The sequence below is a fragment of the Chiloscyllium punctatum genome, chromosome 41, assembly GCF_047496795.1.
Source record: "Chiloscyllium punctatum isolate Juve2018m chromosome 41, sChiPun1.3, whole genome shotgun sequence".
Lineage (NCBI taxonomy): Eukaryota > Metazoa > Chordata > Chondrichthyes > Orectolobiformes > Hemiscylliidae > Chiloscyllium > Chiloscyllium punctatum.
The window spans coordinates 16,439,361-16,990,135 of record NC_092779.1 but is presented as its reverse complement, the minus strand read 5'-3'; the positions used below and the strand labels follow the sequence as shown (position 1 = coordinate 16,990,135).

The 550,775-nt window shown below is 41.1% G+C and overlaps 2 protein-coding genes across 2 annotated transcripts; one reads left to right on the top strand and one right to left on the bottom strand.

The window, feature by feature from the left end:
• Positions 1-189,721: 189,721 nt before the first annotated feature.
• Positions 189,722-373,901, bottom strand: eci2 (enoyl-CoA delta isomerase 2). The gene is made up of 10 exons (XM_072560449.1): positions 373,555-373,901; positions 260,411-260,567; positions 247,873-247,971; positions 238,884-239,069; positions 228,402-228,471; positions 209,387-209,489; positions 206,019-206,139; positions 205,769-205,858; positions 198,445-198,588; positions 189,722-190,253 (listed from the first exon to the last, which is right to left on the bottom strand). The coding sequence occupies exons 1-10, from the start codon at positions 373,608-373,610 to the stop codon at positions 190,098-190,100; spliced, it is 1,182 nt and encodes a 393-aa protein (XP_072416550.1). The 5' UTR covers positions 373,611-373,901; the 3' UTR covers positions 189,722-190,097.
• A 106-nt stretch (positions 373,902-374,007) lies between these two features.
• On the top strand, positions 374,008-547,296 carry cdyl (chromodomain protein, Y-like). Its single transcript, XM_072560447.1, has 7 exons — positions 374,008-374,298; positions 505,464-506,130; positions 529,824-530,080; positions 536,667-536,839; positions 538,874-539,084; positions 543,888-544,031; positions 545,631-547,296. Exons 1-7 carry the CDS (start codon positions 374,275-374,277, stop codon positions 545,787-545,789), a joined length of 1,635 nt encoding a protein of 544 aa, XP_072416548.1. The 5' UTR covers positions 374,008-374,274; the 3' UTR covers positions 545,790-547,296.
• The last annotated feature ends 3,479 nt before the right edge of the window (positions 547,297-550,775 follow it).

Genomic DNA, 550,775 nt, shown 5'->3' with positions numbered 1-550,775 from the left:
CATCCTTGCCTGCAGCATATGAGTAGACAACATTGGCCAAGTCACATGAGTATCTGCTGTGCACATGGGTGGTAGTATCCATCTCAATGATTTGACATGTCTTGCAGTGGTTGCCATTGCAGGGTTGTGTGGTTTTATGGTCGGTATTGTCCTGAAGGCTGGGTAGTTTGCTGCAAACGATAGTCTGTTTGCCATTTTGGTGGTTGTTTGAAAGCAAGACGTGGAGGCATAGGGATGATCTTGGCGAGATGGTCATTGTCATTGCTAACATGTTGAAGGCTATGAAGAACACAGCATAGTCTCTCTGCTCCAGGGAAGCATAGGACAACAAAGGGTACTTTATCGGTTGTATTCTGTGTCTGTCTTCTGAGTTAGGTTGTACAGTTTGTACAGTTTTGGATTACTAAATATTTTGTCTAGACCCTCGGCATGTGACTCATATCTATCATATTATAAAATAAATATAAATAAAAACTGAAAGAACTGTGGATGCTGTAGATCGGGGTAAGGGCAAGATTTAACGGGGGTGAGGGGAGCTCAGCAGGTCTGGTGTGGTATCTGTGAAGAATAATCAGAGTTAACGTTACAGGTCTGGTGACCCTTCCTCTGGTTTCTCTTCATAGATGCAGCCGGACCTGCGGGGCTTTTCCAGCAGCATCTGTTTGTGTTCCGTGTTATTCCAGTCATTTGGTTTGTCTCCAGCACCACCTTATTTTAATTTTTGTATTCATCTCTCTGCCTCATTTAATCAGATTATAGGTCATCCCTTCAGTTGATATTCAGCTGTTGACACTTTACTCGCTGTTTAACACTCTTGGTCACCTGCAGAGACTTATTATTTGATCTTCCACTCACATCACTTTTGATGTCTCTGCCCATACATTCTGAGCTTCCCTCTCACTGCACCTGACTAAGGGGCTCCTTCATTCCAAAAGCTTGTGATTTCAAATAAACCGGTTGGACTATAGCCTGGTGTTGTGTGATTTCTGACTTTTTGCTCACATCTGTTGCCCTAACCCTGAATGCCACCGGTAATCAGAAATCTGTCAGTCTCTACCTTAAACATACTCAAACTTGCACAGCCCTCTGGCATACAAAATTCCAAAGGTTAGCAACTCAGTAAAAATAATTCTCATCTCAGACCTCAGTAGCACGCTCCTTACTTTTAAACTGTGCCTCAATATTCAAGACTTCCTAACCAGGGGAAACATCTTACCAGTGTCTACCCTGTCAATCCCTTTAAGTATTTCATAATCTTCAACAAGATCATTTCTTGTTCTTCAAAACTCTGGAGGATAGAGACCATGTTCAATCTCTCTTCATCGGACAGTCTTCCTTCCGGGAACAATGGCAATAATACCTTTGCTGAGATTGTCTTTTCCTTAGGTTGGGAATTTCAAGATCACAGGCACGTTTGTAATGTGAGAGGAGAGAAATTTTAAAAAGACACAGGGAGCAATTTTTTTCCACAGAGAGTGGTTTGCGTATGGAATGAATCTCCTGAGGAAGTGGTAGATGTAGGTACAATTACAACGTTTAAAAGACATCTGGATAAGTTCATGAATAGGAAAAGTTTGGAGAGATATGGGCCAGGAGCAGGCAGGTGGGACTGGTGTCGTTTGGGATTATGTTCGGCATGCACTGGTTGGACTGATGAGTCTGTTTCTGTACTCTATGACTATGACTACTCCAGGTATTGTGTAACCAAGCTTCTAAGCCAGCTTGAAGCAAGACTTCACAACTCCTGTACTCAAATCCTTTTTCAGTAATGGCCAACATTCCATTAGCCTTTCTCAGAGCTTGCTGCACCTGCATGTTTATCCTTCAGTAACATGTTGACAGGTTTACCCAAGTCCCTTTATGCAGCTATACTTTCCAACCACTTACCATTTGAGAAATACTCTGCACATCTGTTTCTTCTACCAAAGTGGTAACCTCACATTTTTCCACATTATATGCTATCTGCCAAGTTCTTATCCAGGAGATACTAAATGAATATTTTGCATCAGTATTTACTGTAGAAAAGGATATGGAAGATATAGACTGTAGGGAAATAGATGGTGACATCTTGCAAAATGTCCAGATTACAGAGGAGGAAGTGCTGGATGTCTTGAAACGGTTAAAGGACCTGATCAGGTGTACCTGAAAACTCTGTGGGAAGCTAGAGAAGTGATTGCTGGGCCTCTTGCTGAGATATTTGTATCATCGATAGTCACAGGTGGGGTGCTGGAAGACTGGAGGTTGGCAAACATGGTGCCACTGTTTAAGGAGGGCGGTAAAGACAAGCCAGGGAACTATAGACCGGTGAGCCTGACCTCAGTGGTGGGCAAGTTGTTGGAGGGAATCCTGAGGGACAGGACGTACATGTATTTGGAAAGGCAAGGACTGATTCGTGATAGTCAACATGGCTTTGTGCGTGGGAAATCGTGTCTCACAAACTTGATAGAGGTTTTTGAAGAAGTAACGAAGAAGATTAATGAGGGCAGAGCAGTAGATATGATCTATATGGACTTTAGTAAGACGTTCGACAAGGTTCCCCATGGGAGACTGATTAGCAAGGTTAGATCTCATGGAATACAGGAAGAACTAGCCATTTGGATCCAGAACTGGCTCAAAGGTAGAAGACAGAGGATGGTGGTGGAGGGTTGTTTTTCAGACTGGAGGCCTGTGACCAGTGGAGTGCCACAAGGATCGGTGCTGGGTCCTCTATGTTTTGTCATTTACATAAATGATTTGGATGCAAGCATAAGAGGTACAGTTAGTAAGTTTGCAGATGACACCAAAATTGGAGGTGTAGTGAACAGCGAAGAGGTTTACCTCAGATTACAACAGGATCTGGACCAGATGGGCCAATGGGCTGAGAAGTGGCAGATGGAGTTTAATTCAGATAAATGCGAGGTGCTGCATTTTGGAAAAGCAAATCTTAACAACACTTATACACTTAATGGTAAGGTCCTAGGGAGTGTTGCTGAACAAAGAGACCTTGGAGTGCAGGTTCATAGCTCCTTGAAAGTGGAGTCGCAGGTAGAGGGGATAGTGAAGAAGGCGTTTGGTATGCTTTCCTTTATTGGTCAGAGTATTGAGTACAGGAGTTGGGAGATCATGTTGCGACTGTACAGGACATTGGTTAGGCCACTGTTGGAATATTGTGTACAATTCTGGTCTCCTTCCTATCGGAAAGATGTGAAACTTGAAAGGGTTCAGAAAAGATTTACAAGGATGTTGCCAGGGTTGAGCCACAGGGAGAGGCTGAACAGGCTGGGGCTGTTTTCCCTGGAGCGTCGGAGGCTGAGGGGTGACCTTTTAGAAGTTTACAAAATTATGAGGGGCATGGATAGGATAAATAGACAAAGTTTTTTCCCTGGGATCAGGGAGTCCAGAACTAGAGGGTATAGGTTTAGGGTGAGAGGGGAAAGTTATAGAAGAGACCTAAGGGGCAACTTTTTCACGCAGAGGGTGGTACGTGTATGGAATGAGCTGCCAGAGGATGTGGTGGAGGCTGGTAAAATTGCAACATTTAAGAGGCATTTAGATGGGTATATGAATAGGAAGGGTTTGGAGGGATATGGGCTGGGTGCTAGCAGGTGGGACTAGATTGGGTTGGGATATCTGGTCGGCATGAACGGGTTGGACCGAAGGGTCTGTTTCCATGCTGTACATCTCTCTGACTCTATGACACTAAGTCTGGCCAAATTCTCCTGAAACAATTTTACATATTCCTCGCAACACACATTCCCATTTATAGACAAGGAAAAATAATCAGCTTCATTGTAAAAATGCCATCATAGAATAAGTCTCTACACTGTTAAAAATTCTCATACTCCATGTAAACAAACCAAAGCTGATGTTTTTAGACTCTATTAAGGTAAATATTGATATTGCACATCAGATACCTCTGATGTGATGCTGGCTCAATATTAATATTGCACCTTCATGTTAGAAGATGATGGATTCAAGTCCTCAATGGATTTAACCCCCTGCAACAGTGCGGTGCCCCCTTACTATTACACTGAGCTGATAGCCTTGAGTATGTGCTCGAACCTTGAAACAAGGCATCAGAAGCCAGAGTGCTAGCACCAAAACACATTTCACAACAACAACAGCAACAGAACAAAAATAAAGTAAAAGGAGGGATTATGACATTTATCTTTAACTTGATTCAATCTGGTGGTTGAGGAAAATTGGGATTCAAAGCTTAAAGAAGAGGGACACTTAAATTTGTAGAAAATAAATGTTAAACTCACGGGAAATGTATGTTATACAAGAGACTTCGACTAAAGCATTAGTCAAACTTATTCTTTCCAGAATCATGATTTTAAAGTAGAGAGTGGTGATGCAAGGCCTCCTGGAGTGTTAATGGCAATTTATTTATATTGTGTGGGATTTAAGACAGGAGAGAGAAAACAATGAAAGATATTAGCTTGCTTTTGGGTTTAAAATAATCAAAGATTGTCATACAGAAACCAAGAGATTGGAAAGCTTTTGGGTAGTTCAAAGGATACCTGACTGACGTAAGCATGATTTGGAGATGCCGGTGTTGGACTGGGGTGGACAAAGTTAAAAATCACACAACACCAGGTTATAGTCCAACAGGTTTAATTGGAAGCACACTAGCGTTTGGAGCAACGCTCCTTCATCAGGTGATTGTCACAATCACCTGATGAAGGAGCATCGCTCTGAAAGCTAGTGCTTCCAATTAAACCTGTTGGACTATAACCTGGTGTTGTGTGATTTTTAACTTTGACTGACGTAAGTGTGGTTTCACCTCGAAAAGGAGATTGTTCAGAACAGTTAAGAGAATATGTTCCCTCAGTTTAAGAGTTCAAGTTTATGAAAACTTCCAGTGTTACGATAACAATGTGTAAGAGGCATTAGACTGACACATGACCGGTCTGGGAATAGAGAGATACAGATCATGTGAATTAGACAGAATTAGTCTGGAGTGGCATTTGATGGGCCTGTTCCTGTGCTGTAATGTTCTGTTCCAGACCAGCAATATTTGATTAGAATTTAGTGGAATATCAAAAGATTAAGAAAATCTAAGCTTTCAGGTCTATGAATATCCAAGGAAAACTCTTCACAGCTTACAGGACAGGAACAATTAGGAACCAATTAAGTCAAACCTATCAGATTTGATAGGTAAAGAAAATTTCTTCTGATTTTGATCAGCTGTAAAACGATAGTGTTGGGGAATAGTTGGAATTTTGTTATGCTGTATGTTTTGAAATCTTTCAAACTGTTTTATTTAGATAACTTGGATTGGTTTATTTTATTTTTTATTTCTTTCGTGTAACAAACTTTTGTGTAATTGTGTAAAAACCAAATCTGCAGCCTTGTGTGCTTATGCCAGAAGGTAAGGGAAACAGTAAAGCTTGAGATATGAGGGGCCAGGGAAGAGGAAAGGAGATGGGACAGTGGCATTGGGGAAAGGAAGGATGAAAAATTGGGAGGGGCCAAAGATGGGATGCAAGGAGGATTGATAGAAGTAGAAACAAGGCAAAAAGGAGAAAAGGACAGAAGATGAAAATGGGCAAAACAATTCTCTGTAAAGTGGGGAGCGACTTGGGCCTAGGTAGGTGGGGCAGCAGCCGATTTCCCACACAGTAGTAACAGCATTTGGCAAGAGGTGGGAGGAAAGGGTGTTGGGAAATTCAGCTGCTGACTTGCTAAATCTATGGAGGGGACTGGAGCAAATTACTGCTATTAAACAGCTGGTGTTTGTTGAGTTGTCAGATCTCATGTAACATTTAGAAATCCCATTACAGCATCATAGACAATGTTACCTGCCACTGCAGTTCAACACTGGCACCTTCATGGGGGATACTGGAGAGATGGATCCTGACATTACAGTCATCAGCTGTATATTAAAATGAACTCAGGACTATTTCGATGCAGCAAATAAATATGTTGTTTGTTCCTTCATTTGAAAAGAATAATAGATGCAATCCTCATTGTCAAAAGTTGTGGAATTGTCCCATAATTTTTAAGTGTTTTAGCTGATAACTTAACACCGTGAGGAAACGCATCAAAGCCTGCTTGGTCTGATTGGTGAATCTCTTGGCCAATCACAAGCCTCAACACTGGTGGTCTGAATCACCAGAAGCTAGCGGCCAGTCAGATGCTGGAAGCTTCTGAGCCCTAAAGCTTGATGGCTGGGGCCTACTCCTTGGGGAATCCAGTGGCAAGAAGCGAACTAACTTTTAATACTCCTCTCACAGGATGGGATTCATGAGAGAGGGAAGGTCAAGAGGATCAGAGGCAAGGGCAGGACTACAGTTATCAAAGGTCACCTCCCCCAACCCAAGCTATGTGTCAACCCACCTCAACACACCAGATATGTCTCCCTGGATCCCCAGTTGGAATATTACCCATTTTCACACCCACCAGGGAGGCAGGCGATTGGGGAGGTGCCAAGTCAAAGGTTTTACGTGGCCATTAATTGAACACCGAGGGAGTGTATTTGATGGTGGATTGAGGAATTCACTTGTGGATCTTCTCACCAACACCTAGTGAGGTGGGCAGATGGGGAAAGAATGGAGCAAGTTGGCCTTAGAGAGAAGCTCACCTTCTCAGATCTAAACTTGGCATGGTGGCTCAGTGGTTAGCACTGCTGTCTCTTAGCGCCACTGTCTCTTAGCGCCAGGGGCCTGGGTTTGATTCCAGCCTTGGGTGACTGTCTCTGGGGAGTTTGCATGTTGTCGTTGTGTCTATGTGGGTTTCTTTCAGGTGCTCTGGATTCCTCCCACAGTCCAAAGATGTGCAGGTGGCCATGTTAAATTATTCCATGATGATCAGTGATAGTACATGTGGGGTTACAGGGTGGAGCCTGGATCTGGGTAGGTTGCTCTTCAGAGGGTTAGTGCAGACCAGATGGGCCAAATGGCCCCTTTTCACACTGTAGGGCCTCCATGATTTTTCTTGCTTCCTCCAGAGAAGTAAAAATAATCACAACTTGTATATTGTACAGTAGTTGATGTATGTGTTTTAGAAACTTTGCTCAAAATATAATTTCTAACTGCAAGACATTATAGAGAAGGCAATATTCACCTGCTCCTGCTGATAGAGACTTGTTTAGCATGGTGGTTCGCTGAGTTCCTTTTTGTCACTTCTTCAGAATCTAGTTCAGGACTGTAAAGCTGTAAAAACAACAGCATCATTTCTCTAAAAATACTTTCTCACAGAGGGTAACTGGAACACTCCTCATCTAAAAGGTGGTGGAAACAGAGGCCTTTGCAGTGTTTTGTTTCAAAACAGAGGTAGATAGATTATTGATACGGAAAGGGGTGACAGATTATTGGAGTTGGATGGGAATGTGGAATAAAGAGATCAGCCACAATCTTATTGAATAGTGGAACAGGCTAAAGGGGCATAGTGATCAACTCCTGCTCATAATTCATACGTTCATGAGCTTAGCTGCAGGACCACCTTTCCTGGATTCCTCAGGGGCAGTGAGTTTTAAGTAATTTGTGCAAATTCCCTCTATGTTTTCCACATAGGAGCCAGCTGTGCTGAGGGTGGCAGGGAGGTAGGAGCTCACTGCAGCTCCTCAGAGTGACCTCACAAAAACGTGTAGGCTTTTGGGGGTCACCAAACTCCAGCACACTGCGCCAGCTGCTGGCAGATCTGTCCACCTAATTCTTTAATATAAGCATGGAGCCTCCTCCCGATGACTACATTGGAACTGTGATATTTCCTCTCTTTGTCCAACTTCTTGCGGGGCTTTAGGCCAGGATTTTCTGACGTCTGGTGTCACCTGTTGGATGTGCTAGCCCAAACTTGCCCGTATGCCAATCACTGAATGATGGAAAACAACTGGTGACTTTTCAAGAACTAGTATCAGACAAGTTGCCTGCTGCAGGGTTCCACTGAGGCCAAGGAGATATGAAACTTCCAACTCTAGGAGCTACTGCTAATCATTCATAGATCTCTTGGTGGACACTGAACTTCATTTAGGTGTTTTCAGGTCACAATTTAAGTCTCTAGTTCGTAATACATCTTTGTCTATTTACTTAAATACATATTTGAAACAAGGCAGTTTTACAATGGTAGCAAGATAAAAGTATTTTAAAAGGTCACCATGAGATTCATGATCGACTTTGTCACAGTTGATAGAGATCTAAATACTGCAAAACATGAGACTCTTACCTTCCTAAATTTCCTGTCATGTCGCATCATACTCAATTCCTCCAGCTGCTGGATTAGCATTCTATACGATGCCTAGCAAGAACCAGACAAGAAAGCTTTACTGGCATGATACAAATTAAGTTGGTGAACTGAAACTGGCCCAGCAACAGGTTGCTATAAAGACAAAAACAAGTTGAGTGCTATGTTCTCTCTCACGGTCACTAGGCCTTAGAGAGGCCAATACTCTCTTAATATCATTATCACAGATTGAGTCTGGAGGACATAGATGTCTCAGAGATCAGCTTATTCGGAATCACTTGAAGCATGAGACACTGATAGAAGAATGTTCTTCCGCTGTAACTAAGTAGCCCAATACTAGCCCAGACACTGATGTGCCTGTCAATGTAATATTTGTATAAATTAGAAAGCATTATAAACATCTGGTGGTTCTTTCAAAACCATGTTGTCCATGCCTAGTTTTCTATGTTATGAGGGTCAATACAAGTACTATCACATCAGTTGAAAATATCACCCTGGACTTAAAGCCAACTCAAAAAAACACAGTGAGTTCTACAATGTTCTGGGCTGGATATGGAGACCATGAGAACATTTATGCCTGGCACTAACACTGGGAATTTCCAGGGGTTCTCTTGCTCTAAGTTGCTGCCGAGCATTTTGCTTGAAGGTGTTGATGGATTGCCAACAAACTCGGGCCAGAGGAATGGGAGCAGGACATTCTCAAGGTCAGCAACATTTACAGATGATGTGGGAGCTCACAAGTTATATGTGAAAAGTATTAAGTGGATAGGAGAAGGAGAGACGGAAGAACATTAAGGGTATTGAAAATAGTCCCTTTCATGTGTTTTTGTGCTTTACAATAGTGATGATTTGATCAGGGTATCCAGTATCACGTAGGATAGTTTTGATATTCCCGGATTCAGCATCAAGCTTACAGTGAGCAGATGGCTGGGGCTCTATTTATAACACCATCAATAAGATTGATCTTGTAGCCAGTGGGACTATAGAAATCCCAATGCTTAAATTGATCAGTGTATTGGGAATCATACATGGTTGCTTACCCAGTCAGCACTTTCCTCTCATGCAGTGTAAAATGATGTCCCTTTCTTCAAAGTCTGATTCTTGCGTACTTGTTCCAGTGAGGGAAAGATTGAAAACTTCAACTTCTAGTCTTCTTTTAGCAATGTGACTTTAAACCAATCTGGAGGATTTGCCAACTTCATATTCCTCACACAGCTTTTGAACTGACACACACCTAATCATTTCTGCAATCATTCCACCTTTGTGATTATGGACAAGTTATTAAGGCTTCTATTATCAGTGCTAGGGGATGTCTGCTGTCCATTTTGACATGATGGTCAGAATTTCATTTTCATATCTATATTAAAATGTATATTCTCTCATATATATGGACGGAGAATGATAGAGTTATATCTGGTTGATGCAGTTTGGGCCAAATTGAGTGGTTTGGGTGGGTCAAAGATTGTCAAGCAGAATATGAGGGAACCAAACTGACAAATGAGGTTGAAAAATGTTGCTATGATGAACCAGTACCTGCCAAAAAACCATCCTGGCAAGTCAGAATTAACTTTAAAATAATTCTTGGGAAATTGAACTGACTCTGGATAAGATATGACCTATGTGGTTTGCTCCTGAACAGAGCAGAGAATGAGCTCCTTGTGGAATGTTTTGCCAGTGCTGCTGGGGGAGGCTTTAAACTAACTCTGCAGGAGTGTGGGAGAAATTAAAAGCATTTTTAATCAGAGTTACATACCACATAAGTGAATACACTAAGGTAAGTGAGATTAGGGAGTTATAGGTATGAATTGCCATGTGGAATTATTACATTGTGGGTGTTAAATATTCCTGAATACAAATTGTTAAGGAAAGACAGGAAAGCAAGCAGAGGAGATGGGGTGATGGTGTTAGTTAAGAGTGCATTGCAGTGCTTGAGAAAGAGAATGCCTCACAAGGTCCAAGATCAATATTAATTTTGCTAGGGCTAAGGAACAAGAAGGATACTTTCTCAGTGTAGTCTGCAGACCACCCATTACTGAGAAAGATGGATACAACATTGGTTGAAGCTATGGACATATTAGAGAGTGCGAAAGAGGTTCATAGGAACATTTCCGGGGATGAGACAGTTCAGCGAGAAAGTAAGATTGGAGATGCCTCTCAACCAATGTTGTATCCATCTTTCTCACCAATGGGTGGTCTGCAGACAACATTGAGCAATGATCTGCACCCTTCTTGTTCCTTAGCCCTAGCAAAATTAATTTTGATCTTGGATCTTGTGAGGCATCCTCTTTCTCAAGCACTGCAATACACTCTTAACTAACACCATCACCCTATCTCTTCTGCTTGCTTTCCTGTCTTTCCTCAACAATTTGCATGATTTTAATAAACTGCAAAGCTATGGGCAAAGAGAGGGAGAACGGTACAAAGTCATGATGATTATTCAGAGATCCAGTACAGACATGATGGGTTGAATGGTCTGCTTCTGCACCATAACAGTTATGCAGCTTCAGTGTGGGTGACACTAAAATGACAGCATAGGCATCCATTAGTCTGTTGAAACACCTGAACCCTTGCATGAAAGCTCTGGCAGTCTGACCTTTGTGATAAATTGCAATATGACAAAGAGGAGGACTTGAACTTGAAATAATGACTCTTTCTTTCTCCACAGATGCTGCTAGACCTGCTGAGCTTTTCCAGTGCTTCTGGTTTTTATTTTAAATTTTACAATGTTTATTCTCACAATGTTAAGAGATGTCAAGTATCTACTCTGTCAGCACTTAGATTTAAAGAGTTTGTTCCTGCCTTGTACTAGAAAGTAGCTTTCTTTTATATACATGAGGAAAGTTATCAATTAATAACTGTTTTTTTAATGCTTTGTTTTAAACAGATAAAAATATCACTACAAGATTCACTGCATCTTTACAGAGTATAGCAGATGAATCAGTGCCATGGGGAAATGAGAAGTCATGGGATTACTTGAGGGGTGAAGGGGTAGAGAGAATGCTGGCATGACTGGTGTGAGGAGTCACATCAGGGGGCAGGGAAATGGGGTAGCATGGATAGGGCATATGAGGTGTATGGGGTGAGGGTGTTTTATATTGTAACTAGGATAAGTCCCATAGTTACTAAGGTGGGCCTTTTAAATAGGCTCCCACCAAGCTCTGGAGCTCCTGTTACCCTCCTCTGCCCTGTTAACCCCTCTGATTTTTTTGCATAGTCAGCTGACCCGACTGCAGCCTGAAACCACACACTCCCTCTGCCCCGGAAATGAAGATCCTATATTGACAGACAGTTTCTCCCTGGGCAGATGGGCTGAGCCAGAAGTCTTCAGAGCTCCTGGTACTCACAATCAGGATGCAAGTCTAACCCTCTGTACTGGGCCACCTCTGAAAGAAAGTGAGGAGATCAGGGCCAAAGAATGTAGTGCTGGAAAAGCAGCATCCAAGGAGCAGGAGAGTTGACATTTCGAGCAGAAGCTCTTCATCAGGAATGGGGGGGCGGGTGGGGGCGGAAGAGAAGAGGGGTGGCCCAAGGGGGTCTTTGAGATAAATGGGAGTGGGGTGGGATTGGGGGGAATGTAGCTGAGGATGCGATAGGTAGATGAAGTTGGGGGTGAAGGTGATAGGTCGGAGAGAAGGGTGGAGCAGATTATAGGAAGGAAGGTAGACAGATAGGACAGGTCAAGAGGACGATGCTGAGTTGGAAGGTTGGATCTAGGATAAGGTGGGGGGAGGGGAAATGAGAACACTGGTGATCCACATTGATTCCGTGTGGTTGGAGGGTCCCAAGGTGGAAGATGAGGCATTCTTTCTCCAGGCATCAGTTGGTTAGGGTTTGGCAGTGGAGGAAGCCCAGAGGCCTGCATGTCCTTGGCAGAGTGAGAGGGTGAGTTAAAGTGTGCATGCATGCGGTGGTGGTGATGTTTCGTGCGTGTATCCTCAGAGCTGTCCTCTGAAGCATTCTGCAAGTAGTCCACCTCTGTTAGGATATGCCTGAAAGTCAGCAGGGCAAGATGGACTGAAAGCTGCAGATATGAGGAGACAAGGACAGAACCATCTTATAAGCAGCTTACCTCAACCCCATTGTATCTAGTGAAACTCTCCAACGAGTGAGCACACTTGAGAATGACTCAGAAGAATCAGGAGATAGAAATGACAGATGGTGACTCATGGTAAAAGGTATACACTACGATAAAAATGCTAGTCACTAAAGTTACTGACTCGCGACAGAGAGCAGCAAATTTATCAGTCAACTGCATTTCACGGACACATTTGCTGCCACCATTAGTTCAGCAAATTGAGCGACAGTTGGTCAAGCCTACTCCTCCCAGTCTGGCTCTTCCTGAATCCAGACAGTAATGAAACAAACAGGCCCCTCTTCTTCTCTCAGCTTCCTTCCAGGGCTAACTTGCTTCAATTGTCACTAGAATATCAGGTTTGACTGTCAGGCTCTTCAAGGCACATTGCTTACCCCAGGCCCCAAAACCGGCAAGATTATTCCATTGTCAACATTCGAAATTTCTCTGAAACCATAGTACCTCCCTTCCTGGCACCGGATGCTGGAGACTGTGATAATTCCCCTCATGATCGTCCCTGTATTTGTATTCAGAGAAATAACTGGCAACTCTTCTGGCCTTCCTTCTAATTCAATATCAGTTTTGGAATTGAGTTTGATAAAGTATTTATCGCATTTAATTGGTGAAGTTCTAAAATGACTGCATTAATTTGAGCATGTCCTGCCCACCAACCCTATGCCAACATGCTAAAGATGGTTTCAACCCACAAGTGGAGGATAAACAAAATTGTTGAGTTGCAATTTTGATCTGTGAGAATAAAATAAAATTCTAATGAGGCAACATTAATAGCAAAACTCAGCTGAAACTGGCCATCAAAATTACTTGCATTTATAAAAGTAATCAAATCCAGCAGGGAGCACTCAAAAATTGACTTCTGCTCTTTACAGCTTAGATGAAGACCCAGAGTCAATAATGAGCCAGTCACACCATGTGGTAAGTGAGGACTGGGTCAGATAGTAAGCAGACAGGGATCAAAGGCTATCACTTGTACATGTTACCCATATCAAACAGGATAACCGTAGCAGCATAACAGGCGTGTTACCCTGTTTATAATGCTGTTTTAAATAGATGGCATGAATAATGCTCCATCTAGCTACAGAATGTGTGGATTCTCCTTTGAAGTGCTGGCCATAATATTCATGCAGGGCACTGATAAGGACAGAGTTAGCCTATTACACGCAGTTCTCGACAAGCTTTGTGGAAAGGATGAACATTAACTAGAATAACACCACGGATAAAGGGTTACAATTACCAGAAGGGGCTTCAGCAGAGAAAAAAGTAATGTGCACTTAATTGGGGTCCTCAAAATAATGAAAGGCTTTAAGAAGGAAAATTGATAATTATGGGCATGTACTCAAAATTATCACTTGGAGGATTAAGAATGACAGAATTTTTTTTTCTCTACAGAGAATTATTATAATGAGGAATATTTTACAACAATTCCTCCGCCTCCACTATACCTGCTCCCAGGAGGATCAGTTCCACCACAGAACACACCAGATGGCCCCCTTCTTTAGAGATCACAATTTCCCTTCCCACGTGGCTTAAGATGCCCACCAATGCATCTCATCCATATCCCACACCTCCGCCCTCACACCCCACCCCTCCAACCGTAACAAGGACAGAACGCCCCTGGTGCTCACCTTCCACCCTACCAACCTTCGCATAAACCAAATCATCCGCCGACATTTCTGCCACCTCCAAAAAGATCCCACCACCGGGATATATTTCCCTCCCCATCCCTTTCCGTCTTCTGCAAAGACCGTTCCCTCCGTGACTACCTGGTCAGGTCCACGCCCCCTACAACCCCCCCTCCCATCCTGGCAACTTCCCCTGCCATCGCAGGAACTGCAAAACCTGCGCCCACACCTCCTCCCTCACCTCCATCCAAGGCCCTAAAGGAGCCTTCCACATCCATCAAAGTTTTACCTGCACATCCACTAATATCATTTATTGTATCCGTTGCTCCTGATGTGGTCTCCTCTACATTGGGGACACTGGGCGCCTCCTAGCAGAGCGCTTTAGGGAACATCTCCGGGACACCCGCACCATTCAACCACACCGCCCTGTGGCCCAACATTTCAACTCCCCCTCCCACTCTGCTGAGGACATGGAGGTCCTGGACCTCTTTCACCGCCGTTCCCTCACCACCAGACGCCTGGAGGAAGAACGCCTCATCTTCTGCCTCGGAACACTTCAACCCCAGGGCATCAATGTGGACTTCAACAGTTTCTTCATTTCCCCTTCCCCCACCTCAGCACTGTCCCCATGACTTGTCCGACCTGCCTATCTTCTTTTCCACCTATCCACTCCACCCTCTTTCCCCCCCCCACCGACCTATCACCTTCATCCCCTCCCCCACTCACCTATTGTACTCTATGCTACTTTCTCCCCACCCCCACCGTCCTCTCACTTATCTCTCCACGCTTCAGGCTCTCTGCCTTTATTCCTGATGAAGGGCTTTTGCCCGAAACGTCGATTTTACTGCTCCTCGGATGCTGCCTGAACTGCTGTGCTCTTCCAGCACCACTAATCCAGAATCTGGTTTCCAGCATCTGCAGTCATTGTTTTTACCTAATATTTTACAACAGCTGACCATCGAGCGAGAGACTACAGCGTTATTTAAAAAGGGAACTGGATTTTGTGAAGGAAGAACATTATCTGAAATGGAGAAAAGATAAAAGATTGAGGTTAGGGCAGTTCAGATTGAAGAGCCAGCACAATGGTTTCAATGGGCTCTTTTTCCATTTTAACTTTTATGATTCTGATGAAGCTGACCAATCAACTGAATCAATCATTATTGACTAGTCCTTTATTTGTCTAAAGTGGTGCTGGAAAAGCACATGAGGAGCAGGAGGATCGACATTCTGGGCAAAAGCCCTTTGTCAAGAATGAGGGCACCTACACAGGCCCTAGTTATGCCAGTCTTTAGATTAGATTAGATTCCCTAGTGTGGAAACAGGCCCTTCGGCCCAACCAATCCACACCGACCCTCCAAAGAGGAGCCCACCCAGACCCATTTCCCTCTGACTAATGCACCTAACACTACGGGCAATTTAGCATGGCCAATTCACCTGACCTGCACATTTTTCGATTGTGAGAGGAAATCGGAGCACTCGGGGGAAACCTGTGCAGACACAGGAAGAATGTGCAAACTCCACAGCCTCCTCACCCGAGGCTGGAATCGAACCTGGGACCCTGGTGCTGTGAAGCAGCAGTGCTAACTACTGAGCCACCATGCCACCCATATAGTACCTTCTATGGAACGTTTGGAATATTTTTCGTTCCAGACCTCCTTTGGCTCCCTCCCACAACTCTTTTCCCAATGCATCATTGATAATATTGGTGACAATTCCTACTGTCATCCAGAACTGGAAGAATTAATCTATTTCTATCTTCTATCATTGTCATCTGGTCCATCTCTGACTTTTCTCTTCCCTTCCTCGACTTCTCTCTGTCCATTTCCAGGGTTAGGCTATCTAATAATCATTACCGACTCCCACAGTTACCTCAACTACACTATGGACTGCATTCCATTTTCCCAATTTCTCCAACTCTGTCTAAACTGTTCTGCCTTTGCTTGCCTTCCACAATGGTACTTCCAAAATGTCTTCCATTTTTTTGACTGAAGATTCTCCCCACAGTGATGGACAGGGCTCTCAACAAAGTCAGACACTTTTACTGCTGTTATGGGCCAGGCCAGATTCCCTCAAATCATTTCAAAAGGGTAGCCACCCAGCCCCTAACTCTTGTAGTTGTTTGAAGCAGGTGTAAGTAGTTATTCCAGAATGGATGGAGCTGGTCAAACCCCCTCCATTCAGTTTTAAACAAAACAGGATTTACTTACAGACTACTAAATGAAACAGGAACAAAAGAGAACAGAATATAGACTAACAACCTATCTGAAAACCCAACTGACTTTATCACAACTTAATGATAATGTCCCAATTTCCTGCAAGATCCCCATAAACACACCCCTTGGCAAAAAGTAAATTAAAACACAGGTTCTTACAAGGGAGATGTCAGAGACAGAATCAGCATGGAACCTCTTTTTACTATCGCTGTATCTTTGGGTTCCCAGCTAAAAATGAAACCAAACTAGAAAAATCCCTGTACTGGGAGAACTGGCCACACCCCTTTCATTATACAAGTGTTTTTTTTAAACAAAAAAGCCTAAAAGCCCCTTTCCCTGATTGCTGCTTTAGGCAGTACATGTAAGTCACAATCAAAGTGGCCTAATCCCAGACAAATTGGAACTTCTGCCTTTTACAATCCCCTTTGAAAAGAACCAAGGATAACATTATTTTGTTAAAGGAGCAGCATCATCACACTGTCCTAATCTCAGACCGCTATATGGTTTCCCTTGTCCTCATTTTCCACCATCTCACCATCCTGTATTCAAAGGATCATCTCTGCCCCAACTCCAGCATGGTACTGCCATAAGACACATCTTTCCCTTCTACCCCCTCCACTGTTAGCATTGTGAAGGGACCATTCCTCTGTGACACTTATATATCATGTCCAACACATAATCACACCTCCTATGGCATCTTTTTATGCAGTAGCCCAGAAGTATAACACTTGCCCTTTTAATTCTGCCTTTTTCACCGTACAAAGCCAAACATCTCTTTCAGATGAAGCAGTATTTTACTTGTACTTTTCAATCTTGTCTACGGTATTCGCTGCCCTGAGTACAATCTCTTTGACAATGGGGAGACTGAACACAGACTAGGCGACTGCTTTGAGAAACTCCTCCACTTGGTCTGCCAGCATGACCCTGACCTTCTGGTTGCTTGACATTTCAATGCGCCATCTTGCTGTTATATTCACTATTTTGTCACAGTGATCCTGTGAAGTCCAAAGCAAACTAGAGGAATAGCAGCACATTTTCCATTTTAGCACTCCACGGTTTTTGGACTCAGCACTGTTTTCAAGAACTTCAGACCATGAACTCCGTGCTCCCTTTCCCTTAAACCCCTGCCCTTAAAAGCCACCACCCAAGTTTCTGATTTTGTTTTCAGCAGAACTGACTCATATTCTATTAACACCTTGTTACGGACCAGGCCAGACCCTCTCAAAACATTTCAAGAACGTAGCCCAGACCCTAACTTTGCTAGTTGTTTTAAGCAAGTATACAGTGGATATTCCAGGAGAGAATCAGCTGGTAAACAAAACAGAATTTATTTACAAGATTACTGAATGAAACACGAGCAACAGAAAATAGAATACCGAACAACTTGTCCTATCTGAAAACCCAACAGACTATCCCAACTTAATGCTGCTGTTCCAAATACTTGCGACAATCCCCATAAACACCCCTGGCACAAAACGTAAAATCAGACACAAGTTCTTACAGGAGAGATCTCAGACAGAGATTACTAGCCTGAACCTGCTTCCTTGGGTCCAGCAGCATTTTTTCACAGCTGCTAAAAAAAAACCAAACCAGAGAAAAGCTGAGCTGGGACAACTGGCCACACCCCTTTCATTGTACAAGTGTTTTATTTTAACTTGAAAGCCTCTCCTTGAGGCATTATCTGTAAGCTTTAATCAAATTGGCCCTAAAACCCTATACTCCAGACTTTTCAGAGTCTGTGTCATTTACGATGTCTATGAAAAAACAAACCAAGGACTGTATAACCTTGTTAAAGGAGCAGCTTTGTCACAATCTATAATTAACACATTCCTTGGATCCATCTCCCTTCTCTACAGCCATTAGAATTGTTCTGTAATCTCTAATCTTCTTCACCCTGTAATATTCCCCTGACTTTCCCTTCAGATTCACCTATTCTTCATCTTTCTTCTATAGTATAAAACTCATTACTTTTCTGCATATCTCTTCAATTCTGCAAGAAGCGTCAGATTGGGCTTCCAATATTAATTCTATTTTTCTCTCTCCACAGATGCTGCTGAATATCTCCAGCACTTCCTTTTTTTAAATTTTGGATTTTGCTGTCTTGAATGATGTCCAGTTCTTGCTGTGTGTGTGCACACATTATCTGAGAGGCGTGAATGGTACCAAACCGTATGCAATCATCAGCAAACATCCCTGCTTCTGATATTACAATGGAGGGAAAATAATTAAAGGAACATTGAAGATGACTGGTCTTAGAATGTCACTATAATTTTCATTGGTACCCCTAGGTTAAGGGAGGAAAATGTTGACTGGGTTTCAGATCACAATTATAATTCAGTGAGCCCAGTGCATCATCAGAGATCTAGCTGTGAAGCTCCCACGAGTCAAACAAGACTGGTGTTGATTAGCTAGACTCATACCTGAATAGTACTTGGGGATAAGTGCATTAAAAATCCAAATCTTCAGTAGAGTTGTTGTGAAAACAGGTAGAAATAACGTGAGGACGTGAGCAAATATTTCTCGTCTTCTCTTTGGAATAATTGGATTTCCCAGAGAAGGTTCTTAGAGGAGGATCACACTCTTAAGATGTAATGATGAAAGATGTAGTGGGCTACCTCAATGAGCATTCGCTAGCCCACTCAATGCTGCTTTTAACCTGATCTTCCTCTGTGCTGGATGTTTCCTGGACAAATTCTTTATATTTAATAAATGAAAGATCTGTCCCCACACATGGCAACACTTTGAAACAAACTTCTGGGAAATAAGATGGGTGGAAATCGAAGGTGAAAACAGTCACAATTCAGTGCCACAGCAAACGCCTCCGCTCCCAATTTATTTAATAATATTTAACAGACCCAGGGTAAATGAAAGAAAATAATTACCTTGTTTCTGGCCAGTGTTGACTCTTCTGTGGGAACAACATTATGTTTGTTATAGATTTTCTTATGTTGTAAGATTTAAAAGCCACACTTCTAAAATAGGTGTGGCATGTCTTAGCAAAACTGAAGTACTCACCAATTTTTGTCAAATCAGTTTCGGACTTACTGCCATGTCTGTACACCGAAGATAGGTCCAATTCTAAACTGCCATCCGATGTAAGCTGAATTAAACAGAGGCTTTTAAATAATTTTATGCCAAGCAATAATACCAACACAGTTCCATAACATAACAATCTTCGATTTGGATATCTTGAAGCTCGCAAGCTCTCTGTGTTGCAGGCATGAGATACATATCTGTGTATATGAACAGATTGAGGATGAGCCAGATTTCACTGTTATGGTGCACCTAATAGCATTTGCCATGAACTCAACATCCTCCAGCACCCTTTATCTCAAAACTCTTTGCCCACTGAATTATTGAAGTGCATGAGCTGACAATATTGTAGTGAGGGAAATAGAGCATTTGGAATCTTAGTGAGTAGAGCAACCAACTGTGTACCTAGTGAATTAAACAGACTGAAGGATTGTGATATAAACAATGTGTTTTGAGAGGGAGAATTCAAAAGGGGTGGATTCAATATGAAATGAAGTAAAGAAAGATAAAAATATTGAAGGAAAGCACAGTTGGACTGAGAGAGTAAGGAGGAGACAGAAAGAAAAAGTATCATTTAATAAAAGATTAAGTTTGGCATTTTTAAAATCTCAAATAAATATCAGTACTTAATGGAACAATATCCCATGTTGTCATTAATTAGTTATCCTTGCTGGAGAAGTTGAGTAGGAATAATTAACAATTATATTGTTAAAAATGAAATTACTGTTTAAATGATAAGATCTAACTTTCTATGGGAGATTTAGTTAACATCACAGAAAATACAGCATGAAGGCCAAAGGTTAATGATATGAAGTAACATATTGGGCGGCATGGTGGCAAAGTGGCGGCACGGTGGCACAGTGGTGTCTCGCAGCGCCAGAGACCCGGGTTCAATTCCAGCCTCAGGCGACTCTCTGTGTGGAGTTTGTATATTCTCCCTGTGTCTGCGTGGGTTTCCTCTGGGTGCTCCGGTTTCCTCCCACAATCCAAAAATGTGCAGGTCAGGTGAGTTGACCATGCTAAATTGCCCATTGTGTTAGGTGAAGGGGTAAATGTAGGAGAATGGGTCTGGGTGGGTTACGCTTCGGTGGGTCAGTGTGGACTTGTTGGTTTGAAGGGCCTGTTTCCACACGGTAAGTAATCTAAACAATGGAGCAGTGTAACTTCAACAATGACTTTTGGATATTAATATTTAACTGTACATCTGCTCTCTACCTGCAGCTGCTCTTTACAGCTAAATAGCAAAACAACGTCATTTACTTTGTTGTTATTTTGACAGTAAATTTTGGCTAGCTTATGTAGGCGTGATGACAGACAGTAATTATTTTAGAGGATCTACAATGTCATGGAGTCCGAAGAGAACTCAAGAAGTTTCTAATCATCATTCAAAATGTGACTATTGCTTTGAAATCAACCCAGGTTTTAAACAATTTATTGCAAACTGTATGTTCATTAACTGGTAGGTTTTGCTTCAGCGCAATACGTTTGCAGGTATTGAAAGTTGTCGTGTGCTTGACATACCCACCCAACTGAACTAGCGACAGATTGGAGGCAGGCAAAGGGGGAAAGCAAGTTGCAGATACATACTGCCTTATTAGGGGCAACTGTGTCTGTCCATAAATGGGGAACTCAAGCAAATAAAGGAAGTACCTATATTTCCTACATTGCTGTGGTCCATATGTAAATTGTGGATGCAATACTCAGATGTTTGATTAGATTAGATTTCCTACAGTGCTGAAACAGGCCCTTCAGCCCAGCAAGTCCACACCGACCCTCCGAAGCGTAACCCACCCAGACCCATTCACCTACTCCGTACTAATGCACCTATCACTACGGGCAATTTAGCATGGCCAATTCACCTGACCCGCACATTTTTGGACTATGGGAGGAGACTGGAGCACTTGGAGGAAACCCACGCAGACACAGGGAGAATGTGCAAACTCCACACAGACAGTTGCCCAAGGCAGGAATCGAACCCCGGGTCCTTGGCACTGTGAGGCAGCAGTTGATGGAGGAATCTCGCCTTAAGCATGGGGGTAATGGAATACAAATGCTCTCAATAACTAAGACTTATTGGCCAAAGATTTCTTTTTCAAAACAAAAGCTCTGCAAAGAAAGATCTGTTAGTTTTCTCCCTTTATCTAGTTGTTTGTGTTTTGGGTTATTTTAGAGGGAAACATTTTATGGAATAAGACTTTTCTTCATTATTAATCAACAATTTTGTGTTTATTAAAAGTCTTTTCATTCTAAGTCTAAGCAAGTGAAATCACTTGATTGGCCATACAGGAGTTGGGTAAAATGTCTCAATTTATGTTGAGCAGCAGGGCTAGAGAGAGACAGCAAACATCTCCATCCTTGGTCATATCAGCATCCATAGTTGTTCTGATAGCACCAACATGAGTTTAAGATTGATTGCATTCTTGTGATTTACAGTTTGCAGGAGGACTTTGCCAGTGTAAGATCCACGTGAATGCTGAATGCACAATGATGGCTTATCGGAGGAGGTTGATGTGAAGACCAAAGTGGCACCTGGTGCCCGTGTGTTAGCAGCATAATTGCTTATATTTTTCGGCAACAAGGCTCAGAAACAGTACACCGGATAAAATGCCTTCACAATGTAATTCTTATCAACATGGCCATCACTTTGTTTTCTTTCAGAAACTGGCTTCGACACTAACAAAGCTGAAGCAAATAGTGGTGGGGGGTCGGGGTGGGGAGTAGTTTTGTACTCTCTCCATTTTCCAGCATTTACAAAAAGAGTGTGCACTGATTTTGTTTTTTGAATTTGCCGTAGATTATATCTGAAAGACTTCTGGCACACTTTTGTTAGTTGATGCCAAAGCTGTGTGTGTGTGTACTCCTGTTGACAGCAACTGAATGAAAAGTTGCAGAGAAATGACTGAGGGTTGCCGTGCCTCAGGCGAGAAGCACATGCAGTTCTTTCCTCTGTCCAGTTGATATTCTCAGCCTCCATTTCCCAAGCATCCTGTATCATTAGCCACCTTTTCCATCCGATACCATGTCTTGGCAATGAATTCATCCCCACATTACAACTTCTGTGATTCACAGAACATTCAGAAGCCTTCTGCTGTCCTAAGTCAATAACTCATATTCATTAAGGTCGTTACATTTTTGGTGCACCACATCCCTTTGCATTGTGAATGTACCGGTGAAATCATAGTGTCTTTATCGCGGAGAGAGATGTCACTCAGTCCATCAAGTGCACTCATTGCAAAGCAATCTAATCTATCACATTCTGCTTTTCTATCCTTATATATTTAGTTCTCTCAAGTGCCCATCCAATTTCCTTCTGAAATCACTGACTGACTGCCTTTATTTCCAACTCCATAGTAGGCAGTGATTTCCAGGTCATTACCACTTCACACAGAAAGGTCTTCCTCATATTGCCCAAAACCTTAAATCCCTGACTATAATCCTTGTACCACCAGTCAATGAGAACAGCTTGTCTTTGTCAGCTGTCTTATTCATTAAACCTGTTATAGTTTTGTACAGCTGTACTAAATCTCCCTTCAACCTCCTTTGCTCCAAGTAGAACAATCCCTGAATTTCCAACCTAACCTTGTTACTCAAAACCTCATCCCTGAAAGCATTCTGGCAAATCTCCTCTGCACACTCTCAAGAACATTCCAAACATCTAGTGACCAGAACTGGAATGCAATATTCTGGTAGTGGCACATGCGGAGTTTCTTGAAGATTTAACATAACTTCCCTGTTTTTGTACTCAAAACCTCTATTTAGAAAACCCAAGATCCCATATATTCAATGATTCTCTCAAGCAACCCTGTCAACTTCAAAAATCAAGGCACACAAAGCTCTATCCATGTACAGTCTTAGAATGGTGCAATTACATTTCCATTACATCTCCCTTTCTCTTCTGCCAAAATGCAGTGCTCACAGATCTCTGTGCCAAATTCTCTCTGCCACTTGTCTGCTTATTTCTGCAAGACTATCCATCCCGTGTTAGCAGTTAATTAGTAGCATCTTCACTGCCAAACCTCCAACTTTGGTAACATCATCAAATTTTAAAATGCTACTCTTTATTCCAATTCCCAAGTTATTCGTTGTTCTTAAAAATCAGTGGACCTAGAACTTGGGTTCCTTGGGGAACACCAGTGAACAGTGAAATGCCAGTGAAATGATAAATATCTTTCAACAATCTTTTTCCAATTGAATTAAAAAGACCATAAACAATATCTTGAATGCATCTGGAACATTGCAGTGTAATGACCAGAGGAATTTTTATCCTACATTTATTGAAAACAAAATTTTCTGAAAAGCACTGAGGTCCATCAAACATCCTTTCCCTGGGATCACACAATAGCAGCATCTCAATCAAACACTTTTTAAAATTTTTTACAGGTCATTTCACAAATAAGCTTTATTAAGATTTTTTTTTCAATCTTAATTGCATCTTGTCTAAAGTGCCTATAGAATTGGTGAGCTAACAAGTTAAATCATGAGTCGATTATTATGTCCAAAGCTTCTCATTATGTTTCTCGCAATATTAATTTTATACTCAGAAATGGTAGCCAAACTAGACAAAGTTCATTAGAATTACATTTTATATCGAGTCTAAATATTGTATTTTTGTGTAAAACATTATTTAGTATTAAAACAACAACTGTCAAAAATAATCCCAACATTTAGCATTCATTGATTGAGGAACAGAAATCAAAAGCTGAAAGATTTTGCTCATCTTGTGTAGAATCTTTGTTTGGCCACCCTTTCTGCATGCATTCTGTAATTCATATTACAAAAGTAACGTGAAAGCATTGGAAAAATTTCAGAAAAAGGTTTACAAGGACAACACCACAATACAGAGGGTACAAACTACCATATGAGATTAAACAGCCTTTGGAAACGAGAGCATTACAAGATGATCTGATTGAGTTTTTTTTTAACATTATGAAGAGGTTCAACACAAGATTAGAGATTTTTCACTTCACAGGAAATCCAAGTTCAGGAGGTATAAATATGTCATTAATAAAACCAACAAAGAATTTGGGAAGAATATTTAGTCAAACAGTAGTGAGAATGTGAAACTAATTAACAGTGGATTGGTTGTGGCATAGATGTATTTAACAGAAAACCATACAAAAGAAAAAGGAAGGTTATTTGATAGGATGGGAGAAGATCAATGTGGAGCAGAAAAACCAGCATGGATCTGTTGGGCTGAATGGCCTGTTTCTTTGCTGTAAAAATTCAATGTGGTATCAATGCAGTCAATAAGCCTGCCTATAATACTTCAAAAAATGTGTCCAAAGCATATATTCACTTTTCTTTAGATTAGATTGTTCACAATCTTTATAAAACTCTGGTTAGGCCACAACTAGAATCTTGTGTCCAGTTCTGGACACCACTCATTTCCCAGGATTGTAGGGATCCTCAGGAAAGTGCAGCTGAGATTCACTAGAATATTTTCACATTTGATGGCTTTGAATTAGGAAGTTTAGGTTGGGTAATCTTGGCCTGATTTCCTTAGACCAAATCAGATTAAGGGAAAGATTTCCTAGGGGGTGTACAAGATTATGACAGGTTTAGATAATAAAAGCTGTTCCCACTAGTTGATGTAACCAAGACTGGAGAGATGTGGGAGAATGTAATGAAGAATGTTTTCACACAGTGAGATGTAATGACCTGGGAGTAGGGGTGGGAGAAGAGGAGATGAATGATTTCAAAAGGAAATTGGATGGGCACTTGAGGGAATCAAACTAACATGGCTGGGTGTAGATACAAAAGTAGGATTGACTGGATTGCTCTGACATGCCCTGGTTGGGAGAACAGTTCAGATTGTCTCAAGCATTTTCTCTGTGGAGAATTATCAATGTCTGAATCCATCATTGCTGACATTAGGAGGAGGGCTCTAAAAATCTAGTTTTTAGGTGGCCTTCAACTTACAAATATAAAAGAACGCTCTCAATGCATATATAAAACTGTCATGACTCCAGAAATGATACAAATCATGGGACCAAGCCCACTCAATACTTCAAACTCAATATCACCCTACCTGCTGAAACTGGTTTGTATAAAGATGGTTCACTCCAAAGTTACTGCGGATGCTCGGATTTCTCCACACCTCGCCAATGGCGGAGAAGTAACCTTTCTTTTTGAGTCTGTAGCGCAAAAACAAGTGAGAGGCGTCAACCCTTCAGATGGTCAGAGCTACTCCAAGGGACAAAACAGAATTACCTTCCCTGTCACCCATCCTGCCTCCCATTTCCCACATGATGAGATACCTACACTGAGTGGCGGTGTTCCTGCTGGTTCTCCTCGCTGGCTGAGATGGGCCAGTACTTGTTGTAGTTGATGCTGAGATTGTCAGACTCTCGCCTCCAGTCGCTGCTTCCCATCATCGTGCTGCCGGCGAGGAGCTGCCTGTCCCGCTGCGTCAACTCATCGGCGGGGGGCGAGGGGAGAGCTGCCTCCCATTTCGTCCCCATCGACTGGGTCCACTTGGTCAGCGCTCAGCAACACCCCCGCCCTGCCCCTCCTCCTTCTCCCAGCGACCCCCCCCACCCCACCCCCTCCCCACACAACACCCCCACCCACCCTCACCAACCCCCCTCCCCCCCCACACCCACCACACCCTGCTGGTTGTCAGTGTCCCAGGTAACAATTCGTTACCATGGTGACAGAGGACTCATTCCCACCCCCACAACCTCTACCCCCCCCCCCACCCCCACAACTCACCTCCCCCCACAACCTCAGCCTCTCCCCCCCCCCACCCCCACAACTCACCTCCCCCCACAACCTCGGCTTCTCCCCCCCCCCCCCCCCACAACTCACCTCGCCCCACAACCTCAGCCTCTCCTCCCAATCCCACAACCTCAGCTTCTCCCCCCCACCCCCACAACTCACCTCCCCCCACAACCTCAGCCTCTCCCCCCCCCCCACCCCCACAACTCACCTCCCCCCACAACCTCGGCTTCTCCCCCCCCCCCCCCACAACTCACCTCCCCCCACAACCTCAGCTTCTCCCCCCCACCCCCACAACTCACCTCCCCCTCCCAACACCTCAGCCTCTCCCCCCAATTCCACAACTCACCTCCCCCCACAACCTCAGCCTCTCCCCCCACCCCCACAACTCACCTCCCCCTCCCAACATCTCAGCCTCCCCCCCACCCCCACAACTCACCTCCTACTTCCAACATCTCAGCCTCTCCCCCCACCCCCACAACTCACCTCCCCCCACAACCTCAGCCTCTCTCCCCCACTCCCACAACTCACCTCCCCCCACAACCTGTCAGCATCTCCCCCCCACCCCCACAACTCACCTCCCCCCCAACAACATCAGCCTCTCCCCACCACCCCCACAACTCACCTCCCCCCACAACCTCTCAGCATCTCCGCCCACCCCCACAACTCCCCTCCCCCTCCCAACATCTCAGCTTCCCCCCCACCCCCACAACTCACCTCCCCCCACAACCTCAGCCTCTCTCCCCAAAACTCGCCTCCCCTCACAACCTGTCAGCATCTCTCACCCCACCCCCACAACTCACCTCTCCCCACAACCTCTCAGCATCTCCCCACCCCCACAACTCACCTCCCCCACAACCTCAGCCTCTCTCCCCACCCCCACAACTTACCTCCCCCCACAACTCACAGCCTCTCCACCCCCCTACCCCCCACAACTCACCTCACCCCACAACCGCTCAGTGTCTCCCCCATCCCCACAACTCACCTCCCCCCACAACCTCTCAATGCCTCCCCCCCACCCCCACAACTCCCCTCCCCCACCAACATCTCAGCGTCTCTCCCCACCCCCACAACTCTCCTCCCCCTCCCAACCTCAGCCTCTCCCCCACCCTCACAACTCACCTCCCCCCATAATCTCTCAGCATCTCTCCCATCCCCACAACTCACCTCCCCCAACAACCTCAGCCTCTCCCCCCACCCCCACAACTCACCTCCCCCTTCCAACACCTCAGTCTCTCCCCCCCACCCCCACAACTCACCTCCCCCCACAACCTCAGCCTCTCCCCCCCACCCCCACAACTCACATTCACCCACAACCTGCCAGCGTCTCTCCTCCCACCCCCATAACTCACCTCCCCCCACAACCTCTCAGCCTCTCTCCCCCCCCCACAACTCACCACCCCCAACAAACTCAGCTACTCCCCACCACCCCCACAACTCACCTCTCCCAATAACCTCAGCCTCTCTCCTCCCACCCCCACAACTCACATCCCCCAACAACCTCTCAGCCTCTATCCCCACTCCCACAACTCACCTCTCCCAACAAACTCAGCTTCTCACCCCACCCCCACAACTCACCTCCCCCCATAACCAGCCTCTCCCCCCAAACCCACAACTCACCTCCCCCTCCCAAACCTCAGCCTCTCCCCCCATCCCCACAACTCACCTCCCCCCACAACCTCAGCCTCTCCCCCAACTCACCTCCCCCTCCCAACACCTCAGCCTCTCCCCCCACCCCACAACTCACCTCCCCCCACAACATCAGCCTCTCCCCCCATGCCCACAACTCACATCCCCCCACAACCTCTCAGCATCTCCCCCCACCCCCACAACTCACCTCCCCCTCCCAACATCTCAGCCTCCCTCCCACCCCCACAACTCATCTCCCCCTCCCAACCTCTCAGCTTTTCCCCCACCCCCACATCTCACCTCCCCCCACAAACTCAGCCTCTCCCCCCACCCCCACAACTCACCTCCCCCCACAATCTCTCAGCATCTCTCCCCCACCCCCACAACTCACCTCACCCCACAACCTCAGCCTCTCTCCCCACCCCCACAACTCACCTCCCCCCATAACCTCAGCCTCTCCCCCCCCACCCCCACAACTCACCTCCCACTTCCAATATCTCAGCCTCTCCCCCCACCCCCACAACTCAACCCCCCCACAACCTGTCAGCGTCTCTTCCCCCCACCCCCACAACCTTTCAGCATTGCTCCCCCCCCAAATCACCTCCTCCTACAACCACTCAGCCTCTCTCCCCACCCCCACAACTCACGTCCCCCCACAACTCTCAGCGTCTCCCCCCCACCCCCACAACTCACCTCCCCCCACAACCGCTCAGCGTCTCCACTCCATCCCCTCCCCTCCCCTCCCCTCCCAACATCTCAGCGTCTCTCCCCACCCCCACAACTCACCTCCCCCTCCCAATCCCTCAGCCTTTCACCCCACCCCCACAACTCACCTCCCCCCACAACCTCAGCCTCTCCCCCTCACCCCCACAACTCACCTCCCCTCACAACCTGTCAGCGTCTCTCCCACCCAACCCCCACAACTCACCTCCCCCTCCCAACACATGAGCCTTTCCCCCCACCCCGATTACTCACCTCCTCCCACAACCTATCAGCGTCTCTCCGCCCCCACCCCCACACTCACCACCCCCCCACAACCTCAGCCTCTCTCCCCACCCCCACAACTCACCTCCCCCTCCCAACCCCTCAGCCTTTCACCCCACTCCCACAACTCACCTCCCCTCACAACCTCAGCCTTTCCCCCCACCCCCACAACTCACCTCCCCTCACAACCTCAGCCTTTCCCCCCACCCCCACAACTCACCTCCCCCCACAACATCTCAGCATCTCTCCCAACCCCCCATAACTGACCTCCCCCTCCCAACACCTTAGCCTCCCTCCCACCCCCACAACGCACCTCCCCCCAACATCTCAGCCTTTTCCCCCACCCCCACAACTCACCTCCCACTTCCAACACCTCAGCATCTCCCCCCACCCCCACAACTCAACCCCCCACAACCTGTCAGCGTCTCTCCCCTCACCCCCACAACTCACATCCCCCTCCCAACAGCTCAGTGTCCCCCACCCCTACAACTCACCTCCCCCTCCCAACATCTCAGCGTCTCCCCCTACCCCCACAACTCACCTCTCCCTCCCAACACGTGAGCCTTTCTGCCCACCCCCACAACCCACCTCCCCCCACAACCTCAGCCTCTCCCCCAATCCCACAACTCACCTCCCCCCACAACCTCAGCCTCTCCCCCACCCCACAACTCACCTCCCCCTCCCAACACCTCAACCTCTCCCCCAACCCCCACAACTCACCTCCCCCCACAACATCAGCCTCTCCCCCCCACCTCCACAACTCACCTCCCCCCACAACCTCTCAGCATCTCCCCCCACCCCCACAACTCAACTCCCCCCACAACCTGTCAGCGTCTCTCCCCCATCCCCACAACTCACATCCCCCCACAACCTGTCAGTGTTTCTCCCCCACCCCCACAACTCCCCTCCCCCCACAACATCTCAGCATCTCCCCCAACCCCCACAACTGACCTACCCCTCTCAACATCTTCGCCTCCCTCCCACCCCCACAACGCACCTCCCCCCAACATTTCAGCCTTTCCCCCCCACCCCCACAACTCACCTCCCACTTCCAACACCTCAGCCTCTCCCCCCACCCCCACAACTCAACCCCCCACAACCTGTCAGCGTCTGCCCCCCCCACCCCCACAATTCAACTCCCCCCACAACCTCTCAGCATTGCTCCCCCACCCCCACAACTCACCTCCTGCCACAACCTCTGAGCCTCTCTCCCCACCCCCACAACTCACCTCCCCACACAACTTTCAGCCTCTCCCCCCCACCCCCACAACTCACCTCCCCCCACAACCGCTCAGCATCTCCACCCCATCCCCACAACTCCCCTCCCCCTCCCAACATCTCAGCGTCTCTCCCCACCCCAACAATTCACCTCCCCCTCCCAACCCCTCAGCCTTTCCCCCCACCCCCACAACTCACCTCCCCCCACAACCTCAGCCTCTCCCCCCCACCCCCACAACTCACCTCCCCCCACAACCTGTCAGCGTCTCTCCCTCCCACCCCCACAACTCACCTCCCCCACAACCTCTCAGCATCGCTCCCCCACCCCCACAACTCACTTCCCCCTACAACTTGTCAGCGTCTCTCCTCCCCACCCCCACAACCCTCCTCCTCCCACAACCTCAGCCTCTCCCCCAATCCCACAACTCACCTCCCCCCACAACCTCAGCCTCTCCCCCACCCCCACAACTCACCTCCTCCTCCCAACACCTCAGTCTCTCCCCCCCACCCCCACAACTCACCTCCCCCACAACCTCTCAGCATCTCCCTCCACCTCCACAACTCACCTCCCCCTCCCAACATCTCAGCCTCCCCCCCCACCCCCACAACTCACCTCCCCCCCAACATCTCAGTCTCTTCCCCCCACCCCCACAACTCACCTCCCCCTCCCAATACCTCAGTCTCTCCCCCCACCCCAACACCTCAGCCTCTCCCCCATCCCCAACACCTCAGCCTCTCCCCTATCCCCAACACCTCAGCTTCTCCCCCATCCCCAACACCTCAGCTTCTCCCCCATCCCCAACACGTCAGCCTCTCCCCTCACCCCAACACCTAGGCCTCTCCCCCATCCCCAAGATCTCAGTCTCTCCCTCATCCCAACACCTCAGTCTCTCCCCATCCCCAACACCTAGGCCTCCCCCCCATCCCCAACACATTCAGCCTCTCCTCCATCCCCAACACCTTAGTATATCCCCATCCTCAACACCTCGGTCTCTCCCCCCACCCAAACACCTCAGCCCCTCCACCCCTCAACCAACAACCTGTATCTCTCAATGACATGCTCTGATTTTGGTCTTTCATTCACTGTTCCTCCCCCACCCCCAGCACCTCAGTGTGTCCCCCCATTCCACCATCACCTCTGTGTGTCACATATCTACTAAGCCCAGCAAATGTGGTCCCCCTCATTTTCCATTTGAGGGGGCAGAGCTCATTCAAAGTTGAGGAGGAAACATTTTACAGAAACATTGGCCAGCCATTCGGGTTGATCACTGCAGACCCTGAGGTCCACACCAGTCACAGATAGGCTCAAGCACACCAGCAAACCCCTTCCCCAAAGGCAGGACCAGCCCCGACACCCCCCACTACACCGCTACCCCCACACATCCCACAACACCGCTGCCCCCACACCCCCCCACTACACCGCAGCCCCCACACACCCCACTACACCGCTGTCCCCACCCCACTAGACCACTGTCCCCACACCCCCCAATACACCGCTGTCCCCACACCCCCCAATACACCACTGCCCTCACACTCCCCACTACACCGCTGTCCCACACCTCCAATACACCGCTGTCCCCAAACTCCCCACTACAGTGCTGTCCCCACACTCCCCACTACCCCGCAGTCCCCACACCCCCAATACACCGCTGTCCCAACACTCCCCACTACACCGCTGCCCCCACACTCCCCACTACACCGCTGCCCCCACACCCCCCACTACATCGCTGTCCCCACACCCCCACTACACTGCTGCCCCACACCCACCACTACCCTGCAGTCCCCACACCGCCCAATACACCGCTGTCCCAACACCCCCAATACACCACTGTCCCAACACTCCCCACTACACCGCTGCCCCCACACTCCCCATTAAACCGCTGACCCCAAACTTCACTCTACACCGCTGTCCCCACACACCCTACATCGCTGTCCGCGCACACACCACTACACCGCTGTCCCCACACTCCACACTACACCGCTGCCCCCATACTCCCCACTACACAGCTGCCCCCACACACCCCACTACACCGCTGTCCCCACCCCACTAGACCACTGTCCCCACACCCCCCAATACACCGCTGTCCCCACACCCCCCAATACACCACTGCCCTCACACTCCCCACTACACCGCTGTCCCACACCTCCAATACACCGCTGTCCCCAAACTCCCCACTACAGTGCTGTCCCCACACTCCCCACTACCCCGCAGTCCCCACACCCCCAATACACCGCTGTCCCAACACTCCCCACTACACCGCTGCCCCCACACTCCCCACTACACCGCTGCCCCCACACCCCCCACTACATCGCTGTCCCCACACCCCCACTACACTGCTGCCCCACACCCACCACTACCCTGCAGTCCCCACACCGCCCAATACACCGCTGTCCCAACACCCCCAATACACCACTGTCCCAACACTCCCCACTACACCGCTGCCCCCACACTCCCCATTAAACCGCTGACCCCAAACTTCACTCTACACCGCTGTCCCCACACACCCTACATCGCTGTCCGCGCACACACCACTACACCGCTGTCCCCACACTCCACACTACACCGCTGCCCCCATACTCCCCACTACACAGCTGCCTCCACTCTGCCCACTACACCACTGTGCCCACACTCCCCACTACACCGCTGCCCCCACAATCCTCACTACACTGATGCCCCCACACTCCCCACTACACCGCTGTCCCCACACACCCCACTACATCGCTGGCCCCACATCCCTCACTACACCGCTGTCCCCACACCCCCCACTACACTGCTGTCACCACACCTCCCAATATACCGCTGTCCCCACACACCCCACTACACCACTGCCCCACACCCCATTACGCCACTGCCCCCACTCTCCCCACTACACCACTGACCCCACAGTCCCCACTATACCGTTGCCCCCACACCTCCACTACACCGCTGTCCCCATACCCCCCCACTACATCGCTTTCCCCCCCACTACATCGCTGCCCCCCCACAGTCCCACTACACCACTGTCCCCACATCCCCTACTACACCACTGCCCCCACACACCCCACTATGCCACTGCCCCACTCTCCACACTACACCACTAAACCCACATGCCCCACTACACCGCTGTCCTCACACCCCCAATACACCGGTGCCCCCATACTCTCCACTACACTGCTGACCCCATACTCCCCACTACACAGCTGCCCCCACACCCCCCACTACATCGTTGGACGCACACCTCCCACTACACCGCTGTCCCCACACCCCCCACTACATTGCTGTCACCACACCCCCCAATATACCGCTGTCCCCACACCCCCAACTACACCGCTGCCCCACACCACCCCACTACGCCACTGCCCCCACTTTCCCCACTACACCGCTGTCCCCACATCCCCCACTACACTGCTGTCACCACACCCCCAATATACCGCTGTCCCCACACCCCCACTACACCGCTGTCCCCACACCCCCCACTACACTGCTGTCCCCCCACTATATCACTGACCCCCACACCCTCACTACACCGCTGCCCTCACATCCCCACTATGCCACTGCCCCACTCTCCACACTACACCACTGCCCCCACACTCCCCACTACACCGCTGCCCCACACACCCCACTATACTGCTGCCCCAATACTCCCCACTACACAGCTGCCCCCACACTCTCCACTACACCACTCTCCCCACACTCCCCAATACACCGCTGCCCCCACACTCCCGACTACACAGCTGTCCCCACACCCCCCAATACACCGCTGTCCCCCCCACTACATCGCTGTCCCCACACCCCCCACTACACCGCTGCCCCCACACCCCCCACTATGCCACTGCCCCCACACCTCCCACTATGCTGCTGCCCCACTCTCCACACTACACCACTATCCCCACACGCCCCACTATACCGCTGTCCTCACACCCCACAATGCACCGCTGACCCCATACTCCCCACTACACAGCTGCCCCCATACTACCCACTACACAGCTGCCCCCACGCTCCCCAATACACCGGTGTCCCCATACCCCCTGCTACACCACTGTCACCACACCCCCAATATACCGCTGTCCCCACACACCCCCATTACACCACTGCCCCACACCCCATTACGCCACTGCCCCCACTCTCCCCACTACACCACTGACCCCACACTCCCCACTACACCGCTGCCCTCACACTCCGCACTGCACCACTGCCTCCACACTCCCCACTGTACCGCTACCCCTACTTTCCCACTACATCGCTGCCACCATAGAACATAGAACATAGAACATAGAAGAATACAGCGCAGTACAGGCCCTTCAGCCCTCGATGTTGCGCCGATCAAAGCCCACCTAACCTACACTAACCCACTATCCTCCATATACCTATCCAATGCCCGCTTAAATACCCATAAAGAGGGAGAGTCCACTACTACTACTGGCAGGGCATTCCATGAACTTACGACTCGCTGAGTGAAGAACCTACCCCTAACATCAGTCCTATATCTACCCCCCCCTTAATTTAAAGCTATGCCCCCTTGCTGGTGGTGTCTTTGTTATTCATGCCACTGGCTCTGGCATGCCTGCTTCAGGTTACTGGGTACCCGCTTTGAGGCCGATGGAAGGGAGGAGAACTGAGAAAAAATGAAAATGAGGCAAAAAACGGGTGGAGCAGGTGAGCTCCGGTTGGATTGTCCTACTCCGTCGCCATCAAAATTGGGTTTTCAGTCATCTGAGGACTCTCCTAGTCCGACACATCAAACTCGATTCTGAGGACTACTATGGATGCTACCAATTGGGTTATAATGTAGGAAACATGCAAACAATTTAATACACAGAAAACACTCATAAACGATAAGATGATAGTGACAAATCCATCCATTTTTTCAAACTTAACTTAAGTATGAATCTTGGCCAGATCACAAGGAATAACACCCCCTTTCTTCTTTGCAATAAAGCTGTGTGAGCTTTTATGTCCACTTGAGACACACAAGGGCTTGGTTTAAAATTTGATCCAAAATAGGGTGATAGATAATCACAATGTTCTCATAGGCAGTGTCCAACCTTGAACTGTGGATGACCATCTTTACCAGTTCTGGAAGCATGGATGTTGTGTTTGTCAGGGAATGGGCTAATTCATGGGGCTGTTTTAGTTGTGATCACAACATGATGCCAATCACTTTGTAGTCTTATCAGTTGTAAAATGTTAATCTGCCTTTCCAATTTCTACTTTTGTCCCTTGGAGGTATTGACTGATACTTGACTTCATTTCCACACTCTTCACCACAAGAACTCAATATAGGGCGATCCCTGTATCCAGGGAATAGTTTTCCACGGTTTCAGTTACCCAGGGTTTACTGCAGGCCGAACGTATCACAGGGAACCTTCCAGAACCAGGGACCAGGAGGCTGCTGGGAAGGTACATTTCCTATTGAACTGAATGGGTTCGCTGCTATCCGAAGTTTTGGATTTCCGTGTTAAGTCATGGAACGTATCTCCCATGGGTACGGGTGGGGGGGCTATTGTATTTAACATAATGACTCTAAATTAAAGATCATGCCCAAAGTCCCTACATAAACCAAAAAAAAATGCAGACAGCAAACTGCCTATGGACACACTGAAAGATTTAAAAAAAATATTTATTCACAGGTGTAGCTGTTCCTGACTAGCAGTTATTGCTCATTCCTAATTGCCTTGGAGGCAGTTAAGAGTCAACCACATCACTGTGGTTCTAGAGTCACATGTAGGCCAGACCAGGTAAGGTTGGCATCTTCCTTCCCTCAACGACATGACTGAACCAGATGGCTTTTCCTGACAATGGCCATCATTAGACTCGGAGGTCCTGATTTTTATTCAAACTTCACCAAGGCAGGGTTTGGTCAAAGGTCCCCAAAAACATTACCAGGGATCTCTGGATGAATAGTCTAGTGATTACACAACTAGGCCAAAGCCTCAAGTAGAAAATCTCATATTAATACCTAATTAAATCTGGACATTTAAAGCTGTCAAGGAAATTTAAACATGGATCAACACAAAAAGGTTATTGTGTTTCCAGATTCATGATTCATGCTAGATAAAAGGGAAGATCAAAACTCAGTCTGTGACAGATAGGAATGATTGGCCACTATCAGCTAGCCTTTGTATCAGGATGGTATCCCCATCTGAATGAAACTGACAGGACCTCAGGAGTATTGATCCACAACACAGAATCAACATGAACACTACTCCTTATTTGGAAGAGAACTTGAGCTTGTGAAAAGCTCAATGGAGGCAGCCACTTTTTGCCTGTTTTAAAGGTAGCTAGGAGTTGTTTAAGGATACTTCCATTAAAGCTATCAAACTATCAGTTCAATCAATCTGTGAACAAGACTCATTGATAAGCATCAGGCCATTAACGCACAGAACCTGTTCCAGATTGCCTGAGAACTAACTTCCTAGCTACACAACTAAAGGCAACTTCACAACCTGTTGTCATTCTTCACCTTCCAAGACTCCAACTTTAACTTTAAATCCCAAAACCAATAGGCCTGCCATGTGTGAGAGAGTGGAAGTCATGAGCCAGAGAGTGAACTGTAAATGTATATTACCTTTATCTGTATCCAATCTTTATATATGTGAGTGCATGAGTACGAGTGAGTGTGTGAGTTGTTAGCCTAATTCAGTTTAAATGAATGAGAACAGACATCCTTCACATTTTTAAAACTCACAAGTGCTTGCTGCTGAATTATTTGAATTAGAATCAACATTCCAACAATAAGGAAAGACAGACCTCTTTTCTAACAAAACATGCAGATTGTGGGCAATAAAGGAACACATACATTCTGATCATGACTAACAGCCAAGGAGAATAGAAGCTGTGATTTTAAAGATGAGTTTTACAGTGATTGAGGCTCAAAGCTTCCTTTTGACTCTTTGCTCTCTATAATGGAGGCTATCTTGTTCTTTTGGAGGTTTCTCTTGTAAACCTATTTGGTCATTACTCTAAAACGAATAGGAAGGTTGCAAAATGTTACTCCTGAAGGTGATTCACTCTTTTATTTCTTGGAGGATGAAGAGAAACAGCAGGAAAACTAGGAAGTCAGACTCATAAGGCAGCACCACAGGGTTCTATGGAATGAGAATTCTTGGCATTGGAGGTAGGCTTATTCACACAGTGCCATGAAAGATGTCATTATGCTCACCCATGCACACATCTTCAGGTGCCTTTGTATCATTTTGATGCTCTGTCAGCATTTGGCTTTTAACATCAGTGTCAGTGCAAACATTATTTGAATGCCAAGCAGCCAACGTATAGTATATGTCCTAAGCTTCCATCCAGATACATCATATGGTATCTCTATTTTCTGACCATTTTATTTCTTGTGAGCTGTGAATCACCCAATGTCAATTCTTCATCTGGATAGTTTTAATTACCCGAACAGCTGTCTGGTGAATACCAAAGATAGTGTTAACAATAGAATGGACCAACTTATTCTGGCATTGTTAGATCTAAAAGGTTCTAGTGTTGGTTCCTTATCTGTCCCTCCAGAGTCTTTTCTCTGACTTCTGCAGAGATAAGAATGCAAAATGTAATGAGTTTCATGTTGTTTCCTTTTCCTTCCTGTTTTGTAGGGACTTCCTCAGAGTTTGAGCCCAGAAGATCATCGCTAATCTTAGTACTTAGTCAGCACTTACTGTCTGTGAGTAATACGCTCTCACACATCTCTATTCCAACAGTTTTAGAGTTGCCAGGACTTGCTGTGCCAAATTCTCTGCTGTTCCTTCTCAGAACCTCTCTTCCCAGGAACTGCAAACAGTCTTGACCTGTTTGGTCGGAATTCTCACTGCCATCAGTCTGATGCTGTTGAATTTGACAATTATTTGAAATTTTGCATCAGTTTTCTTATGGAATTCCTACACAAGCAGTGAGGTTTCAACATACATGTATGTTGTGCAAGAATCTAAATCCTTTTCATTAAAACATAGATGTCACCCATATCGATTAGTGCACAGGGTAATGCTCTTAAATGAGTGAATGTAGTCTGATGGTAAGTATAGATCTACTATCTGAAATACACAAAATATATATCAGCAGAAGTTCACAGCCACAACAGCTAATTTTTTCTGACTTTTGCAGATCCTGTCCTGTATTGCTATTCTGTTTTTTTCCACGTGGTCATAGCTGCTGTATAGGTAACTCTTCTTGTATCAATCTTGTTTTCATTGCTTGTGTGCCTGATCGAGAGATGTTTAAGAAAGAAGGAACAAATGTGCATTTATGTAGTACATTTCACTACATTATGGATTGGTTCACAGCCAATGAGATAATTGGAAAGTGAAGCCATTGATTAGATTAGATTCCCTACAGTGTGGAAACAGGCCCTTTGGCCCAACCAGTCCACACCAACCCTCCCAAGAGTAACCACCCAGACCCATTTTCCTCTGACTAACTGACCTAACATTATGGGGCAATTTAACATGGCCAATTCACCTGACCTGCATATCTTTGGACTGTGGGAGGAAACCCACGCAGACACAGGGGGACTGTGCAAACTCCACACAGACAGTCACCTGACGCTAGTATCAAAAGTGAGACCCTGGTGCTGTGAGGCAGCAGTGCTAACCACTGAGCCACTGTGCCGCCCATTGGGGCAATACAGGCAAGCATGACAACTGAAAAGCGAGTGTTGTTGTATATAAATTGTAGACAGATGTTGACATGAACTGGAGGTTCATTCATGCCACTAAAAAATGGATCAGAATAAAACAGTGGGGTTATTAGGCAATGTGGTGTATGTTTGTAGTGGGAATCTCTGTAACTGGATGTTTACAGAAGGGTTTAAAGGTTGGCTCTAGCTGTATTCTTCATTCACTGGAATATAACACACAACAGCATCCAATAACTGCAAATGTGATAAATGACCACCTAGTTAGAGTTAGTCACACATTCTGAGCTTTTCTTCAAATGTTAACTCAAAATCTTTCATGTGTTACCTAAGAGGACCGATGGGACCTTGATTTAAAGTATAATTTGAAATATATCACTTTTGGTGTCCCTGACTTAAATAACTCTGTTAAAATTTATCCCTTAAGATTAAACAGTGATGAGAATCAGGACAAATGGAATGGCAGACTGGCTGCTCCTCTGCACTTACACCAGCAGATCATGTGACTGGAATGTTTGTGCTGTAGTGTTTAAATTAATACATTGGGTTACAGAGAGATAAGGGGAAGTCAGTAACAATGAGAATGGTAAGTGAGCGGGACAGGACAATTGCATTTTGGGCAAGTTATGGAGGATAGAGTTTGAGAATTTTGGAGCAAGGTCATTAGGGTCATTGAGTCAGAAGCAGAAGAAGCACGAATAGTTATTTCAGCAGTGAAGCAGCTTGAAGTAAGGCAGGAATGTAATTTTTGGTGATACAGGGTGTAGCCCTTGGAGTTCACCTGTAGGTTGAACAGACACCACATTTCTTATTAATTCAGCCTTCTAAACAAGATGCTACACAGGGGTTAGAAAGGGAGGAGAGTTTACAGTGGAAGCTGAAAATGATTAAATCCATCTCCCTGGTGCTTTGTTGAAGAAATTATGACTCAGCTGTTACTTGATGTTCGACTGACGGTGATAAATCTAATCATGGTAGGGGAGAGGTAGAATAATTAAATTAAATGAGATGAGATCAGCAGTTCATTACTAAAGGGATGAAACTGAAAGGGATAAAGCAGGCAGCAGTGAAATGAACCTTTTTCAGGGTTAAGCAGAGAAAATGAAATTATAACCTGAGCCCAGCAATAGTGATGACCATTGCAGTAGCCAGCAAAGAAGTGAAAGTCCTTATTTAAGAGGTAGAAGTTGATCAGTTATGACTGGAGAAATGAAAGTTAATACAGATGGCACTGAAGGAACAGACAATTGGTTACAGGTCAGTAGACTTTGATCACAGAGACTTGTGAAGAAGCAGAGGTACACTTGAGGAATGCAGACTGATTCAGGAGGACAGCAGTGAAGCAGAAATAATCTAGGACTGATTGATGGACACCTTACCATGTAACTGTCCTAATCACTCATGTTTGCCACATTGGATGTTTTTATTTCAATATGGTGCTCTCTTTAACTTGCTTGGTTAACCAGGGTTGACTTATCCCCAACCTAGAATCCTTTGTCTTCACAGAGATATATCTTAAATATGTAAGTTAGCTCACTGAGCTGGAAGGTTTGTTTTCAGACATTTCGTCACCATGACTAGGTAACAGCATCAGTGTGAGTCTCCAGTGAAGTGCTGGTGGTATGTCCCACCTCTCTATTCATAAATCTTCCTGCTCAGTGAGCTAACTGACATACTTAGCACCAACGTGAGCTACAAATCTTCTCAAAAATCGCTAATGTATCTTTGCAGTTAGCCATGAACTATTTTTTTCATTTAACTATCTTTAGTGCTAAACCCCTTTCCCAGTCCACTCTCGCTTGCTCTGACCTGATTTCTTTGTAATTACCCTTTTATAGCTTTGCATAGCTGTTCCGACCGACATTCCTCCCTTAAATAAATAATCCACTTATTTAAATAGATTAACAAATCTAATAAAATGAAACTATAGGAATTTACACACATGCATTAAGTATTCATGTTAATACTTTCAGTGCAAAATTTCAAATCATTTGTCTGCAATTTCCATTGAATAGCTAAAAGGTGCTGCTTATACTATTTCTTCAGGGTTCCTGCCAATCATACATTGCAGTTATGGTGAGAGATTAGACAAACCCTATGTAGTGATTGGAACCAGGTAGACCTCATTGACTATGGTCATTGATTGGGGTTGTTAACCTGGGCCAATCAGGAAAGCCGTGGCTGATCAGTAAAACTAGGAGATTTACCCTGTGGTTTGAAGGGCAGTGCTTGTCACTGGCCACCCGGGTGTTTTTCCTATCTTCCTGGTGGTGGAAATTGAATAAAGATTCGTACACTTTGTGTCTTTCACTGTGTCTCACACCTGCACACACACACCATGGGTGCTGGGGATAAAAATAAGCACTACCGCACTTAGGTGGTAGTGTGGGGGTTAAAAAAAAAAGAAAAAAAAAAAAAGAAAAGAGAAAAAAAAAAGAAAAAAAAAGGGGAAAAAAAAAAATAGAAACAGGGCATGAGATTAGAGCCTGGGTGTCCTTGGAGAAGGCGCACGCGGGTGTCCACTGACACCCTGGAGTTGTGACTGGCCACTTGTGTGTTTCCTTCCCTGCTGGAGAGATTGGAAGAAAAAAAAAAATAAAAAAATAAAACTAGGAGATTTACCCTGTGGTTTGAAGGGCAGTGCTTGTCACTGGCCACCCGGGTGTTTTTCCTGTCTTCCTGGTGGTGGAAATTGAATAAAGATTTGTGCACTTTGTGTCTTTTCACTGTGTCTCACACCTGCACACACACACCATGGGTGCTGGGGAAAAAAATAAGCACTACCGCACTTAGGCGGTAGTGTGGGGGTTAATTTAAAAAAAAAGAAAAGAAAAAAAAAAAAAATAAAACTAGGAGATTTACCCTGTGGTTTGAAGGGCAGTGCTTGTCACTGGCCACTCGGGTGTCTTTCCTATCTTCCTGGTGGTGGAAATTGAATAAAGATCTGTGCACTTTGTGTCTTTCACTGTGTCTCACATCTACACGCACACACCATGGGTGCTGGGGAAAAAAATAAGCACTACCGCAGTTAGGCGGTAGTGTGGGGGTTAAATTAAGAGAGAAAAAAAATAATAATAAAAAAATAAAAAAAATAAAGTGATTAGACCGGGTGTCCTTGGAGAAGGAGCACGCGGTGAAAAAAAAAAAAAAAAAAAAAAAAAACTAGGAGATTTACCCTGTGGTTTGAAGGGCAGTGCTTGTCACTGGCCACCCGGGTGTTTTTCCTGTCTTCCTGGTGGTGGAAATTGAATAAAGATTTGTGCACTTTGTGTCTTTTCACTGTGTCTCACACCTGCACACACACACCATGGGTGCTGGGGAAAAAAATAAGCACTACCGCACTTAGGCGGTAGTGTGGGGGTTAATTTAAAAAAAAAAAAAGAAAAGAAAAAAAAATAAATAAAACTAGGAGATTTACCCTGTGGTTTGAAGGGCAGTGCTTGTCACTGGCCACTCGGGTGTCTTTCCTATCTTCCTGGTGGTGGAAATTGAATAAAGATCTGTGCACTTTGTGTCTTTCACTGTGTCTCACATCTACACGCACACACCATGGGTGCTGGGGAAAAAAATAAGCACTACCGCACTTAGGTGGTAGTGTGGGGGTTCGATATAAAAAAAATAAACAGAGGATGAGCCCGGGTGTCTAAAAAAAAAGAAAAAAAAATAAAACTAGGAGATTTACCCTGTGGTTTGAAGGGCAGTGCTTGTCACTGGCCACTCGGGTGAAAAAAAAGGAAAAAAAAGAACAGAAAAAAAAAACTAGGAGATTTACCCTGTGGTTTGAAGGGCAGTGCTTGTCACTGGCCACTCAGGTGTCTTTCCTATCTTCCTGGTGGTGGAAATTGAATAAAGATTCGTGCACTTTGTGTCTTTTCACTGTGTCTCACACCTGCACACACACACCATGGGTGCAGGGGATAAAAATAAGCAGAAAAAAAAACATAAACAGGGGATTCAAGCCCGGGTGTCTTTGGAGAAGGAGCATGCGGTGTCTACTGACACCCTGGAGTTGTGAAAAAGAAAAAAAAAAAATAAAACTAGGAGATTTACCCTGTGGTTTGAAGGGCAGTGCTTGTCACTGGCCACTCGGGTGAAAAAAAAGGAAAAAAAAGAACAGAAAAAAAAAACTAGGAGATTTACCCTGTGGTTTGAAGGGCAGTGCTTGTCACTGGCCACTCAGGTGTCTTTCCTATCTTCCTGGTGGTGGAAATTGAATAAAGATTCGTGCACTTTGTGTCTTTCACTGTGTCTCACATCTGCACACACACACACCATGGGTGCTGGGGAAAAAATAAGCACTACCGCACTTAGGCGGTAGTGTGGGGGTTAAATTAAAAAAAAAATAAAACTAGGAGATTTACCCTGTGGTTTGAAGGGCAGTGCTTGTCACTGGCCACTTGGGTGTTTTTCATATCTTCCTGGTGGTGGAAATTGAATAAAGATCTGTGCACTTTGTGTCTTTCACTGTGTCTCACATCTACACGCACACACCATGGGTGCTGGGGAAAAAAATAAGCACTACCGCACTTAGGCGGTAGTGTGGGGGTTAAATATAAAAAAGAGAAAGAAGAAAGAAGAAAAAAAGAAAAAAAATAGAAAACTAGGAGATTTGCCCTGTGGTTTGAAGGGCAGTGCTTGTCACTGGCCACTCGGTTGTTTTTCATATCTTCCTGGTGGTGGAAATTGAATAAAGATTCGTGCACTTTGTGTCCTTCACTGTGTTTTACACCTGCACACACACACCATGGGTGCTGGGGAAAAAAAATAAGCACTACCGCAGTTAGGCAGTAGTGTGGGGGTTAAATTTTAAAAAAAAGAAAAAAAAAAAAAAAAAACTAGGAGATTTGCCCTGTGGTTTGAAGGGCAGTGCTTGTCACTGGCCACTCGGGTGTTTTCCCTATCTTCCTGGTGGTGGAAATTGAATAAAGATTCGTACACTTTGTGTCCTTTCACTGTGTCTCACACCTGCACACATACACCATGGGTGCTGGGGAAAAAATAAGCACTACCGCAGTTAGGCGGTAGTGTGGGGGTTAAATTTTAAAAGAAAATAAACCGTAGTTTTTCCAACTCTAAAAGAAGAAAAAAAAAGAAAAAAGAAAAGAAAAAAAAAAGAAAATAAAACTAGGAGATTTGCCCTGTGGTTTGAAGGGCAGTGCTTGTCACTGGCCACTCGGGTGTTTTCCCTATCTTCCTGGTGGTGGAAATTGAATAAAGATTCGTGCACTTTGTGTCCTTTCACTGTGTCTCACACCTGCGCACACACACCATGGGAAGAAAAAAAAATAGATCCACACCCATTCCTGATTAATACACAGACTAAATGGATCCAAGGAAAAAAAAAACTAGGAGATTTGCCCTGTGGTTTGAAGGGCAGTGCTTGTCACTGGCCACTCAGGTGTTTTTCATATCTTCCTGGTGGTGGAAATTGAATAAAGATTCGTGCACTTTGTGTCTTTCACTGTGTCTCACACCTGCACACACACACCATGGGTGCTGGGGGAAAAAATAAGCACTACCGCAGTTAGGCGGTAGTGTGGGGGTAAATAAAAAAAAAAATAAAACTAGGAGATTACCTGCCCCTTTTCTGCGGTTATGTTAGAGCCCGGGTGTCTCTGGAGAAGGAGCACGCGGTCTCCACCAACACCCTGGAGTCGTTCAGGGAGAGGTGGGTGCCGCAGGGAGTGGAGTGCATCATTTCTCCCTCCAATTCTATTTTGATTTAGTCCCTATCCTCCCCTTCACTGTTTTGCTCACACAGCATTGCCCTGTGGTTTGAAGGGTAGTGCTTGTCACTGGCCACTCGGGCATTTTTCATATCTTCCTGGTGGTGGAAATTGAATAAAGATTGGTGCACTTTGTGTCTCTCACTGTGTCTCACACCTGCACACACACACCATGGGTGCTGGGGAAAAAATAAGCACTACCGCCTAAGTGGGGGTTAAGAAGAAAAAAAAATAGAAGTGTTTTCTCTCTCCAACTCTGTTTTGATTTGGTCCCTAAAAAAAAAGAAAAGAAAAAAAAAATAAAACTAGGAGATTACCTGCCCCTCTTCTGCGGTTACGTTAGAGCCCGGGTGTCTCTGGAGAAGGAGCACGCGGTCTCCACCAACACCCTGGAGTCGTTCAGGGAGAGGTGGGCGCCGCAGGGAGTGGAGTGTATTATTTCCCCGTCCAACTCTATTTTGATTTAGTCCCTACCCTCCCCTTCACTGTTTTGATCACACAGCATTGCCCTGTGGTTTGAAGGGCAGTGCTTGTCACTAGCCACTCGGGTGTTTTCCTATCTTCCTGGTGGTGGAAATTGAATAAAGATTCGTGCACTTTGTGTCTTAAAAAATAAATAAATAAAACTAGGAGATTACCTGCCCCTCTTCTGCGGTTATGTTAGAGCCCGGGTGTCTCTGGAGAAGGAGCACGCGGTCTCCACCAACACCCTGGAGTTTTTCAGGGAGAGGTGGGCGCCGCAGGGAGTGGTGTGCATCATTTCTCCCTCCAACTCTATTTTGATTTAATCCCTACCCTCCCCTTCACTGTTTGATCACACAGCATTGCCCTTTGGTTTGAAGGGCAGTGCTTGTCACTGGCCACTCGGGTGTTTTTCCTATCTTCCTGGTGGTGGAAATTGAATAAAGATTTGTGCACTTTGTGTCCTTCACTGTGTCTCACACTTGCACACACACACACCATGGGTGCTGGAGAAAAAATAAGCACTACCGCAGTTAGGCGATAGTGTGCAGAAAAAGAAAAAAAAAGAAAATAAATAAATGAATTTTAAAAACAAACAAATAGAAGTGCCAGAGCTTTTTTTTCACTCTGAGAGCTGGCTCTGTGGGAGCTGAATTAGTGTCAAGAAGAAAAAAATAAAAATAAAACTAGGAGATTACCTGCCCCTCTTCTGCAGTTATGTTAGAGCCCCGGGTGTCTCTGGAGAAGGAGCACGCAGTCTCCACCAACACCCTGGAGTTGTTCAGGGAGACGTGGGCGCCGCAGGGAGTGGAGTGCATTATTTCCCCCTCCAACTCTATTTTGATTTAATCCCTGCCCTCCCCTTCACTGTTTGATCACACAGCATTGCCCTTAAGTGTTTCTTTTCTTCCTGGTGGTGGAAATTGAATAAAGATTTGTGCACCTTGTGTCTTTCACTGTGTCTCACACCTGCACATACACAACAGGGGTGAAAATAAGCACTACTGCAGTTAGGCGGTAGTGTGGGGGTAGAAGAAAAGAAAAAAAAAGAAAAAATAAACAGGAGTGTCACAACATGGGTGCTTAAAAAAAAGGAAAAAAAGAGTAAAAAATATAACTAGGAGATTGCCTGTCCCTCTTCTGTGGCTACGTCTGAGCCCGGGTATCTCTGCAGAAGGAGCACAGTGTCCACCAACACCCTCGAGATTTTCAGGGAGAGATGGGCACTACAGGAATAGGAGTGCATTATTTTCCCCTCCAACTCTATTTTGATTTAATCCCTGCCCTCCCCTTCACTGTTTTGATCACACAGCATTGCCCTTTGATATGAAGGGCACTGCTTGTCACTGGACACTCGTGTGTTTCCTTTCTTCCTGGTGGTGGGAATTTGAATAAAGATTTGTACATCTGTTGTCTTTCACTGTGTCTCACACCTGCACACACACAACATGGGTGCTGGGGAAAATATAATCACTACAGAAAAGAAGAGAAAAAAAAAGAAGGAAAAAAAGAAAACAATATAACTAGGAGATTGCCTGCCCCTCTTCCGCGGCTACATCTGAGCCCGGGTGTCTCTGGAGAAGGAGCACGCAGTGTCCACCAACACTGACGGTATTTTCAGGGAAAGGTGGGCGCCGCAGGAAATGGAATGCATTATTTCCCCCTCCAACTCTATTTTGATTTAGTCCTTGTCCTCCCCTTCACTGTTTGATCACGCAGCATTGCCCTTTGAGAAGGGCAGTGCTTGTCACTGGCCACTCGGGTGTTTCCTTTCTTCCTGGTGGTGGCAGATGACTAGATGGCTGGCATGGACCAGATGGGTCTGGGTTTAAATCCTCATTCAGTCTGTGGTGAAATCAGGGCCTACGTCCTTGTCCTTTATATTCTTTCATGGGACATGGGTCAACATTTATTTCACATCCCCAGTTGCCCTAGAGACAGTGGTGGCCAGCTTCCTTATTGAGTCCATAACATACTGTATGTGCTATTGAGGGTCATACCTACCTCCTGGCAGACAACTGAAAATGGATCTCAGCGTGCAAAGTTGTAAATGTGTGCATTTGCGTAACACTACTGCTGAGAGAAATTCATGATTTTTAGCTCCTCATTTACAGCAAAAGAGCAGCTATCTTTGAGGTCAGAACACCACCAGCACCAACAATTTACAGGCCAGTGAGATAGATTACCAGCTGATTGAAATGTTTATTCCCACTGTCAGATAACATATCTTCCTCATCAGCTAAAAATTCACTGCTGATTAAAAGCGATACGTACAAAGGGCACCACAATTTCAATCAACTTTACTGACATGTAATTTGTTGTATATTACATAGGAAGCCTGAATAAATGTAACCCTGTAGGCATTACCATTTTCACATTCAAAAATGGGAAGATAAAATGCTGGCAGTGAGGTCTAAAAACATAAATTCATATTCATAAAATAAAAAAAATCCCTGATGTATTCTGGAATGCAAGAGCACTGCAATTACCCACTGACCCAGAAGGGCCGATATTATTTCAACTAACTCATAGATTTCTTATGTCACTGATTTGCTATAAAGGCAAAAATATTTGACAAATATAACCAAGTGTTTTGAAGAACTGACAGATTTGACAAATTGAAGGAATGCAGGAGATGGGGTTGATACGGAGCTATGTGGATTTTGAATTGAGAACAAAATCAAACTATTAAATCAAAACATTTAAGTTAAATATGTATTGTCCAATTAAGTTGGATGGAATATGAGAGAATGCAGGACCTCATATAAAAGGTTGGTTAGAGTTGCATTACACAGGTGTTGCTGACACCAGAGATGGATTGCAGCCTCCAGGGGTCAGTGTTGGGTTCTGTTTTGGAGAATCTAGAAATGATTTGGACTTAGGTATTGGAAAATCTATCTCAACATTTGCTGAGAAGATAATGGTTTACAAAACAATGAAGTGGACTATCAAAGATAATCAAGATTGACATACAGGTGATTAATGCAAGGGAATGTGATTCACTGTGAAGTAATATATTCTGGAAAGAAAATAAGAAATGTGAAAAGTACACACTGCAAATATGCTGAAAGGAGTTGTAGAGTCATAGAGATGTACAGCATGGAAACAGAGCCTTCGTTCCAATCTGATCAGCTATCCCAACCCAATCTAGTCCCACCTGCCAGCACCCGGCCCATATCCCTCCAAACCCTTCCTATTCATATACCCATCCAAATGCCTCTTAAATGTTGCAATTGTACCAGCTTCCACCACATCCTCTGGCAGCTCATTCCACACACGTACCACCGTCTGCGTGAAAAAAGGTGCCCCTTAGGTCTCTTTTATATCTTTCTCCTCTCACCCTAAACCTATGCCCTCTAGTTCTGGACTCCCTGACCCCAGGGAAAAGACTTTGTCTATTTATCCTATCCATGCCCCTCATAATTTTGTAAACCTCTATAAGATCACCCCTCAGCCTCCGACGCTCCAGGGAAAACAGCTCCAGCCTGTTCAACGTCTCCCTACAGCTCAAATCCTCTAACCCTGGCAACATCCTTGTAAATCTTTTCTGAACCCTTTCAAGTTTCACAACATCTTTCCGATAGGAAGACCAGAATTGCACGCAATATTCCAACAGTGGCCTAACCAATGTCCTGTACAGCCACAACATGACCTCCCAACTCCTGTACTCAATACTCTGACCATTAAAGGAAAGCATACCAAACGCCTTCTTCACTATCCTATCTACCTGACTCCACTTTCAAGGAGCTATGAACCTGCACTCCAAGGTCTCTTTGTTCAACAACACTCCCTAGGACCTTACCATTAAGTGCATAAGTCCTGCTAAGATTTGCTTTCCCAAAATGCAGCACCTCGCATTTATCTGAATTAAACTCCATCTGCCACTTCTCAGCCCATTGGCCCATCTGGTCCAGATCCTGTTGTAATCTGAGGTAACCCTCTTCGCTGTCCACTGCACCTCCAATTTTGGTGTCATCTGCAAACTTACTAACTGTACCTCTTATACTCGCATCCAAATCATTTATGTAAATGACAAAAAGCAATTCCCAGGGACACAATGCACAAACCTCTAGATGAAGGGGAGGAAATCAAATCCAACATCATGTTCATGTTGGTGGAGACCTTTCTGAGTGGCTGCATCAAACTGTGGCCCCTTGATGTGCAAACAGTAGTGACACTACTTGCTGCAGTTCCATCTGTCCCAGATGTTGTGAAGCTTGGGCCTGGCTATTTTGCCGTGGAATATTCCAAGTGGTTGGAATCATTCTGCACCAACTGTCCTTTGTGGAGAAGTTTATTCAGAAAAATGCCTGACCACAATCCACATTGCAGTGGTCTGCCACAGAACATCTTTAAGATCCTATGGGAAAAGGAAATGGTAGATCCTGTCAGATGCTTCCCAGGGCAGACTGTCACCTGGCAGAATGCTTCAGCTTCTAGAACTTTCAAACAAACAACCAAGAGTTAGCCTGATTGGTGTTGAGATTGGCACTTGCATGCCCGGTGTCTCATCCACACTACATTGCAGGTCTATGCAGCAACAGGGAAGAGATGGATATCTAACTCATTCTGGAATGTGTCTTTACAGAGAAGGTCAGCAGAGGGATTTGGTATTTTTTACTGAAGTACATCCCCATCAACTTTGTCCTTTGGCTTGTTCCAAGTGTCACGTGTTGCAGTACCAATTTCTGGTGGCTAATGAAAGGGGCTCAGCACTGCCATCTATGCTTTTTTCCATGCATAATGCATGAGCCTATCTAATTACAGTGTTAGAGGGAAAACCACTGAGTCTCTCTGAGAAGAGATACTCGTTTTTAAAAACAGGGTCTATTTTATTGCACCCCAATAGTAAAAGGTTACATTGACTCGTTAGATATAATTACAAAGACCATCAGGATCCAGAGACCATATATCTGTGTCTGCTGAGATCTCATACTAGGCTACTTCCCCTTCAACCAAAGACTGTAACATTGTCAGATTGGGTCGATCTTCAGGTGGATTAATGCAGCTTCAACATGAACTCTTTCAGAACCAGTAGCTTAAAGAACACAAGAATGCTCATTAAAACAAACAGCAATTTTGTAAGAGATGCTTTTTGGGCTTCCTGAATCTGCTTTTTTCTTGAGTATGAAGTATTGTCCTCGATTGATTTTAAGGTCCAGGACTACTTGCTGAAGGATGTGCTAAGTTTGGGACAGCTGTCCCAAAGACTCAGTTGGGAAAGGCCACTGTCTTAAGGTCCAACTAGCATAATATACTGAATGGTTGAAACCTGGTAAAATTCCCTCAGCTTGCGAGTTTGATCAGAAATGAATATTGTAAATCTTGTAATTGCAAATGTAGTGAGCAACATAGAGTATTGAAGTAACTAACTGATTGGTTTTGCACTTTGTATGACACCAAATATTTTCACTGCAGGATTGGATGTTGAGAGGTGATCTGATAGAAGGTTATAAAATATTGAGAGGTACAGATGGAGTTGATGGAAGTTATCTTTTCCCTAGGATGGGGGATCTCAAGTGTAAGGGGCACATTTTTAAGGTGAGAGGAGAGAGATTTAAAAAAGACATAATAGGGAAATGTTTTACACAGATGGTGATTTGTGTGTGGAATGAGCTTCCTGAGAAAGAGCTGGATGCAGGCACAATTACAAAGTTTAAAAGACATTTGAATAGGTTGGAGGGATATGAGCCAGGTGCAGGTAGATGGAACTAGTTTAGTTTGGGATTATGTTCGGCACGGACCGGTTGGACAAAAGGGTCTATTTCCGTGCTGTATGACTCAATGATCAACAGTCATGTGATGTACTTTTAGAAATGTTATGCATGAAGTATGTTTTTGAAAGAAAAGAATAAACATTTGATCATACAGTGAGAAGTGCTTATCTATCTTGTATTAATCATTGGCTATTCCACATTTCGAATGCAGTGTGCAATATGCTGTTGTAGTGTCTAACATTTAAGATCTCATTGATCTGATGGAAAAAGCTTAATATGGCAAGAATGGCTATCCCCTTTACCTTCGCTTGTGTTATGGACTAGGCCAGACCACACAAAACATTCTTAAGCAGGCAGCCCAACCATAACATTGCAGTTTGTATTGGTTAAATGTACAGTGGAAATTACCCAGAGTAAGTTAGCAAGGTTGAATACCACGTTAAAAACAGACAAGCATTTATTCATAAAATTACACAAGGAAACACGAAGAACAGAATAAAGAACCCCTACAGAACTCAGTCTATCCAAACTAGACTTAATTATGCTGTTCTGAATACACACAACAGTCCCAATAAGGAAACCTCCTTAGATACCAGTATAAATGAACGGAACAAATGCTTACAGGTTGCAGTTAGAAGGGCAGAGAGAGAGAGTTTGTTTCCACACAGCACACTGTTGAACTCCCTACCAGTTCTGAACTGAACTGAACTGCTCAGCGAGAGAGCTGACCAGTCCTCTTTTATTATACACGTCACTTCTAAAACATTATCACTTTGGCCAGTCCTCATCTGTTTACATATAAACAAAAAGGCCACTCAATACCCTTTAATCTCTGTACCAAACCAGACTAATTGGCACTGAGAGCTGTTTATAACCCCTCTGAGAAAAACCAAGGACAACTATGACTCTATAGTAACCTTGAGAAAAGGAACAGCTTTTAGAAAAAAAGAAACCAGCTTTGTGACACTTGCCATTCTTTATTTTGTTCTGAACTCTGAACTTTATCAGAACTAATCTGCCTCTTTCAATTCAAGGCACAATGGGATAGTTGGAGCTGGTGATGTGACTTTCTACAAAGTCTGCCTGGAGACAAATCTACGCAATCTGCTCATTAGAAGCTGAAGTTCTAACCAGACTTACTCAAAGTAAGGTGCAAATTTTAACACCTGGAATAAAAGAGAGTTCATCTTGCTGTGCTTTGACTCACAGCTGCAAGAGTGGATTCCAGCAGCTGCAGTTTTTTGTCTCTGGCATAGTAAGGTCAAGGGGCGAAATGTCCTACATCTACTTCTTATTTCTTGTTAAATTTTTGTATAAGCGCTCTGTTTAGTGATTAGCTCAAACATAGTTATATTCTTCTGCCTGATGTAGAAGTTGTTTCTAGTCTTCCCCAGAACTGACAAGCAGGAGGGTGGGAGAAACAGAAAGCCAGGTAGCATCAGGAGGTGGAGAAGTCGACATTTAGGGTGTAACCCTTCTTCAGGACTGGGGATGGGTGTAAGGAGAGCTGTAGATAAAGGAGGTGGGGAGGCAGGGTCGTGAAGTTGGGATAAGTGGAGACAGGCAGAGGGTTGCTTGGAGGGGGATGAATCTGGTAGGTGGCTGAGAGGATTGGAAGTTGGGGGAGGGGCTGGGAAGGGACACGGGGAATGGGAAGGAAGGTTATTTGAAATTGGAGAACTCAGTGTTGAGTCCTCCGGGCTGTAAGGTGCCCAAGCGGAAGATGAGGTGTTGTTTCTCCAATTTGCAGTTTGATTAATTGTGGCAATGGAGGAGGCCAAGGATGGTCATGTCGGAAAGTGAGTGGGAAGGGGAATTAAATTGGGCAGTGACCGGGAGGTCCTATCAGCCCCTGCAGGCCTGGATGAGATGCTTTGCTGGATATTTTGCAAATTTGTCTACAGTGAGGATTGGGATGTGAATACTTTTACAAATTAATTTCTAAGTTAAAGCTTGCTTTAAAGAAATTACTTTCACCAGACAGCAGAACTGTATACAATTCTAATGGGATGCCTGAACCAGCATTCTGGAAACATAATGAAAGATAATTTGACATTAACATGGCCATTCGTGCTCAGTGCACTGCAACATTCTAAAGCATTTGAACTCAGCAGGGATTATGATTGCTAGGTTAGGTTGGTAGATGTCTCTCTTGGTGGGTGAGTGGCAGGGGAGGAGCAAAGAGAGGAATAGGAAGATTTGATTAAAGCTGACACTTATTCATTTAACTGACCAGAAGGCAGTTTTGTAAATGGGACGTGGTCCAGGCTACAGTAATAAACTTATGAGACATATGGGCTCTGGGGAAATAGTTCTGTCTTGGGCAAAGGGCAGGGTGCAGTGAATTTTGTAAACATTAACTAGGTTGACTACTGAGGTGGATTAGTAATATAACTGCTCTATAATAGAGATCCATGGATATAATTCTTACCAATTAAATAAAGTAATTTTGGCCACAGCAACTGGCCTTTGCATTTCAATTTATTCTGGAATTAAGTATCTTCCAAAGCAAACTAATTTGGTTTCCTCTAGTCGGTCCCTCAAAAAGAACTCGCAAAGGTATCCAGTTTTGATCACAAGATGTTATTGTTCCATAACTGTGTTATGCAATCATTAAAATGCAGAAGGCTTCCGATTACATTGCATGCTTTGTGACCCCTGTATGTCCTCAAATGTTTAACAGATGATGGGGTACTGTTAAAGTTTAGGTACTGTTGTAATGTAGGAAATGTAGCAGCCAAGATGATACAAGGGCATGCAAACAACAACAGCATCATAATCACAGAACTGTTTTTCATGTTGGTTGAGGGAAAGGCATTGGCAGGACACCTAGGAAAGCTATCCTGCTTGTCTCCAAAATAGTGGCATCGTATCTTTAATATCCAGCCCAGATGGCAAAGGTGACCTCAGTTTAGTTTCTCACCCAAACGACAGCACCCCCAACTGCACAGCATTCCCTTAGTATTCCATTGGAGTGTGTCAGCCTGGAATATGTCCTTAAGTTTCTGAAGTGGAACTTATCGCAACAAACTCCTAGATTTTAGTTTGAAGCAGACACAGATTAATGTTTGCTGGAAGTTATTTAGTGTGGGAGGAGACAGAGAAAAGATGATCAAAAATCTTACAGGAGATGGCCTCCAGCCCGTCCACTCACATTGCCTTTGAAGTGGCCCAACTCCAAGTTCCCATGACTTCTTCATTGATTGAAAAGACTACCTGCTGTCCTTCCTCACCACTCTATTATTGTTCACCAGTTTTTCCTGCAGAATAGGAAAAGAGAATGTTAGCAGTAGCTTAGTAAGATAATTTAAGAATGTGCATATCAAGGTATTGGTTGTACAATGGAACACAGTATGAAGGAGCCCAGCTCTAGTTGTGTGATGTGTAGTAGAAATGTGAGGAAGCAGAGGCAACTTTGTTAGGAGAGTAGCAGCTATAGAGAATGGCATTAGGAAGTGCTGTTAAAGTGTGCTACAATAATGATGGGAATTGCTGGTAGTTGAAGGAGGGACAGTTGGTGAGTGCTGGAAGTCAAGCTAGCTCAGGGTGATGCAAAGAGTGATGCAAGCTAGGAATTAAGATTATTGTCTACTCAGGTCATTAATCATTTTTCTGCATTGCATTCAGGTCAGCCAGGTTATAATCTTGTTACTGACCCACTTTGCTAGATGTGCTCTTTTCTTTACCTTCCTGCCCATCATCTCCAGGGTTGTTTCGAGAAGTAGTGCATCATTTGAATCTTCTGCTTGGCTTGCCATTTTGTTAATTGAGTTCTGGTTTATAGGAGAAAGTAAGGACTGCAGATGCTGGAGATCAGAGTCAAAAGGTGTGGTGCTGGAGAAGCCAGTCAGGTAGCATCTGAGGAACAGGAGAGTTGACGTTTCGAACATAAGCCCTTCATCAGGCATGAAGAGCTGACAAAGAGCTTATGCTCAAAGAGCTGACTCTCTTGCTCCTCGGATGCTGCCTGACTGGTTGTGCTTTTCCAGCACCACACTTTTGCATTCTGGTTTGTAGACAAAGCTCACCTCCTTAAAGTGGGGCAGGCTTCAAATATCATCAGGACCATTCAACATTGAAGTCTCTGATCCATCAAGCTGCCATTCACCAGTTGCTTTAGACCTGGCTGCTCTCCTTCCTCTTGACAACAAATGCTCCGAATTAATTTTGAAGCCTAATTTTGCCCAAAGTTAAAAATCACACAACATCAGGTTATAGTCCAACAGGTTTAATTGGAAGCACACTAGCTTTCGGAGTGTTGAGCAACCTGGTGTTGTGTGATTTTTAACTTTGTACACCCTAGTCCAACACCGGCATTTCCAAATCATAATTATGCCTATGTTGCTGACTGCCAATGCAATGCCAACTCTTGGTATCAAACAGTTTAAGATCAATACCACAACCTTTGATTCACTTCCCCAATGCATTTAACAAGCATCTTGTTAAACACTGATGTAAAATATTCATTTCGTATCTCCCCCATCTCCTGCGGCTCCACACAAAGGCTGCCTTGCTGATCTCTGAGAGACCCTCTTATCTCCCTGGTTACCCTCTTGCCCTTAATGTATTTGTAAAAAACCCTTTGGATTCTCCTTAATTCTATTTGCCAAAGCTATCTCATGTCCCCTTTTTGCCCTCCTGATTTCCCTCTTAAGTATACTCCTACTTAGAACATAGAGCATAGAACATTGCAGTGCTACTTCTTTATATTCTTCAAAGGATTCACTCGATCTATCCTGTCTAGACCTGACATATGCTTCCTTCTTTTTCTTAACCAAACCCTCACTTTCTTTAGTCATCCAGCATTCCCTACATCTACTAACCTTCCCTTTCACCCTAACTGGAATATACTGTCTCTGGATTCTCGTCATCTCATTTCTGAAGGCTTCCCATTTTCCAGCCGTCCATTTACCTGTGAACATCTGCCCCCAATCAGCTTTTGAAAGTTCTTGCCTGATACCATCAAAATTATCCTTCCTCCAAATTAGAATTTCAGCTTTTAGATCTGGTCTATTCTATTCCATCATTATTTTAAAACAAATAGAGTTATGGTCGCTGGCCCCAAAGTGCTCCCCCACTGACACCTCAGTCACCTGCCTTGCCTTATTTCCCAAGAGTAGGTCAGGTTTTGCACCTTCTCTAGTAGGTACATCCACATACTGAATCAGAAAATTTTCTTGTACACACTTAACAAATTGCTCTCCATCTAAATCCTTAACACAATGGCAGTCCCAATCAATGTTTGGAAAGTTAAAATCCCCAACATAACGACCCTATTATTCTTGCAATAACTGAAATCTCCTTACAAATTTGTTTCTCAATTTCCCACTGATTATTAGGGGGTCTATAATACAATCCATGGAAGGTAATCATCCCTTTCTTATTTCTCAGTTCCACCCAAATAACTTCCCTGGAAGTAGTTCTGGGAATATCCTCCCCCAGTACAGCTGTAATGCTATTCCTTATCAAAAGCGCCACTCCCCTCCTCTCTTGCCACCCTTTCTGTACTTCCTGTAGCATTTGTATCCTGGAATTTTAAAGTGCCAGTCCTGTCCATCCCTGAGCCACATTTCTGTAATTGCTATGATATCCCAGTCCCATGTTCCTAACCATGCCTTCCCTGTTAGTACTCTTGCAATGAAATAAATGCAGCCCCCCACCCCCACCTGACGAGTTTAAATCCTCCTGAGCAGCTCTCGCAAATCTTCCTGTCAGTATATTAATGCCCTTCCAATTCAGATGCAATCCATCCTTCTTGTGCAGGTCACTTCTACCCTCGAAGAAATTGCAATGATCCAAAAATGTAAATCATTCTCCCATACACCAGCTCCTCAGCCATGCATTCATCTGCTCTATCCTCCTATTCCTACCCTCACTAGCTTGCAGCACCAGGAGTAATCCAGATATTATTATTCTTGAGGACATCCTTTTTAAATTGCCTCCTAACCCTCGATATTCTCCTTCCAGAATCTCATCCCTTTCCCTTCCTATGTCGTTGGTTCCAATGTGTACAATGACCTCCTGCTGGGCGTTCTCCCTCTTGAGAACATTCTGCACCCTCTCTGAGACAGCCTTGATCCTGGCACCAGGGAGGCAACACACCATTCTGATTTTTCGCTTCTGGCCGCAGACACGTCTGTGCCTTAGACATGAGAGTCCCCTAACACAATCGATCTCTTGGAACTCAACATAGCCCTCATTGCATTAGAGCCGGTCTCAATATCAGAAACTTGGCTGTTTGTGCTACATTCACCTGAGAATCCATTACCCCTACATTTTCCAAAACAGCATACCTGTTTGAAATGGGGATAGCCGTGGAGGATTCCTGCATTACCTGCCTACCCCTCCTACCTTTCCTGGAGTGAACCCATCTACCTGACTGAATCTGCGACTTTTCTCCCTTCCTATAACTGCCATCCATCACACCCCCTTACTCTTGTAAATCTTCTGTTAATAGATGCTGGAGGTCGGTGATGGGACACTGTTCAAGAAACATGGGTGAAATTGACAGTGTCGTGTGCCTGGGAGAAACTAGGATATGAACACAGCTGTGATCTGAAACAAATGGCATTGGTAATTTCCCAAGATGCATTTATGTATCAAAGATTGAGAAATACTTCACAGATCTCCATCGGTAATTTCCCAGATACATTTATGTATCAAAGATTGGGAAATGCTCCACAGATCTCCGATTAAAAGAACTGCTAAAATAAAAATCTAAGGAGCCAAATTATGGGATGGAATTACCACCAATCCATTTGAGCAGAAGTGCCCCTCCAGCAGGTAACACAAATCAGATATGGTGGGCTGGGGACATCCTTAATCAGTGCCTGAACTGTCTTTTAGATGGCTGAAGAAAATGATGATCGATGCAGGATCTCACCAGATGTCCCTGCCTCCTGTTTGGATTTTCACCTGCTGCTTTTCCCTTTGAAGACTGTCCGGCAGACACTATAGGCCATAGGTTTTTCAGACAGCATTGTAACTGCTATCTCTCCCTGCGTAGTTTTCAGAGCAGGAAGGCCACAGTCACTCCAGAAATAGCATTCTCCATGTGAGATCTTTGAGTAGATCATCTGTGGGAAATGCCAAAATGGGGCATGGCGACTTCCTAAGGAGATCATTGCCATGCCTCCATGAAGAGCTCTGAGGTGTGTGACCTTATCCAAATGTACATTGTGCAAGATTTCATGTTACTCTGGCAGAATAGAATTCTGCCAGTAAGCCACCATGATAACCCCCTTATACCCAAAGAAAAGGCTCTTTTCTACATCACAGACAACTTCCTTTCATACTTAGAGCTCAGAGTGTGTTTCTGGCAGCTGTGAAGTGTTATCTTTTAGAACTTTCCATGGAATGTGGTTGTGAAGTGGGAACTTCGCTTTCCCTTTGAAGTATCTTGTTCTCAGTACAGTTCTGACATAACAAGGAGGCAATTAGTGTGCACAATGTAATGGTCACGATTACTTGAGGCCATAATTTTTAATGTGCATTCTTGGGCAATGAATGATTTTCTGAAAAAGTGTAAATTGAAGTCAGATGGATGGCATTCAGTGGAGGCATGATTTTTGCAAATATCCCAATAGGACCTCAAATTTCAAGAGTTTTACTCTGTTCCTGAAGAGACAATCAATAACTTACTCCGTTCACTTTGTATGCTATGCAGTGTTCACCATTTTTGTAATTTTTGCACAATTGACTTTTCGATCTGACCTGGCAAAGTTCCAATTTCATTTTAATATAATTTGTAGGCTCTGCCTGTGATGTTTCCCCCCATCCTTCAGGTTCTATTTATGCTTCTGTCTCAATGATCTATCAGCCTCCCCCTCCCATTTCCGTTGAGCCCTTTTACATAGTGTGGCCACTTTACCCTATAGCCCATGACTTTGGGAATTCTCATGCCTTACACTCTCCTGATGTAGAGGCAAGAATTACTGTGACTTGTTTAAACACCAAACCCTGATCTCCCCCTATGCTTCGATTCACTATGAAGTCCCATCCTACTATCTTGAATTGCCTCCAATCAGAGTCACTATTTCCTTAGAAACCCAATACAATGAAGCCGATCTTTAGACTTGAGATGCCCATTTACCACAGGACCAATATTGACTAAACCCCCAGGACGGACCATGGACTAACCCCAAACAACTCACTATTATGCACCCTCTGACTTCCTGTCTCCCCAGCACCAGGCTGACCAACTGTAATCTTGCTTTTTTTATCCATTCATGTGATGAGGGCATTGCTGGCCAGACAGCATTTACTGCTCTTCCCTAAATACCTAGAGGGCATTTAAGAGGCAAGCACATTGCCGTGGGTCTGCAGTCACAAATAGGCCAGACTGAGTAAGGACAGTAGTTTGCTTCCCTAAGGGACATTAGTGAACCAGATGGGTTTTTCTGACAATGGATTCATGGTCATCATTAGACTCTTTCATGCCAGGTATTTATTGAATTCAAATTCCACCATTTGCCATGGTGGGAACCTGGGTCCCCAGAACATTTTCTGGGTCTCTGGGTTAACAATCCAGTGATAATACATCAGGCCATCGCCTCCCCATCCCTCAATAATGCTTACACTTGACCTGCAGGATTGAATGTTGCCCCACTTCTTAACTGGAAAGATATTGGTCCCCAGACTAAGGTCGGACCAAATGTCTGACTGACCATTGCCACACTCTTGAACTTGAAATTGGATGAGCCTCTAGACTGACTGTAGACCTCCACCACCCAACCACGAATACTTCCATTTAACTTTCACTCATGGCCAATTGCTTGCAGTACATGCAAAATGTTTGTCTCCTGTTATGTGGGTGGTACGGTGGCACAGTGAGCAGCACTGCTGTCAGAGACCCAGGTTCAATTCCCGCCTCAGGTGACTGACTAACTGTGTGGAGTTTGTACCTTCTCCCCATGTCTGCGTGGGTTTTCTCTGGGTGCTCTGGTTTCCTCCCACAATCCAAAAATATGCAGATTAGGTGCTAAATTGCCTGATGTTTTAGTGGCAGGGGTAAATGTAGGGGAGTGGGTTGGTGTGGACTTGTTGGGCCGAAGGGCCTGTTTCCACACTGTAAGTAATCTAACCTTACAACAGGGTAAACTCTCCTGCTTAATGTAAACCTGCAACAGAGAAAAGATTTATTCCGTGCAGTAATTTGTGAAAGTTCAAGAGCCAAGGGCTATTTAAAGTAAAAATTAGCAACTTTATTTCTTAAAGTATAACAGAGAATAATTAACTAATAACTGTTTATAATTCCTTCCTCTAACCTATCTTTTACTTTTCCCTAAACAATACTAGTCTGGTAAAACCTCCTGCTTAAGATTTATGAAAAACAAGACTTCTTATCTCAAAACCAGGCAGCTTTTGACCTTCTCTGTATTTCAGTCTTTTTTCTTCTCCTTGGGAACACTGCTTCACAGGTTACTGATCGATAATGATACCTTTTAAGAGAGCTATTTTTCCGGGCTGCGTGCAGATGTCATTGGTTTGGCAGTTCTCCCCTCAACTGAACAATTTTCCCTGGTCTTATACCCCCAAGGCATCAGATTGTGTCATTGGATTTTAAGATTGTCAATATACTAAATTCAAACTGGATTGGAGTTTGGTATTTTTTGGGGCATAATTTAAACTGATTGGCCTAATTCAAATCTGTTTTGTCGTTTCCTGGCAACCAGCTACCCTAGCTACCCTAGTAGCTGGAGTACATGTTACATTGTATCTTTTTTTCAGAATACTTGGTTCTGTCAGGTAGTCATGTTGTTTTTAACTCTCTTAAAGGTACAGTACACCCCACATCTTCATAACATCTCTCCCTTCAGAAAAAATTGAGCCATCATAATGAAACGATGGCTTTATTTTTTTCTCTACTTTTTAAACACGTTACTCTAACATACAGATAACTTTAATATTCGTTCACCTTAACTTCTTTCCATATACCTATATATAAAACATTAAATAAGGACAAATCTCATCTAAACTCCATCAATTAAATCCACAATAATGCATCTGCGATTACATTCTTCTGACCTGCGACATGTATGATTTTTAAATTAAACATCTGTAATATAAGACTCCAACGAAATAGTCTCATATTCTTGTCTTTAAAGCGTTCTAAGAATGTAAGCGGATTGTGATCTGTGTACACAACTGTCTCCAACACATTGTTCGTGACATACAGATTACAATGTTGTAAGGCCAGTACCAGCATCAATAGTTCCTTTTTGATTGTGGAGTATTTCCTCTGGTGGATGTTGATCTTCTTCAAAAAGTAACCAACTGGCAGTTCAATCCCATCCACTGAAACTTTGTGTTCTTCTTCAGCAAATTGGTTAACGGTGTCACTACACTGCTGAAGTTTGGAACAAACTTCTAATCGAATCCACTGAGTCCTAAGAATCAAAGTACCTCTTTCTTTGAGGTTGATCGTGGAAATTGCTTGATGGCCTTCGTCTTTGCATTCCATAGGGGCATCCTTCCATGACCGATGTTAGGTCCCAAGAATGCCACCTCTGCTTTTGCAAATTCAGTTTTATTTAAGTTTATCACCAGTTTTGCTTCTCATAGTCATTTAAATATCTCTGCTAACTGTACCGTGTTATCTTTCCAGGGCATACTAAAGATCATTACATCCTCCAAATAGACTGCACAGTTTGTTAAGCCAGCCACAACTCTGTTCATGAGTCTTTGGAATGTGACGGATGCATTCTTCATTCCAAAGGCCATTACTTTAAAATGATATAGCCCATTTGGGGTTACAAATGCAGAAATTTCTTTCGCCTTCTTTGATAAAAAGGTATCTGCCAGTAACCACGTATTAAATCCAACTTGGTGATATAACTGGCTTGTTTGACCTTCTCGATACAGTCCTCCAATCTAGGAATTGGACATGAGTTCTGGCTTAGTTCAATGATGTCCTCGTCAAGCACGGCTTCCAGCTCCATTTGGACCTAGAACATAGAACATAGAACATTACAGCGCAGTACAGGCCCTTCGGCACTTGATGTTGTGCCAACCTGTCATACCAATCTGAAGCCCATCTAACCTACACTATTCCATGTACATCCATATACTTGTCCAATAATGACTTAAATGTGCTTAAAGTTGGCTAATATACTACCATTGCAGGCAAAGCATTCCATACTCTTACTACTCTCTGAGTAAAGAAATTACCTCTGACATCTGTCCTATATCTATCACCCCTCAATTTAAAGCTATGCCCCCTTGTGCTCGCCGTCTCCATTCTTGGAAAAAGGCTCTCCCTGTCCACCCTATCTAACCCTCTGATTATCTTATATGTCTCTATTAAGTCACCTCTCAACCTTCTTCTCTCTAACGAAAACAACCTCAAGTTCCTCAACCTTTCCTTGTAAGACCTTCCCTCCATACCAGGCAACATCCTAGTAAATCTCCTCTGCACCCTTTCCAAAGCTTCCATATGCTTCTTATAATGCGGTGACCAGAACTGTACACAATACTCCAAGTGCAGCTGCACTAGAGTTTTGTACAGCTGTAGCATAGTCTCATGGTTCTGGAACTCGATCCCTCTGTTAAAAAAACCAAAACACTGTATGCCTTCTTAACAACTCTGTCAACCTGGGTGGCAACTTTCAAAGATCTGTGTACCTGGACACCGAGATCTCTCTGCTCATCTACACTACCAAGAATCTTACCATTAGCCCAGTACTTTGCATTCCGGTTACTCCGACCAAAGTGAATTACCTCACAGTTTTCTGCATTAAATTCTATTTGTCACCTCTCAGCCCAGCTCTGCAGCTTATCTATGTCTCTCTGTAACCTACAACTCCTTCGTCACTATCCACAACAGCACCGACCTTAGTGTCGTCTGCAAATTTACTAACCCACCCTTCTACACCCTCATCCAGGTTGTTTATAAAAATGACGAACAGCAGTGGACTCTTGAGGTACACCACTGGTAACTGGACTCCAGGATGAACATTTCCCATCAATCACTACCCTCTGTCTTCTTTCAGCAAGCCAATTACTGATCCAAACTGCTATATCTCCCACAATAGCCTACTGTGGGGAACCTTATTGAACGCCTTGCTGAAATCCATATACACCACATCAACCAGTTTACTCTCATCTACCTGCTTGGTCACCTTATCAAAGAACTCAGTAAGGTTTGTGAGGCATGACCTACCCTTCACAAAACTGTGCTGACTATCCCTAATCAAATTATTCTTTTCTAGATGATTATAAATCCTATCTCTTATAACCTTTTCCAACAGTTTACCAACAACTGAAGTAAGGCTCACCGGTCTATAATTACCAGGATTATCTCTACTCCCCTTCTCGAACAGGGGAACACATTTGCTATCCTCCAGTCTTCTGCCACTATTCCTGTTGACAATGACGATTTAAAGATCAATGCCAAAGGCTTGGCAATCTCCTCCCTGGCTTCCCAGAGGATCCTAGGATAAATCCCATCCGGCCCAAGGGATTTATCTATTTTCACACTCTGCAGGATTTCTAATATCTCCTCCTTGTGAACCTCAATCCAACCTAGACTAGTAGCCTGTATCTCAGTAATCTCCTAGGAGAAAGTGAGGACGGCAGATGCTGGAGATCAGAGCTTAACAATGTGTTGCTGGAAAAGTGCAGCAGGTCAGGCAGCATCCAAGGAGCAGGAGAATCGATGTTTCAGGCATAAGCCCTTCTTCAGGAATGAGGAAGGTGTGCCAAGCAGGCTAAGATAAAAGGTAGGGAGGAGGGACTTGGGGGAGGGACGTTGGGAATGCGATAAGTGGAAGGAGGTTAAGGTGAGGGTGATAGGCCGGAGAGGGGGTGGGGGCGGAGAGGTCGGGAAGAAGATTGCAGCTCAAGAAGGCGGTGCTGAGTCCGAGGGTTGGGACTGAGATAAGGTGGGGGGAAGGGAAATGAGGAAGCTGGAGAAATCTGCATTTATCCCTTGTGGTTGGAGAGTTCCTAGGCGGAAGATGAGGTGCTCTTCCTCCAGGCGTCATGTTGCCATGGTCTGGCAATGGAGGAGACAACATTGTCATTTTCTAGGGTGAATACTGTTGAAAAGTATTCATCTAGTGCTTCCCCTATCTCCTCTGACTCCACACACAACTTCCCACTACTATCCTTGACTGGCCCTATTCTTACTGTCGTCATTCTTTTATTCCTTAAATCCTATAGAAAGCCTTAGGGTTTACCCTGATCCTATCCGCCAACAACTTCTCATGTCTCCTCCTGGCTCTTCTGAGCTCTCTCTTTAGGTCTTTCCTGACTACCTTGTAACTCTCAAGCGCCCTAACTGAGCCTTCACATCTCATCCTAACATAAGCCGCCTTCTTCCTCTTGACCAGAGATTCCACTTCCTTCATAAACCACGGCTCCCACGCTCCACAGCTTCCTCCCTGCCTGACAGGTACATACTTATCTAGGACACACAGGAGCTTTTCCTTGAATAAGCTCCTCATTTCTAATGTGCCCATCCTTCTCCATCCTATGCTTCCTAAATCTTGCCTAATCGCATCATAATTGCCTTTCCCCCAGCTGTAACTCAATGGTATACACCTATCCCTTTCTATCACTAAAGTAAACATAACAGAATTGTGGTCGCTATCACCAAAGTGCTCACCTACTTCCAAGTCTAACACCTGGCCGGGCTCATTATCCAGTACCAAATCTAATGTGGTCTCGCCCCTTGTTGGCCTGTCTACATACTGTGTCAGGAAGCCCTCCTGCACACACTGGACAAAAACTGACTCATCTATAGTACTCGTACTATCGTGTTCCCAGTCAATATTTGCAAAGTTGAAGTTCCCCATGACAACTACCCTGTCTGTCTCACTCCTATCGAGAATCATCTTTGCTATCCTTTCCTCTACATCTCTGGAACTATTTTGAGGCCTATAAAAAACTTCAAATAGGGTGACCTCTCCTTTCCTGTTTCTAACTTCAGCCCATACTTCCTCAGTTGATGAGTCCTCAAACATCCTTTCTACAACTGTAATACTGTCCTTGACCAACAATGCCAAACCTCCCCCTCTTTTACCATCTTCTCTGTTCTTACTGAAACATCTAAATCCTGGAACCTGCAACAATCATTCCTGTCCCTGCTCTAACCATGTCTCTGAAATGGCCACAACATCGAAGTCCCAGGTACCAACCCATGCTGCAAGTTCACCCACCTTATTCCGGATGCTCCTGGCGTTGAAGTAGACACACTTCAAACCAACTTCTTGCTTGCCGGTGCCATCTTGTGTCCCTGAAACTTGATTTCTGACTTCCCTACTCAAAACCTTTTCTATACTTGAACTATAATTTTGGTTCCCATCCCCCTGCTGGATTAGTTTAAACCCACCCCAATAGCCTTAGCGAATTTCCCCCCCAAGATATTGGTACCCCTTTGGTTCCGATGAAGACGATCCTGCTTGTAGAGGTTCTACCTACCCCAGAAAGAGCCTCAATTATCCAAGAATCCAAAACCCTCCCTCCTGCACCATCCCTGTAGCCACGTGTTCAACTCCTCTGTCTCCCTATTCCTTGCCTCATTAGCACGTGGCACGGGCAACAAACCATAGACAACAACTCTGTTCGTCCTAGCTCTAAGCTTCCAGCCTAGCTCCCTGGATTTCTGCCTTAAATCCCCATCTCTCTTCCTACCTATGTCATTGGTGCCTATGTGGGCCATGACTTGGGGCTGCGCCCCCTCCCCCTTAAGGATCCAAAACTCACGATCAGAGACATCATGAACCCTGGCACCTGGGAGGCAACACACCAACCGTGAGTCTCTCTCGCCCCCACAGAACCTCCTATCTGTCCCCCTAACTATGGAGTCCCCAATGACTACTGCTCTGCCCCTCTTCCCCTTTCCCTTCTGAGCAGCAGGGACAGACTCTGTGCCAGAACCCTGTGCCCCACTGCTTTCCCCTGGTAAGTCATCCCCCCCCAACAGTATCCAAAACGGTATACTTATTGATGAGGTGAATGGCCATAGGGGATCCCTGCACTGCCTGCTGGTTCCCTTTCCGTCCCCTGACTGTAACCCATCTGCCTTTTTCTTGTACCTGAGGAGTGACTACCTTCCTGTGACTCCTCTCAATAACCCCCTCTGCCTCCCGAATGATCCAAGGTTCATCCAGCTCTAGCTCCAGTTTCCGAGTGCGGATTTCGAGGAGCTGGAGTTGGGTGCACTTCCCGCAGATGTAGTCAGCAGGGACACTAGTGGTGACCCTTACCTCCCACATTCTGCAGGAGGAACATTCAACTGCCCTAACCTCCATTCCCACTATTCTAAATTCCCAAAGAGACTGATGAAAAAATAAGGAATAAAAAAACTTGTTACCTTACCAATCTGGCGCACAGGTCCTTTTTTTTGTTTAGAGGAGGAGGATGGGTAGTGTTTCAGGTAACGCAACCAGACAAATATATGTCTTCCCAGAAGTCCTTCGCTCCTCTGGCAAAATGGAGGCTCGACTCCCGAGGTAAGTCCTTTTTAATGCGGGAAAACTCACCCTTCCCGGCAGCCCTCGCTTCACCTTTCCTTCTCTCCTCGCCGCTCTGGCACCTGTCTGGCTTTGAAAGGATTAAGCTGATAGGGGTGTTGTTTTATTGGAGCAGTGTTCCCTATGTCTACTTCATGTACAATAGCATTAGTCCTCCCCTTCTGATTACGTCCTTATAGTGTAGTAACAAATCTTTAAACCACGTTCTAAGCGCCTGAGACAGGTAACTTACTAACCTATCCCACTCCTCAAGGACGTCTTCATTTTTAAATCTATTTTGAGGCACATCAAATCCATATCATCGGGATTTGATCCCTCACTCTGCGGGACAGTAACTAACACCTGTTTCTCCAGTTCATTCTCTCCAGCATTATATGGTTTCAACATGTTCACATGACATACTTGATACCTTTTTTTTCTATCTGGAATCTTTCCTAATTGTTCACCTGACTCAACTTTTTTTCAGTTTGATAGGGACCACTAAACTTGACTTTGAAGGGATCTCCTATAATTGGTAACAGTACGAACACATTATCCCCTTGGGAAAACATCCAAGTCTCAGAGCTTTTATCGGCCACCTGTTTTATTCTATACTGTACCCTCTTTAGGTGCTGTTTACCTCACTCACCTACTCAATTTAGTCTCTCCCTCACCTCTGATACATAATCTAAGTGTGAGAACTCCGACTTTGGTTCTGTCAATTTTTCTTAAATTAATTTCAAAGGGCCTCTCATGTCATGACGAACATTAACTCAAAGGGAGTGAACTGAGTAGATTCATTTGGAGCATCTCTAATGGCAACCAATACGAATGGTAGTCCTGACAGTATGCTCTCAATATGGTCTTCAAGGTCTGATGCCACCTTTCCAAAGCTCCCTGGGATTCAGGATGACATCCACTGGATTTAAAGTGCTGTATAACTAAGCTATCCAAAAACCTCCTTAAGCAGCCTAGCCGTAGAATTTGCCTCTTGGTCCAACTGAATCTCTCCGGGTCACCCATACCATGTGAAGAAAGCTACTAACTCCTCTACCACCCTTTTTACCTTGATACTCTGTAATGGAATTGCCTCTGGAAATCTGGTAGACACATCCATTATGGTTAACAAGAACTGGTTCCCACTTTTTGTTCTACAGAATCAATTATAACCCGTGCAAAAGGTTCTTCAAATGTGGGAATTTACAGCAAAGATGCTGGTTTTATTACCACCTGTGGCTTACCTACCCTTTGGCATGTATGACATGTATGGCGGAAGTTAACCACATCCTTGTGCATTCCCGGCCAATAAAAATGTTTTTGTACCTTAGCCTGAATCTTTCGTATGCCTAGATGAACAGGTAGTTATATGCTACCTGTAACACATCCTGTCTATATGCTACCGGCAACACAATCAGGTGCACAATCTGCACTAATTTGCCATGATCTCCAATTCCGTCTTAGGATTTTATGTTTCAGATAATAACCCCTCCAGAATATGTTCTGCCTCCTTTTCAGAGTACACCTCACATATATATCTTTTATCATCTTGTCTTGCTGTTGCAAGTCTCTTAGTCTTTCAGCAGTAAATACTTCTGCCTGACCCTCTGCCTGTTCAGGTTTTTCCTGCACCATTACATCAAACAGAGTATCTGCTAACTCACCCTCTACTCCTTCATCTTTCTCTTTACTTTTCACTTCGTGCAGTGACTTATGACAGTGGGATTTGGTTACCACACAGTCTGGGAAAATACCAGGACATTTCTGTTTTAACTCCTCAGTTTCTTGGTCTTCCTCGGGCTTCTCCACAACAAGGGGTGTCACTCCCACCTTGGATCCTGCCAAATTATTCCCAGGAACAAACTGAATTCCTGGAACTGACACTCTGTCAATCACTCCCACTCTAACTTCCCCAGTCTCGAGTTGGCACTCCAACTTGATCTTAGATCGGGGAATGCTAAATTTCTGTCCATCTATCCCACAAATTACCACACTCTCGTGTAACAGATCAGAAAGAAAGCATATTTGCTCATCTCTTATGATCAGCGACTGGTTAGATCCTGTATCTCTCAGAACTATAATGTCTTGTCCTTCTCTCCTTGTTCTGAGTAAACTTTATTCACAGAGGTGAATTCTTTGTGGAGATCAGATACTAACTCCATACCCAGCCCCTGCCTAGGCTGTGCACTCGCCTGCATCTCCTTGGCTCTTCTTGGGGTCTCCTTTACTACCTTCAGTTATGCCACTGACTTAGTTTCTTTGATCACATATTTTCCCACAGCGCCTTTCTGCAATGACCAGCACTGTCCCAATTTACCACAGTGGAAACACCTGAGGCTTTTTACCTCCTTTCCACCCTCTTGAGCTTCTTTTTTATCCTGTGGTAATTTCTTACCAGTGCTGTCTACTCTTGGTTTAGTAGTGTAGGATCGCCCCTTCTCCCAACTTTTATCCCTCACAGGACGAAATTCTGGCCAGAAGCTTGTCTTATGCACCAACGTGTACTTGTCTGAAATTCTGCTGCCCTTCTCACTTCCTGAACTTTCTGTTCCTCTACATGAATTCTTACCATCTCTGGAAGTAAGTTTTTCAATCCCTCCAGCAGAATAATCTCTTTTAGTATCTCAAAGGTTTTATCTATTTTCAAAGCACATACCCATTGATCAAAATGTCTATGTTTAATTCTTTCAGACTCAACATAAGTCTGACCTGGTTCCTTCTTTGTGTTTCTGAACTGCTGACTATTTGTTTCTGGCACCAATTCATAAACACTTAAAATAGCCTGTTTAACCTCTTTATAATCTGACAGTGCAGCAAATACCTCACTAGCTCTGCCTACTGGTTTAGTCTGAACTAGCATTACCCATGAATCCTTGGACCACTCTATTTGCCTAGCCAGCTTTTCAAATGAAGTAAAAAAGGCTTCAACATCTTTCTTATCAAAATGTGGCAGAGTTTTGACATTTATATATATCACTATCTTCTCTTTTAATCTCCATCATGTTAACTTGACTTTCTAAGTCACAACTTCTCAAGTTCAAATTGTCTCTCTTTTTCCTCTTTCACTTTCTTTCCTCTCTCTCTTTGTTTATCTTCTAACTCCATTTCTCTCAATTGTAATTTAAGTTTTTCTACCTCTACTGCAGTTGTTTGTTTCTCTGACACACCTAAGTGTTTGAGTAATTCGCTTACAATTTCATCTTTACTTCTGTTGTTGGTTAAACCCAAATCTAACTTATTTGCTAATTCTAAAAGTATGGCCTTTTTCTTTCCTTCTAAACTTTCTTGGCAAATTTGAAAACCATCTTCAAATTCCAGAACCTCTTTAGCAATTTTGAGCTACTTCCCTCACTTTTAATTTAATCAACCACAAGCCACCAAAATTAAACAAATTGTCTCACTTACATTTTATTTAAAGATCTAGGACACTAACCTGCAAGTGTTTAGATTAGATTAGTTACAGTGTGGAAACAGGACCTTCGGCCCAACAAGTCCACACTGACCCGCCACCCACCTACCTACATTAACCTCTTCACCTAACACTACGGGCAATTTAGCTTGGCCAATTCACCTAACCTGCACATTTTGCTTGGACTGTGGGAGGAAACCGGAGCACCTGGAGGAAACCCACACAGACACAGGAAGAATGCACAAACTCCACACAGTCGCCTGAGGTGGGAACTGAACCTGGGTCTCTGGCACTGTGAGGCAGCAGTGCTAACCACCGTGCCACCCCTGTTTAAACCTGCCGGAACATTTTGTACTTCCAAATCTATACAAATCTGTCTAAACCAGTTCAAATTCTGGACCCAAGCCTCAAATTGTTATGACACGGGGTAAACTCTTCCGCTTAATGTAAACCCACAACACAGAAAGGATTTATCCCATGCAGTAATCTGTGAAAGTTTGAGAGGCAAAGAACTATTTAAATTAAAAATTAACAACTTTATTTCTTAACATATAACAGAGAATAATCAACTAACTATTTATAATTCTTTCCTCTAAACTATCTTTTAGTTTCCCCTATACGATACTAGTCCGATAAAACTTCCTGATTAAGATTTATAAAAAACAAAACTTCTTATCTCAAAACCAGGCAGCTTTCGTTCTTCTCTTTTTTTGGTCTTCTTTTCTTCTCTTTGGGAACACTGCTTCACAGGTTACTGATTGATAATGGTACCTTTTAAAGAAGCTATTTCTCTGGGCTGTGTGCAGATGTCGTTGGCTTGGCAGTTCTCCCCTCAACTGTTCAATTTTCCCCAGTCTTATACTCCCAAAGCATCAGATTGTGTCATTGGCTTTTAAGATTGTCAATATACTAAATCTAAACTGGACTGGGGTTTGGCATTTTTCAGTGATAATTTAAACTGATTGACCTAATTTGAATCTGTTTTGTCGTTTCCAGACAACCAGCTACTCTAGTAGCTGGAGCACATGTTCCATTGTATCGTTTTTCTCAGAACACTTGGTTCTGTCGGGTAGTTATGCTGCTTTTAACTCTCTTAAAGGCACAGTACACCCCACATCTTTATAACACTCCTAAACTGCTCACACATGCTGCAAATATGACATTGACAAAACATAATTTCATACAGTGACATGTGCCACTGTGTCTGATTTATTGTTGAATGGTTCCCATCATCATAACTGCCTGCTCTCCTGAAGCACTGAAAAGCAAATCAAAACATAGAGGCACTCAGCTTATAAAGTCAGTGCTGAAGATAATAAGTTAACAAAGCAATGTAATATAAACTGCTGCTGGCAGTTCCAGGTAAATAGTAAATTGAGTGAGCACTAAGAAACCAAGGTCAGAGTCATTAGATGTATCCTGAGCAGTTGCACAAAATGGCTGTGTACCTCTCCTCACAAAGTGACCGGGCAGAAGCATACAAGTCATCGGTGTCCCTAAACTCCAACAGCGGTGTAAGTTCGTCTGAGAGCCTGCATGATGATGTGCTGAGGATGATCTTCTACTGCTGACTTACATGGATGGTGACCATGGAACATGGGGGACATTGTTGCCAAGTCGTGTGATATTTGGAAAAGGCATTCAATGAGCTGTTCTGATTTACATAACAAATTTCTACTATCTAGTTTCCTGATGGAGAAGAAGAGAATCGAAGTAACATTTAAATAAGGCTTCAATGAGGTGCCAAAGCATGGAAATAAGGCAGTTGCTACTCAATGCTGAAATTCAGAAGTTGCCAATTATGGCTTGAGGGGAAAATCAGAAACATTTTTCTGAGATCAAGAATCTGATTTTTTTTGTTCTCAGTGTATTTCCCCACTTCTCTCACCATTGTTCACACACACTGGAGTGGAATATTCTCCCCTTAGACTTCAAAAGGGTAAAACTTGCTTGACAGACTTCACTGAATTGAGAGAGCGAGGAGACAGATGTAATTTATGTAAGATAGATGGATACTCAAAAGACCTTTTTAATTTGGATCTTAACTCCATAAATCTCTCAGTAGAACATCATTCCCATTTCTGTTCTCCCTATGTTATTAGTCTTTACGTGGACCACAAAAACTAGATCTTCCCCCCCCCCCACCACCCCCCACTCTAAATTCATCTTCTGTCAAGAAGAGATGCCTTTATCTCTGGCACCCAGCAGGTAACACAGAACACCGGTCAGAACTCCCAGTTGCAATTGCAGAGAACAGTATCTATTCCCCTGAAAATATTGTTTCCTGTCATTTCCCCATTCCTTTCACCAATCCCTTTTGAATGACTTCCTGCTCTATGACTTTGTGTATCCACCCCACATTCTTTAGTTCATCCATACAAATAGCTATTTGTCAAAGTCAAGGGTCAAGGCTTCACTATCATTAAATCAATCCTAGTTGCAAAACTTTGTGTTACTCATGGGGAAAAGATAATACTGCAGGAATGTCCTTAGAATTAGCAAAACTGTAATGCTTTTGAAAACAGTTCCTGTTATGACTCATTCTTACTAGTTGCTGCGGAATGCTGTCTTTTACTTTAACCTATCTTTTACTTTCCCCTATACAATACTAGTCTGAGTGATATCCTGAGAGCTGTTAATTGATGTGATAACTTAATTTCCCAACTTTTACATTTCCATTTTGCTTGCTGTGTATTTCAGAAGGATGCACAGTCAAGGCTATTTAAAGATCCATTTACCTTTTATGCAAAACAGTCATAGGAGTCAATTTTGGTTTAACCTAGGCAATAAAACCAGTGCTCTTAATGAACATCAAACTCAGTGACTTTTAAATACAAGCATTTTAATTTGAAATGTGCAGAAAAGCACTTCAGTGTCTTTAGAACACTGGGAACAATTGTCGTCATACATTTTGTAAATTGAATCTACTGTACTCAATTTATAGAAGATCTTATTCGTCAGGACAATTGGTAAAATGGCAAGTGCATTAAATATGAAGCATGGGACATCAGTTACCATTGAATGAGACATGGGTTTCTACAGACTTTACTGAAATTCCCTGCAGCAGCAGAATATGAAATAATGTATTTGATCATATGTAGAATTGTTTTACTATTCTTGCTGTTAATGAAATGGAGCAATTCAAAGTTTAAATGTTAAGGTCTCAGCAGCAGTGGGTTCCTTTGTTAGAATGGTGGTTCCAGGAGGCAGCAGCAACATGAATCAGCATGAGGCCCTGGCTGCTTCAGTGTGGTGGGCCCAGCATTGAGATTGAGCCCCATTTGGGACATGGCAACTTCAGCAGATTCATGGCTGCATTGATGTCGGTGAAGGCAAGTGGCACCAAAGAATGGTGATGCAGTTCCAGCAATGGCGGCACTGCTCCAGGACATGGGTGGGCCCAGATATCTGATGGAAAAGACTGTGCTGTTCTGGCTGCGTGCCAGGGCTCAGGCAGCTAAGTGTTGGCAGACTGGGCTTGGTGGCTTTGTTATTCTGGCAATGGGGATTCCTGGCAGATGTGGGGGAGTGATCTGGACACTTACTTATCTTTTTGCTGTTTCTTTTATTTCTGCTTCTGTTTTTAATCCTGTCTTTTGTATACTACGATGGACAATGGTGACTACGTACACTCTTCAGTACAGTCAGTTCTTCCATAATGTGATTGTTGCGTTCTTTTGCAACCCAGTGTTATAGAAAAATTGTACTTTAGAAACAGCATTTAAAGTGTTGGTGCCGTAATCATGTTACAGTCCAACACATGTTTTAAAAATTCAAGCTTTAGAATTCCTGAATAGCATTACAGCGAATTCATGTTGATAAAACGTGCATTATAACAGAACGACCTGTATTCTCTATTCCTGTATTTGGGTACACATGAAAATAAAATCTAAATCTAATGATAGACTGAAGAAAAAACTAGTAATAAACAAGGCAAAACTGGAAGTGAGCATACTGGTCATATTAGCCCTCCATTTTGAAGTATATAAATTGAGTTGGACTAGTATATGTCATTTGCAAGTATTATTGGCTTTTCCATAGCAATCTTACTTTTGGCTACTAGCAGTGTTTAACTACATATTCAATATCAGAAGTTATTCAACTTCAAAAGAAGCTTGCAATTGCCTACATAGATACATCTTAAAGATTTTTAAAATCATCAGTAAGAGTTGACTTAGGGTAAATCAACATCAGTTTCTTACTCAGGTAGAACAGATGGGTTAATCTGTACCAACCAAATCAGAACAGTTCAAGTAAGATCTTGCAATGAACCACATTCTGTCTTTTCTAGTCCTTTAATTTGATCCTGAATACTTCCTGTAGGTTTTATTTAAGAAGTGTTTCTTAGCCTTGGTAAAGGAATGGTTCTGCCAGATCGCACAGAACTTAAGGATTTCGAAATCATATCAACTGATGACTTTACCAAAATAAATTGAATATCGATAATACGTTAAAGAATGTAACAGACTTCAATGATCAACGTTACTTAACATTTAGCACTTTTACAGGGTGGATCCTGGAACACAGTGAGGGGTGGAAGTGAAAGCCCAGGAGTGATTTCAGGAACAGCTGGGTGCGATGAGGAGTGAATTGTTGAAGTCGAGATGGATCAAATGGCTATTGGATCAAGTAGCCAGAGTTGGAAACTTTGTAACTTGGGATGACAATTGCGAGAACACACAGTCTGGAACTTGGAATTGAAAATACATACAATTTCATCCAAGTTTCAGTCTGCACCACTATTGAAAACAGATGTTACTCAATCTGTGTATTTCAATCATGTTGTTATTCTTCCATCCATTCTGTGGTAGAGGATGGTGGCAATGGAATCACATATTACAGTATATGGTGAGTTGTGCTGCTCATTGTATCCCTGGTGGGAATAGCCTGGCATTTGCTGTCTGCTTACTGATGGCTGAACATGTCTGTTATCTGACAATTAACCTGTGACTAACCACCTTGGAGATAATCATTGTTTGAGGTAAAGTCTGACCATAGGCGTTTGGACCCAAAGAAGCCGAGTGTGGCACAGCCGAGACCAAAACATGCCAGAGACTAACCAGCCAATGGAATAGGAAGGAGTTCCATCTACCCACGAGGGCTGACATTTAACCCCTTTGGTTCCAGCTAGGCAAAGCTACAAAATAAGGTTCCCAAAATAAAATTGGGAGCAGTGTGAGGCCAGGGAACACACATTAGAATCAACCTCTTACGTTGTTTCCCACTGGGAGAATAAATTTGGTGAATTGTCCTTGTACGTGTCCCATGAAAATCCAACAGTTTTACAAAACGCGTACTGCAGGCGAGGACTTCCACAGATGTGTGTGTTTGTGTGTGTCTGCACAACAGAAGGATATTAGGACAAGAGGCGCTCAGAAGCTCTTTTCTTTTCCCACGGAAGTTGATTTTTAACCAGTGCCGAATCCCTTAAGGATTCACAACTTGACCACGTCCGATTCCTCGACTGGAATTCACGACACCGGACACTGCTTTGGGTGAATGAGCGGGGTGGTTCGAGATGTCTGAGGCCGTGGGGGTGGGGGGAGGTTTCATGATGAACGTCACGTCAAATGGGTTTTGTGATGGAGCTGCGTTCTCTGAAGGTTGCAGCTCTCTCCTGGTTAGTCATTGACAGAGGGAGGGAGAGTGGAGGAGGAAGAGGGAGAAAGGATGCTGTCTGACTAATTAATTTGATCTTTCAAACATTAACACACACACACACACAGTTCTTCTCAAAGTAGGTAGCGGTGAACAGATAAGACTATGGGCGACAGGATGCCCTCAAGTAGATGCTTATAAATGTGCCATTGGAAGTTTTAAGTAACTAAGCAAATGTCTCCTTAACACCAAAAAATGCCAAGGCGTCACACGCGGCTAAACCTCCCTCCTTTATTTTCCATGCCCAAAAATAATGATTTGCCCAAACAGGACCCTAATATTTCTGCCACATGTCTGAGGCTCTCACGAATCCACACCAGACTTCCCAACAAAGATCAGAGCACCACCCAGGAGAGAAGTGAGTAAAAACAATTCTAATACATTATAGTTTGCGGTTAAATAAAATGTCCACTCCAAACTCTACCTGGAATGTTGGCAAGGTTTGGGCGGGAGACAGGGATCGATTGAATTTCCCACTGGAATACTTTGTGGAAGTTTGACCCCTCCCCCACCTGAGGTCAAAAGTCACAGAATGTTTATCTGGATTAGTGTTGCTGGAAGAGCACAGCAGTTCAGGCAGCATCCAATTGGATGCTGCCTGAACTGCTGTGCTCTTCCAGCACCACTAATCCAGAATTTGGTTTCCAGCATCTGCAGTTATTGTTTTTACCTCGAATGTTTATGTGGGTCTACTTCCTCGTTTTGCATTCGTGTAGTTTCTCTCCTGCCCATTTTTATTTTTAAAAAAAGAAGTAACCAATAGAATTAAAATAATACAGGGAGAGGCTGAACGGGCTGGGGCTGTTTTCCCTGGAGCGTCAGAGGCTGAGGGGTGACCTTATAGAGGTTTATAAAACCATGAGGGGCGTGGATGGGGTAAATAGACAAGGTGGGGTGGTGTAGTCCAGAACTAGAGGGCATAGGTTTAAGGTGAGAGGGGAAAGATTTAAAAGGGACCTAACAAACAACTTTTTCAAACAGAAAATGGTGCATGTATGGAATGAGCTGCCAGAGGAAGTGGTGGAGGCTGGTACAATTACAGCATTTAAAAGGCATCTGGGTGTGTACATGAATAGGAAGGGTTTAGGGGGATATGAGTCAAATGCTGGCAAATGGGACTAGATTAGGTTAGGATAATTGTTCAGCATGGACGAGTTGGACCTAAAGGTCTGTTTCTGTGCTGTACCTCTTTCTGACTGTACATCTCCATGACCCTTTCAATAAGAGTGACCGTGAAGCTGTTGGATTGCAAGGGAACCAATGTCTTCTGGTTCATTACTGTCCTTTGAACCATAAGTCGGCATATGGCCTCTGGAACCTGTTCAACTTCCACAGAAATTTGCCCTATCCAAAAATGTATCAATCTCAGACTCGAGCATACTGAGTGTTTGGGTGTTCAGAACTCTCTGGACTAGAGAATTCCAAAGATTTACAATCTTTGTCTCAATCTCCGATCACCCTTTATCCTTGGGACTATGCTCTTACTTGTAGTCTCACCAGCTAAAGGAAACTATCTCTCCAAATTTATTTAATAAATCCCTCCAAGAATTTTAAATTGTTTCAATGAGACTTCTTTCTGCACATCAAAGAATTGGGCTCGGGAATTAATTCAGTTTAGGGTGGCATGGTGGTTCAGTAATTAGCACTACTGCCTCACAGCACCAGGAACCCAGGCTCATTTCCAGCCTCGGTTGACTGTCTGAATGGAGTTTGCATGTTCTCCTTGTATCTGGGTGCTCCAGTTTCCTCCAATGGTATGCAAGTTATGTGGATTGGCCATGCTAAATGAGGGGTTGCAGGGGACTGGGTCTATGTGGGATGTGATGGGCTAAATGGCCTCTTTGCACTCTTTAGGGATTCTGTGATAGATCCCAGGAAAAAATCCACTCCAGGTGTTGTGTTACCATATTCTGGATTAGTGGTCTGGAAGAGCACAGCAGTTCAGGCAGCATCCAAGGAGCAGCGAAATCGACGTTTCGGGCAAAAGCCCTTCATCAGGAATAAAGGCAGAGAGCCTGAAGCGTGGAGAGATAAGCTAGAGGAGGGTGGGGGTGGGGAGAAAGTAGCATAGAGTACAATAGGTGAGTGGGGGAGGGGATGAAGGTGATAGGTCAGGGAGGAGAGGGTGGAGTAGATATATGGAAAAGGAGATAGGCCTTGTATAGTTGTAGCAGGATTCTTTTATGCAGGAACAATAAACTAGGGAAGGAAATTTGCCATTCTTACTCATTGCAGCCTATGTATGTCTCCAGTTCAATGTCAGTTGACCCTTATTAATGGTCTAGCCAACCACTTGGTTGCCTTACTTTAGAAGGCACCACCATCTCCTCAGGATAACTAGATATAGGGAGATATTCCAGATTTGTCTGTAAAGCCCACATCCCAAGAATTGGTTTTAAGGAATACCACCACCAGGAACATAGTACTCTTCAATGATTGTCATGGTACAGCACTGACACTGGGTATTCTACCACCAAAAAATAATGAGAATTGTTGACTTTACAAATTGAAACTGAATATTTTCTTCAACTTAATATCAATAAGAACAGTTTTGTAGGTTGTAACCTAAAATCAAGTTACAGATGATATTATTAGACTGTTCCTGTTTTGCCAGTAGTTAGTGGTGTTAACTGGGGTAGCATGGTAGTTCAGTGGTTAGCACTGCTGTGTTCTGGGTTTGATTCCACCTACTGGTGGTGACTGTGTGGAGTTTACATATTCTCTTTGTATCTGTATGGTTTTCCTCCCACAGTCCAAAGATAAGTGGATTGGCCATGCTAAATTGCCCCATAGTGTCCAGGGATGTAGAGGCTCAGTGGGTGAGCCATTGGAAATGTGGGGTTACAGCGATAGGGTAGGGGGCTGGGTCTGGGTGGGATGCTTTTTAGAGGTTCAGTGTGGACTCGATGGGCCAAATGATCTGCTTCCACACTGTAGTGATTCTATGATTCTTTGATTCTTTGAACTGAATGCGTCCATTACATTGTGGAGCACACAAATACTGATGTATTTATACTGATGTACCATGGCTTGTTAAAAATATTGAACACGCCTGGCAGCATCTGTGAGAGGAGCAGAATTAATGTTTCAGGTCAATGACCCTTTTTGTCTGAACAAAATGAGTATCTCCAGCATCTTTGGTTCTTGTTTCAGATTCTGACTCTTACAGTGTTTTACAATTTTGTTAAAAGCATTCTTTTTGCCAGTGTAGAAAGTCATTGGATCTCTTCCCCATGCGCAGGCAAGGAAAGACTGACAATCTAGAGTCTAAATTCCACATCATTTCACCAATTTATACAGGGTATTGCTGAAACCACATCTGGAGTACTGTGTCTTGGTCAGTGGACTTACAGATGTTCATGTGTTGGAAGCAGTTCAGAGAAAGTTTCTTAGACTAATACCTGGAATGAGCAGATTGCCTTATGAGGCCAGAGATGATCCCAGTTGAACCACATAAGATCCTGAGGGGACTTAACTGGGTGGGTGTCAAAAGGATGTTTCCTCAAGTGGGGAAATCCAGAATTGGGGGGTCAAAGTTTAGAAAAAAATAAGGGATTGCCCATTTTAAAACAGAGATGACAAAATACATTTTTGCTCAGAAAGTTATCAATCTTTGGAGTACCCTTCTCCAAAAGGCAGTGGATGTGGAATCTTTAAATATTTTTATGGCAGAAGTAAATAGATTCTTGATTACCAATGGGATGAAAAATTATCGGAGGTGTGCAGGAATGTGGAGTTGAGGTTAAAATCAGATCAGCCGTGATCTTATTGAATGGCGGAGCAGACTCAAAGGGCCATGTGGCCTATTCTTGTTGCTTGTTTGTATCATCATACGTTCAGTTTCTCAAATGTAAAATGAGTGGAACAATGAGACTACAGACAATAGACAATAGACAATAGATGCAGGAGTAGGCCATTCAGCCCTTCGAGCCTGCACCACCATTCAATATGATCATGGTTGATCATTCCCAATCAGAATCAGTAGACTGTGCCTGTTTGTGTCCCGGGGTAATTTAGTCTTGAAACCACACTTAGGCAACCCTGGCAGTTGCCTGTATTGGGAACATAAATTACTAAAATGTAAAAATCAGAATGTTGTATTTAAATAAGAGTCCATTCACAAAACTTCATGCTGTGGAAGCACTCTACTTAATTAAATCTTAATCTTGCCGAAGAGATCATTCTCTTAACAGTGGGAAGCATGCTGCTTAAGTTCTATTTAAAGGAGTTATTGCTTCCATACAGTATTTTTAATTTTTGGCTGCTATGATGTCCTTATGAACTCGGAGAGTGATGTTGCACAAGCATGTTGTCTCTCAATTGTCCCAACGTTATAATGTTGGTGTTCTGTTTTGCCTTTGGTGCTGAGACAAAATGGGGAGATGTAACAGCAGGAGCTAACAGGAGAGAGCTGCCAAGGCTGATAAAAGATGGTGCAGGAGGGAAAGCAGATGGAAGCTGTGCCGCAAAGGCACAGGCCACCTCAGCTTTACAGAGAAGGCAGCGTGTTCGGTTGACTCCAGGACTGGGCATTTGAGTCATGCCACCTGCCAAACAAAGAATTGACATTCAGCACTGAATCATCCATCTGTGGCAGTCAACACCAGGGTGGCCCTGTGCATCTGTACACTGGGCTCCATTCAACATCCAGCAGGTGGTTTGACTTAACATTTCTCAATGGCTGCAAACTGATCAAGGAGGGCACAGGTGCACTGTTTGTAGGCTGCCAGGAATGTGTGACCTTCCCAATGCACAGGCAAAATGCTGGGGAATTCTGGAGGTCTGAAATAAATACAAAAAAAAAATTAGCTGTTCTGGCAGCATCAGTGGAGAGAGAAACAGTTAATGTTTCGGGTCTGTGACTTTCTATCAGAATGGAACATCTCCTGAAAGTATGGTGAACACAGGGAGCACCTGTAACTGGTTTATTGAACAAAAATCAAATACTAGATGCTAGAGAACTGAAATATAAACAGAAAGTGCTGGATGACGTCAGCAAGTCTGGCAACATTTGTGGACAGAAAAGCAGAGTTAACTCTCGAATCCGAGTTGAAATATTAACTGTTTCTCTGTCTACAGCTGATGCCAGATCTGCTGCGTTTGCCCAGCACTTTCTGTTTTCATTAATGACTTTTTTAACATTGAGCAGGTGTGGTGACTGCTATAGCATGTCCACCAAGGTCACTCCATCGGGAAGGAGAAATAATTTCAGTCCTGTTTTTGGCCAATTATGCAAATCAGTTTGAATTAGTCACTTGGCCCAGTCAGTGTTCAAATGTTTGGAAATTTAGTGGAAGAGGTTTCCAAGAAGTCGAAAGATGCGAAGGTTCGGTGGATTGGCCATGCTAAATTGCCCGTAGTATCCAGAGATATATAAGGTAGGTGGATTAGCCATGGGAAGTACAGGGTTACAAGGGTAGAGTGGGAGGGGTGGGTCTGGATGGGATGCTCTTCAGAGGGTCAATATGGACTCATTGGGCTGCATGGCCTGCTCCCACACTGTGGGGATTCTATGATTCTATAACAGTTCAGTAGTACCTGAAAGTTTCCTTGCTACATGAATCTGAATGTTCGTTCATTAGTGACACAGGATATTGACTTGGTTTTCTAGGTGGATATGGAGTATAGAGTACTGAAAGTTTGAGAAATTCAAGCAGAAAAGAGCGCAGGTTTGAATTGAAGTTAGTCCAATTTCCTGACCCTTAATTCACAGGGATAGAGGATCCTGCAGTCTCCTGTGTGGGTGTACATTTGTCCCACCTGTTTGTCAGGACACCAAGGCAACTCACTTGCTTTTTGAAAAGTATCACACAAACATTTACATCCACCAGAGAGCACCTTGATCTATTATCGTACCTGAAATACAGCACCTCCCACATTGCAAAGCATTGCTCTGACCACCCTACAACATTGTGTACAGTTTTGGTCTGCATACACCTTAAGGAGGAATATACTTACACCAGGAGCAGTTTGTTCATCAGGTATGCTTGTACTACTTTTTTAAAAATTTATTCACTTGTGGAATGTGGGCATCACTGGCTGGGCCCAGCATTTATTGCCTGTCCCTAGTTGCCCTTGAGAAGGCGGTGGTGAGCTGTTTTCTTGAAGCACTGCAACCCATCTGCTGTGGGTGACTCACAATGCCGTTAGGGAGAGAATTCCAGGATTTTGACCCAGTGACAGTGAAGGAATAGTGATACATTTCCAAGTCAGGATGGTAAGTGTCTTGGAGGCGAACTTGAAAGTGGTGGTGTTCCCATATATCTGCTGCCCTTGTCCTTCTAGATGAGAGTGGTCATGGATTAGAAGGTGCTGTCTGAGGATCTTTGCAAATTTCTGTAATGCATCTTGTAGATAGTACACACTGCTCCTACTGAACACTAATGGTGGAGGGAGTGGATGCTTGTGGATGTAGTATAATCAATTGGGCTGCTTTGTCCTGGATGGTGTCAAGCTCCGGAAATGTTGATGGAGCTGCACCCATCCAGGCAAGTGGGAGTTACCTGTCACACTCCTGACGTGTGCCTTGTAGATGATGCACAGGGTTTGGGGAGACAGGACGTATGTTACTCATTGCAGTATTCCTAGACTCTGACTTGCTCTTGTAGCCGCTGTGTTTATGTAATGAGTTCAATTGAGCTTCTGGTCAATGTTAACCTCAGGATGTTGATATTGGGGAATTCAGTAGTGGTAACACCATTAAATGTCAAGGGGCAGTGGTTAGATTGTCTCTTATTGGTGATGGCCATAGCCTGGCATTTGTGTGGCGCGAATGTTACTTGCCACTTGTCAGCCCAAGTCTGGAAATTGTCCAGATCATATTGCATTTGGACATTGTCTGCTTCAGTATCTGAGGAGTCGCAAATGATGTTGAACATTGTACAGTCATCGGCGAACATCCTCACTTCTGACTTTATCATGGAGGAAGGTCATTGATGAAGCATCTGAAGATTCCTGAGCCTAGGACACTTCCCTGAGGAACTCCTGCAGAGATGTCCTAGTGCTGAGATGACTAACCTTCAACAACCACAACCATCTTCCCATGTGTCTGGTATGAGTCTAACCACTGGAGAGTTTGCCCCTAGATTCCCATTGATTCCAGTCTTGCTAGGGCTCCTGGATGCCACACTCGATCGAATGCAGCCTTGATGTCAAGGGCTGTTACTCTTACCTCACCTCTGCAATTCAGCTCTTTCATCCGTGTTTGAACCAAGGCTGTAATGAGGTCAGGAGCTGAGTGGTCCTGGTGGAACCCAAACTGGGCATCACTGAGCAGGTGTTGCTTGACAGCACTGTTGATGACACCTTCTATCACTTTACTGATATCGAGAGTAAACTGATAGGGCAGTAATTGGCCGGGTTGGATTTGTCCTTTTTATGTACAGGATATAGCTGTGCAAGTTTGCACATTGTCGGGGAGATGCCAGTGCTGTAACTGTACTGGAACAGCTTGATTAGGGGAACAGGAAGTTCTGCAGCACAAGTCTTCAGTACTATTGCCAGAATGTTGTCAGGGTCTGTAACCTTTGCAGTATTCATTGTCTCCAACCATTGCTTGATGTTACATGGAGTGAATGGAGTTGGCTGAAGACTGATATCTGTAATGTAGGGCACCACTGGAGGAGGCAAAGATGGCTGAAGATTGCGTGAAAGCTTCAGCCTTATCTTTTGGACTGATGTGCTGGGCCCTTCCATCATTGACGATGGGGGTATTTGTGGAGCCTCCTCCTCCAGTGAGTTATTTAATTGTTCATCACCATTCGTGACTGGATGTGGCAGAACTGCAGAGCTTAGACCTGAACTATTGGTTGTGGGATCACTTAGCTCTGTCAATCACTTGTTGATTGTGCTGTTTGACATCAAGTAGTCCTGTTTGGTAGCTTCACCAGGTTGACATCTCATCTTTAGGTATGCCTGGTGCTGCTCCTGGCATACCCTCCTGCACTCTCCATTGAATCAGGGTTGATCCCCTGGCTTAATGATAATGGTGGACTGGGAGATATGCCAATCCGTGACATTACAAATTAGTCTGGAGTACAATTCTGCTGCTACTGATGGCCCACAGCACCTCATGGATGCCCAGTCTTGAGTTGCTGACCATTTAAAGTCTGTCCCATTTAACACAGTGATAGTGCCACACAACACGATTGAGGTTATTCTCAATAGGAAGGTTTGGTCTCCACAGGGACTGTCTGGTGGTCACTCTTACCAATACTGTCATGGATAGTGGATCTGCAGCTGGCAGATTGAAGGATTAAGCATGCTTCCCAATTGCACAGTCCTCTGGGAACAGTCTGCCATTTGATATTGTGTTTTCATTGCAGGCCAAACAGGATGCAGTGGAAGAGAAAGATTGAAATTTCAAGTGTGCCAGGTCTTCTATGGCTTTGACTTACAAACATTGAACTACCATTATATAATTGCACTATGGTGATGTTTGGATTAACCTTATTAAAATGATATCAAAGGGTATCATGTTGCTTGCAGGGAGCTTTGCTCATTGACATCTGTATCAGACATTTTGGCAAGCTCTGTACATGAAATACCTGAAGTTTTAGAGACATAGATATGTTGGACAGGAAGACTCTTTACCCTCTAGAGGTGTTCACCATAGCTCTGATCAAATGGCTAACATTCTCCCTCCTGGATGTCACTTTCTAGAGTTCCTCTTGCTGTTGCAATTTCAAGTACCTCTTTGTTATGTTTCATCCTGAATCATAACTGTCATGTTCCATTACCATTTATCCCATCTGGACAAATGAATCTACTCAGTCCAAGGTGGCACTAGAACAATTACTAGACAGATTTATAAGTTCTTTGATATAATCCCTCCTTGTGCCTCTGCTGGCTGCAAAAACTAGCCACCTCCCCTTTCCAACACTTGGCCTTTGAAGGTTACGGTGCTTTAGGTGTGGATCCAGATTCCTTTCAAATGAGTCAAGGGTTTCCACCTCAACCAACAAACCAGGGCAGAAAGTTCCAGACACCTTCCACCCTCTGGGTGAAAAGTGTTTGTTATGATCCTTTACTCCTTCTACCAATCACCTGAAGGCAAGTGCAAACAAAGCTTCACTAAACTCATTCCTGGGATCGAAGAATTGTTCTATGAGAAGAGATGGAATGGACTGGGTCTTCAGTCTCTGATGTTTAAAGCAGGGCTCTCCAAAGTGGGGGACAGGACCACTGTGGAAGCACGAGCTGAGATTTTGTAGCCACAAGCCCTGATGCAGCAATGGCCGCTGTGGAGCTCTGACCAGGTAATAACAAGCTGACTCTAGCACTCTAGCACTCCCTCAGAGAAGGTTCTTGGCATTAATTTTAATTGAAAATAACAGCTGCAAATTTCCAGTTCCCATCTAAGTGCAGTACTGGGGTGAGCTGGTTTTTGTTGACCAACTGCCCAATATTGTCTGTCATTGGTTACAGAGTGGGCTTGCCTATCAACATACCGGAAAGATGTGCAGAAAAGGAACTGCTGGACCAGCAAGATTGCAACTTTCTTGTCTAGATCTTCCTACTTTGCCCCTCAACTCCACGCCACAATCCTGGGTGACAACCTTGGGAATTCCTGGAGGCCTGGCAGTCAGCCACTGGTTCCATAAACAAACACGTTGAAATAGACTACATCTACAGACCACTAGAGTACAAAACCGGAAATAGAACCATCCGCTGTGACAGACAGAACCGTATAAATTCCGGGCAGATCACAACTACAGCTCTTCATCCAGAGGCTACACAGCACTGAAGATATCACCCAGTTGGGGGGGGGGAGCGGGGGCGTGAAGGGTTTGCAAAAACATCAACCAGCTTGGCAAAATGACCAACAACTCCAACCACAACCCGAGCTCCAGATCTTCATAAAAATCTTAATCATGTTAACTCCAGGGGTAGACAGACAGCAGAAAAAATACGTTGAAGGCCAAAATGGGAAAAATAATCCAGAAAAGACCTCGCCAACTCCCTCAGCTGTTCAGAATTAATCCAGGCACCACATTGAATATATTGTTGTCAACTGTTAAGTGACTGCTGCCTGAAGAAGGGTTACACTTGAAACGTCGACTTCTCCACCCTCTGATGCTGCCTGGCCTGCTGCGTTCTTCCAGCCTCCTGCCTGTGAATGCTGCCAATATTTGTCCCAGCTGCCTTTCAGGAGCTGTAACGTTAACTCCATTTCCCTCTCCACTGATGCTGCCTGATCTGCCAAGTATTTGTAGTTTTCTCTGTTTTTTTTTCCAGATATTCAGCAAACGTGCCATTTCACTTTCGTTCAGCTCAACGATGGTCTCATGTAAATAGACCCAGCTCTTTAAGTCTGCTGAAGTAACGCCTTTTCGTTAAACTAAGAATCAATTGTTTACACACACCTCTGAATTCGTTAGAATGCCATTAGTCCCCACCAGAGGGAGCTTCAGTTGGGCCCTGTATTCTAGATATGATCTGACCAAAGGCTTGACAGAATTATGACTTTCATGTATGCTTGATATTTCTGTTAGAGCAACCCGAAGTCTTGTTTACTTTAGCTCTGGCTTCGCTGCATTAGTCATACCTCTTGAATGATTTGTGTTCTTGTCTCTGCTGACTAGTTTCAATATGGCGCCCAGTATTTGAGTGTTTTTGAGGTGACAAAATATAGGTCTCACTGGCACGTACCTGGGAGGATTGTGCTGGGTGGGAGGGGGATTGTTTGTACAGTACATGGAGCTGCAGGATTAAAACTGGACTGTTCATAAAACAGAATTGACTGAGGCAGGAAGGTGAAAAGGTAAAACAAGTAAAACAAGATCTTTCAGTAACTAAAGTAAACATTCCTCTAAATAATTAGATGAGCAAGAAATTGAATAGCAGGTGTTCTAAAGCAGCGATGAGAGCCGTGTGGAAGTAACGGCCAAAAGCCGCACCCAATACTCAATACAAGTGATGGAAAACATTAGTGACCTCACTAGGTCAGCAAAGCTAAATACAAAAGCAATCAGCTATAAGTAATCTATACTTTAAATTTTTACAGATTATTGATTGAAATATGGCTTGAAAGTGATCAACACAAGGAAATAAATTACCTCATTGAAAAGACTTGTGTTGCGATTGCCCCTATAGAAGAACTGTATTTATCAATGCAAGTTCCAAAAGAGGAGTTGTACAAGTTCTGCAAAAATTGTTCATTAGGACAGTGCATGCCTGGAAGTGATAAACATGAAGGTCTTACTTAAGAATAAAATATACATTATTGAGGTGACAAGCTGTATGAAACAGAATATTCATCGATTAACCTAGCAAGCGGAAATGGGATTTCAGCTGAGATGGTAGAAAACAGAGATGTCGGAGAGTTTAGACCTACAGGTTTTTTTGTGCCATAACTCCATGCGAAGTTTTTTTCTAAATTCATCTTTCTGAATCATACATCTGGAACACACTTGCATGAAGAGACAATAAGAAGAAGTAACTTCAACACATTTTCTCTGTCGTTGCTCTTCACAGAAGCTGGAAGCAAAAGGAAGAATGCTAAGAGAGAGGGAAATGATTGCAACCCAGAGACCTTTAGCATCAGAGATCAAGTGAAGAAAGTTTCTCACACCGACATTCATGTTCTCATTTAGTCACCAGCACAGAATGAGTCACTCAGATTGATAAAGGGTTGCATGTAAGGTGAAGTAAAATATGCAAAGAAGCTAGAGGAAGAAGTACTGGAGAAGCACTAGTGGCCAGGACTAGTTGGATGTCAAACAGGAGAAGCTGCTGACGAATTGTGAAGGGCTGAGTGTGAATAAGAAGTGATGGATATTTAAAGATCATTTTGCAACTAAAGGACAGGAAGTTTGTTTCAGTATTGTTTAAACAGTAACAGGAGTGACTGCAGCAGAATTATTTTTAACCAGACAACATGAGCCATAGCCATTTGTGGCACTGTCTTAGAATATCAGGACTAGGAGGCTCAGTGGTGTAGGGGATATACGAGATCAATGACTCACTAAATTCCCGCCTCAGGCGACTGACTGTGTGGAGTTTGCACGTTCTCCCCGTGTCTGCGTGGGTTTCCTCCGGGTGCTCCGGTTTCCTCCCACATCTCCAAAGATGTGCAGGTCAGGTGAAGTGGCCATGCTAAATTGCCTGTAGTGTTAGGAAAGGGGTAGATGTAGATGTAGATGTAGATGTAGGGGTATGGGTGGGTTACGCTTCGGCGGGGCGGTGTGGACTTGTTGGGCCGAAGGGCCTGTTTCCACACTGTAAGTAATCTAAAAAAAATCTAATCTAAACAAACTACCCAAGAAGCAAATTTACAACCTCTTAGAGTCATAAAGATGTACAGCACAGAAACAGATCCTTCAGTCTAATTCGTCCATGCCGACCAGCCTAACCCAATGTAGTCCCACCTGCCATCACCTGGCCCACATCCCTCCAACCCTTTCCTATTCATACAATTGTCCAGATACCTTTTAAATGCTGTAATTGCACTAGCTTCCACCACTTCCTCTGGCAGCTCATTCCATACATGCACCACCCTCTGCATGAGGGCATTGCCCCTTACGTCCCTTTTATATCTTTCCCCTCTCACCCTAAACCTATGTCCTCTAGTTCTGGACTCATCCACCCCAGGGAAAAGACTTTGCCTATTTATCTTATCCATGCCCCTCAGAATGTTATAAACCTCTATAGGGTCACCCCTCAGCCTCCGACACTCCAGGGAAAACAGCCCTAGCCTGTTCAACCTCTCCTTATAGCTCAAATCTCCAACCCTGGCAACATCCTTGTAAATCTTTTCTGAACCCTTTCAAGTTTCACAACATCTTTCCGATAGGAAGGAGACCAGAATTGCACAGAATACTCCAACAGTGGCCTAACCAATGTCCTGTACAATTGCAATATGACCTCCCAACTCCTGTATTTAATACTCTGACCAATAAAGGAAAGCATACCAAACACCTTCTTCACGATCCTATCTACCTGCGACTCTACTTTCAAGGAGCTATGAACCTGCACTCCAAGGTCTCTTTGTTCAGCAATACTCCCTAGGACCTTATCATTAAGTGTATAAGTCCTGCTAAGATTTGCTTTCCCAAAAGCAGCACCTTGCATTTATCTCTCCTCAGCCCATTGGCCCATCTGATCAAGATCCCATTGTAATCTGAGGTAACCTTCGCTGTCCACCTCCAATTTTGGTGTCAACTGCAAACTTACTAACTATACCTCTTATACTCACATCCGAATCATTTATGTAAATAATGAAAAGTAGTGGACCCAGCACCAACCCTTGTGGCTCTCCACTGGTCACAGGCCACAAGTCTGAAAAACAACCCTCTGTCTTCGACCTTTGAGCCAGTTCTGTATTCAAATGGCTAGTTCTCCCTGTATTCCATGAGATCTAACCTTGCTAACAAGTCTCCTTGTCGAATGCCTTATTAAAATCCATATAGATCACATCTACTGCTCTGCCCTCATCAATCCTCTTTGTTACTTCTTCAAAAAACTTAAGTTTGTGAGACATGATTTCCCACACACAAAGCCATGTTGACTATCCCTAATCAGTCCTTGCCTTTCTAAATACATGTACATCCTGTCAATTCTTCTATAATGCAATGGTTGTGTTCCCTGGCAACCCGGCGATATATAAAATTTGCGCTTTAGAAACAGCGCTTAAAGTGTTGGCAATGTAATCATGTTACAGCCAAAACACATAGAAACATAGAAGATAGGAGCAGGAAGAGGCTATTCAGCCCTTTGAGCCTGCTCTGCCATTCATCACGATCTGGCTGATCGTCCAACTCAATAGCCTGATCCTGCTTTCTCTCCATAACCTTTGATTCCATTCACCCAAAGTGCTATATCTAGTCACCTCTTGAATGCATTCAATGTTTTTGCATCAACTACTTCTACAGGCTCACCACTCTTTGGGTGAACAATAGTCACCTCATCCTCATTCTAATTCGTCCACTCCGAATCCTCAGACTGTGCTCCCTGGTTCTGGACGCACCCACCATTGGGAACATCCTCCCTGCATCTATCCTGTCTAGTCCTGTTAGAGTTTGACATGTCTCTGTGAGATCCCCCCCCCCCCTCCTCTGGCCTGCCTCGTCTGAAACCAATGAAAACAATCATAACCTAGTCAATCTCTCTTCATACATCAGTCCTGCCATCCCTGGAATCAGCCAGGTAAACCTTCACTTCACTCCCTCAAGAGCATCCTTCTTCAGAAAACACTGTTCAAGGTATGGCCTCACCAACGCCTTGTATAACTGCAACAACACATCCCTGCTCCTGTACTTGAACCCTGTCACAATGAAGGCCAACATCCCATTTGCCTTCTTTACCCCACTTGCTGCACCTGCATGCTTACCTTCAGTGACTGGTACACAAGGACATCCAGGTCCCACTGCATACTCCCCTCTCCCATTTTACACCCATTTAGGTAGTAATCTGCTTCTTGTTTTTGCTTCCAAAGTGAACAGCCTTGCATTTATCCAAATTATACTGCATCCGCCATTGATTTGCCCACTCACCCAACCTGTCCAAATCATGCTGAAAGATCTCTGCATCCTCATCATAGTCCACCCTGCCACCCAACTTGGTATCATCTGCAAACTTTGAGATATTACATTTTGTTCTCTCATCCAAATCATTAATATATATTGTGAATAGCTGGGGTCTTAGCACAGATCCCTGCTGGACCAGACTAGTTACTGCCTGTAAATTTGAAAAGCACCATTAATTCCCACTCTTTGTTTCCTCTTGCCAACCAGTTTTCTCTCCCTCTCAATACACTTCTCCCAATCCCATGCGCTTTAATCTTCCAAATAATCTCTTATGTGGGACTTGATCAAATGCTTAGTGAAAGTTCAAATATACTACATTGACTGGCTCCCCATTGCCAACTCTACTAGTGGAGATGGAATTCTATCTTCATAGAATTCCAAGAGATTTGTTAAGCATGATTTCCCCTTCATAAATCCATGCTGGATCTGTCTGATTCTGCCACTGTTTTCTAAATGGTTCACGATAAAGTCCTTGATAATGGATTCGAGAATTTTTCCCACTACCAATGTTCAGCTTACTGCTGTATAATTTTCTGCTTTCTCTCTACCTCCCTTTTTGAATATTAAAATAACATTAGCTACCCTCCAATTTGCAGGGACTTTTCCAGAGTCGACAGAATGCTAGAAGATGACCACCAATGCATCCACTATTTTTAGAGCCACTTACTTAAGTACTCTGGGATATAGATTATCAGGACCTGGGGATTTATCCACCTTCAATCTGCTCAATGTTCCCAGCACCATTTCTCTACTAATATTGATCTCCCTCAGTTCTTCCCTCTCACTAAATCTTGCATTCTCCAACATTTCTGGTATCTGATTTGTGTCCTTTTTTGTGAGGACAGTACCAAGGATTGTATTCAGCTGCTCAGCCATTTCTTTGTCATTCCTGAAGAAGGGCTCATGCCCGAAACGTTGATTCTCCTCCTTGGATGCTGCCTGACCAGCAACACATTTTCAGCCCTATTATACATTCCCCAGTTTCTGTTTGCAGGAGACCTACATTTGTCTTCACTCATCTCTTTCTCTTCACATATCTATAGAAACTCTTAGTGTCAGTCTTTATGTTCCTAGCAAGCTTACATTTGTACTGTATTTTCCCCTTCTTAATCAATCCCCTGGTCCTTCTTTGCTGAGTTCTAAACTGCTCCCAGTCCTCCGACCTATTATTTTTCCTGGCCAATCTGTATGCTTCTTCCTTGGATCGGATACTAATTTCCTTTTAAAAGGTCGCGCTTTAGGAAGTGTCCCCAATTTTTCAATCACATTACAGTGAATTTGCGTTGACGAAATGCGCATTATAGCAGTGTAACCTGTACTGAACTCCACTTTCCTGTCATTTACATCAAAGCAATCCTCTAAACATGGGATCAAGGCAGGGGCAGCCACTTTCTTAAGCTAATGCGAAAGTACCTATATCACAGCCACATCCCTCAGCATTCTCACTTTTGCTTTATATTGATGAGGTATTTGAAACTCTCTGGGTGGCTTTAACCTCACCCTGCCTGGTGAATGTTACACTGCCAAATCTGTTTGTCCAGGCATGTTATCTGGAATGTCGTGCAAGAAGGCTGAATGGATGCTACCTGAAATAGTTGTGCGTATCCTGTTATAGGTGCAGCTTTTGTGATTGCTTTAGAAATTGTTAGTGCCACTTGTAGGAATAGTCATTGTTGTATAAGGCAGTTAGTACCTGTTAGGGTTGACTAACATGATGCAATCAGCTCCTTCCATCAATATATGTTCCTGGGAGAAGCTAACCATTCTTTGTAAGCACATGTATTACTAAAATGTTTCTGTAGTGGTAATATAGACCTATTCTTAAATTGAACCTGATGTCTCACAAGGGACCATCATATATCTCAGAAGTAACATTACTAGCTATTAAATAGTAATAAACCTTTATTGTTTATTATGGCCAGTCTTCTATCTAAGACACCATATAGGCATCCTTCCCCATTTGGGATCAGTAGCTTAGACTGATATCAGTAAAAAGGATTTGTGGCAAGACATCTACCCAAACATCCTAGATGTTTTAGCCAAACACCGTAATGTAAGATGGTGAACTGTGGTGAGTGAGGATGTCACAGTGTTCAGCAGAAATGTGAAAGTATACATGGTGGAGACTAAAAATCAGATTCAATCATCAGTTGTGTGAATACAAAGTATACAAAGCATTGTCACCTGGAAACATTCTTTACAAGTAATAAATCAGTGCAAATGGAACCTGTTACAACAAGTTCCTCATCTGGGTGGGGAATACAATGCTAACCTAAGTGTAAAGTATTTCTAAAATGTTTGTGCTTTCACTACTATTGTTTCTTTTCCTGAGTATTCAATGTACAAGGTTCCAGATTTTTTTCTTCACTTGGAAAAGAATCTATAATTTCAGAATAAATAGTTTGCATCAATACTATATAATCAGAGGATTTATCTTAAAATTCCAATGGAAGAGCCTTTGTTAATTCCTACATTATTTCCATTGATAATAAATACTATCACTGTCACTAACTTCTGAAATAAATAGATAAATGAGTCACAGGAATTTTACATAGACACCTGATCTTTTTGCACCAAAGTTAAATTTAATTCAACTCTTAATATTTTGAAGCAAAATTTGTTTTTCTTGCTTCAAGCCAGAAAGCCAACATTTTCAACCTGAAAGATATGTGAACAGCAAATATCTTTCATCTATCAATGATTTGTGCCTGAATAAGTTCTGCAAAGTTGGGAACTTTGAACCTCCTCAGTTTATTTTCTTGCAATAAATTTGGTTTGTCTCTAACATGGTGAGGTGCTGTGAAATGGAATACTGTACAGTGCTGTATCTGTTGGATCAATATGTTCATGTGGTTTGGGGTGTGCAGGGACCTGTCAGAGGGAGCCCTGAAAGATTACCTGGCTCATTCCACTCTGTGAGCCAGAGTAAATCCAGTGGGAAGTTTAGGCCTTTACATTTTGCTGCTTGATTCATCAGGGTGATATTGTATAGGAGATGCGGAAAAGCGTGAGGTAATTCACTTCAGAAGAAGTAACAGGAACGCAGAGTACTGGGCTAATGGTAAAATTCTTGGCATTGCAGATCAACAGAGAGATCTCGGTGTCCACGTGCATAAATCCCTGCAAGTTGACACCCAAGTTGATAGGGTTGTTAAGAAGTCATATTATTGTGTTGGCGTTTATTGGTAAGGGGATTGAGTTTCGGAGCCACAGGGTCATGCTTCAGCTGTACAAGACACTGGTAAGGCCGCACCTGGTGTGCTGGGTGCAGTTCTGGCCACCGCAATATAGGAAGTATGTGGAAGCTTTGGAAAGGATTCAGAGGTGATTTACTAGGATGTTGCTTGGTATGGAAGGAAGATCTTATGAGGAAAGGCTGAGGGAAGGCTGTTTTCGTTGGAGAGAAGAAGTTTGAGAGGTGACTTAATTGAGACGTATAAGATAATCAGGATTAGATAGGGTGGACAGTGAGAACCTTTTTCTTTGGATGGTGAAGGCTAATATGAGGGAACATACCTTTAAATTGAGGGGTGATAGATGTAGGACAGATATTCGGGATAGTTTCTTTACTCAGAGAGTAGCAGGGGTATGGAGTGGTTTACCTGCAACAGTAATAGACTCGCTGACGTTAAAGGCATTTAAACGGGCATTGGACATAACATGAATAATAATGGCATGGTGTAGGTTAGATGAGCATCAGATTAATTTTGCAGGTTGACACAACATCAAGGGCTGAATTTACAGAGCCTGCACTGCGGTGTAACGTTCTATATTCTATGTGAAACTCATTTTTATTTCTATTTTAGTAGAAGCACTGCTCATTTAAATTGAACTATTTGCATCATACTATGCTGGAGATTTGATGGTCATGTCAATCTCTCAAACTTACCTGTAGTATGAGAGACAGGCCTCAGTCAGTGTAGCTACAATAGGTCATCAGAAGGAAGTGAAAACGATATGGAATACCTAGTTTCCTCATAGCTGGGTAAAGCAGAGACCCAGGCCTTCCCCAAAATGTCAGAACTACAATCAGAAATTTGCTAAGTGGAGATTCAGAAGAGTAATGCCTTTGCTAATAATTAACAGGTAGTTGGGTCTCCTTTTCCCTTAAAAAATTGAAGGCTGAGAAATGACTTCACAGAGACATTTAAATTATGAAAGTTTCAATAGAGTGGTTACAGAGAGTCTGTTTCTTCTTGTGGGGAAGAGCAGAAAAGGCAGCTATCAATATATGCTAATCACCGAACAAATCCAACAGGGAGGTCAGAAGAAGCTTCTTTACTCAAAGCCAGGTGAGATTATAGAAGTCATGACCACAAGGAGTGATTGAAGTGAATATATAAATGCATTTAAGAGGAAGCTAGGCAAGTACCCATCTTCATAATTGAAACTAAAGGTTTGCGATGATAGATTTCAATGGGAAAAGATGGAAAGAGGCTCATGTGGGATCTCAGCTGTGAGCATGGAGACGTTCGTCTTTTTTTGAGCTATAGATCCTGTGACAGCTTGTATTATATTCCTGTGAAGCACCTTATTATATTAAAGGCATTATGTTAGTGAGAATTATCTTGGTTTATAAACATTTGGTGGAGAAATAGTTTGCATTTCTGAAAAATTTCTGAAAATCACCTCCCCACCACAGTTCTGACAAAATAAAAATTTTAACTTGCATTCATATAGAGACTTTCTTTATGCACATCAAAGGCTATTCACACACTATCTAATTTCAATCAATTGTTGCATATTGAAAACAATAAATGGAAATATATCCAAAGGTATTTCAAAGACTACTAATTACAAGAGTCTTAAAGGCAGAGAGTGAAATGAAGAGACAGCAGCGATGTCAGTAGAATCCCAAACTTGAGGAAGAACAACAGAAACGTAGGACATAAAATAACAATGAATTTTGCACCACAATAAAACAGTCCATTCAGTCTGACTGGTCTGTGCGAGTTCTTATGTCCCTTATAGCTTATTGCAACTCACCTATCAGCATCCCTTGTTTTTCCCTTCACATAGTTATAAAGCCTTTGAAAAGGATCTCTACTTATAGTTTCAGTCATTCAACATGTTTGCAAGTTTTACATTTTCCACACTTTATGGTGACAAAAATATTATGTTTGTTTTTTTCTGTTTTATTTTTAATTATTTTGCATTGCTTTTGTCTTTTACAGCACTTCTTGATTTTTTGTTCTCACAAATTTATTCAAATGTAGTGAACTAGAAACTGCAGTTGTATATATATATATATATATATATAGTTAGACGTGAAGCAAAAACGATGGTCTAATGTATTTAATGTCTACCTTTATGATTCCTGAAAGGAAATTACTCACAGCAACAATCCATCCTGTCAATTATACTCTGAATGACTTTATTCAAAAGTTTCCTTGGAATGTTGACATTTATATACTGTTGTTTCTCTGTGCACATTAGAGGCTAGTCACACACTATCTATTCTCGATCAATCACTAAGTAATGATTTTTCTTGGACACATTGAGGAATGCGCTCGCCTCAGTAACTTTTGGTGTCTATATGGAAATCAGTCAAACAGCTGATCACAGAGAACGTCCATTAGCTGCCATCATGCCTTTGGAAAGAAACAGTGCTTTTCAACTGTGCATCTTGTCTCTGCTGATGGTCTATAAAAATTATATCTTCTTCTCAATCTCAATGTACGACAGAATCACAGAATTGTTTCAGTGTGGAAGGAGACCATTCAGCCTATCATGTCTGCACCCGTGCTCCAAATGAGTAATTCATTAGTGCCCCTCCTCCGCCTTCTCTCATTAACTTTCAAATTGCTGCCTTTCAAGTAATGGTCCAGCTCCCTTTGAATGCTTCAGTTGAATCTGCATGATCATACACTCAGACCACAGTGTGTTCCAGTTGAAAGCACAGTATTTTAAATGGAATGGACCTGAGAAAGCTGTAGCCTGGTGAGTGGGAAGCATTGTTTGGCTTCTGCCAGCCTTCCTGCCCAGGTTGCCATCAACAAGCACATAGCTTCTGATCATTTGGAAGATTTTACGGAGAAAGACGGGTACATTAATGTAATTGCCAGCTTTCTACCTGTAGTAAGCCACAGTTTGGACATTGAGGTTACATCACATAAGGCTAGTCCACAAATTTCAGCATACGCTTGACCCCGTGGTGAATTTTTTGTGTTGGTGGAATGGAAATACCAACTTAACCAAGGGAGAGGGCGGTTAACATTTAATTTGCTTGAGGTACTGTATAAATTTTAAATCCTATGTGGCACGTCCTATTGACAACATTATCACTTCTATCTCCATGAGTAGGACTGCAAAGCTAATATGACTGGAGGAAGTGATGACATTTAGTGTAACAATGTGAACAAAATGGCTTTAATTTCACGATAAGCAAAAATGTCAAATTTCAAGAAAACAAAGTGTCACACGCTTTAAATGCAATAAAATTCTGAGTAAACTTTACCCACAGAGGCAAATTCTTTGTAGAGATCAGCTACTAACTCCATACCCAGCCCTTGCCTAGGCTGTGCACTCTCCTGTATCTCCTTGGCTCTTCTTGGGGTCTCCTTTACTACCTTCAGTAATGCCACTGGCTTAGCGTCTTTTACCATATCTTTTCCCACAGCGTCTTTCTTTAACGACCAGCACTGCTGCCCTTCTCACTTCCTGAACTTTCTCTTCCTCTGTGTGAATTCTTAACATCTCTGGAAATGAATTTTTAAACTCTTCAGCAGAATAATCTCTCTTAGAGCCTCAAAAGGTCTTATCTAGTTTCAAAGCATGCACCCATCGATCAAAGTGTCTATGTTTAATTCTTTCAAACTCAACATAAGTCTGACCTGGTTCCTTCTTTGTGTTTCTGAACCGCTGTCTGTATGCTTCTGGTGCCAATTCAGAAGCACTTAAAATAGCTTGTTTAACCTCTTCATAATCTCTTGACACCTGATCTGACAGTGCGGCATAGAACTCACTAGCTCTGCCCCTAATCCTATCAGTTTAGTCTGAACTAACATTACCCATAAATCCTTAGACCATTCCATTTGCCTCACTAATTTTTCGAATGAAATAAAGAAGGCTTCAACATCTTTCTCATCAAAATGTAGCAGCATTTTGGCATATTTGTATATATCACTACCTTCTCTTTTCATCTCAATCCTGTTAACTTGACTTTGCTGACAAAGTCGCAACTTCTTAAGTTCAAATTCTCTCTCTTTTTATCTCTCCATTTTTTCTCTCTCTGTGCAGCTAAGAACCTTATGTCTCTCTTTACCTCTCTTTTTCCTCTTTCTCTCTCTTTCTTCTCTCTCTCTTTTTCTCTCTCCCTCTGTTTATCTTCTGACTCCATTTTCCTCAATTGTAATTTAGCTTCTTCTACCTGTACTGCACTTGTTTGTTTTTCTGACGCACCTAAATGTTTGAGTAGCTCCCTTAAAATTTCAGCTTTACTTTTGTCCTTGGTCAAACCCAAATCTAACTTATTTGCTAATTCTAAAATGATGGTCTTTATCTTTCCTCCTCAACTTTCTTTGCAAATTTTTTTGCAAATCTTCAAATCCCAAAATCTCTTTAGCAATTTTAAGAGCCATTTCTCTCACTTTTAATTTACTCAACCACAAGTCACTGAAAGTGAACAAATCGTCTCACCTACATTTTATTTAGAGATCTAGGACACTAACCTGCATGTCTTTGAATGTGTTGGGAACTTTTCGTACCCCCAAATCTATTCAAATCTGTCGAAAACAGTTCAAATCACGGACCTGAGCCCCCAACTGTTAGAACACATGGTAAATCTCTCTGCTAATTTAAACTCCAGAACACAGAATGATTTAACCCGTGCAATAATCTGTGAAAATTCAAGAGGCCAAGCACTATTTAAAGTAAAAATTAACAACTTTATTTTTTTGAGTATAACAGAGAATAATGAACTAGCAACTATTTAGAACTCCTCTCTAACCTATCTTTACTTTCCCATCTAGTCCGATAAAACTCCCAATTAAGATTTACAAAACAAAACTTCTTATCTCAAAACCAGGCAGCTTTCAGTTTTCTCTGCATTCCTGTCCTTTGTAGGGGTTCTGCTTCACAGGTCACTGATTGATAAAGGTACCTTTAAGAGAGCTATTTTTCAGACAGTCTTGACATGCTGGTAGCTTGGCAGTTCTCCTCCCAAATGTCCAATTATCCCCAGTCTTATATCCCCAAAGCATCAGATTGTGTCATTAGCTTTTAAGATTGTCAATATACTCAATTCAAACTGGATTGGAGTTTGGTATTTTTTAGGGTATAATTTAAACTAATTGGCCTCATTCAAATCTGTTTTGTTGTTTCCAGGCAACAAATTACCCTAGTAGCTGGAGCACATGTTACATTGTATCTTTTCTTTCAGAACACTTGGTGCTGTCAGGCAGTTTTTGCTAGCTTTTAACTCTATTAAAGGTACAGTACACCTACATCTTCGTAACACTATCACACTATCTATTGCCTTTGGAAATTTGAATCACAATTTGTAGCAACTGTAATGCTATCAGACCAAAATTAATGAAGTCTCTAGCTTTTCCTAAAGAGGGAATCTATCGTCAGTATAAATTGTATCTTAACTGATATTAAAGAAGTTGCTAGTGGCAGCTAGTGTCCCAAGAGTTGAGAGCATTCGAGATTATTTTTACTGACATCAACATGGGAAATTCCCTAAAGATCTTGTTGACTAAGGTTCCCTGAGGCAAAGTTCCCCAAAGGTACCTTCCTACAATTTTCAGGCCTTATGAATACATCTGCTTGAATATTGATGTGTTGGTTTCAGTCTGCGCCTGTTAGTTCCCTTTCTGAATCTTCTTCCTTTTCAACAGGCATAAAATAAACAGGGATCCCTTTGGAAGACCCCTGGTTTCAATGTGTTGTGGAAGTCAGTAAAACCTGTAGATTACTGAAGATTCTCTCAATCCAGCAATTTCCAGAGATCACAGCAACTCACCAACTAAAAACATCCAAATCAACCAGTAAACGCTCACATATCAGGCAAAGTTCTATAGATGAATATCTGTTTTGAAGGAAGCCAATATGCTGAGATCCATAGATCATAAACTTCCATTAAACTTGTTCAAATGCCCGTTATTCACTGCAAGCACTACTGATGAGAGAATTTTGGTTATTGGTAATGCTATAATTATTTGACTTATGCATATCAACTAACAAACAAAATGTTGTAAGCAACATCCTCTATGCTGGCAGAAATGTGATCAGGATGAAAACAAGGTGTAGGCCAGTCAAGAATGGAACCACTAAAGGTTTTCCCTCAAATCACTGCTCGTTGGTGCTGCTAAAAGAGGATAATGTACAATTGTTTGAATAAAAATAATTTGCAAGGATATTTGAATAAAGTAAGATATTGGCATTAGAAAAGGCTGCTCATGATGGACCAAATGGCCTCCTGCCCTGCATGATGTTGTGATACTGTGAAGAAGTGGGAAATCTGAGGCCATTGTGTTTGACATTGCTGGACATTTTGATGAATTAAGTTGCTGCAATATGGTCCCTGTTCAAACGTACCCTAATAATCAGATTAGTGGCTGGGTGCATTTTGGAAAGATTAATATAATTGCAGATAATACCCATTTATGTCAATGCCTCTGGATCCATAGAAATTTTGTCAACATAACCTAATTAATGTCCTCAGTTTCAAAAGGCCCTGCTGTATTCAGAATTCTCACCCCACCCCTTTCCCCCCTTCCGACAAAAATGGATCTACTGACACTGCAAGTTGGACTCCAAACCTGAGACCCTCCTGCCATTTTAAAAGCCCTCCCAGATTTGGTCCACAGAAATCCAGCCTAATTATTTCAAACCACATTCAAAGCAAGTGGAAAAGAAGAAGATGTTGAGATATGTGGAGCTTTTTTCAATGGTGACATGCGCTAAACAAAGACTGGTTGTCAACTTATTCTTGTAAACTATTAAGATAATGTTGAGGTCATAAAGTAAAACAGACTAGACAATTAGAAGAATGGAGTAGGATTTCATTTTATGTTCGAAATTGGCAGGATGTTGACTATGCAGGGTCAAAGTAAATGATTAAATCTGTACATACAAATAAACCTAAAATTATTTCCCTCAAAATATCCACTCAATCCAAGGTTTCAAGATAGTTACAAACAATAAATAAAATGATTAAAATAATGGTTCTAGTATAGATGGTGCATTTCTAAATAGTTTCCCCATGAGGGAAAAAGCTCCAAGCTATGAATGATTTAACAAGGGTTGAGGTGAATGTGAAACTATTGCAGTAAAGGAATTGGTGTGTTCACCAATTTGACTCCTGAGTGCAAATTCCACTTCTTGTGATACGATTTTAGTTTCTGCAATGTTGAGTGAAAAGGCTTTTCACATTTAACAAAATTTCTAGCAGAGAAAAAAAATCAGAGAGGTCTTTAATCAGTACATGGGGGTAAAGTTTTATCTTCGGGATTATTGACACTGATCTTATACAGTTATATTCAGGAAAATGTTGTAAGGGTATATCGTCTTGCCACTCACCCTCTGGTCAAGTCAATAAGAGTGAGACAAGAATGGAAGGATGGTTAAGAGTGACGTGGGTAATATTAAAGTGAGGAGGAAATGCTGGCAATGTGCATGTGGTGAGAAGAAGAGGGTTAAGTAGGGAATGAGAATGTGAAGGAATATGTGGAAGAATGGGGAAACATTGGAAAGTAAACTATGCCATTCTCAGTGACTTCCTTTCTCGCCAGAACAATCCAACCCTCAGCACATTCTGTCAAACATCTTGTCACAGCTGAGCAGCAAGGAAAGCACAGAGGGAGAAGATGAAGACCTTTGGAGAACAAAATTCAGGAAAAAAACCAAGACAAAAGAGAGAGGTAAGAGAGAGTTCAATTTCACTAACTCATAAAAAAGTCCACTCCATGTGAAGTCATACATCAAATTTAGAGTTGACCATTTTGATGCTATTCAAAATATATGTCACATGTATTTCCTTGCATTATTATAGGGGAGATGTGGATTGAAGGACATGGGAACAGATTTGATAAATGGATCAGAACAATTTGTTTAGCTGAAGGGGAAAGTTGGATGGTCAGACTAATGTTTGGTGCCAATGAAGATTGTGCCTGGCTCATGTTCTGCCCATTATAGTACCTCAAATAATGCTGATCTCGCTAACATTAATCTTACCTAGTGCATGTCCCTGTTTAAGTCTTTTTGATCTGTACATCCTTGCTTATTAGGATCTGCCTGTACTGCTTGTAAACAAAGCTTTTCACTGTACTTTGGTACACATGACAATAAATCAATCAATCAATCAAACAAAACCCATACAAGGGTAGAACAAACATAGTAGCAGCTATACCAGCAGTATAAACAAGGCAACATTTCCAAACCACAAAAGCCCTGTTCCTGCCAAGACGAGGCGATGGGATTGATCCCAATTTCATTTCGGTTTTGTAAATGGCTAGATGAGTTTGTTTATTGTGCTGGGCTCTTTTATTTCTATGTATCCTTTTACGCAAATAAATCTGACCAAGTAGTTTTAGCCTGGCGTGGTGATATGTCACTTTCTGAAATAGCAGAGGAACATATACCTTCAATAAGTTATTTGCTGTTAATTGATAAACCTGAACATGTTACCGATTCAAAGCAGAAATTAAAGATGCAAGTTCATAACAGGTCTAGACTGGCAATTACCAGCCATTTCTGAACATGAATAATTAGTAAAGACTGAACCTGAACATTCAGTTGTAAATAAAGTTATCTCACTGAGTCTTAACCTCTCTTTTCTGTTTTCAGACACCACCTGTGTATATCTAACATTTTCTATATAAATCCCAAATCATTTAGAATCCACAAATAAGGCCTCAAGAGGTGCAGGAGCTGATAATTGGTAATTGAAATGAGGTCCCTCTTGGCCTGTTTTCAATGAGGAATTCTACACCGAATAGCAACTGTTTTTCCACCTGCTATTCTCTGGGGTCTCGTTTTAATCACATTCCTGTTTAGCTCAGGGAAAATGGAATTGTGTTTATACTCCTATCATGAGTCACAGGCTTGTTCTGCTTGCTTTGTGTGAAAGAAATTTGTGACTCGAGGTAAGGGATTGAATGAATTTTCCTGAGCTGCCTTCCTATAAGACAAAACAGCTTGGGCAGGTGTGAGGTGGGGCAGAGATTGCGGTGTGAACCACATTCACCCTGTCAGCTCAGGCACACATCACCACGATGCTCCAGTGGGTGATAAATGGAACAGATGGAGGACATTTCATGGTCTGAAAAATTCTGAAATGCTCACTGTGCAATTTTAAAAGCAACCTGCATTCACATGAAACATTTGAAATGATTTGTCAAATTCCATTCTCTGAATGTCTTAGGTTAACAAGAGAGTGAAAAAATTCCTTGAAGGTTCAGATTAGATGTTCCGGTTTTAAGCTGTATTTTGTGTAGGCAGGAAAAGGAAGTGTGTCAAGAGCAATTTTACGTTGGCTATAACAGACAGATTTTCACGTGTTAAGCTCCTAGTGCCTGTTTCAAGTCTAGTGGAACAGTTCTCTCAGTTTTGGCACAAGCCCCCACATGTTTGTAAGGTTGGACTTTGCAGGGTCAATACATCCATGTTTGTCACTGTTCTTTGTGCCTGGGCCAATGTCGGGTGACACATAGGACTTCATTCCTTTTTTCAGACTTTGTAGCAGTTTGATATTCTCAGAAGACATTGTGATGATACTATGGCTTTAAAAGGTGCATTTGGCCTTTGTTTTTTTTTAAATGAAGAAAGGTTGAAGCAGAGGTGACAAACAACCTGCTTCAAAGCTGATAAAGTAATTTGCTTGTGAGGCCTTGGGGATTTTTTTCTGAATTCAGAACAATAAAAGCAGCCTGAATGGGTGGGGTCAAGCTCCCACAGAACCAGTATATTTAGCATTAATTTTTCAGTAGCAGTTGTTGGGGTCTTGAAGCTGGGGTTGGAAGCTGGAGTACATCTCTCTCTGCTACTTTCTTTCTCAGAGTTCCTCTTGATGTTTTTCTTCCTGGACTGGAGGATTGCATGTGAGACAATCTATTTTACTGAATTTGCCTTTGCCAAGGAAGTGTTTTTAGGATGTTACAGATATTATATTTGTTAAGCATTTGGATATAGTTAAGCCAATTCATTTCTTTTATTTTGTTTTGTCCATATTTTAATTATAGTATATGAATAAAGTGTGTTTCGTTTGAAGTCTAGTAGTTTGACCAATTGAATTGCATCTGGAACATAACACCTCATACTTACCTTGAAAATAAGAAAAGGTTAGGGTCTAAGCTATCCTCTTCATATATTTTGAGGGGATTTGGTCTGATTCATAACAACATCTAACAGCCATCCACGTTGCTGGAAATCTACAGCAACATGCAGGCCAAATTTCCTTCTCTAAAGGGTATCAGTGAACCAGAAAGGTTTTATGACAATTAGGGTCATAGAGATATGGAAACAGACCCTTTGGTTCAACTCGTCCATGCCAACCAGGTATCCTATATAAATTTAGTCACATTTGCCAGCATTTGGCCCATATCTGTCTAAACCTTCCTATTCTTATACCCATGCAGCTGCCTTTTAAGTGTTATACTCGTACCAGCCTTCACCATTTCCTTTGGCAGCTCATTCCATATTCATACCCATCCTCTGCATGAAAAAGTTTCCCCGTAAGTCCATTTTATATCATTCCCCTCTTACCTGAGACTGATGCTCTGTAATTTTGGATTACCCCTTCCTGGGGAAAAGACCTTGCCTGTTTACCTATGCATGCTCCTCCTGATTTTATTGTCACTATCTATAACATCACCCCTCCATCTCCAATGCTCCAGGGAATGTAGCCCCAGCTTGTGCAGCCTCCCCCTATAGCGCAAACCTTCCAACCATGGCAGCATCCTTGTAAATCTTTTCTGAACCATTTCAAGTTTTACAACATCCTTCCTATAGGAAGGAGACTAGAATTGTATGCAATACTCCAAAAATGGCCAAACTAATGTCCTGTACATCCGTAACATGACCTCCCAACTCCTATACTCAATGCCCTGACCAATAAAGGAAAGCACACACCTTCTTCAATATCCTATCTACCTGCGACTCCACTTTCATTGAGCCATGAACCTGTACTCCAAGGTCTCTTTATTCAGTGACACTCCCTAGGATCTTACCATTAAATGTATAAGTACTGCACTGATTTGCCTTTTCAAATGCATCACCTCACATTTATCTAAATTAAACTCCATCTGCCACTCCTCCACCCATTGGCCCATCTGATCAAGATTCCATTGTACTCTAAAGTAACCTTCTTGGCTGTCCACTACACCTTCAATTTTAGTGTCATCTGCAAAATTATTAACTCTACTTCCTATGTTCACATCCAAATCATTTATATAAATGATAAAAAGCATGGATCCAGAACTGACCCTTATGGCCCACTGCTGGTCACAGGCCTCCAGTCTGAAAAGCTATTCTCCACCACTGTCTTGTATCTTTGAGCCAATTCTGTATCCAAATAGCTAGTTCTCCCTGGATTCCGTATGATCTGACTTTGCTAATCAGTCTACCATGAGGAACCTTGTTGAATACCTTACTGAAGTCCATATAGATCACATCCACTCTCTGCCCTCATCAATCTTCTTTGTTACTTCTTCAAAAAACCTAATCAAGTTCCTGAGACACAATTTCCACTCCACAAAACCATGTTGACTGTCATCAAACAGTCCTTGCCTTTCCAAGTACATGTAAATACTGTCTCTCAGGATTCCCTCCAACAACAGGGGGCATGGTGGCACAGTGGTTAGCACTGCTACCTCACAGCGCCAGAGACCCTGGTTCAATTCCCATCTCGGGCAACTGTCTGTTTGGAGTTTGCACATTCTCCCCGTGTCTGCGTGGGTTCCCCCCCACAGTCCAAAGATGTGCAGGTTAGGTGAATTGGCCATGTTAAATTGCCCATAGCATTAAGTGTAGGGGAACAGGTCTAGGTGGGTTGCTCATCATAGGGTTGGTGTAGACTTGTTGTGCTGAAGGGCCTGTTTCCACACTGTAAGTAATCTATTCTAAAAAATTCTCCTCCACCAATGTCAGGCTCACTAGTCTATAGTTCCCTGGCTTTTCCTTACCACCTTCCTTTAATGGTGGCACAACGTTAGCCAACCTTCAGTCTTCTACCACTTGCCTGTGACTATTGATGATGCAGATATCTCAGCAAAGGGCCCAGCAATCTCTTCCTTAGCTGCCCACAGAGTTCTAGGGTGCACCTGATCAGGTCCTGGGGATTTATCCACCTTGATGCATTTTAAGATGTCCAGCGCCTCTTCTTCTGTAATTTTGACATTTTTCAAGATGTAGTTAATTATTTCTCCATGTTCTATATCTTGCATGTTCTTCTCCATAAAAAAAATTGATGCAAAATACTTGTTTAGTATCTCCCCCATTTGCTGTGGTTCCACATGTAGGTGCTGAAAGTGTATTGCTGGAAAAGCGCAGCAGGTCAGGCAGCATCCAAGGAATAGGAGAATCGACGTTTCGGGCATAAGCCCTTTTCAGGAAATATCAATTCTCCTGTTCCTTGGATGCTGCCAGACCTGCTGCGCTTTTCCAGAAACAATTTTCAGCTCTGATCTCCAGCATCTGCAGTCCTCACTTTCTCCACATGTAGGTGGCCTAGTTGATTTTTAAGGGACCTCATCCCTTCCTAGTTGCTCTTTTGTCCTTTATGTATTTGTAGAATCCCTTTGGACGTTCCTTAATCCTATAGGCCAAAGCTATTTTGTGTCCTCTTTTTGCCCTCCTGATTTCCCTCTTAAGTATGCTCCTGCTAACGTTACACCCTTCTAAGGATTCACTTGATCTCTGCTCTCTGAACCTGATATATGCTTATTTTCTTTTCTTGATCAAACCTCAATTTCCCTAGTTATCCTGCTTTTCCTACACCTACCAGTCTTGCCTTTCACCCTAACAGGAACATATTATCTCTGGACTTTTGTTATCTCACTTTTGAATGCTTCCCACTTTTCAGCTATCCCTTTTCCTGTGAACATCTGCTCTCATAGAACATAGAACATTACAGCATTGTACAGGCCCTTTAGCCCTTGATGTTGCACCAACCTGTGGAGCCAACCTGAAGCCCATCTAACCTACACTGTTCCATTTTCATCCATATATTTATCCAATGACCAAAACGTAGATTCTCCTGCTTTTCCAGCACTACACTTTTGACACTCCTAGTCCAGAAAAGATTCTAATGATCCAAAAATATGAATCCGTCTCCCTTGCACCAGCTACTCAGCCACAAATTCATCTGCTCTATCCTCACTAGCTTGTGGAACAGGGAGTAATCTAGATGTTGCTAGCCTTAAGGACCTCCTTTTTAAATTCTTGCCTAACTTCCTATATTCTCTCCTCAGAATCTCATCCTTATTTCTTCCTATTTCATTAGTTCCAATGTGTCCAACAACCTCCTTCTGGTCCTTCTCACCTTTGAGAACATTCTGCACCCTCTCCGAGATATCCTTAATTTTGGCAACAGAAACGCAACACACCATCCTGATGTTTCGCTGTCGGTCGCAGAAATGTCTGTTTGTGCCTCTGACTAGAACCCATGCCCCAAGAGAATTAGCCTAAATCTCTTAATTATGCGTCCAGTGACATTGTCACCAAGCCACAGCCTGTGCTCTTGTATTAATTGTACAAATTGCACCGTGAACTTGGTGTCTGTTTTTAAATTCAGAGAATAAGTAAGCTGTAGACTGTTTTATTGCGTCCTGTACAGTTGGTCACCCTAGCAACCCTTCTATCACTGGACCATCAAAATGTCATCATCTTTGTTCAGTTAAGTGTAGCCAACTCCTTTGTTTAACTACTGATCAATTTGGGCTGTGGTTTCCTGCCTAGTGTTTCAAGGTGCTATGAGATTTAACTAAAACTGGGATACATGTTGTTTTGCTGCTTGTCTACTTGCCAGTTCCTGCCTCTCCATTGTTGAAATCAATTTGATATTAGCCCTTGCATGGAGTTACCCTCCACATAACGTATGGAGCTGTTTATCAGTTTTCTAGCTCCTGCTTTTACAATGTTCCCTGAATCTGATAAATGGCATTCTAAGATTTTATAGGAAGTACTTTCAGAAATAATGGATGCACCAGTATTAATCTTCCAAGAATCATCAAAGCTTCCAGAGGATTGGAAAACTGTCACTGTAACTTCCTTATTCAAAAAGGGAGGGAGACAACTAAATAGATATGCCAGTCAGTTTGATGTATCATTGAGAAAATGTTAGAGTCCTTGATAAAAGATGTACTAGAAAAGCATTTAGAAATATATAATATAATCAATCATGGCTTCATGAAAGGGAAATCACACTTGAGAAATTTGTTATTATTTGAGGTGGTAACAGGCAGGGTAAATAAAGGGGAACCAGTAGATATAATATGTTTGGATTTCCAAAGGTGTTTGGTAAGGTAATACACATAAGGCTGCTTAATAGGATGAGCCTATGGTATTTGGTTTAGTGTATTAGCATGGATAGAGGACTGGATAACTAAAAGAAGACAGAGTGTTGAGATAATGCTGCAGAGATCAAAGCTGAGGCCACAATTATTTACAATATGAGTTAATAAGGAGTTCAATTTAGATAAATGTGAGGTGCTGCATTTTGGGAAAGCAAATCTTAGCAGGATCTATGCATTTCATGGTAAAGTCCTGGGGAGTGTTGCTGAACAAAGAGATCTTGGAGTGCAGGTTCATAGTTCCTTGAAAGTGGAGTCGCAGGCAGAACAGGATAGTGAAGAAAGCGTTTGGTATGTTTTCATTTATCGGTGAGATTATTGCGTATAGGAGTTGTGAGGTCATGTTGCAGCTATATTGGTTAGGCCTTTTGGAATATTGTGTGTAATTCCTGTAGGAAGGATGTTGTGAAAATTGACAGGGTTCAGAAAAGATTTACAAGGATGTTGCCAGGGTTGGAAGATTTGAGCTATAGGGAGAAGCTGAATACAAATGGCAAATAAAAAGGACCCAGAACCAATCCCTGTAGAACACCGCTGGTGGCAGGTTTCCAGTCACAAAAGCAACTCTCCACCATCACTCTCTGTCTCCTACCATAAGTGAATGTACAATGGCCTGTGTCTATTCTCATGTCTTGTGGTCTCCAGTGTTAGCATATCCTCATTGGACAATGGCTCCAAGGTGTTCTGATGTGTCAGCAACATATGGGTTTAAACATTATCCCCATGAATAACTTGTAATGCACAATGGTTAATCTGAATAAGTAAGAAATAACATATTCATCTTTCTTCCCATTCACCAGAGACCTGGGTTCAATTCCCACCTCAGGCAACTGACTGTGTGGAGTTTGCACATTCTCCCCGTGTCTGCGTGGGTTTCCTTTGGGTGCTCTGGTTTCCTCCCACTAATCCAAAAATGTGCAGGTCAGGTGAATTGACCATGCTAAATTGCATGTAGGATTAGGTGTAGGGGAATGGGTCTGGGTGGGTGGCAGGTTGGTGTGGACTTGTTGGGCCGAAGGGCCTGTTTCCACACTGTAAGTAATCTAATCTAAAGTAAGAAAGGACAACTTTCAAGTGTTTGACATCATAATGAAGGACAGGAGGGAGAAATGAATTGAATTATTTTATTGGCCATCTCTTCTGTTTGTGACAAAATTTATTTTTAGTTTCTTTTCCTGTCAATAGGCTGTACTGCATTTCTCAAACACTATTTGTGAAGTCCAGTTTAAAAATGGGATTTATTAATGCATTCAAAATCCATTGGAGGGAGAATGGTTATTATGAGACACATTCACACATAAGAGCATACAAAAAAGAAAGAAAAGAAACAGAGGAAGAAACAAAGATAAGTTTCAGTTATGAATGAAGTTTTCTTTTAAATTAATTCACATGAAATGGAGTTCAGTAAGTCAGTGTCCTTGCAGTTAGTTGATCTGGTCAAATTCCTTCTGGTCATATCTCAGATGCAGGCAGATGCAGCTGAAGGCACATAAATATAATTTTGCACTCTGAGAATTGAATTCATTTTTCAGGTAAAGTGCAGCATTGTTTTTGAGAGCAGCCAAGACATGCAGTAGGCTCTACCTAAGCCTGGCGCTGCTTTGCTGTTTGCAATACTAAAATAAAAATCAGATTAAACAAAGAAATCCAAAGCTGCAATTAAAGCTATTTTGAAAAACGTTTCAGTCATGTGACTAGGTTTGAGCCACTCAGCGAACAAGGTGGGTTTGATCCAACCCCTAACAAAAACTGTTCTGTAGTAGATAACTGCAGAGTCATTAGTACATTCTCAGACATAAGGAGCTGTTGGTTCTTCTTTTCTTCAGAACTGTCTGACACTGACATCTCTTCTGCAGCTCATTTGCATTGTCTTGACTGGAATGTCTACCCAATGCAGGGAGTGGTGACATTCCAAGAGGATGGTGTCAGCATTTGACTTGTTGCTGCTGGTCAAAACTTACATGATTGGTGAGCCATGTTGTCACCCCAGCAAAGAGGTAAAAACAATGACTGCAGATGCTGAAAATCAAATACTGGATTAGTGGTGCTGGAAGAGCACAGCAGTTCAGGCAGCATCCAACGAGCAGCAAAGAGTCTGTATTTCTAAAACAAATCAAACAAGATAATGTAGATTTGAAGAAAGTCAATTCAGTATATTCCTTTGTTCCTTCCAGGCATGACAAAGGGAATTTGCAGCATGAATACAGAGAAGCATTAGTTTAGTCAACTAGAACACATTCAAAAACTGCAAGTGGAACTCTGCATAAGGAAAACTTGTTCACACTATCAGTCATTGAGTTTGACACTTACAACCGAAGTTACTGTGTTAATAGAAGCATTTAGAATGGTCACATCTTCATTAAGCCAGGGTATGAATTTGAGAGAAAGCTGAAAATGATCAGACTCAATGATGGAACTGGAATTGCAAGGTGCAAGAAACAAAGTTTTCTTGATCCTATTGTTGAATGTATTTTCCTGTTTCATATAAGACATCAAGACCAAAATGTATGTATATTACAGGTGCTAACATCATAACTACCTCTATGGCTGGATTAAAAAGTCATTAAAGCAATTAACACTTTGCACCAGCAATGATAGAAATCCAATATCAACCCAATTCTTGTTTAATAATTGATACTTCCTTGAGGAAAATTCAAAGAGTGTCTTCATGACTTATTCATTGCAGTTGCCAATTCTTCCTTCTCATACATGCTCAGGGGAAACAGCAGAAATGCAATTTATTTCATCAAAGATGTGACTATGGGAAACAGTGAGCTACTTAAGAGAGTTTTGATTTTGTCTCTAAAACAAATTAAAGTTTACGGCTAGAGTTCTACAGCACAGAAACAGACCTTTGATCCAACTTGTCCAGGCCAATCTGATATCCTAAATTAATCTTGTCCTATTTTACAGCTTTTGGCCCATTTTCCTCTAACCTGTTCCTATTCAGATACCCATACAGATGCCTTTTAAATGTTATAATATTACAAGCCTCCACCACTTCCACGGCAGCTCATTTCAGACACGCACCAACCTTTGAGTGAAAGATTTGCACCTTAGATCCCTTTTAAATCCTTCCCTGTCAATTTAAAGCCTATGCCCTCAAGTTTTGGACTTTCCTACCCTGGGGAAACAGGCCTTTGCCATTCTCCCTATCCATGCCCCTCATAATTTTATAAACCTTGACAAGGTCACCCCTCAACCTCCAACATCCAGGGAATATAGCCCCAACCTATTCAGCCACTCCCTATGACTCAAACCTTCCAACCCTGGCAACATCCTTGTAAATAGTTAGTAAATTTGCAGATGATGTCATAGTGATGTACAGCACTGAAACAGACCCTTCGGCCCAACTCACCCATGCCGACCAGATATCCCAACCCAATCTAGTCCCACTTGCCAGCACCCAGCCCATATCCCTCCAAATCCTTCCTATTTGTATACCCATCCAAATGCCTCTTAAATGTTGCAATTGAAGCAGCCTCCACCACTTCCTCTGGCAGCTCATTCCATACACGTACTACCTTCTGAGTGAAAAAGTTGCCCCTTAGGTCTGTTTTATATCTTTCCCCTCTCACCCTAAACCTATGCCCTCTAGTTCTGGACTCCCCGATCCCAGGGAAAATACTTTGTCTATTTACCCTATCCATGCCCCTCATAATTTTATAAATCTCTGTAAGGTCACCCTCAGCCTCCGATGCTCCAGGGAAAACAGCCCCAGCTTGTTCAGCCTCTCCCTATAGCCCAAATCCTCCAACCTGGCAACATCCTTGTAAATCTTTTCTGAACCCTTTCAAGTTTCACAACATCTTTCCGACAGGAAGGAGACCAGAATTGCATGCAATATTCCAACAGTGGCCGTAGCAATCTCCTGTATAGCTAGCTGCAACCTGACCTCCCAACTCCTGTACTCAATACCCTGACCAATAAAGGAAAGCAGACCAAACACCTTTTTCACTATCCTATCTATCTGCGACTCTACTTTTAAGGAGCTATGAACCTGCACTCCAAGGTCTCTTTGTTCAGCAACACTCCCTAGGACCTTACCATTAAATGCATAAGTCCTGCTAAGATTTGCTTTCCCAAAATGAAGCACCTTGCATTTATCTAAATTAAACTCCATCAGCCACTTCTCAGCCCATGGGACCATCTGATTAAGATCCTGTTGTAATCTGAGGTAACCTTCTTTGCTGTCCACTACACCTCCAATTTTGGTGTCATCTGCAAATTTGCTAACTGTACCTCTTATGTTTACATCTAATCATTTATATAAATGACGAAAAGTAGAGGACCCAGCACTGATTCTTGTGGCACTCCACTGGTCACAGGCCTCCAGTCTGAAAAACTACCCTCCGCTACCAGCCTCTGTCTTCTACCTTTCAGCCAGATCTGTATCCAAATTCTCCCTGTATTCCATGACATCTAACCTTGCTAACCAGTCTCCCATGAGGAACCTTGTCTAATGCCTTACTAAAGTCCATATTGATCACTTTTATCACTCTGCACTCATCGATCCTCTTTGTTACTTCTTCAAAAAACTCAATCATGTTTGTGAGACATGATTTCCCATGCACAAAGCCATGTTGACTATCCCTAATCAGTCCTTGCCTTTCCAAATACATGTACATTCTGTCCCTCAGAATTCCCTCCAACAACTTGCCCACCACTGACATCCGGCTCATTGATCTATAGTTCCCTGGCTTGTCCTTACCACCTTCCTTAAACAGTGGCACCGCGTTAGCCAACCTTCAGTCTTCCAGCACCTCACCTGTGACTATCGATGATACAAGCATCTCAGCAAGAGGCCCAGCAATCAATTCCCTAGTTTCCCACAGAGTTCTAGGGTACACCTGATCAGGCGATTTATCTACTTTTATGTGTTTCAAGACATCTAGCACTTCCTTCTCTGTAGTATGGACATTTTTCAAGATGTTACCATCTATTTCCCCACCTTCTGTACTTTCCATATCCTTCAGACAGTAAACATTGGTGCAAAATATTCATTTAGTATCTCCCCCATCTCCTGTGGCTCCACACAAAGGCTGCCGTGCTGATCTTTGAGTGACCCTATTCTCTCCCCAGTTACCCTTTTGTCTGTAATGTATTTGTAAAAAAACCCTTTAGATTATCCTTAACCCTATTTGCCAAAGCTATCTCATGTCCCCTTTCTGCCCTCCTAATTTCCCTCTTAAGTATACTCCTCCTGCCTTTTAATTCTTCTAAGATTCACTCAATCTATCCTGTCTATACCTGACATACGCTTCCTTCTTTTTTTAAACTAAACCCTCAATTTCTTTAGTCATCCAGCATTCCCTGCAGTGACCAGCCTTTCCTTTCACCCTAACAGGAATATACTGTCTCTGGACTCCCGTTATCCCATTTCTGAAGGCTTCCCATTTTCCAGCCATACCTTTACCTGCGAACATCTGACCCCAATCAGCTTTTGAAAATTCTTGCCTGATACCACCAAAATTAGACTTCCTCCAATTTAAAACTTCAACTTTTTGATCTGGTCTATCCTTTTCCATCACTATTTTAATTATGTTCACTGGCCCCACAGTGCTCCCCCACTGACACCTCAGTCACCTGCCCTGCCTTATTTTCCAAGATTAGGTCAAGTTTTGCACCTTCTCTAGTAGGTACATCCACATACTGGAAACACTTAACAAATTCCTCTCCATCTAAACCCTTAACACTATAGCAGTCCCAGTCTATTTTTGGAAAGTTAAAATCCACTTTCATAACCACCCTATTATTCTTACAGTAGCTGAGATCTCCTTACAAGTTTGTTTCTCAATTTCTCTCTGACTATTAGGGGGTCTATAGTACAATCCCAATAAGGTGATCATCCCTTTCTTATTTCTCAGTTCCACCCAAATAACTTCCTTGCATGTATTTCCAGGAATGTCCTCCCCTCAGCACAGCTGTAATGCTATCCCTTATCAAAAATGCCACTCCCCCTCCTCTCTTGCCTCCCTTTCTATCCTTCCTGTAGCATTTGTATCCTGGAACATTAAGCTGCTGGTCCTGTTCATCCCTGAGCCGTGCTTCTGTAATTGCTATGATATCCCAGTCCCATGTTCCTAACCATGTCCTGAATTCATCTGCCTTCCCTGTTAGGCCTCTTGCATTGAAATAAATGCAGTTTAATTTATTAGTCCTACCTTGTCCCTGCCTGCCCTGACTGTTTGACTTGCTTCTTTTCTCAACTGTACCCGTCTCAGATTGATCTCTTTCCTCACTATCTCCCTGGGTCCCACCCCTCCACCTTACTAGTTTAAATCCTCCCGAGCAGCTCTAGCAAATCTCCCTGCCAGTACATTAGTCCCCTTCCAATTCAGATGCAATTCATCCTTCTTGTACAGGTCACTTCTACCCTAGAAGAGATTCCAATGATCAATAAATGTGAATCCTTCTCCGATACACCAGCTCCTCAGCCATGCATTCATCTGCTCTATTTTCCCCTTTCTACCCTCACTAGCTCGTAACACCGGGAGTAATACAGATATTACTACTCTCCTTTTTGAATTCCTGCCGAACTCTCTATATTCTCTCTTCAGAATCTCATCCTTTTCCCTTCCAATGTCATTAGTTCCAATGTGTACAATGACCTTCTGCTGGGCCCTCTCCCCCTTGAGAACATTCTGCACCCTCTCTGATCCTGCCATCAGGGAGGCAACACACCATTCTGATTTTTCACTGCTGGCCACAGACTGTGCCTCAGACCAGAGAGTCCCCTAACACAATCGATCTCTTGGAACCCGACGTACCCCTCATTGTATTAGAGCCAGTCTCAATACCAGAAACTTGGCTGTTTGTGCTACATCCCCTGAGAATCCATCACCCCCTACATTTCCCAAAACAGCATACTTGTTTGAAATGAAAAGACTCCTGTACTAACTGTCTACCTCTCTTACCTCTCCTGGAGTTAACCCATCTATGTGACTGTATCTACGAATTTTCCCTTTTGTATAACTGCCATCCATCACATCCCCTTGCTCTTGTAAATTCCTCATTGCCTCTAACTGTCGCTCCATTCTATCTATTTTTGATCTTATAGGATTCACAACCAACTGCATTTATTTCAGGTATAATCCTGAGTAACATGTAAGCTCTCTCTAAACTCCCACACCCGACAAGAAGAGCATATCACTCTACTAAGGGCCATTTTTGTTTCTTCCAATCTACAGACCCAGAAAATAGCACTGTCTTATTGCTCTACAAACTCTGCTCCAGGCTCATTTAATACTTATGGCTTTTATTTTTAAGTTTGATCGAGAGACATATCTCAGTAAAACAATTAATCAAGAAAGAACCCACTCTACTCACTATTGTAGATTTACAGCAAGGCTATACTTAAAACTATTCATTTATCTGTTTCTGTGCTGTGACCTCTTCCAAACAGGTTTCTCCAAGATTAGTTGTGAATTTCACTGTTTGGTAAGTTTTCCTAGATGCACTCCAATGTCTAGCGATACATGAATTCAAACAGCAAAGGCAGTGACTGTGCAGGTTCTCTGCCGTGTCAGTTAGCAGTGTGGGTTTCTCTCTATCTCTCTCTCTCTTTCTTCTGCACTGACCTGACCATGTGCTGCCTATTGTCTGTCCCTCTCCCTTTTAAAAGTGCCGTAGTTTTGACTTTATTTTCCTCCAAAGTTCCAAAACAATGCAACAGCATTTAAACAGTAATAGTTGCTCCTGGAATTCGAGGAAATCACATCCAGCATCTAAAATACCTCAAAAAAGGAGCAGCCTGTTACAGTCAGAAACATTTCCCATCCTCCATCTTGGATTACCAGTGGGCTGTGAAGAAGATTACCTCAGAATATAACAGGATCTTGATCAGATGGGTGAAGTGGCAGATGGAGTTTAATTTAGATAAATGTGAGGTGCTGCATTTTGGAAAGGCGAATCAGAGCAATACTTATACACTTAATGGTAAGGTCCTCTGGTGTGTTGCTGAACAAAGAAACCGTGGAATGCAGGTTCATAGTTCCTTGAAAGTGGAGTTAGAGGTAGGTAGGTTAGTGAACAAAGCGTTTGGTAGGCTTTCTTTTATTGGTGAGAGCATTGAGTATAGGGGTTGGGAGGTCATTTTGTGGCCATACAGGACATTGGTTAGGCCACTGTTGGAATCTTGCTTGCATATCTGGTCTCCTTCCTATTGGAAGGGTATTGTGAAACTTGAAAGGGTTCAGAAAAGATTTACAAGGATGTTGCCGGGTTGGAGGATTTGAGCTACAGGGAGAGGTTGAATAGGCTAGGGCTGTTTTCCCTGGAGTTTCAGAGGCTGAGGGGTGACTTTGTAGAGGTTTATAAAATCATGAGCGGCATTGATAGGGTAAAAGGCAAGATCTTTCTCCTGGGGTGGGGGAGTCCAGAACCGGAGGGCATAGGTTGAGGGTGACAAGGGAAAGATTTAAAAGGGACCTAAGAGACAACTTTTTAATGCCGAGTGTAGTACGTGTATAGAATGAGCTGCCAGAGGAAGTGGTGGAGGCTGGTACAATTGCAACATTTAAAGGCATCTGGAAGGGTATATGAATAGGATAGGTTTAGAGGGATATGGACCAAATGCAGACAAATGGGACTAGATTATGTTAGGATATCTGGTTAGCATGGACGAGTTGGACAGAAGTATTTGTTTCCCTGCTGTACATCTCTATGACTCTCTATGTCTCTAATTCTTTACATATCCGTGTAGGGGTAATTTTGTTCATATCAATATTTTTGTTTAAAACATTTTCAACGTTTACTTTCATGAGGATTATTACGAGCTAAGAGGTGTTCTAAACTCTTGGCAGTATGATTTCAGTTGCCTGTCTGGAAGGTGTGTGACTGACCAGAATCTTGTTGCTAACTTTGGTTTTGCTGAGCATGACCTTCATGGAGTGACTTCAACTGTAGTCATTTCCGGTGAAAGTGTTTTAACTACTTAGTATGTGCATCAAGGTCCTATCCACGATTAGAATAAATCAAAAGTGGTTGGCAAATTGCTTATTGTGCAAAGAAAATGTGCTTTGCCTGCCACTGTTCCATCGCAGAGAAAAGCTGGTTTACAGAAATAACCAGTTGGGAGCTGATATCTCGCCTAAAAGTGATTGATGATAAATCGTTGCAAAACAGAGTGGGATGGGAAGATGGGAGTGCATTCATTTGTGGGGCTCTCCTGCTGGGCATAAAACACAGCCACTGGCCTCAGTCTTAAAGGTCATCTGTTCGCATTAGCTTTGCTTTCAAGGATGATCCTCGAGTGATGAGTGTGTTTTGACTGTGAGGGACTTGATAACTGGATTATGGCTGAAACTACTGCACAGCAGGTAAGGTCAAAACTCTGCCCCTCAGACTTTAAAAAGTGATAGATGAAGGGTGCTGAAAGCATAAAGGGGGAAAAATCCAAGTCAACAAGAGTAAGACTCTTGCTGGAGATATAAGTATTGACATTCATTGTTTATTAGCCTGGACCAGTTAAAAGTCACATGTAGGTTAGATCAGATGAACAGATCAGATTTCCATCTCTAAGGGCAGTAGGCTAGCTTTTAATTTGAGATTTTTTGCAGTTCAAATGTCACTAATGTAGTGATTCTAGTGGGGTTGGCCAGGTGGTCCTTGTAGAATATGAGTTCCATAATTGGGGATATTCATCTGTTCCAATCAGGGAGTCCTGGCTGACAGATATAAACAGGAGTGTCACAGCACTGCCCTTTGATGTGAAGGGCACTGCTTGTCACTGGCCACTCGGGTGTTTTCCTATCTTCCTGGTGGTGGAAATCGAATAAAGATTCATGCACCTTGTGTTTTTCACTGTGTCTCACACCTACACACACACACACCATGGGTGCTGGGTTAAAAATAAGCACTACCGCAGTTAGGTGGTAGTGTGGGGGTTGAATTAAAAAAAAATAAACAGTAGATAAGGGCACTGCAAAAAAAAATAAACAGGAATGTCACACCTGCACACACACACACCATGGAAAAAAAAACAGGAGTGTCCTGGGCTTCTGTTCACACTAGGAGCTGGATCTGTGGGAACTAGGTCAGTGTTATGTACTATGCAGGTGTAAATAAAGGGTGACTTGGTGACGGGATACTGTGGAGTTCCATGGAGCTCCTTCAACTATCTGCCATCACTTTCACCTGAAAGCTGCCCTTCAACAAATCATTGACAGGCTTCTTGTCAACAACTGACAACATTCAGCTCTATTTATCCATCATCTCTCTCAAATTGTGGCTGTTATTATTGGGTAGTGCTAATCAGTAAGAGAATCAGTAAGAGAATTGATTTCAGAACTTAATGTTTTCACAGGCGTGCTTACTCAAACATGTCTTTACACCGAGGTCATTAAATCACAAGATGACAGGAAATATTCAGCTTGATTCACCCATTCTATCATTTCCAGATAGAGTGAGAATGATCAGTGTTCTCTGATTCTGTACCTAACCTGGTAAATCAGCTGCTGCAAAGCAGTTTCTCCCTTTAAGACTCTCTGCAACTTTAGGGAAATTGGAAGATCTCTGGGCCAAACATCTGAAAGATCCTGGACCAACAGCAATGCGTGTAATTTAAGAGTGAGAAATCAAGATTTAAGATTTGAGAAACACAGATTTCCTTCTCTAAAAGATATGACTGAATCAATCCAATCTAGTGATGTTTCCAGCTGTATCTTATAAAATTTGCCCCACTGCCTACCTAACCCAAGCCTTTTTCACCCCTCACATCAACTTCCAGCCTTATCATGCATCTTCTGGAACAACTCATAACTCATCAATATCTGCTGAAAGACAGACATCCCTTCCTCCGCGCCATTCCTGAAAAGCGGCTGATAAGGATTAGCAATCCATGTTGGCCCTCCCTGACAAGGCACAGCAGCCACAAAGACGCACTGACCACAGCACACAACCAGCATGGCTGACACACCTCACACATACAACCCCAGTCTCACCGAGTTTCTGTATAAGCACCGCATCACACCCTTCACCTGTCCATACCTTCTGAACATGCCCTAAGTTAGCACTAGCCTGTCCCCAGTGCCCACTGTAAACCTGCAGCTTGTCATTGTCCAGGAGGGCAACATCCCACAGAAACAACAAATTGGACCAATACAATCATGAGTTTTTATTTACAGAGCGTAAAAGGGAACCCAAACAAAACCAGTAGAGGCCCTCATAATGTAAACCAGATTTCAGCATCATTACCAATAAATATGTTACAGTCCATGATTGTCTGCTGCACCCAATTTTCATCCATAGCCAACGAGTATCAGTGAGGTCCTGTCTAGCTTGTGTGTCCAATGCAGCTGAACTCTCTGATGGATTCTTTCCAATGTCCTCACTTTCCTCCTTGGAAGACCGCTCCCATTCCCCCAGTTCCTCACCATCTAGCACATTACCTTGTTGCTGGTACCAGTTGATGTGGCACACTCCATCGAGAGTGTACTTTTTATTTTATTCATTTGTGGGACATGGACAGCACCGTCTGGCCAGCATTTATTGTCTATGTCTAGCTGTCCTTGAACTGAGTGACTTGTGGGCCATTTCAGAGGGCAAGCCAAGAGTCAACAAAATTGCTGTGGATCTGGATTTACATGTAGGCCAGATCAGGTGAGGATAGCAGATTTCCATCCCTAAAGGACATTAGTAAGCCAGATGGGTTTATCCTGGTATTCAACAATGGTTTCATGTCATCATTAGAGTCTTCGTTCGAGGTTTATTTTTTAAATTGAATTAAAATACCATCACCTTCTGTGACATGATTCAAACCCGGGTCCCTGGAACATTGTCTGAATTTCTGGATTAGTATTCTAGTGAAAACACCACTAGGCCATTGCCTCCCCTACTATACTGGAAGGGGTACTGGAACTGTCTCCCTACAACTCCTCAGACCAGTTCAAGCAATGGAACCACATCTACACAGCCCTATACTCTACGCCACCACAGTCCTGGTTGAAGTATGGGTAGTATTGCATCTGTGCTCTCCATCAGCCAGCAACTTATGCAATGGCGTCATGAGTCATGGTCACAGTGGATATCCCTTTTACCCCAGTAACTAGCCTTGTGTGTCCAATGCAGCTGAACTCTCTGATGGATTCTTTCCAATGACCTCACTTTCCTCCTTGGAAGACCGCTTCCATTCCCCCAGTTCCTCACCATCTAGCACATTACCTTGTTGCTGGTGCCAGTTGATGTGGCACACTCCATCGAGGAGCTCTGTGTATCCTCAAAGAGACCAAGTACTTGAGAATGCTCCGTGACCGGGAAGTGGTAACTGTGATCACAAACCACTTGAATTTTAATGGAATGGACCTCCTTCCTGTGGAGGAATTCTGCAGTGTTGTGAAACAGCCCTCTCAGTTCCCTGTCTGTACAATGACACTCTACACATGGCGGAACTCAGTCGCGTTCATATATCCTACCTCTCAGGCTGCAGCACTGACTAATCACAGGCAAACAAAATGAACCAATGTGACTTCACTCTGCTGGCATCAGTCACTGTCCTGGTGCATTTGTGGGAGCATGACTGAGCGATCCCAAACAGGTCGCCTGTTTCTACCTGGAAGGAGCCAGCTCAACATCGCACTGACCTTCACAGCCACCGGTAGAGGATAACCTTCCATTCCCGCAGCCCTCAGCTCCAGCATCCGGCACACGATCATCACAGTCTCCTGAGATGTACGGAGCCTGTGTCGACATAGCCATAGAAAACTGAGTAAGGGCTGCTTCTGCATTCTGAGGAGCTCTGTGTCTGCAAACTCACCCTGAGCTGTGTGCTTCTTGTCCTCCCTGAGGGATTGCTATAAGTCTTGAGATTGTCATCAGCACTGCTCCTCCTACATCCACTTTTGCCTTCTTAAGAGACAGCCACAGTGACCAACATCCCACCCACTGCTGGATGCACAGCTCTTGTTGGAAATGACTTAGGTTGGGAACACAAGGAGCAAAAGAAGTTCTTACATCTCAGAACAGACACCGGTGGCATACCTAGCAGTGAGACAGCAGCATACTGATAACAAAGGACATGTCTCCGCCATCCATCTTAGCCTGTGTGGCAATTTGAGGGTGAAGATGTTGCACCAGCTGAGTGACCACCACATGTCATCAAGGAAGGTGAGCCTGCAGCACTCCAACACCCTTCCTGCTTCAGATCATACCAAACACTCACCTTCGCACTGCATTCACTACAAACCATCGTATCACTTACATGACAAATGATGAATCAATGGCGTGTGGCTCACACAGGAACCTTAGAAGTTACATGAATAATCGTTCGTCCTCAGTCAGATTCAGCCTTTTATCATAGCTGCTAACTTCATTGAGATGCCCAATTCACTCGGCACCATTGGCACAATGCCAGTGTCCTTTGACCAGCATCTGATTGTAAACATCTTCACTCAAAATGCGAAGCATATAGATGATGAAATGGTGACAAATTCAGCATGGTTGGGGTTTGCAAAGGGCTGCTTCCTGTGTTCGTTCTTTCAGTGTCTTCATGTTCCTGCTTTGTCCATCCAAGTAAAACTGACTCTGACCTCCCTCGGCATTGTCCCAGCTATTTTCTAGTAGCATGTCACCCCAAGAGACTGGCAAATAATGACAGTCAAAACTAAAAATAAAAATAAATTGGAATGTAATGTTTAGGAAACAGAAATGAAATGAGGCCTTTGACGGATATAAAGGAAGCAGAAAAGAACTTAAACAAGAAATTAGGAGGGCTGGAAGTGGCCACAAAATTTCCTTTGCAAGTCGGATTCAGAGAATCCCAAGGCATTTTATACACATATTGGGAGCAAGAGGGTAATCCATTCAAGGACAAAGGATATGCATAAAGTGGGTGATGTCCTTAATGACTATTTTGCATCTGTATTCACCAAAGAGAAAGTCATGGATGATGGTAAGATTAGTGAGAAGTATGTTGATATTCTCTCAATATTCACCATCAACCTGAGACATGCAATATTCACAGTCAACCTGAAAAAAATCAACCTGACACACTCAATATTCACCGTCAACCTGACATACTCAATATTTACCGTCAACCTAAAATACTCAATATTCACTCTCAACCTGAATCACTCAATATTCACCATCAATCTGAAACATTTTATATTCATCACCAACCCAAAATGACTTCTGCAAATGAGAACATGTTTCTGTCCTTTAGAAAATGTCAGGCTATTCCACTTGACAAAGCTAATTGCATTACATAATAAAATATAACCAATTACTGGAACAAATTGCGGGGTTATCAGCTCCTCAAAATGAAAGCATCTCAAGCACGACATTTTCAAATCAGCACTGAATGATTTGTTTGTTTTATTTCTTTACGTGGTATTTTAATATGTGATATTGTATCTCTTTCCTCTATAAATTATTTGAAATGATAAATGTAATCCATTTCAGAGCAGTATCTGATATCAGGATAATCCCAGGCAGTACCTCAGACAGAAGTATCTGTTTTTCTGTGCTTCATAATGTTCTGTTCTGTGTGTTGGGAAGTACACGTCAGTGCAAGCAATTTTTCAGAGTTGCTTGCTGACTGCTCAGAAACTCATGATCAGTAAACAGGAAGTGTGTCAGCTACACAACATGTGGTCCTTGAATTCAAGCTCGGGGACAACATGTTGAACTAGCTCACCAGGGACAGCACCGTTACTGCTTTCTGACAACAGATAGTGTTGTGGCTGTCCTCAAGTTGTAAGCAGGGGAATATGGGAGGGAACAAAGAAGGATTAAAGTAATAATTTTATTTGCATTTTTAGCATTCACTTCTAAAGGTTGATGAGAAATAGTTCATTGAGATTTTGGTCATGTGAAGCAATTTGGAACATTAATTTCTATTTTTCTGTGCTGGAGTGGCTCAGGGTAGATTTTTTTTCTTTTCCATGTATGGTATGATACAGCACAGAGTAGACAATTCAGCCCATTGTACAAATGCTGACTCTGTGGTGGAGCTATCTAACATGGACATATGGCTCTTCCTTCGTTTGCCTGTTATCTTTACACCTTCAAACATTTCTCCCCAATGTTTACCATGGAAAGAAACTTTTACAAAGCCAGAAAGATGAATGAGAAGTTTGTTGGACTATTGGGTGAGACAAAAACCGATAAAGTGGAGGCATTATAAAGGGGCAGTGATAATTAGAGTGCATACATCACACGGTCTGGATGGGATACATTCCTGGTGGCTGAGAGAAAATCTAGTAGCAATTGTGGCTATGAAGGTCTCCTCAGGTCAGGAGTGGTCACAGCAAAGGTCAACATGGCAGTTCTAGGCAGGTATATGGAATTAGGCCAAAGATCATCCATGATCTCATTAAATGGAGGAACAGTGGCTGAGTGGTCTACATTTGTTCCTATATTTCTATGTTACAGAACAGTCAGCTTAATGGGGAGACAATGGCCTATTGGCATTATCAGTAATCTATTGATCCAGGGACCCAGACAATGGTGGAATTTGAATTGAATAAAAATCTGGAATTAAGAGTCTAATGATGACCATGACACCATTGTTGATTGTCAGGAAAATCACATCTGGTTCACTAATGTTCTTTAGGGAAGGAAACTGGTCTGACCCACTTGTGGCTCCAGGCCTACAACTATGAGCTTGACTTTTAACTGCTTCTGGGCAATTTGGGATGGGTAATGAGTGCTGGACTGGCCAGTGTATACCCAGATCCTGTGAATGAATATAAACAAGTCTATTAAATGTTGGTGGTAGAGAAATGTTTAGAATGGATGAGGGGACTTTTCTACCTTTAAGCTCTCTCCCCCCTAAAAAAATGGTCAGTTTTAAGTTGGTCAGATTACTAAAAGTTGAGAAACCCGAATCTAATTGTAAAGGGCTGACTTCTAATTTTAATGATGGTGAGCATCCCAGTCATTGGTTGGCGATTTCAAAGTTATAATGGAACAGTGTATCTCAGAACCCCCATTTAAAATTTATCCTTAGCTGGCTGAACTTGCCAGGGCTCAGACAGTAGCCAAAGGCTGTTTGGCTAAAGGGAGGTAAGGACTTCTAGATCCAGGAGGTAATTGCCTTTTTATTTCACTGCAGGATCCAATCTCCCAGTTTCACCAACTATTCCTGATCAGACACTGTCCACAACTCAACCAATCTCTCTCTAGCTTCTCTGATCTCTTCTCTCCGACACTGCCAATCTCCCCCAACTCTTTCAATCTCCCCTCAGCCTTTCTGATCCTAACACCACACCACGTTTTGATATACATTAATAATATGGATTCAAGATACAAAGCATAGTTTTGAAATTTGCAGATGATTTTCAAAACTTGGAAATATGGTGAGATGTGAGGAGGATAACAGTGAACCTCAGGAGAACACACATTGCTGGAAACATCGAAACAGAAAATTGGTGCAGGAGTAGGCCATTCGGCCCTTCGAGCCTGCACCACCATTCAATATGATCATGGCTGATCAAGCAGTTTCATTATTCCACTCCTGCTTTCTCTCCATACCCTTTGTTCCCTTTATGTCCAGCTCCGTCTTGAAGATATCTAACCACTGGCCCCAACAGCTTTCTGTGGTAGAGTATTCCACATGTTTACAACTCTCTGAATGAAGAAATTCTTCCTCATCTCAGTTCTGAATGAATTACCCCTATTCTCAGACTGTGACCACTAGTTCTGGACTTCCCCAACATTGGAAGTGTTTTTCCCGCATCTAGCCTGTGCAGTCCCATCAGGATTTTATATGTTTGTATGAGATCCCCTCTCATTCTTCTCAATTCCAGTGAGTGCGTGCCCAGCCTTTCTTCTTATGTCAGTCCTGCCATCCCAGGAATCAGTCTGATAAACCTTTGCTGGACAACCTCAATAACAAGAATACCCTTCCTCAGACTAGGAGACCAAAACTGCACATAATACTCAAGGTGTGGCCTCACCAAGGTCCTGTATAACTACAAAAAGACACCCTTACTCCGATATTCAAATCCTCTCGCTATATAAAGGCCAGCATACCATTCATTTTCCTCACTGCCTGCTGCACCTGCATGCCAACCTTCAATGACTGTTCCACCATGGCACCCGGGTCTCGTTGCACCTCACCTTCTCTTAAACTGTCACTGTTCAGAAAGACGGAATCACTGACGTGTCATGGGCAGAACGGGGCCACTCAGCCCATCGTGCCTGCAACGAATCTCCAAACAAGTATCACTACCTCGGGCCAATCTCCTGCTTTACTCCCTTATACCATTGTGTACTATTGCTATCCAAATAATCAACCAACATGCTCTCGAATACCTCAACTGAATCTGCCCCATTTCCAGATGGTGCATCCCATACCCTAACTGCTCGCATGTGAAAAAGTCTTTTCTCACTTATTCTCCCTTTTGCAAATCATTTTAAATCTACACCCACTCATTCTTGACCTCTTTCTGACTGGCAACAATTTCTCCCTATCTACTTTTTCCAGTCTGCTCATGATTTTAAAAACATCTATCAGATCTCCTCTTAGCCTCCTTCTCTCCAAGGAGAACAGCCCCAACCTCTCAAATCTACGCTCATAATTGAACTTTCTCATCCCGGGTATTATTTTAGTAAGTCGCTTCTATGCTGTCTTCAATGCGTTCCTATAACAAGGCATCCACAACTACTGCATCGAGAAAGATGAAATTTATCGCAGCAACATGTGAAATGACATTTTGGAAGGAAGAACGAGGAGAGAAAAGTCAACCTAAACGATTCAAAAGGGTACAAGAACAAAGGCCTGAAGGTGTTTACATGAATCTTTGAAGATGGCGGGAAAGATTAACCAAACAGTTAATAAAATATCTGGGATTCAGGGCTTTGCAAATTGAGGTAAAGTCTATTAAAACCACAAGAAAATGCTAAATCCATATTAAACAGTAGGGTAACTCCAACCAGAGGATTGAATCTAGTTTTTGGCAGCACATTTTAGAACAGACAATGAAGCTTTGGAGATGGTCAGAAAAAGCCTTGTTAAAATGATTCTAGGGATTGTTCGCCTCAGAGCAGAGAATATTGAGAGGAGATTTGAAAAGAGTGTTCAAAATTATTCTATTTGAATGGTTCAAATAGAATAAATAAAGGTAAATCATTTTTAATTGACTGAAGATTCAATAACCAGGGCACAGATGTGGGCCAGAACTGGGAAAGGAGCCTGAGGTGACATCAGAAGCAATTTTCTTTTCAAGGAATGGTTAGGACTTGGAATGCACTGCCTTATAGAGTGATGGTTACAGATTCCGTAGTAATCTTCAAAATGGAATTGAATAAATACTGGAAGGAGCAAAGAAAACACAGGAGTACTATAAAAGGACTGAATTATACTTTAAGAGAGGCAGTTTAGACTCTATAAACTGAATTATGACTTTCTGTGCTGTACTGTTCATAATTCAACAATTCTAATTCTCCCATTCACTTTTGAATGTGACGGTTGAATCTGCTTTCACCACTCGTTTAGGCAGTGCCTTTCAGATCATGTCAATTCTCAGTATCAAATGAACGTAGATTTAATTTAATGGTCATAATTCTTTTTTAGGTTTTCTGCTGAAGGATATTTATTGTTTTTGATTTTGAATTTTGTTTGTATTATAATGAACTTATGTCAATGGCCTTACCTGAAAAGGCTATCACACTTTGAACCTTTCACGGTGTGTCTGTAAGAATGGCACTCTAACTAGCTTGATAAATTGTTCTTTGTGAAACCACAGTTGGTTGTGAGCAGTGACACAAGCTAATGGTTAATTTCTTCTCCCTGTCTCTTTACACACTTCACTGGTTTACATCTGCCCTCCTTCTCATTTTTCTTGACTGTCTTCCTTTCAGCATTGCCTCCAGTCTCGTCATTGTTTCTATCAGTGCACTAATGTCAAGAACTTTATTGTTGTATTGGAAATAATAATACGTCTCCATTGTTCGTCTTAATTTTAATAAACTGCTTGGTGAATGGAGGAAACACAACAGGCCACTGTGAAAAAAAATCACTTTGAGGTTTGTAGTTGCTTTTATGGAAAAAAATTAAACATTAATCCAATTACTGTATTTTAACTTATCCCATTAATGATTGTTAAAATGTTCTGTGTTTCTGTGTATGGTTTTAATTCTGCTTTGTTGTGTTCAATATAAATTTATTAGAAATTTTTTTTCAGATTAGATAATAAGAATTGAATGCGAAGAAGTTGCATAATTTTATTCACACTTTCTATAATGATGTCTTACAGAAAGTGTATTATAAATGAGACATATTATGGGATCATATACAGAAAACATTGGATAAAGTTTCTGATCTGCCAAAGCATACTGCAGTATGGAAAACCAACATCTGTGTACATTTAAATTTACACTCATTATTCTAGGCTGCCTATCCATAACACAACCTTCTCCTAACAGGATAGTTTAACTCAAGATTACCCCAACATTTGTGCCAATATCTTGTTTGATTAACCAGAAAGAATGAGTCAAGCAGCATTAGATTTTTCTCCCTCTGTCAAGGTACAATCTCTTCTGCATTTTGTTGCATCTAGTGGTGCAGATTGAGCACTGAAGATCTCTTACAACAAAGGACCAAAATTAATGGGAATCCCAGTGAACTGATGACCTGCTGGTTGAGAATGAAATGCTACTTTTCTCAAGTTTCCAGAACACCAATGTTATTAGTGAACACTTTATTTGTAATAATTTAAATGCTTAGGATTCAAGAACATTTGATCAAGAAAGGGTCTTTTGACCTCATCAGCCCATGTTTATCAATGAAGTAAATTGACTTGGTTTGCCATGAATGCTCCTTTTTTTTAAACACTTCAAAAGATGTTAGAAGAACAACTGCTCTGAGAAGAGAAGACCTGAAACTTTTTAATATTTAGTTAGCAAAATAATTCTTTCAATTCAATGCTGACTAACTCAGTTTATTTGATGTATGATATTATTTTATTCCCAAATGACTGAAATCTGTTTTATCATTGAATATTTCACCATCCGTGTGACTGTTTATCAGAATAACCTCAAACTCAATCAGATGTTAGTGCTCTTTGTTTTTAAAGGGATTAATGGAAGCTGAATTAGACATTCAATTAGACTTGAACCTCGAGCGTGACATGGTTCTGATCTTGGAGTCCGAGTTGAGATTAGACCATTAGAGTGCATTTCAGTGTACTTCCTTGCAATTCACTTTCCTTGGTCATTGTCCACAATCTACCAGTTCATTATCAAAATATGTTAGAAAGGGGAGTTAGTAAAATGATTTAGGGGGAGTGATGTCCTATTGATATTATCACTGGACGGTTACTCCAGAGACTCAAGTAATGTTCTGGGAACTTGGGTTTGAATCCCACCATGGCAGATAGTGGAATTTGAATTCAATAAAAATCTACAATTAGGAGTCTAGTGATGACCATGAAACCATTGCCAATTGTTGTGGAAAACCCACCTGGTTCACTAATGTCCTTTAGGGAGGGAAACTGCTATCCTAACCTGAACTGGCCTACATGTGACTCCAGACCAACAGCAATGTAATTGACTCATAACTGCCCTCTGGGCAATTAGGGATGGGCAATAAATGCTTCCCTAGCTAGTGATGCCCTCATCCCATGAATGAATTAAAATAAAGAGCAGTTGCAAACATTTTGTGCTTGATTCTGAAATGCAGTAGCAAAGTTTGCTGGTTAATCAATGCCCATCAGGACATAAAGAACTGTTTCTGGAGTGGTGGGGTGGGGGGTGCGATTCTAACTAGATTTCGATAGTTGTGTACCAGAACGTTTCAGTAGCAGTAATGTGTACTGAATCTTAAGTTGAGCCCAAAGTCTCACAAGAGATTATCATGGATCTCAGATGTAATGCAACTAGCTATTAAGTAATACATAATAAACCTATTATGATTGTCATTACTGGGCCTATGCTGAAAACCTCATGTGGGCATCTTTTCCCATTCAGTATCAGTAGCTTGAAATAATACCAAGATGATGAATTACTGCCATGAATCTACCCAGTGTATCCCAGATGGTTCCTTTGAATGTTGTGCCACCCACTGTCGTTGTTATGTGATGTTTTAGAAAATGTTATGATGCATTACTGTGTGAAAGAGAAATAGTATGAGGTTTGCTTTCTTTGGACATGGAAGTGCGTGCTTTTCTTAGGTGGTTTTCCCTTGCTTAAATATAATTTGGGTGATCTCACTTGGGCAGCTCCTCAGATCCATTTTAATGGCTTAGGAGTGTAGAGTAAGGAGCTAACTCAAACACTAACCATTGAACATTACATAAGAATCCATGTCATTGAAAATGTCATGACCACACAATGAAGGGAAGACTCTAAGGAAGGAGCCCCTGCTAAGCTGAAGTGTATGTAGTTAGTATAATATCAATAAAGCATAACTTTACAAAATCCTCGGATACTAGCTGTATCTGTTTCATAGGGTAGCACACCCTAAATCCTTCTATGGCAGCAGGTGATTAAAGTAGATGGTTGTACCATTGAAGAGATCCAGCAACGAGTTGAACCGTCTGACAAAAGTTGAAAGAGATATCCAACAGCAGGGAAGGAGCGACAGGTGAAAACCTTTAAGGACAATCCAGAGAACAAACTAAACCGCAGAAGAAAGTGACAAAGACAGCACAGCTGGTGGGAGAAAGAAAACTTCTAGCTCAGGTGACCTCACTCTACAACTTCTAAAAATGTTCAAGCAGGTCATGACAGAAAGAGAAATGGCAAAGTCAGGGAAATTATTTACTTGTTCTAGAGACATTTCAGATTTTCAGCAGAAACTAATAAAAATCAATGTTGCACACAGTGGGCTACATACCAGCAATACTCAGGATGAATGAAGAGTCAGTCTGTAATGAGGAGCCCTTGGATCATATTTTAGTGTTTGACACAACAGTATAATTAAGTGAGCAACCTTTAGCTGAAGAAATCATTTAGGGCATTTTAAAGCATGATTTAACCAGGGATGGAATGCTTTATCTTCACCCTTTCAATAGACATAAGTGTCACCAGCAAGGCCAGTATTTTTTGCCCATCCCTAATTGCACCTATAGGCCATTTCAGGGGGCAGTTAAGATTCAACCACATTGTGTATCTGGCAACACATGTGTCTCAGACTGAGCAAGAAGGGATATTGTCCTAACAATCACTGATTGCTTTACAATCACCATTACTGAGACAAGCTTTCAATTCCAAATTTATTCATTGAATTTAAATCCCACAAGCGGTCATGGTGAGACTTGAAACTGTGACCCCACAGAATTAGTCTGGCCCACCGGATTAGTGGTTCTGTGAATTTACCACTATACCATCACCTTCCCATAACTAGAATAGTAGGTGGTGTTTTAGAAGAAATACTTTTTAGACTTCATACAGTTCAGAGATGACCTAACATTGGCTGAGGTGCAGTAAATGACTAGAGAGGCCAAATTATGAAAACAAACTCTGTTGTAAAAGCTATTCAACTGATTGCATGTATCAATGAAAACGCATCTTGTCAGTATTAACATAGGGTTCTTTTGCCATGTTACAAATTTTGATGGAGGAGCAAATTTGTCAATGCTTTCTTACGAATGGAATGGCTGAACAGAATAATTCTGCAACCATTGTCAATTTGATTGCAGGGTCCAGGAAGGTTCAAGTTAAAAGTTAAAGGGCAGCTTAATACAACATTGAAATACAAAAACAAATAAAATTCTGAAACGCTCCACATCATTCAGCATGGTGGCACAGTGGTTAGCACTGCTGCCTCACAGTGCTAGAGATCTGGGTTCAATCCCTTTCTTGGGCAACTGTCTGTGTGGATTTTGTGCGTCCTCCCTGTGTCTGCATGGGTTTCCTCCCATAGTTAAAGATGTACAGGTCAGGTGAATTGGCCATGCTAAATTGTCTGTAGTGTTAGGTGTAGGGGAATGGGTCTGGGTGGGTTGCTCTTCAGAGGGTCGGTGTGGACTTGTTGGGTTGAAGGGCCCGTTTCCAAACTGCAAGTCATCTAAACTAAAAAAAAGTGCAAGTTATTAAGCAGAAAGGATGAATAGATCTGACATTAATTTTGAAATTTGATGAAGTCAATGCCGAAGTCCAAAGCAATTAATTCAGAATGGTATTCCTCAAATTGGATAGGGCAATGAAATTTGGTGAAACTGAAAACTTTGTACCACATAATTGAATCTTGGTCTGTTTACACACAGGCAAGTCACGAATCCACTTCTGAAAAGGAAGTGAGAATTGGGATAGAGGCATTGCTCCAACATGGTGCAATTTTACCAGTAACCAGACCAATGAAGTGATGTTCTGACATGGTAAAGTTCCAATATCAAATGGTTCTATAAGAATTGATGTTGACTATATCCCCAAATTGAATAAAGCGATAGGGTAATTTTCAAAACAAAGTGTGTTATACATCCAATGAAATTAGTGAATGGAAGCTTGGCAAAATTCGCAAGTGTACCATTTTTATAAGACTTGATGCAAACAGCAGACTCTGGCAATTATCACTGTGTGAGAAGTCGACCTCTAATGGGAGTTGAATTCAAAATGCAAACAGATCAGCCATGGTCATTGAATGCAGGGCAGGCTTGAGCAATCAAATGATCTACTTAGAGTCATAGAGTCATACAGCATAGACAGGCCCTTCACCCCAAGTTGTCCATGCCGACCAGGTATCCTAAACTGAACAAGTCCCATTTGTCTACTTTTGGCCCAAATCGCTCTAAACCTTCCCTCTCCATTATATGTCTAAATGTCTTTTAAATGTTTTAATTCTACCCGCCTCTATCACTTTCTCTGGCAGCTCTTTTCATATATGCCCCACCCAGTGTGTGAAAAAGTTGGCCCTTGGCTCTTTTTAAAATCTTTATCCTCCCACCTTACTCCTTGAGGCCTAGGAGACCTTGCAGAGACCTTGAAGAGGTTCTGGACTTGTGTTCAAAGACCCCTTGCAGAGAAGATGAACTCTATTTATCCAAATTCTTTTTATTCTTTTTCTAACTCAAAATGGCGCTAGGTTATGGTGATAAAACACTTTTCACTTTATCTTTTGAGATATAAGTAACAATAAATAACTCACTCACTCACCTATGCCCTCTTGTTTTGAACTCCACTATCCTGGGGAGAAAACTTTGGCTAATCATCTCATCTATGCCCCTCATGATTTCATTTTTGTTTACTTCTATTCCCATGTTGTTTATTCGTATGTTTGTATATCAGTATGACACTGATTTCTTTCTTCTCTCTGGAATACTCAGTACATAATTCACATCAATGAGTTTCTTTATGATTTGATAATGTCTGATGTACCTTACTTTTAGTGATTCCATTTACAAGTAACACGTTGCTTCCAATAATAAAATTTTGAATTTTAGGCTTTTTATCTTGTTGTAGTTTTCATTGTTTGTCGAGCACTTTTCAAATTTTTTTGGCCAACTCACAAAATTTTGTTAGTTTGTCTTTGAAACTTGGATCATGAGTTGGAAATGTAATCTCTGAGCTTTGGTTTATAAATTTCTCATTAAATAATTTAAAGAGTTATCTCATTGTCCATGTATCAGTTTAAAAAGATTGAATCCTGCAGGCTCATGAGGGACATTCCCAATGGTGAGCAGTAATAGGGAATTCCTTTATCCCAATCATCAGGATATTCCTGACTATAAGCCCTAATCACATATCTTTAAAGTTTGATGCCATCTCTCTAAAGCTCCTTGAGTTTGTTCATGATAAGCTGAAGACTTAATCTATTTCATTCATCATATCTTTGCATATTTGTGACATGAAATTCAAACTTTGACCTGATTGTATTTCTTTACATAATTCATATCTTTAAAATAAAAATAAAGTAACTTTTCCACAACCACGTCTGCCATAATTTCCCCCAAAGGCACTGCTTCAAGAAATTTTTTTGAAACAACAGTAATTGTTATAAGATACCAATTCCCATTCCTGGTAGGAATACTACAAAGTCTATCAAGATGATAACAAGAGTCCAGAGACAGTATATTCCTGTTAAGGTGAAAGGAAAGGCTGGTCGGTGTAGGGACTGTTGGATTACTAGAGAAATTGAGGTTTTGGTTAAGAAAATGAATGAAGCATATGTCAAGTATATACAGGAGAGATCAAGTGAATCCTTAGAAGAGTATAAAGGCCATAGGAGTATATTTAAGAGGGAAATCAGGAGGGCAAAAAGGGGACATAAAGTAGCTTTTGCATATAGGGTTAAAGAGAATCCAAAGGGATTTTATAAATACATTAAGGGCAAAAGGTAACTAGGGAGAGAATAGGACCCCTCAAAGATCAGCAAGATAGCCTATGTGTGGAACTACAGGAGATGGGGGAGATATTAAATGAATATTTTGTATCAGTATTTACTGTGGAGAAGGACAAGGAAGATGCAGAATGTGAAGAAGTAGATGGTGACATCTTGAAAAATGTCCATATTACAGTGGAGGAGGAAGTGTTGGATGTTTTGAAACACATAAAAGTGGGTAAATCCCTGGGACCTGATCAGGTGCATCCTAGAACTCTGTGGGAAGCTAGAGAAGTGATTGCTGGGCCCCTTGCTGAGGTATTTGTATCATCAATAGTCACATGTGAGGTGCTGGAAGACTGGAGGTTGGCTAACGTGGTGTCACTATTTAAGAAAGGTGGTAAGGAAAAGCTAGGTGAGTCAGACATGAGTGGTGGTCAAGTTGTTGGACGGAATTCTGAGGGACAGGATTTACATGTATTTGGAAAGGCAAGGACTGATAGAGATATTCAGCATGGCTATGTGCATGGGAAATCATGTCTTGATTTCCCATGCACATAGCTTGATTGAGTTTTTTGAAGAAGTAATGAAGTGGATTGATGAGGGCAGAGTGGTGGATGTGATCTACATGGACTTCAGTAAGGCGTTCGCCAAGGTTCCTCATGGAAGACTAGTTAGTAATGTTAGATCTCACGGAATACAGGGAGAACTAGCCATTTGGATGCAGAACTGGCTCAAAGGTAGAAGACAGAGGGTAGTGGTGGAGGGTTGCTTTTCAGACTGGAGGCCTGTGACCAGTGGAGTGCCACAAGGATCGGTGCTGGGTCCACTGCTTTTCATCATTTATATAATTGATTTGGATGTGAACATAGGAGGTATAGCTAGTAAGTTTGCAGATGACACCAAAATTGGAAGTGTAGTGAACAGTAAAGAAGATTACCTCAGAGTATGACGGGATCTTGATCAGGTGGGCCAATGGGCTGAGAAGTGTCAGATGGAGTTTAATGTAGATAAATGCAAGGTGGGGCATTTTGGAACACCAAATCAGAGCAGGACTTATACACTTAATGGTAAGTTCCTGGGGAGTGTTGCTGAACAAAGAAACCTTGGAGTGCAGGTTCATAGCTCCATGAAAGCAGAGTTGCAGGTAGGTAGGGTAGTGAAGAAGGTGTTTGGTATGCTTTCCTTTATTAGTCAGAGCATTGAGGGTATAGCGTTGGAAGGTCATGTTGCGGCTGTATAGGACATTGGTTCGGCCACTTTTGGAATATTGCGTACAATTCTGGTCTCCTTCCTATTGGAAAGATGTTGTGAAATTTGAAAAGGTTCAGAAAAGATTTACAAGGATGTTGCCAGGATTGGAGGATTTGAGCTACGGGGAGAGACTGTATAGGCTGGGGCTGTTTTCCCTGGAGTGTCGGAGGCTGATGGGTGACCTTATAGAAATTTATAAAATCATGAGGGGCATAGATAGGGCAAATAGACAAGGTCTTTTCCCTGGGGTGGGGGAGTCCAGAACTAGAGGGCATAGGTTTAGGGTGAGAAGGGAGAGATATAAAAAAGTCCTAAGGCGCAACTTTTCTACACAGAGGGAAGTGCCTATATAGAATGAGTTTGCCAGAGGAAATGCTGGAGGCTGGTGCAATTATATCATTTAAAAGGCATCTGGATGGGTATATGAATAAGAAGGGTTCAGAGGGACATGCTGGCAAATGGGACTAGATTAGGTTCGGATATCTGGTCAGCATGGACGAGTGGGATTGAAGGGTCTGTTTCCGTGCTGCACATCTCTATGACTCTATGACCTGGCTGAATGTTTTTTGACAGCTAGTGTCAGAATTAAAGGTACAAGTTTATTTGAATGCTGGGGCTTCCCCCCTAACTGACATACCTAACATGTCTGACAAAAGTTAACCACATCTTAATATTTTAGCCTGTATTTTCCTAACACCTAAGTGACCTGTCTTAGGAATTTCGTAAGTGACTTGAATAACTTTGTTACAATATTCAGATGGAACTATCACTTGAATTACTATTACCAATTCCTCATTAGCTGGTATTTGAATTAGTCTCCATTTCCACATTATTACTTTGTCTTTCAAATAATAGTACTCAGCTATTAAGTCTGATTCAGTTTCACATAACATTTTTGATACAACCCAGCTAAGTTGGGATCTGTTGTTGCATCTCCATTTAAAGCCTAAACATTTTTTCTTCATTGTTTTCATTTAAAGTTTGAACAATTGATTAATTTTCTGTTTTCATAGACTTGTCCTTTGTCTGCCTAATTCTATTGGCCTGATATCTAATCACAACACAGTCGGAAAACAATCCAGAATGTTCCTCTGAAGCATCTCGGTTTCCTTTAGTTCTACTGGTTATCCCAGCACCGTCGAGCAAGGTGAATATTTTTAACCTACCCAGGTTATTCCCAAAGTAAAATCTGTTCATTCGAGAGAAATTTATTTCAGTACTTCAACTCCAACTTCTCCATTTATTGAGACATTCTTCAATTCAAGTCTGTTTGATGGGACTAGTTTATAACCTCTATGTATAAATATTTTGTCCTTCAGTAACTCCTCTGGAAGCCAGTTGGTATCATCGACCAGCATCAGAGACTGACTTTTCCAATGTATCTTTGATTCAAAGAACGAGGAAATACCTCTACTTCTGAAATAAAATATTCAGAACGCTTGGAAAGAATGCTATTTACTTTTTAAAGTCATTTCTCTCTTAATAGATTCTAAGGAAACATGTTCTCTTTGTATTACTGCTACAGACTTAATAAGGGGTTCCTTTCCTCTTGCACCTTTACTGAGGATTCCTTAGATGTTCCTACTACTGCAATTCATCTCCCATTTAACTTGCAGCAATTATCTTTGACATGTCCAGTTATTTTTTTTCTATATCAGTTTTAGCTTCTAACATCTGTGCGTTCTCTAAAACTGGTTACTCTTCCATCCATTCCATGGAATAGAATGGAAACCAAGACAACTGTGGATGCTGGAAATCAGAAAACCTGTTCTGAGGAAAGGTCACTGGATCCGAAATGCTAATTCTGATCTCTCTATACAGAAGCTGCCAGACCTGCAGAGGTGTTCCAGCCATTTAGGTTTTGTTGCCAAGGAATAGAATGCTTTGATTTCTTTATTGATTCCTCATAATCCCATTTCCCTATATATTTGCTGTGTTTCAGATTTTTGATACTGGGAGTTCATCAAAATGTATTCTAAGGTTTGCTGGATACTGTTTCTGAATTCTTACTTAAGCATTATTTCACTCACATTCTCAATTTTCTTTTCGAACTTCAGTGAACAAAACCATTGATCCCATGCCAGTTATACAGTTATAGAATTACGCAGCATGGAAACAGATCCTTTGGTCCAACTCGTCCATGCCCAAACTTAACTAATCCCACTTGCCTGCATTTAGCCCATATTCCTCTATACCTTTCCTATTTGTGTACCTATCCAAAAGTCTTCCAAATGCTGTAATTGTACTTGCCTCTCCCACTTCCTCTGGTAGCTCATTCCATACACACACCACCCTCTGTGTGAAAAAGTTACTTTACTGTTGTAAATTAAGCAAATATCTGATTACATTTATTTCTTAACAGCTTCTATTTTAATTGATAAGCTTTAGGGATAAGCTCATAAGATTTTTAAAAAACTATTTCATTGTTTGCAGGTCGTTGTTCTGACAAACTGACATATATATTTATAGCTGTACCTGTCAAACCATTCTTTAACATTGAGATCCCAACATCATTTTGGTACTTTTCTGCTGAGCTACCTTTTCAAATGAGGTGAAATATTGTTCCTCTTCATTGTTTGTAAATTTTTGAAGTGCTAAACATAGATTTCTAATTAAATCAAATCCTTCACTGAAATCAATATCATCAATCTCATCAGCTATTATTGTTTTGTTCCTTTATTCTACACTTCTCCCTCTCCAAGTCATGTTGTCTGATTTCTCACTATCTCTGGAGATCAATTAAAAATTCTATTTCTCTTTCCATTGTGGATTATTTTTCTAATTATTTATTTTCCATTTCTTGTTGAATTTTAGCTAATTGTAGCCATCTCAAGATTGGGTTTCCCTACTTTTAATTCTGAGTAGTGCATAACCACTTTAAGCAACTCATCCTTGTTCGATTCTGCCTTTATTTGCATCTACAATCCATCTGCCAATTCCCTCAGTTTAGCAAAGATTTCAAGTAATCTACTCTTATATTCTCTATTAACAGAAAAGTCTTAACAATATACAAAGAGCAATTTGCAAGTAAACCTATGTAATAAACTTCACCACAATATTCCTACTTTATGTCCAGTACCTTCACATACTCATTTCTTTAAAAAGACCCTTCTTAAATGCAATGAATACAAATCCTGTCAGTGCTCCATTTTGTTATTATCTCAAATGATGATAATGCTGGGCAACTCAGATCCTCGAATGAAACCTGACCTAATAAGTCATATGTTTAATTTTGCAGATGGTCACTGAAACCTATTCACGTGAGGCTGTAAGTGTTAGTTAATGACAGAACATATGTTTATTACACAAGATATGTAGAGAAGACCATTAGAGAGATCTTAACACAAACATCAAAACAAAGTTTCAACCTTTTTCCCAACACTATCTACTTCAGAGAGTCAACCCCGGAGAATCGTTACTGCCTGCTCAACTTTTTATATTCCCTCTCAACCATCACTTACCAGTTTCTTTTCCTTGAACTATGGAGACAGTTTTATGATTACTTTTTGAGTGCACTGGCGCGAACCTATCATAATTCTAAAGATCTAAATGTTTTTTAGTTGTAATAACTTAAGTATTTATATCCAAACTCTCCTGGCTTGGAAGCTCCCCAGACCAGAAATCACTCCTGCTGAGGTGGTTGGCTCCACTGAACTGGACTGAAAAATGTTCTCCTGCTGGGGGAAAAAAAACTTTCTGAACTGAACTCTGGGTTCTTTAGTTATGAACGTTCTGGTAGGAAGTCAAAACCAAACGTATTACCATAATGTGGTTAACTATCAGAAAAGCAACAGTATAAACTGTTTATCTGTTAACACACAGGGATCTGCTGGGCAGTTAACTGGAGTTGAAAGCGTGTGCAGCAGTGCTTTACCAGCGCCACACGTTTTGACTCTGATCTCCAATGTCTGGTGTCCTCACTTTCTCCTAGTTAGCTGGATTTACATGCCTTCTTATGAATTATGTATTTAATTCATTGTCTAAATAATGATCTGACATTTTAAAAAAAAAAGTATGTTTGCAGGACTGACCAAAACCAATCTGCCTCAATTTTTTTTTAAAACTCCAAATTCCAGAATGCGAACAATGTGTAATGCATGTTTATCTCAAGTGAATCTGACCCTAAGCCATTGCAACCTTACTAAATATGAAAGAAATTGTAAAAATGCTAGCAAAGATTCAAAGGCTCAAATTGAGGGTGACGTAATACAATATCCATTTTTGAGTATGCACAGGAGAAACACCAAACTATAACTGTCCAGAATGACCACCAGTTATCGAGAGATAAATAGGAGGAAGTGACTCTGCCCCTAATCTCTAAGTACTTGCATAGACCCCCCGAAAAAATGTCAAGACATTCACTGACTTCAAAAACATGCAAACATTCCACTCCAATGAGAGGAAAGATGGAGAAGAAAATGGAGAGGAGCACGATTGAAGGTAGAGTATGATTTTTCAGAAGACACATTTTCAACAATCTCAAAGAAAACATTGTATGAGATTGAGAAGATTGGTGACACCAACATAAACATTATCATTATAAAAGTAGAAACGTTGGGTGGACTATATATAGTGTGTTATATCATGCAAAATATTGTATAGTGTATATATAATACAGAAACAAAAGATTTGGAGGAGATATAGAATACAGGTAGTTCTTCTATATCGCGACATTTGTGTTCTTGTGTAACCCTGCATTATAGAAAAATCACGTTTTAGAAACAATGTCCCTAATTCATCAGTTTTGGTACAATGAATTTGCTCATTAATGAAATGCATGTTCTAGCAGAATGAGCTCTGTAGGGTTAACTCTATTACGAACTACTGAGCATGTGCATAAAAAGCAATGTCAATGATGATGTAATGATCACTTGAGGATGTGGAGACATTGAGGAAGAGCACATGCTGAGCTAGAAAGGAATGCTTCAAAACATTCCTAGGATGTGGCCATATCTCTTTATTAGTGGAGTACACCCTCAACCTCTCCGTGGATTGTCACCTTGTTGTGGTGGAGAAGCTTGTGTGGTAATGAGATCTCATGAGCGATGCCATCTGGAGCTATGCTCCTATAGGTTCACCCATGGTGGTAAGGTCGAGGGGAAAGTCCCTGACAAAGAACAATCCAACCGAGACCTCAACGTTGGAAAAGGCGAACAAAGTTACTTCAAACTCAATGGCTGTGAAGGCGGATGAAGGCTGCAACAAATCCATCAGCTCCAATCATCATGGTGTCCATGCCATTGGATTCGGGGAATTGTTGTCTCGAGGAATTAAGGGCTACGGGGAGAATGCGGGTAAGTGGAGTTGAAGTGCTCAGCAGCCATGATTGAATGGCGGAGTGGACTCGATGGGCCGAATGGCCTTACTTCCACTCCTATGTCTTATAGTCTAATCAGTTGGTTGAATTGTGAAGTATCGTGTGCTTCTTGGAGTGCAACATCAAGTATACATTAAACAAATACACGCACAGGCATCTTCATTCTGTGGGCTACTTCTTAAAATTTCCAGCAATCGGAGGGAGGGCGATGGGAGCAGGCAATGTGATGGCTGGAAGCTCCTACTTAAGAACTGGCACGAAAGTGGCGAATACTTGATTGAGTCACTCAACGTTTTGACAGAAGCAGGAAAATTGTTCAGTAGCAGTATTCACGTCTGAGCAGGCCGGTTTAGGATCCACTCTGCTCACTCTGAACATGGAGGGGGCTAGAAAAGGTGCCCTAAAAATAGTCTGCTTAACTCTATTCTATCAGGAAAGCCATGTCCAGCGGGATCACCATTATGCGGTCAAAAAATATTGAGAAGTGAAACAATGAAATTTGGAATTTGGAATATACGAGCTCTGATGGATAACCCAAACTCAGACCGGCCAGAGAGGAGAACTGCCTTTGTTGCCCGAGAACTCCAAAACTTCAACTTTGACATCATTGCTCTGAGTTAGACCCGCAGAGCTGGAGAAGGGCAACTAAAGGAAGAGCAACGTCAGTACACCTTTTTCTGAAAAGAACTTGATCCTGAACAACTGAAGATCTATGGAGTAAGTTTTGCCATCCAAAACAGCCTACTTAAGAAGTTGACAGAGCAACCATTGGGAATCAATGAACGCTTCATGACTCTGTGAATCCAACTCACCAAGAACCAACACACCACCGTCATCATCATCAGCATCTATGCTCCAACTCTGGATGCTGAGGATGAAGTAAAGGAGGATTTCTACGCCCAACTTGACAACGTCCTTTCCAATGTTCACAACAATGACAAGATCATTCTTTTGGGAGATTTCAATGCCAAAGTGGGGAAAGATCATAGGCTCTGGACTGGAATAATCGGCAAGGGAGGAGTCGGCAAGATCAACACCAATGGAATGCTCCTCCTCATCAAATGTGCTGAACACAATCTGGTGATTACAAACACCCTATTTCGCCAGAAAAACAGGCATAAAGTCTCCTGGCAGCATCCATGCTCCAAACACTGGCACTTCATCGACTACATCATCATACAATCTCAGAACCAACAAGATGTACTGATAACAAGAGCTATTACTGGTGCCGACAAATGCTGGGCAGATCATTGACTCATCTCATCCACCATGAGAATGAAGATTTGGCCCAAAGGGAAACACCAAAATCAGAACACTATCAAGAAATTCAATGTTGACATCCTCCAAGACATCAACCATGTACAAAGTTTCAACAAAATCTTCAAGAACTTCTGCCTGAACAAATCCCACCATCTGTAGAAGAATACTGAAATCAATTGAACAATGCTATCATCACCTCCTGCAAAGAAACAATTGGGTTCAAGATGAAAAAAAAATCAGGATTAGTTTGATGATAATGACAAACTACTCCAACAACTGATCAATGAAAAGAGAAAAGCTTTTGAGAGGGTGGAGAGCATCAAGTTCCTCAGAGTGACGATAACCGACAACCTGTCCTGGACTCCCCACGTATATGTGACGATCAAGAAGGCACAACAACACCACTTCTTCCTCAGGCAGCTCAGGAAATTTGGCATGTACAAAAGGACCCTCACCAACTTTTACAGATGCACCATAGAAAGCATAATGTCCAGGTGCATAATGGTCTGGTACAGCAACTGTTCTGCCTAGGACTGTAAGAAACGACAGAAGGTTGTTTGCTCAGCCCAGACCATCATGGAAGCCAACCTCCCATCCGTGGATTCCATGTATGTGTCTCATTATTGCAGAAAGGCTGCCAACATCATCAAAGACTCATCCCATCCGATAATGTTCTTCTACAACCTCAGGCACAAAATAAAGAAGCTTGAATACATGCAGCAACAGGTTCAAGAACAGCTCCTTGCCTGAATGGACGTCTAACTTCAAAGAATGCTTATCTTGTTAATGTCAATCTTCTTGAGCACATGTCCTGTGCAGTGTAACCTGTAGGCCTCACTGTGTCTGATTTTTTTTTCACCCTATGATCTGTATGTCCTTGCTTAATCCTGTATTGCTCACAAGCAAAGCTTTTCACTGCACTTAGATACATGTGACAAAAAATCAAATCAAATCAAATCAACTCAAGCTGAAATGAGGCCTGGCTTCTGAAGTAGGTCTCTCCTAAAGCTTTTTCGATGGTCAGTCTCTGTGGCCCACAAGCTGCCCAATCAAGAGTCAAAATTTCTCCTGAAATGTCACCAATTACATTCTCAACATTATTAAGTTTATCTCTTCAAAGATCACTTTGAATTAATTTGTTTCTAATTTTTCACAATCCCACTCTATTCTCACTGTTCTCCTGGGAAAAGAGAAGATTAAGCGATGGTTTGAAAAGCGTATGCAAAATCATGAGGGGCCTGGATAGAATAAAGAGTTTGAAATTGTTCTCATTGGCAGGAGAGTGAGGACCTGAGGACACTGATTTAAAGTGATGGAAAAGGAGCAACACTGTCATCAGTAGACACTTTTTTTTAATGCAGGTGATGATAAAGATATGGAATGTATTGCCTGAGAGTGTGGTGGAGACAGATTCAATCATGGTCTTCGAAAGAGAATTGGATAATTATCAACAGAGAAAGGATTTGCAGGGTTATGTAGAAGAGGAAAGATAGTGGCACTGTACATCACTTGCCTAGAAACAATGGATTGAATGGCCTTCTGTACTATTGAGTTTCAGTTTTCTTTTGTGTTTCTGATGGAATACTTCTTACATTGTCTGGCCTTGTGAGTAAATTAGATGTTCTTCGTTGTCACTGAATCTTCAGACAGTGGTGGAACAATTCAACAAATACCTTGTCGAGCTTCAATCATTTAACTAACTGTAATGCGTAACCGCACGACAAGTAATGAAGTGCATTAATTCTGATGTGTTACAATTGCCCAATTTTCAACCACTTACATTAATCAAAATGCATTAACAGAGCTGGTGGAATTACTCTCACAGCTGTGTTTTTGAGAATAAAGTGGGAAATATGGATAAAGTGCAGTTTTGTTGCTTTACCCACCTTTCAACATTTTGAATCTCAGAATATCAGTGCAATTCTTTGAACCTTTTTAAATACACTGACACGCATTTAGTTGAGATGACCAAAAGTGATTGCTTAGAGCAGAATTTTTTTTTGTCTCAGCAATTTGTTTGAGATCAAGTTCTGGGTCTGGTCAGAGGTGGTGGGGCCAGCTTCAGTGTACTTCCTCCTTGGAGTTGTGGCTTCACAGACAGCTTTGGTGGTTAAGGAATAGGGTGATGTCCCACAGCCACTTAGAAAATCAAGAAGTCAAGAAGACATTTGTCCTAACTTTGTATGATTTATTTCTTTTTATAATTTATGTAACTAAAATGGCACTATCTTTTGGTGACTTGTAGAAATACGCATAATAAATTACTATTATCACTAGTTGTAAGCATGCATTGTTGAATAGTAATCTGACATTATGTATCACCTCATTGCACCATTTCTCAGTCTTGTTCCAATTCAGGAGATATAAAAATAAAATATAGCTACAGGATGTGTGAATACTAGACTCTGCCTTTACAGGCCTAAGTCGAGAGTGTGGTTCTGGAAAAGCAGAGTGAGTCAGGCAGCATCCGAGGAGCAGGAAAATCAATGTTTTGAGCATAGACTCTGATGTCCAGCATCTGGAGTCCTCAATTTCTCCTCCTTTACAGCTCTTACCCCACACCTCACCTCATGACCCCAACTCTGCAAAGATACTCACTAACAGTGAGTGGCAAAACTCCAGTAGCTTTGTACTGTTTAGAGCAAAGTAGATTTAAAGTGGGGTATCAAAAATGTTTTCTTTAATGCCCATAATATTTGCAGTGTAATAATATCACTGTGCAATCTGCACCATTTTACGTAAGTAGCTTTTTAAAAAATTATGATTCTTTATTCTTAACTATGAAGTGCTGTGTTAAATTTTACCCCTCCCCTTAAGATGAGCATTCAATGCACACAATCTACATTTAAACTACAAATTACAGTAAAGCTATTTTCACTTTTACATATTGGAAACTATTTGTCCTTCTACCCACCCATTCAATGTATTAAATTAGATTCAACCTGTTGCGAATGAAAAGCTTTTTGTTTATTCCTGGGATGTTCACAACAATGGAAAGTCAGCATTTATTGCCCATCTTAACTTGCCCTTGTGAAGTTTGTGGTAAGTCATTTGCAACTGAATGGCTTCTAGGTCATTTGATAGTCAAGCACATTGGTGTGCTCGAGAATCATACGCAATCTTAGTTAGGTAGAGGTCAGCAGCTTCCTCTTCTGAAGAATGTCAGTGAAGCAGATGGATGTTTTGGCAAAAAAATTGCATTTTATTCTAGATATATTTAATTACTTGAATTAGTATGTACAGATGTAATGGTAGGATTTGAATTCTGAACCATTTGTCCAGATCTCTGGATTTGTTCTTCAATAACATGAACACTACGCTACCATCTTCATGTAGCCTATTGGAAGAGCTGAGTTCTGAACCTTTGCAGAAACAATGGAATGAAAATGGAAAGGAACAGAAAGCAGCCAATATAATGAAAGACCCCTCCCACACCCAGTTATATTGGGCAGAAGATAGAAAGGTTTAAAAACATGTACTAACAGATTTGAGAACAGCTTCTTCCCTGCTATTACTAGACCTATGAACCGACCTGTCATATATTGAAGTTGATCTTTCTCTGCACCCTCTCTGTAGCTGTAATACTATGTTCTGCATTTTGTTCTGTTACATGGTGGAAGATGTGATTTGTCTGGTTAGCACGCAATACTTTTCACTGTACTTCCGTACATGTGCCAATAATAAATCAAATCAAATCAAAAATAAATCAAATGACTTGCAATTGGATCAACTCATGAAACCCACTTGGAAGTTTATATAAATCTCTTCACTTGCTCAATCTGATCATCCTGCTATATTTAGTTTACAAGAGCCACACTGAGAAAGTGTAGACAAAAGTTCCATGAGAGACTTTTCATTTATAATGTCTAGATCTAAGATTGTCTCAGGAGGCTTTTTTTTGGCGGGAATCCTGAGCATTAGCTTGTAGATGTGAACTCTGCAATCACTTGTAACCTCCATACTGACACCCTGCCAGGTTCAGTATAAAATTGTGTAGGGCAATCATTATTTTTTTGCAGGACAAATCTACCCTGCCAGTGTTGTATGGGTACATATATAATAAACTTCTGCAAGTAGTGTATGTTCTAAATCACCATGTCAGCTATGAAAATTGTTATTGTCATTTTCTATAATATATGGTACAAAGGCAATGGTTTCATACACTTTAACAAATAACGTCATGAAACATAATCATTTTTCATGTCTCAACTGAGCACCTGCTGTACTTTCATGCATTCTTAATAAGCTTTGAACTTCACGGTTATTAGAAGTGCTGTGTCAAGCTGCTCAATGTGCCAAATACAGCTTTGCTAACCCAAATGCCAAGTCAGCTACTTAAACTACAAAGGACCACATTGTGAGTCAAGTGCCTCACATATTGACATGTAGCCTCAGTAGGTGCTCTTTATATACAAACGATGCTTAGAAATTGAAATTTCTCATCCTTTGGGTGCATAAAGATATCACCACATATTTGGAGTAAGAAGTATACTCCTCAATGTAAGGAATAATTACTGTTAGTTCAAACTGTGAATTTTGGGTTGGATCACATATTGGCGTACTGCGGATCATCGTCTGTTGTTTCCTGTACATATCAATTCAACAGAATTCGTACAAGGCCAGTTGTGAGCTATGACATTGTGGTGGAGACTGCAGAATGGAAACATTGAGATTGTAATGTTCATCACTGATGAGCTACATGCTGAGCAAGGAAGTTGTGGTGGAGTTTTGTTGCTATGTGCAGTGAAGCCAAGTGCAAAAAAAATCGATAGCAGTGTAATTGGAAGTCAAGGTGACTTCTAAGTTTCTAAATTAAGGGCATCTTCAAGCAACCACTGAAAGCCAGAATTCACAGAAATCAGCGTTCATGATATTTCTGAATCTCTCCACCTCAAAGGCAAAGTTATATTCTGAGGTCAGTGTGAGCTGCCAGAGTAAGGTTTTATATTTTATAGGAGGAGTATTAAACGCAAGAAGAGATGGAGCAACAGGACAAAGAAGAAGATCCCATAGAACCAATGGTTTAAGTTCAGGTCCCAAAGACCAGCAGTAGGAAACAGTATTGGAGACAACTTTGTTCACAAAGTTAAAAATCGCATAACACCAGGTTATAGTCCAACAGGTTTAATTGGAAGCACACTAGCTTTCGGAGCAGTGCTCCAAAAGCTAGTGTACTTCCAATTAAACCTGTTGAACTATAACCTGGTGTTGTGTGATTTTTAACTTTGTACACCTCAGTCTAACACCAGCATCTCCAAATCATGACTATTATTCATAAAGACCTGCTTAATATTTCAGATTCATTTCATTTTCTCATCGGTATTCAACCGTGTCTTTTGCTCTGGACGTTAAGAACTATATATTTTTGTCTCATCGAAATGGTCAAATTTCAGTTCATTTTCAATAGAATTGTGAAATGGTACAGCACAGGACAAGGCCATTTGGCCTGTTCTGTCTGTTCCTGTTCTTTGATCGTGTTGTTCATTTAATCCCATTCTACAGATTAGGTGTCACAAAATGAAACACCAAATTTAAAGCTCAGAAGCTCAAATTCAGTCACAAAAGGTAGTGTGATGTTTCCCACTGCAGCTGGAAGATTTAAGGAAAACAAGGAAGGAACCTTCAATGGTGATCTTTCGTCACTTTGCTCTGGAATATTTAACAATGGAACATTACTAAAGTCATGAGGCATTTTTGTTGCTAATGTAATCTTGCAATGACATGAAAATGTTTGTAAGATTTTCCTGAAAAACCTATTGATCCCTTTTTTTCTACAAGATGTGAGATTGAATGGGACAAAACAGTAATGGTGACAGCTTTTATTTATATACCTCGTTTAGGGGTTAATGATAAATCCCAAGACATTTCACAATGTAGAATAGGGATTCCAGAGCTGGACTCCCAAGACACTGAAGTACAGGCACTAACAGTGGAGAGACTATAATTGGAAATGCACAGGAAACCAGAATCAGAAGAGCACAGAAGTCTGAGAGGGTTCTTGGGCTGCAGGAATTTACAGATATAGAGAGGGGTAAGGCTGTGGAAGGTTTGAAAGCAACGATGAGTATTGTAAAATAAAGTGACAGGTTGCCTTACATAGTATAATAATGCAATTATGAAAACAACAATTGTGCATGCAGCAAATTGAACACCACCTGCTGCCTTTAATAATTCTAAACCCAATCTCCAAATCCCTAAGCTCATCCAGAACATTGAATGTACAACATGCAGAGCATAACTCCTGCTGTTACTCTTCTTTTCATTAATTGGAATGTATCACCTCATGATTAGTGGATGGTTTTTACTTGGGAGAGATCAGCCATGAAGCTCTGGGTGGACCCAGAATCAGATAGGTCTGAATCCTGTATAAATTCTGTTTGAAATTCCAGTGAGTGTTTAAAGGACTATCTTCCCTTGAGTCAGCGTCTGTGGATGGATGGAAACTGTGCTTAATTACAGGTTGTCTGGTGGAGCAGGACTCTTTGGTTGACACCTGTTCAGCAACAAGTGATGAAGTGTGTACAGACTTTCTCTAAATTGGTCATTAGGACGAGGTCTAAGTAGAGTTAAATTCCCGCTGTCAGTTTGTGATGCCCAATGCACCCCACCTAAAGCCTGTCTTTAGCTACACCAAAATGTGACAACTGGGTGATTTACACTGTTTCTAATCCCCTTAGTCAGCCACAACTAAGATTTTATTTCTTTTTAGCATCCAGCTTTATTACACTTCAATTAAAGCAAGGTTGTTCACTAATTCAAAGTTAAAGAGCCAATAACAAGGTTTTCACATGAGCGAAAGAAACAGTAATTTTATTTCTTACTAATATCTAAAAATAATTAAACTGGCATGAAACACACACAAATGGGAATTTAACTCTACTTGGATCTCTAGCCTTAATCACCAATTTAGTGAACTTCTGTACAGACATACAGTTTAGAAAGGGGAGAATGTCAAGTACAACGAAAGGAAGATGAAAGAATTTACAGTTTAAAAGTTCTTAGATTCCTTGTGATGTTCAAATTTAACCTGAGGCCTTGCTTGTTTAATTGATGTCTTGAGTCCTTAGCAGCAGCAAATATTGCAAATACCTTTGAGTTCTCAACGAAGAAGGTGTTTGGTATGCTTTCCTTTATTGGTCAGAGTATTAAGTACAGGACTTGGGAGGTCATGTTGCAGCTGTAGAGGATATTGGTTAGGCCACTTTTGGAATATTGTGTGCAATTCTGGTCTCCTCCCTATCAGAAGGATGTTGTGAAACTTGAAAAGGTTCCGAAAAGATTTACAAGGATGTTGCCAGGGTTGGAGGATTTTAGCTATAGGGAGAGATTGAATAGGCTGGGGCTGTTTTCCCTGGAGCGTCGGAGGCTGAGGGGTGACCTTATAGAGGTTTATAAAATCATGAGGGGCATGGATAGGATAAATAGACAAAGTCTCTTCCCTGGGGTGGAGGTGTCCAGAACTAGAGGGCATAGGTTTAGGGTGAGAGGGGAAAGATATAAAGAGAGGGGAAACGTAAAGGGCAACTTTTTCACGCAGAGAGTGGTACGTGTATGGAATGAGCTGCCAGAGGAAGTGATGGAGGCTAGTACAGTTACAACATTTAAAAGGCACCTGGATGGGTATATGAATAGGAAGGGTTTAGAGGAATATGGGCTGGATGCTGGCAGGTGGGACTAGATTGTGTTGGGATATCTGGTCGGCATGGATGAGTTGGACCAAAGGGTCTATTTCTCTGCTATACATCTCTATGACTCTATGAACGGGTGTTTCTCTAGTTTACTCTGTTACTGGATGTTGTCTTTCAAGTGGCTGAGTGAAAGCACGGAGAAAAAAATATTCCAGTTCTGCTGACACAAATACACTTTTCGCTCACTCTGGCATTGCCCAAACATTGTTGCTTGAAATATAGTTCTTTACTGTATTGTCATGTCTGGTCTCATTGTTTTCTAAACTGGATACTTTGCAGGCCATTTTTCTATCCCAATATGTGAAATGTATGCATAAAGATGTAAAGCAAATAGGAGAGACAGATCTGACTTTAAATGCCTTTTGATAGCAGTCTTAATTGTGGCTCAGATTTGTTCTTGCTTATTGATATTTTCATGATTGGCTTAATCTGTGGTCAGCTGGTTGTTGTAACTATTTTGAGTCAGCAGTTTTCCTTTTTAAAAGCCATTCCAAGTCCATGATGGTCCCAGGTATTAATAATCTGATGATTGAAGTTGAAAACTGACAGTCCATTCTTATTATAACATTGATACAGCCTTGGTGATTTGAAGCAGAGCAAACTACAATTGTATTCAAAATACATACTTTCAAGGCTCTTGCTAATAGATGCCAATGTTCCTTCTTGGTTGGACTTTATGCAGTGACATTTGCAGTTATAGATAGTTGTTATGCCTCCAAGAGAACAGAACTCTTAACAGATTAGCATCCATTTCTCTCTCTCACTATTTTAGTCAGAATTAAAGGACCATGTATTCTAGCTGAGCAACTTATACACGAATGGTCAGCATTTGCATCTGCTGCTCTTTGAGAAGTCCCCATTTCTTCCATATCTTTGCTAAGATCAAGTTGGACAATATCTAATCTGTGTCAGGTTTGGCTCAGTTGGTGGAAATCTTGTCCCGGATTCTCCAGGTTCAAGTCCCGCTCCAGAGCTTGAGCATAAAAGAGCGATTGACACTGCAGGAAAGCTGAGGGAGTGTCATACTGTTGAAGGCACCATCTTTAAATGAGATGAGAACTGATGCCCTGTTTTCTCCTTCAAGTTGTTCTACAAGATCCCTTGGCATATTTTGGTGAGGAGTTACCCCCAATACTTATCCCCTTAATCAATATCATAAAAACAGATTGTCCAGATGGATTCCTAATATTGCTATTTGTGGGAGACCTTACTGTGCGTAACTTGGCTGTCATATTTCCTACACTGCAATTGTGACTGAACTTCAAAAGCACTTTCATGGCTATTGACTGCTATGAGGGGTCCAGAGGTCATGAAAAACAGAAACAAGTCTTCCTTTTCAACTATTTTCCCCAGCAGGTTTTCTGATTGCCCATATTTATCTCTCAACTAGCATCACTACAGGTGCAGATTGAATCTGGCCATTTTCTCATTTCTATTTATGAGACCTTGCCATGTCCAAATTGGTTGCAGCATTTCTTACGTGTCCCAAAGTATTTTGTCAGCTACACAGTGGTCAGGGTGTCCAAAAACTTTGGGAAAGGTGTCATGTTAATACAAGCTCAAGTCTTCATTATTTCTCCATACACATATAAATTTCTGCATAAAGCTTTCCTGCCATGGCGTCTCTGATAATCTAGAACAGCTTTTTCAAAGAGCACTTCTTTAACTTAACCATAATTTTCATATTCAGATTTACATTTCAGAAAACAAGAAAGAAGACGAAAGTTTGCAATTCTCATACAGTGAATTACTTTAAAATGCATGATTGTCATCATGTGGGCAAATGCAGTAGTCATTTTGTGTGTAGCACAACCTGAGTAATTATTATAATAATAGCCAGTATTTTGGTACTGTTGGCTGAGGAGATATGTTTAGAAGAACACTGGGACTTCTTCCTATTTCTCAAACAAGCACCCATCTGCCAGTTTTAGCTTTTAATGACAGTGTAGATAATAATACCAGCACCTGTCTCAATAAATAGTCCCAATATTGGGCTACAGAATCTGCCAATAGATTTCGATTTATTATGTTAAATCGACAAGTATAGAAAACCAGGTCTGCAGCTGACTTAACAATGCCATGTATTTGCATGATACGCCAACAATAGCAACCACTTGATTTATATAATAGCTTCAACACCTTTAGCAGTAGCATTATAAAGCAAATTCTGACAATAGGCAAACAGAAGAGATATTAGGGCAGGGTTGAGAGGGGCAAGACCATAGAGGGGTGTGAGGATGGGAATTTTAAAATCAACATGTTGCCTGACTGGGAACCAATGCAGGTCAAATGCAGAAAATGCAGAAGAGGCTTTGTCACAAACAGTAGAACGGCCATATGTTTATAGCAGATAGGACACAGGAGAAGCAAGAGTTTGTTGGAATAGTCACATGTACAGGTAACAAGGGCATGAATAAGGATTTCAGTAACAGATGATCTAAAGCAGGGACAGAGTTGGACATGATAATGGGCAAAAATAAATAGCTTTAGAGATATGCAGTTGGGAGTTATTCTTGAAGTTACATGTTACAATAAAGTTGTGAAAGATTTGATTCAGTCTCACTCAGTTGCCAGGAAGAGGGAGAGAGTCAATTGGAAGAAAACTGAACATACTTTAATGGTGCAAAAGTAGAGGTAAGGCTATTTTTAAAAGTTTGAACTTCACTTTCCACAAACTATTAATCTTCAGGCGTTGTCAACGTCTAGACTATCAAAGGGCCATTTACAGACTCCTCACTGGTGGAGTTCATCATATAATCACCTTTTAGTGATGAACTATTAATATTCAAAATTCAGGTCCAACAGAAGCCTGCGATCCAGATGATACACTTCAAGTAACCCAATTGCCAATTTTGGCAAGAAAATCAACAATAAATGAATGTCGGAATGAGTTTCAGAAAGAGCTGAAAAGAAATAAAGAATGTACACCACTGTCAACTGTGATTGTAAGGTAAAATATGTTTCTAAGTAATATTATTTTGCAAAAAGTTCAAGATAGTCAAAGAATGTTATGAGACAAAAAAATAACATTTTCCTAATGGTATGTATCTAACAAATTAAGAAGTTAAGGAAGAATCCAGAATAAATTGTAATTTATATAAATAATCAGAAATTCAACCATGTAATGTTGATGATAAATTCTGTACAGAGTTCACCTTTTATATTACTTAGTTGATATTTCTTCAACTGCAAATGCTTGCTGTAAATACTTGTGCAGAAATTTCAATGTCATCCTTAGGGTAAGTGGCCATAACAAATTAGAATTTGTTGTCTTCAATTCGTAAAGCATTGATCACTACTTTCTGTTTGATACCAAAGAATAAGGACTAAACTTAACACAGTGATATTATTATGATATTGGTCCAGATGTTGGAAACTCTAATCCCTCAGAGGCTAGTACTGGTTAAATGCCTAATTAAATGTCTAATTAGGGATACATTTGTCACAAAGCCAGTATTTTCCCAATGGAAGACTGCCTCTCCCCACCCTATGCTGCTGAGAATAAACTCCAGCAGTTGTCTAGAAAGAGCCTCCCAGCAACAGTTGACTGCCTCCAAAATAATGTGCAGCTGGATGAGTTTGGATCATAGTTCCAATGCATAAGATTCCAGATTCAGAAGACTCTGCCCAAGGGTTTGCAAATCAGGCATGACTTGCCAAAAATGTAATATATGTCATTAAATTACATTATCCTCTGGACCAACATGGCTTTAATGATATCCAAACCTTAAACCTTCATATAATTCCCATTTGAAGCAATGCCATCAATATTTAGTATATGGTGCTCTCAAAGACTTTTCAATTGCCATTATTTTTGTACAAGTCAAGCTGTTTACAAGGCATGATCTTCTATTCTACTGATCACAACATAAATGGATCAGATATAACACTCTAATTATGGTTACAGTCTAAAATAAATTATTCTATTTCTCAGGAGACCATTGTAATTTCTTCTGATTGACTATCCTATTAAAGGTGCCAGTTGGAGCTTCATTGGTCAAACTGTTTCCTCTGAGCTGTAAGGTTATAGGTTCAAGTCCCACTTTAGGACTTAAGCAAACAATCATGCCTGACACTTCAGTGCAGTGCTAAAGAAGTGCTGCTTTATTGCGGGTGCTTTCTTTTGGATGAAATGTTACTGAAGGGGTTCATCCTGCTACTTAGGTGGACGGAAAAGACCCTGTGGCATTATTTCAAAAACTGAACCAGGGTGTTCTCCACAGTGTCCTGGTCTCAATCAATAATGCAAAACAGTCATTTTCGAATTGCAGTAGAATCTCCTGGTTATATTTTTAAAATTTTTTAAACTTTTCTTTCTTTCCTCCACACTACCACCTAACAGCGGTAGTGCTTATATTTCCCCAGCACCCATGTTGTGTGTGGAGGTGTGAGACACAGTGAAAGACACATTTTCCACCACCAGGAAGAAAGGAAACACCCGAGTGGCCAGTGACAAGCACTGCCCTTGACATCAAAGGCAATGCTGTGTGATCAAACAGTGAAGGGGAGGGCAGGGATTAAATCAAAGTAGATTTGGAATGGGAAATAATGCACTCCACTCCCTTCAGTGCTCACCTCTCCCTGAACAGCTCAAGGGTGTTGGTAGATACTGCGTGCTCCTTCTCCAGGGACACCTGGGCACAGATGTAACCATAGAAGAGGGGCAGGCAATCGGCCATCACATTGCAGTTTATGTGGACTTGCTAATTGAAACGTGGCTGTCACGCTTCCTACAGTGGTTGCATTTCAAGAAGTATTTCGCCACTGTAAAAATACTTCAGAACATCCAGCGGTCATGAAAGTTGCTGTATAAATGCAAAGTCTTACTTTCAGAAGCTCTCTTTAGTTAGTACAAAATAGATAAGCAATTCAGGAGGGACTGTATATTATAATTAGTCTTAGGCATTGTAATGCAGCTTGTTGATTCTTTTTTGGCAATAGATGGACATTTCTCCTCCTTGGTATGGCTTGTGCATTGGCAAGAAAGTTGGGAGAATATAGCAAGAGTGAATAAATAAGAATTTTGTTGCTGAGAATCTTTTTCCTGTTTTTCCATAAAGCATTAGAAGCCAACTGAGCATCTCAACTATTGAGCTGTATCTACCTTTCTTCTGTGCATTTGAATCTCATTAACAGCCCAACTTGCTTTATTTCTTTGCCACTTTCCAATTCTCCACTCATCCCCCAAGAAACTAGAGAGTGCAAAAGACTGCAAGAAATTACAGAGTAGTGAATGCAGCCCAGTCCATCACAAAAACCAGCCTTCCTTCCATCAAGTCCATCTACACTTCCTGCTGCCTCAGGAAAGCAGTCAACATAATAAAAGACTCTTCTCATCCGTTTATACTCTCTTCTACCCTCTTCCATTGGGCAGAAGATAAAAAGTTTGAAAACATGTCTCAACAGATTTAAAAACAGCTTCTTCCCTGCTGTTATCAGACTTATGAACGGACCGTTCATATTTTAGAGTTGATATTTCTCTGCACCATCTCTGTTGATGTAACATTATATTCTGCATTCTGTTCTATTAGCCTGATGTATTTATTGTAAGGGATGATTTGTCAAGTTGGCATGCAAAACAATACTTTTCACTGTATCTCGGTACATATGACAATAATAAATCAAATCAAATCAAATCAATCCAGGAGATTGACGGTGGTCAGTCAGCTGCTTGGTTCTTCCTGAGTCCGGGAATCAATGACCTTCCAATCTGGAGAATAGGCCACAGTCAAGTCTTTCAGTGCAAATGCAACCAATCTGGGGATGACAGGTAATTGATTCTGAGTGCTGGGGAGACATCAATGCAGGGGCAAGGATCAATATTTCCTGCAGTGATACAAAAGAAGGGATTGAATATGATGGAAGCAAGTGGAACAGCAGATGATGCAGGAATGTGAGTGTGGTTAGGTGACCCAGTGAGTAGAAACACAGGAGGAAGGAAAGGTTAGTAGTGTGGGATGATGATGTGGGTGGGAGCTATTGAGTAAACATGATGCATACAATCATGAGAATTGTATTCTGTAAGCCTTGGTGAGGGGGAATGTTGACCCTGTGAATAAGAGATATCAGAGGAAAGGTGCTGGCATTTACACTTGCAGAGCACAGAAGATCATTAAGCTTCTTCCTGCACTGCAGGGTATTCCGTTTAACCTGGGACACATCACCAAGCGGCTATCTGAGTCCAGTCTGGCTTGCTCTGATAGTGTGACATACTTTGGTAATGAGCAGGTAATGATTACCCTCCTTTCCACCGGTGCCTCTGACTCCCTGTCCGTGAAGCAGGAGTGAGCTTTGCTTTCTGAACCATGTCCTCAGTTATAGTAATCGAGCCTCACTCTGTGAGGGACAGATGTTACACTGTTTGAAGTGGTGTGCAGCTGAGCTTCAAGTATGGCACCAGTCGTTTGAAAGCCAAAAGGTCCCGGCAATGACGAGCACTTCAATATCTCCTGCCTCATGGTTCTACAAGAAGGGTACGGAAGAGCTCAGTTGCATAATTAATGAGTTGAAGATTGTATGAGAAAAGTCAGTATGAGCTGTAGTGTACTAGGTAAGTACTAGCGTAATAGAAAGCAGGAAGCATCAGCTGGAGGCTCACTGAAGATGTCACCTAGTATGGTGACGAAACATCTGAAAATGGACCTTCCAGCTCAATGAGCAAACCTACTAAGTGCCAAGAATAACAGTCAATAAAGTGCTTTCACTGAAAATTGGAAAATTCAGTCTTGTGAATTGACATTGAGAAAGATTTTTATACTGTGAGCAACCAAAGCTTTTTATGCTTGGTGTACTGATTTCATTGACTAGTGTTTCAGAATATTTAATTAATTCTTCAACTAAAAGGAATCAATGGAAATGAATGGAATTAGGACATTGTTTTTTTTTTCCCTAGGGCCTCTCTTGGTTTTAGCATTCTTAACAGCACAATCCGATAAGCCAAGCTCATTCATAAAGGCCAAGTGACATGTTCCAGTGGATAGCATGCTAAATATGGTAGATTTTAAGAGAGGGAAAAGCTTCCACTTTGGGCACAATTATAGATCTGGGCACACTTTGAGCTTAAAGCTGCACACAACTTTACAAATTCAATTTAGTTGCTCAATATTTTACTCAAACCCATTTGTGTAATCACAAACATAAACATTTCCATGAGCCAGCACAATCAAATAGTTGAGAAGATAAAATTGTACAGGTTCATTGATCCAACAGTAACAAGTTTTATTACAAAACTTAAGCATTTTAAATTATTCCCAGTTCACCACCTGTGACCCCAAACTATGTGGAATCAGAAACCATTCCTGGAAAGAGGGCCTGTTGTCAATGTTTTCATCTTTTATAGTGCAAATACAAGACAAATTCAAGAATGCCAAATTTCAGATCATTGCAACAATTTACAGGAGGAAAGGTTGCTCATTAGTTGTCAAGTTTACTCTCATAATTTCCATTGCTTTCACCAGTCAGATTTGACTTGTCCATCCCAGCCACCCCAAGATGTCCCCTTTGTTCCTCCTCTAGTATCCTGGCCTCTAGTATCAGTCTCACCCACCCGTCTTACCTGTCCTCCTGAGGATACTCGATTTATTCCCCCTCTAAAAACCTTGGCTTACTGGGTCTAGGCCTATTGATGATCTCTGCCTGTCACCTCGCAATCCTAGCAGCACTAACCAATCTGTCCTTACAAGAACTGCTAGAATTGTTGATCAGTCAAATTTACTGACAGCTCTCGAGAGTATGACTTTCCATCCACTGAAGGTTAAAGTCTGATCCTCACTTTATTTAGTTTGCTGCCATGTGCTATCACTGCAGGGAAAGCATTTTATAAGATGGTTAGTTTGGAATGGAGTTGGTGGCCTCCTCCAGAGTTTTCTGTTTGATGTTTTAGATTTTCAAAATCTGCAGTACTTTGTTTTTAATGGTATGTGTTTTTAAAGATGCATGTATAAAATCAGCTGATTAACTCTTCCATTTTCAGAGTGAGGAGGATGAGTGTGTGTCATTTTTACAGATTATTGTTGCTATCCTATGGTATCTGCCACCTCTACCAGTGTATGGTGCTGGGTAAAGGCAACTTACAAAACCTCCTTTGCGTTTGCTTTGTCTTAGGCCTATCTAATGATAAAAGGCAGAAGGTATGGCACCATTGAAAAAATATCTATTAAAGAGATATTGTTCTTAAATAACAAGAAGGTGTATTATATGATAGCAATAATTAGAACTACATTTGGTTGGACCTAGTTACTAGGACTTTAGGGGGCTGTACATTTGTTCCCTCCAATATCTAGAGTATAATCCACAGACTATCTTTAGTGTAATGGGTGGAGCTGATGTAACATAAGCATTAAATCCTCCAGACCATTACCTTATACAGCTTTTCCCAAGATTTGTCCCCCATAGTTAACCTATTACACAATCATCCATGTAACTATACTACATTTACAACTACTGGATTAGTGGTGCTGGAAGAGCACAGCAGTTCAGGCAGCATCCAACAAGCAGCAAAATCGACGTTTCGGGCAAAAGCCCTTCATCAGGAATAAAGGCAGTGAGCCTGAAGCATGGAGAGATAAGCTAGAGGAGGGTGGGGGTGGGGAGAGAGTAGCATAGAGTACAATGGGTGAGTGGGGGAGGAGATGAAGGTGATAGGTCAAGGAGGAGAGGGTGGAGTGGATAGGTGGAAAAGAAGATAGGCAGGTCGGACAAGTCAAGGACACAGTAACTGAGCTGGAAATTTGAAACTAGGATGAGGTGGGGGAAGGGGAAATGAGGAAGCTGTTGAAGTCCACATTGATGCCCTGGGGTTGAAGTGTTCCGAGGCGGAAGATGAGGCGTTCTTCCTCCAGGCGTCTGGTGGTGAAACTTTGATGGATGTGGAAGGCTCCTTTAGGGCCTTGGATAGAGGTGAGGGAGGAGGTGTGGGCACAGGTTTTACAGTTCCTGCGGTGGCAGGGGAAAGTGCCAGAATGGGAGGGTGGGTCGTAGGGGGGTGTGGACCTGACCAGGTAGTCACGGAGAGAACGGTCTTTGCGGAAGGCGGAAAGGGGTGGGGAGGGAAATATATCCCTGGTGGTGGGGTCTTTTTGGAGGTGGCGGAAATGTCGGTGGATGATTTGGTTGATGCGAAGGTTTGTAGGGTGGAAGGTGAGCACCAGGGGCGTTCTGTCCTTGTTACGGTTGGAGGGGTGGGGTCTGAGGGCGGAGGTGCGGGATGTGGACGAGATGCGTTGGAGGGCATCTTTAACCACGTGGGAAGGGAAATTGCGGTCTCTAAAGAAGGAGGCCATCTGGTGTGTCCTATGGTGGAACTGGTCCTCCTGGGAGCAGATACGGCGGAGGCGGAGAAATTGGGAATACGGGATGGCATTTTTGCAAGAGATAGGGTGGGAAGAGGTGTAATCCAGGTAGCTGTGGGAGTCAGTGGGTTTGTAAAAAATGCCAGTGTCAAGTCGGTCGTCACTAATGGAGATGGAGAGGTCCTCTACATTTACAACTAGCCTATCTTTCCCAAAGTCTATGATTTCAAAGTTTCAGGCACTCTGGGTGTTGCCGTATTATTCCAGCATTAACTCTCTTCAAACTTAGAAGAATTATAGATGTCTTGCTTAAGAACTATTTAGGAGAAAGTGAGGACTGCAGATGCTGGAGATCAGAGCTGAAAACGTGTTGCTGGAAAAGCGCAGCAAGTCAGGCAGCATCCAAGGAGCAGGAGAATCGACATTTTGGGCATGAGCCCTTCTTCAGGAATGAGGAAAGTGTGCCAAGCGGGCTAAGATAAAAGGTAGGGAGGAGGGATTTGGGGGAGGGACGTTGGAAATGCGATAGGTGGAAGGAGGTTAAGGTGAGGGTGATAAGGTGAGGGTGATAGGCCGGAGTGGGGGTGGGGGCGGAGAGGTCAGGAAGAAGATTGCAGGTTAGGAAGGTGGTGCTGAGTTCAAGGGTTGGGACTGAGACAAGGTGGGGGGAGGGGAAATGAGGAAACTGGAGAAATCTGAGTTCATCCCTTGTGGTTGGAGGGTTCCTAGGTGGAAGATGAGGTGCTCTTCCTCCAGCTGTCATGTTGCTATGGTCTGGCAATGGAGGAGTTCAAGGACCTGCGTGTCCTTGGTGGAGTGGGAGGGGGAGTTGAAGTGTTGAGCCACGGGGTGGTTGGGTTCCAATACTGAACAACCCAGATGGCCTCCTTCTTCAAAGACTGCAATTTCCCCCCAGACGTGGTCGACGATGCTCTCCACCGCATCTCCTCCACTTCCCGCTCCTCCGCCCTTGAGCCCCGCCCCTCCAATCGCCACCAGGACAGAACCCCACTGGTCCTCACCTACCACCCCACCAACTTCCATATACATCATATCATCCATCGTCATTTCCGCCACCTCCAAACAGACCCCACCACCAGGGATATATTTCCCTCCCTCCCCTATCAGCGTTCTGAAAAGACCACTCCCTCCGTGACTCCCTCGTCAGGTCCACACCCCCCACTAAGCCAACCTCCAGTCCCGGCACCTTCCCCTGCAACCGCAAGAAATGCAAAACATCCCCCCTTACTTCCCTCCAAGGCCCCAAGGGATCCTTCCATATCTGCCACAAATTCCCCTGTACCTCCACACACATCATTTACTGCATCCGTTGCACCCGATGTGGCCTCCTCTATATTGGGGAGACAGGCTGCCTACTTGCGGAACGTTTCAGAGAACATCTCTGGGACACCCGGACCAACCAACCCAACCACCCCGTGGCTCAACACTTCAACTCCCCCTTCCTCTCCACCAAGGACATGCAGGTCCTTGGACTCCTCCATCGCCAGACCATAGCAACACGACGGCTGGAGGAAGAGCACCTCATCTTCTGCCTAGGAACCCTCCAACCACAAGGGATGAACTCAGATTTCTCCAGTTTCCTCATTTCCCCTCCCCCCACCTTGTCTCAGTCCCAACCCTCAAACTCAGCACCACCTTCCTAACCTGCAATCTTCTTCCTGACCTCTCCGCCCCACCCCCACTCCGGCCTATCACCCTCACCTTATCACCCTCACCTTAACCTCCTTCCACCTATCGCATTTCCAATGCCCCTCCCTCAAGTCCCTCCTCCCTACCTTTTATCTTAGCCTGCTTGGCACACTTCCCTCATTCCTGAAGAAGGGCTCATGCCCGAAACGTCGATTCTCCTGCTCCTTGGATGCTGCCTGACTTGCTGCGCTTTTCCAGCAACACATTTTCAGTTAAGAACTATTTACCCAGGTTCTGATTTATGGGTCATTACTCTGTTGGATAAACTTTATTTCCTGGATGTGGAAGTTTAATCTCCTGAGTTTTCTTCACTCTTGTCTGTAAACATCGGCAGTTGCCCTGTAATGTCATCTGGGGTTTCTTTAATCTTGTGAATGTCCTTCATGGAAGATAGCTCCTCTGAATCAGGCAATCACTTTCAAATTGGAAGAGGTAATCTCCATTTTGCAGTATCAATGGATGTTGGCTTCAAATCCTTGCAAATGCAAATTATTATCTAAGAAAATATAAAATCAAGAATTCAAAAGTCCTTGTAAAGCAAATGTGTCTAGACAGGCCCAGCACTGATAATAACCAACTGTTACCAGAGAAACCAAACAGGTCTGGCAGCATCTGTGGAGAGAATGCAGAATTAACATTTCAAGTTCAGAAGAAGGGGTACCGAACTGTCACATTGCCCTGCTTTCTCTCCACAGACATTGCCAGACTTACTGAGTTTCTCTGGCAACTTCTGTTCTTTGTTTCAGATCTTCAGCACCCACACTTCGTTGTTTTATTTCAGTGTTTCCTGACACTACCAAACTCTGTTTCATTCATGCACCTATTTTCCGTGCCTGCAAGGATTTTACTGTATGGATGATGTCGAGGGGTTCAGCCATGAATCTAAGAAGCCCAATGAAATCTTCTACAGCGAGGACAGCAAATAGTGTGGCTGCAGGGAATCTGAAAGAAACACAGTGAATGCTGGAGAACCTCAGTGGAGCTGGCAGCACCCAGACAGAGAGAGTTAACTCAAATCTGAAGAAGAGTCACAGATTCTTTCATACAGCACAGAAATCATACAGCACTGGAAACGTTAACTCTGTTTCTCTCTCTTTATTGATACTGTCAGACCTGCTGAATTTCTCCAGCAGTCTCTGTTTGCTTGAAATTTTGGACATGTTGACAATGGTTTATTTCTTGATCAATTATTGTCTGAGAGGTAGTCAAATTCCTTTAACCCTCCTAAGGACGTTGATCTTGTGACGTGCGTGCAAGCTCAAAAATGAAGCTGATTAATTGGGAGCAAAGTGTACACTTTCAACTTGTTTGGTAATTTTCATCCTAAATAAATTCTAAAGCCTTCTGTAGCCTTCAGAGTAATGATCCATAGACCACAACCTGGGTAGATAGTCTAAATTTCTTTTCTGGCCCTATCACTGTCCTTATAGCTCTGCTTTGTGGAATATAATGTTAATGGTGGCACTGTTTGTCGTGAAAGGTGAGAACTATCTTTTACACTCCTTTTCCTTCCTGTCTGGTCTTTCCATAATCTTTCATCAATCTATTCCTTTTCCATTAGAATCTGTGGCTTTACTCTTGGAGCCTTCTGTTTCTCACCTGTGGAGCCCCCTTTGCTAAGGTCTCTGTGTTTTCTAACTGTGGCTGGATTTTCTCTTTCTTTCCTGGTTCACGCTCTTGACCTTGCCCTAGTGCTTCCTACCAGCTTCTGAATGAATTTTGATCTTTGGAATACCGAGTGCCTTTTTGCTGCTTCCACGGTGGTTGCTATCCTTCTTTGTCAGTTTTATGGTACTAGCAGAATATCAGCTTCATTTTTGAGCTTGCATGCACGTCACAAGATCAACGTCCCTAGCAGAGTTAAAGGAATTTGACTACCTCTCAGACAATAATTGATCGAGAAACAAACCATTGTCAACAAGTCCAAAATTTCAAGCAAACAGAGACTGCTGGAGAAATTCAGCAGGTCTGACAGTATCAATAAAGAGAGAGAAACAGAGTTAACGTTTCCAGTGCTGTATGATTTCTGTGCTGTATGAAAGAATCTGTGATTCTTCTTCATTTTAAGACGCTAATGCCCCGACAGCAGGAAACTCACTTGCTCTAACTTTTATTTTGGATCTTCTGAATATTTTCCCCTCCTTGTGGTGGGGTTCGATCCATACCGCTGTGACCATGTGACATTTTCCCAGATAATCATATCTAGTATCTTGTAGTATCTACCGTCTCTACTCGTGTATGGTACTGGGTTAGAGTTGTTTGAGGTAGCTTGTTGGCATTTCCATCCTCTGTCCTGTCTTAGGTCTATCTAATGATTAATAGTATAGGCTGCACCAGTGTAGAGTAGGTATAGAAGAAGCAGTATTCCATGACAAAAAGAAGGTTTATTTAGTAACAATAAATACAAATAAATTTAATCAAACACCGTTACAAGGACTCTAGGGAGATGATACAGTTACATCTGATCCCTGCAAAGGCTAGAATAGAACTCCTTGTCTCCAGCCAGACCTACAGTAGAAAAGGTGGACCTAGGGATCAGGGCAGAAAGTTTAAAGGCTTTGCTATGCTTGGGTTGGGGACTTCTGAATCTGCTCCTGGGGTGGAGCTAATATAACAGAAACATCATTTATCCAAAAGAAAGGTGTTCTCTTTTCTCATTCAGAGGATAGTTTTTGTATTCCAAAAGATTCCAATTCAGGTCTCCCTCCTAGTGGAAGGATGTTGGGAAATTTTAAAAGGGTTTAGAAAAGATTTACAAGGATGTTGCTGGGGTGGGAGTGTTTGAGCTATAGGGAGAGGCTGAATAGGCTGGGGCTGTTTTCCCTGGAGCGTCAGAGGCTGAGGGGTGAACTTATAGAGGTTTATAAAATCATGATAGGTATGGGTAGGATAAATAGACAAAGTCTTGTTGAAAAGTGTGACGCTGGAAAGGTACAGCAGATCAGATAGCATCCGAAGAGCAGGAGAGTCAATGTTTCGGGTGTAAGCCACTCATCAGGAATGTGGGTTGGGGGGAGGGGGCTGAGAGATAAATAGGAGGGCGGTGGGCCTGGGAAAGTGATAGGTAGATGCAGGTGGGGGATGATGACGATTGGTCAGAGCAGAGGGTGGAGCGGATAATTGGGAAGGAAGATGGACAGGTAGGACAGTTCAAGAGGATGGTGCTGACTTGGAGGGTTGGATCTGGGATAAGGTTGAGGGGGTGGTGAGGAAACTGGTGAAATCAGCATTGATCCCATGTGGTTAGAGGGTCTCAAGGTAGAAGATGAGGTGTTCTTCCTCCAGGCGTCAGGTAGTTTGGATTTGGCAGTGGAAGAGGCTGAGGACTTGCATGCCCTTAATGGTGTGTGAAGGGGAGTTGAAGTGGTTGGCCACAGGGTGGTGGAGTTGTTTGGTATGTGTGTCCCAGAGATCTTCCCTGATACATTTCGTGAGTTGGTAGCCTGTATCCCCAATGTAGAGGAGACCACATCGAGAGCAACGGACACAGATGGTGAGGTGTTTGTGCAGGAAAATCTCTACTAGGTCTTGGACAGAGGTGAGGGGGAAGGCGTGGGTGCAGGTTTTACACTTCTTGCAGTGGCAAGGGAAGGTGCTGGGAGTGGTGGTTGGGTTTCTGGGAGTATGGACTTAACATGGAGTTGTGGAGGGAATGGTTTCTGTGGAATGCTAATAGGGGTGAGGAGCGAAATATATCTCTGGTGGTAGGAAATGGCGGAAGATAATGCACGATATCTGGAGATTAGTGGGGTGGAAGGTGAGGATAATGGGGGTTCTATTCTTGTTGCAATTGAAGGGGTGGGGTTCAAGGGCAGAGGTGTGGAAAGTGGAGGAGGTGCATTATTGACCACGTGGGAGGGGAAATTGTGGTCCTTGAAATAGGAGGCCAACTGGGATGCTGTGGAGTAGAATTGCTCCTGCTGGGAGTAGATATGGCAGAGGTGGAAGAATTGGGAATAAGGGATAGGGTTTTTACAAGAGGGAGGGTAGGACGAGGTGTAGTCCAGGTAGCTAGGGGAGTTGGTGGGTTTTAAGTAGATGTCCGTGTTGAGACAGTTGCCAGAAATGGAGAATGGACAGGTCTTGGGGGGAGGGAGGTGTCTGATATGGCCCAGGTGAACTTGAGGTCAGGGTGGAAGGTGTTTGTGAAGTTGATGAACTGTTCCATGTATCCAATGAAGAGACAGGCATAACTGGAACTCATGCGGGTACCTCTTTGGTCTAAAGGAAGTGGGAGGATTCAAAGGAGAAGTTGTGGAGCGTGAGAACCAGTTCAGCCAATCGAATGAGCATGTCAGTGAAGGTTTACTAGTTAGGTTGGTGGGAGAGGAAGAAACAGAGGGATTGGAGACCTTCGCCATGGTGGATGGACAGGTTTAGGGACTGGATATCCATGGTCAGATGCACTGGCACCATTCCCCACATTTTCTTCTGCTACATCGACGACTTTGTGCTCCCACAAGGAGGTCGAACAGTTCTTCAACTTCACGAACACCTTCATCCTGACCTCAAGTTCACTGGACCATCTCAGACACCTCCCTCCCCTTCCTGGACCTCTCTGGCGACCTACTCAACTTCATCGACTTCAAACCTACCGACTCCCAAGCTACCTGGACTACACCTCCTCCCACCCCACCTCCTGTGAAAATGCTATCCCTTGCTCCCAATTCCTCTGCCTCTGCTGTATTTGCTCCTAGAAATAGCTATTCTACTTCAGTTCATCCCAGATAGCCTCCTAGTTCAAGGACTGTAATTTCTCCTCCCACGTGGTCAACAATGTCCTCCAGCGCATCTCCTGCACTTCCTGCACCTCCGCCCTTGAACCCCACCCCTTCAACCACAACAAGGATAGAACCCCCGTAAGTCTTCACCTTCCACCCCACTAATCTCCAGATACAGTGCAGTATCCTCTGCCATTTCCTCACCTTCAGTCAGACCTGAGCACCAGAGCTATATTTCCCTTCCCACCCCTATCAGCATTCCGCAGAGACCATTCCCTCCACAGCCCTTCGTTAGGTCTATTCCCCTCACCAATCCACCCTCCACTCCCGTCACCTTCCCTTGCCACCACAAGAGGTGTAAAACCTGCAACCACACCACTCCCCTCATCTCCATCCCAAGGCCCCAAAGGATCTTTCCACATCTGACTGAGACTTTCCTGCACCTCCACATATCTACTGTGTCCGATTTTCCTGCGCATCCAACCACCTCCTCAACTGTGTCCATTGCTCTCGATGTGACCGCCTCTAACACTGGGGAGACAGGACGCCAACTTGCAGAATGTCTCAGAGAACATCTCTAGGAAACACGCACCAAACAATCCCACCACACTGTGGCCGACCACTTCAATTCCCCCTCCCACTGTGCCAAGGACATGCAAGTCCTGGGCCACCTCCACCGCCAAATCCAAACCACCTGACAACTGGAGAAAGAACGCCTCACCTTCCGCCTTGAGACCCTTCAATCACATGGCATCAACGTCAATTTCACAATTTCCTCATCTCCCCTCCCCCAACCTTATCCCAGATCCAACCCTCCATTTCAGCACCACTCTCTTGACCTGTCCTACCTACCCATCTTCCTTCCCACCTATCTGCTCCACCCTCCCGACTGATCTATTACCATCACCCCCTACTTATATCTCTCTATCACCTTTGCAGCTACCTGATCCCCATCCTCCTATTTATCTCTCAGACCCCTTCCCCCTCCTCCCCCACCACTCCCACCAGACACATTCCTGATGAAGGGTTTATGCCCAAAACATCAATTCCCCTGATATTCGGATGCTGCCTGACCTGCTGTTCTTCTCCAGCGCCACTCTTTTTGACTCTGATCTCCAGCATCTGCAGTCCTCAATTTCTCCAAGATCTTCTCCCTGGGTTGGGGGAGTCCAGAACTACAGGGCATAGGTTTAAGGTGAGAGGAGAAAGATCTAAAAGGGACCTAAGGAGCAATGTTTTCATGCAGAGGGCGGTATGTGTATTGAATGACCTGCCAGTGGGAGTGGAGGAGGGTACAATTACAACATTTAAAAGGAATCTGGATGGGGACATGAATAGGAAGGGTTTAGAGGGATATGGGCCACGTGCTAGCAAATGGGAATGGATTAATATAGGATATTTATTCATCATGAACAAGTTGGACTGAAGGGTCTGTTTCTGTGCTGTACGGTTCTATGTCTCTATGAGTCTATGACACGATTTCCCTACAATTTGCTATGGGCCAACCTGAGACACCTCAGGATGCTGTTTTGCACCAAAGACTAAGTATGGTTAAAAGCTGAAATTCACATTGTTCAGCATTAGTATTAGCACAATCTGGTTTTCTCTAGGTCACCATAATAATGCAATTAAAGCAATTTGTTTCAATTTCATTGGATTAATCCCGACAGATATCGTCATTATTTTTACTTAATTTATGTTCTATTGTTGCTTGATCTTCAAACTTGTGAGTTTATAGAAAACAACAAAGATGACTGCCACTAATTCAGGTGCTTCCCCATATCATTTCCATGAAGATCTCTCTGTGTTTCCCCACGCTGCTATCAAATTGTACATTTCCCATAGCACAGAATGGCTCAATAGATTAGATTATTCTCTGTGCGGGTGTGCATGCAATATCTGATGTGAAATCACAAACTTCAGAACGGCATTCAATTACAATCTAATTTGTGATTCCATTGACAAATGTATGAGTGTTAGCAGGTCCAGTCATAACATCCGTTCAAATAATTAAAATCCCTTTTACTCATCCAGAAGGGATTTGGGGTCTCTTATTAACTTTTTTTCCAATTGAGATGCTCTCAATTAATGTACATGCATTTGTGGAAAGACCATGTCATGAGTGTGTAAAGAAAGACAGATGGAATTAAATAGAATAGCAATTTATTGTAACGTGTACTTTTATGAAAAAAAATATTGTGAAATGTTTTACAAGTCACCATACCATGGCGCCTAAATTAATGACAGAAGTCATAAATAAGAAGTAATAATTTATCACAGTTGAATTTACGACTCCTGGTTTCGGGTTATGCTGGAAAACCAGGGCAAAACTGCCTCTTGGGCCTGGCTGAGACTGAGAAACTGGACCAAGACCGCCCCGCCATGGCAAGATGAGACTTCCATGCCAGGTCTAGACCTCCACACTGTGAAGACCTAGGAGCCACCTCCAAAGCAAAGATGAAAGCTCAACATCAAGATGAGACCTCCCTGCCAAGACTGGACCTTCATGCCAGGCTATTGGAATACTGGAAGCCATAGAAGTAAACCTCCATGATGGGCCGAGACCTCCATGCGGAGCCTGGAACGCCACTCCAGGTTGAGACTGCCCCTCCTGAACAAAGTTAAAAATCACACAACACCAGGTTATAGTCCAACAGGTTTATTTGGAAGCACTAATTTTTGGAGCGCCGCTCCTTCAACAGCGCTCCAAAAGCCAATGCTTCCAAATAAACCTGTTGGATGAGGACATGGTGTTGTGTGATTTTTAACTTTGTCCACCCCAGTCCAACACCGACTCCGCCTGAACAAGACTGCCAGGCCTGTACAGCCTTTCCAGGCAGCTGGAAACCACCACGTCACTGGGCCTGGGCCAAGAGAAGACCCCTTCTGCCAAAGTCAATAAGAGAAGGTATTGTACCAGAATCATCTTTACCTACCCTTCATTCAAAAGATTGGAGGTCATCTGGTTCATCAAGGCAGTGCCACCCAACCCCTTTACATTTTGGCCACTGATGCACTCCTGCAGAAGACAATAACAAGGGGAAACTTGAGACTAGTTCCAGAAAAGGTTTAGAAAGTTTCACTCTATTCCTAAAATCACGCAAGGTTTCAGGAGACCATAGTGAATGCCATTCTACCACTTGAGAATTGTCTTCCCTGGTTTTGAGGCCACATTTTCCGACTTACATTTTGGGAATTGTTGGGTCGTTTATGAAATAATGGTCAATGTGAAACTACGTGATGTAATGTGTACAAAATGTTCCAGACGCTAGTTTTGTGGATGCTTCGAGATATACTCCTTTGTAGTTGTGCCAAGTAGAGGAGCCCATTTCCTGGTAGTTTTGTTTGTTGATATTCATTGGAGTTCTGTCAAACTCTAGAAGATGAAATGCAGTGTCAAGTGTTCGGTTGATTGATTTATTGTTGTCACATGTACAAAGATTCAGTAAAAAGTGTTTTGCAGATTGTATCATATTAAGTGCACCAGGGTAGCAGGACAGAATGAAGAATTTGGTGTTACTGCTGTCGAGAACAAGCGGAGAGAGAGATCAGAATTAACATTTGAGAGTCTGAATACAGCAGGAAGAAGCTGATCTTGAATTTGTTTGTATATGTTTCCAAACTTAAATATCTTCTGCCCAATGGAAGAAAGTATAATGGGGTGGGAAGGATCTTTGATTGTGTTGGTTGCTTTCCTAAGGTAGTGGGAAGTATAGATGGAGTCATTGGATGGAAAGCTGAGCTTGCGTGATGGACTGGGCTGTGTTCATGACTCTGTAGTTTCTTGTGGTGTTGGGCAGAGCAGTTGCCAAACCACGCTGTTGATGCATCCAGAGAGAATGCTTTCTGAGTGTCTACACTATTCTAAAAATAGCCTTGAGTACTCTTGCTTTGAATCAATTCAGTTTTTAAAAACGATTCTGTTTACGCTTGTGTTAATAGACTTGCTGGATACTGAGGTAAACAGCTTGTGAATGAGTTTTCTTTAAATACTAAGTTTAATCAGAGGATTAGAAATATATGACTAAACAATTAGTAGTTCATGTACTTACTCTTACCTGTTCCAAAATTACTCCTTAATATAACAACTGCTGGGCTATTGGTTACAATTTTAAAAAAACCTGAAATAGGTCAATCAATCAGTCTCGTGAATACCATTGAAACACTTTTAACATAAATGAATTAAAAAGAGTTGTCAGTAGTAGTGAATATGATTTCCTCTTTTATATATTATCTTGGTTTCAGTCTGTCTGTATATGACTATCTTCATTATTTTTAAAAATCCAATTGTAAAGTCTCTAAAAAGGAGAATAACAATCTAGTGAAGGAAAAGAATTTCTAATTACAACATAGTAATGTTCCATGGCCTGCCAGAATGGTTCAGCGACTTGATGTGAAATTTGACCAGGCTAGTGGCTGTGATATTTATGCTAACCTTCAGATTAAGTCATTAAGTGCTAGGCACATAAAGTGAACACTTCCCGGCTCTGCAGCTGGGATGGAGGGAACTGCCCTATAGTATAGACAGTCGAGCAGATGGGCCCAGGGGTGTTGTGTCTTGAGGGCCCAGAAATGCTGACTAAGTTCTAGCTAGATGCAGGCACTTCCTCCTCAGCTTGAACTTCCTTAGGAATAGGAGGGAATGTGAAGGTGGAGAGGTAGGACACCTCTGGAGAGGGGACTTCTGGGGTAGTGGGGAAGTGGATGGTGTGGCACGCATGGTGTCTGTACATGGCTCCTCCCCCATATGAATGCCTCCCAGCACCACTCTGTCCCCTTCTGAGGAAAGGGTACCTGGAGTGAGGACAAGCTCTGAGCACCAATCACTAAGTGCAGGTCCGTGTGTTTATCAAGGAGTCACTGAGTATGACAGATCTGACGCTTCATAGCAGCTCCAGCTTGACCATGGAGACAGAAGTGGAATGATGTATACCAGAGCCAGCACAGTACATATGATGCTGGTGTACTCCTCCAACCTTCAATCCAGTTTCTTAAGTGGCTCTGACTAACCTGCCTGCTGCTCCTGTGACATCTTATGGATTTTAGCAAGTTATAAATGGCCAATGTCATGGGTCCTGAGCTGTTTCATCTTTGACCAGAGGCGGAGGTGTGCTCATCAGAATGTGCTCCTAAGCCTAACCTAACTAATGTAGTCACTGAAGTGTCAGTATCTCAGCTGGTGGAGGGTACAAGAGGCAGCCTTGCTGATTCTTCTTTTGAGGCATTTGTGACTCCTTCCTCAGAGCTGGAGGAGGTGGTATTGGCTGGAGAGCCTATTCTCTTTAGCATAGGTACTTTGTGGATGCTGCTGGTACCTACAGAAGGTGAGAGATGGAATGAGTTGTGCAATAACGGTAGATGCTTGGCCATGTTAACATTGCATTCACAATGGTGGTAATGGAGGAACAGAGTCAAAAAAGTGTGATGCTGGAAAAACACAACTGGTCAGACAGCGTTCGAGGAGCAGGAGAATTAACGTTTCGAGCATAACCCCTTCATCAGGAATGTAGGGGTGGGGGGCAGCCAAGGGGCCTCTGAGATAAATGGGAGAGGGTATGGAGCTGGGTGCAAGGTAGCTGGGAATGTGATGGGTAGATGCAGGTGGGGATAATGGTGACAGGTCGGAGAGGAAGGTGGAGCACATAGGTGGGAAGGAAGATGGACAATAGGACCGTTCAAGAAGGCAGTGCTGAGTTGGAGGGTTGAATCTGGAATAAGGTGGGGGGGGGGGAGATGAGGAAACTGGTGAAATTGACATTGATCCATTGATCCTGTATGGTTGGAGGGTCCCAAGACAGAAGATGAGATGTTCTTCTTCCAGGCATCAGGTGGCTAGAATTTAGCGGCGGAGGAGGCCCAGGACTTGCATGTCCTTGGCGGAGTGGGAGGTTGGGTGCTGACCCAACCAGTAGCCTTCCACTGACATACTCGGTCAATCAGCTGAATTAGTCCTCACCCTCAACAATTTCTCCTTCGAATCGTCCCATTTCCTTCAGACCAAAGGGGTAGTCATGGGCATCTGCATGGGCCCCAGCTATGCCTGCCTCTTTGTTGGTATGTGGAACAGTCCATCTTCCACAGCTCCAACAGCACCATTCCCCACCTTTTCCTCCGCTACATTGATGACTATATCCACGTCACCTTGTGGTCTCACAAGGAGGTTGAACAGGTCATCAACTTCACAAACACCTTCCACCCTGACCTCAGGTTCACCTGGACCATCTCAGACACCTCCCTCCCCTTCCTGAACATTCTCCATCTCCACTTCTGGTGACTGACTCAACACAGACATCTATTTCAAACCCACCGACTCCCACAGCTACCTGGACTACACCTCCTCCCACCCACCTCCTGTAAAAATGCTATCCCTTATTCCCAATTCCTCTGCTTCTGCCACATCTGATCCCAGGAGGACCAATTTCACTCCAGCACATCCCAGATATCCTCCTTCTTCAAGGACCGCAATTTCCCCTCTTTCATGGTCAACAATGCCCTCCAGCGCATCTCCTCCACTTCCCAAACCTCCGCCCTTGAACCTCACCCCTCCATTCTCAACAAGGACAGAACCCCCCAGTCCTCACCTTCCATCCCACCAACCTCTGGTATGAGACCACACCTGGAGTGCAGATTTGGTCTCCTGATTTAAGAAAGGATTTATGTACCTGAGATGGAGTATAACAGAGATTCATCAGATTAATCCCTGGAATAACAGGATTGTTCTATGAGGGGAGATTGAGAGGAATGGATCTGTATTCCCTGGAGTTTGGAAGAATGAGGGGGTAATCTAAATGAAACTTACAAACTTATTACAGGGCCATGACAGGGTGGATGTAGATAAGATGTTTCCCTTTGCTAGTGAATAAGGAACTAGGGGCTATAACTCAAAATATAGGCTAAGCCATTTAAGAGGTGCTATTAGAGGTGCTAAATCTTTGGTTTTCTGTACCTTAGTGGGCCATGGAACGTCAGTGTATGAACATGATCAAGACATACATCGATATATTTTGAGATGTTAATGGTTTGAGAGGTCATGGAGATCATGCAGGAAAGTGGCTTTGATCTGTTAGTGGATCAGGCCTGATGGACTGAATGTCTTACTCCTGTACCTGTGTTCCTAATTAGGGTATTAGTTACTATCGTATTGACAGGCAGAGGAGTCTTGAAGACTCATATGACCTACTCCTTTACTCCTGCTCTTATTTCCTACATTCTTTTTTTGAAGAAGATTTTTAATATTTTACAAAATTATAAAATTACAATAAAAATTGTATAACCATCTCATAGTATAACAGCAATAACAATAAGCTAACTACAACACTACATTACAAAACAAATTAAAAAATCTACCCATACCACAATTCAATAAATAATTAAACAAAATAAGTTAAATTAAGTTAGGTTGAATTAAATTGAATTACACCACTCAGTGCAACCCCACCGAAGCTCCCCATCATCGGGAGCATCAGCTGGCATACCCATATTTATTCGGGATTATTCCTATCGGAGTCCCCGGCTCATCAGACCCAGTCTTTGTGGCTATACAAAGGCTCTGCTGACAAGTCTGCTTCTATATAGTTCAAAAAGGACCACCACGTCCTATAAATAAGTGCTATTTTCTGGTGCACCATACTTGTAAGGAAGTCTAAGGGGACATGTTCCATAACTAACCTGCGCCATCCTGCCAGGCCCAGGGGATTTTCTGAGATCCAATTCGTCAGAGTGTTCTTCATCACACAATATGTAAGAATATTAAAGTTTCCTCCCATGCTCATCGAAAGAAGGCAGATTTGGCAGGTTTAAGAGGAGGGATACCAGATCTGCCTTGACTTTGGTTCCCAAGATCCCTTCCAAAATATTTGCCATAGCGCCCTAATACCTGCAAAGCTTGTGGCGTGACCACAATGGCTGAGAGTACCAATGTCTATTTTACATTTGGGGCAGTTTGGAGACACTCCTGTTTGAAATTTCTCAAGCTGCTCTGGGGCCATATAGGCCCTGTGGAGAACCTTCTGTTGCATAGTCTGCGTTCTATTACAGATCAAAATCTTTCTCACATTCTCCCAAATGTCCTCCTATGCCTCTGATGAGATCTCCACCCCCGATTCCTGAGTCCAAATCCTGCAGAGCCATTCAGTGTCTTTTGAGACACCGCTTCCCAGTAAATGGTAGAGGGTACAAATCGAGAGGGATGGAAGTATTCTCCTCTTCACATCAGACCTATAGGGATTAATCAGTAATGTGGTCTTTTTCTGTATAAAGTCCCGAATATGAAAATAATGAAAGAGGTCCCTACTGGAGAGTTCATATTTCTGGCTCAGCTGATCGAAAGACATCATGACTTCCCCCTCAAATAAGTTTCCCAAACAGGAGACTCCTCTAGACTCCCAGAGCCTAAAACCAGAATCCATTGATCCTGGCATTCCTACTATAGGAGTAAGAAGGGAGGGTTTATATGAATTGCCCTTGCTTTATCACATCATTCTCCACGCTTTAACTGTGTTAGTGACAATTGGGTTTCTACAGTGCTCCATTACAGTCCTCATCTTGTCCATAAACAGCAAATTAATAAAGGGACATTTTGTCAACGTCCAGCCATATTGAACTTGGGTCCTGACAAACCCAATCATTCACGTGGGATAATAGGGAGCTTATTTGATATCTGTTGAAATCTGGGAATTTCCCATCCCAACGCCAGTGGAAGCTGCAGTTTAGCAAGCTTTAATGAAAGGTCACCTGCAGTACCAGATGAAAAAACCGAGCCAATCATTATGTCACCGCAACGCTTGCTGAGGTAGCATTAGAGGTAGCATTCTCATGGGATATAATAAACTGTTGGGGTTCTGTTCACCGAGCTGGGAATTTGTGTTGCAGACGTTTTGTCCCCTGTCTAGGTGACATCCTCAGTGCTTGGGAGCCTCCTGTGAAGCGCTTCTGTGATGTTTCCTCCGGCATTTATAGTGGTTTGTATCTGCCGCTTCCGGTTGTCAGTTCCAGCTGTCTGCTGCAGTGGCCGGTATATTGGGTCCAGGTCGATGTGTTTATTGATTGAATCTGTGGATGAGTACCATGCCTCTAGGAATTCCCTGGCTGGACTTGACAAAATGTCCCTTTATTAATTTGCTGTTTATGGACAAGATGAGGACTGTAATGGAGCACTGTTCTCTGTTTGGCTTGTCCTATAATAGTAGTGTTGTCCCAGTCAAATCCATGTTGCTTATCATCGAATGGTCTCATTCGATGTAACAGCACTGTTCACCTCTATCAACAAAACCCTAGCCAGAGAAACAATAGCCAACCTGCTGGACATACAGAACAGACAACAAGACGGGGAACCTATCAACAAAGACTGCATACTCAAACTACTGGACCTGTGCCTCACAACACACTTCACATTCAACAACCAAATATATGAACAAATCAACAGCACACCCATGGGCTCACCCATCTCTGGACTCATAGCAGAAGCGGTAATGCAAAGATTAGAACAAACAGTCTTACTGCAAATTCAACCCAAACTCTGGGTCAGATATGTAGATGATACCTATGTAATCATTAAAAACACAGAAATAGAGAACACACACCGGGTCATCAACGCCACACTCACAGGAATCCAATTCACTAGAGAGGAAGAAAAGGACAACCAACTCCCATTCCTAGACATGATGGTACAGAGAACACCGAACGGAGAATTCACCCCAAAGGTTTACAGGAAAGCCCCACACACAGACCAAGTCCTGAACCTCGAAAGCAACCACCCCAATGCATACAAAAGAAGTTGCATCAAGACACTGTTCAAAAGGGCCACAACACACTGCAGTACACCAGAACTGCAAAAAGAGGAAAAAGAACACCTATTCAATGTATTTACCAAAAACGGATACCCCCGCAATTTCATCAACAGATACCTAAGGGAAAGACAACGGAATGAGGACACGCCACAACCCAAAGGACTAGCCACGTTACCATACATCAAAAACATTTCTGAACTGACAGCCAGACTACTGCAACCACTAGAACTCATAACAGCACACAAACCAACAGCCACTCTCAGACAACAACTCACCAGGAAGAAGGACCCGATACCCAGCATGAGCAAAACCAACATAGTTTACAAAATCCCATGCAAGGACTGCACAAAACACTACATAGGACAAACAGGAAGACAGCTAACGATCCGCATACATGAACACCAACTAGCCACGAAACGACACGACCAGCTATCCTTAGTAGCCAGACACCCAGATGACAAGCAACATGAGTTTGACTGGGACAACACTACTATTATAGGACAAGCCAAACAGAGAACAGCCAGGGAATTCCTGGAGGCATGGCACTCATCCACAGATTCAATCAATAAACACATCGACCTGGACCCAATATACCGGCCACTGCAGCGGACAGCTGGAACTGACAACCGGAAGTGGCAGATACAAATCACTATAAATGCCGGAGGAAACATCACAGAAGCGCTTCACAGGAGGCTCCCAAGCACTGAGGATGTCACCTAGACAGGGGATGAAACGTCTGCAACACAAATTCCCAGCTCGGCGAACGGAACCACAACAACGAGCACCTGAGCTACAAATCTTCTCCCAAACTTTGATATAATAAACTCTAGTTATTCTACCCAACCAAGATATTGATAGAACCTCCCAAGGCTGACGGTCCTGTCTTATCTTCTCAAGCAAATGCACAAAATGAACTTTATATAATTGATCAAAGGCCGGAGCAATATAAATACCTAAATAGAGATAACCTCGCTGTGACCACCTGAAAGGGAATTGGATTCCACTTTCAAGATCGAGTACTCCGACAAGACCCCCCCATTGGCATGACTTCCGATTTCATAAAGTTGATTTTATACCCCAAGAAAGAGCCAAATACATAAATATATTCTAGTAAATGGGGCACTGATGTTGTCGGGTTAGATAAAAAAAGAAGAATGTCATCTGCATAAAGGGTGATTTTATGTCCCCCTGATCCTCTTCCGCAGTAACTATATCGGGGTCCCTCTGGACTACCTCTGCCAATGGCTCAATCACTAATGTAAACCGTAGAGTGAAAGGGGGCACCCTTTTCGGCTGCCTCTACCAATACTAAAATGGTCAGCCCTTATGCCATTAGTGAAAACCGCTGCCGTAGGATCACTATATAACACTGCCGTAAGATCTCGCCTCCCAAGACCAAACCGTTCCAGGATATAAAAGAGGTACGGCCATTCCACCCGGTCAAATGCTTCCTCCGCATCCAGGGAAACTACCAAGCCCAGAATTGACCCTTGCCGGAACACCTGGACCATATTCAGTACACTTCCAATGTTATTAGAGGACCCGTGGCCCTCAATAAAACCTGTCTGATTCTCCTTTACAATAGAGAGTAATATCTTCTCCAACCTCGTGCTAGAATTGTCAACAGAATTTTAAAATCCATGTTTAATGGTGAGGTGGTCCTATACCAAGCACAATCCTCTGAGACTTTGCCTCCCTTGGGATTAAGGGAGACATTAGCTTCTCTCAGAGAGGATGGGAGGCAGTCCAAACTGTATGAAAAATGATACATGTCCAACATTGGCCCGGCCAACATGTTTATAAACTTCTTATAAAACTCGCTCAGAAATCCATCTGGGCCAGGTGCTTTACCACTCTGGAGCTGCCTCATTGCCTCCACACTGGGTGAGTGCGGAGTTCAGAGCAGCCCTGAGGGCTGTAATCCACTGCACTTTGGTCACAGACACCTGTTAAAAAAATGCCATCTTGGCTGCCTTCACCCAGGCCACAGACATACGCTGCTGCTCTCCCATCTCTCCCACTTCCGGGTCACTGAGTAGAAATAATCAAACCCCTTACTTAAGCTTTGGCAGTCGCCCAGAGCACCAATGGGTTACTGGGTGTACCTGAATTAATATCCCAGAAAATATTAAACTCCCACGAAAAGTAGTCAGTAAACTTGCTGTACTTCAGGAGAAAAGGATCCATGCTCCAATGCCATAAGCCTGTCCCATTGCCTCTGGCCTTAACCTCCAAACACACTGCTGCATGATCAGAAATGGCTATGGTCCCAATTCTACAGGACAGCACCAAATCCAAAAAGACTGGTGGAACAAAAAACATATCAATCCTTGTGTAGCACCTGTGTGGGTTAGAGGAAAAGGTAAAGTGCCTACCCTCAGGGTGAAAGCATCTGCACAAGTCCACCAGCCCCAACTCCCCACTCAGGTTCACCAGTTGTCTGGATTGCGGGGATATGCCCGTGAGACCCCTGGGCATCCTGGCTACCTTGGGGTCTATAAGACAATTAAAGTCTCCCCTGATAACCCTGTGGCACGCTCCAAGGCCATCAACCTGGAAAGACCATCCGTTAAAAATTTGAAAGCGTGTGCCGGGGGGAATATACATTCAAAATCCCGTCCTTCTCCTCATGTATTAGAGCTTTGAGGATCACAAACTGCCCATATTCGTCCTTAATTTGGTCTAACAGCTGAAGTAGGAGTTTCTTCTGGATGAGAGTAGCTACTCCTCTGATTTTAGAATTAAAACAGCCGAACCCTCCCTGCTGTAACTTTAAATGCTCCCTATCATTTAGGTGTGTTTCTTGCAACAGAGCAACATCAACCCTCTCTTTTCTAAGACTTGAAAGTATTTTCTTTCTCTGAATCGGTGAGTGACGCCCCTTAATATTTCAGGTGCACCATTTAAACAAGCAACAATCCATAGCCGTCTGAAACAGCCTGTGACCCCTGACTCATAACACACTGAATGGAAACAGTAAGAGATTCATAAAATCTAGAAAATACAACTATAAAGACTACCAAAACAAAACTTCTAAAAACCACCCCCACAGTAAACGAACACATAAAACAAATAAGAGGAGACTTTGCCCCTTGGGCACAGGGGGCATTCACACTCTCCACTAACCCCTCCATGGCTCCTTCAAGCTGAAGCCGCGCCCCAAACACAGGCAAAACAAAGTAAAAAAAAATGTATCTTATAAACAAGGAAATTAGAAGTGGGCATTCAACCCATCGCACCCATACATCGACCCCAGTTATTATTGATTAAAAAACACCGCAAACCAAGAAAAAGAAAAAAAGGGAATAATAAAAAAGGGGGAAAAAGACCCCATATGTTAAAGGAGCAAAACCAGGTAAACAAAATAAACAACAGAGAAAGCAAAGGACACACTATTGTCCATATTGCTTGAACCAGCCAGTCTATTTTAAAGTGTCCAGGAAGTTCTTTGCCTTTTCTGATGAATCAAAAAGGTGCACAGACCCTCTGTGGCACACCACTGCCGGGTACCTTACAGAATACTGAATATTCAAATCTCTCAGCCTCTTTTTTTTATCAAAAGCCTTCTTCTTGCAGATCACAGCCGCAGATAAGTCCTGAAAGAACATAATTTTCGATCCCTTGCAGATCAGGGCCTGTGGATTCTTCCCCATTGTGCTGGAAGCTTCCAATACCATTTGCTTGTCTCTGTAATACCGAAATCAAATTAGGATCAGGCGTAGGAACTGGTCTGATCCGGGCCTGCACACCGCGAATAGAGTGAGCCGGCTCGACTTGCACCCGGCCTACCTTGGCTTCCAGTCCCAAGAACTGTAGGATCCATTGCTCAAAGAAGCTGACTGGCTGATCTCCTTCCTCTCATTCCGGCAGTCTAATAACGCAAATATTTTTCCTCCGACCTCAATTTTTGAGGTCATCAACCTGCTCCACCAACGCCCGCACCTGTGTCTCCAGGGCCTGGAGCCGTCCCACCGAGGATTCTGCCACGGTTTCCGATGTCACTGTCCACAATTTGACCTCCTCCGCGTATTGTCCGAGACACTGGATCCTCTGCTCATGCTTTTGTAGCATGGTCGAGATCAGTTCCAGCCAAGTCTGGGTCTCCTTCATTGCTTACTTTAACTTTTCTTGGAGTTTAGCAAACTCGGAAACCGGGTGTGCAGGTAAGTTCAAAGGACCCTCCGTGGAGGTCGATGCTACGGGCATGTCCATTACTGCAGGGTAGTGCCCTGTTTGTTGCAATCACACGGACATTTTCCTTTGGTCATCTTCTCTGATCGCTAAAAATAATGTATAAAGATTCTGGGGACTTAAAACTGCTGACATTTACAAAAATGGATAGTAAAGGAAGAGTAAAAGCACCACTTTGCCTGGGTGTGGTGCAGAGCTCAGCAAGGCAGACCTATCAGATCACCGCCATCTTGAATCCCCCATTTCTTACATTCTTAAAGGGGCTAGCTACCTGCCATCTACTGTTTCCAATTGTAAAATGATTAAAGGGAATTTTGCTCAAATAGAGCCTTCCTAATAGTTTCTATTCAACAGTTTATTGCTGAGTGTCAAGCTGCATCTGAAAATGGTGACTTGTAAACTTTTCACCTCACTCATTTGAGTACATGACAATAAAGCTAACTAATTCTAAGGTTGATGTAGATTCAGTGCAATATATTTTCAATTCAAGCAGTTGCACATTAACAGAGCAATGCACGTGGTACTGAATAACTAAAATCAAAGTAAATAATTTATTTTACAAATCCTCATTTACTTCATGTGCTTTAAGTGTGTAAGATTGTTTATTTTTGCAAAATCAAGTCCCCACAAAGATATCCTAACAGCAGCAACTTGCTATTACCTTCCAGGAAGTCCTAGTATGTAAGACACCACCATTTGCTTTTGTCTCCCTGACTGTCCTCATTAAATCTAGTTTTCATAGGGAAAGCTTAAAATCTGTTTCTCAAAACATGTTAATACCTTGTTTTTGTATGTGGATAGCAAGAGTACTTTTTTCCCAACTTGTGAAAGCTATCAGTAACACCAACTTAGTTTCAAACATAAAGCACAGCATTCATGTTCATCTTCCAAGGGCGCTGGCAGCATGTGTGGAGAGAGAAACGGAATTAACATTTCACATCCAATGTGACTTTTTTTGGAACCGAATTCTTCATCTTCCTATCTGTGAATGCTAAACCAGCTCCAATGCTGAATTTATTTGCCTTTGGGTAATCTCATGGTGCACAGAGTCTTGTCTTCAAAATGTTGTGTAAGTGAGTATCGGTCTAGCTGCAACTACCAGAATGAAGGTACAGAAGCTAGCTATTCTGAGTGTTAGGGTCCAAGGTGTGAAGTGAACAGCTACTGCACTACGTGCAGGCTGTAGGTCCTTGGAAGCTGATTGCTATTTTGGCAGAGAAGGTGAATCTCTTCAGGCCACAAAACATTGATGTGTATCAGAGCTATTTGTGTGATTGACTCGTAACGTTGCATTATGAGCTCAAGAGTAGACCCTGATGGTCTACTTATCAGGTCCAAGCTCCTACACTAATAGTGGGCACTGCCCTTCACTTACTGTGCCCGGGTCCCCTAATGGAAGGCTTCAGACTGAGGATTACTGCCCTTAGACTTTGAGCCACAGCCATTTGGTTGAAGTACATACAGTGTGTTTGCTATGTAAGCAGCAGGCACATGATACAGGTGTGAGATTGACAAAGCATGCTCCTATACAACAACATGTTCCCCCCTTGACTGATCACAGGTGATAACCATGACAAGCTGCCTGACTTTGTGTCTATGCTAAACAGCAAGGCAAAACAGGAGTACAGGTATCCCCTGCTTTTCCAATGTTCACTTTATGCAATTTCATTTTTACAAAAGACCTACATTAGTACTTGTTTTCATGATTTTGAAGAGGACTTTTGCTTTTATGAAAAACGGCGCTACTTTTTCTCCATATAAATCATGCACCTTCACTTTACGCAATTTCCAGCTTAGGAAAGGTTTCCTGGGAAAGCTCTATTTTCAAAGAGCTGGGGCTACCTGTACTGTGGGCTTCAAGCTCTGGCTGATGGGGCAAAGCACAAAAATCCAAGGTCGAGGTGTTGTGAACATCCAAGTAAGCACAGAATGAGTGAGAACTAAGACACCAATAAGGAACCTTGAGTTGGGACCTGTCCCTGTTCACAAATGCAGCAGCATTGCAATGAAAGATATTGGTGCACTCCAGAGTGCAGCATTGAAGTGCAGAACCATATTGTTAGTGCATTGGAGATATATCATGAGAGTGCACTAAAGCGGTACTTGTTTCATGGGGTGGTAATGGGAGAGTAGCACAGCAATAGACAATGATTTTTTATTGTTTGCCAGAATATGAAGGTTTTGACATCACTACATGATGGTTGTGGTCATCACCAGCAAAGGCAAGAATCTTTTCCTTATTGGGGGTGAGGAGATGAATGTCAGGTGTCCCAACACTCCTCTGTTCTTTTTGCCTTAGTATGGGCCATTTTCTCTAGGAATGAGACCAGGAAAGGGATTGAATGAGGTGAAAGTGTCCTGCACAGCTGTTAGTGCTGGTGCAGGTAGGGAAGGTGAAATAAGTGAGTAGCAATTGGAGTCGTCGTAAACAGTAGTGTGTGGTGTTGGGGGCGTGAGTACGAGTGGGGGAAGATGCTGCATGCAACGCTGGGTGTGGTAGACCATGAGCCTTATGCTCCAGGCCAGAGGGATGATAGGACACGATGGCCTATATAGAGGCTTGGAGCAAGGCTAACGAGAAAAGTTTTGGGGAATAGCAAGAGAAAACCCACTAGAGTCACAACAGAAATTCTTCATAAAACTCGCCAAAATCACTTTGATGATTTCTGCTAAAATTGAGATGTTTCTGACAAAGAGCTTTGGATGCAAGCACTTATTTCTCTTTGAGTATTGCACTTCTTGTACATATTTGGTTCATCTCTCTCTGGTCAAAAGCACCTCATAGTATTTGGCACCTCTACAGCCCAATTCAGAATAGACTTGCTGTTTGCCTGGATCTGGTCAAGTTTGTGAGCACTGTTTGTATCATTTTGCTTTTCTCGCCGGGTTCCGCTGTAAATGAAACTTCTGAACCGTTCCTTTTCTTGTGTGAGACTTCTTTCTGTGGTTTTTAAGTTCACGCCACTGTCTCTATTTTAAAAAGATCACCACTCATCCCCCTGTCGTGATGTTAACACAGAATTATCATTCTCATACTGGATTGGTAAGAGTGTAGGTTCAGTTTATTTAAAAATTACTCAACAAACAAACTGATAACTTACAGTTGTAGATCCACAACTTTAGTTGAACAACTGCTCCTTGGAGTATTCATGGCTGCAGTCACATGGTGTTATCCTGGTCTTTGCCTTGTTTAGCATACTTAGCTCTTAAAGCAATAACAGAGCAGACAATTCTCTGAGATAGACATAAATTTGTAACGCCACCCTTTAAGCCCCTTTTCTTCTTCCCTTGATTGTATTTTATGATCTTATGAACTTTGATGCCAAGTTGAATCCTCTCTCACTACTTCAGGACCCCGAGTTCACCCTCTGACCTCCCTTTGATCCCACTTCCCCTTCTCTGTGTCCCTGGCCCAACTCCATCACCCTCTTGGCTCATCTTTGCCAGTCTGGAGCCAATGTGCAAGGTGACACCCTCTTACTTCTGTCACTTGTGCTGTGGAGTTAATCAGGGATAATCAGGTTCCAACAAGATATAACTTCACAGAGCCAACAGGTAAACAAATGTGCACTGGGCGCTATGAGATTCTCATGCACTGCTAACTCTATATAAAAGGTAGCATGTAATTTAAAATGTTTTATTCTAATGTGTATTCATAGCTCGCAAATATATTACAAGTATGAACCTGCCATTGACCAGTATAGTACTTGACACAAAGCAAAAACTCTGTGATTTCATCTGTGCACTCCAACCTGCATCAAGAAATCGAGATGTTGCATCTAACGCTGAACCCCTACACCACTCTTGTAGGTTCCAATAAACTCCCCTCTTATTGTCTAAAAAAAATCTCAAACTTCAATATATACAATGCCTGAACAGCCAGAGTCAGAGGGTTTGGAAATTCACAAGCCTCTGAGGTAGGGAGATACTGTAAGCCCAACTAAGGGTGAGGCAAGCCTAGGATACTAAACAAAAACTGAACCTACACTCTTACCAATCCAGTATGAGAATGATAATTCTGTGTTAACATCACGACAGGGGAATGAGTGGTGATCTTTTTAAAATAGAGACAGTGGCGTGAACTTAAAAACCACAGAAAGAAGTCTCACACAAGAAAAAGAACGGTTCAGAAGTTTCATTTACAGCAGAACCTGGCGAGAAAAGCAAAATGACACAAACAGTGCTCACAAACTTGACCAGATCCAGGCAAACAGCAAGTCTGTTCTGAATTGGGCTGTAGAGGTGCCAAATACTATGAGGTGCTTTTGACCAGAGAGAGATGAACCAAATGAACAAAAAAGCACAGCCGGTCAGGCAGCATCTGAGGAGCAGCAGAGTTGACGTTTTGAGCATAAGCTCTTCATCTCTACTGCTCCTCGGATGCTGCCTGACGGGCTGTGCTTTTTAATTTCTGAACTCTTTGATACCTGCACCCACCATATCCACTGGCCTGTGGCTGAACACTTCAACTCCCCCTCCCACTCTGTCAAGGACATGCAGGTCCTGGGCCTCCCCACTGCCAAACTGTTACCACCTGATGCCTGGAGGAAGAACACCTCATATTCCGCCTTGGGACTATGCAACCACACAGGATAAATGTGGATTTCAACAGCTTCCTCATTTTCCCTCCCCCCACTTTATCTCAGTCCCAACCTCCAACTCAGCACCGCCCACCTGACCTGTCCATCACTCCCCCCCCTGACCTATCACCTTCTTCCTCACCTTCATCGACCTATCATTTTCTCAGCTACCTTCCCCCCCAACTCCACACCCCTCCCATTTATCTCTCAGCTGCCCTGGCCCACAAGCCTCATTCCTGATGAAGGGTTAATGCCCAAAACGTCAATTCTCCTGCTCCTCGGATGCTGCATGACCTGCCGTGCTTTCCCAGCAACACATTCTTGACCTGGATTTGAGAGGACAGAGAGTTAAGAGGAAGGGAGTAAAGAAACCATGACGACGGGAGAGAAGGAACTATGAAGGATAATGAAAAGTTAGAAGAGGTACATAAAAGTGGAACAGGAATTGGTAGGCTAGGTTCAGAAGTAGCAGCCAAAAAATGCATGTGTACAGACACAGAAATTTCAAGATGGGCTGGTTATGAAGCAATTATGAGGATATGTATAACTTGGTAGTAAATGGGAAATAGTGTGGAAAAAATGGCCAGGAGTCAACAGTTAAAGTCAGAGGTCATTTGGCGGGATTAAATTGTCAAAAGTAGGTGCATTCAGCATTAACAAACTGTTGACTCAGTCAAAGACAGCAGTGAGTGAAATCCAGGAGTTTTTTTGATGGTGGTGCATTGGAGGATGAACTGATGGAGGTTTTTCTATGGGTGTGTGCAGAAGGGCAGAAGAAAGGCAGTGACAACAGAAGCTTGAGGTCACTGTATGCAGCAGTGAAATGTATTTTGATGCAGTGAAGTGAGCTAGACAGGAAACAGATTGTGACTGAAGTTGTCAAACAGGCGGAACCAGTAGAGCGGTCACAGGCTCAGCAAAGGCGGGCCAAGTGCTGATCAAAGCTATTTTAAAATTGAGCTGGAGGTGCCGATATTGGACTGGGGTGGACAAGCTTAAAAATCACACAATACCAGATTATAGCTCGTGCTTCCAAATAAACCTGTTGGACTATAACCTGGTGTGTGATTTTTAACTTTAAAATTGAGCAGCAGATCAGAGAGATAGCAGGTGAGCCTGAGCTTGGTAAAGTCCAGCTCAGATGTGCAGTCTTAATGTCCAGAGATGTCAAGGGAATTAGAAAACAAATTTACAGAATTAACTGAGAAAGACAGCGAGCGGACTGGCTTTATAAGGATATGGGTAGTAGAGCCTTAAGCTAGCAGTTAACTTGTAGTGAGGGCCAAAGTAACCAGGTAAACAGTGGAGGAGAAAGTTTAAGGATGACAGTGGATGGCCAAGGATCGAAGGAGCTTCTTCAGCAGATGACAGTCCAGTTATCATCTTGAAAAACATTCTACCAATTGCATCACTCATCTCATCCACTGGTATATTAATTAATTCCAACCCTACATCACTAACCTATCAATTTTTCAATCAGTACTCATTCCTAAAAGTCATATATTTTACCTCACTCCCATATCGCAAAGCTCACACACACTGACGGCTTTTCAACAATGAACAGCCACGCCCCTCCCATGTAGGGGGGAACTTAAAGATACTGCCTAGTTTACCTCTCTTTCTTGTAGAAGATGACATAATGCAGATGTGCCTGTGTGTTTGAACCTCCACTAAGGCGATGTAATGCTTTTCATGATCACCAGACATCCCAAAGGCTTTTTGCAACTAATGAAGCACTTTTTGAAGTATAGTCATAATGAAGGAAATACCACAGCCAAATAATGAACAGCAAAATCCCACAAACAGCAATATGGCATTGATTATATCATCTGTTTTTGTGATGTTGATTGAAGGATTAATATTGGCCAGGACACCAGAGATTACTCCTCTGCTGTCCTTCGAAATATTTGACATGGAATTTTCACGTTGATTGACATCTAGGCCATAGTCTAATGTCTAATTTGAAAGACAGCACTTCTGGCACTGCAGTACTCACACAGTACAGCACAGGAGTGTCAGCCTAGGTTTTTGTGCTTAAACCCTGGATTGGGACTTGAATCACGAACTGTATGGCCTTAAGCAAGAATGTTACCAACTGTGCACAGCTAACATTCAATGGAGAAGATGGGGAGAAAAGACAAAGTCATGATTATGTCATGAAGTCAATGGGGAGGTCTATAATCTTTCCAGATCTTTGTACTGGTTCCACTTGCTTGTCCCAAGAAAAAAGGAATGAAATGAAATAGTCATTTTACAAAGAGACATTCAGTGACTTCCCTCATTCAGCAGGGCACTGCAAACTGAAAGATGTTGCTTACATCCCCAGCAGCAGCTTAAAAAGTGCCAAATGGATGTAAGTTAGCTCACTGAGCTGGAAGGTTTGTTTTCAGACATTTGTCACCATACTAGTAACATCATTAGTAAGCCTCCAGTGAAGTGTTGGTGTTATGTCCTGCTTGCTATTTATGTGTTTAGATTTCCTTGGGTTGTTGACATCATTTCCTGTGGTGATATTATTTCCTGTTCTTTTTCTCAGAGGGTGATAGATGGGATCCAAGTCGATGTATTTGTTGAGAGTTCCGGTTGGAATGCCATACTTCTAGGAATTCTCATGCTTGTCTTAAGATGGTGTGTTATCCCAGTCAAAGTGGTGTTCTTTCTCATCTGTATGCAAGGATACGAGCGATAGTGGGTCATGTCTTTTTGTGGCTAATTGATGTTCATGTATTCTGGTGGCAAGTTTTCTGCCTGTTTGTCCAAAGTAGTGTTTATTACAGTTCCTGTAAAGTATTTTGTATGTTTGTTTTGCTTGTTGTCTGTATAGGGTCTTTTAAGTTCATTAGCTACTGTTTTAGTGTGTTGGTAGGTTTGTGGGCTACCATGATGCCGAGGGATCTGAGTAGTCTGGCAGTCATTTCAGAGATGTCTGTGATGTAGCGGAGAGTGGCTAGGGTTTCTGGGTGTATTTTGTCTGCCTGTTTAGGTTTGTTGTTGGTGGATTGTGTTCATTGGGTACCCGTTCTTTTTGGAAATGCTTTATTTTCTGTTAGAAACGGTTATCTGATTATGTGTGAGATTTTCCATTGTTTCCCATAGTTTTCCTGAGCTGTTGATTAATGACAAACAGTCAGTTCTTCTATAATGCAATGGTTGTGTTCTTGTGCAACCCTGCAAAATTGAAAAATTGCACTTTAGGAACAATGCCTAAGGTGTTCTGTTCTAGATTAGATTACTTACAGTGTGGGAACAGGCCCAACAAGTCAACACCGACCCACTCCCCTCTTCACCTAACACTACGGGCAATTTAGCATGGCCAATTCACCTACCCTACACATTTTTGGACTTGTGGGAGGAAACCCATGCAGAGAATGTGCAAACTCCACATAGTCAGTCGCCTGAGGCGGGAATTGAACCCGGTCTCTGGCGCTGTGAGGCAGCAGTGCTAACCACTGTGCCACCCATTCTACTCTCTAAAAAGTGTTAGTGCTGTAATTGTATTATAACCAACATACATTCTAAACACTCGTGCTTTAGAAATAGCATCCCCAATTTGTCAATCGTGTTAGAGTGTATTCGCGCTGATGAAATGTGCGTTATAACAGAACAATCTGTACTTACATTACTTGGAGTTTGTTTTAGGGTTGGAGAAAAGGTAGGGGAGACTATTTGTCTCAATGTTTCTTTTCTACCTGTGGTGCATCGGTATTATTTGGAACGGGAAGGCTTAACTTCAAGCAACCTAGATCGTGTACGGCATGCTGATAACTGCATGGCCAAGTAAGAGCCGAAAATCTGAACTTGTCTTGTCGGGAAGATAGCTGTAAGATTTGGACAGCTGTAAGATTCCGAGGAGAAGCAAATGTTCAACTCATGCTGAAAAAGGATATGCAAGCTACAGAGAGATATGTACCTGACCAATTAAGCTGATGCAATAAGACCAAAGACGGAGCAGCAGGAGTAGGACATTCTACCCACTGAATCTGCTGTGCTGTTCAGTGAGATCATGGCTGATCTGATAATGCTCAATTCCACTTTTTTGCCTTTTACCTATAACCCTTGATTGCTGTACTGATTAAAAATATGTCCATGTCAGCCTTAAATATACTGAAATGACCCAGCCTTGACAATCTTCTGCAGTAAAGAATTCCACAGGGCCACCAGCCTCAGAAAAAAAAAATCCTCCTCATCACTGTCTTAAATGTGTAACTCTTTATCCTTAAATTACTCAGATCCTATGCTGACTCACAAAAGGAAACAACCTTTCCACATCTACCCACTCAAGTCCTCTAAGAATCTTGTATGTTTCAATAAGGTCACTTGTTCTTCTGATTTCCAATGGGTACAGTCCAACCTACCGAACCTCTCCTCACAAGACACTCCCTTCATATCTGGTATTAGCCTAGTGAATCTTCTCTAATGTCAGTATATCTTTTCTTAGATAAGGGTTCCACACTGTTCACAGTATTCCAGCTGACTTTTATACTGTATTCCCTTTTAAATAATGGCCAAAATTTCATTTGCTTCCCTATAACCCACTGAACTCAGATATTCACTTTTTGTTATTCATTGACTAGGACTCTCAAATTCCTGTATCCTTAAGTTTTCTGCAGTCTTTCTCCATTTAAATAATATCAATTCTCTATTCATCCAGCCAAAAGGTACATAATAATACTTTCCCAAAATTATAACCCATCTGCCAAATTTTTGCCGACTTTCTTAATCTATCCCTCTGGAGACAGGTGTCATCCTCATCCATTGCCTTCCCGCTTATTTTTGTGTCATTCACAAACCTGGCTATATTTTCCTCATCTGAATCATCTATATACTGTAAGTCATTGTGGCCCAAGCACTGATTCCTGTGGCACTCTAGTTGCAGACTGCTATCCTAAAATTGCCTCCCTTATCCCAACTATCCACCTTCCATATGTTAGCCAATTCTTTATTCATGCTAAGCTACTACCTCCAATACCAATACCTTAAGTAGCCTTGTGTGGTACCTTATCAAACAGATTCCGAAAATCCAACTATATCCACCACTTCCCCTTGATCTATTGTGCTCGATATGTCTTCGAAGAATTCTTATAAATTTGTCAGGCATGATAATATTTTATTTTAACAAAATAAAAATCACCTGTATTAATCTGACGACACCCAGCTGTATTTCCCAACTATACTTGTTAACTTCTCTACTGTTGCTAAATTATCAGACTATTTATCTTACATATAGTATTTTGTTGAGATTTATTTCTCTCTAGTTAATATTGGGCAGACTGAAGCCATTGCCTCTGCTTCCATTACAAACTATGTTCCTTTGCTACTGAATAACATGGTTGATAACGCTTTTCAGGAAGGCAAACATTGTTGCTGAAGACAGAAACAACTGTAAAAGCTTCCACAAGGGTCATTACAGAACAAACCACAGGGCTTCTAAAGATGGGATTCAGATGCCTGGACTGCTTAGACAATGCATACACCTCAGATGGAATGTCTCACATCACAGTTACCTGTTGTGCATGCCACAACCTTACTCAGCAAACATGGATAGCTTAGGATATGAAGAGATAGAAGAGTGGGAGACATTCTCTGAGGACAAAGCTGATGCTGAGATGGTCCAGGAGAGCCCTCAAGGATGGCAAGATGACTGTGATCATTGGATCATAGATCCTAAGATGTTCAAACCCTTATGTACCAAAAAAAAAGAGAGATTGACTACACATCTGAAAAACGTAGACTGCAGTGTTTCTCATTGGCTTCTCCATTCCTGTTACTGTATTACCATGGGATGATCCTTACCCACCAGCAGAAGTCGCCTAATCCTTAAAGTCAGCCATCTATAGCACAGAAATAGGATTTCTGGCTCTTTAAGTTTGCACCAATCAAAGACAACTACCTAACTTTTCTAAACACATTTATCTACACTTGGCTCACACATTGCATGTGTACATCTAAATACTTCTTAAAGGTTATGAGTGTTTCTGCCTCTATCTTACAGGTAGTGAATAACAGATTCCCACCATCCTCTGGATGAAAAACCTTTGTCTCACATCCCTGCTAAACCTCCTGCCACTTACCTTAAATCTATGCCCTCTAGTAATTGATCCCTCTACAGGAAAAGCTTCTTCCTGTTTATTCTGTCTGTGACCATCATAATTTTATACATTCGTCCATATTCCCCCTCAGTCGCCTCTGTTCCAAGGAAGGAGGAGGAAATGAGGACTGCAGATTCTGGAGAGTCTGAGTCAAAAGGTGTAGTGCTGGAAAAGCATAGCAGGTCAGGCAGCATCTGAGGAGCAGGAGAGTCAACATTTCAGGCATAAGCCCTTCATCTGACATATCTGAAGGGCTTATGTGCAAAATGCCTTGGCTGATCAGCTGTGCTTTTTCAGCACTACACCTTTTGACTCTGCTCTGAGGAAAACTCCAGTCTAATCAATCTCTCTTCATTACTGAAACTCCCCAGGCAACATCCTGGCAAATCTCCTCTGCATTCTCTCAAGTGCTCTCAAATCCCTTCCATAATGTGGATCCTAGAACTGTACGCAATAGTCTAGTTATGGCTGAACCAACGTTTTATTCAATTCCAGCATTACTTCCCTGCTGTTAAACTCTATGCCACGACTAAAAGGCAAGTATCCAGCCTGACCTCAAACATGGTGATGATGCAGAGGTCCTGACTCTTTTGTTAACCTACGTATTCTCTTTCTTAACATGTGTCAGCATCTCTTGCAACAAGAGAAAGAGAAGGGTTGACTGTAATTGGAACACTTACATGAGCATTTGATGACTAAGTATAATCCTGCCAAGTGCTGCTCCATCCCCAATGAGTGAGTAGGAAATACAGATTTTGAAAAAGTGACTTCCTTTTGCGTACTTACCGTTTTAGAATGCAGGACACTGTTCACCACTTTTCTATAATGGGATCTCTTAATTTTTGCCTGCTTACAGCACAGACTTGCTGTACAACTTCAGCCCAGACCACCCAGGTCCGATCGAACTACTTATTTTGCCCATCACTGGGGAAGGAGATCTTCTTTCTAATCTGGATGATCTGGAGCAGAGTACTTACTGAAGCTTCACTAATGTGGGAAGCCAAATTCTGATGGGTTGCCGATATTTTTGTGTGAGGTGGGAATGATGACCATAGGCTGTCATCTTGTTCCTAGCTTGCAGCATGTTGTGTGGCCTTTAAATATGATGCCAGAACCTTAAATCCCAGAAAACGTCACTGTGGGCAGGAAACTTTGCCCACCAATGAACTCATACTAAAACAGCAGATAAGCGGCTGATCACTTGAGAGAACTCACCATGGCAGATGTGATACCATCTAAGATACTAACTGCAACATTTTACTTCCAAAACGGAGAATCCTGGCCATTGTGTGTGTGTGCTGGCTGAAGAACTAACAAGTTCAAAGTCTTGTCTGTAGCCTTGTAGGATGCATATACACTTCCAATGCATATCTAAGTACTTTTTAAAATGTGATCAGGATTAGTGCTTCTAACTCTTTTCAAGTAGTAAGTTCAAGATGTAAAATTCTTCTAGGAATTCCTTTCAATCTCCCAAATACTTAAAATGTATAGTTCTTGGTTACTGATTTCACTGCTAAGAGAAAGTGCTTTTGTGAGGATGATTATAAGCCAGCTATCTGAAGGTATGATTTTAATAAAGTATTAAAAAATTATATAAGGCTGAATATTGTCTCAGCTTTTTCCTGGTTACAATTCAATTAAGCAACTAGGTTTTAACTGCTGTTATGATTGAAAGTTAAATTGTGAATACTTTGTGCTTTTTTAACATTTTCCAAATATTTTCTTTTAAAGGTGGTCAGTAAGGAAAGACATGCCTGATACATTGTACAGATGGTTCATCCTCCAAGACCTGTGCAAATATGGACCCATTGAGTCAGTCATCTTTTCTGGACACAGATGTGCCCAAGTTGTGTTCAGTGATATGCTGTCAGCGTGCAAAGCAATTAACACCCATTCGGTTAGAGTTCCAGAACAGCTTTACCATTGTTTTTGGTATTATCCATTTATGATGCAAAATTACAGACTTTAAAATTAGAAGAGTGACATAGTACTTACAGATCTGATAATGTTTCAGATTTCAACTCGTTCCCTCCTAGCCATCCATAATTCTCCAAATTAATAATCACACATCAGATTGAACGTTTAAAGTTATACATTTCTGAAAACACTTAGAAGACATACAGCAGTATGGCTGACTAATCAATAATTACATTGCAATGAAGTATTGATTAAAAAAACCTTAACAATCGAAAAGATTAATAACACAAATGTTTTCCAATCATATCTAGTATTTAAATTTCTGGATGTCAATTACTGAACAATGAGGAAATAAAATCACAGTTTTGACTTCTTTTCAAAGAAGCCCATTATGGCATTCATGCATTCCTCAGATAGCCATCTTTCCACCAGTCGTTCACATTCTTGGGCATTAACAGCATGCAGCTTTTCCTTTTCAACACCTCTGATTAGCTGCTTTGAAAAGGCCAGAGACTGAAAGGAAAGTAACAATATTAAACCCTGAAAAATGAGTCAATCCTGTGTTATGAGAACCAAAACTAATCGCAAAAACAGCATCATTTGAGTAGTTAGATCCTTTCTAAATAAATTTATAGTTATCAAAATATCTTGCAATGAAAAATCATCTAAATGACAGTAAAAGCAGCATAAATACATAGCTTGAAGTAAACAATGTGGAAAGAGTTCAAATGTTACAATTTAAAAATCTATTCAAAACAACAATGACAAGAGGCATTGCCCATTACACATAACAAGGTTACTGAATGATTATATCAGCCCTTAAAAATGAGTACATCAGCATAATCAACCATAATTTGCTTTAATTTTATGCATGGAGTAGCTAATAATGAATGTAAAGTGAAAGTGTTTTCAATTCTTGGATCATTATACTTAAAATAAAGAACAATCACTGGACAGCAAAGTAGCCTTTTGAACAGTTTCAATTAAATTACTTTCTTCGAAAAAAAATCTATTTATCGCTGAATGCTTGTTATGTAATCTCAGTCTTAATATCCAAGCAGATATGATAGTTCCATGAGTAAGGACAAAGCTAAATTCTGCTTGCAAGGTTATTGGACAAGATAAAACACTGTGGAGACTGGGGTATAATATATTAACATAGAGAGAGGCTGGTTAAATGTTAGCAGGAATAAGGGATGTCTTCCAGGTTGGCTAGCTGTAATCAGTGCTGGGGCTGAGCTACTCATAATCTACACTAATGACTTATGTAATTCCCTAGCTACCAACTTCATCTTTAACCTTGATATTGTATGAGACTAAATCAGACTCTACATACCTTGCTCACACTCTTGACTCTGAAATGAGCTTCCAACTAGATATTTTCACCACCATTAAAACGATCTAATTCCACCCCTGCCTGAGCTCATTTGCGCGGAAACACAATTTTCGTACATTTATTACTTCTATACTTTACTATTCCAACAGTATTCCCGGCTGGTCTCCTACATTTTATCTTTTATAGACTTAAGGTCACTGAAAACTCTGTTGTCCATGTCCTTGCTCACATCAAGTTCTGGTCACCTATCAGCCCTTAGCTTACATCAACTTCCAATCTTGATTTTAAAATTCTCATCTGTTTTCAAACTGTCCACTGGCATCATCCCCTCCTTATATCTGTAATATAAGGCAGACAATAAATGCTGGCCAGCCACAAGTGAATAATAAAAAAAACTTTCAATCTCACAATCCTCCAGGATAACTGCACTTATTAAATGTTGATATCTTGATTAGCTTTAATCAGTCTACCATTGAGTTTAATTGCCTAGGCCTGAAGCTTGATTTCTTACTCTTCATTTCGAGGCATGTACCTTCCTTGCTTTCTTCTACTGAGACATTCCAATGCAATCCAGGCCCTAGTAAGCTATGTGACCTTCTCCCAATGTCTACTGGTCAACCAGAGGGCAGGAATTTTCCATTCCTGGACATGCCATTAACTACAATGGCCCCTGTGAGTAATTTTCTAAGGTCTTCTTTCACCAGGGATTGTCAGTAGATCCTTGGAGAGAGCCGAGTGGAGTGGGATGGGATCCATTCTATTCATCGATTTTCCTGCTCCTCGGATGCTGCCTGAACTGCTGTGCTTTTCCAGCACCACTCTAATCCAGAATCTATTAATTCCACCCACTATCTCCTTATGTGGCCAAGGAACATAATTTCTTTTACAATGTTCCTGTGACATGCCTTCGGATGCGCTATTATGTTGACTGTGCTGTACAGGTTCCTGGTTGCTTTGGGTGAAGGAACTGAATGTAATACATTCAGGTTTACTGACAATATAGTGTTAGGTAGCAAGAAAGCTGTGAGAGGACACAAAGGGCTAAATTTACCCTGCCCTGAGGTAGCAGACTTCAAGAGTGGGGATTTAAACATGGAGGGAGCTGCATTAGGAGATACCTTGATGAATGAATTCCCTCCAGTAGGAAACCTTGCCAGAGGGCAGGGTGCTGGCAGGTGGGACTAGATTGGGTTGGGTACATCTCTATGACTCTAAGTGAGCTGGAAAGCACATCAGTGCCTGCATCATGAAGGTGAAAAGTTACTATTTTAAAGTCCCAGTTAGGACAATTTTTCAGGCTGAACGGCAGTTTGCTGCAGGCCAATGCCCCCACCCCCAACTCACTGCTCCTCTGCCTGGACTATATCAGTAGCTGCAGCCTCTATGACAATCCTAGGGGCTGTTGATAACAGAGGACCTATAGTGCAATGCTGCAGCCATGGACAGGAATTCTAAAATAAGGATTTTCCCTTTGTTTGGAGGGATCTAAATGCCTCTGCCCCATAATATTTTCTTTGCATCCTATCCTCCAAAAGATGTCTCCACATTGAGCTGATTTTGTGGTCTTTGATTGAAGTACTGGAGACTCAAGAGCTGCTAGCACTCTGCTTGGACTGGTAGCTCTGAGAGCCCACCTTTTGCCCTTAATAGGGCAATTAGCATGATAGTGACTAATTAGGAGGCCAACATCAGAAGATTGTTACAGCAGTCTCAACACCAGCTAAAAGAATCTGCAAAAGGTTACGTACGAATAGGCTTAGTGAGTGAGCATGAAGGTGATCTGTATACTGTGGAGAAATATGGGGTTACTCACTTGGCAGGGATAATAAGAAACAAAATATTTTCAAAATAATGAGCAGCTATTACATGTTGATACTTCAAGTGACTTGGGTGACCTTGTACAAGAACCATAAAAGGTTTGCATGCAGATTGGCAATCCAGAAGGAAAATGCCACACTGATCTTTAGTGCAGGTGGTTGAAGTGTAAATATAAATAAGTTTTACTTTAATTGTACAGCGCTTTGGTGGGATCTGTGCAGTTTTAGTTAACTGTGAAAAGCCAAAATCTATATAGGGCCTTTAAGTTCCCAAAGCATTTTGGAGGAGTATTATTACAATAAAACATGACACTGAAGCATGGAGAGTCATAGAGTTGTACAGCGTGGTTTATAAATACATTAAAGACAAAAGCATAACTAGGCAGAGAATAGAGCCCCTCAAAGATCAGCAAGGCAGCCTCTGTGTGGCTACAGGAGATGGGAGAGATACTAAACGAGTATTTTGCATCAGTATTTACTGTGGAGAAGGTTGTGGAAGATATAGAATGTGAGGAAATAAATGGTGACATCTTGAAAAATACCCACATTACAGAGGAGGAGGTGCTAGATGCCTTGCAATGCATAAAAGTGGACCTGATCAGAACCCTGTGGAAATCTAGGGAAGTGATTGCTGGACCCTTTGCTGAGATATTTGTCAATACTCAAATGTGAAGTTCTGGAAGACTGGAGATTGGCTAATGTGGCTTCACTATTTAAGAAAGGTGGTAAGAAAAAGTCAGGGAACTATAGACTGGTGAGCCTGACATTGGTGGTGGGCAAGTTGTTGGACAGAATCCTGAGGGACAGGATTTAGATGTATTTGGAAAGGCAAGGACTGATTATGGATAGTCAACATGGCTTTGTGATTGGGAAACCATGTCTCATGAACTTGATTGAGGTTTTTGAAGTAACAAAGAGTGTTGATCAGGGCAGAGTGGTGGACGAGATCTATCCAGACTTCAAGTAAGGTGATCAACAAGGTTCCTCGTAGGAGGTTGGTAAGCAAAGTTAGATCTCATGGAATACAGGGAAAACTATCCATTTGGATACAGAACTGGCTCAAAGGTAGAAGACAGAGGGTGGTTTTGGAGGGTCGCTTTTCGGGCTGGAGGCCTGTGATCAGTGGTGCGCCACAAAGATCTGTGCTGGGTCCACTACTTTTCATCATTTCTATATATGATTTGGATGTGAACATAGGAGGTATTATTAGTAAGTTTGCAGATAACACTAAAATTGGAGGTTACAACAGAATCTTGATCAGATGGGCCAATGTGCTGAGGAGTTGCAGATGGAGTTTAATTTAGATAAATGCGAGGTGCTGCATTTTGGAAAAGCAAATCAGAGCAGGACTTATGCACTTAATGGTAAGGTGTTGCTGAACAAAGAGACCTTGGAGTGTAGGTTCATAGCACCTTGAAAGTTGAATCACAGGTAGCTAGGATAGTGAAGGTGGTGTTTGGTATGCTTTCTTTTATTGGTCAAAGTGTTGAGTACAGTACTTGGGAGGTCATGTTGCAGCTGTACAGGACATTGGTTAGGGCAGCTTTGGAATATTGCGTGCAATTCTGGTCTCCTTCCTATCAGAAGGATGTTGTGAAACTTGTAAGGGTTCACAAATTATGTACAAGGATGCTGCCAGGATTGGAAGATTTAAACTATCGGGAGAGGCTGAATAGGTGGGGGCTGTGTTCTCTGGAGCATCAGAGGCTGAGGGGGACCTGATAGAGGTTTACAAAATCATGAGGGGCATGGATAGGATAAATAGACAAGGTCTTTTCCCGGTGGTGGGGGTGTCCAGAACTAGAGGGCATAGATTTAGGGTGAGAAGGGAAAGATATAAAAGGGACCCAAGGGGCAATTTATTTCACGCAGAGGGTGGTGTGTGTATGGAATGAGCTACCAGAGGGAGTGCTGGAGGCTGGTACAATTACAGTATTTACATACCCATCCAGATGCCTTTTAAATAGGAAGGGTTTACATGGATATGGGCCAAGTGCTGGCAAATAGGACTAGATTAGGTTAGGATATCTGATCGTCATGGGCGAGTTGGACCAAAGGGTCTGTTTCCATGATGTATGATTCTATAACACAGACCCTTTGGTCTAATTCATCTATGCTGCCAAGATATCTTACATTAATCTTGTCCCATTTGCCAGCATTTAGCCCACATCCCTCTCATCCTGCCCTATTCATATACCCACCCAGATGCCTTTTAAATAATGTAACTCTGCCAGTCTCCACTACTTCCTATGGAAGCTCATTCCATACACGCACCACCCTCTGCATGAAAAAGTTTCCCTTACATCCCTTTTGAATCTTTCCCCTCTCATCCTAAACCTATGATCTTTAGTTTTGGACTCCCCCACACTGGTGAAAAGACCTTGGCTATTCACCGTATCCATGCTCCTCATGATTTTCTAAACCTCTATAAGGTCACCCTACAGCTTCTGACACTCCAGGGAAAATGGCCCCAGCTTATTCACACTCTTCCTATTGCTCAAACTCTCCAACCCTGGTAACGCCCTTGTAAGTCTTTTCTGTACCCTTTCAGGTTTAACAACATTTTTCTGAGAGCAGGGAGATCAGAATTAAATGCAGCATTCCAAAAGTGGCCTGACCAATGTCCTGTACAGCCTGACATCCCAACGCCTATACTCAATGCATCAACCAATAATGGCAATTGTACCAAACACCTTCTTCACTACCCTGTCTATCTGTGATTCCACTTTCAAGGAACTATAAGTCTGCATTCCAAGGTCTCTATTTGGTAACACTCCCTAGAACCTTAACGTTACTTTGCCAAATGACCAAATGCTTGGGCAAAGAGATACATTTTAAGAGTGTCTTAGCGCTGGAAAGTAAGGTCCAGTAAATGTATGGATCATATTCCAGGGCTTAGGGTCCAGGCAACTGAAGGTACAGCCACCAATGATGTAGTGGTTGAAATTGAGGGTCCTTGAGAGCAGAGAATTAAAGGAGTGCAGATATCTCAGAGTTTTGTGGCTGGAAAACATTAGAAAGATAGTGAGCAGAGAGGCATTGAGGAATTGAAAACTTAGGTTCACCTGGTTAATGCTTGGAATGAGAGGATTGTGATATGAAGAAACGTCAGCGAGAATGTGCCTATACTTTCTGGAATCTAGAAGGAGGAAGGGGGTGATCAGGTAAGATTCTCAACAGAAACAGAAAATGCTGGAGAAACTCAGCAGGTCTAGCAGCACCTGTAGAGAGAAATATAAAGTTTATGTTTCAAGTTCAGAGGAGATTCAGTGGACTTGAAACAGTAGTTCCTTTTTTTCTCTCTACAGATGCTACCAGACCTAATGAGTTTCGCCGGCACTTCCAGTTTTTGTTTCAGATTTCTAGCAACTGCAGTCCTTTATTTTTATTTCAAAGTTCTGAATGTGTTTAAATAGGGTAGATGAGAAAAGAGAGTTTCCCTTATGAAATAGTCAGGATCCATTTGGACTGAGTTCAGGAAAAATTGCTTCACTCCAAGGATTGCGAATCTTTGGAATTCTCGACTATAGAAGGAGGTGGATGATCAGAATATATTTTGAGTATGTTTAAGACTGAGATCGATATCGTTTTAGACATAAAAGGATCAATATGGAATTAGGTGGGAAAGTAGCAGTTAAGAATCAGCCATGTTGTATGAAATGATGAAGCAGGTTTGAAACTGAATGGCATCCCCTTACTCAGATTGTGCGGGGACATGGATGGGGACATCATTATTTTAGACCAAAATCATGGTGCACACTGTTTTTGTTTGAATATTGTTAAGCCTACACATGTTAATGATATATTCATTACACAGGTGAAAATTGATTGTTATACATATTGCATATACGTTTTAAGCACAAAGCCATTTCCTTTTTAAGCCAACTCCTCCTTCAAACACTGAATAGAGTCACAGAGATATACAGCATGGAAACATTCCCTTTCAGTCCAACTTGTCCATGCCAACCAGATAGCCTCAATAAATCTAGTCCCATTTACCAGCATTTGGCCTATATCCCTCTAAACCTTTCCTATTCATATACCCATTCAAATGCCTTTTAAATGTTGTAATTGTACTAGTCTCCACCACTTCCTCTGGAAGCTCATTCCATACACTCACCAACCTCTGTGTGAAAAAGTTGCCCCTTAGGTCCCTTTTAAATCTTTCCCCTCACACCTTAAACCTATGTCCTCTAGTTTTGGACTCCCCCATCCTGAAGAAAAGTCCTTGTTTATTCACCCTATCTATGCAGCTCATGATTTTATTAACCTTTACAAGGTCACCACTCAGCCTCCGATGCTCCAGGGAAAACAGCCCCAGCCTATTCAGCCTCTCCCTATAGCTCAAACCTTCCAACCCTGGCAACATCCTTGTAAATATTTTCTGAACCCTTTCAAGTTTCACAACATCCTTCCTATAGCAGGAAGACCAGAATTGCATGCAGTATTCCAAAAGTGGCTTAACCAATGTCCTGTACAGCTGCAACATGACCTCCCAAATCAGTTACTCAATAAAGCCAAGCATACCAACACCTTCATCACTACCTGTCTACCTTTGACTCCATTTTCAAGGAACTATGAACCTGAATTCCAAGTCTCTTTGTTCAGAAACACTCCCCAACATCTTACTATTAAGTGTATAAGTCCTGCCCTGATTTGCCTTTCCAAAATGCAACACCTCACATTTATCTAAGTTCAACCCCATCTGCCACTCCTGGGCCCATTGGATCAAGATTCCGTTGTACTCTGAGGTAGCCTTCTTCGCTGTCTACTGCACCTGCAATTTTGGTGTCATCTGCAAACCTACTAACTATACCTCCTGTGTTCATATCCAGATCATTCATATAAATGAAAAAAAGCAGTGGGCAAACTTGAAGAAATAGTATTTTCCTCTCCACATGTTTCTACCTTGTTTTCTTCCTTAAATACTATCTCACTTTCTTCACCTGTATCTCTTGGTCCCTGTTTCATTTTTGTCTTATCCCTTGCCTTTTCTCACATTTCTCTCCTGCTCACATCACTTCATGTGCCTTTCTGTTTGCTCTATTATTCTCGCCCTTCGGGTTCATTTTTATTCATGTTCCTTTCTCTCCATCTTCTACTCTTTTGCCCTCTTCTCCTCTTTTGCCCTCTTCTCTTTCTGTATCTTTTCTCTGCTCTTCTGTCTTGTCTTGACTACTGGTCACTTTCAAGTCATTTTCTTTATTTTTGATTTGCATATTCTCTACCTCCAATTTTTATTTCCTATGATTTTACTTTGAGTTTGAGAACAAAATGCAACAAGTACAATGTGATAGCAAAGTTTTACGATACTGAAAATTGCATCGTTGCATGAATTTAAACACAATGTGTAATGTAAACATATTATCTCAGCTTTTAATATTCCAAATAATATAAGAAAGGGTAAAAGAGTGCAGTTTCCAGGAAAGTAAGTGTGGAATAAGAACTATTAATCAAATAGTTGGAGTGAGCATATAATCTAAACATAACTATATACTGATATCAGTATGAAAAGCATTTTTAAAACATTGTAATGAAAATGTTTACGTACATTTTTGGGTAGTTTTGCATAAGCATGTAACTTTTTCCAAACCTCTTTTTGGAATGTACTGTCAGGGAATACTTCAGTCACCAATCCCAGTTCACAAGCTTGCGCTGCTGTTAATTTCTTGTTGAACAAGAGAATTTCATTGGCCTAAAGGGATAATACAAATAATAAAACAGATAACTTATATTCCCTTAATCATAGGTAGCTTCAGACTGACTAGTCATAGAACAATAAAACAACTTGTAAACAAGTCATAACGTAAGTCTGTTTAATTAGCTTAAATTTTCAACATACGTATGTGATTTAATAATTTCCTAAACTTACAGATTAGCTTCCAAGCTTCTGCTTACTCCTTAAAAACTGTTGCTTTACGTTGTAATTATTGAGGGAATATTTAAAATTTTGATTTTATAATGGAGATTACTTAAAAATATAATTTGTTATAAATTTGGATTTTTGAATTAGTGACATATGGGTGTGAAAAGTTGAATGATTAACTTGTGGGTATTTTTGCAGCCATAGTGAATTCCTTTAAAACAGCTTGGACAGTTAGCTTTCAGAATTAATAGGTTGTGTATACATCATTAGCATTCAGAATCAAGCAAGGCAAACAATGTGCATCAAGGTTTCTGTTAGAAAATTCTGGATTTTTTCTTTTTGAGTTTAAGTTTACCACCGTTTAGAATTTTAAAAAAAATTGTTCAATTTTGGCTAGATCTGCTAGAAGTCCTTGGATGAAGATGGATGTATAAAGTAGTGCTCCCGAGAAGGAAGAGAAGATATTAAAACTAGATTACCCTAGAGTAAGGAGTTTAGTGAGAATCTTAGACCAGAAGTGTTTGGAAAGAACCCTGAAGAGGTTATCTAAAGTTAAGAATGTTTAAAACCACGTACATGAAAGTTCAGGAAAAGGCTATTTCATTTTGCTGACCAGGGGTTATTGAGGTGTTAGAAACAGTTATTTTAATTTGGTGTGAGTAGTGTACAAGGGAAGCTTTTGGGTATTGTCATGGGCTGTTTTGGGGATCTATAAAAGGAGTGGGGTTATACTTCTACTGTTTGTTTTAATATATCAAATTTTTCAAGCATGTGTTACATGTAAATAGTTGAACTATTCTGTTTTATCTTCATTTCTTTTGTTTAATATACTTTAGTTTATTGTTAAAATCAAATCTGCAACATTGTGTGTTTAAGTTCCAATGAAAGACCACTCATTAAAACCAAGACACAACAATGTATGATATTTCAGAACAAGTTTCAGTCTGGAATCTGACTTGCCCAATAACATCAGCTGGGATAATAACAATTTGCATTCCAGAAAGCCACCAGAAAATTGTTACAGCAATCTGTCATACAGGCAATAGCAGTTTATCATAGAACGCAGAACTGTACAGGCAATAGCAGTTTATCATAGAACATAGAACTGTACAGCACATGAATGGGCCCATGATATTGTGCCAACATGATGCCAAATTAAACTAATCCCTCTGCCTGCCTTTGGCCAAATCCCTCCACTCCTTGCATCCTATCAGCATATTCTTCAATTCCTTTCTGTCTTACATACTTATCTAGCCACTGTTGTTGATGTAAAACACTTCGGCTATGATGTCTTCTTCTATAATTGAACACACTCCTCCAAACCTTCCCATGGGATCTGTGCTATTTGCCTCAAACTTGTAGCAGCAAGTTACATATTCTAACCAATAGTGTGTAGGAAAGTTGCTCCTGAATCAATTAATAGGTATGTTATTGATTATGACAGCTGGGAGCTCTTTTAAGGAGGGTCTACCACATGATCAATCAATCATCATCACTGACTATTGTTGGTTTGGTAAGGTTTGTATAATTTTAAACATTCATTCACAGGATATGAGCATTGCTGGTAAGGCCAGCATTTATTGCCCATTTCAAATTACCCAGAAGCAGTTAAGAGTCAACCACATAGTTGTGGGTCTGGAGCCACATGTAAGCCAGACAGGTAAGGACATTTTCCCTAAAGAATATTAGTGAACCAGATCAGATTTTTCCAACAATTTGCAACAGTTTCATGCTCATCATGGACTCTTAATTCCAGACTTTTCAATAGAATTCAAATTCCACCAATTCCATGATGGGATTTGAATCAGGTCCCCAGAACATTATATGGGTTTCTTGTTTAATAGTCTAGTGATAATACAACTAGGTCAACACCTTCCCAATGAAATGAGCTTGATCAATCTCAGTCAGTTCCCATTCTGAAGAAGGATCACTGGACCCAAAACATTAACTCTGCTTTCACTCTGCAGATGCTAACAAACATGCTGAGTTTTTCCAGCAATTGCTGTCTTTAACTGCGTGGGTTCTTGGTGGGTTCAAACTCACATCATAAAACCTACCAAACGGCAGTAGTAAGAATTGAATTAATGAACTAAGGCTTGAGATTGCTTAAGGCCCATTTACAGGAGTGTGTATCAATTTCAACTCATGGTAGACTTGATCTCTTGGTTATGCATGTTAGATATAAAAATAGACAAGTTTATTCACAGCGCTCACATTCTTTATCTTTGCAAAGTTTTTCTAGTGCTTTGGCTTTTATTAATAAGATCATAATTTCCCTTAACGCTACGGTTGAAGGTAAGTAATGATTTCTATGGTTTTCTATATTATTGACATGAAAGCCGACAGTGGAACACAACATTCTACATACCTCCTCCCTGACTTGTGGCCATCACATTTTAAAAATGCAAAAAGGAATAATTTTACTTGAATTTCAACCAGAAATCTTCTCTTTTTTTGGTAACTCCATGAAACTAGAGCACTAAATGTTTTTTTGTGCTCAGGGAGATAAATTAGGAAATGTTACTGAATGGGATAATGATGGATAGGTAATGGCAAACCTTTAAAGAGTGCAAGGAGGAACTGCAACTGCCTGGCACATGAACAAAATGGGAGATGTGGCACAAGCATGGCTAACAAGGGAAATTAGAGATAGTATAAAGTCACCATAGTCACAGAGGACCATTGGGCTGTACTCTCATCAGAGAAAGCAAGAACTCTCTCTTTTAACATGAGGGACATCATGCCTCAGGCAAGGGGCAAGATTGACAAGCAGGGACCTTCATGGTAACCTCAACTGGTGAAGGAAATCAACCCGCACTATTGGTGTGACCTGGATCACAAACCAGTCTCCAGCCAACTTAGCTTTAATTGTGGATAAATGTGAGGTTATGCACTTGGGAACAAAATCAGGAAAGTGGATTATTATCTGAATGGCTGTAAACTGAGAGAGGGGAATGTGCAATGAAACCTGGGTGACCTCATACACACAAGTTACTGAAGGTAAACATGCAGCTGCAACAGGCAATTAAGAAGGCAAAAGACTATCCAATTTTGTTAGCAAAAACAGGAAGGCAGATTATTATCCGAGTGGGAAAAAGTTAGGAAAGAGGGAGGCACAAGGATATCATTGTACACTGGTCGCTGAAAGTATGCGTGCAGGTGCAGTAAGCAGTTGAGAAGGCAAATGGTATGTTGGCCTTCATTCAAAGAGGATTCGTGTACAGGAGCAAGAGGTCTTGCTGCAATCGTACTGGGCTTTGATGAGACTGTGCTGAGAGTATTGTGAGCAGTTGTGATCTCCTTATCTGAGGAACAATGTTCTGACTATGGAGGGAGTGCAACGAGGTGTACCAGACTGATTCTTGGGATGACAGGACTGACTTATGAAGGGAGACTGGATTGGTTAGGTCTCTATTCACCAGAGTTTAGAGGAATGAGGGGGTAGATCATACAAACCTATAAAATTCTACTAGTAAGTGCAGGAAGAATGTTCCCAATGACCGGGGAGTCCAGAACCAGGGCTACAGTTTAAGGATACAGAGAAGGTCACTTAGGGATGAATAGACGTTTCTTCACCCACAAAGTGATGAGCCTGTGGAATTTTCTTACACTTGAGGCCAAAATATTGGATGTTTTTAAGAAGAAGTTAGATATAGTTCTTGGAGATAAAGAGATCAAATGGTATGGGAAGAATTGGGAATTGGGTACTGAGTTGTATGATCGGCCATGATCATATTGAATGGTGTAGCAGGCTCAAAAGGGCTGAATGGTCTACTCCTAGTTTTTGTTTTGATCACTTCAAAGGTTTTGTGCTATTCCTTTCAGATTGTCATTAAAATAGAAGTGCTGAAAATATTTAGGTTTAGGAGATCACAAATTCAAATATCATCAGGGGCACATTGTATGACTGAGTTCAGTAAATCAAAAAAAGCCATGAAACCTACTAGAGTTATAGAGATGTACAGCATGGAAACAGACCCTTTGGTCCAACCCGTCCCTGCTAACCAGATATCCTAACATAATCTAGTCCATTTGCCAGTACTTGACCCATATCCTTCTAAACCCTCGCTATTCATATACCCATCTAGATTCCTCTTAAATGCTGTAATTGTACCAACCTCCTCTACTTCCTCTGGCAACTCATTCCATACATGCACCACTCTCTGTGTGAAAAAGTAGCCCCTTAAGTCTCTTATATTTTTCCCCTCTCACCCTGAACCTATACCCTCTAGTTCTGGACTCCCCCACACCAGGGAAAATAACTTTTCTATTAATCCTATCCATGCCCCTCATGATTTTATAAACCTCTATAAGGTTACCCCATAGCCTCCAACGCTCCAGGGAAAACAGCCCCAGCTGATTCAGCCTCTCCTTCTAGCTCAAATCCTCCAATCCTGGCTACATCCTTGTAAATATTTTCTGAACCCTTTCAAGTGTCACATCATCCTTCTGATAGGAAGGAGACCAGAATTGGAAGCAATATTCCAAAGTGGCCTAACCAATATCCTGTACAGCCGCAACATGACATCCCAACTCCTATACTAAATGCTCTGACTAATAAAGGAATGCATACCAAATACCTTCTTCACTATCCTATCTACCTGTGACTCCACTTTCAAGGAGCTGTGAACCTGCACTCCAAGGTCTCTGTTCAGCAACACTTCCTAGAACCTCACCACTAAGTGTATAAGTCTTGCTCTGATTTGCTTTTCCAAAATGTACCACTTCACATTTATCCAAATTAAACTCCATCTGCCACTTCTGAGCCCATTGGCCCATCTGATCAAGATCCTGTTGAAATCTGACGTAATCTTCTTCGCTCTCCACTACACCTCCAATTTTTGTGTCATCTGCAAACTTACTAACTATACCTCTTATATGTCCCTGCCTGCCCTGACTGTTTGACTCGCTTCTGTTCTCAACTGTACCAGTCTCAGATTGATCTCTTTCCTCACTATTTCTCTGGGTTCTACCCCTTCACCTTACCAGTTTAAATCCTCCTCAGCAGCTCTAGCAAATCTCATTGCCAGTATATTCATCCCCTTTCAATTCAGGTGCAATCCATCCTCCTGGTACAGATCACTTCTACCCCTGAAGAGATTCCAATGATCCAAAAATGTAAACCATTCTCCCCTGCACCAGCTCCTCAGCCAAGCTTTCATCTGCTTTATCCTCCTATTACTACCTACAAGAGCTTGTAGCACCAGGAGTAATCCAAATTTCCTCGAGGATCTCCTTTTTTAAATTCCTGCCTAACTTTCAATATTCTCCCTTCAGAATCTCTTCATTGTTAGTTCCAATGTGTTCAATTACCTCCTGCTGGTCCCTCTCCCCTTTGAGAGCATTCTGCACCTTCTTTAGATATCCTTGATCCTGGCACCAGGGAGGCAACTCACCATTCTGATTTTTCGCTGTTGGCTGACAGTTCTCTATCGCAATTGGTCTCTTGGAACCCGACGTATCCCTCATTGCATTACAGCCTGTCTCAATACGAGAAACTTGGCTGTTCGTGCTACATTCCTCTGAAAGTCCATCACCCCCTACATTTCCCAAAACATTTCATACTTGTTTGAAATGGGGATAGCCACAGAAGACTCCTGCATTACCTGCCTACCTCTCCTACCTTTCCTGGAGTTAACCCATTTACCTGATTGTGTCTGCGGCTTTTCTCCCTTCCTATAACTGCCATCCATCACACCCCCTAGGAATATAAATTCCTCATTGCATCTCACTGTCAGTCCAACTGATCTATGTGATAAAATAGGATTCACAACCAAACACACTTACTGAAGACATCACCATCAGTAACATGGAAACTCCTTAAACTCCCACATCCGACAGGAAGAGCATATCACTCTACTGAAGGCCATCTTTGCTCCTTCACAATCTACAGAACCAGAAAATAGCATTGTCTTTTTGCCCTAAAAAGACAATGCTCAGGCTAACTTAGTACTCATGGTTTATATTTTAAAAATTTAATCAAGAGACAAATTTCAAGAAAACATATACTCAATAAAGAACCCACGTTTTTCACTCCTGCAGACTTACAGCAAGGTTACATGTTAGGAACTATACACTTATCTGTTCCTGTGCTGTGAGCTCTCCCATACAGGTTCTTCCAAGGTCAGCTGTGAATTTCACTGTTTGTTAATTTTTCCTGGATGCACTCCGATGTCCAGGGATACATGAACTCAAATAGCAAAGGCAGTAAACTGTGCAGATTAACTGCTGTGTCAGTTAGCAGTATAGGTTTGTTTCTCTCTCTCCTTCGCTGACCATGTGTTCATTGCCTTTTGTCTATCTTTCTTCCTTTTAAAAGTGCCGTTGTTTTGACTTTTTTCTCCAAAGTTCCAAACAATGCAACAGCATATAAAACAGTAATTGCTGCTTCTGGATTTCGAGGAAATCACCTCCAACACCTAAAATATCTCAAAAACAGAGCTCTTACAGGCTCAGTTTTTTTTCCCGTCCTCCATCTTGAGTTACCCAGAATCCTTTTCCTAGATACAGCAAGAGCCCAAAGATTGACTACTACATTCAGGAAAGGAATCCTATTACCACCTTCCCACTTTGCTTTTCAAGCAGCTTCACACAATGTCTGAAGTGGCCTTGCAAGCGATGTATTTTCTGAGGGAAAATACATTTATGCAATAAACAAAACTCTGTCAGCATTCTGAGAATCAACAGCGAGTTTTCATTTGCTAAAGTTCTTGGGTACAGTTTCCTCCTTCTTTTAATGTTCATAAAAGGTTGGATGTGATGATGGTGCTGACCATTTTTCATGTATCCATCTCACACAATTAAGCAAATGTTTCATGTGAAATTTAATTAACAAGGTCTGCAATGGAGATTTATGCAATCCTAGCGTTTACTTGTTTGAAATCTAAATATAGTTGCATATCAGTGAATGTGTAATTATTATACTAAGTACATTATAGAAAGGTCTGTCAGTATGATTGTTCAATGTGGATCATTGAGAAATTTCAATAAAGAAATCTGCTACCCGTACCTTGCTAGTGCCCATTATCTTAGGGAAGGTGTAGGATGAGCAACCTTCTGGACTTTGACCAAGTTGACTAAATGGTGCATGGAATGTGGCCTATATTGAAACATAAAATAAAACAACACAGATTTGTTACATTGCCATATAATTCCAGAATTGTTTGTTACCTAAAAGTAATTTTCTACAGAAAAGAGCATATTTCCTTTTAGCAAAGATAAAAATAATCAATCAGATGAGATCATTTGAGAAGACTCACTTTATCAGTGGCATAGACTGCATCAAATAAGCCTAAAATAGTGACAGCAACTCCAACAGCAGGGCCATTAATTACACCAATCAGCGGCTTTGGAAAATCAATGTAATGGCTTACATATCTCCTGTTGGAAGCAAATTTTAAACCATATCAGTTTGTTCATGCTTGGATTTCAAAAGTACACAAATATTGCAATAATTAAAACGTCTCATGAAAACAATAAGTATTACTATTGTCAAATATATTTTTTAATGAAAAATAGAACTTGTATTTTTAAAACATTATTCTAAGATATTTTAATATATGTCTGGTGGAAATCTGCAATGGATATGAAATATTGCAGCCCTGTTAACTACATAATTATTACAGAGGTGTCACTTTTCATGAGAATATTCATGCTGTAAAGTTGAGTGAAATAAGGGTTGAGGGGAAGGGTGAGAGCAGTAACAAATTAAAAATTCTATATATGAATGCACGAAGCATTAGACACAAGGTGGATGAGCTTGAGGCTCTTTTGGAAATTGGCAGATACGATATTGTGGGGATAACTGAGACGTGGCTTCATGGGGACAGGGCCTGGGAAATGAATATTCAAGGCTACATGTGTTATCGTAAGGATAGACTGACGGGCAGAGGGGGTGGGGTGGCCTTGTTGGTAAGGGAGGATATTCAGTCCCTTGCGCGGGCGGACCTAGAGTCAGGGGATGTAGAGTCAGTGTGGATAGAGCTTCGAAACACTAAGGGTAAAAAGACCCTCATGGGAGTCATCTACAGGCCCCCAAACAGTAGTCTGGATGTTGGAGGTAAGTTGAATCAGGAGCTGAAATTGGCTTGTCGCAAAGATGTTACTACAGTTGTTATGGGGGATTTTAACATGCAGGTAGACTGGGAGAATCAGGATGGTATCGGGCCTCAAGAAAGAGACTTTGTGGAGTGCCTCAGAGATGGATTTTTAGAGCAGCTGGTGCTGGAGCCGACCAGGGATAAGGCGATTATGGATCTGGTATTGTGTAACGAACCAGAATTGGTCAGTGACCTCGAAGTGAAGGAGCCATTGGGAAGTAGTGACCATAATACAATAAGCTTCAATCTGCAATTTGAGAGGGAGTGGGTACAATCTGAAGTGACAATATTTCAGTTGAATAAAGGGAAATATGGAGCTATGAGGGAGCAACTGGCCAAAGTTCAATGGTTTAATACCTTAACAGGGAAGACCGTGGAGGAACAATGGCAGATATTTCTGTGTATAATGCAGAAGATGCAGGATCAGTTCATTCCTAAAAGGAAGAAAGATCCCAGGAGGAGACATGGGCGGCCGTGGCTGACAAGGGAAGTAAAGAAACATATAAGGTTAAAAGAGAAAAAGTATAACTTAGCGAAGATAAGCGGGAAAACGGAGGACTGGGAAGCTTTTAAAGAACAACAGAGGATTAGTAAGAAGGAAATACGCAGAGAAAAAATGAGGTACGAAGGTAAACTGGCCAAGAATATAAAGGAGGATAGTAAAAGCTTTTTTAGGTATGTCCAAGGCAAAAAAATGGTTAGGACAAAAATTGGGCCCTTGAAGACAGAAGCAGGGGAATATATTACTGGGAACGAAGAAATGGCAGAGGAATTAAATGGGTACTTCAGATCTGTGTTCACTGGGGAAGACACAAGCAATCTCCCTGAGGTAACAGTGGCTGAAGGACCTGAACTTAAGGGAATTTCTATTTGCCAGGATTTGGTGTTGGAGAGACTGTTAGGTCTGAAGGTTGATAAGTCTCCGGGACCTGATGGCCTGCATCCCAGGGTACTGAAGGAGGTGGCTCGGGAAATCGTGGATGCGCTGGTGATTATTTTCCAGAGTTCAATAGAATCGGGGTTGGTTCCTGAGGATTGGAGGTCGGCTAATGTTGTGCCACTTTTTAAGAAGGGTGGGCGGGAGAAAGCAGGAAATTATAGACCAGTTAGTCTGACCTCAGTGGTGGGAAAGATGCTGGAGTCTATTATAAAGGATGAAATTACGGCACATCTGGATAATAGTAACAGGATAGGACAGAGTCAGCATGGATTTATGAAGGGGAAATCATGCTTGACTAATCTTCTTGAATTTTTTGAGGATGTAACTCGGAAGATGGACGAGGGAGATCCAGTGGATGTACTGTACCTGGACTTTCAGAAAGCTTTTGATAAAGTCCCACACAAGAGGTTAGTGAGTAAAATTAGGGCGCACGGGATTGGGGGCAAAGTACTAGATTGGATAGAGAATTGGTTGGCTAATAGGAAACAAAGGGTAGTGATTAACGGCTCCATTTCGAAATGGCAGGCAGTGACCAGTGGGGTACCGCAGGGATCCGTGCTGGGACTGCCGCTTTTTACAATATATGTAAATGATATAGAAGATGGTATCAGCAATAACATTAGCAAATTTGCTGATGACACAAAGCTAGGTGGTAGGGTGAAATGTGATGAGGATGTTAGGGGATTACAGGGTGACCTGGACAAGTTAGGTGAGTGGGCAGATGCATGGCAGATGCAGTTTAATGTGGATAAATGTCTGGTTATCCACTTTGGTGGCAAGAACAGGAAGGCAGATTACTACCTCAATGGTATCAAATTAGGTAAAGGGGCTGTTCAGAGAGATCTGGGTGTTCTTGTCCACCAGTCAATGAAGGCAAGCATGCAGGTACAGCAGGTCGTGAAGAAGGCTAATAGCATGCTGGCCTTCAATAACAAGAGGGATTGAGTATAGAAGCAAAGAGGTGCTTCTGCAGCTGTACAGGGCCCTGGTGAGACCACACCTGGAGTACTGTGTACAGTTCTGGTCTCCAAATTTGAGGAAAGACATTCTGGCTATTGAGGGAGTGCAGCGTAGGTTCACGAGGTCAATTCCTGGAATGGCAGGATTGCCTTACACGGAAAGACTGAAGCGACTGGGCTTGTATACCCTTGAGTTTAGAAGACTGAGAGGGGATCTGATTGAAACGTATAGGCTTATGAAAGGACTGGACACTCTGGCAGGAGGGAACATATTTCCGTTGATGGGGGAGTGCCGAACCAGAGGACACAACTTAAAAATACGGGGTAGACCATTTAGGACAGAGATGAGGAGAAACCACTTCACCCAGAGAGTGGTGGCTGTGTGGAATGCTCTGCCCCAGAGGGCAGTGGAGGCCCAGTCTCTGGATTCTTTTAAGAAAGAATTGGATAGAGCTCTTAAAGATAGTGGAGTCAAGGGGTATGGAGATAAGGCTGGAACAGGATACTAATTAGGAATGATCAGCCATGATCATATTGAATGGCGGTGCAGGCTCGAAGGGCAGAATGGCCTACTCCTACATCTATTGTCTATTGTCTATTGTCTATTTTAATCGTCACCCATTGCTCACTTCAGTAGTTCTCCAGAGTTCTTGGACTTCTGCTCTACTCCTTCTGGTCCAATATCAGTGAAGTTGCTCAAGTCATTCCCACTACAGTAATAATCACCACTACCTGCAGATAAAGAGATAGTAAGAACTCAAATTCATCGAGAAGGCTTTTGAATACTTATCTTCTTTAGATAAATAGCATTCAATACAGTGACACATAACAAATTAAAAGAAAAGTTATAACTCATGGAATAAAAGGAACAGTAGCCATGTGGATACAAGATTATTGAATGATAGGCAACAAAGAGTAAGGAGACAGTGAGGTCTACAGAAGGTCTTCTGATGAAGGGCTCTGGCCCGAAATGTCAATTTTCCTGCTCCTCGGATGCTGCCTGACCTGCTGTGCTTTTCCAGGAACTCACTCTCAACAAAGAGTTAGGGCCAACTGGTGATTTTCAGGTTAAAGGAAATTTCAATACCTTGTTGACCTAGAAACCCATGGAGCTGTAAACAATAGCTGCAAAGCTGAAAAAAGGACCTATTGACAACCAGGCATTGCATCAGAAAAGAATTAAGTCAACTCAACTCTATAAACAGCACCTTGCTAATATTTAGGAACTGATAATCAAGCTGCTCAACACACTTAAGTAACAGTTCAACAGACACACTAAGAACCACAGCTCTCAACAATATAGACTCCAGCACTATTCCTAGCTATATATTATTGTACAGGGACTTGGGTGGCAGATTGATATAAAGGTGGTTCCTAAGACAACATTGACTCGGCTCGAGGAACTCTCTTTAGTCTAATGTTCAGCAAAGTTGAGAAGGGACAGCCATACAGATCATCATCATTTGCACCACACTCTAACCCCACCAAATGATCACTCAGTTTACTTGAAAGGAAGAAATGATGGTACCATGAGTATATAATATATTCTGATTGTGCGACTTTAGTGTTCAACATCAAGAGTGGCTAAGTAGAATCCAACATTGATCAAGGTGGTCAGGACCTGAAGGATACAATTTCAAGTGGTAAGGGACAAATACATGACAATAAACTGCATGACCTCACCCATATAACATACTGATTGTAGATATAACTGCCCATCACAACATTGATAGAAATGCTACCTTTTGCATGCTGAGAACAATCTCCATCGTGCAAAATGACACTAATGCTAAGCAGGTGAGACTAAATACATATATCACAGTCCAAAATTGATGGTGCTGTGGTCTATCAGCAGAGTGCCCTCATTCATGTTTATAATCAAATCAAGAGTCCAAGCGTGGCGCAATGTGTAACCTATAAGGGGATAACATAAGCATTATCAACTATATCTTAGAAGGAGCTAAGGACCTATTAAATCATTGCATCATAGAATCCCAACAGTGCAGAAACAGGCCTTTTGGCCCAACAAGTCCACGCTGACCCTCTGAAGAGTAACCCACCCAAACCCATTTCCCTACCCTACTATCCTATATTTACCCTTGACTAATGCACCTAACTTAAACATCCCTGAACACTATGGGCAATTGAGCATGGCCAATTCACCTAACCAGCACATCTTTGGAATGTGGGAGGAAACCAGAGCATCCAGAGGAAACCCACGCAGAGACAGCGACAATATGCAACTCCACACAGACAGTCACCTGAGGCTAGAACCGAACCTGGCTCCCTGGCGCTGTGAGGCAGCAGTGCTTACCTGACACAGCCACAGTGCCGTCCTGACATAGCTTTGCTTGAATGCTAAATATTTAAATTAATTGAATTGAATTGAATTTATTGGCATGTGTACAGAGGCGCACAGTGAAAAACTTTGTTTTGCAAGCAATACAGGCAGATCACATAGATAAATAAATAATAGGTAAACAGTGGCAAAAACAAAAACACAGATACAGGCAAATGTTAAGCGTTTGTGAGTCCATTCAGTATTCTAATAACAGTAGGGTAGAAACTGTTGCGAAACCAGCTGGTGCGTGTGTACAAGCTTCTGTACCTTCTCCCTGATGGTAGAGGTTGTAGAAAAACATTGCCAGAGTGGGGTGGATCTTTGAGAATGCTGGTGACCTTTCCTTGACAGCGGGCCTGGTAGATGGATTCTAGAGATGGGAGGTTGACCCTTGTAATTTTCTGGGCCGAGTTCATCACTCTCTGTAACCATCTCCGATCTTGAATGGTACAGTGGCCATACCAGGTAGTGATATATCCAGACAGAATGTTCTCGATGGCGCACCTATAAAAGTTGGCAAGGGTATTCACCATCATGCCAAATTTCCTCAGCTGCCTGAGGAAGAGGAGATGTTGGGCCTTTGTAACCAGCGCATTCACATGAAGAGTCCAAGAAAGCTTGTTGGCCACTCTCAGGAGTTTGACACTTTCCACTTGTTCCACCTCTGTGCTGTTAGTGTGTAGGGGGGCAAGAGTAACATCCCACTGAAAGCCAATAATGCGTTCTTTAGTTTTGCTGGCATTGGGAGCTAGGTTGTTCACAGTGCACCATTTTTCCAGGTCTTCCACCTCCTGTAGTCTGTAGTCTGTTTCATTGCCATCTGAGATTTGACTGACTATGGTGGTGTCATCAGCGAACTTGTAAATGGCATTAGTCTGGTATTTGGTCATGCAGTCATGGGTATACAGTGAATACAATAGGAGGCTGAGTATGCACCCGTGGGAGGCTCCAGTGTTGAGTGTTAGTGATGATGAAATATTTTCCCCAATCTTCACTAATTGTGGCCTGTGGGTCAGGAAACTGAGAATCCAGTTGCAGAGAGTGGGGCACAGTCCAGTATCACTAAGTTTAGTAATCAGTCTTGAGGGGATAATAGCATTGAAGGTTGAACTGTAGTCAATGGGTAGGATTCTTACACAGCTGTTCTTGGTGTCAAGATGTTATAGGGAGGCAATAAGGGCAAGTGATATGGCATCTGATGTGGATCTGTGATCCGATAAGCAAATTGGAGTGGGTCAAGAGTAGTGGGGAGGCTGGAGTTGATTAATGCCATGACCAGCCTTTCAAAGTACTTCATGACCATCGAAGTTAGGGCCACGGGCGGTTGTCATTGAGACATGCTGCATGAGCCTTCTTAGGCACAGGAATGCTGTTGACCCTCTTGAAACAGGCAGGGACAGTGGCCTGAGGCAGGGAGCAGTTGAAGATGTCCAAGAAGACCTCTGCCAGTTGATCTGCACATGCTCTGAGTGGTCCCATTGCTTTCCTTGGATTCACACGAATGAAAATGGATCTGACCTCTGATGCAGTGACTGTTGGGATAGGTTCATCAGGACTTGTTGGAATAGGTGTTACCTCTCCGCCAAAATTCTGTTCAAAACGAGCATAGAAGGCATTGAGACGATCTGGGAGGGATGTGTCATAATCTGCTATCTTGCACTGTCTCTTTTTAAGAATCTGTGAAGTCATTCAGTCCTTGCCATAGTCGCCGGATGTCTGTCTAGGTCTCTAGTTTGGATCGGTATTGGTCCTTGGCTGTCTTAATGGCTCTGCGAAGGTCATACTTGGATTCCTTATATTTGAGTGGGTCTCCTGATCTGAAGGCCTCACGCCTGGTCTTTAGTAGGTTCTGTAAATCCTGATTCATCCAGGGTTTTCTGTTGGGGAACACACAGACTGACATCCTCAGTATGCAGTCCTCCATACACTTGCTGATAAAATCTGATAGTGGGTGACAGACAGAACTAAGTGATTTCACACCCAGTAGTTCTGCTACCTGACACTTAAGAACATTAGTGGTCAACTAGGCACCTCACAGAAGAACAATAACATCCACATCTTCAGCGAATTTGGGATGTGAGTGTCAGAGAAAGGGGTAGAGCGTTTGCAAGCATTGAAGTACTCAGTGGATAATTCCTTGTGTTCACCCAGTCTTACCACGTAAATATTCAGCCAATGCAGTTCACTCTGTGTGACATTAAATGGCTAATTACACAAGACAATGCAAAGACTATTGCCCCGACAACATTTTAGTTATAATATTGAAGATCTGCGTATTAGGATTATCCAGTCCTTTAGTCAAACAGTTCCAAAATAGCTATGAAATCGGGATCAACCAGTGAAAGCCTGCAGGCTATTATATTTATAAACTGAACAAGCTGGATCTGGCTTTATGTTATAATCTGGCTTGATAGACCATAATATTTTATATAGAATACAGCAAATGTTTTATTAACCATCATCTGTGGGATTGGAGTGTGCCAGTTGATCAAATATTCTGGATAATCAAGAGGTATGCATAACCACAGTAAACCCTGACCAAGCAAAGCTTTGAGATATTAACATGCCTCAAAAAATTTATGTAAAAACATAAACATACCTCCTAAACTTGTAAAAACACAAATTAAGCGGTAGAAATGTAATGCAGGGGGTATATATGCATCACTGTTATACTTATTCACAGTATAAACACTGGGGACATCACAATAGGTTGCAGTATTTGAGGTGTATCATTTTTGCCGGCTTATCAAGATTGCTGGTTGATAAAGTGCCAGTTAAAACAAAGCTTACTGTACTTGGAAGAACCAAAGTTAGAAAATAAGCAGCAGGATTCTAGGCTTTAACTGAAATGCCACAAATATTCTTTATTCTACAAACTTGAATAAAACAAATATAAACAATATGACTAATTAGGTATTCTGAATAGGTCTGGTCATGACTCTAAACCATATTCTCTATGCAGACAACTTTGACTTTAATATTAATATGAAATCAACATGAGTTAAATGTCAAATGTGCCCAAACATGCTATAACTGCACTTTAAATAGAACATTACAGCTCAGTACAGGCCCTTCAGCCCTCGATGTTGCACCGACCTATGAAAATCATCTGATGCCCCTCTAACCTACACAGTTCCATTCTTATCCAGATGTATGTCCAATACTCTTAATGTAGGCGAGTCTATCCCACCCAGATGTGAGTGACACTACGGGTCATCAAATCTCACTAAAACTGACTTTGGAAGGGATTTTAATTCTTTACCAGTTGTGGCAGTTCCTCAAAGTCTCTCTGACTAAAATTGCTTCAATGACTGTTCATGCCTTGGTAGTTCAATCTCCTCATGAGACTGAGTTTCCTGGGGCTTCTGAGGCTCTCAGCCTTTAATTACTGACACAATTTCAGCTTTTAACAATAGCAAATTTGACACAGAGTTGACCCCAAATTTCTCTAAGCTCCTATCATTTTCAGCTGCATAATACAAATGCTACTTATGGGCTTCTTTCACTCAACTCTTAGCTACATTGAATTAAAAATCACACAACAACAGGTTATAGTCAAACAGCTTTATTTGGAAGCACTAGCTTTCACAGTGCAGCTCCTTCATCAGGTGGTTGTGGAGTATAAGATCGTAAGACACAGAATTTATAGCAAAAGTTTAGTGTGATGCAACTGAAATTATACGAGTGAAAAAACCTTAGATTGTTTGTTACGCCTCTTATATTTTAGAATGGCCATGTTGGTTTCACTTCTTTCATATGTAAATCTCAGAACGTTTTTTTTAAGTTACATTCTCAAGTAAACTTTAACAATAGGTGTCATGTCAGCTCAGATAATCATTGAAGGTGTGAGGTGCCCCAATGTTCAGACTGATTCTATTTCTAACAAAGGGATTTGCAGAATCTTACACAGATCCATGCAGTTTTTGAGCAAAATAAAATGTAATTCTGCAATTTCAAATTTACCCCAGTGTGTGTGTGTGTGTGTGTGTGTGTGTGTGTGCGCGTGCGTGTGCGTGTGGTGGGCAGGTGTGAGTGTCTGTGAACTCCCACACATACACACTCTCTCAATGTTAAGGGATAGAAGTCTGTGAGAGGGTGTGTGTGGGTGTGAATGTGAGGGGTATATATGTGTGAGCGTATGAGAGAGCTTATTTATAAGAGAGGGTCTGCGTGAGTGTACGGGTCTGTAAGAGTTTGTGTGTGTGTGTGTATGAAGTGTAATGGGGTCACCTGTAGCGTGACATGAACCCAAGGTGCTGGTTGAGGCCATCTCCATGGGTACCGAACTTGGCTATCAGCCTCTGCTCGGCCACTTTGCATTGTTGCCTGTCCTGAAGTCTGCCTTGGAAGATGGTCACCTGAAGGTCCGAGGTCAAATGTTCTGGACCGCTGAAGTGTTCTCCGACTGGGAGGGAATACTCCTGGCTGGTCATTGTTGTGTGATGTGCATCCATCCGTTGCCGGGACTTACAAATGAAAGAACTGAAACCAACATGGTCATTCTAAAAGATGGGAGACTTAACAAACAATCCAGATCTTTTTCAATATAAAATTTCAGTTGCATCACACAGTAAACATTTGGCACAAATTCTGTGTCTAATGATCTTATCCTCCACAACCACCTGATGAAGGAGCAGCGCTCCGAAAGCTAGTGCTTCCAAATAAACCTGTTGAACTATAACCTGGTGTTGTGTGATTTTTAACTTTGTACACCCCAGTCCAACACCGGCACCTCCAAATCATGACTATATTGAATTATCAATGATTTCCAGATTTCTCTCATCCTTCACCAAGACATGCAGATACCACTCCCTGGGATTTTCCTGAAATCTAACTGCCTGAATTCTGCTAAAAGGAACAACTGTTTTGCCTGAAGCCACTTCTCTGCTTCAGCACTCTTTCAGCTTCAAGCTGCAATAAATCGTTTTCCAAGAAAAAAATGACCAAAGAACCTTCTTAAGCTCCATCCATCTCCATTAAAACATTGACTGCTCTGAACTAATCTTAATCTCACTTTTGGGTGACGTAGTTGGGCTATTAGGGGATGAGATTGAATAGGCTGGGGTTGTTTTTCCTGGAGCATTGGAGGCTGAGGTGTGACCTTATAGAAGTTTATAAAATCACGAGGGGCAGAATAGGGTAAATCGACAAGGTCTTTTCCCTGCGATAGGGGAGTCCAGAACTAGAGGGCATAGGTTTAGGGATAGAGGGGAAAGATTTAAAGGAGATTTAAGGGGCAACATTTCCATGCAGAGGGTGGTGTATGTATGGAATGAGCTGCCAGAGGAAGTGGTGGAAGCTGGTACAATTACAAGATTTTAAAGGTACATGGTTGGGTATATGAATAGGAAGGGTTTAGAGGGATATGGGCCAAGTGCTGGCAAATGGGACTAGACTAATTTAGGATATCTGGTTGGCGTGGACAAGTTGGACTGAGTCTGTTTCCATGCTCTACGTTTCTGACTGAGAGAGGGAAGATGTTGCAGGCAATAGTAAAAGTGCTTACACTAGCCTTGCTGGGAGGTGGTTACAGTAACAAAGATAGAACGAGTGTAAGGTATTGAAGAGAAGATGGTGGCTCTTAATTTTGTGGAATGGAGAAGGTAATTGTCTGTCTTCCTGCATTGTTGTATTTCTTTCAAATACCTGAGACTGTAGTAACCTAGTTGGCAAACTTGGACCAGGTCGGCATACTCTGGTGTTGTGGCTCCCCTGCTGGTACTGAGGGGAAGAGGAAGTCTTAGCTATGCACCAACACCCCATCTAGCAGGACCGCACCAAATTTCCCTTGTCTGCCATGTCCAGTAAAATGTTCAGAACTGTGCAGAACAGGTCTGGACTAATAGAGTGGATATAGGTCCAAGCACACAAAGATAGTTTAAAGATTGCACTGCGCCAGGCATGCTGGTCATTTCTGGGATATGCCAGCAGTGGAGATTTGTTCCGCGAAAAGTGGGGGCTAAAATTAGGTGTGGGGGGGCCCCTTGGGGCAGAGTAAGTTGTTAATGAGACGAGTTTGATAAGATATGACAAGAGATCTTGCTAGGTCCTCGTGACGAGAAACTCTCCAAAAGACTTGACAGAACTGACACTTAGCCAAAAATATTGTAAGGTTCATCCCATATGTGGCTGTTAACCTTTAAAAATGTTGGGGGCCATGTTGCCTAAAGTATATTAGACTTATATGTGCTTCAGTGGTACTAATCCCATTTTCTGCAATTAAATGTGTGACTCCTAAAACTGAAACAATTGCCTAAAACCATGAACCGTAATCTAGATTTTCACAAAAGGCAAATGCCATAGTAACTTAACTCCTGACCTAGCACTTGCAGCAGATATCTGGGAACACCACCACCTGAGAGTTCCCCTCCAAGCCACTCACCATCCTTACTTGGAAATATATTGCCATTCCTTCACTGTTTCTTGGTCAAACTCCTGGAACTCCCTGGGCAAAAGTGAGGAGTCCAGATCTGGAGATTAGAGTCGAGAGTGTGGTGCTGGAAAAGCACAGCAGGTCAGGCAGCATCCGAGGAGCAGGAAAATCGATGAAGGGCTTTTGCCCAAAATGTCAATTTTCCTGCTCCTCGGACGCTACCTCTCCTGGAACTCCCTCCCTAATGGCATTGTGAATCAATTCACAGCATGTGAACATATGAAATACTTGCCGTCAGCGTTTCTCTGAACTGCTCCACAGTACCACATGTGTGTTAGTGTGTGTGTGTGGAAACCATGCACAACTCTCAATTCTTATTTACTATGATAACTAATTCCCTAACAATCCTGGATGTCCATTTCAAATGGATGACCTTTAAGCTTGAGGACTTGCATGCATAAATTATGAGAAGTATCGTGAAGGGTGGCATTCTACTTCATATTTAACTGAAGCATTCATCTGTCTGAAGTGTTTCTAATATTATTGTTCCCGCTTTCCAGGAACAAGAGTGAGGCACAAAGGCTGAAAATAAATAGGGATGAGACTGTTTATTTTTCATGACGAGCTATTAGACAAAATTGACACAAGTAAACAGTATCATCCAATCAATCAACAATGTAATCAACTAAAGACAATTTGGAAGGCACTCATTTGCAGTACTCCTGCACCCCGGAATTTCTGACAGACCTTTAAGTAGTGTAATTAACTGTATCCATGGTACTTATAACTGATAGACACTATGTTAAGGCTGTGATTTTTAAAATATGAGATATATGAGAATTGAACTTACATTGTATAGAGTTTTGATTAAATCTGCTGCAATTTAGAGACAAGATACAAATCCATTGGATTATGAAGCTACGTAATCAAGATGTGTCCACAACCAGTAAGTATTTATTCAAACACAAAAAAAAATTATTTAAAAGTGCCACAAAGATACTGCAAAGAAAGACAAAACTTACTTGTTTAACTCTTTCATGAACTGGTTTAAAATTTACTGTATTATGAATGTAGCCACTGACTGGCTATAGTATTTGCCAGTAGGAAGACTCTGTGAATACAGTAGTTTGGCAATTCAGTTCAGTTTAGGGTTAATTCAGCAGGGGGCAAAGCATCTGCTATGCCATAGGGTCATAGTGATGTACAACACGGAAACAGACCCTTCGGTCCAACTCATTCATGCAGGCCAGATTCTCCTAAATTAATCTAGTCCAATTTGCCAGTACTTGGCCCATATCCCTCCAAACCATTCCTATTTATATACCCAACCAGATGCCTTTTAAATGTTGTAATTGCACCAGCCTCCACCACTTCTTCTGGCAGCTCATTCCATACATGCACCATCTGCATGAAAAGGTTGCCCCTTGGGTACGTTTTAAATCTTTCCCCTCCTCACCATAAACCTATGCCCTCTAGTTCTGGACTCACCCCCACCCTGGGGAAAACACCTTGTTTATTTACCCTATCCATATTCTTTGTGATTTTATAAACCTCTATAAGGTCATCCCTCAGCCTCCAATGCTCCAGGGAAACAGCCCCGGCCTATTCAGCTTCTCCCTATAGTTCTAACCTCCAACCCTGGAAACATCCTTGTAAATCTTTTCTGAACCCTTTCAAGTTTCACAACATCCTTCCTATATGAGGAAGGCCACAATGACACACAATATTCCAAAAATGGTCTAACCAACGTCCTGTACAGCCACAACATGACCTCCCAACTCCTATACTCAATGCTCTGACCAATAAAGGAAAGCATACCAAACATCTTCTTCACTATCCTATCTACCAGCGACTCCACTTTTGAGGAACCATGAACCTGCACTCCAAGGTCTCTTTGTTCAGCAACACTCCCCAGGAACTTAACATTAAGTGTATAAATGCTGCCCTGATTTGCCTTTCCAAAATGCAGCACCTCACATTTACCTAAACTAAACTCTAGGTGCCACTCCTCAGCCCACTGGCCTATTTGATCAAGATCCCACTATACTCTGAGGTAATCTTTTTCACTGTCCACTATACCTCCAATTTTGGTGTCAACAGCAAACTTACTAACTATACCTCCTATGTTCACATCCAAATCAACTATATAAATGACGAAAAGCAGTGGACCCAGCACTGATCTTTGTGGCACACCACTGATCACAGGCCTCTAGTTTGAAAAGCAACCCTCCACCACCCTCTGTTTTCTACCTGTGAACTAGAAACAGCTATTTCTCCCTCTATTTCCATGTAATCTACCTTGCTAACCAGTCTATCACAAGAATTCTTGTTGAACTCCTTACTAAAGTCCATAAAGATCACATCCACTACTCTGCCCTCACCAATCCTCTTTGTTACTTCTTCAAAAAACTCAATCAAGTTAGTGAGACATGATTTCCCATGCACAAAGCCATGTTCACTGTCCCTAATCAGTGCTTGCCTTTCCAAATACATGCAAATCCTGTCCGAAGGGATTCTCTCCAACAACTTACCCACCACTGATGTCAGGTTCACCAGTCTATAGTTCCCTGGTTTTTCCTTCCCACCTTTCTTAAATATAATCAGCATTATTTGACCTAATGTGGGCGTGTATTTAAATATCCTGCATATAAAATTGAAGAGAATAAATGCTTTGATTTTTGACTTCAAGGTACATTTTTCAGATTATTTTGACATTGTCTTAATTTTACTCAGAGTGAGGGTTTGCTTGTTATGCATGAGAAAAGAACCTGGTGAGAACTCAAGTCACCATATCTGATGTCAACAAGGCTGGAATAATAATATGGCATGCAAAGAGACTGAAATTAAACTTGCATGCACAAGAATTAGTACCTAAAAATGTATACAGGAACAGAAAAAATACTTCTAGGGAACTAGAAAGAACTTGATCGACCACAGAGCAAAATAGGATGTGCATACCAATTAGAATGCAGATATTTTCTAGTCTGCCTGTTCAGTGATGTTATTAACAGGGGTCTTATGAAGTGGTAACAAAACCAAAAATTCCTGGAAAAGCTCAGCAGATCTGGCAGCATCTGTGAAGAAAAATCAGCATTAATGTTTCTGGTTTAGTGACCCTTCCTCAGAACTAGAAGTGGGAATGTCCCAACCCCTAAGCCAGAAGACCCAGGATGAAGTCCTACCTGTTCAAAGGTATATCAGTACATCCCTGAACAGGATGAAGTAAAACACATTCAGAGATGTTATTACACACCTCTGGAGCAGGTGGTCCCAGCTCTCTTCAGTTATGAGGTAAGGACATTATCACCATGCCACAAAAGCTTCAAGTTATAATTGCAGATATTTTCTATTCAACCTGTTCAGAGAAGTTACTATATACCTCTGGAGCAGGTGGGACATTGAACCTGGATCTCCTGTGTCATAGGTGGAGATACTACCACTGCACCACAAGAGCCCCCGCTACAAATGATAAATTTGGAGTTGATAAAGAACACCCCTGCAGCCTTGATGATGATATTGAGGTTTGTGACATGGCAATACAAACAAAAAATAATCAACAATATGCACTTGGATCTGGTGGAGGAAGGCTCATAGGTAATCTATCATGAAATTAAAGGTATATAGTGCTGAATGTAATCATTTCAATAGACCTTATAACACATTTAAATAATTGGAGAACTTGGATTCTTAAAAGCTTTTGAATCATAAGCATATCCTAAGGTTCAGGACTTGGGAATCAGAAGCTGGTATCATCAAATGTTACTAAACACTCACTATACTTTCATTCAATAAACAGTGGAGTAAAATTTATAGTACTACAAAGGGCAATTCTTACTTCTCATAACTTAATGCTGAATGTAACGGGCAACCATTCAAAATGGAGTAGGAAATATTTTTATGATGATCTATCTGACCTCTGAACAGTGGATCTCACTCCCAGGCACAATAGGTCTTGTGCCAATAACTGTTTATGTCATAGCCAACATGATGTTAAATTAACTGGAGTCATGTTCTTACAACAGATTTTGTACAAGTCAGGGAATAGATTTATAGAGTCAAAGATATACAGCACAGAAACAGACACTTCGATCTAACTTGTCCATGCTGACCAGATATCCTAACCTAATCTAGTCCCACTTGCCAGCGCTTTGTCCAGTTACTTTATTTTCTTATAACAAATAAAACCATGTTTAAGGCCCACCGATTCTCATGTTATGTGCACATAATGGAAACACGAGGATTGGGTTTATTGTTTTCCTGCAAGGGCAGAATCACGAGAATCAACAAGTTTCCCAACATCTGAATTACTACACAGATGCTAAATTGTGATCTATTTATGGTAATGACATGGTAGTCATTACAGAGAGAAATATAATGTCAGTGAGTTCCAGTTCATTCACAGAATTGGATTGACTGTGGTAACAGTGGTCTTAGTGATTAATGATGCAAGCACTTAATTAATGAGAAGATATCATGTGAAGAATGTGGACATCTGTGACTTGGCATAATATATAAATATAGAGTTTAGATAAGCATGCAATAAATGTCTGATATGTTCAGAATAGTTTTCTGCAACAGTATGCTCTGAAACCAATAAGGAGATGTTTATCTGTAGCAATCAAAACATTATACTTAAATGCTCTGTTTGAAAGGAAGAAATAGGGACAGTTGCTAAGGTTCTTAAGATTTTATGTAACACTGATTTCAATGGAGTGAGACATTATCTACTGTGAACTTGTCAAATCTTTTAATGGCAAACAGACAAAAGATCATTGAGAGGTGCTCAAAAAAATGTATGTAACACAGAACCAGTTTATATCCCCAGGGGGAAAGAGTTCAACTAATTCACGTATAACAAAAAGGGTGATGGACAACATTAATACTGAAAGAAAAGGCAGACAGAAATACAAAAACTAACAGAGATTCTGGTGACTAGGAGAGAAACTTTGAACAACACAGCTGACAAAACAGTAAACAAAAGTGAATACAATCTGTGCTGATGTAATGAGATAGCTCTGTTCCCGTGCAATCCCGTTATAAGAAAATCGTGTAATAGCAGCACTATCTAAACCAATGGGACCAGAATTGCATTACAGCCAATACATGTAACGAATGTTTGCATTTTACAAAACATGGTCTAAACTCTTCAATCGTGTTATAGCAAAACTAACTGTATTAAAAAAGTTTGCAAGAATATCAAAATCACCACAATTATCTTTGCAGCTGTATTAGGAAAAAAAAGAGGGTGATCAGGAGCAACAGTGATTCCACAAGAACTTACAAGTGCTATTGTAAATGAAAAATAAGGAAACTGGCGAACATAATACAACATCTGGATAACAAGGATATCTATGTCAAACTACTATTTATTGACTTTAACCCCTCCTTCAAAACCATAATTTCAACAAAATTCATCTCCAAACTCTGAGACCTAGGACTCTGATCCTTCCCTCTGCAACTTCCTGACCCACAGACCGCAATCAGTAAGGATAAGCGATAACACCTCCTCCACAGTAATGCTCAACACTAGTGACCCGCAAGGCTGTGTAATCAGCCACGTACTGTACTCCTTATACATTCATGGAGGAGAAAGTGAGGACTGCAGATGCTGGAGATTAGAGTCGAGAGTGTGTTGCTGGAAAAGATTCCTGATGAAGGGCTTATGCCTGAAATGTCAATTCTTCGATTCTTCTGCTCCTCGGATGTTGCCTGACCTGCTGTCCTTTTCCAGCAACACACTCTCAACTTGTTATACACTCATGATTGTGTGGCCAAATTGAGCTCTAACTCAATTTACAAATTGCTGATGACACCACCCTAGAACCTCAAACAATAATGAGATAGAGATCTTAGTAGCATAGCGTAAAGACAACAATCTCTCCCTCAATGTTAACAAAACTGATGGTCATTGTCTTCAGGAAGCCTAGTGGAAGACATACCCCTGTCTGTATCAATGATGCTGAGGTGGAGATAATCAAGAGCATCAAGTTCCTACAAATAAATATCACAAATGATCTATCCTAGCCCATCCACATCGATGCTACAGTAAAGAAAGCACTCCCACATCAAATCGCTAAGGAACTTTGGCATGTCCACAATGATTCTTACAAATATTTATAGATGTACCACAAAAAGCATCCTATCCGGATGTATCACAGCTTGGTGTGGAAACTGCTCTGCTCAAGACAAAAGAAATTACAGAGAGTTGTGAACGCAGCCCAGTCAATCACAAAAACCAGCCTTTCTTCCCTTGATTGCATCTACACTTCCCACTGTTTTGGGTAACCAGCCAACGTAACCAAAGACCCCTCCCACCCGGTTATACTCTCTTCCACCCTCCTCCATCAGAGAGAAGACACAAAAGTTAGAAAACATGTATCAATAGCTTCTTCCCTGCTGTCATCAGCTTTATGAATGGATCATTCATATATTAGAGTTGATCTTCTCTATAGCTGTAACACTATATGCTGCATTCTGTTCTATTAACTCTGATGTACTTATGTAAGGTAAGACTTGTCTGGTTAGCATGCAAAATAATACTTTTCACTATATCTCAGTGCATGTGACAATAATAAATCAAATTAAATGTTAAGTAATAATTATGCATCCTGATATACAAAAGAGGATAAGTATAGATTGGCAGGCATCTAAGGGCAACAAATATTGAACAAAGGACAGGGATTGTTAAAATTAACATAAGTAAAATAACAGTAATTAAGAAAATAACAGAGTGAAAAGCGATATATCCTCAGGACAAGATGATTTCTAATCAAGGGTTTAAAGGAAGTAGGTGAGAACAATGCAAACAGCCAAATTGCAATCTCTGAAAGTTCTCCCAATTTGAAAACTGTTCCTTTAAACTGAAAATTTGCACCTGCCACTATAATTTAAGAAAGGCAAGATTAATGAGAATCACATGCCAATTAGTCAAAGTCGCATGGCGTAGAAACATGCCTTTGGGTCTACCATGTCTAGCCAACCAACAAAACACCGAATTACTTAGGTAGTTCTGAGGAAGGGTCACTGGACCCAAAATGTTAACTCCGATTTCTCTCCACAGATGCAGCCAGACCTGCTGAATGTTTCCAGCAATTTCTGTTTTTATTTCTGATTTACAGTATCCACAGTTCTTTCGGTTTTTACCAAACTACTTATCCCATTTACCTGCATCTGGTCCACAGTCTACTATGCCTAGCATTTTAAGTAGATATTTAGATACTTTTTAAATGTTGAGAGAATACTTGCCTCCACAACCCTCTCAGACAGCACCTTCCAAATATCTACAACCCTCTGGGTGAAAAGCATTTTTCTCAGAGCTCCTCTAAACCAGGTAGTCCTCACCTTATGCCCTCTAGCCTTAGAGGCATCTTTCATGGGGAAGAGATTCTCATGATATATTCCCTGTCTATGCCTCACATAATTCCATAGCCTCTTCTGCTCCAGTACTAGATTTTTGTGGTACACCGCTGGTTACAAGCTTCCAATTACAAAAAGACAACCTTCTGCCATCACTCTTTACTTCCTATTTATAAGCTAATTTCGCATCCCTTTCCTAACTTGCCTTGGATCCCATGGACTCTTACCTTTTAGACTAGGCTTCCTTGTCAAAGGGTTACAGAAGTCCATGTAAACCACATTAACTTTCCTACTCTCATTAATATATTTAGTCACCTTTTGAAAATAACTCAAATATAATAAGTCACATAGGATCTCCCTCTAACAAATCCATACTGACTATCACTGATCACTCTGTGCCTTTCCAAGTGCTGATTAATCCTACCCTTCAGAATTTTTTCCAATAATTTGGTGATGCATTTTGCGAGGTCAAATGCAAGAGGAAAGTATGCAGTCAATGTACAGACCCTTAGAGACATTGATACACAGAGGAATCTTGGGGTGCATAGTCCATAGCTCCCTGAAAGTAGCAACACAAGTGGATGAAGTGGTAAAGGAAGCATACAGCACGATTGCCTTCATTGTCGGTGCACTGAGTATAAAAGTTGGCAAGATAGGTTGCAACTGCATAAGACTTTAGTTAGGCTACATTTGGAGTATGGTGTGCAAGTCTGACCACCACGTTATAGGAATGATGTGGAAGCTTTGGAGAGTGTGCAAAAGAGATTTTCCAGGATGTAGCCTGGATTGGAGTGTGTTAGATATAAGAAGAGGTTGGACAATCTTGTTTTGTTTTTGCTAGAGAGTTGGAGCCTGAGGGACGATCTGATAGAAATATATAGAATTATGAGAGGCATAATTGGAGTCTTTTAGCTAGGGTAGAAACGTCAAATACTAGGGTACATAGGTTTAATATGAAAGGGGACAAGTTTAAAGGAGATGGGCAAGGCAGGTTTTTTGATATAGATGACGCTTGAAATTTGCTGCTGGGGAGGTGGTTGGAGCAGATCTAATAGCAATGTAAGACACATTTAGACAGACACATAAACAGGCAGAATAGAGGGATATGTTTTGTGCAGGCAGATGAGATTAGTTTAGAATGGCATCACGGTTGGCATAGAAGAGCCTGTTCCTGTGTTGTACTGTTCTATGTTCTAAATCTGTAATTATCTGGCCTATCCCTGCTGCTTTTCTTGATCAAAGGAAGCACATTAACTATCCTCCAGTCATCTGGCACTTTGCCTGTGACCAGTGAACTATTATATACATCTGCTACAGCCCAAGCAATCTCTTCTCTTGCCTCCTATAGCAGACTGGGATACATTCATCAATTCCTCGGGATTTATGCACCTGTAAACCTGCTAAAACGTCTAACACCTCCTCCGTACTCATCTTAACATGTTCTAGAACCTCACTATCCCAACTGCTATCCCAGCTACAATGTCTTTCTCCTCTGTGAATACAGGTTGAGAAGTATTAAGACCTCACCCATGCCCACTAGTTCCATGCATAGTTGCACCTTGGTTCTCTTATAGGTCCCACTCTTTCCTTTGTAGTCCTCTTGCTCTAAATATACTTATAAAAGCCTTGAGATTTTTTTTTTATCCTGTCTGCCAGGATATTTCATGGTCCTTCCTTGCTTTCCTAAACTCCTTTTAAATCAAACTCCTATGTCAGTCCTAAATACTACTTTCAAAAGCAAGTAATCATTGTTTGCCAGATCCTGTCTGAAGATATTGAAATCATCATTCCACAAATTTGGACTTCACTTCTGCACTGCCCTTATTCCTTTCCATAATGACTTTGAAACTTACACAGTTATGGTCACTATCCCCAAAATGCTTGTTCACTGAAACTTCAACTACTTGACCGGTTTCATTCTCTAGGATTGCATCCAGCACTGCCTATCTGCAGTAGGACAATTCACATACTGGCACATACTGTATGTAGGAGAGCCTTCTGTCATAAAATGTCTACAATTTATAATTAAGTATAGAATGACCAAATTTAGTCTTGCAAGTATGAGTCTTGCAATGGTATAATTTGATGTTTCTAGTGGTGTCTTGGTAGTATCCCTACCCCTGGACTAGAAGGTCTGGGTCCAAATCTCACTGACCACAGAGTGTATCATAACAACCCAAACTAATTTCACCAATGGCAGTGGTATAAATTCAAACGTGGTCAGAAGATCACAAATGGAATCTATAACTGCCATTCTGGCAGAGGTATCATGTGTACTAAATGCAAAGATGCAAACTACCTACTGTCAGATATGTGGGAACTCTTCATATCAAGAGGCTTCTCCCCCTTTCATGTTGCTGATCTTTTAAGTAATGACAGAAAATTTCATTCTTTATAAGGCCCTACAGAGTCCTTTATATAGGGCTGATCCCAATTGTTTGGTACCAAATGACCAATAAATTGCTAGTTATTACTTCTGGCAGATAGTTCCTGCAAAGTTGAGAGACCCATAGCAAACATAATGAATGCTCTTTTTTTGTTGTTTTGCTAGCAGATGTTGAGAATTGGTTCTATGGAAGCTAGCCATCATCACTGTTTTGTTGCCTTAACCACATTCAGTATTAAAAAATAATATCTTATACCAATAAAAATCTACTTATCCATCTATCACAACCCATAATTGTGCAAGTATACAAAGAGAGAAACAGAAGAATATGTTAATGGGACACCCCTGTGTAGAGCATAAATAGTGATATAAGCCTGTTGGGCCATATGGCTAGCTCTGATGAAATTGACCTGAAATACTAACCCTGTTTCCATCCTCAAGTGCTACTTGACTTGCTGAGTTTCTATTTTTGTTGCCATTTCAGATTTCCACAATCCAGACTACATTGCTTTTGGTTAATTTCTGTGCTGTGCAATTCTGTGTGGATAATCAAACTGATCCTGATTCTGACCTCAACATCAATGATGTTTACAGCAAAAGGCCACTGGCTGGAATTGCACATGGAAACGTTGGTTGACCCAAATTCCTACAACAGGCTCCACACACCTCTAGCTGGAATTTCATGGATAAAGAAAAAAACAAGACACAAGCAACTTTTATGGTTTAGAAAATTTTCCAAATCCAAAAAAAATGTTAGTCACACAAGCAAACCTAGTGACCAATTTAAGCATATCAAGTTTCCACATAATGCAATTAGCTAAGTGACTAGATGATCTGCTTTTATGGTATTGGATTGAGGGATTACATGTTGACCAAGACAATGCAAGAAATTTTCTGTTCTTTAAAGCTGCCTCCTATGGTACTACTTCATAAATCATCAGAAAGACAGCACATTATGACATGCTTTATTATCTTTGCACTACAGCTTGGATGACATGTTCAAACAATGGAATGGGGTTTGAACCCAATCACCTTTTCTCTGAGGAAAGAGGTCAAATCAGTCTGTATAAAGTACATTTTGTCTTTGTTTATAGTTAGCAATAGTGAAGGTGTGGTCACTCTGGAGATTTAGTACACAAGAGAACTTAATGACATGGGAAAAACATTGTAAATGAACACAAAGTATACCTGTCATTACAGTCAGTGTAGAATCATCCTTTGCAGCTTGTTCAAGTGCTTTCATAATTTCTTCATACATCTGGATGAAAGGACAGTTGTGATATATGCATTATCATGAATGTGGTATGCACTCTTTATAAGAAATCAAACATCAAGTGTAAATTCTTCCAGGTATTATTAAAATATATTTAGACGACTATTTAAGATACAATTACTGCTTTGCATTTATATTGTACCTTTAAATGGAGCAAATTATCCCAAAGTGCTTCACAAAAATGTTATGAAACAAAGTTTGACAGTGAACCACATAAGGAGATATTAATGATAGTGACTAGAAGATAGAATAAAAAGTTAGGTTTTAAGATGTGTGTTAAAGATGGAATACTTTTGGCGGGGGGCGGGGGGAGGAGGGAAGAAAAGTTCCAGAATTTGGGTCTTGGTGACTGAAGGTTTGGCTGCTAATTATGCAGAAATTATAATTGATAATGAGTAAAATACATTCTTTGAACATCAGGAGTAACTGCTTTATTATATATATAGCCTTTAAAATGCATGCAGATAATTGTAAATGTTATAGCTTTCATGCAACTTTGGCAAATTCATATAACTATTTGGAGAATATATAACTTAGTTAGAGTGGGCAAGACTCAAGCAGATGAATGATGCACTCTTTTTATTTTAAAATAAAAAGAAACTTTTAAATAATGTAAAACAATCACGAGACATTGGGACAACTGAATCCATTTGCTGTCACATATTTTCCTTGCAACCAATTCCATCCTTGTCCCTGACTACTGTGAGGGTGAACTAGATTGTTCATGACCATGATGATACATTGACCAAGATAACTTATATCCATGATATCACTAAGACTACCTACTTCAATTTCTGGAAATCTTCAGACTTCATTACTGCCTCAGCTAGTCTGTGCTAAAACCTTCATGCATGACTTGTTTTACCTCTAGACTCAAATATTATAATACCTCACAGGCTGATTTCCCACATTCTACCCTCCATAAATGTGAGGTCACCCAAACTTTTTATTCCACGTCCCACATTAGTCCCTTCTCAAATTACCTCTGTGCTTCCTAAGCTAAACATCAACTTACCTTCCTTTTCAAATCTGTTCATGACCATGCCCCTCGCTGTCTCCCTAAACTACTTCGACTCCCACTTATATTTCCTGAAAGCAAAATACTACAGATGCTGGTGACCTGGAATAAAAGCAGAAAGTGCTGGAGAAACTCAGCAGGTTTGGCACCATCTGTGGAGAGAAAAACAGAGATAACCTTTCAAGTTCAATGATTTGTTCGAACTACTACAGTCCTTCACAATTCTGATCTTTTGAGCATCCTCAAATTGAAATGTTACATCACTGGTTGCCATGCCATCCTCTGCCAAAGGCACTAACTGTGACATTCTCTCCCTAAAACTTTCTGCCCACCTACCTTACATTCCTCCTTAAGATACCCCTTAAAAATTTACCTCTTTGAACAAGCTCTTTGATCATCTTCACTGTGTTTTCTTCCTTTCTCAAGTGTTTTTTCTTATAATACTTCAATAAACTTATCTGTGATATTTTATGTTAAATAAAGGCTTAATATATGTACAAGTTATTGTTGTTTGCTTCCATATCATTAAAAAAAAAGTAACAATAATTTCCTGGCACCAGGGCAGTGTCTGACACACCCACAAACAGAATGGGCTCAGAAGAAAATTTAGCTGCATTCTTGTTTGAGAAAGGCAAAGTCTGAACGCTGGTTTTTAAAAGATCTAAAAAAGAAGTTGTAGTCCTGATTAAAAATGGACTAATATACTACATTTGCACAATAAAGTCACAGATTCTTATGGAACTGATAGAAGCTATTCAGCCTGTCATATACGTGTTGGCTATTTTGAAGGAGTTATCCAGTTAGTTACTCTCTATATAACCCTGTAAATTCTCTTTTACAAGTTCCTGTTAAATATTAACCTTTATGCTTGTGAATTACATGCTATTAGAAACCCACTACAAAATAAAGCATGGATAAACGAATAGCAAGTTGACAGAAAGTAGACAGTTTTCATAAATGGGTTCATATTTGAATGGCAGGGTGTGACTTGTGGAGACCTGCAGAGGTCTGTGCTGGGACCTTAACTTTTCATAACTTACAATAATGATTGGAACAAAGGCATAACAGCTAAATATGTAGACAACATCAAGGTAGGTAGGAATGTGAAGAAGACATAAGGAAGATGCAGACTGTAATGCTTAAACTGAGTGAGTGGGTAAAAATCTGTTAGATGGAGAATAGTATGGGAAAATATTGCCAGGAAGATTAAAAAAAAAGTATATTACATAGATAGAGAATAACTACAAAATTCCAACTTGCAGACGATTAAGTGTTCTGGAACATGAGTCATAAAAAGTTAGAATGCAGATACAACTTGTAATCAAGGCGGCTAATGGAATGCTTTTTTGCTTCACCTCAAATGAATCAATTTCACTGTTTTACCCTCCAATGCTGTCCAATCGCAGGTATATTCTAGCTCAGAAGGAAACCAGATGGCCCACTGTGTCTACACCAACCGCTGAGCACTTTAACCACTTGTAACCTCCTGCTTTTGCCATATAACTCTGCATATCATTTGCATTTACATAATCATACATTGTCCTCTTGAATGCCTCAATTGAATCTGTCTCAACCGCACTTCCGGACAGTGTATTCTATATCCTAACTACTCACTGTGTGAAAAACATTATTTCTCATCTTTAATTTCTTCTTTTGCAAAAAATTGTGCTCTCTGGTTTTTGATCCATTTAAAGAAAATTAGCTTCTACCTATCCACTCTATCCAGGTCTCTAATGATTTTCAAATCTTCAATCAAACCTCCTTTTAGCCTTCTCCTCTCCAAGGAAAACAGTCCCAAATCTCCAATCTTTCCTCATAACTGAAATGTCTCATTCGTAGAACCATTCTTGTAAACCTCTGCAATGCATTCACATTCTTCTGATAGCATGGTGCCCAGAACTGCACAATACTTTAGCTGAGGTCTAACCATTATCTTAAGTTCATTGAACCCACTCTGTTCTTGTACTCTATTCCCCTATTTATGAAGCTTAGAATTACTCTATGATTTATTATAGCTCTCTCCACCTTTCAAGACTTATACACACACTCAGGTTTCTTTGCTCCTGCACAAAGTTTGGTTGGCTCTTGGGATATAAACTTATCTACTCAAATAGAAGTATGTACTATTTATCCATATCCACCTTTTATCTTATAGCCCACAAAAAAGTTTAAAAACTTAGAGAAGCAGTCATTCCAAAACTCTCAATCTTACATAAAAGAAAATCTTCTCTTCACCACTCTCTCCTGGGTACAGATGTCAATATGAACAGGTGGAATAATTTGCCCATTCCACACTCAATGAAGATAAATATACGCCTGACCTTCAATATGCAATCACCACATACATTTCAACACAGTTATTTGGAAATCTTAATGTGTGCATTCCCAAATTCCTTTAGGGATTTCAGACATCCTGAGTACAGCTCAAATGGTTTAAACTTGCCAAAATTAATGGATAATTGAACCTTCCAAAGTTCCACAGGCCAACACAGCTTGTAGGTATCATCATCAGATCACGGCTTCTTTGAAACTCTAATGTCATTTGTGCTAAATAATTCCTTCCTGCCTCATTATAGACATACTCTTGGCAGTTCCCAACAGCTACCACATGAATGCAAAAGCGCAACACCCTTCTGTGGCATTATCTCCCAACCTAAATGGGAGGTTCAAGAGAGAGTTAAGACAGTAATTTCATATTATGCAGTTTATTATTTTAAGAAATAGGCCAGCCAATTCCAGAATCTTTAACGGACCCTTCAACTCCAATCTCTCCAGGGCTCAGACCTCTATTAGATTCCATGTATTTGTATTTTCAAATATGAAAGCAAACACAAAATATTGGTGTCATTTCCCCACAATATTTTCTTCTATCTCTGCCTCTAAGGGTTCAACTTTTATTTTACATACACTCCTCCTTCATATATATATCACTCCTCTTACATATATATTCTAAAAATGTTTTTACAATCTGTTTGATATTCTTGGTTAGTTTACACTCATTCTATTTTTCCATGTTGCTCACCGTTTCCTGGTTTCTAAAACAATCCTCATTCTCAGACTTCATGTTGTTCTTTGCAATATTAATGACCTCTTCATTAATTCCTAGATTATCTTTGACTTCACTAATATAGCATGGATCTTTTATTTTGCAAGGGTTCTGTTTTGAACAAAAAATGTTTGCTGTGAACGTTCTAAATAATGTCTTTATAGATTCCCCCCATGATTATTAACCATCATAACCTTTTAGTTAATTCAGCCAACCAACCTTCACCTCAGAAACAAAACCAAATATGTAGGTCAGTTCAAGATTCATGTTTGATACTGGATTGTTGCTTTTAAACTCAATATGGAATGCAATTAGATTATGATTATATTTCCCAGATAAACTTTCAAAATTTAACGATGTGATTACTCATTTGACCTATCTCATTGTGTAATACTCAATGTTAAATAGCTTTATCCTTAGTTGGCTCCACAGGAAACTATCACACAGAGGTTCTAAAAATTGATCTTCCAGATTTTCCTTGCCAATTTAATTTGTTTAGCCCATTTGAAAATTAAAGTCTCCCATAACATTACATTGTTTTTACTAAATATTTTAATTACTTACTGCTGAATTCTCTGTCCAATACTATCACTACTATTCAGGAATAGTGCGGTGGGGGGGAGGGGGGGAGGTGTGGTGGGGGGGTTCCTCAACTACCTTTATAAGTTATCAGTGTGGGAAGACATTAGGAATAAAAATGGTCAGAATTCTTTTTATTCCTAATCCTATCATATTTATTCTAGTTCCTGATCTTATGAACCAAGGTCCTTTCTCAATGCTGTCCCTATGCCATCTTTTACTGAGGGTTCCTACTCCTTTTCCAAATTCTGTCTCTTTAAAATATCATAAAACTGTAATATTCATTTCCTGAGTTTTATTACTGTATAATTATAAATAATGGGGCTATAATTTTAAATCACTTCTCTATATGCAACACTTGTTCATCTAAATTCAAATGCTTTGTATGTTCAGATAAAAGTCTTTATTTTTGTTACCACTATCCTTTGAAGAGACTTTATTCAGTGAAGTACTCTCTATCCCTTGCAGCTCCACACTGCTGCTTTTTTTGACCAAATATACACAGTGCTCTTTGCCTTGCGTTTTATCTTTAATCTGCTACATTACCTGACCCTACCCCCACAAATTCCCGTAGTTTTATTTACAGTGCTAGCCACAGCCTGAGTTACAAAATGTACGTGGACACTGTTCTTAGCTTTTTTGAACTATGTGATCAATTCTTCAAGCAATGAAGTAAATGAAAATTGGGCCAAAACTCTCCAATGTTTGGCACTCTATCCCACACACAGGAATTATTTGTGGCAGTATGCTAGGTCTAACCATCACCACACGAGAGTGGCTGCAAAACAGATAACACTACCCAGGACAAAGTAGTTTGCTTGATCAGCAGCCCAACCATTAGCTGAAACATTCACTCTTTCAAGACTGGCATACTGTAGCAGCAGTAGATACCATCTGCAAGATTCAGTATAGTAACTCATCAAGGCCACTTTGACAGAACCTTAAAAACCTGCAACTTCTACTAATCAGATGACCAAGGGTAGCAGATATATAGGAACATCACCATCTACAAGTTTCCTTCTAAGCCACTCACCATCTTGATTTGGAACAATATTGCTGTTCATTCATTGTCATTGTCAAAATCTTGGAACAGCAACTGTTCAGTGATTTAAGATAACAGCTCACAGTTACCTTCACAACACCAAGTAAGGATAAGGTTTTCAGCAGTAAATTAGCTGAGGTAAGGCTGGGATGAGGAGGTGGAGAGGATATGTGGTCGTACATGAAGTGAAGTCTGGTTCAGCCTCAAACAGTGGTAGAAAAGAGAAATGGAGTTGGTATCTCAAAAACAGAGTTCATGGCAGGGACTGAAGACGAGGGTTGTGGTCTTCCTAATACTTAAGTCGAGAAGTTTCTGATCACTGAATACTGACTGTCGAATAAGCAATGTTTTTAAAAAAATTCACTAATGGGACGCAGGCATCGCTGGTTGGGCCAGCATTTAATGCACATTCCTAGTTGCCCTTGAGAAGGTGGTCGTGAGCTATCTTTTTGCACCGCTGCAGTCCATGCGATGTATGGAAATACACAATATCCTCAGGGAAGGAATTCAGTATTTTGATCCAGCGACAGTGAAGGAGTAGTGATATGTTTCCAGTCAGGATGGTGAATGGACTGGAGAGGGACTTGCAGGTGGTTTGGAAATTGCTATGTAAGGATCTTTGGTGAATTTCTGCAGTTCATCATGTTATTATTACACACAGTTGATGGTGGAGGGAATGAATGCAGTGCAAATCATGTGAACCCCTTTGTTCTTGATGGTGTCAAGCTTCTTGAGTGTTGTTGGAGCTGTACTCATCCAGGCAGGTGGAGAGTATTCCAGCCCACTTGTGCCTCGTAAATGATATACAGGCTTTGGAGAGTCAAGAGGTGAGTTATTCACTGCAGCCTTCCAAGCTACTGACCTACTCTTGCAGCTATTGTATATATATATATTGAGTCCAGTTGGGTTTCTAGTCAACAGAAACTCCCAGTATGTTGATAGGGGGCGATTACTACTTGTAACACGATTGAATGTCAAGGGGCGGTGATTACATTGTCTCTTATTAAATTAATACAATCTCTACAGTGTGGAAGCACACTGACCCTCCAAAGAACATCCCACCCAGACCCAGTCCCAGTCCCAGTCCCAGTCCCAGTCCCAGTCCCCCCCCCCCCACCCCCCCCATCCCCCCCCACCCCCCCCACCCCTGTAACCTTGCATTTCCCATGGCTATTCTACCTAGGTTGTAGGTTGCAATGGGACGTTGACAGGATGCAGAGCTGGGCTCAAGAAGTGGCAGATAGAATTTAACCTGGAAAAAGTGTGAAGTGATTAATTTTGGAGGGTCGAATTTGAATGCAGATTACAGGGTTAAAGGTAGGATTCTTGATAGTGTGGAGGAACACAGGGATCTTGGGGTCCATATCCATAGGTCCCTCAAAGTTGCCACCTATGTTGATAGGGTTGTTAAGAAACATGGCGTGTAGTCTTTCATTAGCAGGGGATTGAGTTTAAGAGCCACGAGTTTATGCTGCAGCTGTATAAAGCCATGGTTAGATCATACTTAGAATACAGCATTCAGTTCTGATTGCCTCACAATAGGAAGGATGTGGAAGTTTTAGAGAGAGTGCAGAGGAGATTTACAGGATGCTGCCTGAACCAGAGGGTATGTCTTATAAAGAAAGGTTGAAGGAGCTAGGGCGTATCCCATTGGAGCAAAGAAGGATAAGAGGTGACTTGATAGAGGTATAGAAGATTATGAGAGGCGTAGATAGAATGGATAGTCACAGGGGGCATAATTTTGAGGTAATTGGAGGAAGGTATAGGGGAGATGTCGGAGGTTTTTTTAGAGTGATGGGTGTGTGGAATGCACAGCCAGCAATGGTGGTAGACTCAGACCCAATATGGACATTCAAATGACGCTTGGTTAGGCACATGGATAATAATAAAACAAAGGGTATGTAAGTTAGTTTGATCTTAGAGTAGGATAAAAGGTTGGCACAACATCGAGGCTTGAAGGACCTGTACTGTGCTGTACTGTTCTATGAAATGTTACAAAGTTACTCTGAAATTCTCCTTGAAGAATGGCAATATGGACATTATTGACATTGAAGGAGCTTGCTACCAATTACTGAATCTGGTGACAACCTGTCCATCAAGATAAATATTGGAGGAGAGATAATGGTATTATTACTGGACTGTTAATTCAGAGACACAGGTAACGTTCTGGAGACCCAGATTCAAGGCTGTCACAGCAAACATGTTGATATTACAGATCCTTAATTTTAGTGCATGAGCATTAATCATCAGTGTGGTACAGCAGAACGAGGAAAAATATGTAGAGTTTTACAGCTCAGTGAAAGGCCATGACTCAAAACATATAAATTGAGCTTTATTTTTCACATGGATTCTCTTCCACTAATTCCCTTCATCTAATCATATCAACAAATACTTCTCTTTTCCTCATGAACCATGTCAGAGTTCTCCTTAAATCGCTCAATGATTATTGTATTTTACTTTATTTGTTCAAGGAAAGTGGGCATCATTGAGTAGGTAAGTATCAATTAGCCATCCCAATTGACCATGAATTGAGTGCCTAACTGCCCTATTTCTGATAGCAAATAAAAGTCAACCACATTGCTACAGGTCTGGACATTAAGTCAGATAAGGTATAACTTTTCCGCAAAGGACAATACGGGGGATTTTTTTTTAAACAGCAATCAATGTCTGCCTTGTAGTCACCATTAACTGAGATAAGCTTTCATTTCTAGATTTTCTGCTTTAATCGCTTCTAAATTTCACCTGCTGCAGTGGTGGATTTTGAGCCCATAGTGCTCAGACTGTTAGACAGAGGTGCTGGAATAATAATCTAGTGATATTCCCACTATACTGCAATCTCTCTAATTGTGTCAACTATTCCATGTGGAAATGAGCTGCACATTCGGAACACTCTCTTCAGAAGTACACATGCTCTTGTACCATTCTGACCCATGTTGTAAATTCTTTCAATAGAAATCCTTTCTTTGATAGATCCCACACATCCACCAGATGGTACTCATTGGCCAGAGAACTCAGAATGCAACTTAATACAATAGCTAGTTAGGCCCCCACAGCATTTGTTTTCCAACTCACAAATTGTTCCGATTGTTAGCTCAGGAACTCAGTTGGGAAATTCCATGCAAATTGCTTGTTTGCCATTAACATTTCACCCACACCTGCCCTTAAAGGGAGTCATGTTTATCTTCAGTAACCTCTTACTTTTTACATACCTGTGGAAGCTTTCATGATGTGGAATTTTATGGCCCTAGCTAGTTTACTCCCACACTCTTTTCTCGTTATCACAACGTGATCTTGGCGCCGACAGATTTGGCTTTGACGTGCTCTGTCCTGCCGGTACAACAGAATATACAGGGATGGTGACTGGGACACTAAGGTATGATACTGTGAGCATGACTATATCAGGTTGTTGCTTGATTAGCCTGTCAGACAGCCCAATTTTGACATGAGACCCTAGATATTAGTAAGGAGGACTCCGCAGGGTTGACAAGAGTTTCTTTTGCCATTGTTGTTTCCAGTGCTAGGTTGATGGCAGGTGGTCTGTCTGATTTCATTTCTTTGTTGAGACCTTGTAGCAATTGATAGAAATGAGTGCCTTGCTAGGCCATTTCACAGGGAATTGAGAGACTGTGGGGTTACGGAGTTGGGAGTCTGTCGGGTTACTCCCTGGAGTCACATCTAGGCTAGACCAGGTGAGAATGGCTGAATTCACTGCGAAAGGCCCTAAGTGAACTAGATGGATTTTTCTGACAATCGATAGAAGTTTCAGTGGATTCCTAATTCCAGATTTTTGTCTTGAATTCAAATTCCACCATCTACCCTGGCAGGATTTGAAGAAGTTGAAGAGTGTGATGCTGGGAAAGCACAGCCAGTCAGGCAGCATCTGAGGAGCAGGAGAATTGATTTTCTGAGCATAAGCTCTTCATCAGGAGCTTATGCTCAAAATGTCGATGCTCCTGCTCCTTAGATGCTGTCTGGCCGGCTGTGCTCTTCCAGCATCACACCCTTTGACTCTGATTTCCAGCATCTGCAGTGCTCACTTTCTCGTAGGATTTGAACCAAGGACAATAGCTGAGATTCTGGATTAAAGTCTATCAATAATATCAGTAAGCTATTATCAACTGTGACAAATTAAAGGCAATGGAGAATTTGAAGGCAAGGTAATGTCCAGCAATGCAAATATAGAGTCTGACATTGCATTTCACGTGATATCGCCAAGGGGCAGAAAATGGATGGGAAATAGGTAAGACCGAGGATAGATCACTGGAGAATATCAGAGATAACTGTGCAGGACAGGAAGAATAAGTATTTAAAATGAGATTCTGGCTAAGACTGATCAGATAGGAATGGAATCTGACAAAGGCAGTCCCCACCAATTGGCCAACATAGGAGAGGCTTTGGGGGATGGTTTAATCAAAGGTGTTTGAAAGTGGAATTAGTTAGAGAAAGATGAGGAGGTATAGTTTCGAATAGTCACCGTCATATAATATGTAATTTCTGATTTTATTAAGATCAAGTTCTATGGTCGGATCAAAAATTTGATTGGAGTACAAACATGGAATTCTGCTAACAGTTAAATATATTGAAACTTTTAATATAAATTTCATTAATATTTACTGATTTTGTACAATACCAGATATTAATGAATATAACAACAGGTGAAAACAGTGATATAACAGTTAGTATATTGTTATTCACTAAATTATTAATCTTACCAATACAGAAATAGCATTTTTTTTAGCTGGTCTGTTTAGAAGAATAGTGGTGATGTTGTTTTCACTTGTGACACTTATTGTCTGGAATGACGACTTCACATCTGCAATGGTTGCTTCACTTTGGGTGGGGACTTCTGGAGAAACCAATGTTTCTATGAGGTCAACATATTTTTGTCTAGCTTCCTCCTACAAATTTCAAAAAGAAAAATTATTTAGCTTGTCTCCAGAATATTATTTTCTCAGAACAGAGAGGTCACTGAACACATTGTGTCTGCAACTGCTCTGCAAATCACTGTTATGAATTAGTGTTGTTCTCCTACATTTCCCCAATACCCTTGCACCTAGTTTTTATTCAAATAATCATCCAATGACCTCTTGAATACATTAATTTAAGCTGCCTCCACCATATTTGCAAGAAATGCATTCGAGACCCAAACCATTTGTGTATTTTTTCATCACGCATTTGCTGCTTTTGCAAGTTACTTTAAATCTGTAAAGTTCTTGATCCCGTTATGGGAACAGTTTCTCCCTATCTACTTTATCCAGCCCCCTAGTGATTTTGAGAACTTCTGACAGATCGGGCGACTGTCTGTGTGGAGTTTGCACATTCTCCCTGTGTGCGTGCGTTTCCTCCCACGTCCAAAAGATGTACAGGTCAGGTGAATCGGCCATGCTAAATTGCCCCATAGTGTTAGGTGCATTAGTCAGAGGGAAATGGGTCTGGGTGGGTTACTCTTTGGAGGGTCGGTGTGGACTGGTTGGGTCGAAGGGCCTGTTTCAACAAAGTAGATAATCTAATCTAATCTCCCCTTAGCCTTCTTCTCTCCAAGAAGAACAGTCCCAAAATCTCCAATTGATTCTCAAAATATAATGTTTCTCAACCCTGGAACCATTCTTGTAAATCTCTTCAACATTCTCCAATGTGTCCACCTTCTTCCTATCATGAGGCACTCCAAATTATATACAATATTCCAACTAAAGCCTAACAAGTGTCTTACACAAATTTTGAACCAGCTACTCTTGTACACTATGTCTCTATTACTAGATACTATATGTTTGATTAATTGCTCTAACTGTCTGCCACCTTCAAAGATCAGTGCACATAAAAACCCAGGCTCCTCTGCTCCTGCACCCCCTTTCAATTGTGCCCCTTAGGTTATACTGCCTGTCCATATTCTTCCTATTAAAATCTATCACCTTACATTTCTTTACATTGAACACCATTTGGCATTATCCATCCAAACATCAACTTGTCAATGTATTTTCTGAAGCTCTGCACCGACCTCCTCAAAGTTTACAATGCTTCCAGGTTTTGTATCATCTGCAAACTGTGAAATTGTCTCCTACACACCAAGATTGAAGTCATTAATATATAATCAGGAAAAACAAGGGTCCCAACATTTGTTCTAGAGCAATTGTTAATAATTCTACATCACTGATGAGATGTGTAATGAAGTATTAGTGTTGGAAAGAAATCACAAAACGAGAGTCACGTACAAGAAGGTAAGATCTCTGACAGATAGAAAGAAAGAGATATCAATAGATAAAAAATAAAGATGGTAAAATATTGATTGAAAAGAATATATATTGGCATATACAATGATCCAAATCAAGGGACTTTTCAAAATATAGTAGGAAACATCGGACCAAGCATTATGGTAATAGACGTAAATAATTCTTTGAAATTGTTGAGTATTGGAAATGTTTCAACCATAGATGAATGTAGGCAGTGGTATAGTGGTAAAGACACTGGATTAGCAATCCAAAACTGAGGTAAAAGTTTTGGAGAATGGGGTCAAATCCCACAGGGATAGATGGTGAAATTTGAATTCAATAAAAAAGTCTCAAATAGAGAGTTGACCCAAAAGTGACCATCTATAGTCAGAAAAATCCATCGAGTTCATGGATGGTCTGGAAGAAAACCAGATCACAAAGCAATGTGGTTGACACTTAACCGCCCTCTGGATGATTAAATGTTAAATAAAAGATGGTACTAAATGCTGGCCTAGCCAGCGACACCCACATAAAAAGTAAGAACCAAATATCTAAAATCCTTTGGAGAAAGAGAATTAGAAGTGGTAACTGAAATTTGGGATCAAATTATATATCAAAAAATACATTCTAAGTGACAAGAGGCATTTGTTGTATGTTTGTTGCTCAATAAACCTAAAACAATAGAATGAAAGTGCAGTCATTTAGAACCAAAAGCTTAATGAGTCATCTCATTATTTCTTTCTGTTATGATTTTCAACATAACTATTTAAAGCAGGATTCGGTGAAACACATTCTGGATTTAGAGATGAAGTTAGAGTTAATCAAGCAATGTTTAATACATATCTAGAAGTAAATTCAGAGAGTCACAATCTAGTGAAGCATGTGTTTAGTATGCTTCCTAGATATGAAAAGGAACTTGACCGTGTTTACTACCAAAAACTAATAGATGTGTTGCTGACTTGTAACATTGACAGTGGAGGTAAGACCTATACTGTCTTAAATGGGATGAAATAGCAAGCATTAGCCTGAAAGAGGGACAATCAAATACATTTCAGTTGAAGACAGGAGTACAATAAGTCACTGTCACCAAATTTATTCAATCTGTGCAAAGAACAAATGTTCATAGAATTAGATGGATTTCTAGGGATAAAAATTGGAGGCAAGAGCATTACAAACTTGCAGTACACTAATGACAAAGTATTACTTGCAGATTCAGAATGGCTGTACAAAATATTGTAAAATCTACAAACTTAGGATCTCGGTAATGAAGAACAAAATGACTAAAACCATGACAGTTGGCTGGACATAAAAGACATTAAAATAAACTAGCCTGAAGATTAGAATGGATGATATCACACTGGAACAAGTAGAAAAGTTTGATTATTTAGGACAAATTAGAATGGAAGGTGGTAGATGTGATGTCAAAGCAGAGAGTCAGGATAAATGGATCGTTTTTCTGTTTGGCAAACTATGAACAGTGGGGTGCCACAGGGTTCGGACTTTGGGCATCAACTACTTACAATCTATGTTAAGCACTTGGATGCAGGGATAGAATGTATTACAGCTAAAATTGCAGATGATACTAAAACAGGTGGAAAAATAAGTTACAATGAAAACATAAGAAATTTACAAGTGGATATGGATACATTAGGTGAATGGACCAAAATTTGGTAGATGAGGTTAGCATGGATAAGTGTTAGTTTATCCATTTTGGTCAGAAGAATAACAATGCAATTTATTATCTAAGTGGAGAGAAACTGAAAAATACTTTGGTGTAGTATTACTTCAGTGTATTATCTAACTGTCACGCATGAATCGTAAAAATCTGGTATGTAGATACAAAAGCTAATAAGAGTAGAAAAGTAGCATGGGAAAAACATACGGAGTCAGGCAGCATACAAGGAACAGGACAGGTAACATTTTGGGCATAGGTCCTTCATCAGGAATGTGGAGAGGGAAGGGGGCTGAGAGATATATAAGGGGATGTGGGTGGGGGAAAGGTAGCTGGGAAGGCGATAGGTAGATGCAGCTGGGGGGTAATTGTGATAGATCAGTAGTTGGCCACAGGGCGGTGGGGTTGTTTGGTGCCTGTGTTCCAGAGATGTTTTCTGAAATGCTCCATGAGTTGGCGTCCTGTCTCCCCGATGCAGAGGAGACCACATCGAAAGCAGTGGACACAGCAGATGAGGTGGTTGGATGTGCAGTAAAATCTCCCCCCTCACCTCTGTTCAAGGATCCAAAGGATCTTTTCACATCTGGCAGAGATTTTCATGCACATCCACCCAGTTCATCTACTGTGTCTGTTGCTCTTAATGTGGTGTCCTCTATATTGGGGAGACAGGACACCGACTTGCTGGGTGTTTCTAGGAACATCCCTAGGACACACGCATCAAACAACCTCAACGCCCTGTGATCGACCATTTCAACTCCTCCTCCCACTCCCCCAATGACATGCAAGTTGTGGGTCTCCTCCACTGCCAAATCAAAGCCACCTGTCAACTGGAGGAAGAATGCCTCATCTTCCGCCACACGGCGTCAACATCGACTTCACTAATTTCAGAATCTCTCCTCTCCCCACCTCATTCCAGATGCAACCCTCCAACTCAGCACTCTCTGACCTGTACCACCCGTCCAAATTCCTTCCCACCTGTCCATCACAATTACCCCCCCCCACCTGCATCTACCTATCGCCTTCCCAGGCACCTGACCCCTAATCCTACCCCCCCCACCCCCCCATATATCTCTCAGCCCCCTTTCCCCCTCCACATTCCTGATGAAGGGCTTATGCCCAAAACATCAAGGCTCCTGCTCATTGGATGCTGCCTGACCTCCTGTGCTTTTCCAGCATCACACTTTTCGACTCTGATTCTCCAGCAGTTGCAGTCCTCACTTTCTCTTTTAGCAGGTAATAGGGAAGGCAAGTGCAATTTTGGCATTTATTGCTAAAAGAATGGAATACAAAAGTAGGGAAGTGTTGTTATAACTGTACAAGGCATTGCTGAGCCCGCATCTGGAGTACTATGTTCACTATTGGTTCCCTTACTCAAGGCTTGAAGGACTGAATTGCCTACTCCTCCTCCTAGTTCTTAAGTTCTGAGATTATAAATGTAGGAATAACCAGAAGTAATTTTATCAACATTAAAACGACTAACAAGAAAACCCAACCTTGCAACAAGGGTAAAAAAGACGTACAAGATGCTACATTCAACCCATTTTCCTGAATGTTGGAATCAGGATTCATTACAATCCAGCAGGAAGCCATTCAGCCATGAGTTCATGCTGACTCTCTGGCGCATTCCAATCAGCCCCATTCCCCCACTCTGTTCCTGTATTTCTGCAAGATTATTTCCCTCCTATTTCAAGCATATTTCATTTCAAAGTAATTGATGGTCTTCATTTCTATCTCCCTTGTAGGCAGTGATTTCTATGTCATTACCGCTTGCTGTACATAAAGTACTTCTTCACTTCCCCCTCTGTACATCACATACATAATCTTCAATCTGTGTTCCTCTAGTTCCTTATTTAAGCCTGCTATCATGGTTAAAAGGCACGAAGAAAGATACAAAATTGTTCCTCTTTAAAAGTATATTCTCTTGCTTTTTTTCCAGTGGACATTTTGCTGGAACACTGCGGCTGTTGATCACATGATGCCAGCTGACAAAAATTTCTATAAAGTTCTGATAACTCGTTGCCAGAGGACAAAAGCTTCCATCATCCTCCTGCTTTATTGTCAAAACATTTCAGTCAATTAAACCAACACAAAGGAACCACAGATAAAATGTCGACACAGCCAGTTTTGAATAAGAGAGATCTAACTGAACACCTCGTCTCTGAGGTGGCACAAATGAACCCACAGTCATCTGCTACAAAATATAGTTTTGACCAGATACAATGATGCTTGACAACTTAAGTGGCTGAACCAGAAACCCCAGTCACGTGCTGGAAACTGCGAGTTTTTGACCTGCAGGAAGCTGGACATTAAGATCTGTGGGAGAAATGTGAGGTCTTTGAAATAAAATTGCTAAAAAATTGTCAGAGCATTTAACAAATGAAAGAGGCACTCGAAATTGCAAGAACAAAAATAACTATTCAAAAAGTGATATCCAGAAAATAAAGTGTAGCATTTCATCCATTTGATTAGAACTGATAAACTAAAAACAATCTCTTATAGAAGGAAACGTAGAGGTCAGCAGAAAGAGAGACTGACCTAGTCACAGTTGATTGAAGGATGCCACAGAGCGTTGCAGGTGAGCTACAGTGACTGTGCGAGAACAGTGCAAAACAGAAAAGGGTGACATTCTATGACAGCAGATCCTCTGGCAGGGGTTGCTGTAATCAGCAGTGTGTTCAGATTGTGTACAAATTTTTAAACAATTAAGACATGCATTTCAAAACTGCCAAAACAATATCTTTACATATAGATACTATACAGTGTAGCTGCCAAGTTAATTAAGTCAACCAGGGATATGAATCAATATTTCTGGGTTGGAATTCCTGTAGAAACCAATTATTTTTATATGAAAAATAAATTCTAACTTCTAGTTAATAGCTCAATGATGACACAAGTTCCATGCTATAAGACTTTTACTGTAACAAACAGACTAAAAGCACCATTTACTATTGTAGAAAACTTGTACTTTACTACAGAATAGAATTTATCATTTTTACTTCTAACATAACTAAAAAAGACAACTTCATGGATATACTTTACACTGGTTTAAAGTGATTCTTTGTTTCCTAGATTAAAAAAAAAATTGCACAATGTGGGCATCACAGACCAGGCCAGCATTTGTTGCTCCTCACTAACTGCCCAGAGTCAACCATATTGTTGTGGATTTGGAGTCACATGCAGGCCACATTGGGGAAGGACGGCAGTTACCTTCACTAAAAAAATTAATGAATCGGATGAGTTTTTTTGATTATCTAGGATGGTTTCATGGGTCAGCATTAGACCCTTATTTCGAGATTTCTCTTGAATTCAAATACCACAGCCAATCTATTATGGTGTGATTTGAACCCAGGCACCCAGAATATCTTCTGAGTTTCTGGATTAATAATCCAATGATAATACCACTAGGCCATCACCTCCCCTTACTTTCAATTCTTTTCTTTCAATATGTGCTAACTTTTAATCTTAGAACTGTCCTACACAGTGAGGGACTTTTTTTCTTGTGATTCTGTCTCCAGCACAAGCTAGTTCTTCAGCCTCATTTCAAATTCTCCAAAACTTCAAATATTTTTTAATCCTACCTATATAACAGTGCAGTGAACAATGCAGATTTTTGACCTCTAGCTGATCCTTCTCTCTTGGATCCTGGCAGAGTGTTTTGGAAGCCTTTCAAGGCCTATTTCAACTGCAACATGAACCATATGGTTCTTGGTTACAACCTGACATTCTCAACTCCTTCCTGGGTCTTAGAAATATTAGACTGATAATCTTTGAAATACAGATGCTGCTGCCATTCACTCCAGTTGTGATCTTTTCAGCAAAACAACTCAGGTCTCTCCTTAACCTTAAGCAGCCATATCACTAAGGCCTAGTGTCAGGCAGACTTCAGAATTCTTCATTTTACCCTAAATTAAAGGCAAAGTTCTGAAATATAACAATCTTTTAAATCTTATGTTTGTTTCAGTAATAAAAGAAAACGCCTATCGAGCTCCTCATTTTGTGCTGATTTTTCCAGTAGGCAAGGGCAGACATTGTTCAGAGATTCATTCACTGCTAACTCCATAACAAATTTTCCAATGTTGTTATTACCATATCTTTTCTCTGACTGAATAATCTAGCAATATTTGGCTAATTGCTATGAAACCCAGGACAGAGAAAGAGAGAGAGAGAGAAAGAGAAAAAAAGATAAAGATGTAGGTGCAGTTTGCAGACTCCAAAACTTTCAAGGCAGAAGAAAAGTAGGCCTGAGTGATTCAGATGTTAGGAAGAGAAAATCTCCAGAAACAGAAGTCTTTAAAGGTGTCAGAGAGGAAGACATTTGACAAAACTGCTGAATCAACATGTATAAGGAAAACATGCTAAGGAGTAAGTGAAATAAAACAATGTGCATCAATTTCACGGAGATTTGACTATCTGTAAGATGTTAACGATAGTGGAATTGTTAAATCCTTATTTCTGATACTTGCAATAACAGCAATTCAGATAGTTCTTATATAGTGTTTAATAGTTAGTATTATTACCCCTGTGTGTAATAAACTTAAACGTTCTTTTGTTAAAAAGTATACTAGCAGCCTCTTGTGAATATGTTTGTTGATTGACAACCACAATCAACAAATTATAAACATACAACCTATGGTCTAGCAACCAGCTCTCACTCTGGGATCTGACTTGTCTTGGATTATCATCAGCTAGGAAAATTACTCATCAGGTGTTCTGACCTGATGACCAATGCTAATATCTTAATGGCTTTGAGATATTGTAAAAATACTGGGAATCAGCATGTTGTCCAGATTAGTCATTCTAAATGAATTGCAGAACATACTTTTTTTAAAACAATTCTTAATGCAATTTAAACCAGTGGGTTGAGGAAATAAATACCAGTTTGATTAGGTTACCACGCAATTTTCTCATTTTTAAAACATAGCCTAAAATAAATTACAATTCATGAAACACTTTTCACCTTCTTACAAGAGCAGGATATACAATACCTACCCTTTTATCTCCTCCCTTTCCATTATCCAGAAACTCAAAACATTCCTTCCAGGTGAAATAGCAACACTGTTGTATTTTTAATTTTGCATATTGTAGTCACTATTCACGAAGTAGTCTCCCCTTACACTGGGGACGCAAACCACAGATTGCTTCGGAGAATACCTCAAGCCAGGCAGCATCAGGAGGTGGAAAAGTCAACGTTTCAGGTATAACCCTTCTTCAGGACTGGGGGGGGGTGTAAGGGGAGCTACAGATAAAGGCGGCGGGGGGAGGGACGGGTGTTGAGGTAGGAATATGTGATCACAGATGGAGGATACCACCTGGTCGGTCGATAGGCGGAATGAACACAGGTAGAGGGTATGATCTGGTCAATTTGAAACAAATAACCACAAACTTCTTGTCACTTATGATTTTATCTCACTTTCCCGATTTCATGCTGGTCTCTCTGTCCTCAGCCTGTTCCAATGAAGCTCAAAGTATAGGTATTTTTAATCAGTCTGTTCATGGATGTTATGACACATCTCTAGAGCAAGTGGGACTTGAACCTGCACAAGGAACAGCACCTCATCTTTCATTTAGGTATTTCATAGTTTTCTGAATTCAATATTTTGGTCAACAACTTCGGATCACAAAATCTGCTTCTTTTTTGACCAACAGCTGTTGGCAATCTCATCTTATGACTTCTCTAGACAAATATTTTGTTTGACTTGTCTCATTAAAATTTATTACCATTTTCCCTTTGTTTCTAATTAAATCTTTCTTGCTTTACATGCTATCCCAGATCTACCCTTTTGTTCTTTCTTCCTTACATAACAGAAATAAAGCATTAGTTACCTTGGGTATTTTGCCAAGGGAATTCCAAGCATCCCATTTTGCTTTGTTGACAAAGTCCAACATACTGGGTTTTGGTGAATTGCAAGGACCTTCGGTAGCCTGTTAGATTAAAACAAACAAAATATTTATCTTTAGATATTTCAACAATGAGTTGAAAAGCATTGCATAACTTTAAAGATTCTTCATTCAGTCATCAAGGGCATAAATTGACAAAGAAAACAGTGATGAGATGAGGAGTTAAAATCTAGAATGCAAAGTCTGATAACATTGGAGGTGGTAGATTTCAATAGTGAAAACAAAATATTGGAGGTCACAGTGGGTCAGGTAGCATCCAAGGAGAGAAGGAAGCTAACGATTCAAGTCTAGATGACTCTTCATCAGAGCTGACATGAAGTATAGAGGGGCAGCATTTATGCTGGGGGGAGGGGGGTGAAGTGCTGGGGAGAAAGGATGTTGATACATCAGATTAAGTGATTGGAATGTGAGAATGGCAGAACAATGGTGCATCTAATTGTCAGACTGGAAAGAATATAGGCAGGAGGCTGGGAGAACACAGTAACCCAGGCAGCATCAGGAGGTGGAAAAGTCGACGTTTCAGTGTAACCTTTCTTCAGGGCTGGGGATGGATGTAGGGGAGCTGCAGATAAAGGGGGTGTTGGGGGCAGGGTGGTGAAGTGGGAATAGGTGAAGACAGGTAGAGGGTATGACCTGGTTGGTCAATGGGAGGAATGAATTCTGTTGGTGGAAGGGAGGAGTGGAAGGTAGGGGGAGGGGCTGAGAAGGCAGCTGGGGGGATGGCGTGGGAGGTTATTTGAAATTTAAGAGTCCTCTGGGCTGTAGGCTGCCCAGGCGGCATGGTGGCTCAGTGGTTAGCACTGCTGCCACCCAGGGACCCAGGTTCTATTCCCGCCTTGGGTGACTGTCTGTGTGTTTTGCACATTGTCTGTGTGGGTTTCCTCCGGCTGCTCCAGTTTCCTCCCACAATCCAAAGATGTGCGGGTCAGGTGAACTGGCCATGCTAAATTGCCCATAGTGTTAGATGCATTAGGCAGGGGTAAACCTAAGATAGGGGAATAGGTCTGGGTGGGTTGCTATTCAGAGGATCATGTGGACTTGTTGGGCCCAAGGGCCTGTTTCCATACAGTCGAGAATCTAATAAGGTATTGTTCCTCCAATTTCCAGTTCGCTGTGGCGATGGAGGAGGCCAAGTCGGAAAGGAAGTGGGAAGGGGAATTAAAATGGGCGGTGACTGGGAGGTTGTCATCCCCTGCGGGCCCAGCCGAGATGCTCGGTGAACCGTTCCCTAAGTTTACGTTTGGTCTCCCCAATGTAGAGAAGACCACATCGGGAACACTTGATGCAGTAAACTAGGTAGGAAGAACCTCTGTATCAGTTGGAAGGACTGTTTGGGGTCTGGATCGAGGTTAGGGGATGGTGTACTGGCAGGTTTTGCTCTTTTCCAGTGCAGGGGAAGGTACCTGGGGGTTCAGGGGGTGTTGCTGGGGACAATGGTGGAAACCAAGGACTGTAGAAGGGAATGGTCTTTGCAGAAGGCAGAGAAGGGTGGGGAGGGGAAGATGTTCTTAGTGGTGGAGTCTAGTTGGAGTTGGCAGAAGTGTTTAAGGATGATGCATTGGTTGCAGAGACTGGAGAGGTGGTAGGTGAACAGATCAGGTAGCATCCGAGGAGCAGGAGAGTCGACATTTCAGGTATAAACCCTTCATCACAAATGTTGGGGTATGGGAGAGAAAGGGGCTGAGAGATAAATAGGAGGGTAGGAGTGGGTCTGGGAGTAAGGTGGCTGGGAAGGCAATATGTAGCAGTAGGTGGGGGGGGTCATTCTGATAGGTCGGTGGGTAAGGTGGAACAGATAGGTGGAAAGGAAGATGGACAGGTAGGACAGGTCAAGAAAATGTTGCCGAGTTGGATCTGGGATGAGGTGTGTGTGTGTGTGTGTGTGAGAGAGAGGCAGGAGGAGAGTTTTTGAAGCACGTAAAGTCGATGTTGATGCTGTGTGGTTGAAGGGTCCCAAGGCAGAACATGAAGCGGTCTTCCTCTAGTTGTCATTTGGCTTGGATTTGGCAGTGGAGCAGGCCCAGGACTTGCATATCCTTGGTGGAGTGGGAGGGGGTCTTGAAGTGGTTAGCCACATGGTAGTGGGGTTGTTTGGTGCGTGTGTCCCAGAGATGTTCCATGAGCTTGAAAAGGCACCGAAACAGTTGTCGATGTGACAAAAAGAGAGTTGTGGAAGGGGACCATTTTACCACAGCATTCTGCTCACATGCCCACTTGTCTGTCCTTGGCTTAGTGCAATGTTTCAGCGAATCACAGCGCAAACTGGAGAAACAATATCTCATCTTCAGACTAGGCACTTTATAACCTTCTGGGTATTCAGCTGACACCTTCAAATTGTGAACCCACTCCATTCCTTCCCTTTCTTTCAGCTTAACTTGTTACATTCGCTGTCACCATACCCTCGCTCTCCTCTCCCGACCCCAGTGGGACTGTCTGCTCTTTCCAGTCTGGCGGTTAAACACACCATTGTTCTGCCATTCTCACATTCTGATCACTTTATCTGAACTATCAACATTCTTTCTCTCTCAGCACTCCACCGCCCCACATCCCCTGCTCCCCCCCTCCCTCCCCACACTTCTGCATAAATGTTGACCTCTCCATACTTCACATCAGCTGTGAAGAAGTCATCTAGACTCAATATGCTAGCTTGCTTTCTTACCATAGATGCTGCCTGACCCGCTGTGACCTCCAGCGTTTTTTGTTTTTGGGATAGATTCCAGTATCTGCAGTAATTTGCTCCTAGATTTCGATAGTCATATAGGACATAAAACATTACAGGCCCTTCAGTCCTGGATGTTGCGCCAATCTGAAACCAATCTGAAGCCGATTTAACCTACACTATTCCATTATGATCCATATGTTTATCTAATGGCCATTTAAATGCCCTTCAAGTTGGTGAGTCTACTACTGTTGCAGGCAGAGAGTTCCGCTCCCTGAGTAAAGAAACTACCTCTGACATCTGTCCTATATCTATCACCCCTTAATTTAAAGCTAAGTCCCCTCATGCTAGCCATCACCATCCGAGGAAAAAGGCTGTCACTATCCACCCTATCTAATCCTCAGATCATCTTGCATGTCTCTATTAAGTCACCTCTCAACCTTCTTCAAGTCCATCAGCCTTTTCTCATAAGACCTTCCCTCCATACCAGGCAACATCCTGGTAAATCTCCTTTGAACCCTTTCTAGTTCTTCCACATCCTTCCTATCATGCAGCGACCAGAACTGTACACAATACTCCAAGTAAGGATGCACCAGAGTTTTGTACAGCTGCAACATAACCTCATGGCTCTGAAACTCAATCCTTTACCAATAAAAGCTAACACACTGTATGCTTTCTTAACGACCCTATCAACTTGGGTGGCAACTTTCAGGGATCTATGCACGTGGATACTGAGATCTCTCTGTTCATTCACATTACCAAGAATCTTATTAGCCCAGCATTCTGTATTCCTGTTACTCCTTCCAAAGTGAATCACCTCACACTTTTCTGCATTAAGCTCCATTTGCCACCATTCAGCCCAGCTCTGCAGCTTATCTATGTCCCTTTGTAACCTGCAACATCCTTCTTCACTGTTCACAACTCCACCGACCTTAGTGTCTTCCACAAATTTACTAATCCATCCCTCTACACCCTCATCCAAGTCATTTATAAAAATGACAAACAGCAGTGGCCCCAAAACAGATCCTTGCAATACATCACTAGTATCTGAACTCCAGGATGAACACTTCCCATTAACCACCACCCTTTGTCTTCTTTCAGCTTGCCAATTTCTGATTCAAACCACTAAATCAACCTCAATCCCATGCCTCTGTATTTTCTACAATTGCTTACTGTGGGGAACTTTATCAAACACTTTACTGAAATCCATTTATATCTCATCAACCACTTTACCCTCATCTACCTGTTTGGTCACCTCCTCAAAGAACTCAATAAGGTTTGTGAGGCACGACCTACCCTTCACAAAACCGTGTTGATCATCCCTGATCAAATTATTCCTTTCTAGATGATTATGAATCCTATCTCTTATAATCCTTTCCAACACTTTACCCAGAACTGAAGTAAGGCTCACTAGTCTATAATTGCCCCTACTTCCCTTCTTGAATAAGGGGACAACATTTGCTATCCTTCAATCTTCGGGGCACTATTCCTGTAGACAATGATGACATAGAGATCAAAGTCAAAGGCTCTGCAATCTCCTCCCTAGCTTCCCAGAGAATCCTAGGATAGAAGCCAACTGGCCTAGGAGACCTATCTATTTTCACACTTTACAGAATTGCTAACACCTCTTCCTTATGAGCCTCAATCCCGTCTAGTCTAATAGCCTGTATCTCAGTAATCTCCTCAACAACATTGTCATTTTCCAGTGTGAATACTGACAAAAAATATTCATTTAGCGCTTCTCCTAGCTCCTCGGACCCCATGCACAACTTCACACGACTATCCTTGACTGGCCCTAATATTACTCTAGTTAAATTGTTTATTCCTAACATATCTATAGAAAGCTTTAGGGTTTTCCTATCTGCCAAAGACTTCTCATGTCCCCTCCTGGCTCCTCAGCTCTCTCTTTAGGTCCTTCCTGGCTAACTTGTAACTCTAAAGCGCCCTGAGCCTTCACGTCTCATCTTTGCATAAGCCTTCTTCTTCCTCTTGACAAGAGTGTTAACTTTTTTAGTAAACCCCGGCTCCCTCGCTCGACCACTTCCTTCCTCCCTACCTGCTGACAGGTTCATACTTACCAAGGACATGCAATAGCTTAACAAGCTCAACATGTCAATTGTGCTCATCCTCTGCAGTTTCCTTCCCCATCCCACGTAGCCTAAATCTTGCCTAATCACCTCACAATTGCCCTTCCCCCAGCTATAACTCTTACCCTGCATTATATACCTGTCCCTTTCCATCGCTAAAGTAAGCCTAATTGAATTGTGATCACTATCACCAAAGTGCTCACCTACCTCCAAATCTAACACCTGACCGAGTTCATGACCCAGTACCAAATCCAATGTGGCCTCGTCTCTTGTTGGTCTGTCTACATACTGTGTCAGGAAACCTTCCTGCACACATTGGACAAAAACTGACCCATCTAAAGTACTTGAACTATAGCATTTCCAATCAATATTTGGAAAGATAAAGTCCCCCATAATAACTACACTGTTACTTGCACTTCCATCCAGAATCATCCTTGCAATCCTTTCCTCTCCATCTCTGGAACTTTTCAGAGGCTTGTAGAAAATTCCCAACAGGATGAGCTCTCCTTTCCTGTTTCTAACCTCAGCCCATTTCACCTCAGTAGACGAGTCCTCATCAAAAGTCCTTTCCGCCACTGTAGTATTGTCTTTGACTAACAATGCCGCACCCCCCCCACCCCCCCCCACCCCCCCCCCACTTTTCCACCTTTCCTGGTCTTACTGAAACATCTAAATTCCGGAACCTGCAACAACCATTCCTGTCCCTGCTCTATCCATGTCTCTAAAATGGACACAACAGTGAAGTCTCAGGTATCAACCCTTGCTACAAGTTCACTCACTTTACTCTGGATGATCCTGGCGTTGAATTAGACACACTTCAAACTAGGTTGCTGCCTGCCTGTACACTCTTGCAACCTTGAAATCCAATTTATGATCTCACTACTCTCAACCTCCTGCACATTGGAGCTACAATTTTGGTTCCTATACTCCTACTGAATTAGCTTAAACACTCCCGAAGAGCATTAGCAAATTTCCTCCCCAGAATATTAGTACCCCCTCTGGTTCAGGTGTAGACCATCCTGTTTGTAGAGGTCCCACCTATAATGAGCCCCAATTATCCAGGCAACTGAATCCCTCCCTCCTGCACCATCCCTGTAGCCATGTGTTCAAATCTTCTCTCTCTCTCTGTTCCTCGCCTTGCTAGCACATGCCACAGGTAACAAACCAGAGATAACAACTCTATTTGTTCTAGCTCTAAGCTTCCACCCTAGCTCACTGAATTCCTGCCTTGAATCCCCATCCTTTTGTCCTACCTATGTTGATGGTGCCTACGTGGACCACAACTTGGGACTGCTCTCCCTCCCTCTTAAGGATCCCAAAAATACGATCAGAGACATCATGGACCCTGACACCTAGGAGGCAACACACTAACTGTGAGTCTCTCTTGTTCCCACAGAATCTCCTATCTCACCCTTAACTATGGAGTCCCCAATGACTCGTGCTCTGCTCCTCTCCCCCCTTCCCTTCTGACCAACAGGGACAGACTCTGTGCTAGAGACCTGTACCCCATGGTTGACCCCTTTCAACTCGAAAAGGTTACTGGCTGGAAGAAAGGAGCAGGATAGTGGATCAAATTGGACATCTCTTTGAAAGAGCTAATACATGCAAGATGAGCCAATTAGCTGCCTTCTGTGCTATATGATTTTTAAAACTGAAAATATATTCTATATATTACTGATGTAAACTTGAAGCGTTTTTGATGAGGAATGTATTCAGCAAAAAGAGAAAATAATCATATGAAAATTTATATACGTCAGTTCATCTTGACTATGACGTCCCCAAGAGGGAAAAACAACCAACCTCACTTGCCCTCCAGTAAGGATCTGAGAGGTGTACAGAAGATGCCTTTAATTTGAAAATTGAAGATAGCCCTTTAATTGTAAAGTTATCTTCAGCCTTTTAGCCATCCTTTTTCATAGACAATTGACAACTGCTTTGTCATGTAGTTACTGTTACAATGTGGGAAATGCATAGCAAGAACACTTCACAAACTTCAATGAAAGAAATAGCATCAGCCATTTTTTAAATGCAGGACAGTATTTTGATATCGATAAGGAGGCTTGGAAATTCCTATTACCAGCTTAGAGTACTGATTTCCCACCAGTGGTTTAACAGAAATTATTTTCCTGGATGCTGGATCAGGTGCAAAACAGTTACCTGTCTGCAAGCAATGGGTAGCTTGTTAACACAACTGCAAGGACAGTTAAGATCTTTGATTGGAAGTTTTCAAGCTAATGGTCTCTTTTAAATGCTTAGGCATTTATTGTTATTTCTAGCAAATCTCTCTAATGTTTTGCTTTCTATAAAATATTGATTTTCTAAAATATATGAAAAAAAATAAAATGAGAAAATCACCACTATCTTGCTATCTACATTGATTAAAATTGGAAATTAATTACATATTTTCACTCAATCCTTCGTGGGTTTTTGGTGTCTTCCACCACTAAATTCCATTGCTGTCCATTGCCTTACATATTAGAATCAGAATGTCTACAGTGTGGAAACAGGCCCTTTGGCCCAACAAGTCCAGTACAGTTTCTCCGAAGAGTAACCCACCCAGACCCATTATTTGCCCCTGACCAATGCACCTAAACTACACATCCCTGAACACTATGGACAATTTAACATGGCCAACTCACCTAACCTGTACATCTTTCAATTGTGGGAGGAAACCAGAGGACCCGGACGAAACCCATGCAGACACGGGGAGAACATGCAAACTCCGCACAGACAGTCGCCCGATGCTGGAATCAAACCCGGGGCAGCAGTGCTAACCACTGAGGCACCATGCTGCCCTAAGTTTAAGACTTGCATTTTTTCTTGTGGCTATCAAATCACCTTATCAAGTAGCTGAAACAACCATACGTATAAAAAATAATTACTTTTGTTCATTCTTCAATGTGGTTGTCATTGACAAGGTAACATTTACTGAGAATCTGAAATTGCCTTGAAAACAGTGAGTCAAGAACTACTTCAATAGGTAGCAGTAGTTAGATAGCTGGATAATTTGCAGGGAAGTTTTTTAAAAAACAAAGATCCCCATATAAGGGTGTTGCTGGTTTGGCCAACATTTATTGCCCATCTCTAATAGATCTGGAGAAGCACAGAAACAGAAAATCACAGCAAGATTAGGTCTTTTGGCCCATCAAACCCTTATACTCCACCTGAACAGAGGTGATTCTCTGTCTCAACACTATGTTTCTGCTCTCTCTCTCGGTATATGCCTTAATATCTTTATTCCGTAGCAATCTATTTGTTTCTTAGAGTTGACCTGCAAAGCCTTCTGTGGTAGAGAATTCCACAGGTTCATCAACTTCATTTCTCCTAATCTCAGTCTGAAACGGCCTACTGCATCTCCCAAGACTGTGACACCTTCTTCTGGACCTCAGCCATGGAAAATATCATACCTGCATGCAGTCTGCCCGGCCCTGTCAGAATTTTATGCATTTCAGTAAGATCCTCACTCATTCTTTTCAATTCTAACGAATACAGGCCCAGTTGACCTAATCTCTCTCCTCATACAAGAAAACCTGCTATTCCAGGAATCAGTCTGGCGAACCATCACTACACACCCAGTTGTTATACTCCAACAGATAAATGTATTTTAACAGAATTCAAGTCCTGGCTTTTAAGTGAAAGCTTTGTTTCAGTTAGCCACATTACATGAAACTCACCCACACTGATTATTAGCTCCCCACATATACTCAAAAAATTAATTCTTCATTAACATATCCATCACCTGTTCCCTCGTTTCATTAGGTCTCAGGCATTCATTCAGACTATTAGATAATAATATCTCTATGGCAAGTATATTTTTTCATCAATAAGAAGATATAAACTGCACACAATATTCAAGATGTGGTCTCACCAACACACGATACAGCTGCAGTAAGACCTCCTTGGTTTTGTACCAAATCTCTCTTGCAATGAAGACCATTTGCCTTCTTAACTGCTTGCGACACCTGGATGGTGGCAAGATGGTGGTGGGCAACCTCTTTGAACCAGCGCAGTCTTTGTTGCACCATAAGACCAATCTTATAGTATGTCCTTTTCTAAATACCAACTCAGACAATAACTTAAACAACATAAAATAATTTGGGAGAATATTGGGGGAAATTATGTCAAATAAAGAAATGATAAAAATAAATCTTTTTGGAAAGCAGAAAGTAAAAATCTAAAATGTCAAGTTCTATATGTGCCACTTGAGTATGGTACCAACATTTTGAAAATATACTACAGCAAGAATAGACAAAATTGATTTGATTTATTACTGTCACATTTACTGAGGTACAGTGAAAATTGTTTTGCACGCTTTACAGGCTGATCGCACTATACAAATATCAAGTAACAAAACAAAATGCAGGATACAGTGTTATAGCTGCAAAGAAGGAGCAGAGAGAGATCAGCATTAGCAATTAAGAGGCCCATTCAAAAGTCTGATAACAGTGGGGAAGAAACTGTTCTTGAATCTGTTCTCGTGCATTCAAACTTTATATCGTTTGCCCAACAGGAGAAGGTGGAAGAGAGTATAACCAAGGTGGGAGGAGTCTTTCATTATGTTGGTGCTTTCCCAGTGCAGTGGTAAGTATAGATGAAGTCAGTAGATGGGAGGCTGGTTTCTGTGATGGACTGGGCTGTGTTCACGACTCTCTGTAGTTTCTGGCAGTCTTGGGAAGAGCAGTTGTTGCCATACCACGCTGTGATGCATCCAGATTCGATGCTTTCTATGGTGCATCTGTAAATATTTGTAATAGTCTTCATGGACATACCAAATTTTCTTAGTCTCCTCAGGAAGTAGAGACATTGCTGTGCTTTCTCGACCACAGTGTCAACGTAGGATGTACTAGAACAGATTGTTGGTGATTATCGGTCCCAGGAATTTGATACTCTTGACCATCTCCACCTCAGGACTATTGATGCAGTCAAGGGCATACCCTCCACTTCACTTCCTGAAGTCAAGGACCAGCTCCTTCATTTTGCTGACATTGATGAAGAGATTGTTGTCTTTATACCATGCTGTGAAGCATTCAATCACCTTCCTGTACTCTATCACGTCATTGTCTGAGATCTGGCCAACGGCGGTGGTGTTGTCTGCAAACTTGTAAATGGAGTTGGTGCAGAATTTGGCCCCGCAGTCATTTGTATATAAATAGTATAATAGGGGGCTGAGTACGCAGCCTTGTGGGGCATCAATGTTAAGGGTTATTTTGGAGGAGGTGTTGTCGTCTATCCTTATTGACTGCGAAGGATCAGTGCTGAGCCCTCTACTTTTTGTCATTTACATAAATGATTTGGATGCGAGCATAAGAGGTACAGTTAGTACATTTGCAGATGACACCAAAATTGGAGGTGTAGTGGACAGCGAAGAGGGTTACCTCAGATTACAACAGGATCTGGACCAGATAGGCCAATGGGCTGAGAAGTGGCAGATGGAGTTAAATTCACATAAATGAGAGGTGCTGCATTTTGGGAAAGCAAATCTTAGCAGGACTTTTACACTTAATGGTAAGGTCCTAAAGAGTGTTGCTGAACAAAGAGACCTTGGAGCGCAGGTTCTTAGCTCCTTGAAAGTGGAATCGCAGGTAGATAGGATAGTGAAGGCGGCATTTGGTATGCTTTCCTTTATTGGTCAGAGTCTTGAGTACAGGAGTTGGGAGGTCATGTTGCGGCTGTACAGGACATTGGTTAGGCCACTGTTGGAATATTGCGTGCAATTCTGGTCTCCTTCCTATCAGAAAGATGTTGTGAAACTTGAAAGGGTTCAGAAAAGATTTACAAAGATGTTGCCAGGGTTGGAGGATCTGAGCTACAGGGAGAGGCTGAACAGGCTGGGGCCGTTTTCCCTGGAGTGTTGGAGGCTAAGGGGTGACCTTATAGAGGTTTACAAAATTATGAGGGGCATGGATAGGATAAATAGACAAAGTCTTTTCCCTGGGACAGGGAGTCCAGAACTAGAGGGCATAGGTTTAGGGTGAGAGGGGAAAGATATAAAAGAGACCTAAGGGGCAACATTTTCACGCAGAGGGTGGTAAGTGTATGGAATGAGCTGCCAGAGGATGTGGTGGAGGCTGGTACAATTGCAACATTTAAGTGGCATTTGGATGTATATATGAATAGGAAGGGTTTGGAGGGATATGGGCCGGGTGCTGGCAGGTGGGACTAGATTGGGTTGGGATATCTGGTCGGCATGGACGGGTTGGACTGAAGGGTCTGTTTCCATGCGGTACATCTCTATGACTAAGTCGAGAAGCCAGTTACAGAGTGGGGAGCAGATAGCTAGGTCCTGGAGTTTGGAGAGGAGTATGTTTAGAATTATGGCATTGAAAGCAGAGCTGAAGTAAATAAATAGGAGCTGAAAATGTGTTGCTGGAAAAGCGCAGCAGGTCAGGCAGCATCCAAGGAGCAGGGGAATCGACGTTTCAGGCATGAGTCCTTTCTCAGGAATGAAGGGCTCATGCCCGAAACGTTGATTCTCCTGCTCCTTGGATGCTGTCTGATCTGCTGCGTTTTTCCAGCAACACATTTTCAGCTCTGATCTTCAGCATCTGTAGTCCTCACTTTCTCCTAGTAAATAGATAGGAGCCTGACATAAGTATCCTTGTTGTTGACATGTTTCAGGGATGATTTTAGGGCCAGGAAAATAGCATCTGCTGAGGACCTGTTGTGCCAGTATATGAATTGCAAGGAATCAAGGCAGTCTGGGAGGCTAGAGTTGCTATGAACCATGATCAACCTCACAAAGCACATTATGAATGTCAGAGTCACTGATGCACCTTCCATGATTTTTCTTTATCACTGGGATGATGATGGTCTTTTTGAAGCAGGTGAGGTCTTCAAATAGTCGTCAGGAGAGGTTGATAATATCTGCAAATACCCCTGCCAACAGGATCTGGGTGCATGGCCAGGGACTCTATTGGGCAAGTCTCCTTACATGGGTTCACTCTTAAGAAGGCCAATGTAATGTCTGCAGCGGTGACTGAGGGTACAGGTGCATCCCCCACAAGGCTTTTGGGACAGTGATATCATTTCACTGCTTTTCTGTTCAAAGTGAGCACAGAATGCATTGAGCTCATTGGGTGGGGTTGTACTGTTTCCCACGACACTGTTTGACTTCGCTTTGTAGCCCATTATGTCGTGTAGGCCTTGCCACAAATGATAGGTTACCATGTGGTTAGTCTGGATCTCAAGCTTAGGTTGTATTGCCTCTTGGCAGCCTTGATGGCCTTGAAGAAATTTTGCCTCAGTAAGACTGAAGGCTGCATTTGCTAAAGAATGAACAAATTTTGACTTCATTGGTACGAGAAGGACTGTCTACTGACTTCCTAACATTGGAAATGGATGCAGCAGCCTCTTAGGTAATTTGTTATTGAAGTGAAAGTACCAGATGGACAATCCATTCAAACTGTAATTCTTACCACACAAAATGGAAATCCCCATTATACACTACTGATTCAAACTTTACTATCCTGCTTAGAAATCTGCAGAACAATTCCCCTAATCACTCTTTAGTTTCAGTTTCATTTCCTTTTATAAGCTTTAAAATATGTAAATCCACAAATTAGATCAGTTCTTTAGGATACATAGGCAAACCACAAAGATAATACAGGTGGTTTATCTGAAAGCTGTTTAACTAATGTCAGTTGAATCTGAGGAGCTTTCTTGAATAATGGGTTCTTCTCCTGACCATTACTTTAATTCTCAATCTTAATCGTATTACCTGTTTAAACAATGCATATATTCGCAATTTTACTTCGTTTCCAGGATCGTTCTTTAAAGTCTTCAACTTGTTCTTTGCTTTCTCAAATTCGGCTTCTGTTGCAATCATGGCAACTCCAGATAAATGCAGTTTAACTGCTGGTAAATTCTGAACCAATCTGTAAAATTAGACACAAACTGAAACTGAGTCTTTTAAATTGAAATGAAGAGCAGAACACTATCAATTTTTAAAATAGCTTCAATATAATATGTTTACAAGCACAAGCTGATACATGACATCGACAACAACTTCTCAGATCAACTGCTTACGTTGCACTGGGTCGATATCTATAATAAAATGAAATTCAAAGTGTAATATTGAACATTTAAAACATGCAGTCTTATGAGCTACTACAATAAACTAAATGATCATGAAAACAGGGAAATGAAAGACCATGAAAGTTACTAATGTTAAAAAACTCATTTGATAATAGCTTTTAGGCATGGGAATTTTTTTTAACATAGTCTGCTCTGGCCTGCATGATGTCTGTGCCAAACCATGTGAATGACTTTGCCATAATGGTCTAGCAAGCTACCCATTTGTGCAAATTGTACAAACATTGTGGTCAGTCTCGCAGCAATTCAGATTTAGCACCATTTCTGGATTAATTTTATAAACCATTTTCCTTGTATAAACATCCAATAATTACTTGTGTTATCCACAGATGCTGAATAAGAAATATTAAGGACAATTAAATGATGGGATGCTTTAGTTACCACAATCGTTGATCGACATTCCTAAATAATTTAACTTGAGGGTTTCTCTCTATGTTAATGTGGTATTAAATGCCTTCAAAATGATATGTTTTTGAGAAAGAATGACCACATTATGGCTTCAGCTTGCAGCGTACTCCTCTGGTGGCATTCTCCAATATCTCTGGTCACACTGCATAGGCAGCGATTGCCCCCACCACCTCCCATCTGTCCATGGAGGCTGGAATCAGATATATACCAGCCTCACCACATAATCATAATACATTTCCAACTCACTTATATAATTCAACACTTTACCTCTGCACTTTGAAGCTCAAAAGCACCTTTCATTGCCATCTCTGCCATGGTGTTATGTGATTTGCTGCCCTAATCAGAAGGCTCTTCTTTTTAGTGTAGCCACAAAGCTGGGCAGCTTGTCATGTTTGCCATCAGTGATCAGTTAAGGAAGTAGACATGTTGCTGAATGGCACTATGTTACATCAGCATTACACCTATAACATGCACCTGCAGTTTACATGGCAAACACATAAATATGCTTCAGCCAAACGGCCATGTCTCAAAGTCTAAGGGGTTGAGACTGATGAGCAAAGGGCCCTATTATCAGTCAGCGTCCTGCCTCAGGCAGTCAAAGGTAGTGTCCGATCTCAGTCCAGGGGATTTGACAGGGTTAGCTGGCCACTTGGAGTGGTCAGAGTCAGGAATTCTATATAATCATATTCCAGGGATTGGGTCATAGTCAGTCTTGCAGGTCAAGTTCAACAGTCAGGTGATTAGCGGCAAGTCAGTCAGGAAGTGAACACAGATCAGTCAGGAATCTGGTGATTTATCGGTTATGGCTGTCATTCTAAGTTGGTCAAGGGTTGGGCCATGGTTAGTCCTGGGATCTGTTCACTGAAAGTTAAGTTAGGTTATCAGGGGCCACTGCTGTGGTGGACAAGTTGGAGAATTTAACATAGGGATTGGAGACAGTGTGCTGGGATGGAGGCAGGACAATAATTGTGAAGGTGGGGCAACTCGATATAAAAGGCTGGGAGGCAATAGTGCATTGAAAGGTAGATTAGGTGGGGGGGGGGGGGGGGGGGGGTAGGTCATCAACCATTGTTAGCAACTTGGCTTTAACGAGGGACAGTGCACCATGACGGGTGACATGACTAAGCTGTAGGGTCGGGGGTTATGTTGGGAAATGAAGACTTAAAAGTAACTGTAGGGTGGAAACCTTCCGAAGCTCAGAACTGGCGGGGTCAACAGTAAAGAAGGCAGATGAAAGTTTGGGCAGGGGAGGTCACCTAGATTGACAGGCTGAACCTGTGAATCATTCTGTAAAGTGTGACCTGCTCTGCTTTCCATTTTCATGTGCACTGCAAAAAAAAAACTGATGAGAAATAGCTGCTAGCAAAGCCAGCATGGGAGGTGTAAGTGTTTTTTCTCCTGCCTGAGAATTCACGTTTTACTTGTGAGCAATATGAGAACTTTCCAGGGGCAGTTACATTAATCAGAGAGTGCAGATTTAAACTATCTGTCATCATCGAATCTTGCAGGTGAAACACGTGCAGTGACCAACTATGTTGAATACAAATTGCAGCCACAAGCAATCTTGACCATGTTATTGGACATTACAAATTAATTGTAGACATCTCTGTGAATTAGACATAATCACAGGTGACCTGCATGTCACAATTCAGAAACAGAATTCAACATACCATAGGCTGCACAAAGATGCAAAGCCACTTTCTTTGAACTTAAGTATTTGTCAACATACTCTGATATGCATCGCTGTTTTTCTTAGGTGATGTGCAGGAGTAGGGGGACAAGGTTTCAGTAATGTTATCACACTTGACAATCTATTCCTGTATTTGTACAACATGGTATTGTTTGTGGTTCACTGGAACCATAAATAGAAATTGAGGTGGATGGAGGGTAAACTTGAACAGGGAATACTTTATTTTGCATAGTCTCAGCTCCACAGTTGGTCTTGGACTGCCCCTCTAGCTCCTGCCTCCGGAGTCATCTGACCCAGTCTCCTAACAGGCAACACACAACCAATTGCATACAAAAAACATAGCCTTTGCTGCATACAAGAGAATATAGTCTACTACGACAGAAGTCAATATGCAAGTACTTCATGGCCGTCCTTATTCACTTTTATCAATGACTATGACGCACCAAAAACTGTGTGAGATATGAATGCTAATTGTTCACATTTCTCAGGACCTGTTCTATTTCTAATATTTTCCATATAGGTTCTCTGGAACCATGATCAATGGATCAAATCACAGCAGGGGTTATCATCACAGTGGTCATAGCAAAATAATGGTGCCTAGAAATTGAGGAGGAAGAAATGCACCAGTAGACAAACTCCAGGGACTGTTGAATAACCTCCACATGAAGAAGTTGCAGCTCAAGATCCCCTCAAGATACAAGGTAGGTACAGGATGACCAGAGTCTATCATCCACAATGCCATTTTCTCCAGATAAGCAAGGCACTTTGACACATCAGACTTAAATGTCCTAAGGCACGGTTATAGAAATCTGTCATTGTCTGCAACAGGACTTGTGACCTGAAGAGTGGGTGACCATTATATCTTAGTAGCCATCAAGATGACAGCTGAGCTACATTTTAACCAATTTGTTGTTTTATAAGGATCCACAGGGACCTGTGTAGGATCTTCCAATTCTCAACCCACAAATGTATTAAGGTTGTTACCCTATGATGAAGTCAGTGCTACAGCCTGGTCAGTAAGCTTTGCCAATGTAGCTGGCATCTCTTAAGTGCAGGCTACAACAGACAATATACAAGTTGCTTTTTGTGCATACCATATCATAAATAGAAAAGGGTTCTAGTCCATCAACATACAAGTCACCTGTGATCATTGGTACCATATTTTAGAATCTGCCATAATATCCATGTCTTTGAGAATGCTCATGTTTCTTCTTTGCTTCAAGGGCTGAATGCCTTGGAAGAAGGATTTCTGGGCAATAAGGGCTACCTCGTGCAACCATGGCTAATGGCTACACAACCCCCTTACTAAGCATAGATACAACGCAGAGTTGAGAGTATGGTCCTCAAATAGCACAGCAGGTCAGGCAGCTTCCGAGGAGCAGGAGAATCGACGTTTCAGGCATGAACCCTTCATCAGGAAGGGCCTGATGAAAGGCTTGTGCCCGAAACGATGATTCTCCAGTTCCTCAGATGCTGCGTGACCTGCTATGCTATTCCAGCACCGTACTCTCAACTCTGATCTCCAGCATCTGCAGTCCTTACTCTCTCCATAGATACAATGCAGCTCATTCAGCAACTAGGTCCATCGTGGAGCTGGCATTGGGCATCCTAAAGATGAGATTTCAATGCTTGGATCGGTCTAAACCACTTCGCAGTCTAATAGGAGAGAGAGTTCTGTATAATTCTTGTATGTTATGCCCTGCACAACTGGAACAGGCAAAGAGGAGATGTGATGGACCCTGGCAGCTTTGGACACAACAAACCAGATTGACTCAATTGACACCCACTTCCAATAGATTCGAATTGGGTGAAGTGATCATTCATTGACTATAAATTTGTTGTTCAAAAGACATGTAGCCCCTGCTTATTCCCAGAAACAAATGCAGATTTGTTTGTTTGTTCTTGTTCTTTGCTTTTCCTGCTGTTCAACAAAGATTACCATTATCAACTATTTGAAGGCTTTACGAAGAATTTGACGAAGGATATTCTTGAATTGGAGAGAGTTCCGAAGAGATTTACCAGGATGTTGCCATTACTGGAGGCTTTGAGATAAAAGAACAGGCTGGATAGGTTGGGACATTTTTCACTGGAGCCTAGGAGATTGAAAGGTGATCTTAGAGGTTTATAAAATCATGAGGGATGTAGAAAAGGTGAAGAGCAAAGGTCTTTTTCCCTGGGGTGGAGGAGTTCAAAACTAGGAGGCATATTTTTAAGGTGAGAAAGATTTAAAAAGGACCCAAGGGGCAACTTTTTCACACAGTGGTTCATATGAGGAATGGTTTATGAATAGGAAAGGTTTAGATATGGGCCAAAGTCAGACAAGTTGGCCTAGTTTATTTTTGGAAACTTGGCTGTATGGACACGTTGGACCAAAAGGTCTATTTCTGTGCTGCATGACTTTATGACTCGCCATCTCTAGCTGTGTGAGATACTTTGTCTGAGCTTATGGGAAGAAGCCCTCTATGAAACTGCCTGAAATTTATACTTGGCCAATTTCAGCCTCAATATCCTCCTTTGTGGCATTAAATCCAACTGAAACATACAGATAAAATATGTTGCTTATTTGTCCCATTCATCTGCTGAGAATATCTTTATAATATGTGCAAGAGACTTTAGCTGAATGTCAATTATTAGCCACAGGAGATCCCTTTCAATATGATAAATAACAAGGTCTGCCTAGCTGGAGAATTAACCAGTTTATTTTGAGCAGCCATTGCACTTTTCAATGCCTTTTTATTTAATTCCAGTAATAATCTATTTAAAACAGCCACTATTTTTCAGATAGTTGCCACTTCTAATCTAGGCACAATTAGCTTACTCTTTATGATAACGGTAAAAGTGAGGGTGGAAGTACTCAGCATCATAGTGGGGGCAATGGGTAACAATATCTATTATTATCTGCATGGGCAGAATTAAATGCAGAAATCCTGATGTACTGTCAGATATCCTGCTTTTCCCTGCTGATTGATGTAGTATTAAAAGTACCGTAAAGATATGTTTTTTTCCATGAGCTCCTGTGAAAAAAATGGCTGACAAAACATCTTTATGGCTGCTGCATTCAGGTACAACAAGAACTTTAATGGTGAGAACTTTAATTTTTCACATCCAAAGAGATTATTGAATAGTAATGTTAAAAATATGACATCATATTCAGTAAAACATGAGCATTCGTGGTTTTAAAACAAAATGTTCTGATTGCCTCTTGACTCTCCCTAATTCCCAACCTTTATTTTTGCTTTATATACATCTAAATCTAATTAATATTTTCTAGTTCATATTTCTGAGTGTTGACTGTGTTCCAAAAGGTGTCTTCAACCTGATTGGTTGATGAGCCTTATTGTTGCTTGTCATATTCTCTCTTACCCTACAATTTCTGAAGAGCACACCACACCGAAAAAGATACGTTGAATTGGAGGAAATCTTCACTCAGACACCCACAACAGCTGTAGGCATTTGCCATCAAAGTAGATGACATACATTGTTTGTTCACCACCGATGACAAAATCCATTCCATTAAGTGGTTTATTATCTGCTGAAGAGCAAGTTTTAAAAATATTTCAAGTTTTTCATAGTATCACAATTCTCTGATAAACATGGATTTTGAGCCAGCCAACGTAAAAATAAATGTGCTTCATGAAGAATAATTCTTTGTTCAATCATTCTTTGAATGTTTGGTTCATATCGGAAACTAGTAAAATTGAAGAATTAATTATTTTGATTTTGTTTTGGTTTGGTAGACTTGTTTAATTCACTCCCAAGACAGTGGTTAAAATCCACATCCTGGCCAAATTGGTATAAATATTGAAAGGATACAATAATCTGGCTTTCTGCCTGAAATTCAAATAATTATAGCAAGTTTTGAAAAGATTTGTAGCTCAGTTTGAGGTTTTGGAAGTTGGTTTGCTCGCTGAGCTGGAAGGTACATTTTCAGATGTTTCATCACCATACTAGGTAACATTGTCAGTGAGCCTCCGGATGAAGCACTGGTGGTATGGCCTGCTTTCTATTTAGGTTTCCTTGGGTTGGTGATGTCATTTCCTGTAGTGACATCATTTTCGGTTCTTTTTCTCAGGGAATGGTAAATGGGATCCAAGTCAATGTGTTTATTGACAGAGTTCCGGTTGGAATGCCATGCTTCTAGGAATTCTTGTGAGTGTCTCTGTTTGGCTTGTCCTAGGACAGATGTATTGTCCCAGTCAAAGTGGTGTCCTTCCTCATCTGTATCTAAGGATCCTAGTTAGGGTGGGTCATGTCTTTTTGTGGCTAGTTGATGTTCATATATCCTAGTGGCTAGTTTCGACTGGGTCAACACATCCATCCTAAGACAAGCCAAACAGAGACATGCACAAGATTTCTTAGAAGCATGGCATTCCAACTGGAACTCTAACAAACACATTGACTTGGATCCCATTTACCACCCCCGAGAAAAAGAACAGAAAATGACATGAACACAGGAAATGATGACACCACAGGAAATGACATCACTAACCCAAGGAAACCTAAACACATAAATAGAAAGTGGGCCATACCATCAGTACTTCATCCGGAGGCTCACTGATGACGTTACCTAGTATGGAAACCAAACCTTCCAGCTCAGTGAGCTAACCTACATTCAAATAAACATGTTTTTACTCAACTAACCAGTTGAACACAACGGCCAAAACTTTAAATCCAGAAACTAAATCAAATATTTTCAGAGATTTTTAATGGCCTAAAGCTGATTAATACAAAAAAAAGTTAAAATGAGCTGAGTTTAGCAGAAAAAGATGCAGTTGATTGAAACCTTAAAAAAAGCTAGCTACCTTTTGCAGGAAAAAAATGTATTAAACATATTATCTGCAAAAGATCAGCATAAACGGTAATTTTATTTATTGTTTGTCATTTATTGAGCTGGATGGTATGAAATCTACTGTAATTATGGTTTTATAGATTTTTTTAATCAACCTGAGCAGATATGTTATGACACACCACTGGAATAGGTGGGACTTGAATTTTGACCTCACGACTCTGAGGTAGGGAAACTACCCACAGTTTACGTGTAGTTAGCTATACTTGATTTTTTTCATCATTCCAGTAAAATCATTTGATAATTAAATGCCTAAGACAAGATCCTTCTTATTCTGGCAGAGATCTTCCTGCAGATCCAAACACCTTATCTACTGTGGCTGTTATTCTCAATGTGGTCTCCTCTAAACAGGAGAGGCAGGATGCCAACTTGCTGAACGTTTCAGGAAACATCTCTGGGACACAGGCACTAAACAATCCCACAGCCCTGTAGTCAACCACTTCAACTCCCCTTCCCACTCCACCAAGGTCATGCAAGTCTTGGACCTCCTCCACCTCCAAATCCAAACCACCTGACGCCTGGAGGAAGAACGCCTCATCTTCTGCCATAGGAGCCTCAACCACACGGCATCGCCCCTCCCTCCACCTCATCCCAGATCCAACCCTCCGGCTCGGGACCACCCTCTTGAACTGTCCGACCTGTCCATCTTCCTTCCCACCTATCCGCTCCAACCTCCACCCCCATCACCCCAACTGCATCTAGCTATTGCCTACCCAGCTACCTTCCCCCAGCCCCACCCTATTTATCTCTCAGCACCCCCCTTCTCCCTCCATATTCATGATGAAGGGTTTATGCCTGAAACTTGCTCCCCAGATGCTCCCTGAGCTGTTATGTATTCCAGTACCACACGTTTTGACTCTGATCTCCAGCATCTGCAGTCCTCCGTTTCTCTCAACGTAAGATGTTATGTTCAACAACTTTTTAAGGATGAAAATTCCTGTGGAGTCATTCAATTGATAAAGTAAATTGATTGAAGTTTTCCATTTGCCTCCATTGGTCCTACTAGCCTAGGCAGGCTTTTGACAATGAAAATATTCTCTAAACTTTATGAAGATGAGACTAATGTAAAACCATCCAACGAGCAGCGAAATCGACGTTTCGGGCAAAAGCCCTTCATCAGGAATAAAGGCAGTGAGCCTGAAGCGTGGAGAGATAAGCTAGAAGAGGGTGGGGGTGGGGAGAGAGTAGCATAGAGTACAATGGGTGAGTGGGGGAAGAGATGAAGGTGATAGGTCAAGGAGGAGAGGATGGAGTGGATAGGTGGAAAAGAAGATAGGCAGGTCGGACAAGTCAAGGAGACAGTAACTGAGTTGAAAGTTTGAAACTAGGATGAGGTGGGGGAAGGGGAAATGAGGAAGCTGTTGAAGTCCACATTGATGCCCTGGAGTTGAAATGTTCCGAGGCGGAAGATGAGGCGTTCTTCCTCCAGGCGTCTGGTGGTGAGGGAGCAGCGGTGAAGGAGGCCCAGGACTACCATGTCCTTGGCAGAGTGGGAGGGGGAGTTGAAATGTTGGGCCACGGGGCGGTTTGGTTGATTGGTGCGGGTGTCTCGGAGATGTTCCCTAAAGCGCTCTGCTAGGAGGCGCCCAGTCTCCCCAATGTAGAGGAGACCACATCGGGAGCAACGGATACAATAAATGATATTGGTGGATGTGCAGGTGAAACTTTGATGGATGTGGAAGGCTCCTTTAGGGCCTTGGATAGAGGTGAGGGAGGAGGTGTGGGCACAGGTTTTACAGTTCCTGCGGTGGCAGGGGAAAGTGCCAGAATGGGAGGGTGGGTCGTAGGGGGGTGTGGACCTGACCAGGTAGTCACGGAGGGAACGGTCTTTGCGGAAGGCGGAAAGGGGTGGGGAGGGAAATATATCCCTGGTGGTGGGGTCTTTTTGGAGGTGGCGGAAATGTCGGAGGATGATATGGTTGATGCGAAGGTTTGTAGGGTGGAAGGTGAGCACCAGGGGCGTTCTGTCCTTGTTACGGTTGGAGGGGTGGGGTCTGAGGGCGGAGGTGCAGGATGTGGACGAGATGCGTTGGAGGGCATCTTTAACCACGTGGGAAGGGAAATTGCGGTCTCTAAAGAAGGAGGCCATCTGGTGTGTCCTATGGTGGAACTGGTCCTCCTGGGAGCAGATACGGCGGAGGCGGAGAAATTGGGAATACGGGATGGCATTTTTGCAAGAGATAGGGTGGGAAGAGGTGTAATCCAGGTAGCTATGGGAGTTGGTGGGTTTGTAAAAAATGTCAGTGTCAAGTTAGTCGTCACTAATGGAGATGGAGAGGTCCAGGAAGGGGAGCGAGGTGTCAGAGATAGTCCAGGTAAATTTAAGGTCAGGGTGGAATGTGTTGGTGAAGTTGATGAATTGCTCAACCTCCTCGTGGGAGCACGAGGTGGCGCCAATTCAGTCATCAATGTAGCGGAGGAAGAGGTGGGGAGTGGTGCCGGTGTAATTACGGCTCACTGCCTTTATTCCTGATGAAGGGCTTTTGCCCGAAACGTCGATTTCGCTGCTCGTTGGATGCTGCCTGTACTGCTGTGCTCTTCCAGCACCACTAATCCAGTATTTGGTTTTCAGCATCTGCAGTCATTGTTTTTACCCTAATGTAAAACCATGTAAAGCCACAAACATTCAAAAATGCAATGCTAATTTTCTTGTGGGAAAGCTTAAATCCAGTGTGCCATGATGCAATATCAAGATAACTGTTCTGCACTGACAGGCTGTCTCTAGCTTTCTCACAGTTTCTTTTTAGAAACATCACCTTCTCAATTATATCCCACATAAAAATGTGTTAACTCTTGTTGAATATTTTTTCCTTTTTTTTCCCCGAAATGGAGGAGATTCTAAATCTCCTGGTTATATATATTCCTTTCTTTTCCCTCGCACTACCACCTAACCACAGTAGTGCTTATTTTTCCAAAATTCCTGATGATACATGCTACCACTAGGTGTGGCTCCTCTTAGCATATCAATCACATACCAAATGATGGTTGGGAGTGAATGCTGATGAGAAACTTGAGAACAAAATAAAGCCTAATCCTTGCCTCCTCCGAAGTCCACAGCTACACATTTTCTCGTAGGCACCACTAGATAACATTCAGGCACAGGAAGCCAAGCTATTTATAATATAATTAGCTCAGGGGCTATCACTTGAACTAATCAGCTAAAAATCTAGCAAAGACTAGGAGTTTACATGTTTAGAGACTCATTTATGACAGTGCTTTTATGAATTGAACTATGGGGAGAAATTTGCATCAAACTGGAAAGAGATTCAACAGATGATCATTTAGAAACTTGTTTTGTACTAATACAGAAAATCATCTATACATTCTGAACCACATGGTTAAATTGGGAGCAAGAAATAACAGCTAAAAAAAGTTTTAAAGAGCTCCTTGGTGTTTAAATTATTCTATAGAATCCTTCATATGCTTAACATGCTGATTTGAAATGCTTTTCTTTTGTATGTAACATATGATTTGAACAAATATCATGAAGCAGGGATTTTTTATTCTGCTGTCATCAGGTCATTACAAATAGGAAGAGAATTAAGGATGTACACACAACTATTAAGTATTAAAGCCTGTGGGTTGCATTGTTAGAGACAAAAAAATACTGCAGATGCTGAAATCCAAGGTAGAAGGCAGGAGGCTGAAAGAACACAGCAAGCTACCTAGTCAGGTCCACACCCCCCAAAAATCCATTCTCCTCTCCCAGCACCTTCCCCTGCCACCACAGGAATTACAAAACCTGCGCCCACACCTCCCCCTTCACCTCCCTCCAAAGCCCCAAAGGAGCCGTCCACATTCAAAGTTTCACCCTCACTTCCACACATATAACTTACTGTACCCGTTGCTCCTGATGCGGTCTCCCCTACACTGGGGAGACTGGACACCTACTTGCAGAGTACTTCAGAAAACATCCCCGGGATACCCACACCAACCAACCGCACCGCCTCATCGCCCCATGGCTGAACACTTCAACTCCTCCTCCCATACTGGCGAGGACATGCAGGTCCTTGGCCTCCTCCATTGCCACTCCCTTAGCACACAACACCTGGAAGAAGAACACCTCACCATCCACCTCGGGACTCTCCAATCCCAAGGCATCAATGTGGATTTCACCAGTTTTCTTGTTTCTCCTCCCGCCACCTTATTCCAGTTCTAACCTTCCAGCTCACCACCACCCTCATGACCTGTCCCATCTGTCCATCTCCCTTTCCACCTATCCGCTCCACCTTCCCCTCTGACCTATCACCATTACCCTCACCTCCACCCATCTATTGCATTCTCAGCTACCTTCCCCCCAGCCCTATGCCCTCCCATTTATCTCTCCAGACGTTCCCAGCCTCATTATTGATGAAGGACTGTTGCCTGAAACGTCGATTTTCTGCTCCTTATTGCTGCCTGATCTGCTGTGCTTTTCCAGCACCACACTCGACAGCATCAGGGAGGTGGCAAAGTCAACATTTCGGGTGCAACACTTCTTCAGAACATTGGGCTGAGGAAACCTTTATCTATCTGCTGCTCCTTCCATCAACAAGGACACTTTATTCTAGTGAGAGTCCACTTGACTGATCCAGTTGCCTCCCTTCCCCATTGACACCTGCTAGTGGAAGTCCTGCAAACTATTTAGCTCTCTTGATCATTGTCCTCCAGCACTGTCATCACCTGTTGCTGGAGGCCCTATTCCATGCTTACTTGCTCAAAACTTGCTGTCTTGGTAACTACGTAGAGCACACAGTAACTGGTTCAATTGTGCCATGATGGCTTGAATGTTTGCATCCACATTCAAGGCAGCATTCCCTTCTTATACACTCTCGTCTTCCAAGAACTATAAACATTGGTACATTTCCTCCAGATTGCAGGATAACTATTGCAATTTCTCTAGTTAAAAAAGGAAGGCAGAAGGAAATTACAGATAGCTGATACTGGTATTGGGGAAAATGTCAGAATTCATCATAAAAGATTTAACTGCTGGGCACTTGGTAAACAGTGTCAAGATTAGTCAGAGTCAGCATGGATTTGCAAAAGGTAAATCATGTTTGATAAGTGTACTGGAATTCTTCAAGAATGTCACTCAGACTTGATGATGGGGAACCAGTGGATGTGGCTTATTTGGACTTTCAGAAAGCTTTTGACAAAGTCTCACGTAAGAGATTAGCATGTAAAATTAAAGCACATTGGATTGGGGATAGTGTATCGAAATAGATCGAAAACTGGTTGGGAAACAGGAACCAAACAATAGGAATAAATGGATGTTTTTCTAAATAACTGGTAGTGACTAATGGATATTGCAGAGATCAGTGCAAGACCCCAAATATAAATTCATGAATTAGACAAGGGAACTAAATTTAATATTGCCAAATTTGCAGATTATACAAAGCTGGGTGGGAAGGTGAGCTCTGAGGAGGAGGCAAAGATGCATCTGTGAGATGTGGACAAGTTGAATGAGTGGGCAAATGCGTGGCAGATACAGTATAATGTGGATAATTTAAAGGTTATCCACTTAGGAAGGGAGATTATTATCTGAATGGCAATAAATTGAGGGGGGAGAGTGTGCATAGAGACCCAGCTGCCCTCATTCACCAGCCACTGAAAGTAAGCATACTGGTACAGGAGGCTGAAGAAGATTTACTGGCCTTCTTAGCAAGTGGATTTGAGTATATGGTGGAGGGATCTCATGGTGCAAACTTACAGATTATTAGTGAGACCACACCTGGGACACTGTGTGAAGCTTTGGTCGTCTTAACTGAGGAAAGATATTCTTACTATAGAGGGAGGACAGCTGCTGATTCCTGGGATGGCAGGACTCACATATGAGGAAAAGTTGAATCAGTTAGATTCATTGAAGTTCAGAAGAATGAGAGGGAATCTCAAAAAAATCTATAAGATTCTAACAGGACCAAACAAGGTAGATACAAGAAAGATGTTTCCAATAACGAGAACACAGAAATAGCACGGGCACAAAATATCCTGTTTCACTTTTCACAGTAGCGTACACTAGTACCATCCCAATAATAACAGGTGATGTAGGTTATAGAAAGGGAGACGTTAGGACAAACATCATCGCAAAGGAAAAAGTACTGAGCAAACTATTAGGATTGAAGGCAGACAAGACTCAGAGCCTGATCGCCTCCATCCTAGATCTTAAAGCAAATAGCAGTAGGGATTGTGGATCCATTAGTTATAATATTTCAAAATTTCCTGGATGTGGAAAAGATTCCAGTGGATTAGAAGAATGCTACTATAACATCCTTATTCAAAAAGGGAAGGTGGCAGGAAGTAGGAGATTATTATACCAGTGAGTTTAACATGTTGAGAAATTGTTACAATCCATTAAGTAATAATAGGACATTTGGTAAGTCAGAGTCAGCCTGGTTTTAAATTATTTTGACTAATTTGCTTCAGTTCTTTGAAGATGTACAATCAAGGTGGACAATGGACATCCTATATCCACAAGGTATTTGATAAGGTATCACACAAAAGTTAATCTGCAAGATAAAATCACATGGGGTTAGGGGTAATTTATTAGTTTGGAAAGAGGATTAGCTAACCAACAGAAAGTGGAGGGTGAGGATAGGTGGGCCTTTTTCTGGTTGGCAAAATCTAACTAGTGTGGTGCCACAGGGTTCAGTCCTTGGGTGACAACTATTTACATATTAATGACTTGGATGCAAGGATGGAAAGTACTGTAACCAAATTTGCAGATGATGCAAAAATGGCAAGAAAGTCAGTTGCAATGAAGAAATAACAAATTGACAAATGGATAAGTTAGGTGAAATGGGCCAAAACGTGGCAGATGGGAGCTTAGCATGAAAAATGGGGAGCAGTCAAGCCAAAAAATGGTAATTTCGAGGAGTAAGATAAAGCATTTGGGCTAAGGGGATCAAAGGATATAGGGCAAAATGGGAAAGGCTATCAAGTTGCATGATCAGCTGTGATCATAATGAATGGCTGAGCAAGATTGAAGGGCCAAATGACCTACTTCTATTCTTAGTTTCTATTTCCTACTTGATTTTTAAAAATAAATTTTTAAACTTCCTCTATACTGCCTACGATGCAACTACATCCTTCCTCAAGGGGACCAAACTGTACACAATACACCAAGACTGATCTCACTAATGTCTTGTATGGTTACAGAACAGAACAAAGAACCAAGAAAATTTACAGCCCAGGAACAGGCCCTTCGACCCTCCAAGCCTGAGCTGATCCAAATCTACTATCTAAATCTGTCGCCCAAATCCTATGTATCTGTATCCCTTTGCTCCCCACCTACTCATGCATCTGTCCAGACACATCTTAAATGAATCTATTGTACCTGCCTCTACTGGCAACGCGTTCTAGGCACCTACCACCCTCTGTGTAATGTACTTGCCATGTGTATCCCCTTTAAACTTTTCACCTTTCACCTTGAAAGGGTGACTCCTCGTTAGTGAATCCTTCACCCTGGGAAAAAGCTTATCTCTATCTACCCTGTCTATACCCTTCATGATTTTGTAGACCTCAATCAGGTTCCCTCCCCCTCCTTTTTTCTAATGAAAACAAACCTAACCTACTCAACCTCTCTTCATAGCTAGTACCTTTTTCACGCAGAGGGTGGTACGTGTATGGAATGAGCTGCCAGAGGATGTGGTGGAGGCTGGTACAATTACAACATTTAGGAGGCATTTGGATGTATATATGAATAGGAAGGGTGGAGGGATATGGGCCAGGTGCTGGCAGGTGGGACTAGATTGGGTTGGGATATCTGGTTGGCATGGCTGAGTTGGACCGAAGGGTCTGTTTCCATGCTGTACATCTCCATGACTCTATGTTCCATACCAGGCAACATTCTCGTAAACCTTCTCTGCAGCCTCTCCAAAGCGTCCCCATCCTTTTGGTAATGTGGTGACCAGAACTGTAAACAGCACATGGCCGAACAATATCTCATACAATTTTAACATGACCTGCCAGCTCTTATACTCAATACCCTGTCCGATGAAGGCAAGTAAACCATATATGACCACTCTATCTGTGCAGCAACCTTCAGGGTACAATGGACCTGCACTCCCAGATCTCTCTGCTCATCAACTTTTCCCAAGGCTCTTCCATTTACTGTATAATTCGCTCTAGAATTAGACTTCCCAAAATGCATCACCTCACATCTACCACTTTTCCGCCCAACTCTCCAGTCTATCTATACTCTCCTGTATTCTTTAACAGTCCTTTATGCTTTCCGTTACCCCACCAATCTTCGTGTCATCTGCAAACTTGCTGATCATACAAACAGTGCCCTCTTCCAAATCATTTATGTATATCACAAACAACAGTGGCCCCATTACTGACCCCTGTGGAACACCACTGGTCACCTTTCTCCGTTTCAAGAAACTCCCTTCAACTACTACTCTGTCTCCTGTTGCTCAACCAGTTCTTTATCCACCTAGCTCAAACACCCTGCACACCACGTAACTTTATTAGTTTACCATGGAGAACCTTATCAAACGCCTTACTAAAGTCCACGTATATGACATTTATAGTCCTTCCTTCATCTAACAATTTGGTCACTTCCTCAAAGAACTAATACTTCCCTCCTTTTATATTCTACTCCTTTAGCAATAAATACCAAAATTGAATTTACTTTTATTACCTGCTGTGCCAGCATATTATTTTTCTGTGATTCATGCCAACCAGAAAAAAAGCCCATTTATCTGAGTCTCTGCTTTCTGTTGGTTCGCTAATCTCCTATCCAAGCTAATAAATTACCCTAACCCTACGTGATTGTATCTTGCAGATCAACTTTTACGTGATACATTATCAAATGCCCATTAACCATCTTGCTTGTAACATCTTCAATGAACACTCGCAAATTAGTCAAAACAATTAGGGTCCATGTATAACATGAGAAAAGACCATTTGGTCTAACTTGTTAATGCCAACCAGATATCCTAAATTAATGTAGTCCCATTTGCCAGATTTTGGCCCATAACCCTCCAAACCCTTCCTATTCATATACCCATCCAGTTGCCTTGTAAATGTTGTAATTGTGTCAGCCTCCACCACTTGCTCTGGCAGCTCAATCCATACATGCACCACCCTGTGCGTGAAAATCACCCTTCATAAAACTTGTTTCCATTGGACTACTGATTGGGCCATGAACTCCCTGAAACCCCAGGCAATGAGTAGGGTGACTGAGTACAGGTAAGGCATGCCTGACCCCTGCAAAGCAGGGAGAAAGAGACATCAATCAGCTTGCAGTCCTGAAACAGGTGATCTTGGAAAACCATTGAGAGGATAAAGGAGAGAATATGAATTAGTCCTGGCAAATAACATTAAGGATAGTCCAAACAGATTTTACAAGTACATAAGAGCAAGAGAACAACAGAGAGAGAGTGAGTGAGAGTGAGAGAGAGACCCCTTAAAGATTGTCAAGGTCATCTTTGACTTGAACATGAGGAGGTAGGAGAGATATTCAATGAATATTTTGAATCTGTTTCTACTCTGGAGAAAGAAATGGGGGGGGGGGGGTGGTTTTAGAAAAAACTTAGAAATAAAAATGGATATTTTGAAAACGGTTCACATTACATAAGTATTAGTGCTGGAGGTCTTAGAAAATATAAAAGGTTGATAAATCTCCAGACCTGATCTAGTTTATCCCAGGACTTTGTGGGAAGTCAAGTAGAAAATTGTAGGGCCCCTTGCAAAAATATTTATATCATCTATAAATATGGGTGAGCTGCCGAATGGCTGGAGAGAGGCTACTGTTGTGCCTTTGTTTAAGGGATTAAGGAAACGTCTAGGAACAACAGACCTAAGAGTCTGACTTCACTGGTGGGTAAGTCATTGGAAGTGATTCTGAAAGATAATATTTATATGCATTTGGAGAGACAAGGGATGATTAGGGATAGTCAACATGGTTTTGAATCCATCATAGAAGCTCCACATCCTACCCAGATCCATCACTCTACCCTATCTCTGTAATCCTGCATTTCCCATGGCTAATGCACCCAACCTACACATCCCTGAACGTTACAGGTAATTTAGCATGGTCAATCCACCTACCTTGCGTATCTTTGGACTCTGGGAGAAAACCAGAGCACCTGGTGGAATCCCAGGGAGACACAGGAAGACCATACAAACTTCACACAAGGAACTGTGATACAGCAGTGCTAACCACTGAGCCACTGTGCCTCCATCATACAAGGGAAATTATGTCTCACAAACTTGGTAACCAAGATGGTTGATGAGCATATAGTAGAAAACATTGCTTACTTGGACTTTAGCAAAGTATTTGACAAGACTCTGCATGTTAGACTAATTAGTAAAGTTAGATTATATGGGATTCAAAGTGACTTTGCCAATTGGATACAGAAATAGCTTAATGGCAGAAACAGAGCGATGGTGGAGGGTTGTTTTTCAGACTGGAAGCCTGCTTTCAATGAATTTCCACAAGGATTGGTGTTGGGTCCCCTTTTGTTTGTCATTTAAATAAATGATAAAATGAAAATACAGATAGCATGGTTAGTAAGTTTGCAGATGGTACCAAGATTGATTTTATAGCAGACAGTGAAGATTATCTAAGATTGGGCAACTTTTTCAGGCAGAGGGTGGTACGTGTATGGAATGAGCTGCCAAAGGATGTGGTGAAGGCTGGTACAATTGCAACATTTAGGAGGCCTTTGGATGGGTATATGGATAGGAAGGGTTTGGAGGGATATGGGCTGGGTGCTGGCAGGTGGGACTAGATTGGTTTGGGATATCTGGTCGACATGGACAAGTTGGACCGAAGGGTCTGTTTCCATGCTGTACATCTCTATGACTCTAATTGGGTTAATGGGCTGAAGTGTGGCAAATGGAGCTTAATTTGGATAAATGCGAGGTATTGCATTTTGATAAAACAAACAAATACAAGACTCATACAATTAAAAGTAGGGCTTTGGAGAGACTGGGAATTCAGGTACACACTTCTTTGAAGTTTGCATCACGTACAGATAGGGTGGTCAAGAAGGTGTTTAGCATGCTTGCCTTCATTGCTTCGACCTTTGAGTATAGGAATTGGGACATTATGCTGAGGTTGTACAGGACGTTGGTGAGGCCTCTTCTGGAGTACTGTGTACAGTTCTGGTCTCCCTGTTATAGGAAGGATATTATGAGTCTGGAGGATTTGAGTTGTAAGATGAGGCTGGATAGGCTGGGAATTTTTTTCACTGGAGTGTTGAAGGTTGAGAGATGTCCATGTAGAGGTTTATAAAATAATGATGAGTATAGATAAGGTTAATAGCAGATGTCTTTTCCCTAAGGTGGGGGATTTCAAGATTTGAGGTCATATTTTTAAAGGTGAGAGGCAAAAGATTTTTTTTAAAAATGGGGAGGGTTTTTTCAAAATACAGTTTGTGTGTAGAATGAACTTACTGAGGAAGTGGTGGATATGGGTACAGTGACAAATGTTTAAAAGGCATTTAGATAAGTTGATGACTAAGAAATGTTTGGAGGGATATGTGCAAGTTTAGTTTAGTTTGGGAATATGGTCAGCATGGACTGGTTGGACCAAAGGGTCTGTTTCCGTGCTCTATGACTATGACTGTAATTGACAAATCCATTTCAGAGCCAATTAGGGATATTTCTACCTTGCAAATTTCATACTCACTATAGGGAAGGTGCCTAATGCTCTATATAAGACTAAACCTTTTCCTGATGAAACTTTGCCACCCACCTATCTTGGTGAGAGGCCCAATTAGATTAATGCCTGGCAAGAAGCATGAATGGGATCTCTGTATCTGGTGGGAATGGTGGCCATGGTTGTGAAGGGCAGCCTTGTTTAAAGGCTATGTCATAAGTTCAACACCTCTTCAGGGCATCCTTTAGGTGGGATCAACTGCGCAGCTTAACAGAGATAAACCGCAAAGACTGGATCTATGTTTGCTAAGCAGCTATCTGCTCCACCTGCCTCTTCTGCCTGTGGTCTATATCACATTCTGTGTTGATAGTCAACCTCACTGATGTAGCTTCCGATCTTTCTCTATGATCGCCATGACAACAGTTGTGCTTCAAAGAAAGATAACTAAGGTTTGTCACTATTAAGCCTCTTCAACTCATTCTGAAAGTTCACATCCTTCGCTACTTCTGCTAGGCTCCCTTCAGCATCATGTCTCTGGTCAAAGGAGAATGATGATGTCATGTACCAACTTTATTGGATCTAGGGAAAAGGGAAACCAGACCCTCCCTATAGCTTGCTGATAGTCATAAAACTTCTGCTGTCTCAAAAATAACCCTTGTCAATACCTCAAAGAACCACTTAGGATTTTGTTCAACATCTGTAATTCTTTCCAGTATTTCTCAAAGAGTTTTCCTTTTCAGATGTTCCAACACAAATGCCATCTCCTCACTTACACTATTGCTCCTGGACTCCTTAACCAGCTGTTTCTGATCTTCTTCGAACCTGTCCAGCTTCCCACTCATTAGCAAGTAGAATACCCAATCAGTATTACAATTTCCTTTCTCCATTGTGTCAGGGAAATACATTTAGGGAGCCACTGCCTGGGTTTGTCCAAAAGTCAGATTACTTCTGTCAATACCTAAGCCTTCGCCATTTTGGCTAAACACCTTTTAACCTCATCCAACATGACTTGGTGCCTATCCTGTGGAACTCTGCTGACTTTGCTAGAAATGTAATGTGAGATTTGAACACATGGTAAGTCTAAAGATCACGAAGCAGTCATTCTTTATTGCATGGGCTTTGGCTTATTACAAACAGAAAAGGCAATCAAGGATAAACAAAGAACTATTTACAGTTTAGAACATGGAACTAAGCCTATGGGTTACATTAGGCTGAGAAATCCTTTGTCAATCTGCTCCCCTTCTCATCAGCCTCCTGAAGTTCTGAAGAAGTCATATGGGACCTGGAACATTAATTGTGTTGTTGTCTCCACAGATGCTGCCAGACCGGCTGTGCTCCCCTAGCACTTTGTTTTTATTTTATGTCGCATGTTGTCATGCAGCAATTGAAGGATGGTACTGAAATCTTGAGCAGCCAAATTTGAGGAGGACACGCTCCAATCCCTCTTGGTTGGGGCAGCATGGTGGCTCAGTGGCTAGCTGCTTCACTGCACCAGGGACCCAGGTTTAATTTTTGCCTCAACAACTGCCATGTGCGGAGTTTGTACATTCTCTGTGTCTGCATGGGTTTGCTCCGATTTCCTCCCACAGTCGAAAGATGTGCAGGTTAGGTGGATTGGCCATGCTAAATTGCTCAGAGTGTCCAGGGATGTGTAATTTATGTGGATTAGCTATGGGAAATTGCCTCTTAGGTCTATTGTAGATCTTTCCCTTCTCACCTTAAACCTATACCCTCTACTTCTGGACTCACCCAACTCGAAGAAAAGATCTAGTCTATTTACCCTATCCAAGCCCCTCATGATTTTATAAGCCTCTCTATTAGGTTACCCCCTCAGCCTCTGATGCTCCAGGGAAAATAGCCCCAGTATATTCAGCCTCTCCCTATAGCTCAAACCCTCCCACTCTGGCACTGACCTTGTAAATCTTTTCTGAACCCTTTTAAGTTTCACAACATTCTTCCTATAGCAGGGAGACCAGATTTGACTGCAGTATTCCATAAGAAGTCTAACCAATGTCCTGTACAGCTGCAACATGACCTCCGAACTCCTGTACTCAATGTTCTGACCAATAAAGACAATCATACCAAACATCTTCTTCACTATCCTATCCACCTGCGACTCCACTTTCAAGGAACTATATACCTGCATTTCAGGATCTCTTCATTCAGCAACACTTCCCAGGATCTTACCATTAAGTGTATAAAGTCTTGCCCTGATATGCCTTTCTAAAAATGCAGCATCTAAATTAAACTCCATCTGCCTCTCTTTGGCCCACTGGCCCACCTGATCAATATCTCATAGTATACTGATATAACCTTCTTTGCTGTCCACTATACATCCAACTTTGGTGTAATTTACAAACATACTTCCTACATTCACATTCAAATTATTTATATAAATGACAAAAAGCAGTGGATTCAGCACCGACCCTTGTGGCACACCACTAGTCACAGGCCTTCAGTCTGAAAAAACAACCCTCCACCACCATCTCCTGTCTTCTACCTTTGAACCAGTTCTGTATTCAAATAGCTTTATCTCAGTGTGATCCTTGCTAATCAGTCTACCATGAGGAACCTTGCTGAATGCCTTACTGAAGTCCAAAAAGATCACCTCCACTGCTCTGTCCTCAATCTTCTTCATTACTTCTTCAAATAATTCAATCAAGTTAGTGAGATATGATTTCCCCAAACAAAGCCATGTTGACAATCCCTAATCAATCCTTGCATTTTCAAATACATGCAAGTCTTGTCCCTCAAGATTCCCTGCAATATCTTGCCACCACTGATGTCAGGCTCACCAGTCTATAGTTCCCTGGCTTTTCCTTACCATTCTTAAATAGTGGCACCATGTTAGCCAACCTCCAGTATTCCGGCATCTCACCTGTGGCTATCGATGATACAAATATCTCAGGATGTGGCCCAACAATCACTTCCCTAGCTTCCAATAATGTTCTAGGGTATACCTGATCCAGTCACAGGGATTTATCCACCTTTCTGCTTTTTAAAACGTCCAGCACCTCCTCCACTGTAATATAAAAATTTTTCAAGATGTTGCTATTTATTTCCCAACTTTCTATTTCTTCCATATCCTTCTCCACAGTAAATACCTCCCCCCATTTCCTGCAGTTCCACATCTAGGTGGCCTTGCTGATCTTTAAGGGGTGAAAACGTGTTGCTGGAAAAGCGCAGCAGGTCAGGCAGCATCCAAGGAGCAGGAGAATTGACGTTTCGGGCATGAGCCCTTCTTCAGCATGCCCAAAACGTCGATTCTCCTGCTTTTTGGATGCTGCCTGACCTGCAGCGCTTTCCAGCAACACATTTTCAGCTCTGATCTCCAGCATCTGCAGTCCTCACTTTCTCTTGATCTTTAAGGGGCCCTACTCTCTTTCTAGTTACCCTTTTGTCCTTAATGTATTTGTGGAATCCCTTTGGATTCTCCTTAATCCTACTTGCCTAAGCTATCTCATATTCCCTTTCTGCCCTCCTGATCTCCCTCTTAAGTATACTTCTACTGCCTTTATACTCTTCTCGGGATTCACTCTATCTCTGCTGATAATACCTGAAATATGCTTCCTTCGAAGAGAGATAGCTGAGGCATTAGTGATAATCTTTCAGGAATCACTAGAATCAGAGAGGGTCCCAGAGGACTGGAAAATCACTAACGTAACACCCCTATTTAAAAATGGAGTAAGGCAGAAGACAGAAAATTACAGACCGATTAGTCTAACCTCAGTCGTGGGTAAGATCCTGGAATCCATCGTGAAGGATGAGATTTCTGAATACTTGCAAGTGTATGGTAAAATAGAGTCAACATGGTTTCATCAAGGGGAAGTCATGCCTGGCAAATCTGCTAGAATTCTTTGAGGAAGTAATAAGCAGAGGAGAACCAATGGATGTTATCTACCTGGACTTTAAGAAAGCATTTGACAATATGCCACACAGGACGCTACTGAGTAAGAAAAGGGCCAATGGTGTTAGAGGCAAGGTGCTGGCATGGATAGAAACTTGGCTGTCTAACAGAAAGCAGAGAGTGGGGATAAAAGGGTCCTTCTCAGGATGGCAACCAGTGACAAGTGGTGTTCCGCAAAGCTCAGTGTTGGGATCACTTTATTAATAGTTTTCACTTTATTAACAAACTAGATGAAGGAACTGAGGGCATTCTGGCTAAGTTTGCAGATGACAAAGATAGTTGGAGAGACAGGAGCATGGAGGAGGCAGGGAGGCTGCAGTAGGATTTGAACAGGTTAGGAGAGTGGGCAATGAGTGACAGATGGTCTACAATGTGGGAAAGTGAGAGGTCATGCACCTTGATAGGAAGAATAGAGCCATGGACTATTTTCTAAATGGGGAGAAAATTCAGAAGTCTTAAGTGCAAAGAGACTTGGGAGCTCTAGTCCAGAATTCTCTCAAGGTAAACTTGCAGGTTGAGTCAGTAGTTAGGCAGGCAAATGCAATGATGGCATTTATTTCAAGATGACTTGAAAAGAAAGCAGGGATGTACTTCTGAGGCTCTAGTCAGGCCACATTTGGAGTATTGTGAGCAGTTTTGGGTCTCATGTCTCAGGAAGGATGTACTGGCCCTGGAGCGTGTTCAGAGGAGATTCATGAGAATGGTCCTAGAACAAACAGCTTAACACATCAAGAACATTTGAGGACTCTTGGTTTACACTTGATAGAGTTTAGAAGGATGAGGGGGGATCTAACTGCAACTTACGGATTACTGAATGGCCTGGGAAGAGTGGATGCTGGGAAGATGTTTCCATTGGTAGAAGAGATTAGGACCTGAAGGTATGGCCTTAGAGTAAATGGAAGACCTTTTTAGAAGAGAGATAAGGAGAAGCTTCTTCAGCCAGAAAGTGGTGAATCTGTGGAATTCACTGCCACAAATGGCTGTGGAGACCGGTCATTCAGTATATTTAAGACCGAAATAGATAGGCTCTTGATTGTCAAGGAGATCAAGGGTTACAGGGAGAAAGCAGGAGAATGGGGTTGAGAAACTTATAAGCCATGATTGAATGGCGGAGCTAATGCAACAGAATGAATGGCCTAACTTCTGCTCCTATGTCTTATGGTCTTCTTTTCCTTAACCAAAACCTCAAAATCTCTAGTCATCCAGCATTCCCTATACCTATCAGCCTTGCCCTTCACCTTAATGAGAACATCCGGTTTCTGGACTCTCGTTCTCATTATTGAATGCTTCCCATTTTCCAGCCATCTCTTTACTTGTGAACATCCGCCCCCAACCAACTTTTGAAAATTCTTGCCTAATACCATCAAAATTGGCCTTCCTTCAATTTATATCTTTAATTTTTAGATCCATTCTATCGTTTTCCATCACTATTTTAAAACTGATAGAATTATGGTCACTGGCTCCAAAGTTGTCCCCCACTGTCACCCCAGTGCCCTGCCCTGCCTCATTTCCCAAAAGTAGGTCAAGTTTTATATCTTCTCTAGTCAGAACATCCACATACTGAATCAGAAAACATCCTTGATCACACATTGATCAAGAAATTTTGCATGCTGGTGTGTGGCACCCATGACTCATCGTGGCATTCTCCCTTCTGAATCAGAAAGTTAAGCTCACTCCAGGACTTAAATACATAACACAAGCCCACACTTCACTGCAGTTACGAGGAAGTGTTGTACAATCAAAGACTATGGATGGAATTTTCCCATTTGCACTTAAACAGTTTGGCTGAGTGGAGTTCATTGCATTGGATATACCATAGCTCAGACAGGCTTTTTCACGCAATGTTCTGTTCTTCATCTCATTAGTTATCCAATTTGGCTCATCTACTGTCTTCTTGGGTAATTGTGCAGAAGAGGTGAGTATGATCACCACCACTGCTTCAGGAAGTCACACCAGCAGATAAAGATAGCCTGGACCCAAAGTGAGATGTCCCTGTAGGAAGAACATCAATGTTTTTCTGCATTTGCAATACTACATACCACCATTTTCTCTGTGCTACCTTACACTCACAGGACCAGCACTCAGACTAACTCTGTCACTGCACATACATCTCATCAACATTCATGGAATACAATCCTTAGTATTGTGTGCATCTTGTCCATTCAAGGGTTCTCACCCACCTCATCCTATCAGACAACGATCCTTCCTGCCCTATTTCCTGCTCAATAGAGGACATTTCACCACCTCTTTGCTGCATACCAATAATTGCTTTTCTACCCATTTCTCCCATACTCAATCCCTCCCTTTTGTCTCATTTCAAGACAAACCTGGCCCACAGCCAGCCTAAAAAATCCAAGACTGGCAGGGGAGAGGCAGATATCAGATTCCCCTGTATGAGAGAAGATTCTCAAGTTAGCTAGAGAAGTTTTGATTCAAATTATTTTGATTTAAGTTTTATTATCAAGTATGCTCAAGTACAGAGAAAAGGTCTACAATATTGCCTTAGGTAAAAAAGGTACCTAGGTACAAAAAAACAGGTACAAACATTAGCACAGAATGCATGACTGTTTGGATGGGGACAGGGGGACATCAATAACCAACCAATTCAGTAAGCTTCATTTTGTTGTTGGTGAGCTGCTTTCCCATTAAGCACCAGTATGAACACATTCTAATCATTTTATCCAACTTAGACAACTAATTATACTCTCTTATGCAAGCACTAATGCAATGAGTGAAATTCTGCAAAGAGACCCTCTGTTCCAGCTCAGCTTCAGCACCATATAAACAAAAAAGCCACTGATTCCTCATAAGACGCACCAGCAAGGTTTTCACTTGCATCCTCCGCCAGCTTAGAGACTCTTACCTATCCAAATAAGACTTGGAAAAAAAACAACCTGTTGAGAACATACTCAGGTGGTTAACAAAGAAACACCCCAGATCTTTGACACACAGGGGACTGCTGATACCAGGCACCTGCTCAGCACCAACCAAATACAAGTCTCTGTTCTAGACCATTAATGACATTGCCAAAATGCACATACAGGCACAGAAACAGAAAGCAGCTTTGTTAGAGGCACTCAGTAAACGGGATCGAAGGAAGGAGAAAGCCACCATCGTCTTCAGTACCTTGCTAACTCCAGCATGTGTGTGTCTGCCATGGAGAATCAGGTTCAGCACACTCTGTGTCCTGAATATGTGGGCAGACTTGCACTTCCTCATTCTAGCAATAGATACTCAATATTAATGGCAGGGGAGAGGAAGTAAGGGACCTTGATCTCACTCCAGATGCCCTTTCTCTCAGGGAGGCAGGTTGGTGCCAGCAGGCATCTAACGGGGTGAGCCTGCATCTGGGTAGTAGAATCTCAGCCTGACTAGGTCAAATGGACCACAACTTCCCAAGCCTTCCATGTATTATGATCCCAGCTGATGGTAATAGTGGAAAATTCAGATCCTGCAGTGAAACCTGGTCTGATATATTATAAGTTTAATGTTTACAGTTAGTTACCTGGCAGTTAGACACAAACATATTCACAAGAGGTTGCAAATGTTTTTAATGAAAAAACACATTTATTATACAAAATAATTTTTAAAAAAACAGGTACCCACATCAGATTCTCATATAAAACTAACACCCTTTAGGAAAGGAAATCCACTGTCCTTACCTAGTTTGCCTAAAATGACTCCAAATCTACAGTTTTGTGGTTGACTTTCAACTGCCCTCTGGGCAATAAATATTGGTCTGGCCAGTAAAGCCCTCATCCCGTGATTGTGGGACTGCACTTCGATATGGTTGAAGGAAGAAGGCGAAGGACAGCTCATCAAGGGAACATATGTGGTATGGGAGACATCATTGTAAACAACATTTCATTTTTTGGTAAATATATTGCATTGCACTGTTAAAATGTGTTGACAGATACAGCTTCCACTCCTTCAATGCTCAAATTATATTTGACCAGTGATGCCAGATTTTGGAGGTCTGCACCAGACATCCTGGGAGCTGCCATGACTCTTGGAGCTCTCAGGTTCTGCTTCAGACTATGATCGTTGGGCCAGACCAGGATGCTTCTGGGAGATTTGGGTTACCTCTTCCTATTCAGGCCAAAAGCAATTCGCACAAGGTTTCGTCATTAACTGAAAAATAACTTTGTTGTAATACACTTGTGACGCTTTTATAAACTTTCAGACTGGCATGGAATGAAGGTACAACACTTTTCACACTTTGGTCAGGGCCATAATGAACACACCATTGGGCTTAAGATGAAGTTTTCATGCCAATAAAAACTCAAGGGGAGCCTTACAGTATAGCCCAGAAAAGGTCTCCTGCATCAATGTGCTTTGCTGTGCCATTCACAACTCGAACTGGTCATTGGGCAATGTCTTGCATGCAGACAAAATGGAAGATCATCAGTTTCCTGGGGATTAAGAGGAGGTTGAGGATCAGTACACCGACCAGGAAGGTTGTCCATGAGTGCATGAAAGAGCAATGTATGATCGAGCCTAAGAAACTGATGATAAACTAATTGAAACCCACTCCCAGGATAGGCAGCTTTTTAACGCTTTAGTCAGTATATCATATCTGAGTGTTGTGCAGTGAAGTTACTCATGATAGCAAAGCAAATATAATGCAAAGCAACCTGGCAGAAGCATGCAAGTTATATACTCCAAAGTAAAGTGATGAAGGGTTGAAGTGGTGCGTTGGTTTGAGAACAGGCATGGTGATGAATGTATGAAAGGTGGAAAACGATGGTGTCTATGGAAAGTGCAGATTATTATGTGAGAAGGAACAGTCAGATGATGGTAGGGACAAGCATTCAACAAGCTATAGCTGCCAGGTACCTGCTCTGGTATACATGTTGGGAATTTGTACTGCCTATCTTCTTGATGCAGGGGAGGAGAATTGGAGTGGTGTATATACAAGGTGAGATGGGGTACTGATGAGAATTAAATGTAAGGTGGCTGTCTCTATAATAATGAGATTCTGAATCCACCATTTCAGGCTGAAAGGAAATATCACAAACATTTTTTCGATGTGAGATTTTGATTTCTCATTCTCTCCGAATATCTTGAAATAGGAGGAAATGGGGAGATCGATTGTGTCACTATCCCAGGAGTAGGTTTCAATTAGTTTATCATCAGTTTCTTAGGCTCGATCATACATTCCTCTTTCATGCACTCATGGACAACCTTCCTGGTCAGTGTATTGATCCTCAACCTCCTCTTAATCCCTAGGAAACTATTGATCTTCCATTTTGACTGCATGCAAGACATTGCCCAATGACCAGTTCGAGTTGTGAATAGCACAGCAAAGCACATTGATGCAATTTATTTGGGAAGACTGCACTGATAATTATGTCCCGTTGTAACACCAAAATGACTAAACTGCTTGACTGACTACAATTCAGGCCAAAAGCAATTCACACCAGGTTTTATCATTAACAGAAAATAACTTGTTTGTTCTAATACACTCAATTTTAACAAAAGGAAGGATTTCTACCATACTACTACACAACTTGAACTATATCCCTTTGAAAACCCCAAATACAAATAGGAATTAGAGGAGGGGGAATGCAAGTTCGTCCATCAAGCCCACTCCACCATTTGACATGATCGTAGTTGACCTTATCCTAATCTCAGCTCCACTTTCCTGCCTGTTCCCCTTAGCCCTTTATCCAGCTCTTCATCTGTTGATTGATTCTGCCTCTACTGCACTCTGGGCAATGAGTTCCACAGATGCACAACCTTTTGAGAGAAGCGGTTTCTCCTTATTTTAGCTTTGAGCCTACCTCCTCTCACTCTCTATCTATGATATTTTATTTGAGGCTGACCCACAAAGAACGACATTTGTTCAACATCCACCTTATCAATCCCATCTTAGCATTTTATACAACTCAATCAGATCCCCTCTCATTCTTCTGAACTCCAGTGAGTACAAGCCCAAGGTATTCAACTGTTTTTGTAAGATAACTCCTTCATCCCTGGAAATGAATTGGGTGAACCACCTCTTTAGATTCCCTACAGTATGGAAACAGGCCCTTCGGCCCAACAAGTCCACACTGATCCTCCACAGAGTAACCCACCCAGACCCATTCCTCTACCCTATATTTATCCCTTACTAATGCACCTAACACTATGGACAATGTAGCATGGCCAATCTGTTAAAGTACCTATTTGAGATGGCTCAGGAAATCCCTAATAGACTCGACCTGTAAGCCTCTCTTGGTTCATCCTGGAGATCATACTCTGTGATAGTCTGGAATATAAATAGTTAGTTTAGTTTAAATTATTACCTTGATTTACCAATGGAATAAATGTTAAAATATAATGTAGATACCTACAAACCAGGCTTGAGCTAAGATTTTAAAACCATTAACAGAGTAGCAGCGCCAACTCTTACTCCTAAGAGCTCTCTCAGGCTACTCCCCTCATTGCTGCAAACAAGCTGTCTTTATACAGAAATTGATATTGAGATTACAAAACACACCATGTCCTTAATCAGATAAGCAGCAATAAAATGGCAAATGTGTCTGGAGAAAGAGAAACTAATTGACAGGTCTGAGTACACTTGACTAATTAAGCTACATGCACATCAAAGTGGGAAACTCTGATCAAGCTAGGCCAAATGGCCAAATGCCTGAGCTAGATAAGCTCCCCTTTAACAGTACATCATAATGAAAGACTAGTCTAAACTATATGGAAAACGTCATGAGGTAATCTCGCTCAGCTAACATGCCCAGTACCATTGTCCTACAAAATGGCTTTTTAAAAAAATCTTACGATTTCCAAAATGCAAATTAAATTTATAACATTCCCAGAATCAAGGTCCAGGGAACAACACACAAATCCATGACAAGCAAGTGTACACTCAAATCAGACTACAAAAAGTTAAACTTTCCACCAGCTCCTGTCTTGTCTCTCTCTCTCTCTTTCTCACATAGCTAGAGTCCCTTGAATCTTTAGGTCAGCAAATGTAATTTACAGAAGAATGCACACACACACACACATATGAATATAGACACAAAAGATGTACAGCATGGAAACAAACCCTTCGACCAAATATCCCAACTCAGTTTAGTCCCACTTATAGAGTCATAGAGATTTACAGCATGGAAACAGACTTTTCGGTCCAACCCGTTCATGGCGACCAGATATCCCAACCCAATCTAGTCCCACCTGTCAGCACCTGGTCCAAATCCCTCCAAACCTTTCCTATTCATATACTTATCCAGATGCCTTTTAAATATTGCAATTGTACCAGCCCTCCACCACTTCCTCTGGCAACTCATTCTGTACACATATCACCCTCTGCGTGAAAACGTTGCCCCTTAGGTCTCTGTTAGATCTTTCCCCTCTCACCCTAAACCTATGCCTTCTAGTTCTGGACTCCCCCACCCAAGGGAAGAGACTTTGTCTATTTATCCTATTCATGCCCCTCACGATTTGATAAATCTCTAAGGTCACTCCTCAGCCTCCGACAATCCAGGGAAATCAGTGCCAGCCTATTCAACATCTCCCTATAGTTCAAACCCTCCAACCCTGGCAACATCTCTGTAAATTCTCTCTGAACCCTTTCAACTTACACAGCATCCTTCCAATAGGAAGGAGACCAGAATTGCATGCAATATTCCAAAAACGGTCTTTCCAACTTTCTTACGATCTCAGTTTCAGCCTTTGTGTTGTCCTAGGTAATGAGACATTCACGTTCCAGAACAGTCAAGATTAGGTAGCTAAGCTTTATAAATTCAAATCTGCTTAATGTGGTATATATGAAAATGTATCAGGATTGTTCTATTATGTGTAGATTCCACTCAACGTGCTAAAATACTCAATAGGAAAACACCTTGTAAGAGTTGTGTTAAGAGTCTTCAATATAAACCAGAAATTCAGTTATCCAACTATAAAATATGCACACCTTTCAGTCCTCTGGGTCAAAAGGAAGTACTACCCCACATTCCACAAATGAGCAAATGTTATCACCTTATTTACTCTGATCGATTGACACTAAGAACAGATATCCTTAATTCTTCTGATCAATGCCCCCACCCCACCAACCAATGTGGTCAAATGCTTTCCTGCATATCCTGTTTAGTTCGAATGTGTAGCAGATGTGTCAAATGTAAGGCTACAAACTTTCTCAAATCCACATAACCTATGATTTGGAGGTGCCGGTGTTGGACTGGGGTGTACAAAGTTAAAAATCACACAACACCAGGTTATAGTCCAACAGGTTTAATTGGAAGCACACTAGCTTTTGGAGTGCCGCTTCTTCATTATCACAACCACCTGATGAAGGTGCGGCACTCCATTTTAGTCCCTTGTGCCAACATCTTTTTTTTAAAAACAGACTTGATGTCATCCTTAACCAATTTCAGAAACTGCATCTCCTGCTCCTTCTTGTCTAAGAGTACTAAGTATCCCTGGAATTTAAATCTCTGAGCTTCCTGTAACCATGTTTCAGTAATTGCTACCAGGTTGTACCCATTCATACAATCATTTATGATTAACACAGATTGGATGCAAACAGTTCCTTTTGATGTTGAGCACTGGTGTTATGTGGTTGTAAAACAATGGCTTTTTTTTTCAATAATTGATCCAGTGAATAGAGGTCTTTGTTTGTTAGAATCCTCTCTTTTAAACCTTCCTGGTTTTTTGGTCAGTCTTGCATATGAGGGGTGGCGGAGTTAGGAAAGAGAGAGATAATGCTTTCAGTTCATAGGTTCTAGATGTTTCTTTACTCTCTGCTACCCTGGAACTTATAGCATTTTAACACCCTACAGCTCACTGTTTCAAAATGGCACAGCTAAAAATACATAGCACTTGTTTCAAGTGACAAAACTGTCCAGTACTTCAGCTTTTTAATACTTTAACTTTCATTTCTTCTTTGGGACTATAATCTGAAAAATATGTGGTCTCTTACACTGCACCAAGAAGGGGCTATTTCTGCCCATGTTTCAGAAGAACTGTTCCAACTGCATTCATATTCTTATGTTCACACTAAAAATTCCAAGATACCATTTAAAGCAGTTCTTTCGATCACTCCTCAAAGAATTTGTCGTCATGGTATGTGAACGGGTTATTTTCCATTCACTCGTGAGTGGTTATACATTTGGCCTTCCACCCCCAGGTTAGTTTTGTTTTTTGTTGATTGTTAACCCACATCACGAGAAGTTATTTTTGTTGACAGTGCCATTTATTGTAAATTCCCACTGAGTCTAATATCATGACTTTTGCATCAGCACATCAGATGTCATTCACCAGCATTGTGTAAAGTCTACAATTCCCTCAAACTGTTAATTATTCCACATATAATTATACATCCTGCTCGGGTTACATCAGGTTTTACATTAACAAATACTGTCTCAAAGATCAAAAATCCATTGATTTATCTTTTTCATTTCTTCCCCACTATTTCTTTTTTATTTTCATTTCATTGTATTAATGAGATACAATAGAATCATGATCTTATAATGTGTGAACTATTTATTTTAAATACCATTAAGTTATTTGTTACTTGGGATTCTCATTAGAAACAGAATATGTTAAGTGAGCTAGGACACTTTTAAAATGTTGGTCATCTGAAGTTCCTAAAAACCTCTAATGTGGATTAACAGTAGTAATCTGAGTAGTTCCCCATTGGGAACTTCACATTTGGCATTATTTGAATTATCTAAAACTAAAATGCTTAAGACAATGAGCATCAGCCACCTCAGCTGCATAAACTACCAGAGGAAACTAAAATCCATCAAAACTATTACGCAGAAAGGACATCAGAGACTTCATTGTTCCAAATGGTATTTTGATAGGGTTAGCGATAGTGGGAGGTCAAAACTCTTTTATTAACACGGATTACCTCCATTGTGTATCACTTGCCATCTGCCATATGACTGAAATTCCACTTGGGAAGAACTAACATTATAAATTTATAAGCTTGTCTGTTTGATACAGAAAAGGTAGGAACATCAAGAAAGTCTATAGGATGGAATTATAGTACAGCAGCTCCCAAATTTTCAGGCTCAGCACTTGATCTCTATTCCAAGTTGGTCAGTGGCGTCAATCACTCATTAACAAGTATAATTGCCCACCTAGGAAATTCCGTGTCACTGGTCATAGATCCTTGCCTGGATGATGAGCCCAATCCTGGAGCTACGTTTCCGACCACATACAGAGGAACCTCAATTATCCAGCATTCGATTATCCAAATATTGGATTATCCAGCAAGATCGCAAGCCCTGATGCTTGGCTAAGCTATGTTTTCTGACATTCGATTATCCGGAATTCAATTAACCAAATGAAATACTCCCTGCCTGTGTCCTTTGGATAATTGAGGTTCCGCTGTATTTGGTAGGTATTTCTGGGAAGTGGAATTGATCACTGGCTACGTCATCACTAGTATTCCTTTTTCTGTTTTCTGTTCTGTACTTAGTCTTGCCAATGGGTGATCTTGAAGAATTGGGTCCCTTCAGACAGAAGCGTCCTACAAGTCAATTTCTTCTGAATGAAGGTCTCCCAGACATTGACAGTAATGTTGCATTTCTTGAGGGATTCATTCAGGGGGTCTTTGAAATGCATCCTTTGTCGTCCTCTTGTTCAAATTCCTTCCTTGCACTGGGCAAAAAATTATTTGCTTTGGCAGTCTCCATTATAGATATAGAGAATTTAAAATTAAAAAGGAACTTCAAATGCCATGGCATCCAGATTGTAGTTTAACAAAGAATGGCTTCAGAAAAACAGCCAGCTTGGCTGCAATCCCCCTGGAACTGAATATATGTGTTAAGTTTTTTTTCTAAGATACTTCTTACACACTTGGTGCAACTGCAACATACCAACTTCTGTGAACAACAACCAAATTTTATTAAGCACAGTACAAACTTACTGGAGGAACCTTGAACACACACTTCGCAGGGCTTACAGGTTCGTGGCAAAAGCTCTCTCTGAACAAAGGAAAGTCCTTCCTTTATACAAAATTGTTACATCATTGTTCATAATCCCCACAAGACAACCCCCAGCCATTCCCCCACAGTCACATGTCATTCAAGACACAATGCAGTGACTATGTCATCTCCAGAAACAATGTAATGCATTTGACCTTAATGGTCAAATCTGTTGCAAATTGTATTTTGTAATTATAGGGGAGTAGTCAAGTCCCAACTGTAATGCTCTTATTGATTTCTGAATAGGGGATGAAAATGTAAATAGTAGGAGATGACAACGTAAATGGCTTTTTGAATAAGTAGGAAATGGCCACGCAAATGTCTCTGAATGCCAAGAGATGGGAATGTGATTTCCTTACAATCTTCCTGCAAATCAGAGGCATCCCACCGTGGCCTCGGGACATCCAATTTCCTAAAGACCAGCAGAGCAAATTAACTCTTTAATATCTCAATCTGTATCTATGGACTTTAATTTTGTTTCAATTCACAATTCCACCTCTCCCACTCGGTGACTTGTTCTGTCTGCTTGCATGATATTGCAAGATTTAAGGTGGGTTTTATCATTTTAAATGAGTTTTTTTTACAGTAGTAAAACAAGCTCTTACTTGCTAACTCAATGGATCCAGTTGGCGGTTTCTTCACAGCATATTGAATTGACGCAACAAGTCTTTTTAAATATTAAATTAACTTAAATACTCAAACACTCATATTAACCTCAGAAGTAAAAAGAAAATAATTCATTCCCCTGGACTTGGTTTTAAAAGTAGATATTAATTGGTCACTTCTACATATCAATCATTCCTATGGCAACCATTTGTACTAAAGTTCAACAATCAGAATGCCTTTTTCACAAAATTAAATCAAAACATTGGCAAGATAATGAGAAACTGAAAGAACAATGGCAGAAAACTTATATTATACAACTATGAGCACTTCCTTCAGCACACTTGGTTAAGTATTCAAGTACTGACAAATAGGTCTGTTTTATTGTAGCCTAGCAGTGTTACCATACATGGAAGAGAATAGCCTGTAAAATCAACATCGCTCGAATCCAGCAAACCACCGCATTTTCACCTGGTGTAAAGCTAAGCAGCTTGCAATGGCATTAGTAATCACCTTATTTGTGAATTACTGACTGCTAAAAACAGGAAAAAGCACAATATCAAAAATATTAGACTGCACCTAAAATTTTTAAAACATGTTCTAATATTTCCTGTGAATTAATGAAACAATACTAAGAATCTACCTTTTTGAAAGAGGTACATGAAAAGGTACTCAATGATTTGACAATGTTCAGCACTATTCACAGAGTGTCTGAGAAGGACGCGGTTATATTCAAGTTTACAGTGACAACTCATGGGTAAACGTACTCTCATACAAGAGGGAAACAATGAAACGAGCATTTATTTAATACCTTTCACAACTCCAATACATGTCAAAGTTCTTCAATGCCAATCAACTCTTTTTGAAGTATTGCACTGCTATGAAATGAGTAATTGCAACAGCCATTTCAGACATGCAAGGACCTCACAAATAGCAAGGGGCAGCTGACCAAATAATTCATTCAATGGTGTTGGTTGAGGGATTAATGATGGCCAACATTGAACTCCCTTTTTCTTTTCTTTTGGCAAGTATCACATCATCTTCTATATCCACTTGAAATGGTATACAGGCTTAAGATTTTATTAGTAAGACATAACCTCTAACAATGGCGCACTCCCCTAGATTTAAATACCAGCCTTGGTATTTGTATTATGGTTTCACAACCTTCCAACAATGCCATCTGAGTACATGTCTATTCGCAAAAACTAGTGTGCACAGAAATGGATGCAAGCTTTGAACATAGGTCAAACATATTTAAGTCAGTGACGAACTGAAGGGATAAATAGTATTTATTTTGATTGGTAGGATTTAGCAAGTAGTAGTTTTGGAGATGTTTACAACATAGGTGGTGGTGATTTGGCCCATAGCACACAAGCCAGAGATCTGACAGCAGTAATCCAATTTTCCAGCTTTTGGCCTGTAGCCCTGAAGGCTAGAGCAATGCTAGTGAATATCTAAATGCAAAGTTTAGATGTTCCGAGAGTTTCTAACTCAACGTCTCTTTCAGGCAATGAGTTTCAGACTGCTACTACTCTGAGTGACAAATATTCTCAGCCCTCTACCTCTTACCTTAAATCTATGTCTCCTGGTTATTGACCCCTTAACTAATGGAAAATTCCTTCCTTTCCACTCTGTGATCCTTATCATCTTAACACCTTTATCAAGTCCTCTCATAACCTTCACTGCTATAAGGAAAACAACCCTAGTCTATCCAACCTTCCGCAAATCTCAGAACCTCTATCCCAGGCAACATCCTGATAAACATCTTATGTACCTTCTCCAATGCAATCACATCCTTCCTATAATGTGGTGACCAATTCTGGCCTAACTATTTAATACTGTTGCAGCATAACCTCCTGGCTCTTGTTTCTATGCCTTGGATAATAAAGGTAAGTATCCCCATGCTTTTTTTTAAGCACCATATCTATCTATTCTGCTACTTTCATGGATCTCTAGATATGCATTCTAAGTTCCCCCTGACCTTCAGTACTTTGCAGAGTCTTGCTACTCTTAGTGTAATCTCTTGTTTTGTTAACCCTCCCCAGGTGGACATCCAAGATGGCGGCGACTCAGCAAGTCTGAGTCTATAGTGCTCCTCCCAAGACCTAGGCAAAGTGGGCCACCCTTCCCCCACCACACTCACCAAATCAACTAAAAATAGTTTTTATTTAACGTAATTAGTGGTTTAGTACTAAATTTATACAGTTCAGTCTCCTGTAAAAATGACTAGGGGGAAAAGAGTCTGCAGTTCTCAGCAGGCAGGACCCCCTCTCCCACCCTCCCCAGTTGCAGCAGAGGCTTCCGCAGCCGCCCCAGGGGACTTACCTACGGTGGCAAGCCTCGCGGAAATAATCTCCAAACTTTGACGCGAAGATTGATGCTTTCACAGAAGAGTCCCGAAGTCGGTGGAATTCACTCTCGACTGCGCTACAAAAGCACGGTCGAGACATCGAAGAAATTGAATACCGAGTTGGAGGGGTGGAGCTAAAGGCTGCGACCTCCGAGGCCATCGCAGAATCAGCCGTGGATCGGGTCCGGACTCTTCAGCAGCAAGTCCGGACCTTAGAGAACCACACTGACGACCTCGAGAATCGAGGTCGTCGAAAAAATATTCGTTTGCTGGGCCTTCCCGAACGGGAAGCTGTTCCTTGAACAATGGCTTCCGCAGTTATTGAGTCTGAAGGCTGGATCAGGCCAGGTAAGGGTAGAATGGGCCTACCGGGTCGCAATACGCAGGCCCGGCTCAAACCAGCGACCCCGCCCAGTCCTGTTCCGGCTGCAGAGCTAGAAGGTGAGGCAAATGCTTTTGGAAGCCTCCAGAAATCTTGGGAAAGATCCACAAACCATGACTCATAAAGGATCCAAGATTATGTTATTTCAGGACTTTTCCCCAGCTTTGGTTCGAAAGAGGAAGGCGTTTGATGAAGCAAAGAAGTGTTTAAGGGATTTAAACATTCAATACTCCTTGCGCCACCCAGCTATACTACGCTTTAGCCATGAAGGGTCTGTGTTTAACTTCGGAACACTGGAGAAGGCCAAGGAACTTTTGGATTCTCTGAGACAAACTATAAGAGTTAATTGATGTTGTTTTGCCCTATCCCTCTTCTTTTTCCTTTCATTATCTTATTGTTTAATATTATCTCCGGGGGGTGGGAAGAAGGACTTATTTTATTCATCCTTTACTTAGCGATTTCCTTTCCCCCCTTTATTTTAAAAAATAAATATATATAGGCCAGGGGGTCTAGTTAATGTAGATGGGTGGGAAAGTGGCTACCTTATCTTATTTTATCTTTCTCCTTGGGAGCGGGGTTGTTTTCTCCTGTTATTTTGTATTAATATATTTAATTACTATTTGCTGAGACTGTAATTATATAGTCATATACATTCATATATGGTATTAACATTACCTAATATATTCAGGTGCTGGTGTGGGTTGGGGGGGGAAGGTGGGGAATAGGGTATACACACTGTTAGTTCTAGTTCAGTAGTATACTTGAATTTTCTTTATCCTATCATGGGGTGCCTGGGTCAAGGGTGGAGCACTGGTTGGGAAGAGGTTATGATGGGTTTTTTGGAAAGGAAGTGATGCCCCCTGGGAATAAGGGGGAAGATCTCCATTTAAATACGTTTTATACTTTTTTTTTACTATTTAGAAATTTTTAAAATTATATTGATCTGAATGTAAAGAGCTTTTATTTTTGTGAATTTTATATGCTCTATGCTCGGGATGTTTTGGATAAATACGGGTTTTGTTGTGATCTGATGTTAACACATTCTGAGCATGTATAGCACTGCTCAATTTATGTGTTATCCGTTGGATTTTTTTTCTCTTGAGTAATGTAAGAATTTTAATGATACACTCTGGTTAGTTGTAAGTTAGATGAGTAGTTAGTTGAGTTTTGTCTTTTTTTTTCTCTTGGTATTTCTGTTTTCTTGTTTGATAGATTTTGGTTATCATTTATTTAAGATTTAACTGTATATCAATGTTTATACTTGGGTCTTTTTTTAAAGTTTTCTTTTGTAACCTTGTGGAAAAAAATACAAAATACAAAACAAAAAACCCTCCCCAGGTGCATTACCTCAAACATTTCCAGGCTGAATTTCATTTCCTAAACTCTGCCCACCTGAGCAGTCTTCAGATATCCTCCTGCAATTTACAACAATCAAAGAATTCCTACAGTGTGGAGTAGGCCATTTGACCTGTCAAGTCCACACCAGCCCTCTGAACAGCATCCCAGCCAGGCTCACCACACACCCCCCCCCCCCCCCCCCCCCCCACCCCCGCCATCCACCCCCACCACCCAATCATTAATCATTGTTAACGTTTCCCATGGCTAATCTACCTAGTTTTTGCATCTCTGGACACAATGGGCAATTTACCATAGTTAATCTGCTTAACTTGCACATCTTTAGACAGTGGGAGGAAACCAGAGAACCCTGAGGAAACCCATGCAAACATCGGAGAACGCGCAGTCAAGAGTGGAATCAAACCCAGGTCTCTGGTGCTGTGAGGCAGCAGTTCTAACCACTGGGTCACCATGCTGGCCCTACTAAGGAATATGGAGTAACGGAAGACAAGTGGGGTTGGGGTCCAGATAAGTCATGATATAATTCAATGTTGGTACAAATTTGAGGTTGAATGGCCTCCTTCTATTCTTACGTGGTTAAGACTAAATGACAAGAAAAAGCCAAATTGGCTGACGTTAAGAAGCACCTTTCCTATGGCACACATACAAAGAAATGAAGGTAAGAACAACTCTGCCCAGTAAGATCAAGAATTGGCCACAGTTGCACAACCTCTAGCACTGCCTACTCACTCTTTAAAAATCAAACATTGCTCCCACATAAGGCAGCAAATTTACTGCACCACTACACAGTGTCAGCAGTATGTACTGTAAACATAATACAGTGAAAGAAACCTTTGATAGCAGCTACTGAAGCCACAACTCTGTCATTAGGACATAGGCATCATGTACACGGAAACACCATTGCCCGCAAGCTCTCCTCCAGCCACAAACTGGGCAGAATTTTGTTGGAATCGGACTACTTGCAACCCCCGGGGAAAGAAAGTTGGTAGCTGGTTAACAGACTGATAATAATGGACTACGGGTTTGGTAAATTAGTGTGAAGTGAGAGATCTGCCTCCTCAGTGGGAGGTGATTGGCATCTGGAGCAGCCAGCCAATCTACAGTGTAATTCCACTGATTGGAAGGGAGCATTCCTGCCTGGTGATTGTTGCATGATGTCCATTCATCAAATTTTGTAATGTTTGCATGGTCTTGCCAATATACCACGCCTCAGGGCATTCTTGTCTGCAGTGTATGAGGTAGACAACATTGGCCAAATCACGAGTATCTGCTGTGTATGAGGTGAATGATGTTCCCACGTGTGATGGTCATATCCATGTCAACAATCAGAATGTCTTGTAGTAATTGCTATGGCAGGATTGTGTAACATTGTGGTTGATGTTATCCTGAAGGCTGTGTACTTTGCTACAAATGATGGCCTGTTTAAAGGTTTGATGGTTATATGAACATTAGAAATGGCAGCATAGGGATGATCTTGGAGAGATGTTAGTTGTCACTGAAGATATGTTGAAGACTGTAAAGAACATGGCGTAGTTTCTCTGCTCCAGGGAAGTACTTGACAATGAAGAGTGCTCGATCAGTCATGTCCTGTGTCTGTCTTCTGAGGAAGTTGTTGTGGTTTTCTGCTGTGACACTTTGGAACCGGTGATAGATGAGTTGAATATTGTACCTTGTTGTTGTGAGGACACCTTGCAGCATCTTTAGGTGTCTGTCGCATTCCTCCTTGACTGAGCAGATCTTGTGTATACGCAGGATTTGTCCATAGGGGATGGCTTCTTTAACATGTTTGGGTTGGAAGCGAGAGAAGTGCAGCATTATGAAGTTTTCCATAGGCTTGCTGTAGAATGAGGAACAGGAGGTGTCCATCCTTGATGGAGATGCGTGTCCAAGAATGAGACTGATTCTAGAGAATAGTCCATGGTAAGTCTGATGGCGAGATGAAACCTGTTGATTTGTTGTGTAGTCACTTCAGTGATTCCTAGCCATAAGTCCAGAGAAAGAAAATATCATTGATGTATCTGGTGAAAAGTGTTGGTTTGAGGTCCTGTGCAGCAAAATAGTCTTGGTTGAACTTGTGCATGAAAATATTGGCGTATTGAGGTGCAAGGTTGGTCCCCTTGGCAGTTCCATGTGTCTGGATGAAAAACTGGTTGTTGAAGGTGAAGATCTTGTCATAGAGGATGAAGCAGCTGATTGAAGGATGGTGTCTGGAAATAAGCAATTGTTGGTTTTGAGTACAGAGGCTGTTGCAGTGATGCCGTCGTCGTGAGGGGCGCTAGTGAAGATGTCAAAACATCCATTGTGACGAGGAATGTTCCCAGTTTGACTGGTGCGTAGGTGCTGAGTTTCTGTAAGAAGTCTGTAATGTCGCAACAGAAGCTGGGGGTTCCTTGTACAATGAGTTTCAAGATGCCCTTGACATAGCCACAGAGGTTCTCACACAAGGTCCCATATGATGGGACGTCCAAATATGTTGGTTTGTGTATCTTTGGAAGGCAGTACAAATCTCCTACGTGAAGAGTATGTGGGATGAGTGTGCATAGGATATTATGAAGGTATGGATCAAAGGTCTTGATCAGTTTGTTGAGCTGATGGGTGATTTTTTTTGTCGGATTGGCAGGTGGTGTTCCTGGTTGTTCAAGTGTTGGTATATTTCTTTGCAATAGTCCATTCTATTCTGTCTTACGATGGCTCTTCCTTTGTCTTCTGGTTTGCTGATGTTGTGATTGGTCTTGACTGCCAAGTTTCTCCAGTTTCCTGTTAATACATTGGCTCCTGGTCAAGTAAAGTCTTGACTTTAAAATTCTCATCCTGGTTTCAAATCCTTTTTTGGTTTTGCCCTTCCCTTCTCCTTCGTGACTTTATAAAACATATGGGTGGAGTCTTCCCAGCCCATGAATGATGTGGCCAATGGCAAGTTAGTTGGTATAGTATGATATGAGCAGAAAAATGGGTCAGTCAAAATGACAAAAATGTCCAATTTTTCAAAGCAGTGAAAATTTATTTGCATATATTTACATTTTACTACTACATATTTAGCCTCATTGATAAATAAGTTTCTATTCTCCCATGCGGCGGACAGAAATTTGATGCCGACAATTCCTGACAATGAAAGCTTAAGCATGAAATTGTCCACCAGAAGCCCAGGCTTTTGATAGCTTAGTGGCTTCAAGCAAAGTCTGCAAAGTACTAAAATACAGCATTGGTAACTATGGATAAATTTGCAAATTATGAACTCTCTATTCTAGTTTACAGCATTTTACACTCAAAAATATCAAATTAAATATTTTTGAAAGATACGTGAGTGATCATCAAGACAATAAAAAAAACACTAAAATGATGAATGACAAACTTGCATTTCCTGACGCTTTCAGATCCTCAGGGTCTCTCAAAATAAATTTACTGTCAACTAATTACTTTTGAATTACTGTGATCATCTTAGTAGTCGGGTCTATGTAGCAGCTCAAAGAATGTCTCTCCATTACTGGACTAAATACAGGTTAACTGATATGGTTCTGTAGCTGTTATGGACACATGGTTCCAAGGATGGTAAAGCAGGTATAAAATAACCACCCCTAATATTCAGGGGTATGTGACCTTTCAAAAAGGCAGGCAGGAAGGAAGGAAGGAGTGAGTTAGAATTGTTCATATGGATGGAATAGTAAAATAGCACGAGACAATCTTGACTGAAAAGACATCAAATCTATGTGGGTGGAGATAAGAAATAAAAACTGAAAGAAGACACAGATAAGAGTAGTTACCATATAGCAGCTATATGGTGAGATATAGAATAAACCAGGAGGCAATGAGGATGTGTGAAAAAAGTAGTTCGTTAACCATTAGTAACTTTTATTTTCATGTATAAGGGATTGGTGGAGGAAGCCATGGGGAAAAAGTCATAGTGTATCTGGAGCAGTTTCCTAGAACAATATGTTATGGATCCAAACAGGGAGCAGGCTATTTTGGATCTGCTCATGTATAACTGATTGCCTAGGAGATGGCTTTATGAGTGCAATGGGGGAGGCTTTACACTAAAATGGTACAAGAATGGGAAACTATACAGAGAGATAGATAACAGGTCAATAAAGACTAAACCAAAATACAGAACTTATAATGCAGAAAAAGGAAAAGGCAGACCAATTAAAAGTATACTTCAGTTCTGTCCTCACAAAGCAAGACCCAAATAACATCCCAAAAGACAGAAACAGTGTAATCCTACCTGCAGACAAAGGGTGCAGGACCGTCATCCTGAACAGAACACAGTACACTGAACTCATTGCTTGCAGATACCGACACATAGCAACAGGTGGCATTAGACCTGACTCCACAGCTAGAAAACCGTATCACAGCTCAATTGAAGAAGCTTCATAAATCAGGCGAAATTAACAAGACAGATCTCCAAAAAATGAAACCTGATGGATCCAACACATCTCGCTTCTACAGATTACCAAAGGTTCACAAACCAGAGGCCCCCTCAGACCCGTAGTCTCACTCCCCAGCACACCGACATACAGAGTAGCAAAGGAACTCCACCAAAAACTGAAATACCTAGTAAAAGATTCATTCATTCCATCTACTCCACCTAGGAATTCCTGAACGTCAAAGACACCAAAATAGAAGAGGATGAAATAATAGTCTCCTTTGATGTAACAATCCTACTCACATCAATTAACATCAGCCTGGCCAAAGAAATACTGACCTCATTACTCAAGGAACCTAGGACACAAACACCAGGAAGCACCAACTTCATCAGCAAGGACAACATCCTCAAACTAGTAGACCTGTGCCTCACTACCCACTTCACCTCCAATGACAATACCTACAAACAAATTAACTCAATGGAGCACCCATGGGATCACCAATATCAGGCTTCTTAGTGAAGCAATAATGCAGACACTTGAAAGAACAGCCTTCTCCATGATCCAACCCAAAAGCTGGGTCTACTACGTGGAGGATGACATCTTTGTCATCACAAAACAGAACAAATTAGAGGAAACCTACAACATCAACAACATCTTTAATGGCATACATTTCACAAAAAAAAGGGGAGAACAACAATAGATTCCCCTTCCTAGATGTTACAGTGGAACGAATAGTAATGGAGAACTGCAGGCCAGCATCTACAGGAAAGCAACACACACAGACCAGCTAATTAACTACAGAACCAATCAGCCCTACATCCACAAATGGAGCTGCATCAGGACATTATTTAAATTGGCCACAACACACTGCAGCACCCAGGGATTACAAGTGGCAGAAGGAAAATACTTATGCAGCATATTCAAGAACAACAGGTGCCAGATAAACACAGTCCACTGATTCTTAAACAACAAACTCAAACAAGTAAACATAACACGCCCAGAAACCCTAGCCACACTACCATACATCAAAGACATCTTGGAGATGACTACCAGACTACTCCGATCCATTGGCTTCACGGTAACCTAAAACCTATGAACACACAGAAACAGCAACTGATGAACCTAAAGGACCCTATAACAATAACCAGAAAAACGAATGTCATTTACAAAATACCTTGCAAGGACTGCAACAAATACTACATTGGACAGACAGGCAGAAAACTCACCACCAGGATACATGAACACCAACTAGCACCAAAAGGCATGACCCAGTATCACTAGTATCCTTACATACAGATGAAAAAGGACATCACTTTGTGACAACACGCCCATCCGAGAACAGGTTAAACAGAGACACACATAGGAATTCTTAGAGGTCTGGCATTCAAACTGGAACTCCAACAATAAACACATCGATTTGGACCCCATTTACCAAGATTTGAGAAAAAAAACAGAAATGATATTACCCACCTTAACAGACCAAGACACATAAATAGAAAGCAGGACAGAACACCAGTGCTTCACCAGAGACTCACTGATGATGTTACCTAGCACGGTGATGAAACGTTTGAAAACAAACCTGCCAGCTCAGCGGGCAAACTTACAACCACAACCCACATTCCAAAAATATTGGGAACTCAAAAGCCTAATAGAAGGATGCATTGAAAGAAATTAATATTATTAGTGGTGTTGGGGAAACTAATAGGATTAAAGGCAGATAAATCCCCATGGCCCGATAAACTTCATCCAATAGTACTTAAGGAAGTGGTCCTTGAAATAGCAGGTGCACTAGTGGTCATCTCCAAAATTCTCTTGACTCTGGAACAGTTCCTATGGATTGGAGGGAAGCTAATATATTCTTACTATTTAAGAAGGGAGTCAGAGACACCACAGAGAGCATAAACTAGTTAGCTTGAATTTGGTATTAGGAAAAATGATAAAGTCCATTATACAAGATTTAGTAGCAGAATGCTTGGAAGACAGTGACAAGATCGGGAGGAGTCTGTGTGAATGTACAAAGCTAAATCGTGCTTGATAAATTTGCTGTAATCTTTTTGGCAATGAACTAGTAAAGTGGACATCAGAAGCCAGTGAATGTGGTTTGCTTGGATTTTCAGAAGACTTTCAATAACTTTCCACATAAGAGATTAGCATGCAAAAAGGGTTGGTAGTCATGTGCTGAAACAGATTAAAAATCAGTTGGCAGACAGGTAACAAGCAGTAAGAATAAACAGGTCTTTTTCTGAGAGGCAGGCAATAACAAATAGGGTACCACAGGGATCCCAGCTATTCACAATATATAAATAATTTAGATGAAGAAACTCTGGTGTGATAACTCCAAGTTTACAGATGGCACAAAAGATGGGAGGGTATGCTTTGGGTATGATATAGAGAAGCTTCAACAATGATGTGGACAAGTTAGGTAAGTGGTTAAATACAAGTCTGATGTGATCTAATGTGGTTAAATGTGATGCCATTCATTTTGGTAGCAAAAATAAACAGGCAGATATTATCTGATTGGCAACAGATTGTAAGTTGAAGGTGCAACAAGACCTAGGTGTCCTCACACTCTAGTCACTGAAAGTAAGTATGCTGATACAGCACATGGTGAAGACGACAAATGGCCTTCATAGCCAAAGGATCCCAATATAGTATCAGAGATGTTTTGATGCAAGTGTACAGGGCCTTGGTGAGACCACAGTTGAAGTACTAAGTGCAGCCTTCTTATCTGAGGAAGGATACTCTGGCTCTTGAAAGTGTGAAGATTTACAATCAGAGATGGATGGCAAGACTGAAGTACAGGGAGTGACTGGATCGAATTGAACTATATTTACAAGTATTCAGAAGAAGTGAGGGGGATCTCATTGAAATCTATAAAATTTTAACAGGATAAATGCAGGAAGGGTATCCTCATTGAATATGGAGTCTAAAACCAGCTGTCACATCTAAGAGTAAGGGGTGGCCTTTTAGTCAGAGGTGAGAAGGAATTTATTCACCCAAAAAATGGTGAGCCTGTAGAATTCTCTGCCATAGGAAACTGTTGAGGCCAAAACATTGAATACTTTTGAGAAAGATGTAGATTTATGTTTCTAGTCCTACAAACTATAAGGATTGTGGGAGAAAGTGGGATGAAGTTGGATGAAGGGTTTTCGCCCAAAATGTCGATTTTCCTGCTCCTCGGATGCTGCTGTGCTTTTCCAGCACCACTCTAATCTAGACTCTAATCTCCAGTATCTGCAGTACCAACCCTTTGGCTTCACGGTAGCCCAAACCAGTGTTGGATGATCAGCTGTGATCATAGTGAATGACAGAGCAGACTCGAAGGGTTGAATGGCCTATTCCTGCTTTTAATATAATAAGGCAAGTTTAATAAATGATTTCAAAATAAGAGATCTTCAAGGAAACAGTTACCAGACAGGCTCAAATTTAACACACAGTTTGAGAGAGAGGAACTTGGGTTGGAAATAACTGTGCTAGGATTAAATAATGGTAATCACAAAAGCATGGAGGGCAGAGCTGGCTGGAGAGAACTGGGAAAAGCATTTAGCAGCAAAGGTGATTGAGGAACAGTAGTACATGTTTAAGAAAATAGTTTATGGCTCATAGCAAAGATATATCCCAACAAGGACAGTGGCTTCTAGGAAAGGGATAAATCAACTCTAGTAACCATCGAAGTTAAGGATGGCATCAGCTTGAAAGAAAAAACATACAATGTGGCAAAGATTATTAGCAAGCCGGACAATTGAGCAAGTTTTAAAATGCAACAAAAGATGACTCGAAATAAAAGTCAGAAATAAACTATGAGGGGAAACTTGCACATAATATTAAGACAGACAGCAAGGGCTTAGTCAAACATATAAAAAGAGAGGAAACGAAGTGAACACAGATCCCTTAGAGAGTGAAGCTTAGGGAATAACAATGAGAAAACACAAAATAGCAGGCGACTTTAACAAATACTTTGAATTAGTCTTCACAGCAGAAGACACCAACAGCATTCCAAAATTACTAAATAATCAGGTAGACAAAAGGAACTGATGAAATAAATACAATAACTATTATTAGAGAAAAAAAGTGTTAGGGAAACTAACAGGGCTAAAAACTAAGAGGTTCCCCTGGACCTGATGGGCTGCGACATAGGATGCTAAAGGAATTAACAATAGCAATAGTGAATGCACTGTTCGTAATCTTCTCAGAATCTTTAGATTCTAGAAGCGTCCCAGAGGATTGGAAAACTACCTATGTAGCACCTTTTTAAAAAATTGCAATGATACAAAAAAAACAGGTAATTATTGGCCAGTTAGCTTAACATCTATTGTTGGGAAAATGTTATAAAGAATGTAATCGCAGAGCATTAAAAAATGTTCTGATGATTGGTAGGGCTCAACTTCCAATGTGCTACCCCAGTAAGTCATGACAAGTCACACTTTAGAGACTTGAGCACATAATTGAAATTGATGCGTCAGTGCAACACAGTAAAAACAGTCCTAAATTGCTGAATGTGCCTTTCTAAAAAATGTTAAGCCAAGGTCCTATCTACTCTCTCAAATGGATGATGTCTTTGAAAACAAGTTGAGGAATTTTCCCCAATCTTACAGCCAATATTTGTCCCTGACCAAAATAATCTTTATGCTGCTTCTGTAGGTAATTTTCATTGAACCACATCCAAGAATTGTAAAACCCCTACCTACAGTGTGGAAACTGGCCATTTGGCTGAACAAGTCCACACCGACCCACTCCCTTATCCTATTGCGTTGCATTTCCCCTGACTAATACACCTAATCTACACATCCCTGAACACTATGGGCGATTTAGCATGGTCAATTTACCTGACCTGCACAACTTTGGACTGTGGGAGGAAACCGGAACACCCGAGGAAACCCACACAGACACGGGGAGAATGTGCAAACTCCACACAGACAGTTGCGAGGGGCTGGAATCGAATCAGGTCCCTGGCGCTGTGAGGCAGCAGTACTAACCATGGAGTCACCGATCTGCTAAAAGATAAGTATGTTAATAGTAATGTTCATAAAGTTAATTTTTAAAACTTTTTTTTTCAAAAACTGTACGTTTTTTAACAACTGCTATCTTGTTTCGGTCATTTTCTTTTGGAAAAGTAAGCTATTTAACATCTCTGTTAGCCTCATTACCTCCTGCCTGCATCTTCCATTCAAGGGATGAGAAAATACTGAAGGCATTTAACATTTTCCACCTGGTAAGTTATCACACTTGTGGCTTAATTGCAAATTTTGTGCAAACTAACTTGTACCCATTAGCAACAAAGATGCTCGTTGCAAAACCTTTGCTTGCTTATAGACATTGTAACTACCATGAACACAAGGTAGGCATTGAGAAAATATCCTGCAGCATTGTGATCTTGGAGAGTTCCCCTCTTGTCAAGAGATGAAAGTTTGAACAGAGAGGAAAACATTTTTCTTACCTACAAGAATCAGAACAGGTCTTCAGAAGACCAAAGCTATTAAAGAATTGCTACAGCTGTACAAATGACTTGTTGGACCCCACTTGGATTACTGTGAGCAGATCTGGGTACCACAACTTAGGAAGGATATATTGACCTTTAGAGGGAGTATAACACTTATTTACATGAAAGATACCTGGCCTTCAAGAGTTAAGGTCTGAGAGAGATGATAGAAATTAGGCCAGCTTTCTCCAAACTTTAGCAGAAACTTTAGCAGGATATGATCAAAGTCTCCAAGATATTAACAGGAAGAGATAGGATTGATAAAGATAAAGTTTTTCCATTGGTTCTAGAATTAGAGGGCATAGATTAAAAATTAAGGCCAAACTGTTCAGGAGTGATGTTAGAAAACAGTTCTACAAACAAAATTGATGTTAGACCAATTAGTTCCACTAACAATAGTTGATGTTAGACCAGTTGTTAAATCTGAGGCAGATATATTTTTGTTAAGCAAAAGCATTCAGGAATATTAGCCAACAGGTACGTATATGGTGTTGGGTTACAGATCATCCATGACCTCATTGACTGGAGGAACAGGCTCAGGGCACTGAATGGCCTACTCCTGGTCTTATGTTCCTAAAAGATGGTAATGGTGACTTGCAGAGAAATACTGTCTTGGTCTAATGTTCACTTTATTCTCCATAACACTGCTACTTTAAACAACCTAAAAGCTGGCCTAATTTCTATAAAGTAGCAGTGTTATGGAGAATAAAGTGAACATTAGACCAAGACAGTATTTCTCTGCAAGTCACCATTACCATCTTTTAGGAACATAAGACCAGGAGTAGGCCATTCAGTGCCCTGAGCCTGTTCCTCCAGTCAATGAGGTCATGGATGATCTGTAACCCAACACCATATACGTACCTGTTGGCTAATATTCCTGAATGCTTTTGCTTAACAAAAATATATCTGCCTCAGATTTAACAACTGGTCTAACATCAACTATTGTTAGTGGAACTAATTGGTCTAACATCAATTTTGTTTGTAGAACTGTTTTCTAACATCACTCCTGAACAGTTTGGCCTTAATTTTTAATCTATGCCCTCTAATTCTAGAACCAATGGAAAAACTTTATCTTTATCAATCCTATCTCTTCCTGTTAATATCTTGGAGACTTTGATCATATCCTGCTAAAGTTTCTGCTAAAGTTTGGAGAAAGCTGGCCTAATTTCTATCATCTCTCTCAGACCTTAACTCTTGAAGGCCAGGTATCTTTCATGTAAATAAGTGTTATACTCCCTCTAAAGGTCAATATATCCTTCCTAAGTTGTGGTACCCAGATCTGCTCACAGTAATCCAAGTGGGGTCCAACAAGTCATTTGTACAGCTGTAGCAATTCTTTAATAGCTTTGGTCTTCTGAAGACCTGTTCTGATTCTTGTAGGTAAGAAAAATGTTTTCCTCTCTGTTCAAACTTGCATCTCTTGACAAATGTTTGAACAACATTCTGTGGAAAAGGTTGTGCTTGAAATGGCTAACTGCACACAAGGTCTGAATTAAAATAGGTTAGAGGGAGTTACTGAGGTCTACAACTAACATTTATTCTATACTATAAAAAGGGAGAACAGCAAGCCTTAAGTTGCCAATAAACAAATATTTGCAATGAGAGGAACTACTCTTTGAAGCTGATATTCATAATTGTGATTTGAATGTTAATGAAATAGTTGGCCATTCGCACTGCAGATGCTGGAGATCAGAATCAAAAAGTGTGGTGCTGGAGAAGCACAGCCGGTCTGGCAGCATCCGAGGAGGAGATTTTGACTCAATAGGTTATAGACAAACATACAAAATTGGAGGAGTATGAGACCATTCGGGCTCTTAAGCCTTTTCCACCATTCAATTAGATCATAGCTGATCTGTTTGTGTTTCCAATTCCACATTCCTATCTACTCCTGATAATTCTTGATTATCCTGCCGCATAAGAATCTACCCACCTTGGTTTTAATAAATATTCAATTACTTTGGTTTCACTGTCTTCTGAAGCAGAAGGTTTTCACTTGCAAAAACATGCTATTTCTCCACAGGTCTTGAAAGAGTGACCCCTAATTTTAACAGTGTCCCCCTAGTTCTGGACTGATCCTCAAGAGGATCCCCTGAGGTCCCTTTTAACTCTTTCTCTGCTCATCTTAAACCTATGCTCACTAGTTTTGGACTCTGCTACTGTGGGAAAAGACCTTGGCTATTTATCCTCTCCATGCCCCTCATGATTTTATAAACCTCTATAAGGTCATCCCTCAGCCTCCAACGCTCTGGAGAAAACAGCCCCAGCCTAGTTAGCCTCTCCTTATGGCCCAAATCCTTGTAAACCTTTTCTGAACCCTTTCAAGTTTCACAATGTTAAAAATCACACAACACCAGGTTATAGTCCAACAGGTTGATTTGGAAGCACTAGCTTTTGGAGTGCCGCTCCTTCATCAGGTGATTGTTTCACAACATTCTTCTTATCGGAGGTAGACCAGAATCGAATGCAGTATTCCAAATGTTGGGGATTGAGGGTTAGGTTGGGGACCCAGGGAGACAATCTTGTCATGTAGGACACCTTTTCCCAACTGCACCTTTCGGTAATTTTTATAGAACCATTTAGCATCGTAGCAAGGGCAGAAACCAGGTTTGAAGAAATTCAATTGCTCAGTTAGTTACAGGAAAGATGAATGCAATTTTTTTGGAGTGACAACATATTTTGGGTAGAAACAAAGAGGTTGGAGACAGAATTGTAATTTTAAAAAGATAGGAAGGTGAGTGTTTCATGTTTAGAATGATCTGAAAATCTGGCAGTTAACATGAATTAGAAATAGTTGAGAGTCCCAATATTATTCAGGAACTCCACTCTGTTTCCCCCACCGATTACTTCTTTTATGAGTATGTGTCCTCCTTTCTTAGCCAGTTTTCTATTTATCCAGACAGTTCACCTTCAAAATTGCCACTTTGCTACTTTTAAACCTAAGCAATTGATTTTTATTAACTCAGAAACCTCTTTAAAATTTTGATATGCCAATCATAAGACAGATCACTTACTTAAACCAATAAGGAATGTTTATGAGGCTGTGTCTCCATCTTGTCACTTTTCCCCCAAGCACTGAGAGGAAGTGAGATAAGATGGAGGTGGAAATTAGGGAAATGGTTGAATAAAGACAGCAAAGGATTTAGAACCTAAACAGTTGGAATAGCTGACAGAGGAGGTTCAATATAAGTTGTTATAAAAGCTTTGCAAATTGGATAGCAGATGAAATACCATAGTGGAATAATGTTGAAATCTCAAAAGGTAGGTTCATGTATCTTTCTGGTCTACAGTCATAACCACTACCCCAATATTGTTAACTAATTAATTCTCAAGTTATGATGTGTAGCATTTTATCTAATATTTGAGCAAGACTAAAGATTCCCTATCTTTCTTTGATCATCTTGATTTGTGATGTCTATCATCTATTGGAATCAGACTAGTGGTATCTCTCATGTTCAACACATTCATAGTAGCAATAAACATCTCACCAATTTCACTCTGCCATAAATATTCTAGTTTTTTGCACCCTTACCTAGCCCGGGACCTCTGAAATGGAAAGCCATCCTTTCTTTGATGACTGCCATCTTACAGTTGTTACGATGCTGTCACTTTAAAAAGGTTATTTCAAAAAAGGTAGTCAAGGCAGAGCTGCTAGTGGGGCAGGATCACAGTACACAGAATTTATAGTAAAAGCTCCAAGTGTCATACAACTGATGCAAATCTCGGTTTGTTCAATACACTGCATTAATTGTATGACACTTAGAGCTTTTACTATAAATTCTGTGTACTGTGATCCTGCCCCACTAGCAATCTGAAGAAGGAGCAACCCTCCAAAAGCTTGGACTTCAAAATAAACCTGTTGGACTATAACCTGGTGTTGTGTGATTTTTAGTTTAACAATGGAAGGGGAGTGGCCAGTTCTCCCAGTTCAAGTTTTTTCTCATTTGTTTTGCACTATAGCAGTCACAAAATGTGAGAGTCCAGGGGAGTGCAAACTCAGGAAAGAACTTGTCTGACCTTCTTCTGAAATCTCTTTGGATGTTGTTCCGTCCTGCCTGTGAGAATCTATGTTTGAATTTCCATTTTTGCCAAGGGATGTGCTTGTGGGATGTTGCTGTATTGGAATTGTTAATTAGTAATAATTACTGAAATCGGGTCAGTTAAGTTTTCCAACAGTTAAGTTATTCTAAATTCTGCTTTCATTTGTTCATGTTTCAACTGTAGCGCACAAATAATTTCTGTTTTGCTTAAAGCCAAGTTCTTTGACCAACTGCATCACACCTGTAATAGCCACTTCACATCTGCCTTTAAAATAAGAAAAAGTTAGGGTCTAGACTACCTTCTTGAAATATTTTGAGGGGGTCTGTCCTGGTCATTACATTATTGGAACAACTTATGTCCTTAATGTATTTGTAGAATCCCTTTATATTCTCCTTAACCCTATTTACCAAAGCTATCTCGTATCCCTCTTAAGTATACTCTTTTAGGGATTCAATTGATCCCTGCTGTCTATATCTGACATATGCTTCCTTTTTCTTAGTCAAAAACTCAATTTTTTTTTCATCATCCATTATTACCTACACCTATCAGCCTTATCCTCTTCCCTAATAGGAACATATTGTCTCTGGACTCTTGTCATCTCATTTTTTGAAGGCTTCCCATTTTCCAGCCATCTTTACCTGCGAACATCAGCCCCCAATCAACTTTTCAAAGTTCTTGCCTATTACTGTCAAAATAGGCCTCCCTCCAATATACAATTTCAACTTTTAGATCCTGTCTAACCTTTTCCATTACTATTTTAACACTAATAGAATTATGACCACTGGCCTCAACGTGTTCCCCCACTGTCATTTTAGTTACGTGTGCTGCCTTATTTCCCAAAAGTAGGTCAAGCTGCTAGACCTGTCCATTCCTGAGCCATGTTGGCATTATGATAGTCCAGTCCCTTGAATTCATCTGCCTTCCTTGTTTGGCCTCTTGGATTGAAATAAGTGCAGTTTAATTTGAGTACTACCCTCATTGTCTGTTTTGTCCCTCCTGTCCTGATTGCTTGATTTCTGCTTTTCCCAATGGAAGGAGAGTGGCCAGTTCTCCCAGGACATAGAAGGCTCAAAGTGTCATACAACTGATGCAATGTATTGAACAAACAGAGATTTGCATCAGTTGTATAACACTTTGAGCTTTTACCATACATTCTGTGTATGGTGATCCTACCCCACTAGCTATCTGACAAAGGAGCAGCACTCTGAAAGCTTGTACTTCCAAATAAACCTGTTGGACTATAACCTGGTATTGTGTGATTTTTAACTTCGTCCACCCCAATCCAATACTAGCACCTCCAATCATTGTTAAACTAGACATTTCCTAGACTCATCGGCAGCTTTGCCTTGACTACCTTTTTTAAAAACAAAAACAAGGATGAAATAACCTTTTTAAAAGTGACAGCATCGTAACAACTGTAAGATGGCAGTCACCAAAAAAAGCATGGCTTTCCATTTCAGAGGTCCCAGGCTAGGTAAGGGTGCAAAAAACTAGAATATTTATGGCAGAAAGTGAGGACTGCAGATACTGGAGATCAGAGTTGAAGAGTGTGTTGCTGGAAAAGCACAGCCGATCAGGTAGCATCCGAGGAGTAGGAGAATCGACGTTTCAAAAGTAAGCCCTTCACCAGCCGTTGACTGGCTGGGCTATTCCAGCACCGCACTCTTCAATGCCTTTTAAATATTGCATCAGCCTCCACCACTTCCTCTGGCAGCTCATTCCATACACATACCACTCTCTGTGTTAGGAAGTTGCCCCTTAGGTCCCTTTTATATCTTTCCCCTCTCACCTTAAACCTACCCTGGAAAAAAGACCAACCATTTGTCTCATCTGCTGCTCATTCTTGTCACCCCTTCCCTTCCATCAAAAATACCTATTGTTCCTGGTTAGAGTTCAGCTGTGCTTCTTCACTGTCACCACTTGCCGGAGGATGTGCTGACAAACTACTTGCTCCCTTGCTCAATCACCATCACTACCTGCTGCTTTAGATTCTGTCAAATGGTGACAAAACACTCATCCGTATCTTTGTCATAGAATCATAGAGAAGTACAGCATGGAAACAGACTCTTCAGTCCAACCAGTCAATGCCGACCAGATATGCTAACCTAATCTTATTCCATTTGCCAGCACTCTGCCCATATCCCTATCAACCCTTCCTATTCATATACCCTTTTAGATGCCTTTTAAATGCTATAATTGTACCAACTTCCACCACTTCCTCTGGCAGCTCATTCCATACATGCATCACCATACACATGTGAAAAAGTTGCCCGAGGTCCCTCTTATATCTTTCCCCTCTCACCCTAAACCTATGCACTCTAGTTCTAGACTCTCCCATCCCAGGGAAAAGACCTTGTCTATTTATCCTATCCAAGCCCTAATGATTTTATAAACCTCTATAAGGTCACCCCTCAGCCTCTGACGCTCCAGGGAAAACAGCTCCAACCTATTTAGCCTCTCCCTATCGCTCAAATCCTCCAACGTTGGCAATATCCCTGAAAATATGTTTCTTATCCCTTTCAAGTTTCACAACAGCCTTCTGAAGGAGACCAGAATTGCATACAATATTCCAAAAGTGGCCTAATCAATGTCCTGTACAGCCGCAACATGACCTCCCAACTCCTATACTCAATGTTCTGATCAATAAAGGAAAGCATACCAAACGCCATCTTCATTATCCTATCTACCTGCGACTCTACTTTCAAGGAACTATGAACCTGCAATCCAAGGCCTCTGTGTTCAGCAACACACCCCAGGACCTTACCACTCATTTCTAGTCGGACTGTTCCAACACATTAATAGTCAACTTCTCAAGTTCTATCCCCTGTAAACTTGAGATCTCGGTTCTATTATCGGTATCCTAATTTGTACCAAATCCTCTTCCCCTATTAGTCCTCTGCCACCAGGCCCACATCAATTCCTAGTTAAGAGTTAAAATTCTCATCTATTATGTCAAATCCCTCCATGGCTTATATGCTGATTGTGTCTAGCTCTACCTGATATGATCACAGCTGATGGTGCTATTGGGCAAGTCATACTTCAGAATAAAATCTAACTTGTTAGATCTTTTTTCCAAAACTTAGTGTGGTGGTCAGTTAGATACATCTTCACATGAGGCTGTAGGTTTTATTTAATAACAGGAACAGGAACTTATTGCACAGAAGAAATTATAAAAATAAACCAAGCTATTTAAATAGTGACTATTTTAAAACACACAGTATAACAGTGTCCATTACAGGGATACAAATCTAGGGAAAGCGCACCCCTATTTAACTCTTCGAAGAAACTTCTTAACTGATTCTTTAGAGTTCTTTTTACTGTGAACTGTGGAAATAATTTGATGACTCCTTTCTAAATTTGCCAACATGAATTTTTCCACAAATCCTAAAATCCAAACTTTCTCAGTTCTGATAATCTGCCGATTTCTAGCCAAGGGGTTCTGGTTTGGAAGTTGCACAAACTAAATCCTCCTGTTGAGGTGACTTATTTCCTGAACTACCCTGAACTCCGATGAGCAACACTAAGCTTCCTTCTCAACTCAACTCATGTCTTCTGATCCCTAGTTGTAAAGAAAGCATGCTCATCCTCGCACCTTCTGAACTGAAAATAAAGCCTTACATGACCATACTTGTCATACACCCAATAACATAAACATCTTTTCATTCATACCAGCTCCCTGACAAAATGCTCGACTGTTATAGAAGGATTTTCTTACTTTTTTAAAAAGAAAATCTTTCAGAGAAGTAACTAACATCCATATAATCAAGATGGCAGCAGAGTAGGGCTCCTGACCGGAGCTCATGCACTCAGACTTCTTTTCTTTCTTTGCTTTTTAGGTCTTTTCTTTGTCTACTTAACTCTGGAGGCTGCTCGGTCGTGGAGGCAATGGCAGCAAGAGCTGAGTGATTTTGACAGCTGGCCACGAGGTGGCTGGTTTGCCCAAGTGGGACTCCTGGTGGTTGGCGGTATCACGGCTTCATCGACACCTAGAGTGGTACCAGAGTGGGACTCTGCAACCAGGCAGCTAACATGGCAATGGAGCGTGGCAGCAGCTGGAGCCCAGCGTGAGCCTGGATGGCAGCAGCAGCTGCTGGCGACGAAAGTGAAAGATGGAGGCAGCAGTGGTTGGTTGCAAAGGATAGCAGGAGCAGTGGTCACGGTCAAAGCCTTGTGGATGGCGGCGAATCCTGTTATGCCCGATGGAGGTCAGCAGCTGTGAAGGTGGCTGACAAGCACAGGCTGATCTTACGCCGGTGTGGGTGAAAGCATGCTCAGCTCAGGGGAGAGGTAGCTGTCTTGGGGAAAGTCCAGCTTGGAGCATGTGCAGCCGCATGACTTAAGGAAGGACTGTAATATTTGACTTTTTAAACTTTATTATTGTTTTCTTTTTATGCAAAGAAGACTGTAGTGCTGAACTTTTAAAATTCATTTCTTTATTTTTCTACTTCTGCAACTAAGATTTTGTACCCAGGTGCTTTACCATGTGTTTCACTGTACTGATCTACCTTGTACTTCAGTATGTGATAATAAAATCGAAATCTAAATATGGCTGAATTTTGAAATCCATATTTTTTGGATTCTGATCAAGGGCTTATGCCTGAAATGTTGACTCTCCTGCTCCTCAGATGCTGCCTGACTTGCTGTGCTTTTTCAGTACCACACTTTTCGACTGCAATCATCCAGGCAAGTGAACAGTGTTCCATCGTATTCCAGACTTCTGCTTTGTAAATGCTGGGCTAGCATTGTGGAGAGAGGACAGTGTTAATTGCTACTCAAATACCAGACTCTGACCTGCTTTTGTAGCACAGCATTTTTCTGGCTGGTCTAGATTCCTCCAAGTCCTTGATAGTGGAAGATTAAACAACAGTCTTGCCACTGACTGTCAAAAGAGAGATTTTAGATTTTCTCATTCTAGAGATAGTAATTGCCTGATACTTGTAGCAAAGACCGTTCACATCACATATCAGCCCAAGTTTGAATTATGTCCATGTCTTGCTGAACTTGGACACTATTGGCTTTAGTATCTGAGGAGTTGTGACTGGTGGAACTATATTCAGAACAATTAAACATTCATACTTCTTGACCTTATGATGGAGGGAAGATTAGTGATGAAGCAGCTAAAAGATGATTAGACTTAGGACACAATGCTGAGGAACTCCTGCACAGGTGTTCTGGGGCTATGATTGACCTCCAACAACTAAACAACCTTCTTTTCTATGGGTATGACTCCAACCAGCAGGCAGTATTCCCCTGATTCCCATGGACTCCAGTTTGTTAGCGCTCCTTTCAAAGTCAAATGCTACCTGAAGTCAAGGACAGTGGTGCTTCCTCACCTAAACACAACTTAACTCATCTCTTCTGTGCATGTTTGGGTCATGACTCAAATGAGGTCAGGCACTGAGTGGCTCTGGTGGAACCCAAACTGTGCATTAGTGAACAGGTTATTCCTTTGTGAATACTGGCAATCCCTTATCATTTTACTGATGTTCAAGAGTAGACTGATAGGCAGTGTTGCCATCTTCTCAGCTCCTCAGGACTTCTATCAAATCCCAACAGCCTCGAGACTGCCAACTACTGACCAGCAGCCAAGATAGCAACATTCTGCTTCAAACAGCCTCAGAAATGAATTCAATTCCACAAACTGCTGTTCATTAACCCTTGAACTGGTCTGGTGACCTACCAAAGCTCCCCAAGAGAGTATCTCCCTTGTTATTAGACAGGAACAGTCTGAATGTAGTAATCTTCACAAACAACTAATTTACAGAATGCTGATGTGTACAAAAAGTAGATTTTAACACATCTTTTTTTCACTAAAATAACCTTCTTTAAAGATACAAACACAGAAGTTGCTGAAAAAGTCCAAAAGGTATGGCAGCATCTGTAAGAGGTAATCAGAGTTAATGTTTCAGGTTCTGTGACCGTTCCTCACCAGACCAGAAACAATAATTCTGATTTCTCTTCACAGATACTGCTAGACCTGCTCAGTTTTTCCAGCAACTTCTGTTATTGTTTCTGATTTACAGCATCCGCAGTTCTTTCAATTTTTAACCTCCTTAAAAAGGTGCTGTTTTGACCAAATGCCATTAATTCCTGTCTGATCATGCTCCTGTGAAACTCTTGCGGAATGTTTTTCTAGGATATATATATTTACATATATTTATTTGGTGTTGTGCAAGTAACCCAGTCATTAATATTCAAAGTTGAACTTATCTACTTTCAGCAGAGCTGTAATGTATAAAGGAAACAAGTTTGTAACAACACATCCTAATCAGTAAAATACTCACTGGAGAATGTGACAGGAAGTGTGTACACTACCATAAACCTGGATTAAATCTAAGCTTGACCAAAACAGATGATTTTCCTCCAGACAGTACAACGAGGAGCACAAGAATTATGAAGAAAGGTTTACAAACCTCAGGATTGAGAGGCAGTTACAAAGAGAGAATATTAAATCTGGGAGACTATAATAGAAGAATATGAAACATAACTGAACCATAAATGTAATTCAAAGCAAAGGAGTGTGTAGAACCCAATATAGAATTGAGGTCACAAAGTTCTACAATGTAGGACGAAAAGACTGGTTGGATTAACAGTTTGCTTCATTGTGTTTGTAACTACATGCTAGTAAGTGTGGATGACTACAGCTAAACCAGTTTGACTACTCAAGCTTTTTCCATCTAACAAAGTAATTTCAAAGTCTTTAAGCATTATCTGTCTTCACCATCAGATCCCAAGGCAAGACGCACCACAGTAATATTTTGCTTTCTGACAAGACTTTTTAACACATTGTAAACTATACAGAAGCCACAGAAAAGACATTGCCTAATACTTTAGCACTACTGCAAATTGCATTTTCCCTTGTAGTTAGTACTGTAGAGCTCTTCGAAACACATGTTTTTACCCTTTAAGAATGGATAAGTCTCTCAGCCCTTTTTGGCAAAATATTAATGCACTAGATTTAGAATTTTTTTTCTTTAAGTTGTGCCATTCTTCCCTGTAATTCCATATCTTGGTTGACCTACAGATTAGGATCACATTCATCAACATGCATTTTAATGGTTTATATGTAGAAAAGGTGTGCTTATTTGACTATGGCAAAGTAAAGAGGTTAGAAACAGAAGAAAATTAATCATTTTGAAGATAAGGGAAGTTTTGAAACAGCCCTAGGTCATATTTTTCTAACCATAAGAGAATATTTTGTGGTTGGCTGCTATTACAGAGACATGGCTAGAGGACATGAGGTTGTACGTAAGTTTTGGATACAAGACATGGAAGGGTACAGCACAAAATACAAAATAGCGGAAGACTGTTGGAAAACCATGGCAATAATTTTGAAGATTTTAATCTATTTCAATCTACTAGAAAGTCATCTAAACAAGGAATTCACAGAATAGTTCCAGAATAGTTTCTTAGAACAAAGTGTTCTAGAGTGAGGGACCAGGCTCGTGCTAGACCCTTCCACCGACACGCTCATGCGTTTGGCCGAACTGGTCCTCACCCTTAACAATTTCTCCTTCGAATCCTCCCACTTCCTCCAGACCAAAGGGGAGTCCATGGGCACCCGTATGGGGCCCAGCTATGCCTGTCTCTTTGTTGGCTACGTAGAACAGTCCATCTTCTGTAATTACACTGGCACTACTCCCCACCTTTTCCTCCGCTACATTGATGACTGCATTGGCGCCACTTCGTGCTCCCGCGAGGAGGTGGTGAAATTGATGAATTGCTCAAACACATTCTACCCTGACCTTAAATTTACCTGGACCATCTCTGACACCTCCCTCCCCTTCCTGGACCTCTCCATCTCCATTAATAACGACCGACTTGACAATGACATTTTTTTACAAACCCACCGGCTCCCACAGCTACCTGGATTACATCTCTTCCCACCCTACCTCCTGCAAAAATGCCATCCCATATTCCCAATTCCTCTGCCGTATCTGCTCCCAGAAAGACCAGTTCCACCACAGAACACACCAGATGGCCTCCTTCTTTAGAGACTTCAATTTCCCTTCCCACGTGTTTAAAGATGCCCTCCAACACATCTCATCCACATCCCGCACCTCTGCCCTCAGACCCCACCCCTCCAACTGTAACAAGGACAGAACCCCCCTGGTGCTCACCTTCCACCCTACCAACCTTTGCATAAACCAAATCATCTGCCAACATTTCTGCCACCTCCAAACGGACCCCACCACCAGGCATATATTTCCCTCCCCACCCATTTCCGCCTTCCGCAAGACCGTTCCCTCTGACCACCTGGTCAGGTCCATGCCCCTCTACAACCCACCCTCCCGTCCTGTCACTTTCCCTGTCACTGCAGGAATTGCAAAACCTGCACCTACACCTCCTCCCTCACCTCAATCCAAGGCCCTAAAAGGAGCCTTCCACATCCAAAGTCTTACCTGCACATCCACCAATATCATTTATTGTATCCGTTGCTCCAGATGCGGTCTACATTGGGGAGACTGGATGCATCCAAGCAGAGCGCTTTAGGGAACATCTCTGGGACACCTACACCAATCAACCATACTGCCCTGTGGACCAACATTTCAACTCCCCCTCCCACTCTGCTGAGGACATGGAGGTCCTGGACCTCCTTCACCGCCGCTCCCTCACCATATGATGCCTGGAGGAAGAACACCTCATCTTCCGCCTTGGAACACTTCAACCCTAGGGCATCAATGTGGACTTCAACAGTTTCTTCATTTCCCTTTCCCGACCTCACCCCAGCTCCAAACTTCCAGCTCAGCACTGTCCCCATGACTTGTCCTACATGCCTGTCTTCTTTTCCACCTATCCACTCCACCCTCCTCTCTGATCTATCAGATTCATCCCCAACCCCATTCACCTATTGTACTCTATGCTACTTTCTCCCCACCTTCACCCTCCTCTCATTTATCTCTCCACCCTTCAGGCACTCTGCCTGTATTCCTGATGAAGGGCTTTTGCCCGAAAGGTCGATTTTACTGCTCCTCGGATGCTGCCTGAACTGCTGAGCTTTTCCAGTACCACTAATCCAGAATCTAGTACTAGACCTAATTCTAGTACTGTGCAATGAGTTAGAACTATTGAATGATTTCATTAGCAGCAACCATAATATGATCAAATTTTCATTCAGTTTGAGCAGTTAGTCCAAAATTACTCTTTTTACCTTAAATAATGGCAATCATAAGGCATGAACCAGAGTTGGTTAAAGTGACTTGGCAAATTATGTTAAAAGGATCAGTTAAAAGAGAGAAACAGAAACAGAAACAGAAATTGCCAGAGAAACTCAGCAGGTTTGGCAGCATCTGTTTCAGGATAGCAGATTTAACATTTTGAGTCCTCTTTAAAACTTATAGCAACTAGGAAAAGGTGACATTTATGCTAATGACACGGAAATAGCAGGGGTGGGTGGGAAGAGAAGGAAGGCAAGGGTGGCAAGGAGAATGAGTGAGCAGATCGGTGGAGATGAAGCTCAGAGACAAAGAGAAAGACAGTTAGGTGGACAAAAGGTATGGCTGACAATAAGTCAGGAATGGATAAAGGATTAGGTGAAAATGGGTTATGACAGGGTGGGTGGGTGGGAGAAGGGAGGGCAAAGGACATGGAATGAAGCGCTCATGCTCACAAATTATTGAACTTTATATTGGGACCTGATGGCTGCAGGGTCCCCCTATTGAAGATGAGATTCTGTTTCTCCAGCTGCTTCTCAGCCTCACTTCAGGGCCTGAAACAGAAACGGTGGCCAGGAAGCAATGTAGTGTGTTGAAGCGATGGGCAACTAGATACTGGAGTCTGCAGCATTGGATAGCTGGGAGAGAGGGTGTAAAGGCACAGTATTTCACCTTCTGCAATTGTACATGAAGGTGCTGTGGAAGTGTGGGGACGTACTGGGAGTGGAAGAGTAAAAGACCAGGATGTCCTGGAGGGAACAGTCCCTGCAAAATACTGACAAGGGAGGGAAGTGGAATGTGTATTTGGTGGTGGCATTTCACTGGAGGTGCCAGAAATTGTGGCTGATGATCCTTTAGATGCGGATACTAATGGGGTGGAAAGTAATGACTAAGGAACCCTATTGATGTTGTGGATGGAAGAGAAAGAGAGAGTGCAGAAGTAGTGCAGAAAATGTGTCAGACATGGCTAAGGCCATGATAACCATAGTGGCAGGGATTCCTCAGATGAGGTAAAACATGGACATTTTGGAGGCTTCCTCTCCAGAAGACGGCATCATCAGACAAGTGTGATGGAGACAGAAAAATTGAAAGAATGCAATGGAGCCCTTACATGAAGCAGGGTTTGAGGATGTTTAGTATCTCAGAGTCGATGGGTTTGTAGCAGATATTGGTGGCCACTTCATCCCCAGAAATGGGGAAAGGAAAGGAAGCAAAGATAGACAAGGTGAAGGTAACTGCAAGGTAGATATTGGAAGCTAATTTGATAAATCTTTCCAGTTGCAAACAAGGGAGGTAAGCAGTAGCAATGATACCATCAATGTACTGGAAGAAGAATTGTGGAGAGGGACTCAAGTAGGATTGGAACAAAGAGTGTTCCGAGCACTTTACAAAGAGACAGGAATAACTGTGGCCCATGTATACTCTTAGCCACACCTTTGATTTGAAGAAAGTGAAAGGAGCGAAAGGAGAGATTGTTCAAAATGAGGATGAGCTTGGCTAGGCGGACGAGGATCGTGCGAATGGAGAAATTTCAGGCCATCTTTCCAGGAAGAAAGAGACAGCCACAAAACCCTTCTGATGGAGAATGAATGTGCAGAGGGATTGCACAGCCATGCTGAAGACGAGGCAGCTGATGCCCACAAATGGGAAATTTTGAAACTGATATTAAGCATCAGAAGAATAAAAACATATGTGGAAAGGAATGGAATCAGGAAGAGAAAATAAGAGATTACTTTAGATACAGCGACAGTTATGTATGGGTCATTTCACAATTCACAGAACAGATATGTTCTAATGGACAAGAAAAAAAATCCAAGTGGGTGAATTCACCATCCATTGTTAACTCGAAATGTTAAGAGTAGCTTAAAATTAAAGCAAAAGTGTTTAATTATGCAAAGACAAGTAGCAGGTCTGAAGATTGGACATAATATAAAGAAAAAGCAAAGAAATTAATTTAAAAACAGGGAAAAATTAGATTACAAGAGGAAGATAAGAAATGTAAAAGAGATGGTAAAGGGTTTCTATGAATATTTAAGAAAAAAAGGAAAAGTTACGTTAATGAGCATTAGTCCTCTATAAAGTGAATCTACAAAATTGATATTGAAAAAAGAAAGAGATGGCAGCTGAACTGAACAGGTATCTTTAGAAGATACAAGTAATATACAAGAAAGAAGCAGCAATATCAAAAAGTAAAAAGGGAAGCAAGAACTCAAAATTACAATGACCAGAGAAGTGGTACTGAGTAAATTGTTGGAACTGCAGGCTGACAAGTACCTGGGTCCTAATGGATTTCTCTTGTGTATAAAAAGAAGTAGCAAGTGAGATTGTCAATGCATTGTTTTTAATTTTTCAAAGTTCCCAAGATGTAATTTCTTTATTCAAAAGAGGAAGGAGATAGAAAACAAGTAGCTATAGGATAGATAGCTTAACATCTGTCATGTGGAAAAGGTTAGAAGCCTTTTTTTAAATAAATTGTGCCATAAAACTTAGACAAATTCAGACTCTAATGAGGCAGAGTCCACATGGTTGTGAAAGGGAAATGTTTCTGACCAATCTATTAAGAGTTCTTTAAGGAAGTAGTATGTGCTATGGATAAAGAGAATGGATGGACTCTACTTAGATCCAAAGGTACGTGATAGAGTCCACACCAAGGATTAATGTGGAAAATTTAAACTCTGTGTGGGGGTAATACATTGGCATCGAGATAAGATTGCACACAAAGATAGGTGAGAAAGAAAGTAGTGGAGAGGACATGAGAAGACTACAGAAATATGTAGATAATTGAGAAGCCAAACAGCTGGCAAATTAAGTATAATGCAGATAAATGTGAAAATGTCCATTTTTTTTAAAAGGTATATGACCTCAATAGTGAGAAATAGTAGAACACCAAGATCAAAGGGATTTGGGTGTCCAATGCGTAAATTGCAAAAATCTAGTATGCAGGCATAGCAAATGATTAAGTTAATAGTAAGCTATTGTTCATTGAATAGAAAAGTAAGGTGGCTATGTTTCGATTGTGCAACACATTGATGAGACCACATCTGGAGTAATGTGTGTAGTAGTGATTATAATGAGGTCAGTCAAGGGACTTCATAGAATACGAGTTCCCTGATTGGGTTGTTAATCTGGTTCTATCAGAGAGCCCTAGCTGACAGATATAAACAGGAAGGTCTAAGAAATTAAAAAAAAAGGAGGGTTAAAGGTTCTATTCACTTTGGGAGCTGGCTCTGAGGAAGCTGGATCAGTGACAAGGACTTTCTACGTGTAAATAAAGGGTGACTTGGTGACGGGCTCCCAGTCTCTGTGGAGTTATTTCATGTAGAGTACTGGTCTTTTTTAAAGAACAATGCAAATACATTGGAAACACTTCAAATAGATGGGTTGTTCTATGAGAAAAGCTTGGACAGGCTAGGCTTGTAATGCTGGTGTTTAGAAGATTAAGACACGACTTGACTGAAACACCAAGATCATGAGGTTAAAAATCACACAACACTAGGTTATAGTCCAACAGGTTTATGTTGGACTATAACCTGGTGTTGTGTAATGTTTAACTTTGTACACCCCAGTCCAACACAGTCATCTCCAAATCAAGGTCATGAGGGGTCTTGACAGGATAGATGTGCAGAGAATGTGTGGGAGAATCTTAAACCAGGATTTACTGTTTAAAAGCAACAGGTCACCCAGTTAAAACAGGGATGAGACTAAATTGCTTCTCTCAGAGGGTCATGAGTCTTTGGCTCCCTCTTCCTGAAAAGGCAGTGAAACCAATGTATTTAATAGTTTTAAGGCAGAAGTTGATGGATCCTTTTTAACCATGGGAATGTAGGTGACACTACAATCAGTTCAGCCATGATCTTACTAACTGTGGAAGAGCAAGCATAACAGGCAGAACTAGAGTTCCTTGTTTGTCTGCAATAATGGATTCTAGCATCTTCCCCAAGACTGATGTTGAGCTAACTGGCTCATCGTTACCCCCTTTTTGCATCCCTCCTTTCCTGAATAAATATGTTACATTTGCTACTTTCCAAGTTGTAGGCACTCCATGAAAATCTAAGGAATTTTGGCAGATTGCAGAAAATGCATCTACAAGCTATGCTTTTAAAGACCCAAGGTGCAAGCCATACTATCCTGTGGACTTGTATGCCTTTACATCCAATAGTTTTCCTCAGGTGCCAATGATTGCTTTAAGTTCACCTCTATGCATTCATTCAGTTCTTGATTTTCAATCATCTTGGAGAGATTGACTGTGAAGACAGTAAAAATATTAGTCCAAAGCCATTGTTTTGTTTATTTTCCATTATTAATTTCCCAGACTCTAAGAAAGACAGACTCAACACTGGCTTTACTTTCTTATTTCTTATTCAAATATCCATAGAAGTTTTGTTTAATTTTGATATTACTAGCTAGCTTTCTCATCTCTGCATTCTGCCATTTTAAAATTATCTTTTGAATCATTCTTTGCTGGGTCTAATCTCCAACAGAATGCTGTACAAATCTGAAAAAAGATTAATGTAATACTATCCTTATTTTCCTTATTTATTCACAGTAGATGCATCCATCTCAAAGAGCTTTTCTTTCTCATCAGGATAAATCTTTGCTGAGATTTATATTTCCTTAAAAGTCTGCTACTGCAGCTCTTCTGTTCCATCTTTTAACTTAGGCAGCTCCAACTTTAAATCCTTTTATCTACCATTATTTATGTATTTATGTTTAAAACAGTCAGGGACCTACATTTTTTCTTTCAACCTGAACATGAAATTCTATCATATTATTATAATCACTGTTACTTAGAGACTCCTTTACCATGAGGATGTGAATTGATCTTGTTTCATTGCCCCTATCCAGGTTTAAGAAAGCCTACTCTGTTTTACTCTACAAATTACTAATCTAAGAAACTGTCCTGAGGACACTATGAACTAATTGTTCAGGCTACCTTTGCCAATCTCATTTTCTAAATCTACATATAGATTATAGCTAACCATGATGATTGCAGAACATTTTTTATTTACATATTCCATTTCTTTCCAACAGTGTGGCTACTGTTAGGGGGTCTCTAAACTACGCAGATGTATACTCCTGAAGGGCTTTTGCTCAAAACATCGATTTTCCTGCTCCTCAGATGCTGCCTGACCTGCTGTGCTCTTCCAGCACCACTCTAATCTGATCTCTAAACTACACTGACAAGTGGTCTCTTAATATTTCTGATTTCTACCAAAACAAATTCTATATCTTTCAATATTGAACTATTGTCATCTTTAATTAACCACCACCTTTTCCTAGATTTCTGTCATTTCAATGTGTCAAATAACTTTCAACATTCAGGCCTCAACTTTCAACTGTGTCTCTGTAATTTCATCTCTGGGGTTATGATCCCAGCCAATATTGCTACTGGGAAAAGTCAAATCCTAGAATGAAATCCAGCTTGATAAAAAAACCAAAACAGAAATGATACAAGGACACAAAGCTGTAGGTTTAGTTTTAATAATAAAACTGACATTTATTACATAGAAAATGGAAAAGTAAAATAAAACAAACTGAGCTAAATATAACTGAAAGAGTTCAAAATATATATAGCACAATTAAATCCCATCACCTCTGCAACATCATCAATTTACAGTTAATCCAAATCCACACATATTCCTTCACTATCAAATCTGTGGATTTGATTTACCGGTAAATGCATCTTCTGAGTTACAGTACATAGAAACATAGAAATTAGAAGCAAGCCATTTGGCCCTTCGAGACTGTTACATAATTCAGTATGATCATGACAGATACCCTATCACATTGCCATACTCCCGCTTTCATTCCATACTTTACTGCATTTAAGAGCTAAAACTATATTTATTTCTTGCCTAAATAATTTCATTGACTTGGCCTCCCACAGCCTTCTGTGATAGAGAATCCCTTTCAGAGACGAAATCTTTCCTTATCTCAATCCTAAGTGGTCAACGTCATATCCCAAGACTGTTCTAGATTTCTCGATCAGGGAAATCATCCTCCTCAAAATTAGTCTGTCAAGCTTGTTAGTATTTTATATATTTTAATCATCCCCTCACACCCCTTAGTGCAGTCTGTCGATTCCTACACATCAGACCTAAACAAGAAGGCACAACACTCCCAGAGACTCTAGCCACCCTGCTATACATTAATAGCACATCAAGGTAGTCCACAAACCTATCAAACTGAAACAGCTCCTGATGAATTTAAAAAGGACCCCATACCAACAACCAGCAGAACAAACATCATATACAAAATACCCTGCAAGGACTGCAACAAACATTACATTGGACAGATGGGCAGGAAACTAGCCACTAGGATACATGAGCACCAACTAGCCACCAAAACACATGACCAACTATCACCAGAATCCATACACACAGACGAAGGACACCAGTTCGGCTGGGACAATACATCCATCCTGGGACAGGCTAAACAAAGTCACACATGGGAATTCCTAGAGGCCTGGCATTCAAACTGGAACTCCATTAACAAACACATCGATTTGGACCCCATCTACCAATCTCTCAGAAAAAGAACCAGAAATGATAATCACCCACCATAACAGACCAAGACACATAAATAGCAAGCAGAACAGTACATCTGCACTTCATGGGAGACTCACTCATGATGTTATCTAGCATGGTGACGAAATGTCAACAAATCTACCAGCTCAGTAAGCAAACATACAACCTGATCCACAACCTGAGCTACAAATCTTCTGCAAACTCTCAATGAGGAAACTCTTCTGTTTCGGCAGTAGACTGTTTATCATATTTGCTGTGCATGTGAAAGGTACCTGGTTTGAAACATTAGCATAATTTGCTGATGTCACTGTGCTAAAATTATATCAGACGACAGCTTGAAAACTGTAATGGCTTTGGGCTTCCTAAGAAAAGATATGCTGGTACTGGAGGCAGAGAAGACTCACTTGATTGATTCAGAGTATAGTAGGATATTCTTATGAAGGTAGGTTGAGTAGGTTGTGCTTGTATTCTGAGTTTAGAAGAAAAAGACAAGACCCCATTGAAATATACAAGACTCTTTCTGTGATTGGAAAGAGTATATGCGGACAGAGGGAGAGTACAGAACATCATGGCAGAGTCTAGAACCAGAAGGCATCTCTCTGAGTAAGGGGTCACCCATGTAAGCCAAAGTTAAAGAGGAATTTCTTCTCTCAGGGGATAGTGAATCTGTGGAATTCTTTACCACAGAGGGCAATCAAGGCTGAGTTCTTCAGCACACTCAAGGTAGAGGTGGACATATCTTAATCTGTATGGGAATCAGGGTTATGAGGATAAGGCAGGAAAGTGGAGTTGTGGTTTTTTTAAAGATTAGATTCCCTACAGTGTGGAAACAGGCCTTTCGGCCAAACAAGTCCACACCAATCCTCCGAAGAGTAACCCACCCAGACCTATTTCCCTCTGACTAATGCACCTAACACTATGGGCAATTTAACATGGCCAATTCACCTAACCTGCACATGTATCCGACTGTGGGAGGAAACCGGAACACCCACAGGAAACTCACGCAGACATGGGAAAAATATGCAAACTCCACACAGACAGTAGAACATGGGTCCCTGGCACTGTGAGGCAGCAGTGCTTACCACTGAGCCACCATGCCGCTCTGATCTCAGACCTCATTGAATGGCAGAGTAGGCTTGATGGGCAGAATGGCCTACTTATGCTCTTTTGCTCAGCATGTCAGTGCAAAAGACAAGACTAAGATATTTGCAAACACCTTCAACCAGAAGTGCTGAATGGATGATCTATTTTGGTCTTTTCTGAGGTCTCAGCATCACAGATGGCAGTCTTTGACCAATTTAATTCACTTCATATGATATCAAGAAACAGCTGAAGGCACTGATTACTACATAAAGGCTCATAGCCTTGGCAAAATTCCAACAACAGTACAGAGCATTTGTGCTTCAGAATTAGCTGTGCCCCCAACCAAGCTGTTCCAGTAGAACTATGACACTTGCGTCCACCAGCCAAGTGGAATATTGTCCAGGAATTTCATTTCCACACTATGCAGGACAAATACAACACACCCAATTACCATCATAACAGTCTACTCTCAAATCATAGCAAAGTGATGAAAGGAGTCATGAAGAGTACTATCAAGCAGCACTTGCAAAGGAATAACCTGTTCACTGGCATGCAGTTTGGGTTCCAGCAAAACCACTCAGCTCCTGATCTCATTACAACCTTGGTCTAAATGCGCATAGAAGAACTGTACTCAGAAGTTGAGATAAGAGTGACTGCCATGCACGTCAAATAGCATTCGAATGGGCATAGTATCAAGGAGTTCTAGTGATGGAGTCAATAAGAATCAGGGGAAAAGCCGTCAGCTATAAAATCAGCAGGTCTGGCAACATCTGTGGAAAAAAAGCAGAGTTAACATTGCAGGTCCACCTGGGCAGCACAGTGGTCAGCACTGCTGCCTCACAGCGCCAGGGATCGGGGTTCAATTCCAGCCTTGGATGAATGTACAGAATTTGCATACATAGATTTTCCCTGGGTACTCCAGTTTTCTCCCACAGTCTAAAGCTGTGCCAGTTAGGTGAATTGGCCATACTAAATTTTCCCATAATGCGCAGGGATGTGCAGACTATGGGTTAGCCATGGCAAATGTGGGGTTACAGGGTAGGGGATATGGGTGGGTGGGGGTAGGTTGTCAGGGTGGGATACTCTTTGGAAGATCAGTGTACACTCAAATGGGCTGAAATGACCTCTATCTGCACTGTACGGATTTTATGATTGTGATTCCAATCTCCTTTCTTCAGAACGAGTCAGCTGTCAGCTGGCTGGAGTCATACTAGCTCAAAGGAAGATCGTTGTGGCTTTTGGAGGTCTGTCATCTCAACTTCAGGACATCACTGTAGGAGTTCCTCAGGGTAGTGTCTTAGGCACAACAATCTTCAGCTGCTTCACTAATGACCTGCCTACATCATAAGATCAGAAGTGGGAACATTTGCCATGATTGCACAATATTCAGCACTAGTCATGACTCCTCATAATTTGAAGAAGTCTTTGTTCATTTTCAGCAAAACCTGGACAACATTTAGGCTTCAGCTCATTAGTCACAAACAACATTCACACCAGTCAAGTGCCAATGAAAATTTCCAACAAAGAGAATCTAATGTTTCATGGCATTGCTAATGGTGAATTCCCCCATTATCATAATATTGGGAGTTACCATTAACCAGAAACTGAACAAGCCATATAAACCCTGTGACTGTAAATGCAAAGCAAAGTCTAGGAATTCTGTGACAAATAGCTCACCTTGCTTCCCCAATATCTGCTCACCATTTATAAAGGCTCAAGTCATGAATGTGCTGAAATACTCTCCACATGCCTGGATGAGTGTAGCTCCAATAACACACAGGAAGCGTAACACCATCAAGGACAAAACAGCTTGCTTGATTGGCACCTCATTGACCACCTTCAAAATTTACTCCCTGCACCACTGACACAGCAGCAGCAACAGTATGTACTATCTATAAGATGCAATTTAATAACACCAAGGCTTCCCAGGCGGCGCTTTTGAAACCTGACCTCTATCACCTAGAAGGACAAGGGCAGCAGATGCACGGGAATAACACTTTCTGCAAGTTCCCCTCTAAGCCACACATTATGCTGACTTGTAGCCACATTGATATACCTTTATTGTTACAGGATCAAAATCCTGGAATACTCTTCCAGTGCACTGTGAGCATTCTGACACCCATGGACTGCAGTAATTCAAGAAATTAAGTTATCCCTACCTTCCCAAGGCAATTCAAGACAAGTATGAAAATTAACATCTAAATCCCTCATAAACTGACAGATTGTCTATTCAAAAAAAGGTCTTCAATTCTTAATAAGTGTGGATCCAATGGCATCCTGACAAGTTTCTAATGTCAAGTAAAAGACATTAAATGGAGAGCAAAATATCGTGGCTGCTGAAAATATCAAGAAATAAAATACTCACCAAATCTGGCAGCATTGGTGAAGGGAGAAAGAGATTTTATGTTTTAGGTTAATTGGCCTTTTCTTCAGGAGATTTCTGATGAAAAGTCATCGACCTTGTTTCTCTCTCTTCAAAGATATTGCCAGACCAGGTAAGTACTTCCAACATTTGATGTTTATTTTATTTACTACAAGCATCTTTATATGACTGCCAATACAATTTTCTCAAGGAACTCAGATGAACAAATTCTGACAATCATCCTGTGAGAAACTTAAATTTGACTCAACACAGGTGTTTATAATCATATTCTGTGTGTCAGATTGTTTTTGGTTTCTCCTAGGAGCTGTAAAGCAAGTGCACTGTTCATCAATCTTATCTCTTCTGAGATGATGCAAGTTATTTTTGAGATGCTTCTCTAAAAGAGTCATAATATTACCTTTGCCAAGAAGTTGATGTTCTATCCACTTGTATACTTCATACTTCAGGTAAAATATTATGTGAAAAGCTAAGCGTCCCATATTGTTTTAACTGGAATTCCAAATGTACAGGATCCACAGAATACATAAGCCTGGAACAAGATTTTGAGTGAAATATATTCAAATAATATTCACAGAACATTGAGTTCTGTGAATTCAGAAAATACCTGCAAATCTAGCAGCTTGTCAAAGCTATTGTACTATCACCAAACATGAGTTTTACTCTTTCTGATAATTGCACTTTCATATGTAAATTGGTTTTGAATTCTAGATGCACCAAAAAAAATATTCTGAGGTACCGTTTAGTCAAAATGTCCGTAGCACATAAAAGAATGTAAATAAAAAATTCAAAACATCACAAATATCATTTTTTTCCATGTACAGACTATTATTGATATTAAAATAACTATTCACACATGGATCCTAACACTAATGTGAAAATGGGATTGAGGTGGGGTGAGGGAGCTAGAAACTATCAACATAAATATCATGGGACGAGTGGGAATACCCGACTTTGAAGGAATGCTGCTTATCATTTAATTTCCCCAAACATGACACTTCCTTGTGCAGATGCACTATCAGGTGATGCAAGCAGAAGGATAGAGAGTCAGCAGCAAACATCTGAGGCACTGGTAGACCTGAACCAGATGCATATTCCACCATATCATGACTTGAAAATGGGTTATGTTGGGGGGGCGGGGGGGGCACAGAAAATAGAAATAATAGGCAGGTACTCAAATTGGCAGAATATGACCAGTGGTGTCCCACAAGAATCTGTATTAGAGCCTCAACTGTCCAAATTATTTATTAACAACTTGAATAATGACGACAGAAAGTCATATATCCAAATTTAATGATGACACAGAGTTGGTGGTATTGTAGACAAAACAGATGATAGTCTATCAATACACATTTGTAATTTTACGCTAAGTCAATGGGCAAAACTGCATCAGATGGAGCTCAATCTAAGGAAGTGTGAGGTTATCCATCTTGAACCAAGAAAGATCAGGATGTTTTCTAGATGGCATGAAATTAAATACAATGGATGTCCAAAGAGACTGTGGATTCAGGTGGATAAATCTTTAAAATAACACGAACATGTGTAGAAAATAATCAAGAAAGCTAATGGAATGCTGGCCTTTAAATCCAGAGGATTGGAATACAAGGTTGTAGAAGTTATGCTGCAATTGTACAAAACCCTGGTTCGACCCTATTAGTACTACGAGCAGCTCGGAGCACCACACCCTAAGAAGGATATATTGACTTTGGAGGAATAACAATGCAAATTTACAAGAATAATACCCGGACTTCGGGGTTTAAGTTATGAGAAATTATAAGAATTAGGCCTGTTATTTATAGAATTCAGAAGGGTAAGGGGTGTTCTTATCAAAGCCTTAAGATATTAACAGGAAAAGACAGGATTGATAAACTATTTCCAGTGGTTCAAGATTCTAGAACGAGGGGGCATATTTTGCCAATTAGTGCCAGACCATTCGGGAAAAATGTAAGGAAGCACTTCTACACACAAAGGTGATAGATGTTTGGAAGTCTCTTCCACAAATAACAGTGGATGCTGGATCAGTTGTTAGCTTTAAATTTGCGATAGTTCTATTTTTGTTAAACAAAGGTATTAAGGGATATCAATATGACAGACATGTGGAGTTTGACCACAGATCAGCCATGATCTCATCGAAGTGGAACAGGCTTGATGGGCTGAATGGCCTACTTCGATTCCTCAAAGATGTTAAAGGGTTAATTTGGTCTGCTGACCTTCAAGAAATTGGATGGACCAGGGATGGGTGATATGTTTCTCTGCCTTATGGTACAATGTAAAAATATTTACATTATCATCTCCTATTATTCAGAGTAAGTTTACATTATCATCTCCTATTTAGAATCAATAAGAACATTGCAGTTGGAATTCTGACCACATCCTGCAGTTAAAAAAATGATTTACATCAGACCTTGCCATTAAGGAATGAGCTACATCACATTGTTTTTGGAGATAATCAAGTCATTGCATTGTGTCTTGAGTGGCATGTGACTATGTGGGAGTGGCTGAGGAGTTGTCTTGTGGGCATTACTGACTGTGATATAAAGATTTTGAATAAAAGGAAGAACTGGTCAATTTGTTCAGAGAGATCTCTTGACACAGCTCCACAAGTATTGTGAAGCCATGTTATGGGTTCCTCCAAAGCTTGTACTTGCTTCATAAACTTTGGCTGTTCATAGAAGTTGGCATATTGCAGTTGCATCAAGTGTGCAAGAATCTCAAGAAGAACCTAACATTTGGTGGCAGTGGTGGGATTCCAACATATAAGGAGCTTCTTGGCAGACTGAATAAGTGATTGTCTGAGTGCCGGTTGCGTGAGAAGGATGGGCCCATGAGGTAAGATTTTCCTTGATCTCTCTCCTTAACCTACTACTGTGCTCCCCTCATCTCCTGGAACTCTGCAGTGATGGATCTCTGAGGTAACTTACATACTTGTTCGCCAACAAGTTCTTCGGAAGGGAAGTTAGAGTCCCCCTGGGTATGGAGGCTAGAGTCCCCCTTGAATTCAGAGGTTTGAGTCCTTAGAACCACAAGTTACCAGAAAGGGAGGTTAGAGTCCCCCTGGAATTTGGGGGGTCAGAGTCCTCTAATAGTGAGGTTTGAGGCTCCAGAGCATAGTATATAAGACAAAGGATACCAGTCAGTCTCAACTGGTGTGCCTTAGACAGGTTAAGAGTGCACATCACCCATGTGAAAGTCAGGACCCTGAAGTGGGTGTGGACACAGAAGGCACTAGACCAATATGTCGAGATAAGTGAGGAAGCTGAGACTTTAAAAATGGGACAAACATTCCTATAACAGGTTTTAAATGCAACAGCCTTTTCTTTGCATAAGTTTAAGACAGAACCCTTATTGAGCTTTGTTATTGTAGCTTAAACAATAAACTACTGACATCTGACAGTAGATAGGAAATTCACATGGAAAAGGTTGATGATTATGACATAATGGCTCAATCAAGACCAAGATTTGTTACTGAAATATTAAGTGATACCTCTTTGCTGGTTTAAGTTTTAGTTGTCTGTGTTTGCTGTATATGGTCAAAATTTGAAGATGCTTATAACACCAGTCAAACTTTCAAGGGTTGAAACTTGAAAATTTAAGGGAAAGCCATGCTTAAGACTTCCAGCATTTTTTAAAACCCAAGAAGAATGATGACCTGATAAATCAGCATTGTATTCATTCAGGGAATAAGGAGTGAAGTGGCAAATATTTGCAATTACAGGAAACTGGTTTTATTTCACAGGGAGTGTGGGGGTGAAAACCAAAATTCTTTTAAATAACTATTTTGCCTTATTTGAATTAGGATCTCAATTCAATGTGCTTTGTGGGCTGTGTGATAGGGCAGATTTTGTTTTTACATTAATATTATACAACATTAGGTCCTTAAAATGATCAAACATGTAACCTTAAAACAAATTGATTGAGGGCCTTGAGCCCCTGATTTGTTTGAAATTCTACAATGCTGGTTTCAAAAAAAACAACCGACAGTGGTCATGCTTTAGCCGGAATATTGCATTAAAATACCTTTTGCTTTTTGTTTTAAATGCAGAGTGTTCATATAAAGAAGAGTTTGATGTTCTGTTAAGATTTTACAGAATATTAGAACTTGAGGCTGAGCTGTTTTAGTCCTGTCAATTATTGTTAAGACTTCATTAGCCCCCTTCATATTACAAATTCAAAGAATGTTGATCTCTATTAAAGTCACACAGTTACTGGTCTGTAACCACTGTAATTCCAACTGTTTAATTTGGGAAGTTAAATTTACAATATCAGTCTGTCAGCAACCACACATTCTAATTAAAAACATTGAACATGAAACTTTAGAAAATATTAGGACCATTTTTGTAATTAATGTCAGGCCTTTGAACTATACCTGAAGTTAGATTTAATATGTATGTATGTATGTGGCAGTGGGTTATTATTTGCGTTAACAGAAAAAATATAGTGTTTTCATTTGGAGAACATATTTTAACATAGTCTGCATTTGTTTTCCACGAATATTTAGGATTTAAATCAGAACTGAAACTGCCTCTTCAATGGCTAAAGTATAGGAAATATTTTGTTGTTTTCTTGCTGTTCCATATTTTTGAAATAATTTTGCTGACAGCTTTCACATTAGCCAGGTACTAATTTGTTAACGGAAATTAATTTTTCAATACCAGAAGGGGTCCTCTGATGGTTTGATTTTAGGATGACTGATTGTTGTTGGTAAATGACTGAATTGTTTAGGTAGTAAAATTTAGAAATTTATAAACGTAATAATGACATAAATAGTGAAACATCCTCGAGAGTTTCTCCATTCACAGATAAGGCACCCCTTCGGACCACCACCCGCCCCTCCAAAACCTGATCCAATGGATTCAATCAGCTTCCCAGTCACGAACACGAAAACTGGAGAAGCTAACAATGGCGAAGAGGAGGTCTGTATGCTTTAGGTCAGTGGCCTTCCTATGGATATTAAACCACGTGAGCTTTACCTTCTCTTTCTATCATTTAAGGGACATGAAGGTTCACTGATCAAGCTAACATCAAAACGCCAGTTGGCTTTGTTACATTTGACAGCAGAGCGGAAGCAGAAGCAGCAAAGAATGCTGCGTTCACCTACCCTGCTACTGCAGCTGCCGCTGGTATCCTCCATCTGAAGTAGCTCCGCAAGGATAAAGTCTCGTCAGTTTTGTTAAGTATTTAATTGCCCTTATCCAAGAATTCAGATTTCTCTATGGAGTGGTGAGCAAAGACATACTGAAGGAGATTTTGGAAACTGGCTCATTTCCATTCAACTTGGAGGGGGCTGGGTGGTCACTAAGGACTGTAGATTTAAGAACTTTACTGGTGAACTTTTTTTTCCATGTGGGAGGATCCTAAGGAATCTATCTACTGCATGGACTAGTAATTCTTGTTGTTATAATAATTGTATGTTGTGTGTCAATAACTTGCTTAAATACTGGCTGCTAGATTCTTATGAATAAGCTGATAGCACCTTTTAAGTGGTTATCATGGAATGATAAAAGGAGAGAATGAGATGTTAAAGGGTCAATTTGCTCTGCTGACCTTCAAGAAATTGGATGTCCTGGGGGTAGGGTGGTATGTTTCTCTGTCTTATGGTACAATGTAAATCTATTTACATTACCATCTCCTATTATTCAGAGTAGATTTACATTATCAATAAGAACATTGCAGTTGGAATTCTGACCACACTCTGCGGTTAAAAGCAAAATTTACACCAGATTTTGCCATTAAGAGATGACCTACATCACATTGTTTTTGGAGATAATCAGGTCACTGCATTGTGTCTTGAGTGGCACGTGACTAAGTGGAAGTGGCTGGGAGTTGTCTTGTGGGCATTACTGACTGTGATATAAAGATTTTGTATAAAGGAAGAACTGGTCAATTTGCTCAGAGAGATCTCTTGACACAGCTCCATAAGTATTGTGAAGCCATGTTATGGGTTCCTCCAAAGCTTGTACTTGCTTCATAAATTTTGGCTGTTCATAGAAGTTGGCATATTGCAGTTGCATCAAGTGTGCAAGAATCTCAAGATAAAGAACCTAACATCTCTATTCCGAGAAAGGTTGTAGAAGATGGAGAAGTCCAGCTCAAACATTTGCGGATTATTGATTTTGCAGGCTATTTTGAGGATTCCTTTAATGAAAGAATTTGAATCACGTTACAATCTCCAACAGTGACCTTGCAAACTATGGACATAAAATTCCTACTTCCTTAAAAAAGGATGCATTAGTTGTAGATTCACAACAATGAACAGGGTCATGTTAGGGATCCTCACAGAGTGCAACCAGAGTGTTTGCTGATTGCAAGCAACACAGAAGTCAGAACAACCTACAACCGTCAACATTCCTCTATAAAAGGTAACCCCAGTGATTTTAGCAGAGAAAGAAATTGAACCATTGATAACTTCACCAAGCATACATCTGCGCGTGTCTGAGAAAGTTTTATTATGGTTTTTAATCTAGGAACTCATTTGAAAATGTATTTTCTTGCACTATTTCTCCTTAGACCTCATTCTTCCATGTGACTAGTGTCAACTTAGGTGATTTTTTAAAATTCTGAAAATATTTTTATCTCCTTGTTTGAACATATGATGATACACCTCCATAGCAAGTGTGACTTGAATCTGGACAATTTGGTCCAGGGTGTAGGGTCACCACAATTATGTCACAAACTCCAGCCTTTCTTTTTAATGTTGAATGTAGAAACATTATTTTGTTGAGAATACTAGGTGTGCAATGAGTACAAGGTTGATTTTGGAACTACTTGTGTAAATTGAATTGGGCTGGAGGATGGTATGCTGGCAAGGTGATGACTACTTCAGTTTAGTGCAAGTGTCTAATGAACTGAATACTAAGGCTTTTCACACAGCAAAGTGATTGGCTAGTGTGGCAATGGGTAACCATCTTTCTCTACTCGACTGAAATCTTTAATCAGATAAGAAGTGCTATGATGCTGTTAGAGATCATTAACGTTTAAAAGAGAAAATAGTACACTTAGTAACTAACTGATAGAACTGTCACTAGGTTTCATGTTTTTAAACAAAAACAAATTTTATTGGATGTATTTAAAAACAATGCAAGCAGTAAGCTCGGTTTAATTGTTTTACTTCTCCACACTACCCCCACCTCGGTACTCCCATGCCCCCTTCCCCACCACACGCTTGGAATTCACTCCAATTCTCTCAGTATTCCAGTTTTCAAGGTACAAGATTTATACAGAATACTTTGATTAGCTTGTGGTCATGCAACACTTCAACTTTTCCTTAACTGCCTCATTTATAATGAATCCTCAACTTCCTTTATTGGCCGCCTTCCAAATTAACTCTGATTGCTTTCTATCACAAGTATTTGTGAGAATGAGTGTGGGTTGTTTCCTTTAGCTTGACATTAGCAAAATCCTCAAGCATCTCTTCTCCTTGGGAATTCTGAACTACCTCAAGCCCTATCCATAATTCATTCTGTGAATAATAGTTTGGCAATTTCTCTATTTAAGGTGCAGGCCTAACTAATATTCCTGTATTTCTGAGCTCAGTGAGCTACAGCCTGAACTAAAATTGAAACTGAAACTGCTGCTATGTGAAAAAGACAGCTAGATTAAAGAAAATAATCTTCTAACTCAAATAGCATGTGTATATTTGACATAATAATCAAAATCATACTAAAAACAGAAATGTCATCAGGAATGTGATGAAGAGGTTATGCCCGAAATGTTGAATCTCCTGCTCCTCAGATGCTGCCTGACCTGCTGTGCTTTTCTAGCACCACACTTTTCAATTTCTTTCATCTGGGTCCGACATGAATAATTTAAATATTTTATTGAGAAAATGTAGACCTTGTGGTTCTATCAGAAACTCAACAATGGGTCATTCAATGTTGAAGTTCCTCATTATCTACTCTGAACACATTAAATGAAAGAGGAGTTACATTTTCTTTATTCCAAATGTATTCAATTCACATAGAACACTTATCCCATTACTCACTAGTTTTGGATTTCTTCTCAGTTCTTTGATATGTATGTATATACCAACTCAGTAAGTATTTAAAATGTTCTTATATTTAACATTAAATCCTAAATATGCTAAGCTGGATGATTCATAGATATTTCTAACTGTTTAAATTGTTCCTTCTGCACCTCTAGTTTTTGCTATAATGCATAACATAAATGCATAAATGATTAACAGGGAGTACTAAAATGTGGTTCCATATCTGTCCAAGTACCTGAAGCACAATTTGAACATGCCTTTGGTGTGCTTGGTGACAGATATGATTGTGATATGACTTGTATTATCATGCTCCTCATGCTCAGACGTGTCCATCACCAGGTTTGAGTAACTTTAAGTTTCCAGGTATGAACAACACAAGTGTCCAACATTCCTGATCTGAAAGAATAATGGCAGTTACCTGGTAACGTGGCACAAAACTGGTGGAGGCTGCTACAATTGCAACATTTAAGAGGCATTTGGATCTGTATATGAATAGGAAGGGTTTGTAGGGATATGGGCTGGGTGCTGGCAGGTGAGACTAGATTGGGTTGGGATATCTGGTCAGCATGGACAGGTTGGACCGAAGGGTCTGTTTCCATGCTGTACTTCTCTATAAAACTGTACTAACCTTTTCTTGAAATTAAGAGAACATTGCAATGAAATTCTTCTCTGGTTGACAAAAGACTTCTGTTTGATCGAGAGTTGCTTGGATTGCCATTTCTTTGCAGTCAATAGCACCATACACCTGTGGGAAGCCAGCCAGCATTTAAATTCTAATGCTCTTTCATTTTAATTATTGTAGTCACAAAGGGTGCTTATATATCCAGTCCTTGCAATGAAATCCATCTGCCTTATGTATTTATATGAAGTCAACTACAAGACTCTCACATGTGGTTTCCTGAAACAGAACCAAAGACAACAAAACTAGGGGCTTTGGTAACTTTTACCGCTACGATAACATGAAGGGCACCAAGTCCAACAGTCAGCTTTCCTTTCCTTGGGAGGTTGCAGATGTGTATTACCATCTGACCCTTTAATACCACCTTTCAGAAATGGTAGTCATCAGAACAACAAAGGAAGTTAAGGCAGTGTCTAAACCTAAGTAGATGGTTGTGCGTCCTATGACTTCAAAGACTTTATTGCTCTCTTACCCACTAGCCACCTGCAATTCCCTCTGCAATATTTTCCTGAAGAATCTGGTGCAGGAATGGGCCACTTATTTTCTCAAGCCTGCTCTGGCATTGAATAACGTCATAGCCAATCTGATTGTGTTTTGACTCCACATTCCTGGCTGCCTTCAGATCCCTGGACTCTCCCTCACCCCTGTATCAAAAATCTGCTGCTGATGAGGCCTTTCATTTTCAAGTATCTCCCAGAGCAAGACTGATGGAAGCATGTGTGTATTTGACAATTGTAGCAGCCCTTCCATATGTCATTGGTAGTTAGTTCAGGCATGGACAAAAGCAGGGTCAAAATCTTGGAATTTCCTCTCCATGGTCTACCTAGAGTGCATGGACTGCAGAAGTTCAAGGAGGCAGCTCACCTCCACTTTCTCACGTGCAACTAGGGACAGGCAATAAATGCTAACCAAGCCAGCAATGCCCAGGTCCCATAAATGAATTAAAACAAATCACATTGGTGTTACTCAAAATTTATTCAATTCACATTGTACATTTATCCCACTACTCATTAGGTCCAAACTTTCTCTCAGTTCTACCTTTCGAACATTTCCAAGATATTTGTATATAATCCAGACAACGGTTGGATGTAGGAAACAGTTATTGAATATGAGGTCAATTCTTACTAGTACGAGGTCTAACAACCTGAATTACAGGTATCCCCCGCTTTACGCAATTTCGCTTTTACAAAAGAGCTACATTAGGACCTGTTTTCGTGAATCTGAAGAGGATGTTTGCTTTTATGAAAAATACTTTTTCCCCAAGTAAATCATGCGCCTTCATTTTATGCCATTTTTGACTTTAGAGCGTTCCCAGGAAACCTTCCATACTTTCAGATTGCAGGCACTACCTGTATTTCAAATCTTAAAGCAACCTTTGGCATTAACTTCCATTGGATCCCAATTCCAGGCTGAATGAGATTGCTTGTAGTCTTGGAATGCTGTTTGATCTCAAATTGAATTTCACATCATACTGCTCACAGGGACTGCATATTTTCCATGCTGCTCCTACAACCTTTTGTGTTCTTATATATCTGACCGCTTATGCATTCATGGCTTTTATCCCTCAATCATTACCAGCTACACCATGGAAAACCAAGGTCCTAGGTTCATGAAATCTCTTTCAAAAAAACTTTCCTAGCCCTGAAATCATCCCTGGAACATCTGGACAACAAAGATGCCTATGTCAAACTCCTACTCATTGACTACAGCTCCACCTAAAACAGCATTAACCCCTGCAGACTGATCTTAAAACTCAGAGACCTAGGTCTTGGATCTGCCCTCAGTAACTGGATCCTCAGTTTCTTGACCCATAGATTGCAATCAGTGAAGACAGACAACCACACCTCCTCCACAATAACACTCAACACTGCAGCCCTGCAAGGATGTGATCTCAATCCCATACAATACTCCTTATACACCCACGACTATATTTCCAAATTCCGAACAAACGCCATCTACAGGTTTGCTGACAACACCACCATAGTAGGATGGATATCAAACAAAGATGAGTCAGAATACAGGGAGGACGTAGAGGGTTTGATGTCATGATGCAATGACAGCAACCTCTCTCTCTCAATGTCAACAAAACAAAAGAACTGATCATTGACTACAGATAGAAAGGAGGAGAACACGTCTCCATCTACATCAATGGAGTGAGGTCGAGAAGCTTGACAGCATCAGGTTCCTAAGAGTGACGATAAAAGACAACCTATCCTGGACTTCACACGTAGATGTGATGGTCAAGGTGGCAGAACAACACCTTCTCTTTTTCAGGTGGCTTAGGAAATTTGGCATTTCCATAAGGACCTTCATCAATTTTTATAGATGCACCACAGAAAGCAAAATATCCGGTTGCATAATGGCCAGGTACGGCAACTTCTCTGCCCGGGACCATAAGGAACTACAGAAGGTTTTGTGTACAGCCTAAACCATCACAGAAGCCAACCTTCCAAACATGGACTCCATTTACACTTCTCGTTGCCACGGAAAGATTGCCAACATCGAAGACCCCTCTCAGCTCAGTAATACTCTCCTACAACTTCATTCATCAGGCAGAAGATACAGAAGCTCGAACGCACGAACCAAAGGTTCAAGAACAGGTTCTTCCCTGCCATTATTAGACTGATGAATGGACTCTAACTTCAAATAATGTTGCTTTTATTAATGTTGATCTTGTCTAGTGCACCTCCTGTGCAGTGTCACCTGTATGAAGACTAAGCACCCTACGATCTGTATGTCCTTACTTACTATGATCTACCTGTAATGTTTGTACACAAAGCTTTTCACTGTACTTGGGTACATATGACAACAATAAATCAAGTCAAGTCAAATAAACTTTCTTTTCTTAAAGATATCCCTTCTTCATACAGCCTCCATTTCTTTTGTCATACAGATATATAGCACAGAAACAGACCCTTTGGTCCAACCCGTCCATGCTGACCAGATATTCCAACCCAATCTAGTCCCACCTGTCAGCACCCGGCCCCTATCCCTCCAAACCCTTCCTATTCATATACCCATCCAAATGCCTCTTAAATGTTGCAATTGTACCAGCCTCCACCACTTCCTCTGGCAGCTCATTCCATACACGTACCACCCTCTGCGTGAAAAGGTTGCCCCTTAGGTCTCTTTTATATTTTTCTCCTCTCAGCCTAAACCTATGCCCTCTAGTTCTGGACTCACCGACCCCAGGGAAAAGACTTTGTCTATTTATCCTATCCATGCCCCTCATAATTTTGTAAACCTCTATAAAGGTCACCCCTCAGCCTCCGACGCTCCAGGGGAAACAGCCCCAGCCTGTTCAGCATGTCCTGTAGCTCAGATCCTCCAACCCTGACAACATCCTTGTAAATCTTTTCTGAACCCTTTCAAGTTTCACAACATCTTTCTGAATATTTGTATTATTGATAGTCACAGGTGAGGTGCCAGAAGACTGGAGGTTGGCAAACATGGTGCCACCGTTTAAGAAGGGCGGTAAAGACAAATCAGGGAACTATAGACCAGTGAGCCTGACCTCGGTGGTGGGCAGGTTGTTGGAGGGAATCCTGATGGACAGGATGTACATGTATTTGGAAAGGTAAGGACTGATTCAGGATAGTCAACATGGCTTTGTGCATGGGAAATCATGTCTTACAAACTTGATTGAGTTTTTTGAAGAAGTAACAAAGAAGATTGATGAGGGCAGAGCAGTAGATGTGATCTATAAGGACTTCAGTAAGGCGTTCGACAAGGTTCCCCATAGGAGACTGATTATCAAGGTTGGATCTAATGGAATACAGGGAGAACTAGCCATTTGGATACAGACTGCCTCAAAAGGTAGAAGACAGAGGGTGGTGGTGAAGGGTTGTTTTTCAGACTGGAGGCCTGTGACCAGTGGAGTGCCACAAGGATCGGTGCTGGGCCCTCTACTTTTTGTCATTTACAGAAACGATTTGGATGCGAGCATAAGAGGTACAGTTAGTAAGTTTGCAGATGACACCAAAATTGGAGGTGTAGTGGACAGTGAAGAGGGTTACCTCAGATTACAACATGATCTGGACCAGATGGGCCAAGAAGTGGCAGATGGAGTTTAATTCAGATAAATGCGAGGTGCTGCGTTTTGGAAAAGCAAACCTTAGCAGGACTTATACACTTAATGGTAAGGTCCTAGGGAGTGTTGCTGAACAAAGAGACCTTGGAGTGCAGGTTCATAGCTCCTTGAAAATGTAGTCACATGTAGATAGGATAGTGAAGGCGGCGTTTGGTGTGCTCTCCTTTATTGGTCAGAGTTTTGAGTAATACCCAGCCAGACTATCCAGCCCACACTAGTGTTTACAGAGATTTGATATGCCTTCTGTTATGGACAAGACCAGACCAAACCCCTCAAAACATTTCAAGAAGGTAGCCCAAATCCTAACTTGTCAAGTTGTTTTAAGCAGGTGTAGAGAGTGGATATTCCTGGAGTGATGCAGCTGGCCTAACTACTCAGTTTTAAACAAAACAGAATTTATTTATACATGAACAAAAGAAAACCGAATTTAGAATAACATAACTATTTTAAAACCCAACTGACACAAAAACTCAACTTAACAAAGAACTGTTTCAAATACCTGCAACATCCCATAAATACCCCTTGATAAAAAGATAAATTCAAACACAGGAGAAATGTCAGAGAGAGATCAGCATGAAGCATTTCTTTGACCAGCAGCCTCAAAAACTGACTGCTTGCTAAAAACCAAACCAAACCAACTAAACTAAACCCTGAACTGGACACTCCCCTTCCATTGTACAAGTGTTTTAAAAGCTTTCGCAAGTAGACATTTCCAGACATATCGGAACTTCTGTCTTTATGACCCTTTTTGAAAAAATCCAACATAGCCTTGTTAAAGAAGCAGCATTGTCACATTTCATACAAACATATAAATAAGGAAAAGTTACTTTTCACCAAAATGTATCACCTCACATTTTCCTGCATGGGAATTCATGTACATTGCATTGTGCCATGTGTCCACATATTACAACAGCCTGTCTAGGTCCTCTTGAAGTTTATTATCTTCTCATTCTTTCTATGTCTTCTGCAAATTTCAAAATTGCACTCTGTACCCTGTTAGTCAAAGGCACAAGGGTATAGCAAAAACAGCAGTCTTAGTGCTTAAGAAACTCCAATGTATTTCTCTGCAATCTACAAAAAATTGGCCATTCATCACAACTATTTTCCATCCCTAAACTAATTTTGCATCTATCTTGAAACTGTCTCTTTTTCTCCTCGAGGGTTTTAATTTTGCTAACAAGCTATGTCGTACATTAACAAATGCTGTATCACCCTCAGCTAACTTCATCAGAAAGGTCAATCACGATAGTAAAGCAACAATTTGCCTGCTAGGTCTCCTTAAGTAACCAGTGTTTGCCGAAATGATCAAGATGGTCGTCAAGATGGCAGCAGAGTAGCAGCATAACATACAGGCTCCACAGGCCAGGAGCCTGAAGCTCACCTACTCCATCCGCTTTTACATTTTCTTTCTCTACTATTTTAAAGAGTTTCAGTTATTATAATTATTATCACGATTCATCTAACTTTCTTTTAACGGCTTCAGCGCATGGCTTCTCTGGTTTAGCGACGGAGGTGGCTTCCAGTGGATCGGAGTGGCAATCTTTTCCTGGCATGGTGGTCTCGGCCGAGCAGGGTGGTCTTCTGGCAAGGTAGTCTCGTCCCCATTTGGAAGTCTTCTTCGGTGCCGGCTTCCAAATATTTCAGCAGTCTGGCAGGCAATCTTATCCAGGAGTGGAGGTCTTGGCCCAGCATGGCCCTTTTCTTCGGTGGAGGCTTCCAGTCCATTATCCCAGTAGCCTTACATGGCAGTCTTGTTAAGGAATGGTGGTCTCATCCTGGTTGCGTATTCCAGATATTCCATCATTTCTTAAATTGGCTTCCTCTGAGCCCAGGAGCCGTTAGCTGAACTGTGATGAACTTTTGTCTTAAATTTTACTTTTTAAAAAATCATTATGCATGACTTTTGTCATTAATATAAGCACCATGGTAGGGCTACTTCGAAAACTTTCACATATTTTTCATGTAAAATTACACTTACAATAAATTTCTATTCTATTCGAAATGATATAATAATGTTTCCTGAATTCTAGTTCCCTACCACTTAATGATTTGCCAATTATAGGCCAATGGACCATTTTTGCAATATCCCAGTCCATTGGCAAACCCCTAGATCTGAGTAAGATTGAAAAACTGCAGCCAAAATCTCCATGATTACTACCCTTCATAAGCTAGGATGCATTCCATCAAGTCACTTATCCAGTTTATGCACGGTCAGCCATCATTTTACTATTTATTTTTATCACATGGAATCTTCTTGCCTACGTTGTTATGTGCCACAGCTTTGAAAAAGTCCTCTTCCATTACAAACATGCAAAGCACTCACTTAGTACCTCAGCTATACCTTTTAAGTCTACCAAAAGATCTCCATCTTCTTGGGCACTAATTAGCCCAATCACATAGGACAAAACTTTTATTTTAAAAAGAATACTGTTAATCATTCTTCACCATTTCTAAATTGTCAGAATGCTTCTCTGACATCCAATAATGTATCAGTAGAAATTTTCTCGAGTTAAACAAACAGGAAGATTGTAGCAATTGCTTTCAATCCCTGCCACTCTCTTGCCTAGCCACTCAATTAATCTGTCTACTTTGCACTAAATACTTTCTCCTCAACCTGTTCAGAGAAATTATTACACACCTCTGGAACAGATGGGATTTGAACCCAAGGCATCAGGGTCAGCAGTAGTGACAATATCATTACGCCACAACACCATTTGCACTACATTAAGTTGAACTTTGGAGTTTCAGATGATGTCAGAATTTATTTCCAACCATACATCTGCACTTAATACTACTTCTGCAGCATCACCTTACTCTACTACTCCTACCTCAGGTCAAATGTTAGTCACATGAAATTGCAACACACAGTAGACCCAAAGATCATGAAGCAGCAATGCTGACATCAGGTAATTACAAACAGGAAGGGTAATTAAGAATTAAAAGGAACTATTTACAGAATGTATATAACAAAGTCTGTAGGTTACATTGGGCTGAACAGTCATACAGATGTACAGCATGGAAACAGACACTTCAGTTCAACTTGTCCATGCTGACCAGATATCCTAACTTTCTTCTCACAACTTCCCAACATTTGGACGATATCCCTCTAAATCCTTTTTATTCATGTACCCATTCAGATGCTTTTTAAATGGTGTAGTTGTACCAGCCTCCACCAGTTCCTCTGACAGCTCATTCCATACACACACCACCCTCTGTGGAAAAAGGTGCCCCTTAGGTCACTTATGTATCTTTCCTCTTTCACCTGAAACCTATGCCTCTAGTTCTAGACTCCCCTACCCTAGGATAAAGGCCAATCCTTTGTCTCATCTGCTACTCATTCCTGTCATCCCTCCTTCCATCAAAAATACCTTTTATTCAACTGCTCCAGGTGCCCTTCTTCACTGTCACCACTTGCTGGAGGATGTACCAGCAAACTATTTGCTTCCTTGCTCAGTCACCATCACTACATGCTGCTTGAGATTCTGTCATATGATGACAAAACCCTCATCCATATCTTTGTCATCTCTAGTCTTGACTGTTCCAACACATGAATAGTCAACTTCCTAAGTTCTAGCCTCTAAATTTGATTTCTCAGCTTCACAATCCCTATCCTAACGTATCAAAACCTATTAGTCTTCTGCTAGTGGGCCTGCATCAATTCCTAATTAAGAGTTAAAATTCTGATCCATGATGTCAAATCCCTCAATGACTTGACCCCTATCTCTTGAACCAAGTTTTTGGTCAATGGCCCTCATATCACCTTAAGTGGTTCAAATCTTGTCTGATGGTGTTCCTGTGAAACACCTTGGGATATTTCAATATGCTAATTGTAATTGCTTCATATAAATACAAGTTGTTAATTTGCTATAGACTTTTATTTTATCATTGATCTACTCTTATTTCTCTATGCCTACTTATTTCCTTCAACTTCACTGTACTTTTCAAATTAATTGAGTTTTCCTTATTGTATCAAGCTAACATCTGTTAATTGTATCAATAAGGTCAAGTGTACACATGTGGAGAACACTAATTGGATAATGACTTGTGCATATCCAATAAGTGTAGGTTTTGTGATTACTCTGAAACAACTGAGTGAAGACATAAGAATATATTTATTTATAGGTTCCAGCATAATTATTTTCTGAAAACAAGCCCTCTGGGGTAGCTACAGCATAACTGTCTACCTTTATTCATCAACATCTAAAGAAAAGGACAGACTTTGCTGTTGTTACACTGCATAGAACCAGACCTCTGGAGACTGAAGAGAGAGGCAGTATATAGCCTATTTGCCTGTCCAAAGAGACTGGACTATTGTGCTAAGCTCCTGTTTCAGTCAGGTTGCAGAGGACTCAGCTTTGGAAATTATATGGAGCAAAAGCAGAGGGCCTGCAAACCTTCTGGTTCCAAGTCACATATACAAGCTCACAGCCCTGATCCTTCATGGTCTGGTCTATGGCTTGTCTATTTTCTCAATAACAAAAAGGCAGGTTGATAAGCATGCCATTGGCAGATGGCTGTTCTCTTTAAAGAGATCCAGAGGTATCAAGGTTTAGTTTTGAAGTACTGTACTGCTTACAATGGTGTAGATAACTTGTACCTTGGACAGCCTTTCAAGGAACACATCTCTGGGGTCATATGAGCTGGAGTTCTTCAGGATGTTCTGGGATATTGAGGGGTAATTGACTAAGCTGCAGATTCTGGAGTAGCACTTTTACATGTTTGTCATCATCCTGTTGCTGTGAATGCATCTGTGTTTGTTGGGGGAAAAAAGGGTGAAATTGCTCCTACTCAATAGTGGGCACTCATCTCCCTCCTTAGCACAGATAGCAAAATCTTCTGCAGGAGGTAAGTCTTCTCACTTTGGAGCCATTCGAGGTTACATGACCTACCCTGCGAAAATATTAATCTTATGCAGGATCTGATTCACCATTCCAAAGCACTAGTTTCATGGCCAATTTCCTCTGCCATGGATGAGAAGCTGTTCCTTCAAAAACACAACCGTTCTTCTCCAAATATAAAAATATTCTTGTTTGTTAGCTTTGATCTTGAATAAATAAAATGAGAGTCACAAAGACTCTTTGGGATCGTTGAAAAGACTACTAATAATATCAATTCAGTTTTAGGAAAGAGATCCATAAAGGCAATTTTACAATTATCATTTGGCATTTTGGTAGCTGCAAAATTATTTTCAAAAGAATGTGAATTTAAGTATTTATGCTTGGAACAATACAGAAATGAAATGTTATCAATTTATTTTGATTTATTAAGATTTTATTAAAATGATTTCATTGCATTTAAAGTATTCATACAGAACATAAACCAAGTTAATGTGATTGGGTGCCTACTCCTCTTGCTGACATCACAATTGTAAATTGTCTGAAGACTCCTTTGACTAGGCTCCTGGATAACAGGGACATTTGGAAGATCAAGTCCACTTCACAGAGATTGCTACATCCTTGTAGGCAACGTTTTTTTGGTCAGTAGTTTTTTAAAAATTCAATCATGGGACGTGGGCAGTGCTGGGTGGCTCGCATTTATTGCCCTTTCCTAGTTGCCCTTGAGAAGGTGGTGGTGACCTGCCTTCTTGGTCGTTGCAGTTCTGTTGTCGATTGACCCACAATGCCATTTGGGACAGAATTCAATGGACTGCAACATCCAGCCTTCATAACTCTTTTTAATAAAGACACCTTGATGAACTATGGCTCATGTGTTAAAGGTGCTCTTTCCTCAAAGAACAAGCAATAAAATGTTTGTTTGCTGACCTGGACGAGAAAAGAAACACCTCCCATGTATTATATTGGAAAACTCTTCAATCTCAATTTGACAATGAAGAAGAGGTTAAAACCAGATGGAAACCAAAAATATCATTTGACATTTAGAAACAGGCATCTCTGAAATCAGGTAAAGGCCATTAAAGGCAGGAATCTATAGAGACACAAAAACAGGTTCTGGCTTGAAATTATGAGAAAGGGATAGCAAGACAAACCAAATCAAGTTTACTATTCCTAGATTCTCAACACAGATACATTGACCTGCAAAATTCCCGACTATTCCTATTGGATCTTGGACACCAAGTTTAGAATGTAAACAAAACTTATTCTAATACTATAACTTTAGCTGAACAATACTAAACAAACAATGTTAATCTAATTAATATGTATGATTTAAACTCAGCCTTCTTTGCACATAGCCCCATTCTGAAACAAAGAAACAGACACAGTTAAACGATAAATTTTTAAAAAGTGATTTGCCAGTTCAATTAAACAGTATCAAATGTTGGATGCCAATCCTTCATATAATCCTTCGATAATGAGTTGTTCTTGGGCACACCTAATTTCAAAGTCACTGGGAATGCGAAAGTAGACTTCCAGAATTATTTACTTACTTCTTACAGACTTGGATTCTTTTCACAAAACATTCAAGAATTCTTTAACTTAACAGCAAGTTAGAGAGAGTAAAACACAGCAGCCAGTCCTAAAGCATCAAAAAACAAACAAAACAGTCAGAACTAGTTTTGTCCCTTTTCAAAAAAAAATCAATACTCTGTGTGGTGGGCTGGTTAGCATTGGTCCTCTCTTGATTGACCAACTCAATACCCAACCAGGCTGCCAATCCTGGATATTCGGTTTCAGGTTGTGCGCACTGTTTGTTTAATGAGTATCTAAGTTGCATTATCCACCAGACCAACTACAAACAAACAGTAAACATGGGTGTTTTTTTTTGCTTTTTAAAACACCCTGTTGGTCAAAGTTCAACTAACCCTAACCTCAGCTTTGTTTTGATAGAACTAAGAAAGATTTTTTTAAAAAGTTAGAACCTCTATAATTGTAAGACAGAGGAAGCTGCCTGTAGTCAAGCAACACGGCTCAGAAAAATGAAGAAAATTACCTTTGACAAAGTGTTGCACAGGAGGCTACTTAATAAGAGGAGTCCATGGTGTCAGGGCAAGGCACAGGCATGGACAGAGGACTGGCTGATTGGCAGAAGGCAGAGAGTAGGAAAAAAAGAGGTCTTTTTCAGGATGGAAGCTGGTGACTCCTCAAGGTCCACAAGGGTCCATGTTGAGACCACAACTATTCACGTTATATATTAACAATGTGAATGAAGGAACGGAGGACATTTTTGCTAACTTTGCAGATGACACAGAGGTAGTATTGATGAAGCAAGGAGGGTGCTGAAGAACTGAGATAGGCTAGGAGAGTGGAAGGTTATTCACTTTGGAAGGAAGAATAGAAGCTTAGACTTATTTATAAATGGGAAAGGCTTCAGAAACCTGAAACACAAAGGAACTTGGGAGTCTTAGTTCAGAATCCTCTTATGGCATGTAGGAAGGCAAATGCAATGTTGGCATTCATTTCAAGAGGGCTAGATTACAAGGGCAGAGATAGAACATAGAACATTACAGCACAGTACAGGTCCTTCGGCCCTCTATGTTGCACCGACCTGTCATACCAATCTGAAGCTCATCTAGCCTACACTATTCCATATACATCCATATGCTTGTCCAATGACGACTTAAATGTACTTAACGTTGGCGAATCTACTACCGTTGCAGGCAAAGCATTCCATACCCTTACTACTCTGCAAGTAAAGAAACTAACTCTGACATCTGTCCTATATCGTCATAGAGAAGTACAGCATGGAAACAGACCCATCGGTCCAACCTGTCCATGCCGACCAGATATCCCAACCCAATCTAGTCCCACCTGCCAGCACCCGGCCCATATCCCTCCAAACCCTTCCTATTCATATACCCATCCAAATGCCTCTTAAATGTTGCAATTGTACCAGCCTCCACCACTTCCTCTGGCAGCTCATTCCATACACGTACTACCCTCTGTGTGAACAAGTTGCCCCTTAGGTCTCTTTTATATCTTTCCCCTCCTAAACCTATGCCCTCTAGTTCTGGATTCCACGACCCCAGGGAAAAGACTTTGTCTATTTATCCTATCCATGCCCCTCATAATTTTGTAAACCTCTATAACGTCACTCCTCAGCATCTGACACTCCAGGGAAAACAGCCCCAGCCTGTTCAGCTTCTCCCTGTAGCTCAGATCTTCCAACCCTTTCAACTCTTTTCTGAATCCTTTCAAGTTTCACAACATCTTTCTGGTAGAAAGGAGACCAGAATTGCACACAATATTCCAACAGTGGCCTAACCAATGACCTGTACAGCTGCAACATGACCTCCCAACTCCTGTACTCAATACTCTGACCAATAAAGGAAAGCATATCAAACGCCTTCTTCACTATCCTATCTAGCTGCGACTCCACTTTCAAGGAGCTATGAACCTGCACTCCAAGGTCTCTATGTTCAGCAACACTCCCTAGGACCTTACCATTAAGTGTATAATTCCTGCTAAGGTTTGCTTTCCCAAAACGCAGCACCTCGCATTTATCTGAATTAAACTCCATCTGCCACTTCTCAGCCCATTGGCCCATCTGGTCCAGATCCTGTTGTGATCTGAGGTAACCCTCTTTGCTGTCCACTACACCTCCAATTTTGGTGTCATCTGCAAACTTACTAACTGCACCTCTTATGCTTTCATCCAAATCATTTATGTAAATGACAAAAAGTAGAGGACCCAGCACCGAACCTGCTTTCTGCCTCTCATTTTTTTGAATAAGTATGTCACATTACCCTGTTTCTAAACCTCTGCTACCTTTCTCAAATCTAGGGAATTTTGGAATATCAAAATTTATGCATCTGCTATCTCTGCTTACACCTCTTTATTACCTAGGGTGCACGCCATCAGGCCCCAGGGACTTATGTCTTTAATCTTAACAGTTTACTTAATACCTTCTCCCTAGTTTAGTAATTTCACCAAGTTCCTCTGCAGTAACTGCAGTTTTGGCAAAAAAAATCTTCCACTGTGAAAACAGAGACAAAATAAGGACTTGGTGCCACTGCCACTTCTAGATTTACCATTATTACATCACCATTTTCATCCTCTAAAAGGCCACCATTATTCTCTTTAAATACTTATAGAAGTACTTTGGTACCAGTGATTGTTTCTGCTAGTTTCCTTTTGTAGTTCATCTTAGCTTGATTTTGGTTTTAGTAACCCTTGGCTAATGTTTAAAGTTCTCCCAGTTCAGAGTGCCACGAACCTTTGCAGTATGATGTGCCCTAGTTTTTAATCTTTTTTGTTGTCTTTGACTTCCTTGTTAAGCTATTTTTTTCCCTCTCTTTTGCCAATTCCTGTTCCTCTCAGGAATGTACTTTAATTGACAGGTATTTAATATCTCCCTCAGCATTTGCCATTTTTTTTTCTACTGTCCTGCCCTTTAATACTTTTGCCAGGTCTACTAAGGCAACTCCTTCCTCAGGCTAAATAATTACATTTGTCCAGCACTAAAACTCTCATATGAAACTCAGTCTTCACTCTTTCAATCTGAATTTGAATCTCTAGCATGTTGTGGTCACTCCTTCCAAGAAGGTCCTTAACTACAAAACCATTTCTCCATCCTTCCCCATTAATAATACCAAATATAAAGTACCAATTATTCTGGATGCTCCATGACATCTTGCTGTAAGAAACTATCCCTCATACACTATGAACCTTTCCTCAAGACTACCCTTTCCAAAGTTGATTAATCCAGTCAGTATGCATATTCAAATCACCAATAATTACTGTTGTGCCCTTCTCACAAATCCTCATTATTTCCTGGTTTATACTATGTTGTGCTTTGGAAGCATTGTTCAGGGACCTGTAAGCTACCCTTACCAAGGGTTTCTCCCCTTGCTTTTTATTTCTACTCAGACTGATCCAACTGTTTGTTCCCTAATTCCAATATCATTTCTTAATGTAATCCTTAACCAATAAAGCAAATGCACATAATGCTGTTTCTTGTCTATCCTTTAAGAATACTGAGTGCTCTTGGACATTTAAACTCCCAATCCTGATCTTCCTGTAACCACATTTCAGTAATCCCCACTAGGTTATACGCTTTTCATGCCATTAGCTCATCAAATACTGCAAATTCTGAATAGTGTGGTATAGTTGGGAAGAGATTCATCCCCCTCTAGCTGAAGATATTTCTCCTTGTCTGTTCTAAAGGGTTGTCCATTCATTGTAAGACTGTGTCCTCAGCTCCTAGTCTTCCTAGTGTTAGAACCATCATCTCCACTCTTTCCAACCCATTCAATGAGATCTGCCATCATCCTTCTAAACTCCATTAAGAACAAACCTGAATCCTCAACTGCTCCATATGTGGGAGGTGCTAGTGTTGGACTGGGTGGGCCAGGTCAGAAGTCACATGACACCAGGTTAGTGTCCAATAGGTATATTTGAAGTCACAAGCTTTTGAAACACCATTCCTTTGTTACTTGAAGTCACCTATTCACCCAAAGGAGCAGCACACCAAAGACTTGTAGTTTCAAATACACCTATGTAACCTGGTGTTACAAAGCAGAGGTCAACACCCCTCTGATAATTAAAACCAAAACACTCAGGAGCACTTAGTCTTGTAATCTAAAAAAGAAGTGTGTCTAGTAGTATAGCCTATCTCTCACCCAACAATATGTTATAAAGGAGTAGTTAAATGAAATAAAATCCTTTCACTCTCACTCCAATTAACAAGTAACAATTCATTTATCTAACTCCAACAGTGAACAAATTAACAGAATTACTAACAAACAAAATAAATCTCTAATTACTACCTATCCCCTTACTGAACTAAATTCTAATAGGTATACTGTTTCAATAACACAGATCCCACTGATATAAATCCAATGAATAAAAACAACAAATTAAAAACTTAGTCTCTCAAAGTTCATACAGAACAGATCCTCCTGAGCTTTGTATATCTTCTTCTGTCATCATCTGTCTGAAGTGCCTTCTCAGGCATTTTCTGGTGTCAAAAATATTCACTAAATATGCCATGTACTCTTATTTTAAAGCGTACTTCTTGTGAGAGCCAGGTACAGCTTTCTCAGTTGGCTCTCCCTTCTCTGTCCCATTGCCCCTCCATTATTATACCCCAATTATTAATCGCATTCTTGCAATATGATTGGTTTCAGGTTCTCAACAATGTCAGATTTGAATTTAATTGATCCTTGGTCTCCAAGTGCCTCTTCAACTTAATTGGCTGAATTTAAACTGTTGGGTAAAAATGCTGGTTGGACCTGCTAACAAAACGGCTTTTTGATCCATTGTGTTCATTTGAGTACCTGCAGCTGCTTACCCATAGACATTCATTTTAAAATCTCTAAGCACTGAAAAGAACACAAGCTTTTAAAGGGACATTGCAATGATTTCCCCATTTACAATTTTACCATTTTTTACACACTAACTTCATGACACTGGTGTCATGTGACTTTTGACCTGCTCCTCCTATGACAAGTTCTCCATCTCTAGGATCATTCTTGTAAATCTCCTCTGGACTTCCTCCAAGGGGGCCAGCATATCCTTCCTTAAATGAGGGTTCAACACTGCTCACAATATTCCAAAAGCAGTCTGATGAGAGCCTTGTACAGCCTCAGTTGTACATATAAGATAATCACAGGGTTAGATAGGGTGGACAGGGAGAACCTTTCTCCAAGTATGGTGATAGCAAGCATGAGGGGGCATAGCTTTAAATTGATGGGTGATAGATATAGGACGGATTGTACCTAAATTGGAAGGGGACTAATATACTGGCAGGGAAATTTGCTAGAACTGCTTGGGAGGATTTAAACTAGTAAGGTGGAGGGATGGGACCCAGGGAGATAGTGAGGAACGAGATCAATCTGAGACTGGTATAGTTGAGAACAGAAGTGAATCAAACAGTCAGGGCAAGCAGGAACAAGGTAGGATTAATAAATTAAACTGCATTTATTTCAATGCAAGGGGTTAACAGGGAAGGCAGATGAACTCAGGGCATGGTTAGGAACATGGGACTGGGATATCATAGCAATTACAGAAACATGGCTCAGGAATGGGCAGGACTGGCAGCTTAATGTTCCAGGATACAAATGCGACAGGAAGGATAGAGAGGGAGTCAAGATAGGAGGGGGAGTGGCATTTTTGATAAGGGATAGCATTACAGCTGTGCTGAGAGAAGATATTCTTGGAATTACATCCAGGGAAGTTATTTGGGTGGAACTGAGAAATAAGAAAGGGATGATAATCTTATTGGGATTGTATTATAGACCCCCTAATAGTCAGAGGGAAATTGAGAAACAAACTTGTAAGGAGATCGCAGCTATCTGTAAGAATAATAGGGTAGTTATGGTAGGGGATTTTAACTTTCCAAACATCGACTGGGACTGCCATAGTGTTCAAGGTTTAGATGGAGAGGAATTTCCTAAGTGCATACAAGGAAATTTTCTGATTCAGTATGTGAATGTACCTACTAGAAAAGGTGCAAAACTTGACCTACTCTTGGGAAATAAGGCAGGGCAGGTGACGGAGGTGTCAGTGGGGGAGCACTTTGGGGCCAGCGACCATAATTCTATTCGTTTAAAAATAGTGATGGAAAAGGATAGACCAGATCTAAAAGTTGAATTTCTAAATTGGAGAAAGGCCTATTTTGACGGTATTAGGCAAGAACTTTCAAAAGCTGATTGGAGGCAGATGTTCGCAGGTAAAGGGACGGCTGGAAAATGGAAAGCCTTCAGAAATGAGATAACAAGAATCCAGAGAAAGTATATTCCTGTCAGGGTGAAAGGGAAGGTTGGTAGGTGTAGGGAATGCTGGATGACTAAAGAAATTGAGGGTTTGGTTAAGAAAAAGAAGGACGCATAAGTCAGGTATAGACAGGATAGATCGAGTGAATCCTTCAAGTAGGAGTATACTTGAGGGAAATCAGGAGGGCAAAAAGGGGACATGATATAGTGTTGGCAAATAAAATTAAAGAGAATCCAAAAGGGTTTTTACAAATATATCAAGGACAAAAGGATAACTAGGGAGAGAATAGGACCCCTCAAAGATTGGCAAGGCAGCCTTTGTATGGAGCAGTAGAAAATGGGGGAGATAACAAATGAATATTTTGCATCAGTATTTACTGTGGAAAAGGATATGGAAGATATAGACTATAGGGAAATAGATGGTGACATCTTGCAAAATGTCCAGATTACAGTGGAGGAAGTGCTGGATATCTTGAAGCGGTTAAAGGTGGATAAATCCCCAGGACCTGACCAGGTGTACCCGAGAACTCTGGGAAGCTAGAGAAGTGATCGCTGGGCCTTTTGCTAAGATATTTGTATCATCGATAGTCACAGGTGAGGTGCTGGAAGACTGGAGGTTGGCAAACATGGTGCCACTGTTTAAGGAGGGCAGTAAAGACGAGCCAGGGAACTATAAACTGGTGATCCTGACCTCAGTGGTGGGCAAGTTGTTGGAGGGAATCCTGAGGGACAGGATGTACATGTATTTGGAAAGGCAAGGACTGATTTGGGATAGTCAACATGGCTTTGTGCGTGGGAAATCATGTCTCACAAGCTTGATTGAGTTCTTTGAAGAAGTAATAAAGAAGATTGATGAGGGCAGAGCAGTAGATGTGATCTATATAGACTTCAGTAAGGCATTCGACAAGGTTCCCCATGGGAAACTGATTAGCAAGGTTCTATTTCATGGAATACAGGGAGAACTAGCCATTTGGATATAGAACTGGCTCAAAGGTAGAAGACAGAGGGTGGTGGTGAGGGTTGTTTTTCAGACTGGAGACATGTGACCAGTGGAGTGCCACAAGGATCGGTGCTGGATCCTCTACTTTGTCATTTACATAAATGATTTGGATGCGAGCATAAGAGGTATAGTTAGTACGTTTGCAGATGACACCAAAATTGGAGGTGTAGTAGACAGCGAAGGGGTTTACCACAGATTACATTAGGATCTGGACCAGATGAGCCAATGGGCTAAGGGGCAGATGGAGTTTAATTCAGATAAATGCGAGATGCTGCATTTTGGGAAAGCAAATCTTAGCAGGACTTATATATCTTAATAGTAAGGTCCTAGGGAGTGTTGCTGAACAAAGAAACCTTGGAGTGCTGGTTCATAGCTTCTTGAAAGTGGAGTCGCAGCTAGATAGGATAGTGAAGAATGGATTTGGTATGCTTTCCTTTGTTGGTCAGAGTATTGAGTACAGGAGTTGGGAGGTCATGTTGCAGCTGTACAGTACATTGGTTAGACCAGTGTTGGAATATTGCATGCAATTCTGAACATCTTTCTGATAGGAAGGAGACGTGAAACTTGAAAGGGTTCAGAAAAGATTTACAAGGATGTTGCCAGGGTTGGAGGATTTGAGCTATAGGGAGAGGCTGAACAGGCTGGGGCTTTTTTCCCTGGAGCGTCAAAAGCTGAGGGGTGACCTTATAGAGGTTTACAAAATTATGAGGGGCATCGATAGGATAAACAGACAAAGTCTTTTCCCTGGGATCAGGGAGTCCAGAACTAGAGGGCATAGGTTTAGGGTGAGAGGGGAAAGATATAAAAGAGACCTAAGGGGCAACTTTTTCACATAGTGTGGTACATAATGGGCTGCCAGAGGAAGTGGTGGAGGCTGGTACAATTGCAACATTTAAGAGGCATTTGGATGGGTATATGAATAGGAAGGGTTTTGGAGGGATATGGGCTGGGTGCTGGCAGGTGGGACTGGATTGGGTTGGGATCTCTGGTTAGTGTGGACGGGTTGGATCGAAGGGTGTGTTTCTGTGCTGTACACTCTATGACTTTGACTATGTAACCAGCAAGGTGGACAATGGGAATCCAGTAGATGTGGTAGATCTGGACTTCCAGAAATCATTTGACAAGGTGTTGCATAAAAGACTGATCCAGAAGGTTAGACCTCAGGGGCTGAGGGTAGAGTATTGACTTGGATGGAGGAATGGCTGATTGACAGAAATGTTCTTCTCTGGATGGCAAACTGTAACTCGTGGGGTGCTGCAGGGTTCAGTTCTGACCTCAACTACTTACATTCTATATAAAAGATCTGCAAACAGGTAGGGTGTAACATAGTAGATGATTCTAAAATAGGTGGGGAAAGCAGACTGCAATGAGGAAGTAGGCTAAGAGAATGGGCCAGAATCTGGCAGATGGAGTTTAATGTGGGGAAGTGGGAGGTTGTGAATTTTGGCTGGAAAAATAAAAGGGAAAATAATTTAAATGGGAAGCAGATTCAAAGTGTGTCAGTGCTGAGGGATATGGGCATCTTTCTGCATAATATGCAGAAAGTAGGTGTGCAGGTGCAGCTGATAAGAATGGCAATTGGAAGCCTGTTATTTATTGCAAAAGGACTGGATTATAAAAGTGAGGTGTTTTTTACAATTAAATAAGGTGTGTTGAGACCACACCTAGAATATTGTGTCCAGTTTTGGTTTCCTTACTTGAGGAAGGATGCAATGGCACAGGAGGCAGTTCAGAGGAGGTTCACCAGATTCCTTCCAGAGATGTCATAGGAGGAGCAGTTGAATAATATGGGCTTGCACTTGCAGGAGTTCACGAAAATGAGTGGGGGGGGGGGGGGGGGGGGGGGGTGGGATTGAGAAGGTTGACATTGAAAAGATACCCCTCCCCTTGTTGGATAGTTTCAAACAAGAGGTCATAGATATACAGTCAGAACAAGTAGATTCAAGACTGAGATAAGGAGAAACTACTTCTGTGGAATTGACTGCCCCAGAGTGCAGTAGAGGCAGAATCAATCAACAGATTTGAGAAAGAAATACTGTAATTATGTTTCAGATGAAAGCAGGATCAAGAGCTATAGGGAACAGGCAGGAAAGTGGAGTTGAGGCCAGGATAAGATCAGCCATGATCACAATAAATGGCAGAGTGGGTTCCAATGGTTGAATTATCTATTGCTGCTCCTAATTCCTATGTTCCTATATAGACATTAATGAAATTAACCAGATATTCAATTAAATATTAAGCAAAAATACAATGTAAGGTTCTTTCGCAACAAGGAATATGTCACAGCAGTCAAATATTTATGCTGGACATTCTTTTTACTTCATTATAATCTTCACTAGCTAATAAAGCGGTGGAGAAAGTCAGCAGTCCAATAGCATCTGTGAAGAGAGAAATGTATCGAGTCTGATACGGCTTTTCTTCAGAACGCTTCCAGCACTTGTGAGCTGGATCTAATTGACTTTTTGATCTCTTTGGTAATTTTCATTGCTACCTCAGCCTTGCCATTGGCTTTGGACTGTGCAAATGATATAAAAGTGTGTGGGGTTGACACTGAAACTGCCCTCTGGGCAATATATGCTGATCTAGCCCGTAATGTAGTCATCCCATGAATGAATTAAAAAAAAATTAGAAATGCAAATTTTTTAACTGCCCCAGTATTGGGCTTTCCTGTTGAAATGGGTACGTCACACCATGTAGCCTCAACTTTACCTTGAAGGAAATTATTATTGAAACTCGAGCAGTGTTAAGCCCATGATCTTGTACCATTGGTGTTTCACATTCACTTGATGTCCTTCTGCAGTCATCAATTATCTCATAGATCATTATATCCTGAGATATGATGCCAACCTGTGCGACAGAGTAGTGATTTGTCAGAATCATTATCTGACATCATTTCAGCACCATCTTTACAGGCTTGTTTTTATTCCTTCTGGTAAAAGACTTGCACTCAAAATGATTCAACTTTTTTCAACTGGAGTGCTATTTTCTGAACACTGTGTAAAGTAATGGACCCTCTGAGTATTCGAGAAGACCGCATTGTGGAGGAAGTGCTGCCAACTCTAGTTTTCATAGATTGAGAGTCACTATGGCATATCTGCATGGCCATGAGTAACATGGGTAACATATTCAGAGATGTGGTGACACTGCAGCTCAATGGCCTGGAATCAAAAGGGAATGGGTGATCACCAGGCAGCCCAGATAAACAAGTAATGCAGGAATCGGCCTTAGGACCCACTCACAAACTGTTTTTCAATTTTGGGAACTGGTAAGGATGTCAATTCCTCAGGAAGTACAGTCCAAGTCAAGTTTGTGGTGGAATAAATTCATTGGCTGTACAGGAGGGGAAAGTGAGGACTACAGATGCTGGAGATTAGAGTAGAGAGTGTGGTGCTAGAAAAGCACAGGTCAGGCAGCATTCGAGGAGCAGGCAAAATCAACGTTTTGGGCAAAAGCCCTTCATCGTGAATTCCGAATGAAGGGCTTTTGCCTGAAACGTTGATTCTCCTGCTCCTTGGGTGCTGCCTGACTTGCTGTGCTTTTCCAGCACCACAGTTTTTGACTCTGTAGAGGATGTAGGGGAAGAAGAAAGTAATAGTAATAGGGGATTCATGAGATGCTTTCAAGGATATTGAAGGAACAGCCAGCGGAAGTTGCAGGGGCACTGGTCATAATCTTTGAGTCTTCCCTAGTGACAGTGGAGATGCCAGAAGACTGCAGAATTGCACGCATTACATCCTGGTTCAAAATAAAAGGTTGAAAGGATAAACCTAGCAATTAAAGACCATTCAATTTAACTTGAGTGATGAGGAAACTTTAGAAATAGTAATTCAGGATAGAATTAATAGACCAATTGATAAATGTGGGTTTATTATGGACAGCCTGTGTAGATTTCTAAAGGGGAAATCAAATTTAATTGCTAGAGATTTTGAAGAGGTAACAATGAGTTGATGAAGGTAATGTTGTTGATGTGGTGTTAATGGACTTTCAAAAAAGCATATGATACAGCACCATGCAACACCGAAGAGAAAAACAATAACTCCGCGAATAAAAAGGGTCAATCACGTCATTGACCCAAATTTGGCTACGTAATAGGAAACAGATCACCAGTGGATATTTTACAGACTGCAGGAAGGTTTATAATGGAGCTTGCCAGGGAACCTGCTTTTCCTGAAACATAATATCAAATAAATATTGGTGTGCAGGGGCAAATCTCAAAGTCTGCAGGTGATACACATGTTGGAAGCATTGCAATCTGTGAGGAGAACAGTGAAGAATCCAAAAGGACATAGACAAATTGTGGAGTGGGCAGACATGAGGTGAATGAAAGTCAATGCAGAGAAAAGTGAGATAATGCATTTTGGTAGATGGATGGACAATATAAAATTGGGAGTACAATACTTAGAGGGTGCATAGACATCTGGGCATTTATGTGCCTAGGTCGCTGAAAGTGACAGAAGACTGCAAAAAGCAGTTAATAAAGCATATAGTAACCTGTGCTTTATTAGTAGGGACATTAGTTCAATAGCAAGGAGTTCAACAGCATGGAAATAGACCCTTCGGTCCAACCCGTCCATGCCGACCAGATATCCCAACATAATCTAGTCCCACCTGCCAGCGCCCGGCCCGTATCCCTCCAAACCCTTCCTATTCATAATACATGTGATATTTCCAAAGACAGTTCCAAGAATGAGAAACTTTAGTTATGAGCATTAGATTGGAGGGTAGGGCTATTCTCCTTGGACAGAAGAATGGCCAAGAGGAAATCTGACTGAAGTTTCCCACATCAATAGAGATCTAGACAGAATAGATAGGGAGAAACTGTTCCTGATCATAACTGTATCAAGGAGAATATGGCACAGATATAAAAATGCAGCAAATGCAACATGAAAAATAACGTTTTCTCACAATGAATGTTTCGGGTCTGGAAGTTAGGTGGAGGGAGAGTTAATTGAGGATACAAGTCAGCAATGGATGATTATTTGAATAGAGACAATGTTCAAGGTTATGGGGAAAAGGTATGCAAAGGTCTGAAGTTGTAATGCTCATTAGAGAGCTGATGCAGCCACAATGATCTGAATGGCCTCCTTTGACATCATAATAATTCTGTGGATCTATTGACCCAACTCCACATAATTGAAAAACAAAGCTGAAACAAATCCAAAAGTAGCTGGATGAAACAAACTATAACTCTGTTTAATGCAGGAAATCACAAGCTAATGGGTGAATCAAAGGTGATAAAGATTTCCACAGAGAAGTACATGGATGAAAGTATAGGAGGCCACTGCTTTTTAAACCTGGGAACAGTTTAGCTAGTCTCAGCAAACTGCAGAAGGAACTTTGACACAGAAACAAAAAGGATTTTGCTAAACCATTTTTCATTATCAAACATCAGCAATTGCTGTACCCTATGATAAATAATCAATTCTATCTAAACATAAAAAAAACCAAGACTTCCAATCCTGAAGTTCTGAACTAATTAATTACTGAGAATTACAACTATTGATGGACAACATCACCTGGCAACTAATTAAATCACCGTGACCACTCAAAATCCTGTCCAATTGAAAAGAATTCCCAAAGAAAGACATAAAATCTGTTAGTTTTAAGCCATCAGAAGAAATATGACATTTGATCTGTAAACAGATACAGGAAGAGTACTGTGACTGGTCACCAGCTCCGTGGAACACACTTCATCTACAGAAGATGGTCCGGAAAGGTGTACCTGAGCACAAAGTGAATGTTACAAAGGTACTTTATATTCAATCTCACTTAGAGGAATCAAGTTTTAAAAGAATGTGGAAAATATATTTATTGCAAGTTTGTGGAAATAACTAGAGTAGTTTCATTAAAACTGATCATCAAAAGTTCACAGTGGACACTGGAGTTTTTTTTTAAATAAAAGGCATGCTGTAAATCATAATTAGTGATAACAACTTGCTTTGCTGGATGCTGGTGCTATTTTGAAAGATGAGTGGCGTGGACCAGTCCTTGTTTTATCTGATTCAGTTGGAGGAACAATCGCCAAAAATAAGTGAATTGGAGGAAAGTCTACTAAAACATGCTGCCCAGCCGATCTTCTATTTCTGAAAAGCAAATTCTCTCATTGAGTTCAGGATGAAATCCATGTTCTTTTGAAATAGTGATTGAAAGAATTTACCAAGGATTATATTTCCTCAGCAAGCTTCAACACTTCAGAGACAACCATGTGTGCTAAGTGGCAAAACATCAGATCAATAGATTCCGGAACATTCTACATTTTATTGTCTTAACTTCCAAGGAGAACCCAATGATGAAAGCGCTTTATTTTTCAAAACAAAAGCCATTCTCTGCAGATAAATCCTTTTTACTCTTTTCTGGAAGAGAGAGAGAGTAACTGTGCATTTGCTTGTAGTTTTGGAGCTATTTAGAGGGACTGGCACTTAACTTATATATTACTGTTTGTCTAAGTTATTCAATAAAGATGCATTACTCAGTTAAGTTTTGTTTTGAAATAAACTCAATTGTATTTATTAAAAAATCTTGGAGAGGGATCTTTGTATTTAAAACCTGACGATGACAAGGTATTTAGGCGAAAGTGAGGACTGCAGATGCCGGAGATCAGAGTGTGGTGCCGGAAAAGCACAGTAGGTCAGGCAGCATCCGAGCAGCAGGAGAATCAATGTTTCAGGCATAAGACATCTATCAGAAATGACAAGGTATTCCATTGGTTGTCTTGATAATTGTGGAAAGTATTTTTATTTTATGTTGTAGTCATTAGGGTAGTGGAAGTAGAGTGACAGTGGTCTCCTCCAGCCTCAATTGTAACATAAAAGTGGGAGTTTGCAGCTGGATACTCAATGAAGACATTATTAATACTTCAATTAAAATATTTTTAAAGGGTGAAAGGAAATACAGCAGGTTTCTTGTGCATCACCTTTCTGGGTGGGGAAAGTTTACATTGAACGATGTGCAAAGAAAAAACAAGATTAGACTAATTGATTGGTTGAGAAGTTTTAGATACAGTCAAAAGCAAACATGAAGAAAGCCAACAAATTTGAGATAACAGCACAACATTTTTACTTAATGTTGTGACCTACGGAGTAATCGGATTAGAATTCTCAGAATCCCCAGTGTGGAAGGAGGATGGAGATTAAAAGAGAAGGTAGTTATATAAATATGTCAAAACTGCCACATTTTGATGAGAAAGATGTTGAAGCCTTCTTTATTTCATTTGAATGCTAGACAGATGGAGTGGTCCAAGGATTTATGGGTAATGCTAGTTCAGACTAAACTGGTCGGCAGAGCTAGCGAGGTGTCAAGAGATTATGAAGAGGTTAAACAGGCTATTTTACATGCTTATGAATCGGTACCAGAAGGATATGGACAGTGGTTCAGAAACACAAAGAAGGAACCAGGTGAGACTTATGTTGAGTTTGAAAGAATTAAACAGTCAATTTGATCGATGGGTGCATGCTTTAAAAAAATATAAGACATGAGGCTGTAAGAGAGATTATTCTGCTGGAGAAGTTTAAAAACGATGGTAAGAAATGGGAGGAACAGAAAGTTCAAGAAGTGAGAACGGCAGCAGAATTAGCAGATGAGTACATGTTGGTGCATAACTCAAGCTTCCAGCCAGAATTTCGTCCTGTGGGTGACAGAAGTTGGAAGAAATGGAGATCCTATTCTACAAAAGCAAGAATAGAGAGCACTCGTAAGAATTTGCCACAGTATACAAAAGGAAGCCCAAAAGGGTAGACAGGAGATAAAAGGCCTCAGGTATTTTCACTGCAATATAGCGGGACACAGAAATTTACAGTGCCGGTGGTTTCAGAAGGGCACTGGGAAAAGCCATTTTCACTGCCAGAAGGTGGTACACGTAAAGTCACAGTGCTGGTCATTAAAGAAAGGCGCTGTGGTAAAAGAAGCTAAGCCAGTGTGTTATGAAATGGGGTAAACTATCCTGCTTAATTTAAACTAGCAACACAATTTATCCTGTGCAGTAATCCACGAAAATTCTCTTAGCCAAGAACTAGTTCAAGTAAAAATTAACAACTTTATTTCTTGAAGTAGAAGAGAATAATTAACTAACAACTGTTTACAATGTCTTCCTCTAACATTTTTTTTAACCTTCCCTTCTATAATACTAGTCAGATCAAACTCCCAATTATGATTTACAAAACAAAATAAAAATCTCAAAACCAGGCAGCTTTCGTTTTCTTCCGGTCTTTCGTTGAATTCCAGTCTTTTCTTCTTCGGCAGGCACTTTTTTTTTAAAACATGCTGGTAGCTTGGCAGTTCTCCTCTCAACTGTTCAACTTCCCCCGGTCTGAGACCCCCAAAGCATTGGATTGTGTCATTGGTTTTTAAATTCAAACTGGATTGGAGTTTGGTATTTTTTGGGGTATAATTTAAACTGATTGGCCTAATTGGAATCTGTTTGGATGTTTCCAGGCAACCAGCTTCCCTAGCAACTAAAGCACATGTACATTGTACCTTTTTTTGGTGCTGTCAATGCTAGCTTTTAACTCTCTTAAAAGGTGCAGTACACCCACACCTTTATAACAAGTGGCATTAGTGAAGATAGTAAAGGAAACCCCAAGAGGAGCTAAGGAGCGACAGGAGAGTGCACAGCCTAGGCAGGGGTTGGGTATGGAGTTAGTACCTGATCCCTACAAAGAATTCACCTCTGTGGATAAAGCTTACATAGAAAGAACAGGAGGAGGACAAGAAATTATAATTTTGAGAAATATAGGATGTAACCAGTTGCTAATAGCAAGGGATAAGCGAATATGCACTCTTTCTGATTTGTTACCCGAGAGTGTGGATTGTGGGATAGATGGACAGAAATTTAGTGTGCCCCTATGTAAGATCAGGTTGGAGTGCCAACTCGAGACTGGGGAAGTTATAATGGGAGTGATTGACAGAGTGTCAATTCCAGGAATTCAGTGTGTTCTTGGGAATGATTTGACAGGATCCAAGGTGGAAGTGACACCGGTTGTTGTGGAGAAGCCCAAGGAAGACCAAGAAACTGAGGAGTCAAAACAGAAATATCCTGGTATTTTCCCAAACTTCTAATAGAATCCACTGAATCCTAAGAATCGAAGCACCTCTTCTTTGAGGTTGGCCATAGAAATTCCTCAATGGCCTTCGTCTTTGCATTCTGTGGGGGCAGCCGTCCATGACCGATGTTAGGTCCCAAGAATGTCACCTCTGCTTTTGCAAATGCAGTTTTATTTATCACCAGTTTTGCTTCTCGTAGTTGTTCAAAGAGTGCTGCCAATTGTACCATGTGATCTTTTCTGGATGTAGTAAAGATCACTACATCGCCCAAATAGGTTATGCATGAATTCTGTTCATGAGGCTTTGGAATATGGTGGGTGCATTCTTCATTTCAGAGGACATCCTTTAAACTGATATAGCCCATTTCGGGTTACAAACGCAGAAATATCTTTTGCCAACTCTCATAAAGGTATCTGTCAGTAACTACGCATTGAGTCCAACTTGGTGATGTAACTGGCTTATCCGACTTTCTCGATACAGTCCTCCAATCTAGGAATTGAATGAATCTGATTTTGTAAGTGTTGACCTTCCAATAATCTATGCAGAATCATTGAGTCCTGTCCAGTTTGGGAACTAAGACAATCGGCGAACTCCACTCGCTCTGGCTTGGTTCAGTGATGTCCTCCTCGTCAAGCATGGCCTCCACCTCCATCTTGACCTGTCTCTGGGTTTGAAAGGATTCAGCCGATAGGGGAGGTGTTTTATCAGAATAGTATTCCCTACATCTACTTCTTATACAATAGCATTAGTCCTTCCCCCCCCACACCCCCCCCCCCCCGCCAACTGATTTTAACATATGTCCTTATACTGCAGTAATAAATCTTTCAAATGCGTTCTATGCTCCTGAGACCGATAGCTTACTAACCTAGCCCACACCTCAAGAACTTCATTTTTTAATCTATTTTGAGGCACATCAAAATCCACATCATCTGGATTTGATCCCTCACTCTGCGGGGCGGTAATTAATACCTATTTCTGCAGTTCTTTCTCTCTAAAATAATATGGCATTCAACCATTTCAAATCAATATTAACCACCAAACCAGTTTTAGCTACATCAAACTTTTCAAACTCTTTTAAAGGCACCACTGATACTAGTGACATTGGAGTTGTACTCCTATCGGAAGATTAGGATGGGATTGATCTACCAGTTGGTTACTTTTCGAAGAAACTCAACATCCATCAGAGAAAATATTCCATGATTGAAAAAGAACTATTGAGTTTGGTCCTGGCCTTACAATATTTTACGTGTGTGTCATGTTGTATACTCTGATCACAATCTGCTTACATTCTTAGAATGCCTTAAAGACAAGAATATGAGACTATTTCATTGGAGTCTTGCTGTACATGTTGCGGGTCGTAAGAATGTAATTGCAGATGTGTTATTGCAGATTTAACTGATAAAGTTTAGATGAGATTTGTATTTATTTAATGTTATATATCTGTACCATTATATGGCAAGAGGTTAAAGTGAACGTAGATTAAAGCTATTTGTATGTTCGGGTAATGTGTTTAAGGATTAGAGAAAAAAAAGAATCCAACTTTTCACTATGATGGTTTTTTTTCAGGGGGGGGGAAGAAGAGAGGTGTTATGAAGACGTGGGTGTTCTGTACCTTTAAGTTAAAAGCTAGCAGAACTAACTGACATCACCAAGTGTTCTTAAGATACAATGTAGCATGTCGTCCAGCAGTTAGTGTAGCTGGTTGCCTGGAGACAAAACAAAGTTCAAATTCAGCCAGTTTAAATTATACCCCAAAATACCAATCAAGTTTGAATTTAGTATATTGAAAATATTAAAAACCAATGAAAGGATTAGATGCTTTGGGGCATAAGACTGGGGAAAATTGAACATTTGGAAGACAACTGCCGCAAGGCCAACAGATGTTTAGTATGCTTTCAGTTATTGGTTAGAATTTTGAGTACAGGAGTTGGGAGGTCATGTTGCAGCTGTACAGGACATTGGTTTGGCCACTGTTGGAATATTGCTTGCAATTCTGGTCTCCTTCCTGTCGGAAAGATGTTGTGAAACTTGAAAGGGTTCAGAAAAGATTTACAAGGATGGTGCCAGGGTTGGAGGATTTGAGCTATAATGAGAGGCTGAACAGGCTGGGGCTGTTTTCCCTGGAGCGTCAGAGGCTGAGGGGTGACCTTATAGAGGTTTACAAAATTATGAGGGGCATGGATAGGATAAATAGACAAAGCCTTTTCCCTGGGGTCGGGGAGTCCAGAACTAGGGGCATAGGTTTAGGGTAAGAGGGGAAAGATATAAAAGAGACCTAAAGGGCAACTTTTTCACACAGAGGGTGATAAGTGTATGGAGTGAGCCGCCAAAGGAAGTGGTGGAGGTTGGTACAATTGCAACATTTAAGAGGCATTTGGATGGATATATGAATAGGAAGGGTTTGGAGGGATATGGGCAGGGTGCTGGCAGGTGGGACTAGATTGGGTTGGGATATCTGATCGACATGGACGGGTTGGACCAAAGGTCTGTTTCCATGCTGTACATCACTATGACTATGTAGACTGCTAGTCAGAACTGCCTGAGAGGTACCTGTCTAGAGAAGGAGTTTTCACAGAGAAAAACATCGACACCAACCTGGAGAGCAAATCTGCAAAGAAAAGATTCAAAAGCTGGCTTGTTTTGAAATTTGAATTTTTCAGTAAATCTTAATTGGGGGTTTTAATCAGACTAGTATTATAGAAGGGAAAGTAAAAGATTGGTTAGAGGAAGGAGTTGTAAATAGTTGCTCGTTAACTATTCTCTGTTATACGTTCAGAAATAAAGTTGTTAATGTTTACTTTAAATAGTTCTTGGCCTCTTGGATTTTCACAGATTACTGCGCGGGGTAAATCCTTTCTGTGTTGCTGGCTTAAATTAAGCAGGAGGGTTTACCTGTGTTGTCATACTTGGTGCAACTACAATACATCAGCTTCTGTGACAAGCCAAAATTTATGAAGTACAAGCTTTGGAGGATCACCTAAAACTGTTTGCAATGCTTGTGAAGCATGTCAAGAGGTACTCTCTTCACAAAGGAACTAGTTCTTCCTTTATGTAAAATCTCACATCACAGTTAGCAATGCCCGTAAGACAACACCGGCCACTCAAGACACAATGCAGTGATCTGATCATCTCCAGAAACAAATCATCCTTTAATGGCAAGATCTGTTGTAAATCATGTTTTTCACTACATGATGTTGTCAGAATTTTAATTGCAATGTTCTTATTGATTCTGAATAGGAAATGATAATGTAAAGTATTTTACTCTAAATAATAGATGGCAATACCTGCAAGACAGCAAAACATACCACCCAAACCTCAGGACATCCAAATTCTTACAGGTCAACAGAGCAAATTAACACCTTAATATCTCACCGAGTCCACACTGACGCCTTGAAGAGAATCTCACCTGGAGCCAATACCCAACCCTATTCCAGTAACCCAACATTTCCCATGGCCAACAACCCTGGGTGTACAGCATGGAAACAGACCCTTCGGTCCAATCCATCCATGCCAACCAGATATCCCAACCCAATCTAGTCCCACCAGCCAGCACCCAGCCCATATCCCTCCAAACCCTTCCTATTCATATACCCATCCAAACGCCTCTTAAATGTTGCAATTGTACCAGCCTCTATATAAATTTCTGAGCTCATGAGCAATTTTCTCACCTCCCCTCCCACTCCCGGCCTTGCTGGGTCCTCTTAACCTCCCTCCCCAAGCCCAGCGAAGCATGAGGATGAGCACGCTCGACAGGGAAAATACTTTGTCTATTTATCCTACCTATGTCCCTCATAATTTTGTAAACTTCTATAAGGTCAACCCTCAGCCTCCAACGCTCCAGGGAAAACAGCCCCGGCCTGTTCAGCCTCTCCCTGTAGCTCAGATCCTCCAACCCTGGCACCATCCTTGTAAATCTTTTCTGAACCCTTTCAAGTTTCACAACATCTTTCCGATAGGAAGGAGACCAGAATCCCTAGACACTATGGGCAATTTAACATACTCAACCCACCTAGCGTGCACATCTTTGGACTGTGGGAGGTAACTGGATTACCGAGACAAAACCAAATGACAGCTTCTGTCTCCAGGTTTGGTAATAACACGCACTTTTATTCATTAAAAAACATTGAAATCAGATTTGAATCTAAATATAGGTGTTAGTATTACATCTTGCAATTGTAGTGCTTAGAAAGTAGGAACAGGAGTAGGCCATTCAATCCATCAAGCCTGCCTCTCCATTCATTACAATCATGGTTGATCAAACAATTTAGTATCTTTTACTCAATGCATCCCCAAAACCCTGTATATCACCGGTAATCAGAAATCTATCCAAGTCTGTCTTAAATATACTCAAAGACTGAATCTCCAGACCCCTCTGTAGTAGAGAATTCAAAATTTAAGAAGGGGGAAAAATCAGAAAACCATATGTAATTAAGGAGATACACCTACACATCAGGGACATGGGATCCAAGGGGTACCAATATTCTTGTTGACAAAATGATTTGGAGTTTGAAATAACAGGTGAAGTACATTTTTAACAGGTTTTAACTCTCAATCTACCAACAGCACATCTTTTAAGTTCTCTGGTACTTAAAAGGTGCCATAATTGCCATTCTCAGTTGTCCTCAGTTGACAGGTCTTCACTTAGAAGTCCTCCCGTCTTTGTGACAATGCTATTCCAATAGTAATGCTGGATAAGGAGAGTACCTTGAACAATTGTTTTGTAAAAAGCAGCTTAATCAAAAAACAAACTTGGTTATGTATGATCTTGAGCAAAGGTACCATTCAAATTTATAGACAAATCTTAGAAAGTTGCAACTGACTGCATTTTACACCTTCAGCAAGAGAGCATGTTATACTGATGAGGGTCAAGAAATGTACACTGTGTCCTCATCCATATCATCCTGAAGGTTCTTTGTTTTTATCCAAGGCCGCTGGATCCATCAAACAGAACGCGATCTTTGGTTAACATCCAAATGTTTTTGTAGAGTGAAGAGTTGCTTCAGCCCAATAATATAGAGACAACATTGTTTCTGCTTTTTGGTAAAATTGTAATGAACAGTGAGAAATGAGATCATAAAACCATGAGAAAATTAGAAAAAAAACCTTTTACACAGAAATTAGAAAGTGAATGATCTCTCATAAATCCTCCTGCAGAGTGCATACATTCTTTTAAAAGAAAATTAGTTAGCTGCTTGTAAAGAGGAACATTAAAAGTTAGCAGACATTAAGAAGAACAGTAACACAAATTTGATGGGTTAACTTGACTGTTTCTGCTCTGTAAAATGATGTATTATGACTATACAGTCAGTATATTTTCAGTTTATAAAGACAATTCCAATAAAACAAGAACGCAAAATACAATTGTTTTAAGAATTTTAGCTTTTGAATTAAATGTTGGCATTTCAGATACTGGTAAGTTTCTTGGTTACAACTTTAGTAATTTGAAAATCCTATATGAATAAAATTTTTCCACATTCAAAAATCCAGGTGAAATTCATGGTGCATGGCATCTGAAAGGATTACAAGTGTCGGAAAAAAAAAAGAGACAGCAATATTTAAAGTTATGATCTAATGACAGAGTTTGAGTCATGGGGCAAAGACATGATAGGAATAAAAGCATGATCAGGAGAGTAGCAATTTGCACAACGTTCTAGAATTCTAGCCAAAATAATCTGTCACCACAATATTCAGCCAACTTCACCGAAAAGTTCTACAAGACAAACAAGGAGCAACTAATGCAGGTTTTCAAATATCATCCATAGCCAGGAAACAACTTAAACACCTATTGATGCCAGATTGAGTTAATCTCAATATATTCTTCAGATTCTTTAAAAAAAAGTGTGTTGGGTAAAAGTCTGTTTATGAGCCTAAGACCATACTTAACCAAACATTGAATAAACAACATTTATTCACTTTGTGCTGTTTCGAATTGTAGCATTTGACTGTAAACTTGTGCATTCGAAATGAACGTTTGAATGCAAAGATCAATTCTGCAAACAAAGAAATTGTGGCTTTTGATCAGATGACTCAATTATTAACAGGCCAGTCTTAAGAGTTTTGCAGCAGCACCTTTAAAAACTGAAACGAAACCTCGAATTTTATTTTTAAAAAAGTTTCAATTTAAGGCAATATGAAATTGAGGCCCAACTCACTGCAATAATTCAACTTGTCTGGTCCACTCAACTACTGATTTCAGAACAGTTAGTGGTAATACTAAGAGTAGCCAAAGCTAAGTAGCGGTGTAATAACTGGAGAGGTGCCCAGTTCACAGATGGCGAGCAACCTCACCTGAGAGTCTTCACCAACCGCCACCGACCCGGCAAGGTGAAGAAAGCAGCGGCCATCCAAACCGGTCCCCCCCACGACCCTGGCAGCAGTATCAAACAATCGATGAGAGTCAGACCACTTGGACTTTTAGCCTCGCCACGCCCTCTTTCCGTTCGGCCGAACTTGACGGATCATTCAATACCCGCCCACCCCTCCTCCCTCGCTGCAGCCTCCCACCGCGCGCGCTCTCGCGCCCGCCAAGCCGCCAACGTCAAACAGCTCTCGGGGCGCGCGCCGGCTGCAATGTGGTGGCGGCGGCCCGGCTCGGATGGAGCGCGCTGACGTAACGACGCTCCACTAAGTCCCCACGCAGAAAATTCGGTTGATATTTTTCTAATGACAGATCTACAATAGAGCTCGCTCTTCAACCGTTCACCTCCTCCCCCCCACTCCCGGTCTCGCTGGCTGCTCTTCAACCCCCCCCTCCCCAAGCCCAGCGACCACGAGGACGAGCACGCTCGAGAGGGAGTGCGCGACAGAGAGGGAGGAAAGAAAGTACAACTTCCGCTCTCCCTCATGGACCAGCGCGAGCTCCCTGCTGCGCAGAGCGAGTTGCGCACTGGCAGTTCTCCCCCTTCTCTCTCCTCCCTCCCGGAGTTAAAAGGAGGCCAGGCATCCAGAACACAGGGGGTTGGAAAGTGATTCTCTCTTACTTGATTCGAGCTATTCGGCAGTAGGATTATGGCTTCGGAGGAACTATATGAGGTATGAGGAGAGGGGGAAAAATAGGTGTGATTAAATGGGGTTTTTGACTCTTACTTACTCACCAGCCTCTTTAGCCCCCTTCAACCCTTCCCTAACATCCCTACTTCTTCTCTTCCCCCTCCCTCCTTTGAACCTGGAGTGATATGGCGATCTGAGTCCCCAGCTTTTGCTGGAGTGAGTGTACCCGGTGTAAGGGTGCGCACGCGTCCGGAGGTGGAGGAGGGAGAAATGGTTGAGGAGAGGGAGAGGAGAGGGAGAGGAGGGGAGGGAGGTGGGGGTGGAAGTGGGTCGAGGACCGAGTTGTTTGAAATCATCTTCTAAGGGGAGACTTGACTTTTGGTCCACACGATGTTGGCGATTGGCCTCCCCAGTGGTGTTATGTGTAAGGTACTAGACTATGTGGCTAAGTGTGAGAGAGACGGGGTCCAACTATTTACTGCTGGCTTATGTGCTCTCAGAACTAGTGCCGTCCTCAGTTATGTCGCAACGCACTATAAACGAAGACAAGGATCCAAAACTCGGCTTTCACCTTTTTCTTTTTGACGGGTGGTGACAGCTTTATTTTATTTCAAACGTTGACTTTATATATTTCTTAACCATTCCAGGTTTATATTGGACGAAGTAGATATCTGTTGATTGCAATTTGTTTTATCTCTTATGGGTGGTTGTCTTTACAGATTTCATCAATGTTCTATAAACTCAACGGGTAGCAAGGTGTTTATTGTTTAGTAACGTAATTCATGTGGATTTTTTGGGGGAAATTCACTGAATAATATAAGCTACATTTGTTGAGATGGATTTGGTAATTAATGGCTCTCCTTTCCAAGTTTACAACTTGGAGCACTCTAGTCTTTGGGGTTTGTACCCTTCAAACTTGCATGGGTACTTTTTTTCTATCTTTTGTTTGCAAAATTCTCTGGTTATAATGTGATATGATGGGAAAAAACAACTTCTCAATTAAGTCCTGGAGAGGCCAAGACCTGAGCTAGAAAAAATTAGTGATAAACTTGAGGAAAAGTGTTCAGCTTCTAGAATGTGGGTGCTCTCTAGATCTTCAGATGTTTGACAAGCAGTCCTTGATCAGATTTTTTTTCTTTTGTTATTTGTCAGTGAGCCTGGGAAAATGACAATAAGTTGAAGTCTTGAGGTTTGCATGTACTGAGTCTGTATGTTGGTGCATTGGAGATGTATAGGATAATCTATATTTATCGTCATCATGAGCAGGATCTGTAATAAGATAGTGAAAGTTTTGGCTGAAAGTGTATTAAATAGTTACCTTGACAATGGAGAGGTTGTCTGCTCTTCCATCTTCAGTTTTGATGACTGGTAGGGGGGGGTGGTGAGGATCTTCAGTATGATAGAATAATGGTATTTAAAATATTAGCTAATAATTAAACTTAATTACTATAAGATTGCTTGGAAGCACTGGCATCAGTGATGATTTTACTGTAGTATAATTCTGATTTCGTCATGCAAGAATGACAAGTAAATGAAGCAGGGCTTGAAGAGATTGAATAATCAATTCATGACTTGACCTTAACTGCTTCACTGGCAGTGATCTGTTTTGTTTACCTTGAAACAATAGTTGTATGATTACCACCCTTTTTTTATGCTTTGCGTTTTTATGTTCAGAATTGAAGTTGGTTGGAACTCATAAGGAAAATGTTTTAAAAGGTTGTTGAAGATATAAGTATACAATAACCTATTTAAGGTAATGCGTACAAGGGTGGGATACTTTGTTTTTTGGTTTAATGAGTTTCAAGAATAGAAGTTACAATAGATTTTTTTTTAGTCTCTCTTTGTCAAACCAAAGTATGAACTTCTTCTAATATGAATAGTTCATATGGTCAATATGTTTACCAGAAGTTGATTTTGATTCTCCCAGAAATATTACAAAAGGCTGTATTTTGGTCTGATCTCAGCCAGTTTCCTTTTTCTCTTTTGGATATCTTGCAATATTAAAGTGTATCTCATCAAAATGATCAGTGGTTATGCTGAGAAGTTGCAGACTAACTTCTAATTGTAAGGGAAATTGTATTGCATTTTTTTTAGTAAACATACTACCAATACCAGATTAATGGTATTTCATTTTCATTGCAAATATATTAATAATGAACATTTTGTCTTGTGTAAATACTGGCTGAATAGACAAATTACCAAATGCAGAACTTTAATATTGCCAATGTTATCTTTTGTAAGCTGAACAGTTAAGTCCACTAAGGTTATCAGTACAGCTTGAGATGTCCACCATAAAAATTGAGGGTTTTTTCCCCTGTCCTCAAGACAATGCTTACTGGATTTTCACTTGGGTTCCAAAGCGTTTTGGTAAAAACAATGACTGCTGATGCTGGAAACTAGATTCTGGATTAGAGTGGTGCTGGAAAAGCACTGCAGTTCAAGCAGCATCCGAGGAGCAGGAAAATCGACGTTTTGGGCAAAAGCCCTTCATCGGGAATAGGGACAGAGTGCCTGCAGGGTGGAGAGGGTCCCTCTCTCTCTCTCATTTATCTCTCATTTCTTTTGCTGTGCTTTTCCACCACCACTCTCTCAACAAAAACTCTTTGGAATACTTACACTTTTTAAAAAATTGTATTAACAATGTTTCTTGTGCACTAACTGAGATGACAAATGTATGAATTTATTGCCAAGGTGTGTTAATTAATCTAATTAGAGAATTAGAAATTATTTTATGTACGCATCAAATATTAGTGTTTGGGTGGCTTTGTTTATTCCTGCTGAAACTATTTGTATTCAGTGCAGTATATAGTACAAAAGTTTCTTGTTGGGTTGCATCAAGCTCATTGGAAATCATTTCATAATTGTGTCATCATACAACTGAAAGGTGCATGCAGTTGATGATTTTGGGTTCAGTTCAGATGCATTGTTTTGCTCTCCATATAAATGCATTTTGAGTGCCATCTTTCTGTTGAGTTTTGCAAAGCTATTTTGTTAAGCTTGTAATGAAATTGTACTAATTTCTTGGTGAGATGACTATAATCTATATTCACTGAGCTATAATACTGGTATTGCTAATGTAATTGAGTACAGTCAAAAGGGCAGACTATCTTGAATTTACAATCATAATTATCCAGACGTCTTCCCCAAGCCTGGGAATTCTGCAACCCAAAAGCAAGTAATGGAGGAAAGTTTCCCATCATGATGAAGCAATGCTTGGTACAGATTTTAAGATTTTGAAATTGTGTATTATCATGCAGTTTGTTTTTGTTCTGTAAATCTTGAGTGCTTGGCTTATGCTAATTTACAGTTGTCTTTATTTTAGTTTCTTTTGAATCTTAGACAAAAATATTACTTTTTATTTTTTGCAAATGTAAAATGATAGTTCCTTGGAAAAGAAATCTATGCAACTGTTAGGACATAGTGGCTATCATACAGGATAGTGACCTAGAAGTGATGAGTTGAACTTCCACTCCCAACAAGTTGAGAAATTGAATCAAATTAAATCCGACATTGTGAGCTACTGCCAAGGGAAAAGGTGTACTGTAAACTGCTGATTCTTGAAAATCCAGTGGTTCACCTAATGACTTTCAGGAAATAACACTTGCCATCACATCCTCACATGGTAGCATTTTTAAAGTGACTCAGTAGATCATCCTTTGGTTGTGCAATTATGGCAGTGAAGGAATAATATCCACTTTTTTTTATATTTTAAGAAGAATTGGATATTTCAGATGTGACTGTGGCATTGCTTATTCAAGGACAAGATACAGCATTTTATAGCTTAGATTAACTGTGAATATCATCTGCTTTTCCAGGCATCAGTAAATTTCCAAGTCTAGAAGATGATAATGCTCTAACATATGTTAAACATAGAACAGTACAGCACAGAACAGGCCCTTCAGCCCACAATGTTAGGTTGGGCTTTAATTTTTATTATTATTTATATATCCCATGAAGGTAAGTGATCAACGATTTAACAAAGAATTCATCAGGAATTATTTTTTGGGACTGTGCTCCTAATCAGACAATGATCAATACTTTTTAAGCCAATTTACAGAATACATGCTGACGTTGTACTTGGTTTTGGGATTAGGTCCACCTCGAGCTGAAATAAGATCTTTGGCTTTGACTTTGCCCTTGCACACTATTTAATGAAACTTGCCAGATCTTTTCACTTGGCAGTTCATAGTCTTGCTCTAAAATTTGAGTTCACTAGTAGCAGAACAATCTTCTTTGCATGAATGATTGGTTGGTTCTGATGCTTTCTAGTTGCACCCACCCTGAACCCACTTTTTTTTTGTTTGTCCTTCTCATTAATGTGATCTTGCACCAAATTTTTTTAATTTGCTTTTGTTCCCATTTTTATCTTGCCTTCCAGTTTCTCAGATCTTGCCATTTTGTTTTTAACTTATTCTTTCCTTCCCCAACCACTGCTGACGTTGCACTTGCTCAAAATCTATATCCTCTAGATTTCTTTTTCTGATTCTGAAGCAAAGGTTGTGCTTTTGTGTGCTCTGTCCAGTATTGGTGTCATTTTGCTTTTCTAGACTTCTTAGGAGATACGTTGGGCTCTGTGTGGTATAGTAGCCTTGTTTGATTGGTTCCCTCCAACCTTTTTTGCTCGCATGGGAGAGGGTTGTTTGTGACTACTTTTGCCTAAAATGTGTGCTTCTTAAAAAAAAAATCTAAAACCAGTAACCTTTACAGCTATGTCTTTCTCCTGAATGCATTTATTCTATTTGCTCAACTGCTCCCATGTGATAGCAAGTGGCAAGAATACAGACTAAGTTGGATAGCAACACTTATTTCTCCCTAGTTTACATTTTATGACCACTGTTTTTTTTGAACTCATTCATTCTTTTTTTTAATTCTATTTCAATGAACTGTTCTAGAAGAACCTCAACACTTGCATTTACCCGAAATATGAAAAATTGCCCATGTATGCCTTGTACACAAAGCAAGACAAATCCAAACTGGTCAATTATTGCTTCAGCAGTATGGTGATAGTCATGCATCTGTCGTTCAGCAATAACCTGCTCGTGAGCAGCTGATTTGGGTTCCACCAGGGTCATTCAGCTCCTGACCTCATTGCACTTACTTGAGGAAAGATGTAGTGGCATTGGAGGCAGTTCAGGGGAGGTTTGCTAGATTTGATCCCAGAGGTAAAGAGTTTATCCTATGACAAGACTGACCAGTTTAGGCCTGTACTCTCTGGAGTTTAGAATAATGAATTGAGGTCAAATTGAGGTATTCAAGATGATTAAAGATATGGATAAAATAGATGTGGAGCAGATGATTCCTGTTGTGGGGCATTCTAGGATGAGAGGTCAAAAGATAAGGGGTAACATACATCGAAACAAAAGTCGAGGAGGAAACTGCTTCTCCCAATGGGTTGTTAACTGTACAATTCACTATCCCAAAGTGCGGTGAATGCTGGGAACATGAATAAATTTTAAGGAGGAATTAGACAGATTTTTAATTTAGTTACAGGGGCGAAGAGCATATATCGGCCATGATCGACTGACTCTATGGGCGAAATGGCTTAATTCTGCTCCTATGTCTTGTAAAAAGTGCTGATTTCTGGAGGTGAAAATGACTGCCGTCAACATCAAGACAGCATTCAATATTGGTATCGAGGAGACTTAACAAAACTGGAATCAGGGCAAACTCTCCACTAGCTAATGGTGTGGTTATACCTGGCTAATGGTGTGGTTATATCTTTACCACAATGGTTGGATTGTTTGGAGGTCGGTCACCTCAGCTCCATGATATCTCTGCAGGAGTTCTTCAGTCGTGTCCTAGGCCTAACTATCTTCAGCTGCCCTCATAATGTCAGAATTGGAGATATTTGCAGATGCACAATTGATGTTCACCATTCACCGTTCCTGTGATACTGAAGCAAGCGCGTGCAAATGCAACATGACCTGAATGATATTCAGGCTTGGGCTGACCAAGTGACAAACAACACTGGCTGGCATTTGTATGGCATCGATCATCTAAAATAAGATGATCTAACCACTGTCCTTTGGCATTCAATGGCCTTACTGTCACTGAATCCCCAAAATCAACATTGGTTACCATTGATCTGAAACTCAGTTGGATTTTCCATAAGAGCGTGGCAAAGGCTATGAAGACTGCAGTGAGTAACCTTCCATCTCCCTGAAGCTGTCCACCACTTACAAGGTACAAGTCCAGAACTTTGTTGGAATGTACACCACTAGCCTGGATGGCAGTTCCTAAGTACTTCTGAGCTTTATATCATCCAGAACAAGCAGCCCACTGGAGTAGGTACAACATCCACAAGCATCTACTCCCTCCGCCACCATCTATCAACAGCAGTTGTCATTTACAAGATGCACTGCAGAAATTTGCCAAAGATTCTTGAGCACCTTCCAAACTCATGACCACTTCTTCCATCCAAAATGACAAGGCCAACAGATATGGAGTACCACCACCAGCAAGATTCTCCCCAATCACTCCCCATCCTGACTTGGAAACGTACTGCTGTTCCATCATTAGCTAGTTTTGAAATCCTGGAACTCCTTCCCTTCTGGCATTGTGTGCCAACCTTCAGCATATGGACTATGGTGCTTCACAAAGGCAGCACACCACCATCTTCTCAAGGGCAGCTAGGGACAAATGATTGAATCTGGCCCAGCCAGTGATTCCCACAAGGATTTTTTTTTAAATCATGATTTTAAAGCTTTTAGTTTTGGATGTTCCTTACAGTTGTCGTCTCAAGAGAAAAGAGCCCCAAGTTGTGGTCACAGTTCATTTGTGCTAGATGAGATGGGGTGGTCATGTTAGCAAAACCTTCCGTTTTCACCCCCCCCCCCCCCCCTTTTTTTTTTGCTCTCTTCTATTTAATCCAGCCTCACCATTATCCTTTAGGTTTTTATCTGGGCTATGTCAAATTTCTTTCAACAGCTTAGTGATCTCTTTGGATTGCTGATCTTGGACAATAGTTGCCAAATAAATCTTATTTTAAAATGGGTTGATGATCCTCCTGTCTGATAGTGACTTTTTGAGAAGCTTGCTAGAAACACATTCTTTTCATCCTCTGTTCTTGGTCTATACATAAACCTTGTGCTTTTAAATTTTATAAGAATGAAGTCCTTGGATTAGCACCATGTGTTCCCTTTTCAGTCCCAAGATGAAGCTCTTCCATTGTGAGTGGATTTGTTTCAAAGACAACTTTCATGATTTTTAAGGAGACTTGAATCCAGTTTTTAATCAGAAAAATCTATTTTTTTAAAATGCAGATTTCAGTTAATTCCTCAGTACAGTTTTGAGTCATGCATATGCCTGTTGGCACATGCTTTGGTTCATTTGAGTTTTTGTCAACATATAAGAACTCTCAATTGCTAATTTTAGACAGCACCATTTACTTTTGCAATTCCGAAAAGAATGGTGGAAAGAGCATGTTGTCAGTTTTATCTTGATACTTCCTGAGCAAGTGACTCTTATGACCATTGAGTATTCCAAAATGAGAGGTTTTTAGTTAAATTCTGTTTTTTGGGAGGTAGTCATTTTAGTGTTTGTTCTCACTGTATCTGGGCAATAACCACTTTCCTTGGTTGCAGTTGGGATTTGTCATAGTCCATAGAGATGTACAGTGTGGAAACAGACCCTTCGGTCCAACCCATCCATGCTGACCAGATATCCCAACCCAATCTAGTCCCACCTGCCAGCACTCTGCCCACATCCCTCCAAACCCTTCCCATTCATATACTCATCCAAAGGCCTCTTAAATGTTGCAATTATACCAGCCTCCACCGCTTCCTCTGGCAGCTCATTCCATACATGTACACCCTCTGTGTGAAAAAGTTGCCCCTTGGGTCTCTTTTATATCTTTTCCCTCTTACCCTAAACCTATGCCCTCTAGTTCTGGACTCCCCAACCCAGTGAAAATACTTTATCCTACCCATGCTCCTCATGATTCTGTAAACCTCTATAAGGTCACCACTCAGCCTCCGATGCTCCAGGGAAAACAGCCCCAGCCTGTTCAACCTCTCCCTATAGCTCAGATCCTCCAACCCTGGCAACATCCTTGTAAATCTTTTCTGAACCCTTTCAAGTTTCACAACATCTTTCCAATAGGAAGGAGACCAGAATTGCACACAATATTCCAACAGCAGCCTCACAATATCCTGTACAGATGCAATATGACCTCCAATTCCTGTACTCAATACTCTGACCAATAAAGGAAAGCATACCAAACGCCGCCTTCACTATCCTATCTAGCTGCGACTCCACTTTCAAGGAGCTATGAACCTGCACTCCAAGGTCTCTTTGTTCAGCAATGCTCCCTAGGACCTTACCATTAAGTATGTAAGTCCTGCTAAGATCTGCTTTCCCAAAATGCAGCGCCTCACATTTATCTGAATTGAATTCCATCTGCCACTTCTCAGCCCATTGACCCATCTGATCAAGAACCCATTGTAATCTGAGATAACCTTCTTCGCTGTTCACTACACCTCCAATTTTGGTGTCATCTGCAAACTTACTAATTATCCCTCCTTTTGCTCACATCCAAATCATTTATGTAAATGACAAAAAGTAGAGGACTGAGCACTGAATTTTGTGTCACTCCACTGGTGACAGGCCTCCAGTCTGAAAAACAACCCTCCATCACCAACCTGTCTTCTATCTTTTTTTTTGAGCCAGTTCTGTACCCAAATGGCTAGTTCTTCCTTTATTCCGTGAGATCTAACCTTGCGAACAAGTCTTCCATGGGAAACCTTATTGAATGCCTTACTGAAGTCCACATAGATCACATCTACCACTCTGCCCTCATCAATCCTCTTTTATTACTTCAAAAAAACTCAATCAAGTTTGTGAGACATATATTTCCCATGCATAAAGCCATGTTGACTATCCCTAATCAGCAGGTCTGGCAGCATCGGAGGAGCAAGAAAATCAACGTTTCGGGCAAAAGCCCTTCATCAGGACTGAAGGGTGGAGAGATAAATGGGAGGGGAATTGGCGCTGGGGAGAAGGTAGCAAAGAATGTCACTCTGTCACTCTGAGGTCACCTCCGCCCTGAAGCTCTTAGTCTTTGCTACCTTCTCCCCAGCCGCCACTCCACCGCCCTCCCTTTATTGCTCCACCATAGATGCTCCCTGCCTTCAATCCTGATGAAGGGCTTTTTGCCCGAAACCTCTTTTTTTTTTTTTTTGTTTCCCTGCTGTGCTTTTCCAGCACCACTCTAATCTATCCCTATTCAGTCCTTGCCTTTCTAAATACATATACATCCTGGCTTCACTTGGAGGTCGCCACAGATGTTACCTAGCTGGGTAATGAAACGTCTGGGTATCAACCCTACAGCTAAGCGAGCAAACCTACACCCTAAACATCCTGTCCCTCAGGATTCCCTTCAACAACTTGCCCACCATAGACGTCAGGCTTCACTGTCTTGTCCTTACCACCTTTCTTTAAACAGTGGCGCCATGTTAGCCAACCTCTAGTCTTCTGGCACCTCACCTATGACTATTGATACAAATATCTCAGCAAGAGGCCCAGCAATCACCTTCCCTAGCTTCCCACAGAGTTCTAGGGTACACCTGATCTGGTCCTGGGGATTTATCCACCCTTGTGCATTTCAAGACATCCAGCAATTCCTCCTGTGTAATATGGGCATTTTTCAAGATGACACCATCTATTTCCCTACAGTCTATATCTTCCATATCCTTTTCCACAGTAAATACTGATGCAAAATATTTGTTTAGTAACTCCCCCATTTTCTACTGCTCCACACAAAGGCCACCTTGCTGATCTTTTGAGGGGCCCTATTCACTCCCTAGTTACCCTTTTTGTGCTTAATGTATTTGTAAAAAGAAACCTTTGAATTCTCCTTAATTCGATTTGCCAAGCGCTCTCCTTTCCCCTTTCTTTTGCCCTCCTGATTTTCCTTAAGTATACTCCTACTTCCTTTATACTCTTCGAAGGATTCACTCGATTTATCCTGTCTATACCTGACATCTGTTTCCTTTTTCTTAACCAAACCCTCAATTTCTTTAGTCATCCAGCATTCCCTATACCTACCAGCCTTTCCTTTCACCCTAACAGGAATATACTTACTCTGGATTCTTGTTATCTCCTTTCTGAAGGCTTCCTGTTTTCCAACTGTCCCTTTACCTGCAAACATCAATCAGCTTTTGAAAGTTCTTGCCTAATACCATCAAAATTGGCCTTCCTCCAATTTAGAACTTCAACTTTTAGATCTGGTCTGTCCTTTTTTCCATCACTATTTTAAATCTAATAGAATTATGGTCACTGGCCCCAGAGTGCTCCCTCATTGACACCTCCGTCACCTGCCCTACCTTATTTCCCAAGCGTAGGTCAAGTTTTGCACCTTCCTTAGTCGGTACATCCACATACTGAATCATAAAATTGTCTGTCTTGTACACACTTAACAAATTCCTCTTCATCTAAACCCTTAACACTATGGCAGTCCCTGTGGGTTTTTTTTCACCCTTCGGATTTAAACTGATTTCACATTTTATCATTTGAGTTGGGAATATCTTCTATGGACCAGGCTATCTTGATTCGCCAGCAATGCCTTTCTCTTAAATTGGTGCTTTTCTTGTGCAATGGTTATAAAATTTATCTTTTGTACTTTGTGGACTGGAATTTTTTTTAAAAAAACAGCCTTTTAAATGTTAGAATGAGCTTACTGTAGAAAGCAAGTAACATGACACCCAAGCCAAGCATCATGCAAACAAGTGTTTGTACAACCTGTAGTTTGGAGTTCCAAATGATTTGGAGCTGACTGTGTATGGGCGATGCTTTTGCTGACCAGAAATAAATGGTCTGTGGACAAGTTACTGATGTCAGAACTTTGCCAACAATTGATTGTTTCTCAGCAAATTGAACAGTTAGAATTTGTGACAAATAACAGATGTTCAGCCCTTCCCGAACTCGGGAGCCATCTCCAAGACAATTGGCACCGTTGCCTTTGCTCGGTCCTTTTTGAGTATTGGAGTTGGGGAAATCATGTTGAGGTTGTACAGGACATTGAGGCCTCTTCTGGAATACTGTCCAGTTCTGGTCACTCAGTTACAGGAAGGATATTCAGCTGGAGAGGGTTCAGAAGAGATTTGCTAGGTTGTTGCTAGATATGGAAAGTTTGAGTTATAAAGAAAAGTTGGGACTTTTTTTCACTGGAGCGTAGGAGGTTGAGAGGTAACCTGACAGAAGCTTAAAATAGGGTATGGATAGCTAATGGTGGTTGTATTTCTCCTACAATCGGGAAGTTCAAGACTGGGGGCACGTTTTTGAGGGGAGAGATTTAAAATAATGGGAGGCAAATTTCTTTTGAGGTTAGTTTGCATGTGAAATGAACTTCCAGAGGAAGTGGAGGATGTGGACACTTTGTTTTAAAAGGCACTTGGATAAGTCCAAGAATACAAAAGTTTTGGAGGGCTGTGGGAGTAGCTTTTAGTTTAGGATTTGTTTTTTGGCATGGACTGGTTGGACGGAAGTGTCTGTTTTCTGTGCTGTTTGACTCTGACTCTGTTCTCTGCAGTCAAAAGTGACTGTAAACCTGAAGAAAACCAGTTTTTTAAAATATATATTGCAACAGTTATGAACTGTGAATTTTAAAAAAAACGTCAAACCCCTTTTTTTTCATATAAGAGAGCTGATTACCTTTTGTCTCTTGCCAACTAGTGGAAGTATCTGGAGAGACTATTTGAATCTCCAGGATCATCTATATAACAGTACCTAGGAACAAGGATTACTGCACTGTCTTTGCATTCCTCTCATTGTCTATAATCTATTTAACCCTATTTTTTTCTGTGTGTAAGAGAATTAAAGAGGATTAGTTTTAATATTTTAAATTGACCGCTTGTTTACCTGTTGCTAGAATCTAATTTTACGTAATAATAAATAGTGATTCTTGTTCAGTACAAAAACCTGGTTTGTGCTTTCTATCAACTGAGTAAACTTAAGGAATCTTTTCAAAATAAAATTTGGCGCTTGATTTCAAGTATGCTGTCCCACTGAGTCATAAGTGTTCCCATTATGTTTATGACAAAGTCTGTCCTCTTTTCGAGCAGTTTTTTTTTAAAAAATGGTGTAACTTTTTCTAATCAACCTGTTCAGAGATGTTGTTACACACAACTTCTGGAGCAGGTGGACTTGAACAAACCCATTGTATCACAAGCACTCTTGTAATTACTCTCTTAAACTAATGTAATAATATGGACCCTGAAAAGAATTGCTTTTGAAGAGGTAGGCCAGTGTGAAAATACCTTTTTATATATGATGGAGTCTTCATGCCCCAGCACTCTTCTAAAAAAAACTTTAAAATGCATACAAATGTTCACCACTTGCTGTACTTCATTCTTTTCTTTTTGCATGTCTTGCTTAGCCAGCAGTTTTAAAGACAATTGATGTCGAATAGAGATCGTAAGCAACATGTTGTTCAAAGCATTTTTGGATCAATTCCAGTTGTCTATCATGTAATTTCTGGAATCTAGTTTGGTTTTTCTCCTCTTAATCCGTTAAGGTATTGCAGTTGAAATATCCTTGTTTTGTTCTCAACAAGAAAATGTTTAGTTATCCAGGACCTCACCATCTCTAAACTTATGTTTACACACATGGATAGTATCTCCCTAGAAGGTCAGAAAGCTAAACCAAATAGATTGAGTAGCGATACATTTGCAGAACTAAAAAGTACTTCAGAAGCATAATTCTGGAAGTAAAGCTAACTGTATATCAGCTTGGTTCTATGTTCGTTTTCCAAATTTTGGTGCTTCTACAGTCAAAGAACCACTAATCTATTTTAGTAGAGATTGCTCCCCATGTAAGAACAGACATGAGCATTTTATTGTACAGGGTTTCTCCAACAAAGTTTAGCACCAGCATTGGGATTGGTTTGAGCAGTTAGAACATCAGTAGAAAAGACGAGGGCACAAACCAGGCTGCTGTCTGATCCCTGCTCTCTGCTGTAAATGTGAATTTTTTTTGTGCAAACTATATCTGCGTTCAAGTTTAGTTACAGCTAATTAAGTTGGGACAAAAAAGCAAATCAAATCATTCCTAGAATCTGAAACCATGGTATATCTTTGGATTGCTCAAGAAATAGATAATCATGACTGAAGAAGTGTGAATATTGCCATTGATGAGAATGGCACTGTGTTTTGTGGAGCTGTTTTGAATTGATCATCCACTGTTCTGGATGAATCTTGAAATAATAGAACATGATACCTAGATTGTATGACAATTTAGTAAAATTAGGCAACAAAAATCACATTGGAGTCATGTTGCAAAAGGAGGCTCTCTGTGTGTAGGCAGTGTGTTCTGAAACATTACTGGAAGTTGTTTTGCACTATTTGGTAACTTGCAAAAGCAAGCACTTTTCAAAAAGAATCTGTATCCTCTTGTTTCCACTCAACAGAAACCAGAACAAGCTTCTTCTATCTATTCTGGGAAGGCTCCTCCAAATACTTAAACTTTTATCAAGCTTAATTTTAGCCTTCTGTCCTTCCCAGGAAAATAACCCCAACGTCTCCTCATTCGCTGAAGTTTCTCATTCCTCCAACTATTTTGTTAACCTCTTCTATCCTCTGTCTTTGCAATGCATTAACATGCTTTCTGAAGTGGAGCATGTGGAGTTGTTCACTATATACTCGAACTGAAGTCCATTTGTGTTTTTTTTAAGAGCAACTTTTGCATGACTTTCTTGTTAAACTGTTGAACTCCATACTCCAATTAATGAAGTCCACGATTCTGTATACTTCAACCAGTTCTTTTTTTTTTCTGCACACTGTCTAGAGTTGTGCTTTTTTAAAAAATCTTATCTCCAAGTACTTTCTGCCAAACTTTTATCACTTCATGTTTCCCTATTGAACTTCAATCTGTTGCCGATCTGCCAACTCCCCCAACTTGTCCATATCTTTTTTGATATTTTCTACAGGTTTAAATTTAATTCCTGCTTAGCCTTGAGCACTGGAGAACTATTTCTGACTGACCTTCTTAAAAACTATCGAAAGAAATTGTGCTTTTCAGTGGCTGGCTATCTACAATAGTGCTTGGCCAACTTTTGTTATTTTCCCCTTTGTGACTCCATGTGTATATATAAAAAAAAGGTTGAGGGGAATGGTTTTTAAATAATCTCATTCATCTGCATAGATATCTGCAGCTACAGGGCAAACTGAAACAAGCAAATGGGGCTTAGGCATTTTTTTAAAATTGCCAAATGTAAAATTTTAGTTCTGCTGCGTATTCTAAGAGATTGCAACTAACTGAAAGTAACATCAACCATGGAGTGTCAGCAATATAAAAACTGACTGCTGCAGTTGATCAATCTGCAAGCAGGGATTCAGTCTGTGAAACAAGGTTTTTTTTGTTGTTTGGTTGTATTAATCTTAGGAATCATCAGAATTTAAGACTTATTCTCTGTCTTTATTTTTTTTTCACCTTGCAGTTCCTAAAATCCATATAGTTTGTCTCTGCCATTGTGGCAGTTGCGTTCAAAAGAAAAATGACCCAAGTTCTGGAAACCAGGGTATAGAAATGCGAAATTGACGTACAGGTCCACTAACTGTAATCTCACAGAAGGATAGGGTGAAAAGGAAAAATAACAAGAGCTTATCAGGGAAAAAAAAAGTAGATTGCTAATCATGGAGAATTTCAACCTAAAACCAAATAGACTGGGGGGGTGGGGGAGAATTGGAGGAAACAGTTGAGCTAAAGTAACCTAGATGAGATGTTCATAATGTTTTTGGGTTGGATTCTTGGAACAGCATGTTCTTGACCTTACTGGAGCATGAACTGTGCTAGACTTGGTTAGTTAATTGCACAAAACAACTTCATGAAGGTGCCTCGAGCTGGAAAGATTTGACAATGATTTTCATTTCTGTATTCAGTTTGAGGAAGGAAAAAGTGGATCCAAGATTTAGTCTTTTAAATTTTGTAGTTATGTGAATTAGCACAATACTTTTGACAGTAGTCAATGAATTGCAGTGGCAGATATTTTTAAGGAGCTATTTCTGAATATGCAGAATACAATTTTTAGTATTATCAGGCTTTAAGAAAAGCATGGTATTCAACAAAGGTGGTTGTCTGGTCAGAAGATTGCATTTTATATTCTGTCCAATGAAGAATGACTGACTGACTACATTTGCCCTGCTTAAAATCTTTTAATGTGAGAGGAAGAACTATGAAAAAAGTGGTTATAGATGTTTAAAGTCTGCATTTGATCCTTCTGAAAGTGAACTAATGGAACATACGTTGCATCAGTCCTCACTATGAAGTGCGCAAGTCATGTCCTAAAGCAGCTGTAAATCAAGAAATGGAATGGAGGGAAGAATCTGGGATAAATGATAATCACTGGGAAGTGATACTAAGCAAATTGTGGGAGCTGACAAGCCCTGGGTTTTGATTGATTTGGTTTCACATCTTGATGTAGAAAGTGGCATAGTTAGTGTTGGTTTTAATTTTCCAAAATTTCTCTAGGTTCAGAAAATTCCATCAGATTGTAAAATTGCAAATGTAACTCTACTCCAAAAAAGGAGGAAGACAATTTGGGAAACTTACAGACCAGTTAAAGTCTGTCGCAAGGAAGATGTTGGAAGTTAAAGGAGCCAAAAAGAGAACTTGAATAAGTTCAAAGTAGTTGGATAGAATCAACATAGTTTGTGAAAGGGAAATCACGTTTGACCACTCTGCAGGATTTATTTGAGGTGATTTAATGTGTGCTTATGGATAAAGGCGAACCAGCGGCTTTGTCACCAATTTGGCTTCCAGAAGGCCTTTTGATAAGGTGTCTTGTCAAAATTTATTGTGGAAGATAAAAATTCATGGTGTATGAGGCAATTTATTGACTTTGATCAAAGATTGACAAGTTTTAGTGCTGGGCCTCTATCTTTTGCAATATTGTATGAAGTTTGGATGGAAAGAATGGTTTGTAAATTTGACAGCAAAATGGGTAGGAAACAAAGTTGTGAAGAGAATGTAAGGAAGCCAAAAATTATTAGGTTGTGAGTAGGCAAAGATGTGGCAAATAGAGTAGAATGTGAAATTGACCATCTTGGCAGGGAGAATATATGCTTTTTTTTTAAAAAAACTAAATGGAATGAAATTGCTCAGCACTACAATTCAGTGGGATTTGGGTATTGTAGTGCACAAATGAGGGTTGGGGGGAAGCTATTATGCAGGTGCAACAAGTTAGCAAACTAATAATAATTACTGTGCAAAGGAATTTGAATACAAAAGTCAGGATGTTATGTTTCATCAGTATAAGGCATTTTGAACATATCTAGTATCCTATGCACCATAGCACCCCCTCAAATAATGGAAATTAGAATCCTATAGCATGGGAACAGATGTATTGATCCAACTTGTCCACACTGACCAGATATCACCATCTGATCTAGCCTTGTTTCTAGCATTTGGTGCATATTCTTCCCCCAAAACCTCCAATTCATGTACCCATCCAGATGCAAATGTATCTGGCAGCACATTCTCCACACAACTTGCGCAAGTTATCCCACAGGATCTTTTTAAAAAACTCTCTCTCTCTCTCTCTCTCTCTCTCTCTCTCTCTCTCTCTCTCTCTCTCTCTCTCTCTCTCTCTCTCTCTCTCTCTCTCTCTCTCTCTCTCTCTCTCTCTCCCTTTTTAAACCTGTGTCCTCAAGGTTGTTTTGGACTTCCCTACCCTGAGGGGGGAAAAGATTATCTTGGCTATTCATCCTATCCCATGCCAATCATGATTTTATAAATTTCTACATGTTCACCTCTTACCGTGTGATGCTCCAGGGGTGAGGGGGAAATCAAGAGAGGTAAAGGTCCCAGCCTATTCCACATTCCCTAAACTTAAACCCTCCAGTCCTGGCAGCATCCTTGTAACTCTATCTATAGCTTTTTAAAAGGCTTTAATGTATCAAAACAAGAATGGTGTTAAATATGCATAAAATGGTTGTACCGAATGCTTATAGTATTCACATACCTGTGGATGACTTACTCTAGACACTTTTTTTTCAAGCTTTGTTTGGTCTGTCCACACTGAATTCTGTGGTAATATCCGACTGGAAACTTGCAGCCCACATATCCAGAATCTCATGAATATTGAGTTGGAAGTGTTCAGAGAAGATTTACAGGTCTGATAGTTGGAATGGGCAGGTTTATCTTATGAAGGAACAATGGATAGGCAAGACTTTATTTGCTTCTTACTGTAAACTCCAGCAAATAATGAATGTCCTATTTTAAAACAAAACGTAATTTTTTTTTCTCTCTAGAGGGCCATGAAACTTGGGACCTCTTTTTTTCCTAAAGAAGAAAGCAGTTGTAGCAGAGGTAGTTGGTTTATCGATTTTGATTAAACAAGGTGTGAAAGTTTATTGGCGATAGTGGAATATTTCATATTCCATTACTTATGATCTGACTGAATGGTAGAGTAGAGTTGGGCCACATGGTCATCTCCTGCTCTTCACATATGAATTACAATGTTATGATTTAGGCAACAACTGTAATATCAAGTGAAGTCTAAATTAATTTAGAACTCACCAGGAGAACCCTGTGATGGAGATTTGTCTTTGGCACATTGTGCCAAAGTCCTACTTGGAGGAAAGACCACCCTGCCCCATGGTAAACTTGCTTTACATTTTGCACTGCCAGTTGAGACTCTGCAATGTTTATTGTTCACTTCCTAGTTCCCCAGGATTGTCACAGTTTGACCAGTAAATCTTGCATACCGGATTCAAATGGTTGTTTGGTAGAACAACTCCAGTACTGCTGAAAAGGGCACTTTTTTTTAAAATAAAAAAATCAGTTTTTTAATCCTGTATGTCTGTCCCGAGTACAGGTAATTGTTCTAAAAAGGTGGTGTTGTGTTTCTGTGCAATAGTGTTATAGAAAATTGTGCAATATAAGTAATAGGAACGATTTTTGGGGTGGGGGAAATAAGGTTGGGATGAAATGCCAAAAACTCTGTAAAAAGCAAAAATAATAGCCTAACAAACATGATACCACAGTCTAAATCTTTAAATCATATTTTAATGAAATAAAAAAAAAGTGCAAAATGTATTGTAACAAGTCACTGACAGCACTGTATCTTTCACAAAGCACCAGAAAGTGAGCAAGCCTACTTGACCACATGATGCTCGTGTGGAAGTCAGTCCTCCTCCAGATTCTTCCCCCAGTTTGAAATAAAGCTTCTAAATGTAGACTACAATTCCCAATTTCAAGGCTTGTGGAGCTGATTGCATTCTTGTTTTATTTGCATTCTGCAGACAGGATTGTGAGGCTTTATATTTAAAAAGTTTGCTTTTTAAAAAGTCTGCAATTCGCTAATCATGTTACAGCCAAATCATGTTTAATAAACTCATTGGAAGAGAGCTACTTGTATTGATGTTCAATTGGTGCTGTTCATGAGTGCAAGACTATAAATCTTAGAATGTTGACTTCTCAGTAATATTCCTAACCTGAATGCTTGTGACAAATTAACCTATAATGCCTTAATGAGATTAATTTGCATTAAAATCATCTAGCAATTTTAAGAGTGTGAAGAGCACCATCTCTAATCAATGATCAGGATTGAGCACGCTGAATTCTTCTGGTAGTTTTTGTAAATCTAGTGATCACTGCAACCTGCATTGTGTATTCCTTGACTTAATTCAAATTTAGGCATAGTGATGAGAATTTCATGACAACAAGTAGGATATACATACAATCAAATGTCAAGAATTCTCTGACAGTGAGCTAGTAAGGTGTTTGGCATAGTGGTATTGTCATTGGACTAGTAATCCAGAGATCCAGGCCAGCGTTTTGGGAGCAGGATTTAGAAGCCTACTGGGTTTTTTGTCTGTGTGTGACTGCACGTTTTTTTTTGTTTAAAATGAACAAGTTATCTGACTTTTTTTAGTGCTGTTTGCTCAAGCAGTGAGGGAAATATAGTTGCAGATAAACTGGGGCCAAGTGGCGTATATGATCATAGACTTGGCAGGCAACAAGTACCTGATTTGGTCTGTAGAGTGGTGAATAATTGTGAGTAACAGAAGCTTTGATTGCCAACAACTATGGGTGGCTCACAATTATTGATCGGCTTGTGGATGTGAATTTTTTTGGGCAGAAGTATCAGACTGCAAAGAAAATGAGGAGCAGTCCTTTGTGTGTGTGTGTGTGCCATTTCTAATAAGACAATCTAACCATCACCACCTTTTTTTGATATTGACTGGTACGAACATCACTGAATTCTTCAATCTAAAGATTACCATTGACCAAAAGCTGGACAAGTGGTATTAATTCTGTAGTTGTAAGAACAGGTCAGAGTTGGAATTCTGTACTGAGCATATCCCCTCCCTATTGCTCCTTGGCTGTCTCACTTGCAAGGCATGAGACAGGAGTGTGTTGCTGTACTCTCCTCCTTGCTTGGATGGATACAGCTCCAATAACCTTTTTTTTTTGGGGCAAGGGAGCTTCATGCTTTCCAGGACAAAGCAGTCTGGTCATTTTTTTTTTGACATCTTATCCAGCACTTTCACCATTTTACTCTGCCACTTCACAGTGGCATCTGTGTACCATCTGCAAAATGTACTGCAGTTACTTGACAAACTTTACTTCCACATCCAAGAAGAACAAGATTAACAGATACTTGGGAATAGCATTACCACCTGTAAGCTTTCCCCCTCCAGTCACATGATCCAGACTTGGACTTGTATCTCTGTTCCTTCTGTCGTTTTTAGATTTAAAATCCTTGAATTCCCTTCCTAACAGTGATGTGTGTCCTGATGCCCCAAAGAATCATACAGTACTGAAGATGCTCTTTGATCCATCAAATCTGTACTGCTAAAGTTGGACTATATCTACCAGGCCCATAACCTTGAATGTTATGACATTTTAAGTGCTCATCCAAGTACATTTACAGACATGAAGTTGCAGTTACCCAACTAAGCCCCTCCAAGCCAAGCATTCCAGATTTCCACTAGCTTCTTGATGAATATGTTTTAAATCCCCTCTCAACCACCTCTATTTCTTGGGTGAAACAAAGAAAGGGGGCATAATTTTTATCACCAGATCACTGTGGTAATTTTTAAAATCTAAATCACCACCTGTTTCCAATTGAATAACTTGCATGCAAAGCCCACTTAAGGGCAACGCAAACCGACCCCTTGTTATTGAACTCGACTTTGACTTTTACAGCTGCTTTCTGTTCATATTGTTAATGTCCCTCAGTCTCAGCCACTTAACCTTCTCTATACTCCAAAGAAACAATCCAGTTTAGGCAGCCTCTCCTCATAACTAAAGTGCTTCATTTTAAGCAATATCCTGGTGAATCTTTTCTGCACCCCATACCAATGCAATCATATCCTTGCTGCAACAGTTAGTCAGATCACCACAACCTTGTCAGAATGAACAATTACTGTTGGCCTAGCTAATGAAGCCCCTTCCCTGTGAATGCATTTTATTAGATTAGATTCCCTACAGTGTGGAAACAGGCCCTTCGGCCCAACAGGTCCACACCGACCCTCCGAAGAGCAATCCACCCAGACTCATTCCCCTACATTTTAGCCCTGCACCTAACCCACCGGGCAATTTAGCATGCTCAATTCACCTAACCTGCACATCTTTGAACTGAGGAAACCGGAGCACCCGGAGGAAATCCACGCAGACACTGAGAATGTGCAAACTCCACACAGTTGCCTGAGGCCGGAATTTAATCTGGGTCCCTGGGGCTGTGAGGCAGCAGTGCTAACCACTGAGCTATTGTCTTTATTTTTCAAAAGATAATCATTGATTTCAAGTGAGAAGTGCATTTTAGCTAAGTGTCAAATTTTGACATCTTTATGCAAGCGAATTATTCCAAAAAAATTTTGACCTACACTTTTTATTTCCTTTGTACAGTTTGTATTCTATACTAATAAGCAGGTCATTGCTGAGTAAATGCTGCTTGATAGCATGGCCAGTTGTACCTTCCATTACTGATTTGAGAGACTACAAAACTTAGATTTCCAGGGCCAGTTCACCTGTATTAATGAGGCATTAATCATAGCAAAAATGCACATTGATTTTTGGGGCTGTGGTATGGAGTAGCACTAAAGGATAAGTTCTTGAGCAGTTTTTAGATTGCTGTCTTTGGGTCTTTTTTAACAGCATGCCTACGGGAGGCTTTTGAACTCACTATGGCAGCCTGGGAGTTCTGTTTGATTTTTGAGTAACGCTCTCTAATCCCTTTTTAACTGTGTTTGGAATCCATGATAGTAAATGTTGGTTTATCCAGGATTTTCTGGTTGTAAAACATTCATTTTCCTCACATGTTTTTGGCCCATTTCAAATGTGAAGGTCAACTCCTGTTGCCCTTTAATGTTGCATTTGAATTAGGAGCAAGAGTAAGCAACTCAAACCTGTTCTTACTTTTTCAGTAAGCCCGTGACAGAGTCTTCACTTCGGATCAAAGTTGAAATTATGACATCTGTTTTAGGCTACCATTTTAAAGACAGCCAGGAAGAGAAAAGGTTTGATACATAGGCAAACTGTAATAAGGGATTTTAGCTTTCCAGTTATTGACTGAGATAGACAACGTGAAATGCTTAAGGGGAGATAAAATTCTTTGTATTTGGAGTTGTTTTGAGCCAGCACAAGATGGAATAATGCTGGACTTGACTTTAGGGAACAAAATGGTTGATGTTTTGGTAGGCACGAGTTTGGATAATGGCCATACTCCCCTAAAGATTTTAAGGTATCAATGAAAAGGACAGATGGACTAGAAATGAGTTATTTTTGAATCAGGAAGGCCTTTTGTAAATTATTTTCATCTGATCATTTGGCTGAAGTGGACTAAAGAAATAATGCAGACCCAATAATTTTTCTTGTAAAAGTGAAGTGTGGGAGAAAAATTTGAGGGAACTCCTGGTTCAATAAAGATCTAGCTCTTGGACAAGAGGTGAAAGAAAGCAAACTTGGATTTGCAAGGGTTTAGAACACCAGCACTGAGCGAGAACCGAAAAATTTAGGAAAGTGAAGAGATGGCATTTTTTTTAAAAAAAACTAGATAAAACAAATGAATTCAAGTTACATTAGGTCTGACTCGTTACCCAGTTATCCACTTGTTCCGGTTAAGGAGCCAGAGACTTTGAGGCTTTAAATGTGTACTTCTCCAACATGAATACAGATGTGAAGAACAAAGTAGGTCTAGAAATCTGGGAAGAGGACTGATATACTCGAACAAATTTAGCAGGATTAAAATTTTGAATAAGTCCCCAAGCCCACGTGAGATATGTCCCAGGCAAAGGTGAGTTGTAAAGGAGAAGATTGCAGCAACACTGACATTTATTGTCGAATTATCTCTGGACACAGGAGATGTCAGAAGACTAGAGGGCAACTCCTGTTAGTACCATTATTCAAGAAGGGTGGGCAGAGATAAACCTGGGAACTCTCGGCCGGTGAGTTTAACAGTAATGATAGGTAAACAATTGGAAAAATTGAGAAACAGCATTAGGTATAGCAGGCATAACTTTGTCAGGGGAGATCATGCCTAATCAATTGGATTAAAGTTTTTTTTCTGTGGCAGAGATGTGTGGCTGAGGATAGGAGAGTAGACAGTCTATATGGACCTCCGGTGAGGCTTTTCAAAGTATTGTATATGAGACTGGTCAAAAAAATTTAAGAACCCGTGGGACTCGGGGCAAGTTAACAAATCGAATCCAAAATTCACTTTGTGGCAGGAGGCGAAAGGGGTTTTTGTGACTGGAAGCCTGAATCCATTGACACCCTGCAGAGTTCGTGCTGGGTCATTGCTGTTTATAGTGTGCATTAATGATCCAGACATGAATACAGGCTATTTGATCAAATAGATTACGTGAAAATTGCTGTGAAAAGTACAGAAGAATCCTTTGATTACAGGACATTTATAAGTGTGCTGAACAGAGCAGTGGCAACAACAGTGCAAGTGGCATTAGACATTTTGCCTTTAGTTGAAGCTTTGAACATGAGAAAGGAAGTTATGGAGTTGTGTGAGATGTTAGGATGGCTGGAGTGGTATGTGCATTTCGGTTCACCACACTATAGGAAGAATGTGTCTGTATTGGAGATTCACCAGGATGTTGCCTGGACTGGAGCCTCTTCTATGAAAAGACTAGAGACACTGGGGATTTTTTTTTTACAGCGAGGGATTGAATTCAAGAGTCGTGAGGTGATGTTGCAGCTGTACAGGACTTTGGTTAGGCCACATTTGGAGTACTGTGTGCAGTTCTGGTCGCCTCACTTTAGGAAAGATGTGGAAGCTTTGGAGAGGGTGCAGAGAAGATTTACCAGGATGTTGCCTGGAATGGAGAGTAGGTCGTACGAGGATAGGTTGAAAGTTCTCGGCCTTTTCTCGTTGGAACGGCGAAGGATGAGGGGTGACTTGATCGAGGTTTATAAGATGATCAGAGGAATAGATAGAGTAGACAGTCAGAAACTTTTTCCCCGGGTACAACAGAGTGTTACAAGGGGACATAAATTTAAGGTGAAGGGTGGAAGGTATAGGGGAGATGTCAGGGGTGGGTTCTTTACCACTCCCTCGGGCAGCGCATTCCATGCCCCCACCACTCTCTGGGTAGAGTCAGATTCATTGGCGACCTTTAAGCGGCATTTGGATAGGTACATGGATGGGTGCTTAATCTAGGATAGAAGTTCGGCACAACATCGTGGGCCGAAGGGCCTGTTCTGTGCTGTATTGTTCTATGTTCTATGTTCTATGTTCTAAGGTTGAATTTGAGCCATGCCAGACTGAAACTTTTTTCTTCTTCTTCTTCTTTTTTTTGAAAAGGAAAGGGTCAATAACCAAGGGGCATTGATTTAAGCAAAAGGTAGGAAATTTTAGAGGACATTTGGGGAAGAATTAGTTCACCTAGAGGTTGGTGGTTATCTGGAATTCCCCACCTGAAAGGATGATTTAAGGCAGGAACCATTGCAAGATTTGAAGCATTTTAGGTGATTTCTGGTCCAATGAAATTCAAGTAATCCAGAGCCTAGGGCTCAAGTCCCACCTAAAGTAGATAACATTATTTGAATTTTTCAATTCTGGAATAAATGCTAGTCTTCATGGTGACTGTGTGGCCACTGTCAACTTGAAAATCCATCTGGTTCACTACTGTCCCTTTTTTTTCTAAGGTAAGAGAATATGTCATCCCTGCTTGACTCCAGACCCACAGCAAGGTTGTTGACGACACTTGCTGTGTGGGCAATAAATGCTAACTGGCATCAGTGCTAACTGATGCGCATGTACCATGGGGGGGGGAAAAAAATGAGACTCTAAGCACGCTACTAGAATAGGTGCTTAATATTGAGCCTAAGGGCTACTTTCTGAAGACTGATTCCATGCCCCTTTCTTTTTTAGTTCTTTTTTGTTTTTGAACTCTGATCTGCTTGTTCCAGGTTCTCCCACAAAATGAAATATCATTTTCTACATTTCTTCTGTGAAGATTTCTCAGGATCTTGTTTCGATCAAGTCTTCTACACTCCTGGTACATGTGTAGCCCAACTATCCTTGGTCACTTGAGAAAACTTGCCATCCAAACATTAATCTAGTAAGCAATCCCTGAACTGCTTCTATTGCATTTTCATCTTTGTTTTAAATTAGGTGATCCATAATGTGCACAACTGTCCAGATGAGGTCGCACCAATATGGTGGAGCATGTCTGTCCAATTTTGTACTTAATTTCCTTTTTGCAATAAATGACAACATTCTTATTAGCTTTCTTGTTTGCTTACTTAATCTGCATATGAACCTTTTTTGCAATTCATGCATTAGGGCACCCAGGTCACAGTATCTCCAGAGCTCTGGAAACTTAATTTACATGTGTCACACTTTTCCACATTGTACTCCCATTTGCCAGGTTTTTTATTTGCCTACTCTCTGTAGGAAGCTGCAAAGGGATCTGGATATTTGTGAATTGGACATGACAGGAAAAACAAATAGGAAAGTTAACAGCAAATTTAGAAACCTTGCTTTCAATCCTTTTTTTTATTATTTCAGGTCAGTTCTATAAATTGAAAAGTTGAAATCCCAGCATTGATCCCACTTACTATGTATTGTTTGCCCATCCCTGATAGCTCACCACCACCTTTTAAGAGCAATCTTGAACTGCTATGGTTCATGCAGAATAGATGACATTTACTGAGAGGAGGAGTTCCAGGATTTTGACCCAGCAACCAATGTGGAACCATGATACCCTGTATATAGTTCCAAGTAAGAATGGAGTATGGCTTGTAGGAGAGCTTGCATGTGCTTGTGTTCCCATACATCTAACTTTTTTGGTGTGTTGTTGCACCGAATGGTGCAAATTAAACAAGCTGCTTTGGTGTCAGTTTCTGTGTTGTTGGAACTGCATTCATCCATATAAGTTGGGAAATATTCCGTAGCACTCTAGTGCCTTGTAGGTGGTAGACAAGCTTCAGGGAGTCAGATTAGTTACTTGCTGCAGAGTTCCTAATTTCTTAGCATCTCTTGCAGCTGTACTAGTCGCTTGGCAAGTCTCGTTCATTGACCCAGAAACTGGCAACCCATTTGATGGGGGTTTCTGTAATGGTCCTACACTTCCAATGTTGAGGAATAACGGTTGTGTGAAACTGTCACTGTTGTTCAAGTACTTTCTTAACAGTTTAATCTACTGTAGTCTTTTATTGGTAAGAATCAATTTAATTTAAATCTACATTACATTTCATCTTAACCTAAAATTAAAATATTTCACTTGATAAACTTTTTTTTTGAGACTTTCAACCAGATACTACTGCCTAATTTCAATAGAATCATTAAATCTCTACAGTATAAAAGCAGACATTTTGGCCTGTCAATTTTAAGTTCATTAGATTTTGGACCATCATCATCTGCTCCACCATTTGATAATGGCTGATATGTTCCTTACCACCATTTTTCTCCCTTTACCCCATAACCCTTCAACCCATTACCAATTAAAAATCATCTGTCTAATTCCTTCCTCCTTTTAAATTTTACTTGTGGTCCCAGCATCCACCACACTTTTTTTTTGGGATAGCAATTTCCACAGTTCACAACCCTTTGGGAGAAATAGTTTCGTCCTCAACTTTTCTGTTTTAAAATTTGCTACCCCTTGTCCTATGACCTCTAGTCGTAGAATGCCCCACAAGAGGAAGCATCTGCTCCACATTCATTTTATCCATACCTTTTTTATATCATCTTGAATATCTCTCTTTATCCTCCCTCCCTCCCTCCTCCCCTTCTCTCTTTTTTCCCCCCCCCCCCCCCTCCATTCTTTTAAATTCCAGAGAGTACAGGCCTAATCTGTCCAATCTCTCGCCATACAATAAACCACTGTCTGGGATCAATCTAGCAGACTTCCTCTGAACTGCCTCCACTGACACTACATCTTTTTTCTCCAAATAAGGGGACCAAAACTCTGCGCAGTACTCCAGTTTGCAGCCTCACCAAGGCCTTGTATAGTTGCAACAGTACTTCCTTTTTTTTTATATAGCTAGAGGACTAAAACATAAAAAGCCAACATTCCATTCACTTTCTTTATCATGTTGCTATACCTGCATGCTAGTGTTCTGTGACTCACTAACAAGGATACCCAGATCCCTCTGTATCTTGTAGCACTCTGTCTCTCCCCATTTTAAAAAAAATAGGTCACTTTCCAATTTTTTTTTTCCAGTCAAAATGCATGACCTTTTGTCCACATTAAATGCCATCTGCTACATTTTGGCCAACTCTCCTAACTTAGCTAATCTCTTTTAAGGTTCTTATTTCCTCACAGTAATTTACCATCTACCTATTTTTGTCATCAGCAAATTTGACTATAGAGCCTTCTATCCTTGTATCCAAGTCGTTGATGTAGTTGGAAATAGCAGGGACCCAAGGACTGAACCCTGTGGCATCCAACAAGTTATTTCTTCCTATCCAGGCAAAAACCTATTTATCCTGACTGTCTTCTGTCCATTGGCCAGTCACCTATCTAAACTAATAAATTGCCCTAATCCCATATGATCCAATCTTGTGAATTAACTTTTCGTGCAGAACTTTATTAAAACGCCTTCCAGAAGTCCAGATGTATTTCATTTACAGGATCCCCATTATTAAGCTTGTTAAATCTTCGAAGAACTCCAGCAAATTAGTCAAACAGGATTTGCCTTTTGTAGAACCTTGCTGACTCTGGATGGTGTTTTGAGTTTCCAAAAGTCCTGATATTGCTTCCTTGATAACGGATTCCAACACTTTTTCCCACCAACAGATGTTAAACTAGAATTTCTCACATTGCTTCCCTCTTTTTTGAATGAATTATTATTTTTCCCACTCGAATTTCACCTGTCCAGAGAAGTTTGGAATATTGTAACCAATCTCTGCTGCTTCCTTTTTAATATCCTAGCATGCAGGCCTGGGGGATTTGTCCACTCTCCATTTGATATTTTGTTGAGTACCTTGTTTTTATCCCTTTTCAATGTTGGTTGTCTGAGTTCTACCCTTTTCTATTGCCTCTGACTTGCCTGTTACAATAGGTAACGTTGTCCTCCATTTATGAAAACTGAGGCAAAGTATTGATTTAGCATCTTGCCACTTTAGTGTTTCCCAACTATTTCAATTTTCATTTCATCTTCCAAGGGGCCGACATTCACTGTTTAGTGACTCTTTTTAAATACTTGTAGACGTTTGCTATCCTTATTGATATATTTTGCTGATTTTTTTTTAACCTTGACTCTTCCTTTTTTAGTATCCTTGTTTTCATATTTTGAAAGCTTCCCAATCTTCCACCCTGCTGCTGGCCTTTGTAATATGGTATATACCTTTTTTTTTTTTGTCTTTTGACCTCCTTGTTAAGTCAAAAACTATGTATAGCCTTGGATGCCTGAGGGTGGAATCAAACCTGCTCCCTCACACACTGGGGCAGCAGTGCTAACCACAGACCATCATGTCTTACCTAATATATTTTGGAACTTGCAATTTGTTTTTAGCTTAAACATATGCATGCTAAAATATGTTTGGAAAAGTCTTGGAACAACACTTTTTTTTTTCTTTTATACCTCTCTCCCCTTCCCACCTCTCTCTCCTGAAGTGACCAACATCATGTTTACATTTGGGGGGGGGGGGGGGCGGCTAACTTCCAATTGTGTAGCTTTATCAGAAAATATACCTAATTCTAACTCTGGCGTTGCCTGCTATTGAAGCTGTTTATTAGTTTGTGTCACTACTTAACTCTTCCAATTCTCCACCTGGCTTTCTATCCAATATATTTAATTACAAGTTTAACTTAACCTGTTATACAAGCCTGGAGAATTTGCAGTCTTGTCTTGAACCTCCCCATAAAACTAGTTGCATGATGATATTGTTAGAATTATGCTGTTAGTGCAAACTGGGCTCAACACAACCATTTGATTTAATCTATGGAGTAAGAATTGTTATTGACGTGAATTTGTGGGTCGGTGGGGTTTGTGGAAAGGAATAAATGTTAGGTGGAGATGGAGCCCAGAGAGCGAACCGTTGGATAGACAAGGAATGGACAATGGTGAGCTTGGGAGAAAGGAAAGCTGTTTAATGTGGACCAATTAGTGTGAAAATAGCTTGACTGTTGAAAGCACCCATGTGATGACAAAGCCAAGTGTGTGGGTTAAGGACATTTAAGGTGCTCTGGCCTTAGTTATAGAAATCTGTTGTTTTAATTGGCTGATTGTCTGTCTGTTTCTTGGGATCAAAACCATTGACTCCAGATTTCATCTATATAGCAGTCCAACTTCTATTTGTTTACAGATACAAAAAAGGAAAAAATATGGTCTTTTGCAACATCATGCAGTGTAAAGAAAGAATAGAATGATACTAAGGATGGGGAACATAAGTAACATGAAATTGTAGAAGCTAGCATTATGCTCCATGGAACAATTTTAAGTTTTTAAAAATAGACTCTTTTTGTAGAGTGCATGAGGATAATTTGTTTCCAATGGCAAGACTCGCTAGAGGGAACAGGCTTAAGATAAGTACTTGTGACTGTTTGTTTGTTTTAATGAAAGTAAACCTGTGTTTTTTTAAAGTTGTAATTGGAAATGCACTGAAGATGGTGGAGAGACTCTCCATCTCTTTTAAAAGGGAATTAGTTATATATTGAAAAGTAATTCTTAAAGAATGAGGGTTACTATTAACTAAATAGCTGTTTCAAACTTTAAGGTATTTGAAATAGAAATGAGAAAGTTAAGGGACTGTGATAACTATACAAAACTTACATTTAGAAATCTTTTTGGCTGGAGACCGGAAGAATGAGTAACAGATTTGGATAAAGCTGTACTTTTAAGAAGGAACATGAATTGCCAGCTGAGAGTAGGGCAGTCAGCCCAAGTTTTTAAATGAGACTTTTAAGAGCCCTACAGCTGAAGGAAAAAGGAGGAATCTGAGTTGAATGGAAGAGGCTAGAGAAACATTGTAGGATAACAAAAGTTAGCAAAGGGCGAAATGAAAATAGAGATATAAAAGTGAAGAATTTACCTTGCTTGAAGATAAGCTATAATTCAGGGAAAGCAAAATAGTGATAAAGCTGAAGACCTGGACCACAAGTCAATCAACACCAGGAAGTTCATGAAGATGAGCAACTAATTGCATGTAGATTTCCAATTCAAAAGCCTGCAGAAGATTTTTATTTAAGGTGTTGTTTTTGCTAGATATTTAAATGTGTGGTTTATGAGCTGGAAATACACTTTTTTTTTCATTTTTATCTAAAAGATTTACACATAAATGTACATAAAATTTTGACCTTGGCTAATATTACTGATGGACAAGTCACATCGCAGAATGAAATCTGACTTAACATATTGTACTAATTGTCCTCCTTCTGTAATTTTAAGGTAGCAGTCGTAAACACAGGGTTGTGGATTTGGTTTTTCTAACAATAGAATAAGTATGTTACACAGAATAAGTGAAAAAAACCAAAGTAACTTTTAAATGTGACTGCTTGAAAGATTTCAAAACATGGTAAAATAGTGTACCATCTACTCCCAATACAATCACTTTACTATTACTCCCAAAAATTTCCTGTTGAATCTGTAGATTGACTTGACTTTTTTTTTCTTTGCCTTTGTTACATTCCTGTTCTTGTGCTTCACTGTGATAGTACACTGGGAATATAGCCCCTCTGCCCTTGGAGTCGTCACAAACATTACATTTTCTAGAAGGGCTTTTGCCTGAAACATCGAATTTTTTTTTCCCTGCTCCTTGGATGCTGCCTGAACTACTGTGATTTTCCAGCCCCACTCCAATCTAGAATCTGGTTTCCAGCATCTGCAGTCATTGTTTTTACCTTGAATTCCCCAATTACCTATATTTTAAATCCTGGTTAACAGAAGGCACAGACCAAGTTTCTGCACTTAGAGTCATGTAAACAGACTCTTTCGGCCCAACCAGTCCATGCTGACCAGATATCCAAACCTAATCTAGTCCCATTTGCCAGTACTTGGCCCATATCCCTCCAAACCCTGCACATTCATATACCCATCCAGATGCCTTTTTAAATAATACAATTGTACCAGTCTCCACCACTTTCTCTGGCAACTCATTCCACACACTCAATATGCTCTATGTGGAAAAAGTTCCCCTTTTTTTATCTTTTCTCCTCTCACCCTAAACCTATGTCCTCCATCTCTCTCGCTCTCTCTCTCGCTCTCTCTCTCGCTCTCTCTCTCGCTCTCTCTCTCGCTCTCTCTCTCGCTCTCTCTCTCGCTCTCTCTCCCCTCCCCCCTCACTGAGCTGGAAGGTTCATTTCCAGACGTTGCGGCACCCTACTAGGTAATATCTTCTTCAGTGGGCCTCCGGGCAAAACACTGTTGATTCCTGCTTTCTATTTATGTTTCGGGTTTCTTTGGGTTGGTGATATCATTTCCTATGGTGTATTATTTTCCTGTTTTATTTTTGTCGAAGTGGTAGATGGGGTCTAACTTGATGTGTTTGTTGACCTGAGAAAAAGAACAGTAAATGACATCACCAACCCAAAGAGACCCAAACATAAATAGAAAGCAGGAATCATCAACAGTGCTTTGTCTGGAGGCCCACTAAAGATATTACCTAGTAGGGTGCCGCAACGTCTGGAAACGAACCTTCCAGCTCAGCGAGCAAACCGACATCCAGAACCTCAACATGAGCTACAAATCTTCTCAACTTGCTTAGATTTGCTTTCCCAAAATTTGTAGCACCTTGCATTTATCTAAATTAAACTCCATCTGCCACTCCTCAGCCCACTGATCAAGATCCAGTTGTAATCTGAGGTATCCTTCTTTGCTGTCCACTACATCTCCAATTTTGATGTCATCTGCAAACTTAGTATCTGTCTTTTTATGCTCACATCCAAATCATTTATATTAATGACGAAATGTAGCAGATCCTAGTGGCACTCCACTGGTCTGAGGCCTCCAGTCTGAAAGTAACCCTCCCACCACCACCACCCTCTGTCTTCTATCTTTGAACCAGTTCTGTATCCAAATGGCTAGTTCTCCCTGTATTCTGTTAGATTTAACCTTGCTAACCAGTGTTCCATGGGGAGCTTTGTTGATCGCCTTACTGGAGTCCATAAAGATTATGTCCACCGCTTTAGTCCTCATCAGTCCTTATTGTTTGACTTTTTTGAAAAATTTTGAGACATGATTTCCTACACACAAAGCCATGTTGACTATCCTTAATCAATCCTTGCCTTTCCAAATAAATGTACATGTTCCTCAGGATTCCCTCCAACATGCCCACCACAGACGTCAGGCTCACTGGTCTATGGTCTATAGTTCCCTTGCTTTTCCTTATCACCTTTCTTAAACAGTGGCACCACGTTAGCCAACCTCTAGTCTTCTGGCACCTCACCTGTGACTATTGATGATAAAAATATCTTAGTCAGTTAGAGGCCCAGCAATCACTCCTCTAGCTTCCCACAGAGTTCTAGGGCACATCTGATCAGGTCCTGGGGACTAAACAATTGTATGTGTTTCAAGACATCAACATTTTCTCCTCCATATTAAGGACGTTTTTCAAGGTGTCACCATCTATTTCCCTACAGTCTATATCTTCCTTATCCTTTCTCCAAGAAAGGAGAAAGTGAGGACTGCAGATGCTGGAAAAGCACAGCAGGAGAATTGACGTTTCGAGCATAAACCCTTCTTCAGGCTGCGCTTTTCCAGCAACACATTTTTGAGCTCTTTTCCAAAATCCTCCCCCATTGTCTGTGGCTCCACACAAAGGCTGCCTTGCTGATCTTAGAGGGGCCTATTCTCGCCCTAGTTACCCTTTTTTTTTTTTTTGTCCTTTTTTTTAAAAATGTATTTGTAAAAGTACTTTGCATTCTCCTTAACCCTATTTGCCAAAGCTATCCCATGTCCCTTTTTGCCCTCCTGATTTCCCTCTTAAGCATATTCGTACTGCCTGTAGGCTAAAGTAGGTACTGCTGATGCTTTTCCAGCACTCCAGTGTAGCAGGTCAGGCTGCAGGAAAACTGACATTTCAGCAAAAACCCTTCATTCCTGCCTGTTTATATTCTTAAGGGTTCACTATATCTATCCTGTCTATATCTGACACTTGCTCCCTTCTTTTTCTTAACCAAACCTTCAATTTCTCTAGCATTCAGCATTCCCTACATCTACAAGCCTTGTCTTTCACCCAAATAGGAATGTACTGTCTCTGGATCCTCGTTATCTCGCTTCTAAAGGCTTTCCATTTTCCAATCATCCCTGTACCTGCAAATCTCTGCCCCCAATCAGCTTTTGAAAGCTGTTGCCTAATACCATCAAAATTAGCCTTCCTCCAATTTAAACTTCAACTTTTAGATTTGGTCTGGCCTTTTCCATCACTATTTTAAACATAATAATAGAATTATGGTCACTGACCCCAAAGTGCTCTCCCATTGAATCAGAAAACTTTCTTGTACATACTTAACAAATTCCTCTCCACCTAAACCCTTAACCCTATGGCCGTCACAGTCTATGTTTTGGAAAGTTAAAATCCCCTACCATAACTGCCCTATTATTCTTAGAGATAAAAATCTCCTGACTTTTTTTTTCTCTCCAATTTCCCACTGGCTATTAGAGGGTCTATGATACAATCTCAGTCAAGTGATCATCCCTCTTCTTTCTCCGTTTCACCCAAATAACTTTCCCGGCTGTATTTCCGAGAATATCCTCCCTCCGTACAGCTGTAATACTATACCTTCTCAAATGCAACTCTCCTTTCTCTCTTGCCTCCCTTTCTATCCTTCCTGTAGTATTTGTATCCTGGAACATTTTTAAGCCCATCTGAGCCACGTTTCAGTAATTGCTATGATATCCCAGTCCCATGTTCCTAACCATGCCCTGAGTTCGTCTGCCTTCCTTGTTAGGCCTCTTGCATTGAAATGCAGTTTCAGTCCTACCTTTTGTTCTCTGCTTAGTTCCTCCCTGCCCTGACTACTACTACTTTTCTCAACTGTACCAGTCTCAGATTGATCTCTCTCCTCGCGATCTCCCTGGGTCCCACCCCTCCACCTTACTAGTTTAAATCCTCCTGAGCAGCGCTGTCAAATCTCCTGCCAGTATATTAGTCCCTTCCATTTTAGGTGCAATCTGTCCTTCTCATACAGGTCACTTCTTCTACTCCAGAAGAGATTGCAATGATCCAAAAATGCAAATCCTTCTCCCTTTACACCAGCTCCTCAGCCACACACTATCTACTCTATCCTCCTATTTCTGTGCTCACAAGTTTGTGGCACCAGGAGTAATCCAGATATTACTACCCTCTAGGAGGTTGTGTTTTTTTTTAAACATCCCTGCCCAGCTTTCTATATTCTCTCTTCAGAATCTTCTCCTTTTTCCCTTCCTGTGTCATTGGTTCCAAAGTGTACAATGACCTCCTGCTGGTCCCTCTTCCCCCTTGAACATTCTGCACTCTGAGGCATCCTTGATCCTGGCACCAGGGAGGAAACACCATTCTGATTGATTGATTGATTTTTTTTTTGCTGCTGGCTGCAGAAACCTCTGTCTGTGCCTTTTGACTAGAGTGTCCCCTAACACAATCGATCACTTGGAACCCAATGTACCCCTCATTGTATTAGAGCTATTCTTAATGCCAGGCTGTTCGTGCTACACTTCCCTGAGAATCCATCACCCCCTACATTTTCAAAAACCGCATACTTGTTTGAAATGGGGATAGCCACAGAACTGCCTGCCTACCTCTCAACTTTCCTGGAATTAACCCACCTGACTGTGTGTCTGCGACCTTTTTCCATTTCTATAACTGCAATCCATCATACCCCGCACTCTTGCAAATTCCTCATAGCCTCTGACTGTTGCTTCAACTGATCCATTCGATCTGACAGGATTCACAACAAACAACATTTTTACGAGAGATAATTCTCAGTAACCCTTAAACTCTCCCAAACTCCCACATCCAAGAAGAGGAGCATATCACCCTACTCAAGGCCATTTTGCTCCTTTTTAATCAACAGACCCAGAAAATAGCACCATATTATTGTTTTAATACAATAACTTAATACTAATGGCTTATTTTTAAAAATTTAGAGACAGGTCCCAATAAAATATAATCAAGAAAGAACCCACTCTGTTCACTAATGTAGATTTACAGCCAGGCTATACTTAAAACTACTCCCTTATCTGTATCAGTGCTGTGACCTCTTCCAAACAGGTTCCTCCAAGATCAGTTGTGAATGTCACTGTTTAAGTTTTCCTCTATGCACTCTGTCATGAATTCAAGCAACAAAGGCATAACTGCGTGTGTCTCATAGTTAAACTTAACTCCCTGTTGTAAAACTCCCCTTACACACTGGCACAGACACTGTTTTGTACTTGAAAGATTGGGAAGATGGTCTCAGTGGTCCTTGCCCACAAGGTTCATGGAGATGATCTTTTTCTCGTTCACCGGGCAACTGATTCATGGTTCGTCTATGGGTCTATTGATGAAATACAAACCCTTGTAGTAATTGCTGAAGGAAAATTTGCTTTTCTTCTGGCTTTTAGTTTTTTTTTCTGTGGGGAAGGACTTCACCTCCTTCCAAAGACCTTTTGGCTACACTATCACGCCCACAATCTCTTCTGCTACCTTGGAACCAATTCCACAGTTGTTCACAGGCAGAAAGCTGTGGTTAGAGGAGTAAATGACAGCTGTTAATCAGCTTTTTGTTACCTGCTGAATCTCATTTGTACACATTCCTTGGTAGCACTGGTCTATCTGCAGTGTGCTGTCCTCCAAAATTAAGCAAGCAATAATATAAAAAGCCTTTACAATAAGTATTGGTAGCTTGATTTTAATATGCAGCATCTCTTAGGTCATAGAGTCATAATAATAGAGATGTACAGCACGGAAACAGACCCTTTGGTCCAACCAGACATCCCAACCCAATCTAGTCCCACCTGCCAGCACCCAGCCCATATCCCTCCAAACCCTTCCTATTCATATATACATCCAAATGCCTCTTAAATGTTGCAATTGTACCAGCCTCCACCAAATCCTCTGGCAGCTCATTCCATACACCTACTACCCTCTGCGTGAACAAGTTGCCCCTTAGGTCTCTTTTATATCTTTCCCCTCTCACCCTAAACCTATGCCCTCTAGTTCTGGATTCCACGACCCCAAGGAAAAGACTTTGCCTGTTTATCCTATCCATTTCCCTCAATTTTGTAAACCTCTATAAGGTCACCCCTCCGCCTCCAACGCTCCAGGGAAAACAGCCCCAGCCTGTTCAGCCTCTCCCTGTAGCTCAGATCCTCCAACCCTGGCAACATCCTTGTAAATCTTTTCTGAACCCTTTCAAGTTTCACAACATCTTTCCAACAGGAAGGAGACCAGAATTGCACGCAATATTCCAATAGTGGCCTAACCAATGTCGTGTACAGCTGCAACATGAGCTCCAATTCCTGACCAATAAAGGAAGGCATACCAAATGCCGCCTTCACTATCCTATCTACCTGCAACTCCACTTTCAAAAGGAGCTATGAACCTGCACTCCAAGGTCTCTTTGTTCAGCAACACTCCCTAGGACCTTACTATTAAGGTGTATAAGTCCTGCTAAGATCTGCTTTCCCAAAACGCAGCACCTCACATTTATCTGAATTAATCTCCATCTGCCATTTCTCAGCCAATTGGCCCATCTGGTCCAGATCCTGTTGTGATCTGAGGTAACCCTCTTTGCTGTCCACTACACCTCCAATTTTGGTGTCATCTGCAAACGTACTAACTGTACCTCCTTATGCTCACATCCAAATCATTTATATAAATGACAAAAAGTAGAGGATCCAGCACCGATCCTTGTGGCACTCTCCCTGTCACAAGCCTCCAGTCTGAAAAAATAACCCTTCACCACCACCCTCTGTCTTCTACCTTTTTGAGCCAGTTCTGCATCCAAATGGCTAGTTCTCCCTGTATTCCATGAGATCTAACCTTGCTAATCAGTCTCCCATGGGGAATCTTGTCGAACGCCTTATTGAAGTCCATATAGATCACATCTATCACTCTGCCCACATCGATCCTCTTTGTTACTTCTTCAAAAAACTCAAATCAAGTTTGTGAGACATGATTTCCCATGCACAAAGCCATGTTGACTATCCCAAATCAGCCCTTGCCTTTCCAAATACATGTACATCCTGTCTGTCAGGATTCCCTCCAACAACTTGCCCACCACCGACGTCAGGCTCACTGGTCTATAGTTCCCTGTCTTGTCCTTTACCATCTTTCTTAAACAGTTGCACCACGTTAGCCAACCTCCAGTCTTCCGGCACCTCACCTGTAACAATCAATGATACAAATATCTCCAAGAGGCCCAGCAATCACTTCTCTAGCTTCCCACTAAGTTCTAGGGTAAACCCTGATCAGGTCTTGGGGATTTATCCACCTTTACCCGTTTCAAGACATCCAGCACTTCCTCCTCTGTAATCTGGACATTCTGCAAGATGTCACCATCTATTTCCCTACAGTCTATATCTTTTCCACAGTAAATACGGATGCAAAATACTCGTTTAGTATCTCTCCCATTTTCGACCACTCCACACAAAGGCTGCCTTGCTGATCTTTGAGGGGCCCTATTCTCTCCCTGTTCGTCCTTAATGTATTTGTAAATACCCTTTGTATTCTCCTATCTCGTGACCCCTTTTTGCCCTCCTGATTTCCCTCTTAAGTATGCTCCTACTTCCTTTATACTCTTCCAAGGATTCACGCGATCTATCCTTACATATGCTTCCTTCTTTTTCTTAACCAAACCCTCAATTTCTTTAGTCATTCAGCATTTCCTATTCCTACCAGCTGTCCCTTTCCTTTCACCCTAACAGGAATATACTTTCTCTGGATTCTCTATCATTTCTGAAGTCTTCCCATTTTCCAGCTGTCCCTTTTACCTGCGAACATCTGCCCCCAATCCGCTTTTGAAAATTCTTGCCTAATACTGTCAAAATTGGCATTTCTCCAATTTAGAAGTTCAACTTTTAGATCTGGTCTATCCTTTTCCATCACTATTTTAAATCTAATAGAATTATGGTTGCTAGCCCCAGAATGCTCCCCCATGACACCTCCGTCACCTGCCTGCCTTATTTCCCAAGAGGAGTCGGTGAAGTTTTGCACCTTCTCTAGTATGTACATCCACATACTGAATCATAAAATTGTCTTGTGCACACTTAACAAATTCCCCTCCATCTAAACCCTTAACACCTATGGCAGTCCCAGTCTATGTTTGGAAAGTTAAAATTCCTTCCCATAACCACCCTATTCTTACAGATAGCTGTAGCTGGCCCCCACTTCTGTACTCCTGGCACGTGCTGGTTCTGAGAAGGTTGACATAGTTAATAAATCCGTTCTCAAAAAATAGACCAATGTTATATACCGCCAGCTTGAAATTCACACATATTTAAAGTGTTTGTAAATTGCACCTTTCATCTCAATCATGTTTCTAATTAATTCTGGCTATTCTTTATGGAGAACAAAAAGTTATTATGTCTACTTTGTGAAGAATTTGGGTGTTTGAGTTATCAAAAAAAAGGAGTTTTAGGACATTTGAGAAGATATGCTTTTAATGTGCAGAAATTGTTGATATTTTTGGTAACAAAACCAAAAATATTAATCTATTTTAATAAGACTTTTTCAACCGTGCAAAGACGGAAGAGATTTATCGCTCCAGAGAAATCATTGCTGCTTTCCTTCCAATGGAATCTACTTAGTGAGCAGAATCAAAGGGCTGCACAGCATGGACCTTTTTTTTGTTTGGGCCAACTTGTCTATGCCAACCAGACATATCCTAAATTAATTTGAGTCTCATTTGTCAGCACTTGACCCATATTCTTTAAACCCTTCTTATTCATGTCCCCATCCAAACCTCTGGCAGTCTCTCTCTCTCTCTCTCTCTCTCTCTCTCTCTCTCTCTCTCTCTCTCTCTCTCTCTCTCTCTCTCTCTCTCTCTCTCTCTCTCTCTCTCTCTCTCTCTCTCTCTCTCATGTTACCTATTCACCTTATGCATGCCCCTCCGATCTTAAATGTCTATAAGGTCACCCCCTCGGGCTCCAATGCTTTAAGGAAAATGTGTCGCTGGAAAAGTGCAGCAGGTCAGGCAGCAACCAAGGAGCAGGAGAATCGACGTCTCCGGGATGAGGAAGGTGTGCCAGGGAAGATGTACCTTGTTTTTTTGCCAACGGTAGCTCTTAACTTTTGCGACCTCTCCCTGCTATATACTTATGATTTTATTTATAAATTTCATTCAGAATTTTTTAAACAAAAAGGTGCTTATAAGATTTACAGTTGTAAGTTCTGTATTTACAGTAGACCTAAGCTTTCCAGGTAGAACATCCTTGCATGCAGTTGATGTACAATCTCTTCTCAATGCACAATTTAAGGCCCAAAATACATTTTTCTTTAGAAACATTATAATAAACCTTGAAATGATTTGGACATGTGTTTTAATAAAAATGGGACTAGTAGAGTGGTTCATGTGGAAGAAAATAAAAAGTACAGTCTTGATTAGCTAACCAGTTATTATCGGTAAACTTGTTAGGATCTAATTTTTTTCTTTCTAAAGAAAGTGTGGGGCAGTGAAATAATCCTGATTTTTGTTTAGTTTTTTTTTACTAAAGTTGTTTAGTTTTGATGTGGAGGATCCTTTCCAAGAAAGGGCTAAAGTTACTCAAGACCACAAAAACAGAGCCTCCGTACCTTGAATGTCTGATCAGAGATGTGAATCTGGAACTTCCTGAAAATTTGTATTCTGGTAATAGTTTCTTTGTAATGTTTACCATTATTCAAGTGCAGAACTTCTAAGAAATTATGGAGCAAGTGATGGCTAATTTTTAACTGCATGCCTAAGGTTTCCTGTCTCTTAGTCTGCTGAGACTGCGTCAATATGAAGAGGAAATAATGGTTCCTTGCAACTGCAATGATAAATTTCCTTGATTTGATCTTGTTCAATGTTTATAGGTATGCTGACGAAGAGAGGTGCACAAACACCACAATAAGCTAAATTGAGGCTGAGCATGGAGCTGGTCAATCTAATTAGGAAGTCCAAGCAGCTGTGAGTTTAATTAATACTGCTGCTGACTTTTTACCAAAGCTAGAAAAAGGGTTGGCTGAAATCAAGGTTTAGGAATGTGTGGAATCTCTTGGTAGATTTCATGATCACTCACTGAATCCTGAACTAGTGTTCCCTCCATAACATTTCATTTTCATTCTTATCTAAACATCTGTGCCTGAAAATACCAAACTTAAATAATCACACTACTTTCTTGTGTTTAAGTTCTCTTCTAAAACTTCTAGCTGTCTTAAATTTCTTTTTTAATCTTGTAAGGTTTTTTTGTTTACTTGTTGAATCTGAGAGCCACAACATTCTTACCTTCTAACGTATTTATTTTGTGGAAAATGTTTTATACACCAAATTGTTGATTATATTCTGGATCTGAGGCTTTGTGTACAGACATGTAAAAGAAGTAATTGTTGGCTGTGCCATTTCTGATTTAAACCATAAGATGATGGACCAAATGGCTTAATTGTACTCCTACAAGTTGGCTCCACCATTTGATCAAAGCTGATATGTTTCTCATTCTCCTACCTTTTATCTCTGTAACCTTTTTGATCCCCTTAAAATGAAACCTATCTTTGTCTTGAGTACATTCAATGACATGACCTCCACAGCTTTCTGTGGTAATATGTTACACAGACTCCCCATCCTCTGGTTGAAGAAATTCTTCTTCTTCTTCATTCGAAATGGTCGTCCCTTCCCTAAGGCTGTGTCTCTGGTCTTATCTTGTCCACTCTTTATAGGCTGTCTAGTATTCTGTAGGTTTCAATGAGATCTATCATCATCCTTCTAAAACTCAGTACGGACCGGAGTTCTCAACCATTCCTGGTATGACAACTTCTTCATTTGTAATGTTAGGTTCTTTCTCGTGAGATTCTTACACACTTAATGCAACTGCAATGTGCCAACTTCTGTGAACAGCCAAAGTTTTTTAACCATGTACAAGCTTTCTGAGGAATCCTTAACACACTTCGTAGGGCTTGCGGAGCCTTGTTGAGATTTCCCTGACCAAAGGGACCAGTCCTCCTTTTTTTTATACAGAGTTTTACATCTGTCAGTAATTCCCCCAACACACTCCCCCCACCCCCCCACCCCCATTGTCACATGCCACTCAACGCCATGTGATTAGGTTATCCCTTAATGGCAAGATCTGGTTTAAATAGTTTTTTTTCAAACTTCAGGGTGCGGTTAGATTCTTAACTGCAATGTTCTTATTCTTTCTGCATGGCAGGAGATGGCCATGTAAACTGATTCTGAATTACAGGAGGTGGCTATTTTAAATTTTTTACATTCTGCCTGCAAGACAGAGAAACATACCACCCTCTCGCTGGGACATCCAATTTCTTGCAGGTCAGCAGAACAAATTAACCCTTTAACATCTCAATGTAAATCTCCTCCTCTTAACATTACAATCTTGCGTCAGATGAAATAAACGTCAAGAAAAAACTGATTTAATTTTCGACGTAATTATGACTCAGTATTTGTCCCATTTAGGCTCTGAATCTCCTCCCAAAGTGAGTTTGTGTATTTCAGGACCATATTCTATAATTTCAGTTATTGGTGCATTTTCTTTCGCAAGGAAGTCTATTTGTGTTCTTTATTTAAACTTGAAATGATCTTCATTTCAGGAGCTTGGTGATTCTGTTGTATTTTTGAACTTTAATCTTTTAGAATCTTTGTCACCAGATGAGGGGAGATAATATTGCTTTGAGACCCATTCAAATTTTGATAGAATTGTGACTTACTGTGTGCACAACTTCCTGTCTGTGGGAACTCTTATTCTCCATACTTTACTTCTGCAAGTTTATTTACCTCCAGCAACCATCAATTTCCTTTTCGAAACCATTGATTACCCTCTGCTTCAAGAAGTATCAATAGACAGATAGTTACAGGTCATTACCACTTGCTGACCAAAAAAAGGTTTTCTACATATTTTATTGTTTTGCCCAAACCTTGAAATTTTGTCCCTTGGTGCTTTTTTTTTCAAAAACGTGGTTTGAAAAGCCACTGCTTTACCTTTACCTAAACCTGCCATGATCTTCTGATGAACACCAATTTCTTTTGCTTAATCTCTTATTCTGCAAGCAGCACATTTTTTGCCTTTGGGATTGCCAGTAGTCATGAAAATGTTTAGTTGCTTCTCTTGCTCTTCTGTGCCCTTGGACGTTTTATCCTCCCTGAATTGTGGCGATGCAAACAGTTGAATGCTAAGCAGAGCTTTTATACTGGTTCAAAGTAACTTCCTCTGCTTTTGTACACCTGAAGATGATCCCATGTGCTTCACAAATTACACTTGCCAGTCCCTATAACCTTTTTTTTTAAAAAGGTCTGTGCACCCTCCGCTTCAACAGTCCCTCTAAATATTTTCATTTTCTTGTGTGTGGATCTCCGAGGCCATGCATCATCATATCGTCTGTACATGGATTGCTATGTACAGAATATTGGCTGCACCCATGTAGAGTTTTTCAATGAAATGTGGCTCAGCTCTCTGTCCTAGTGTTATCTTTCAGAACTGTACCATTAAATCTGTGTATATTGCCTGACTTGGTTCCTTTTTTTTTTTCTGCCAAGACATAAGCTAAACTTCTTTTAGTAAATGTCATCTACTACTTGTTTGTTCATTTAATCAGTGACCAGTTGATACCATCTACATTGCCACATCTCCAAGTTTGATATTCTCAGCAAATCTTGATTCTGTATACAACTTACTTGAAGAAAGGATTTCAATTTTATGCCTAGTTTTCCAGTATTCTGGGATATACTTGTTCAAGTCCAGAAAGTTGTCTAACCTTACTGCGTTTTTAAGACTTCCACCAATGCCTTTTAGAGTCAGAGTCATAGAGATGTACAGCATGGAAACAGACCCTTTGGCTTTCTGTAATGTGAACTTTTTCTAAGATGTCACTACTCAGTCCCAGTGTTCCCTCGCTTCCATGTCTTTCTCCAGAGTAAATCCTAATGCATAATACTTGTCTTGGAGGATTGTTCATCTCCTGTGGCTCCACACAAAGCTGACCAAGTTGATCTTGAAACCATATTCTGTCTCTTTCCCTAGTTTCTCTCCTTAATTTCCTTTTGAACTTTTCTCGGCCTTACTTGCCAAAGCTATTTCATATCCCACTTTTGCCCTCCTGATTTCCCGCAAGTGTGCTCCCATACCTCCCAGATCCTTTAGCTAATCAAGACCATATTTTCCAAAACTACTTTATAGATTGGCGGGTAAAATTCAGGAGAATCCCTCGACAATGGGGTTTTTTTTTTTCATACCCCCCCCCTCATCACTTTCTTCATTGCTTTAAGCTTTCCCCCTGCACCTTTCGATATTCCAGTTGGTTCTCTGATTTTGGTTCCTTTTTTTGTACTGGTTAAAAATCTCCTTTTTTTTCACTTTTTTTTTGCAGTCCTGAATATTCCAAGATATCCAAGGTTATATAACCCCTATGTTTCCTCTGGGAACAATTTCGGCCTGTAATATTTCCACTTCACTTCCATTTTGAACCACCCCACCACCAATGCTTTGGCCAGATCCTGCCTCCTTTTTTAATAAAGGAAGTAGGAGTATACTTAAGAGGGAAATCTGGAGGGCAAAACGGGGACATGAGATAGCTTTGTCCTATAAAATTAAGGAGAATCCAAAGGGTTTTTACAAATTATATCAAGGACAAAAGGGTAACTAGGGAGAGAATAGGGCCCCTCAAAGCTCAGCAAGGCGGCCTTTGTGTGGAGCCACAGAAAATGGGGGCGATACTAAATGAATATTTTGCATCCGTATTTACTGTGGAAAAGGACATGGAAGATATAGCCTGTAGGGAAATAGATGGTGACATCTTGCAAAATGTCCAGATTACAGTGGAGGAAGTGCTGGATGTCTTGAAATGGTTAAAAGTAACTAAATCCCCAGGACCTGATCAGGTGTACCCGAGAACTCTGTGGGAAGCTAGAGAAGTGATCGCTGGGCCTCTTGCTGAGATATTTGTATCATCGATAGTCACAGGTGGGGTGCCGGAAGACTGGAGGTTGGCAAACATGGTGCCACTGTTTTAAGGAGGTCGGTAAAGAGAAGCTAGGGAACTATAGACCGGTGAGCCTGACCTCAGTGGTGGGCAAGTTGTTGGAGGGAATCCTGAGGGACAGGATGTACATGTATTTGGAAAGGCAAGGACTGATTCGGGATAGTCAACATGGCTTTGTGCATGGGAAATCATGTCTGACAAACATGATTTGAGTTTTTTTGAAGAAGTAACAAAGAAGATTGAGGGCAGAGCAGTAGATGTGATCTATTTGGACTTCAGTAAGGCCTTTGACATGGTTCCCCATGGGAAACTGATTAGCAAGGTGAGATCTCCTGGAATACAGAGAGAACTAGTCATTTGGATACAGAACTGGCTCAAAGGTGGTGGTGAAGGGTTGTTTTTCAGACTGGAGGCCTGTGACTCGTAGAATGCCACAAGGATCGGTGCTGGGCCCTGTACTTTTTGTCACTTACATAAATGATTTGGATGCGAGCATAAGAGGTACAGTTAGTACATTTGCAGATGGCACCAAAATTGGAGGTGTAGTGGACAGCAAAGAGGGTTACCTCAGATCACAACAGGATCTGGACCAGATAGGCCAATGGGCTGAGAAGGGGCAGATGGAATTCAATTCAGATAAATGGGAGGTGCTGCATTTTGGGAAAGCAGATCTTAGCAGGACTTATACACCTTAATAGTAAGGTCCTAGGGAGTGTTGCTGAACAAAGAGACCTTGGAGTGCAGGTTCATAGCTCCTTTTGAAAGTGGAGTTGCAGGTAGATAGGATAGTGAAGAAGGCATTTGGTATGCTTTCCTTTATTGGTCAGGAATTGGAGCTCATGTTGCAGCTGTACACGACATTGGTCAGGCCACTGTTGGAATATTGCATGCAATTCTGGTCTCCTTCCTGTTGGAAAGATGTTGTGAAACTTGAAAGGGTTCAGAAAAGATTTACAAGGATGTTGCCAGGGTTGGAGGATCTGAGCTACAGGGAGAGGCTGAACCGGCTGGGGCTGTTTTCCCTGAAGGGTGACCTTTATAGTGGTTTACAAAATTTGAGGGGCATGGATAGGATAAATAGACAAAGTCTCTCTTCCTGGGGTCAGGGAGTCCAGAACTAGAGGGCATAGTTTTAAGGTGAGAGGGGAAAGATATAAAAGAGACCTAAGGGGCAACTTTTTCACGCAGAGGGTGATAAGTGTATGGAGTGAGCTGCTAAATGATGTGGTGGAGGCTGGTACAATTGCAACATTTAAGAGGCATTTGGATGGGTATATGAATAGGAAGGGTTTGGAGGGATATGGGCAGAGTGCTGGCAGGTGGTACTAGATTGGGTTGGGATGTCTGGTCGGCATGGACGGGTTGGACTGAAGGGTCTGTTTCCATGCTGTGCATCTGATTCTAATGAAATCTCTTTACCATAAATCAAATCCTTTTACTTGCAGAACATTACTTTCCTATTTCATAATAGGCTTTAGCAACAGTAGCACTGCACAAGTTATCACTAAAATACTGTCCCACTGACAGCTTGAGTATGTATGATTAGTTCCCCAGATTGTCTGTCTGAGTTTACATGGATATAAAGATTCTCCTGATGAAGATTTTTGAACTTGTGGCTGATAAGGAGTACTACAACTGAGCTGTGGCTGATTTAACAAACCTTTTTTTTTTGAGTTGCAAATTCTGATTTTTGGTGAAAAGAACCACCTTTATAGCGTTGAAATAGTGAAGTCAAATGTCCAAATAATATAAAAGCAAATTACTGTGGATGTTGGAATCTGCTTTGACAAAGGGTCAGTTGGACTTGAAACGTCAGCAGTTTTCTCTCCTTACAGATGCTACCAGACCTGCTGAGATTTTCCAGCATTTCTCTTTTGGTGTTCAAATAATATACCTGATGATTTGCATTTCAGGTGGGAACAGCTTTTTATTTTGTGCACAATCAGTTAAGAATAGGCATGTAGCAAATCTATCTTCAATGGGTGGAATTTCCGTGTTATCTCCATGTGTTTTAAATGATTTTGATAAAAATGAATGATTAATCTTATGGTGTTGTCGTTGATTTGAAACAAAGACTTTGAGCTGTCATAATGTAAATGTCCTTTTTGACCATTATTGTCTCTCATTCCTTTTCTGCTGTAAATGTGTATCTACTAAGAAAATGGTTCAATGTGAAAATAATTTATTGCAACAAACTAATCTTGAGTTTCTGTTCACAATTTTATTCCCCTACCAATTGTTGTTTTCTTTTTGCTTGTTTGTTTATTTATGACTAAGTGCAATCTTTGGGGAGTGCCCGAAGCATTAGTTTGGTCCATCATGGTCCATGCCCCTTTTTGCATTTTGTTACTTATTTTCCCAAAAGCACTTTCTTCCAATCTTGTTTTGAGGGATGTACGGCATGCTCCCACTTCAGAAGCCTCATATGCTATATTACTTGTATTCATTCAGAGATGCTATTCACATCACTGGAGCAAGTGGAACTTTGAACCCAGGCTTCATGACCCCAGGGTAGGGAACTGTCACTGCACCACAAGAGGACCCCTTTGATTATTGACCAGCAAACAATCAATATGAATAACTGGAATTTTATTTTGTTTTTGGTAGACAAAAAACTGGTAATCCCAAGTGTCCAGTAAAGGCAAGTGACTTGGTAAGACCACTCCGTATTGGAGTTGGGGGGGGGGGGGGGATGCGTTGGGGTTATGTGGCTATACCAGACATATGGTTAGACTGTGTGTTTTGAATATTGCATTCAATTCTGGCCTCCCTGCTATAGAAAGGATGTTGTGAAACTTTTAAAGGGCTCAGAGGAGATTAGGAGAAAGTGAGGACTGCAGATGCTGGAGATCAGAGCTGAAAATGTGTTGCTGGAAAAGCGCAGCAGGTCAGGCAGCATCCAAGGAGCAGGAGAATCGATGTTTCGGGCATGAGCCAGCCCTTCTTCAGGAATGAGCAAGGTGTGCCAAGCAGGTTATGATAAAAGGTAGGGAGAAGGGACTTGGGGGAGGGGCGTTGGAAATGCAATAGGTGGAAGGAGGTTAGGGTAAGAGTGATAGGCCGGGGTGGGGGGTGGAGAGATCAGGAAGAAGATTGCAGGTTAGGAAGGTGGTGCTGAGTTTGAGGGTTGGGACTGAGACAAGGTGGGGGGAGGGGAAAAGAGGGGAAATGAGGAAACTGGAGAAATCTGAGTTCATCCCTTGTGGTTGGAGGGTTCCCAGGTGGAAGATGAGGCGCTCTTCCTCCAGCCATCGTGTTGCTATGGTCTGGCAATGGAGTCCAAGGACCTGCATGTCCTTGGTGGAGTGGGAGGGGGAGTAGAAGTGTTGCCGCCTGTTGAACTCGTTAATCCGAGAGCGTAGGGGAATGAAGGTGAGGCATCTGCCAAGGATTGATCTTTCATCCTCAGAGGGGTAGTTCTGGAGGGATGGTGAAAATACGGCAGGGCTGGGAGCTAGGACCTGGTCCCCCTCCCTTCAACTCCCCCTCCCACTCCAAGGACATGCAGATCCTTGGACTCCTCCATCGCCAGACCATAGCAACACGACGGCTGGAGGAAGAGCGCCTCATCTTCCGCCTGGGAACCCTCCAACCACAAGGGATGAACTCAGATCTCTCCAGTTTCCTAATTTCCCCTCTTTCTTTCCCCCCGCCCCACCACCTTGTCTCAGTCCCAACCCTCTAACTCAGCATCACCTTCCTAACCTGCAATCATCTTCCTGACCTCTCCACCCCAACCCCCACTCAGGCCTATCACCCTCACCTTAATCTCCTTCCACCTATCGCATTTCCAATGCCCCTCCCCCCAAGTCCCTCCTCCCTACCTTTTTATCTTAGCCTGCTTGGCACACTTTCCTCATTCCTGAAGAAGGGCTCCTGCTTCTTGGATGCTACCTGACCTGCTGCGCTTTTCCAGCAACACGTTTTCAGTTCAGAGGAGATTAACAAGGATGTTGCCAAGTTTTGGAGCTATAGGGAGGGGCTATTTTGCCTGGAGTTTTGGAGGCTGAGGGATGACCTTAATTTATAAAATCATGGAGGGTATTGCTTGGGTGAATAGCCAAGGTGTCTCTTCTTTCTTTCTTCCCCAGGGTAGTGAAGTCCAAAACTAAAGGTAATGGGTTTGAGGGGAAAAATTTAAAAGGGGCCAAAGGAGGAATTTTCTCAAGCAGAGGACGGAATAAGCTGCCAGAGGAAGTAGTGGAGGTGGGTATAATTACAACACTTAAAAGCCATTTGGATGGGAATATTGAAGAGGGATACAAGCCAAAAGGGACTTCTCAGTTTAGGATATTAGCATCGGTGAGTTGGCCCGAAGGGTCTGTTTCCATGCTGTACATCTGTGACTGTATGACCTATGATGTTATGCATCCTATATTTTGTGTTGTAGATATTGTATTGCCCTTCTAGTGCATCTTTTCCTACCTACTCTTTTTAGAATGAAACTGAGCAATATAATAATAATTTGATTTAATTTTGATTTGAATCTAGCACAAGTATTTGCAGCCTTCTGCTTACCATAGTAGGCATTTATATTAGAGGCCTCTTCTGGAGTACTGTTCCGTTCTAGTTGCCCAGTTATGGGATGGATAAGCTGGAGAGGGTTCAGAAAAGGCTTACCAGGATGTTGCTGGATATGGAAAGTTTGAGCTCAAAAGAAAGGCTGGGACTATTTTCACTGGAGCATTGGGGATTGAGAGATGACATTTAGAGGTTTAAAAATTCATGAGTGTAAATAAGGTTAACGGTAGTTGGTTTTTTTTCGCTAGGATGGGGGATTTGAAGATTAGGAGGCATATTTTTTTTTCAAGCAAGAGGAGAGATATTTTTAAAAGATTGGGGGGGGGGGGGAAGGGACAAGTTTTTTTTATTACAGAAAGTGTTTTGGATGTCAAATGAACTTCGTGAGAAAATGGTGATCGGGAGCAAAATTACGACATTTAAAACAGTTTTGTGGGATACAGGCCAGGAGCAGTTAAGTGGGACTAGTTTTAGTTTGGAATTATGTTCGACATGGACGAGTTGGACCAAAAGGATGTTTCTGTACTGTGACTCTGACTAACAGTAATTGGACTTTAGAATAAATGTCCTATTTCTGCTCCTAAATCTCATTGTCCTAGTCACACTGTTTGGAATGAGAGAATGCACTAACTTTTTTTTTAAAATGATAAGCTAAACTTAATTGTGTTGCCAGGAAATCGATAACTCTGCTCATTCAAACTTCCAGAGAAACCGCCTGTGTAATTTTAAAATTTTGCCCTTTTATCCAAAGTACAAATGACTTTGGGTGATACTTTGGGAAGAGGTCAGGAAGAATCTATAGAAGTTTAAAAACAAGGGCTACTTTAACCCATGCCCAAAATAGAACATTAATTTCTGTAATACATTTCGTATGGATGGATTTTGTTAGAAATTTCTTCCAAATTTCTGTACTGTCGAAGCTTCTTTGATAAAATGTATTGAAAAGTGGAAAGAAATTTGAATGGACAAAAGAATAGAATGCCTTTGACAAGTTGAAAGTGAGGTATGAGTAAGTATACTAGTTTTAATAGCACTGAAAGACGGGAAGCCATTTGAAAACTGTGGTAATCTCAATGATGTTGGTGTTGCTACCATTTTACTACAAGAAAATTAAACTGGGATAAATGACCTGTTAGTTTGATTTCCGGCCCCAGGAATTTGAAAAATTGTTAACAAATATTTAGTGTTTGAGGCCATGCGCTCCTGATTGGCCTCTTAAGAATTCCCCCATTCATCTTAATACTCTTGAGATTCACTTGATTCCAATTGTCTATTCCTGACATGTGCCTCCTTTTTATTCTTGACCAGAGTCTCTCTCTGTCTTCATGCATTGTTTGTTACTGGGTGTAGGTTTGTTTGTTGAGCTGGAAGGTTCACTTTCAGATATTTGTGAGTCATGATTTCCCACACACAAAGCCATGTTGACTATCCCTAATCAGTCCTTGCCAATACAAATACGTGTAAATCCTGTCCCTCAGAATTCCCTCCAATAACTTGCCCACCACTGGTGTCAAGCTCACCGGTCTATAGTTCCCTGGCTTTTCCTTACCACCTTTCTTAAATAGTGGCACCATGTCAGCCAGCCTGCCGTCTTCTGGCATCTCAGCTGTGACTATTGATACAAGTATCTCAGCAAGGGGCCGAGCAATCGCTTCCCACAGAGTTCCAGGGTACACCTGGTCTGGTCCTGGGGATTTATCCACCTTTTTGTTTCAAGACATCCAGCATTTCCTCCTCTGTAATATGGATATTTTTCAAGATTTCACCATCTATTTCCTTACATTCTATATCTTCCATGTCCTTCTGCTCAGTAAACACTGATGCAAAATACTCATTTAGTATCTTCCCCCACCTCCTGCAGCTCCACCGGCTACCTTGCTGGTCTTTGAGGGGCCCTATTCGCTCCCTAGTTACCCTTTTTTGTCCTTAATGTATTTATTTTTTTAAAAATACCTTTTGCATTCTCCTTAACCCTATTTGCCAAAGCTATCTCATGTCCCTTTTTTTTTGCCCTCTTGAGTGTACTCCTACTGTCTTTATGCTCTTCTAAGGATGCACTCTATCTCTCCTGTCTATACCTGACATATGCTTCCTTCGTTTTCTTAGCCAAACCCTCTATTTCTTTAGTCATCCAGCATTCCATACAGCTACTTGCCTTTTATATTTTCGTTCGGGTGAAAAGACTGTCTCTGGACTCTCGTCATCTCCTTTCTGAAGGCTTCCCATTTTTGCAGCTGTCCCTTTTTTACCTGTGAACATCTGCCCTCAATCGGCTTTTGAAAGTTTTTGCCTAATACTGTCAAAATTATCCTTCCTCCAATTTAGAACTTCAGCTGTTAGATCTCTCCTATCCTTTTTCTATCACTTTTTTAAAAAGTTAATTATTTATTGTAACATGTTTATCCTCTGTTAATAAAACCTGGTGTGAATGGTTTTATCTTGAGTAACAGTTAGGCAGCAAATCAAACATCTTGGTGGTCAAGTTGGAATTTTATATATTTGTATGCATTTTGTAGAACAAATGGGGCATGGTTATTGGTTATTCCCAGTTGAGTTGTAACATATTTAGTGACAAGCAGCCCATTTCTTTACATTCTCTCATGTATAATAAACTTTTCTTTGTTCTGGTGCTGAAGAATATCTGCAGCTTCACTTGAGTATGTTACCACGGTAATTGCCTGCAATAGTTTTATAAAGCCAGACTTAAAATGTTGTCATTTGTTGGGGGGTCTTACCATTCATCAGAATTTCAGCTGCCATCGAGAAGGGTGGAAGTCAGTGTGGGAATGGGAAGTAAGAAGCCAGACCTCCCCAGAGAATTAACTGATGGAGTAGAAAAATTATGTACAAATGATTGTAAATGTACTGCGCACAAACATTGAAGGAAGAATGACACCTAATTTAATCAGATATGTGCAAAGTGTATAACTGATGATGTTGCTTATTTTTTTTTGGAATTTGAATGAAAATATGAAGACTAGTGGATGTTGCTTACCTCTGGAAGGACGGGCCATTTGAAAATCCATTTACAGAGTAGTGACTAAATTCTGCATTTGTTAAATCAAGTGACTATAGACTCTGGTATTAATTGCAGCATGTTTTTATACTGTTGGGTTTATAGCTTAACTGAAATCAGAACACCTTTTTTTTTAAGAAAAATCTCGAATTGAATAAGTTGTTTTATTTTATGTAGTTCTGTTGAGAAGATCCTATGGTTGGTTGAGTTTCGCTCCCTTTTTCTTTGTAGAAGGAGTTCAAGGCCATTCAGAAAACAGTTTATCTCTGCAGAAGGGTTCAGGAGATTTTAAAGATTCAAAACCAGACAGGAACCAGGCTTGCTAGATTTTACTTTGATTTTGTTTCAATAAAATGATGTCTCACTAAAACCTGGGTAGGCAATGCTACAGATTTTGCTTTGATGATAAATAGAAGTTTAGTGACGAAAATGAAGATTTAAAATAGAATTAACTAGACTGACTTTTAAAATATAAATTCATAGAGTTTACAACACAGACAAGCATTTCATTCTATCAATCCTTAAATTGAATAGAAGTATGCTGCTTTTGTTTAGTTTCCAAATCCTCTCATGCACAGTAATCATGAGTCCATTTACCTAATACTCCTCCTTTTGGTGGGTTTAAGTCAGTTGGGTCTTCAATTTTTAGATTCCAAATATGGAGATCCTTTTTTCCTGGGCGATCATGCATGCTTAAGTGGGCTTAAATTCATAGAGATGTACAGCACGGAAACAGTCCGGTCCAACTCATCCATGTCCAAGTGGATTGGCCATGCTGAATTGCCCGTAGTGTTAGGTGCATTAGTCAGAGGGAAATGGGTCTGGGTGAGTTGCTCTTCGGAAGGTCGGTGTGGATTGGTTGTGCCGAAGGGCTTGTTTCCACACTGAAAGGAATCTAACCTAATCTAATCATCTAACCTAATCTAGTCCCGTTTGCCAGCACTTGGCCTATATCCCTCTGAAACCCTTTTTTTTATTCATGTACCCATCCAGATGCCTTTTAAATAACGTTGATGGACTAACCTCCACCACTTCCTCTGGCAGTTCATTTCATACATGCACCATCCTCTGCGTGGGGAAAAAAAACTGCTCCAGGCTAACTTAATACTTGTGGGTTATTTTTAAAGTTTAATCAGAGACAGGTCTCAATATTTCATAATCAAGTATGAACCCGCTCTAGTCATTATAGATTTACAGCAAACCCACATTTAAAAACTGTGCACTTATCTATTCTTGTGTTGCGAGTTCTCCCACACTGGTTCCTCCAAGATCAGCTATGAATTTCGCTATTTGTTGGTTTTTGCTAGATGTACTCTGTCCCGAGATACTTGAACTCCAACAGCAAAGGCAGAAACTCTGCAGATTCACCGCAGTGTAGGTTTTTTCTCTGACCATGTGGTCACTACCTTTTGTCTGTCTTTCGCCTTTTTAAAAATGCTACTGTTTTGATCTTTTGTCCTTAAGTTCCAAAACAATGCAACCATGTATAAAACAGTAATTGCTGTTCCTGGAATTAGAGAAACTAACCTCCAACACCCAAAATATCTCCAGGAGCAGCTCTGACAACCACAGTTTGTTTTTCCTGTCATCCGTCTTGGATTAACCAGAATCCTAATCTTAAGTAAGCTTTTCAAGTTTCATCCCAACAATTCTGGTCTGGGACTAAACTAACTCCTCACGCTAAGGTAACTTAGATGTATATCCTTGTTCCCTTCACTGGAGTATGGGTCTACACAGCCATCTGATTCCAAGACCTTCAGGACTACTCTACTCAATAGTAACAGTCAAAACCCAATAGTCTGTCTCTAAGCCTTGGGTGTTATCCTTAATCATAAAGCCATATTCCAGAAATCTCTAACAAAACTTGAGGCTTCGTTGTTTACTGGATCACAAACAATCTACAATATACAACGGTCTTTTTAGTGGTGTACGAGAACCATTTTCTCTAAAGCCAGGCCTTAAAAACTATTTCAATAAAAAGAAAATCTCCATGGTGACAGGAATGTTCAACTTCATATTAGCTTCAGACACACAGAAAACCCTCTGGTTACTACCTCAAATACCAGAGACCCAAACTTGTATATACATATTTTTAATACAATTTATTTATGAATACCAGTTTACAACACAATATTGTTTTGGCTTATTTCCATAACTTGAAGCTATGGACTTAGCTAGTTATCTGTTTGATAAAATATTCAATAAATCCTTTGCATATACATTAAAATTCAATGGGTGGACAAAGGTAGATTTGCTTGTCTTCAGTAAAGGTGACTGCTTAATAGTAATATTGCATGGTATTCACCATTTCAAAAGCAGTTTTACTGTTAGCAAGTATATCTGTACACTGTAAAACTACTACTTTAATGTAAAATATCTTTGATGCCAGGCACTATCTTTTTTTAAAGGCTTACGTGGCTGTAAAGCTTCCTAACTGATATAAAATGATATAGATTCCCTACAGTGTGGAAACAACAGGCCCTTCGGCCAAACAGGCCACACCAACCCTCTGAAGAGTAACCTGCCCAGACCCTTCCCCCTACTGCTCTACACTAACCCTGGAATAATACACCTAACCTACACATCTCTGAACACTATGGGCAATTTTAGCATGGCCAGTTCACCTGACCCCCACATCTTTTGTGGGAGGAAACTGGAGCACTTGGTGGAAACCCATGCAGACATTAGGAGAATGTACAAACTCCACGCAGATAGTCGCCGGAAGCTGGAATAGAACCTGGGACCCTGGTGCTGTGAGGCAGCAGTGCTAGCCACTGAGCCACCATGCCACCCATCCAGTGGTGAACAACATTTTGGGTGCTAGTACAGAGGAACCTTTTATCTGAAAGATACAGGCGGGGAGTATTTCATTCAGTTATTTGAATTCTGGATATTCGAATGCCGGATAACGTACTTTAGCGAAGCATAGGAACCTTGTAAACTTGCTGCATAATCTGACATTCGGATAATCAAGTACTGGATAATTGAGGTGGTTCTGTGTAGAATAAAGAAAACAATTCACTTTTATATGTACAGCATGGAAACAGATCCTTCAGTCCAATTCTTCCATGCTGACCAGATATCCTAAATTAATCTCGTCCCATTTGCCAGCACTTGACCCATATCCCTCCAAACCCTTCCTAGTCATATACCCATCCACATGCCTTTTTAAATGTTGTAATTATTCCAGTCTCCTCCTCTTCCTCTGGCAGCTCATTCCTTATACTCTCCACCCTCCTGTGTGGAAAAAGTTGCCCACTAGGTCCCCTTTTTTATCATCCTAAACCTATGCCCTCTCGTTCTGGCCACCCTCACCCCAGGGAAAAGACCTTGGCTGTTTGCCCAACCATACCCCTCATGATTTTATAAACCACTAAGCTCATTCCACCGCCTCTGACACTGTAGGGAAAACAGCCTCAGTCGATTCAGCCTCTCCCTATAGCTCAAATCCTCTAACCCTGGCAACATCCTTGTAAATCTTTTCTGAACCCTTTCAAGTTTCACAACATCATCCTTCCGGTAGGAAGAAGAACAGAATTGCATGCAATATTCCGACAGTGGCCTAACCCATGTCCTGTACAGCTGCAACATGAGCTCCAACTCCTATACTCGATATTCTGACCAATAAAGGAAAGCATACCAAATGCCGCCTTCACTATCCTATCTACCTGCAACTCCACTTTTCAAGGAGCTATGAACCTGCACTCCAAGGTCTCTTTGTTCAGCAACACTCCCTAGGACCTTACCATTAAGTGTATAAGTCCTGCTCTGATTTGATTTCCCAAAATGCAGCACCTCGCATTTATCTTGGCCCATCTGATCAAGATCCCATTGTAATCTGAGGTAACCCTCTTCGCTGTCCACTACACCTCCAATTTTGGTGTATCAGCAAACTTACTAATTATACCTCTTTTATGCTCCCATCCAAATCATTTTTATATAAATGACAAAATAGCGGACCCAGCACCGAACCTTGTGGCACTCCACTGGTCACAGGCCTCCAGTCTGAAAAACAACCTTCCACTGCCACCCTCTAATCTTCTACCTTTTTTGAGCCAGTTCTGTATCCAAATGGCTAGTTCTCCCTTTATTCCATGAGATCTAACCATGGGGAACCTTATCGAACGCCTTACTGAAGTCCACATAGATCACATCTACCGCTCTGCCCTCATCAATCCTTTGTTACTACTTCAAAAACCTCAATCAAGTTTGTGAGACATGATTTCCCATGCATAAAGCCATGTTGACTATCCCTAATCATCCTTTCCTTTCCAAATACATGTACATCCTGTCCTTCAGGATTCCCTCCCAACAGCTTGCCCACCACCGACATCACTGGTCTGTAGTTCCCTGGCTTGTCCTTTAATCTTTCTTAACTAGTGGTACCGCGTTGGCCAACCTCCAGTCTTCTGGCACCTCACCTGTGACTATTGATACAAATATCTCAGTGAGGCCCAGCAATCCTTTTCACTAGCTTCCCACAGTTCTAAGGTATGGCTGATCAGGTCCTGGAGATTTATCCACATTTAACTGTTTCAAGACATCTAGCACTTCCTCCTCTGTGTAATATGGACATTTTTCAAGATGTCTCCATCTATTTCCCTACGTTCTATATCTTCCATGTCCTTCTCCACAGTAAATACCGATGCAAAATACTAATTTAGTATCTGCCCCATTTCCTGCGGCTCCACACAAAGGCCGCCTTGCTGATCATTTGAGGGGCCCTATTCTCTCCCTAGTTACCCTTTTGTCCTTAATGTATTTGTAAAAACCCTTTGGATTCTCCTTAACCCTATTTGCCAAAGTGCTCTCATGTCCCCTTTTTTTTTGCCCTCCTGATTTCCCTCTTAAGTATGCTCCTCCTGCCTTTTGAATCTTCAAAGGATTCACTTGATCTATCCTGCCTGTATGTGCTTCCTTCTTTTTCTTAGCCAAAACCTCAATTTCTTTAGTCATCCAGCATTTCTTACACCTGCCAACTTTTTCCTTTCACTGTAACAGGAATATACTTTCTCTGGATCCCTGTTCTCTCATTTCTGAAGGCTTCCCATTTTCCAGCTGTCCCTTTTACCTGCAAACATCTGCTCCTAATCACTTTTTTGAAAGTTCTTGCCTAATACCATCAAACTTGGCCTTTCTCCAATTTAGAACTTTAACTTTTAGACCTGGTCTGTCATTTTCCATCATTATTTTAAAACTAATAGCATTATGGTCACTGGCCCCACAGTGCTCCCCAGCTGACACCTCAGTCACCTGCCCTGCCTTATTTCCCAAGGTCAAGTTTTGCACCTTCTCTAGTATGTACATCCATATACTGAATCAGAAAATTTTCTGTACACATTAACAAATTCCTCTCCATCTAAACTCTTAACACTATGGCAGTCCCAGTCTATGGAGATAGTGAGGAATGCAGATGTTGGGGATCACAGCTTAAAAATGTGTTGCTGGACAAGCGCAGCAGGTCAGGCAGCATCAAAGGAGAAGGAAAATTGACGTTTCAGGCATAAGCCCTTCAGGAAGAAGGAAGATTCTCCTCCTTTGATGCTGCCGGACCTGCTACGCAATCCCAGTCGATGTTTGTTTGGAAAGGTAACATTCCCCCAACCATAACTACCTTATTATTCTTACGGGTAACTGAGACCTTCTTACAAATTTGTTTCTGAATTTCCCTCTGACTATTAGGGGGTCTATAATACAATCCCAATAAGGTGATCATCCCTTCCTTATTTCAGTTCCACCCAAATAACTTCCCTGGATGTATTTCTGGGAATATCCTTCCTCCATAAAACTGTAATGCTATCCCTTATTAAAAACCCCACTCCCCCTCGTTTCTTGCCTCCTTTTCTATCCTTCCTGTAGCATTTGTATCCTGGAACATTTAAGCTGCCAATCCTGTCCGTCCTGAGCCACATTTTGTGTAATTGCTATGATATCCCAGTCCCATGTTCCTAATCATGCCCTGTGTTCATCTGCCTTCCCTGTTAGGCCTGTTGCTTTGAAATAAAAGCAGTTTAATTTATTCGTCCCACCTTTGTTCTCTGCATTGTTCCTGCCTGCCCTGACTGGTTTGACTCGCCTTTTATTCTCAACTGTGCCAGTCTCCGATTGAAATCTTTCCTCACTATCTTCCTGGGTCCCAACCCTCCACCTTACCAGTTTAAATCCTCCCAAGCAGCTCTAGCAAATCTCCCTGCCAGTGTATTAGTCCCCTTCCAATTTAGGGGCAATCGGTCCTCCTTATACAGGTCACTTCTACCCCAGAAGAGATTGCATGCAATGATCCAAAAATGTGAATCTTTCTCCCATACACCAGCTCCTCAGCCATGCATTCATCTGCTCTATCCTATTCCTACCCTCAGTAGCTCATAGCATCAGGAGTAACTCTGATATTACTACTCTGGAGGATCTCCTCCTGCTTAACTCTGAGATTCTGAAGGGAAATTACAACCTTGATTCCAATGACATAGGAAGGGAAAAATGTGTACAATGATTCCCCTCTTCCTCCTTGAACATTCTGCACCCTCTGAGACCTCCTTGATCCTGGAACCAGGGAAGCAATGCACCATTCTGTTTTTTTTGGTCACAGAAATGTCTGTCTGTACCTCAGACTAGGGAATCCCAGAACACAATTGATCGCTTGGAACCCAACGTACCTCTCATTTACATTAGAGCCAGTCTAAATACCAGAAACTTGCCTGTTTGTGCTACATTTCCCCTGAGAATCGATAACCCCCTACATTTTCCAAAGCAGCATATTTGTTTGAAATGGGGGTAGCTACAGAAGGTTCCTGCACTTCCTGCCTACCTCTACCTTTCCTGGAGTTAAACCATCTATGCGAATATCTGAGACTACCCCCATCCCCACCTTTCTATAATTGCCATCCATCACATTCCCTTGCTCTTGTAGATCCCTCATTGCCTCTAACTCCCCCTCAAACTGATCTATTTGATCTGATCGGATTCGCAACCAGCAGCATTTATTGCAGATATAATTCTCAGTAACCAGTAAACTTTCTGTAAACTCCCACATCTGACAAGAAGAGCATATCACTCTAAGGGCCATTCTTACTACTTTCAATCTACATGCCCAGAAAATATCACTGTCTTATTCCTCTAGAAAACACTGCTCCAGGTTAAATTAATACTTGTAGCTTATATTCTAAGTTTTTAATTAAGAGACAAAGCTCAATAAAACATATAATCAAGAAAGAACCCACTCTACTCCGTACTGCAGACTTATTTTAAGGCCATGCTTAAAATCCATTTATCTGCTTCTGTGCTGTGACACAGACTGGTTCCTCCAAGATCAGTTGTGAAATTCACTGTTTTTAAATTTTCCCAGATGCACTCTGATGTCCTCAAAATCTTTACATCAGTTTGTAATGCCCACAAGACAACCCCTAGCCATCCCCCGACAGTCACTTGCCACTTGACACCATGCAGAAACCTGATCATCTCCAGAAACAGTATAACGTAAATCATCTCTTTTTTTTATGCTTAAATCTGTTGTGAATCATTTTTTAACTGTAGGGAGTAGTCAGAATTTTAATTGCAATGTTCGTATTGATTCTGAAGAGGAGATGATAATGTAACTCTCTTTTTTTTTTACTTTGAATAACTAGGCTCTGAATGGTCAGGGATTGGAATGTAAATTCCTTACAGTCTACCTGTAAGACAGACATCTCAACCTAGCCTCAGGACATCCAATTTCCTGCAGGTCAGCAGAGCAAATTAACCCTTTAATATCTCAGTTGCACTTTTCAATCCATTTGAAACATGGATGGCTTTAAGGATTAAGTTGAATTGTGTTCCCATCTGGAAGCACTGGGTGGTGTAATTTCATCAAATGTTGCAACAGATATTAGTCAAATCTTGTGCTTTGAAAACTTTTTAGTTCAGTTCAAAGACAGGTATATGCTGGCAATGTTTTTGACTAGTGTAATTTTATGTTGATTTTAAATGAAGCTACAAGAACAAACTCCCTGAAAATTACTTTCCTGCTTTCTGAAGCTGCTCTAATATATAGCCCAATTCCCAAACACTGATACAGATCATCTGGCCAAAGTTTCTCTTGCTTTTCGTACCAGGTTAAATTTTCCTCCGAATGCTATCATTTTCAGTAACATCCTGGCATGGATACAGTAGTTACTTTTTTCTGTCCAGTTCAATGAACATGTTCAGATGGGAAATATTTTAAACAATTGTTTTATTTTTAACAACGTGGGGATCACTGACAAGCCAGCATCTGGTGCCCATTCCTAAATTATAGGTTAAAAGCAAATTACTGTGGATGCTGGAATCTGAAACCAAAAGAGAAAATGCTAGAAAATCTCAGCAGGTCTGGCAGCATCTGTAGGGAGAGAAAAGAGCTGATGTTTCGAGTCTAACTGACCCTTTGTCAAAGCTTTGACAAAGGGTCAGTTAGACTCAACGTCAGCTCTTTTCTCACCCTACAGATGCTGCCAGACCTGCTGAGATTTTCTAGCATTTTCTCTTGGGTCCTAAATTTTATAGGTGATGTGAGCCATTACTTCTAACTTCTCCTCCTAGTTGATGTTAAAATTCTGATGTAGTTCCAGTACTATTAGGGTGTTCCAGGATTATGACCTAGCAACAATGAAGGAATGGTGGTTTTTTTTAGTATCTAAATTAGGATGGTGGAAATTTGGCATAGTCACGTGCCAGTGAATGCCAACGAGTTTCTCAGTTGGCTTTGGGCAGTATTGGTGTTATTGCTAGTAGCTCAACTGCACTGTGGCAGTTCTGGAACCGAACAACATACCTTGCATCCCTTAAGTGGCAATGATGAAATTCAGGATTGTTTTGGGGAGTGGTGGGAAGTTGCAATTGAGAGACATGGAATCTTCAAGATTGAACTGACTGCCATGGGGTAATATTTTAATTTTAGGGGCTGTTGTATGAGTAATTCCTTCCTGTTGGATCACAGTCCCACACTTTTCATGGCATTCAGAAACCAGCTTTGTCTGTCATGCTGTTGCTATAAACTTATGGAATGTTAATATAAAACTAAAGCACTGCAATGAGATGGTTGTATCAGTGGAGAGTCTCTGCCTGTTGTATACGTAAACAGGATCTGCTCTTTGCCTGCACTCCAGACTATCTGGAATAAGTATCCAAGGAAGTAAAAACAACGACTCTCTCATGCTGGAGTGTGGCTTTTCTGTGTTATACCAAAAAAATCGTTAAAAAGCATATGCTGTATAATTAGAGCAAGGAGCGGGAAAGACCAAATGGCCTGCTGAATTTGTTGTTCATGATTTTTGCTGATCTTTTGACTTTGACACCAGTATCCCATATGCTGTCTGTGTCCCTTGCTTTTCAGGTGATGATCGATCTAATATTTTCAGTGAACCAACCACAGCTCTTGGGGTAGAGAGTTCTAAAAGCTCATGCCCTTTCTAAGCGAAGCCATTTCTCCTCCTTGCAGTTCTAAACTATTTGCTCCCTTTATCCTTATCTGTCTCATTGTATTAGATTCCCCAGCAAGGTTAAGCAATTGGTGTCTACCCGACAAATGCCTTCAGAATGATCTGTTTCCATGAGATCACCTGTTAATTCTTGCTCAGTTTACTTATTCCAGATGCCACTTTCATAATACTTCATTTTGTGTTGACTGTGTTTTTTTTAAACAAGTAAATTTCTCCTTAACTATATGGAGAACAAAACTCCATTATATTTTGGGGTGTGGTCTCATCAAAATCCTGTACATTTGGAGTACGGCTTCCTTGTTCTGTATTCCAATTCCCTTGGTCAACATTCTATTTGTCTTCCTAACGGAGTCCTAACTTTGTTCCTTGTATGAACACACCCGAGGCCAAAGTGAATAGCCTCTTTCTTTCCACATTACTACTCCATCTGCTTTTTTCTGCCCATACAGTAACCTGTTTGTTGCCACCTTGTGCTGCCTTCACTGCTTGGATTTCCACTTAGCTTTATATCAGTATTTTGGATACATTATATTTTTGTCTGTTTCACAGCAGGTTATAAACTGCTGAGACCCCATTAGTAATTGTTGTGGTCCTGCACTTGTCACGGTCTGCCAACACTTGTTCCTGCTTTTTGCCTCCAGTGGTCAACCAGTTTTCTGTACAGGGATATTTGCAAATCCGGAATGCACTTAATTCCCTCTGGAATACTAATTAATGTGGTTACTGACTAATGCATTTGACAGGTTTGGAATACACTATAGCTGTGATTATATGCATTTTTATGTACAGATATGGGAGTAATAAGTTTTACATTTCATTGCTTTGCTTTGGATCTCCAAGTGTGCATGATTAGTGTTTTGTTTTTTGTTTTGCTGCAGTGAAAATGCTACACATTCCTCCTTTTTGGCTTTTTGTTGCTTTGTGAGCTACTCCGTTTCTTTAGCTTTTGTTTTAAAGCTGAAGTAGTTGATTTTATTATTGAAAGCAAAAGCAGCAATTGCTTATTTGAGTTCTTCTTTCAAATTTGCACTGCGCTTGAATAGTAAAATTGGCTCGTTTGGTAGTCTTTTAGTACTTTAGTACTGTTGCCAAAAAAATCCCTTCTGTAGCTTTGATTTGGTGAATTAATGGCAAATGACTCACATTTCTGCCAGAGGTGTGGACATACCCATACTGTCATATGAAGTGGTATGGATTTGTTCTATTTTGCAAGTATTTACCAATACTTGTGTTCCAGGCTAAGTGGTAGTTTCCACGATGGACTTGGTTTGTTTATACCATGTGAGATAGTGTGACTGGGATTATGGTGATATCAACCAGTATAGATTGCCTGTGATTGAGTTTTATGTAACAATATGACATCTGACCAGAAGTTGGCCATTCAGCCCATTGAGTGCTCTCTGTCATTCAGGGAGAACATGACTGATGTGTTGAATCTGAGCTATAATTCCTGCCTTTCCCTTTAACGCTGGATTCCCTTGCTGATTTTTAAAAATTGAGCTTCAACCTTGAATATACTTATGTTAGATTATCTTCCAGTTGTAAAGGAACCCACGTCACTCTATGAAACACAAGGAATATAGAACATTACAGCGGAGTACAGGCCCTTCGGCTCTCGATGGTTCCACAGGTCGGCGCAACAATCTCTGAAGCCGTTCTATTCTAATTCAGATTCCGATTTTACATGGATGTTGTCAGGAGGGATGGGGGATTTGAACTACAGGGAGAAGTTGAATAGGCAGGGGCTGTTTTCCCTGGAAGATCAGAGGCTGAGGGGTGACCTCCTGGTTTATAAAATCATGAGGGGCATGGATAGGATAAATAGACAAAGTCACTTCCCTTGAGTGGGGGAGTCCAGAACTAGAGGACATAAATTTAGGGTGAGAGGGGAAAGACATAAAAGGGACCGAAGGGGCAATGTTTTCATGCAGGGGTGGTGCATGTGTAGAATGAGCTGCCAGAAGAAGTGCTGGAGACTAGTACAATTGCAGTATTTAAAAGGCATCTGGATAGGTATGAGTTGGAGGGATATGGGCCGGGTGCTGTCAGATGGGACTAGATTGGGTTGGAATATCTAGTTGGCATGGGCGAGTTGGACCAAAGAGTCTGTTTCCATGCTGTACATCTGACTCTTGTGAATCTATATGCTTAAGCAGGGACCATTTAACTGCGCGTGAAGTTGGCAAGTGTACTACTCACTCCCCTGCTACTGAGTAAAGAAACTACCTCTGACATCTGTCTTATATCTATCACCCCTCAATTTTTAAAGCAGTGTCCCCTCGTGTAGGCATCGCCATCTGAGGAAAAAGGGTCTGTCCAACATATCTAACCCTCTGATTTTTATCTTTTGTCTCAACTAAGTCACCTCTCAACCTTCCCTCCATTCGAGACAACATCTTATTAAATCTTCTCTGAACCCTTTCCAAAGCTCCCACATCCTTCCCATAATGTGACCAGAACTGTGCGCAATACTCAATGTGGCCGCACTAGAGTTTTGTACAGCTCCAGCATGATCTCATGGTTCCAAGCTCAATCCCTCTACCAATAAAAGCTAATGCTCCATATGCCTTCTTAACAATCCTATTAACCTGGGTGGCAACTTTCAAGGATGTATGTATCTGGATATTGCGATCTCTCTGCTCATCGACACTACTAAGAATTTTGCCATTAGGAAATCAAGAATATAGCTTGAAGATCCTTTATCTGTCAGCCTTGAGGGATGAGTCAAATGATGGTTGAATGAAGGCATGACAGTGGAGTAAAAGCGACAGTAAACTAAAATGTGAAAGCCAGCTGAAAACTGACCTATATTATTTAGTAATTAACTACGATTTCTCCATCTTCCCATCACTTGGCTGTTCAATGTGGAAACAGGTAAACTAATAGATTTTGAGGGCAATGGGAAAAGAGTCATGAAGAGCCATGTTTTCTTTCACCTGAAATGTATACTTGGCATTAGCAGGAAACAAATATTTTTGCATCTTATGGCAGTACTCAAATTGGAAAATATGTACCTCACCACTGCCTCTGTTTTTCATGATATGGTTTCTTTTTCCTGTTTTTACAGCCTAAGACCTGCATTGGGTCCTTTTCTCCCACACCTCCCCTTATATTCACCATCTCTAGTCAGGAACAAAATGAGGTATACTTGTTCACAGACTTCCAAAATGCATTTGAGAAATTTTTAACTTCATAGCCCAATTGAATTATCACTGTCTGAAATAAATTGGCTGGCTAATCATCTTAATTTATTTCCTTCAAAACCATGTTGACTTGCTGGATTATGTTTTGCTTTTTCAAATTTATGCTCATTGTTATGACACAGCAATGAACCCTTCTGTTAATTAAATCAAACACCCAGAAAAGCTCACTTTGCCTTGTAATCTGTTAAAATGAGTGAGAGGGAACTCCCAAATTCCACTATTTAAAGAAATTAATGTCAAATTATTCTTTAAAAGTGAACATTAAACAACAGCTATTCACAACTCTAAGCCACCCTTTCTCTTATCTGCTTATTATCTCCCTCCAATTCTATAACAATATGCTGTTCCAGTAAGACACTTTATGGTTTTGAAGTTAAGTTGATGTAACTCTTAATACAGTGGCTGTCGTCTTCGGTATCTGTTTGTTGTCTAGCTGAAGGTCTCCCTAGGTCATCGTCTTTCTTTTTTACTATGCGTACATTTCATACGAATAGGTACCTTTTTTTTCAATAGTGTTTCCTAATTTCTTGTATCTGTGTTGATGGCAGTTGCTCTGTCCATAATTTTCAAATGCCTGCATTTTCATATCCCCTAACATCAGATTGCCTCATTGGTTCGATGTTGGCAAAACAATAAATTCAAACTCTATTTGGGTTTTAGTATCCTGGAGCATAATTAAACTGGTTAAATTTGAATTGTTATCAAAGCAGCAACTAACTCTGGTATCCATTTCACAACCAAATGTTACATATTTTCAATTTTCCAGTACACACTCTCTGGACTGCTATCTAGTCATCACAGGTGCTTGTAGGCTCTCCGTTCAGAACAGTATTCACTCTCTCATGGAAAGATACAGTACATGTCTTCAACTTCATAACTTCATTCAGTGGTTGTGCGGATTACAGGTGAATGTAGCATTTACTGCCCTTCATATAATGCCCTTCATATAATGCCCTTGAAAGAGGTGGTGAGCTACTTCCGTGAACAATTATAGTCCATGTAATCCAGAGACCAAGCTAATTGGGGTATGCGCTTGAATCCCAGCATACAGATGGTGAAACTTTTTTTGAATTCTGTGAAATAATGAAATTAAAAGTTTTATAACCATATAACCCTTGTTTACAAACCCAGGTGCTTGACTAATGTCTATTCAGGTTTAAAAAAACCTATGTAACTCTAGACCCACAGCAATGTGGTTGACTCCAATTGTCCTCTGGAATGGCCCTAACAAGCCTTTCTGTTCAAGGGGCAATTAGTGATGTAGAGTAAATGATAGCTAGCCAGTGACCTCGACATCCTATGAACAAAAATTTCAAAAATAAAACTGACCCCAGTTAATGTAAAAGGATAGTAATATAGGTAATGGTGCATCTCATGGAACTGTAGCCTTTGTGCTGTTTGTAGATGTTAATGGTTTGGAGTAATGTTGGATCCCATCCAGTCAAGTGAGGAGTACTCGGGCTAGGCTTTGAGTCAGGAGGTGACTTACTCATGGCAACTGAATTTCTAGCTTCCATCCTATTCTTGTAGTTGCAGTATTTATCTTACGGATCCAGTTCAGTTTCTGGTCAGTGGTAACCTCAGGATGTCAGTTGAGATTCGGTGATAAATAATGCTTTTAGATGTTCAAGCAGTGATGGTTTGATTTTTTTTTGTTTTTTCCCATTTGAAGATGACTGCCTGCTACTGTAGGAGTGTAAATGTTTCCCCTTTGAAAACCATGTGCAGCAGCAACTTCTGAAACTGGAAGTCTGTCACAATCTGTGTTTTCACATCTTAGCAGCTGCACAGTTTAGACGGAACACTGCTTCTGACGTTTTGGATATTTTTTCTTTTAACCAGCCTGTTCAGACACAATAGCACATGTCTAGAGCAAGTGGGCCTTGAATCCAGGCTATCTCGCCCTTTGGTAGGGATAATATGGTTATACCAAGTCCTCCAGATCTGATCTAAGCAACCAGTTCAGAGATGTTACTGCACATTTCTGGGGCAGGTGGGACTTGGACTTGGACTTGAACCTGAACCTTCTGGCTCAGGAGTAGGACGCTACCACTGTGCTCCAAGAGCAATCCACCACCCCAAAAACCAAGCTTTTTTTACTTTTGACTTTTTTTTTTCATCAAGTGCTTCAAAAAGATCTTTCTTAAAGTTAGTTTTTAATCCTGAACACTACCCTGAAGTGGGGCCTTGTGACTGGTGATGTCATTGTCTTTGAACTAGAAAATTTGGGTTCGGGTCCCACCTGCTCTAAAGGTGTCACAACATGTCTGAACAGGTCAATTTAAACGAAACCTGAATGCTGGCAGACTGACCTCTAACAACCACCATTCTTCAGCAGCCATCTTCGTTTTGTGCTAACTATGACTTCAGTCAGTGAAGAAAGTTAGTTTTATTTTCTAGCTACCCAAACCCACACGGATTTTCTTATTGACAGCAGTTTTGCTGGGGCTGCTTAATGCTACATGTGGTCAGCTGCTGCCTTGATGTCCAGGCTGACACTCTGCCTTTTGCCCCTCTAGAGTTTAGCTCTTTTTTTGTATTGTCCATGTTTAGTAATGAGGCCAGGATCTGTGAGATCCATGGAAGTTGATTCAGTTGAGAAAATGCTGGTTAATAGCTTGGTCAGCATCCCTTTCTCGTGCTTTGTTGATTTTGAGTGGATTGATTAGTGTAATTGCTGTGTTGCATTTGATTTGCTTTTGCACTGGACATACCTGGACATTATATTTCCAATAGTTAGGTAGACACCAGTATTGTAATTGTACTGTAATAGCTTGGATAGGACCGAGCAGTACTGGAGCAAAAGTCTTCAGGACTATTGCTGGAATATTGTTAGTGCCCTAATCTTTTACAATATTCTTTTTGCCTTCAGGCATTTTCTTCATGTCAAATGGAGTGAATCAAATTGTCTGAACTCCTGGCATCTGTCCAACTTCAGACCTGTAGGAATAGGCCACTATGCATCAGCTGCTTAGCACTTAGAGTCATAGAGATGTATAGCATGGAAACAGACCCTTTGGTCCAACCTGTCCACGTCGACCAGATATCCCAACCCAATCTAGTCCCACCTGCCAGCACCGGTCCATATCCCTCCAAACCCTTCCTATTCATATACACATCCAAATGCCTCTTAAATGTTGTAATTGTACCAGCCTCCACCATATCTGCTGGCAGCTCATTCCATACATGTACCACCCTCTGCGTGAAAAAGTTGCCCCTTGGGTCTCTTTTATATCTTTCCCCTCTCAACTGAAACCTATGCCCTCTACTTCTGGACTCCCCGACCACAGGGAAAAGACTGTCTGTCTGTTTATCCTATCCATGCCCCTCATAATTTTGTAAACCTCTATAAGGTCACCCCTCAGCCTCCGATGCTCCAGGGAAAACAGCCCCAGCCTGTTCAGCCTCTTGCTATAGCTCAAATCCTCCAACCTTGGCAACATCCTTGTAAATCTATTCTGAACCCTTTCAAGTTTCACAATGTCTTTCCGATCGGAAGGAGACCAGAATTGCATGCAATATTCCAACCGTGGCCGAACCAATGTCCTGTACAGCGGCAACATGACCTCCCCACTCCTGTACTCAATACTCTGACCAATAAAGAAAAGCATGCCAAATGCCGCCTTCACTATCCTATCTACCTGCGACTCCACTTTCAAGGTGCTATGAACCTGCACTCCAAGGTCTCTTTGTTCAGCAACACTCCTTAGGACCTTAGCAGGACTTATACACTTAATGGTAAGATTTGTTTTTTGAAAGTGCAACACCTCGCATTTATCTAAATTAAACTCCATGTGCCACTTCTCAGCCCATTGGCCCATCTGGTCCAGATCCTGTTGTGATCTGAGGTAACCCTCTTCGCTGTCTACTATACCTCCAATTTTGGTGTCATCTGCACACTTACTAACTGTTCCTCTTATGTTCGCATCCAAATCATTTATGTAAATGACAAAGTAGAGGGCCCAGCACCGATCCTTGTGGCACTCCACTGGTCACAGGCCTCCAGTCTGAAAAACAATCCTCCACCACCACCCTCTGTCTTCTATCTTTTGAGCCAGTTCTATATCCAAATGGCTAGCTCTTCCTTTTATTCCATGAGATATAACCTTGCTAATCAGTCTCCCATGGGGAACTATGTCGAACACCTTACTGAAGTCCATATAGATCACATCTACTGCTCTGCCCTCATCAATCCTCTTTGTTACTACTTCAAAAACCTCAATCAAGTTTGTGAGACATGATTTCCCACGCACAAAGCCATGTTGACTATCCCGAATCAGTCCTTGCCTTTTCAAATACATGTACATCCTGTCCCCCCAGATTCCCTCCAACAACTTGCCCGCCACCGAGGTCAGGCTCACTGGTCTATAGTTCCCTGACTTGTCTTTACCGCCCTTCTTAAACAGTGGCACCATATTTGCCAACCTCCAGTCTTCTGGCACCTCACCTGTGACTATCGATGATACAAATATCTCAGCAAGAGACCCAGCAATCACTTCTCTAGCTTCCCACAGAGTTCAGGTACACCTGATCAGATCCTGGGGATTTATCCACCTTTTTAACTGTTTCAAGGCATCCAGCACTTCCTCCTCTGTAATCTGGACATTTTGCAAGGTGTCACCATCTGTTTCCCTACAGTCTATATCTTCCATATCCTTTTCCACAGTAAATACTCATTTACTGTATATTACTGTAAATATTCATTTAGTATCTCCACCATTTTCTGTGGCTCCACACAAAGGCCACCTTGCTGATCTTTGAGGTGCCCTATTTGAGTTACCCTTTTGTCCTTGATATATTTGTAAAAACCCTTTGGATTCTCCTTCATTCTATTTGCCAATGCTATCTCATGTCCCCTTTTTTTTTGCCCTCCTGATTTCCCTTAAGTATACTCCTACTTCCTTTATACTCTTCTCAGGATTCACTCTATTTATCCTGTCTATACCTGACATGCTTACCTTTTCTTAACCAAACCCTCAATTTCTTTAGTCATCCAGCATTCCCTATTCCTACCAGCCTTCCCTCTCACCCTGACAGGAATATACTTTCTCTGGATCCCTGTTCTCTCCTCTCCTCCTTTCTGAAGGCTTCCCATTTTCCAGCCGTCTCTTTACCTGTAAACATCTGCCTCCAATCAGCTTTTGAAAGTTCTTGCTTAATACCGTCCTAATTGGCCTTTCTCCAATTTAGAACTTCAACTTTTAGATCTGGTCTATCCTTTTCCATCACTATTTTAAATCTAATAGAATTATGGTCGCTGGCCCCAGAATGCTCCCCCACTGACACCTCCATCACCTGCCCTGCCTTATTTCCCCAAGAGTAGGTCAACTTTTGCACCTTCTCTCGTAGGTACATCCACATACTGAATCGGAAAATTGTCTTGTACACACTTAACAAATTCCTCTCCATCTAAACCTTCAACACTATGGCCGTCCCAGTTGGTGTTGTGGAATTAGTTCTGTGGAAACCTGTTGGCATCTGATATAACTGTTCCAAATGTGTCCATTGTATGACCATTTTAAGGTTACTTGTTATAACTGACATTTTTATGTGGAATTGAATTAAGACTAGTGGGCCTCTTACCAAGTATATGGCCACCCATTAACCTTTTTTTTTTACTTTCAATCTCCTTGTGTCTTGGCAATTAATTGTAAATCTGGTGCCTGTTATGGCTTGAAATCTTCCACAACTCTTCTAAAAATGTTTGGCTTCGAGATAAATTCTGTCTTTTTTTTCCACTTGCACCTTGATACTTCCATGCTTCTATTCAGTTTGAAAAATATTATCCATAAAATGTGAAGCTGTTTTTCTTTTATTTAATTGAAACATTATTGAACTATTTATTATGCCGTTGTCCAGGCTGTTTTTAAACCCAGACAGTGGATCTGTATGCAGTATAAAAATTGTCCTTTCATATCTTTTTAAAACCGAGAAATTGACAGATAGTTGCAGTTAACTGGGATGATGTTAAGCATTGTAAAAGTTCCTTTGAAATGTTTGATTTCATTTTTTTTCCACTGAACTATAATTTGCATTCTTCTATGAATGAGTCTGCAATATAAATATTTTTTTTGCCATTGTGTCAATGATCGTCAAATGTAAGTTAAATACTTTGGTGTGGAAAATCTGGAGAAACTCAGCAGTTCTGGCAGCATCTGTAGAGAGAATAAATTAATATTTAAATCCTTGGAACAGAGTCGATAGTAAATGTATCTATGCCATTGGTAAAGGAGAGGGGCAGTAAGTGGAACAGAAGAAAAGCCTGAGATGATGGTAATGACAGTAAAAGGAGAGGGATGTATAGTAGATAAGTGAAGATGTGAAAAGAAAATGGGTCTACTCTGTTGAGAACAAGGTCAAACAAACACTGCTGAGGGAAGGTGACGATGTAAGAAAAATGGAGGACAGAAGTTGTATTCTTTAAGTTACAGAGCTCCATTTTGAGTCCATGGGTTATAAAAGTGCCTAAGCAGAAAATGAGCTGTTCCTTCAGCTTGTGTTGTACATTTTTGTTACTGTATAACACCCTTTTTTGTGCAAGCTTGAGATTCTTATTAATTTCATGGTGCTGAGAAATGTATTCAAATGTAACCCCATGAATTTATAAACAAAACCAAAATAGAACGTTTTAGTCTGAAAGCATTTGGCATGCTTGCCCTAATTGAGTATAGGAGTTGGGATGTGATGTTGCAGGTGTACAGGACATTGAGGCTCCTTTTTTAGAAGATTGCATTCAATTGTGTCCTTCCTTCTGTAGGAAAGTTGTTGTTAAACTTTGAGACCGTGCAGAAAAGATTTATAAGGATGTTGCTGGGACTGGTGGGTTTGAGTTAAAGGGAATAGGCTGGGGCTGTTTTCCCTGGAGTGTTGGAAACGGAGTGGTGACCTTGTAGAGCTCTATAAAATCATGAGGGGCAGGGGTAGGGTGAATAGCCACGGTATTTTTTTCCCCCCAGGGTAGAGGGCATAGGCTTCAGGTGAGTGAACAAATATTTTTATAAAGGACCTGAGGAGCAACTTTTTCATGCAGATGGTGGTGCCTGTATTGAATGAGCTGCCAGAGGAAATGGTGGAGGCTGGTACAATCGTAACATTTTTTTAAAAGGCATCTGCATTGGTAGATGAATAGGAAGGGTTTAGAGGAATATGGAATTAGGTCAGATTATCCTGGCATGGATAAGTTGGACCAAAGGGTCAGATTCCATGCAGTCTGACTATTCTAAACTGTGTTTCTTCCCTGTTTCACTCTGGAATTTGATATGTCCAGTATTTGCAAAAATTGGAGGAGTTATACTTTACTGTGTAAGTGTTAACCAGTTTTGTATTATCATTGAATATATTTCTTTTGTAATAGAGCATTTTTTTTAATTCCAAAGAAATCTGGTTGATCGATCCTTCTGTTAAATTTCAAGTCTGATACAGAGTGTAAAATTGACTGACTGACTAGATTGAGATCTGTGTCAAATAATTGTTTTCGTGTAGTGACTCCTTGAGTGAGAATTTGTCTAGGATATAAGCAGGTAGGGAAAGCGCTAAGTTTTTTTTTTGAGTTTTGTGAAACAAGAGGTTCAGCTGAGCATGACTCAGATCAGAGAAGAACTTGCAGTTCACAATGGGGTGCTGGAAGCAAGGATAACAGGTTAACACGGTGAAAAAGTATTTATTCTGTGCAGCCATTTAACAACATTGGAAGCATTCAGTATGTAAGGTCAGTTTAACAAGGTGAAAAATACCTGTTGTATGAATTGAGTTAACAAGGTTAAGAACACTAATTGTATAACAGTAAAGGGCTTGGTCTGTGCTATTGATAATCGTTGATTGTAATGATCACCAAATTAATATACATGTTGCCCTTATCTGGATGCTCCGCCCCAATAAGATGACTATATAGTTCATTGAGAAAATGCTGTTCCAGAGAAGACCATGAACTCGTGTCTTTGTGTACGTGGGCAATCGGAGTCTCTCCCTCCAGGACCCGGAATAAAGATGGAGGTAAAACTATACTGTGTCTGAGCGTTTTGCTTCGGGTGGGTAGAAATAGGGTGACAAGAGTAATGAAGCAAAATACTATATTTTATCCACTTGTAAACTTTTTACTGTTTTTAATGTTTTACAGTGCAAATTTCCATTCCAGTATTGCATCTTTTTATTTCGTTATCAGCCTATTTCATTACAACCCCCTCAAAATCATCTTTGTTTTCAAATCTCTCCATAGACCTAATCCTCCCTCCCTTTATCCCTCCTATAACTTCCTTCAATTCTATCGTGTTCTGATATTTGTGCCACTCTAGTTCTAGCATTTCACTTCATTTTTAATTCCATCATTTATGGGCTGCAGACACTTTTTTTGGTTGCCTAAGCTCTTGAGCTCCCTCCTAAATACCTCTCCATTTACCTAAACTTCTCATTATGCACTGTTGTATTGGAGTGAAAGATGCTTCACAGGAGTATAATGAAGCAACAGTTTGAGACCTGAGCCACAGATCCACTAAGACATAAAACCAAAGCTTAGTCAAACAGGCAGTGTTCAAGTACCATCTTAAAAAAAGAGAAGAGGTAGATAATTTTTAACTTTAAAGCTGCAGAATTTCTATAACTATGAAACAAAACTGATTAAAGTTTGGACAGTTCCAGTCAATGCCAGTATCACTAACCAATGCGAATATCCTTTTAGTCTTTTTTTTTCCTTCTTTTTGTGTGTGTGAATTGGTCTTTGAATTGCTAATTGAAACTGCTGTAACCATTTTTAAATTTTCAACCTGGAGGGTTAGCAAGAAACCTTCAAGAAAAGGAATTATTGAAAACCACTCTTGAGCATTAAGAGGATGGCCCAGTGCCCAAAAACATGCATAGCTTAGATTTTATTTAAGCAACTAACTAGTTTAATGTAGGAACCATTCAGACTCTATAAAGGCAGCTTTCCAAATTGAAACTAAGTTACTGCTCAGATTAGGGAAACAGTTCTTAAAAATGACAATGAAACCTGCTGTTCAGATACCCAAAAAGTCAGTTTTCCTAAACTTTTATTCATGAGATGTGGATTGTCGCTGGCTGGGCCAGCATTTATTGGCAATCCTTAACTGCCCCTTGAAATGATCCTAATAAGTCACTAATCAAGGGGTAGTGAAGAATTTAACTACAACACTGGATCCAAACTCTCACAGATTAGACCAACAAAGATTTCTTTGCCTGAAGGATATGAGTGAGATTTTGTTTAGACACTTAGCAGTGGTTAGTTGGTCACAATTTGGCTAACCTATAATTTTCAGTTTTTTAATTTGTATTCAAATTTCACCATTTGCCATGCACTAAAGTGTTCAAGTAAATTTTCTGAATCAGTATGTGTATGCATCTACTAGAGAAGGTGCAAAACTTGACCTACTCTTGGGAAATAGGTGACTGAGATGTCACTGCGGGAGCACTTTGGGTCCAGCAACCATAATTCTATTAGTTTTAAATAGTGATGGAAAATGATAGACCAGATTTAACAGTTGAACTTCTAAATTGGAGAAAGGCCACTTTTAACATTATTAGGCAAGAACCTTCAAAAGTTGATTTGGGTGTGGATGTTCACAGATACAGCGACAGCTGGGAAATGAGCTATAAAAATGAGAACCAGAGACAATGTTTTTCTTAGGGTGAAAGCGAGGCTGGTAGGTATAGGGAATGTTGGATGACGAGAGAATTTGAGGTTTTGCTTAAGAAAAAGAAGGAAGCATATGTCAGCTATAGACAAGAGAGATCAAAAGGCAGTAGGAGTGTGCTTCAGAGGGAAATCAGGAGGGCAAAAAAGGACAAAGCTTTGGCAAATAGGGTTAAGGAGAATCCAAAGGGACTATAGAAATACATTTTAAGGACAAAAGGTAACTAAAGAGAGAAAAGGACCCCTCCAAGATCAGCAAGGCAGCTGACGTGTGGAACCACAGGAGATGGAGATACCAAAATGAGTACTTTGCAGTTTTATGGTGGAGAAGGACGTAGAAGATAAAAATAAATGATGACATCTTTGGGGTGGGGGGGGGGAGAGGAGGAGTCTATTACAGAGGAGGAAGTGCTGGATGTCTTGAAACACATAAGTGGATAAATTCCCAAGGCCTGATCAGGTGCACCCTAGAACTCTGTGGGAAGCTAGGGAAGTGTTTGCTGGACCTGTTGCTGAGAGATTTGTACCATTGGATAGTCCCAGGTGATGTGCCGGAAGACTGGAGGTTGGCTAACATGTTGTAACTATTTAAAGATAGTAAGGAAAAGCCAGGGAACTATAGACTGATTAGCTTGACATCGGTGATGGGTGAGTTATTGGAGGGAATGCTGAGGGACAGTATTTACATGCCTTTCAAAAGAAAAGGACTGATTAGGGATAGTCAGCATGGTTTTGTGTGGGCAATCATGTCTCACTAACTTGAGATTTTTGAAGTAACAGAGGATTGAGGGCAGAGTGGTGGACGTAATCGATGTGGACTTCAGTAAGGTGTTTGGTAAGGTTCCTCATGTTGGACTTGTTAGCTAGGTTAGATCACATGGAATACAGGGAGGACTAGTAATTTGGATACAGACTTCTAAAGTAGAAGACAGGGTGGTGGTGGCGGCAGAGTGCTTTTCAGGCTGGAGGCCTGTGACCAGTGGTGTGGCACAGGGATTGGTGCTGGGTCTGCTGGTTTTCATCACTTCTACATAAATGATTGTGGCAGGTGGAGTTTAATTTAGATAAATGTGCTGCGTTTTGGAAATGGGGCAGAACTTTTTTGCACTTAATGGTAAGGTCCTGGATAGTGTTACTGAACAAAGAGACCTTAGAATGTCAGCTCATCGTTCCTTGAGAGTGGACCCTCATAGATAGAATAGTGAAGAAGGCATTTAGTATTCTTTCCTTTATTGGTGAGACCATTCAGTAACAGAGTTGGGAGGTCATGTTGTAGCTGTACAGGACTTTGGCTAGGCCACTTGAAATATTGTGTACAATTCTGGTTTTCCTGCTAGAGGAAGGATGTTGTGAAACTTGAAAGGGTTCAGAAACTATTTACAAAGATGGTGCCAAGGTTGGATGGTTTGAGCTATAGGGAGAGACCAAACAGGCTGGGGCTGTTTTCTCTTGAGCGTCAGAGGCTGAGGGGTGACCTTTTGTAAGAGGTTTGTGCAGTCATGAGGGGCATGGGTAGGATAAATAGCCAAGATGTTTTCCCTGAGGTGGGGGAGTCCAGAACTAGAGGGCATAACTTTATGGTGAGAGGGGAAAATATGAAAGAGACCTAAAGGGGCAACTTTCTCACAACAAGGGTGTGTGTGTGTGTGTGTGTGTGTGTGTGTGTGTGTGTGTGTAATGAGTTGCCAGAAGTGATTGGTGGAGGCTGGTACAATTTACAACATTTTGTATAATAGGATTCATAGAATCTCTACAGTGTGGAAACAGGTCCTTCAGCCCAGAAGTCCACCCCACCCAGACCTTATTACTCTATATTTACCCCTGACTATGCCCCTAACCTACATCCCGAAACACTATGGGAATTCGTGATGAAGGGCTCTTGTCCGAAATGTCAATTCTCCTGCTCCTTGGATGCTGCCTGACCTTAACTATTGGCAATTTAGCATAGCCAGTTCACCTAACCTGCACATCTTTGGATTGTGGGAGGAAATGGAGCACCTGAAGGAAACCCACACAGATACAGGGAGTATGTGCAAATTGCACACACAGTTGCCTGAGGCTGGAATCAAACCTGGGTCCCTGGCGCTGAGTAGAGTGCTAACCACGGAGCCACCGTGCTGCCCTCTTTAAAATGCATGATGGGTATTTTGAATAGGAAGGGTTTAGAGGGATATGGGCCAAGTGCTAGCAAGTGGGACGAGATTAATTTAGGATATCTGGTCAGCATGGACAAGTTGGATGAAGGGTCTGTTTTCGTGCTGTACATCTCTGACTACAGTTTCACCGTCAACGCCATTATTCCACACAAACCAAGACCTAGATCTCAGCTCCTCTCTGCAACTGGATCCTCAACTTTCTGATGCATAGACTGCAATTAGTAAGAATCTGTGACCACACCACCTCAACACACCGGAATCCCCCAAAATGGTATACTCAGCCCCTTGCTAAATGCCTGATATATTCCATGACTATGCAGCCAAATTCCACTCCATCTCCATTTACAAGTTTGACACCACTGTAGTACAGATCTAAAAACAACGGCAAGATTATAGAAGAGTGCTTAGCAGAATGGTGTAAGGACAACAATCTTTTCATCAACATTGACAAAACAAAGGAAGTGGTCATTGACGTCAGGAAGTGGAGTGAAGGGCATGCCCCTCTCTGCATCAATGATGCTGAGGTGGAAACTGTTGACTGCCAAGTTCTTGGGAGTGATAATCACCAACAATCTATTCCGATCCACCGCAATGTCAAAACACAATATCTGTACCTTCTCGGGAGGTTAAATTCAGCATGTTCACAAGGACTCTTGCCAATTTTTATGGATGCAACATAGAAAGCATTGTCTGGAAGTATCACCACATGATTTGGCAACTGCTCTTCTCAAGACTGCAGGAAACTAAAGTCAAAAAAACAGCCCAATCATAGGTAAACCAGTCTTCTATCCACTGACTCCATCTAAACATCCCACTGCCTTGTGAAAGCAACCAACATCATTCCCACCCCAGTTATGCTCTCTCTTCCATCAACAAGAAGATTTGATTTACATCCACGTATGAATAGATTTGAAGCACAGCTTCCCTGTGATATTAGAATTCTGAATGGACCTCTCAAATTTCAATATTGATCCCTCCTGCTTTGTGTACCTTCTCAGCAACCGTAACGCTGTATTCTTCTGTTCTATTTCTGAAACAGTTTGTATGGAATGATCTGCCTGTATTGCACACGGGACAAAACCTTTCACTGTATCTAGATACATGTGACAATAAAACCTTCCAGGAGATTGAAGGATTGAGAAATGAATATATTAAGGATAGCAGAGAAGGACAAATTCAACATAGGTTTTAAGCAGTAAGTACAAAAATAGAGAAGATTTGGATTGAGGGGGAAGAAAAGTAAACTGTTTTAAATGTAGACATTTTGATAAATCTCATGTATTTCCAAAAAATCTCCAGGAGTGAAGTTCTGCACTTTGTTTCCTTGGCGCCAAAATGAAACTGAATGCCGGTCCTCAATGTATAGAAGTTGACCTGCTAAGATGTCAAGGATTCATGGTGTCAATTGCAGACATACTAGTCACATCCCTCACTCTCACTTGCACCAATCTACATTTCTGAAGTACTGTGGCTGGATGTGGTTTGCTCTTGTTCAAAATCCCCTGTGTGCTTTCTTTATATTAGACTCAAAGAAACTTGGTTGATCTTTTTATTTTAAGCAATTGCTGATTTATGATTTTTGAATACTACTTTTGGCCAATAAGTCTTTTTACTTGAATGTAAAAAAATCTGAAATGTTCAGATAAGTCAGTCTGAGCATGTGTAAATGTGTACCAAAAATCCTTTTGTTTGAATCATCTGGAATTTTGATAGATGTGCCTTGCACGGAACGCAAGAGTGAGATTTCAGAGTAAAGCACTTATGTGGCAAATTCAGAAACCAGAACCTCTAGCTAAGCATGTTTTCTATTTTTTTTGGCAAGCATTCTTAACTAAAAATCAAAATTATCTCCAAGGTTGCGAGATAGTGTTCAAAGAATACAGTGATTAATATTAAAGACCAGGTGTTTTCCCTGAAGTGAGTTTGAATAGCCAAGACCTACCAAGACCATGTGGCATTTCTTTTTTTTAGAAAAAAAATCCACTGTCCTTTCATTGACATCTTTTTAAAGAAAAGTTATTTTTTTGTCATAGAGATATATAGCACAGAAACAGACCCTTTGGTCCAACCCGTCCATGCTGACCAGATATCCAACCCAATCTAGTCCCACCTGCCAGCACCCGGCCCCTATCCCTCCAAACCCTTCCTATTCATATACCCATCCAAGAACAGGCTGGGGCTGTTTCCCCTGGAGCGTCGGAGGCTGAGGGGTGACCTTATAGAGGTTTACAAAATTATGAGGGGCATGGATAGGATAAATAGACAAAGCCTTTTCCCTGGGGTCGGGGAGTCCAGAACTAGAGGACATAGGTTTAGGCTGAGAGGAGAAAAATATAAAAAGAGACCCAAGGAGCAACTTTTTCATGCAGAGGGTAGTATGTGTATGGAATGAGCTGCCAGAGGAAGTGGTGGAGGCTGGTACAATTGCAACATTTTTATTTGTGTCCACAATCCATCAAACCTTCCACAGAATTCAGTAAGTATAAATCCATAGCATAACACAAATGAGATGTGATAATTCCATATAACTAAACCAGTTAATCCCATGTATAATTCTGGTGAATTGGCATTACAACACCTTGGCTGATTGGTCCTAACGTGCTACAGCAGGGAAATTAAATAGCATTTGCTATTGATTTTTAGACTTGCCTATGCCCCTTTATTTGCTTCTGGACTGCAAACTGATTCTGTTCACACATCAGTTACATATGCAAGTCGGAACACAATGCAGGGCAAGATAAAATAGCTCTTCGGAATGACAAGGAAGCATTCAAGTTTAAGATGTTTAAAATGTAACGCCCCTACCTGGCATCGCATTCATACTTACGAGCATAAGTAAGTCAGGTGTTTGTAATTTATGGATCCCCTATATTTTGCGCCCAACTTGTTGAAAGTGTAAATTGATATCACTGCTAGAGAAACTGGGCATTTGAAACCCGCATAAATAGGGTAATCAAGAGCCTCTCTTCAACCAATCTGTTTAAGGATGTAATTAACAGTGCAAAGACTGAGCAGAAAATGCAAGTTAAATTGTGAATTTAATTTCAATAAGTTCAGAAAGAGAAGAAGAGACAGGACTGAAAGAGTGGAAAGGTTTTTAATCACTTTGTAAAAACATTTTCTATTTGTTTCCAACAAATTGAAGGAATAAGACTGTGCACTATTTGATGTTTAGCAGCTGTTCGTTGTATTGGCAGTAATTAATTCATAAAATTGTTTTAAAAGGATAATTAGACTGAATCATACAAGGCAATGAGTTTAGTTAATATCTCTGTTACGAAAATCTTGCAACTGTTGCCTTTTCATGGTGAATGCCAGTAGGTTCACTATGACTGGTCCAAAGTAAAATATTTTGTAATCCAAATGAATGTGATACTTCACACCGGGATCTGAGCAGCATTCTGTAGATGCTTTTCCTTCTCTAGCTATTAAAATCTTCAAATTTTATCTCTCTGATCTGAAGTTGGTAATGCCATCATAATCTGATTATGGAACACTACCATGCATCAGTCCACTAAACCTTTTTTCTTTTCAAAATGGATAACGTTCTGCTCCAATTTGCAGTACTTGGTGTCACCTGCAAACTTAGAATATTCTGTGTTTTCTTATCAACCTCTCTCTCTTTTAATATTTGAAAAGTTGATGTTCCTATCTAGATATCTGGAGAACACCACTTATCATATCCCATCAATACTTATCGCAATACTTTTTTTAAAAAAACATTCAGGGGATGTTGGCATTGCTAACTGGTCCAGCAAGTGTTGTCTATTGCTATTTACCCTTTAAGGTGGTGCTGAGCCGTCGTCTTGAACTGTTGCAGTCCATTGGTATAGTTATACACCTTGAGGAATAAATTCTAGGATCTTGACTCTGACATTTAAATAAACAATTATATATTTCCAATTCAGGATGGTGAATGGCTTGGAAGAAAACTTGCAGGTGGTAGTGTTCCCATGTTTCTGCTACCTCTGTCCTTTTTGGATGATGTGTTGTATGTCTGTAATGTGCAGTCTAAGGAGCTTTGAATTTCTGTAGTGTATCTTCTAGATGGCGCTCATTCTTTCTCCTGAGTTGGTGCTGGAAGGAGTGAATCGCACCATTCACCAAGTGAATCCATAACTATCAAATGGACTGCTTCACTCTGGGTGGTATTCAAATTACTTTTATTGGAGCTGATACTCTTGCTTGAACCTAATTTGTAGATGATGGAAAGGCTCTAGGGAGTAATGTAGTGGGTTACTTGCTTGTAGGATCATTGACCAGAAGCTGAAGTGTTCTGTATAATAACTCCCAGAATGTTGATGTGGTAGGAAGAAAAGGACAACCAACTCCCATTCCTAGACGTGATGGTACAGAGAACACCGAATGGAGAATTCACCACAAAGGTATACAGGAAAGCCACACACACAGACCAAGTCCTAAACTACAAAAGCAACCACCCCAACACACACACAAAATAAGTTGCATCAAGACACTGTTCAAAAGGGCCACAACACACTGCAGCACACCAGAACTGCAAAAAAAGGAAGAACACCTCTACAATGTATTTGCCAAAAACGGATACCCGTGCAATTTCATCAACGGATGCCCAAGGGAAAGACAACGGAATGAGGACACGCCACAACCCAAAGGACTAGCCACATTACCATACATCAAGAACATTTCTGAACGGACAGCCAGACTACTACGACCACTAGGACTCCTAACAGCACACAAACCAACAGCCACTCTCTGACAGCAACTCACCAGGACGAGGCATGGCACTTATCCACAGAATCAATCAACAAACACATCGACCTGGACCCAATATACCAGCCACTGCAGCGGACCGCTGGAACTGCCAACTGGAAGTGGCAGAGACAAACCACTATAAATGCTGGAGGAAAGATCACAGAAGCGCTTCACAGGAGGCTCCCAAGCACTGAGGATGTCACCTAGACAGGGCGAAACGTCTGCAACACAAATTCCCAGCTCGGCGAACAGAACCATAATAATCACTAATTTTCCTGTAAACAATGTTTGGTCTAGTTCTTGCATTTTGATTTTTAAAACCGCTTACCCTGGGGTGGGGGAGTCTAGAACCAGAAGGCATAGGTTTGGGGTGTGAGGGGAAAGATATAAAAGAGAGCTAAGGGCCAACTACTTCACACAGAGGGTGGTGCATGTTTGGAATGAGCTGCCAGAGAATGGGATTGAGGCTGGTACAATTGCAACATTTAAGAGTTGGACCGAAGGGTCTGTTTCCATGCTGTACATCTGACTCTAATAGTGATCACTGGACCATCCATGATACAGCAAAAGCCTAGTCTGAAGGCGACTGGATTAGGGAAGTACAACCTGTACGTGAATATACAGAGTTACAGTTGAAGTAAATCTTGCCTTACTTTTATACTTTATTTCCTATTCTACAAGGTTATTTACTGAAATTAAACTCAACACCATCTTTGTTCACAATTTTTCTAGTCACTTTTTTTTTCTCGATGTGATTTCGTTCCACATTAAACAAGTTGATCTGAAACTGAACTGACCCCAAACTCTCTCTAAATCCCCAACTGGGCAGGAAACCAGGTATTTGATATTTGATGTCTGACTTGTTCCCTGTGCATGGTTTCAATATCGTGTTAGCCAGTTTAATAAACTATTGCTGCTTCAAGTGCAGTTCCTGTTGACCATTTCATTTGGTTACAAAATGAGTAGAGCAATCAAACTGTAATCAGTCTGGCTGAAGTCAATTGGTGTTTCATTCCTAGCAGGTAACTAGCAACATTGCACAAACTGAGCTATTACAGTGACTTCCCAACCTGTTCAACATCTTGGTTAGTAAGGCAATTTTTAATCTCTAAGTTTTAAAAGCAACTTTTTTTTTAGAATAAATCATCTTCAAAACTCAAACAGAATAGTTACACTGAAAATAATATACTTTTAATTATTGTCTGAATTCTGACTGTCGTAGCGTTTCTGTATCAGGCGAAGCAAATGCTGAGAGAGACAGTATGACTCTACCTTCTCCATATTTGTTTTGGAGCCCAAGGAAAGTGTGATTGCCCATGTACACAAAGACATGAGTCTTTGATCTTCTCTCGAACAGCAGATTCTTAAGGAATTGTATAGTCACTTACCAGGAACAGCATCCAAATAAGGCAACATCTATACTGATTTGGGGGACTGCTACATTCAGCGAACATCAACAGTAAAGATTAAGCCATCTAGCATTACAATTCACTTCGTTAAACCACTATCCTTGCCTTCAGCACCTCCCTTGTTTACTGCCAGTTCTTATCTGGTCAAAGTCATGCTAGCTAAGCCTTTGTCCCACAACTGTAAACTGAACTCTGTTGCTACCTGCTCATACCTTTTGTACACGTTCTCATTCTCTCCTAATCATTTCAGGATATCTGATGGTATAGGGGCCGACCTCAGTGCTGTTGCCATTTGAATCCTCACCACCAGGTATCGGGTCCCCAAAGCCTGTTCAGTTCGACATTATTCCCTGCGTAGACTCAATCATTTGATGTAAGATATGTTTCAGAACAGCTATTCCCAGGAAGATTTCTTTTATAACCACCCCTGCATAAAAAGCCATGTTGAATGGCCAGTCCTTCCATCCTCCAAGCCCCAGTCCCCCCCATCCAGCCCTTTCCCTGCCCTCCTAATAGTTATAGACCCTAATTATTTATCTATCTTGTGGACATATCGGGTAACATTTAGTTGTGAAGTCGTCCAGGCCCATGATACATTTTGTCCTGTATTATAGGGCAAATACCACCCTGACTGGTGAGGAGATCATCCAATGTATAAGAATTTTTGCATGGAGAAAAGTCTGAGTTGGTTCAGGTTCTGGGTGATGACATTGAATGCTCTGTGAGTAGCGTTGCCCAGCATGGTAAGTCCACATACAAGATAGTTATGGGTGGCCATGTTGGTTCCAGAAACCCCAAGGGAGAAAAAGCCTGCTGGCAGTAAGAGTAGGAAGGTTTTTATAGGCAGCGCAAAACTCCACTGAGACTTCATGCTTCTGACAACTGCATGCTGATTCCCCAATGCTCCTGACACAGTACTGTCCTGGGAAGTAGGGTGCCAAGGGCCACCAAATGGGGGTAAGGGAAATTCGTGTTCGTACCGTTAAAGAAGAAAAATAGCCCGGGTCTGTAAAAAGGGTTTCTGAACAGCCTTTATCGTGAGAGTAATCATGATTTAATCCAGGCAAATGTGGCACCAGTGGGACACTAGACCTCCTTAAATCTTTCTCTGTTTTGAGGAAGGACAAAGACATGGGCATCCATTGTGAGGTGGGTACGGTTGACTTTACCACATAGGAGTTGTTCCCCTCATTTTAAAGGGGACACAGTTGGACCTGTCACTGAGAATGTGTATAGGGTATGAGTAAGTAGGGAAAGAGGTAAGTTTTTTTTTTGAGTTTTGTGAAACGAGATTCAGCTGAGCATGACTCACATCAGATAAGAACTTGCAGTTAACAATGGGTTGCTGGAGGCAAGGGTAATGGGTTAACAACAAGGTGGAAAAGCAGTCATTCTGTAGACCATTTAACAATATTGGAAGCGTTCAGTATGTAAAGTCAGTTTAACAAGATGAAAAGGATGTGAAGCCAGTTAAAGTTCAGAACATTCATTGTGTAACAGCAGATGGCTTAATCTTCACTATTGACACTCACTGATTTGAAACAGTTACCTAATCAACATGTATGTTGCCTTATCTGGATGCTCCCTGTAAAATGACGATATAATTCATTTAAGAAACTGCTATTTCAGAGATAATAGAGAACCCCTGTCCCTGTGCACATGGGCGATCATTCTCTTTCACTCCAGGGCCCAGAATAAAGTTGAAGACGGTAAAGCCATACTGTGTCTCTGAGCATTTAGCTTCGACTGGGGCATGGGGTTGGAAACAAGACGACATCACAATGGCAATTAACATCTCTCATATCTTGGGTAGGTCCACACTTGTGATGGTGGCAGGAGCTGCAAAGGCAAGAAGTTTTCACATCGCAAATGAACACTTCCAAATCTTCCCACCCACAACCAGTGAAGCATCTCTCTTATCCCCGGTGATTACTGGGGAGTTTCCCTCTTCTGCCTTTCCATCGTATGTCACCCTTCAGCCAATCTCTGTCCATGTGTTCTGAAGGTTGGGGAAGATACATGCAGTCTGCCATGGGGGCCTGTTCAGGTTCGTACTGAAGAATTGATCTTCAGGACTGTGGCAAATTGTTACTGGCCAGAGGCACACTGGTAGTATACGCTATGGTCCCACTGAGGCAAAATGCCCAGTGGGGTGAACACTTCGCCAGAGGGAAGCAAGCAATGGTGCCAGCATACAGCTGTTGGTAGACTTGGTAGAAATAATTGCCGACTGTGTATTTCTGGATAGTCGGTACAGATTGCTCTTTCTCGGAGGGGGCTGTGCGGACCAAGTCATGGACACACAGGTTGAGGGGGATATTTCTTGCAACAACGGGTTATTTTCCAGTGCCTCCCTAAAGCACTTCCTGTCATACAGTACATGGTCTGTCCCTTCCAGGGAGTCCCTTCTGCAGGTAAAGTCAAACTTGCAGCCCCAATACCAACACTGGAGTTGCCACAGATTCTTTTTGGTCCAGCACCAAGTTGCGATCTGTTTAGACAAGCAGTCCATTACAGTAGTCACTTTTAGTAACATTCCATATCCCAAACTGGTTCCCTTGCTCATTGGTGCAAGTGAGAACGTCTCTCCTGCACAAATGATGGACCTGATTATGTCTACCCAGCCTGCAAACCTTGACCCTCCCTTCAGTACCCTGATTGGAGAGTAGTTGACATATCCCTGCTAAACCCATCATAATGCTACTAATCTCCCTTGGTAATGCCATACCTTCATCTTACCGGAGGCAAGTGTAGAGGCATGCGGTGTATCAGTAGCAAAACCTTCAATATAAAAGTACAGATTAAAATTTTTAATCAAGCCTTCTTAATCCTTTTTCCTCCTTCTTGGTCTATCATCCACCGCTTAGGATCGCTGGATTCACCTTTCCTTAGACTTTCACTGAGGTGGGGTTTGGAGCAATACCTGGAATGGCCCTTTTCCAGCAGGGTCCCACCTCCAGCCTTTCCTAGTCTCCGATTAGGATCCACTCGCGATACGGAGGGGGCCAGTGACGTCTTAACAATAATTGACAGAACTGAAAACACTCAGCCTCCAGTTCTAATGTTCTCTCAAATCTTCACAAAACATCAACCATTAAAATGCACTCTTTGTGAATGCTGTATTTTTTTTTTAAAAATGCAAAGATATTTTAATGCCGTATTCTCATCTGGCTAAAGCATGACCACTGACGATTGTTTTTTGAAACCAGCATTGTAGAATTTCAAACCAGTTGGGGGCTCAAGGCCCTCGATCATTGTTTTAAGGTTACATGTTTGATTTTAAGAAGGACCTAATATTGTACAATATTAATGTCAAAATAAAATCTGTCCTATTACACAGCCCACAAAACACATTGAATTGAGATCCTAATTCAAATAATGCAAAACAGTTACTTAAAAGGATTTTCTGAACCAGTATTTTAACAAACCAACTACTTAAATTATGCCATACTGAAAAGGCCTGATATTTATGTTGCAACTTCCTTTTTCGACCCAAGTATTAATACAACCTTAATTCAGAAGAAGGACTCGCCAGGTCGAGTCCACCGCCCAGAAACTGAGACTCCCACACCAAAAACCCGGACCAAGCTTCCCTGGCAGTCCATGCACTTCACTGCTGGGATCCAAAGGAACTTGCTCCACTTTCTCCCCCTTTTCCCAGTGATGCCATGTTACCCTAAAAGTACTTCTAAAGGAAGGTGTGGGGAATAAAGGTGATAACTTTCAAGTACCAAATTTTATTTGGGTGTTTTTCTTTGAAGTTCCTGGTTTCTAACGGTTGTTTTATGCTCCGGAACCTCTAACCTCGCCACAAGAGGCGTCCAAACTCCCTTTACCTCACCCTTTCTCACTTTATATGGGGACTCTAGCCCCAATTCAACCCCGGTATTCGAATCCCTGTTTGTCAGCGTGTTTACGAAACTGTGTCTCTCGACTGAATTAATTAGCATTCAAGGAGTCCGTAGAATAGAAAGCGATTGAACGAGGGGACTGTTTCCGACACAGGAGTTGGAGAGGGACCAAGGTTTAAAATCTTACCTTGTGAGCCCATCTGTCTCACGATACCAGTGATCCAAGCGGTTGCTGACACCGTCCGATCATAACTATTTATTTGGACTCCTGGCTGGCTTGCCATATTGTCATCCGTTTTCTGGACCAGTCAAAGCAAACACTCAGAGGCCCAGTATGGCTGTACCTTCTCCATACTTATTGTGAGCCCGAGAGAGAGAGATCACCCATATACACAAAGACATGAGTTCTTGATCTTCTCTCGAAGAGCTGGTTCTTAAAGAATTATGTAGTCACTTACAGGGAGCAGCATCCAAATAAGACAACATCTATATTGATTGGGTGACCATTAAAATCAACAAGCATCACAGTCAAGATTAAGCCATCTGGCATTACAGAATAGATGTTCCTCACCTCCTTAACTGGCATTATACAATGGATGTTCTTCACCTCATTAAACCACTACCCTTGCCTCCAGCATCTCATTGTTTACTGCAAGATCTTATGTGGACAAAGGCTCAGCTCGCATAACTCTGTCAAGCAACCCTAAACTGAACTCTTTCCTTACCTGCTCAACCTTGTACACATTCTCATGTCAAGCCTGTGGAAATTTGAGTGCAATATTTTATACAGTTAGTTATTCTGGTTGGACCAATATTCTAATTATTTACGACAGCTGAAAGTGTGATTTTTTTTTTAAATATCATATCATGTTAAATAAGTTTACTTTTGCCATTGAGTTATTCAAATATATGGATTTTCTAACTAAAGCTTCCTGCTTAAACTTTGAAAGTGACATGTACAGAAATGACATTTAAAAACCTCATTTGCCAAACTCTCCTTCAACCAGCTTTTTGGTCATATTTTCCTTTTACCTCAACTCCTGTTAAACAATAATTTGATTAATGATTAAAGCATTGTGAGCATTTTTAATGATCCCAGCTGACACTAATACTGGACAAGTCGAGTTTCGGAGTGAAATTACCATGTGCTTTTTTTTTTTTTGCAATCTGGTTGCATTGGTGGGCTGTCACAAAACCTACACACTGCTGTCTGTTTACCTTTATAATGAAAAGATCATGAATGGCTTATGAAAATGAAGTTATATACAGACAATTTAGAAAGATATTCTACAACAAAAATATTTTAGCCCTTTTTATTTTCTCCAGTAATATCCTTTTATATACGTTCAACTCCAAAATAGTATCATTCAGCTTTACTTTGTCATCAGTAAGAAACTTTAAACGTTACAAGTTTTTCCATTTTGTTGACCTTCTACATGTTTACCAGATATGATTCCCTCCATTTCTCAGGCAAATACAGTTCAACTCGTTGACTTTTCTTGGACCTTTTTTAAGGCGACTAAATCACCTTCCAATATCTTACCTGCTCCAATGGCCTGAAGACTTCCATAAACTAAACTGACCCTATGCTGGAATGGATCTTTCTGTTTTGAAATCCAGCTGCCATTTGCCTTGGGTCATGAAAACTCTAAGGCAACAATAAGCAGCCATTATCTCATCTTGGTAGTTTGTTCAAACATTTTAGCTTAAGTCAAATAACAACTCTGGCTGTTTTTTGCTCATCATTCAAACTCTTGACTTTTTATTTGAGTTTAAAGATAAAAGACCTTCATAGCACTGATCCAAATACCCATTTACCTCTACTGTACTCGGAATCTGTAATTAATAATATTGCAAACTTTTACACTGTTGAAGATTGACAACATTTATTGATTATATGAACTTAATTAGACAAAAGCATTTTTCTTAATCTGGTTTGAGAAGTGTTTTTTGTGTGTGCTCGTCAGGATGAAGGATTTGGGAAATGAACACTTGTTTTTGGGTACCTTTTGTCAATACCAGGCATTCTGATCAATTTGTAGCAAACTTGCTTCACACTACCCTAGAACTTTTGCCTCCATCCCAGCTCTGAAGCCTATTACACCTACGCATACTTCACTTCCTAATCCATTCATTCCTAGCCTTATCTGGCCTATTTGTGTTACATTGAAGAAAATCATGTGCTGTCAGCTAATACCTACTAGAAATTGGATTGAGAATGATCATGCTCATTTCTGAGAGAACTTATTTGTGCAACCTTTTGTGAGAGGCAGTTTTAACCTATCTTGCAACCTCTATTTCCACCCGTCCCAATTTTTAAAAAAAACTGTTTTTGGTAATAGGCTTGGATGACACATTGTCAGGGGGTGGGGGTGGAAATCTTAATATGAATAGAAACCAAAAGCTTGGCTTTCATCATTCTGCAAGTAACAAACATTTTACTTCTGGCAGTACCAACAGCGACATGTTGCACTGTTGATCAGCTAAAATCTTAAAAACATAAAATATTGAACTTTTTATATTTAGACTGAAAGTATTGTCATCAAACCATGATGTGGCAAGTGCACAATTTGAAGTAGGACTGAATTTTATTTTCGATACCTAATGTGAATGCCATGGGATTAAAGTCCATCAGTGTCAGTGACCGATGAGTTCCAATCACTTATCACTTAGGGATATAATCATCTTTGAATTGATCAGCTAAAGTCCTCCAGAAGACTAATGCAAAATTCAACCCACAGTTCCTAATGTCATTATTAACGTAAAAATTATTTATTCAAAAAAATTCACTTGGAAATGACAGTGGATGAAATACTCGGTCCTTGACAGTGGAGTCGCAGGTAGACCGGATATTGAAGATGATGTTTGGTATGCTTTCCTTCATTGGACAGGGCACCAAGTATAGGAGTTGCGGCTGTTGAGGACATTGGTTAGGCTGCTTTCGGAATATCGTGTGAAATTCTGGTCTCCTTCCTATGTTGGAGGATGTTGTAAATCTTTTCTGAACCCTTTCAAGTTTCACAAGGGTGTTGCCAGAATTGGAGAATTTGAGCTACAGGGAGAGGCTGAATAGGCTGGGGCTGTTTTTCCCTGGAGCGTTGGAGGCTGAGGGGTGACCTTGGAGGTTTACAAAATCATGAGGGGCATGGATAAGGTGTCACAAAGCTGGTCTTTTTCTCTAAAAGCTGGTCCTCCTTCTCTTGGGTACTATCGCCTTGATTTTATGTTTCAGAGGGGCTGTAAAATAGCCCAGGCTCTGAGGTGAATGGTTTGGTACAGAGATGAAAGGGTTTACTGAGAGGCCTTTTGTTTATATGTAAACAAATGAGACTTTAGGCCAAAGCTTTATGTTTTAAAAGTAACCTGTATAAATCAAGGCCACATAGCCAGCTCTCTAGTTGAGCAGTTCAGTTCAGAACTTTTCGTCAGTGCAGTAGGAGCTGTGTGTGAAAAGGCTGCTGAACTCTCTCTCCTTCTGCCCTTCTAACTTTGACCTGTAAGCCTCTGTTTCAGTTCTACTATGTTTAAGGGGTTTGTTTATTGGGACTGTTGTGTATTTTTGGAATAGCATAGTTAAGTCTAGTTTTGGATAGATTGAGTTCTGTTCTTTGTGTTTCATTGTGTAATTTTGTGAATAAATTTTTCTGTTCTAAAACCTGGTAGTCAATCCAGGTAAGTTTGGGTAATTTTCACTGTACACATCCCAAAACAAATAGCAAAGTTACAGTCTTGGCTGCCTGCTTGAGAATGTTTTGAGTGCACTGGCTAGTCCATAATAAGAGTAAATAGGCAAGGTCTTTTTCCTGGAGTGGTGTGTCTGGGACTAGATGGCCTAGGTTTGGGGAAAGGGTGGGGGGGAAAGATATAAAAGGGACCGAAAGGACAACCTCTTTTTCATGCAGATGGTGGTGTGTGTGGTATGGGATGAACTGCCAGAGGTAGTTTACAACATTTTAATATAATAGAATTCATGGAATCCCTACAGTGTGGAAATGGGCCCTTCAGTCCAGTAAATCCACACTGACCCCCTGAAGAGTAACCCACCCAGATCCCATTCCCGTACCCTATTACTCTACGGTTATCCCTGACTATAGATGCATCTGCGGCAGGCACATTGGTGAGGATGAGGTCAAGTATATTTCTCCCTCTGGTTGGTTCCCTCTGCGTCATTGTCTGCAAAGTACAACTCTGTGAATGTGACTGCCAGGCTGTCGCTTAACTAGTGCGAGACAGTTCTCCCAATTTTAGCACTCGTCCTCCGATTGTTAGTCGGGAGAACTTTTCAGAATCAATAGGGCTTTTCTTTTCTTCTCATGCCAAGGTCCGTGCCGGTTGGTCTGTCTGGTTTAATTCTTTTATGAATTTGTTGTGATTGATACAACTGAATGGCTTGCTGCGCTATTTTAGAGAGCAGTTGAGTCACATGTCAGCCATATCATGTAAAGATGGCAGAATTCTTTGGTCAAACGACATAAAAACAGACCCCTTCAGTCCAGCTTGTCCATGACCAAGTTTCCCAAACTAAACTAGTCCCCCAATTTGCCTGCATTTTGAGCCAGTCTCTTGCCCACCTCCCTCCCCTCCACCCCAAAAACTTTTGCTATTCAAGTTCCTGTTCAAATGTTTGTAGTGTACCTGCATATACCTCTTCCTCAGGTAGTTCATTCCATGTATGCAGCACCATATGATTTCCTTCCTGAAATAAATCAGTGAACAAGATGGGTTTTTTTGACAGTTGTTCAGAACAAATTCTACCATCTGTCATGGCAGAATTTGAACCTGGGTTGCCTGAAATTTATTTGCATTTCTGGATTAATAGCCCAAAGGTAATACCACTAGGCCATTATCTCACAATATCCTACCTTTGTCCAAACTTGCAATCCTGTTTTGTAGTTTAGTTATGCCTGGCTTGATATTAATTCCTAACTGTTATCAGTAAGGCACCTTGAGGCTGCTTGTACATTGTGAATATTATTGGAATTTCATGTGTTTTTCCAAAACAGCATTTCACTTTCATTGAATTTGAATTTCCATTAAAATCACTTGTGCATCATAATTTATTAGAATGATTGGTGAAATTGCCATTTGTGGTACCAGAGGCTGTTGTCTGATTAATATCTTTTGAGCACTTTTGAATCAAGAGTTTTTTTTTGTTTTCTTTTCTGGTGTATAACCTAATTAATTGCACTGAATGATTTGCATATCATTTGCAAATTTTCGTTGCCTTGTCTCTGCTTTGGTATTTTACACATAGAATCCCTACAGTGCAGAAAGAGGCGATTCAGTCCATCGAGTTGACACTGAACCGCAACCATCACTCACTCTCTCTCCCCAAAACAAAATCCCCACTTATACCATGGTTGATTCACCTAACCTGCATATCCCTGGACACTGCAGGAAACTTTAGCATGGCCAGTCCACCCCACCTGTACATCTTTCAGACTCTAAGGACATCAGAGCACCTGGCAATCCCACGCAGGCACACAAAATATAAAGTTCACACAGTCTCCCAAGGCTGGATTGTGCCTGGGCCCCAGGCACCGTGAGGCAGCAGTGCTAACTGCTGAGCAATCATTCCATTCTTTTCTAAAGAAAACTAAATGTCAAATAATTTGACCACAATGTGTCGGATTGAGCTGGTAATGAGTTCACCTGCCCAAACGGCTTCATTCAAAATATATTTAATACAATACAAAAAGCAGTATGCCTTTTCTTAATGAAAGGCTCCATCTTGATAAGTTTATGGACAAAAAAAAAGGTCCCATGAAACAAAAAACTGTAAGGAAAGAAATGGGAACCTACAGAATGGGATAGCTATAAAAGCTCATAAAAGAAACTCCAAAATACAAAGTTTTTTTTTTTAATTGCCAAAAGGAAACAGATTTTTTCAAACAAAAAATCTTGTAGAAGAGCTCAAATAACATTTTCTAATAAAGCATGGCGGCGTGGGGGGGATGTGAAATGGGGACTGAACAACCCAGAAGACAAAGAACCAGGGGCAGTAGGGAACATGTATGCTCCATTTTTTACAAAGGTGGTCCATTTAAAACGTTTAAATTTTCCAAACCTCAACTACAAGACAGTAAGATTTTTGAACAGAAGTAGGCCTTTCGTCCCATTGAGTCTGCTCTGCCACTTAGTGAGATCAAAGCTGATTTGATAATCGTCAACTCCATTTTTTTTTTCTCTGCCTTTTTCCATATAGCCTTATGATTGCCTTACTGATTTAAAAATCTTTCTATTTTCACCTTTGTTTTTAAAACACTTAAAAAACCCCTCCTTGACAGCCTTCTGCAGTAAAGAATTCCACAAATTCATTACCCTCTGTGATGATAATTACTCTTAATCTGATTTAAATGTATGACCCTCTTATTCTGAGAGTATGCCTTCTAATCTGAGACTGTCCCACAAGGGGAAAACAACCTTTCCATATCTAACTTGCCATGTCCCCTAAGAATTTTGTATGTTTCAATAAGGTTGCCTCTCTTTTTTTATGAACTTCAATGAGAAAAGGCACAACCTCTATAAAGACAGGACCTCTATACTCTCAGCCTAGTGAACCTTCTCTGGACTGTTTCTTATGCCAGTATATATTTCCTTAGTCAAGGGGCCCAAAACTGTTCACCATTTTCAACTGACACTTGAGAAATGCCTTGTAAGGTTTTAGTGAGACTTCTGTATTTTTATACTCCATTACCTTTGGAATAAAGGTTAACATTCTACATGTCTTCCCTATTATCTGCTGAAATAGCATGCTAAGTAGACAAGCAGACAAGAACACAGCAAGCCTGGCAACATCAGGAGGTGGCGAAGTCTTTGTTTTGGCTGTAACCCTTCTTTAGGACTGGGGGTATGTGTCAGGAGAGCTCCAGATCAAGGGGATGGCGGGGGTAGGGTAGTGAAGTGGGGATAGATGAAGACAAGTAGAGGGTATAACCTGGTTGGTCCATGGGAAGAATGAATCTGACTGGTGGTTGGGGTGGGGGTGGGGGTGGGGGGGGGGGGGGGGGGGGGGGCGGTGCTGGGAAAGGAGTCGGGAGATGGGAAAAGAGTTTTTTTGAAATTGGAGAACTCGATGCTGGGTCCTCTGTGCTGTAGGCTGCCCAGGCAGAAGATGAGGTGGTGTTCCTCCAATTTGTGGTTTGGTTTGTTGTGGCAATGGAGGAGGCCAAGGATCGTCATGTCAGAAAGGAAGTGGAAAGGGGAATTAAAATGGATTGTGACTGGGAGGTCTGGTCAGCCCTTGCTGGTCTAGCTGAGATGCTTAGCGATCTGTTCCTTAAGTTTACGTTTAGTCTCCCCATTGTATAGAAAGGCCACATTGGAAGCACCTGATGTAGTAAACTAGGTTGGAAGAAAGGCAGGTGAGCCTCTATCTCACATGGAGGGACTGTTGGATTCCAGCATCTGCAGTTTTTTGTCTCCAACCCAAATTAGCATGCTAGCCTTTTTGTGATTTTATGCTCTGGCTCTCAAATCCTTCTGTTCTGTAACTTTGTGATCTTTCCCTGTTTTTAGCAATATTTAGCTCCTGTCTTCCTGTTATAGTGTGCGAAAATGATATCCACTATATTTCATTTGCCAATTTTTTGGCTGCTTGCGTAAACTCGCAATCCTGTGTAAACTTGGTCATCATGACTACTTGACTATGTTTGGGTCATCAGCAAATTTGACTAATATGCATTCATTTTCCTCATCCAATTATTATTGTAAATAATTGTAGCCTAGCACTGACCTCTACAGCACCTCACTAGTTACAGTTTGTCATCCTAAGAATGCCAACTTTTTGTCTCAGTTAGCCAATCTTTTGTCTATGCTAATATACTACCTTCAGCACAAGTGAGCTTTTATCTTTAGCGTACCTTTTATCAATGCAAATCTGTCCCATCCACTGCTTGTCCTTGGATTGGAAAACGGCAGTTTATAAGAATAAGAGAGAAAAATGAAAACCACAGATCATTTACATGAATTGAGATGAAGGCCCTGAAGCTATCAATAGCCAAATGTGAACGTGAGCACTTAGAGATATCAGCTGATGAAACAAAGTCAGTGAAGATTTCTGGAAGGGATGTCTATTAATTTTGGAGGAGTTCCCTAATATGGTAGACAAAAGTGTCTTTTGAATGTTGTCCATATTGTCGTGATTAAGGTTTATATGTTTGTTTTAGAATAGTTTTTATTGAAGGGATAAAATGAAGGGGATCACATGACCTATTCTGAAGTCTGCCTGACAGTAAACCCAAGTAAGTGGGCTAAAAGAGAGGCCAACAGCTGTTTTTCTTGGAGGGAAGTGTCAGGTATTCACACTTTAAGGACTTTGGAGACTGCTATAATCTCTATGTGCTGAAGATTTCTAGTTCTAAAGTTTTGTGCTTCAAGCTATTTATTTGCTTGGGTAAAGCAAGTGAGGATTTTGAGGATACATAATTAGCATTTCTATATGGATGTCAGGTACATATGATTGATGTTACCAAAGAGATGAACTTTGAGTAGAAGACTTCTCAGTTTCTCAACTATCTATTCTATTCATGCCTCTCATAATTTTGTAAACTTCATCAGGTCACCTCTTAGTCACTTACATGTTCAGGTGAAAACAAATCAAGTTTGTCCCATGCCTCCTCATAGTTAATACCCTCCAAACCAGATAACTTCTTGGTAAACCTTTTTTCTGTACCCTGTTCAAAGCCTCCAAATACTTCTCTTGATGTGGTGACTAGAACCGTATGCAATATTCCAAATGTAGCTTGAATAAAGTTCTGTACAGCTGCAACATGACTTGCCAATATTTATACTTTTATGCACTGATGAAGGCACATATGCTATTTGCCTTCTTGACCACCTTATCCACTTGTGCTGCCACATTCAGGGAATTATGGATCTATGCACCTAGATCCCTCTGCATGTTAGTGCATGTAAACATTGTGCCATTTACAGTATACTTCCTTCTTGCATTACACTTTCCAAAATGCATCACCTCAAGTTTGTCTGGCTTAAATTCCATCTGCTGTTCCTCTGTCCAAGCCTATCAATACCTTGCTGTGTTTTTGCAAAAGAAAATTGACAATTCTCTAGTCCTCTGCGACTTGTCCTCCTATGACTAAAGAGGATATAAGATTTCATAAAAGGTCTCTATTTCCTCCCTCACCTCCCTCAATATTCTGACACAGATCTCTTCAGTTCCTTGGACTTGTTTTTCAAAGCTCCCAACATTACCATCTTTTATGTCAAATAGAGTCATAGAAATGTACAGCATAAAAACAGATCCCTCAGTCCAACTCATCCATGCTGACCAGATATTCTAAACTAAATCCATTTGCCACCACTTGGCCCATATACCTATAAACCCTTCCTATTCATAGACACATCCAGATGCCTTTTTAAATGTTTGATTTTTGCTCTTTGTTCATTGTCTTATCGCACTCTGATGTCCAGAAGTACTTGAACTCAAACAACAAAGACAATAGCCATGTGGATTCCCTGTCTGAGAATTTCAACATGCCCCTCTCTAGACTCAACATATCCTTCTGTTCTGTGAATACTGATGTTAAGTATTCGTTAAGGACCTCACCCACTTCTGGCTCCGTGCATAAATTCCCTCCTTTATCCTTGAGTGGGCCTACCATTTCCCTTGCTCCTTTATGGAAATATAAAATATATTTACATTTTTCTTAAGTCTGCTTGCCAAAGACACATCAGTGCACCTTTTTTAGCCTTCTTAACTTTTTATTCTTTCCTGCTTTTTTTAAAATATTCTGTCTGTCTTCAGTTTCTTAAACCTTTTATGTATGTCGCCTTTTTCTTCACTAAGCTCTCAATTTCTCTTGTCTTCCAAGATTCTTGGAATCTTGTCATCCTTATCCTTAACTTTCACAGGACCATGCTGATCCTGAACTCTAGTCAATTTGCTTTGAAAGGATTCCCTCATGACAGATATGGATTTGTCTTTAAACAACCAGCCCTATGTTCACCATTCCTGTCTAATATTGTTGTAGCCTGCCCCAAACTCAGTACTTTCACCAAAGAGCCACTCTTATCTTTATCTAGAAGTAGCTTAAAACTTACAGAATTGAGATCATTTTGCCAAAATGATCCCCCATTAAAACTTTGATAACCTGACTGAGCTCATTTCCCAGTACCAGATCTGGTATAGCCCCTACCCTAGATGGACTATTAACATTATTGCTCCAAGAAACCCTCCTGGATGCACCTAACAAAATCTATCTCCAAAGCATCCTCCCTCTGTAAAGTTGTGATTATTCTCTCTGATGGACAACTTAACTCTCCTACCTTTTTTTCGTTTTAATATCTCTTTCTACCATGCTTGAAACATCTAAATCCCAGAATGTTAAGCTGCCAGTCTTGTCCCCATCTCAATCAAGTTTCTGTAATAGCTGCAGCATCCTAGATATCCTTTTTGTTTTTCTAACCAATGGCCAATGTATTTCTTTTTCCCTCGACCTTTTTTCTTAAAATATAATTTCTGCAAAGGCTTTTTAATGTTTTTTTTGGGGTTTAAGTGGGGATATACTTGTAATTCTAGACTAATAGATGTTCAAAGGTTGACACCTTTTGTTCTTTGAGTGGGTTTTGTTCTGTAATGAACTCAATCTAGTTCGCTTAAGAAGCTTGGTGAAAGCCTCCTCTTATACTATTATCCAAAATAAAATGGAACCAATTATCCATTTTGATGATTGAATCAAAACGTTTGTACTAATTATATGACTTGTGAAGTATTGGGGCTTGATTACCAGCACATTACTCCTGTCAGAGACTTAACAACAAGGACTATGGATAGAACTTTATACAATAGTGCAGCAATGGTGCTTTTGTCTGTTTTTTCAAATGTATATATTTCAGATACTGCCTCTTTGTCCAAATATGTGCTTTATACTGCAGCAAATGCATTTAAATCGGGAAGTCATTTTTATCTCCTCTTTCTGACTTGTTCACTGTTCTGATGCCTAAGAATATTAAGTTCAATGCCCTATAGTGTTGCCTCAACCAGCTTAAGTGTTTAGCCATTCAAGTATAGAAAGGAAAAGAGCTTAAATTGCCTGGTTTCCAAATATAAACCAGTCCAGCTGTTGTGATTCCAGGCCGAGAATATGACAAATGACAGTGCTTTTTAATATAAATTTAATTAAACATATTGGAGCTTTTCCTTTGTCAAAGAAATATTTCAGTTAATTTTAATCATAGTAGTTGTAATTTCTGCTAAAGTGTGTCAAGTGTATCTTCCAAATTGCTCACTTATTTTGTTGAAATAAAGTAAATGTAGTTTCTAACATGAATATTTAGAGGGAGGCATGTTGATTTAAAATTTTATTTTAAATGGGAAAGAATGGAAAATAATTCTTCATAATGGTTACCTTATTAAAGTTCTATCTTCTCTGATAATAACAAAACTTAACTGGGAGTAGGTCAGTATGACAGTTTCGGGCAGAAGCATATGCCCAAAATGGTTTTTTTTCCCTGCTGCTCGGAAGCTGCCTGACCTACTGTGCTTTTCCAACATCACACTCGCGCTCTCTGCTCTGACCTCCAGCATCTGCATTCTTCACTCTCTTCTAGATCAATATGATTTTTAGTTTCTCAGCTTGAAGTTAGAGTAAGGACTGTTCACTGAAAGTGTCATTGAAGTGACTGCCATTGCATTTTTGTGAAGGAAGAATATTTTTGGAGTGGAAAAATATACAAGGTCTGCAAAAAGAGAAGGGTACTGATTAGATTTTGAATTGTTGGGCCCCCACCGGCCACATGAATTCTGAAATTCTGTAGTTCTAAAATGTACTGTCTTTATGTTTTACACTGTTTGTTTTTACAGACTATATCACCAATAGATCGAATTCTGCTTAATATTAAAAGTTTTTTTTTCATTGGGTAATCTGAAGATTGAGGAAGTTTCCATGTATGTACTAAATTGGAGCACTGATCAATACCCACATGCAAGAAAGAGAAAATAAATCAAACCGCCTCCAGTAACTGAAGTATGGTGTATTTTGTAAATCAAATCTACAAATCTAACCTCACTGACTCCCACAATATCTTTTTTGGCTCCACTTACTCAAACCTTGCTTTTGGTAGACTTTTATTATTCCATTCTCCCAGTTTCTCCATTCTCTTCAAATTTGCACTGAAGATGCAACCTTCTGTGCCACCACTTCAGCTGTCTTTCCCTTTCCTAAGGCAAGTATTAAACTGTGCCTGCCATGCATCTACCCCTTCCCTCCCCTCCCTTCCTGAAATCCATAATAGGGTTCCCCTTTTACCCTCACCTTGTGCTTCACCAGCCTCCTGATTACCACATCCTCTGCCATTTTTACCATTTTTCAGCATAAGCAGACCACAAAGTACATCTTTTCTTCCACTCTACGCAGTCACCTAGACAAAAGATGAATGTTCCATTACATTCCTTACATTATTTATCTCTTTGTAGATGGTTAGCTTTGGGAATCGGGAACTGTTACTCACCAGCGAATTCTCAGCCTGTTCTGGTAACCATTAATTAATGCTCTCCATCCACCCACCAAACTTGCCCTCCTAGTATTAGAAGATACTATCCATGCGCTTATTCATGACAAAACAAATGTTTTGAAATTGTTCTCTGCTTACTATGATTATTCACTTTATTACTGAATGTAGTCATCTGAATTTAGCATGAAAAACCCAGTAGTTTGACAGCTGTTAGGCTAATCTCTTTTGGTTGCTAATCTATGATTTGGGGTCTTAACCCTAATAGTGCGGGAAAAGACTTTGATCATATGATCCCTAATTTTCAAATATGCTTACTTTCAAAGAAACATGAACCCAAATTATAAATTGGGAACTTAACAGCAGTTGGATTATTTCCAGTGATTGCAGCGGGAGAATTCCTTGAACTGAATACAGGAAATTTGAACTGCTTTTTATGCAGATAAGTGCTCATTTATTTTTGTATGTTAAAGAGTTAATCACAAAGTCTCTCTAATTAAATGCAGGATTGAAATTTTAAATTTTCAGTGAGCTAAAGTGTTGTATATGATGTTGAGGGTGGGTTTTTTGTGTAAATGTCTCATGGGGTTTCTTAAAAAAAAAAACTCCATTTGGAATGCAGCCAATTTTGACAAGTCTTCAGAATGAACATTTTTCAGAACCAAAGATAATTACATAGCTGAGATGCTACAAAAAGTTACAAATGAATGAATCCTTAAGTCAATAGTGATTTAAAAATATTTAATAGTTCTGCTAGTCTGGATGCATAAGGGAGGCAATGGCTTAGTGTTATTATCGCTGGACTCTTTAAATCCAGAGCCTAAAAGTGTGGCACTGGAGAAGCACAATGGGTCATGCTGCATCCGAGGAGCAGAGGAGTTGACGTTTCGGGCATAAGCCCTTCATTGGGAATGTGAGGGGTTGGGGAGTGGGATGAAGATGGCTGAGAGAGAAGTGGGGGTGGGGGTGGGGATGGGGATGGGGCTGGGGCAGAAGGTAGCTTGGAAGGCAAGTGGTAGATGTAAATGAGGTTTGATCCTAAAAGCGTGGAGGAGATAGGTGGGATGGAAGATGGACAGGTCAAGAGGATGTTGCTGAATTAGAAGGATGGATCTGGGATGAGGAAACTGGTGAAATCAGCATTTGATACAGTGTGTTTGGCGGATCCAAAGGCGGAGGATGAGTCATTATTCCAGGTGTTGGGTGGCTAGGATTTGGCAGTGGAGGAGGCCCAGGACTTGTGTGTCCTTGGTGGAGTGGGAGGGGGAGTTGAAGTAGTTGGCTACAGGGCGGTGGGGTTGTTTGGTGCGTGTCCCAGAGGTGTTATCTGAAAGGTTCCCCAAATTGGTGTCCTGTCTCCCCAATGTAGAGGAGACCACATCGAGAGCAATGGATGCAATCGAGGAGGTGTTTTGGATGTACAGGAACATCTCTGCCAAATGTGGAAGAATCCTTTTTGGGGTCTTGGATGGAGATGAGGGAGGAGGTGTGGGTGCAAGTTTTACACCTCTTGCAGTGGCAAGGGAAGGTGCGAGGAGTGGATGGTGGGTTGGTGGGGGGCGGGACCTCACTAAGTAGTCTGGAGAGAATGGTCTCTGTGGAATGCTGATAGGGGTGGAGAGTGAAATCTATCTCTGGTGGGGTCTGATTGCAGGTGTCGGAAATGGTGGAGGATGATGCATTGTATCTGGAGATTGGTGAGATGGAAGGTGAGCACGAGGGGGTTCTGTCCTTGTTGTGGTTGGTGGGGTTGGGTTCAAGGGCGGAAGTCCATGATATATTTTCCTCCCCACCCCATCAGCATTCTGCAGAGACTGTTCCCTCCGTGACTCCCTCAGTAGGTCCTGCCACCAACCCTGGAAAATGTGTTGCTGGAAAAGTGCAGCAGGTCAGGCAGCATCCAAGGAGCAGGAGAATCGACGTTTCAGGCATGAGCCCTTCTTCAGGAATGAGGAAGGTGTGTTAAGCAGGCTAAGATAAAAGGTAGGGAGGAGGGACTTTGGGGAGGGGAGTTGGGAATGCGATAGGTGGAAGGAGGTTAAGGTGAGGGCGATAGGCCGGAGAGGGGGTGGAGAGGTCGGGAAGAAGATTGCAGGTCAAGAAGGCGGTGCTGAGTCAGAGGGTTGGGACTGAGATAAGGTGGGGGGAGGGGAAATGAGGAAGCTGGAGAAATCTACGTTCATCCCTTGTGGTTGGAGGGTTCCTAGGCGGAAGATGAGGCGCTCTTCATCCAGGTGTTGTTGCCAGGGTCTGGCGATTGGAGGAGACCAAAGACCTGCATGTCCTTGGCGGAGTTAATGTTCAGCTACGGGACGGTTGGATTGGTTGGTTCTCTGAAGCATTCCGCAAGTAGGCGGCCTGTCTCCCCAATGTAGAGGACACCACATAGAGTGCAGCAGATGCAGTAAATGATGTGTGTGGAGGGCAGGAGGGGAGGGAAATATATCCTTGGTGGTGGTGGTGGTGGTGGTGGTGGTGGTATCTGTTTGGTCCCCTATCAGCGTTCCGGAAAGACCACTCCCTCTGCGACTCCCTCGTCAGGTCCACACCCCCCACCAACCCAACCTCCACTCCCAGCATCTTCCCCTGCAACCGCAAGAAATGCAAAACTTGCACCCACACCTCCCCCCTCACTTCCGTCCAAGGCCCCAAGGGATCCTTCCATATCTTTTGGTCTCCTCCATCGCCAGACCATGGCAACACGACGCCTGGAGGAAGAGCGCCTCATCTTCTGCCTCGGAACCCTCCAACCACAAGGGATGAATGCAGATTTCCCCACCTTATCTCCGTCCCAACCCTCAGACTCAGCACCGCCTTCTTGACCTGCAATCCTCTTCCCGACCTCTCCGCCCCACCTTCTCTCCGGCCTATCACCTTCACCTTAATCTCCTTCCACCTATCGCATTCCCAACGCCCCTTCCCCCCTCCTCCCTACCTTTTTTTTATCTTGGCCTGCTTGGCACACTTTCCTTCTTCCTGAAGAAGGGCTTAAGCCCGAAATGTTGATTCTCCTGCTCCTTGGATGCTGCCTGACCTGCGCTTTTCCAGCAACACACTTTTTCAGTTCTGACCTCCAGCATCTGCAGTCCTCACTTCCTGCCACCAACCCACCCTCCACTTGTGGCACCTTTCCCTTGCCACCACAAGGCGTGTAAAACCTGCACCCACACCTTTCTCCTCCGCTTCATCCAAGGACTAAAAGGAGTCTTCCACATCTGGCAGAGATGCAGAGATTTTCCTGCACATCCAAACACCATCTACTGTGTCCATTGCTCTCCATGTGGTCCCCACTTGAACCATCTCACCTATCTGCTTCACCCTCCACTCTAACCTATCACCATCACCCCCACCTGCAGTTACCTATAACATGCCAAGCTACCTTCACCACCACCCCCAACCCCCTCCCACCCACATTCCTATTGAAAGGTTGATGCCTGAAATGTCGACTGTCCTGCTCCTCTGCTGCCTGACCTACTGTAGTTTTCCAGTGCCACACTTTTTTTTGACTGTGATCTCCGCTATCTATCCTTCCCTTTCTTCTGTTTAATCTCGAGACCAAGGCAGTATTCTGGAGATGTGGGATTGAATCTTGCCATGGCAGATATTGAAATTTGAATTCAATAAGTTTTTTTTTGATTGCTAGTGTATATATCATCTAGTATGTCCGTTGTCGATTGTTGGAAAAGCCCATCTGGCTCACTAACGTCCTTCAGAGAAAGAAACTGCCACCTTTACCCGGTCTGGTGTACGTGTGACTCCAGACTCCACGGCAGTGGTTGATTCTTAACTGCCCTCTGGACAGTTAGGGTTGGGGTAATAATTGCTGGCCCCCCCAGTTATGCCCTCATCCAGTGAATGATTCTTTTTAAAGTTGCTCAAACGGAGCTATTTTGTTTCAAATGCAGTGCATAATGTCATGGATGAGGAAGGCCATTCATAGAAATGATCGTGCAGTGAAGGAAGCTGTAGTGCTTGTTCCTTTTTTTTTTAAAAAGAGCTATCCAATTATATCACTACTTTGTTCGCTGTAGCCCAATGAATCTTTCTTTTCCAAATATTTATCTTATTTACATTTCTTGACACTGCGTTCAACATGCTTTTGGATAATACATACCAGATTTCTGTAACATGCTGCAGTTATATTTTTAAAGTCATTTTTGTTTAGTTTGCAAATCACCTTTTTTAAATGTGTAGCTGTTCATTGCTGACCCTTTACTTTGCCCTTCGAGATAGAGAACACCTTATGAAAATCCCCTTCACATTTCCTGCTTTAAGGAGAATAAACCAAGTTTCCCTAGTCTGCACATACATCTGAAATCCTTCATTCTGATAAATTATCACGCAGTTAATCCTTCATAAAATTTGTGTTTGGAACTTGCAACAATATTCTAGTTCGATCTGAACTGTGTGTGTGCGCGCGCGCACTGGCTTGGCATTCCTTCTGTTATCGACTGGGCCAAACCCTGTCAAAATATGTCAAGAAAGTCGTCGGAACCCTAACTTTATTAGGTGTTCTACGCAGGTGTACAGTGGATATTCCAGGAGTGATGCAGCTAGCAAAACCACTTAGTTTTAACCAAGCAGAATTTATTTGCAACATTACTGAATGAAACACAAACAGAAGAGAACAGAATACAGAATCACCTTTTTAACCTATCCAAAAACCCAATAGATTATCCCCACTTAATGATGCTGATCCAAATACTCGCAACAATCCCTTTAAACATCAATTGGCACAAAAGCTAAAATCAATCACAGGGTCTCGCAGAAGAGCGATGGCAGAGATTCAGCATGGAACACTTTCCATGTAGCTGTTTCTTGGAGGACCAGCAGCCTCAACACTGACTGCTTTCAGCGAACAGCCAGACTGCTAAAAAAATCAAACCAAGCCAGAGAAAAGCTGAGCTGGGGGAATTTGCCACTACCCTTTATTGTGTAAGTGCTCTTTAAACTTCAAAGCATTCTCAAGTAGTTGAACCCAGACTTTTTAGAATCGCTGCTTTTACAACTCTGAAAGAAAGCTAAGGACCATATAACCTTGTTAAAGGAGCAGTGTTGTCACACTCATAAAGTATGTAAGCCAGCAATCTGTCTATATTGTAAACTTTAGGTTCCAGCATGTTCTATTGTTATGTTTGGTTTTTGCCCAGTGTTGGTAGTGGGCCTTTCTTGCAAAGTTTTCAATTGGGGTCACTCAGAGTTCAAGAACGTCTGGACAGTCAGTTTTGGTTAATTGGAGTCTGGATTAATTTCTTAAGAAGCAATGGCCGTTTTGCCCCTTTTTTTTTCAGTCAGAGTTGAACCCTTGTTAGAAGGCCATCGCAACTTAGAACAATAGAAATAGAACAATAGAACAATACAGCACAGAACAGGCCCTTCGGCCCACGATGTTGTGCCGAACTTCTATCCAGATTAAGCACCCATTCATGTACCTATCCAAATGCCGCTTAAAGGTCGCCAATGATTCTGACTCTACCACTCCCATGGCAGCGCATTCCATGCCCCCACCACTCTCTGGGTAAAGAACCCACCCCTGACATCTCCCCTATATCTTCCACCCTTCACCTTAAATTTATGTCCCCTTGTAACACTCTGTTGTACCCGGGGAAAAAGTTTCTGACTGTCTACTCTATCTATTCCTCTGATCATCTTCTAAACCTCTATCAAGTCACCCCTCATCCTTCGCCGTTCCAACGAGAAAAGGCCGAGAACTCTCAACCTATCCTTGTACAACCTATTCTCCAACATCCTGGTAAATCTTCTCTGCACCCTCTCCAAAGCTTCCACATCTTTCCTAAAGTGAGGCGACCAGAACTGCACACAGTACTCCAAATGTGGCCTAACCAAAGTCCTGTACAGCTGCAACATCACCTCACGACTCTTGAATTCAATCCCTCTGCTAATGAACGATAATACACCATAGGCCTTTTTACAAACTCTATCCACCTGAGTGGCAACTTTCAAAGATCTGTGTACATAGACCCCAAGATCCCTCTGTTCCTCCACCTGACTGAGAACCCTACCATTAACCCTGTATTCCACATTCTTATTTGTTCTTCCAAAATGGACAACCTCACACTTGGCAGGGTTGAACTCCATCTGCCACTCCTCAGCCCAGCTCTGCATCATATCTAAGTCCCTCTGCAGCCGACAACGGCCCTCCTCACTGTCCACAACTCCACCTATCTTCGTATCATCTGCAAATTTACTGACCCACCCTTCGACTCCCTCATCCAAGTCATTAATAAAAATTACAAACAGCAGAGGACCCAGAACTGATCCCTGCGGAACTCCACTTGTAACTGGGCTCCAGGCTGAATATTTACCATCTACCACCACTCTCTGCCTTCGACCGGTTAGCCAGTTTTCTATCCAATTGGCCAACTTTCCCTCTATCCCATTCCTCCTGACTTTCCGCATAAGCCTACCATGGGGAACCTTATCAAATGCCTTACTAAAATCCATGTACACTACATCCACTGCTCTACCCTCATCCACATGCTTGGTCACCTCCTCGAAGAATTCAATAAGACTTGTAAGGCAAGACCTACCCTTCACAAATCCGTGCTGGCTGTCCCTAATCAAGCAGTGTCTTTCCAGATACTCGTAAATCCTATCCCTCAGTACCCTTTCCATTACTTTGCCTACCACAGAAGTAAGACTAACTGACCTGTAATTCCCGGCGTTATTCCTATTCCCTTTTTTGAACAGGGGCACAACATTCGCTACTCTCCAGTCCCCTGGTACCACCCCTGTTGACAGTGAAGACGAGAAGATCATTGCCAACGGTACTGCAATTTCCTCTCTTGTGGAGGATTCCTAAAAACTATTTCAAATACTGTTTCAGTCCCCCTTGAAAATAAACTTTTTAGCCAGCCACAACCAATTCACACCCTAGTACCAGCATCTTATGCGTGCAGCATGACTTCCGCCACCATCAATATTTTTGGACAGTCTGTATACAATAATTTTTCTCTTGGGTTTAACCTTGACAAAAGTACTGTTTTTAAAATAACACTCTAGAGTTCCATATTTTTCTCTGATTTGGGCTTTTTGTTTTGTGTATCTCCTTACAAGAAAGCGAGCATTAAATTAGTGGGTGGTAGAACGTAGACTGGCCAAGTGTCCTTTGGTATTAATGTTGATTATCTCTGGATCTGACATGAATGAGCTCCATTAACAGATGACCTGAGGTAGGGGAGGGCTTGGGCAATATTACAGAAGTAGAAGAAGGAAGTGGTTGGAAGCTCAACGCCAGGTCTGATATGCATTTTGAATGCATATGGCTGGTTCAACTTCAAGATATTGTTAGAGAAAGGGATACAGTCAGAGGATAGTGTGTATAGTTTGGAGCAGGAGGTCAGAAGACTCTGGTTTCGTACCTCCCACTGTTTAATTTGGAGGGAATTTCTGCTCCACTAATAACCTGAAGCAGTCTGTTGAATTAGACACTGGGATCAAGAGTTGTTGTGATGAGGAAGGGCTGTGTGCATTTAGACTCAATATGGAAATGGATCTTGTGCCCAGCAAGATCCAGAATTCTGCTCCATGCATGATCTCAACTATTTTTAAATGTTTCTGGGTTTTCTTTTCCACCGAACTATCTGGATTTTTATTCCTTCACTATGTGAAGACTTCTGTTATCAGCTGTAAAGTTTTATTTCCTCATTGTTCTGTCCTTGCACTTTAAATTCAGAACATTACATACATTCTTTGTTTTGTATAATACTAGTCATTTGTAAGATTTCTTTTTTATTCTCATTGAACAACCCAGGTTTCTCCTATCTTTCCTTAGAACTCCGATTTTCAAAGCTAGTGACCATTTATGCTTCACACACCACAACTGTACACCATACTCAATTGCTGCTGACGAGACGTTCTTATTTTGTACCTTTTCGGACTTCTATCCTTTTATTGATTGCACTCAAGATTGCTTAGGCAAACTTAAGATTACAAACTGTTTCCTCTCTCAATTTGGGGTGCATACCATCCAGCCCTGATTGATTTGATTGACTGGCTTGTTCAAAATCCTTTTTGGCTTGTTTTATAACTTCGGTTTCTGTTACATCAGTGTGTTATTTGTGTTGGGAAGGTTTGTTTTAACACGTGTCTTGTGTAATTGACTTTTCAGCAACTTAATTACAGTATTAAAAACTTGTGTATGAAAGCATCTTATTTAGATATGTTTCTCGTTTTTGGTTACAAATCTTTCTACTTATTTCCTTTTTGATGGAGTTTAAGTTCTTTTAACATGTGCACAAATAAAGATTTGGAACTATTAACCTGAGCCCACAATTTCTCAAATGATATTTGGTCTACTGAAATTCAATCCTCGCTCTGCTGGTGGCCTTGCACAACATCTTTTTCCAAAGCTACAGGTGTTTCTGCTTGTTCACCATTTTCTTTCCATTCAAATCAGTTTAATTGTGTCTGATACAATCATAAAAGAAAATTATGATTTAATAAATCTGGCTGTCTTTGATATAAAAGCCCTTATTTCTAATTGATTCCCAGTTGATTAGTATTGTCTAGTTATCTTTGCTCCCTTTTATTTTGCTATATTGCCTTTTTACTGCATCATTTTGGCTGAACTATTGCTGTTCTCTGTACATTGAAATCTATTCAGATCTTTTGTGGAAAGAAGTAGTCCAGAGACAGTATATTCCTGTCAGGTGAAAGGAAAGTCTGGTAGGTGTAGGCAATACTGGATGACCAAAGAAATTAAGAGTTTGATTAAGAAAAAGGAAGCAGATGTCCATAAGACCATAAGACATAGGAGTGGAAGTAAGGCCATTCGGCCCATCGAGTCCACTCTGCCATTCAATCATGGCTGATGCGCATTTCAGCTCCACTTACCAGCGTTCTCCCCGTAGCCCTTAATTCCTCTAGACAACAAGAATTTATCAATCTCGGCCTTGAAGACATTTAGCGTCCCGGCTTCCACTGCACTCCGTGGCAATGAATTCCACAGGCCCACCACTCTCTGGCTGAAGAAATGTCTCCGCATTCCTGTTCTGAAATGACCCCCTCTAATTCTAAGGCTGTGTCCACGGGTCCTAGTCTCCTCGTCTAACGGAAACAATTTTCTAGCATCCACCTTTTCCAAGCCATGTATTATTTTGTACGTCTCTATTAGATCTCCCCTTAATCTTCTAAACTCCAATGAATACAATCCCAGTATCCTCAGCCGTTCCTCATATGCTAGACCTGTCATTCCAGGGATCATCCGTGTGAATCTCCGCTGGACACGTTCCAGTGCCAGTATGTCCTTCCTGAGGTGTGGGGACCAAAACTGGACACAGTACTCCAAATGGGGCCTAACCAGAGCTTTATAAAGTCTTAGTAGTACATCTCTGCTTTTATATTCCAACCCTCTTGAGATAAGAGACAACATTGCATTCGCTTTCTTAATCACGGACTCAACCTGCATGTTTACCTTTAGAGAATCCTCGACTAGCACTCCCAGATCCCTTTCTTAATTTTCTCACCATTTAGAAAGTAGTCCATGCTTTTATTCTTTTTGCCAAAGTGCAAGACCTCGCACTTGCTCACGTTAAATTCCATCAGCCATTTCCTGGACCACTCTCCCAACCTGTCTGGGTCCTTCTGTAGCCTCCCCACTTCCTCTCTACTACCTGCCTATCCACCTAACTTCGTATCATCGGCAAACTTCGCTAGAATGCCCCCGGTTCCCTCCTCCAAATCATTAATATATAATGCGAACAGCTGTGGCCCCAGCACCGAACCCTGCGGGACACCGCTCGTCACCGGCTGCCATTCTGAAAAAGAACCTTTTATCCCAACTCTCTGCCTTCTGTTAGACAGCCAATCCTCAATCCATCCCAGCAGCTCACCTCGAACACCATGGGCCCTCACCTTGCTCAGCAGCCTCCCGTGTGGCACCTTATCAAAGGCCTTTTGAAAGTCTAGATAGACCACATCCACTGGGTTTCCCTGGTCTACTTGTTACCTCTTCAAAAAATTCCAACAAGTTTGTCAGGCATGACTTCCCTTTACTAAATCCATGTTGACTTGTTCTAATCAGACTCTGCTCTTCCAAGAATTTAGAAACCTCATCCTTAATGATGGATTCTAGAATTTTACCAACAACCGAGGATAAGCTGATTGGCCTATAATTTTCCATCTTTTGCCTTGATCCTTTCTTGAACAAGGGGGTTACAACAGCCATCTTCCAATCATCCAAGACCTTTCCTGACTCCAGTGACTCTTGAAAGATCTCAACCAATGCCTCTGCTATTTCCTCAGCCACCTCTCTCAGAACTCTAGGGTGTCTCCCATCGGGGCCAGGAGATTTATCAATTTTAAGACTTTTTAACTTTTCTAGCACTATCTCTTTCGTAATGGCAACCATACTCAACTCAGCCCCGCCCCGTGACACCCTTTAATTTTTGGGATATTACTCATGTCTTCCACTGTGAAAATTGACGCAAAGTACTTGTTAAGTTCTCCTGCTATTTCCTTATCTCCCATCACTAGGCTTCCTGCATCAGTTTGAAGTGGCCCAATGTCTACTTTTGCCTGTCGTTTGTTTCTTATGTACTGAAAGAAACTTTTACTATTATTTCTAATATTACTGGCTAGCCTACCTTCATATTTGATCCTCTCATTTCTTATTACACTCTTTGTTATCCTCTGTTTGCTTTTGTATCCTTCCCAATCTTCTGATTTCCCACTGTTCTTAGCCACTTTATAGGATCTCTCTTTTTCTTTAATACATTTCCTGACTTCCTTTGTCAGCCAAGGTTGTCTAATCCCTCCCCGATTAATCTTTCTTTTCTTGGGAATGAACCTCTGTACAGTGTCCTCAATTATACCTACAAACTCCTGCCATTTTTGCTCTACTGTCTTCCCGGTTAGCCTCTGCTTCCAGTCTATTTTAGTCAGTTCCTCTCTCATGCCCTCATAATTACCTTTATTCAACTGTAACACCATTACATCCGATGTCGGGTATAGACAGGAGAGATCGAGTGAATCCTTAGAGTATAAATGAAGTAGGAGTATACCTGAGGGAAATCGGGAGGGCAAAAAGGGGACATGAGAGAGCTTTGGCAAATAAAATCGAGGAGAATCCAAAGGGCTTTTACAAATACATTTTAGGACAAAAGGGTAAGTAGGGAGAGAATACGGCCCCTCAAAGACCAGCAAGGCGGCCTTTGTGTGGAAACACAGGAGATGGGGGAGATACCAAATGAGTGTTTTGCATCAGCGTTTATGGTGGAAAAGGACAAGGAAGGTATAAAATGTAAGGAAATAGATGGTGACATCTTGACAAATGTCCACATTACAGAGGAGGAAGTGCTGGATGTCTTGAAACACATAAAAGTTGGATAAATCCCCAGGACCTGACCAGGTGTACCCGAGAACTCTGTTGGAAGCTAGGGAAGTGATTGCTGGGCCTCTTACTGAGAAAGCAAATCTTAGCTGGACTTATACACTTAATGGTAAGGTCCTGGGGAGTGTTGCTGAACAAAGATCTTGGCATGCAGGTTCATAGCTCCTTGAAAGTAGAGTCGCAGGTAGATAGGATAGTGAAGGCAACATTTGGTATTCTTCCCTTTTTTTGGTCAGAGTATTGAGTATAGGAATTGGGAGGCCATTGTTGCAGCTGTACAAGACATTGTTTCGGCCACTTTTGGAATATTGTGTGGAATTCTGGTCTCCTTCCTATTGGAAAGATGTTGTGAAACTTGAAAGGGTTCAGAAAAGATCTACAAGGATGTTGGCTTTGGAGGCTGAGGTGTGACCTTGAAGGTTTACAAAATCATGAGGGGCATGGATAGGATAAATAGACAAAGTCTTTTCCTTGGGGTTGGGGAGTCCAGAACTAGAGGGCATAGGTCTAGGGTGAGAGGGGAAAGATATAAGAGACCTACGGGGCAACTTTTTCACGCAGAGGGTGGTACGTGTATGGAATGAGCTGCCAGAGGAAGTGGTGGAGGCTGGTTGCAACATTTTTAAAAGGCATTTGGATGGGTATATGAATAGGAAGGGTTTTGAAGGAAATGGGTTGGGTGCTGGCAGATGGGACGAGATTGGGTTGGGATATGTCGTTGGACCGAAGGGTTTGTTTCTCTGCTGTACAGCTCTGACTGTATGACTAAGCAGTGAAAAAAGGAAGTGTGAAAAAACCAAAGTACAGTGAGAAAAATTGTGATAAGGAGGACTGTGGACCCATTGAAGGCAAGCAGATGATACCTCAGTGAATAATAAGGAAATAACTACAGACTTGTGAAATGAATGCTTCATATCCATTCTCTTAACTGATGAGGACAAAATACAGCAGTAGAAAGGAACTTAGAGTCATAGAGACATACAGCATGGAAACAGGCCCTTCGGCCCAACCCGTCCAAGCCGACCCAATCTAGTCCCACCTGCCAGCACCCGGCCCACATCTCTCCAAACCCTTCCTATTCATATACTCGTCCAAATGCCTCTTAAATGTTGCAATTGTACCAGCCTCCACCACTTCCTCTGGCAGCTCATTCCAAAAGTCTAGGTGAACAGCTGGCTAAACTAATTAATAACTGGTGCCACATTGGGAAGTTGTGTTATTTCTCTGGGATCTACAATCCACCTCAACTTTTAACAATGCCAATCAGTGACTTGTATGAAAAAATAGTGAGTTGTGCATTTTAGTTTTGAAGTTAAGCAGATTGAATTGTGTAAATGAAAGCAGCTAATTAGAGACAGTAGATTGAGGGGGCAGAAACGTTTTTGTAGATGAAGTTCAGAGGGGCAGAGCATATTATCTGGAACTATTCTTGAAATGTTTTGCCCAGGTCAACAGTAAAATGCTGGCGTGGGGCTCAGCTTTGTTCCTTTTTATTATTGACCTATAATTAGAACAGCTAAGTGAACACTTGCATGTACAATTTTTTGTTCTATCAATTTATCTCCACTTTACCGGAAGCTTCCACAAACCTTAACAACATGTATGTTCAAAGGCCTGATTAGAACATGTTTTGTCGATTTTGTTTTTTCAATTTGCTTGCGAGAAAGTTCAGATCTGCAGTACAATGCTTCAAACTGAATGAACAATATTTGTCAAAAAACATGATCTTTCAGATATTGGAAGAACTAGCAAAGGTATTCCCAAAGTTAAGTGCAAATATATCTCCATAGTTGCCATTCCAGTCTAGATAACCTGCTTTCACAGCACAATGCTGCTTTTCAATTTGAGGTCAACTCTCATCATCCTAGATCACCTGGGAGATTCTGAAGAGCTGCCTTACAAAAGCTCAGTCACCAAGCTTAAATACTTAACTTGAAATACTATCTGATAAAACTGTTTTGCTGTTCTTGGTGTGACTTTCTTAGCCTTTGTACACCTTATTAGAATGCTCAGATTTTAGTTGGGTGCTGAATTTGCTGTTGCCGAATTCTTGGTAGTGCTCAACACAATGTTCCAAGTTTTTTTGTAATCATTTTGAGAACATCTGTATATCCGAGGGGAATAGGAATTGGGCGTTTGTTCCAAAGGCAGCCTTTGCTACACAGGACATTTTTAAAAAAATACTGTCTGGAATGCAGCCCTTTTTTTAAAATCTGATCTGAATTTTTTTCAATTTTAATTTGCATTATGACTCTGCATGGCTTGAATCTAAAGCAATTCCAGTGATGACTGTCTGATGTTTCATAGGTCGATCACAAGATGTAAAAGCAGAAGTAGGCCACTATTCAGTTAGGCCGTGGTTGATTGGATAATCCTGAACTCTACTTTGATGCTTTAACTCCATAACCCTTGATTTCCTTACTGATTTTAACAATGTTGATCTCTGTCTTGAATATGCTTAACAAAGCGGCCTCCATTGAGTTCCATAGACTCTCAACCCTCGGAAGAAATTCCTCCTCCTCCTCTCTTTTTTAAATGAGCAGTCCTTAACTCTGAGATTATGCCCTCTAGTCTTTGACTTTCCCACAAGGGGAATCAACCTTTTCACATCTGTCCTTTTTATCATCCTAAGAATCTTGTATACTTTTAAACTATAGATTTTAAATTATTCTCAATGATTATTATAAACTTCAATGAATACATGTCCAACCAATTTTCATGAGAAAATCCTTCCTTCAGTACCTGGAATCAACCTAGTAAATCTCCTTTGGACACCTTCCTTGCCAGTGTACCTTGACCAAAACTATGCACGGTATATCAAGTGTGATCTGACTATTCCTTTATGTATGTTTTTAATAAACTTAATTTTTAATAGTGCGATAAGTCTCGATTGTTGCTGAGCAATGCCTCCCCTGGCACTGAATTTTTTTTAATGGAATCTCATAAGATCATTTGGAATATTAAGCATTCGAAGCAGAAGTGAGCAAATCAGCCCTTTAGCTTGTGTCACTACTTAACATCAGCATGGCTGATCTTACTCTGGTTTTAACTCCACTTTCTTGCCTGTTCCCTATAGCCCTTAATCTTGCTTTTCATCATAAACATTTATTTATTACTTTTGAATGGATTGATTGCTGCTGCCTCCATTGCACTCTGGGGAAGTAAGTTCCACAGATTCACAATCCTCAGAGTTTCTCATCTCAACTTTTGAACCTACCTCCCCTCACTCTATATTTATGACTTCTTGTTCTAGTCTGTCCTTCCATCTTTTCAGTCACCTTTTTAGCATTTTATATATCTCAATCAGATCTCCTCATCATCTTAAGATGGCTTAATCTTCTCTATTGTCACTCACTGATTGTAATGGTCACTCAGTCTATATGTATGTTGCCTTATCTGGTTGGTCCTCCCTGTAAAATGACTGTATAATTAAGAAACTGCTATTCCAGAGAAGACTGAGAGCTCATGTCCCTGTGCACATGGCGACTGTTCTCGCTCCCTCCAGGGCCTTGAATAAAGATGGAGGTAAAACTATACTATGTCTCTGAGCGTTTTGCTTTGACTGAAAGGGAAATGGCACGATGTTTAGTCTCAGCAGCTTGAGCAGTTTAGAGGCACAATTTAATCAATGAGTTATCATGCTTCTTGCAAGCAGTGAAGAAGGCAAAAGTGTAATTTCTTGTCAGGACGTATCCAAGAACACGTAGGTCATAGGTGCAGAAATAGTTTTCTAGAAATCGTATTTGTGTTGAAAGTGAGTGTGTGTTGGAGAACTGGAAAGTGAATGATCTTCAAAACACTAACACAAAATGAAACATTGTAACTATTGTCCAGTTATTTCAAATTAGTCCTGGAAAATATATGGGTATACTTTACCAAAATCTACTGCTTGAGAGATGGTTAAAAAGGCAGTCTAGGATTTTGGAAAAAAGATTGTTTGTTTGCCTAATCTAAATGTTCATTGAGTTGATAATATGGGGAAAATACAGTGACAGTAGTGAGTATCTTTTTGAAAGCCTTTTATAGGACACTGAAGAAGAGAATATTAGTGGGTATAGAATTAGAGTAACAAATTGGATCAGTTTATAACATCAAATTATGGTATATGGCACATTTGCTTTTAACGTTGCATAGATTGTATTGAAAATAATTATGAATACCAAGGTTGCTGAATGGGGATATTGATGTGATGACACTGAGGAAATTAGCACTTCGGGTTTCAGTATCATCATGGGTCTATTTTGGAGTAAAAACCATTCCAGATCAGGGGCAGATTTGATGTGGAAAGGCATGTAAAACGTCAGTACAACCAAAATGGGACGCATTTGTCTAGTTCTTGTGTTCCTAATATTAGCAAGTTGCTTGAGGTAATAAAGAGCAGATTCGCTAGCAATACTAACATTAACTAACAAAGAAAGATCGGACATTGTTTCTTAGAGGTCATACCACTGCCAGTATGGTAGTGTTGAGGCTATCACTTTCTGATTTTTGGTTTGGAATTGAGAGCTGAGTATCAAATTTTGAATTTTCACAAGAACATTTTGCTTTGAGAAAAGAAAAGAACAAACATTGTTTGCATATGAAAACTGGCCTTGCACGATAATTGCAGGTTAATTATTTTTTAAGAGACATTTCAGTTCCAGGGTGTGGTATGCTGAAGAACTGACAGATAGTTGGAATGGTCTATCGATGGATGTTGCATGGTCAGTGAAGAGGAGGCTGTTACAGGCCATCTGATCAGCGTATTGAAAGAGAAACCATTGATTGAACTGATTATGGCGAGGTTTGTTTTTGGGCAGAAAGTTGTATGCTTGGAAGTTGCTGGACTGGGGAGATGTGTTTTGAGTTTTATTCTCTCTAGTTTTGTATCCAGTTAGTTATTGAATGCTTTGAGAAAAGAATTCTGGTTTATAAGAAATAAGTGGATATTCAATGGAGCCTGTTGGAATTTATTTGCATTGATTGGTAACTTAAGAATTTGGGCAAGATACAATTCCATTCCAAAGATTCCATAAAGAGCTTGAATTCATCATTGAAATGGTTAACAAACTGACAAATTACAACTCTCATTTTCTTTTCAGTTTAGCCCTTAATTCCAAACGTTGGATTGTTAAATCATCACCCTTAAATAGTTCACCTTTACCTATTTTTGCTCTGCTAAACTTATTGCGTTAATAACAAACTTAATTTCATTTGATGTCCGATATGTTTTATTCTAAAAGTCTAGTTAGGAACAGATGGCCAATTTTGAGAATTGTCAAATATTATAACTTCACTGTTGTGAAACCGGTGTCTAGTTTGCTTTGGCCTTGCTATCCCTGTGTCACAACAGTGGTTTGAGTGTTTCCCTATGTATTAGCTCACGCATCGCATACGACATTGAATGGATTGTATGGGATGGATGTCTTCAAATTTATTAGCAACACTAACCATTTACCCTGTTATGATATCTCCTGGCTTGCACAAGGTCTAGTTTCTGTGCTTACTGACTATTGCTGTTATATTGCATATCTGAATGCTTACACTGACTCTGTACTGAGTAGGAGTCACTGAAAGTGACAACTTTCTTGTTTTTATAAATATATTGCCGCATCACATGTCTAATATCATGTGCCCATCTGGTCTAGAATCTAAACTATAATGCAACATACCTTCCATTTTTCCTTTCAAAGAATAGGAACATTTCCAATCAACGTGGAAATAGATTTATATAGATACAGTCAATCTACACAGTGACATGATGCCTTGGTGTATGTACTCTATAACTTGATCTTTTCGTTGATACAGTTATTAGAACTCAACAATATAGCTTCATTGTGCATTGTGCTGCCTGTCAGAAATAGGCATGTATCACTTGTAGCTGTGTAATTGCTGCCTGGCATGATAGCTTTAGTATTTGAGTCATCAGCTTAAGGGGGATGATTACACATAGTTCAGATATGTCACCTTTTTCTTAATAGAAGTTGACCATTGCTCATTGCAACATATCACTAAGGCTTGAAATAATGACATACCATCTTCCCACAAATCCATGTGTTTGAATGAAAATCTCCAAACGCTTCTTTGCTTTGTCTTGTTTCAAGTTTGGATAATTGCCTGTCTGAAAGGTCATTGATCAAATTCCTGTACGACTTTCTCTCTTTCCATCAATGCACTGTGCATGTTGTGATTGGATGGTGAGAACATGGAAAGGTTAGAACATTTGGATCTGTCTTCTAAATGGAGAGCTACTGGTGAAGATAAACCAATGTCTTGAGTAGCATGTCAGTAGATTTTAGCATGGGTACTGAAGAATGTTGGAAGTCACTTAAGTTGACATTATGAACCGGGCTTTCTTCGAGACCTTTTAAAATACACCCACCAATATGCGTGTATACCTTGATTTAGAGTTTAGAGTGGAATTACCACTAATTAGGTTTTAAATTATATTCATGAGATTCTCTGATCAGAATGACTGTGACTGTGTGCTTTGTTGCATACCTAGATATTTATCTTAAAGCTGCTGCAGCTGGTCATCTGATGTAACATAGACTGAAGCAAAGAAACTGAATTGATTCATGTTTTCAACAGTGAAAAATGTCTAATCAATGAAGCCATGTTTCCATGCTGCTCTCATGGGCAGATAGATTTGTGGTGTTTTTGTGTTTGAAGATTGCCATGTCTCTGAGTCTAATGACTATCTGGTAGATTGATTTTATGATTTGTATATGTTAGTGTGTTTTGAGAAGATTTGTAGCTCAGGTTGAGGTTTTGGATGTAGGTTTGCTCGCTGAGCTGAAAGGTTCATTTCCAGACGTTTTGTTACCTTATGAGGTAACATCTTCAGTGGACCTTATGCGAAGCAATGCTGAAAATTTATATGTTTGGGTTTACAAAGAAAAAAAATTTACAGCCCAAGACCAGGCCCTTCGGTCCTCCAAACCTGAGCCGATCCAAATGTCCTGTCTAAACCTGTCGGTCAATTCCTAAGCATCTGTGTCACTCTACTCCCCACCTACTCATGCATTTATCCAGATGCATCTTAAATGAATCTACTGTTCCTGCCTCCTCCACCTCTGCTGGCAATATGTTCCAAGCGCCCACCACTCTCTATGTGAAGTACTTGCCACATGTATCCCCCTTAAACTTTCCATCTGTCCCCTTGAAAGTGTGACCTTTTTGGGTTGGTGATGTCACTTCTTGTGGTGAAGTCACTTCCTGTTCCTTTTTTTTCAGGGCGTGGTAGATGATCTAGCTCTGTGGTTTTGTTGATAGTTTGTATATGTTGTTGGACTGTGGCTGGGTTGACAGGTCATTCAAATGGAAGGTGATCGCCTATAAATCCACGAACGCAGGGATTTCAAATCCTGCCATGGCAGATGATGGAATTTGAGTTCAATTTTTTTTTTAAAACCTGGAATTAAGAATCCACTGACCATGAAACCATTGTTGATTAGTGAATCGGGTAATGTCCTTCAGGGAAGGAAATCTGCCATCCTCACCTGGTCTGGCCTACGTGTGACTTCAGACCCACAGCAATTGGTTGACTCTTACTGCCCTCTGAAATGGGCTAGCAAGCCATTCACTACAAAGTAGCTATGACCATTACTGATGAGACAATCTAATCACTGTCCCTTGACATTCAGTGGTGTTGCCATCACTGAATTCCCCATTATTAACAGCCTGAGGATTATCATTGACCAGAAATTCAACTGGACTCACCACATAAACAGTGGCTACAAGAGTAGGTCCAGAGGCTAGGAATGCTGTGATGACTTAACTCTCCTCCTGAGTCCCCAAAACCTATCCAACATCTGAAAGTTGCAAGTCAGGAATGTGATGGAATACTCCCCACTTGCCTGGATGAGTGTAGTTCCAACAATGTTCAAGCTTGACAACATCCAATACAAAGCAGCTCTATCCACACCCTCCTCCACTGATGTTTAGTAGCAGCAGTGTGTACTACCTATAAAATGCATTGTAAAAATTCACCAAAGATCCTTAGATGCACCTTTTCAAACACCCAGCCACTTCCATCTAGAAGGACAAGGGCAGCAAATGCATGGGAACACCACCTTCAAGTTCTCTCTCTCTCTTTTCTCCCCACCCCACCCCCCAAAAGCCACTCACCATCCTGACTCTGGCAAATCTTGCTGTTCCTTCACTTCACTTTTTTTGCTGAGTCAAAATTCTGGACTTCCCTCCCTCATGGCGTTGTGGGTCAACCCACAGTGGGTGGACTGCAGCAGTTCAAGAAGGCTGGACTAGAGGAACGAGGGCTGGGCAATAGATATTGGCAAGCCAGAGATGCCATGATTGAATTTTTTTAAAATCTAAGGAAGTGACATTTAGTGCAATATGTTCTTTAAAAATTGTCAGTTCTTGTGTTTCTAGGGAAAGATGCAAGGATCAATATTCATTCATGGCAACAAACTTGAAAAATTGTTTGGGATTAAATTTAGGTGTTTATTACAAGCAGTTGTATTTATGTTGGAAAAGGAGAATGCTAATGTATAGGACATCAGACCTGTTGTAACCAGTACCTTGTATGTGGGCCACCCCATGTCGCCAGTTTCCTATGTACACCCCATCTAAGGTGCGTAAAGAAATTATACTTGTACCATTGTCTATCTTGATATAATACATGTCCATTCCTTTTGGGTGCATCACTTAGACAGAGGTAAAAGTTTCAATTTTTACATGTCCATGTGGTGTGTCCAAATTGATCACTGATCACTGCTATTGTCTGTCTGACTGGGATCTGTAAACGGTGATGTTGCAAATATCTCTTGGACATTTATAATGAGCATTCAGTGATGGTAACATCATTGAATGTCAAGGGGCAGTGGTTAGATTGTCTTTTATCAGTAATGATCATAGCTACTTTGTAGTGAATGACTTGCTAGCTCATTTCAGAGGGCAGTAAGAGTCAACCAATTGCTATGGGTCTGGAGTAACTCTGTCCCATGGATTAAGCTTGAAAAACATTGTCATTGTTCCTTGGTTGACTTTTCTTGTACCACTGCAGAGTTTTGTGTTCCATCTTTGATTTCCATTGGCAATTGGATTTCTTGCAAGTTTTATTGTGGTGTTAGCTTCTAGAACTTAGCTTGCATGTGTCATGAAATGGAGAATATCTTGGTAGGTGAGACCAGCCATCTGTTGAACATGTTGACGGCTGCAATAATCACTTTTGTAGAGTTCAGAACCTGAAGGTGTTGCTAACTCCCATGAGCTGTTTCATACTGACATCCTCCTCCTTGCACTGTTGAGATGGGTTTTTTTTTAGGAGGTTTTGTTCAGCGGTGCTTTTCTGATGACCTTTGGCCTTTAGCTAAGTTGACTTTGGTGAAATCGCATTGCACCTTTTTTTAAATGTTGAGACCTGCTTCTAAATTGATTTGGTTGTTCGTTTAACCTGGTTGTTTTCAGCATGATATGAATTCAAGGCTGAGTATTCTACAATTTATTGTAACTTAAAGCTGATCTTCTGAAGCCCTGAAAATGTTTTTGGAAGAATCTTTTTGGCAATTGCTAGAAGCATCAGGTGTTTTGACTCCTCTTAGTCTTTCAGTACCAAAGCAATAATGAGTTTGATTACTTGTTTTTACTTCCTGTATCAATAAAGGAAAAAAAACTTTCCTCCGTCAAAATAAATGAAATCCTGTCAATGTTAATGCAGAACCTATCCATACTGCATTATTTGCTTTCCATCCTTTTGTAGTTATGTGCACTTTAAAATAACAACATAAGAATCTATTTTGCAGTGTAATGCTTTTTCTGATTTTACTTTTTTTTTCGTTTTGGTTTTGTTATTTGGTGCTTTTAAAGGTTATCTTTTTTAAATTCCTCTTTTCTTAACATGAACCAGTTGAGCAGTGCCTCTGGTCTCATGAAAAGAAAATAACGTTGTTTGCCCTTTTTTTCTGCCCTCCTGTTGCTTCCATGGGAAACACATTGCAGAATCGACTGCACACAGGTGAGACCTTATTGATATGTGACTTTTTTTTCACATTTTCTGGCTACACTGCCTTCTAGATTCCTTTTGCCAGTTCTGAGCCATCCTGGACCTCAAACTTTTTAAAAATTTGGACGGACCTTGGCCTTTGAAATAGGGCATATGTATTTTTAAACTGTGCATCTGTATAGCTTTAACCCAGTCTTTGGTTGTAGTTGCAAGCTTTGCTAAACAAATCTTCAAGTGCTGCTCTATCACCTTTTCCTAACACCAAAGAGCCACAGCTACTGAGCTGCCACCATGGTGTGGTTACTTGGGTCAAACACCATTGCCACTATATGGTCTGAGGGCTTCATTATACTCTGGCCTATATAACACATACAGCAAAAACTGTTCTTGTTGAGGCAGTCTATCTTGATGTTCATTTAACAACACAAACTATTTACACTGTTGTCTGACTTGTACTGAGTTCTGTGCTCACTGATTATTGTACTGATTATTGCATATACATAACTGGCTTAACACATTATATTGATTCCACTGCACTGAGGCAGGCAGTGATCTGAAAGTGAAAAATATTTTAAGCCCGAGCATTACAAACAATGTTGTCATGTAAAAGTCTTAGTTTAACCACTTGCCTGGTATAGGATCTGTGAAATAATGCAACAGTGCCTGGCAACATAAAATTTTGAGCTGTTTTTGTTGTAAAGAGAGTACTAAAAGTTGATTTGATGGAAAATGTTAAAATGATGACTGGCACAATAGCGTGAACCAAAACAATGTTAGTTTTGCATACGATATCTGCTTTGAAAGTTTGGCTCAAAGCTTTGTGATTCAGTAATCAAAAATTTTTATAATTTTTAAGAAAACAAGATTGTGAAATGTACCATTTGGAGTTATTGATTTTAAAGCAGAGAACCATGCAATTATTAACAATTTGGTTAGGCAGGATTGAAAGAGAGGAAATGCAAGTCTACTAGAAATGGGTGCACATACTGGGCAAAAGTTTAATTGCATAGACGATAAATATTAATTGTCTGCCAGTACTTTCTATTTCTATCTTGTAACTCCCGTATTAGAATTTATTGAATGTTGGCTAAATTTATGATGGGTGAGAAGTGTCTTACAAACTTAATTGAATTATTTTCACGAATACTCAAATGTTGCGCTGCCTGGGGATGTTATTTATATGGACTGGAAAAATTTTCACTAAGTTTCAAGAGGAGATACCCAATAACAAATTTGCAAAAATTGGATAGGAGACCGATTTAAGGATAACTTGCCAAAATTGGTAGGGTTAAACAGTGATTCTCCCTCAGAATCTGAATCTGATGTTTTTTCTTCATTAAAGATGACTTGGATTATGGTATTAAGAGCCATAATCTCAGTTTACTGATGACATTCATTTAGTTGGAATGGTAAGCAGGGTAGGTAGAAGCTGAATGTTTCCAAGGGACACTGAACACCATCTATCAGTTTGGCCCTCACTATCTAGGTGGCTATATGTACTATCACCTATTTTGTACCCAAAAAGGGGATCGGAGCATTTTCTAAATTGAGAGACGAGAAGAGCTGAGAGATTTAGTACTTCATAGAAGAAATCTGAAAACTGGTGGACGAGAACTTTTAAAAGAAATTGTTTCTCACTAGCCCCCTATGCAAGCGACTGAAACCGAAGAAATGCTCAACCTGTCACTATCACCAGCCAGATTAGTACAGTTTTAATCGTGATATTGCAAAAAATCTGTCAACTAGCTTCAGAATTCAAATGCAATATTTAAAGCAGATCATCTTCAGTGTATTAAAACAAAAATCAACAATGTTCCCATTGAATATAAGAAAAATCAACAACTCCATACTTAAATAGGTAACACCTTGCAAGTTTCAAAGACTTGTATTTGTTTAATAGAATATTATGTGGTGATCTATTTGGATATTTAGGGGAGCTAAAGGAATTTGAGTAAGAGAGAAACTATTTTGTCTTGATGGTAGAACCTAGATCAAAGAGTGTAATAAAATTAGAACCAGGGTATTCAAGAATCATGTAAAAGGGGACATTGTCACAAAGTGTATTGGAAATTTGGAGCTGTGCCAAAATTTTGTTGAGCCTGGAGGGCTCAGTTGAAAAGATTAATTACTCATGTCAAACAAAATGATGAAAAAGCTCAAACATACATAGTTAAAATAAAGATCAGCTATGATCTCATTCAAAAGTAGAGAGCAGATTCAAGATGTTAATGGCCAAGTCCTGTTCTGATGTGAAGCTCTTAATAGCAGTCATGTTAGCAAAGCTTGTTTTATGCATTACTCTCATCTAGTGAATAAGTAGCAGCTGCTTCTATCAAAATTCAGGATCAAGAACCAAGCATTTACCTCAGAAAATGTTGTATTATGGATTTTAATCTGGTTCAAACCAGTCCAGAACTAAACTTTTCAAATGCAGATTTAAATATAATAAAATTCATGCTTTTCTTCAAAAATATGACCAACCGAAACACTTCTAATTTTATGTGCAATATGCAACATTATTGGCTCTTTTGTTAAGAGTATAAATTCATTTGGTCAAGAATCTTAGTAAATCATACCTGGAGCAGATGGAAAAGTTAGGCACAGTTTTTGAAACTCTCAGGGCATTATTCATATTTAAACAGTTGTCAATTATACACTTTTGTAATGAACAGGGACATTATCCAGACCATTAAAAAGAAGAAAAATCTGCTAAAGGGTGCTTTAAAAATCGAATTTGAATTCTGAAGCTAGTTGACAGCAGATTGTTTTCTTGCAAGAAAACGTTGTTTACTGTATTGTTTGCAAAGCCACGTAATCTGGATGATAGTGGCAACAGCTGTGTATGTTGAGCATTTTTTTTTGTTTAGATTGTTTAAAAGGGTTAGTTTAGCTCTTTAACTGGATGGCTGGTTGTGAATGCAGCATGGGCTCAATTCCTGCGCCAGCTGAGATTACCATGAACCATTCTCCTCTCAACCTCTCTTCTCTCTCACTCACATATGAGGGCAGCCCTATGATCTGGTAAAACTATGGCATCTTTGCCTTTTAAGTGTAGAAAGCATTCCAGTTTTGCAGCAATATACTTTTTGGAAGTGAATTTAATTATGCAGTATAGAAAGCATTATTTATTGCAAATCACTTGGCTGCTTTATTTAATCATGTAGCATTTTGACAAACTTTCAGAATGCTATTGTGTGTTATCCTTTCACACCTTTTATGGTATTTCAACTAAATGCTACTGATTTACAGAATGTTACTTTATTTGTGGACAATTTTTATTAAAGCCAACTTTGGAAAGTTGTGACTATATTGACCACTTCCATTGTTAGCAAAAAGTCACTGCTTTGAACCAAGGAAACTGAGGAAGATCTTTGCAGGCTTTTTAAAAAAAGTTACCAGAACTTGTGTGTACCGCCTACATTTGCTCTATTCAAGCAGTGAGGATGAAGTTCGACATATTAGCTCCATAGGTATTTGTACTAGGCAGTTTTATTTGGTGAATGACTTTTCTTTCCGGTTTTGGTTTTTCAACCAGGACTAGGTATGTGTTTAGATGTTCTCTGGTCATAATATCAACTCTTTTTTTTTGGTTTGGTTTGCTTCTTGGACTAGTGGCTACACCTTTTGTTTTGAATAATGCAGCAGAAACATTTTTGACCTGTGAAGGAGAAAATCTGTCCCTATCTTGCATTCATCCACTGTCTGTGTCTCCCCCTTTTCCCTATCCTCTCCCCTTTTGAGTAATAAAAGAAATTTTCAAACAGTTAACTGTTCTGTCTCTGTAAATTTTCTTCTTGAAAGGGAAAATCACCTTCAGAGACAGTAAAAGGGTGAGTCTTTAACCAGTGAATGTAAAAGTGAGAACAATGTGTCCACGACCTCATGCCCACCTTCAAAGGACCAGAAGGGAACTAAAGGAAAGCATTTCATTGATGTCTATCATCTGGATTGATGTCCGAACTATGCTTCATTGACTACTTTTTCTTTTTGTTCCTTCCCATAATATTTGTCTTGTCTCTGCTTGCATATGAATGGTAATATTTTAAAATTGGTACAATTGTATTTGTTAACCATTTGCTTTTCTGCCATTGGTTAAAAATATATTTGAAATAAACAGCTGCTTCCTTCTTAAATACTGAAACCTAATATTTTATTTTACCTGGCTGCCAAACTCCGGTTAAATTGGTAGTTCAGATAGTTTGATTAAATCTTTTTGATGTTTGTGATGGCTCTGGGAATAATGAGGCTTGATTTCTTCTGCCATCTGGTATATCAGAACAGAAATGTTTTAATAGCCTATATCTTACTAAGATGGGAGATTGATATTGATGTTTGAAATGGCTGAATTTATAATAAATAATCCCTCCATATTTTTCTAGATTTTTAATTAGACTGTACCGTAAGTACCAGGTATTCTTCAATCGTCAGCATACTCTCTTCTAAATCAGAAAGTTGTAGATTCGATTCCATTCCATTCCTGTGCTGGGGAAATGTATGCTTTCAGAGATGCCATCCTGCAATGCGTTAAGTTATGGCCAACTTAGATGGATGTAAAACATCCCATGCCATTATTTCAAAGATGAGCAAGCGTGTTATGCCTTTTATCCTGGTAAACAACTATCCCTCAATTGACACCACAAAAGCAAATTACCTGGTTATTGCTACATCATTATCAGTATATTGTGAACAAATTGACTATCCTGTTTCTGATTGATGTTTGGGAACGGTGCTCTGGAGCAAAAGTCACAGGAAAGAATGACATGCCGTGAGGTTTCTCCTTGCCAATGCTTCCACCACAGGAAGATACGGGCAATTAAAACATTTTGTGTTACACACTTGGTAGCAAACTAGAAACCAAGCCCCATTATTCAGAGTCATTACAAATTTGAAATGATTTAATCAAACTGGTTCCCATCCATCTTCTAAATTAGTTTAAATCTTCTTCATCCTTAGTAGCAGATTATCACATCAAGACATTGAACCCACCTGTGTTGCACAGATTGGGAGAGAAATAGAAGTGTGATGTAGTATTTAGTATATTTTAAATAAAGTTGATAGGCTGCAGGTGCAAGTATTGTATTTCTATGTCATGGCAACAGAACTGATGCATAAAGGGGCAGGACAGCATATAAAATATTCCTGCATCCAAGGTGTTTAAGAAAGGGGGGGCAGGGTAGGTAGCAGTTTGAGGATGTTCATGCTGAAGAGATGATATAATCTCCGCTTATATAATACTGAGCAAATCTGAAACAAGAATAAAACCTTGCTTAATGGGCTGTAAACTTTATTTTGTTTTTATGTTCATCATGGAAGTCAGTCAATAAATGTATTCACCAGAGACTGCCAATATACTTTTTAATAAAATAATTTGAGTTTCTGACACATCATGATATTATTCTATAGGAGAACTATTTGAAATCTTTTCATTAGAAAGAAGGCTTCAATCATTTTGCCCAAACAAGAACTAAAAGGCACCAATACCTGACTCATGTGTCACTCCTGCCTCCATGATAAAACTCCTTGTTCAACTGGTATGACAAATCTATTTCCATTTCTCAAATCTTATGTGCTCATTTGATGTTTTCTTTCATTAACATGTCTCCCTCTGCCTTTTAAACAAGCTGCTAACTCTGATTTCTTTCTACTTAAAATGAGTTCCTTAACCTTGTCAGAAAGGAATATATTCTACAAATTTGACACCTCCACAGCCTGTTTCTAGCTTGCTTCTAAGCAGCTCTGAACTTTTTGTGCCCCTTATCTTGCCATTCCTCTGGCTGCTGCCCTAATCCCCTTTCTGTCTCATTGCTCATGGCATTTCTTGCTGCACAGCTTGTCATTTCACTTGGAGTGGGCTAACCAGTGAGGCAGCAGATGACTGCTCTTTAAGTGTTCCGCTGGGTCAATGACCTCATTAATTTCAGGGGCACCTTTTTATATGGGTACAGTACTGCAAGTTGAATAAAACCAGATACTGGTAAGTCAAAACTGCCATACTGCAATGACTGTTGATTTTCATTGAGCTGGTACTTAGGTTGACTGCATATGTGTCACATCATCTAGTGGTGCTGTTAGGTATTTAAATACAGCCTTTTCCCTAGCCCTGACTATTCTGACTTCTACTAACACTACCTCTCGTGATAAGGAACTCTTCTCTGAATGAACTTGCATCTGGGTTGCCTCTCCTTGTTTTGGGTTGTAAAACTCAGCAAAAACTACAGCAGTGGTCTCCTGAGATGGCTTGCTTATCATTTTGTCCAAAGCCAAATGATTGAAAGAAATGCTACTTTTTAAACAAGTGTTATAAATGAACCAGAGCTTTGCTTTTCTTTAAACTTCTCCAATCCATTTTATCTCCATTGTTGAACCAAAGTTCCCAAATAAGAATAACATGTTATGAACCTTCATCATATGTCCTGGAAAGGTCAATGACAGATGCAGTTTAGTTTATGCAAAAGTGATACCATTGCAATGCCGGAGCGTGAACTTACCCAGTTGATGACAGTTATGCATATGAGGACGTCCAAATTAAGGAGTGGCCTGGAAATCCTCATTGGATGAGGATAAATCTCTGGAATGGAAGTGTCCTACTGCATCTCTGTTTATTGAGCTGCTAACCACATGTATCAGAAATAAAACTTGAGACTTAAAACTGAAATGTTGAATCTCTTGTGTGCACTCTTCCAGGTGCTCATGATTTCCCTCCAACTTTCTAAAGGAAACCTTCAAGAAGCTTAAGAAATAGGAGTAGGAGTTAGCCATATGGATCATCTTGCCTATTCTGCCATTCAGGAAAACAATTATTGTCTTGTTCCTGAATCCATCTTTGCATTATACCCACATCCCTTTTGATTCCCTTAGAACTTAATGGAGTTTGCTATCCTGAATATACATAGCAACTGAGCATTGTAAGCTCTCTGGGGTTGAGATTTTCAATCTGCAGAGCTCTCTTTATACGGAGAAATTTTGCATCTCATTCAAAATCATTGACCCCTTTTATTCAGCAACAATATTTTTGTAGACTTCCTAGCCAAGCAAACATCCTCATAGTATCTATTCTTAAGAGTTCAAATGTTTCATTGAAATCACATCTCAATTTTCTCTTTTCTCCCTCTCTTTTCTCTTCCCCCACCCCATCACCCAACACTGCAGTGCTACAGTAACAATTGATGTGTGGGAGAGTGGTTGTTTTTAAATGCATGCATTCAAATAGCACACACATATATGCTTATTGACCTGAAATGTTTGATTTTTTTCTCCCTCTCCCTCTCCCTCTCCCTCTCCCTCTCCCTCTCCCTCTCCCTCTCCCTCTCCCTCTCCCTCTCCCTCTCCCTCTCCCTCTCCCTCTCCCTCTCCCTCTCCCTCTCCCTCTCCCTCTCCCTCTCCCTCTCCCTCTCCCTCTCCCTCTCCCTCTCCCTCTCCCTCTCCCTCTCCCTCTCCCTCTCCCTCTCCCTCTCCCTCTCCCTCTCCCTCTCCCTCTCCCTCTCCTCACAGATGCTGCTTGGGTTTTCTTCTTGGTAGAGACAGTAATTTATATACAGGAAGAAGAACTGCAATATAGGATAGGTCAGAGTCAGCATGGATTTCTGAAGGGGAAATCATGCTTGACTAATCTTCTGGAATTTTTTGAGGATGTAACTCTGAAGATGGATAAGGGAGATCCAGTAGATGTAGTGTACCTGGACTTTCAGAAAGCTTTTGATAAAGTCCCACACAGGAGGTTAGCAAAATTAGGGCGCATGGTATTGGGGGCAAAGTACTAACTTGGATTGAAAGTTGGTTGGTTGACAGGAAACAGAGTGGTGATAAACTGCTCCATTTCGGAATGGCAGGCAGTGACCATTGGGGTACAGCAGGGATCAGTGCTGGGACTGCAGCTTTTTACAATATATGTTAATGATATAGAAGATGGTATTAGTAATAACATTAGCAAATTTGCTGATGATACTAAGCTGGGTGGCAGGGTGAAATGTGATGAGGATGTTAGGAGATTACAGGGTGACCTGGACAAGTTAGGTGAGTGGTCAGATGCAGTTTAATGTGGATAGATGTATGGTTATCCACTTTGGTGGCAAGAACAGGAAGGCAGATTACTACCTAAATGGACTCCATTTAGATAAAGGGGCAGTACAAAGAGATCTGGGTGTTCTTGTACACCAGTCAATGAAGGGAAGCATGCAGGTACAGCAGGTAGTGAAGAAGGCTAATAGCATGCTGGCCTTCATAACAAGAGGGATTGAGTGTAGAAGCAAAGAGGTTCTTCTGCAGCAGTACAGGACCCTAGTGAGACCATACCTGGAGTGTTGTGTGCAGTTCTGGTCTCCAAATTTGAGGAAAGACATTCTGGCTATTGAGGAAGTGCAGCGTAGGTTCACGAGGTCAATTCCTGGAATGGCGGGACTACCTTACGCTGAAAGACTGGAGCGACTGGGCTTGTATACCCTTGAGCTTAGAAGACTGAGAGGGGATCTGATTGAGACATATAAGGATTATTAAAGGATTGGACATTCTGGAGGCAGGAAACATGTTTCTGCTGATGGGTAAGTGTCGAACCACAGGACACAGCTTAAAAATACGGGGTAGACCATTTAGGACAGAGATGAGGAGAAACTTCTTCACCCAGAGCGTGGTGGCTGTGTGGAATGCTCTGCCCTAGAGGGCAGTAGAGGCGCTGTCTCTGGATTCATTTAAGAAAAAGTTGAATAGAGCTCTCAAGGATAGTGGAATCAAGGGTTATGGAGATAAGGCAGGAACAGGATACTGATTAAGGATGATCAGCCATGATCATATTGAATGGTGGTGCAGGCTTGAAGGGCAGAATGGCCTACTCCTGCACCTATTGTCTAATATATAATCTAAAAGGTTTAAAACAAGGATAGGACAACCCTTTCAAACACTAGTATGGATTAATGGAATTCACTTTCTGACTTCCTACTTTAGAAGGTTATTTCAGCAGTTGAGATTAGGATTGATAGGTGAAAGAATTTAAAGTAATTAAATGAATGTAAAAACCAAGTGGGTAAGATTTTTGATCTGGAGCAATATCCTTATGTGGATGGTGAATATCAACAAGGGCTGAATGGCTTCCTTCTGTGTTGACTTGCTTTTGTATGAACTGTGATCAGACTTATACTATATACATTATATTCATAGATTATTTGAGACTCAGATCTGACCTCTGACAATACTCTACTGCAGACTAGATTAGATTAGATTACTTACAGTGTGGAAACAGGCCCTTCGGCCCAACAAGTCCACACCGCCCCGCCGAAGCGTAACCCACCCATACCCCTACCCCTACATCTACATCTACATCTACCCCTTACCTAACACTACGGGCAATTTAGCATGGCCAATTCACCTGACCTGCACATCTTTGTGACTGTGGGAGGAAACCGGAGCACCCGGAGGAAACCCACGCAGACACGGGGAGAACGTGCAAACTCCACACAGTCAGTCGCCTGAGGCGGGAATTGAACCCGGGTCTCAGGCGCTGTGAGACAGCAGTGCTAACCACTGTGCCACCGTGCCGCCCACTAATTGAGAAGGATGTGAGAAAGTGTGTAAGATATGAGCAGATCGGGAAAGAGTTAAGTTTAGGATTGCTTGAACAGGCTCCACTCTCATGACTTTGACCAGATAAGTCCTTGCACTAAACCAGTGAGGTGCTGGAGTCAAAGGTAGTGGTTTGATGGGGTGAAGAACATCTATTGTGTAATACCAGATGGCTTAATCTTCACTGCCAACTGATTGGGTGACCATTACAATATAGATGTTGCCTTATTTGGATGCTGTTCCCTGTAAGTGACAGTACAATTCCTTCAGAATCTGCTGTTTGAGAGCTGACAGAGAACTCAGGTCTTTGTGTACATGGGCAATCGCTCTGTCTCCAGGGCTCATAATAAAGATGACGGTAGAACCATACTGTGTCTTTGACCGTTTGCTTCGACTGATGTGGAAAATAGGACGACAGATGAACGGGCAAAGACAAAAGTTTGTACAACACAATCTGTGTAATCTGAAACTGTCATCTGGGTTCTTTTGATAATTCCACTATTCATCAGAGTGGTGTTTTTTGCAGTTCCAAAACATTGTATTGCAATATTTCAGTCTTGTTCCTGTCTAAACTCCAGACAATTATAGTGATTTCCTGCACTTGTAATTATTTTTTCAGCAGTAAATCGAGTATTGATGCTACTAGGACTGCCTTATTCCATCAGTAGAGTCATTCCTTCTGTTGTCACAAATTACTGCTTAAGTGTAACTCCAACTATTGTCCACATGCTGAGTTTGGCCACTGTCACAGACTTGAATGAAAACCATGGTTGAGCAGATTTGAGAGAAAAAAATAGAATTAACACTTCAAGGCTGCCAGACTGGAGTATCTCCAGTGTTGTCAGTTTTTATTTCAGACTCCTAGAATTTTGTTCCTGTAACTGTCAATAACTGCTTGTTTCCATTTGCTACCCATCATGTCACAGTCACAATGTCTGCCATGTATTTTTTTTATATTCCATTCCCTCCACTTAAGGCAAGTCCTGATCACTTCCTGACAGCTTCTTAAGGTTTGTCAGCATATTGAGCTCCCAGCAGAATGTAAGGAATAGCAGTGGCTTTTTCCCAAAAATCCTTCACAAGAATACATAAGTTAGCTGGATTTTCATAAGTCATATTTGAGTTTATTGTGCATTACTTTTTGGATGGTATTCAATCTTGAATCTGTCATTCTGGGACACTATTGATCAGGCAAATCAGTCATCAAAGAGTAGACTAAGCTTTGTTTTTCTGCTTTACTGAATTACCTAAATGTAAATCAACTTTCACGTAACTTTGTACAAACACAAGGATCCATGAAAGTAAGTCTATCTTAAGTGAAACTATGTTCAGTTGCCCTTCAGAAAAGGTAAAAAGGAATTTATGAAGGTAAATCTTTTAAGATTAATTTTGGAGACAAAATTAATGTTATATTTAATCTGTTCAAAATTGTTATGACATTCTTCTGGTAAAGTTGAATCCAGTATAAATCTGTCTGATCTGTTAATTCTTCGAGAATTCTCTAGCTTTAAGTAGCAATTACAGACAAGTCGATGATCACCCACTTCAAACGTTTGAAGGAAAATGCTTTTATGAATAGCAACAAAGCATAATTTGGATATCGATTATTTTAAATCCTAAAGGAAGTTGAGTTTGGGATTGGATCTCTTTTTTTTAAAAGCAAGCATTTAAAAGCGCTAATTACATTTTCAAAACTACAGAGGGGATTGGATGAAATGCTTCAAGTTAAAGGAGGGAAATACTATGTCACTATGGTCAAGGATTCAGTTTTTTTTAGTGGTGTAGAAGTGTTTAAAAGCAAAGGGGTAAGTTTTGGAATGGGAAACTTGAGGGATATGGTGAGAGGACAATTTTTTGGGGGATTAGGAGGTGAATAATGACATATGTTTCTCAAAGAGCAAAATTGTACTGGTGTTTTCCTGTCCTGTATAATTCTATTCTCCAGTGCTAGGTTGGTGATTCATGATTATCAACCAAAAATGTTGAACATTTCAGGGTTGAGATACTTTCCTATTGCTAAAAATCGTCGTATTTCTATTGCACAGTATGTTATATTCAGCAACTGTCTATCTGCAAACTACTGCATGTCCAGTGCATGGCTTTTACACATAATGACAACATCAGATCTCATACATTTATTATAATCCTGTTATACTTCGTTGAAATGTCAGATACGATTCTAGATTCTGGATTAGTGGTGCTGGAAGAGCACAGCAGTTCAGGCAGCATACTTAGGTGCTGCCTGAACTGCTGTGCTCTTCCAGCACCACTAATCCGTAATCTGGTTTCCAGCATCTGCAGTCGTTGTTTTTACAGATACAATTCTAGACTTGATCCTTTACCAGAATAGCTCTTCTATAATTGGAACAATAGAGAAACCTTTTATTATAGCGCAAAAGCCATAGCATGTTATGTATCACTGATTCCCTTGTTTCCTGATTTAATAGGTAGAGAGAATTGTGGCCAAGAGGAAAAATAAAAAAGGCCGAACAGAATACTTGGTCCGGTGGAAAGGTTACAACAGCGACGATGATACATGGGAACCAGAACATCATCTGGTGAACTGTGAGGAATATATTCTGGAGTTTAACAGGCAGCACAGTGATAAACAGAAAGATGGACCTTTCTCCAGGACAAACAAACACACTCTAAACAATGCTCGAAAGCAGATTTCCCGGTCGACCAACAGTTCTCTGTCAAAGTCTTCTCCCAGATCCCCAGGAGTTGGTAAAGACTGTGACTCAAAAGGCTCCAACCAGTTCTTATCAAGTCACCAGAAATATCGAAAAACCAACTCTCAGACTTTCTCCAGTAGGAAGACTATGGACCTTACTAAATCTGGCATCAAAATCCTAGTCCCCAGGAGCCCCCTAAAGAATAGGATAGTTGTTGATGGTTTTCAGGATACCTCCTCAGATAGGTTAGAGCAAATGACACACAATCCTGACTCTGTTGCACCAGACTTGGCTATTGAAAAGCCATTTGGAGCTTTGCTTGTCCATGGAGCAGAGAGAGCCAGAATGGGAACTAGGCCAAGGACGCAACCATTATCACCCCAAATGCAACTGCCAGTGACAGGAGCAACAGCCTCCGCATTATCATTTAATGGGAAAGGTGAGTGTGAATATGAATGTGTTTTGTATTGTTGTATATTTTAATAAAAGTTGAATAATTGGCCATGAGCTATTACAAATTTTTCAATCTGAATTATTGATTTATTTACAAGCCTTTAAGTTGCATGTAGTAAACCTACAAAACAATGGAAATGTTGTGGAACAGATTTCAATCAGTCAAACTCTCCATTCTGATTTTACCCAATCTTTCATCTGTTGCAAAGTTGGCATCTAATCGTTGGAAGTAAAATTTTGGTTTTGGCATCCTGGAATACATGTAGAAATCTTCTTAAATCAAAATTCTCATATCCACAAGAGTAAGCTCTGTATTTTTATCAGTCTTTTGAATGACCTGTCATTCATGTGATTTGTATGATTTCTGTTATTTGACCAATGGATGTACAGTTTGGAATATAAAAAAGATTATCTAGTTTTCTAAACCCTATTTCCTGCTGTGTTGAAGTATTGTACAGGACTTTGAAGTATTGTACTGAACATTTCATGCATTTGTATTCAGAAGATTTAGAGCAAGGTTTTTTTTAAATTACTTTTTGTTTTTTTGGGTATTTGTTCTTAATGCAATGTACCCACAGGTCATTTGACATTCAAGAAACATTGGATTTTACACCATACCTTAGTGCAGTCAGATTGCCAAAAGGTTGGTGTGAGAGTTGGCTGTTGCTGTTCTTGCAAGGGTAAAATATAATATAAAATTGCTGCTTTTTGTGAAAGGTGCTTCATCCTGTGTACATTTTGCCAAAATAGTTTTAAAGATATTCTGTTCAGTGCTGGAAATTGCCAATGTAATCATTTTTAATTTTGATTTCAATATTTAACCTGATCAGGTATTTTGACCAGTGATATATATATTTGAACAAATAGTACTGCTTATTAAGTCAATGTAAATGCATTTTGAATTAAGATATTATGTTGTAATTAATTTCAAAAATTGCCTTAAATCTAACAATTTTTAAATGTATAATCTATTGATTTCCCACTTAATGTAAAGATCCAAGCTGTAGTGTCCACACATTTTCTATCCTGCACATTCCTTTCTCATTTTCCTAGATCTATTGTTGTTTCTCCCCATGCCCATTCACTGTACTGAACTTAGTTTGTATATTTTGCTTTCCTGTTTGTTAAATGTTTGACTTTAATTTCTTTTTTTTTTAATGACTCCAAGCCTTTCACTACCCTAACTCCCAATTTCAACTTCAGGCCCTGTTCATCTCACTTCATGAAAGTTTTCTGTTTTTCTTTTAAATTAACTTATTTTCCTTTAGCTCCCTAATGTTTGTAAAACAAAAATGTGCTTCACTTCACTTGGACCACATTTAAGATGTGGAAAAATATGTACTTTCATCATTGTTAGCAAGATTTAGTGCTATCCTTGATTTTTGTTTGTGTTCAAGCTTCTGTGATGCTGTGACTCTTTCTATTATTCTACTTTTAATATAAAATGATATTTCGCTAATTCACCATATCTCATTAAACTAGCACAGTATCCTTTTCAGCTCCAAGGATTTTCACTTAAATCTAGCCTCCAAAGATGGGTGTAGTTTTTTTTTTACTGCAAGGTTTCTCATTCAAATGAACTTTGATAGTATTGGCCTGAGATGTCTTATAGATGGTAGCCATGATGTGGAGGTGCCAGTGTTGGAGTGGGGTGGACAAAGTTTGAAAATCATACAGCTACCTGATGAAGGAACCATGCTCTGAAATCCATTACTTCCAAATAAACCTGTTGGACTGGTGTTGTGTGACTTTTAACTAAGTGTTTTAAGTAGTGCAGAGATTTGGAACTCTTGCTCATAAATGAGTTCCCCCTGCTCATTACTGCAGCAGTTTCAAATACCTTCATTTACAATGTAAGTGCAAAGCTGGAAATAAAAATAAACAGGTTGGCAAGTAAATTTTAATACTATTCCCATAACACTTGGCAAACTTGAACAGTTAAACAAGTTGAATTGCCAATGATATGGAGAATCCGTTGTACTCTTTAAGATCCAAGTCTTGTGCCAAACTGTAATCAGGTGATTTTGTTAATAGAACTTTTCCAAATTCCTCTTTGGCTTGCCACCAACAGGATATCACAGTATAATTGTATCCCATGTCTGTGATTATAAGCCACTGCTTTTATCCTATTATACTGCCTCCCCCACCCCCGAGTCTTAATGCGACTAAATTTCAGATGAACAAAGTCGGGTGGGGCTTGATGCCTAACTAACCCTTCAACAGTTTGATATAAAGTATGTTACAGATAATTGCAGTATGTAAGTATCCTGTAAGTCAGTTTCTTAAGTTTTAGGTTAGATTTCCTACAGTGTGGAAACTGGCCCAACAAGTCCTTCTGACCCTCCAAAGAGCAACCCACCCAGACCCATTCCCTGACACTTACCCTTTCATCTAACACTACAGGCAATTTAGCATAGCCAATTCGCCTAACCTGCACATCTTTGGACTTTGGGAGGAAACCGGAGCATCCGGAGGAAACCCATGCAGACACGGGAGAATGTGCAAACTCCACACACTGTTGCCTGAGGCAGGAATTGAACCTGGGTCTCTGGTGCTGTGAGGCACCATTGAAGTTTGTTTTTCATGTCTTACCTGATTTTGTAAAAGCAAAATACAATAGGATTGTCAAAACAGAAAACTACATTTGAAGGATTCCCAAAGTGTAGCTAATTTTCTTGTATTGGTATCTTGTAATTAATTTGCTCTACCATCTTCCTCCAAATCATCACAACTGACTCCCAAATGCATTAACACTATTTTAGGTTATACCCAATGTTGTTCAGTTTTTTTTTAAACCTATTAACATTTTTCAAAGAATTCTACTTGAGACTGGAAATAGCTGGACTATCTTAGAAAAACACCTTTCATTTTATCTTGGGGAAACTGACTACAAGTTATATTGTGCAGTCTACAAACAGAATTATCTGAAATTCATATAAAAATAACCACATTAGTGAGTTTAAGCAAATAATTTTAAAAAGTGTTTTTAAAAAATCAGTGGATGCTAGCTTTCCTATTTAAGTGTGTGTGTAGTACTTTTCTGTTTGTTTGGGGGGAAAAAAAGCACTTTATTGTCTGTACTGGGCACCCATACAATGACTCCTTTTGTAGTGTACTTATTGGAATATCCGAGATCGTGTATACATTTTCAGTGCAAAATTACCAACCATACAAGTTAAGATTCGCTTCAGGCTAGCTTTGCGCTTCAGATTTTGAATTTCACTTCAGTGGTACGTTATAAGCCAAATGGGATCATTTTTAACAAACATTTACTGATTTGAAATGATCGTGGCAAGTGCTGGGAAGAAAGAAACTCAAAGATACATTTGTCCTTAAAACAAATGTAGCTATGCCATTTGGGCGATTATCTTTATAAAAAAAAATTCTCAAGCTTCATAATGTATTAAGTCAGAAGTTACACAACACTAGTTATATTCCAACAGGTTTATTTGAAATCACAAGCTTTTGGTGCACTGCTGCTTCATGAGGTGTCACTGGTATCATGTAGCTTCTGACTTTGTCCATCCCAGTCCGACACCAGGATCTCCACATCATAAATTATTGTAATGGATCTGATTCCATGAAATTGTTGGACTATATAAAGAGGCCATTTGGCCCATCCTAGCTATGCAAGCTCTTTCAAAGTTATCTAATGTTTTACTTCCCAACAATTTTTCCCCACAACTCTGCAATTTTCTCCCTTTTCTGTGCGTGTTTTTTTTTTAAAGAATTAGAATCCCTATAGCGTGGAGACAGCCCTTCAGCCCAACAAGTCCACACTGACCCTCCGAAGAGTATTCCATCCAAACCTATTCCCCTACCCTATATTTATTCCTGACTAATGCACATAACACTATGGCCAATTCACCTGACCTTCACATGTTTGGATTGTGGGAGGAAACTGTACCCGGAGGAAACCCATGCAGAATATGCAAACTCCACACGGACAGTCGCTCAAGGTGGGACTTGAACCCGGGTCTCTGGTGCTGTGAAGCAGCAGTGCTAACCACTGAGTCACCGTGCCATCCCGGTTTTCTTCCTGTTTTTTGTTTTGTTTTGTTTTATTTTGCATGTAACTAAATCTGCTACCCCATTGTTTTCAAGTAAGGCATTTCCAATCCTGACTCTTATGCAAAAAAATAAAAATTATTCACCCGCCTCCAGTTTTTTTGCCAATTACCGGCAATCTCTGCAATGTAGTTAAGGAACCCTCTGCTACTGGATTTACTTCCTCAATTATTGATCAAAATCCTTCATCAAGTCTCAAATTGTCCTCCACCCTAGCCTTTTCTGCTGTAATAATGATCTTAATCATTCCCTTTCTTATGTAAAATCCTATTTCTTTCCATTTACCTCTGTCATCATGCCAACATATTGAATGATGGAGCAAGCTTGAGGATTTAAATGGCCATATTCATAAGATCACGACTGATCTATTTGGTGTATAAAATTCCATACACCGATCTACTCCCAATAACCTTGTGCAGTAGAACTTGGCAAAGTGTTGCAAACAAATTAAACTACTTTATTCTCTCATGTAACTGAAGTCCAGCATCCATGATTCTATTCTTGTAAATATTCTTTATACTTTCTCAAAATCTGTTAAAACCTTGTCCTCATTCTGTGATCTTCTGTGAAATTTGGCCCTTAAGTTTGGGTACAATACACCATTGAGGCCTAGCCAGTGTTCTGTAAAGGCTTTGACTGATTTTCTTGCTTTTGTACTCTGTTCCTGGATTGTATATGTTCTTCTAATAAATCTTTGAAAATGACATGGCAGTTAAGAAGTTTTATGTACAAGCAGTCCCCAGATTGCAAATAGGTACTATTATGGAGTCTATTCACAAGTTGGTTCATATGCATGTCTGATACAAGACGGAGCACAATGAAAGGCAATACAAAATCAGCCGTTTGTAAGTACAGCAAATGTTCGTAAGGTCTTTAAAATTACACCACTGAATGGGATCACATTCACATGTACAAGTGTTCTTAAGTCAGGCATTCAAATCAGCAAACCCCTGTATATGCAGCCTGAAGTGTGTCTATTCCTCCAACTACTTGCAAATTTGTGCAATTTAGTTTGCATTGCATTTTAATAATTTTTCTTTCAAAATGTTATTTAACACTTCTCCACATTTTAAATTTCATCAGTCATGTCTGCCTAGTTCATCAGTCTTTCAACATCCCTCCTGAAATCTGACAGTAGCCTCCTTGCCATCCCCAATATTTGAATTTCATTTCTTCCACAAACATTTTAAATTTATATTCTGTTTACCCAAATCTAGGCCATCTTAAATGTATCAAATACGCAGCAGTTTTGATGCTACTCCCTATATGCAGCCTCCCACTAGTCTCTGCTTCCCACAAATAACTTCATTATGCTACCACAATGTCCCTTTAAGTCTTTCTCATTTTTTACACTGATTTGGTTCATGCAATTCCTTATTGAACATCTTTTGCAAGCCTGTGCACACATCAATCCTTCAAAAGAATCTTCAACCTTTTTCTGTCAATGAAAATCATGGCTGTTATTTAATAACCTATTTCTTTTCTAAATCTTCGAGGAGAAAGTGCGGACTGCAGATGCTGGAGATCAGAGCTGAAAATGTGTTGCTGGAAAAGCACAGCAGGTCAGGCAGCACCCAAGGAACAGGAGAATCGACGTTTTGGGCATGAGCTGAAGGGAGATTCTCCTGATCCTTGGATGCTGCCTGACCTGCGCTTTTCTCGCAACACACTTTCAGTCCTTTTCTAAGTGGCAGTTTTGCCTTTTTGGCAGGGAAAATTTCAGAATAATCCAATGTTATGTTAACTGGCTTCTAGTTGCTGGCTTTTCCTTTTTGAGCAACAATGGTAAAAACACACTTCCAACCTTCTGACACCGTTCGAGAGTAGAAAGATTATGTCCAGAACATCTACCATCTTCAACCATACTTTTCCCACTCACCTACGATGCATCCTATTGGGGCTATATGTCCTTTTTAACTTTGAGTTTTGCCAAACTTTTAGATGTTACACTGTCCCACCTACCCCTCTGCCCAATTTCATCTTTTTACAATTTTTCCTATTACTTTTGCTGCAGTGAAAGGGAGAAATGAAATATTTGCTGTTAATGCAATTTTGTCTGTAGGTTCAAAAGCAAAGCATTATGGATATCAGAAGTATAAATAAAAGGATAAAACGCTAGAAGTACACTGTAGATCTGGCAGCCTCTATGGAGAAAGAGTTAGTGTTTCAGTATTTTATTTTTGTTCCTTCAGTAGCTTAACTTTATTTATAATCTCTACTGTTTGATTCAGCTATTAGTTATCTCATAAGAATAATAAAGTACTTAAGAACATAATCCCATGCAGGGGTGTAATTTTAAAGATTCAACCTACAAATGTTTCCAGGTGGCAACTTTTTATCTTGACCTTCACTGTGTTCTGACTTGTGTACAAATTAACTTGTGAACAGACTCCAGAATGGAACCCACTTGTAACATGGGACAGCCTGTAGTCTGTTCTAGTCCAGTTTGTTTTTTAAAACTTGTCAACCAGTGGTACAGTGCCATCTTTGGACTGTTCTGAGCAAATAAATAATATGGTTGAGTTGTCGGTACTCTAATCTGTATAGTTACACCTTTCACTTTCAACCACACATCTCTCAATCTTTTGTATTAATGTCAGGTAAGTAGTATGGTAACTCTTTCAGTATATTGATTTAACACTTGTAAACTTGATTGAATAAAACCACATGTGGTGTACACTCCAGTGACCCACTCTAGATAGGCTGTACACTTTTTCTTGTAGGGATATGTCTGACAGGTTGCCCTTTGGTACCTCTTCGAGAGCTATGTTTCATGTGAAAATTTATGTAGAATGAGGACCGATTCAGATCAGCTATACCTCCTGTCTAGAGCCTATGTACTTAGCGAGGTTTGAGAAGATTTGGAGCTCAGGTTGAGATTTTAGATGTAGATTTACTAGCTGAGCTGAAAGGTTCATTTCCACAAGTTTTGTTACCTTACTAGGTAACATCTTCAGTGGACCTCATGCAAAGCAATGCTGAAAATTCCTGCTTTCTATTTAGATGTTTGGGTTTCTTTTGGGTTGGTGATGTTGTTATTTCTTGTGGTAAAGTTGCTTCCTGTTCCTTTTTCTCAGGGGGTGGTAGATGGGGTCTAACTTGATTTGTTTGTTGATAGAGTTCTGGTTGGAATGCCATGCTTCTAGGAATTCTCGTGTGTGTCTTTGTTTGGCTTGTTCTAGGATGGTCGAAGTGGTGTCCTTCCTCCTCCGTATGTGAGGATACTAGTGAGAGGGGGTCATGTCTTTTGTGGCTAGTTGATGTTCATGTATCCTGGTGGCTAGTTGTCTGCCTGTTTGTCCGATGTAGTGTTTTGTTACAGTCTTTGAATGGTATTTTGTAAATGATGACATTAGTTTTGCTCACTGTCTGTGTTAGGGTCTTTTAAGTTCATTAGCTGCTGTTTTAGTGTGTTGGTGGGTTTGTGGGCTACCATGATGCCAAGGGGTCTGAGTAGTCTGGCAGTCATTTCTAAGATGTCTTTAATGTATGGGAGAGTGGCTAGGGTTTCTGGACGTGTTTTGTCTGCTTGTTTTGGTTTGTTGCTGAGAAATTGGCAGACTGTGTTCATTGGATTTTCCTCTGCTCTGTGTAGCTCCTCTGTGCTGTAGTGTAGGGTGGCTCATTGAAATAATGTTCTGATGCAGCTTCGTTGGTGGGTGTTGGGATGATTACTTCTGTAGTTCAAATATTTGGTCTGTATGTGTTGGTTTTCTGTAGACGCTGGTTTGAAACCCATAAATCTGAATCTGAGAGAGCTGGGCATACCCATTCAGGCTGTTTATTAATTAAAAAAAACCAAGGCCCCTCAAGTTAATTATACAAATCATCTTCAGTAGCAACTTCAGCACTCTGCTTTACAACCTTTCTTCAAAAAAAAGGGCAAAACTTCTTAAAATGTGACAATGTGTCACTTTAAGAATATGCAAAGGCCAAGATTCATTTTGATATCCCACGGTCAAATTTTAAATGCTTCAGTACCAAGTCTTTTTTTGTTAAGGATATGCTTTTGACTGCATTTTTAATTTTGTTTTGATTTTTGGCTGCTAAATTGTTGCACGTTGAATGTTACACTCATTTCTAGGAGGTAAGACTTAGTTTTATTCTATTCTATAGTTTCATACCTTCTATTAACACAAGATTGGTCGATGTTGTCTACAGGGACTTTGCCAAGGCCTTTGACATGATTCTGCTTGATGGGTTGGTTAGTAAAGTTAATCACATGGGGTCGAGGCACAGCTAGCTAATTAGTTACAAAATTGGTTTAACAGGCTAGGAGACCGTGGTGGTAGAGAGTTGTTTTTCAGTCTGGAGGCCTGTGGCCAGTGTTCCACAGGCTTGGTGCTGAGTCCACAGTTGTTTGGCATTTTTCTAAGTGATCTGGTTCACAATATAGATTAATAAGTCTGCAGATGACACCAAAATTGGGTGGTATAGTCGACCGGAGAAAGTGAAGACTGCAGATGCTGGAGATTAGAGTCGAGTGTCTGATGCTGGAAAGGCACAGCCAGTCAGGCAGCATCTGAGGAGCTGGAGAATCAACAGTTTGGGCATACACCCTTCGTCCTGTGCTGCTGTGCTTTTCTAGCACCACACTCTAGACTCGAGATAACCTTCTTCATTGCCTACAATACTAAAGATTACAAAAGGGTCTTGATCAAATGAGTCAGTGAGCTGGGGAGTAGCAGATTTAATTTTGGAGGTATTGCATGCTTGCCTTAATTGCTCACTCCTTTTGAGTACAGGAGTCTGGAGGTTGTACAGGATGTTAGTGAGGCCTCTTACTGGAGTACTGTGTGCAGTTTTACTTGTCCTGCTATAGGATTGGTGATATTAAATTGGAGAGGGTTCAGAAATGCTTTACCAGGATGTTGCTGGGAATGGAGGGTTTGAGTTATAAAAGTAAGCTGAATAGACTGTGACTCTTTTATTTTCATTGGAACATAAGAGGTTGAGGGGTGGTCTTTTATTGAGGTTTATAAAATCATGAGACACATTGATAACATGAATGACGAGTCTTTCCACTAGGTGGGAGAGTTCAAAACCAGGGGCACACTTTTGAAAGTGAAAGGAGGAAGTTTTGAAAAGGACATGAGGGTCAACTTTCTTGCACAGTAATTAGTGTGTGGAATGAACTGCCAGAGGAAGTAGTGGTGCAGGTACAGTTGCAACATTTAAAAGACACACACTTGGATAAGTACATGAGTACAAAACGTTTGGAGGGATATTGGCCAAGGACAAGCAAGTGGGACTAGTTTAGTTTGGGAACATGGTCTGCATGGACTAGTAGGACTGAAGGGTCTGTTTCAACTGTATGACTCTATATAAACTGTATCTAACTCCTTCTTGAAAATGTTAATTGTTTTGGCCTCCACCATTTCCTTGTGACTCTGAATTCCACAGGCACACCACTCTTTGGGTTAGTTAGTCCTGTTAGTTCTGCCATTCACAGCCAGAACCCCCATTCTCAGATAAGGAGACCAAAACTACACACATTTCTCCAGATATCACCAGGGTCCTGTACAATTGTAGCAAGACATCCTGCTCCTGTGCTCAAATCCATTCTCAGTGAAGGCCATCGTACTACTTGTTGCCTTCCATGCCAAATATGGTACCTCATTAGTCACTGGCTACCATGTAGAAAAAGACCTGTTTATATTTTCCTGTCTGCCAGTTGTCTATTCATGTCAATGCACTACCCACAATCTTTAACTTTGCAAGATAATCACTTACATGGGACCTTGTCAAAAGCCTTCTAGAAGTCCAAGTAAACCATATCCAACAGGTCTCCCTTATCAACTGAGTTATATTCTTGAAATTCTAATATATTTGTCAAGCATGATTTTCCCCCTCATAAATCCATACTGACTCTGACTAATCCTATCACCTTTTTTCCCCCGCAAATGGTCTGTATTAACTATCTTATTTTGGGCTCTGCATTTGGACATCGCTCCTGCTGATGTTAGGCTAACTGTTCTATAATGCCCTGTTTTCTGTATACCTCCTTTTTTTAAAAATAGTAGAATTACATTGGGGAGTAGCTAATCATAACTTTCCAGAGTCTTACAACATTTTAAAAGATGACCATCAATGCATGCACTAATTTTAGAGCCACTTCTTTAAGTACTCTGTACATAGATAATCTGGATGTGGGAATTTATTGGTCTTTTAATCCCATCAATTTATCCAACACATTTCCCTCCCAGTTCTGATTTCCTTCATCTTCTGCCTCTCTAAACTGTGATCCCCAACATTTTTGGGATGTTATTTGTGTCCTTTGTAAAGATAGAACAAAAATATGCATTTAATTGGTCTGTCATCTTTGTTCCCATTATAATTTGCACAGTTTAATTTGGCAATTGCATCAACTACATCCTAACTATACAGATTATGCAAAGATAGCATAGTCAGATGGTAGTTGAAAGTGGGTTTTCACTTTTTTTTTCTACATTACAGAATCATGTCAAGACTGATCATGATTAAATGTATTTAATACTGTAGGTTCTTGTCTTTTCCTGAATCAATTGAGAATTCCTTATCTTATACAGAAATTGTCATTTGGACTAAAGATCTCTATCTACTTTATCACCAGACGTATGAGCAACAAACTACTGGACCTGAACTTACTTTGTTCAATTGAAATGTATATCTTAACAATATCTAATTTCTTTGTTAGAATTAAAAGTAGATTCTTTTTAATGCAAGAGCCACTTTTTTTAATTGCAGTGAAAGATTTTTGCTTTTTGTTTTGCTTGGTGTTATTTTCTACCTAAATCTCTGCTCAATACTTATTTAAATGTTGTATTAAAAAATGTAATATACCAAACAGATTGAGGTAAAAAGGGAAATGTCTGTTTGATGGTAATGCAGAATGTCCAAGACTTTTTAGTGGAAAATTGATTTCTGTGAATGGTACAGTGTCTGGAATGTCAGCAGTCTGTTGGTATGTCTTGATGTATCCAAAGAAAGCCCTTTTTAGTCTGAGTGAGGTTTATGCACTTTCTCAAATGAAGGATGAAGGAGTGAAAGCATGTATTTGACTTATCTATGCTATTTAACTATGTGATCTGCCTGTATTGCTTGCAAGACAAAGCTTTTCACTGTGCCTTAGTACATGTGACAATAAATTCAATTCCATCCAATTCAATTGCTCGTGCCTGGTTTTTGTTAGCTGGGACCTTGGATACAAAAATGTCAATGTAGAGTAGAGATAACACCTGGATAAGGATGAGCAACAGACATTAAATTGTGTTGCCAGATTTTTAGAGCAGGTGGATCACTTGAGCTGATGGTCGCAAGTTTGAACAGCTGAGACTGTCTTAAACAACAGGAACAATGACCTGTACTGCGCTTTTTTTTCCCAGCCTGCCTCAAACCTGCATTTCTTAACCTAGTTGTACAGGTTGTTCTCCTATAATGTGTGTTTCTGTAACACAGTTGATAATTGGCTAACAATTTTTCTTAAGCACAAACTCCTATTGGCTGTTTTGTGAGTCCATCCCTGGTTGCTTTAAGTCCATTCTCTGTGTTTACTTCAAGCAAAAGAATCTGGATAATGGGGCAATTTTTTTCTGACCTTGTTCTTGATGATTTAGAGGATGTGGTTAGAAATGATATTGTAGGAAAAAAAAATTCTATTTCAAGATTCTCATTTTAGACAATGTACCAAGCTATCCTCCCATCATGTGTGAGCTTTCTGAAAAACTCAAAATGCTATTTCTACTTCCGAACGCAACCTTTCTTCAATCCATGGACTAGGGTACAATAGCAGTCTTTAAAGCATGTTATTTAAGGCACACATGCAGGAAGCTGATTGCAGCTACGGAGGGGATAATGAGAACTGTGTCCTTCAATTTTGCAAGAGCTTTAATATTAAGAATGCTATTGATATCATTGTGGAGGCCTGGGATGATGTCAGTAAGGACTGCTTGTGTGCAGTTTGGTGGAAGCTTCTCCCAGCTTTTCTTCATGATTTTAAAGAGATTGAGCAGTCAGAGGACCTTCCAGCAATCAAAGAACATTGTGTTACTCTTGCAAAGCAAATTAAACAACTGGAGACTGATCTATAATGACTTGTTGCTGCAGGGGAAACTGAAGCTCGAGATGAAGAGTATGAAGTCCAGGATGCAGCACCACAAGAACTTTCCACTTCTCTTTTGTCTTCCACCCTGAGGGAAGTGGGGAACCAGATTCAGCTCTTAGACAGTGACTACAATGAAGAACACAACAGGATAGCACTTTGTGGCATAAAGTCTTATTTAGCAGCCTTTGAACAACTTATTTGTGAAAGAATAAGATGACAAAGCAGCAAAAGCTAGATGCCTTTTTTTTAAGCCAACCCCAAAGAAGTAGTCTGAGGACATTGATCTACAGTCATCCACTTCTGGGCTAAATATTTTCTTTCGTCATAACCCTGCACCCGGAACTGCACCTGAAAGAAATTATGCTGATGATGACCCTTAGCCCCTGTCTTAATATAATACTGTCACTCAAACTTCTTTTAAGGTGTTAAATTTATTGTATTCTTTCATTAAAATATGCGGTTAACATTTACTTAGGTTGTGCTATCATTTGTGTTGGGCTATTTTTGTTTCCGTTTTTAACTGATATTTTTGGTGGGTCACCCCAATTCTGTTTTTCGTAAGCCCTGTTATTTCTATTGTGCAATTCTCCGTAACACTGGATAGCACAAAAATATAACTACTGCATTATAGCAGAACACACTATACACATTTTGTGCTAATTGACTTCTGGTTTTTGCATAAAGTCTAGATGTTTCTAGTGTTTAACTAGTTGTTTCAAGTTTTAGGTGCTGGAGTGCTTTCTGCTGACTTCACACTGATTGCTGCCAGTCATGGGTAAACTTGTAAGCCTTCATTTTGGAGTAAACATGATGTGTGAATCAGCAGAGTCCACACAGTGCAAATAATCTGTTGGAAGAGGACTGAGAAGGAAGCCATATTCGGTTAGGAAGCAATTCTCTTCCTCCTAGAACTTCAACAAGGAACTGTGTATGAGATGACTGCATTTCAGTCAGGTCCTTGGTGAAATCTACCAACTGCTACAGCCACCATTCCAAATTCTGAGCTACACAAGGGCTGCATTAACATTAACCTTTCTGAAGATGAAAGAGCTATGAACTTGTATGCTTCAGACTCCCACCAGGCTGGTGCTGGATACGTCAGCATCTGTTTGCTGTCCAATGTTGTAAATGTCATGCAAATATGTCGTCTTTTCATTCCTGAATGATAGAGGGTTCCATTGTGAACTATACCAAACAAATGAGAGTTGCTCTTCAGCTTGTACTTGATCATAAACAGCTTATGCTCAAGCAAACAGTTATGCAACTGTATTTCATCCACCATAGCCACTATATTCACAGGAATCTAGAAGAAAGACTCATGAAATCAAAGACCTATAAAATTCTAACCAATCTAGACAGGGTAGACACAGGAAGGATGTTCCTGATGACTAGGGAGACCAGAATGCGGTCGCAGTTTAAGGATGCAAGGATTAGATTAGATTAGATTAGATTGATTACAGTGTGGAAACAGGCCCTTCGGCTCAACAAGTCCACACCGCCCCGCCGAAGCGCAATCCACCCATACCCCTACATCTACCCCTTACCTAACACTACGGGCAATTTAGCATGGCCAATTCACCTGACCTGCACATCTTTGGACTGTGGGAGGAAACCGGAGCACCTGGAGGAAACCCACGCAGACACGGGGAGAATGTGCAAACTCCACACAGGCAGTCGCCTGAGTTGGGAATTGAACCCAGGTCTCTGGCGCTGTGAGGCAGCAGTGCTAACCACTGTGCCACCGTGCCGCCCATAAGGCAGGTCATTTGGGACTAATGAGAAATTTATTCACCCAGCGTGGTGAACCTATGGAGTTCTGTTACAAAAAGCATTTGAGGCTAAAACATGGAATGTATTTGAAGGAATGAAATGTTGTTGTTAGGGCTAAAGGGATCAAAACAAAGGGGAAAAAGTGGGAACAGGGTACTACGTTGGATGATCAGCTGTATCAAATGGCAGAGCAGGCGTGAAGGGCCAAGTGATCTACTTGTGCTCCAATTTTGTTTTCAAATCAAGAAAAACCACTGACATTACAACCAAGAAGGGAATTATGGGAAATATCTTGCTGACGTTTTGAGGTCATATGCTTAATTGGCTATGTTTTCATCTGTTAATACTAATGACATTGACAAAGCTGACTGTGAACACAAGTGTCTACATTATGAATACTGCATGTGCAGTACACAATAACTGTTATGTTACAAAAGAAAAACACCAGAGCAGATCAATGGTTCTGCCTGGAAGAATCTTTTAGGACTGAGCTTGAACTGATTTCAAGATTCTTTGTATCATGACTGCCCTTACAAACTACTGGGTAACAGACTGAGGAGTATGAACATGCAAAAAAAAAAGTGAAAGTGTATACTAGCATATTGATTTTTGCTGTTGTGTTATTGAACTGTGACTACATGCGATAATCATGTGGACGTACTGGTTACAAAGGCCCAACAAGGTCTCCTCTTCGTCAGGCAGCTGAGGAAATTTGGTGTGATGGCGAATACCCTTGCCAATGAGAGCATTCTGTCTGGATTTATCACTACCTGGTATGACAACTGTACCAGTCAAGATTGGAGACAGTTACAGAGAGTGATGAACTCTGCCTGGACAATTACAAAGGCTAACCTCCCATCTATAGAATCTAACAACCAGGCCCGCTGTCAAGGAAAGGCTGCCAGCATTCTCAAAGATTCATCCCATCTTGGCAATGCTTTTCTACAATCTCTACCATCGGGGAGAAGGTACAGAAGCCTGAACACTCACCAGCCCGTTTAGAAACCGTTTCTACGCTACTGTTGTTAGAATACTGAATGGACTGACAAACTCTTAACATTCAACTGTACCTGTATTTTTGTTTTTGCCACTGTTTACCTCTTATTGACTTATTTATGCTATTTAACTCTGATCTGCTTGTATTGCTCGCAAGACAAAGCCTTTCACTGTGCCTCTGTACACATGACAATAAATTCAATTCATTTCAATCCTCTGAATGATCTGCCTTAAAAAACTTTAATTATTTAATCAGATTCACCCTATCCTCCATTCAAATCCTGAGTTTCGTTCATCAGCTTATACTTATCCAAAGGTACAATTACCTGTATGTCTGATCATACTTGTGCACACATTATTAGAATCTAACACTAAATTGTGGCAAGCTTTGTAATTTTCTGGTATCTCTCTTCTTTCCTTCTTAAGTATTAATAGAATGATGTTTACATTTCTAATCAAACATACCATCCCTGAATCTGGAAGATATATATATAATATATATATAACTTGTGCATCTGCAATTTTTTTAACTGTCCTTTCTATTTTAAAGCACACATTATTTACTCCATTGTTTGTTTTATCTGTATTAAATATAAAATGTTACTCTCCTTGATTTACTACTTAAATTACCTTATCGTTGAAGTTTGATCTATTGAAACTTCCATTGAAAGTATATACAAGTACTGTATTTCATCTGCAAGTCTAGTATTTTCATGGTCTATTTTGTTTTTGAGTGCTTTTGTATGTTTGAGTCCCCCAGTCCACATCATTCTCTTTCTCATAAAATATTTACGTTATATTAGCTCTGACCATCCCTTGCAAGTTTTTTTCACCATCCATCCTTTCTTAGCACACCCTAATACATTATGTTCCTTTTAGCTTTTTATGAATGTCCTTTATATGTTAGGTTTCCACTTGGAGTTCTTTTTCTCGTTTAACTTTGACAAGTCTTTTACCCACCTGTCTTTTCAGTATTTAATGCTCAATTTCTCAAACTTTTGCCAAGTATGGCTTTGTATTGCACATAAATAATTTTCGCATAAATGTTCTTGTCAACAATTCAGTGCAAGCAGTAATCAGTTAGTTTTTCATCCTTCAAGCTCTGTATCTAACATTTTAGTTAATGACTCTCCAGCATATAGCACCAGAAATAGGAGCAAAAACTCAGACCTTCAAGCCTGCTCTGTCATTCAGTAAGATAATGCTGATTTGATTGTAGCCTTAACTCCCATTTTTCCAAGCTGCTTTCCCATAACCCTCAAGACCCTTGTAACCTGACTCAGCATGAACACCAGTCTCTGAGGCTAATATCAAAAATCTTTTTGATTTAGTCTGGCAATTTTGATTTTATTATCATGTGGATGACATGAAGCAAGTGACCTGCTGCTAAGCTGCCATGTCTGCCAATGTGAAACTGGAAGTACACGAGCAGCAAGGACAGGATCTCACTTTAAAGAAATAATTAACCTTGCCCATGTGAGATTGTTCTGCTCTGTTTTGGATGCTGTAATTTTCTTTTTAACTTCATTCACCGGTTGTGGATATCGCTGGCTAGGCCAGTATTTATTGCCCATCCCAATTACCCAGAGGCCAGTTAAGATTCACCACATTAGTTGTGGATCTAGAGACATATTTCCACTTTTCTTCTTTTCCTTCCCTAAAGGGCAATAGTGAATAATTGTGGGAACAGCTGTAAAACTGACTGTAAGCTTGCCAGTTAACACAGGGACATGGCTTTTTGATGCTCCAGCCTAGTGTACCCTGACCACAAGTGACTACATTGCACTGAAGCACTCGTGTTGCTGTTGTACAATTTTATAGACCCATCATTTTGTGTAATACTGGATATTCTATGTGCACTACAGTTTTATTCGAGAGGTCAGTTAAGTTTCAATTCTGTGCTCACTGATGTACTGTGTGCCTGTACCCTTACACTTTGCCAAAGGGTCTGGTTCTTTTTCTAATCTTCAATAAAATCATAGGCAGTCAACTATGTCAAACTCCCTTTCGAGCACTATCCCTCTATCTATTGGCCTGATTTAGAGTACGAATGTCTGTTAATATCAAGCTTGAATATACTTAATGACTGAGCCACTCAAACTTCAGAGAAGACATAGAAATGAAACAAGTTCGTTCTTCAATAAAACTCATTTTCGTTATTATCAGAGGTGTTAGAAATGATAAAGATCCACTCTCAGATTAAATGAAAGTCCAATGATGACTGTTAAATTCAGTGATTAATATGACTATCCCCTTGCTGTCAGATTGTTAACTAATTCTGGTTTGTCAGATCTAATGTGTCCTGTTCTTTGGTGTTTCTGGAACACATTGTTCCAAAAACAAATTGAGAGTTCCAGCTGGTAGCAGTCTTGTCTCATTCCATGGTTTGAGTAATAAAACGAAGGTTTGCCCTCCAGTGTTATAGTGAGGGAATGCTGCACTGTTGGTGATGCCGTCTTTCAGATCCATCTGTGAGGAAATGTGTAAAAAAAAATGCTTGCACCTATAAAGAAAAATAGGGGAATTTAACATATTTCATCAACCAATAACTAACAATGTCTCAAAGCATTTTGCTGTCAGTTAAGTACTTTTGAAGCAAGTTTCTTTTTACTAATTGAATTGATCTGAAAATTAAATTCTCTCATTCATTTATAGCCATATGTGCTTTATTCTTTCCCAAGTGCTTTTTAACCTGATTGTCCTGAATTACTTTTTTCTCCAATTTTTATTTTATCGAAATGATTCAATAACAGCATACTCAATTCCACATCATGACTGAAATGTAGTAGCCACGGAGATCTAGCTACAACATAATTGATAAAATAACCTGTATTCTGAGCCAATTAGTTTTATTTCTTGTGCTACGTGTACATGAATTTGTAAGTGTAGCGCCTATTTTGGTAGCTTCTCATCTCCTCTAAATCCTTGATGGTGTGTTTTTGGTATTTGGCTTTTATTTTGCTATTGCTGTGTACATAAACATTAAATTACCTATATATTAATTATTTAGCTTATTCTTGGTTGTTACTTTATTTTTAACAGGATTCTTAAGTTGAAGAAAAGTTCAAGAACCATTTCTGTTATCTTTCACGATATTGTACATGGATCTTTTACTCTTTGCTCCTGTTTTCTTTATCTTTAGGTTGCTATACTTCTATCTAGATCCTCCTCTCCTCCTCCTCCTCCCCTCTCTCTTGTCAGTTTGGAGTAACCTTCATAATACATTGGACCAGTGGGTGAGTCTGAGGTCCAAATTACCCAAGTAAATCTATTCCGGAGGATGACTAATCAGACGGCACCCCTGTAAATAGCTTTGAAAGAAATAGCAAGGAGTTGCTCCTTCATTAACAGACTGATTCTTTCCCATGCTTTCAGTTGCAAATGTGGGAGAAAAGCAACCTCTGAACTCTGGACCAATAGACAATTGATAAAGTTGGTAATTGATTTTATTTATTATTGTCACATATTGAGACACAGTGAAAAGTACTATTTTTGCATGCTTTCAAGGCAAATCATACCTTACGTACATCAGGGTAATAACTATGTGGTATATAGTATTACAGGTATAGACAAGGTGCAGAAAAAGATTGACTTCAAATGAGAGGTCCGTTCAAAAGTCTGATAACGATGGGGAAGAATCAATTGGTATATGTATTCATGCTTTTATATCTTCCCATTGGAAGAAGGTGGAAGAGAATAGTACAGGGGTGGGAGGGTCTTTGATTATGTTGGCTGCTTTCCTGAGGCACGAGCAAGCAGAGGGGAGTGAATGGGAGGAAGGCTGACTTGCATAATGGACTGGGCTACGTTCACAATTCTCTTCTTGGGCAAAGCAGTTCCCATACCACGCTGTGATGCATCCAAATAGGATGCTTTCTACACAGCGTCTGTAAAAATTAGTAAGACTAATTGTGAACATGTGAAATTTCCTTAAACTTCTGAGGAAGTAGTGAAATTGGTGTGCTTTCTTAACTGTAATGTCAATATGCAGTAATATTTGCAGGTATTACATTTATTTGATCCATTTCCCCACTACGTTTAGTTTAAACCTATCTCCACTCATTAGTACAGTTGGTTCTGCTATAATATGAATTGGCTTTAATGTGATTGAAGAACTGAGACCATTATTTGTAGAACGTGAACTTTCCTTACCTATACTGGCTATATTGTGATATCGGCCCCATTAGTTTAAATGTTGTGGTTGTTGCGTGACTTTTTCTTAACACAAGATTGCATAGGAACAAGACTACCGCTTTATATCAGAACCGAATGTATGCAGTTTGCAAGAACGCTGGTCCCACCCTGGTTCAGGTGTAACCTGTCCCAGTAATCTAACCACTGGTGTTAGAATTAGCTAAATAATGAGAGATTCAGAGTTCTGAGATGTAATGGGATCTGGATGTACGAGTGCATGAATTAAAAAGGTTGCAGATTCAGCAGGTACTTAGGAGCGCTAATAGAATGTTAACACTTATTGTCAGGGGAATGCAAAAGTAGGGAGGCTGTATTTCGGTGTCATTGTCACTTGCTAGAGAGTATGACCATCTACCCATGACAGGTTTTCCATAGACTTCCCAGTTGACTCGTAAGCTTTGGTCAGATTGATTTAAGGCCATTGTAGAGTGGTTCGTCTTGTTCCTGGCATTTCTCTTGACTGTTGAGCAGTAAAAATCATGTCCATAATTCCATGGTTTGATTGTAAATCCCACTGCCTTTCTTGTAGAATTTCTTCAGTGATGGGGAGAATGTGGTAGCAAGGACTTGGGCAGTGATCTCTCAGAGCTGGAAATTAAGGAAACTCCTTGGTAGTTCGCACTGTCCATTTTGTCTCCTTTCTTGAAGAAGACGACGATGGCGATGGCAGCATCCTGGAGATCACCAGGGATTATTTTTCTTTGTCCAAGATTTTCAGCAATGGTTGATGAAGATAGAATCATAGATGTATAGCATGGAAACAGACCCTTCGGTCCAACTCGTCCACGCCGACCAAATATCCTAACCTAATCTCGTCCCATTTGCCAGCACTGCCCATATCCCTTTAAATACTTCCTATTCATATACCCCTCCAGATGCTGACAGATAAGCTCTGGTCCTCCAAGTTTAAAAACCTCCATTGGTATCCTTTTCTATTTCTGTAGGTTTTCCATTTTACATCTGTTTATATGTGCCACGCTAGACAGTGGCCCAAGATCATCATTGGGAAATTGGGGAATTTCCTTAAACTTGTTCTCATCTACGATTGTATTGTGGCTTAGCATTTTTTGAAGTGTCTTATCTGCCTCTCAAAAGGGTTCCATTCTTAGTCTGCATTGGTTTGAGGCCAAGGGTGTTAGGTCTTTTTGTTACCTTGGCACTGAAGAAGCTGGATGTTGTGCTTGTCGTCAATGGGTTGCAACTCTTTAGTTTTCCTAGTCCACCATTAGTTCTAGATTTCCCTACTACTTTTGTAACTCTGCCTTTGCCTTTGCTGTTTGATTTCACCTCTTTGCCTTGCCGGTGATGTTGTTTTGGCAGGCATAGGGAACTTGCCTCCTTGTTGCTGAGGTTTTAAATAATTTGGTCATTCTTGTTAAACAAGTCTTGGTGGTGTTTCCTGGTCTCGTAGCCGATTAGGTCCTTCACAGCATGAAATGATGACTGTCTTCAGCTCTTCCCAGATTGCTTCCACTCCAGCAAAAATTAACACTCTTTTTTTGGAGATTTTGGTGAAGGCATTGTTGGAAGTTTGCAAACTTGCTTGGCTCTTGGACCAGTTCAATGTTGACTTTTTTTCTGAACTGATTCTTCATATTCAACTATTTCTGGTGGCATTTGGGCAGAGAGTGGATGAGTCAGTGGTCTGTCCAGCAGTCATCACTTTGGTAATGAGAGTATCCTTTTGGTCTTGGGATCAAAAAATGGTTGGACACATGGCAGCGGGTTGCTCCAAGAAGTTTTGAACGTGTCTTTTTGACAGAACAATGCGATGATGATGACCAGCTGTTGTTTCACAATTTTTGATAATAATGAGAATCTCCTTTCCAGAATTGAGTTGATTTCAACCCTGGCTGTGAAGTCCCCAAGGAGGATAGTCTGTCTTCCTTTAATATGTTAGTGAGTAAGGTGTCCAGCCTGGAGTAAAGGCCTTCTCTGGACTCATTGGCATCAAGGGTTGGAGCGCAGGCTTTCACAATTGAGAAAGCTGTACGTGGAGAGTCAAGAGACAATTGTTGATGCTAACAGGAGCTCAGAGTTTATGTTTGAGTTTGTTTCAGATTATGAATCCAATTCCATGTCTCCCGGGTTAATCCTCTGGTTTTTCTCCTTGAGAACAAGGCATAACCACTACCTTCATCCCCTAGCTGCTCTTTTGCCTATTCTTCGGTCTCTTGCAGGGCAGTAATGTCACTGTTACGGTGCTGGGGTTCACAGTTCCTGACGACTGTTTTGCTTCTTATCGAAGAGTGCATGCATACCAAGTTCTGAGATTGGCTTTGACTTTCGGGTGCAGGTAGACCAGTCCAGTGGATGCAGTTTTCCAGCTAAGTTTGTGATGGAACTGAATTTTAGAGCACTGCTTCTAGTTCTTTCCAGATATGGAGCAAGCAGTGCAGAGCCTGAGGGGGGCACTCTATTGTGAAGAAAATTGCTGAAATGCTCACATGTTCCTCTTCCCAGACAGAAATGACCTGAGTCAAACTCCACTAACTACGTGCCAGTCTGAGGCTAGGGTCTTCCAGATCTCTGTCCTATCCCCATCACCCCGCTCCAATTGCTGACAGGCATGTGTTTTTTTTGTGTGATAGAGTAATTTTGTGGGAGGCTGGTTGCGGGTGCAGGGTTGAATTCCTCTAGGTAAACCTCTTGCAATTTTAATGAAAAGCTCGTGAAATGTCTGGGGAGTTGAGGTGGGTGGCAGGAATATGGAGTCTACAGTCAAGACAAGATCTTATCGAACGGCAAAGCAGTCTTAAAGGGTCAAATGGGTCTACCCTTGCTCTTCATTTGTGTTGGTAAATATGTTCTTATCCCTTTTTAATGGGACTGTCAAATTCCAACAGCTCCAGATTCCTGATTGCAGATGGGAAATGCTCAGCCGCATGGGTTTTGATGCAACAGAAGTAGGGCGGTGCAACATTGAGGGCTGAAGGGCCTGTACTGCGCTGTTATGTTCTAGAAGTACTTGCTCTCTTCGTGCAAAAAGTGCTTTTGAGCTTGACAAGATGCTGTTTATAGGATTAAACAAATCCTATAGGGCCCATAAGTTTCAGTATCAGAGGTGTAAGCCATTTATTTATTTCCCACGGTAGAAGAAGACTTACAAATGGCTTGGTACATGCAGTGATTATTAGCCTGGATTTTGCAGTCTGCACTTGCTGCCACGTTTGCCTCTGAAACTGAGCAGCTTCTGGAGTTTCCACATGCACAATTAAAAGTGGGAATCCAGAAATTGCAATGAGTAATTCAATTTTTCTCAATAGGTGTGCTGATGAATTCTCTGCAGCATACAATTCAAGATCCTGAAACTGACAAAATAAATTATTCATGCACTAATATTACAGTTTGAAGAAATAAACTAAAGTGTGCTTTGTTAATGAGGTGTCATGAGATTTTCAATGCCACAACAAGTCATAACTGCTGTTGAGGAACCTCCTTGGTCCTGGAACTGCAACGTTTTTAAAAGTGCAGGGTAATTGTGAACTTGACTTCCTGATTTGTTGTGAGAGAATTTCTGCTTATACGGATACACAGTCCTTTATCTAAAATCCTTGGGGGCAGTTGTTTTTCAGATTTCAGAATAAATAACATTTTCAGTGTAAAAAATACACAGTGAATAGCCACCCATGTACGACTAGTACGAGCGCTGAGACACACTTGACCCCTGCCAGTACTGGGCCACACCGCCATGTCACATCTGAGTGAAGTGGGTTGAGTCGGTGTGGAGTTGGATCAGCTGTTCACATGCCAAACAACCTTGTTATGCAGAAAAAAATTCACAAAAACACTTCGGAGCTTTTCAGATTTCAGAATTTTGGATAAAGGACTGTACTGCTTAAGAGTACTGAACGTCCACTTGACTTCACTCCATACTCAAACTAACATAAGTAAAGGTTAAATCTAGGCCAACAGATTGATGCATCTTTGTTGGTAGCTTCCTTTGTCGGTTATGAACACCATCACATCACCACTGTTTGACAAATTGAGGCCTTTACTCAGTTCTATTGATATGTCTTTATGCAGGCGAACTACAGCTACTCAAGTTTCCAACTCAAATCCACTTTGTGACTGGATGCTTGTACAAACTCGTAGCTGTTATAGAATTTGTGTATTTTTGAGTCAGCATGATGTAATGCTTACAATGCATCTCTGACCTTTTACAAATCTGAATACATTATTTGTTTAAAAACTGAAACTGATGATTGAAGTAAATCTTAAATAATCCAATGAAAGAAAAATACATTTGGGTGTCAAATACCAAACTGCACTCTTGGAATCTATGAAGATATTGAGATCATGTTCGACGTTTTGAATTGGATTTGTCCCTAATAGCCATAAACACACAAATGTACTGATCTGTTGTGAGAAAAGGCTGTGATCATTCCTGATGATTAAAGTTCTCAGTATTAGGTGATAATTTTTGATTTTGATTGCTCTGGAGCCTTTTTCAAGAGCAGCCAGTCAGTTGTTAAATCTGCGTATCCTAAACAAATATTAGTATAAGACATCCACTTGTTCATTTTTGATAGATTTTACAACAAAAAAATCTTTCTTTTTCCTTGCAGGTACTCCTACTTTCTTGGATGCTTTGGGAGCTAATGGTACAGCCAATATTCAAAGTTCAGTAACAGGAGTTGCAGGACACAAAAGGAAATTTATAGATGACAGACGGGACCAACCTTTTGATAAGAGACTAAGATTCAGTGTAAGACAAACAGAAAGTGCCTACCGATATAGGGATATTGTTGTCAGGAAACAAGACGGGTTTACGCACATTTTACTTTCCACCAAGTCATCAGAAAATAATTCCTTGAATCCAGAGGTGAGTAACATTTTTTATTTTTGTTGGAAGAACCACAAATCTGTTCCAAATACTGTTGCTTCCTCATTAAGTTATTTTGTAGCACAGGAGATTTAGTTAATGATTTTTAGTGTTTTTCACAACCGGATATCCAAAAACATCTTACTAAAATATTTTTGAAGTACAGTCACCGTTGTTAATTTAAGAAATGTGAAAGTCAGTTTGCGCACAGCAAGTTCCCACAAACAGCAATTTGTTTGTGATAAGTGAAGGATAAATATTGATTCTGACAAGGGATAATTCCTCACTCATTTGGAACAGTACCATGGGCAAACAGGGCCTCAACTTGTCATCACATCCAAAGAAAGTTGCATGCACATTTATTCATGATTATTATGTTTCTAATTATAAGTTTCTGTTAGCGGAGTCTTCCTTGTGCAATTAAAATTGTGAGTAATATGGCAGTTGGATATCCTTTCAAGGGAATGTACAAGTGATGAGGGAAATGCCGTGGTATGCATGAACCCTAAGGATTAGTCTGTCTGGTTTTAGTTTTATGCACCACCTGGAGGTCAAACTATGATATTAAACAGTATTGAAGGAAAAACAGTTCCCTTTGAAATATTTAGATGCCTATTTTCTGGTAGAAAATATTTGGGTTCAGTTGTTGCAGCAGATATTGAATTGTCAAAACTATAACATCCAAATCTTGTCATTTTGTTCTACACAAACATTCAAATAGCATGTAAACACAAAGTACAAGTAGCCCCTTGTTTATCAGGTACTATTGTTTTGATAAGTCCTTTTGATATCCTTTTGAGGAAGGAAATCTGTCATCGTTAGTAGGACTGGCTTACATATAACTCCAGATTTGTAACAGTGTGGTTGCTTCTTCACTGCCATCTGAAATGGCTGAACAAGCATCTCCGTTTAAGAAAGTTAGGTTTACGTAGTGAATGTTAGCCTTGCCAATGATGCCCATGAAAGAATGAAGTTTTTAATAATTACATCATGGGAAATGAAGATGGTGGGGAATAAATAGTAAAGATAGATGATCAGACATGACCTATTTGGAAGGTGCATCAGATTGAGTGGGCTGAAAGGCTTCTATTTCCTGTGTTCCTAAGTACTTGTGTATTTGTCACAGCTCGATTTACTTTTTGCCTTTTGTTTATATAACTCGCTTACCTCTAAAACATCTCACCACTACAACTGACCATTCCTTGAATTTTGAATTCTGATTTCTTGAGCCTCCCCTTTTCTACCTCCTCCAACTTTCTTTCACCCCAGCACTGACTGGATGCCACATCCTAAAGTTTCCCCCTCATTCTCTCCTAATTCCTTACCTATTGGTATTGATTTACAAGGATGTTGCATACAGAGCCAAGCACCTGGCCCATATCCCTCCAAACCCTTCCTCTCATATACCCATCCAGATGCCTTTTAAATGTTGCAATTGTACCAGCCTCCACCATTTCCTCTGGCAGCTCATTCCATACACATACTTCCCTCTGCATGAAAAAGTTGCCCCTTGGGTCTCTTTTATATCTTCCCCCTCACCCTAAATCTACGCCCTCTAGTCCTGGACTCCCCGACCCCAGGGAAAAGACTTTGCCTATTTATCCTATCCATGCCCCTCATGACCTTATAAACTTCTATAAGTTCACTCCTCAGCCTCTGATGCTCCAGGGAAACAGCCCCAGCCTATTCAGCCTCTCCCGATAGCACAAATCGTCCAACCCTGGCAACATCCATGTAAATCTTTTCTGAACCCTTTCAAGTTTCACAACATCCTTCCGATAGGAAGGAGAGCAGAATTGAACGCAATAGTCTAACAGTGGCCTAACCAATGTTCTGTACAGCAGCAATATGACCTCCCACCTCCTGTAATCAATATTCTGGCCAATAAAGGAAAGCATACCAAATGCTGCCTTCACTATCCTATCTACCTGCGACTCCACTTTCAAGGAGCTATGAACCTGCACTCCAAGGTCTCTTTGTTCAGCAACACTCCATAGGACCTTACCATTAAGTGTATAAGTCCTGCTAAGATTTGCTTTCTGAAAATGCAACACCTCGCATTTATCTAAATTAAACTCCATCTGCCACTTCTCAGCCCATTGGCCCATCTGGTCCAGATCCCATTGTAATCTGAGATAACCTTCTTCGCTGTCCACCACACCTCCAATTTTGGTGTCATCTGCCAATTTATTAACGATCCCTCTTGATGCTCCCATCCAAATCATTTATATAAATGATGAAAACTAGTGGATCCAGCACCGATCCTTGTGGCACACCACTGATCACAGGCCTCCGGTCTGAAAAGCAACCCTCCACCATCACCATCTGTCTTCCATCTTTTGAGCCAGTTCTGTATCCAAATGGCTAGTTCTCCCTCTTTTCCTTGAGATCTAACCTTGCTAACCAATCTCCCATGAGGAACCTTGTCGAATGCCTTACTGAAATCCATATAGGTAACGTCCAATGCTCTGCCCTCATCAGTCCTCTTTATTACATCAAAATACTCAATCAAGTTTGTGAGACATGATTTCCTACGCACAGTGATATTGACTACCCCTAATCAGTCCTTACCTTTCCAAATATGTAGAAATCCTGTCCCACAACTTGACTACCACTGATGTCTGGCTCACTGGTCTATAGTTCCCTGGCTTGTCCTTACTACCTTTCTTAAACAGTGGCACCTCATTAGCCAACCTCCAGTCTCCAGCACCTCACCTGTGACTACCAATGATACAAAAATCTCAGCAAGGGGCCCAGCAATCACTTCCCTACCTTCTGATCAGGTCCTAGGGAATTATCCACTTTTGTGTTTCAAGGCATCCAGCACTTCCCCCTCTGTAATATGGACATTTTTTTCAAGATGTCCCCATCTATTTCCCCACATTTTTATAGAGTCACAGAGATGTACAGCATGGAATCTTCCGTGTCCTTCTCCACAGTAAACACTGATTCAAAATACTTGTTTAGTATCTCCCCCAGCTCTCGTGACTACACATATGGGCTGTCTTGCTGATCTTTGAGGGGTCCTATTCTCTCCCTACTTACCCTTTTGTCCTTAATGTATTTATAAAATCTCTTTGGGTTTTCCTTTTAACGCAGTTTGCCAAAGCTATCTCCTGTCCTCTTTTTGCCCTTCTAACTGCTGCCTTAAGTATACTCCTACTGCCTTTGTACACTTCTAAGGACTGAATTGATGTCTCCTGTCTATACCTGACATATGCTTGCTTCCTTTTTCTTAGTCAAAACTTTAATTTCTCTAGTAATCCAGCATTCCCTACACCTACCAGCCTTTCCTTTCACCCTAACAGGAATATACTGTCTCTGTTTCTGAAGGCAATAGCATTATGGTGGCTGGCTGTAAAGTACTCCCCTAATGACACCTCCAGTCACCTGCCCTGCCTTATTTCCCAAGAGTAGGTCAAGTTTTGCAAAGTGATGGAAGGTGTCATCAACAGTGCTATTGAACAGCACCTGCTTAACAGCAACCTGTTCACTGAAGCCCATTTTGGGTTCCACCAGGGACCATTTGGCTCCTGATATTACAGCCTTGCTTCAAACATGGATTAAAGAGCTGAATTCCAGAAGTGAGGTGAGAATGACAGCCCATCACATTAAGGCAGCATTTGACTGAGTGTTCATCAAGGAACCCTAGCAAAACTGGAATCACTGAGAATTGGGGGAGGGGCAGAAATTAACTGGTTGGAGTTGTACCTGGCACATCGGAAGATGGTTATCATTGTTGGAGGGCAGACATCCCTCTGCAGAAGTTGCTTAGGGTAGTGTCCTCTGCTTAACCATCAGCTACTTCATCAGTGACCTTCCCTCTGTCGGAGAAAGTGAGGACTGCAGATGTTGGAGATCAGAGCTGAAAATATGTTGCTGGAAAAGCGCAGCAGGTCAGGCAGATTCCAAGGAACAGGAGAATCGATGTTTTGGGCATAAGCTCTTCTTCAGGAATGAGGAAAGTGTCCAGCAGGCGAAGATAAAAGGTAGGGAGGAGGGACTTGGGGGAGGGGCGTTGGAGATGCGATAGGTGGAAGGAGGTCAAGGTGAGGGTGATAGGCTGGAGTGGGGAGGGGGCGGAGAGATCAGAAATGAGGAAACTGGAGAAATCTGACCACAAGGGGTGAACTCCGATTTCTCCAGTTTCCTCATTTCCCCTCCCCCCCCCACCTTGTCTCAGTCAAATCCCTTGAACTCAGCACCGCCTTCCTAACCTGCAATCTTCTTCCTGACCTCTCCGCCCCCACCCCACTCCGGCCTATCACCCTCACCTTGACCTCCTTCCACCTATCCCATTTCCAACGCCCCTCCCCCAAGTCCCTTCTCCCTACTTTTTATCTTAGCTTGCTGGACACACTTTCCTCATTCCTGAAGAAGGGCTTATGTCCGAAATGTCGATTCTCCTGTTCCTTGGATGCTGCCTGACCTGCTGCGCTTTTCTAGCAACACATTTTCAGCCACCTTCCCTCTCTAAGGTTAGAAGTGGGGATGTTTACTGATGACAGCACATTGTTCAGCACCATTCGCAACTCTTCAGATACTCTTGATTAAGTGCAACAAAATCTGGATAGGCTTGGACTGACAAGTGGCAACCACAAGTGCCAGGCAATGACCACCTTCACAAGAAATAATCTAATTACTGCCCCTTGACATCAGTGGTATTACCATTATTGAATCCTCGCTATCAACATCCTGGGGGTTACTATTTACCAGGGACTCCAATATGAACACAGTGGCTTACAAAAGCAGATCAGATGCTAGGAATACCGTGGTGAGTATGTCACCACCCGATTTGCTGAAGTCTCACCGTTATCTGCAAGGCATATATCAAAAGGGGTGAGAGGGGAAAGATATAAAAGAGACCTAAGGGGCAACTTTTTCACACAGAGGGTATGTGTATGGAATGAGCTGCCAGAGGATGTGGTGGAGGCTGGTACAATTGTAACATTTTAAGAGGCATTTGGATGGGTAAATGAGTAGGAAGGGTTTGGATGGATATGGGCCGGGTGCTGGCAGGTGGGACTAGATTGGGTTGGGATATCATCTGGTCAGCATGGACAGGTTGGACCAAAGGGTCTGTTTCCATGCTGTACATCTGACTCTTATAATACACCCCTCTCGCCTGGATGAGTGCAGCTCCAACAATACAACAAGCTTTACACCATTCAGGACAAAGTAACCTGCTTGATTGACACAAATTCCACTTCCTCTGCTCAGTAAAGCAGCATGAACCATCTACAGTATGCACTGCAGAAATTTGCCAGTGTTCCTTTTAGATAGCAGCATCTTCCAAACCCATGATCACTGCCATTTAGAAGGACAAGGCCAGCAGATACAAGGGAAGTTGTACCTGCCACACAAGCCACTCACCGTCCTAACTTGGAAATATTTTGTTGTTCCTTCACATTTGCTTGGAATTCCCTCCCTAAGGACATTGCAGGTTAAACCTACAGCACACTACAGTAGTTCAAGAAGGTAGGTCACTACCACCTCAAGGGTAATTAGGGATGAGTAATCCTGTAAATGCTTATGAGTCAGAAATACCCATGTCTCACAAGTGAAATTTTCAAAGTCTTGAGACACTGATTTTTAAATATAATAAAAATTGGATCTTTGGTATAGTCCAATGTACCTACACCCCATACGTTGCAATTCTTGAAGGCAACTCTCTAGATTAGATTAGATTACTTAGTGTGGAAACAGGCCCTTCGGCCCAACAAGTCCACACCGCCCCGCCGAAGCGCAACCCACCCAGACCCCTACATTTACTCCTTACCTAACACTACGGGCAATTTAGCGTGGCCAATTTACCTGACCTGCACATTTTTGGACTGTGGGAGGAAACCGGAGCACCCGGAGGAAACCCACGCAGACACGGGGAGAACGTGCAAACTCCACACAGTCAGTCGCCTGAGGTGGGAATTGAACCTGGGTCTCTGGCGCTGTGAGGCAGCAGTGCTAACCACTGTGCCACCGTGCCGCCCACTATCTCTACCATCACCTTAAGTATAATTAGAAATGGACAATAAATGCTGCCCCAGCCAGTTTTGCCCACACTTTCTTTTAAAAGAATACACTTGAAGTGCATTTTGCATATGCATTGGGTACTTTGGCATATCCTGTCAAATCATCTGCTATTTTTAAATGATATAGCTTTGGGCTTGGTCATAAATTGCCTGATGAGTTTCCCCTTCTTTTGTTAGGATAAGAGTAGGAGATGTTTGAGGCTATATTTGGAATTTGGGGAGTCTCCACAGAAAATACTTTTTCCTGGATTTACAAAGTTACCACAAAATTTGCAGCTTTGCATATTGCAGTGTCAGAAGGCCACAGTCTTTTGCAGGAAATATTTCAACTGAAAGCATGCAGTTCTTTTCCACCAGTGAAACAGCACTGTTTGTACCAGTTAGTGTCATCAGTGTCTTTAACTTCTTTCAATTAGTTGCTTTAAGGGATGAGGTACAAGTCTCTTTAGGAAACCAGCAAAACAAGTTTTTAAATGTTGAATGGAATCATCTAAGTGTTTATGCAATTAAAATTTTGTGTTGGCTAAAGTCAGTTAAGGTTTTTGTATTTTTCACAGGTAATGAAGGAAATGCAAAGTGCCCTGAACACTGCAGCAGCTGATGATAGTAAATTGGTTTTACTGAGTGCTGTAGGAAGTGTCTTTTGTTGTGGTCTTGATTTTATTTATTTCATTCGACGCTTAACAGATGACCGAAAGAGGGAGAGTACAAAAATGACTGAATCCATCAGGTATGTGTTTCTAAGATAAAAACAGAAAATGCTGGACTCATCGGCAGTATCTGTGAAGTGTTCATATTTTAGTTTGATTGATCTTCCGTATCGGAAGGAATTATAAATATCTGTAGGTGAAACATCAAAGGATTGGAGGTCTGTGAATATTTTACCATTATGTAAAAGGAGTTAGGGATAGACCAAATAATTATAGGCCAGTCAATCTGATCTCAATATCAAACAAAAGCAGAAATTGTTAGAGAAATTCATCAGGTCTGGCAGCATCTGTGGAGAGAAACAAAGACCTGTGATCCTTCAGAATTAGAAACAACTAGGAAAGATGATGTTTATGCTGATCCTGGGGATGGCGTAAAGGAATGAGTAGATGGGAGGAGAGGGTGTTTAGAGAGTGAGAAGGATAAGCATACAAAGAGCTAGTTGATAGTAAGTCAGGAAGAAAATAAATAGTTGGTGTTGAGGACTGAGTTTTTGAGAACGGATTGGATGTTCTGAAAGCAACTCCTTTATGACCGTACTGGGCTGTGGGTGTAGGTAATAGACAAGGAAAGGTGTGTTTGTGCTTTGAAATGATCGAACTCCATTATCAACTCATCAATTTAAGTCCTTTAAGGATGTAAGGTGCTTAAGTGGAAGTTGTGGGGGGGTGGGCGGGGGTGTTCATCTAGTTTGTGTCCAGCTTCACTGGAGCACAGCAGCAGGCCTGAGACAGAAATGTTGGCATGGATACATGTATTAAAGTGGCAGCCTCTCTCCACCTATCTGCCACTCCTCACTTCCCTCTTTCTCCTCCACCATCACCATAAATATCACCTTTTTCTTAGTTGTTTCTAGATTTGAATTGGGGATACAGGGCTTAAAACATAAAGATTTCTCTCCATAGATGCTGCCAGAGCTGCTAAGTTTCTCCCAGTAATTTTTGTTTTTGTTTGTTTCAGATCTGTAGTTCTTTGTTTTATTTTAGTTTGACCTCTATAATGGGCACATTACCGGAATCTGTACAGGGAGATAGGACCAACTGTTTGGATTAGTCAGCATAGTTTTAAAAGAAGGTAATTCTTTGCTAATATAATTGATTTTTTTTTTGAGGAACTAATAGGGTTTTGGGCTCTTGACCAGCCTCAATTTTGAGACTGCCAGAAGGGGCTTTGGCGCAAAGCCAGCAGGTCATCCTGCTCTGATCCAGAATCTAGGTACTCTTTGTAATTCTAGTCCTGGCCAATGCTGACACTGGACTACAGAGCTGTCAGACAAACTAACCAACAGTTCCCTGAGGCAGGAATTATGCCTGGGTTGGAGGTGCTGGAATTTCTGTTTCCAGCCAATTAATAATTCCTGGAGAATGAAGTGGCTGTGTAGCTTCTGTGATCAATGGAGATACATTTTCTGCTGAATCTTCAGGTGGCAGGGCAGGAGACAGTGCCATCTGAAAAATCCTGTGTATCTGCACAGATACTAACTGGCGAGGGGTGTTTCAAGTGTTTTCTGCTTTTCTTCAAAAGTTTCTACATTCTTTGTATTTTTTTTGTAGTGTGTGTATATACCTTCTGAAAATCCATTGCACGACATTGTCATTGAAGTTGTGCATTTCGCATGTAAAGAAATGTGAAAATCTGGTCAATTAAAACTGTTTGTACATTGGAAATAACTGCATTGATCTGAGGTTTTTGTACTGTATTATGAAACCATTTGATTGATTTAGCAGTTCTTTCAAATGATGGGCAAATTTGGAATTTTAAGAGCTTGATTTAGAATAGCTTTTCTTTGAAAATAGATAATGTATGCCTGAGATCTTTGACAGAATTAGACACCGAATTAACCCAAGGATTGATCTACCCATTTTTTTTTTTTAAAAAGTCATCAATATTTTTAAAATCCTAGAGTTTTGAGACATCTGTTGTTAAATATTTTTAAATTTTGCTCATTTGTGCTTAGGTCAATGGTTCTTTAACCCATCCATTTACGAACCAATACACAAATTGGCATATCTGGAAACCATTCAAAGAATGAAGACTTTGTTTTCTTTTTGTTTAGGAGCTTTGTCAATACATTTATTCAGTTTAAGAAACCAATCATAGTAGCTGTGAATGGTCCTGCAATTGGTCTTGGAGCCTCCATATTACCTCTTTGTGATGTGGTGTGGGCTAATGAGAAAGCATGGTTTCAGACTCCCTACACTACTTTCGGACAGACGCCAGATGGATGTTCATCACTGACATTTCCCAGAATTATGGGGTTAGCTTCGGTAAGTTGCTAATTACTCTACAATCATCAAAAATACTTAGAAGCTTGCAACACTGAGCATTTATGATGTATAGATTTAAAAGAAATAAAAGGATAAAGTAAAATAAAACACTATTCAACCTTTAAATGGGTCTTAAGTGTAGAGTGGAAATTATGGTTAATGTTACCTGAGTTACATTTTGATCCAGTTATTCCCTATATAGCTTTTTAAAATATAATAACCTTTATGGTGGGTAACTGTCACTTTTTTTTATTACATTTTATATTTAGAACATAGAACATAGAACATAGAACAATACAGCACAGAACAGGCCCTTCGGCCCACGATGTTGTGCCGAACTTCTATCCTAGATTAAGCACCCATCCATGTACCTATCCAAATGCCGCTTAAAGGTCGCCAATGAATCTGACTGTACCACTCCCTCGGGCAGCGCATTCCATGCCCCCACCACTCTCTGGGTAAAGAACCCACCCCTGACATCTCCCCTATACCTTCCACCCTTCACCTTAAATTTATGTCCCCTTGTAACACTCTGTTGTACCCGGGGAAAAAGTTTCTGACTGTCTACTCTATCTATTCCTCTGATCATCTTATAAACCTCGATCAAGTCACCCCTCATCCTTCGCCGTTCCAACGAGAAAAGGCCGAGAACTTTCAACCTATCCTCGTACGACCTACTCTCCATTCCAGGCAACATCCTGGTAAATCTTCTCTGCACCCTCTCCAAAGCTTCCACATCTTTCCTAAAGTGAGGCGACCAGAACTGCACACAGTACTCCAAATGTGGCCTAACCAAAGTCCTGTACAGCTGCAACATCACCTCACGACTCTTGAATTCAATCCCTCTGCTAATGAACGATAATACTCCATAGGCCTTCTTACAAACTCTATCCACCTGAGTGGCAACCTTCAAAGATCTATGTACATAGACCCCAAGATCCCTCTGTTCCTCCACCTGACCAAGAACCCTACCATTAACCCTGTATTCCGCATTCTTATTTGTTCTTCCAAAATGGACAACCTCACACTTGGCAGGGTTGAACTCCATCTGCCACTCCTCAGCCCAGCTCTGCATCATATCTAAGTCCCTCTGCAGCCGACAACAGCCCTCCTCACTGTCCACAACTCCACCTATCTTTGTCATAACTGTTGGTTTAAAATCTGAAATTGGCTGAGCTACAGGAAGGATATTATTAAATTGGAGAGTATACAGAAAAGGTTCACCAGAATATTGTCAGGTTTGAAGGGCTTGAGTTTGAGAGGCCGGATAAGTTAGATCTTTTTTTCATTGGCATGGAGGTGGTTATAGGATGAGCTTTTATAGTGGTTTGTAAAATAATGAGTGGCATAGGTAAGGTCAATAGCCAAGGTCTTTTCCCTAGGATAAGGGAATTCAAAACTAGAGGGCATTGGTTTAAGGTGGGGGGTGGGGAGAGAAACTTCAAAAGGGCCCTTTAACACAAAAGGTGATGCGTGTATGAAATGAGCTGCCAGAGGAGGTGGGTGCAATTGACATTGAAAAAGTACATGAAAAGGTTTAGAGGGATATGGGCTAAATGCTGGCAAATAGGATGAGTTGAGTTTAAGAAACCTGGTCAGCATGGATGAATTGGACTGAAGGTTCTATTTCCATGCAATATGACTGAGTGTTAAGAGAAACAATCTATAAGAAATGCCTGAGCATATCTTTTTTTTTACTAGATGCTGCAAACATTTTTGAAAACAGGCAGTGTATTTATAGCCTGTTGTGATTTTTTAAAATTAGACTCCAACAACTTGGGAAAGATTAAATACATGTATTATAATAATGGCTTGCATATATGGGATAAATATTTGGGGAGGGAATGGTTCTGGTATTACAACTGGACTATTAATTCAAAAGTCCCAGGTAATATTCTGGGGACCCAAGTTTGAATCCCACTATGGCAGATGGTGGACTTTTTAATTCAATAGAAATCTTGAAATTAGGAGTCCATTGAATCCATTGATTGTTGGAAAAACCCATCTAGTTCACTAATGTCCTTTTTGGAAGGAAATTGCCATCCTTAATTTGTCTGGGCTATGTGACTCCAAGCCAAAGCACTGTGGTTGACTCTTAACTGCCCTATGGGTTGGGCAATAAATATTGGCCTAGTCAGCGACACTCTCATCCTGGTGGATAGTGCTGTTAAGAAGGTATGTTAGGTTTCATTCGTAGTGGGATTGAGTTCCAGAGCCGCAATATCATGCTGCAACTATACAAAACGCTGATGTGGCCTCACTTGGAATATTGCATACAGTTCTGGTCCCCATATTCCAGGAAGGATGTGGAAGCATTGGAAAAGGTGCAGAGGAGATTTACCAGGATGTTGTCTGGTCTGGAGGGAAGGTCTTCTGAAGAAAGGCTGAGAGACTTGAACCTGTTCTCATTGGCAAGAAGGTGGCTAAGAGGGGATTTGATAGAGACCTACAAGATGATCAAGGGATTAGATAGGGTAGACCGTGAAAGTCTTTTTCCTAGGGTGATGACGTCAGCTTGTACGAGGGGGCATAACTACAAATTGAGGGGTGATAGATTTAAGACAGATGTCAGAGCCAAGTTCTTTACGCAGAGAGTGGTATGGGCGTGGAATGCCATACTTTCCACTGCCTTTCACGGAAGAATGTAGTCAACTCAGCCACATTAGGGAGATTTAAACAATCCTAGATAAGCACATTGGATGACTTTGGGATAGTGTAGGGGGACGAGCTGAAGGATGTGTTCTGCACTGTATTGTTCTATGTTCTAAAGTTTCTGGGTGTCGACCATCCTTCCCCATTTTGGATTCAACTGACAAATGATTCCACAGTTTTTATCTTCAGTACCCAATATAATCTTGTGTTTTGATCAATTTCTGTATAAAGATTAACTTCCCGTGAAGCGCTCTCTTTCCCTTTTCAATTGTTTTGCTTTTGTTTTGCTGGATTGGATCAGTAACTAGTATCCCTAATTTTCCTAAAAGTGCATATATAGCATATTAGGGTGTCACCCTGTTTATCAATTTTTTAAATTCATTGTTTTTAATTCATTGTCATTTGTCCAACTTGTTATTTGTATTAATAAACTCCATCTGAAGCTGCATGTTTTATATTCTGTGATGTGCCAATAGTTTCGAGGAATTTGCAACTGTTATTGAAAACTACAACATTGGTTTGAAATTTTAAAAAACTAAACTACAAGTGTTCCCTACTTTGAAGTAGGCACACCTTTTATCAGTTGTCACATTTCATTGGTAACTAGCAAGAAAGAATGCTACCCTTTTTTTTAATAGGTAGACTGTTGATGATTTCACTGAAGCTGTTTTATACACTTTTGATGAGAGGGGAGAGAGAGAAAATACCATTTTTCCTATAAATCTGCTTTTAACTACAATTTTCATGGGTAGTAAAGACCAGTGCTATTCCATGTCTTTATATTTATTTACAATTTGCACTTGAGCAAGCATGAGCTGAGAAGACTCGATAAAAGAGCTGTGAAATAAAACAAAGAACTGCAGATGCTAGAAATAGGAAATAAAAACAGTGCTGGAAAAACTCAGCAGATCTGGAAGCATCTGTAGAGAGAAAAAACAGAGTTAATGTTTCAAGTGCAGTGACCCTTTCTCAGAACAATGAAGGGTCAGTGGATTTGAAATATTTCCAGTTTCTCTCTACAGCTGCTGTCAGACCTGCTGAATTACAGCAGCACTTGCTGCTTTTATTAAAGAAGAATAGGTCCCGTCTGATTTTTTTTTTGTTGAATGTTTTTGGGTAAATTTCTGTTCTCACCATTTAACCATCTCCTGATCTGTGTTTTTTTTTTAAAGAATGGGTTCTTCTCCCTGCCTTTCTTTTTCCTTCCTCACTTCGTAATTATTCAGTAGTAAAGTCTAAGCTTAGGCTTTGGGTGTTCACCCATTGCTTGAGGCAGAACTTAGGAAAAAATAAACTTGTTCAACCTTCCTACTTCTGTATTATTTCCCTGCATAGCAAGTGTTGATCATTATTAACATTGAATTACCGAAATAATAATTGATTATTCGGTTAATCGATTTAAATGCCTTTTCCTCTAAGGCTGAGAGTTTTTAAAGTCTGCTCCTTGTTCAGGAGACTGCAATAGCGCGTGTGCGCATGCGCACACCACACACACACACACACACACACACACACACACACACACACACACACACACACACACACTCCCTGCCCACCCAACCCACCTGACCCTGTCCAACACCACCCCCTCTGGGGAAGCAGGACTGTACACCAACATCAAGACTGCTGCCGCTTTTGTGAGGTGAGTCTCCAAATAGCGCACACATGGGCGCGCAGCCACAACCACCCACACCACTTTTTACTGCAATTTTTTGACAGGTTCCACATTTGCTCTGTACAACACAATGGTGGAGACATTATCTGGGGAAGGAGGGTTTAGGGTACACGCCTGTGTAGAACTCCAGGGAAAGTGTGGGGAGAGAGAGGGCAGGCAGTCATTTGGAGACCGTGCCTGTTTAATCACTGTAAACAAAAGACGTGATCACTGTTGGAAACCTGTCTTTGATGTAATTTTTCCATCGGGACCTGGAGATCTCCCTCTGATAATCCAATGTTCAGATAATTGGTATTTGGATAATTGAGGTTCCTCTGTTTTTATATATAACTATCTAAGCTTTGATTGTACAGATGTGTGAGCCTAATATTTGAGTAAAGGGCAAATGTTATATATAAATGGTTTATTCAAACCATATTAGTCAGAATCTTTTTCTCATGTATGCTAAGATTCTCTGGGGTTTTTTTCCCCCACAGGCTAACGAAATGCTATTCAGTGGACGAAAATTGACTGCACAAGAAGCATGTGCAAAAGGATTGGTATCGCAGGTTTTTTGGCCTGGAACATTCAGTCAGGAGGTTATGGTCCGAATTAAGGAACTAGTCGCATGTAATTCCCTTGTAAGTCAGGAAATGATGCTTCCAATATGCAAGTCTCTTAGTAAAAATGCAGCATTTTACTTCAGAATTTAACAGCCTCAAATGTATAAAAAAGCAATTCTTTTAATGGTTACTGATGTAGAGTGTTTTTGCAAGCTAATCTAAGTTGGTAAATATCAATGTAATGTCAGTTCTGTGTGAAATCAGTGTTCCAGCCATTCACATTTTTATATCAACAAGGTGCAAAAGTAGGCCATCATCCTGTCAAGCCTGCTCTGTCATTCAATCAAATACTGTTTGATCTGATTACTCAACATTCCTGCAATCCCGCTAACCTTTCTTAATAATCTATCTACTCCCTTATAAATGTTAAAAGACTCTGCTTCCACTGCCTTTCGCAGAAGAATTCTAAACACTGGCCACCCAATGAAACATCTCTCCCCATATCTGTCATAAATAGGCGACCCCTTAATTTTAAGTAATTAGCTTTAGTTCTAGATTTTTCCCACAAGAGAAAACATGCTTTCCACATTCACCCTATAACTTTTCCCAGTAAACTCCAACACATTTAAGCTTAGGCTGTCTAACTTTTCCTCCAGACAACCTGTCCATTCCAGATATTAGTTTAGTGAGCTTACTCAACTGCTTTCACTGCATTTGCTAATACTGTATATAGTACTCCATATATGGTTCCACCCATGCTCTTATACGACTGAAGGAATACTTCCTACTTTTGTAATCCATTCCCTTTGCAGTTATTAATACTATTGTATTAGCTGTCCTAATAATTTGCTGTAACTGACACTATCCTTGTGTGAATCATGCTCTAAAACACCCAGATATTTCTGCATCTGAGTTATAAGCAATTTTTCTTTAGATGGTATTCTTTTTATTCTTCCTGCCAAAATTGGCAATTTTACATTTTCCCATGTTATAGTTGATTGATTGATAGATCTTTGCCACACATTTAATCTATATCCCTTTACTCCCTCCTTATGTCCTCTTCGCAACTTACTTTCCTACTTATATTTTATATATAAATTTGAATTTGGCCAAATTGAAATTTTTTTGTCACTGATTAATGGGTATACACCATTCCCAAATCAAACAGTTTTCTTTTTCTTATTTTTCCACCATTTATGGATAGTCATGGCAAGAATGCAAATTACTGAATCTAGAGGGCTGTACTGTTACTAAGATGGAACACTGCTTTGTTATGAAGTACTAACTTCCAGCTGAACCCAGAACTAATGAAGCATAAACTTAGGGAAAAAAGTATATAAATAGAAACTGGCTACTTTGTTCATAACAGCATGTCTGATCAATGACCATGTGACCTTTTTTTGTTGAGACTGAATTACTTTGTTCCATGCAATTTCAGACTTGGTCGTCATAGTCCCATGTTCAATGCAATTATAATCGCAAGCTTAAACTTATTTTGCTAACTTATCCAGGGCAATTTCCCTACTGATTGGAGATTTTCATTGCTGAGATTGTAGATTGATTCTCCACAGATTGTGTAATATGCTGCTGTAACTGAATCACTCATTCCCCAAGCGCTCTCACATTATACATGAAATAGTAGTATAACTCTGAAAAGAATTTCTTTGCATTGTCCAGGTACTTGAAGAATCCAAAGCTCTTGTCAGAAATGCCATGAGGGGGGATTTAGAGCAAACCAATGAAAATGAATCTGATGTGCTGAGGAAAATCTGGAGCTCTTCTCAGGGGATGGACTCTATGCTGAAATACCTACAGAAGAAAATTGATGAATTCTGAATACATGTTTGTTCATTGGAAAATTCTTTCCTGCTGGGTTGTCCCTTTTTGGGTTATAAATGTGAGATGGGAGAAACTGTAGAAAGACATTCTCGAGTCATATCTGCTCAGAAGCTGAGGAGCAAAGGCTGGAAAATGGAAGCTGAAGATCGCAACTAGTACTGTATTGTCATCATCTAAAATGATGACAGGAAAGAAAGCTACAAGGATATAATTGGTGTGCACTACCAAACTTTTCAGTTGTCTTTGTTTATCCTGTAGCTTTTGTCATTTGCAATTACTGCACTGTACATTACTATGCTTTCCAAATCCAAATGCATATGTTTGTGACAGGAAAGTTTGGAAAAACACTCAGCTTAAGAGGGGGAGGGGGAAAAAAAGACGGGTAATAACTAGCCTCCTTCTCACTGATAGAGAATATGTAAGGCTGGTTTAAATTTAAAAATAAACACTCTCTGTTTTTAAAAGAAAGTGAATGGTCATGGGTATCTAGGGTATCTAGAGAGGATTATAAATACCTCGACAACAAAAAAGATCAAAAGAAAATTCTAAGTTCTGACAGTGGATCTAATGTCTAATATAAATCCTTAAATTCTTCTGAGGGATATCTATAGACTTATGTGTACATGTTAAATGTGCTCAGGAGCTGTGTGGTAAATGTTTGACCCAGTTCTGGAACATATTAGTACATTATTATCCAATAAGCATGAAGAAACCACTGGCTCTTTAAGAAAAACCTTGCCTTGCAGTATTAGTGATTCTTTGTGAATCTTATATGAAATAAACAAAGTTAAAGATTAGTTTTAGTGTTTTTAAAGTGTAGGCTTTTTTTCTCTTTGTTTTAATCAACTATAAACTTATACTTCTGTTTCTGGGTGAGAGCGATAAATTATAGAAAGAGCTTGTGTTTTCTTTGCTGTTAAAATTGATATATTACACCCAAAAATGCTTTATGTATTCATAATGTTTTAGTACCACTTTAGAAACATTATTTCTTAATTTAATAAGTTAAAAAAAATCCTTTTGGCACACTATTCAAAGCAAAACTCCTTCCAAAAATTACCTTTAAAAGTAGGTGATTTTTGTGTCCGCTTATTTTATGATACACTATGCGGTATTCTTAACAGTGCCCCTTGTAAATAGTATTGTGCATTCCTTTTAGGAGTGGTTACTAATTCCTGTTTGCAGACGTCTCACTGGATATAGATATCTGCATTTGCAATCTTCTCTGAATGTATGAATGGAAATTAAATCTTATTTTTGTACAGTTTATTTGTTTGTACTTAGAAATGATCACCTCCCCTTCCTAGTGGAGAGCTGTACATTGTGTAAATCTGCCTTTACTTTGGATTGGTACAGTATTTTTGCATCTGTGGGACCTACTTTTGTTCAGTAGTTTAAACTATATTAAACTGTACAATCTGTAAAGTTTTATAGGTTAATAATTAAAATGAGCTGTGAAAAAAATCTGGGTAAATAAAACTAATATTTCATATTCAAACGAGCAGCCAAATTGTTGTGCTTTTCTGCACAGTTCATGCTTATCCTTGTGGCCTCTTTCATCTCTACCTAGTTGTATATTGCTAATTTGTACCATGGCCTCTGAAAACTTGCAATTTTAATTAGGAAATTATCAGAACACTCGGGCAGAAGAAGTTTCTGCTGTACTGCATTTTGCAATTGTTGAGATTTGGGAAAATAAAACACACATGCAGTTTTGGTTTGGCAACCAGTTGATCGATGCATGTAGACAGAGGAGGAGGAGTTCAATTTGTTGAGACATTATTACACTGAGAGATTCCCTCCGCACAGCAGCTGACTATGCTAGCCTTATTCAAAGTTACCACTCTGGTGAGTGCACTCTCAGCTGCCTAGAGGAATACACAAATGAAAAGCAGGAGGGAGGTTGTGAATATCAAAGTAAGACTCTGTGAGTGAGTGCTGTGAATACAAGCAAACAGGCCAGTAATGCAGCCTGATCTACTTCATGAACTGAATGCATGTCTCTGGTTACATGATGTCCTTGCAGTGGAATTACAATAATCGTTGCTAGTATGGAGAGCAAGCAATGGGCTGAGGTCACCAGGTACCTGTTCAGTTTTGTTGAGAATTCTTAACATCTAGCTTGTTTGATGCATATAACACAGGAAGCTGAATATTAATAAGCCAAGCTTTGGCATTATTCAGATTTTTAACAAGCTATAATCCCTATAATTGACAACTTGTTACTGCCTAGCAAGGTACTTGCCTTGTTGCTTTCTAAATGCATAGAAGAGACAGCAAGTTGCTCCTGATGTCAGGGTGGGCCTCACCAGACTACTTGCATGATTCTGCTAGAAGTCATGTTATATGACTGTTGTTTAGGTCCCTATAAGATTCTGTTAATGTTTTAATAGATTAGTAATTCAGAAGTCAGATGATCAATAGATAATATGCAGAAACATTAGTTCAAATCCCACCACAGATGCTGGGGTGAAAAGGATTTCAATTACATAAAATTTGGAATTTAAAAACTGCTGTCAGTAATATGAACTTGGAATAGAGGTAGGTCAGTTCAATCCCTTGAGTCTACTCCACCGTTTATTGCTGATCAGTTGTTGCAAATTGCTCTTTCCCATCTAATCCTTGTAACCGTGGGCGGCACGGTGGCACAGCAGTTAGTACTGCTGCCTCACAGCGCCGGAGATCCGGGTTCAATTCCCGCCTCAGGCGACTGACTGTGTGGAGTTTGCACATTCTCCCTGTGTCTGCGTGGGTTTCCTCCGGGTGCTCCGGTTTCCTCCCACAGTCCAAAGATGTGCAGGTCAGGTGAATTGGCCATGCTAAATTGCCCGTAGTGTTAGATAAGGGGTTGATGTAGATGTAGGGATATGGGTGGGTACGCTTCGGCGGGGCGGTGTGGACTTGTTGAGCCGAAGGGCCTGTTTCCACACTGTAAGTAATTAATCTAATCTAATCTAATCTAACTGTAGAATTCTGTTAGGCAATAGAATCAATCTTCTTCCACTTTAAAAATAATAAATTAATACACCTTTACTACCTTTGGCACAGTTTCAAAGCTGCAGAACCTTTTTAATTTCTATCCTAAAGGGTGTGGCTGCTAATTTTAAAATGGTGAGTACCCTCCCAAGGTTCTGAACTCCACTACAAGAGGAAACGCCATTTCCACGTTAACCTTAAACCTATACAGGATCTTGCATATTGCAATCAAGTGACTGCACAGTCTTCTTAACTCCAGTGGAAACATGTCCAATCTGAGCAACCTGCTCAAAGTATTGATCTACTAAATCATCTCTCAACTACCTTCAATGCATTTATATCCTTTCTTAATTAAGGATTCCAAATCAGAACACAGTATTTACTTGCTGAATCTGCATACTAACATTTTACAACTCTCATACAAACGCACCTAGATTGCCCTGCACCTCTGAATTCTGCAGTCATTCTCTGCTTTGATGACATTCTGTCTTTTTATTTTCTGTGCCAAAGAACTTAATGTTTTCCCATGACCTTCCATCTGCCAGATTTTCCCACTTCATCCTGTCTGTATCAATGAGCAACACTTTATCCTCTTTTCAATATTGTTTCCTTCCTTCTGTTGTGCCATCTGTAAATTTCGCTACTATGTCTTCATTCCCCTTATTTGAGTCATCAGTATGAATTGTAAAGAAGTCTCAGCACAGACCTCTATGGGCCTCCATTTGTCTAATCCTGCCAATCAGAACAAAAGACTGATTTATGCTACACTCTTCTGCCAGGTAGCCAACTTTCTATCCATGCTGGTATGTAACACTGTTTCTGCTATGTGCGATGACCTTTCACGTGCCTTGTCAAACGCCTTTTGGAAATTCAAACAAAGTACATTTGAGTTCCCGTTTATCCACATCAAGTACTATTCATTTTAAAGAATAAATTGGTTAACATTTTCTTGCCACAAAATCATGCTTGCTCTTTCCTGACAAAAGCATTTCCCAAGTGCCTGCCTAAACACCAATAATTGATTGTCTGAGATGTCAACCTAACTGGCCCATGATTCCTGCTTTGTGCCTTCCATCCTTTGAACAGATGCGTTTGTTACATCAGACTTGAAAGCAATGTTTACAGAATCTAGTGAATTTTGGAAAATTACATTTAATGCATAAACTACCTTCTTTGCAACTTTTTTTGCCCCAGGGATGAAGTCCATCAGGATCAGGAAACCTGTCAGCCTGCAGTTCCACTACTTCATTCAGCATTACTTCCAGAGTATTTGTAACTTCACCAAATTTCCCTCTTCTTTCAGCCGCCTGATTTGCAGTATTACAGGAATGTTTCTTGGATCATCTGTACTGAAGACAAATGAAATATGGATTCATTACATCAAAGATTGCTTTATCTCCATTCTCAATCCCTAAACATGGACTCTACCTCCTTCTTCTGAATATAGAAATTGTTACCTGCTCTTCGGTTTCTACCTAGCTTGTTTTTGTGCTGTATTTGTCCTAATTAATGTTTTAGTCATTTTATATTCTGATCAGTCATATGAACTGCCATGTTTTTTTTTTCAAGTTTGCTCTTCGTAACCTAACATTGGGTCTTCCCTTGGAATTCTTCCTTAAAGTAGGATTGAGTATTCTGATCTCCTGGAATAAAGTCATCTCTAACCTAATGCAAAAATGCCATATTTCATTAACAGTGCAACCCTGCCACCTTTTATTTACCTAGATTTGATTCTTGAATATCATATAATACTCTATTCAGGACTCAATACTTGTCATCCTGAAGTCATGTCATAAACTGAATCTCTGGTCATATGTATTTATTCTAATATGTGCTATCAATTAATTGACTTGATAGTGAGTACTATGCATATTCACATATAGCCTTTACTTTTGTCTTTTCATTATCTTTGTAACATTTAGTCTTGGCTGATTATATATTCATGGGTTTCTGCTTCCCTTTAGATGATAATTTTTAAAAAACTATTTGTTTCATTTAATGTCCTTT

Bases quoted from the DNA above. Each gene is read 5' to 3' on its own strand.
- eci2 (XM_072560449.1), bottom strand. From the start codon at position 373,610: ATGGCCGCTGCTTTCTTCACCTTGCCGGGTCGGTGGCGGTTGGTGAAG. The intron at 209,490-228,401 runs GTATACTTTGTG...CTTTATCTGCAG, and splicing joins TACACTGACTGTAATGACAG to GTAGTGGTGATTATTACTGT. The intron at 206,140-209,386 runs GTGAGCAATGGG...TGCTTCCAACAG, and splicing joins AACTCTGGAGAACTACTGAA to GAGATATGTAAGCCATTACA.
- cdyl (XM_072560447.1), top strand. From the start codon at position 374,275: ATGGCTTCGGAGGAACTATATGAG. The intron at 530,081-536,666 runs GTGAGTAACATT...TATTTTTCACAG, and splicing joins ATAATTCCTTGAATCCAGAG to GTAATGAAGGAAATGCAAAG. The intron at 544,032-545,630 runs GTAAGTCAGGAA...TGCATTGTCCAG, and splicing joins TAGTCGCATGTAATTCCCTT to GTACTTGAAGAATCCAAAGC.